We start from the raw sequence: 519,140 nt of genomic DNA on the forward strand, positions 1-519,140 counted from the left end.
GGGGCAGAGCCGGGACAGCCCCACCAACATCCCACATGTCCCCGACACCGAGTCCCCTCCGCAGGGAGAGGATTTCGCATCCCCTCTGCTCTCCTATCCCTTGGCTGGGCACCGCGTGCCCCGCTTCACCCCCAGCCCTGCCCGCTCTTGGTGGGCACCAGTCTCCCTGCCTAGGGTCTCCATGCTGTGTCACCTTGGGGATGCCGACACCGGCTGGCAGTGCTCGCAGGGCTGCCGATGCCCACCAAGCTCCCTGCGTGGGAGCCACCCCCCGGGGGCCAGCCCCCACCCCAGGGAGGGCCCAGGCGTTGGTTGCAGAGCCCCCATTGCCGAGCGGGATGCACAGACACCTCTGCCCAGCCTGTCCCTGGCACAGCAGCTCCCATCCAGCACACCCGCGGTGTTGCCGAGGGGCACACGGCGGGACCCCCTGTGCCAGCCCACAGGACCACCCCACGGAGCCCAGTGCCACCCACTTGCCTCTGCCCCACTCAGCGCCCAGCCCTGCACCCACTGCTGCCCGTGGGGCCCTGCCGGCAGCCAGGGGATGCCCATGCTCCCAGCCCGGCACCCCACACTGCCCAGCACGCTGCTCCCGCTCTGCTGCACGGGAGCACCCAGCCTCTGGCAGCCCTGGCCTACGGGAGCAGCACGAGGGTGCTGGGGGCTGGGAGTGACCCCGGGCTGCCGGAGGGGCCGGTGGGAGGCTGCCAGGAACTGGGTCGCTGCCCGCACGTAGCACGTGCAGTCTGTGCAGTGGGGCTGTGCAGTGCCCTGCGGCACCCTGCCTGTGTGCTGCCCACCCGCTGCCTGCCCCCTGCCCACGGCGAGGGTGCTGCCTGCCTGCTCTGCACTGAGTGCTCTGCCAGGACACTGCCTGCAGCCTGCCTGCACGCTGCCTGCACACACTGCACCAAGCACACTGCCAGGGCGCTGCCCACGCACTGCCCACACTGCACTGAGCAGCGCCAGGGCACTGGCACTGGCTGCCCGGAGCACACTGCCAGGGTGCTGCCCCATGCGCTGGCAGCCTGCTGTCCCCACGCTGCCTGTGCATTGCCCCAAGCTGCCTGCACAAACCGCCCTGCCAGTGCGCTGCCCCACAGCCTGCCCATGCTGCACTGAGCACTGCCCGGGCACCGCCGGCTTGCTGCCTGCCCCACGCACACAGCAAGGGTGCTGCCTGCACACACTGCGCTGAGCACGCTGCCAGCGCGCTGCCCCATGCATGCTGCCTGCACACTGCCTGGGCATTGCCGCACACCCTGCCCGCACGCTGCCCGCACACGTCCCACTGAGCAGACAGGCAGCGCACTGCCTGCCTGCACGCTGCCTGGGCGCACTGCAGCGGGTGTGCTGCCAGCGCACTGCCTACATATGCAGTGCAACGAGCACGCTGTCACTGCAGCACCCCGCAGGCAGCCCAAGTGCGCTGCCAGCACACACTGCGCTGCACTGAGCTCACTGCCTGCGCGCAGCCCCACGGGCACTGCCAGCGTGCCGGCAGCACCCGTGCTGCCCTGAGCACACCGGCGGTGCCCGCAACTGGAAACACGCCAGAGCAGCCTCTTGCGTGCACTGCGACCACTGCGCTCGTGCAGGCGACGCTGGAGGTACTGCCAGTGCGCTGCCGCGGGCGCGGTGCCTGCGCATGCTGCGCCGTGGGCACTGCCGGCCCACAGTCCCGCTGCGCACAGGCCTGTGCGCTCTGTGTGCGTGTTGGGAGGGTGCTGATGGCCGACGCTGCCTGTGCACAGTGCCCGGGCGCTGCCCGCACAGGGAGCTGGCACATGGCACTGCCCACAGTGAGGGAACCCCCCCCGGCCCCTGCAATATGTGGCAAATGGACTCTCCCCCCTCTGTGCCACCTCCAGGCGCCCCCCAACACACACAGTGCCCAGTGCCCCTACAGCATTGCCCCCCCATGCACATTGCACTGCCCCCCCCCACACCCCCTGTGCCCCCCCAGCCCTGACCCATGCAGCCCTGTGCCCCCGCCCATGCCTCCCAGCCTGTGTGCCCCTGGCACCCCCCACATCTCCCCCAGCCCCTGCCCTGAGCTCCCCAGGCTTCCTGCACACACGGCTGCACGGCTACAGCCCCCCTGGGTGCCCCAGCACCCCCTGCCCTCCCTGCACTCCTGGAGGGGCTCATCCTGCCGCGGGGAGCAGCATCCCCAGCCCCAGCCCAGGAGGGTACCCCTGGTGCTGGCATCCAGGTGAGGGGTGAGCAGCACCCCGGGGGCAGCAAGTGGTGCCCCGACCCCAGCCAACCCCCGGCACCCCCCGGCCCCCCTCTCTGCTGGCCAGGCCCCAGCCCCCCACCCTGGAGGGCACCCGCAAGCGGGCAAGGCCGGGGAGCAGGAGGGCTGGGGGCACCACAGGGCCGGGGGCACCACAGGGCCGGGGGACCCCAGGTGGATTTGCAGTGCCCAGGCCGGGTGGGGGGTGCGTGGGGCAGCCCCCGGGGAGGCGGCCGGGGGGGGAGCGGGGCTGCCCCGGGTGCTGTTGCCGCCTGCCCCGCAGACCCCAGGGCGGTGGCCCCGGGCACCCCCCACGCCGCGCACCGATACCGGGCGGCACCGGGCCCGCTGGGCCGCGTAGGGCGCTGAGCCCACCCCGGGGCCGGCATCGCCGAGAACCGGGGCGAGATGGCCCGGGCCGGGCACTGCGGCGGGATGGGATGGGGACGGGATGGGATAGGGAATGAGGATGAGGATGGGGGTGACGGGGGGATGGGTTGGGATGACTCGGCCTGGGGGCGCGGGATGGGGATGGCCCCGGGGGGCCTGGAGGCATGGGATGGGGAGGGCACAGGGGATGGGGACAGGGATATGGGGCATGGGGGGGATGGGATGGGGGGAACGGGGGGAGCATGGGGGGATGGGATGGGATGGGATGGGATGGGATGGGATGGGATGGGATGGCCCGGGAGCATCTCGGGGGGATGGGATGGGGATGGGGAACACGGGGGGATGAGGTGGGGGCGGGGGGGGCATGGGGGGATGGAATGTGTGAGATAGTTCGGGGGGGCCGCGGGGGGATGGCCCGGCCGGGGTCTCCCGGGAGTACGACAGGCCCCCGCCCCTGCCCGGGCCCCCCTTACCTGCTCCGCGCCCGCCGCCCCGGCGGCCCCCCCGCCGCATCCCCGCCGCCGCCGCGCTAGGCTCGGGCTGCCGCCGCCCCGGTGGCCATGGCCCGGCCCGGCTCCGCCCGATCCGGCACGGCACGGTCCGCTAGAGCACGGCACGGCACGGCTCGGCCCGGCCCGGCCCGACGCTCCGCCGCTGCCGCCCGGCTCCGCCGCCGCTTGTTTTCCCATAAATACGGCAGGCGGAGTTACCGGCCGGGGCCGGGACCGGGAGCCACCCACCGGCGCCGCCCCCGGCCCCGGTCCCCATCACCGGTCCCCGGTCCCCGGTCCCCGGTCGAGCTCCGCTCGGCCCCGGCCCCCATCCCCGCCCCACGGCAGCATCCCCCGCCCACTGCGGGACCCCCCGGGCGGGGTCTGAGGGACCCCCGGCGCTCCCGTGCCCCTCTCCCGGTGCCATCCCTCGGGGGGGTCCTCCCGCACCCCGGGTGTGGGCACCCGCGGGACCCCCGGTGCCCCTGCACGAGACACCGGCATCTCCTGGATGAGGTGCTGGGGGGTTCAGCTCCACATCATGCGCCATGAGCCCACCACCCCCGCGGGGAGTCGTGCCATCGCGGGCGCCTGCCCTCGTGCTGGCAGCCCCCCAGTGCCAGCAGCCCCCCGGGCCCGGCCCCGCCGGCACCACGTCCCACCTGACCTTGGCGCATCCATCACCAACGGCCCTGCCTGGCCGTGGCCAACTGGGCAGTGAAATCCCCCAGTAAGCTCCTCCATGGAGTGGCCTCATTTTCCCAGAGGCGTCGGGGCTGCCTCTGCCTGCGGTGACCGGAGCCCCGTGGGGGCATGCTCAGCGGTGCAACGGGCAACGTGCCGAGACGGGCAAAGGTGGCGTCCGACGGCTCCCAGCACACAACGGCCCCAACGCTGGAGCTCTGCCACAGTTTCCCCATCTCCCACCTCCTTGAGCCAGCCTCTGCTGCCCACAGCCCCAAAGGCACCACTGGTGCAGCAGAGGGTCCCAGCACCTGTGGGTGCCCAGCAAGGCCCCTTGGCACTGGGGACCTGTCGGGAGCTCACGTGGTTCCGAGCCCAGAACTGTCTGCTACCTGCTGCGTGTCTCTGCACGGTGGGTGCGTACTGGGATTTGCTTGATTTCAAAATCCTCCATAGCCAAGACCCTTCCCTCCCTCCTCTGTGGCACCAGGAGCATCCTTCCGCAGTCTCCCGTGTCTTCAGTGGGCAGAGGAACGCTGGCGTGAGCACGGGGGCTGCAGCACGCTGGTGTTGCCATGACTCCCGCAGGAATGCAGCCTGGGCTGATGCATTTTGCCCCCAAATGCCCCCTGTGCTCCCAGGGACACTGTGGGCAGAGCTGAGCCCACTGCGGCCAGCAGCACGCACCCTGCCTGGGGCTGGGCTGAGCCCCAGGAACTCGTTGCACAGATGAGCAGGGTGCAACAGCTGGACAGGGGGAGCTGGGGAGCAGGGTCAGCTCGTCCCTGCTGCACAGACGGGGCCAAGCGGCCCCCCAGGGCCCTGGGGCCACACTCAGCTGAGCTCCACCGTCCCCCCCAGCGCTTCCATTTTCCTCCCTGCAGGATGCAGTGCTCGGGCTGCCAGTTCAGCCGCTCCTGCTGCCCCCAGCTTCCTGCGCCCGCAGCCCCCGCGGCCCCCACCGTGCCGCTCCATCTGCTCCCCGCCTGCTGCCGGCCCCGCGCCAGCCAGCCCCGCGCCAGTGCTGAGCACCGGCGAGGCTCGTGACGTGGTCGCTGATGCAAGTGGGAGTGCGGGTCAGGCCAGCTCGCTGCCCAGGGGGGTGCAGTCACCCAAATGATGCAGGAGCCCAAATCCTATGGAATGCATCGAGTCCCAGCATGGAAGATGCTGCTGCCAGGTGGGCACAGAGATGCCTGCCTCCAGGGCTTCCCCCACGGTGCCACCCTCTGTCCGTGCAGCTGTGGCCCTGGGTGACACCTGCATAGATCGAGGTCACCCATCTAGAGCTCTGCACTTTGGGGCGGCCATGGGGCCTCGGCTGCCCGAGGGCAGGGGACGAGCAGGCTGGACCGTGTCCCCTGAGCTCCGTGGTGAGGGGCGGTGGGACCATCTGCTCCCCCCGTGTGGCTGCTATTTTAGGCTGTACAGTGCTGCGGCATCCAGCCGGACCATGGGCACGTCCCCATGCCACCGGAGATGGCAGCGCCATAGCGTGTGCTGTGCTGAGGTCACTGGGGCTGTGGACACCTCCTCCGCCTCCTCCTCCTCCTCCTCCTCCTTCTCCTCCTCCGGCCAGGGGCAGCCTGGGGGAGAGAAGGAGGAGGAGGGAGCCTTGGGCAGGAGTGGGCTGCTGCCCCCTGGCCTCATGCCTGCTGCCCGGAGGGGTGGCAGCCCCTCAGACAGAGGGGACCCCCTTGGCACAGCACCCCGGCAGCAGCCCCGTGTGAGCAGCAGGGCTCTGCGGGGAGGGATGGGACTGTCCCCTACCCCTGCGCAGGGGACGGTGGTGTTGGGTCCTCGCCATGGCTGTGCAGGTCCAGGCTTGTCCCTGGCTGAGCTGCCGGGGGCCCCTGTCCTGCCGGCGGGGGACACGCGAGTGGCCAGAGGGACGTCACAAGCCAGGGCTCGTTCCCACAGCCCTGCAAGGAAAACACCAGCCCGGCGCCTGTCCCCCGTGTCCGGGGTGCGTGGCCCAGCTCCCCTGCCGTGGCTCACTGGCAGGGCCAGGAGCAGCCAGGCTGGGCTGGTGCAGGGACAAACCCCCTCCTCTGCTGGAGTTTCTGCCTGCTCGGTGCTGGGTGCCCCCCCAAGCCCAACGGGGAGCGGAGCCAAATTATGCGCTGCATCGCTGTGACTCAGTTTCCCCACCAGCAGCACACTCCTACCCCAGTCCCTGCTGACGGCAGCTGGGGAGAGGCCCGCCTGTGCCGTGCAGGCAACGGTAGCCATAGCTGCTCACGCTGATCATTCACTGACTGCCGGCACGCGCGGTGCTGCTGCACGCCCTGGCTCTGCCGGGGAGGACGGGGGTGGGCAGCACAGGCTGGGGCTGAGGGCTTGCTTTGTGCATCTCCTTGTCACCATACGCAGCATGCCCCTGGTCACCATGTCAGCTCTGCCATGCCCCGGCCAAGGGGGAAACTGAGGCACGGAGGAACAACATGCCCACAGGTTGTACTGGGGGCATGTGGTGATGCTGGGCCCTCGGCCGGCCCCAAAGCAGGGCAGACCTTGGCTTGGGGGAGATGTGGGGGCTCCTATCTCTCATACACAGCCTGCGAGGCTGGGGGGGTGTCTCGCCAGGCCCCGCTGAGGACCAGTCTACTGGAGCCATGCAGGGAGCTGGGAACGCAGGGCCGGAGGATGATGCAGACAGGCTCTCTCCCTGCTCGCTCCCGAGATTCGATACCCACCTGGCCCAGGATATCGAATCTCCTGAGCACCAGCCCCCTGTGCTCCGTGGTGCAGCTCAGAGCAGGAAGGGGCCACCCAAAGCGGGGTCCTGCCACACGTGCCCTGGGGACGCTGACCCCGGTGGGGCCGAGCATGGCTGCAGAGGCCAGTCCCCAAACCTGCTGGGCTGAGAACTCTCCTGGCCCCAGCCATCCCGTCACGCTGGGCGCGGGGACTTGCAGAGCCAGAGCAACGTGGCAAGGGACAGGGGAGGCTGGTGGGGACCATGTGGACATGGGTGGAGGGGGACCACTCTGGCCATGCGAGTACAGGGCAGTTTCAAAGCTAGGAAGATCTTCCTGGGCATTTGCAAAATGCTGTATCACCCTGCCAGGAAGGCAGGCAGGGAAGGCCTCCAATAAAGGGGTTTTCCCCCCCCAGCCCCAGTCTGGCAGCGGGACAGGGGCACCGGTGTGGTGGTGTCAGGGAAACCCAGCACGGCCCACTCCGAGGGAGCAAAAGGAGGTGATAATTTGAAGGACGTTAAGCACAAAGCAACGATGTCCACCTCTGCCATGTGTGCTGGGCTAATTACTGGGAGATGGTGAGGTGGCGCATCCTCACCCAGCTGGACGCGCCTTGTGCTGAAGCTGCAAACCCGCTTGCTCATCCCGATGGATCGGGCAGCCAGGCCGATCACGCTCTGGGACCCGCTCAGCAAGACACAACAGACTGGCAGATGCCGAGCAGCCAGCAGGTCCCGAAAATGCCCAGCCTGGGGAGATGGGGGCCAAGGTGCCCTCCCCCAGGGTGCCCTTGCAAGCCCAGGGGGCAGGGCAGGCTAATCCTGCCCCGTGGGTGCTCGGGGCTGCCCGGGGCAGTGGGTGTGTGATGTGGCAGATCCCTGCCAGCAGCTCAGGACCTGCTGCCGCCCCGCACAGGGGTTCCCACAACAGTTCTGTTGGCGAAGGGCTGGGCAGCCCCGCTGGCATGGGAGGGGAGCAGCCCCTGCGCAGGCTGGGCAGCTCAGCACGGGGACCGCGATGGGAAGCGGCAGCACGGCGCAGGCGGCCGCCAGCCTGTCCTCGGGGCCACCCGCGAGACGGAGCCCAGTGTCAGGGTGATTGCACCCGTGGGGTGACGGCTCGGTGAGAAACAGGGCCGGGGCGCGACTGGAGCCGAGCATGAGCAGCTCCGGTGGGGCAGGTGAGGAGACGGCTTCTGCGTCTCGCTCGGCTTCCCAAATGCAGCAGAAACATCTGCGCGACCCCAATGTGCAGGCTCTAGGAGCGGGCCGGGTTTCCTTACCGATCGTTGAGAGGCGATGCAGGATCCGTGCCGTGCCGCCCGTGGCCTGCGATGCTGCGGGAAGGGGAGGCAGCAGTGCTGGCCAGGCCGGGCGGGCAGGGGGTGGCCGCCAGCCCCCCGGGCTCAGCACGTTGCTGGGTCACTCCCCATGGGTGCTGCAGCCACTGAAGCAATGTTTACCAGGGTGAGGGCTCCAGCACTGAGGGAATGGTGTGGGGCATCCGAAACAGGACAGGGGGGCATAGGTGGCACCCACCCTATGGGAAATGGGGGTGAAGGGCACCCAGCACCGTGCACCCCAGGGCCCTGGGGGGAGCCCATTTGGGGACCTACATGCAACATGGATGGCACCGGGAAGGTGTTGGGGATGCTGCGCAATGCCTCACTCCCTCCCACGCTGCTGAATTTACAGCAGGGATTAATATCCGATACCTTCCCTTCGCTCCGGGCGCGTTATTCCCCGGTTGCCATCCTCACCGCGTGGGCAGCCAAGGCGGGCGGTGCACTGCAGCCCACTGGGGAACAGAGCACCCACCGCAGGGCCAGCGGAGCGGCTTTGGGTGGCCAGAGCCAGGGGCTGGCAGCCTTCACACCCCCTCCCCTGCCCGTGGGAAAGGGATGAGGTGGGGAGCAGCACAGGCAGGCCTGGGGGAACGGGGCAGGACAGGGCAGGACAGTGTCTGGCGTGGGCAAGGGGAGGACCTCTCCCCCCACCACCCCACCGCAGGCAGCACCACTGCAAGCTGCTGCGAAATCCCGTTTCCAAGGCAACGTGGGGATCCCACAGCTGGGAGCGAGGCAGAGCTGGGATGGGGTGGGATGCTCCCTGCTGCCCTGCCTGCCTGCCCATTCACTTGCCCCTTGCTGCTGCCCGCTGGGCACCCCGCAGCTCCTGTCTGGGGGTGATGCTCTCATTTTGCCTGAGCAAGGAGCAGCCGAGCTGGCTTACGTCAGCGCGATGCCCGGGCTGGGTGCAGGGGGGCTCTCCCCTCCTTCCAGCTTCTCTCCTCCTCCTTCCCTCGCATCACCTCCCTTCCCCCAGCTCTCAAACAAGGGAGAAGCCAGGCCCTGCTGCCCACTTAAGGGGCTTGGGAGGCAGCTGGAGCCTGCCCCCCAGCCCCCAACGGCTTTGGTGGCAGAACAGGGTGAGTGTGAAGTTCGTAAAGCAGCTGCTGGCTTTAGGGTCCCTGCCCGTACAGAGGGTCGTAAACCCCATTCCTGTCTGCCTCCTTGGGAACGATGGGTTGGTCCCCAAAGGCTGGCAGGCAACGAGTCTTGAGCTTGAGCACAGGGCACCCATCTGCTGACCCACAGCAGTGCCAGAGGCAAGAAGACACCCACTGGGGTGCCCTCACCCCCCATGGTGCCCGCCAGGAGGGATCTCGGTGTTGCCCTGCCAGCGGGATGCAGCACCAGTGTGCAGCGGGAGCTGCGCCTCGGCAGCCCAAGCAGAGCGGGCAGCACCAGCGCTGGGCAGGGCTGCCAGGCGTCACTCCAGCCTGCCCAAGCAATGCCACATGCCAGCATCAGTCGCTCATGGTGCCCCGAAGCTCTCAGGCCCCGCAGTGACGCACGAACTGACCTCCTCGGTGCTGGGCTGATGACTCCAACATCGGGCAGTGCTTGAGGCAGTGAGGCCAGGGTGGGAGCCCCCACCTCGTACCCTTTCACGGAGCCCTTTCCTGCCAATGGCACAAGAAGGGGTGTTTCTCCTACCAGCTCCGGGGAAAAGCCTGCTCTTTTCCCAGCCTGCTGGCTCCTTCCCGCAGCCAGTCTGCAGACGCCAGCACGGTCTCCGTCTGTAGCTGCCACCCAGGCCAAGCCTCAGGCGCAGGCGGAGCTCTCCCGTGCGTCTCCCAACGCTATCCTGGAGCAGGGAGAGGCATGCAGAAGAGGGGAGACCGGCATCTCTCACATGTCCTCTGCCACCGGGAGACACAGCACCCCCCTCCTCCTCCTCCCCTCATCTCACCTCTGCGGTGACGGAAAGCCATGCCCCTCCTTGCTCCCGCCGTAAGGCAGAGCCTGCCAACAATTTGGAGACAACTAGGAGTTTTATGGGTTCACAGGCTGGCTTGCTGCCCCACGGCAGCATCCCGCATGCAGCTCCGAGCAGAGCACCCGTGCGTACAGATAAAACCTCCTGCTTTAACCTGTAACGGTGCTCTGGCTTCCCACAGGCTGCGCCACGCCTGGACCCGCAGCTTTGGCCAACTACACCACATCTCACCTGACCGAGGCCTGCTCAGCCTACGGGACCCACTGGGTGCAGCCACGACGGCTCTCTGACGGTGCCAGGGGATTATTTCCCTTTGCTCAGCCAGTTCCCTGCAAAGTGCTTGAAAGATGGAGACTGGATACTCACCGTGAGCTGCCCTGAGGCCAGAACACGTGTGACGTGCCTGAGAGGCTGAAGGCTTGTTTTGGAGGCAAACCCACAAGCTAAAAAGGCTCAACTACTTGCCCTGGTATCTTTAAGCAGCAGCCTGAGCCAACACTGGATTAATTATCTCATGCCATGATTGAGACTGTTGCTAGGTTACAGCAACCAGTCCCTAAGCCCATCCTACTGCGGGACTTCCCCAGAATCACACATCTGTGAGCTCGGGGGCATTCCGGAAGGACAGGCAAGCGCTACGGCCTCTCCGAGACGCAGGACCCTCGACTGCAGGGAAGCTGCAGGCAGCACGCCCATTAGACATCTCGCCCCAGCCCAGCCCGCTGCCCTCCCTTCAGCTCTGCCTGGCCCGCCCTGCGCCGGGGCCCGTCGCAGCCCGGGTGCCTGCCTGGCCCTGCAGCACCTCCAGGAGCCTGCGGCTGCTCGCAGGGCAGGCCTCCTCCAAGAGCACCTGCGAGTTCCCACATTTCATTTTGTGTCCTCCTAAAACCCACATTTCAATAACCTTTTCGTGTTTAATGCTGGAGGGAAGGAAGCAAATTCCCACCCTGGGCCTTGGCAAGCCAGGGAAAAACTTGTTATGACCTTGCGGGAGCAACAGAAATAGGGTGAAGCTGAATCCCTCAAAGGGCAGGGTCATGGGGAATGATGAAGATCTGGTGCACCGGTGAGCCAGCTGCTAGCTGCAAGTCCCCAGCAGGATAGAGCTGCGAAACAGGCCAGCCCCACCACAGGGTGCAGCAGGAGATGTCTTGCATGGGAATCATTAAGCACCAGCCCTGGCATGACCTCATCTGGACTGGCACGGCCACAGAAAGATGAACTCAAAGGAGAGATGGTGCCACGGACGGCTGCTAGCAGAGGCGGGGGACAGCCCGTCCAGCAGAACAAAAGCAGAGCAGGGATATGAGCCCTGTCCACACAGGGCTAGGAGAGAAGAGCAGTATTTAAACAACAATGCTAGCAAAGAAGCGAATAAGCATAAATTGGCCAGGAACAAATCTGCATGGCAATTATCAGACAGCTCCCAAGTTTCAAGGCGGAAGACTGATGGACAGCTTTCCGCAGGGATGCCGGAAACTGAGCTGGTTTGGGGGTGGTGGGAGCTGCAAGGACTGGTCAGTCTGTCCTTGTGCTATTTTTCTACCTGGTATTTTGACAAGGGGGTGGAGGAAGCCATAGGTCAGGTATCAAGAGACGTGGTTCTTTTGGCACAGGCTGTGCCATGCAGGGCCGGGGTACATGGCTCGGCAGCAGTGCTAAGCAGTTTGATTCTCTTGCAGGAATGAGTTTTGTGACAGCCACTAACACAGATTAACATGAGCAAGAGCTTTAGCAAGCAGGGACAGCCACCTGTGCTAAGGAGACTTGGGCCATCACGAGAAAGATGCTCTGAACATGCTGCCTTTGCCCAGGAGGAATCCTCGGGGAGAGGGTGTACAAGCAGAGGAGTCAGCAGCTCCAGGCCACTCGGGTGCAGGAGAGCTGGAAGGTCTCGCTAAAATCTGCTCCCGGCTGGGGAGCCAGAGGGATGCCAGCACAGACGGCTGTGAAGCCTGCAGAGATCAAAATGTCAGTCTGCTCTCGGAGTATGACTTCACCCACGTCTTGTCGCAGCAGCTACACCAAGTCACATGCCAGGAGCTGCCAAGAGTGGCAGGCGCTGTTAACCGTCACGCTGGATCGTCCCACTCCAGGGACGGATACAGCAAGGAACACTCCTCAAAATAAATGCTGGGCGCACAGCGCCCGTTCATGTCACGGGTTAGCAGCACAGCCCCAGCCGTCCCAGCCAGGATACTACACATACTGTCCACAAAGCACACACAGACTTCTGCAGATGAGGGATAAATCCCCTCTCCTCCTGGAGGACTGCCAGACCAGCCTGATGCTCGAGCAAACGGAGGCTGCTCATCAGGCAGCTCTTGTACCGCACCCCACAGAAGCTTGGTCAGCAGCCGAGCAATCCCGGCTGGGAAGACACAGTAGGTAGGAACAGGGGACCCCGGAGTTATTATCATGAATGCTCTGGCTTCAAGCTGGCACAGCGGAACCCAAGATGCAATCGTGAGGGCACTGCAGATCTCAACCAGCTATGGTGCGGAGGCAGGGGAGCGGGCAGGACGGCTTTCAGGCGTGTGCCTGCAGCAGTCCCCGAGCACAGGGCTCCCCTTGCTGCACCTGGGAACCGGGCCCAGCTGGCAGGCTACAAATGCAGATAAATTTGCACTTCTTCCTCCTACCACTCTAAACCAACTGAGAACTTGTACAGCATGCAGCTCTGGCCAGTGCTAACTGCAAGAAATTGCAGCTCCTCAGGCTCAAGCTTTTGATTTTTTTTGGATGACTGATAAACCCAAAAGCAAATACACTGGTACCTCTAGAGACGCTCATGGGAACTATTTATATCGATGTGATCCTGCAGAAGCTTCCCCATAATGACAGGCATGTACACATATTTTTTATATTTAGCTTATTCGAAAGACTGGGCATGGGAGAGCCCAGCTCAGACAAGGTCTGTTTCTTTCTCCCCTCACTCACACTTGCTGGCACTGGATTACACCTCATACTGTGGCCCTAACCAGTTCAGCATTCCCTGAAAAAGGGAGAAGTCTAAGTCTAAAAAGCGCCTTTTTGCTGCTATTCCATTCCATGCTCCTGCTTCACCCACAGGGTGGGATTTCTCTGGCCTTGCTGCCAAAGCCAAAAGATACCACACACCCTCCTGGGGCTCTAGTGTAAGTAAAGAGAGCTCCCGCATCTGCTTTTCTCTTTTAAAGGAGTATTTTGGAACACAATGACTCATCTTTGCTTGTTTTTGTCTCGGCTCCTTGTGCTGACAAGGAACACGAGCTGCAGGGAGTATAAAGGCTCCTACAGTGGTCAAATCTGGCCCAGGTGAAAGACAAACCAATGCCAACATCAACGTTTCCAGGGGACTCGGTGCCTGTACGGCCTTCTGCTAACGAAGAGCTGCGTTTGCAAGGAAGCTGAGCTGAACAAAGATGCCGTCTCCCTTACGCTGTGTTAAACAACAGCTCTCTCAGGGCAGACTTCAGTTTTGGGGAAAGAACTCATGGTTTTTATGTTCATGGTTTGTTCTTTTTTTTGAACGATTTTTAATGTAGCGCCCTGTTCCATGAAGTGTAAGAATGCAACAGCAGGAGGAAGGGGCAGCGGGATGCCCTTCTGTGAAACAGTCCCGGCGGGACACGCAGCTCCCGAGCCCAGGCAGACATGCTTGTGGTGGAGAAGAAGATGTGCAGAGGCAGTTGTACAACAGAGCTTTATAGTCAGAATGGATTGTACCAGTTTTTTTCGATGCAAAATGGAACATGACCCAAAATTGTCACAGAACAGAAGCGCTTTCAGGAACGCAGCCAGCTGAAGCTCGAACGCCTGCCCGCCTTTTTGCAAGAGAGGCTGCAAACTGGTCACGTCCCAATCCACTTTCTCCTCCCCAGACGTGCAAAGTTTGAACTGTCCCATGCAATTTCCCTACAGTGTCACGTGAAATGTAGTAATGCTCAGAGAAGTAGGCAAATGCTAATGGCAAACAGACCTGAACAATATACTGCTCATGCAGCAAAAAACCCAGTTTGTTTTATAGGGAAACAGTCAGAAGTGCATTTTGGGGGCTGGGGGAAAGAAAAAGAAAAATGGAGCAGGTAACTGCCTGCTGGTCAAGACAACTCTGCAGTGGATAACGGATCAAAAGGACACCTTGCTTTATAGGGATGTAGAAGGAAACCCCAGTTTGCATTTCATGGTTGACATTTTACAACAAAAAGGGGAGAGGGAAAACAAAACCAAACCTCAAATCAACCTGCAAGCAACAGGGTAATGTAATGCACAGAACCTGGAGGGAGCTTCATCGTCCGAGCTGTGAAAGGGACACGAGAACCAAAACAGAAGGGGATATGGAGAACTAACAAGCTCCATCAAACACAGGGGCTGCTCATTGAGACACAGGCAAGCGTGAAGGGCTGGCCTGTAGTGCCCATCCAACGGCAACCAATGCTGCTGAGCAGGTAGCAATCCACGGGTTTAAGTTCAAAGCAAAAATTAAAAGGCTTCCCAAACTCATGGGATAGGCGGAGGCTCTCCACTTGGGGCAGGGAAAGGCAGCACGGTGGCTGCTGGGAGGCTTGGCCCAGTAAACACGGCTGCAGAACTGACAGAAGCTGGACCAGGAAGGACACTGTCTGAGCTACAGTGGTTGTCCCTCTCAGCGTAGAGGGGCAGACGGTCTTTTACAGCACGACTGTAGAATGCCTGAGAAGCGAATGCCTTGCCATGCTAACACTTCCCTGTGGACAGTTCTGAAGCTCTGGATATCTTCATTTCCACATGAGAGTCATGTCCCTGAGAGGTACCGAAGGGAGGGGATTCTAGTATATGCAAATTCAAGGGTGGGAAATGCAGAAAAGCACTGATTTTCCTCTCTCTTTTTCAGGTTAGCTTTGCACTTTGCATTGTTTTCCCAAACTGCATAGCAGCTTACGTGTAGTGTCTGAGACACTGGGGCCACGGAAATCAATGGGGCTTCATGAATTCCAACAGCAGCACCAGTGAGTGCTAATTAAGCTGCTGTGCAGAAAGGTCCTGTTCAAAGGACTCCAAAATCACACGCACTCTCTCTCACTTGGCCCTGCAGCTGCTGTTTCAGAGAGCTGTACCATAGCATGATCTGCTCGATTTAAAGCTCATCAACTGCTGGGTGGAGAAACGGCCAATACCACTTTTCTCATTAAAAAAATAGGAAGGATAAAAAGTTAAAGACTTGAGACAGGCGAGCACGATGCGTTCATGCGGCATGTTTTGTTGCACTCCTCTTAACAAGACAGGAATTTCAGGTGTGCAGGAGTGGAATATAGCAGGGGCGGAGCAGGAGGCTGGTCCCCTTCACCTCCCACACCCTACCAGCTACCCAACGGGGCATCTCTGGAAGGAGGAAAAACGACAGCCTGGAAGTGGGCCTGGGAACCTTACTCAAGTACATCTCAGCTGGATTTTCGTTGTGTAACGAATGCACCAAAACAGCACACACAGATGCAAAGCTTTTGTTTTGCCAGCTCTGTTTTGAGAGAATATATGGCAAACGGCCAAAGCTTTACACATCTGCACCTGTCCTGGTGTGACTCGTAAGAAAAGATGGAGACAGCCACGATAGAAGAGTCCATGGCGCGTACATGTGGCCAGCTTACAGCTCCTCATAGTCCCCACCTCCTCGCGGCTTGCTCATGCTGGCTCCTCCTCCTCCAAGAAAAGCCTCAAGTTCATCTATTTCGTTGTTTTTCTCCTTGCTCCTCTTCTTCTTTTTCTTTTTCTCCTCTTTGCTCTCCTCCTTCTCTTTGCTCTTCTTGTGTTTGCTCTTCTTTTTCACAGACTTCTCCTCTTCCTGCGAAATGAGAAAATTTTTATTAGTAAATCCTCTGAGCATGCCAGTAACCCAGCATATATCGCCCTGAAACTTGGCTCTGACGGGAACCTTACTTAGGGTGAAGCATCTACTACAAAGGCTGGCTTGGAGTTAAGTCCAGAAGACCCTTCTGCGTGTTTGGACAGAAGAGAGGAAAGACCATCTGGTTTGTATGTAGCAGTGGTCTGTCAGGTAATTTGTGCCCGACAATACCACAGTATTGGACAGGCAGAAATGTCAAAGACAAAGTCTCCTGCAGACTTCCCTCGCTGCCTCTGAGATTGGGTCTGTTGGGGACACCCCTCTGCTTGGAAGAAGTCATGGAGCTATCAACAGACTCAGCCCAGCAGAGACACACTGCTCTATTTAGTCCTGTATTTTACAAACTCACACACTGCCTTTTCAAAATTCAACTGTTCTAAAAGCTTGCTTTTAAGCTGCAAAGTTATGGTCTGCAGAGCCTGGGAGGCACAGATCCGCTGTGGGATGGGAGAATGGAAGGAAGTCCACCAGGTACACAGAGTACACTGTAGAAGGCCACCCCTCTCCTTGGCTGGTAGGTAATATGGCAGAGCAGCTCTGAGGAATTAAATAGTACCTCTTTGCTTTTCTTCTTCTTCTTCTTCTTCTCCTTAGAAGGTTGTTTATCTGCTCAAACAAAAAAAACAACACTGTTTTTAATCAATTTAAACCATAAGAGATGCAATTCTGCCCTGCCCCGATTTCTGAGAACAAAATGCTCCATCCTGGAGCCAACATGCAAAGACAATCCTGACTCCTCAGGACAAACTGCGCCTCTTTAGAAACCAACATAGGCCCCAGCAGTCACACCCTAACTTAACCATATACATTTAGTTTAATTATGAGCATTATATTATCTATATTATTCTGTGTTATGAACACTGACCTGGGCATTCACTGTATCACAGCTACTAAGAAACAAATACAGAGACCAGCTCTACAAACTGGTCCAAAGGCCAAATTGGAGACCAGATTATTATTTCCAGAACTGAAGAAGAGCTCCTGGGAACAATTTCCCTCTGACCACTAAATATTTGAAGGCAGATAGAAATCCCACCAGGCACAGTTCGTGCTTCCGTGAGTCGAGCTAGTAATGGAAGGACCATTCAGGACACAGTGTCAGCAGATGGGAGCACCCTAGCAGGCTAGCAGTCACTGTTGTTCAAACTGTGGATGGAAATTGTATCACCACGAGGCCAAAGCGTCAGTGCTGCAGCCCTGCTCTACAGGGGTGGCACTTTCACGGTATGGAATGCGTCCCAGAGTCCATCACCGTCAAATCACTTGTTATTGTGGTTGATGACTTGGCTGCTGAACGTCCACTGCCTTTGCACAAAAACTCCTTGAACAGGAGAGTATCTACTTGGCTGTTTCACAGGAGGGTTTATAACTGCACCACGTTTCACGTGTGGTATTCGATTGCCAGTCTTACCTACACATTCTCCTTCGTTAATCTGTGAATACAAGTCAGCCATGGAGAAGTCTAATTACTGGTCAAGCTCCAACTGACTGACTACCAAGACATGTTTTTATATTTATCCCAGAACGAGGAGATAGGAGGAACCCACGTTGAATTATTAAAGATGTTAAACTGAAGTTAAATTATTGACCTGGGCCTCTGCAGATGCACTTCTAGCTATTTCAAGCTGTGCTGTTCAGCAATTCAAAGCGACAAGTCGATGAAGCCATCGCAGCCTGTGACACCTCGCTTACACTTTTGGAATAGCTATTCAAAGAGATCTCTCTCTGGTGCTGCTTACAGCTTTTTCTCCCCTTAAGTCTTTAACTTCTCATTTTTCGTGGTGACATCGGGGGCAGATCTATAGGAAATTGCTCTGCAGTAATGCCAAGACAGCAGAAATTATTTGTGCAGGTAAGATTTGTTCCCTCAGGGGACAGGGGGAAAAAAAAAGCTTGAGGAATGCTTAGGTTGTGATCAGAACCCCACCCCACCTTTCCCAAAAATAGAAGAGCAAATTGGCAGGGTATGTCAGAGCATTTTGCTCAAATTGATCCAAATTCTTGAGGGGGTGGACACTGCAATGCTGAGCACCACTTCCACTCTGCAAGGCTAAGCAGGAAGCCCTATACAGAAGCAGCTTGTGAAAGATGTGCTCCTGCTTCCAGCTGGGACAGAAATAATACACAGCTGATGCCACGATGAGTCCAGTTCCCCCCCTCCCCATGGGGAAAAACTTAAAGAAAGTTGTTTATGCTGTGTTAAACCACATTAAAGACTCATACAGGGCACTGCATGAAGTTACAGGGTATTTTATTTAGTGCAAATTGGTTTGCTTACACCCTGGAACCATTTTGGAAAAAACAGATGCCTGACAAACTAAATCATCAAGAGTGGAAATAAGGAGTAACCTTTACCTTCCTCACTGCTCTCCTTGGGACCAGTTTCTTCCAAACCCAAACCGAAGAGATCTGAGTCATTTTTCAGTTTAAAGGAGTGGACCGTTGATTTTACAGGCTGGGGTGGCTTTGCCAACGAGGTATCATCATCAGATATTTCAGAGAAATCTTCCCGGACCGGGAATTCATCCTAGAGACAAGAAAAGGCAGACAACACAGACAAATCTTTCAACCAAAATCTCTAAGCGTTTTGTACACAAAGACGTCAGATGTCAGCAGGAGGAGGGAAGGCAATGGTAGCTGAACTGAGCTGTTATTGCCTGGAAATCAACGCACTTGATCTTATAAGCTCTATCTATTTCTTGCCGTGGTAAAATGTCTCAGTAGCATTGGTACTGGAAAGTGTGCTCTAATAACTCAACGTTCGTGCTACCAAAATTAGATTTCTGATGTAAAGAGATTAAACAAGACCTTCAACTATGTTAGCTCAACAGCATCAGCCTCTAACTGCCCTGAAAGGCACCTCTGTTTTGGGGAAAATAAAATTTAATAGGCTGAAAACTCACCTCCAGACCTGACAGACAACACCTTTTTCCTCTGTAGCCCTGTGGGGTCTCCCGTACCAGAGGCAACACGCAGCAGGGCCAAGGAAGCGGTCTGTGTTTGCAGAATAACTCCCTTCATCGATTCAAAAGGGAATGTGCTACCAGGGCAAATTTGCCCCTTCAGTGTGGGCTAAAAACCAGGATGCTGCAGAGACTGGATATCACCCAAAAATCCTCTGTCTCTGCATGACGGGAATGGAAATGAAGTTTAATGATCTTCTGATACCTGCCAACTGATCCTCTTCAGAATTCGTTAACCGCCCTTTATTTATATCCTCCGCACTGACCAAACACGGCCTCGCTCTGCTGCTGACCTAGGCAATGTCCCCCTCCTCCTTCCTAATGGTGGTGTTTTTACTGCTTTGCCTGACTGGTAAACCTTGAACTTAAAAAGCATTCACAAGTTGCGGGGCATCTCTCTGACACTGTTGCAATGGCAAGCTCCCTCACAAATTCCGTTTCTCATCATCGCATGCCAAGAGAAGTAAACTTGCTGCAAATACTTTTGCTTTCACATTAAAGTGCCAGGAAAAGCAGGTACTGAAACAGCTAAATGAATGGAAAATTCCTTAATAAACAGCATGACACATAGGCAAGGTCAAAAAAACTGGGACAACTGTTCTTTCTGCAGGATTCTGGAATGATGCAAACACATAAACCACTCCTGAATACCAGCTAACCCAGACAGCAGGACTACCCCTGAAAAGCAATTGCCCATCCCAAATCATGGTTAGCAGTTTCCAGAGATTGTTCTGCTGGCTGCGAGTGCAGATCACTGAAATCAGGGATAGCTGGAGCCACAGCAGCAAGCTCCTAGGAGCCCAGAGAAGATGCTCGTGTTTTGTCCATCTTTAATACCTGACAGGCGCAGAGGGGACTCCTGCTGCACCGCGCGTTTGAGCAGACACCTGCAGGCACCACTGAGCAGCTGCCCAGGAGTTCAGCATCACAGAGACATTACAGCTAACCTGGCTATACTGGAAAGTCCTTCTCAGGCAGATTTTCCTACTTCAGTAAGGAGCTTTGCCAAGTAAATTTTGTTATGGCCTTTTGATTGCCGAATTGACTGTAGGGAGCTCACTTGTTCTCTCTCTCTGACATGCACACACTTCTATGTATTAAACTTTGGGTGAAAAACCATTAGATTTTTATATCATACCTTCCACACTGCTGGACTGACCATGCTCTGGACTTACTGAGAATAAACAGCACATTAAAAGCCGTAAGCACAAACCTTGTTGCCGTGTGGCTTCAACAATCAGAGCATTAGTGGGTTTGTGCTTCTATCAATCTCTTCAGGTAGCTTAGCACCTGATTTGCTGTGACTGGCACTGAGAGATGGGAGAGCAGATGAAAGCTCTGCTCAGTGAGATGCCTCAACACTTCAAGCTCAGCTTTGCAGCAGCGCACAGCAATTCATGCATGTTATTTACCATTTTCTTCTTCTGGCTGTCAGAATCCTCACTTTCGAAGTCTGGGTCATCCATAACAAATGAGAGCATCTGAGTAGCTATTGGTCCCTCTTGATCACTGTCAGACTCCTCAGGCTTTTCCTCTTTGACCACTTTCTGCTTGAGAGCATGTCCTTTGCTTTGGGAAGCGGCCTTTGGGGCCTGGGCTGCTGCTGGGGTGGCAGCAGCAGCAGCTGGCAGGCTAGCATTGAGCTTGCTGCTGCTGTTTCTTTCGGACCCAGAACATGGAGGTAAACTGTCAGGAGGCTTCGGGTCAGTTGCTTTGGTCAAAATTGCTTCACTCTGTGGTTTCAGAGAATTTCTGGAAGACCTGAGAAGAAAGAAACATTGTCAGAGCCTGTCTACACTCCCACTCTGTGAAGCAAAGCACAAACACCAATTAACAGCTAAGCCTGCCTCAAGGGCTGCAATGTGCATCTCAGCAGGAGAGGTAGTTCATCTAGGGGTGGGTGTGCGTTCAAACACATACCCCTCAGAGGCTGAAGATGGTCCTCTTCCCTGAGGATGCCCGTGCGCAGATGCCTGCGCCAGCAAGGCCACGCCTGACAATCACCCACAAGATGCGGCATGTGGAGAACATGGTCCAGCTCATTGTTCTCCAGCACAGGGTGTGGTGAATGACTTCCACTCCCCTCACCGCAAGACTCGACTCCTCTGTCCTCCTCACACCGCTACGAACAGACGTTCGGGCGCTGTTACAGTCTCTTGTTCAAACTTGAGAAAAAGGCTGGGCCATTCCCAAGCAGAAACCTATCAGTGACCACAGGAGCACAGTGCTCAAAGGCATGCAGTGCAGAAAACACTGTATAAAGCAGTCACACCTGAAGTAAATACAGCCCCAGCTTACAGCTGATGGAACAGGCTGATAGAGACACCAAGATCTCCCAGAGGCTGCAGAGAAGTCAGTGGCAGGACCGAGAAGAGGTCCAAGTTTGCCAGCACAACCCCACACTTCAGGCTGTGCTTCGTACCTTTTTTTTTCCTGCTCCGTGTCGATGTCTTCATCAGGTATGAGTATGACCTTAGAGTCCTTCACCTCTTCCTCCTCCTCCTCACTGGAGAGGGTGACGTTCTTGCTGGGCACCCGTTCTACTGCCAGCATGGGTCTGCTGGGAATTTTGTCATCCAGATCCAGGTCGTCTTGGAAACCTGCCACCATGGGGTTCCCCCCGGGCGCCTCTCCATCGCTGCAAAATAGACAACGATCAGACACAGCACCCCCAGGACGTGCTAGGACAGACATGGCTCCCCTTGAAAGCAGACTGCCGCTTGCCTGGCTCGTCCAGCCAACTTCAGGGTCAACGTCCTTCAGCCCGGGGCAGCTGCACTGCCAGCGTCCCCCCTGCACACTGCCCAGCCGCTGCCCCGTTCAGGCTGGACCTGCGCCCTGCGGGCTGCAGGGGTGGCACACGCCCTACACAAAACGGGCCACAGGATGTGTGGCTGCTACTGCTCAAGCCGAAAATAAATGGCTGGAAAAGGTGAGCCTCAGTGCTACGGAGCAGCCTGCTGCTTCAGTTCTATCAGAATATCTCTGGTCCAACATGCAAGGATCAGCCAATTAAACCGTGGGAACTGCCTGCCTTAATCCCCACATCCTGTAATTAAACCTGATCATAGACTGCCACTACTATGGGAATTCACTTGCAGCTATTAGCTTCCTGGAATTATTTCTATTTCTCTGGTGCGCCCTGAAGCAGGCAGCTACCCAGACACCATAACCATGCTTTAACATTCCCCAAATTAAATTAACCTAAGGACACACTTTTAGAGCTAGGATTCTGTCAGACTCCCTGGATGTAACACCGTTATGTGTTCAGAGGCATCTTGATAGAGAGCTTCGCAACTGAAATTACCAGCTGAGGATTCTTGTCTGAATGTCCCCAGGACTCAACAATTTTAATACTTTCTGAAGGATCTGCTCATGTCAGGAATACAGCTATTTTCCCCGGCCTCGGCTGATGAGCCTCCGCATCACCTTTCCTCATTCTATTCGTTTTATCCGCAAGATACCCAGTTCCTTCCTGATAACCTACCATACACAATAGTCACTGTCCTTTTAATGACTCAATACGGATTGTACAAACACAGCCTTCATTTTTACACAGAGACAAAAAAAAAACGATTATAGCTTGGAACAGATTAGATTTGAGAGGCACAAAAGAAATCACAAAAACCTAAAATCCTTAATCTGGAAGAAGGTGGTGTTCCCAGTCACTAGCACTCGGCCAGCACTGGAAGTCTCTTCCAGTGGAGGATGGTGCGCGGATGCGATGGGAAATGCCAAGGCCCTAACACAGTCCAGCTGATTGTACTACTCACTCTGGCTCTTCTTATGGCTAGTTACCGGTTTACAAGTTAGTTTTAAAGAATTAATACATCTGCCAACATATAATGGAGTTATTTGTGACATACGGGACACCACACTTAGGATAACCGGTGCAGCACATTGAGAGTGATTACAATCAATGCTTGTCTGGGTTAGAGTGCCAAGATCAGGGCTAACATCCACTCCACATCCCTCCTTCTGCTTTTGGTGTGGATCCTTCTGCTTTCGGGACTCACAGCGCAGCTCCCAGCTAAGCAGAAGCAGGCTGCTGAAGAGTCCCTTCATCATTAACACTGCTGCTCTCATACCGAGCCAGAAAGGAGGCATACAGCATACAGAACCACACAGGGTCCTCAGCCTTTGTCCCACACAAAGGAGAAGAAAATTGGTGCCCAAAACAGCCTCCAAGGCTGGAGGAATTACAAGTGAGCGATTTCTGAGGTCTGCGAAGCAGGGTTTCCTCTTGAAATGCACTGAAAAGAAAATGGAGTTGCATCCTAAAAATGGCAGGATTATTATTCTGAATTAGTGACACTGCATTTCTTTAACACATCACTGCTCTATTAAGCACAGGCACTCTTCAGATTGCTGCCACTGCCACTGTCCTTCTACTGCACACTATACAAGACTTGCAGCCTTTAAAGCATTCCCAGTCCGAACAGAACATCCACGTGTGTGCACACACCCACACAAAGTGGGTCATCTCCCTTTGCAGTGAATACACCGCCTCCATCTATAACTTCCACACAAATCGTTGAGCGACAGCTTAAGAGCAAAGCAATGAAGTGAATATATGTCAGGAAAATCACTGCTGCAGTGTAAACAAGGTCTGACAATGCAAAATTAGTATCAGCTTGTGGTCCTGAGGTTCCAGCTGTGAAGGAATTCAGAGCATGCAAAAACAAGCACATTGCACCACTCTCCCCAGCACTTGGCGTGCTGCCAAGCCTGCGTTAGTGTTGAGCCAACGCGTTTGCAGGTGCAGGTACCCACCAAAAATTACGATGCTTGCCGAGGTCTGCGTCTGAGCTACTGATCAAAGAGCACGTCGGGGTTTCCTCAGTGAGCCCTCTGTCGCGTACACAGAACGGCTGCTGGTGGTGAAACAAATCCTGCTGCAACCTGAGCACACGGTCTCAAACCCGGATCGACCGTGTCCCACCAGCCCTGCTGGGTGGCCAGCAGAGCCAGCCCTGTGGGCAGCCAGCAGAATCCTCTTGCCACATCAGTTTTTGGGGCTAGAGAAAGAGGAAACACCCAAACTCTAATAAAGCAGATGAGCTGAGGGAATCACATGCCCAGGATGAGCCTGCATGACTATATTCTAGGAGATGGGGGTCTTCTAGTGTGAACCGAACAGGGTCCTCAGCTTCCCTCACTTGGTCTAGTGCAGGTGGGTACTGCTATATAAGTAACAGATACCATAAAAGCAAAGAACCCGTTCAAAGCCCTTTAGATGTAAGGACAAAGAAATCTAATCAATGTTTAAGGTAAATGTCTAGTGATGCTGAGAAGACGAACAGGAATACTGTTAGGTACAGCATAAACTCGCTTTCAGACACCTACGGCCCACCCATGGACCTAGGCCAGCCTGACCCAGCAGGAGGGAAGAGGGGAGCCTATTTGGAGCCAGATTAGCTCCTCCGGTACAGTTGCATACACAGTGGCTCAGGGCATCAGGCTAAAGAGCAGCAAATTAAGTTCTGAAACAGCAAATTGGGAGATTGAACTGCCTTCCTAATTAACTGGTAAAGAAACTGATTTTGGGAGTTCTCTTTATTGCACGCTAGAGAACCATAACACGCCATTAAACAAAACCCAGGACTCCATTAATCTCCAAAGATCTGTGCTAGGATTTAGCTATAGCAACGCCAAGAGACGTCAGTAAGTGCTGGAAGTCTCGGCAGCTGTCTGATCTTTGGGCAAGAGCAGCCCTGTTCCACAGGCATGAGCTCATTCCTCACTGCTAGCACACTTCAGAAAAAAAAAAAGTGGTTTTTTCTGACATTATTGCTCCATATCAACTCTTGCTCCATTGTTTAGAGACATTACGGAGTAGGGAATGGGAGAAGTTCACGTGATATCATTGCAAAAAAATCAAGAATTCCCTATGTCACCAAAATGGACGAGAAACACCAGACTTTACAGCCTCTTTCTGAAGCTCAGAAAGGAAAAGCAAACAAGTTCTTACAAATGGAAGCAAACACACCCCTGTGTTCAGGAAGCAGTGCATCATAACGTACGTTGTAACATAGCGTAACGTCCTGCTTCCAACAACAAGCACAAGACCTTCCCCTCTTCCCCGAGGACTTGCCCTCTGTGTGAGAGAGCGGCTGGAGTGCAGGCAGCTCTGCCTGGGGATGGATGAGGAGCCAACTGAGAGCTTATGGGGGAGGATTCAACAGAGGAGAGGTAAAGGTGACACTATAGTGGGTGCCTGCAACAAGCTGCCCGACTAGGAAGGACAAGTGGATCAGGCCCTCTACAAAAAGACAGGAGCAGCCTCATGTTCACAGGCCCTGGTCCTCACAGACTGCAACCACCCCCGTATCTGCTGGAGGGACAAGACAGCAGGACGTAAGCAATGCAGGAGGTTCCTGGAGTGCACTGATGATAAACTCCTCCGGGTGACAGAGGAGCCAATGAGGAGAGGTGCTCTGCTGGATCTCATACCCACAAAAAACGAGGGGCTTGTTGGGAAGGTGATGGTCAAAGGCAGCCTTGGTGGAGTTCAGGATCCTGAGGGCAGGGAGGAGGGTAAAAAGCAAGCTGGACTTCAGGAGAGCAGACTTTGGCCTCCTCAAAGATTTGCCTGGAAGAGTCCCATGAGATAAGGCCCTGGAGGGAAGAAGGGCCCAAGAAAGTGGTTAATATTCAAGAATCACATCCTCCAAGCTACAGCGGTCCATCCCAACGTATAAGGAGTCAGGCAAAAATGCTATGAGGCCTGCGCATATGAACAAGGAGCTCCTGGACAAACTCAAACACAAAAAGGAAGCATACAGAGGGTGGAAGGAAGGATAGGCAGCCTGGAAGGAATACAGAGACATCGTCTGAGCATCCAGGGATGAAATCAGGAAAGCTAAAGCCCCAGATGAATTGAATCTGGCCAGGGATTTCAAAGACAGCAAGAAGGGCTTCTGTAAGTACATAGGTGACAAAAGGAAGACTATGGAAAATGTGGGCACGTTCCTCAATGAGGCAGGAGACCTGGTTACACAGGACATGAAAAAAGCTGAAGTACTGAATGCCTTCTTTGCCTCAGTCTTTACTAGCCTTCAGGAATCCCAGGTCCCAGAGATCCGGAGAATAATGTGGAGCAAGGAAGATGTACCCTTAGTGGAAGAGGATCAGGTCAGGGATCCTGGACAAAGCAGAACTGGACATACATAAGTCCATGGGCCCTGATGGGATGTAGCCACGAGTGCTGAGGGAGCTGGCAGATACCATTGCGAGGCCACTCTTGATAATCTTTGATCAATCATGGCAATTGGGAGAAGTGCTTGAAGACTTTCCTGAAGAGGAAAGCAAATATCACTCCAATCTTCAAGAAGGGCAAGAAGAAGGACCCAGAGAACTACAGCCCAGTCAGCCTCACCTCGACCTCTGGGAAGGTGATGGAGCAGCTATTCCTGCAAACTATTTCCAGGCACATGAATGACAAGAAAATCATCAGGAGTAGTCTGCGTGGATTTACCAAGGGTAAGTCATGCTCGACCAACTTGATAAAAGTCTATGATGCAATAACTGGCCTGGTAGATGAGGGGAGAGCAGTGGATACCTGGACATCAGTAAGGCCTTTGACGCTGTCTCCCATAAGATCCTCGTAGGGAAGCTGTTGACATACGGGCTGGATGAGCAGACAGTGAGGTGAACTGAAAACTGGCTGAATGGCTGGGCCCAAAGGGTGGTGATCAGTGGCATGAAGTCTAGTTGGAGGCCAGTAACTAGCGGTGTGCCCCAGGGATAAATACAGAAGTGCTGGCAAGCTGCATAAGCTTAACATTCAGATACCTGCTTAAAAATGTTCAGGAGACCTGAACGCATCTTTCTAGTATGTTCTCAGGCTTTGTTCCTCACTCAGATGCAAGGGGAAAGCAGCTTCCAGTATTTTGTTTTTTAAAACCAATAAAATCTCTATTAGGTTTGAGTGGTTTCAGAGAAGAACTTTTATGTTCTTTAAGTCAGAGATAAATTTCTGCAGCAGTAGATTTTGTTGCAACTACAATAGCCTACTCACTGCAGTAGAAGCTGATTGTTAGGGACGGTGCTTACAGAACTCCTATGTTGCTCCTGGGCATCATGGGGTTGTAACTGGCATCCTGAAGGGAATTAATTATTGCAGGTGATGGTCAGAACCACATCTACATCTCTGAATTTTGGCACATCTGGCTTACTGTGGTAGGCCCTTTTTGGCAAGAAACAGAAAGTAAAACTGCCAGACCACCGAGAAAACTGTGTGAACTACGGAAGAAACCAGAGCAAGACATGGATGCCAAGCTGCAGAGAAATAACGAGCATTTGAATTTGCAGGGATGCGCTGCAAGGTCTTCTCCTAGGGAACCAGAACTGTTACAACTGCAGATGGTTACCACTGTCATCAAAGGATGAAGCTGTGAACAAGTGCCCCCTCTGTGCTCTGAGAAAGCCCAACGGTGTCTCTCTTTCTGCCCCCACCAGCTCATATGCACTGGAAGGCTACCAAGACTGGGGACACAGTACAGAAGGGCATCGTAGCAGCCAAGAACATGACAACTCTACAACCACGGAGCAGGGCTCTTGCACCACTGTTTGAGATGTTTGGCTTTTTGTATAGTTTAACACCTATTTGCTTCCAACAACTGATGTTCTGGAAAACAGAAGACTTTGTTAAAGATCCAGCCTCCTACCCACAGCAAGAACTGCAGCTACAGAGCTTCTAAGGGCACTCCAGGATCCAGTCCTTCAGCAAACCCCAGGAAGGTCAGGCTTGGCTTTCCTGACATTTCCCTGTTAAACACAGAAAAATATCCCAGCTCAGCCACAGCCGCGAGCAAGACGCTTTGTAGGCCAGCATGCTTCTAGCAGCCACCACTTTTTTTCTTCTTTCCTTCTTCTTTTTTTTTTTTTTTTTTTTTAATAAAACATCCACGTGTTCTACCATCACAAGGGATGATGATTCAGGCTGACCTGCATTAGACAGGCATCGAGCCTCACACACAGCATTGATTTCAAGTTGTTGTGGTTGAACAAGAGAACACTGAATCACCACAAAGATGTCAAAAGATGCAGAATCCACCACATTCACAGATGAGCTGTATCAGCGTTTAATTACTCTCCTGGTTAATCCAGTTGATGATAAGAGGGATGCAGAGCCTGTGAGTATGCTTAGGTCACCTCTTAAGTGACAGTCTGCTTTCAGACAGCTTGCTGCATATCCTCTTGTCTGAGCAGCTCAGTATACACAATTTCTTTTCCCTTTTTTTGGTTAAAAAACATCAAAGCCAGGAAAAGAAAAAAAAGAAAAGGAAAAAAAAAAGAAAATCCAGCCTACAGCATAAGCACAGCTCTCTGCCATTTGGACAACAGAATTATAGAATAGTTTGGGTTGGAAGGGACCTTTAAAGGTCATCTAGTGCAACGCCCCTGCAATGAGCAGGGACACCTGCAGTTAGACCAGGTTGCTCAGCACCCTGTCCAACCTGACCTTGAATGTTTCCAGGGATGGGAAATCTACCACCTCTCTGGGCAACCTGTGCCAGTGTTTCACCACCCTCAGCGTAAACAATTTCCTCCTTCTGTCTAGTCTAAACCTACCCTCTTTAAAACCATTACCCCTTGTCCTATCACTACATGTCCTTGTAAAAAGTCCCTCTCCAGTTTCTTATAAGCCCCCTTTAAGCACTGAAAGGCTGCAACAAGGTCTCCTCGAACCCTTCTCTTCTCCAGGCTGAACAATCCCAACTGTCTCAGCCTTTCTCCATAGCAGAGGTGTTCCAGCCCTCTGATCATTTTCGTGGCGTCCTCTAGACCCGCTCCAACAGGTCCATGTCTGTCCTGTGCTGAGGACCCCAGAGCTGGACGCAGCACTGCAGGTGGGGTCTCACGAGAGCGGAGTAGAGGGGCAGAATCACCTCCCTCGACCTGCTGGCCACGCTTCTTTTGATGCGGCCCAGGATACGGTTGGCCTTCTGGGCTGCAAGCTCACATTGCCAGCTCATGTCCAGTTTTTCATCCACCAGTACCCCCAAGTCCTTCTCGGCAGGGCTGCCCTCAATCCCTTCATCCCCCAGCCTGTATTGATGCCAGGGGTTGCCCCGACCCAGGTGCAGGACCTTGCACTTGGCCTTGTTGAACCTCATGAGGTTCACAGAGGCCCACTTCTTGAGCTTGTCCAGGTCCCTCTGGATGGCATCCCGTCCCTCAGGCGTGTCGACCACACTGCTCAGCTTGGAGTCATCTGCAAATTTGCTGAGGGTGTACTCAATCCCACTGTCTATGTCATTGATGAAGATATTAAACAGTACTGGTCCCAATACGGATTCCTGTGGGACACCACTTGTCACTGATCTCCATCCGGACATTGAGCCGTTGACTACTACCCTCTGGATGTGACCATCCAGCCACTTCCACATCCACTGAACAGTCCGTCCATCAAATCCATACCTCTCCAATTTAGAGAGAAAATGCTGGAAAGGAACATTAGAAATGGACACAGAAAAAGAAAGGCACCCCCTAAGACTTTTCTGGAATCTGCAGGCAAGCACGCAGTGACACTCCCAAGGGAGCACAACCCTCTCCATTCTTACTTCCAGAATCCCACCGAGCCATGGAGTGCCCCCAGGTGTGCTCCAACAAACACAAACCCCTTTATAATGCCTCAGGAATGGCAGTACCAGGCCACGAAGGAGCCTGGCCATGCTTTGGGCCTCTGCAGCAGGAAAGTATTCCTCAGGCAAAACATAATATTCCTGCAAAGTGCACTGTGTTCCAGAAGGAAAATATCTCAAATGTTTCAGCACATTTGGCCAGAAGAGAAATCGCTTCCTGACCCAAAGCAACCCAGTGGTTTAACACTGAGCATGAAAGCAAGACAGCAAAACCAGAAGGTGATAACTAGCTTTTACTGCTGTTCCTCATTCCCAGGGAGCAGCATGTATCATTACATGGGAGACAATGAATGCTACGACTGACTGTACCACAGCCAGAAAGGCTTAGGGGCAGCTAATTGCTCTGCAATCACTTTCTGAAGAGTTGCAACAGGTTAGCCAGGCCTGAGCCATCATTCAGACTGCACATCCAGATATATCCCTGTCTCCCCCTCCCTCCATCCCCCTTTCCTTACCTTTCACTATCGACACGGTGCTTAGTCTGCAGTTTCCCTTTGTCCTTCTGTGGGGCTGGGTCTTCTAGAAAGCTGTGGTCCAGGCTGTCATCGGGAACAAAGTCCTCTACACTCTGTACTTTTGCAGGGGCTTCAGGGTGGGAAGGAGGAGTGGCAGCAGCAGGATCTGCATTAGCAACAGTAGTTGTAAAGCGCAGCGTTCACCATAAGCAGGACAGAAATTTGTTTTTTACAGATCTATCCTGCTCAGCACACAGGCAGCAGCCACGAAGTGGGACCTCAGCTACAGAGCAAGGGAGGAGGAAGGTTATGAACAGGATACTCAAACCAGTTCAGAATCTTGCATGAAGGCATTCACAGACCACACATGGCTGCCGCGGTTTAAGATGCACCAGGCCAACCCAGGCTCTTCAACAGTCTGAAAAACTCTCTAACATGGTAGCTGACTCTGCTCTACAGTGAACGCTACAGTGACTGACTATACCACAGCCAGATTTCATACCTATGCTGTACGCACCGCTCCTGCGTGATGCCCCTTCATTATTCTCTCACCTTTTCCAGGCTGTTCAGTTCACCCACTCACCTCCTCTTGTTTTTTCAACTGTAACTGTCAAAGGCAGGATTTTTCACATGGTGCTTTTAGAGGCCCTGTGTAACCAAAAGCTCAAGAGCTACTGCAAATAGACACTTGCTTTAATATAGCTTATTTGTAGAGACATCATTACTCATCTTCAAGATATCAGGATGAAATCTCATGAAATTAGCACAATCAAGAAGCCTAAAGTGATTAACCTTTTCAGAATTTGCAATATTCAACCTTTTTCTTTTGCCCGGACTGCACTTCACATCTAGGCTCTTTTCTTTTGGGTGAACAAGATTTATGTATTTTTTTCTAGATTTTGCTCTACTAGTATAGCTTTCAGATCACTTTTGCATACAAATAACACTATTACTAATGCCATAGAGTAGCGTTGGTGTAAGAAAAAACACAGCCAAAAGAATCACTATTGCAAGACTTCAAGGGAAAGTTTAAATAGCAGTTCCCATAAAAAACAAGTATTACTTTGTGACAGTGATTTTTCAACTGCTTTCCAATGAGCTAGTCCCTAGATATGTTCCAGTAGAGGTGCAGACCCTTGGCATGCTACATAAACCTAATAACACTGACAGATCAGCTTTTTCTAGCTGCCTTTTGCAACCCTCCTAAAAAGCACCCTTGAGATACCAGGACTGCAGGCCACAAGCCTAAAACAGTTCTCAAGCTAAGTAATAGATTTAAAAAAAAAAGAAGAAAAAACCCCAAATCCCAAAGATTGTAACACTGGTAGCAGACCACTTGTCTTTTTTCTACATATCAATATGACAAAGGCTTTTTTACTGACAAGGGATTTCTAACATTTGCTCCTCCTTGTTTATTTGTTTTTTTTCTGGGTAGGAAGAGTCATAAACAAACTGAAACGGGTGTACTGTGTCATACCTGGTAACAGATTCAGGATGCAGAACATTGTGTGCAGATCTAAAACTGAAAGATTTCAATGCCTGAAACTGCAAACCGTGTTCCCAGCACCTCCTCCTTTCTTTCTGTGGGTGTCTCAAGAGTACTGTGAGCTCTAGGGATTGACAGTTTGAGAGGGAGGGTATTTCCAAAGGGTGATTCAAACCATGTCATGCTAATGATTTTTAGGCAGTGCCAGCTCTGCAGCTCCAGTTAGCTTCGCAAACAAAGTGAATGTGACAGGCAAATTAAGGTCCAGATCAGTAGAAGTACATGCAACAAAACCCTCGACGCTTCTGCCCTGGAACTTCGTCCGGCAGGGGTTTGGACCGAACGCTGTGCTGCTCTGCTCCATTGTGTCCTAGCGCTAAGGAAGAAGTCAAGGCAGGCTGCCCTCCTCCTCAGACCATCTCTGAAGGAGTGTATTTCCCTGGAGGGGAATCTGCTGCAGAGCCTGAACTTACGTGATCATTTCTGGCTGACTAACCTTTAAAACCAGCACTCCGCTGTTCTCCGTTAACACACAGGAGCCCCTTCGAGCTGCCAGAGTTTTGTGAAGACAGAGCTTCAAATAGCTTCTTTAACAATTTTTCTTGCTATTCAAGAGGCATATGTGCTCTTGGTAAGAAGCTGACAGTTATTTTATTAGTGTCCCCTGTGTGTTCAGTACCTTCCTCCTGAAGCACGCTACAGCCACCACCCAGGTGGCTGGACACGGTCCCCATCCAAGCCCAGCACAGAGACAAACCAAAATGCCAATCGGGAGAAAAATAAGAGTGTGACAGCGCAGCTCTCCCTGGACACAGGCTGCACACACTCGGGGGGCCTGTGGTCTTCAGATGCCTGTCTGCTCAGCCTCTCGCAGGGAAAAAATGAAAGGAAAACTGAGAAACGCCCACGGGTGACACCCTGCCTAGACACTGCACTCCAGCACCTACCTGGCTGGGGAGGAGAGGGGTCTGACACAGGAGACGTCCCAAACAGACGTGAAATAATGCTGCGTTTCGGTGGCGGGACTGCAGCCGGAGGTGCTGGGGAGGCTGTAGCTGGCGGAGGCGCGTGCGGTTGCTGGGCCTCGGGTGCAGGCACTGGTGAAAAAGATGGGGGGGGGTCAGGAGAGATGGTGGAGCTTGTGGAAAGTGGCTGCGGCGGCTGCGGGGTGCCAGGGCTGGAGCTGCCTGTTGATGTGGAGCTCGGAGGTACTATGGGTGACTGGGAGCCAGAGGAAGGGCTTTGTCCGTTAGTTGTTAGTGGCGACGTGTGTCCTCGACTTCGGGCTTCCATCATTTCAAGGAAGCTGCAGGGAAGATAAATTGCAAATATAAGGAATGGAGAAAACATGCTCAACAGAGCACCGAGCACGATGCTGGGCTGCTTTGGCTATGTGCTGAGCTGGGAGGGCACAGGTCTGCTTTTGGTGATGCTGCGATTCCCTGGGCCACAATAAATCTGGTTCACCCACGGGAGCTAAACTCACCCGATCTGCATCGAGGTGTGGAGAATCCCAACCTGCTTTGCACTGCAGGATGAAACCTACATTTGCAATGCTGCTGGGAACTCCCTGGATAGACAGCCTATAACAGCATGCCAGGGCTTGAAACACAACCTTAAGTTAGTTCTTGGACATATGTCTCTAAGGGAGTAAGCATTACAGGAATGGTACATTTTTAGATTCAGCAGAAGAGATCAGAGCGTTCAAGAAAACTCACATGCTATAAAAACCTCTTCCTTCAGCCAAGAATGGAGAGGAGAATCCTTGAACATCAAAAGAAAAGAGCTATCCAGAGGGGTCACAGAGGACTGATTGCAATTATCCTTCTCACAATGTGCAGATATACAGGCAGTCTCTCCCCCTATACACACTCCCCCTCTGTGTGGGAGGCAGGGAAGCCAAGCAGCAGAAGCTCTGAAGCCAGTTGTGGTCCTGGCTGGATTCCTGACTAGAAGAGCAACAAAGCCTGTACCGCTAGAGAGGGTGAAATGCTCTATCCTTTTCAAAAAGAAAACCAAGCCCGACCCTGCTGCAGCCTCCTTCAGCAGCCCGTTTGGTTGGCAGTCTTTTCACAAGCTCTATACAAAGAAACACTAACAGAAAGCCAGGCTTTTACTATGAAATGGTCTCAAAATAAGATCTGCTACATACTGTACATCTGAGAGATATAAAGAGGACACCCAAAGCGAAGTATCATGTATAAAATCCAGCGCATGTCACAGTCTCGCCTCTTATTTCATTAAGCCTAATGAACTCGTCCACAGAGGCTCTGGGTTCAACTGCTTCCACAAGACAGACAGACTTGGTTGAGCATGTCAAAACAGATGACATGAGCATGTCAAAACAGACTCCTCTCCCATACAGAGCATGACCTTGTCCTTCAGGGACTTGAGCCAGACAGACACCTTCACTGGAATGACTGCTAAGCAGAAAGCAAACAGCAGGGCCTAAAAGACTCTAAACCCCCTTGAGTTATCATTTCCTATTTTAAGAAGCAACCTGATATACTTTTAAGGAATAAACTAATATACTTTGTGACCAGCAGTGTCTGGAGCCCTAGAGAACAACCACCCCAGGAAGCTGTTACTTGAATTGGAAAACCAGCATCCTTCCTAACTAACGAACTGGCTGAAGGGGAGATAAAGGGTAGCGCTAAAAAGCAGTATTAGTTAGGAGAGAAATCCTTGGTAGAGCTCCTCAGGGATTATCCTTGAGATATACTTCAGCATTTCAATGAAGCGGCACAGAGACCAGGGAAATGCTCATGAGGTTGCAAGTTGGGAGGCAGCATCAACAGAGAGGAGAACAGGGACAAGATACAGAAAGAACCAGATGATCCTGAAAAACAGAAATGGGAAGAAATACAACAGTACAAAGGAAATAGTAATCTGCTCAAGGGCTAGGAAAAAGCGTTCTTGCTCCAAGTTCACCAAATGGCTAGGAAAGACTCGCCTCAGTCATTCCAGAAGACCAGACTAAAGGCTGCAAACGCAATGCTGCCTGGGAGGAGCAGAAAAGGAGCCTGGCTGTCACACGGCTGTCTACTGCCTGTCCCCTGAGACCACTGTCAAGGCACCTAAATTAGTGCTACACTGTGGTAGCCTCACTGATGCTTCCACCAGGACGTGGGGCAAGGCTTTTATGCTTATTCCATCCAGCAGACTGGCTCCCAGCAGAGCTGAGATCAGAGCATGAGACAGAGCATCCATTCCAGCATCCTCCCTCCCAGGGGACTAGTAGCTGGGGTGAGCTGTGCGACAACACCTTCCACTGACAACGATGCATGGATTTGTCATGCATCAAAGAGAAAACATAAAGGGGTTCAACTCTTGCACTGAGCTCTGCAGAGACTGCGTCAGGTTTGTTTGGAAGGACCGCAAGAATCTAACAGTGTATTTTCAGGGCCCCTCTGCATTGCACTGCAGGGCCAAGCAATGGCGCATCACTCCTCTCTTGCGGAGCGGGTCACCATACATGCAATTCAGCATTCCTCAAGGTAGACTATGCAAGGCATCTGTGTGAGGGAAAGATAAACCAAGGGCACCTGCAATTCAGCCCTTGTCCAACAAAGCGAATGCTCTGAATCCACAATGCCACGTGGCCTGAAAAGCTATCCACGAGACTTGCCTGCACAGGACGTGCAGCTCCGCAGATCCACGCCAGAAGCACTGAGTGCTAAATTCTGTCATCCCTCCCCTCTGACCTTTGATTCAGGGCTCCCAGCGAGCCAAAGACAGGATGGCTGAATAGCTCTGCTTTGTGGTACTCATTCCTCCTCCTCCCAAGCCCTACTCAGGGTTAAAGACTCCTGCCTCCCAACTGTGAAGAGAGATTAATCTCAGCTGATCTACATGCACCCCTGTTCCTGTTTATAGCAACAGCGATCCTGGCTGGAAGGCCTGCAAGCTTGGTCACGGCTGCATCCAGCATCCAAGATACTGATGCCAGCACTGCTTGCTCTCCTGGCTGAGCTGAGCTCCCTGACTGCCTATGCGAGCACCTAAATCACCAACGCTACATGAAAACAGAACTGAACCTCTGAGTCTCTGATCAGGATGCTGGGTCCCACTATCGAGGCAAGGGGTGACTCAGGTGGGATAAGATGATTGCACACTGAAGACTAAGGCACAAGGATCCTGTATTAAGTATATACAAAGTACGTATATAGTCATTTTAGGATACAGAATATGAAGCTCAAAGAGTACTTAAAGCTGGACCCAACAAAGCGCAGGACACTCTTTACAATATCAGGATATTTGAAGATTTACTGTACTTTGTACTACCAAAGCTGCTCGTTTTGGAAACAACCTGCTTTGTTCTGGGCAAGCAGCCAGCTCCAGAGGGAAGGAGGGCTGCGACTACCACCTGTTTCTCCTGCAGAAACACATGAATTTTAAGAGCTGGAGGGAAAAAATGCGACATAACTGAAGTATAAAGAGTGTCATCCTTCCCTCCAGCTCAGCTAGTCTGGAGACTAACACACATGCAGGCTTCTTCTGCACCTGTGCTCCTATGCCTTGCTCACCTACATTATGTGAAGGGCACAGGAACAAGAGACAGCAAGTTATTTTTAGTAGAAAGATACAATGGTTATTTGGGGACCGCACGACACAGGCTCTTACCCCAGCACAGCACCAAGGAGAGTTGTGGCACGTGTGCTTCGTGTCACCTTCCTCATCTCCAACCAGACACGTGGGCCAAGCTCTGTGCTGTGTGCCATGACACCGGGGAAATAAGGATGGTTTGATACTGGTTTTATATGGGCTGCATAAACCAGCTCTGCTGAGCTTTCATATTCATATCTTCTTCCGTGAAAGAGGTGGGTGGAAAAACAGCATACACGAAAACGCTGCCAGCAAGCTCTCAGTAATTTCCAGGGTGGAGGTGTCTAAGCATCCTCCACACTTCGAAAATACTACATAATGCATGAATGCTTTCTCTGGCTTTATACACACTCTTCAGAGGCCCAAGCGTGGCTGTTTTGGGAACACACCGGCCAAACCTGCCACGTGTCTGTTTTTTCTCATATTCTATACAATCTGGCCACTGCGTTCCTTGTTCTATCCTTTTTGTCAGTCCTTTGCAAAAGGACTCACTCAAAGTCTCACTGTGAAACAAGCAGCTTCATGTCCACACCAGGTGTAGTGGACCAGGTCCTATTAAAGCACAAGATGAACTCATGCTGTGACCTGAGTACACTTGTTCAGTTGGGATACAGAGATAGCAAATGTGCCACGCAAGTCCAGATGGGTTATCTGTCCTCACCCATGCAGGCTCCTTGTTTGCCTTTCAATCCTTCCATTTCAGACCAAGTACCAAGTCCACATCCTCAAAACCCCCCTCAAAACCACTGTCAGTTGGACCTGCTCACAAGAGGAGAATTTGATGCAATTTTAAAGATGAACATGCTCTGTGGGAACAAAGATTCATCAGGGCCTGAGGTTACTGTTGCTCTGCTCCCAGAGCAAACAAAAAAAAGCACAAAAGGACTTGTTAGCCTCAGTGTTCCTGAAATTGTCAGCGCTCATGTTCATTTACTATTGAAGACGGGAGCAGCCTGAAGCTTTTTGGTTCCTGGTTCTAACATGCTGTGATCAATTCTTCAAATGCATTTCATGTAGCAAGAAATGTTTTGGGTTATTTTATTAATTGTGAAAATGAAGATTAAGAGGCCGTGTGACAGCAATTTAACTGGGGTTATCGAGGGTTAGATTTCCACGTTTGTTTTGGGCTCATTAAAGGTACTAAAACTGATTCCCCCCTAAGCCCAAGTCCCTGAATGTGAAATCAATTGCCAAGCAGGGTTGAACCCTGGCGCCCAGGCCTTGGAGCGTACAGCCCCTCCCCAAGATCTCCTCATGTTTTCCACTCAACACAAAATGGATGCAGCAGGATAACCCCCCCTCCACAACATACAGGACACGCTCTACGTTCTCCACTTCTCTAGCAAGATTGATGATGATAGGGTTAGTTGCGATTAATTCTTAATGCAGCCCCACACAAAAACATGACCTAAAGTCCCATCCAGTGCACACCGGCTCCTGATCTGCCTGATGGCAACAGTGACTCACAGCAAGCAGAAACGATAACGGTGGGGCAAGGGGAAGAGAAAGCAAAAGTGGTTTACTTTCCTAACTGGGAATTCAGCCTTTAGGCGGTGTGATTCCGGACCTGTACTTCAATATAGCTGAAGATATGGGAGAACAGCTCGAGCACCAGGTCCTCCTGCCAGACAGTACTGGTGTCACTCAGCACCACGGTCTTCACAAAATTACGAGCTGTGCTCAATGTGGAAAAAACAAACAAGCAAATAAAACCCAAAAACCCAATCAATGACTTTGTAGTGAATAACGCTGTCTAATGCAGGGACCGTGTCTCCCAAAAGAAGAGACCTCATCAGGAGAGCGCAAGCGCCTTTCTGCAGTCACTGGTCCATCATCTTCCATAGCTGGACAGTAGCACCTGGCTATCCAGGATCCCCTGACAATGCAGATGACAGCCGTACGGCGCTGCTGGGAAAGGACCCAGAAGGACTTCCGTCACATTACAAACCTGGGACAGGTCCTGTTGGTGCAGAAGTTGTAGCTTGGATCATACAGTATCTCAGATAATCTGAAGTTCAACTGCTTTGAAAATATTTTTACAAAGTTTGACTAACTGTTTGCATAAGAGCTCTTAAATGCAAGGAGTAAATAATCTGAAAATTCATTTCTTATGAACAATTCCTGTGAAGAAGTTGGACTTCGAGCGCTTACAGATCAAACAACCACACCGTGGTTTATAGATGACAATTTCCTGAAGCTTCTCAAAACTGACTGTGAAAGAAGATGGGATATCTCACAAAGAATAACTTAAGTATTCCTTTTGAATAACTTATATCAATCCCTAGGAAAAAAAAAAGTTAATTCAAAGAGAGTTGATTACTTAAACCTTGAAATTAATTTTGTCTTTTGATATTAAAAAAGCGTAATACTAGAAAAAATGCAGCCAAACATAAAAACTGATGAAAACCATACATTAAATCTGCTTCTTATTAACTTTTGCAAATGTTTCCACCAGCAATTTATTCCTGAAAAAAATGAATATGCAGGAAGAGCTTCCACAATTTCCCAAAAACTATTTCTCCATGTGCACCATTCAGTGAGGGATCAAGCACGCTGAACATAAAAAGTTTTCCTTGTGACAGAAGATAAGTTGGGTACAATTGAAGATGGAAAAATTGAGCAAATTAGGTAAAAATTCAGAACAGAGTAAAAAAAGTCATTCCTGTTTGTTTAATAAGAATTCAGGAACTCAAAAAGGGCTGAAATGTGTTTTTAGCAGCATTGAAAATGTAAAATCTGAGAAACCACAGGGAAAGTACCAGAGGAAGAGGTGTGGCAGGCAGAGAGGAGCCTAAGCACAGGGAAAGAGCTGGAAGCATCTAAATGTGTCTTCCACAGGCAAAGCCCAGCCAGCGGCTGCCAAGGGATGGCTTACGTAAGGTGGATGAGGCAGCGTTGTGTGCCACCTCGTGTTTTCTCTGGGATCCACATTTCGGAGCAATGACGTTTTGTCCTCGGGTACCCAGCCACAGCAGGAGGAAGAGTTCTTGTTCTCTTTCTGTTCTCTGATCCAAATTTAGCATCGGTCATTGTGACAGAGCAGCTACTAGACGTGCGTGAATGAAATAACTGAGATGTCCTAGCACTGTCACCCCGCCTTGCTCCATGGCCTGATTTTATGGCAGGAGAGCAGGAATCGCCTCGGAGGAGGTGCTGCAGCAGCCACACCATGGCCTGCAGCCCCAAGTGCCTGCGGACACCTCCCCTTGCTGCGCAATTCGTGCTGACCGACAGCAGAACTCCGAGTACTGCCTAAATCGAAGCAACCAACGCAAGGCCTTCACATTTGCCAAGAGTCAACAGGTCACACTGCACCAACGCACGTGCTGCATGTAACAAGGCAAGTGTCAGAGGACAATGCACCAGGTGCTCATTTTGACATCCACCGCATTAGCATGTTAAACATGATAATCCCAAAATTATGGGCATCTGACAAGTATGGGTGCAAGGACGTTCCCAAGCCCTACTAACGAGCACTGCAGACCTGCCTCACAATTGCAAGCTCTAATTCCCACCACTGTCGTCGTGTCCACAGATACTCTGTTCACCAGCCTAAGCTGAACTAAGAATCGGAACTTTATCTAAACCCGAGGTCCCTGCCAGATGAGTGTGGTTATTTATTTAAATCGGGACTTTGGCTAAAGGACTTGAGCCTGAAGAGCTCCTGCAGGGATGAAAAATGAACGTAGGACGAGTATAATTTTCAGCTCTGGGGTCGAAGTAACCCCTCAGCAGCTCATCTGTTTCAGAGAGGTGCCGCTGAAACAAACAGACTCTTCATTTCTACCTGGGGTGCAGAGAAAAACCTCAAAAATCCTAAAATAGCACTCTATTTTAGTCAGTGTGATCAAAGTACTCAGACATGACATGGTCCAGTGCTTTTATTTTGGGATCAGTGGCTCAAGGCAGGAAGCATCCAGCAATATTTTAAAGACCTTTCTATAAAGAAGTGTTAGTTTCTGAAAGCAAAGAACATTGATCTCAGTACACAGACATAAATGTGCAGTAGCTGAAGTGAAAGCAGAAGTTGGCCAGCTGCATAAAAATGTCAGTTTATTTGCTAAACCACAATCCTAGGAAAAAGTCTTGCTTTTAACATTTTAGCAACATCTCTTCTGTCAGGTACCATGGCTAAGATATTTCTTATGCCATGTTAAGCCAATTATGCAGCCTAATAGTGTAATTAGCCACCTGCAGTGCAAGCCCTCCCCAGCAGCTGAGCAGCAGTATTTTGCTACAGCACACTGCTCTGCAGCGCAGGAGAAGAGCAGCTACTCTGCCCAGCCAGGTGGTGGGCATCTATCTTCAGGTCCACACACCCCATCTCCTGTCCTTCCTGTGCTCACGAGCTGGTTTGGATAACGACAGGGCACTGACACGTGGGTCAAATGTTTATCTGGCTTTGGAGTTTCTGCAGATGATTCAGGGGCTTCTACTGAGGTGATGCTAGCCACCACCGACTGCACCACAAGTTCCTCTGAGCTTGCAAAAGGCAAGAACGTGCCTTTTGACTTGTTACTGCACAGTGCCTAGAGCAATGGGACCAGTCTGGCCCTAGGATTCTGGATGCTACCACATTACAAATGATACTCTTTAGTAACCACAGTATTTCGGCAGGAGCATGAACCAGAACTGGGTACTCTCTGGCAGTGGAAGCACACCAATATTATAAAATGGTGCACATTGGTGTGGTTACACTGGATGGGATGATCCAGTCTAATATCCATTGCTGGAACTAGGAGGTCTTGCCATTCCACCTCTGCCGACCCCATACTGCTGCTGCTTCCTTTATGTTCTGGTGTTAAGCAGACGCTTCTCAGAGCCAGCCCAACTCAGATTAACCCAGAAGTAGGTATGGCAGAAGATAGTTTTCTGCTGGATTTGTGAGCTGAATTGGCACATGTGAGGGTCCAGCAAATGCTAAAGCTGGTGTAAGAGTGAGAGGTGACTAAGTAGCAAGGTCTTCTGGTGTAAGTTTGGAACAGCTCTGCCAACTCTTGATTCTTTTAAGTATCCTCCCATTACTGATGCAGTACAAACGAAAGTACTGGAAAACAATCTGACAGCACAGCCCACACAGCCCGGTCCTTTGAGTAAGGACATCAAGAGAATTGCTGAAGGGACGAGGAGACTAACCAGTCCCTAAGGAAAGGAACGAGGTGAACAGTCTGGAAAGAGTACTGCTTTGTGTGTATATGGGGTATTTCAATGCTCTCACAAAGGAAAACACACTGACCAAGGTTAAAGAACTTGAAACTTGGCCTGAAAAACGCTTGTCAAAATGGCTGCGCATGAATATTTCATAATCATTGATTCCAACTTCCAAATAAGGCTGTCTGTAAAGAATCTTTTTCCAATTCATTCTGGGGTTGACTTTTCTGGCTTGCACATTACTGCAATAAAGACCTTGCAATGGGAATTCACGGAACACATTTGTCAACAACATACAAATCTGAAGAGATTCCTGTTCACTGCACTACAGATGTACTGGCTTTGCAGGGCTAAATCTGGCAAAAGCTCATTTCAAGCAGCAAGCAAACAGACAGGGCACTGAACAAACACAAGGCAGCAGGAACTAGCCACTATTTCAAACCAGAAATGCACTGAGGAGTCCAGAAGTATTCAAAGGGAACAAAAGACAACAACGTTGTTGCTATTACCTTCTGCCTATCATAAGACACACAATACATAGGAATGCAATAGCCAGAAGAAGAGGAATCAACTTGTGTTCTGAGCAGTAGAGAGATGGAAGATATCCCCTTTCAGCATTAGAGGCTGCAACATACTTATCGATCTTCAGCATGTGCTGCCTCCAGGTGTGCTGCCCAGCTCCACCTCCACTGCCCTCCCATAGATCACGTGCCTGTAGGAACCAGACCCTTTCATAGGGATCCCCACGCTTTACTTCAAGTGATGCCGCTTAAAAGTGACATTTTACAAGATCCAGAGAAACCCTAAATGTCACTCACTGGACCCTTCAGTCTGGCCACATGCCATAGCTGGGTCTGCCCAACATTCATGTGACACCTACGTTGCAAAAAACAGTTAGAAAAGATGGCTCAATGACATACAGTTCGTAGTTTTGATCTTCTGTCTCTTGCTGCACTGACAGCTCCTCCAAAGTTGCATCAATATCCAGCTGATTCGTCTCCAGCTGCCGCAGCAACGTCTCCCTCTGAAGAAAGGAAAACAAGCTGGGTCTGAGCAGGAAGGGTCATTGTAACAGATCTCTGTGTGCTCACAGAGTGCAGCAAGATCTTGTGTCATCACTGTACCCACAGCAATGAATTAAACAGGAGCTTTGGACCCTCTCAGTGTTCAGTTTAAATACAGAAGCACAAAGGGAAGCAGAAGCAGTAACAAAAGTATGTTAATCCAGAAAGTCTGTGTGTAAGAAAGTAATTTGTTCTGCGAGCTATACTCAACCATAAATCAATAATGTGTGATTTTCAGACACAGCATCGCCAGTTGCATTTGGAGAACAGTATCAGCTCCTGCGGAGAACAGTTGTGCAACCCATTCATTCTGATCTTTTATTTTTTCCCTTTTAAAGAAGTCTCCCTGTGAGTAGGACCCAGCTGATGCAAAACCTCACAATAATTTTCTTTTTACTGTCAGGGTAGATGAGTGAGCACAATCTGTCAACTCAGTGAAAATTTAGAAGTCACTGTCCCTCTGCCTTCAGCGGCTGCCCCACAGATGGGGGACAGACACTCCAGTCCATTTCAAGTGTGCACTAAAGTGAGTTGGCTTCACTAACGTAACACAGGGTAGCTTAATTCAGTCCTTCCCTTTCTACATTTCCAACGACGGCCTCGAGCCACAGAGCTAACACAGCATCCGTTTCTGCAGAAACATGATTCAGGATCCCCTGGCCAAGACCAGAGCTGTCTGTGGCCACCGCCTCGCTCCACGGTACAAATCCCTGCACCAGAGCCCCTTCCCCTCTGCTCAGACGCAGCCGGCTGTCACACAGCTGGGCACTGGCAATGGCCAGGCTCCCACCACTGGCACCCTGCTTGCCTCCCGGGAAGGCTCTCAGCAAGGGGCACGCGAGTCAGTTTAAGCACCGAATTCTGGAGTCAAAAGTCACGATCTTCAGTGCCTGAACGCATCAATCCTCCCTCTCCCACTGCCTACACACTGGATGGCACAGGAAGCAGGGACAGCTTGTGCTGAGACAGGTCCGATGACTCACGGCGCTGCACAGTGCCCGTTAAAGCGGGGTCCACCGGTGCCACGGGCTGCCAAGCTGCACCACCACCCAGACAGGAGGAGACAAAAGAGAAACCCCAGGTTTCCTCCAAACTGCAAAGGTGTTTGCTTTTATAACTGCCTTATTCTCAACATACATTTAAGCTTTCTACTATGACAAATATTTTTGAAGTTTAGCGTCAATAACCGTGGTGAATTGTTAACTCCATGTTTGACAACACATATGCTCACTGCAGAAAGATCCCATTAGAGTAAAAAGCACAAAAGGAAATCTACTGCATAATTTACAGAATAAAATCCCTACGGGAAGACAAACATTTGTATAAAGCAATGGCGTTCAGTCTCCACGTGCATATACTATTGACAATACAGTTTCATAGACATGACAGCTTTGGAGCTACCAAGAAAGTGTACAAATTTAAAGAGCAAGTAACCCATCTGCCTTCTATAAAACACACCACGCTACTCCGCCCAGGGGAGTAGTCAGGGCACAGCTTCAGCCCTCCATGGGGCAGGCTGATGTATACCAAATTCTACCATGACTTAAAGCAGCAAGCAAGGCTTAAGTAATTTTTATTTTGTATTATAAGACCAGGTGATTCATAGCAGTTGATAACATTTAAACATGCTAATTTATTGGAAGATACAGTCTTTCTTGAAATTTAAGAGCTTCTATGATCATTTAAGCTAATTTACTGCTTCCAAGGCATTTAGATTCTTCATTTTTACCCTTGTCATTGTGTTAAGAGTTTGGAGTGATCCATATTTCCTTTGCTAGGTAATTTTTATTCATCATATTCATAAGCTCTATGCAGATGAAAACTTAACTTCAATTAACATGTATACAAAGAATTATGAAGTCATTAGTTAACTCAAATTCTCTTTATTGTGGTATCAGATGAGAAAGTTTCAGCAAAACATGCTATACATATTTAAACTTGCTACACTAAACAGAAGAATACTAATCAAGATTTTGGAAGTAATTCTAGATTTTAGAATTCATAGAATCATAGAATCCTTAAGGTTGGAAAAGACCTCCAAGATCATTGAGTCCAACCATCAACCCAACACCATCAATCCAACCATCAATCCAACAACCATACCTACTACACCATGTCCCTAAGCACCTCATCTACACGTCTTTTAAACACTTCCAGGGATGGTGACTCCACCACTTCCCTGGGCAGCCTGTTCCAAGGCCTGACCACTCTTTCAGTAAAGAAATTTCTCCTAATGTCCAATCTAAACCTCCCTTGGCACAACTTGAGGCCATTTCCTCTCGTCCTATCGCTGTTACTTGGGAGAAGAGAGCGACCCCCACCTCGCTACAACCTCCCTTCAGGTAGTTGTAGAGCGATGAGGTCTCCCCTCAGCCTCCTCTTCTCCAGACTGAACACCCCAGTTCCCTCAGCCACTCCTCATCAGACTTGTGCTCCAGGCCCTTCACCAGCTTCATTGCCCTCCTCTGGACACGCTCCAGCACCTCCATGTCCTTCTTGTGGTGAGGGGCCCAAAACTGAACACAGGATTCGAGGTGCGGCCTCACCAGTGCCCAGTACAGGGGCATGATCACCTCCCTGCTCCTGCTGGCCACACTAGTTCTGATACAGGCCAGGATGCCGTTGGCCTTCTTGGCCACCTGGGCACACTGCTGGCTCATGTTCAGCCGGCTGTCAACCAGCACCCCCAGGTCCTTTTCCTCCAGGCAGCTTTCCAGCCACTCTTCCCCAAGCCTGTAGCGTTGCCTGGGGTTGTTGTGGCCCAAGTGCAGGACCCGGCACTTGGCCTTGTTGAACCTCATACAGTTGGCCTCAGCCCATCGATCCAGCCTGTCCAGGTCCCTCTGCAGAGCCTTCCCACCCTCCAGCAGATCAACAATCCCGCCCAGCTTGGTGTCATCTGCAAACTGACTGAGGGAGCACTCGATCCCCTCGTCCAGATCGTTGATAAAGATATTGAACAGGACCGGCCCCAGAACTGAGCCCTGGGGAACACCGCTCGTGACCGGCCGCCAACTGGATTTAACTCCGTTGACCACAACTCTCTGGGCTCGGCCGTCCAGCCAGTTTTTTACCCAGCGAAGAGTGGACCTGTCTGAGCTGTGAGCCGCCAGCTTCTCTAGGAGAACGCTGTGGGAGACAGTGTCAAAGGCCTTACTGAAGTCCAGGTAGACCACATCCACTGCCTTTCCCTCATGCACTAGCGGTTCACCTGGTCATAGAAGATCAGGTTGGTCAAGCAGGACCTGCCTTCCACGAACCCGTGCTGGCTGGGCCTGATCCCCTGATTGTCCCGCACACGGCTCGTGAGCGCCCTCAAAACCAACCGCTCCATGATCTTCCCCAGCACCGAGGTCAGGCTGACCGGCCTGTAGTTCCCCGGATCCTCCTTCCGGCCCTTCTTGTAGATGGGTGTCACATTGGCGAGCCTCCAGTCGTCCGGGACTTCCCCAGTTAACCAGGACTGCTGGTAAATGATGGAGAGCGGCTCGGCAAGCTTGCCAGCTCCCTCAGTAATTCAAGATTCAAGAAATTCAAGATTTTAGAAGTAATAGATATCATCCTTTTATGTTATTTATACAGTGTAAGCAAAAATGAGTTTTCTGCTTCTTTGTCCTCAGTTTCCTAAGATGAGTGAAATAAATGCTGAGCAAATTAGCTGAATAAACAGAGACAGAAGGGACACTGCTCTGCAATGCTTACCTTAGGCACTTAGATAATGGCTTTTATTAAACAAGTGGTTTGCCTTTCCTCATGCTTTGGCAGCAAGACATATACCAGAGTTGTATTTATTTCAATTTTCACAGATTACATTAAATTAAGAACTTAGATTTAATTGAGAGAGTGTTGCATTTAATTTTGTAAAAATTCATCACTAATAATGGACTGCCAAATACTTAAAAAATAAATTCTATTTTACCATGCTGGAATTAAAATATTAAAGAAACAGCTTATTTTTAGCAATGACCCAAAAGAAGGGAATAAATCAGGTGCTACAGACCAATGCTTTGGCTGAATGCCACTTTCAAGTGCTTCCTGGGAAAAGGCAATTTCAGCTACCTGCAGAATTTTGTCTCCTTCTAGCACAGCATCCGAAGGCCTGGTTGACCTGATCACATTTGCACATTATGTGGGCCACCAGCAATACCTACAGTTAAACTGCATTCTCAGGGTTGGCAATCCTTCCCCTGGAAAGGAACTGATAAATAATTGAAGAGCCCGGGCTGCTAGAGGGAACGTGCTCTATACCAAGGGTATGAATTTCAGCCACTGCTTTCTTCATGAAAGATGCATGAATGTAAGCTGAACGCAGAAATGTGCAACTTAAAACCAATGCACTGAACACCAACTCCACTAAAGGACAGCGTGGAATCTTGCGCACAGCTGAACAACTCCTCTTCCCCTTGAGAGCTGCGGGACGCTAGGCTGAGAAACACAGAGACACCTCCGAAGTCAACTGAGACTGATTAAATCATATGTGCATTTAATACCTGGTAGCATTCCTCGCCTTTAACCCTGCTTTGCACCGAAGTACCAGGGAAATGACTCCTTTCTGGAGCCTGTTACTGGTAAGTCTCTCTGAAGGTATAAACAGAACCTTTAGGAATTAAGTCTAGCTGTGATTTTCCTACAAATTTTAACATCATGCTGCACTGGTTGTTAATCAGGCCCAGTGGGGCCAGCCCTGGCTCCCCGTGCACTCAAAGGCAAGACTCCCAGCGGGTCTCCGGGAGCAGCAAAACGCCCAGAGCCACCCAGCAGCAGCTACTGTGGAGCAGCACCAAGCTCTCCTAATAAACCTGTGGCAGAAATGCAGGCGGCGCTGGAAAAACTAAGCGCAGCACATCTTGGCTGAAGTTTGACATCAAGTAAAGCCCCAAAACCTGGGGGAAGCAACCAAAAGCCTCCAGATTTGCAGTGTCACTTGCCTTGGCACAGAATGGCAAGGCCAGGGATCTCCTGAGCACCGGAGGGAAATGAAACAAGCCATCTCCACATTGGATCCTATGCTGTGATTTTTTTCAGAATGCACAGAGAAGCACCCATCTGCAATCCCTGTACGAGCAGAGAACTGCAGGAATTAGTTTTGGCATTGCTGTTTTAAAGGAAAAGCCAGGCAGCTATGGTCTGATCACTGTCTTTTTGAATGACAGGCATAGGACAACCTCCTCAACTGCCACCTTCTGTGTCGAGGTACAAAGAACAGAGCAAACATATTTACAAGCATGGTTTACACGTGCCCACCCAAATCTCCCCTTGCACATTTTGGGAACTAAACTGTAATGAGAAGTCTTTTCAGGTTTGTTTCTGCAGCGTTGAATTATTTAATTACATTCCATGAAAAACACAGGATTTGGGAGTCTAATTATGTGGCACCCGCACATTTTGGACTTCCCCCAGTGCTACCCCGAGCCCACTAAACAGGAGAGCAAATGTCGGCTGGTCACCCCATCTCCCTCACCTCTCCTAAGCAACCATCACTGGACTCTCCAAACAGATAAAGGTTATAACAGATTTATTTTTCCTATTTCCCTGAAGACCAAGATTTGGCCAAGAAGTTCTCTGGCTTTGGCACCAACTACCTCATTTAAGTGTCCTAATTGCCTTCAGTCTCGAATTAATAGATCATGCTTACTTATACACAGCACATTTAAATGAAAAGTCCCCTAAGACTTGCATCCTAAAGCTGCTTCCAAGCAAACCCGCTACTACAAATGCTTCGGTATTTCCTGCTCATAACTATGGCTAGGAAAATCATCGCATATACTGATTATTAATAGTATCATTATGAGCAGCTTTCAGAAACAAATCTGGCAGGAAGGCTGTGCTAATGTCTGTGTCTCTTATCAACATCTATTTGAGAAAAAAAGGAGAGGTCTGCAAAACCGACAAAAGTAACCTGGGAACTAATTATTCTGCGTGGTTTCCACAAGACATCACTTTACCACAGGAGCCAAGGTTATAAAATCAAACATTTAACCAACCATTTAACCATGCTGGTAGATTCCAGTCTTCTCCACTGAGCAGCAAGTTGGGTTTATATCTCAGATTTCTACAACTTCCTCCTCAAAAATTTATTCTTCGACTTTTTTCACTGTTTTTTTCACATTCAATTTTCTTATCCTTGTTCTTTCTGCTCTGCAGCCTGAGGACGTGGTAACATCCATTAACATATCCGAGCTTCTTCTGAACTAGCATTTCAGTGGGGATTATTTGTATAAAAATACACACAGACATTTCAATTCCTGGTGAAAGATATTCAAGATCAACTGCCTGTTTTTTTCCATCCAAAAGAGAACAATGATACAACATCATATGTACCCCCAGAAAGCGTATGATGTTGATCCCAAAGGACCACGCCACAAGGTCCTCTTCTAAAGGACCACAGCTGAGAATTCCACGCTTCTGTGCTTATTCAGCCTTTGCCTTCCCACTCAATCCACCCAAGAAGCCTCAAGTATGAAGGAAATAGGAGACTTGGATCTATGCGCATATGATCCAAGCAGATCAGTTACTGCTAGGGCAAAGATCTTCAGCAAACAGTTGTCCCTGAACTGTTCAGTTCACGACCAAATCCCTTCTTATCTGAGTTTTAATTGAACAGAATTTAAATACAAAGTTTAACAAATGTGCATATGTAGCAGTTTTTACATGGTAACTACACCACTGGATGCAATTTTCTTGCCAGTGTTATTCATCACCTTGGAGTCTTTCTCCAGAGGTAAGCATTTGCGAACATGGCAGAGAGGAGTCCTCTCGCAAGCAGAGACGTGTTTAAGTCACAGGCACCAACGTACTAACATAATTTTGTTAACAACTCTTATGAAAACAAAAATCTACTCAGGATCCCTTAACAACAAAAGAAACCCCAAATACCAAATTCCTGCCTTAGAGACAGAGAAAATGAAATCTGTCCCACCCGCCCCGCACATCAGGGAAATACCCTCTGTCTTACCTGCAGCTGCAAGAAAGGGATGTTGAAGAACTTGTGCAGGTACTTGAGGCCAAAGCTGTTCTTCATGGAAGACTCAGCATAGCGAAAATATGAGGAGCCAGGAGGCCTGTCTCAACCAGATAAAGAGAGAGAAGAAAACTGTACAAAGGACGAGGACCGCACACACACAGAAGAGGCACTTCCTGAACTACATAACATGAACAATCCTCATTTACAAGCCAGCTCCTCAACCCCCAATGTGGGCTAGCAGGTCATTCTGCTAGGGACTTGTTATTTTGTTTACAGACAAAATTCACACTTTGTTCCTCCTGAAGGGTGGCAGAACGCAGCTGCTGTTGTGTTGCAGTGTCATGGGGCTGCCAGACTAAGAAATACTATGCCAAGACACTGGGCCATTGGTTCACTACACTGGGGGTTTCACAGCTGTACAAGCTGTTCATTTCTCCGTGAAGGTTTTGTTTTAAAACCACAAACAGACCTACATTAAGTCACAAGCATCAACAGTGGGCATTAAACTCAGCTAAGTCACATATAGAGATGACCTTGTAAAGAAATGATTACATTACGGAATCAAGCCTTAAAACTGATACCATTTCTGTGTGCCTAACACAGGCACAACCAAATAAGAGACTAGGAAAATGAAAAAATGCCTTAAAAACATAAAACCACACAAAAAGGTACAATCTATCAAATCCTAAACAACAAATAATGCTTTATACTAAATAACAGAGAGCCTCATATCTCTGCGTAAGGGAAAATCTTGCCTGGCTGGCAAGGGAGTCGTAAGACTTGGCTTTGCCCAGTAAATGCTGTGCGGGGATGCTCTCAGAGGAAGAGCAAGGAAGACAGCTGCACTAGCTGGCTCCCTTGTAGCAGAACTATTTGCAGTAGAGAACAATTGTGCTGCAGGGAGAGGATTCTTTCACACGAGGACTATCCAGAAAGAAGATGACTTCTTGGGAAAAGTACTTCTGAAAGACACATGCTGGCAGGCACTCACTGTTTCCAGGAATATAGCTAACCATCTGCCCAGTACAGGCCCCTAGATTAAAGGAAAAAGAGCCCATCGTGTAAACTGAAGCTGCTGTGTGAGACACTCAGAGCTACAAAAGTCCAAAAGCTAGGCACAGGGTCCAAGAATGAACGTGATGTACATCTGAAACACGGCAGCAATACAGTTATCTACGGTTGATGACAGAGAGCAGCCGAGGTCTGCTCCCCTGCCTGGTGACCGCGGTGCCATCTTACCTGTTTAGATTGTCAATGAGGTCCCGCACATCGCCAGGCAGAATGACCCGGTGCTCCCCCATGTCTCGATAATTCCCAAGCACGCACACTGGAACATGAGTCGGCACTTTAGGAAGCTCCCTCAGAATATAGTTAAATGTCCTTCACCATAGGAGAGAGAGATACAGGCAGATGAGTGGGAAACGTCATTCTGTGATCAGTTTCATGCACAAATCTCAGAAAAAAAACCAAAGTAAGAAATTTTTTTCCAAAATCCTTACAGGACTGTGGCTTCTTTGCCCCTTTCAGAGAAATACATTAACTGTAAATATGTTTGTATCACTCTTTACTCAAAAACAATTTGACGAGTTCAATAATCCACTTCCACCAGCAACCTCGCATCTCCTACAGCAATATTTCCCTTAGTCCTACAAAACTGTATGGGGTCAGCAGAAAAAAAGGATTCCCTCCCTTCAGCTGTCAATGGGCTCACTGACCCATACGAAACCTGTAAACACAAGCTTAAACATAAGGCAGGAACTCACCCTCCTCAGTAGATGTGCAAAATGAACAGTTCATTATTCCTGTACATTAATGCAGCCTAGGGCCTCTAAATAATCCTTACTAAACCCAGTCTTCCTGGGAATTTCTCACTAGCATTCTGCTTTCCCTTGTGCTCTGTAGAGCACGGGTTTGTAACACGCCCAGCATGCTTTGCCCCTGTGATAGCACTAATTATCAAGCCTCAGACAGCAGTATATCAGAAACTGCAGTACACAAGCCCACAGGGAGACTGCTTGTTCGAAACAAGCCCAGGAGAGGAGTATATTAAAAGACATGTCAGAAGATAAAGCTATTATTTTAAGGGATACAAGCTTGCTTCAACTCATTAGGCTGGTTATCAGCTCCAGAGTCTGTCTGGGAATCAAGAGGTCTACAAGTCATTTGTTTTTACTAAAAAAATGAGAATCACGTGGTGCATGCCACTGAAGATGTCTTACCACTGTTTGGTGATGTCAAACATCATCACTACGCCATTGCAGTTTTTATAGACATCCAGGAACTCGGCATCCAGAGCCATTTCTGACTCTGCCTGAAGAAATAAAGGCAAAAGAAGCAGTAAATAACTTGACTCAACTTCAGGCTTCTACAGAACACAACTGATAAAGTGCTGAACAGGCAAATTTTCTGAAGTGACAGCCACTATAAGAAGTACCCCTGGATTTCACATCATCATTATTTAAGCAAGATACCTGTGGTTCACTGCTTCCATTGCCCACAGGAGGAGGATGTGAAGCACCTGACAGTCTCTGAAAAAAACATGTCTGACAGCAAATGCTAAACCCCACCCCCTCCTCTTTCCCCCCAAATCCTATGTTGACAGGATAACTCCATATAAGCTACAGGATGGAGGACAGAGGACACAGCTCCCATTCCACCTCTTTGCCGACCCAAATATTGACTGTACTTCTAACACTTCTGGTGCATAAAGCCAGGATGTAGTTTCTACAGAGTTTCTCCTGTGCAGGGCTGAAAGTATTTATTAGTACCTGATCTGTTTTTCATCATTTCGACTCTGCACACTGCAAAGTACAGTACTGGTCACAACTCAACCTCCAAGGCTCCTGTTGCAATTTGGTGCCTATGGAACAATTCTCACTCATTTCCCAGGAGTGGAAAATGCACCCACGTTTGCAAAGGAAAAAGCAGCTGTCATACCTGTTCTCATAGAGGCTTTTTCCCATAGGAGAATAGTTTTAAAGAAAATTCCCCTAATCTGACCGCACAGATTGAGCAGGACTGGCACCCTAGTGCAACAGGTAACTCTTCACTGCCCTGACCCATCCCCAGAACCGAGTGCTCAGCTCTCTGCATATCAGTGATGCTGCCTTTCCCATCAATTTCAACAAAGCGGTTATTGAGCGAGCACCAGAAGACCGTCCGGGCACTGAGCCCCGAAGGGCATTGACATGTGAACATGAGCAATAAAGCTCTTTAAGAGCTGCAGCAGAGATCATGGGATCAAGTGCCTTTAAACTGAATTTTTCCCGAGGATAAAATCACACATCTTTTGAAAGAAATGCCATGGAAGTTCACTGGCAGCCCAAATGTGGTCTGGGGAATGTGGTAGTATGGTCTCCCATACAGCACTTTGTTCTACAGCAGAAGATCCAAAGGAGACACATTCGTGCAAGAGCCTTGAGGAAGCCACTCTGTTTACTTTTACACGCTAGGTAGCACTTCTATTGCCCCTTCCTCCTCTATATTTCAAAGGGTGTTAAAAGGTAATTATTAGCCCAGTTTTAAGGAGTAGCCAGAGAGCATGGCACCAAGTGACTTCTTCAGGTCCCACAAGAAGTCCATTACAAAACGACTTCCTGCCACTGCCCATGTGCAGACAGGTACAAAGCTACCGAGTAAACATCTGGGGTGCAGTCATTCCCAAAAGACAGAATGGAGAACAACAGGAAAGTTGTAGTGAGGGCACGAACAAGGATAAAATGCACGGGCAAAAGAGTGAAGAGCATCAGGGATCACATTGCCCCTCATCCACCTGCCAGGCCAGCCTTAAAGCAGAAACAAATACAGAACTTACTCTCCATGGACCAAAGGTGGACTAGAGGCCTCCCGCTAAGAGGCAGACATCTGCATTCAAGGTGACTCACCTCCTGAGGGTCATTTTCCAGTTTCAAACCATCTCCTCGTTTTTTGCATTTTCCTTAAAAAGAATTGTAAAAAAAAAAAAAACAAAAAAACAAAAAAACACAAATGCATTACACTGGGCAGAGAACCCCAGGATGGGTCTGGGCACGACCCCAGCATTTGAACATGACTTTACAGCAGATCCAACTTCTACTATAAGCATGGGGAATGAGGAGGGGTGGGACAGGCATGCTTTGCTGAAGAACACCAGCTACACTGTTCAAGAATACCAGCTAATCTAATTCAAAGACAAAGAGGAAAAAAGTCTGGGGCAGCTTAAACCATGCTCTTCGCAGCATAAAGTCACAATGACTGAATGATACAGGGTTTGGTGCACTCCCTGACCACAAAGGGAAGCTGCTTTGTTGCACTTTTTGTTGCGCTAGTGTTGAAGAAGCAAAAGATCGTGGGGCTGCTACGACTGAACTGCACAACTACATCTGCAGCCTTCCTGAGAGATGGATGGTATGATGTTGCTGTGCTAAATCACTGACCCGAAGCAAGCAGTCTTGTAAATAAAGAGCCCATTGGGTGCTTTGGCCTGACTTGTGACCAAAAAAAAAGGGGTAGCAGGAGACTATGAGAATTTACCAGCCAAAAGACAGACAGGACTTATACAAGGGGAAATCCAAGCAAAATCAAATTAACTGTGGCAAGGGGGCTGTGGAGAAATAGAGGAGAGACAGCCTACACGTGCATGAAAGGCCAGAGCCAGAGGGTCAGGTCTGGTCATCACCAGCGAAGGCGCAGAAAGGAAATCCTCCAGAGGCATCATCCAAAGCCACACGCTCTAGAGACACGCACACAAAAATAAGCTAGAGGACAGGTAAAACTCTGATTAAGCTTACAGGAGAGTGCAAGAGGCAACAGGCTAAACACTTGGAAAAGACACTAGAAAATCACTACAGAGTCCTACCCTGCAGTGCCACAGCCACAATCCCATCTGGAGGCATCTACAGATTTCTCTCCAACTAATCTGCTTCCTCTAAGGCACGTGCTAAAATGCAGCCCTTGCTTAAAAGGCCAGACCCCCTGAGACTTCTCCCTTTTCTTACAGCTCAATAAGCACTGTATAAGTTCACAAACTGACATTTTAAAGTACCACTGGCATTTGACTCAGCATCCCCAGAAAAGGAGTCGGTGTTTTTAAACCTCAGGCTCCCTGAAAATTTTGCATTACATCAGTTACACTGTAATCATATTTCCAAATCTTAACGCCTGCAACCACAGCAGACAGAGGAGAAGACACCGTGTATCTGTACCTACGATTAGCAGAGCGGCAATCGGCTAACATGATTTTCTGGTGCAGACACTCAGCACTAAGGATTGCCAGGAGTCTCAACATGTAAGAGCGAGGACATCTTCTTTCACCTACTGCCAAAGAAGTTTAGTGTGGACATACCATGAAAAAATCTGTCCTCACCCCCCAGGTATTGTTTAAACTCTATGTACAGCAGTTTCCAGAGTTTTATCAAATGATAAGCACTGCACAATGAATAACCCTGCAAGATCTGGAGTTATGTTTTACAGATACCAAGTATCGTCCAGATGTTACTGACAGCAATTAAGAACTGTACTTCTGAATTAACTTTGTTCCGTATTTTCCTAGTCTAAATAATGATGAGTTAACTAAATTATAATGGCAGACACTTGGAATTCCTTCTCATAATTTCTAGAAATTCCCTGTGTAACTGACAACAGAACGTGTTGGCAGCTCGGAGGCACCCGCAAAAAAACCTCCCATTGACTCTGCAATACTGGGGACCAAAATAGCCTCCACCAACCATTCGACTCCGCTGATTAACACGGAGTGACTACTTCTAAAATTCATGGTTCTGCAGATGCTGCATGTGAAACAAAGTGTTTAATTCTTTGCTGCAGGAGACTCCAATCCCTACATCCTGACAGTGTGTCTGGTGGGTGCTTCTCTGCACCACTGCAAAATATTTGCCCCCCTCGTGTCATCTTACTTTTGACATCTGAAAGTAGCAGAAATATTAATCCTGATCCTTCCCCATTCATGCAATGTGTTTCCCTGGAGGATCCAAGTATGGGCTCTGATTTTTCCCAGCACAACTGAAGGTGTGGGATGTCTAGGACGTGCATGTCTTTTCCCACTTCAATTAAATTCATTTCAAGTCAGTGGCATTTGTGTGGCTTCTCTGAATGTCAAAACATCACTATTTCTGCAGTTACTGCTAAATTATGTTTGGCATGACCTGAATTTCTAGGTATTGAAACAGAAGCCCAAGCAACCACAAATACACTTCATAGGTCCTCTCGTCCTGAGCAATGCAGGTGTCTAACCCGGACACATTTACAACCAATGCTTTGAGGCTGAACATAAGACTCGCACGCCTTTCCCTGCTTATGGCTTTATGTGTGTATCAAAAGGAATGAGTAATATTCTTACATGATGCTCATCACTGCTGTAAAGGAGGTCATCTATAAAGGAGTGACAGAGCTGAAAAGCGCATGTGTGTACATATTCATACACAGTGTCTATTTTTGGAACCAAAACTGCAGGATGAGCCAGATAAAGACAAGATGTATGTAGTGAAAAGATGCAGTTCAGCCTGTAAAGGCAAGCGCACAATGAATACTGTGTTGTTATATGAACAAGGTCCTGCATTTAAGGTTACACTGACGTGTAATCTAGGAGCCTCAATTAGAAAGCAAGGGTCTTCATGCTGCAATTGCTCAGCTTCTGTATCTAGAACGATGCCTCCTCCTTATTTACACGTGTAATAGCAACACTGAAACTAAATAACTTGCAGCAGTGCCCCGAAGTCTACAGAACAGTTCTTACTGAACACCAGAAGACTGAGTTCGTGGCCAGCACCTGAGAGCCTCTGCACCTCTATGTACCATCAGTTTTGTGGCAGGATAACAAGGATTCAGTACAGCTGGCCAATAAATGCTGTCCACAGTGCGAGGGAGATGCTTCTGTTCAGCATTCAAAAAGACACGTCTAGAATATTTGCATCCCCAGTGTTATCTAACTTACGACATCTGAAAATAACAGAAATACTAATTCTGATCTTTCCTCCTTCTTGCAGCACACTTCTGGGAGGGAGAGGGGTGAAGGGACAGGGAGAGGAAAGGAATCTCCAATATGAGGGAAAGAGTTTATGCTATTTTGGGGGCAACAGAAAAAAATATTATTTGATCCCTTCAGTTAGTGTATGGGAAAAGATGCAGGAACCAAACTAGCAGAAGTTACAAGACAGATCAGAACTGTTCTTGAATCACCTGCATTCAAGCAGCTTCTTTGCATTCAGGATCTGTTACAGCTTTGTGACCTGCAGTAGTTACACAACGTGCTGCAAAGCCAGAAAGATGAGTCAGGACTGTGACTTTTGCTGAGAGATATCTTTCCTATGTTCTATTAGTTCCAAGGGCAGCAAAGGAGATGGTATTCACCACACACACCATACACAATTCAATACAATCCATAGCTGGGGGCAAGCTCTACTTGTTAAGATTTTAACAAATGGCATCATTACACAAATGAGCCCGCTCTCTGAGCAGGCCCAAGAAAAACACAGCAGGCTGCAGGGAAGTCCACACTCCAGTGAGTCTGCACATTAAAAAAAAAAGACATCCCAAAGAGCGAGGAAAAAGGTAAGAGGAGCAGCACAGTACAGCGGTTGCCATTTCCCTCTGCTTCAGCACACTAACCAACCTCACAGGTTTTAAGATTTCACAGCAAATTTCCCCACACTTCCAAATTAACATCTATATGCTAAACAAATGACACCAAGGCACGAGCCAGGCAGGGCCAACAGAGCTGCTTCCTGCATTCCTAAAACAGTCTGGAAGGAAAAATCAAAGCGCAGTGCCGAAGGACAGGGAGGCACGCTGCTGGTAAGTATGAGGAGAAACACCACTTAGTAAACCCACGTTTAACTTCAGTGCAAAAATGTACATGAAGTTTTTCAGGGTGCAATTTATTAAGTTTCCCCGAATTCTCCTGCGCACATTCACACCGAGGCATGAAGAATGGCAGCACTGCATAGCAGAGAAGAGGCCGAAGCTGCTTTACAAGACTAAAGTTGAAGAGTGCGGTTTATGGATACATCTTTTAGACAGTCTAGCTATATCCCCCATCAAGTTTTCAAAACATTTTCAAACATCTTAATTTAAATAGAGGTTTCTTAACTTTTTCTAACAAGGAACAATTCTTCCAAAATGGGGAAACACTGGCAAAAAAATTTAGCCTGGAAAACAATGTATGTTGAAATGCATGTTCAGAACGTGTATTTTTTGCCAGTTTCAAATCCAGCCTGATAAATGCAGCATTCTGCACAACTCTAAATATGCACATTAGCCAGGATCTGGTAGGCAAGGAAAAAAAGGAGGATCAGGTCTTGGCACCACTATGCTGCAGCAGCACTGGATACTTCACTACTAAAAGTCTACAGTCTAGATTAGTGTCGCTCTCACCAAAAGCATCACGGAAGAGGAATTTGTGTCCTAAGCATACAGAAGGAAGAACAATAATGTCATGAGGTAACATTAAGATGAAAGTTACATATGAGCAAGCTCTTAATGGTTAATTTGTACATTTTCCTAAAGTTGTACTGTACTGTCAAGAATCTGCAATGCTATGGCAATAGGAAAGGATTAGATTTTGTTACGTCATGATGATCTGAATTTTTACACTGCATTGATTAAGTCCATTTGATTACATAAAAATATGTATCTGTGGTCCACAAGTAGGGATCTTAACAGAATGAGTTTTATTTCAAAAGAATATAAAGTGGAGAGAAGAGATTTCTGACACACGCTCCACTGCCAGAAATGAAGGCAGTATCAGAAGAGCTGTTGTCAACATCTGCACATATCAAATCCGATCCATTTTGCCAAAAAAATGACAAGTCTCTAGTTGAGAAGATGATTCTGCTCAGAGAAGCTATTCACAGAAATAAATGCTGGAACCACATGATTCCCAAATTAACTGTCTATCTATTCATACCAAAGTTGCAAGGCGGCGAGAAAACAGATGTTTTGCTCAGATTCCAGCCCTGCACATGTCATCCCAGGATCTGAAAGCCAAACTGTAATCAGATTGACTTCAGCATTAACTCTGACCTAAGTAAGGTTTTGTCTACACTGTGAAAACTGGGTTTTAAAAGAATAAAAAGATAAAGCACCCAGGATTTTCATTTAAAGTTACTGGCTCAAGTTTAACCTAAAGGCTCCATTATGCATCTGAACTAGAGCTGCTATCTTTGATTACCTTTTCTTTTTTACTATTTTAAATACAATTTAGCTAACACGAAAAATTAAATTTCTCCCTTTCCCACTCCCTATTGTATTTATCTTCTTATTTTTCAGTGTTAACGCATGTGTAAGTTGCACAGGTGGTACAACAGAGGTAGTGCACCTTGGATACAGTTCTGCGAGGAATGCGTGCCAGCACAGATTCTAGCTAAGGCTGCAGGAAAGGTAGCAGCAGCCAAACCATAAAAGTTTAAGTTTCAATGACTGTGGTCAACAGATTTGACCGACAGAAACACACAAACAAGGAGCACAATCCACAGAGCAAGAGATGCTCACTTGTAGAGCTGCTTTCCTGACCACACTTGCACTTTAAACCAGGTGCCTGGCTGGTACAAAATGCCTCTTAAAAGCCAAACAATATCTGCATTTGGAGCTACAGAATGGGCTGTTAAGATTTACACCTGAACCCCAACCCCTTCTAGCAACAGATTCCACTGCATCCAGATTTGCACTGCATCCAGATTGCGTCTTCACATATGGTTTTGGGGGTTGTTTTTATTCTTTATAAAATAGAACTTTATACTCTGACAAAAATTGAAAACTAATGGAAATGTATTTATACATTATAATACTTTTCTTGGCTAAGCATTTAGAAAAGTTTTCGGATTAAATATATTGCATTTTCTGTCCTAAGTGAATTTAAGTAATTGGCTTCTCTTTTATCCTTCCCTCCTGCATACATTATTTACTGCAGATAACATTTTATCAATTTAACAATAGCATTCCTTTACAAAAAGAGCTCAGCAAGAACCTTTATAAACAGAACAAAGAACTCGGTAGCTGTCTAAACATATATAAAACTATAAAGGGGAAAAGATGAAGTTTATTATGAAGTTCAGAGAATCTGAACACACTAAGCAGCAGGCTACTTCATCTGTCACGGAGCACATGAAACAACTGCTTCTGAACATTGGGTTTGATCTGAAGTTCAGATTCTAAGTAATGGGCTCTAGCATAGGAGACTCCACCCCCCTTTCCATATTTTTTTCAGAAAGTAACATCCATGCACTTGAAAAAAATAAGTACAGATGTTTTTCTAAAGTAGAAGTAAGCATATATTCTGAATTCCATGTAAGTTTTTAATTAAAATTGAGAAAGAACAATGAAGAATCTCCATTAGAAAGGAAGTTATAAATCTTACCTTTGTCAACTACATCCCAGACTTCAACTTTAACAATATCGTCAGTGGCTAAAAGCACAATAAGAACACAAAGTGTTAGAAGAGAGTTTCAGTAAAATGACCAACACTCAGCGCTCACCACAGAGAGCCTAACCCAAAGCCAACATTGTCAAAATAGGAGATGAATGTCAAAAGAAAAGTAATTCTTGAGTGAGTTAAAAGAAAACCCAAACATAACAAGAAGGCGGCCTGCTGTTGAAGGTCCAAGTTGTACACCAAGACTGTGCTATCTAAAGAACTTCTTAAATACTCTTAGTCACATAACTGATAAGCTAGATTTCCTTGATGTTTTATGTCAGATTTGAAGCATGTTATAAATATTTGGTGTAGATTCTTTTCATATCACACAGAGGTTTCCATATTCTTTCAAAAAAGATATAAATTTAATTTGGAGAATAAAGTCTGGTCTATAAGCAAAGTGCACAACTGAAGAAAAGGAATATACACATTTAGGGAAGATCAACCTTACTAATAGCATCTTTATGTAAACATGACAAACAGTGCAGACAGCCCTGCTGCTACAGAAATCCATTCTCTCTGCAAATTTCAAGTCGCATTTTGTGAAAAATAAGATATTACTAGCAATTTTGCCTCTTAATGAGTTGCAGCATCAATAAATTATAAGCAGCAATATATATTTGAGTTGCTAAAATCTGAACAAGACAACCGGAATTCTAACTACAGAGATACTACTGCTGGTACTGACAGCTACCAGCTTAACTTTCAGATGGCACGAGGGATGGCAGCTTTGGTTAGATGTTTCTATGGAATCCAAATAAGCAGTCCGATCTTCATGAAGTTGTTCCATGAAACAGTTACTTTTTGGAAATGCTATAGGCTACAAAGCAAAAGCTTGTACTTGAAGCAGCTCTGAACATAAAGCAATGGAATAGAAGGATAATGTCTCAGAATAGAAAATAATCTCATAGGATGGCATGAGAATTTAGCTAAGCATCACTGTCAAGCCAGGAAACATTTCCTCTACAGAATTCACTGTTGTTAAGTTAGATGTTTCAAAATATTGTAAAGACAGATTATGAATAAAGGAAAACTTTGATTCTCTGCTTCTGGAGAAAGATCCTTTTTTACATTTTGCATGAAGCAAAATCAGCCTCTGTTTTTCCTCATAGCGACTCCCGCTTATCATCCACTTTGCCAGCAGGGCAGTGGGGCACAGGACAAACAGGAGACTTGCCCATGCTCCGCCCAGCTGCTGCATCACAGGCTCCAATGGGACTGAAAACACAACAGGCGTACAGCAGCCTGTAGCCCTAAAACCTCTGCTCGAACCACTACACTCCCCAAATTAATTCTGTCCCTGAATATTTCTACAGACCATCAAGCCAGGTACGGCTAAAGTCCAGCCACCCCCCATCACTCACTCGCCTGGCACCCAGCTGTACGGCCGGCTACTGGTACCCAGGCACTGGCACAGCAGGGTGCTCTCCCTGTGACATGGGCTGCTTGAGTCGGTGGCCTGTTCAGGGTGCGCCGTGACCCTGCAGGTACTGGGACACAGATCAGCTAGTGGAGGTCTGCCCCCAAATTCATACCTTGCAGCTGGCACTGGCAGTGCTGCGGCTGTCCCTGAAGGACAAGGGGACGGACAGACCAGCAAAGTCAATCCTGGCACCTTTCAACAGCCAAGACTTTCTGCAAAAGGACAGGAGATGTTTTCCCTTCTCAGATGGCAAACTTTGCAGGGACACAGGCAGAGCCCAGAAGGCTGCTCGTTCTTTCCAGCAGCGCCATGTGAAGCAGCATATACGCATAAACAAGAGGCTTCCACGGAGAAGCTGGAACCCCATTTCAGAAAAGCAAGCCCTTGGTGTGACGTGCCGTGCTCTCCTAGGAGGTGACCTGGTACCTAGCACTGGGACTTTGCTCCCGAGCTCCAGAGATCTCCTCCTCCTCACCCTAACACGAAATGCACCCTCAGTTAAGATTTGTTCTCCTGCTGAGTAATTTCTGCAGTACTGACATCCTGCTGAGCAGCAGCACTCCCAGATAGCTGAGGAGTTGAACAGTTTGACCCAGAAAGACCTGCTCTACACCCTTTTATCTGAGGGCAAACACAGAATTTTACAAAGAAGCTGACTGCACAAGATCCAAGAAAACCATTTTTCCACGTTTTTTTTTTCCTGTTAGCACCAGTGCTCCTGCTAGCTCATAGCCAGTAAGTTCTTCCTGTTCATCACCAGCTTCATTCCTGATTATCCTGAACACACAAGAGGATAACTACTTTAGTGCTGCTGCGTTGGCTTTGCTATGACTTATACACAGCAACATTCACCTTAACGACTTTGCAAGGTGTGTCACAGCAAAAAGAGTGCCAATTCATCCTTTTAACTCTAACTTGGATTAGCATAAACCATGGATCAAACCACTCCAAAGATCTGTACTCAGTGGCTATTTGGCTAAGTACTCGGTAGCCTGTGGCACACTACGACATTGCTTTCTCAGAAAACAGTGGAGAGGTGTGAGAAGACTCCAATTGCAAGAAAGCTCATTTAAAAATAAGAATCATTGCTTTATGGGTGGGTTCATCACCAGGAATTTACAGGCCCTCAGACATATTTACTCTCATGCAATTACATGATTCACTTCATATGCTTTGCATCACAAATCCTACAGAGCAAAGCAGCTCTGCCATTCCTCACACCCAGCTATAAACCATTCAGAGTATCTGAACAAAAGTATTTGCCAATTTTTATTTCAGACTTCCTTTCTGAGACTGCCAAACAGAGAATAAAATTAGTGACTAGTATAATCTAAAAAAGCGTACATTAGGGTCAGGAATGGTAACTCCTTACCTGGCCACAAAAATTACAATTATCCATTACAGAGACAATTGGCACAGAAAAGTAATTTTGTTCATTCTGAGTAGGAAGATATAACTCAAATTCCCCTCCTTTTATTAATTCCTCCAGTATAAAATTTCTGAAGATATGACAAGGTGGTATGTTCCACAACTAAAATGTAAATCTTCTAATACCAGGCAATGTAAGAATCCCTCAATATTTGACAGTGATTTAATTAACATCCATAAATATTTGCTGCCAGCTACCTCATAATGTTTATTCAAGGTAGCTTGAGAGCATGATCACAGGAAAAACAAAGTTTGTTTTTCCTCTACAGATTAACTCAGCCAACAGGGTGGTAATTAGATCTGGGCCAATTTTCTCAGAGTGCCCACATCACCCATCTTGGATGGAAAGTTTTCACAGCAGGAAACATACCTTATAGTGTTTTTAAAAAAGGGGGTTATTTTTTAAAACAAGTTTTAAGAGGGTCAACGGAGAATTGCCTATACTGCTGGAAATTATTACTAAGAAAATAGTACAGCGTTTTACAATGTAAAAGAAACACAAATCAAAGGCACAATTTCATGTATAGCCTTCCAGATATTTAGACTAGCTTGGCAACACTTCACCTTGAGAAAAGTCCATCCCCATGTGTACACATGGCTGTCAACTCTAACCAGCAAGCTCTACAGAAACGTATCTTACAAATGTTGGAACTAAGCACTAGAAATAACAAATACACCTGTGGTTACCAACATACAGCAAAAGCCAGCCTCACGTGTAGCTGTTTTCTACCCCAGGATTGCATCCATGTTGAAAAAGCCAGTACCTAAGCCTCAACTCAGTAAAAGAACATACAGTCCCTAAAATATGCAGAAACACGCAAGATGACTGGATTTTTCTATACGTGCAACAGTCTCCAAACACCTTTTTGCTTGTATACAAAAACCCGTATACATGCATTTTGTATACCTGTTCATGTATAGAAAAACAATTCGGTATGAAATCAAATGCCAGACTTCCAGGCTGTATTTACAAACAGCACTTGTACTACCTACTCTGATTGGAGAGGAAACTGAAGTTTTTACCTATGATACTGCAGAAAAGCACAATTAACATTGAGTGCACTCTTTAGACTTGGATATCTAAGAAAAAGGTATTTCATTTCTTACTCTGATCTAAGTCTGTTCATGCTGAAGCATTCAAGTTTGATTTTGGAGATAGTTTCCACCATCCAACAGCTTGTAAGCTCTATGTTCACACATCAATAACCGACGTGCTGATATTCTGAGAAGAGGAGTGTGGGAGAAGGATGCCACAGCTAAAATACAACATGCCAGAGGTTTTGCTGCAGATGGGGAACACCGCTGCATGAACACGGCAGATCTGTTGATGCCTTGGGCGGGTTGGTAGGCAGAACATCAGGAAGAGGGTACCCAAAAGAAAGATACTTCATGAAGAAATGTAGAAGCTAACAGGCACACCTTTGCATCACGGTCATATGGAGAGTCCCTGTGAAAGAACCTGAAAACCTGTGACATCAGGCTTAGCTCAACATCAGATCCTGAATGAGAGAAAACCGCTAGTTGCACTGAGCAAGGATGACCTGTTTCTCTCCCACATCCAAGGCAAATCACAACCATCCATCCTTATAAACCTTTTCAACCTTTGTCAAGAGAGGGGTGACTCAAGGAAGCCTGCTTGGGGACACGAGAGTCTCCAGAACTCTGGTTACCAGCTCCCTGTGAACCAACAACAGCAGTATCTGCTCGCTCTCCTTGGGCTGAAGCCTATAAAGACAACAGAGATTGAGACAGCACTGTGCCAGGGCTGACTGGCTCTGTGATCATTATCACGAGACTTGGGCATCATGATATCATCTAGCAATACAAATTTGACCGGTGAATTAGACAAAGTACCCAATTTGGTGTTTACCCAAACTGCACGGGGTTTTTTCCCAGCTGCGAGGAGACAGAGCGTACCTGATTCAACAAAAGGTCAGGGTGGTGCAGATGGACAATATCTGATAATGACAAACTAACTGCTGACCTTTTTTTTTTTTAAACCAAAATCAGTCTTACAGAGCAAGTTCATACTGAATCAGTAGGTCACCACACAAGGCTGTGGCATTTTTGACAAGGAACCTGAAAGCTGGACTTAATGCACTGTTGAATCACAGCTTAATGCAATTTCCATGCCTGCAGTGTCTTCTCCAGGTGAGATCCATGGCTTTCACAGCCACTTGATACTGTCAGAGCAGGTGGGGAAAATAAAAAAAAATTCACACCGCATCTCTCAGATTCAAACAAGCACTTAAAAAAAGCTACTGATAAGATACTTCTGTGCTTCAGTAAGTCAGCCTAGAGTTAATACTACAATCATTTTTAAAACATCACCTCCACCAGTTACAGGATGCTCTTTATATTTTAATCAGTAAAAAACTAGTTTGCACCATGCTATTCACTTCTGTACAACACAGTAACACCAAAAGCAGGGTTAGCCTCAGAAACAGATTTCCATAATAAACCTGTTTTCATTAATAAGTCAAGCATACCACAAATATTTCAAATCTTTTGGATCACCTATTAAACATTTCCCTTGAATTGCAGCTTCCAAAGACCAATCCTTTAGCACTTATATAGTTCCTGAGTAAAGTTATTAAAAACATGACTGAGAAACCGTGAATAATAAATTAAAATAACAAGAGTGATGAGAGACCACTTTATCTCCCAAGCAGACATAGAAGAAAGAAGCAAACGAGGCTGCAGTGGAATTTCTACCCCCAGGGCACTGTCCCATGACTGTCACTCCCTCCGCCCTCTTCCATCTTACTTTTATAATTCCAGTGGATGCTGGTGACTTGGATCTCCTGAGTTGGAATATATTCCTCAATAAATTTCTTTCCCTGCAGTCGGTGCCAGAGTGTGGTTTTCCCAGTGTTTCTGTCCCCTCGGATGACAATTTTCACTGGGGAAAAAGAGCAAGCAGACAAATAAAGTTGATTAAAAACAAATCGAAGAATGCTGTGAAAAGCATGTTAACTTTTTGCAAGCATTATTCAGATGTAATTAGTTGTCCCATATCACATAGGCATGATGGGGTTTGTTAAAAAACATGAGCCTCAGTCATTAAAATTAGTGTCTATTCAGCTATTCACACTAGCTCAGCAGAAAGAGCCAACATCAAGATTGAATCTTCAGAATCTGCACAACTTCAGCCGGCTAAGTCTCTGCTCCTTCCATCCTCCTGCCTTCTCTACCTCTACCCAGCCCTTACTCCCACTCTGCCATACCCTATTCCTCTGCTAGCCTTTTATGCCAGGCTTCTCCTTCAATTACCTCCTCTATCATTCCATTTCTCCCTAAACACTTCTCATTCCTTGAGAAAAGAATCACAGAATCATTTAGGTTGGAAAGGACTTTTAAGATCATCGAGTCCGACTGTTAACCTAACACTGCCAAGTCCACCACTAAACCATGTTCCTAAGCGCCTCATCTACACGTCTTTTAAGTACCTCCAGGGATGGTGACTCAACCACTTCCCTGGGCAGCCTGTTCCAGCTTGACAACCCTTTTAGTGAAGAAATTTTTCCTAATATCCAACCTAAACCTCCCCTGGCACAACTTGAGGCCGCTTCCTCTTCTCCTATCGCTAGTTACTTGGGAGAAGAGACCGACCCCCACCTCGCTACAACCTCCTTTCAGGTAGAGAGTGATAAGGTCTGCCCTCCTACTCGCTTCCTAGACCCGGTTGCTCACTGAAAGCTCAAGGACCAGTTCTCAGCTGACCCGATTTGGCAGGGTCCTGCGTTAGGAGGTGCTCCCCACATCCCACAGGGGTGTGACTCTGAACCCCGGCACTGGTGAAACCGTTCTTCTGGGGTGGTGTTGGGAGAGCCAAGAGGCAGCTTCTGGTGAACATCACCACAGCGTTAAGCTGTCATCGGTCTCAGCTATCCCCAACTTTCTTGCACTGGGGCAGCATCCCCTTTTCCAGGGGAAGCAGAACAAGACTCTGTATTGCTCTTCAGCGGCTCCAGCTCACAGCCCAGATGGTCTCAGGTGAGGACGCAATCTTTGGCAGGGACAAGGGGCAAGGTAGTTCACGTTCACAGGGGTCTATCTTAAACTGCCCCTGATAAATTCACCAAACTGCCTCTTTTGATGGCCACAGTTTGATTCAAATTAAATCAAAACCAGTCTATCTTACATGCATTAGAAACAAGCTAAACTGAACCAAAACAAGCATGCCCCTTTGGGGAAATAAACTCACTTAAATAACAGTGAAATAAAACCAAGAGAAACTGAATCTCTGTGGGTCCTCTGTGTGTCAGAGGGACGGTCTCTACCACAGGAGCCAGCCCTTAGCTGGTTTTAGGTGCGGGTGTACTGATGGCACTCGGCAACGGCATTCTCAGAAACTGCAGTCTTGGGTAAAGGCACAACAGCTCCACTTCCACCGACTGGCCTGACACCCAGCAGCTGAGGCAATCCACCACCACCTGCCTGTGCTTGTGCACATGTGCTTGTATCCGCGGCAAGGAAAGTCAGTCAATGGAGAAACTCGCTCAAACCCTCCCAAGGGAGTGTCCAAAATATCATAAACTGTACACAACCGGGCAAAGTCACTTCTGAAGCAATTAATACCACGAACTTTCCAGAGTCTACCCTAATGTTACCTTGTTCTTTCTGAAAACAGTACGCAGTGTTTTCTAAATTTTCTGTTACATTATAGGATTTTTTTTTTTTTTAATACCATCCTTGTTTTAAGTGGCAACCACAAGGCTATTGGGAAACATAAGCTGACTTCAACAGAATTTTTATGCTTGTGTTTTGAATAGGAGCTATCATCCCCTAGAAAATGGGCTACTTAGAGACATCTAATGGCAGATTCAGGTGATTAGCATTAGGTTATGCATCATCATTTGGGCAAGGAAATCTCAGACTGAAGGCTGCCTTCTGTTGTAAATCAGGAGTTATTGCAGGCATTTCAGAGAAAAGTTTAAGAGGTAAACTTTAAGGTAAAACAGACAACATATGCAAAGTCTGTGGAAGAGTTTTGTCTGGTGAAATTTTGTGCTGCAGTTCCACTGTGCTTTTGTTGTTGTACACTGAGAGGTACTGTTGTTTATTCTTTTACAAAGTTACTTATTAAAATAGCAAAAGGATAATAAAAACAAAAATGAGCATAGTATTTATAGGCTGACTTCACTTACAGGTCCCAGAGCATTTCTGCAGAGACAACAAACCGTTTTCTGCATTTCCTGTCACTCTGCGTGTGATTCTGTTTCCTACTTACAGATAGTGAAATAATCAATGGAGGATTCCTTTGATTTTTCTTAATTAATACAGCAAGTCCATGGCATAGGCAGAATGAGATTCCATTTGTCGCCTTTAAAACCCAAGCCTTTCTAAATGCTCTCACTGCCTACCTTAGAGAGCCATTTAAAAATTCATATTCCCCCACGAAGTGCAGCATGAGAGACCTTAACAGTGAGTGGGACAAATAGACCCTTCCTTAAATAGTTAGGCTGCTCTCAAGGAGCACGTTCAGGATCACTCCCAGGCGACTTGACAGTGAGCTCTTCCCAGAAGGGGCAATCTTACCTCCCCCAGGACTTTCCTAATGCCAACAGCATTATTTATGCAGCTACACATCGAGTTGGATCAAGGAGCTGAACTAGCTGAAAACTAACGCTGAAATTGTTCTTTTTCAGTTTTCTTCTCTAGCTCAAGTGCCCAGCTGCATGAGCAGCAGGACCAGCACAGGGGAGGCACAGCTGGAGTGGCAAGGAGATCACCCCCACCCCTGAGCAGCTCACATTTAGATCAACGTAGGGTGCTTGTGGCACCACATACTCAGTTTGAACAGGTCCAACGGCCCTTTCCAGCTTCAGCACTCTCCATGTTAGGATCTCTTTCCTCCTACATAGTGCATGAGTTTTCACTGACTTTTTTCCTGAAGAAAGAAAAAGTCTTTAAAAACAGAACAGGAAGAAGGCAGGTGATGTAAATAATTTTTAGCAAAACAAAATCTGTATTTGGGACTTTGGCTGCGGCAGGTGTACTCAATGACAGGCATCTGCAAGACAGAAGAGCTGAGCGAGCTGCAGGGCACAGCCAGACAGGTACATCACAGGCCTGGGCAGTGTCTGAATGTGGAAAGAGGACGAGCAATTATGGGTGAGGTTAGTACTGTGACCTACAGGACAGTAACAATTGCTGCCTTATTTTGATTGTAAGTTAAATCAGTACTTACTGCAAACAGCCATGGGTTTGTAGAAAAGACAGGAGAATTATCTGTGGGAAGAAGGGTAGGGATGGGGAATAGAGCAAACCAATCATTTTATTCATATTGTCACTGCATCAGGAAAAATAGAGGGATTTCCATTCTCCAGATGGGGAAATGGAAGCAGAGCGGTGAAGATACAGGCCCAGAGAGTAGATCTCAGACCAACTCAGAACTAGGAATCAGGAGCTCCCAGCTCTGCCCATATTCCTCCAGGACGCTGCAGCAACTAAGGATCTCAGACCCTGCAGCAAAGGTGCCCAAAGTTCTCTGCTAACAATCCCCATACGGAGGGTCATAACCTTGCCCTCATTAAGGTCTTTGGGACTGTGACTACGTGGCTGCAATTCAAATGCTTTAAGCTGGTTCTGCTGCCCAAAAGAAGCACACCTGATCTGCAGACTCCCCCAGGCACACTTCTCGGGGGGAACAGGCCAGGCAGCAGTCAAAGCAGGTTTGCCACAAGTTGCACAAACACCTGCATCAGCAGTAGCAGAACATGAGAAGGTGGGAAGCAGCAGAAAGAGGGGAAGCCTTTCTTTTGGGAGTAGTGCTGAATGAAAATACTTAAAACTACAACCAGAGTCTGGGAACTACTACTCTAAAACAACACAAAAGAAGTAAGGACTATAATGATTACCAAAAGGATACACGGTATTAAGTTTTGTCTTTTAAAGCACATTTTAGGCAGAAAAGTAATAAGGGGAGGGGCTGGGGGGAATTCTTAGAGCTACTGACTTTGGTATTTCAGCACTGGTGACCATCCAGGGCAGACCTGCAGCTCACCAGGAGGAGAGCAGCCCGGGCTCCAGGCATACACAGCGTTAGGGTTTGTCGGGTGGTGTGCACACTGGATGCAGCATTAAGAATAAAGCCCAGAGCAGAAGGTGTACCATGTTCTGGGCAACAGGACGGATGGATCTGAACCTTTAGCACTTCCATGTCTTTTGCTCCTGTCACTGATCATCAACGGATAACTCCCAGGGGATCCTCTTGTCAGTGTAACCCAGCCACAACTGTTCATTTCACCCTAGTTTGCCCATCATTGCCTTACATAAACTTCCACATTTGAGTAACCTGGTGCTGGTACTTCCTTCTGTAATTTGTCTGGTAATTTGTTTAAACAAGCCCTGCTGCCAAAGGAATGAGATTCACCTCACTCTTTCTCCACCGAGCCTACTTGCTCTGGCCTCCCTGGGCCAGCACAGCTATCCGAACGGTGATGCAGCAGAGCTGGTCCAAGTTCAGGCTATCCCAAGCAAAGACTGGTTCCCCATACTTGGAACTGTGGTCTCCCATAAACATCCGAGCCATAACATATATGGTACAGACCCACATCATTTTCATCTCTGTACCTTCCACAGTGCTCAGGGAACTCTGGTGTTATTTGGGCCACGGTATGTAAAACACAGGAGCTCCGTGCAGATGATAAAGAGAGCAAATAAGGAGTGTGTGTGCTGGGAATGCAGTATGAAAATGCTTTTGTTTTGAAATAGGATGTCCCATGCAGAGGAAATGACTGCTGCCGAGGGCTAATACTAGCCTTTGCTCTCATTAGAAATCTAAACGGATTCACCCTGCAACACTCCTCCTTTTGAAAACTTAACTGAGTGGGAGAGAGCATCAAAACAAATCATTTCGGTTCAACTTAGGGGTGCATGCTATCCAGTGCTTGTAATCCTCAGTGCCATTAAAACACCACACAATCTTCACTATCACCACCTCACTGTCTGGTTACAAAATGTACTTGACAGCCGTGAAGGCTGGCACAGCACGGCCTGTCTGAGCCCCGCAGAGGGGCACCAAGAGCCAGGTGATAAGGCCCATGTCCCAGCCATTTGCTGCCTGCCTTATCAGCAAGCAACTCAAGGCATTCTCAGCACACTGATTATATTTCTGGGAAGGAAACAGGCTTCAGTTCACAATCAGTAATGGTCTATGAAAGCAAGGAAACATTTCTGTAAAACCAGACACTGCAGCACTCTTTGGTTTAGCTCCAGGCAACTCCAGGGGAGCGGAGGAGTTTTAAAGATCCATGTGTGTTAACGGTGGCTACAAAACACATGTTGCACTCCTCTGCTGAATGTCATATATTTGCTAAGAAAGGGGCATTGGCAATGCATAGGATTTGCAGCTCTGCCCCTCCTGAGCAATGGCCCTTGTAATGACATTCCTTCACAGCCCACCTTCAGCTGAGACCACAACCTCACCGTGCTGGAACCTACCCCATCTACCCAGTGCCATGGCTATGTCGGGTACTTCGAGGCCCTTTCGTAAGCCTGCCTGTATCTCCTATAAATATTATATAATAGCGTTCCTGGGAAGAGTTACTATGGAGATTGGAAAGCTTCCCTTACGGCAGTGACAGAAAGCTGCAGTTTTATTCCAGATATGAAAGCAGTAACTAGAACACAAATCCTGATAAAACAGGGCACAAACCAAAAAGCTTTCCTGAGGCTTTCAGTAACGAGACAAAAAGCAGCAAAGCTACAGTGGGTAGCTCAGCTGTTGGCATTTTTGGCCTTGCTGTATTAATGGCAAGCAGGTACACATCCACGCAGGTTCGTCGACAATGCAGTTAGTCAACACGTACCAAAGAGTTGTGTTGCTGTGCCAGCAGGATGCAGCTCATCCATACTGTCCATAGCACAAATATTCACTTTCTGTAAAGTCAACTCCTTTCTCTTACATAATTCACAAGCTGGTATTAGCTACCTGATCTCAAACATGTACCAGTGAAGCACGTGGATGTGTTCTGGTCTGCGGGCTGCACGAAGCCTCTGCACAGATCAAGACTCTTTAACTAGCAGATGTCCAGGTACGTGCTTAACGATGCAGTATGTATTTCAAGACACAATGGTTTCATTCTCACCCCGTCTTTCACTGGAAATCAAGTGTCTTAACAACAACACTGTGCTTCTGTACACATTCATGACTGCTTGCTAAGACACTAATTCTCTAAATTAAGCACTACTGGCATATCTAACAGATGTGCTATGCATAAAGGCACCAAATGCTCTCCCTAGTAAAGCAGAGAGCTTCAAAATATATCAATTCAAAAGCACAGTCAATAGCGATAATACTAAACAAAGCAAGAAAAGCCTCAAACCCCAAAGTGCTAACCTCTCCCTTCACGTTCTTTTTCAGATTAAGATCCAAGATAAGCTTTATTCCTCCAACACGTGTGCCTTTACAGAAATTGTTCAGTGCCACGTTTACAAATCAGTCTCTCTCCCAACTGCCAATCTCCCGGCCTTCTGCAATCTGACTTCACTGCCTGCCTGGATCCACACAGACAAGCTGATACTCACAGTGCTCTCTGGTACCGTCTCTATTTTCAGCCAGGATGACATAACTACTGTCCCCATCTCACAACTGTTACTTTGGGATGTATTTCACATACTTGCAGTACCCTCCTGACACATTATATTAGAAATAACCTTTACTGAGCTTCAAGGGAAAAACACAACCCTAAGCCTTGACACTGAAAGGAAAAAAATTCTGAAAACGATCCCTGAGAAAAGAGTAAATGTATCAGTTGCAGAAAAGATAGTATGAAATTATGTACCAAGAGCACATAAAGGCATACATCACTCATCTTTTATTAAAGCCTCGCAGAGTAAAGCTTTTCAATAGACCCTTATCATATAACCACTAGAGCTTAATTATAAATAGCATTATCCTGGGCTGCAGGGAAGGTCACCCACACACTCAGGGGAGTTACCCTCTTGATGCTTTAACTGACTAAAATTGATTTACAAGGAACCTCTCTTGTGCCACAGTCAGCCGAACGCAGGCAGCCGTTCAGGCCATCTGCTGACTGGGGACACCGCTGCACTACAGGTTCCCAAGTCCCGCACAGAAAGATAAAAGTTTCCCATCCCTTACTCCTCCCACGCTTCCGCAAGCTCTAACATTTAATTGCAGACTTGGCTTTGGGCGAATACTGGCAAAAGCACCACCGTGCACAACGAAAGCATCTGCATTTCACAGTCCCACCGGGATCCCTGGGCACGCTATGGGGCATCAGATGGGACGGACCGATGCGGCTTGCCTCCCGCCCGGGGCTGGCTGTGCCCCCCGACAGACCCCCCCGAAGCCGGGCTCCGACTCACTGTTATACTGGACTCCCTTGGCAAACCTCCTCTGCAGAGCCTGGTTCATGGACTGCAGCCCCGCAGGGATATTCTTGTCTCTGACCGGAGTCTGGTCCGAGCCCACCAGCTTCTTCAGGGCTGAGAACATCTTTCTGGTCCCACACCTGCGCCACCACCTCCAGGAAAAGGGCGGCTGCTCCGGGGCTCAGGGGCAGGGCGGCCCCGGGGGGCGCATAGGGGGAGGTCACGGCTCGGGGGGGTGCGGGTGAATCAGGGCTGGGGCCGGGCTGGTCCGGCCATGAGGGGCCTCCCGGGCTCGGCAGGGCGAAGGTGTGCGGGCTCGGCCCGGCCCGGCCCGCCGCGGCGGGGAGGGGGCTCAGCCGGGGCCCCGCCGTGTGCCGGGGAGGGGGCCCTAACCGGGCATGGCCCGGGACTGGCGGCGCGGGGGTAAGGGGGCGGTGGGGCCGGTGCGGCGGCTCAGCCCCGCCGGGCGCCGCCGCTCGGGGCCGGGCGCGGGGAGCGGAGGCGGCACGGCGCTCCCGCCTCCGCCGCCATCTTGCCTCTTCCGCCTCGCCGCCGGGGGACGGGGCGCGCGCGGCGCCGGCTACGGCGGCTGGCAGGGGCCAGCAGGGCGCGGGGCGCGGAGCGCGGCCGGCGGCGGGGCCCGCGCGTGTCCTGGGCCCGCGCGGCCGGGGCACGCCGTGGGCACGAACCCCGGGACCCCCTGTGACCCCCCCCAAAGCCAACTGTGACCTAACCCTTCCAGGACCCCCGCAGTCTCCTCATGCGACCCCCATAACCCCTGTCATCCCCTCCTGGGACCCCCATAATCCCCCAAGACCCTCGCAATCCCCTCCTGTGAGCTTCATAGGCCCCCCACCCGTGACCCCCATAAACCCTGTAACCCCCTCCTGGAACCTCCATAGCTACCCTGTGACCACCATAACCCCTGTAATCCCCTCCTGGGACCCCTATAGCCCCCTGTGATCCCCATAACCCTTGTAATCCCCTCCTGTGACAACCCCATTTTCCCCCTGTGACCCTCATAACCCCATAATTCCCTCCTGTGACCCCTCAGGGTCCCCTCTGACACCCCGTAATCCTTTGCTGTAAACCCCCCGTAACCCCCCGTGATCGTCACCCCTCCTCATGATCCCTACCCCGGCCCATGACTGGGCCTCCCCAGTCCCCCCATGACCTTGATGCAGGAGCAATTATTCACCTTCAGGGAGGAGCAGGCACCCGTTCCCCCCCTTGCTGACCCCTTCCTGGCTGCCCATCACCATCCCCTGGGAAATGGAGGGCTGAACCCCAGCCAGCGGGACTTAGGGGTGGTGCCCCGGTTGGCCACCCCAGCACCGTATGGGCAGAGGGCAATGGGCTGAGGAAGGGGCAGAGACTCAGTGGGGAGCACCCAGCAGCCCCGCAAAGTGGGGGACACCCCACCAGGGAGGCCAGTGAGGACCCCACAGCATCCCCCGCCCCTCCTGGACTCCACACCCTGCTCCCCACCAGCTCGAGGATGGACACTGGGCTCGTTGGTCACGTTAGAGACATTTACTGTTGGAGACATCTCCTGTGCTGCTGGCAGCTGCCGGCACCCTCCTGCGGGGCCCCGGTGCTGGGCGCCGGCAGCTCGTCCTCCGCCCGCGTCAGTTTGACAGATGCAGGAACTCCTCGTCCTCTGCAAGCGGAGAGACGCACAGGGTGACGGACAAACCCACAGACCCTCCCTCGCCCCGCAGTCAGATGGCGATGGTTGCTCCTTCCCACTTTGTCCCTGCCGTCAGTGATGGGGGGAAGCAGTCTAGACCCTTCGTGCACCCCCGTGCTGTCCTGGGATGTCACTTTGTGTCCCACCACCTGCCATGGTGGCATTAATGCACTTTATATTGGTGACAGGGATAATAAAAGATGGGTTCTGCCCTAAGACATGTTACTCTGGCCCCACCTCCCATCCTTAGCCCCTAGCTAAGCCCCTAGCTCCTGCCCCGCTGGGAGCAGGCTGTGGTTGAACACCCCTGAATTCACCCCTCTCTACAGGAAGATTTCCCCTGACGCTCCTGAAAACCTGCTTGTCCATTCACCAGGGGTAAGTGGTGCCCATTGTGTCTCCCAAGGAGGTTCAATATGGAAACCCCTGTGCTGACTAGAGCTGGCGGGTCTGGCAGGCGTCGCACGGAGAGTAGACCTCTGGCAGGGACCCCGGTGTGGTCCTTATTTGGTGTCAGGGTTCCTACACCCTCCCCAAATCTTTCAGCCACTCTTCCCTCACTGGCATCCTCTGCCTGGGGGCTGGCATCTCCACTGCTCACCACTGCACCCCATCCTGCTCGGGCCTGTTTCCCCTTTTATCAAGACGGTTTTGAAGTTCAGTCATGGCCTCAGTACATCTGCAGCCTATACGTACCCCGCTGTGCGATACTGTCTGTAGATTAACGACCATATTCCTCAGTCCGTCAGAGTCCCCAGCCCAGGACAGACCCATCCCAGGCACAGCACAAAACCATCCCAGACTCATCCTGGACCCATGACAAACCCACCCCAGGCTTATCCCGGACCCAGGATAGATCCATTCTGGACCCATCCAGACCCAGGACAGATCCATCCCAGACTTATCCTGGACCCAGGATAAACCCATCCTGAACCCATGCAGATCCAGGACAGACCCATCCCAAGACCCATCCCAGATCCAGGACAGCCCTGTCCCAACCCCAGGCAGACCCAGCACATCCAGCCCAGAGCAGGACGGGAGATGGTGCAGGCTGCTGCCCCGGCTCCCCCGGCACAGCGCAGTGCGGTGCGGGCAGGGTGCAGGCAGGGTGGGGGTACCTGCCAGCGGAGGAGCCCCGCAGTACTCCTTGCACTCCTTCTCCGAGTAGAACTGGTTCCCGTTGCCCTTGCAGCCTCCGTAGCTGAACGTGATGCACTTGCCCTGAGCCGCGTCGAAGGCCCAGCGTGTCACCGGCTTCTGGCAGGGACCCTGGACGATGGGCAGCCTGCAGGCAGCTGCGGGGACAGGGGGCTGCTCTGAGCGCAGGGGGTTCAGGGCCCCCCACACCTCCCACATGGATGCCGGACACGTGGGGTTCGAGGCCACTCTCAGATTCCCTCTGATGCCTCAGCAAAGGCACCTCCCGTGCCCTCGCCCCGCTAGGATGTCTCCTGGTCGCCCCACTCACCCTCCGTCCGGCACGCCTGCAGGCACTCCTTCTCCGAGTAGAAGTTGTTGCCGTTGCCCAGACAGCCACCATAGAAGAAGGTTTCACAGGCCATGGAGGAGGAGTTGTAGAAGAAGCGGGAGAGCATCCCACTGCAGGGCCCGGGGTCCCGGCTCAGCCGGCACGAGTCTGCGGACGAGCGCGGCATGGGCTGTCACAGACAAGCGGGGATGCAGGGCAGGGGGACGCCTGATGCAGCCCCCCTCCCCTGGGACGTACCTTCCTTATTGCCGATGTAAGGGGGCAGGGGTCCCGTGGCTGAGCCCTCTTCGGGGGGCAGGACTGCTCTCCGCGCCCTCTGCGCAGGGAAGGAAGCACAGAGCTGCCGTCAGCCCCTGCCCATGGGACCTGCTGCCCACCCCATCGCCCCTGGACCCCCGTTGCCCCCGGGATGGGCTATGTCAGGGGCAGCTCTGCTGGGTGCTGCAGCCCGTGCAGGCTCCAATCCTCCTCGATGCTCCCAGCACGTCTCCAGTCATTGATCTTGGGTCAACAGGCTGTGATCCCTCTACAACTTACAGTCTTCCCAGCCCAGTGCTCGTCCTGGGTTGGCACCAGCATCGTGTATTTTGGATAAAGACACCCAAAGTGCCCCAGTCACGCCATGTGCTGGGCTGGGGATGTCTCTCTCCTCTCACTGACGCAGGGTGGTGTGTCCTCCAGATGCGTTACCTGCTCTCAAGTCAACTGGGCTGTTTCTCCTATGGAAGTCCCATTCCCTCTTGAAAATCCTTCTAAACTCAACCCTGCAAGATCGGGAGGTGCTAGGTGACTGTACCCAAAGGATCAGTGGGGCGCTGAGCTGCCTCCCCATCCCTGGAGGGGGAGTCCACAGCCTGGCTGGGGCACCCACAGCCAGGCAAGGAGCAAGGACACATCAGGCTCCACATGTGACAACTTTCACCCTGTGAAAAAATCAGAGTAGGAAAGGGCCATTGCCTTCCACTTGGAAACGAGCCCTGGTGCCCACTTGTCCCCTGGGGCCCTCAGCCTGCAGCCCTGTCTGTGCCCCTGTCCTCGCAGGCAAAGCCCATCAGTGGAGATGAAAGAGCCTCTCCCAGGGCAGTCAGTGGAGCCACTGCCCAAACGTGTCCTGCCCACGGAACCTGGTCCCCGGACACCAGGTCTCCAGTAGGTTTGGCTTGGAGGGGATGTCCCCAGCCTCGATCCATCCAGGGTGGGCCACTCACCTGGGGGGCAGTTGCAGTCTCCTGGGGGACACATTCACCTGGCCCAGATGACAGGAGAGAAGATCAGCAGCGTGAGAGGCGTGGTGTCCTGACAAACTCATCTCACCATGGTCCTGCACCATGCACACACGGGACCCCGGGGAAGGGGATGCCCTCCCAGTTTCACCCCAGCGTTCTTCCCCTCTTGCTGCTTTCCACCTCCCCCTCGCAGGAGCATCACCCTGCAATCCCCACACCCACCTGCATCATGCTAGCACTTTCTGGCTCCTGGGCTGACCAAGGCGCTCCTCAGGTCCTGGGAGCACCCAGCCATGGGGAGCAGTCGTGAGTGTCCCTGGGTGTCCTGCGCCCTCATCCCAGCACAGTGTTGTGGGGTGCATTGACCCAACAGCCCAGCAAGGACCCCACCAACTGGAAGCTGGTGGAAGCCTGACTGATACGTGGCCTTGTCTCCTTCCCATCCCATCCTACCAAAGCCTTTGCCTCTTCCCCCTCCATCCTGACCGCCCCCCTTCTCCCCACCCTCACACACCAAGAAGGAGCAGCCCCAGTGCACCGGCATGCCGGGGCGACAGGCAGTGGGAGAGGCGCGTGCCTCGTGGTAGGTTACCTCTGTTGGCCAGGATGAAGATGGAGTCCGCGGGGATGCCTATCTCCAAAGCCAGCTGCTGGAAAGCCTCAATGAGATCCTCCCGCAGCTCTGGGCTCCTCCCTGGGCAAGGGAACAGTCTGTGAGGGGATTGGCATAGGAGGGGGTCTGCATGCAGCCCCCCAACCACCCACTGACCCGCAGAGCTCAGGCAGCTGCAGGCAGGCCCAGTAACAGCCTCCCGGTCCTACCCAACCTTTCTCCATTATTCTTGGCCAGCCTTGACCAAGGCCTTGGACAAAGTGGTTTTAACATCTCTCAGTCACGAAAGCCAGCATCTCCTGCCACTTCAGGGCCTGGGTTTCTTCCAGGCAGATATTGCCACCTTCATCCCAAACAACAGGCTGGTTTGGATGTTGATGTGTGATGTGGCTCTAAGCTGAGCCATAAGACTCAACCTCTGCAGTGCCAAAGACGAGCTGGTCCACTTCCAAAGCCATGGTCAGGTCCCCCAAGGCCAAGGGAGCACCACCTTTGGTGGTATTTCTGAGCTGCATTGGCCCACCCCAGAGCCTGCTTGCCCACAAATGCCGTAGCCAGACGTACCGTACAGCTTCAGGGTGGTGCTTGGGCCAAAACTACTTTTCTTCTTCATCAGAATGACAGCGTATTCTTCATAGTTGGTGCGGAGCACATAGGACCGGATAGACACATCCCATTCTGGGTGAGACAGAGACACAGGGGACGTCATTCCTGCCCCGCAGGGAGCTACGGGGCAGTGTGAGACAGCCCCAGAGCTGGGGGCTGAACTCAGGCAGCTAATTCAAGAAAATAGCTGATTTTTGGGGAGCAGACTCTGACACAACCCTGACTCCCTTTAGGCTCACCAGCCTCTTCTTAGTCAAGGGGATTGGAAACCAAGGGTTGCGGACAACTGAGTTTTACCACCAATGCTCCTGAAACGTGGCTGGTAGGAGCCTGCCCCAGCTTGGGACCTTGGGGACAGGAGGGATCTGCTGGAATGTCTCATAGTCCCGTGCCTATGCAGGGACAGTGCTGAAACAGCCCCTTTCCCCCAGCTTCACTCCGTACTTTGGCTGGAAATGACCCAAACTGTGGAGTGCCTTCTGAGCCCTGCTCTCCTAAACCCCTTCCCCAGCTGCTGGCTGTGCCCGGCACTGGTTCCCATCACCCATGCCGCAGCTCTCCGGGCCGACCAGGTGGGCAGCGAGCCCAACTTACTGGGGTTATAGTAGGTGTATTTGCCGGGGATGCTGGTTTTCTGGTACTCTCCTGAGATGTGTGTGCAGTCACCTTGCCTGGAGGGAGGAGGAAAACAATCAGCTGCTCGGAGTGATAGTTCTTCCTGGTTATTGCACAAAAATCTTGTCTGGGGCACCAAGGCCATGGCACAGGACCCCTCAAATCCCCCTACCCAAGGCATTGGGTATCTGAGCCCGATCCAGCCCCTCCTCAGGGTTCTGATGCCAGCCAGAGCAAGCAACCCTCATGTCTTGTCCCAGCCCCTGCGAGATGCAGCGCCCCTGGGTGGGGTGGCTTTGGGGGGAGGCTCGAGCACCCACGTCAGTGCCCCATACCGCAGCCTGGTGCTGGCAGTGCTGATCTGGTCGGCACTGGGGCCGGGGCCCAGCACCAGTGTGCCCATGCTGAACTTCTCCTTGTAGTTCTTCATCCATTTGCAGGTCGTGCCGATGGCGATGTCGTACCACTTCCCGTACATCTGCGGGGAGAAGAAAGGGACGTCTCTGCCACGAGCCCTCTCCACCAAGGTGGGGCATCTCCTGGCTTTCTGCAGAGCTGAAATATTCATGGCCAAGAAAGCAACTGCGGGGCGATGGTGCAGGGTGCCGAGGCCAGAGCTGCTGGAGAATTTGGGAAGCGGATCAACATCATGCAGGATTTTCCTGACCACCAGGCAGGGCTGGAGGCATCAGACTGGCATCTCCCCGTGTGTGCTGGGGGGCCCAGACCCAGGCACACGTGCAGGGCCGTGCAGAGCCTGGCAGGGGACAGGGCTGGCTGCAGATCTCCCAGGCACTCTGCATCCCACACGAATCTTTCATGCTGGGGCTGCCTGCGGGCCCTGCCCACACCTCTTGGGCTGGGCAGATCAAGAGACGTCTCATGGGATTCATCTGCCCTGGCTGCTCGGGCTCCAGCCGCCCTGCCGAGGTGTTTGCTGGGGTAAGGCCATCCCGAAGGCTGGTGCCGGCGGGGTGGCACCCCCTGACCGGCACCCTGGGAGGGCCACGCTGCCAATACCTGTCCCGCACAGCCTGACATGGGCATGGGTAATATCTCCCTCCTTTCTGGAGGAAAATGAAATAAAGCTTTCCCCCATCCCTTCTGCCCCCAGAATTAAGGGACCGCAAGCCGCCGTTACCCGCTCAGCCTCAAAATTCTCCTGCACTTGGATATCCTCATCCTGGTCCCCGACAGGCGTCCCGCTGGCCACAGTGAAGAGGAGAAGGGAAAGGAGACCCCAAAACATCATGGCTGGTGGATTCAGAGTGCTGCTGAGCCCCAGCGCACCCACAGGATCCCGGACTCTGTGCTGTCCCCACTGCGCAGCGCTGTGACCTTCAGACCACAGCCAGCGGGGCTGGCCAGCCCGGCTGCGGGGGCTGCCGGGGAGGCGTGGGGCAGCTGGTGGCCCCGCATGGCCCTGGCCATGTGGCCCCGGGGCTCACTGCTGCCCTCGGTGGCGGCGGGGATTTGCAGAGAGCTGTTGTGGGGTGCAGGAGGGGAGACGAGCATCGTCCTGCCATGCCAGGCTGAGATCCTCACCCTCGCCTGTTCCTACACCTCTGCTTGGCCCAGACGTGGGGACAGGACCTGCCCATCAACTTTATTCCACCTTGGGATTCATATTCCTACCCTGGTGTCCTGCAAAGAGCCCTGATGGTGCCCCCAGCCCCGGCAGACCAGCCTGACCCTGCAGAGAGGAGAGGACTGAGGGGTCCCCACCCTGCGTAACTCTGACCAGTGTCTGTAGGGACCAGAGCCCGGGCTGCCTGCTCCCCTTCTGGATCCCCTTCCCCGGGGGTCCCAAACCGGTGGCCAATGCCCGGGGGCCAGCTGGGTGTCACCCACCCCACAGCTGAGGGTCCCCAGGCCTGGCAGATGTGGGAGGCGTGGGGGAATGCCGTCCCTCCCCACCACTGTTTGCCTTCGCAGGATGATTAACTGAAACCAAACAGCCCGAGGGAAACAGCAAACAGAGCAAAGGGCAGGAGCCCCTCTCCGGGTCGGTCCCCAGCCCAGTATTTACAGAGAAGGGCCGGAGCCGGAGGCACGCTTGCAGGAGCCCGCCGGACTTTCACCCCTCCTCTCCACTGCGGGCCACCAACGGGCCCTTTGCGTGGGACTGATGGATGCGCTGCCCAGCCACCACGGGCTGCCCGGGGAGGCAGGGACAGCCCGAGCAACTCGTCACACACATGTCCTTGTGTCACACCTGGGGTGACCTCGGGAGCGAGGGGGACCTTTGGCCGTGGGGCAGACCCCTCTAATGAGCCCACCTCATTAACCCGCCCGGTGCTTCTCTCTCTCTGGAGGAGCCCACCTCGGTCCAGAAGCAGCCCTGGGCTCCCGCCGCCCGAGCTGGGGCTGCGGGAAGCCGGCGCTGGCCTGGGGGACCCTCCCCGCGCAGGGGTCCCCGCTGCCCCCGGCCCCTCCGGCGCTAGGTGGCAGCCGGCGGCAAGGAATGACAGCCCGGTCCCGCTCCCCGGCCCCGCTCCCGCTCCCCGCCGCGCTGCAGCCCCCGGCGGGCGGGGGCAGCCGCTGTGCCCCCCGGGGCGGCCCTTCCTCCGGCGGCAGGGCCGGGGCAGGTCCCCGGGCAGCGACGGGCGGCGGCGGCTGGCGGCGACAGGCAGTGGGAACCGGCAGCAACGGGCAGCGGGGCCGGCCCCGGGAGCTCTGCACGGCAGGAACAGCGGTTGGCAGCTCGGAGCGGGGCCGGGGCAGCTGGCGGGCAGCAGGGAGCGGTCAGCGGGGCAGGGCCGGCCCCCCGCGCGGAAGAGGCCTTGCCTGGCACTCGGGCACAGAAACGCCCCGGGGGGCAAATGCGCCCAAACAGCGACGGACACAGGACACGCTCCTAAGTACCCTCTTCGGGGACCAGTCTGCTTTACTGGGAGCACACGTGCCCCATGCTGGGACTTGGCAAGGGAGGGAGGGGGATGCGTGACCCTGGCATCAGCCGTCGGTCCTGCTGCTGCTCGGCTCCTCTCCTCCTGCCGCTGGTGCTGGGGGGAGCGGAGGGAGCCGCTCCCTTCCAAAGGACAACATCTGGGGAAGCTGCAGGCCCGGGCCACATCCAGCCCGGTCCTCTCCTCTTCTGTGAACACAGCGCGTGGCTGTGACCGTGGGTCTGTGGGCACCAGTTGCGCTGGGAAAGCTGGGGAACAGCTGTACTGGCTGCAAAACTCAGCTCATGCACGTTGCCTGTGCTGAGAAAGGCCAGGGAAGTGGTGCAGCCCCTCATCCCCATGCTCACTTCCGAAAACATGCTTGCTGTCCCCATCCCCATTCCCAAGGCTGCGGCTGCGTTTGTGCCAGGATCACTTAACGGCTGTTTTGGCAGGGATGGGGATGGAGAAACTCGCCCCCGCTGCCAGAGCACAGGCTCTCCAGGGAGGGGGGCTGCTGGGGTCCCATGCCTGGCAGCCCCGGGGAGCAGCAGCCGGGACAGGCGGCTCTGGGTGCCTGGGGAGGGACGTTCCTGCGGATGGCTCTGGCAGGCGGACGGGGCAGCAGTGGTCCTGCGGGAGCTGCGGGGCGCTAGGAGCTGCCAATTTGCAGGAAGTTTAGAAAATGCTTTGGTTTCAGACCAGCTTGGACAGAAACCAAATGTAAGGAGAAACCACCAGAAAATTCCCGCAGACCAAATCTCCCCAGCCCCACCAGCACTGAGAGGCCCCCAGCCCCCAGCAGCCCCCACGGGGCCGGGCAGCGCTGCGGGGGCACGGTGGGGCTGGCACGGGGGCAGAACCTGGGGGAATGCCAGGCACTGCGAGCAGCACCCCAAGGCCCCATGCCCTGGCCTGGTGGCTGGTGGCACATCAGGCAGACCCCTGCAGAGGTGAGGGCCACCAGGACTCAGTGTCCAACAGTGGAAAAAGAAGATGCTATTTATTTACACGGGCCTGACTCCCCTCCTCTCCCGCTCCCCACCAGTATCACGGGTTAGAGGAGACAGACATTCTTGGCTAGTCCTTTCAGTGTCCCTTTATGAACCTGTTGTCCACGAGCTCATCCAGTCCCTTTCTGAACCTGCCAGTGGTATCTGGCTTCTTCCCCCCGTGCGGCAGCAAGCTCTAGAAGTTCAAACCCTGCTATGTAAAGAAGTTTTATCTTTGTTTTAAACCCATCTCCTGCTAGTGCTCCTTACTCCACGGACTGCTGCAATACTATAGTTTCATGCTCGGCTTGTCCACCACCTTCATGATTCTGCAAGCCTCAGTCATATCCGCCCTTGACCTTCCCCTTTCCAAACAGGGGAGTCTCAGCCTTGCCAGTCCCCTCTCATACAACAGGTCTAGAGAAAGTCAACTCCTCTACTTCCTTGAGCTGTGGAAACCAGACCTCAAGCACACAGCACCCAAGATGAGGGCTCACCAAGGTTTTGCACAGTGTCAAAACACTTTCCGTCTTGTTCTGAACAGCTTTCTTGATCATACAATATTTTGATGACTTTTTTGGTAGCTGCTGCCCATTAACAGTTCTCTGAAATGACCAGGTCAGTGATGGCTCCCAGCTCTCCTCCTGAGTTTAACCACCTGTCCCAAGCTCCGTGCCGATACCCCACTCTGATTGCTTCTCTCTTGAAGCATCACCTTCATTTCTCTGCACCAAAGCTCTCCTCCTACCTCTATGCCCCTCGGTTTTGTGAGGTCTTTCTGAAACTCCTTGCCATCAACACAGCCTTTGGCCATCCAGAAGAGCTGTGTCATCTGTGAACTTGAAGCATTCCCTGTTCACTCCCTTCTCCTGAGGATGGATGAAGATGTCAAATATGAAACTGCTCCCAGGGCTGGTCCCTGGGGGACTCCACTGCTGACTGTCTTCCATCCTGAGAGTGACCATTCAGCCCTATGTGTAGCTTCTGATCCTTCAATCACCTTTCAGTTCACGGGAGAGCCTTTCTTCTGCTCCCCCCAAGTTTGTTTCTTTAATAACCTTTGGCATGATGCCTCGACAATCCGGACAGCTGATGTCGTCTGGATCCTCTGTATTTGAGACAGGGTACCCCCTTGCAGGAGCCCTGCCAGCTTCTCCACAGCTCCGTGTTCAGCCACGTGCTCAGCAATCCTACCCTTCCATACAGGCTCTGCTGTCTCACCAGTGCTACAGCAATGAGAATCTCCATTTTTTAGCTCCCAGCACCCCAATTCCATAGCTGAAAGTTTCACCGTCCACCAGCCCGCTTCCCGGTCGTAAGGAGAGGTACGGTACCGCACTGCACCTCTGCGGTTTCACATGTAAGTTCCTCCCAGACACGAGCAAACACCATCTGTCCTGGGAACATGCTGATGGCCAGCGTGTCCCATCAGTCTGGGGCCTCCTCTAGATTTACCTCAAATTGGTCTGGCTCCTCTGAGCAACCTGATCCCCCCAGGCCTGGGGATGTCCCCACCACCGTTGGCTGATGGGGGAAAACACTGAGCTTCTTCATGGGCCTCATCATCCTGAAGGTCCCACTACACCCTGGACATCCTCTCAACCCTTAGTTGGCTTTCTACCTTTGACGGTTTAAGGGCATGTTCTTCAACCACTGTAGCATCTTTTCCAGAGTGCCCTGCATATCCATTTTTAGCTTTTTAGTCTCCTGTTTCCAGCGGACCTGCCACGTTTTGTGAGCTTTCCCATTCTCTCCTAGACAAGCTTTCTCTTTCTGAAACATCGGTGTTTTCCATGGTACCTCCGTCTAACTCTCGCGTCAAGCCAGGAAGGGGATTGTTGAACCACTTGATTTTATTTTTGAATTGTGGCAGACATTTTACCCAAGCTTCTCACACCCCATTTTACACCCTCCAGGCTACGTTCAGGATCTTGGCGTTTGGGGTATTTTTTTGGGATAGTGTGCCCCGTTTCTACATAGTTCCTTTCCTGACCTTGTTATGGGAGATACCTGGCCCTCTCTATTCCACTGCGCTTAAACTTAGTAGTGCTGTTACTTTTAGTATGGAACAGTTCAACGCGGTCCCAAGCACTCAAGATCCAGCCCAGAACAGGATTTCTCCAAGAAATTTACTTCATTTACTTCATTTACTGCACCCACAAATCGTATCTCTACATCTTGGCTGGACAAAGCCAGTCTGTATGGGTGGGAGGGCAGTGATCTCCCACCTCTACCGTCTGAGTTTGCACATTCTCTAGTCTCACGTAGCATTTCCAGGTGACTTACTGTTCTCATCATGTGCAATCTGAATGTTACATTTTTATTATTAGAGCCTGGGATTTTCACCTGCGAAGATTTCTTCACGCACTTTTTCCTACACTGTTTCATTCTATACAATCCCGCTCCTAAACACACCCCTCCTCTGTCACTCCTACGAAGCTGGAGCATCGCTGGACGTCGGTGGTTATCCTCCTTCCCCCACGTCTCTTTGTCCTGGCGCACGGTGCCATCGCGTGCTGCCAAGCTTTCCATTTCCCCTTGCGCTCCCAGCACCGGTGTGAAAGCATTTGCTGTTCTGCCCTGGCTCCCGGGCCAGCCGTCTGGCAGTGTCAGGGCTCAGCAGCCTTCGCCTCTCCTTCGTGTCCCTCTCCAAACGCTCTGAACATCCAGGGCCCGGTTTGTCCCCCAAAAGCCTTTTTGTCCCCCAGCTGTGGTTACGCTCCCGTCTGAGCCTGCCCAGGCTGTGGCCTGGGGAAGGTCTGTTTGCGTTTGATCAGGGCTGGTCAAGTTATGGTTTTGAAACAGCTGCAGTTATGGCTTTAAAATAACATCTGCCAGAAAGGGAGCTGCGGCTGCAGGCGCGTGGGCTGGGTGTCGGGGGGTGGTGTGTCCCACAGCCCCTCTGCCCGGGAACAGCATGGGATGCTCCTGCTCTGCAGAGCGTTTCCTTTCTGTGCTCCGCAAACCTGCCTCTCCTCTTCTTCTTCGTCTCCTCCTCCTCCTCCTCCCTGCCCGCTGAGTGCTCCTTGGCTTGGGGACTCCGCTCCTACCCTGAGGTCTCTCATCCCAGCCGTGGCAGAGGGGAGTCTCTGGGCCTCAAACTGGGGGTGAACACCCCACAGCACTTGTGGGGCTGGTCAGGAGACCTGCTGGAGACATGGGCCATGCTCAGCAGGCATCTCCCCTGCTTCGGAGGCTGGGGTGCTGCCTGCATCTCCTCATCTTGCCAGCCCCATGCCAGCCAAGAGGGTAGGCAGGGATGGTGGTACAGGTTGGGTGAGGTGAGGACTTGCAAGGGGGCACAGGCCATGGTATCACAGAAACCTCAAAGGCTGCTGCCTTTTGTCCCCTGGGTCACAGAGTGCTTGGGAGCACTCCTGGGTTGAGGACAAGCTGCAGGACGAGAGCAGGCAGGACCACCAGCATGGCCAGCACATCTCTGATGCACTTCAGGAGGAAAAGTTGAGCGTTCAGCAAAGGGCAGAGCAAAGAGGGGCGAAGGCTGGGCCGGGGAGGGAAGTGCAACCCAAATCTGGGGGCTGTGACAGGCATAAATTGCCCCAGGCTCACAGAAGGCCTGGGGGAGGATGGGCAGAGATTGCTCCTGATGGAGACAGGCTGGCACTGGCTCTGTCTGTGGCCCAGGCACTCATGTCCTGCTCCCCTGGCACCCACCACCCATCAGAGCTGGATGGCAGCCGTGGACCTGCTGGGCTGCTGATGGGTGGCACATGACCCATGGTGGCCTGTGTCGCAAGGCTGGTGCCCACTCACATCTGCGTACATGGGTCAGCAAGTGGGGTGGATGGTAGAGCTGGGATAGAGCCCCGAGGCTGCACAGGTGCCCTCCGGGACATCCCTGGGGCTGGCCGCATGGGTGCAGAGGAACGGGAGCTCCACCTCGGGTGGAACCGTCCACCTGACTGGGGTGGCACTTGGAGCAGGGTATCAGGGTGGATGTGGCATGGCCGTGTGTCCGTTTGGGAGGTGTGTCGGCATCTTGGGTCGGGGTGGCAACTTGCCGCTGGGTGCCCCTATGTGGGTGCATGCTCCGAGCTGCCCAGTCGCTGTGTCTCCAGCCAGAAGCATCAGCCCAGACATCTCCGTGCCCAGAGATGTGGGGACACCTGCCCATCCACCCACATGTGTCTCTGCACAGGTCCTTCCTCTGCCTGGCCGCTGGCCCTGGGGCTGCCCCCTTCACCCCAAAACCCCAGGGGACCCTTCCCATGCGTGCCCAGGGGACGAAGCCACCGCGTCCCCCATCCCGGCGCAGCTTCCCGTCCCTGAGCCGCCCACTGCTCCGGCTGCCCAGCCGTACAGATGGCTTCTCCGCCGCGCCGGGTCGCAGCCTCCACCCTCACGTGCGGCTGCTTTTTGTGTCTCTTCTTGCTGCGCGTCGGCCTCACCCCGTCCCTCCCACCCCTCTGCCGCCCGCGCCCCCCAGCGCAGCCCCCACCGGAGCCAGCCACACACACAAGTGAACTTTTCTGCGTTTTCCAGCAATTAAAAAGAATAAAGCAACAGTTGTCTCCAGGCAGGGCATGGATCCTGGTGACCCTGATTTTCTGTGTGGCTGGGCAGGGTGAATGGGGCTATTGAGACCCCGATGACTGGCATCTCCACTCCAGGATTGTCTCCCCTTCCAAGTCCCCCTCCCCGCGCTCTCCTCCTCCCTACTCTCCTCCCCGCTTTTAATTTCCTTCCTGGAGAGAGCTGCTCATCCCCTTCCCATTGGCCAAAGGCCTGAAAGGGAATGGAGGAGACAAGGGAAGGATTAAAGACGCTCTGCTTAGGAGCAGGCAGCCTGAATACAAGATGCACCGGCTGGGAAAGAATGGGGGCTTAGTGGGGCACCAGATCAGACCCGCCTCCGCCGCATTCAGCCCGACCTGCATTCCTGCATTGCTAAGCAGGGACCTTTCTCCCCGGCCAGCCCGTCAGAGCGACGCCCCAGATCCCTGTCCCACCTGCTGCTGCAGGTAGACCTTCCTGGGATGGTCCCACCACACTGCAGCCCCTTGGGGTGCAGCCACACTGGGGACAGCAGCACGAGGGTGCTTGCAGGTCCCTTGGGTCAGCCCCGTGAGGATGAGGAGGCAGCTGGGGCATCAATTGGACCAGCCTGCGAGCGATGTGGGGCAATTCGGGTCTCCGGGACGTTCACAGACCTCGGCCCCAGCAGAGCCATGGGCCTCATCCTGCAGGGTTGGAGTTTAAAACAGGCACTGGCTCTTCGGTGGTCGGAGGAAAGCTGGAGCCTGCAGCAGGGTTAGGCCTGTGCTTGCCCTCCTGGAGAAGGGCTGGGGCACTTCCAGCCACAGCCTTGGTGTCAAAGATGGTGGTGCCCCACTGCTTGTCAACCATGTCCTCTCAGCCACAGAAAACCCCTCAAAAAATCCGTGGGTGTTCATTGCCCTTCTCAGCACCTCCTGTTTGGGGTGCAGATGGGGCATGGTGGCTTGCATTCACCCCTCCCACTGATCCCATTTACCCCATACCACCAGCGTGTGCATGACGAAGGACGTGTCACGCTCTGGTCTTTGGGCTGCTCCGAGGGCAGGTCTGGGGCAGGGTGGATTTTGCTGCTGGAGCTCGTCATTGGAAGGGGCTGGAGCAGAGCGAGATGGTGGAGCATGGGCTCGGGGTCACACGGGGAATGAAGGGCCCCCAAGGGCAGTGGTGGGCAATGGCCACCTATCACTGACCAAACCCATGGGGGGACACAAGGGGAGTCACCTAGGAGTAGAACTGTGGTGTCGGCAGCATCTGGGTCTTTCCATGCCTCTTGCACCCTCCATGCCAGGTCGACCCTCCGGGTCTTATCTCGAGGTGAGGAGCAGGTAGAAGTGAGCCACCTGGTCAGGGTAGTGCAGGGTCGGTGCCTGCTGTCTCTGCCCAAGGACACCCCCCTTGCCAAGTCAAGGCCAGTCCACCAAAGCTGGAGCCGCCCAGCCCCCTCCCATGTTATTAGCGTGTTGGCTCAATCCTTAGGGTTTGCACACATGAGTTCCCCACGGTAGGGATGGAAACACACCCCTTCTCTGTGAACTGGGAATCTGAGGCTGAGACTCCTGGCTGGAGCTGGTTTCCTTCACAGGATGGGGGAGGTTGTTTTTGGAAACCTCTCTGCGTCCCTGCTGACATTGACCCCAGAGAACTCTGTTTTCTGGGGGAACACGTCCCTGGTGGAGTCCAGCAAGATGTTGCCAGGCTGAGAAGCTGGTGGTCTGCAGTGGGGAGCAAGAATGGGGTGGGTCAGCAAAGTCCTACAGCCCCAAAGCGTCAGCTGTGAAGGCACCCCAGGGATCCCACGCTGCTAGAAGCATCCTGGGGAGCCCAGGTCCCCATGCAGGGAACCTCAGGGCACTACACACACAGCTTTGGGGCCCTGCACTGCAGGGACAGGGGTCTGAGCTCCCGTGTCCCATGTCCCATGTAGTGGTTAATGTCATTTTAGGTTTCCTGAGGGTTGTCCCATCTCTCCCCATCTTCTGATCTATATCTCTTGCTGGCCTGGTCCCTCATGCACCCCAAAGCTGTGCAGCGCCTGCAATGGTCAGGATGGAGCCCTGGTGACCACGTGAACAAGACTGCAGGAGCCCAGGGTGGGATATGGCCGAGCACATGGAGGTGGCCTGTCAGGGCAGCCTCAATCACCTTCCAGACTCTTGACTGGATACAGAGCAGGATTCAGACACCAAAAGATAGCTACCTGTGCGAGCTGAGATGCCCCAGGGTGCCCAGGACATCTGTGCAAGTCTAGGAGATGGGATGGCCTCCAGACCCTGGGGCAGAGGCCAGGCAGGACATGCGAGGATACCTCAAGCAGCAGAAGGAGCTTAGGTGTAAGTGCTGTCATCCCTCCCCTGCTTCCACAGCCTGCAAAGGAGCCCAGGCACCACCTCGGATGGACACCAGCGTCAGAGCTGAATCCCACCCCACTGACCAAGCTGCACAGGCAGGGTCCCGGTTATTGTTGCCTCCTGAGCACAGCATTGTGGCCATCACAGTCTCCATGGTCCAGTTGGCATCACTCAGACAGCTTCAATCCTCACATGGTAAAATCCATGATTTTAAAACATTTTTCAATATTTGGTACTAAAAGCCCCATCTCTTGGAGTCCTGTGACTCCAGCAGAATCTTGGTACGAGAGGAGCATGAAATCCTTCCTGGAGGTGCGTCTCCATTTCCATCCTCCTCCAGAGCAGAGTCGCATCCCTTCAGGCGTCCCACCACCCGCCACCAGCCTCAACAGCTGACATGGAGCCCAGCTACACCTCCACCTCCATCACTGCATCCTCTCACTCAGGGAATGAGGTCTGAGGTCTTTGCACCAGAAAGCTGCTCTGACTAGGGCAAAATATGCAAAATGGGTAGGAAATCATCAATTTTGGCATAAGGGACCTCCATTATCAGCACAAGATGAGTAAACACCAGGCGTGGTGAAGCAGAGGTGGCTGGTCCTCACTCAGGGGCTTGTGGGCACGTCGCAGTGGCCCTCAACTGTGCCTGCCCCACAGGAGCCCTCTCCCTTCTCACCCTTCTCCAAGACCAGGAGCCCTGCCCTTGGGGTTGTCTGCAGGAGATCTTTGCCACCCTAAGATCTGTGTGTCCCCATTGCCCCGTCACTGCCGTAACACTCCCCAGCACCATCAACAGGCAGGAGACACGGGGGTCCCCACCTTGTTGCGCCCCCAGACTCTCCCATCCCGTGCGGCTCCCATCCAGCCCCCAGCAGCTGCCCACGCTGCCTGCAGAAACCAGGAGCTCCATCCCGATGGAGGAGCCCAAGGGTCCCAGGCAGGGAAGAAACCTGGAACAGAGGTGAAAGACAACTCATCTCCCTGTGCGGTGGCCAGGGGGCTTTTGTCCTTCTTCCGCCGTGCCGAGGGGCCGGAGCCTGGCGTTTCCCAGCCCGTGGCAGACGCAGCCCCCGGGCAGCCCGGCGGGGATGGAGAGCCCTTCCCTCCGCCTGGCCAGGATGGAGAGGGACCACGGGGCTTTCTCTTTAATGCAATGCTATGAATACTCGGGGTCTTTCTGCTCGCTGTTTAATGGATTTGAATGTGAAAAGGTGGTGGAATTGGGAAGAGGGGAAGAGAGGGGGGAGGCCAGGCCTCTTTGTTCGGGGATGCTGCTCCAGCCTTGGATTTATTTAGCATTTGGAGGGCTCTGGGGTCTTTCTCTCCTCCCCAGCCACTGCAAAGGCTCGCTCCCTTTTCTGCCTCATGCTTATTAGCATAGCAGCTGCTCCGGGAGAGGGGCTAGGCAAGAGAAAAGGGTAGAGGCGTCCGGGAAATGAATAGGAGGGGAAAAAAAATAGCTTAAAAGGACACAGGCTTTGAATAAGGGGGAGTCGTGAGTGGAAAAGGGGACGGGGGCGGCTCGGAGTTGTCACCGTGGCTGTGAATGTGAGCAGGGTGAAATGCGAGGACCTGCTGGGGACGGTTGCCCCGGCCGGGCGCTCTGCCGGGGGATGAAGGCCTGATCCTGGCCCTGCTCACGGGGACACGCGGGGCGGTGGGTGCTGAGCTGGCACCCTCCTGCACCCACAGCCCTGCTGCCTCGGGCCACGCTGCACCCCTCTTCCTGCAGGGATTCGGGGCACCCCAGCCTCCTGTGGCTGGGGCCGGGGGTCTCCCAGCTGTGACCTCCGAACTGAAGCAACCGGGGAGAGATCCCAGTAAGTGTCACAGCAACTGGCGGTTCCCAACGGTGTTGGGCTGCTGCAGGATCCAACTCTGCTCCATGGGGCAGGTTGGGCAAGGGATGGGGCAGCAGGGGAAGCTGCCATTGCAAGCATGCCACCAGTGCCTCCCATTCCTCCACCGCTCCCTGGCAGAGCCCTCCAGCCACTGGGTGATTGAGTGGGAAATATAATAATTAAAGGAAATCAGGTGTCCAGGGAGCTGCAACACTGCTCCTGCCCCTGCTCGCAGAGGGACGACCATGCTGAGCATCCCAGTGAGAGCTCCCCAAGCAAGCAGGGGTGCGCGGGCAAAGGTCTAGCGCTGGGCAGAAAACCTGGGAGAGGTCTGGGTACATTCAGAGTCCACCTGCGCAATTGCATCGTGTGTAATAACATTGCTGTTGACTGGGCAGAGGTGAAAAGTGTTTTTTCAGCTGGAGAAAACAAGAAATGAGGTTGCAATGCACTCCCAGGGGTGAGAGGAGGCTGCAGAGATGCCGGTTCCAGGCAGAGGCTCTCCTGCGCTGCAGGGGCAGGAGCAGTGTTGCAGCTCCCTGGACGCCTGATTTCCTTTAATTATTATATTTCCCACTCAATCACCCAGTGGCTGGAGGGCTCTGCCAGGGAGCGGGTGGAGGAATGGGAGGCACTGGTGGCATGCTTGCAATGGCAGCTTCCCCTGCTGCCCCATCCCTTGCCCAGCCTGCCCCATGGAGCAGAGTTGGATCCTTCCAATTCATTTGGAGACAGAAATCTGCCTGTTGTGCCCTTGTGTTTCAGGGCACAAACCACCAGTCCCAGGGTGCTGCTCAGGCCCCATGCGAAGGCTCAGCCTTGCATGGTCCCACCAACGCATGGCAGAGCCAGCAGCCGTTGCCCGGCCGATGTCCTCTCCAGCCATGTCCCCTCCGGCCAGGGGTGAGCGTGGCCGCGCTCGCTGGGTCAGCCCTGCCTCTGCTCTGTGCTGCGCGGGAGCACCTGGCTGCACCCCCCTGCACGCCCCCGGCAGGGCTGGCACCACGGTGGGGTCAGCAGAGCCAGCCACGCTGCTGGCACGGCCATCCTGCCCGGGATGAATATGAAGCTGGTTGGTGCTGGGCTGGATCAGAGACGAGGAGGATGGGTTTGCCAGTGAGGAAGCGCTGGCTGTGGCCGAGGACAGCTCGCCGTGCACTGCCCGCTGGAGGAGCGGAAGCCAACAGCCGATGCCCACGGCTGGGTTCCTGTGCCCCTCCACACTCCCCCGGGCTGCCAGGGCTGCTGCCCAGATCGCGAGGGGAGAAGAGAGGCGCCTGGGGGACCCTCGTCCTGAAAAGCAGCAGGAGGACGTCGCCAGCTCAGCCGGGCCCAGGTCCGCCACCCCGCGAGGGTGCTGCCGGAGGTGCTGCTTTCCTTGGCCTGCCCTCAGGGACCGCTCCCAGCCACAGGGCGGTCTTGGATTCAGGCTGGACGAGGAGTTTCCATTAAAACAGTTCTCCCAGCCACCCCCCAGCCTGTCACTCGTCCAGCTTTGCCTCTGTCCATTCTTTTACCCGTCCCTCTGTCCATCCCCAGCCATGCCTCTATCCCCCATCCCTCCCCAGCCACCCCCATCCCTCCATTCCAAGCAGTCCTCCACCCCTCCAGACCGAAGCCCCATCCCCTGTCCTCCTCCAAACAAGCCAAACCAGGGGATTGCCCTGCTTGGCCATTTCTTTAGGGTCAGGAAAAGAAACCTGCTAACATGAAGAAGCCAAAACCTGCATTGCACTCGCGGGTCTGCGTCCCAGCCTGCGGAGACCCAGAGGTCACCGCTCCCTGAGCACCCCCGGCTGGGCCCCAAGAGATGGGTGCCTGTGGTGGCACTGGGACACAGCAGCTGAAGAGTTTCTGGGAAGAGAAGATGTTTCTCCTGCCCACATGATGGAGCAGTTCATTCCCTGGGACGCTCGCTTCCACCAAGGAGAAGTGGGAGGCACCTGCGGTCCCTGTGCAGGCCTGGGAGCACCCCCGGGGCGACACAGCCCCCCAGGCGTGGAGGTCTGCAGGGTGGCAGCCATTTTAGGGCACGGGGGCTTGGCACTGAAAACCCCACACCCACCTTGCAGCAGGGCATGAGGGCCGTGCACGCTGCGGGAAGACCCCAAAATGGCTCCATGCCGCAGGAATGGGATGGCCAGCTCCAGCGCCAGCATGGGAAGGATCTTGGGGACCGGGATCTTTGCACTGAGTCCCAGCACCAAACACTGCAGCAGCTTTGGGTCAGCAGCAAAATGGGTTGAAACCATCAGCTGTCCCGTCCCGCATGACCTGCTGTGGACTTCTGGTGCCGCCAACTGCAGCCTGCCTGGCCACCCCCTGCAACCCACCCGCCCACCCACACCGCGGGGCTCACCCTGACGGCGGGATGGAGCCCAGAAAGCATCAAAAAGGGGCAAAATATGAAGGCTGGAAAACAGGCCAGCCTGGCTGGCCAGACCGAGCCGCCGGCTCCTCCCCGGCACCGCACAGTAGTCGATTGTCATTTTTTTTTAGAAAAAAGGTAACTCCTATTCGGATCTGCAGGCTGCGGCATTATCATAGTCATACAAATGCCCAACAAAGCGTCTATTTAAAATGTACTGAATTTTGATTACAGCCCGTCTCCTCTCACTTGCCCGCTCGCCGTCTTTCTTTCTCATTCATTACTTACTGTGTTAAGCTCCCTGAAATTCAAATAAAATCCCACCTCCTCCCCCCCATCCATATGCGTTGGTCGATTCAGCTCCGATGGCTGGGCTTGACGGATGAAGGGCAATAGAAGAGAAGACAAAGCTGTCAAACCTCGCTGGGCTGTGTTGACTTCCCATCGCCCCCGCGGCCGGAGGGGAGCCCGATCCATCTGGTTTGGAGTCAGTAGCGCAAACAAAAGCAAAAGACAATGGCAGGAAGCACTTGAAAGTTCAAATTTTTGCTTTGGTTTCTCTTGGAACAACAGCACCTACGTAATGTGGCTGGCGGATAATAATGTGCGGCCAGGGACACGCAAAAATGCCAGAAGAATGTGCTTACGCCACCAAACGATCCAATATTTTTGTTTTATTGGAACAAAAATAGAAAAGGGGGAAAAAAAAAAAAAAAAGAAAAAAAAGCAAGTCTTTGGAGTTCCTAGATTTCTTGGACAGGGTTGCTGTAGAGAGGAGAGCTCCAAAGCGGCGTGGCCACGGGCCGTGCAGGGAGCCTGGCACCAGGGCGGCTGCTCTGCGATGGGCTCAGCCCCGGGGGGTCGGGGTTCAGCTGCACCCTTGGCACGTCCCTGCTGCTGAGGCCATCGCGGGGGGGGGCCCGGGGACGCAGGGCAGCTTCGCGGGCGCTGGGCTCGGCGCCAGGGGGGTGCGATTTGTATTCACCGCCCAGCCCAAATCCCCTGCAAAGGGGCTGCTGGAGGTCCCTGCCCGCTCCATCCGTCGTGGGGAGAGAGGAGCTTTGTGCAGAAATGCTGCGTTTCCGCAGAAAAACCTGTCCTTGAGGTCGTGGCTGGCCCGGCCCAGGTGGCTGAAGCCCTGGGACAAGGTGAACGGAGAGAAGCCGCAGGGCTGAGCCCAGCTGGGCTGAGCCCAGCCCTGTGGCAACCCAAAGCAGGCACCTGGATGAGTTTTTTTGCAGCATCCCAAGCCCAGGAGAGAGGCAGGGGTGAGCTGCACCCGCAGGTGTGACCCCGCAGCGCCCCGGCCCTGGGGAGCACCGTGGTGTGGGAGTTTGGTGGCACTCGCCAGTGGGTCGGTGTCACGCAGTGCCCAACTAGGACAAAATTGTGCCGTGGCAGGAAAGGGGAGCGATGCCCTCCCCCCCCACACCTCCCACAGACTTGGCCACAGCCAGCGGCTGCTGCGAGACCCCAGGTGATAAACCCGCAGGACCACCAACTGTTGCGACTGATGGTTTTGGCATCGTCTTTTTTTTCCTGCTAAAAGCCCGCCAGGTCACTCAGTGCCCGTCTTTTCCCCGCTGGGCTGCAGCCTTGGCGGGCTGCGTGTCCCCAGGGCACCCCGGGGCAGCCGGCTGTGTCCGTCCCGGGCACCATCCCATGCTGGCGCTGGATGGCACGGGGCTTGGCACATCGGAGCGGAGGTTGGCCGCCGTGGAAAGGTCACACCGAGCCTTTTCTCCAGGTTTCCTCCCCACTGCCATTTGCAGGGCACCCCCCCGGGCATCCCTGGGAACCCACACCCTGGAGCCAGACTGGGCGTGGCACAAATCGCCCGGGGATTTGGGCATTTCCAGAGCTGGCAAAATTATTGTTCTAGAAAAAGCCTCATCCAAAAACCCACCCTGCTGCCAGCGAGGGAGGCTTGCCTGCAGGCATGGGGCTGCCCCTGCTCTGCCCACTTCCCCAGGTGGCCGGATCCTGCCTGGAAAGCCTCCAAAGGCGCAGGGCTCAGCCTGCTTTTGGGCACCGGCCTGCTCTGAGCCATGTGAGGAGATGGAGATGCCTTTGGGGATGGAGACCCCATGCCGACCCTCACCCCGTGCCCCTTCCAGGGGGTGGCTGAAGCCACCACCACCCTGACAGCAGCTTCGAGGTAGAGGTGATCCCAACCTCACAGCCCAAGGGCTTGGCGAGGACCAAACCACCTCAAACCCTTGCTGGGGCCCAGGTTGGAATAAAAAAGCCCGGGAGGGTTTGCAGGGAGCCAGCGAGGCGGGGGCTGCAGGCCCCAGCCACGCACCCCGCTGCCACGGCCCATGGGAGCGGTCCCAGGACCGGCTGCAGAGCTCCCACCTCGCTTCCTGCTGCTCCGGGAAGGCCTCGGACCCCACGTGCCCCGACCAGCACCAGGGTTTGGTCTGAGCCATCACCCCTCCACCAGCCTCCGAATGCTGGGAGGGGGCAAACCAGGACACCCCCAGCCCCGACCCTGCAAGCTGCCTGCAGCAAAAGGAAGGGGCTCCAGCAGCCCCCCCAGATCCACCCCAACCATCACCCGCTGGGAATGCGTTTAACCCCAGAAAAGCTGCGGATTCAGACACCGAAACAGGGGCCCGGCCAGCCACCCCCCACTGCAGCTTTGCCCATAACCACGTGGGAAAGAACAAACGAAAAAGCCTTTTTTTTTTTTTTTATAAAAAGATCAATGAAAAATTTATTTATAAATTTCGCACTCTGGGGCTACACGTCTATATCATACACTCAGGAATATGCTGTACTGTACAGACTTTATCCAGTTAGAAATGATCATATAGTGACCCACATACAGCTTCAATATAAGCCTAAAAATTCTTAACATTAATTAACATAATTAAAAAAGGTATTCGCATCTAAAGAAAAATCTACAGAAAAACTCCTTTCTGGAGCAATCTGTGCATCAGCTTCAATGTCTGCTTATTTCACTGACATTATCAATATATTCTTCTTACAAAAATAATAATAATAATTAAAAAGATGACTGCCAGAAGGCGACCAGTCATGCACGAAAGAGCCTCCCCCACCTGCCTCTTTTATTTTTCCTTGTACTCCCCGTTTTGGCGTGAAGGGTCAGCAGCACGATGAGCCAACAAGGGGGGTGGGGGGACCCTCATTTCAATTTGAATCAATCTGCATCCCTTTTACTTCTCAGGATCAAGAGAGACGGGGGGTGTGGGGGTTGCATAGAAAATTGAAACTCTAGGGACTAGGAAGGGCAGCAGCTTTTCAGTAAAATACAAAGGGATGTAAAAATACATCAACTCACAATTTCAGAGCAAACCCCCTTCCCCGACGTACAGTTTCCCAAAATCTCAGCGTGTCTAAAGCTCCAGGAGGCTGGAAAGGAACAATACTTTTCTTAAACAACTCACCCAGCAATTCACACAGGAGATTCACAGTCTTAATAGGTATTTTATAAAAATATAAATATGGGTTACATCATGTTGTCTTTACAACACTGGACAGAGCTCCCTTTAGACTGGGTTTATAACCAAGATTTCTTTTTAAAAATCCATCTAGAACTTGGCTTTACAATACACTTTTTAATACCATGTCATAAATGTTATGACATTTCATTGTGGCAAATCCATTTAGTCAAAAAAAAAAAATGTGCAACCATCTGGTAATGACGATAAAACCTCGCTAGAAAAGATCTTGTTCCCACCCCCTAACTATCGCACAGAAGCACCAGTGGAAGTGCTGGACACCCCCTTCCATGCTCACAGAAAGACTTCGGCCAAGCAGTTCCTTGCAAATTACAGCATTAACAGTAGATGCTTTCGACAGGGCTTTCTTTCTTTTTCTTCTTCAAATCTGGAGCTTTTTAAAATCATCTCAGATTGTTGAAGTGGAGAAAATCAAAAACAAACTGCAGGTGAAACCATCAGAGACAAAGCAGAATACTCAGTGCAATGGGAAATAATCATGGCAGACTCAAGTTTTTTTAGTTTTAAGACTAGGAAAACAACAAAAAAAAGCATATTTCCCAAACCATATTTTTGAAACATTCACCACCAGCTTCAAACAAAACCAGGCTCACAATCTTCACCCACAAATATATACATACATGATAAATAGTTAAGACACAACCCAAATAAACCAGCAGGTAACTATTTTCTTTTTTTTTTAATCATAATGGTTTGATGCAGGGAGCAAGAGAAGAAAGAGCGGGGAGACGGCAGTGATACGGATGGTTTTAGTGCAGACGAAGAGAAGAGGGCTGAAAGACCAGCGGGAGAAAGGAGACTTCTGAAATTTTCCACATTTTCCAAATGGATATTCTTGTGCCATAGCAATAAAAAGCAGCATTTGCGATTATACGTGCAGTCACTTCAAAATGCGACTTCGGGTGGCTTTCTCTTCTTCCTCCCTTTCTTTTATAAATATATATATTTAGGCATATATATATAATATAAAAGGCAGGTGAATCTACATACGTCAAATGAATCGTTCTGCATTGAGAAGTGTTATCCAAGTTTCACCAAAAGAAAAAAAGTTCCCAAACTATTTTCAGTAGTTTTCCGGCATCTCTCTAGGCAGCAGAGAGCGCTCGCGCCCCTTTTCTGTGCAAAAGCAAATCCTCTGCCTCTAGAGTTTATTTCACTTTTTTTTTTTAAAAGAAAAAAAAAGTCCAGGATTTGCTAATCCCCCTTTACACACAAAACCAGAAGGATTCAATGTCTTTTCCTGGGATCTCACGCGTGCTAAACGGATTCAAGGAGCGGGTGAGGACGCAGACTTTCTTCGGACACCCAAAAAAGAAAACCAAAGCAGAATAAAACCAACACAAAATAAAACAAAAAAGGAGCAATTGGGGTGAGAAAACCGTGTCTGTCATATTCCAATGGAGTCGCCTTGGGAAAAAAAAGAAAATCAGCGGTGGGAAAACACTGGCAGAAGCTTGCAAGAGGAGGAAGGCTTTCCCGCTCTTCCTCGCCGGGGAAGGGCCGCGGGCGGCCGGGAGCCCCCAGCCCGTCCCGGGACATCGCTCCGGGCCCAGGGCTCACGCGGGGGGACACCAGCACCGCTGGGTCACAGCGGGGGGAGGCGGGTGGGTTTTGGGGAGCGTTGAAATGAATTCGTTTCTGAGCCAGAATACTTTAGGTCGGAGGGACGGGAGCAAGGGGAACGGGGAGGGAGGATTAAATATTAGCGGGGAGGGGGCGGGGGAGCCTTTAAAGCATCTGACCAGATGTCAAACTGAAACCGTGAATACTGTGAGTGCAGCCGAGGTAGATGGAGGAAAAAAAAACCAAAACAAAAAAAACACATTACAGTAGGAAAACAACCCTTGGAAGGAAAAAAAAAAAAAAATTTAGAAGCAGGCGAACGGTGGCGTGTTTTGCGTGGGGCCCCAATCCTCGCCAAATAAACCCCACGCGCGGGTGGGAGCAGCTTTGGCGGCCGGGGGAGCGGGGGGCGGCGGCCCCGGCATCACCGGGCGCCGGCGGAGTATTTGGCCTTGGTGATCAGGTAGAGGACGATGTCCTGGTGGCCCCCGAAGGCGGCGATGTGCAGGGCGCTCCAGCCGTCCCGGTTGGCCAGGCGGATGTCGGCGCCGAACTTGACCAGGAGCTTGACCAGCTCCAGGTTGCCGTCGATGACGGACTGGTGCAGCGCCGTCTGCCCCTCGGGCCCGAAGGAGTTGACGTTGAACTCGCAGTTCGTCATGTTCTGCAGCAGGGACTGCAGCTCCTTGGTGTTGCCGCGCCGCACCGCCTCCTGGAAGACGCGCTGGCTGGGCGGCGGCGCCGCGCACGGCGACACCTCGCTCTGGCTCATGCCGCCGCCTCACGCCCCGCCGCCCCGCATGGACGGCGACGCCTCCGCCCGCCCGGGCATGCGGTGGCGGGCGGCTGCTGCCGGTGCGGCTGGTGGTGCCGGTGCTGCCGCCGCCGCCGACCGCCCCGCAGCGGCCCCGGGCCCCCGCCGCCTCCGCGCTGCCGCCGCTCCGCCGCTCCGCCGCCGCGCCCGGGCCTCTCTGGAGCGGAGCCGGCCCCGCGCCGCGCCTTTTACCCACCCTTTTATTTGCATAACAATGGCACGGCCGTGACGCGGCGCCGAGGGGCGGGGCGCCGCCACCGCGCGCCCATTGGAACGACCGGGCGGGGAGGGGGCGGGGACGCAGCGGGAAGCCACGCCCCCTGCGGAGCCGCGCCGGGGCGCCCCTCCCCCACCCCATGAGCTGCGCGGGGCGGGGGCCGAGGGGGGGCGGTGGGGGGCGCTCCCGGCTCGGCTCGGTATAGCCCGGCACGGCCCGCTTCGGCTCGGCCCGCCTCGGTCTATCCCGCCTCGGTCTATCCCGGCTCGGCGCGGTGGCCGCAGGCAGGGGGCACCACCGTCCAGGAGTGCGGGGCCGTGCCGAGCCGTGCCGGGCCGAGCCGTGCCGAGCCGTGCCGAGCCGTGCCGTGCGGGGCCGGGCCGGGCCGTGCTGTGCCAGGCGGCTGCAGCCGGCCCCGCTGCCCGCCTGGCCCCGCAGCGCTGTGCTGGAACCGGGCTGTGCCCGGCCCCAGCCACCCCCCGCGCCTCTGGGACCCCGCCTCACCCCCCCCTCACCCCGCAGGCCCCAAACCCTGCGGGATGGGGGTCACCAAGGTGCTGCGGGGGGTTTATTGCAAGCACCCTCAAATTTTGGGGTGACACCATTTCGCTGCGGGTTTATCCCCCCATGAGTAAACTGGGACAGGTCACAGGCAGGGATGGGGGTATCCAGCCCTTCAGGATCTGGCCCCTCTGGAGCCACGCAGCGGGGGTTGCACGGGGTTTCGGGGATCCACGGGTGGCATCAATTTTTGGGGGAAAGACGCTGCCCCCGCCAAGTCCTGGAGTGACTCAGTTTGGGGCTTTCTCCGGGGTTGGATCCGCTGCCCAGCCGATGACCAGATTCATGGTGTGGGAAGGCGTGGGACACCGCCGGTAGGCAGGAAAATAGGCAAAAAAGAACCGAAAATAGTGCATCAACCCAAAACCGCGCCGGAGGGGCCCTCCCTGCGCCCGTTTGGCCTGCGGGGAGCAAACGGCGGAGGCTGGGTGGGAAGCGGCGTCCCCGGGCCGGCTCTCGCTGCGTCTGCTGGGCATTTGGTCGGCTGGAGCAGAGCGGGAGGTGCAGGAAGAAAGGAAGGAGGGTGTCGTAAAACGAGGTGACAGCAGCCGCACCGAGGGCAGCTGGCCGGCAAGCTGCTGTCACCTGGCCGTGCCAGCGCGTCCATTTGAGGGTGGAAAGGGGAAAATCAGCCAACTGCTAGATTCTGCCCCGCTCGAGCGAGAGCCCTTGGGTGAAACAAGCCGTCTTGGAGCCGTCCGTCGCACGGCTGGAGGACAGTCGCCGTGAGCTCGGGGCACAACTTTCTCCGCAGCGTTTTCCCGTGGCTTTTCCCCGTAGCGCCGGGGTTGGGGGTTGGGTCCTGCTCCTTCGCTGGAGGAGGTTAAACCAGCCTGGTTTGGGCTGTAAGGAGTTGGCAAAGCAGCTCGTTTCTCCTCCCGTAAGGGTCCACTTTTCTAAGTCCATTTCTGCAGCTAGTTTTTCTCATCCCCATCCTCATCTCCATCTCCATTCCTATCCCATTCCCATCTCCACACCCATCCCCATGTCCATGCCCATCTCCCATCTCCACCCCCTCCCCATCTCCGCCCTCATCTCATGCCCATGCCCACCCTCATCTCTGTCCCCATCCAACCCCCATCCATCCTATCCCCATCCCCTTCTCCTCCCCCACGCCCATCGCATCCCAATCCCTATCTCATCCCAACCCGTATCCCATCCCCATCCATCCCTGTCTGGTTTCCATGTCTCACCCCGTTTGGCCAGAGCTCTCCCAGTTACGTCTTTCTAACGTGAGCATATGAAGCACATCGTTCTCGTGGAAAACGGAGGATTGGGACGTGGTCAGGGGCTTGTGGCTGGGACAGGGCCGTGGCTGCTGCTGCCGCTGGGCTGCAGGAACTCTCCTTCTGGCGTCCTGTGTCCGTGCGGCTTCTCCCAGGACATCCCCGTGCCACTGAGGCGTGGAGCCCCTGCAGCGCTGGCACAGGGCATGGAGGTGGGCTTGGGGCCTCAAGGTCTGTGCAGGAGCCAGGTTTGCCCGAGGGCAGCCAAGAGCAGCCACCCCTGCCTGTTCTGTCCCCGAGGGCCCCGTCCTGGGCAGGAGGTGGTGGCTCTGTACCCCTCACCACAGCCATGGTGGCAGTGGGGGACACCAGTGGCAATCCCTGCCCTCCTCTCCCCCACGTCGCCTCGCCGGGGTGAGCGGTGGGACGTGCCGTGACTCACGGTGACTCACGGGCAGTTACAGTTGAGCCCAGGGGCCCGGCACAGCCCGGCAGCGCAAACAGCCGCGCCACAGCGTTCGGGGAGTGCTGGAGCCATGGCAGCCCGTGACCGTTCCCCGGCACTAAACCCGGTGAACCCATCGCGGCGAAGCCAGGGGGAAAGCAGCGGGGTGTGCAGGGGTTCTGCCGGAGCCAGGCGGCACGGCGGTTGCGACGGCCTGGGCGTCAGGGCTCTGCTCCTGCCGGCTCGCCCCGTCCTTTCCACTCCTAAACGTCCCAGCGCAGCGGATTTTGTGCATTTACGGGCCGTATCCTGCGAGGTGTCGAGCCCTCTTAGCAAGCCGTGGGAGAGTGGGAATTGCTCACACCTCCCCGGTCTGGGGCTTGGCCGGAGTTACATCCTCGCAAGCAAATCTGCATTTGCCAGTGACACTGGTGAGAAAAATAAAGCGCCCGGGCAGGGACCCAGCCATGCAAATGTTCAGGGCTGGCAGGTGGGGGCAGGACTCGGCCTGGGAACGGCGCCAGAGAGGGAGGGAAAATAGAAAAAAAACAACAAAAAAAAGGAAAATAAAAAGGCAATTTTGAAACCCTGCATTTTGGCTCCAATTTGTGCCCCAGCTCTGTAACCAGAGAGGACCTGGGTGGGGTGGCACGGGCCAGCCTCCCCGCACAGCTCGGGCTGCCCGCTGGCCGGTAAGGGGCTGTGGAGGGGCCGGCGGCAGGCGCTGGAAGGCCCCTTTCCTCCCACCCGGCAGTCGCTCGGTGGGACCCTGCAAAACCAGTAGTCCCACCCAGTGATTGATCTGCTCTCTTCTGAGAAGAGGGGAAGCCGCGGCGAGCACCAGCGCTGCAGACGGCGGTGGGAGGCGGGGAGAGGGACCCGGCACTGCGCTGCCTTTAGCAAATGGTCACGCCGAGAGGCGCGGACCAAATTTCCCGTCCTCAAGAGACGTGACAACCAAATTTCCCCCCGCTCATGAGAGCCTCTGGGTGAGAGGAGAAGGGACGGCTGCCGCCGGCATTGCCAGAGAAGCTCAGAGCCGCCCCGGCGTGTTGGGCTGGGCACGTCACAGCCCTCTTCCAAAAAAGCCGAGCGGACAGTGCCCATCCCCTGGGCCAGGCGGACGAGCCAGCGAGAGTCCAGCCACCCCCGGAGGCCTCCTTGAAGGGAGCCGGAGAGCCAGGGGGACGGATCCGGGGCAGGCGGCGAGGGGGCGTGCCCCCACTTAATTCATTAAAATGTGTCGGAGAGCGTGGGAAAGACGAGAGCTTTTCTTCCCAGCGCAGAGACCCAGCAAAAGGCGCGCGAGGGAGAGCGACCCGCCTGCTCGGCTCCCTGCGAGCCGGGAGGAAGCGCAAAGGTTTCCTCTGCCGCTGGCCCCGCCGCTGCTTTGCCTCCTGGCTTCTTGGCAAAGCGGTTGCCGGAGCCCCGGTGGGGAAACGTGGGGCTCGGCCAACGCCGCCTGCCCGGCCGCGGGGCTGCGGGGCCGCGGGGATGCGGGAGGGGAGCCCACCCGGGGCCGGGGTGCTGGGGGGCTGTGGTTGCTGGGTGGGAAAGTTCTCCCTTGAGGACATCCACCTTCGGAGGGAGGAGAGGGGAGCCCTGCCCCAGGCGGCTGCTTTCGGCCAGGGAGCAGCGGGGAAGGGGCTATGGGGGGGGGTCTCGGGGGAAAACATCCCTCTGTGCTGCATGAGCGCTGCCCCGTTCGCAGCGGGGGGCAAGCAGGGGCACGGCCATGGGACCAGCCTCACACTCTGCCCATCCAGGTAACGTGGGGGCACATCACGCACCGCGAGCCGGCAGCAACACCCCAGCAGTGTCGCGGCTGGGGCTGCGCCCCTGGCAGCCCCGCAGGCACAAAGCTCCTGAGGCCAGGAGCTGGGCTTTGCAAGAGAAACCTCGTGCTTGTGCGGCGAGGACACGCGTGCGGGTGCCCCATGTCCTCTGCAGGGAGCAAGACACCATGAGTAGAGCTCTCGTGGGCGGTTCGGGCAAGACCTGGGGACAAGGGCATCCCAGGCATCCCCCGTCCTCCTGGGACACCCACACCACGGGGGCCACCACGGGAATGTGGGCTGGGGACTGCCACTTCCCGCAGATGCCACCGCGGATGCTGCTCTGCGTGTTCCCTCCCTCCCAGCCTGTGACAAACAGGATTTAAAACCCGAGTGAGATTCAAGCATGGTCATAACCCTACGTGTGGATGCGGGGGCATCCCTGCACGCCTGGCCCCGGGGCTGGAGGACCCCAACTCCCCGCAGGGGCTGTGGTGACGTGGCGCTGGGCTGTGCGGTTGGGTTGTCACACGGCAGCTTGGCCTTTAATCATTCCAGTGCCCTGTTTTATCAGGCCTTATCCTCCTGGAAATGCTGCAGCTCTTCTGATGTTCAAACCCTGCCCATAGCCCACAGCCTCCACATCTGACAGCGGGAAAACGCTGTTTGGGCAAAAGGCCACCAACTGGGACACCCTCGGAGGTGTGGAGCTGCTCCTGCTCCCGCCCTGCGCTGCTGGCAGGGCTCTCCAGCTGCGCCGGTGTCCTGGTGCTGCTGGGCCACCCCGCAGCATCACCTTGGCTGATGTCCCTGCCACAGCCGAGCACGCTTGTGCCAAACTACCTTGGCTCGGGCTGTGTCTCCCAAGACGCGGCCATAGCCCCCACGGGACACACGGCGAGGCAGGCCTGCGGAGCGCCGGGAAGCTCGTTTGCCTGAGAGTCATGCCCCCGTATTGGCAGGCTGATGGGAAGGGTCCGGTCCCAGGCTATTTCCCAGGGAGCAAATATTCTCCTGATGCAAACCTCCCTCCTCACGTGGCACCGACACCTCTCTGCTCTCCTACCCCCGGCGAGGGGCCAGCAGAAGTGACCCCCATCCCGTGGGAGCAGCATTTCCACGGTGTGGGGCAGCACAAGGGCCTGAGCTTGCAGCCAGCCTCAGGCTTGTCAGCCCTGGGCCCGTGCCCAGAAACACGCCGGTTTGTTTGAAGACGGCAGCCGAGCAACTGGGAGCTCGATCGGAGCATCCGGCTGGAAGAGCAGCTCCATGTCGAGGACGGGCAGCAGTACAGCCCTCGCCCTCCTCCTCCTCCCCTGCCTTGCCAGCTGCCTTAGGGAATGACCAGCCCTAGTTCAAGGCACAAAGTCACGCCAGGGAAAACCGAGCTGATTTCTCTGAGCCGGTCAAATATGCGGCGAGGTTTCCGCTCCAGATTACAGGAGGAAGGAAGTTTGCTCGGAAGGGGATGGGGATAGGGTGGGGGAGAAGGGAGGGAAGCGCATTCCTGCCTGATGAGGAACAATGTTGATATATTCATTTGTAAACTCAAGCTGGCCTGAGCGCCAAACACCTTGTCCCCATCAAACTCCGAAGGATATGCGAGGAGTACACAAGGCGAGGAGAGGAACCGGACTGATATCCCATGCAGCGTGTGATTTCTCAGGGCTGAGAGATGCTGCTCATTCAGGTCTCATCCAGCGTGTTAAAACAGAAATAAAACTCTTCCCAGTGCCATTTTATCACAGGGTCCCCAGACGCGTGATCGCATCTTGCAGTGCAGGGGCAGGAGCCGAGCGCAGGTGAAGTGACCTGGGGTCGAAGGGCTCTTGGCGTGGGCAGCCCAGAGCCTGCGTCCCTGCAAGAGCGCTGCAGGAGCTGCTCTTCCAACACACGGCTCCATAAAAACCACGAAGGGCTCATTACTGCCCTAATAAATGTTAAACATTAGTATGGCACAGACAATGGGATTTTAAAATTTTTTTTTTCAAGTAGCCGGATAGGGAAACAATATTGTAGGCTGATTAAAAAGCTGGTTTAATTCCCTTTGATCTGTATCCACCATTCAAAACTGGACAATTTATTGCTTCCTGGATGCTGCTCAAGGCCGGTCCGACGTGGAGTTTGATGTTGACTGTGTCTGTGACTGGAGATGACCTTGCCGCACAGATCCCACCTCGGCATCACCTCCTGCAGGCAGCAGAAAGGGAGAGGTGCTGTGCTGGGTCTCAGCCGCTGCCCCCATCCCCAAGAGCTGGATGAGACCCTTTGGGAGCTGTTTCGTGCCATGCCCACACGTACATGCGACCTGCCGGTGTCTGCCCTGGGTTGGTCTTCTCCTAAAACAAGTCCCACTGTGGTGAGCCTCCCCCAGCACAGCCGACTGCCAGCAGCCCAGGCTGTCAGCACAAGAGCTCGCCCCCAAATTGATGGAGATGGCAGGAAGATAAAGTCCTAGAGGTGGCCAGGAGGTGACCCTACTGTCGCCAGGGATCAGAGGGAAGGGCCCCTTCCAGGCAGCTGTGTGGCCAGGAGCCGTCCCCAGGGCGAGGGACAGGGTCAGCGTGCCCCACTGCCCCCCCACCAGCTCCCCTCCGCAGTGAAAGCAGCGGCCGATGTGAAAACACAGCTCCGAAAACCCAGTGAGCAAAGCCCAGAAATGCCCACGGGCTGGCTGGAGGTGTTGTTTGGGAGGCTCGGGGCTGCAGCTCTGACCCCTCCGCTGCCGGCTGGGGCTGGGATGACTCAGATGTTCGCGTGACTCAGAAGCTTCCCCCAAACGGGGTCTGGAGAGGTTCGCCTCATCGCGCGATGAAGCATCGCTCACCGCGGGGCTGGCAGTGGGAGGCTCTGCAGCATTCCTGCTTTGCTTCATCCCCAGTTTCTGCCCTCCCAGAGCAAAGCCCGAAGCGGCAGGATGCTGACACATGGATGAGTCCGCGTGGAGCCCGGGGGGCTGGGGCTGCTCAGCCTCCGGTGTCGGCAGTCCCATGCTCACCGGCTGGGGAGAGGTGGCCCCACCAGTACCCTCCACCAGTGGCTGGTGTAGAGGGGCTGCTGGCAAAGCCCGAGCCTCGTCCTCCCTCTGCTCGAAGGACAGTCTTTAGGGTCCCCACGTGCTGCTCCAGGTGGTCTGGTTGCCCACAGGACATGGCAAGGCACAAGCCAGGAGCGTCCACGGAGGAGGTGGCTCATGCGCCAGAGGAGCCAATGACTGTTTTGCAGAGCACCGAGGGTGCTGGCACCAGAGGTGGGTGAACGTAAGGAGATGCCGCTTCCAGGCATTGAACAGGTCACCAGGACACACAGGGACAACAGGAAAACCCCCAGAGCCAGAGCACCAGCCCAAGGCTGAGAGTGGCAGGACGTCCTCAAGGGGCCAGATACAGCACCCTGCAGCCATGGGGCAGCGGATGCCCCAGGTGGGTGCTGAGGGTCCCTCAGCAGGGACCCCATGTGCCCCTTTCTGCAGGTCTCCCTGCCACCCAGCCCAGACACTTGAGGGCTCTGGGAAGGGCTCAAGGGAGAAAACTGTCCCGGCAGCCTCAGGTGGCCTTCCTGCCCCTGAGCAGGGATGGGGAGGGATGGAGGGATGGAGAGCTCCAGAGCTGGTGGCACTGATGGATGAGAAGACATATGCTATGGTCCACACCGCTGAGATGGCAGCTGGCACACTGAAAGCATCTCCATCCAAGTGTGTCCGTGTCCAGGCAAGGCCACTGTCCTGTCACAGCACCAGGCCAGAGGGACCTCAGCTGCTCAGAAGGAAGGCACTTGCTTCTGACACTGCCATTGGGAATGGGGGACAATTTTTAAACATCTACCCATGACGTAGAGGCAGAAAACTTGTTATCATGGGTGCCATTTCCTAGCACCAAAGCCCTGCACCGACACGGGATTCAATACTGGAGCTCATCCTGATGGCCCAGGACAAGGTAATTATGGCCCAAAGACAGGGAGGTTGGTCCAGGGCACGTAAACCCAGGGTCTGTGTCTCCAACCGACTGTACCATCACCCACAAAGTGGATATTTGGTCCCTCCAGTGTTCCAGCACCAGAAGCCCTACAAGCAATTGCCAGTGCCCCAGACCAGGTACCGTTAAAGAGGCCAGCAGAACACAGCTCATCCTCCGCTGTCACCGCCTGGCCCCAAACCGCTGCACCAGAAACATGACAAAAATGACCTAGGGGTAAATGCGAAGAGGAAATTCCCATTTTAGATAAAGAGGGAATTAAGAAAAGTGCATTAACAGTTAGAGAGAGCGCAGGGCTAGAAAACCAGGACATGAAACACAATTCGTTCAGGTTATACGCAAAAAATGTACAACTGAGGAGGGAAACGGAAAGAATTGATAGAAAAATGATGGCCACCAAGGGCGAGATCAGCAGAAGGTGTTTTAATCCCATTAGGAGAAATAATCCCCATGGCTGGAGGTGTCCATGCGCGCGCAGGAAGGTGTGCCGGGCCCCGGGAGCCTCCAGCCACGTGCGAAAATCCCTCTTTTTCTTCTGTCCATCTCTGGAAGAAGCAGCCATCTCCAGGGCAAACCAAGGGAGATGGGGAAGGAGGTGATGAAGGTGATGGGGAGGGGAGAGCAGAGGAGAGGAGGGAAGAGGCAGCGAGGCAGCGATTCCCCAGGGAAACCCCCCAGACCCAGTGTCCCCATGTAGCCAAAGCCTTGGCAGCAGGAGACGTGGTCCCCGAGTCCTCCGTGCGTAGGGGCTGCACCGTGCCGGGCACGGACATCTCTGGCTGTGAGAGGTGAGGCTTCACTTTGTGACCCCCAAAACCAGACTGGGAGGAGAGAAAAAGTGGATTTAGGGCCAATCTGCAGCAGCCAGTGTGAAAACACTAACCACTGCACCGCAGCACGTCCTTTGCTCTGCAAGCAGAGCAGTGGCCGGGGCTGGGGGTCTCGCTGGTGCGTGAGCACGGTCCGGCAGACCCTGCTGGGATGATGGTGATGGTGCTCAGCCAGGGAGGAGGCTTTGCCTCCAAGCTCCGCCAAGTCAAGCACAAGGAAGGAGGGGAAAAAAGACCCCAAAACCCTCTGGGAAACAGAGAACCTCATAGCTGCTTCTGGCCAGAGCCAGACTCGCACCTCAGCGTGTCCTGATGGGAAGGGGCCAGGCATCCCCACCCTGCCAAAACGCGTCCTTACCTTTAAGCACACGCAGGTCCAGCGGCGCATGCTGCCGTGGTGACAGTCCCTGCGATCGCGGTGCTGCCGGCATCTGCCTGACTGTGTTCATCACCGGTGAAGGACGTGTGGTTATTTTATGCTTCCACTTGAAAGAAACAGGGCTCTGGGGCAGCAAACGAGGGGCGGTGGGTGGCCCCGGCAGGGCTGTGAGGTAGATGGGGATGGAGAGGTGGGCACAGGGTGGGCACAGGGGTCCTGTTCCCCTCTGCCATCTTCTGATGGACAAAATGGCACACCAGACCATGGAAAGTGTCACCAGGGATGCCGTGCTGTGGTGGCAGGGGGTCGTGCCCATGGCCAGGACTCGCCAGGGGCTGCTGGGGAGAGAAGATGGGTGTAGTGTGGGGACGGCCACCTTTCAGGGTCACTTGTACTAACGCCCAGGCAGGAGCTCGTGGAAAGAGGGATGTTTAGCGTGGAAAAAGGGTTTTTTTTTGCCAAAGGGCTGAGCCGGGGAGTGAGATGTCCCTGGGGGGCAAGGAGCCCCTGGCACCGCATAGCCAGGAGCGCTCGGAGAGCGAAAGCAAGTCTCGCATTGCAGCGTAAGCTGCCTGGGCAGGCATTTCACTGGCCCGTAAATGTCACACTTCAGCCAAGAGCCCCTCGGGCCCTCTTAGCAATAACGTCAGGGCCTGGCAGTTAACTGGGATTAGAGGAGGAATTCTGCAAATGTTCCTCAGTTGCAGGGTGGAGCAGTTTAAGCCTGTCCCTGGACCGGGAGGCATCGGATGGCAGTGCCCGGAGCGGCAGGACCAACGCAGCTGGGCTCCTCGCCTCGCCTGGCCCCCCCATCGGCCCGTGCAGCCTCCTCTGGGCGCCGGCTGCTCCCGCCGGTGGCCCTGGTTCCCGGCGATGGTGGGACCACACGCCTCGCTGCCACCCCTGTGCACGCCTCGCAGAGCCCCGGGCACGGGGGGTGGCTTGAGGGACCCCCTGGGGGGAGGCGGGCAGGCGGGTGCTGCTCACCCCCCAAGCTGGCAGGCAGCTTGGGCAACAATGGGACCACCCCCTGGACCAGTCCGGCTCTGCTGCGGCACCCCCCACTCCAGCGCGGGGTGATGCGGGTGCCAACGGGCATCGTGGCCCACTCAGAGGTTTTCCTGTGGCCGCCCAGCAGCGCTCAGCACCCCCCAGCCCCCAGGCCTGCGCCCACCCATCACCTCTGAGGAATGCCGGGAGAGCTGCCGGGAGAGCAGGACCAGGGTGGGAGGGGACGCTGGGGACGGGTCGTGGCGTGACCCGTGTCCCACGGGCTGGGGAGCGCTCTGGGCACCAGAGATGCTCTCTCTCCCCTGTGCTGCTGTTGAGGACGCAGCTCCTGGCCCCCCAACACGAGTGACCCGGCAGAGGGGCACCGGGGCAAGGGTGCTGGGGCCTGGTGGGTGCCGTGGGGTCAGCACTGCCTGGGTGGTGTTTTGGAGAGCTCTGCCACCCGCTTGCCATGCCCAGCCTGGAGGGAGGCAGAAATAAAGCAAAGGGTCCGTTCCCTGGCCACCTCTGATTTAATGATCTCATGGAGGCCACGTATTTTTGGGCTGTCGCAAACCATCAGTGCAAATGTGACAGTCCCCTCCATGGCGCACCCCGAAACAAGAGCCCCCTTCCAGCCTTGCACTGCAAACCCATGGCCCGAAACCTGCTGGGCTTCACTGGGGAGCACGTCCCCTGCAGTCCCGGTCCCGCTGCGGAGCCCCTGCATCCCCGCTCAGCTTAGCTTGTAGATGCTCTGCTCGTCCCCGGCGGCGACAAGAACATCCTGGAACTGGGAGACAACGCGTCCAAAATGGGACCCTTCCCAGAACACCTTCCCGCAGCGGGTGCAGCAGTAGAAGTCAGTGAGCTCAGCTTTGTCCAGCACCCCAGGGGGGATGGCGGCGACCTGCAGGACTGTGCCCCCCGCCAGCGCCGCGGACACCCCGCACTGCTCCAGCCCCTCCAGCCGCTCACCGTGTGGGGTGTAGCTGGGCTGAGCTGCGTCACGGGCTGGCACGGAGGCATCACAGCTCTGGCTGGGCTTCTCCTCGCTCCTCACCAGGCAGCCTGCGGGGAGAGGAGACAGCAGATAAACCATCAGTGCCCACTGGTGTGATGAGCAAGGTCTGTGCTCAGCCACGTGAACGACCCTTGCGAGGGGCCTGTGATCCCCGCAGGGAGTCCAGGCTCTGCCCTGCATCCCGGGGAGGAGCATCCCATGAATTTGGGAAAAGGTGGCCACCAGCATCCACCAACTGCCTGCTCTGAGCATGGCACCCATGCAGCCTCCTGCTCCCCAGCAGCTGCCCGGCACCTCCCGCAGATCCTCTGACGTGTCCTGCTGCTACCCAGGCAGCAGCAGAGTCTGCCATGGTCTTGGGAGCTATTCCAGTCTGGGTAACTGCACCAGTGCTGCTGCTGTACTGGTGCAATGGTTTTGCTTCCCTGACGCAGGTTGGGCAAGGCTGCTCTCTGACCTGGGCTGTGCCCCACCCTGGGCTGCGTTACCGGGCAAGCAAACAGCAAGGGAAGCCGTTACTGCTGCTTTAATTAAAAAAACACCATTAACAGCTGCCTGCACTGCTCATGACACCCCCAACTCTCCTGGCAAGCCCGAGGACGCTGGGTGTTGGGGTATGCATGACATCCACCTCCCATCACATAACCCGGGCAAGGGGCACAGCGGGGCGTGACCTGGGGCCGTGTCCCATGAGCCGTCCCCACACACCCCGCGGGGCTCACCTGGGCGACTGCCCCGCAGCCCCGCTCGTGGATGTGCCTTTCCTTCATCCTCTGCGTCTCCTTGGGATACCAACATCCATTCTTGGAGCAAAACCAGTGACCCCAATTTCCCATTTTTTCCAATTTTTGGCATGTGGTGCTGCTCTCAGGAGACCCCTGAGCCGGCCGGAGTGGGGACATGGAGGAAGAGCCCCGTTCCCGGGGGTTCCTCCGGGACAGAGCCTGTCGGCGAGTGGCAGATCCCCGTGGCAGGAGGCAGGGGCTCTGCCCTGGCCCCCTCCCTGCCTCCCTCCACCCTGTGCCACACGATGGCATGGGGTGGCCTCAGCCTGGGCATGCAGGGACCGGCTCGCTGAGGAGGCCAAGCTGCGGGCTGCACCTTCAAGCACATGAACCACAGACTCCCTGTAAAACCCAGGGCCATCACTTGTTTTTCTTCAGTTTATAACACACGGACAGAAATCTGCCTTTCTTCCCCTTTTCTATTCATTGTGCTTGCTCTCGAGCACCAGACCTCTGCAGCCGCCTCCAGGACCCCGACGGGAGGGACAACTACCTTGGTTGGGACTTTTAGATCCAGCCGTGATCGAAACAACACTGCCAGCAGCCAGCACCGATGGCCAACACCTTTCCCCACCGTGAAGCCTAAAAAATTCCCCGGCCCGACCTTGCAGCACCCCAGTCCCGCCAGCGCCAGGGCACAGACACTCGATGCCCCCGCAGCAATCCTGGGCAATGTGCTCTCCCTTCCAACACGCTCCATCAGCTGCCGTGCTGCTGGTGGGCAAAGCCAACGGCAGACCCCCTCCTTCTCTGCATGGGGGATGGTGAAACCTCCAGTTCCCCCAACCACCCCAATCCCACCCCCCTGGGGCTCATGAGAAAAAGGCAGGCAGGGAGGAAAAGTTCATTTCTTAAAAGCCCGGGGAGAGAAAGGCCGTGATGGTCACTCCGTAGTTTTGCCTTTCGCTTGCACCAGCCCCCTCCTAATTGTGGCTCTTCAAAGGGTTGAAAATGCTACATCACTTCAAAGTGACCATTTTTGAATGGGAGCTTGTAAAACCCCTTCTCCCCCTCCCACCAAATTCTTTCCAGGGCTTTTGAAGATGCCTGCGCTCCGCTCCCCGCTGCCGTGAAAGGGCCACCGGGCGCCAGGCGCAGGGTGCCAGCCGGGCACCCAGTGAAAACCACACCGGGAAAAGGTCAGATCCCCCAGAAAAAAAGGGGGAAAAGGGGGGATTTTTTTGAAGAAGGGATTTTTTTCTCCCCCTTGAGATGGGCAGAGCCCTCCCCGGCAGAGCCACTGCTCCCGCGGGGCTGCAGCCTGGCTTGCCCAGATGCGGAGTTATGCCGGAGACGGAGCAAAAGGCATGTGTGGGGTGCGTGGGGCCGAGGGGAGCCAAGCGTGTCCTTCCAACGTGCCGGGAGTTTTTCAGATCTACGGCTTCGAGAGCTCTGCAATGGTTCGCACCAAAGGCTGGGTTCCCACCGCATCTCTGCGGAGGAGAAATGAAAGCGATTCCTTACCAAATCAATTCGAAACACCTCTTGGGAACTAATAATCCCATTATAAAACATCTTGAAAATAAAAAGCCCTTTTGCCTCTCGCTCACCTCTCCCCCTCTTGCCCGGGTCACCCTGGGGATGACAGAGCCTACCGGGGGGCTGAGCCCTGCAGCCCAGCCCAGGGTTGAGCACCCACACGTGTTAGTGCCACAGAGCTCCACGGGCAGCAAGGATTGTCCCCGTCCCCTGACCCGGCAGCCCTGCTCAGCGCAGAGCAGTCTCCTCCTGCCCTCCCCACGAGCTGCGGCCGTACCCTGCCCTTGCACGTGCTGCCCACGTTTCCAGCTCCTGCCCACCCCTCCTTGCCCGTGGGAATTAATACCCCATGGGAACAGCACGAACCGCTGCTGTTCCCACCCATGGACACGTCTCACCTCCCAGCAAGTGCTGCCATGCCCAGGGGAACGGGGATGCTGCAGGACCCCAATTCTGCTTATTCCTGCATCAGGTTCCACCCTGGGCTTGAGCAAGGCCACCCTCAGTGGTGGGATCCCACCTCTGCAACCCAGGAGACGTCCTTGTCACCCCGGCAGCAGCCCCCCTTTGTGCCCAAGCCACTGCCACACACCTCAGAGCTTGGCTGGCCCCACGGTCTGTGAGATGGGGTGCAGCAGGAGCCCCGCCAGCCTGGGAGGGATCCTCTTCCTTCAGCCCCCAGCCACTGGCACCAAGACGGTGGGGAAGACCTTCGGCAAAGCTACATCTCACGGCCTGGGACACTGCGTGGTTCCTGGTGCTCAAAACCAACCGTACCTTCACCCCTGGGGACACAGAGCCAGTGGCGTGCGCCCCGAGGGCGCGACAGCACCTGGGGACCCCGCGGCCGCAGGTGATTGCTCGGTCCCACATGAGCCCTGGATGGGAACTATTGCAACAGGGGGCTGTGGTGGGCAAAGTGACTTGTCCCAAAGACCCCACGGAAGGCAGAGACACGCCAGGAGCTGCAGCTCTGCACGCCCCACTGCGAGGTCCTGCTTGAGGATGGGGGGGCTGAGCCCAGCAGGAGGGACGGGGGGCACAGCACGGGCTGCCTACAGTGGGCAGGGGGACGTGCACCCTCCTCTGCCCACAGAGAGGCCCTTAGCAGTGCGGGGTCATATTGAAAGGCCACCGTGTCGGTGACACTGGTGACCTGTAGTCTCTACAGCCTATTCTGTCGGCTGCAACAGGAGTCCTGGGTCAGCACTTACTGGGACCCCCCACTGCAGGATGGGGGGCACAGGAGGGCCTGGGAAGCTGGGACAGAGCAGGATCAGGGCAATCCTCATTTGAGCCCATGCCCGTTCCCCTTTCCCAGACCACACAGCCCTGATTTGGCTGGAAACAACCCATCCCCGCGCACGTGAGCCCCGGGCACCCTCAGGGTTTCGGTGTTGGGGCACTATCGCGTAACTCAAACTCCCCGGGGGAGCCGGGTACTTCTGCACAAAATCCTGCCCCCCAGGCCCCATTTCTAGCCCAGGTCCCTCTGTGTCACCCCAGCTAAGACCAGGGCCTTGGGGCGAGGAGCCGGGTGCTTGTCCCGGCTGGCTCAGGCGGGGATCTGGCGCTCGCCCCGCGGCTCCGCAGCGGGAACCGCAGCCTCCTGCCGCCTCCCGAGAGGCGCTCGGCTCCGGCAGCGCTTGTGCAAGCTGAGAGCCCTTCTCCCAGCCCGGCAGCCGCACCCAGCTGTCATCGCAACCGCACACACGGGAGACTCGTCCGTAATTAGGCAATTAAGGCTGAGGTGTTTTGGAGAAAGCGCACATCGTAAAGGCTTTGCACAAGGCTGAAAGCAGACCTGGGAGCATTCTTGGAGTACAAAGGTGCATGGGAAACCTTGCCGCGGTGAGAGATTGAACCCGATAAGAGGAGTTACGAGCCTGAGAAACACACTCGATTGCAGGGCACTGAAGATGCCTGGTTATCTTTTCCTCCTCGATAAGGCAGATAAGCAAAGGACAAAGGACCCGGGATTGTGCAACCTGGGCTGCAGCAGCCTGGCCACGATCTTAAGACGTTCCCAGGGTGAAGGAGGGAGGATGAGCTCAAGGCAAGAAGCACCTTCAGTTGCTATCATCTCCCCGTGCCGCTGTGGGAGAAAACCCTGCCGGCTCCCGCGCCCAGAGCCGGGCAGAAGCACCAAAGGGTCCCTAGCTCCTTCCCGGGGAGCGTTCGGCACAACACCGCTGTCAGCTCTGCAAACCCACAGCCGTGAAAACGTCACCAGCTTCCTAGTCCGGCAGTGGTTTTTCGCATGAGCAAACAAAATTCTTCTGAAAGGGGGGAGCTGGCAGAGCATAACCCAGCCGAGCCCGGGGGCTGTTTTTGGCCGGTCTCACCACCGCAGCCCCCGGTCCCAGCCCTGCGCTGCAGCTCCTTGGTCCCCATCCCTGCCCTGCTCGGGGACAGGCATGAGCATGCTCCTGCTGCCCCGCTACGCCCTGGAGGGAAGAGAGCCTAAATGCATGGGGCTGCCCGGTCTGCAGGTGAAGGGGGCTGGGGAGCCCCTGGGTCCATGGGTGCAGCCCCCTGGGGACCCATCCCCTTCCCTGCAGAAACATGCAGAGCAGCCTGAGACACCCGGGGTGCCTTGGCCTCTCCTGCACACACTTTGGGTCTGAAGCAGTGAGGGTGCACGGGCTGCTCCATGGGTGCGAGAGCCCTCCTGGGACAGCACGGGGCTGCCCTTCCCACCTGGCAGTCAGATGGGTGCGATGCTCACGGCAAAGCCAAAAGCTGTAGGTCAGGGAAGCATGGCAGGAAAAAACTGCATTCAGCCTCAAGGCTTTGGACGTGCAGTGGCCTCTTCCCGCTGTGCAAAGAAGCCCCTGGCTAAGGGAAGCGGGTCCCACCAGCCCATGCCCTCAGCAGTCCCGCTGCGGCGGCCATAGAGAAGGGACCCAGCACCGTACTGGTGTCACCCCGGCACGGAGCCACAGCACAGCCTTCCCCGCACTGCGGTCTTGCAGCTCTTCCTCCCGCCTGCCTGCGCGCTGCCTCGGCCGGCTTTCACCTGGGCTCCACCGAGGGCCAGGGAAGGAAAGAAACCCCGAGTCACCGCTCGGGCCGGTGGAGGCAAGGTGGGTGCCCCAGCCGGGCAACTCGGAGCCCCGCCAGCCCCACGCCACCCTGCCACCCATCGCAGGGACGTCCCAGCTGCTCGTCCAGCCGCCCGCGGGGCTGCCCGGGGCTTATCCTGCACCTGCAGGATGTGATGCTGGAGAAGATGGGTAGTGCAGATCTCGCTGGTCTCGAGTACCAGCTTTGGCTGGTCAGGGAGGATGCTCACCCAGCTTGGGGCTCCCCAGGGTGCTGCGTCGGGCTCCCTGAGCAGCCCCCGGCCGCTGCGCCTGCTCCTCCGCCTCTCTCCAGCACAGAGCGGAGGCTCCGGGGTGCGTGGTTAGCAAGACGGCCCCAAGGAAAGCAGGACCAGTTGTTTCCATGTTTTGCAAAATGTTTCAGACGGCAAAGGGCGATTTTCTGATTAAAGCAGCCTTTTCTGTTTGGTGAATCCTAACCAGATTGAATGTGCTCTGTCCTCGCCTTTCCCAGGGACCAGATTTCATCTGGCAGAGCATCCCCCGAGCACCGGGGCCCCGTGCCAGATGGTTTTACCACACTGAGTAAGCAAGAAGCTTCCCCCAGCCAGACGAGAGCCTGTGACACATCCCGTCCCCCTGGGTCATTTGGGAGCCCGCACGCTGCCAGCAGCCTCCAGCGAGACCATGTCTTGCCCGTGCCACGTGGTGACCGACGGCACTGCTGCCTCTCTCTGCCCCATCCCCTGCCAGCTCCAGGCACCCGAGCTGCTCCGTGTCCCACTGGGCATCATGGGGCAAAGCTGTCCAGGCTTGAAACTATTTCCAGCACTCCCATCAAAGCTCTCGTGCAGGGCAAATGTGGCTGTGTCAGGGAAAATGTTCCCTAAAACCTGGGAAAGTCCTAGGTCCAAGTTGGAGTGAGCTATTACAGGATGAATAATTTGCCTTTCATCACTTGGAAGCTCTGCCATAAAAATCTGGGAGCCAAACGGAGCAGCACTGGCCCAAGTTTTGCAGCTAAAACATGAGCAGCGCTGGGCTGTCTGCAGCCGGACCCCAGGACTCGGGAGCACCCGGCCAGCCGCGGGCTTCTGTCGAGGGTTGGTCCTGCAGGATCCATCCCCACCCACAGCTGATGGGTGCCCCAGCATCCGTGGCTCCCGCTGCACTGCCTGCTGCTCCCCGCAGAGGTGAAGCCCCCCTGGGAGGAGGCTCCCCCCTTGCCTGGGAAGCTGGAAGGGAAAGGGCATTTTCTTGCCAAGCAGCAGCATCCACACACGGTGGCATGAACGAGATGACATGGGCTGGAGTCACGGAGCAGGGGCCAGTCCTGGTGTGGGCGAGCAGCTGGGGGCTGTGGGTGCTGAGCTCCCCGCGCCCTGCGTTGGGCCACAGCCGAGGGCAGAGCAGGTCCCTGCCACCAGCCCCCTCCAGAAGGAAAATGTGAAGGAAATCAGGGAACGACTGAGATTTTCCTTATGAACCCACGTCTCTGGCGGCCCAGCCGTCCCACCGCCACCGCTGTCCTACCAAGTGATGGCAGGACGTCGTCATTACACCCTTCCCCTGTTTCTCTTCCACAAAACTTGACCCAAAGTGGGACATTTTGGGGACAACCTAGTTGAACTCACGCTGATGCTCGCAATGCCAGCAGCCCCCGGCAGAATCTGAATAGAAATGGAAACCCCAGGGTGGCCGGAGCCCCGGGGCACAGGGACCCCCCCCGGCAAGTCCCCAGGGGTCTTCACTTTGGGGTGGGTGCCATCTGCCCAGCTGTGCCCGCCTGCCCATGAATCACAGCTTCTATTTTATGTCTCCGTTGCAGCAAAACATCAACACCCCGAGGATGTTGTGGCATCTTCGGTCCCTGACCTCGCTGTGTCGGAGGATGCTCCCATTGGATGTTTCCCGACAAGGTCATGCCCGGCACGGCCAGCGCAGGGCTCCCGCCCGGCCCAGCGGATGGGGGTCCTTCCTGGTGAGACCCCGCCAGGGACACAGGGGACCCAGCGAGAGGCTGCATGGCACGATGGGGACATGGGGTGTTGCAGACATGGTGTAGAGGATAGAGCAAGGGGGTCCCCGAAGAGTCTGCGTGGAGGAGCAATGGTGCCATGTGAGATCCCCCCAGCTCGATCACCCCCATCCTGAAGGGGGAAGGGGAAACCGCTCACACGGTTGAACACAAACCGCAGCATTTCTATTTCCCATACTCTAAAACTGGCTGAACAGGCCTGGCTGGTCGCTGGGTACACACACAGCGAGTGTCCTCACCAGAGAAACTGCTGGGGAGGATGCCCCGGCCTTTCGGGAAGCGCAGCACTCCCAGGCTGCCAGCACCATGGGAAAAGCCACCCCACCATGTCCCTTGTACCCCGAGCCACACGTGCGGTTCCCAGAAAGCCGCAGCCAGCCGGGAGCGCCCGGCAGCCGCCGCTTCGCACCACTCTCCCCTATCAGGCAAATGGGCAAACTGAGGCACGGCAAGCGACGCACGGCGGCAGAGCCCGGGCTGGGTCGGAGCAGCGCGAGGGGCATGCTTCCACCCTGGTGTGCCTGCGGCCGGGACCACTCGCCACCAAAACGCGGCTCCCTGAGGGGAGGAGCGTGGGGGGTCAAGGCAGCTCGGGGCAGGGCATGGAGGAGCCTCTCGCCCCCCTCCCCGAGCCGGCAGGAGCCTCGCCGGGCGGGCGGCACTGACTCACCCCTCTTGCAGCCTGACCTAGTTCGGGAGCCACCGCAGGCGAGAAAGGCGCCATTAGCAGCGCCAGCCGGAGGCATTTCGCAGCCCAAGCTGAGTTTTCAAGTCAGACGGCGATGGCCTTAGGCCGTCACTTGAGCCACTGCTGGCATGTCCCCAAACCACCCCAGGCGGGGCAATCCCCTGCACGACCCAGCGCCCCGCGGGGCAGCACGGGGCAGCCTGGGGAGAGGGCTGGGAGCTGCGCTCGGCGTGCACAAGCTCAACCAGGCACGAAGCGGGTTTGGAAGAGCCCTGCGGGTCTGCACCCCGCAGCAGGTTGGTGGCAGGGGACCCCATTCCCCCGCTGAGAGACCCCCAGCCCGAGCAGGACTGTCCTGCTCTGTCCAGGGCAGCGAGTCCCAGGCGGGAGCGCAGAGAGGGGGCCAGGGTCGGAGCATCACTCCCAGCCTTCGGCACCCACCCGCTTACCTGCGCCACCGTCCCCCGGCGCCTGCCTGCTGCCCTCCACCAGCTGCCTCATCCTCTCCCTCGAGACCTTCAGGTACTTGTCGCAGTTGCACGCCTGGAAGTAGAGAGAGGGGGAGGTTGGTGAGAGGGCGGCCATGCTCCCCGGGCATCTCCTGCCTGCCTGGAGCACACAGCCCCGCACTGGGCACCCCCGGCAGAGGCTGGGCAGCCCCCAGTCGCATGCATCATGGCAGAGGGAAACTGAGGCAAGGCCTGTCGCACTGAGGGGTGGGTGGCAGAATGGCAGCAGATACAAATTTTGGGGTTCACAAGCCACAAGAACCTCCTCTCCAGAGGCACTCCATCTTCATGGTCCTTAGCCACATCTTAGCCACATGCCAGCCACATCTTCATGCCAGGCTGCCGGTACTACTGTCTGCCCCCAGCAGACCTCACCCCCCAGCCCTACACAACGCCAGAAAACACAAGAAACTGAGGTTGCCTTAAAACATCAAGCAGACACCCAAGGTTTGGGCTGTGGCTTCAAGATTTGTTCTCTCTTGTCTCATGGAAGCTATGGAGGACGGCCACGGACCCCGAGACGCGCTGGCGTCTCGGCCGGCTGTGCTTGGTCTGGCTCTGCTGCAGCACCGCGAGCGCCAAATCACATTTTCTAACCCCACCTTCGGTTTGCCAAAATGCACCCCGAGAGGTCTTTGAGCTTACACACAGTGGGTGCCCGCCCGTAGGGAGCCAACCCCCTCAAGGAGCTCCCCAAACGCCACAGCCGAGGAGCACCCACAGGCGGGTGCCTCGGGCTGAGCCCAGGGTGCAGTCGGCCGCTGAACGCACTCGCCCAGAAGCGATCAGCACTAAATCTCCCTGGAGCATCGCAGCCGGCTCCCTGACAGCTTCGCTCTCCTCTCCCCCTCCCTGCTTGGACGGGAGCTGGGTGCCGGGATGTGCCGCAACATCTTTCATCAGCTATTTGTTTTTAGGGGCTGTTTTCTGCTTGCGGAGCATTTCGAGCACGCTGCACCCAAGGCAAGCAGGGAGAGAGGTGCATAACTTCACCGACCAGAACAAGTTCCCTGCCTGGGGCTTTGCTCCAAAGCCTGTTGAAACCAGAAAGGTTTTTCCACCGCCTGACCGGGCACCGGCGCGGGCTCGCGGCGGCTCTGCTGGTTTGCGGCGTGCTAGCTGGAACAGCACTGGGGTCACGGCGAGGTGCAACGATGCCCCTTCTTCCCACACAGCTGCCTGAAGGAGGATGGGGGGAGGATGATTTGTTTGAAAACGAGCTCTCCACCATGTCCCGGCTCTGCCCTGCAGCAGGAGGAGGTTATTTCCACCGACAGCCTCCACAAAACCAGCACACGCTCCCCAGCCCAGGCTTGATTTGGCCATAAAAGGATGCCCGGGCTCAGGTCCCTGAAGCTGCGCTGCTCCAGCCCCACGGAGCAGCAGCACAGACAGACAGACAGAGGTGGACAAAGTGCGATCTTGAAAGCACTCAAGTGACATGGAAGCCGCTGCATCACTTTTAAAAGGGAATTTTGCAGCAATCTCCTGATTTGCAAGCATCAACCCTACTCGTGCAAACGTGGGTCAGACCCCTGCGCGCTGCTCCGGCTCACCAGCCCGTCTGCTTCTCGCTCGCGCTGGGGCCGAGCTGCAAGCACTGATGCTGCAGGGGGCTGAGCGAGCCCTCCCTGCCCTGAGCAGGGCAAAAAAGCACCCTCCTGGCTCTCACGTTCAAACCCAGGTACCCGGGAAAACGAAACTGGGTGAAACCCCAGGGAAGCGGAAAGATGATCTTATTTGAGTGAACCTGAATTTCTGCGGAGCCAGACCAGCCGTTGGAGTTACCCGGTCAGAGAGGAGATGCCGCTGTGGAGGTCGCTGCCAGCCTCACGCGAGGGAGGGTTACACTGCGGGGGCCAGCCGGCACCACCGGATCTGATCTCCTCAGGCTTCAGCTGTCTGGACTAACAAGGACTGGAGCTCACTGGCTCCTTTTCACACCTTTGCCTCCCCCTCCCTCAGCTTTGCACCGGCTCAGCTATGCCTGCGGCAGCCCATCATCAGCCGGGCCGCGTCCATCCTGAAAGATGGCTGAGAAAAAGGCAAGAGGAGCAGGGACGGATCTAGGGATGAGGCTCCTTCTTTTAGGGCGGATGTCACCCGCAGCCGTGGGACAGACCCCAGGGCTGCTGCCCAGCGGAGCCGTGCTCCGGCCCCTGCCAGCTCTGATGGTGGAGTCAGTGCTGATGCTGTGGGACGGGACGGTCCCTTTGAGGCTCCAGGACGTCCCAGCCTGCACAGGCTGGACCTGGAGCCACAGGTGTCACCGCCCCGGCAGCCACCCAAAGCCCTTGTGCAGCTCACAAGGTGCCTGCAGGGATTTGCAGGATTGCAACGGGCAGGCAGAGGCGACGGGCAGCTTCCAGGGACGCGTGCCAAGCTCTGCCCGGGCTGGCCCCACTCCCCCGTGACAGTGACAACAGGGGAGGGGGGTGCAGGCTGGAGAAGGGCGTTGAGCCTGGCAGTGGGAGAGACGCGGGACGGCATCTCCCGGGCACAGCGGCAGCACCAGCTGCACCGGGGTATCAGAAACTCCCAGAGAGGTCCCAAACCACCTGGCCATCGCGCCAGGATGGGTGCAGCGGGGGCCCAAGGGGCAAACTGCGTCCTCCTCCCCAGCCCTCCCTGCCAGGCACGGACATGCACCCCGTGTGGGCATGGGCTCCTGTCCGCTCTGTCACAAACACCAAATTCACCTTAACGCCCAGCCTTGGCAGTTTGGAGCACGCCACGGTGTTTGGGCAGCGGTGCCAGCGTGCCGGGCATGGGCTCCTGGCTCCCGCTCAGGTGCATGGAGCGACCTCAGGCAAATTTCTCTGCTTCTCTAAAATTCATGATTGTTGTAAACTAGGGGCAATCCGCCTCCCTGGGCCAGTTACGCCCTGGCAGCCCAGGGGTAGCCTGGCATTTCCCACTTGCCCCGGGCTGCCAGACGCTTGCCGCGAGGCACTGTGCCCCATGCCGTCTCCCCAGCCTCCGGGCCTTCACCACCCTCAGCTCCCCAAAAACACGGGGCGGGCTCAGGAGCCAGATAAGCCACTTAGCAGCAGCACCAATTAGCTGTAATAAGAAATTGCAATTAATTTTTTTTAATGCCTTGCCAAAATGAGCCAGAAGAGATGAAGTGAGCGGGGCAGCCTGCGGCCTCAGTCAGGCCGGGCTGAACGGCTGCTGTGCAGGGGTCGGCGGTGTCCTTGGGCTCGGTGCTCGGCTCCTGCCTGGGGACGCTGCTGCCCACAGCCTTCTGCGTCTCAGCGTCACTGCCTGGGGGTGTAGAGCAGTTTTTTGTGGGGATCTTGCTTCTGTTTGAAGGGTAGGGAAGTGGGGAGCTGGGGAAGGGATGGGTTTTTCCTCCTTGGGAAGGTTTGGTTTCCCCAGATCCATCACGGCAGGATTAGTCGTGGCCTCCATGAAGTGGGGGCAGACGCAAAGGCAAAAGTCTTTGCCGTGGTGAGACAGCAGGAGATGGCGGCACCCCGGGACACTGCCTGGGGGTGCAACCGCTGTAAGCAGGGGCCACAACCCGACAGCGAAGGGTTCGGCTTCTCCCTGGCAACATCTTGGGGTCCCCACCAGCCCCTGTGCCCGGCTGGGGACGGGCAGCAGCTTCTGCCCGACACTGCAGCCCTGCCCCGGGGACGCTGTGCTCAGTGGGCTGAGCGCGCAAGGTCTCTGCTCATGCCGTCCTGCCCCTCCACACGGCCAGTGCAACCAGGGGGTGACCAGGGAGCTGGGCCACGGGGGAGAAAAGGGGTGAGTTCAGCTTGGGAGGAGCGGGCCAGGCGGCTACAGCCCCCGCACACTCCATGGCACTGCCCGGCCTGCCGACACCCGTGCTCCTGTTGCACGGCGGGGTGCCCCGGTCCCCCCAAGGGCTGCGGGTCGCAGGGCGGCAGCGGGCACACCTCGGAGGAGGAGCAGCGCTGCCTTTCTCACGCTAGGGCAGCCCTTGCCAGCACATGCTTAGTCACTGGTAAATCCCAGCCTAGATCTGCTCTGCCCTCTGTGAAATGGATCTTGGCTGCACCCCCGCTGAAGCAATCCCAGCGCTCGGGAGCCATGGCGGGCGCGCTTTCCCACGGCAGCCCGGGTTCCAGCGCCCCGTGTGAATCAGCCCCTTCCCGGGCAGGCGCTGGGTGCCCCTGGACGGCACACGTGCAGCCGGCCGGGCAAAGCCAGGCGAGCACATCCCCGCTCCGATCCCCTCTTGTGCCGGCTGCTCGCTCAGCAGGAGGGCTGGCGAAGACGGTGCCGAATTCAGGCTCCCTGGGCAGGGGGGGACGGCCGTGACACCTCCCCCTGGCCTCCCCGGGCTCTGCTCGCCACGTCAAGGATGAGGAGCGGGTGCCACCCATCTCAGCTGAAGCTGTGGTCTCCACTGTGGTCCCTCACTGTTGTCCCCTCCCCCTGCACCCGTCTGGGTGTCCTGACTGAGGTGCTGCACCCCGGTGCTGGCACCGTCACCCCCGCAGCCATGTGCTCCTGCCCCGGGACCTCGTGCCAGCATCCACCGCAGCCGGAGGAACGCTCTGCGGCCCAGCCTGCTCTGTGATGTCACCACCGAGAGCTGTGACACGGGGATTAGAAGGAGTGATGTCATTGCACCGGGACCGTGATGTCACGCCTCGCTGTGATGTCGCAGCAGGAGAGCTGGTGTGGATCTCTGTGCTGCTGTGGTCCCCGAGCCCGGCGAGGCGCTTGTCCCCAGCCACCCCGGCCGAGGGGGCAGCTGCCACGGCTCTCCCTGCCTGCGCGGCTGAGGAGGACAAGGCAGGTGAAACCTCCTTTCGCAATACCGGCAGCCCGTCCGGCGGCTTGTTTTTGTTTGGGACGATCCCTGCCTCTCCCAGCCCTCCTGGGTGGGGATTTCACCAGCAGTGACGCACGAACCTCCCGGGATTCGAGGGACTGGATGCTTCAGCCTGGAGCTGCAGGGCCATCTCAGCATCCCATCCCCTTTCTGGGCCTCCACCCAGGAAGCCGAGAAGCTCGAAGAAAACTCGAGTCCACCAGACAACAGGAGCCAAACCTTCTGGGACTCAAAAAGGGCCCCGGGAGCCAGTGTGAGCTTGGCTGAAGACGGCAGCGTGAGCTCAGCCGGAGGTCCATAGGCTGGTGCCCAACTCACATGGAAGACGAGCAGTTTAGACAGCAGTGGAGTCAGTTTTGCTCCTTCCTTTGATACCCCTGAAAGCTGCATCTCCAAAGTGCTCCGAGTCACCTTGGTGACGCTGAGCTCTGCCCAGAGGAGCCGTCCCCAAAATGGTCCCTGGGCTCGCAGGGCTCCTTCCGTCTGCTCTGCTGACAAACGTCACGGGCCAACGTCACTGAGGGATCTCCTTGGCAGGGGTTTTACCGGTGAGACACAACCCTCTGCCTGGAGAGCTTCTGGCTTGGGAAATCCGCAGTGTATCAAAAGCAGCTGTAAAGGACAACAGTGCCCGGCGTGAACTCTTCGGGGCAATTCAGGGCAGCTCATGTCAGGACAATTCCTTGGGCGTCTTCTGCTCACCATATCACAGGACTATTCAACAGCCACCTGCAGTGATATCTCTTTTCCTACTCACCGCCTACCCTCTTCCCTTTCTTTCTTTCCCTCTCTCCAAGATGGATATCATCTGGTGAAAGGGCCACTCCTCCGGATGGAGGTTGCAACTCTCATTTTGGTTGTGAAACCACAGTCCTTGAGCATCCAAGAGTTTCTTTCAGGGACTTATCAAGACGAGACACCTCCCCAGAACGGGCATGCAGGGTGCTCAGGCTCAGCCAGCTATCTCCCCAGCACGGGTTGCGCACGTGCAACCTCCAAGCCCGGGAGTTACCGATAGACAGGGCCTCCAGCCCATCACTCCCAGCAGAGAGTGCCCAGAAAGGAGGGGGATGGTGGGAAGGACAGTGAAAGAAAACCAGGTAACAACCTGGCAAATTCCAAACACAAGTCAAGAGCTGATCATGCTCATCTGCCCATGTGTATATTTTCGCACGCTTTTCCCAGGTCTCCAGCTCCTCCTTGCTGCACTCACAGCTTTGACCTTCAGACGCTCTCCTCTTCCCCCAGCAATGCTGTGGGCTGGATGCCTCTCTGCCCTGCAGCGCTTTCAAGGTCCTTGCACAAAGAGCAGAAACCTCAGCAATTCGACCCGCCAGAGCTTCCCACACCCTGCGGGTGCAAAGGCCACCTCTAGATGCAGAGTGGCAGCGAGCCGGGCCCCTGGGATGGCTCCACCTCCAAGGGGATTTTCAGAAAGTAGCCGGCCAGGCTGTTTCTCTTCCCCTTTATGCTAAGAGCTTTTCTCATTGACCTTCTTATCACCAGTACCTGGGAATCGTAAAGGTGCTGCTCAAGCTCTGTTACTAATGGTCTAATGTCTGTCCTTGGGTACCAGAAAACCCACCCAAGCCGCAGATGAGATGCACGGGTGTGTTAGCCCAGTCCTTCCAGGGAGCAATGGCTCTTGATGCACACAACAGTCTTCAGCGGCCACCGAAACCCGGGCAGCCCTGTCTGCCAACCACACAGCGAGAGCTGCGCCGGGAGATGGACCGTGATGCTCCCTGCCTGCACAATGGGCACTGGTATTTTCATGGCCATCCCAGCTAACATGCTGCTGGTGGAAACACGGGACTGCCGGTGGGTTCCTGGCATTGTACAGGGGCATTTTGGTTCACAAAGAGGGAAGGGCTCTGTTTATTGAATCATTAACATCACTTCCCTCATTGCCAGCCAGGTACTCTGAGAGGTCTCTTAGGCAAGTGCTGACCTAGCCCAACCCTGCTAAGCTGGTAAGATGACATGGGATCCCATGCCAGCCTGGTACGGCGTTCCCACTGCTTTCTCTGCTCCCGCTTTGCTATTAGTCATCCATTTCTGGAAGGTTTCTCATGCATAATAAAGTGTTTCAACACTTGCATAAGCCAGCTCTTCTCATCAGGAGTGACCCGCTGCATTTCCCAACGCTTTCCCTAGGCAGTCCTTCCGACTGCCATGAAATACGGAGTTAAAACATGAAGTTTTCTATCCCCCTCGGAGGCAAAAGGTGTGGGAAATTGAACAGATAAGAATGCCTTTAATTAGTATCATTTGCATAAGCTCTGGGAAAGGCTCACCTGACAGCTAGAAGGGCCTCGCTTGTCTGGGAGCACGAACCATGGGTGCTGAAACGGGCAGATTAGCGGAGCTCCTCTGCCGACAAGATTGGGGAGATAACAAAAACGGAGGTCAGCCCCAGGGCAGAGAAGTGGTCAGAGGTGACGGAGCCCCAGAGGCTCCGCGGGCACCCCAGCTCCCACTGCCTCCTTTTTGGGGCACCCCAGCTCCCGCTGGCTCCCTCTCAGGGCATCCCCTCTCTCCATTTTCACCTGCCAGTTTGCAGCTGCTCCAAGTGAGAGAAAAGGATGCAATTTTGGGGTTGGAGGGGTCCATCATCTCCCCTGGAGAAGGGCAAGGATGGGAGGAGAGGAGAAGCACAAGCACATCCCCGGATAACACACGGAGGCTGCCGGAGCGGGCTCAGCATCCGGCAGGGACGGGACCAGGGTTTTGTGATCTCTGCTTCTTGCTCCTCTCGGCGCACACGCGCTCCCTTGAGTGCCGCGCAGACGGCTGCAGGTCCCTAACCACAAACCCCATCCCGCTGCCGCTTCGCCGTCACGCTGCCTTGGGTAGTCGGCACCTAATCGTCAGCGACACCGAAAGCGCTTTTTGGTACCTCAAGGCCTTTGCAGTGATGAGAATCTCACCCGACATTACACCTAAACCCACATGCAAAGCTGATTTTCCCAGGGGAAAAAAAAACGATGCTCAACCCCCCCTCCTGCCGCACACATGCCCCCCCTCAGGTCCCTCTGTCTCCTCCAGCTGCCTTTCAGCCGTCTCAAGTCTCACTTGCTCATTTTTCCTCCCAGCTGGGCTGTGAGCTGCCCAGATGGGCGCTGAGCACCTCCAAAAAGCTGGAGCTGCCACAGCACCCTTGACCCAACCTTCACCGTAGCCACAAGCCCTGTTTATACAGCACCCAGCACAGCAGGGTGCTGCTCCGGGACAGGCTCCCAGCGCTTACAACAAGTTTAATAACAAAGCCAAACCAGTAATAACTGCCTTATAATGAGGTTACGCAGCATCCCCGATGCCTTCGTTTTAGGGTGATCTCTGTGCCAGAAGCTGCCAGGGGCTGGTGGGCGAGCCAGCCCTTCCCACCCTCCTCCCTGCCCGACCGCCAGTGCCTCCGCTCCTCCAGCCCTATGCCAGCACGCTGCCTTCCTGCCTGCAGAAATGGGCTTTACATCCACTCTGGGGTGAGGGTTAACCCCTCCTGGGCTCACATTCGAAAGGGTCGCACCTGAAAACTAAAATGCAGGTGGAAATCTGCCTACCAAGCATCCTCCAGACCTCCAGGAGCATCACATTTTGGCACCAGAAACATAAAGGGTCGCAGAGATACATTTTCTGACCGTGAGAGTCAGAGCCCTGGAAACTGCAAAGGACTGAAGCTTTTCTTTCTATAGACGAGTCCAACACTCCGATCATTAACAGTCGGGCACGGTACTGCTCTTCGTTCCCAAATGCACGCTGGCCCTGCTCGAAGCTGAGTTTCCTGCCTGACCCAGGTCCCACGAAACCCCAGCAATGCATGTGAAGCCCCAGCTCCGTCGCTGCGCCCTCCTCCCAGTTGAACAGTGCCGTACCGGGGGCTCCATCCTCTCCTCCCGGTGCTAGACAAGCTTTAGGAAATGATCTTTATTATGTATTAAGCCAACAGCTACCCTTACTCCTGCTCCTTCTGGCCTCCCCTGGCAGCTGTCCCGCCTCTGGTTGATGTCCTGGGACCATCTGTATAACGTACAGCAGCATTTCTCCCCTTGCCCCACACTGAGCCCTCGAAGCCGTGTCTGGCTGGAAGCTGTGCCCCCAAAGATCTTCGCTTTTCCCCAGTTTTCAGCCCTGTACAAGTGGCTGAGGCTGCCCTGGGCCAGGTGGCTGCGTGGCTCTGCTCCTCCATGGCCATTTGGTCCATGAGCATCCTCACCTGCACCCCCGCTGCCTCCTCCTCCGCCCTCCCCAGGGACTCCTGGGGGTGGCACGGGCTGGTGCCCCCGGGACGGCGCAGCGGCTGAGAGGGGTGCGGGTGTGCGGGCAGAGGCAGAGCTGGGTGGTGACGGCAGCGGCTGGGGAAGTTGGGCTCATGTTTCAGCTTCTATTTTTATCTGGGAACCCAAGTCTGCCTGCGGTGCAATGCGGAGGCCCCTGGGGGATGTGCTGCCTTCCCCAGCTGGAGCCAGATACCATCTGAGCGCTACCTGCCTTCCCAGTCGGCATGCCAGACCTCCTGGTAGAGGGCAGCATCTTCTGAGGCACCGGGACATCCCGCCTGCACCTCCGCCCAGTCCATGGTGCGGAATGGCAGGAGGGAAGGAGCTGGGAAGCAGAGCCACATCCTCCGGGCACGGCTCTCTGCAGGCCAGGGTTCCCTCTCCTCCAGCCGTGCTGAGGCTGGGAACACTTCATCACAGCTAACCTCCGGAGACACAGAGCGGCCCTCTTGCCCGCTCACCATGCCACCACCCGGCCAGATGCAGGTGTCCCTTCTCAAGCCTAGCCTTAAATCCATGCCACAAGGGTAGGCCTGGCCCAGGAGGGCCAGGATTCACCCCCCCTGCCCAGAAGCAGCGGTTGGAGCTCAGCAGGATGAGCTCGGTCTCAGGCAGCAGCATCGCAGGAAGCTGGGCTGGGGGTGACGTGGTGCCACCCTGGCTCAGCGCCCCGGGTAACCCCTGCAATCCCACCTTGCACGGTGCTCCGCGGGGGCCATGCCTAAGACTGTAGGGCTGCACCAGACCCATCGCTTTTTATTTACTAAAGCAAAAAAAATTGTTTTAATGGACATAGTTGCAGAAAAATGGAAACTTGAGCAGCTCGAGCCTGAGAAGCTTGTGCAGCCTGTGGGCTGTCCAGGGCAGAGACTGCCTTTACTGACCCAAGAGCAGGCTCCCCAGCACAGGAACATGATTTTGGAGCCCGACCCCTCATCCAGCAAGGGGCAATCACAGCAAGCATCGGGGCAAAGCTGGGAGGAGGCAAGACCCCCCCCCATCCTGCTGGGCAGCGCCTGCTGCTTTAATTGGGGCGAGAATAGAAGCTGCAGCAGAAAACGGGAATATTAAAAAAAAAAAAAAAAAAAAAAAAAAAAAAAAAAGCGTGAGAAAGGAAATCTGAGCTAGGCCTGGAGCAATCTAACCAATCCAGCGGAAACAATAGCCCAGGAAGAAAAACCAGTTCCTACACATAAGGTAGAATAGGCTGGGAACGGGCTGGAGGAGGGGCAGGGAAGGCTCACCCCGTGCGCTCCCAGCCTGCAGAACAAGATGGGCATTATGAGGCCGCGGCTGCCCGGGGCACGGTGCCCCCTTTCCCAGGGGCTCTGGGCAGCCGGGGAGGATGCCTGCCCAGCCAGCTGCCCGCGCTGCTGCCTGCACTGCTGCCCGCGCTGCTGCCTGCACTGCTGCCTGCACTGCTGCCCGCACTGCGGCCGGGGCCCAGGCTGCCTCCCACATAGCGGGTTTGGGGGGAAACCCCCTAATCCTGGGCGTGCGTCCCGCAGCCGGGCTGGGCTGTCACCCACCACGCAGGGATGGACAGAGCAAGGCACAGCAGCTTTCCTCCACTCTGGGTCTGGCAGGGCTCAGCCCCAGACTGGGCTGGGCTGGGCTTAGCACTTGAACTGGGCTCAGCACCCTAGTTTAATTCAGCTGGGCTCAGCACCCAAGCTAGGCTCAGCATCCAGGCTGGGATCAGCAACTGGCCTGAGATTAGACCTGAGGCTGGGATTAGACCCCAGGCTGGGATTAGCCCCCATCCCGAGATTAGCCCCCAGGCTACACTCACCCCCAGGCAGAGCTCACTCCCATGCTGGGCTCACTGCCAGGCTGGGCTCACCCCCAGGTGGGGCTAATCCCCAGGTGGGGCTCACCCCCAGGCTGCGCTCACCCCCAAAGGGCAGCAGAGCTGGGCTGTGCCGCCGGCCGGGTGGGTTTAATTCAGTCTAATTAAAAGCACGGGTGGGACACGGGGAAGCGGTGCTGCTGCCAGCTTGGCCGTGGTGGGGTGAAAAAGGGAACGCGGTATTTGACAGAGGTAACAAACCATTCGTGGCACCCACCCGTGGGCCAGCAGGGGCCTGCCTGGCCACCCCACTGCAAATGTGGGCCCTTGGGGAAACGGCCACGGACGTACCTGCTCACCTCCCCAGATCCCACCCGCCAGATGTCTGTCCGTCCCTCCTGGGCAGGCAAACCCTCGGGCTGCAGGATGGATTGGTTGAAGGTGGGAAAGCCCGAGCAGACAAACCAGCTCCAGCATAGTCCAACGGCCAGTCCCCTGCCCTGGACACAGTCACGGGTGCTGGATCTGGCCCCTCGGCTGCGTGGTGGTGGTTGGGACGTGCCGGGAGGTTGTGGTCCCCACAGCCAGGAGGGCCAGATACTTTCATTCTGAAGCAGAAGCTTAAACTCTGCTAAAATGAAAACCACCATCACACTCCTCACCGTGAGCTGCAGGGACTTTCCTGCACCTGAGGATTTCAATTCCCTCCAGCCCCGGCTCTGCAGACGGGTCCGACTGCCCCCAGACCTGCTCCCCACGGTCCCCCCGCAGGGACAAGCCCCAGCCTTCCAGCAGGCTGAGCTGGATCTGTCCTTCCACCCCTCCGCCGTGGAGCACAGCTCGGGGGAGCTGGGCTCCCCGCCAGCCCGCGCTCTGCCTGCCACGAGCCGAACAGTTCTCAGCGCCCTCCAAATACCTCCCTGCCCACCCCGGCGGGGCCGGGGGCAGCAGCCTGGCAAGGAGGCAGCGCTCCCTGCCTGCACCGGGACTTGGCCCCACTCGGCGTGCGCAGGAGGAGCCAAAGAGAGGGAGGGCAAAGCTGTTTCCAGCACATTTTTCTGCTTTGACACACTTGCGAGCCCTCGGAGCGCTGCAGCTGGGTTCCCAGCACCCCGCGTCGGCTCCCCAGCCTGCGCCCCTCTGCCAGCGGCACACGGGGCCCCGGATTCCCCGAATACCTGGCAGGGAGCAGCACAGGACGACTGCGCAGGGCAGGCAGAGGTTTTTGGGCTCAAGTAACAGGCAGGGGTGTCTCGCCGGCCCCGACGCATGGAGCAGCAAAAGCTGCCCTGGGGTCCCTCGCATGCCGATCTCGGTGCTTAATGAGGTCTCGCAACTGGTTCAGGCTCTCGGCGCTGCCGGTCGGGAGCCTGTAACAACCAGCTGCGGTGCAACTGCCCTGGACTTGCGTCGAGACGAGCCCCAGACCCCCGACATCCAAAGCCAGCCTTTAGTTTAATAAAGAAAGAAAAGCTCCTAAGGCAGAGATACCACAACACCGCCGGGCCCCCCGGGCAGCTCGCCAGCAGCCTGACGGAGGGGTGCACTTTGCGTCTCGGTTTGCAAGTCCAGGAGAAACCCAACCAGGCACGGTGCTCGCACAGCCCATCGCCGTGCACGCTTGCACGACCCGCACGGCGGGGGAGCTGGGACTCGCTCCCCGAGATGGCCCCTTCCCCAGCAGGACAGGACTGCGGGTGGCAGGACCCCCGTGCCCGGCTGACCTGCCAGGATCAGCTCACTCTGAGATGAAGATGCTGAAAGGGCAGCGGCATCCTCGGCAGCGTGGGAAGGGAGCTCCCAGAGGACCTGGGAGGCTCCGGGCATTTGCTGGCTCAGCACCACTGTGCTTCGCTCCTGCCTGTGCTTCGGAGGGTTCCCTGCAGAGCGGCTGCTCCTCTCGTCTGGGCAGCACCAACCCCCTGATGGAGCCTTTGCTCTCCACTCCCACCACCTCCAACCTGGTCACGCCACTCCCACCACCTCCACACCAGTCACCTCCAGTGTGGGCACCCCACTCCCACCATGTCCAACCTGATCACCCCACTCCAAACAGCACCATGCCCATCAGCCACACTCCCATCACCTCCAGTATGGTCACCCCACTCCCATCACCTCCACACTGATCCCTCCCACTCCACAACACCAAGCTCCTCCCTGCCCTCTCATTTCCCTCGTGCTCTGCCTTTCCGCCTTGGGAGGCATTTCTAGATGCTCTCCAGTTCATTCACTGCTTGCTCACATGTTCGCTCCGGGCTCTCCTGCCCTGCCAATACCCACCCTGCATCCCAATGCCAAGACCATTTCCCTGTGTAACCCTTCTTAGAGCTCGTCACCAGCCACCCCACAGAGAAGTCACGTCTCCCCTCAGCCCCCTTCCGAGTCCCGCTGTCACTCCTAACAGCCTTCTCCTCTTGCATTTAACAAAACCCATCCAATCCTTTTGACTCATTCTCTTTTTTCCCCCAACCAAAGGGTTTGCAACATTTTTTTTTCACTTCTGGGGAGCAGCTGAGCAGACAGCAGCCTTCCAGCGAACCCATAAGAGCAAACCCAAAGCTGTGCCCTGTGCTTCCGCTCAACCCTACATCAAAAAGCCACCAGGCGAAGAGACAGCCCTTAAGCAAACCCACTCCTGTCACACCCAGTGGTGGTGATGAGAAAAGGAGCAAAGCTCTGGCAGCATCTTGGCAGAGACCCCCCAGCCCAGGGCTCCCCGATCCTGTGCACAAGACAGTCTGAAACTCCAACTCCAGCCCAGAGCTGCAGCCCCGAGAGGCTCGGGCAGCAGCAAACACCTGCACAGGGACGGAAAATGGTTGAAAGCGGATTTGACGTTTTGCAGAACAGAAGGGGAAGGAGCGATGCTGGGGACGGCGGGGAAATAACCTCCCGCAGGGCTCCCGCTGACGGCAGAGGTTTCCACCCTGCCTCTCAGCTCTGCGTGACGTTTGACAGGTCGTACCCTGGACGTGTTTGGCACAAGATTGTGCACGCAGGACCCCGAGCCCACCGTGACGGCGATGCTGTTCCCGCTAGGCTGCTCCTGCGGCAGCTCCCTGCGCCCACCAGCCTCCCCGGCCAGGCTGGCGGCACTGCTGGCGCTGGGGGAGGGCGTGTGGGTCCCCAGCTCAGCCTTCACCACTCAGGCTGTGGGATGAGGGACAGACGGTGTCCCCAGAACGTGGGCCACTGATTTATCCTGGCATCTTTGGGCAACCTATGGCAGCCGGTCAAGAGCCCGGCGAGAACCTCGCACAGAGCCTGGCACTGTTTCTCGCCTCAGGGTGGTCCCCGTGAGCGTGGGACTGCCCCAAAAACTGTCACCGCCCGGGCACGAAGCGGGTAGGGAGGAGCCGGGCGTGAAAGCCAGATCCTACCCTGACAGAGTACAAAAGGGCAGCAAAACCCTTGCTTGGCCAAGGAGGGCTCTGGGAACAAGCTGCGGCTCGGGAGGTGCCGCGGGGCTGGCAAGGAGCGTGCCACCCTCGCACCAGCCCTGCTGGGGACGACCCCGAGCTGAGGGCTCCCGCGGCGGCCCTGGGGCGGGGGGCGGTGGGCAGGGGCTTGGCCGCAGGCAGCCGGCGAGGAGGAGGAGCGCGCGGGGGGCGCGGGCAGCCCCTGCCTGCAGGCCCCTCGGCGCGGTGGGTTTGTTTGCACGGCGTCTTGCTGCAGGTGTGCCGGGAGCTGGCAGCCGCCCCGGCGTGCCGCGGCCCGGCCCGGCGGATGTGGCTTCTCACTCGCAGGCAGCCACCGCGCCAGCAGCAGCCAGGCCCCCCGGGGAGCTCCGCGGAGCCGGGGCTGCCACGGTGGCTCTGCCTTTGGGCTCTGGCCTCCGAGCTGGGATGCTTTTGGGCTGGATGCTGCCCCTTCCCTCGGGGCTGGGCACTCTGCATGTGCCGGGGGCTTACCCACGCATCTCGGCACCTGCCGGCAGCTGCCTCTCGCGGGCAGCCAGCAGGGCCCTGCCTGCACCCCCGCGGTGCCCAGCACCCCACGGAGGGTGGAGCTGCTCAGGGGCTCTGGACAATGAAACCGTGACCCCATCTCGGGCAGAGCCTCCCACAACCCAGGGCTGGGGCGCTGCTCCCAAGAGGGGGGTGTCCGGAGCAGAGCAGAGCGGGGCCCTGCTTCCCCTTTGTTTTGCTTGGTCACCATCCCCGGGCGGGACAGGAGGGACGCCGCGCGCTCCGCCCCGGTGGGACGCGGGGGGTGGCGGGGATGCCCCTCACGGGCTCTCCAGGGCCGGAGGTGGGAAGACGGAGCAAATATTTGCCTTTGCAAATGCAGTTGTTGCCATTACTGTTACGATGAAGTCGGAATATGCTCTCCATCGCACGTAGATCTCTGGGGGCCCAGGTGGATTCGCCTCTCCCGAGGTCACCTTATTTCCCCGGTGCCATTGTCACCATGCTGTCCCCTGGGTCCTTCCTGGAGACTTTCCTTTTCCACTCACTGGCAAGAAGAAACGCACAGCAGCTCTTTGCTCCTTCTTGGAGGAGCCACCTCCCGCGCTGAGCACCCTGACCCCATCCTGGCCAGCAGCCCCGTGGCTCCCAAAGCCCCTCCAAGAGAAGACACCAGCCTCTTCGAACCGATGTTCGACCTCCAGGATGCTTGGGGAGAAGATTGCGGGGAGCCCATCAGCAAACACTTGCCAGCATGAAGGGGCTGCAGCCCATGAGGACCAGATCCTTCCCTCATGCAAACGGTGCTGAAATGAACCCCGGGGTGGTGGGTGCTCTTGCACGTCTTGCTCCTCCCACGTCATGGGCACCTCCACCAGACGCAGGTCCCTAGCCCAGGGCTGGGCGCTGCCCCCTGCCATCAGCAGGGGGAAAAATGCAGAAGCTATGTCTCAGGCTCGGCTGTCCCTCACCAGGGCGTCAGGGCTGCTCTCTGGCAGCCCTGCAGACCCCTAGGCAGGGCTTCTTTCCTTGGTCCAGCCCAGACACAGCTCAGCAGTGCTCAGGTGCCCACCTCTCCGTGGAGGCAGCAGCCATCCAGATGTTCCAGATGCGGAGGGCCACCACGTCACCAGAGATCCCGGGTCAGGAGCAGACCTACCCGAGAGCCGTCCGTCGTTCCTCAGCCTCAGCTGATGGAGACGCCCAGCCTCCCCAGGCTTTGCTCTCCTCGCAGCTCAAGATCTGACTTGATTCTTCCCTGCTGTGAGTTGAGACTTGTCCTCGTCCTCACGGAGAGCATAAAAATTCCACACTCTCACCTGCATTAGCTTAAACACAGGCCAAGGCTGTTGGGGAGAAAGTCGTTCTCGGTGCAGACCCTGCTCATCTCACAGGGCCACCAGCGCCGGGGAAGCTTCCTGACAAATGGAGCAGCAATGAAGAGGACCATGGTGCTGCTGGTCATACAGCTCGGCCAGGATGTCACCATGGAAATGGCATGTCCTGCCAGCAAATGTGGTGACAGTTGGTCCCTCTGCAGTCTGGGATGGTCCCCGCTGCAGTTCATCCCCATCACCATGGCTGGAGAAGGAGCAGGAGGTCCCCGCAGCTCCTCCACGGTATCTGAGCAAAGGCGTCAGCCTCTGCCTGCAGTGCCTGCATGTCCGGAGCAGGGCGGAGGAAAATATGGCCAATAAGGAGCAATTTGAACGCCCAGAACCACGTTCCCAATCCATCCTGACAGCGTCCTTCTCTCTAGACAACCCTGGCAGGCTGGGACCAAGGCTGGTCACCTCTGGGACGGAAGGTGGACCGGTACGGCTGTAGGACACACTGTGGATGAAGGTGTATGGGCCGCGTGCTGCCACAGGGGCCCCACGCCTACCGAGAAACCTTTGGTAGAACAACGGTGGAAAAAGCAGGGATTTTGGTGAGGACCAGGCTGGTGCCAAGCACCTTTGGAAGGCTCTCACCATCCGATGCAATGGTTGGCCTCGGGACAGCTCATCCCACGGGGGAGCAGAGTGTGAAGCCGCACGGCTGGGCTCTGCCATCGTTTCCAGCACAGAGGAACTCACAGGGAGCACCATCTCCTTTGAGAACAACCACGTGCATCTCATCTCGAGGGAAAACACCAGCTTCTTCACCAGAAGTCTTGCAGGACTTCTCCAAAAGAATCCCCCAAAAAGAGTCTCAGAAAGAATCCATGCAAGCTGCTAACTGGGACCTACAAGAGGAAAGCCCCCGGGAGCAGTCTGGGGGATGAGCCGCTGCTGCTGGAGCGAGGAGAAACCCCAAGAGACCTCATGCACCCATCTCCCGCGTTCCCAGCCCAACACCTCCCAGACGTGCTAACATGACCCCAGCGTGTCGGCGACGTGTGAGGTCCCCGCGGTGAGACAGGCGTGTTCCTGGGGGCCCCAACACCTCCATGTCTTCTCACCGCAGCGGGAGGCCCAGGGAGCTACCTAGAGCATCGCATGCTTCTGTCACGCAAAAAAAAGGTAAAAGGAGGTAATAACAGACACATAAACATGTGGCATTTTCTTAGGCTTTTGCTGGACCCAAGGGATTTGCTCCCTACTGTTTCAGTGGCCAACTGGAGGAGAGAAAGCTGGGACAGACGGCAAGAGGAGAGGCACAACCTCACCACACCTGGTTTTGCTCTATCGCTGATGAACGGGACACCAGCAGGCAGAACTTTAATTTCACCCCACAGAAAAAAAATACCTGTGAGTGGAAAATGCTGACGGGCTCTTTGTAGAGGCGAAATTGGGGAAGGAAGGTGTGTGCTCCGTTCCTCACATTCCTCCCCAGCTCCCTCTGGACGGTGGCCGTGCTCCCCAAGGTCCACCCGCATGCCCAGGGGGTGATGGAAAGGGCTGAGGATCCTGTCTTGCAGCCTCGCTGGCTTCACCAGCCAGGTGGGGCTCAGCATCTTCCCTTCCCAGTGCTGGGGGAGAGGGATGGGACCAAGGTCTGAATCCCGCTGGGGTCCGAGAAATGAAACCTTTGATCTATGTGGGCAGCATCTTCAGAAACACTTGGGTGAAGGTCCCTCTCAGGTGAACGCTGTGTCTCCGGGTGCCATCCCGCTGCACCCCAGCGTCCTGCCACATGCACGGCTGTCACGTTGCATCCCTATGGCCACACACGAGCCTGCTTCAGAGCAGGGCACCTTGGCCTCACCTGAACACCCAAGTGCAGCCGGTAGGATGTCCTCTCCTCCAGACTGTGCCCTCTCTTGCAACACCAACCTGAAAACCAGAGGAAAACCCATTGCGTTGCTGTGTGCTCCCATCCCCGCGCCGTCCCGGCTCCCTCCCGGGCACATGCACGAGGGCACCGCGCCAACAGCTAATGGGAAAGTTCAGGGTCGGGGCGAGCCGCGGGGAGAGGCACATAAAGGGCTCATTGTGCGGCAGGTCTCCCTCGGCTGTGCTCATACGGGGCTAGCAGTTCAACAACAAAACGCAGCCCAGAAATATGACAAGACACCTTTTTCCCAGGCTGCTGTTAAACTCTAATTAAACATTTCAGCACACTCGAGCGAGGGAATGTCTGCTTCTCAGGCCCAGGCTATCTCAGCTGGAAAACATCTCCTCCGGTGCAAACAGGCTTGCGCAGGTTGACCCAGAAAGATGCCCCTTGGGCCCAGGGATGATGCGAACCCACATACCAGGGTGGGCAACTGCTCCCATCCGCCCGCCTTTGGGCCAGCAAGGGGACCGCTCTCCAGAGGACGGGTCCGGGCTGGAGCAGCTCGAGAAGGCCCATGCAGCTGGGCGCACCGCGGGCAATGCCACCCCTGCCCGCTCCCCACCGTGGGACCTGGGAGTCCCTGCGCCCGCCGGGGCAGCAGCCGAGGGAGCACGGCCTGGGGAAGCAAGAGGCAGCGTCTGCACCCACGTCAGCCTGGTGCAAAGGAGAGCCAAGCAATAGCTGCTCCGCGATAGCCCCAAATCCAGCCTTTACGACCCAGAAATTGCCCACTGATGAGGAGGGACCATGACTCTGCCTTGCCCGTATGTGTCTGTGCGGTGCCTTAGGAAAGGTCAGTGCCTCTCCAACCCACTGCCCTGCAAATATTTAACGTCATGCCTTACAGCAGCCGTACAGCACAGCCCACCAGCTCTGTCTTCAGACCTGGTAGGTATTTGGACCTCAGAGCTCCTATTTCAGTAAAGAGGTTCCTCCCAAATTCTTCCCAAACTTCATCACTCCCACGGCCAGCCCCAGGGGAGCAGGTTCCCCTCCCCAGGCCTGGACCACAGTTCAGTTCCCCCGCTCCAGACCCTGCCACCAGCCAGGTATGGACATTTAAAAATAATCCAATGAACAAGCAAAATGTTGGATTCTCATTCTTCGGGGGTATGCTGACCCACAGGCACTGCCCATCATCACACCTTGCTGTGACATTTCGGTTGGTCTTAAGTTACTGCTTTCCCAACCTCCCCCGTCCCACCCCCCACAGCCTTTTCCATGCCTGGGCAGGCAATATTGGGCTTGGACCCCTTTTCTGTGCCCCCCAGGGAAGCAGAGGTGCTCCCAAACTTTTGTTTCACCAAGAAATCTCCAAAGCTCAGCAGGCTGGGGGAGATGACCAGCCTCGGGACACAGGGGTCCCTGCAGAAAGATCCAGCCCACAGCCCATCTCCTTCCGAAATCCCACCCTTTGCCTTCCTCTGGGTTTTTCTGGGAAGCAGAGGACAGCCCGGCCCCGATCCCCCGAGCGGGGTTTGCCGCTCGCCCAGCGCGCCTGTGGGACCATGCACCACCGGGGAGGACAGGGAGGCATTGCCACCGGCTTCGCGTCACCACGAACCGAGATGCGAGAACCAGAGCATGCACCCTTCAAGCGGTGCTGTCAGAGAACCCGGTGAGGCTGGAGTTGGCATCCTGCTATTTTAAAGAATGAAGGAGAAAGAAAAGAGCACGAAAGAGCCGAGCAACGAAGCCAGGCGCTGCCGGGAGTGAGGGGGAGCACAGGGACTCACCCCCTTAAGCGAGCAGAGAGGGGCACAGCGGCTTGAAGATCCCCCTCGTGCATCACCTGGATGCCCAGGACGGGTACGGCGATGGCGAGCTGGCAAAGCCCGGCGAGTGCCACAGGAACCAGCCCTCCCCAGGTTATTAAACACAGACTTTGACCATTAGTTGCAGTAACTCCTCAGCACCTTGTTTCTAGCAGGCACAGACTGTACCCCAAAAAACCCCCACCTCTGATGTTCTGATGTCTGACTCAGCCACGCGGAGGGGACACGGCGGTGCGGAGCTGCTGGCACCGATACAGCTCAGCCGCTGCTTTGCAGCATCACCGGTCCCACCTGAGCACGACCCAGCAAACCAAGGACAGGCGGCTCCGGCTTGCTGGGCACTTGCAAGCTGGTGGTTTCCCACGTGCAACCTCAGTAAGAAACAGGTCACCCAGGAAAGGGTTACTACAAAACTCTGCCACTTCTAAGATTGCTAAGTAGTGGGAAGGTGTCTTGCCCCAAAAGGCTCGGAGTAGAGTGACAGCCCAGGCGATGACACTTGTGATTTGGCATCCTGTGGGGGTGGAATTTGGCAAAACTGGTCCCTCCTGCTCTGAGGACATTCCAGCTCCCTGCACGGGCAGTCTGAATTGAACTCTCTCAATAAATTCAGCAGCCAGGGGTTTAATCCAGCTCAAGCCACTGCAATCAGAAAAACAGCAGCAGCTGCTCCTCAGGGAGGCTCCCGTCCCGCCCCGGCGAGGCTCCGTGCCTCCAGCCACGGTTCCTGCCCCCGGGCAGGCGATCGCCTCTGCGAAACCTCACCCTGGTGTCTGGGCCGCCCTCGTGGACACTGTTACCCCCGAGAAAACGGCACCACCAACCTGTGACTGGTAGCCTCCCCAGGACAGCACGTGGCTGCGGATGGCTGACAGCCCTGGAGGGGGCCACGGCTGTCCCCCGGTGCCACACACTCGCAGGGCTCGTCCCCCTCCTAAGCCACTGCAGCAGGACGGGATGGGAGGCTGGATTTAGGAAGGAATCTTGATTTTTCTAGGAAAAGCAAGGCAGGGCAGCAGGGCCCTTAAATCCTCCCCGCACGGCACCTGGACGGTGCTGCGCTGCCCAGGCTTTGTGGGACATGTCTGCGCCCAAATCCTGTCCACCAAGGATGCCCCGGGTGGCACCGTGAGCCCCAGCCCTGGCACAGACACGGCTGCAAGGCAGCGAGGGAGGTGACAGCCACGGGGACGCAGACCGAGGGCACCCATCATCCGGGCAGTGCACACGCCAAGGGGGCTCACCCCCACCCCCCCGCACCGCCAGCCCCTGGGACCGCATCCCCACCAGGCGCCCTGACCCACCGCCTCCCCACGCTGCCCACGGCTGGGGACATTTTGACACCATGAGCTGGTGATGGGGGCCAGATCCTGACTTATCGGCTGACTGTTTCCCAGGCTCTTCCGCCTGCTGCCCCCACCACAAGGATGCGTGTGCCGATGGGATGGGATCGGGGCGTGAGAGGGAAGCGGGGACAACGGCAACTGCACCGTGGTCCTCCTCCTCCTCCCTGCTCTTGGCAAGGCTGGGGGACTCTGGCTGCGAAGGGAAAAGGTTCCCAGGGCGAAGGTGTTAAATACCCTTCTCCCGTGCTGCTGTCACCTCGCAGTCCCCGGGGTGTGAGAAGCAGGCTCTATTATCCCCTCATTAGGAACTAACATACTGTACTAACCTTTTCACATGAAAGCTACGGTCTGTTCGCCAACAAAAGCTGACGCTTGGTTCCCAGGAGTGGAAAAAAACCCAACGCCACAAGCACTTAGCGGGGGCTCTGGGGCCAGCCGTCCCTGTCGGCTCCGCGCAGACCCTGCCGAGCCCCGGCGGATGCTCCGGGGGGAAGAAGGGGCTCTGTGAGCGGGGGGCCAGCGGGGCACGCAGCCCCGGTGGGGTGGAGCAGGGGAAGCCCCTCCGGGGCGAGAGGTCCTTCTTCCAGACCCCGAGATGGCTGGGGTCCCCCTTGCCTGTCCGCCGTGGGGAGGGATGGATGGGGCTGTGGGTAGGGGTGCAAGGGGGACTCCCTCCCCTGGGGTTTACGCTGCAGGGAGCCCTTCCCCACCAGGCCACGCTGCCCCAGCTGTCCCCTAGACAGGGGTCCCCGGGCCGGCAGACCCCCTTCAGCCACTGGAGCCGCTGTAGCTCACCCCGGGCTTCCCCTGGGCAGTTTGCAGGGCTCGGGCTGGTTCTTCCCACACTGCTGACCAAAGCACATCGGGATTTGCAAGATCTGAAACTCCCACTCCTCTTCAGGCTGGGAAAGCATCACCAGGCCATGGAAAAACCCATCAGCCCAACACCTGGGGCCCCGGGTCAGCATCCAGAGCGGGCAGATTTTAAGAGCACTGGGCACGGCGGGTGATGGCCTCCCTGGGAAACACGGCAGCAGCAGGGACGGGATGTGCATCACCGTAGACTACATCTCCCTGCCCCAGATGTTGGCAGACATCACCCGAGAAGATGAACAGTTGGGGTAACATCCCCCTTGCTCAGGCTTTTAATTAAATGAGACCTGCCTGGGGCAACAATCTGAGCTTCTGCCCATCGCAGCTGCTTGATGCTGAGATAAAGAAGGGGCAAGAGGAGAGATCTTGAAATAAAAAGAGTTTTCCTGGTTTCTTCACTTTAAAAATATCTGCTCTGCCCCATTTTTGGCTGGAGACCTTTGACAGCTCAGGGAAGTGGGCTTGAGAGGTGCCCAGAGCCACAGTGGGTGCTGAATGCCTGAAGAGTCCCACGCCTGGGGACACATCCCTGCCTTCCCGCATGGCTGCGAGACCCCACAAATCCCAGATGCACTTGCCACCCTGCAGCCCCGATCAGCTCCACGCTTCTAACGAGGGAAGCAGGAGGAAGGAGGGATGCACGCCCATTTTTCTCCTTTCCCCCCCCGCTATTGCTTCCTTCGCTGCCTGCCTCCACCTGCAGTCGGCTGCGAAGGCAGCTCCCTCCCTGACCCCACAGCCTGCCTGTCCCTAAGGACTGGGGGACTTTTCCAGGTTCCCCAATTAGCCGCTGGCCCGTTCCCAGTGCCCTGACGTGGGGCAGGGATGGGGTGACCCTCTACTCCCCCAGCTCCATCGGCAGGTCCCGTTGCAAAGAGGCAGGTGGTTTTTGCATTGCACGCACATGTTTATTAGATCCTGGCCCAAGCCCACTAAGCTGTTTCGCACAGGCCGCCGGCGACAGCTTCCAGAGCTGTTTCGCTGCCACGGGATGCTGTGAAGGTGTCACGGTGCTACGCGCTGCTTTGCAAAGTAATTGAATTAAAACTGGTGAAATGTTTCGGTGCTGCCTGGCTGTTCCTCTCCGCGGCGTGGCCGGGTGCAGCGGCCCGGGGTGGCCCGAAGCACACGTGGCTGCTCTGTCGGGCTGGCTCAGCTGCTCTTTTCGGAAGGTCGCTTTTCTTCTCAGCGGCTGCAGTCAGATTTGGGTCATCAGGTTTGATCTAAAGATGTCAGAGGACTGGAATCCAGGGGGAAGCAGATGCACGGTAAATGCAAGCTATCTCCTGGTGCATTTCTGGGCTGGTTTCAAAAAACTCCTGGTTCACTCTTAGTGTCCGGCAGACGGGCTGGGAAACCCGGCAGCAGGTTTAGTTCATCGCCCGACACAGGTCCCTCGGCGCTTGCGGCAGCGAGGGTGAAGCCTGCCCACCGCGCCGGCACCGACCGCGGCAGCACCTCTGCACGCACGTGTCCGTGTGATGGAGGTGAGCACCCGGGCGAGCTACCACCGCCTGTCCGCAGTTCAGCAGAACCTTTGAGCCACGAATTGAACCAGGGCCACAGGCGTTAAGTTTTGCGCAAGGTGAGAAGCAATCCTTACCCAGCAGCCGGGGCGGGCGAGGCAGGAGGAGGGAGAGCTGGTGCAGAGGAGAGGCGCAAAGCTGAGTTGGGACCCTTGTCCCCCTGGCCATCGTCCCTGGGCTTCCCGGTGCCAAGCGAATCCCAGAGGTGCTGAAGAGGTCGGTGCTCTCCAGGGAGAGGCAGGCAGAGCACTGGCATTGCTGCAGCTGGGGGAGAGGAGCGGCCAGGAGGGTTTGTCAGGCGCCTTCAGCCCAGCCCGGCTCCCTGGAGCTCCTCCCCAGCTCCTCATGTCCCGCACACTCAGGTCCAGCGTGGGAGATGCACAGCCTCGTCCGAGCAAGCACGGCCGTCCCTGGGGCGGGCAGCAGCCCCAGACCTGCCGGGAGACCAGCCAGAAGACACAAACGGAGAGATGGTTTAGAGGATGGCTCCAGATTTTCCGCTTCCCCCGCCTGAGATGCACCTGAACCCAACCATTTCAAAGAGGTTCAGAACCAACCAAGCCACCCTGAAGCAATGAAAATTAACTTCAAATGCAACATTTTAAGCTGAAACAAGTGATTCCGCCCCACCATTTTTCAGTTCAGTCCATGCGGTGATGAGCGCGTTGCAACCCGGGTCATGCAGACGCCAAGCCAGAGACCTCTTTGGCTCCACCAGCATCCTCACCCCACACCCTCTGTGTGTCCCCGAAGCCTTGCTGGTGCCCACCTGCCATGTCAGGGGCCTCAGTGCCCTCTTCCTCACTGTCTTGCTTGTGGCCATAGCTGGTCGGGGCCTGTGGCCACTACCAGCCTGCCAGGAGGTCCTGCAGACTGGCAGAGCCCTGGGACGCACAGGGCCAGGGCTGGAGGATAAAACCCTCTGAGCTCTGCCTGAGCAGCCTGGGGCGAGCAGGCTCAGCATTCACCCTGGGAGGGAGAGCTGGAGGGAGCAGCTGGCTGGGAGCTTCTCCTGCTCAGCCCCATTTCATGGGTACCTGCAAGGTTGAGGCTCCTCAAAGCAACAGCCCAGGCCCTTGCACAAGCTCTTGCCTAGAAAAGTGAGACATAGAAATGAAAAATGGGCCTTCACCAGGTACCTGGGTAGAGTCTTTGCGGGGAAGCAGCTTGCCGTTTGGTCTTGGAGGCTCAACTTCAAAGTCCAAGGCAAGTCAAAGCCCAAACCTCCAAGACCCAGGCTTTCTGGGGAAGATGTGGGTGCCCATCTGCCAGAGCACCGGCCTCTGCTCTCACTGCTCTGCGTGAGCCATTGGGGACAAACCGCACCAACGCGGAAGGTTACAGGGACCTCTGAAGCAGAGCATCCTGGGCAGCCAGGAGACACCTGCTCGGCTCATGGTGACTCCAACTGCCCTCAAGATTCCTGCTCCTCCAGCTTCAGTCTCGGGCAAAGGAGAGGCTAAAGAGAGATTATTATCCCCCCATGATAAAAGGGGTACGGCAGAGGAGGCACTGAAAGACCAGCCTGACACACAGCCACCCCCTTGGAGAGCACCCAGGTGGTCCCGGCGTGGCCGAATCCACACCTGCACCCGAAACCCGGGGCTGAGCTAAAGGGAGCACGGTGTGCAACGGCAGCGCGGCACGGCACAGCGCAGGGCACTGGTCACGCTGGGCTCCCACTGCATACCGTGATGGTGTGACATGGGAACGCTCTTGCTTGGGGACAGGATTCCCAGGGACTGGGGACACCGAGGTTTGCCATTCCCCTGCCACTCTCAGACAAGCCACTGAGTCCTGTCCCCGGTCTCACCACGCACAAGCCAGAGATGGAGACTTCGCCCAAGGCTGTGTCACTGCAGTGTCACCACTGCGCGATGGCACCCGACGCTGGGTGACAGGGACGACCCCAAGCAGCTGGCACGGTCGTGGGCAGGGCCAGGAGCGGCACGGCTGCCTCCATGCAAGAACGCTCTCCCGCGCTCCTCCTTCGGCAAACACCCCCAGAGCCTCCCTTCCTCCATGCAACGTCCTGACGGATGCTCAGCAGGTCCCGCCGCCGCTTCAGCATCTCATCCGGGAGCTGGGAGGGGACCGCGGCGCTGCGGCGTGGGGCTCGGCGCGGGGCCCCGCTCTGCCCCGGCCCTGGGAAAGCCCGGCGCTGGCTGCCGCCGTCCCGCTGCGCGGCAGAGATGAGAAGAAAAACAACTCTCGGGGCTTCCCCTCACCTCCCGTCCTCGCCCCGCGCCGCGGCCCTGCCGGTTCTTTCATCTCCAAGCGCCAGCGGCTCTTTCATCTCCCGCCCGGAGGTGCGAATCGCTCCCCTCCAGCGGCAGCCGCCACCGGCCGCTCGCACCGGCATCGGCACTCGGCCCGACGCCGCCGGGACCAAATGGCCGGTAACCTGGCCCGCCCTGCAAGGCCCCGCTTGCCGGGAGGGGGGTGGCGGGTGAGGACTGGTCACCTCTGCCACCTCTGCGGTCACCGGCAAAGTGCTCAGGACCCCCAAAATCTGGCTGCTCCCAGATGCCTGCAGAGAAACCGAGGCACCAGGATTCTGGTTCTCCCTGCAAACAAGACGATGCCGGGCTTGCGCCTGCTCTCGTTCACATTTGCGCAAACTCAGCTCATCTTTGTTAACTTGTGCCGATGCAAAACCAGCCCGCCGGGATGGGGAGCCATCTAGGCCAGCGGGCAGACAGCCGTGCCGCCCTGGCGTTCCCGGTCATCAACGACGAGGTGGCTCCCCAGCCTTAAAGCCTGGAGGAACCGTCCCGGCCGCCCTGCCTGACCTCCAGCCCAGGTGGGAGGGAAGCTCACCACCCCCTGGCAAACAGCCTGGCAGGTTATGGTCCAGCTACGGCTTTAGTGGTGACAAGGCTTCGCTATCACAACGTAGGTCAGGGTGTCCGGGCCCGGGGCACGGCGATACCTCTGCCGATGGGCTGTGAATCCCTATGAGCAGCATTAAACCAGATGCCTGACGGGTGTGAACTGCAAAGCGAGCACAGCTGGGTAATGTGAAAAACTGGGAGAGAATGAGAACAAGAAAGAGAGAAAAATAGAAAAAAAATGAAGAAGAGAAAGAAAAAGAAAAAGGGAAAGGGAAAGGACACACACACACAAAAAGAATAAGAATGGGAAAGCAACAGCTCATGTGAAGCACCCCGACTCCAGGACTCCCGTGTGAGCCCGGGCCGAGAGCTGCCCCACGGCAGCCGTGCACGGCCGGCGTTAGCTGTGTGCGGCTCCCCGCTCTGCACCCCGGGGCACCTCTGACCCGAGACGTCGCTGGGAACCCCCACCCACGGTGCCATCCCAGCGAGGGAACTGGAAGGGACCATGGCGCGAGCTGGCCTCATGCCGAGCAGTGTCACTGCGTGCAACGGCTCTGACAGGGAGCAGTGACGGTGCCATCGGGGCCATCGAGCCTGGGGACAGCTGGGCGCCAGTGGCCCTCTGACCCACCCCAGGGAGCCAAGTGAGCCCCAGCCAAACCCTACAGAAGAGACAAAGAGCTTCCTGGCGCTTCAGCTGCCAGCGCTGGGGCCGGCCGTGCTGCGGCAGCAGGGGCGAGTGCCACGCCGGCACGGGCACCGCATGGGCGCATGACGTCGGGACACGTCAGCATCACCACATCATGTAACCGCACCCAAAAAGCCAGTAATTCACACCAAAGAGTTTCCACACCGCCACACGGCTCTTCTGCGAAGAGCCGAAGGGATGAGCCGTGGGAACGGTGATGCCTGTGGGCAAGGGAGGGCTCTGAACTGAGGGAGGGCTGCAGGCACCCTGCGCTGCGTGGCAGAGCTGCCGTGGCCCCCGGCACACGGGGCTGCTGCCATGAGTGTCTCGGTCCACGAGGAGCTGCAAACCTGCCCGCAGCGGGGTGGGGGACGACGGGGCGAGGGGAGCCCTGGCAGGATGGCGTCCAGGGAGCCATTCCCCAGTCTGACCCAACCCCTTCAGGAGGGGGGCATCTGTGCCCGAGCAGAACGCACCCATCTTGTCCGTCCTGGCTGACGTCTCCCACACAGGGACCTTCAGAACAGCCGGGGAGTTTGCCCCACGTGCCTTCACGAGTCCCAGCGAGGCATCTGGGAGAGACCCAGTTTTCAAGCCTGCTTTCTGGCTGGTCAGATGTTGAACATCAGTTAAAAGGAAGCGATTAGCACCTGTCCTTTAGGAACTGTTTTGCACGACTGCAGCAACCGGAAGGTAACATCCATCCACATTCAACCTCCCCTGCAAAACAGTCACAAAACGCAGCCCAGCAAAACCTGATAGTCCGTCCTAACACACTGACGCTCCCAGCCTGCCTTCCCCCGCCGAACCCAACCATCCCAACTACTCTCCTTTTTACACATTTACTATTTATCCTTCTAACTCATCGCAGATATCCTGACTTAGGGCATTTCTCCTCCCCTGGGACACACGGTGCCGGGGTTTGCGGAGCTGGGTGAGGGGCACGTGGGCTCAGCATCCCACTGATGGAAAGGAAAGCTCTGATCCTCAGGTGTCCTGGACAAATGTCTTAAAGACTCTAGCCAGAGAAATGTGGTCTTTTGGGATAAGGGGACAATTGCCCTTGGCCCTCTCCTGGAACCGGAATAAAAGAATAAAACTGGCCGCAATGGTTTTATGGCAGCACCTCCACAAGCACCTTCTCCCTGCCCTGTCATGGAGGCAGAGGGGACCCTGAAGGGGACCGAAGCTCAGAGAGGCGGCGGGGGCACTGCTGGGGCACAGAGGGTTCAGGGCTGGAGCGGTCCAGGCGTCCGGCGCTGTTTGTTTCGCTCCGGAAATCCGGATCTTACCTATTTAAATAAACTGGCCGGGAGGACGGCAGAGCGTCAGGCCTGTTGTTGAGCGCACAGGAAACAGCTGTATTCGGTTAGGCAGGGCTAAGTTGGTGACTCTGAGAGCCCGGGGATAATAATGATAATAATAATAATAATACTAATAATAATATCCCCTCCTGTTGCAGAACTGTTTATTTCCTATAGAAAAATCCACCAGCAGCCCATCACCAGCAGCCAGCGAGGGCTGGGTCCCTTCTGCGGGTCTGCAGGGAGGAGCCGTGGTGGGAGAGGCTGGAGACAACATTTGTCTGACGGCTCACCCGAGCACCCCAGGGGGGCTCAGCCTGGGCTGGGGGTGGGCGGTGCTGTGCCCCACGGGGTTTCGGAGGCAGGTGGGTGGGTGCTGAGCTGATGGAGGGTGCAGGAGATGCCTTTGCAGCAGGTCAGGCACCCAAAGGGCAGTGGCTGGAAGGACCATCCTCACCCAGAGCGCCATCCCCTTCCCAGTGCTGGGGAGTTGCCCCTCCGTGCCCAGGCAACACGGCTGGTTTTGTGCAAGGCCCTGACCAAGGGTGGCGAGTCTGAAAGCATCCCATCTGCTCCGAGCAGGAGCATCCCTGTCCCCATCCTCATCCCCATTCCCATCCCCATTCCCATTCCCATCCCCATCCTCACCCTCATCCCCATCCCCATCCTCATCCCCATCCCCACCCTTGCCCCACACCCCTGCACGCTCCCGGGCTCACCAGGAACACCCCAGGCTTGCCAAGTGCTGACTCAGCGCTTGGGCACAAGCAAGCTGGGGCAGTGGCATGCAGCACGGTGGGTCCTTGCCCTCAGGCACGCAAGGGCTAGGGAGGCATTTCGGGCAAGGCCACGAAAATGCGGCCAGGTGGCAACTCCCTCCTTCCACCCACCGGGAAGGACCCAGACCAGCGCGTGCTGAAAATCCTGCTTCTCGGAAGCCGTTCCCATTTTTTTCAGGGTTCTTTGAAAAAAACTTGGCTGTTGCCCAGCCCTAACAGAGCTACACTGCCCCTCCAGCTCCTAGACTCCCAAGTGATCTCCAGGAATATTTCTACAGCTGCCTACACAGATTTCCCAGGAAGGGCAGCATGCATCCTCGGCGGCAGAGCAGCCACGTTCCCGCTGTCCCGCTTGGGCTGCCTCGTTTCTCCAGGGTAATCCCAGCTCGTAGAGGAGGCTTTTGTTTTACCTTCCAACGTGGCAGGATGCAGCCAGAGGACCCGGCGGCAGCAACTATATTTGTCGCTCTCCCCTGTCTGCCTCGCTGCTGGACACAGAGCCTGTGGGTCCCCCTTGGATGTGGCTGTTCAGCCTGGTTGGCTTCAGCTCATTTGAGCTTTTGGGGGTGGCTCTGGAGTCACGCCCGCCCGGCGGTCCCCATGCAGACCCCGGAGGATGGGGTGCTGGAGCCTCAGCTCTTGGCGAGCCTTCGGCAGCAAAATCAGGCTTCGGAGGAGAAACGAGGGCTGGGAGCAAGGCCAGCCTTGGTGCTCGGTTCATCTTCTGAGATGGTGGAGCAAACGTGCAGAGCCCCGACCAGGACCAGGCAGCTTGCAGGGTTCAAGGTCACCTGCAGCTCCTCGCTGTCAGGTCACGGGGGAAAAGCCGGAGGAGGGATGGAGGGATTTTCCCAGCAGGCTCCCTCCCTGGCACGCCGCCTGTCCCCAGATGCTCCGTGATGCTGTGGCGAGCCTCGGTGCCAGATGCAAAGCAGCTGAACTTTAGCTACTCAGGGCAGCTTTACTGCACAGCCCACAGCGCTTCATCGGGGAAATTCCCTGCCTGTCCTCTTCCCGAAAAGAGGCCAGAGAAGGAGCCGGACCGAGGGGTGGGTCAGACCCAGCGCCGGGCCCTTCTCCCAGCTCTCCCAGGGTCTCCAGGTGGAGATTAAAACCGTGTAAGCAAATAAGAGCCTGAGGATGAGGGAAACGCTCAACACATCAGCAGGTGTCCAGGTGGGGCGAGAGCGGACACCGCGGACAGCCCTGGGATTCGCAGGGCCGGGCGGCTGTGGTCTCCAGCAGCCGTTTCCCGGCATGAATTTTTGGCACAATCCTGCCTCACCCCCTCCCTCTGGGAAATTTCACTGGTAATGCCGGAGCCGAGATAAAGAAAAACGTCCTCCACATTCCCACCCAGCTGCCTGCTGGAGCATCCGTCCTGCCCGGCCCTGGCTCTGCCGGCAGCGCTGGGACGGCTTGCAAGGGGGAAAGCACGGCTCCCGGCCCCGCAGGTGATGCTCAGCTGCCGGGGACCCCTCGAGCATCTCTCCTCGCCTTGCAAGTGGGCCGGCAGACGTGGAGGATCGCCGGGACCGCTCACCCTGCTCCGGGCTGGCCAGTCGGGTTCCCACGTACCGCCTTGACGTCACCCCGAGAGCGCAGGAGTGAAAGGGGGGCCCTCGGGCGCCTGACAATAGCGCTTTCCTTCCCCATCAATAGCAGCGAGAGACACGCTGGGCTGACACGGAACTGTGCACAACAAAAGCCAGTGTCCGAACAAATCTTCTCAGGCGCTGGGTCCCCCGGGTGACCCGGGGTTAGTCCGGACTTTTGCTCCCGCCCGGCCCTCCGGAGCAGGAATGTCCCTCCGCGCTGCGCCATGGCTGGTTCCCACGCTTCCAACCTGCTTTGCTATTTATCAGCAACCGGCCTCTAATCCCCTTTGTGAAGGTCTGATTCAAGCTCAGCACAATGTGGCGAAAAGGGAGGGGGCGGGCGGGAGATGAGGGAGGGGAAAACAGTCCCAAAGAATGAAAATCAAACCCTTTACCTTTTCCCCCCCACCCCGACGACGATTCCCTGGGGACTCTTTAGGCCGACACCTCCCTGGGCAGTGCCAGGCTGCAGCGGGGGGCCGGGCGGCTCAGCCCGCTGGAAGGGGCTCGTGGTGGGCTGTGGTGGTGTTTAAGGAACAAGCACGCACACACACAAAAAAAAGCACTTGTGTCCCCTCGCAGGTTAATTCGGCTTTGACGCTCGCTGCTCTTTCACGACCCTCCTCCTGCCGCAGCTTCACCCATCACTGCCGGGGATGAGCCCGTGCTTCCCACGTTTTCCCAACAGGGATGGAGGTGTGCGGTGAAACATCGCCGGATGGTGTCTACAGGGGAACAGGGAACGCGAATCCCAATTCCCTCCTCGTCCGGCCACTCCATCGCAGCCTCTCCCCGCTACCGCAACCCTTTCTCTTCAAAAACCTCCCTGGGGGGAACACCCCAAAGAAATTTCCCCAACCCCACAGCGGGCAGAGCCGGGCGCAGGTGCCCCGTGCTGGGCTCCATCCTCCCTGGGGATGAGCCCCTTGGCCGACTCTTGCTTGCTTTAGGGGAGGATTCGCAAGCCCTTTCCCCAGATAACTTTGGAACAAAACAGTTTCCAAAGGCTGCGCTACTTACAAATGAGGGGTTTCAAGCTTTTGTCCTAAATCCGATGCTGTTTTCTTTGCAAACGGCGGGGGAAAAAAGTAAAAGAAGAAGAGACGACCTCAAATGCTAATCTTGTTAGGTTAAACTGTTCGCTAAACAGATGGAGGTGCAAGGCAATGGGATTTTTGTCTTTTCGAGGAAGGGGTTAGGTTTGTAGGGCACAGGGGTCATTCCGGGCAAACTGGCAGCTTTGCTCTTTGTGTCGCAAGAGCAGGGAGAAAGTAAAGTGGCAAAAATGCTCCCGGCTGAGCTGGTATGGTGGGGTTTAACCCTCCGTTATTCTGGCGGTCTCACAGGATGAAGCCTCTGAGCCGAGCCTCAGGCACCGGGGTTACTCAGAGCCAGCGCAAGGCCAAGGCACCCCAAAAGGGACACGCTGAGAAAGACCCTGTTGCTCCCTGCTGCCACAGCACCTCAGCACTCCCCAAGGGAGACCCTCCCAAAAACCACCCTATGGCTCCTCCGGCTCTCGGCCCATCTGGGGAGGATGCCGGGGACGGCAGCCTCCGGCATGGCCACGGCATCCGCTGGGACCCGCTCCCAGGCTGACTTCACGCAAGGGCTGTCGGGCTGCCAGGAAGTTTTGGGCCCTCGGCTGTGAACGGGAGCAGTGCCCCTAAATCCCTTGGGATAACAGGAACTGTTTCAGCCGGAGGATCCGGACCCGCAGGGGACCGCAGCGGCAGCCACAGCACGGCCCCGCTCGCTGCTCCCACGGGCTTGGCCACGGCACCGGAGAGGCCGGCCGGGGTTAGCGCTGTCGCTTCTGGTTGGGGTCGGGGTCAGGAGCTGAGAAAGTGTCACCCGGGACAGGCGGTTCGGATTAACCCAAACCACTTCCCTGCTGACGTTGTCCCCCAAGGCCAGGCAGGGAGCTGGCAGAGCCCCGGGGAGCTGCGCTGCTGCAGAGGTCCCAAGGCGGCACGGCCACCGTCACCCCCCAGCCCTGCATCCCTTCCTAATGCTCAGCTTTTGCACCCCCCAGGCCGAAATACCCCGTGCCCTGGCTGGGCCTGGCAGGGCGCAGCACCCAGGCTGCAGCCATCCTGCGCCCTGTGGCACCCCACGGGTGCCAGCAGCGAGGGGGTTTGCCCAGGAGGAGGGCACTGCCGCCTAACTGGGGGACATTAGATACGGAGGGATTTGGCAAGGTGCTGTCAGATGCCTGGGATCCCACAGAGAGTGGTGAAGAGCTGCTGGCTTTACTCTGAATCCCTCCAGGTTTTCCTCAGCTCTACCAGGGTCGTTATTGTTTTCCTGCAAGCTCCACCAAATCCAACTGAAACCCTTTTCTAGCCTCACGCTTTGCTGCAGCCCGACCCCATCCTTCTCCCCCTGAATCCAGGGAGTCAAGAGATGCCGGCCTGGCTGCGTCTGCCAGCCTGGGTGCTGGTGCCTGCCTAGGTGTTTTACACCAGCCTGGGTGCTTAAGGCCAGCCCAGATGCTAACACCAGTCTGGGTGCTAAAGCCAGTCCAGCTACTTAACGCCAGTCTGGGTGCTAACGCCAGTCTGGGTGTTTAAGGCCAGTCCAGGTGCTTAACGTCAGCGTGGGTGCTAATCCCAGCCTGGGTGCTAACACCAGCATGGGTGGTAATGCCAGCCTGGGTGCTTAAGGACAGTGCAGGGTGGTCAGGCCACCCTTGGGTGCTCCCTTGCCCACATTGCTATGCACCACCCCGGCTCAGTTCCAGTACCCTGGGAAAGGCACAGCTGGGACACAGCCTGTGCCACCGTCATGGGCACAAGTGACCCCACTTCCCCGGGTACCTGCTGACATCTGCTTGGGGACAAATGCTGGGCAAGTGAACCCGGCTTGCTTGCTGCATCTCTGCAGACCCAAGCCTCACTTTCCTCGAGCTTTCCACGGGGAGGAGAGGAACCCCAGGGTCCCTGCGGGCAGCTCCGACCTGCTGGAGGCTCTGGCAGAGACGGACACTGGTGTGACCCCATCCTGCTGTCCCTGTGCCCCTCACCAGGCAGACCTGGCAGGGAGCGTGAGCCCGTCTCTGCCAGCCCAGGGCCAAAGGCTCCGGTTTGGGCAGCGTGCCGTGCTGCCAGGCCCTTCCTGCCCTTCCTGCACGTGTGTGCACGTCCTCAGCCTGCCTTTACCCCGGCGCATTGCTGGGCTGCTCCGGAGGGCACCTGGGGCGAAGCAGCAACAGAAATGAAAACACAAAAGTATGAAGAATCGGTCAAAAAAAAACAACCACCCCGACCGGATCTGACAAACCGGCAGCCAGAAACAAGGAACTGCCCAGTGGGCGAAACCCTCAGGGGTCCACCACAAACAGGATCCGCTCCCAAACGGCGGGAGAGGATGTGGGAAGGAAAGGGAGGAGGTCCTGAGCGTGGTCAAGGAGAGGCCAGCTGGGAGACTGGGACGGCCGCGACGGCTGAAGTCGGGAGGGAGGTGAGGAGATCCCCTCTGGGCAGCGCGCCCAGCCCCAGCCCAGTGACCTTGCAGGCAGAGGGCAAAGCCAGACAACCCTGAGCACCCAAAAGTGCTCTAATTTTTAGGCCTGGACCCCAGAGGACTCTCTGCAGCGGTGCCGAGACACAGGACAACCTTGTGCTCGAGCTGCTGAGGTTGGCAGGAAACTCCTTGTGTGTTGTTTTGAAGTAAAGGCTAAGGAGAGGGTGCTGGTGGGGTTCCTGGTGGGACGTGCTCTCCCTGAGTACTACCAGCCCGGCTGAGCGTCATCCAGAACTGGAGCCCAACAAAATCCCGTGGGAAGACTCAGGACAGCTGAATCCCTGCTCAAGCCGGCTGCTTCCAGCCAGCATCCGCAATGGCAAGGCCAGCAGCGCCCGCAGCCCATCCCTGCAGAGCTGCCTTCTCTGCCCAGCCCAGCCCAACACCCTCCCGTGAACCAGAGTTGGGGCTCGCTGAGGGGACAAGGGTCCCCTCCACGCTCGCCCAGCCATCGCCCAGCCCCAACCCCCACCCGGCCGGGTTTGCTGGCAACGAACCGCAGGAACTGAGCAGCCACGGAGCCACGGCGCGCTGGGAGGAAACTTCGCACCACCATAAAATCGTGCCAAGAGCAGGTTTACGCACCGTCCCGGCTGGGATGAGCTCTCCCGGCTGCTCCCACCTCCCTATTCCCCAACCCCCTGCAGATGAAGCACCCGATTCCTCCCTCCGGCTATAGCTGCGAGTCCTCCCCGAAACACTGCAGCTGGGTCCTGCTGGAGCGGAACGCGCCTGCCCTCGGAGACACTTTGCTTCGCGTTCCTCCCTGGGGGCCGCAGCCGCCGCGACCACATGAAGAGCAGGGAGGCTGCAGGCGTCTGGTTTCGCTGTTGCGACGTGAGCGTGTTCTCAGCAGGCGCTTTCACACCCCTGGCCCCGTGGCGTGCAGGCGGCGGACACAGCATGGTCCAGGCTGGGAATGCGCCGTTGTGTGTCCGTCCGCCCCCCGGCATTCAAAACAAACAAGAGATGTGAAAACCCAGCATCCAGAAAAATGTGTGAAGAAGGAAACAAAAAGATGAAGTGGCCGGAGTGCCCAGAGGCTCGGCCGGGGGCCTGTGGGGCTGTGACAGTCCTGGTGTCCGGGTATTTGTCACCTCGCTCAGCCACTGCCCAGGCTCGGGGCTGCGGGGCAGCGCCGCTGAGAGACGCGCGGGCGAGCAGGATCGCACCGAAGCCAGCAAAGGGACAAAAGGAAAGAGGGGAAGCGAGCCTGCTGCGTGGCAGGAGCTCAAATACCTTGTGGCACACAACTGGGTGGTTTTGCTCTATCAGACCAGGCTGTGCCAATCCCCACGCCGAGGGCTGGCACACAGCACCGGCATCCGGAGTGAGCCGCAGTGCCGTTCATCCCAGCGGGGATGAGCCCGTGGTCAGGAACACAAGTGAATTCACGGCTTGCGGCACTGAAACCCCCCCGCCAGCAAAAGCCAAATGGTAAAATGTGCCCTCGGCTCTGCAGCGAGGTTTGCTATGGGAGCCAGTGGGCACCGCTGCTCCTCCAGCGAGCGAGCTGCTGAGGTGGTCTGCATTTATGCCATGGGCAGAAATAACCAATTTCCCCCTTCTCTCCCCTTATTGCACCCATGGAAGCAGCCTGGCAGTGGGCGAGGGGAGCTCGGGGACGTGCTCTCGCCTGCCGGACACGGCAGCTCAGCTCTCTGCCCCGCTTCCGCCATTCCCCGCTGCACTGGGCACAGCAGGGGCCCCAGGGACAGGACCCAAACTGCCCCGAGTTCGGTGCATTCTGCGCTCGGGAGCCCTTCCCTGTCCGTGGGGAGAAAGAGACACCAGCTGAGGACAACTCTCCCATCAGCATTTAGGGACATCAGGGACCAACACCTATTCCTCTCCAAACGCCGGGTGAGTAGCCCAGACAGAAGCACCTGGACATTTCGAAGTGTCCAGGAAGGTGAGATGAACCTCCCCGAACCGCAGACCTGTCAAGGGGCTGGTTCCCCGAAAGAAGGGCCCATGGTGGGAGCATGGACATTTCGAAGTGTCCAGGAAGGTGAGATGAACCTCCCCGAAGGTCAAGGGGCTGGTTCCCCGAAAGCAGGGCCCGTGGTGGGAGCATGATGCCAAGCAGAGCTGACAAGGGTGCTGGCATCTGCCGGCCACTGCTGGGGGTCCCGGCGGGCAGCCGGACCCCTGGCGTACAGGGGCTCCTCTGGGGTGCCTGTAGCCCCTGGGCACGTAGCTCACCCCAAGGCACAAGCCCAGCCCATGCATTTCCTGCTCTCCAGCGTCTTCAGACCCTCTACACACATCAAATTAATTTGACGCGTGTTTTTCCAGCCACAGGCACTCTGCAACCACTTTGAAGCTGGAACACACGATCAGGCGGGAAAGGGGAAATTTCTGCTCCGGGAGAGGCAGAGGCAGCCTTCAGAGCTCCCTGCTGCCAAAAAACGTTGAGAAAATGGTCCGGGAGGGGTGCTTGAGGTGGGCCCACCATGGGGTGAGAGCCAGACCAGCGTTCAGAGGCACCACGGGCACAGGATTGGTGCTCAGCCCATTTCTGGGCCCTATTTCCAGATTCTCTTTCACTCCGTGCAAGCTGTCAGAGGCCTGGGAGATGATGGACTTGGGAGCAAACCAGGTGTGGTTTCTGCCACACAGTAAATGTCCATCCCTCCATTAGCTTTAACAAGCAGTGCCCTGAACTAGAAAAACAGAATACTGTGTCTTTTAAAATTTATTATTTTTTGTTCTCTGAACATTTTCCCAGAGGAGAAAGGAGAAGTGAGGAACCTCCCGTGCCAGACAGCACCATAAATGTCTCCTGCTACTCTGCAAAGCCAGAAAGGAAAATACCATCACCCGAGAGCCCCTGGGGGCATCACGTGTTCTGGGGCCAAAGTTGCTTTCCTGGGAAGCTGTGGTGCCCAGCTCTGAAAGCCAGGGCTGGGGTCTCCTGAGGACATGAGTCCAGGAAAGGCGTTGGGTGAGAATCCTCTGGCTTAGCGGTCTTAAATGTAATTCACGCCTGAGCACTGATGTGCTGTGCAAGTGGCACCCAGTGGCACCCGCCAAGCCTGGGCCAGTCCTGCTGACCTGCACCCCGCCACAGCACCTCTGATCCAGGGGAGCTGTGGCCACTGCAGGAGACCCAAAGCTCGCCAGGCTTCAGGTAGGTGTCCGGTGCCTCCGGGGCTGCCACGCCACGCTGGCGGTGCCCGGGCTCCCAGACCATCCTTTCTCACGAAGGGCCAGGGCTCAGCGAGGGCAGTGCTCCCCAAGGGACACAAGCTGGGGGGGGTCCCAGGGCTGGCCTCGCCACCAGGACCACCCCGCTGCCCCGCACAAGGCGAGTGGGCAGAGCCAAGGGTCTGCCAGGCTCCACCAAGTCCAGCTCATCAGTGCCTAATTATCAGGGCAGTGGAAACCTCTCTGTGACCATCCAACGCACGGCCACGGCCTCTTGCTCAGCCTGCACCTCCCCGCGGAGCCCGACTGCCTTGTAACCCCCTCGCAGGCATGGGCTGCGACCAGAGCCCCCGAAGCCTTTCCTTCCCAGGGTAATCTAGATGTGAGATGCCAAAAGACCTTGTGAAACATCAGGGGATCTTTAAAGAGGGATGGAACAGGTTTTCCGTGGATTAAGACAGGGAGACCATCTCATTGCAGACAGACTGAAGAAGAGAGGGACACCTGCCCAGTCCAAACCAGAGGAGACCATGTGTAAAATAAGGTGGTGAGAAGTTCTCACATGCTGTGAGCAACCGTCCTCATCTGTCATGTAAGAGGAAGCTGGTTGGGTGGGAAAAACGTCCAACTGTCAGAAGGGGAGAGAAATATTGGAAAGAACCTCCTGAAATTAGAAATCACGTTGGTGACAACTATAAACATTTCAGTAGGGTCAGCAAATAAAACACCCAAGCTGGCGGCTCGTTCTGCACGACCCAAATCCCAAACTGCAAAATCCTCAGGTTATCCTGAGCAGCAAGAAAATCTCTGCGTTGCTGTACTCCCCACAGCCCCAAGCTCAGTTTCCAGCTCTGGTGCTATTAACCTCCTCCACAGACACGCTAATGGAGATAAAATGGTCCTGGATGACAATCACAGCCCGGGGCATTCCCTGCCCGAATGAATCAACTTGAACAGCTACCGCTATTGCCAAAGAAAGGGCTTTGCTCCACGTTTTGTGACTTACAGCAGCCCAGTAACCTCCTAGATAAAATTTCTTTCAGCTCCATCAGTTCCTCATTGACTTTTCCACTTTATCTTCGTGAGGGTATCACAGGGATGTTCGTGCACCAGCGACTGCATGTGATGGTTTATATTGAGGAAGTCTGACAGAGACTGCCAGCACTCAGGCAAGACTGTAATTTTTCCATACAGGGCCTCATGGAAGCAAAAAGACCATTTTGATAAATTCATGCATCTCCCACAGCCCACCGCTGAGAAGCCTTTCCCCAGGGTGGAGAACCGCATCCTTCCCCACAAAGTCGACCGTACTTGGGGATCCTCGGATGAGGCATGTTGGGGACATTTTAAATAGCCATTTTTACTGACTGCCCCAGCCTGGCTCCCTCTGAAGATAATTTTAATCAGGCAGACAGAGCTTCCTCAGCCTCTGCAAAGCAGCCAAATGCACCAGCGCGCTGCAGAGGCGAGAGCTCACGGATGTGATGCAGAAGTGACTGAGGCAGCAACCTGCGTGGGAGTGGGGTGCTCTGATTTCACCCAGCCCACAAAATATTCCCTTCTCCTTCGTGACAGACCCAACTTCTTATTTCTGACCGTGGAACAGGGCATTTAAGGGACTTTCTGACCACAGTTGGAGTTTAACTACCCTGCAATACTCCCTGGTTTTTCCAGGTTACTCGTGCTCGTGAAGGCGGTGAGCCCCGCAGCCCTGTTGCATTTTGCGCCCTCCTAAAGGGACAGTGAGGTGCAGCAGTGTCCCCTCCCAGGGACACTGTCAGTGCATGCATGGGGTTTTGGCAGCACTCCCTGATGCCCGTATTCTGCCCTCACTACCCAAGACCCAAGAGCAACGCTGAGGACTTTGCAGGACCCCTCCCCAGCACGGCGGTCATGTGGGATGGACAGGAGAGCAGGACCAGCTGCAACCCACATGTGCTCCTAAGTGCAAACAAAACCTGCTAAATGAACACGATTGTCAAAGGCAGAAGAGAAAAAAAAAAGAAAGAACCATATCTTACGTCATATGAAACACGGAGCAAAAACGCATGGACTGAACTGAAAAGCCAGGGCAGAGAAAAGTCGAAGTTTAATGTCTTCTCCCGTGGGCAGAAGCAAGCATGACGCACCGGGCAGTGAGGACGGGGAAAGGGAAGGGCTGCAGCCCTCCACAGTCCTCCCCCTGCCCCCAAATCCATCCCTGTGGGGAGGGACACTGCCAAATCTTCCTACACGTTTGTGGGTACTGAAGGGCATGAGAAGGAAGAGCCGGCACGCGCAGAGCCCTGGCCGGCGGGACAGGGCAGGCGCGGGGGCTGCCGGGGGGGTGGGTGTGCTCAGCATCGCGGCAAGGAGCACCGGGGACGTCAGCGGGGACGGGCTCTGGACCGCCCGAGGTGAACCCAAATATTGCCACAGGCAACTATGGGAAAAGTGTTATTTTTTGCTTTCAAGCAGTTTATCTCCATCCAGGCATCTGGCGCATTTTTCAGGGCGACTTCTGATTTTGAAGTTTTTCACCTCGCTTTAGAGCTGCTTGAAACCCAAGATGGGTTTCTCAGGATTTTTGAGGCAGAGAGGGTAAAAACCCTCATTCTTAGCCCTGAGGCCTGGCTGAAAGACTAAGAATTGAAATTAGTGCCTATTTGGGGGTTTCCCTCCACAGCATATCTCAGGGAAAACCAAACAAAACCCGTCCCGCAGGCGGGGTTAGGGGGTGCCGGGAAGGGTCTGGGGGGCTCCCGGCTCCCCGGGAGCACTCGCTCCCACCCCAGCCCCAGCTTGGGCTGCCCAGCCCCACTTTGAGGCCCTGCTTAAGACCTCACCTAATACCTACAGGACCCCGTTCCCTGATGCCCGCAGCCGCAGGCAGCCACGAGTCTCTGATACGGCCCCACAACCCCCTCAGGTCCCCAAAAACCCGTGGAGGAAGCAGGTGAGCAGCCAGGGCTGGGGGACGTCTCGCTGCGACCCAGCTGCCCCGTCCCCGCGGGGGGCACCTCCAGGAGCACCCATTGCATACCATAAAGCAAAAACCCAACCAGCCCACAGACACGCTCCGGTCACTGCTGGTTTTTACCCAGTGCAAGAAAATCTTCCCGGAGCAGGGACCGAGGGGGCCTCGAAGCCCAAAGGTTTTCCCCAGCAAGTGTGGGTGTGGGGGGGGTGATAACCCCGCTCCCCCCCCAGCCCCCAGCGGGCAGGCTCCCCAGCAGGCAGGCTCCCTGCCTGCGATAAGGGCAGAAAACAGCCAAAAACAAACAAACAGTTCGAGTTAATGGGGCGGCAGTTATTTTTGGCCTAGAGGGAGTTCACACACTCTGTGTTGTTTTAGTAAATAACTGTAAATGGAGCTTGTGGTGCGGGGCGCGGGCTGGGAACCGGCTCACTCCGGGCGGCGGGGAAGAGCCGCGTCTTGTCGCACTGGTGCTAACAGGAAACCAACTGCCTCACCTACCTTAGCACCTCTCTGTACTCACACTTTTATTGTCGCCACATCCTTCAGCAGCCACATCAGAGAGAAGCCGAGGGGGCAGGGCAGGGACAGGCATCATCTTGCCGTGGGAAGGCAGCTTTGGGGCTCGTCGCCCCCAGCGAGGAGCGGCGACGGCGTGGGGAGAGCCCGCGCAGCCCCGCGTCCTTTCCAACGGGGAGGAGAAGCTGCAGCTTGAGTTGCCACCGTGACACGGAGAATGCAAAAGCCATGTTGTCATCGCTGGCTGCCACCCCAGGGCTGGGCAAGGGGATGCAGGATGGGCTGCAGACCCCGCTCTGGACCCAACCGCCCTTGCACCCGGCGTCGATCAGGGCTCGCTGCTCTCCTGCCTCCTCCATCACCTCAGCATCACGCCCGCACAGCCGTGCCCAGCGAGTCCCCGACGGCATCTGCATCACCCTGGGTCAACAGGTCTCAGAAAAAGGCAGTTTTCTACGGAGATGTCTCCTGCAGGAGAGCCAGGATTGCCTAACGTCCCGGCCCGGAGACTGGAGCCTCTGCATGTGCTGAGATGCAAAAATAAACATTTTCTTCACTTTTTTTTTTCGTAAAGAGTGATTACACTCTCGGGTGTCTGGGATAAGGATGCTGGGTGCCTGCGGAGGATTTTAGTGGCATTGGCTGAATTGACCTGACTCCATAAAACAGATGCAAGGCTTTTCGCAGGCAGAAAGCACAAGTCATCACGAAAACACACATAAAATCAAGCGACACATCATCTCAGTAAGAGAAGGATGGTTAGAAACACCCCCCCTCGCACGGCCCATCATCTCGGAGCAATAAAACTTGAAAATAAAAGACAGCCGGCGGCTGCCGCCTGAGCAGAACCAGGGGACGGGGACACAGGGCGAGGCTCGACCGGCAGTGTCAGGCTCACATCTGAATTTCTGCACCACTGTCAGTTTAAATCAGGCTGCTGGTGACATTGGCTTGGGGAACCGCTCCCCGACCCCGTGGTGGCAGGGCGAGAGGGTGTGGGGTAACTGGGGAGACGGCTCCAGCACAGCCGCATCGCCAGGAGCTGCGGCAACGGCCCCGTGCCCGGACCGCAGGAGCCAGGCTCCCAGCGCCCGAGACCATGCTGCTCCCACCGACCGACCACCGGCTCGCAAACTTCCAGCTAGAAAGGAATAAAACACCCTGAAGACTGCTGGGAAGCCACCAGGTTTAGACAAAAAAAATAACTAAAATCAGACAGTAAAATCACTGCCATTTCAGCAGGGTGAGGGGAAAAATAACCCAGCTTTCCCGTGCTCAGAACTCCAGGACCACTGGGAGTTAAAACTCTCCAGGACCATAGGGAGTTAAAACAGCATCCAGATGCCAAAGCTTGGGATCTTTTCACCCAATGTCTGCTGTGTTTTGGATCCAGCTCGGGAGGTGAAGGCAGATAACCAAACGGCAGCAACGCCGCTGAGCGGGGACACCGAAGGCCCTTGTGAAATCTGACTTCGAAAGCTGCCCGAGTGGCCGGCAGCCCCCGGGGCCGGCGGTGGGGTGCTGCGGGGTTCATGCACCGCAAGGGACCAGGTTCAGCCCAGAGGCTTTGCTCTGCATTTCTGCTGAGCAGGACCCTTTCCCGGGAGCGTGGCCTGGCCAGGCGGTGAGGTGGGGATGACAGTGTCCTGCCTCATGGGCTTGTGAAGGAGAGGAACAGGTTAGTGACAGCACAGGGATAGTGCTGGAGGGATGGAGAGGAGGAGACACCCTTTTTCTGCCCCTACTGCACCACCCCATCTCCTCTCTGTACCCCACGGCATGAGGACAAGCGGTGCAGGTCCATGGTGCGGTGCCGGAGAGGGAGGATGCTCGTCCCTCCTGCAGCACCCCGGGGTGAAGGACCCAGCCGAGGGCTCCCAGGGTCCTCGCCAAGCCCAGCCAGGCCCACGCGTGGTGCAGCCGCAGCCGCTCAGCTCCCAGCTAGCTGGGGACTGTGTCCATTCCTGCCCAGCAACCCCTGAGCCAAAGCAGCCATTAATTAGTCGCTTGGAGTAATAACCAAAGTGACTCCCCAGGAGCTGCTGTCGTGACCAGTGCTTGTCGGGCTCCCAGCCCAGGGTGGCTGCATGCTGGGACGTCGGGAGGCCACCCGGCCGCTTGCCCCATGCCCAGAAGCACAAGGGCGGTTTGGTTAAGGAGGAAAGATCTCCTGAGCTTGGGACCATCAGTTAGTCCCGGTCTCTGTGTCTGAGACCCCAGCAAGGTCTGCATCTGCTGCGATGGGCAAATTGAGATGAACTCAGTGCTGCAGGTAAAGCCACCGCAGAGAGGAGCACGGCGCTGCCGGGGAACGCAGGGTGCTGGTGCCGGCTTCCCCCACACCAGCTCCTGCCCAGGCTCCCCGGGATGGGAGCGAGCGGTGCTGGGGCCGAGGAGGGCTGGAGGCCGGGGGACACGGTCACAGGAAGGGAAGAAGGAAGCCGTGATGGTGGAAGCCTGCGGAAGAAGGCACCTGATACCATCTCAGGAAACAACCCTGCATTGGCAACTTGCAAGCTAAAAAGTCTCCTGCATCCATTTCAAGGTTGAAGGGTTTTTTTTCTAGTGGGGTAATGTCCGTGAAGGGTGGTGGGCATGCTTTTTCTGCAGGTTTTTAATACGCCCTGGAGAATTGGCCCTCAGCTGGGGGCCGGGCTGCTCCCCTGAAGCTGCAGCCGAATTGTGGGGAGGGGGTCAGCCACCTGCACGAGGCTCGCTTGCTTTTCGTTAACAGCTCAGCAAAGCAATCTGGGCTGCGCAGACAGCCCCTGAACACGCACATCCAGAACTGAAGCTCTAGATGGAAAGGCCCCTTCCCTCTGGGCTCCGTCCAGCGACCCCAAGCATGGCCAAGGCAGGTCCCACCCCCAGCCCTTTGGTGGGCAAATCCTTGCATGCACCCAGGTGCGGGAGCCCGATGGCTGCAAACAGGCTCGTCCTGCGCTCGAACGCTTGTGCAATGCCAGGAAAAGGCATTTGTAGCAGCTCGGGCCAAGCCTCAGTGTCTATACAGCCCTCCAGAAAGGCTGGCTTGGTGATACCACAGCGGTGGCTCCTTGAGACGTGGGATGAGAGCTGACGGTCTGCGAGCCAGTCCTAGGGGCTTCATCTGCCTCCCCGGGGAGGATCTGCTGCTCCCTGATTGCTGCCATGGGGAACAGAGGGTCACTTTTGTTGGATGATCTCGTCAAACTTTGGTTATATCTGCGATACAAATCCTAAAAACACTGTTTTTAGGCCCATAAAAGGCTTCTCTGTGGGGGAGATAAGAATTGAAGACAACTGGCCTTAATGATGTTGGAGAGATTTATGGGATCACCTTAAAAGGATTTATTGGACAGCTTTTTTAATGAGCAAATAATTAGTAGATTTATCTGCTTTTAGCTGCCTTGCTGTTTTATGGCCTTAGTGAAATTGCTTTCTAGGGTTTTTAATGAAGTACGATTCTGCCCTTCTGCCCGGGGTCCACCCCGGCGTCACCTGCCCTGGGCACCGCGAGCTGGGCAAAGCAGCTCTGTGGGAGCTGGAAGGCAGGGCTGGGAGGGCCACCCTTATTTTTAGGGACAAATCATACAGAAAAGGAGCAGAAAAGGAGGAACAAGCCAGGGAAAGCAGCTGGGCTCCCAGAAATCCATGTACAAGCACAGTGAAGCCCAAAACCCTGGAAGGGGCAACACGGGGCAGCAACTCCCCGAGCCCTGGCGAGGGAACGGGCTCCAGCACCCTCTCCGCAGTCGAGCTTGGTTTTAAAGATCCAGGGAAGCAAAGCAGCTAAAAACGAGGGTCTGTAGGTCAGGCAGGCTGCTGAGCAGGCAGCGCTTTTCCAGGGAGGGCAGCACATCCAGTTCCCCGAGTGCGTGGGTCTCTGCGTTAGCAATGCCAGCTCCCGCAGGGAAAATGTCCCTTCCAGCTGCCTTTCCCAAGAGATCCCCTTCCCGGGTCAGCTGCCCCGTGCCAGACCCAGGGGCTGCTCTGAGCTGGCATCCCCCTGCTGCCAGAACAACCCCTGCATCCCCTCCCAGGCCACGGCTCCCCACAGCAGTGGGGACTTCAGTGTGGCTGCGGCGCCTGGGCAGCCACCATGGGATGGACCCCACAAACCCCTCTGGCAGCCCCCTCCGCGGAGCACCCGGGTCCCCGCACCACATCCGAGCTGCACTGATCCAGGATTTTCGTTCCCAGGTGAGAAGCCTGCACACTCCTAACGTTATTTAACTTAAATGAGCCCCACCTGGGTCAGATATGAGCTGCACAGGGCTGGACTCTGCACCCACCTCCACGAGGAAGGTGGGCTCCAGGCGAGGGAAAGCCCATGGGGAATCGGGGTCCCACACTCCGGGGCTGGCGGGTCGTTAGCTCCTGGCTCATTATGTGGCGGTGGAGGGGAAGGAGCACGTATTGCCAAGCTCACAGCAACCGAGAAGAAGCTGTGTCGGAGCCACATCTGTCCCTCGCACGGGAAGTGCCACCTGGGAGCATCCCTGGGAAGGTCGGGGAGAGGGAGACGTTCCCGGATGCTCTGCACAGAGCAGCCCCTGGGAGAAGTGGTGGCATAAAGCTATTAGCGGGGAAGAAACTGGTAATTAATAACCCAAAAAGGGGGCTACAGGGGAATATAACTGCTCGTGGAAAAGCAAAATCCAGAGCAGTTTGTGTCAGAAGGAGCTGGCCCTGGCCGGGGTCACGCTGTGCTCCCCCCGCAAAGGGGACGGTCATTCATGGTCAGAGACCTTCCCGGGAGCCGACGGCATCAGCCCACGGTTCTGAACAGCCCCGCGGTGTGACTTGCGGGGGGAATTTTGGTATTTTCCTGAGGTTTAGGGTTCCCAGAGGAATCGCCACAGCAACAGCAATGGTGCCACGACCCCCGAAGCCGTGTGCGGGATGGTTCACGGAGGGGAGAAATGAGCAGCAGCCACGCGCTCTTCCAGCTCTGCTGCCGGAGGTGCTGCAAACTGTGCAGCCAGGCTCCTGATAAAAAACCCCCTCCATTTCTCATATCTTCAGTTGTACAGTGAAGGGAAATCTTATTTCCAGGGCTGGGCTGTGCTTTAATTTGTTTTACGTAAACATGAACAATACCAAAGTCTCCAGTAAAATCCACTACCTCCTTAGGTTACAGTGTATAATGTGAACTAATATATATATTAACATGAATAAACTTTCATACTATAAAGACTGATGGATATAATAGTGAGGGAAGGGGATTTTCTTAACGACCCCCGCCCATGGCACCCAGAAACTGCCACTTTCCCCCTGAAATGGTTCAGGCTCCAGCGGAGCCGATCTCTCCTGGGACGGATCATCCAGCCTGCGGATCTTGCCGGCAAAGGGTGGCTGAAAAGAAAATAGTCCCAGAGTTCACGAGGTCTGTGAGAAGAGTCGGAGGCCAGAGCTGCACATGCTGTGTCGTTAGTGGCTTTTGCTGCTAATTGGGTGCAGGCTGCCAATCTGGACTTATTCCAGCAGAAAAAGGAATCTCTTCCCTGCTTTTTTCCCTGACAAGTCAAAGGTTGGACACCTTTAAAGCCTGTACAACCACTTAAAGCTTTTGACATTGTTGCACTTAAAAGCTTTGCTGTGGTGCAATTCTGCAGTTCATTAAGAGGCAGAGGAAACCCTCCATCGTTAGGGCAGGCCCAGCCCAATGAGCCCCCGTTCCACCGCTTTGTTTTCTCCCGTTATGAAATTCCCTCTGGCTTAAAAATTCCCAGAGCAAAAGAGTTTGTGGGTCCTGATCCTGCTCCACCTCTGTGCTGCCAGACCCAGCCCAGGCCAAACCTCTGCTGAGATGCTTCATCTTTCTTAATGGTATATCGGGCAACCTTCAATTTTTTTATCAGTGTCCCTGACTTCTCCTGGAAAAGTGGGAGATGTGGCTTCAACAGCCAAGCTGTCCTAGGGTTTACTAAGCAAAACCCTTCTTGATAAAATTCTTCCAGACTAGCAGCACCTCCACTTTTCCCATTATTTTCCACAGAGAGCGGGTAGAATCGTAAAGCATATGGGTCTCTAGAAACAGATAACGCAAACAGGGCAATGGTGAGGAAAAGCACCCATCGTTTTGAAAAGGCTGGTGCAGAAATAACGGCACTATTCTTAGTGCAGGTGATCAATGAGAGATCCCAATTTCAAACCCTCGTCAAACTCCACAAAATAACAAGCAGCTGTTGCAACCTTCCAACATTTGCTCCAGAGACCTGTAAACGTTGCTCGTCTGAAGACAGGGCTCCTGAGTGCAAATGTTTGCAGAGACACAGCTCAACCCCCGGGGGGGGAGTCCTGCCGGTGGGTTTTGGCGTGTGGCTCCCACCCCCAGCACACGGCACGGCTACGGCAGCATCTCCCTCCCTGGCAGCAGCCTAGAAGCTTGCAGCAGGACTCTGCCATGTCAGGGTGCCTGCAGAGTTGGGGACTGTCCTCTGCAAGACGCTGCAAGGACCGACGGGCGCACGCCGCTGGCGGGAGCCATCCCGCGGGACGCGAAGGGGATGCTGCAGAGCCCTGCCTGGCAAGTGGGGAGAGCAAACCCCCACGGAGCTGATGGGGAAGCCCATCCTGGAGCCCGGGCATCCTCCTACGGACACGGGAGCTGCCGGGAAAACAGATGCTGATGAATCTTCGCTGTGGGAATCAGCCTCGCTGGCTCCGTGTTTTTTATTTGCAGTATTGCAGATAAGAAACCCAGGGTGTTGTGGGAAACAGGAAGACCTTATCTCCCATTCCAAGCTGCTTCTCCTGCCACAGCCTTGGTTTTTTTTTCCCTGGTCCCTGATGCTGCATGATATGAGTCAGCAGAGAGGGCTTCGTGCCGCTGCTCTGCGCCTGAGCCTACGCGCAGCCCTTCTGGAAGCACCACCGAGCCCCTGAGCGCCTGGATTGTGCCAAGAGATCTAGTTTATCGCCAGGACAAACCTACAGGCACGTCCCCAGGGTCCTCCAGAAGCACCACTGATGCCACAGTCTGCTGGCAGCAGCTCTCTGCCCAGGTCAGCCCCCAGCCTTGTGGGCACCAGACACAAGTTTAGGTAACAGCTGTCCTGAAACAAGAGATTTTGGAGCAGCCAACTCACTGGTACGTAAGGACCATACTATGTGCCAAAGTATTAGAACTAGAAATATTGAAATCCCAGACAAAAAGGACTAACGTCTCATGAGCTGCAGGTGCACTTCCAAAAACCAGCCACAAAAAGGGATGACTCCGAAATCCGCAGGCACCTCTGCAGATCTGCAGGGTACGAGGCGTCGCCCATCCTTCCAGCCCTCCAGCTCCCTACACAAGCCTGGAAATGTGGATGCTACTGTTGGATTTCCAATAAAAACACAACTATTGACTTCCTTCACTTTCGTGGCTGCCGAGCGCTTCATCTAATAGCTGCAGTATGGGCTGGAAATCGATTGCGTTAGACAGTTTAATAGAGAACATATTGGTGTTCTAGTGTTACAGCCAAGACTCTCACAAATCAGGATCAAAAGTCAGACCCTGAATCTCTGTTCAGACTAGTAAAAGCCCTTATTGCACCAGAACTGCAGCTCTAATTCTTGATGGTCCCCAAACTGCAATTAACCCAGTTCGCTATTATTCATCACGTTCATTATCTGCCTTGTGGAAGCGTCAGGAGCCCGGGCTGAGGCTGGGGACACTGCTGCACCAGGCTCTGTACCAACAACGGGTAGAAAGAAGAGTTCAGGCACAGGAGTACGTCTCACATGGATGCTTCCACGCTGGCTGCAGGCACCTGAGCTCAGGTGCAATGACCATGGAGCTCAGCCCCGGCTCAAACTCTGCCCAGGAAGCGGGATGAGCCGAGCCGGGGCATCAGTGCATCGTTTGCTCGGGGATATTTGTTGCTGACACCACAGCCAAGGGGCCGTGATGTTCCTGCCCAGCGATGAAAGCCATCCTCTTTGCTAAAGCCCCATGGGACCAAAAGTGCTTTAAAACTGCCAGTTTTGGGCCTCTCGTTTCGGATAGCCTCATGTGGAAGCACTGCCTGAATCCCCCCAAAGCCGGGTGCTGGATGTTACACCTCGGTGATGCTGGCGCTGAGCCCGGCAGTGGCGATGTCCGTGCCCGGGGCCCGGAGCCTGCCTCCAGCTCCCAGCGCCAAGGATGCTTCAGGGCAGAGCCCCGCGACAGCCAGGGGCAGGGGTGAGGGCTCAGCCAGGCCCCCAGCCCCAGGAGCGAGCCCAAGTATTGCCATGGGGCCCATGGGAACGCAGGATTTCAGCCCCACATCTCCCGCGGCTGCCCAGCAAAGGGGCCCTGCAGGTTTCGGCTCCCAACCGGGGATTCGGCAGGAGGCAGGACCTGGGCTTGGCCATGCCTTGACCCACCTCCGAGCGACTCCTCTCACCACTCATGTACAACCGAGCAGGAGCAGAGCCCAGCAGCACCTCCAGCCCCCCCGCAGTCCCTTTTTTGGGCCCTGTCCGTCAGCGAGATGCTGCGGCGTGCGGGTGATGGAGACATCTCGGCTTGGATCTGGCCTTCACTGACAGCGACCGGGATGGAGCCGCCGGGGAAGGGGAAACGACAAGAAAGTGCCCTGAGCGGGGTGAGGAGAGGAGAAGGGGATTAAAGGGAGGGATTAGCAGGGAGAAAACCCAAGGTCGTCCTCAGTGAGAAAGAAATGAGGCAGCGGCAGCGGAGCCGGTTCTGCCCAGCCACCCCTCCTGCCCCCGCCCCGGCTCCCAGCAGCGCGGCACCTCCTTTGTGCCTCCCGTGACCCAGGGATTATGAGTGTGGGAACGGGGCCCGCGCGGTCCCCTGCGCGCTACAAAGGCGAGGGCAGGTCTTGGGGGGGAGAAAGGCAGTGAGAAACGGCTCCCGCTGCGGCCCTCCGCCGGAGGCTGGCGGGGCCGGGGAGGCTGCTCTGCCCTCCCGCTCGCCCCCGCTTGCAGCTCCACTGGAAGCGCGCTGCGGCATTGCCAGGGCCAAAAGCAGAGCCGGCACAGGGGCTGTCCCCCAGGTGCACTGTGGTGACGCCGGTCGCCTCCCATCACCTCTCCCGGGGCGGCAAACGCCCCTTGCATGCGGCGTGGGGCTGTCCTGTGCTGGCTGGGGTGCGCTGCCTGCGCAAGCAGAGCGCAGCATTGGAGAAAACCTGGTAAATGAGCCAGCCCTGAGCCCAGCCCCAGCAGGGCCGCCGGTAACCACCGGACTGGTGCACCCAGTGAGGTGGCTGATGCCGCTCCTCGCTGTGGCGGTGATGCTCAGCCCGGGTGAGTGCTGACGTGGGTATTCCATCCTCACCCACTGGGCTCTTGAAATCTCAAAGACACAAAATGTCCTCCCAAGCCCTCCCTCTCCTTCTCCCGCTCTCTCCGGGCCAAGGAGCCGCGGCAGGAGCCAGGTTCCACAGCTGCACCTCCAGCTATTGCCCATGAGGATCTCCCCTGCCTGGCCCTGCCAAATGCCTCCCCTGGGGGGAGGAGAGCCCGTCTCTGCCCCTTGCATCCCCTCCCGGCACGCGTGCCCATGGGCACCTCTGCTCCCCCAGCGATCTCTGGTGCAGTGGCTCCCGCCGTGACCCCCCTCGAGCACCCGGACTGTCCCGGCGTCCCTCCGGGGACACAGCCTGGCCACGGGGACCGCAGCAGAGGGAGCGGAAAGGGTTTGGCAGGAGCATCAGCTCCCAGCAAGTGTCAGAAAAGCCAGCCCATGATTAATGACTAATTAGGAAATGTCTGTCGTGATTATTATCCTAACGATCCTGGTAAGGAAGGCTCCTTACCTTAGGAAAAAAATGGATGTTGGCTCCAACAGTCCCCATACGTAACAGCCCACTGTGGGAAACTCCAGACTTCTGTAAAAACAAATAGTCTCAGTTTTGTGCATGAGTTTTTATTTTTAAAGAAGCCAAAGCCAACCGAGTGATTTTTCATGGAGCTCTGTAACCCATGGGCTTGTTAAGGCCTGGAGGGGCCGGGAGGGAGGGGGCCAGGCACTTTGCTGCGCCGGGGGTGGCCGCTGCCTCTGCCCAGGAACGGACGCCCCGGGTCCCACCCAGCTGAACTCCCCATCGCCTCGGGCTCCTCCTTATAGCACGGCAACAGCCAAAACCCATCGCAAATGTTCCATTAAAACAATAAAACGAAGCATAAAGCCACTGAAGGGGACTAGTGCCATTTCATCAGGTGATCTTATTAATCCTTCTTGGACTTGATACCAATTTATGTCAAAACCGAAGGCACAGGCAATGCCAGCATTGGATTCAGTGCCCTAACTGGATAGTGAAGTGTTTTAGTATTGCAATTAAATGGGATCATTGTTTATAAGTTTCTAAGGTGTATTTGAAACAGATACAGTGGTTAAGAAGTAAAATTTTAAATATATTTTAATATTGGGAAAGACATTCCCAAGCAATACAATGCCACTCTCTAATGAACAGGTATTATTCAAGTCCAGCTCTAAGGCCATTAGCCTACGTACTCCTCCTTGGGCTTTCCGGCAACTCCCATTAACTTCAGGAGCTCAGCTCAAAGGATTAGGAAATAGATTAGCTAAAGTCTGCAAAATGGAAAGTGCTCCGTAACTGAGACGCGCAGTTACAGGGATAACCACAGGGATCCTCCTCTGGGGATCAATGAAAAAGGGACTTCTCCAGTTTGACAAGTATTTTCCAGCTACGACATCAACCAGATACCACTCTTTTTTTTTCAAGAAATCAATGAGCACAGACATAGCCATGCAACTAGAAATTCAAGAAATTGCCCTCAGTTAAGTACATTAAGAAACCAAATAGCCAGAAAGGAACCGTACCATGCAACCGTCGGTTCAAAGCACGCAGAGCAAATGGTGTTTTAGGACACCGTTGTGTCACCTGCAGTTGCGAGGTGCCTTTGCAGGTCATGGCCATGCTACGGCACCAGAGCCTTCTCCAGTCCCCCAGCAGGACAGCCCGCAAATTCGGGACCCGGTGCTCAGGGATGATCCAGTTTAGCACTTGCGGAGTGTGACCCGGCGCTCAGCTTTTCCTCCTCTCCGTGCCTGCCCCCCGGAGGGACGTCAAGCCCATGTGTGTGTCAGGCTCACAGCAAGGGCTTCCCAGCTCATTAATTGCATAGCTAAAAGTAATCAGAATAAAAGTATTGAGCAGTGAGGACGGAGCACAAGCCTGCTTTCCCCCTTTCTAAAAATCCCTGGATTTTCTTTTATGCTGGCGACTCCACAGAAAGCGCCTTCCCCAAAGAACGACGTAAAAGCGTGTTCGACACCTACACCATGAGTCCTCACAGCAGAGCTGCTGCACAGCTGGCATCCCAGCCCTCCCTTGGGTGTCACTGTCCCAAATACACCCAGCCGAGCCCATGGTCCTAGGTGCCACCAGGTCACCCATGGCTGGCGGCAAATCCACGGGCATTGGCGTGCCATGGCTCTCACGTCCCCTAGGAGAGTAAGGATGATGCTCACGTGGAAACCACGAGCCCTCTGTTTATTTCATCTCATATATGGTGACTAATTCCACCATTCAAAGAGCTGACGATGATGAAAACAAGTGGAACGATCAGGAAGGAAATTAAAAATAGCCCTCATGTGGCACTGTGTCAAGCGTTCATGTTTAGATTTTAATTTTATTTTTTTATTCCAAGCTTCTTTGATAAAATATTTTCCCATGCTGAATACACTTGGAACGTCCCCTCCATCACGGCATTCCTGACGGATGAGCCAGGCTGCCGCAGATCCTATGCCAGAGCTGTATTCCCTCCGCTCCGCAATTCTCACTCCCACATCCACACCTTTGGGACCTGGAAGTCATTAATCGTCGCGCACCAGCCAGGAAGGTACCTCTGAAGGCAGAAACACCGTCTTGGACACAGTACGGGAAGGAAACCGAGACTTTGACAGCCTGCACGAGACTGGGACCTCATCCCCGCTTGGCTCCTGCGTTGCGTAGCAGTAGGTAAGATTTTCAGCAGGGAGATTTTCCGGCCAGGAGACTCAATGATCTTGATAGAAAGCGGATGTTTTGCCGGTAGAAAGCGATGTTTCGCTGCTGGCTCTTCCGTGTGGATGCAAACTCAGCGGAGACCTGCGGGGTCCATCTCGCCCATCTCCACAGGCTGGAGATGCCTACAGCCGGGCTCGGCTCCGCTCACGCTCGGTGGAGGGGAATGGGGCAATTCGTCTCACCCAAAGCAGGCGGCTGCTCGAGGCTAGAGCAAATCTTGCCCCAGATGTCAGTGGTGTGAAAGGTGTTAGAGGACAGCCCCCACGCTGCGCCCAAGCCACTGAGAGCCCCCCGGCCTCCAAGCGTGAACGCTCACCATAAACCTCCCTACTATTTCCAAGTTCAGCGTTCCTTGGAAACATCTGAAATAAAACGATAGTCTGATTTCAAAGTCTTTGAACAAAAATCTTTTTTCTTTGTTTTAAAAAATTGCAAATCTAAATTACATTTTTAATTTGCCTTTCTCATCACTAGCCTTGGGGTTTTATTTCCATTTTTTTCTTTTTTCCCTTTCAGACACCTTACTGCAGGCGCAGGTTCCAAGAGTGAGCTGCCAAGGTCTCATCATGCAAAATTACCGAGTTGCAAACCTCCGTCCCGAGGCTCCCACCACTCATTTATCGCCTGTACAGGAAACACAAACATTCACAGTCTCTCTGTTTAGGGGGATGCATCAAAATCCCATTTCTTAAAAATTGTTAAAAGAAATCCCAGGGTGGAGGAAATCCTGAAAACAGCACCTACAAGGAAAAATGTACGTCAGGCTGTTTTGGTTCCTTCTGCGAAGGCCCAGGGATGCGACTGTGGTATCAGTGATAAACTGTAAACGGGCGCGATGCCAGCCTGCCTGCTGTGCGCCTGTGCACGGACACTGTCACTTTGCGGAGAGTGAAGATGCTCAGCTCCAAGCAGGACAGGAGGATGCAGCGGCCACGTGCACCAAAAGCAACTTAAATTTTCTCTGACGTAGTAGGCAGGGAAGTGGTGACCAGCGTTTTCTGGGAAGAAGGAGGTTTTACGGATCAATTACTGAAAAACTAAAAATCTGCCTTCCCAAAGTAGTGGGAAAAGCCCGTACTCATAAATATCTTTAAAACCTTCCAGCAGCAGGTACAGCCCGGCGTCCCCGCTGCCCGTGGGAGGGCAGGCAGCAGCAAGACAGCCTGCGGGTGCTCACCCAGAGGCCAGCAGCAGCCGCTTCTATTCAAGCATTTATAACTGAGCCACCTGCCCGATGCTTCTGCCGATGGAAACAGGCTGGCGGTTTGGATTGAGGTGGTCTTTTCCCACACATGAGCCCATCACATCTTGCTTTGCAGTGGGGAAGGATGAGTAACTCCTCACCCATCACTCCTACGGGCCGTGGAGAGAAATGTTTTGAGTTCCTGCTCTGCCTTAGGACATTTGCTTCAGGGTCCAAGGAGGACCTTCTCTCCCCGTGGGCTGCAGAGGGACCTGAACGACCCACTCTTATGGAGACATCTCCACCGGGGATGGCTGAAGCTCAGTCACAAGACCTCCAGCCTGGCTCTCTTGGGCACACCCTGCTCCATATTACCCAGCTATGTGACCTATTTCCACCCACCAACGTTGCCCCCCATGTCTGGGCATGGGCTGCTTTCACCACAGGCAAAAAGAGTCCAGCTTGGCCGTCCTTCCGTCTGAGAGGCACCTCGGCGTGATGGAGTGATGGCCCCTGGGGCCCTGCAGAAAGACTCTCCCTTTAAGGAGAAAGGCAAAGCACTTTGTGCAGGGATCTGTGCTTGTTTTGTCATGGGACACATTACCCTGAACCCAAAAGAGGAAGGAAAAAGGGGGGGGGAGCTTTTGCCTTTCTGGTGGGAACAGCATTTGAGTTAACTTTGTTTCCCTTGGGGAAAGGCACCAAAATAACAGAGGAAGGGGGGTGTAGTGGGGGGGATGAAACTAAAAAGGCTACGTAATCTGCCTGGGAAAAAACATGCTCCCAACAGCGTTCGTGAGCCCGTCCACCCGCCCGCGGCAGCGTGGCGTGCCACGCGGGAGGAGAGCGGAGCGCTGCCGGCACGCTGCCGGTGCCCAGGGGACGCGGATCCTGCGGGCCGAGCCCCGTGCCGACGGATGCGGAGGGACCCTGTTGAGGTTCTGCAGGGCTGCAGGCTCCATCTGCCCTGTTCGGGGCTCTCCGAAGGCACCACGCAGAGGAAGGAGCAGCCACTGGGGAAACTGGGGTCTGGAGATGTCACTTGCTCAGACTGCTCCGCATACCGGGCTGGGATGGCGGCCTGCGATCCGGCCTCCCACCTCCACCAGCCTGCCCCGTCTGCACTTAATGCTTTTTGCTGCAATGCCCGAGATCGGTGTTTGAAGACAAGGCAGGCAGGTCCCCCGCAGGGTCCCTTACGCGGGGAGGTGGATCCCTGCCACCGTCCTGACGGTCTTCACCTTCCACCACGGAGCCTCCCCCGGCGCAGCCGGCCCAGGCATGCCGCACAGGCACCAGCGGCGGGCTTTATTCCAAAGCGTAAAGCCACGCAGACCAGCAGGCTGTTAAAACCTCATGGTAATCATACTGGTAACATCATTTTTTCTCATCGTAGTGTTACCTTCCTTAAGCAACACGGGCTAGGAGCCTGCAGTGTGCCAAGCCTGACCGGTGCCCGGTATTCCCATATAAAATAGAGATTTCCAAACTCTACTTTTTTGTGTCAGATCTTGAACCCAGCAGCGAGTGGGTTAAATACCACATCAGCTCTCCCTGGCAAAACCTGCAGAGCCCCGCCTGGGTTAGCACAGCACCCCATTGCAGCTACACCTGCAGAGCAACATCCGACCCCGACACTGGGGCCTCGGAGGACGGCACCCTCAGAGGGTGACAAATGCAATCCCTTGCCCATAACATCATCGTAGTGAAGAAAAGCCGATGGTGCAACCTGCCAGGAGGCCGAGCCACCACGTCTCCACGCACAGGCGAGAGCGGAGCAGCCCCCTTATCTCAGGGCATGCAACCTCCTCTGCGCGCAAATGAAAAAGTCTCCAATCTGCTCCAAATTCACCCTGCTGCAAAAGCCACAATGACCAATTCTGTATCAGCAAAACCGTTCCCAGGCACTGACCATTTTCCTCCCAGCGCTGACGCAGCGCTGGGCACTGTTAGAGACCGGCTGGTCCCAGGGCAGGAGGGGCAGCCCCACGGGCACCCACCTGCCCACGCTGAGCACCGAGGACCAGAGGTCACCTCTGGTCCAGGAGCTTCCCTGCCTGCCACAGCCAGGCAGATTTACCGGCTGCAGCTGAAGCACGGACACGTGCCCTCTGCTCGTCCCCACGCTTCACCAATCTCCTGATGAAGCTGCTCCATGCTGGAGTCCAACTGCTGCACTCACACCATTGCTTTAGTGGGTAAAATGTATGAGCCCAGCCCAGACTGCTAAGCACTTCTTGTCTGAATGAACTGTATTTTTGCCACATTCTCCATGGGGTGGGAGGGTACAGAGAAACCATTTTGTTTTCTTGCAATGCTCTTCTCTTTCTATTCTTCCCAACACGCTGCAGGTTGGTTTTCGCAGGCTCTCTGCTCACGTGTCGGCAGCACCGGCCACCAGTCCTTCTTGTCTTCCAAAATCCCTCCCTACGTTTTGCTTGCCCAACTTGTATACATCTTCCCACTGGCTTTACCAAGGCTGCATCTCTATTTTCTAAAGATCCTTGCTTGACTGAAGATCACCCGTCCGAAACTTGCCCTATTACCCTCTGCATTTTATTGCCTTCAGAGGACTTTGCTGGAGAGAGGCTGTTAACGGCACTCGAACTGCCTCTGTGCTGAGTGTAAGCAGATCCATTTTCTTTTTTTTAACTTTAATATGAGCATTTCAGTAAATCAGTTTATTAAATGTCTTCCTAAGTACTCGGTGGAATGAGTAACAATGACAGCACAATGCAAACAAGCACAGAAACAAACAGCTTCAGGAGGTAAGGCGCTCTCTGCCTTCGCACTGTAGGAAGCCCGGGAAGTCCCTCTTCATGAATTTAGGCTGAAAGGCATTCCCAAACCCACAGACCAGCTCATGCCTGACATCTCTCCTCCTTTTCAGGACTGAAATAAGACATCATACACAAATAAACTAGTGATAGCCACACTCTGGAGCCCTCTTATTTTTTGTCTCATGAGAGAAATGAGAGACTGGAAGGGTCTTAGTGACTTCTGGCTGTTCCTCCAGTGGCTTCTCTTCCCCAAATTGGGAATGATTTGCACCCTTAATGGGTGCAAATGCAAAAAATGCATTTCTAAGTATGTCATCAGAGGGCACAGGAGAACTGGGACAGAAGACTACCTGCAGATCCCCAGAGCACAGGGCACACGTAAGATGCCACCTGATGAGGACAGGCTGAAGGGTCTTGTCCTCCAACGCCTCCGTGGGAGGTTTTGCTGTCAGCCCATCCAAAATCGTGGCACAGCACATTTCCACCACGTCTGCTGAAGTGCATTTGCCAACTCAGTCCCGTACCATGTGTCCCCTCCCCTCACCCAGCAGGCCACTTCGATACACAGGAAAATGGACGTGGGACTGGCTTGCGTGGCTTGCTCTCGACCAGTCTCTAGTGCCTGGTTTTTACCACAGTGTTATCTTCTGGGCACTTACAAATTGATTCTTAACGAACCAAGCCAGTTTCTTTCTAGGTGCTAAATTAGGATCCAGTATTTTGCCACAAGGCTTTGGACAAATGGCCCATTAGATTTTTACTTTCTGCCTTTGATGAAGTCTTTAGGTGGATGTTTCAAGAACGTTTCCTTAAAAAGAAAATAAAATATCTGCCCAGTTGCTCTATTTTGCATGCGTGTTTGCACAAGCTCGTTGACTTTTGTTCCACCTCCCTCACGTCCTGCAGCCTAGGCTGCAATTACAGGACTCTCCTGTGCAGGTGTTGCAGTTATGACCAGCAAACAACGCAGCTGTGTTTCAGTACCTAAATGGGGGAATATACCCTTCTGATTTTAGGAGGTGCTGGGAGGCAGCAGGAAAGAGCGAGTCTGCCCTTGCAGATGGGAAGGAAAGCAGAGCTGAGCGCCGTGAATCCCTTGGAGCAATTTGTTTCTGACCTGCACTTGGCTTGCAAAGCCCGTCTGCGGGAGAGCTGCCTCCAGGAGAGCTGTCAGGCCTTGCCGCGGGTGCAGCCCCGCTCTCCCATCTCCCTGCGCCCTTCTCCCCTTCCTCCATGGGCTTTCCTGCTCCCTGGCACTTCATTCTCTTGCCAAGCCTTGTCGCTAACAGATGGGGAGGTGACAGGGCTGGCAGTGACAAGTGACAAAGGAGAAGGCAAGGCCAGCGCCCGGGCACTGCCGTGTCACATTTGCATTGTTCCTTCCCCTGTGTGTTGTACCCCGTCCGATATCCACCGCTCACGCCGCACCTCCTCGCCCCACTGTCTCCAGCTGCCTGCACGCGGCCGCCTACGATCACCCCGGGAGAGGAGGACAAATACTTCGCTCTCATGTGCAGAGAGAAGCAAATGGACTGGTGTTGAACTGGGAACAGACGGGATGGCTGGCGCCCGTCCCTGGTTTGCGCGTTGCTGCGCGAGCCCAGCACCACGCTCCTAATTAAGATGATGTTAAAAATTCAGACTAATTTGGATGCAGACAGGGGATGTGGGGGTCGCACTCTGTGCACCAAGCTGTCCTTGCGCTGCTCCATGCAGCCCTGCTGAGATGGAGAAAGCCGGAGCCGCGTCCCGTTTCCTTCCTGGGGACGTGGATCTGGCCGGCTCACGGATGCAGATTCATCGTCGGCACGAAGGGAGAGGGAAGCAACAGGGAGCCCTCCTGCGCCATGCTTGGAAAGCAGCACAGACCGCTTGGCCGCCGCACTTGCTCCCGCGCTCTCGGCAGCAGCCGCGCTGGCACGTCCCTGGCTCTGGCACGCTGCGTTCACTGTCACCGCTGCCCCGAGGTCCCCCCCGCCGCAAAGCGCTGTGCTCCGATAAAGAGTTAAGGCGCTCTCAGAGGCGGTTCTGTGAGAACATTTCTCAGAGGGCAGTGCACTTTTATTCGAAATAATTTTCCATTCCATTTATATCTATATAATAGGAGGTGGCTCTGGGGTCCGAGTTTTCCATAGCCCCAGACCTCATTTCCCTGCCTGGGCTTGACCCCTGCTCAGCTTCCCCAAGAATAACAGAGGAAAGTTCAACGGGAGAGAAGGAGCCATGGGGCTGAGCTCCTGCCGCTGCCTCGCGATGCTGTGGGCACGCAGTTAGACTCATTTTGGTAATAGAAGATATTATATATACATATATGTATATATACCATATACATATTATATGTAACAGAATATATACTTCTATATGGATATGGGAAAAGCCCTGGAAAGAAATGTACCTGGAATGAGATTTCCACGCAAATCCGGCAACAGAGGAACTCAGGACGCTTGCCGCAGTCTTTTCTTGGTTCTAGAGCAATATATTGCTTGATAACGGAGATATTACGGTTTGGTACGTTGACAATGCAGAAATTATTCTTTCTGCTAAAAACATTTTGATTTTTAAAAGTCTTTCTCATTAAAGCAATTTTGATTAAAAACATTTGAAAGCATTCTATTGCTTGCTTGCTGCCTGGGAGCGGGGGGCATCCTTCTTGACCAAAAATACATTTTTACAGAACGAGGCTGTGAAGGCCTGTGCCCGGGCGAGAAGTCTGCTTCATGCGGAACACACGTTTGAGAGGAAGCGTTCTGGTGAGCCTCGTGGCCCCTCGCCCAGCAGCTGCCCTGCCTTTGACGCAGAGGATTCAGCCGCGCTCCTGCTGCCGGAGGGGCTGTCACCCCCCGAGCGCTGATGGGCACCGGCCCAGGACGGGGCTGCCCCGCCGCGCTGGACGGCCGCTTTTGGATGAGCCTCCGGACACCGGCGTGTGATCTCTCCTCTTAATCCAACCGCTGCCTTCCCTGGAGAGAGCATGCCATTTCCCTAACCTTAAGCCTGATAAATGCGCCGAGGCTCTTCGTCTGACAAACCCAGGGGGAAAGCAGTTCCCCATGCCGGGGTCCCCAGGGACGTGCTCTTGGAAGGTGTCCACGGGGGCCACGTTTCGGTGGATTTCCCCTCCAGGACAGCAGCGTCCAGCAGCACCGACTGCCTTAGCACAGGAGGAGGCAGAAAATGTTTGTGTTTACATGTCAGAAAAACGACCGGTGTATAAAATGCCTGCTTAGTCAGATGAGCTTCCATTAAAATCCAGTGAAAGGCAGCACCTAGTGAAAACCCTGGCTATTTTTTCCTGCAGTCTGGTGAATTCGTCACTCTCAGCTGACAGAGGTTTAATCATGAGTGGCTGTGTCTAGGGTGCACCTTTGAAAACACCGGAGGTGATTTCCAGTTCCCCCGCAGCCCACGCAGTTTTAGGAAGTCTCAGTTACCTGTTTCTCTCCTTTCCTTCCCACACAGCTGCCTCTTGCCTCCTCCCGAAAGGCTCCAGGCACTGGAAGTAGCCAAGCTCATGTGAAGGGCATCAGGTCCCAGGGACCGGCGCAGGACGGAAGGGTCCTTCCCTCGAAAACTACTCGGGCCCACACATGTCACGTGTGGGATATTTTTCAACTCAGCTTTCTCAGCAGGAGCTATAGGAGCAGTGCACACCGCTGGGCAATTCGGACCAGTCGCACTCGGCTCTTTGGTGCATACCCGATGAACAGCCATGCTCCCAGCTCCCCGGTCCATCAGGATCCTCTCCTCCCTTTGCTGTGGCAGGGAGGAGTCGCTCTGGTGCTGGGTCTTCATGAAACAGAGGCTCTTCATTTAATTAATGAATTATTTGATGTCATTTTTAGCTTCTGCACCTGCCTACTTCTCTGTTCCATACGCATCTAGTGCAACACCATGGCTGTTCATCTATTCAGATAGCAAACCTGCCAGTCAAATACAGAAACCCACAGTACGGATGATGCCCGAGTCTGTTTAGGAGGCGTCGAAACAAAGACTGAGAGAAAAAGAAACCGCAAGGAATGAGTATGAAAAACTAGTGGGCAGAAGCAGGGAAAGAGAAAAAGCTAACAGACGCCCGGATGCGATGCTTTACACCCCGCTGTGATGGGGAGGACTCGTCTCCATCGGCCCAGCAGCACCCAGCAGCCCAGCACGGGCCATTCTTCTGGTTAAAATAGAAATAAAATATTGAGAATCAAAATATACAGAATTGAGAGTTTAATAGAACTGCCAGCCCCACAAGAGTTTCTGTCATTAATACACTTGCTGGACTGTGCCTAAGGGACGGACCTGAAAGACACAGAGGACTTATCTACACCGTGGTTAGAAGTGTGACCGCAGGAAGGGAGATGCGCCTAAGCTGGCACTTAACGAGCTCCAAGCTCATTAAGCCTGAGCCGAGCCTGCTGCAGGTACCTCCAGCATCCCCGCCAGCCTTGCAGGGCAGAGCTGCTGAGAGCTGGGCAGCTTTGCTACAGAAACGGGAGCTAACGGTGAGCGGGGCTGTGTGTATCCAAGCCAGAGACAGAGCGATTCCCAAACGAGCTGAGAAGCAAGGCGAGTGATAACGGATGCTGACAACATTTCAGTACCAGGTCACATCCCGTTTTCCACTTACAGCCTCAAAGGGCCCCCAACACAGAATCACTCCATTTAAGCTGGACCAGAAACTGCTAAACGTGTAAATTCCTCACCAAGCTGATAACAGCATTTAAACCGACACTTGCAGAGCTGTCTCGACCTTCCCTCGGCTCCTCAGCAAGTTGGTTCCACGACGCTGGTCACCACGGCATACCAGCAGACAAATCCCTGCAACTCCTGCAGCTCCATTCCTCTTTCCTGCAAAGATGCCAACACGTGCTGCAGGGCAGAGTAACACGCTGGCTCCGCACAAATCATCCCGCACTTCCCAAACAAGACTTTCGGGATGGTTGCAGGAACATCTTTGCAGCTGGCCGCTTCTTGAACCACCTGACGCAGGCAGCTCTCCGCACCGACCCAGCTGCAGCTGCCTATGGACTGTACATCACGGGGTGCTGAAGTGATGGGAAGCCAGCAGTCACATTGCCGTGTCTGGAAGAGTTATATATGTCAGGGTTTTCAGTACCTCCACAAGATTCAAGAAGTGGAAGCAAAAACCAAGTGTGTTTCTGAGCGCAGAGGGATTCTTCTAAGACGCAGGGACTCAGGAGCTTGTGAAGCGCGTGGTGCCTGTAACTGGTAACACCCTTGGCTCAGCTTTGGGCTTTGACTCCATCCCCAGGCAGGATGTGGTTTTTCCACTCTTAGATGCCTGACTGGAGGTCAGCCCAGCCAGCCAGGTGTGCCCAAAAGTGTCCCCTGAGCCAAACTTGCTCCCCGGGGCAGGACGGCCACGCGTGCAGCTCCACAAGCAGCTCCGCAGCCACACGTTACAGGTAGCGTTATCTTCTCGCCCCAAACTGCAACAGCACAAGGCAGGGAGGAGCACCCTGACCCCACACCAGCTGTAGCTTCTTGCTTTCCTAAATCAAACCAGCTCAAAACCCTCCATGAACCCTACAGCGGAGCTTTGCTGTGCGGAACGGCCGGCAGTGCTGCCGGGGGTAGGGAAGGGAGCCACGCACATCGCCTCCCTTCTTCACGCTGGGGTTGTCAAGTTGGCAGGGAAATAATAAACACTTCTCTAAACTTCCTAAATGTCATGAAAATATTTACAGGGCCCACTTCTGCAAAGCATGCACACCAGCCCAAAGGGCACACACGCACACTTCGCCGGGCGCTGCCTGGCATGCTTTTTGCAATGATTTTTATTAAACATTTGCGGTTTTCCTGCTGAAAAACCCAGCAAAAGATTAATGCCAAAAAGTGACTCCTCTGGGGCTGAAACTGTCAGGGAGCCAGGACACAGGGAAGTACGGAGCCTGCGTGTCCATTCCTTCCCCAGCATATTTCACAGCCAGAGAAATAAGACCCAGCCTGGCCAGGACTACAGCACGTTTAGAGGGGAAATCTGTGCTAATGCTGACCGCGCTCCGGAGACACAGAGAAGACTTCAGGCCCACACTCCTGAACATTTCACCAGCAAATAAATTCATATAAAAACATATCCCCTGTATGTAATTTTTTTTTTTTTTTGCTTTAAAATGGGATTGCTATGGTCTCTAATTTTCTCTAGGCTGTAATCATAACTTTGCAATGCCTCCCAGCTGTTGAAATCCTGTGCTAGGCATGGAAATGGGCTGAGCGTGGAGCTCAGCTCCTGGTAGGCTTCCAGCACGGGCTGGAGCCACGCCGTGATGCAACCAGAACAGGCAGGTTGGCACCAGGACAAGTGACATACCCGGGTTTGGTGTGCGCCGTGCAGCGCCACGGTCCCGCTTCTCCGCCAGACGCTCCCGCCGGTGCGGCCGCGGGGGAGACGAGCGTGAGCTCCTCCTCCGACACCCCACGGGGCAGCGAGGGGTGCCCCAGCCTGCGCGTGGGAGGGCAGCGCTTTGCCGCAGCATCAGCCTTCATTTATTTCCAGCTTCAGCTATTACACTTCAATGAAGGTTTTCTAATGAGCTGTTTAAATAGTAATTAGAGGCCAGCACGGAAGAGGGAGATAAGTCTTGTGGGTATCTCGCCCTGCAAGAAGGGACCTGATAAGAAAGACCTGAATGATTTTCTTCTGGGATCAATTCCAACGAGCAATTATCCCCTTGATACCATGCTGCTTAATCAGGAGCAGATTGAAAAAACACTTGACAGTGGCTGGCGATGAATGGGCCACTTTCCCAGCATTTTACAAGGGAAGGCTGAAGGCTTTATGCCAGTACCTGAGATAGGAGATGATCCAAATAGTGCTGATAGCTCATTTGATTTACATAAAATAATTCTTTTTTTTAAAAGCCTCGCATAGACAGAAGAATCATCAGCTTCGTCTCATGATGAGTTCCCACCTCAGCTATTCAAAGGGCTTAGGTTTTATTTAATTTCAGGTGCTGGGCTTCAGTGACTTGCTAATGCTGACCCGGAACCCAACGGCGGGTCCTTCGCTGTTTTGAGCATGACCGCTCCTGTTTTGCTGGGAGCAGCTCTCCCCCGGCAATTACACCGAACAGATGAGCCGAGCTGTGACAATTGTGCAGGACAAGATGACTCACAGACTTGGCTAAAAACTTACTAGTTATCCTCTGATGTCGGAGAGTTAAGTAAGCTCGAACATTTTAATAGGCTTATTTTCTCACCATTCTACTGCCTCAGGTGATCTTTTGTGTTGCAACACAAAATACCGTATCATGGGATTATTAGAAAAAAGAAAGGGACGTGCTCAAATCGTCATTTTTTTCTGTCACACTCTGCCAGTGCCAATATCTGGTAGGGACTCTGGCAGACACTGCAAGCAGCAAACGGTGCAAATAGCAACGGTGCAAACAGATTTGGCAAATCGCAGAAATAACAGCCAGGAGATATTTTTTTAAGGCTGGAGTATTACCCCCTATCTGCAGTGCAGTGTAGCTAGGAGATACAATTGTATAGCAGGACACAGGGAACAAAACCCCGGTGCTCACATGCATGTAAGGAGCACAAGCAAGGACACGTCGAGGGGTGCAACCATGGGAGTAGAAGCACATGGCCCTCGCTAACTGGCAAAGGCAAAAGAAAACTTGCAAACCTGTCTTCTGCACAGTCAGACCGCGATTACGGGAGATCACACAAGGAGTCCCAAACGCGGGATGGGAAGGGACCTGCTGCGTTACCGAGGCTGGGCTTTGCTCCTGCAGTGCCGTGTCCTCTCGTCCCTGCAGGAACTGAGTTAGGGTTTTTTTACACTGGCACAAGGTCTGGAAACCTGCTTTTTAGGGAATTCGGAGCCTCCTTCTAATTTCCAGCCTGGCTTCATTCATGGCACCTTGCACCTTCGTTCCTGTGCACTCTTGTATTAGCTCCGTGTCTCTCCTCCCTCCTACGTGCATGTCACCCCTCGCAGCCAGCGAGAGCAGGGAGAGCCCCTCGCAGCCAGCCCCTCTCCTTAGCCCACCGCTCCAGGCTCTTTTAGGTCTCCTCTTGTATGACAGCATCTTCATTTCCCTGATCTGCCCACAGATTTCCCTGCAGCCCCCATCTGACTTCATCTGTTGGGGACCAGAACTGGATGCTATCATCACACAGGGTTATCCAAGCAGGGTAAAATCAACGCAAAGATCCTCCTAGCCCAGGAATCTGTCTTGGACACTCACCGGGTGCTGATGCTCAGGGTACGGTTTCATGGTACAGCAGAGCCAGCTTCAAAGCTCCCTACTGCCGAGAGGGGACATCTCAGGAGTCCCCCTTCCCTGAACCCCCCCTCAGTGCCTGCTCACACCCTTGGACTGGTCCTGGCACAATGTCAGATCACGCGGGAGCCATTCAACTTGCAAATACGGAAATATCCCCCTCCTTTTTTTGGACAGGTTTGTTTTCCGCCGTTGCAGCGCTCTGAACTGGCTTCCTGGCTGGTCAGAGGAGCCTGAGCGGCTGCTCGAGCTCAACAGAGTGCATCAAGGAGAGGTGGGTGGAGCAGGACCTTCTCCTTTTAGCAGCAGTGATGTTAAAGTTAGTCAGGTCATCCCCTGAAATCACATCCTGTGAGACGGAAAGGAGAGCAGGGCACGGAAGAGTGAATCCTCCCCAGGTTTCAAGAACAAACATGCTCAGGACATCGGGGGACGCAGACAGCACAAGTCACAACATCCTGCAACCAAAAGCAGGACCTCCGCACCACAGACGCGGTTTCTACCACATCGTACCCACATGGGCTCCAAATCCAACTGTGCATCACGCAGAAACAAGCAGCACTTCTTCCCCTCCTCTCTTTCCTCTGCCCTTTTCGAGTGACTCAAGGACCGACTCGTGCACTGGGGCCTTTCGCATTGGTGGAGTTTGTCGGGCTCCAGGTGAAGGTCTGCTCCGCACCGGAGTGGAAATCCAAGCTGCACATCCCACTGTGCGTGACTCCTTGACTGTCATTCCCTCTCATTCCTTGTTTTCCTATCCTGAAGGGCATTCAGTTCTTCCTGCGTAATTTCCCCCTTTGTTTTGATGATGATTCCCAATTATGGGTAATTAGCAAATTTCATTAGCAATTTCTATGTTTTGTGCCAAGGCCATTAAAAATATGAAACAACATCATCTCCAAGGCTGATTTTTGCGAAACCCATCTAGCACAGTCCTTGCAGCCCAGCACCTTCCTGTCCCAATTGATTTAATATTTCTCCTTTGCTGAAGACCAGACAACTTAGATATATCCTGTCTGCTTTGTCAAGAGGATCAGGTTTTTTATCTACTCTGGCATTATTTACTTCCAGAAAATCCGTATCTCATCCTATCCATTTTCTGTGTTCTTAATTATTCTCTATTTTAATGTTTATTCTAAAGCTTTGCATACTAATAGATTCAGACTAATAGACTCCTACGTGCCAAGAACACATTCTCCCTGCCCCAATAACTAGACCTCTATTTGCTGTTCTCCAGCCAAACCATCCAGCTCCTGTGGTTTGACAGATTTATTACAAACCCTTCTTCTGTGACTTCAGCTTTGTGCCAGCGCTTTCTCATTTCTGGAGGAGAAGCTAGCTGGTCCTACCTGTTTGCACGCTCAAAGATACTTGACTGCTGCCTCCGTTTTGGTCGTGGCATTTCCCATCCCCGTACACCTGCCCCTCTTCCCTTGGCCAGCATCCCCATCGCTACCGAAAACCCGGGCAAAGTTTTCATTTTGTTTCTTTCAGGACTGTACGTAGATTATCTTTCGTCTCTGTCCCATCCTCAGCGCATACCAGCCCCACTTCTTCTTTCCTGCTTCCCCTTTTATTTATGTGGCTGGACAGTTTCCAAGAGTTGTGCAACCCATCTTTTGCTATTTCCTTTAATAACCTTGACAAGGTTGGATTCTGCCTTACTTTCAGACCTGCTTGCTTGACAAAAACTGCAAAAATCGCTTTTTAGTACTGGTCTTTTCTCTGTTGCATGTGGACTCCCTGATCTCCCTCAGCAGCATCTCCTCCCACCCACCAGCCCCGCAGCCCGTTCCCTGTCCCCGCAGATCCCCAAGACCCTGCCTCACCGCCTCGGGAAATGGGAGGGCGTGCTGTGGGCAGGAGGGAGCTGCTGGCGACTCACAGCCTTCCCGGCTGCAAGGCCATGGGCCGTCCTGTTTGTCTTGGGCCAGGGGAGCGGGAGCCTTCGCAGGAGAGGCTAAGCCTACCTCAGACCCGGCGGGCGGGCAGAGGTGTCCTGCCAGAGGGAACGATGATGCTCAAACCGCGCTCATCAGCTAAAGCCCTCCGTCCCTCTTGCCGCTGCAGTGCAGAGCCCGTACCCGGCCGTCAGAGGAGCAACTCGGGCAGGTGCTTGTGTCGGCCCCAGCTGGCCCGGTGCAGCTCCAGAGGCTGGGGCAGATTCTTGGAATCAAACAGAACTCAATAATGATCATTATTATTTTTAGATCTTTCCTTTCGGCCACTCTCCAAATCAGGCTGAGGCTCTGCTGAGCCGTGCAGCAGAGCGCCTTTAGTGCAAACCCACAAATATCCACAAAATTGGAGGAAAGAGGTAGGCGGGAGGAGGGAAACCCTAGGAACTTGCCCTGGGAAATAGCTCTGCACTAGCACGCCTTGCTGGAGGAAGGGTGCCCCGGTCACCAACAAAGGCTTGCCGTGCAGCGGCAGCACTGCCAGAGGGTCCTACCCACACAGCCAGCTCGCGGATGCCCGCGGTTCCCCGAGCAGAGAGCAAACCCCCCAGGAGCAGGACTCCAAACCTGTAGTTCTGCATAAAGTCACTCCTCGGGAGCACCTTTCCTGGAAGAGCTCTCCCCTCCGGCGGGAAGAGAAATGGGAGCCTGTTAGTCAGCTGCGTGCTCCGGCCACAAGCTGTTCGTGCACCAGGGCTCGGGGCTTCGCTACCTGAGGAGGTTTTTATGGGAGAGGAGCAAAGGAAAATGCTTCAAAAGAGGACGAGAAACATTGCAGGTCTTGGAACGGCTCCAGCCTTGGCTGGGAAGTTGAGACATGCCTTGGAGGGGATGGGAGTCCCCTTGGAAGATAATCAGAGATTTCGAGTCTCTCCTACTTCCTTCTATTTACAAAGTCAGCGAAGCCAGAAAGCCGGTTCTCCACCCCCACCCCCCACACGACAGCCTCTCTGCTCACGGCAGGACTGGGGGACACCTCGACGGGAGGTGGCCCCTCAGGAACTACAGCCACTGGGGGAGGGGGGTGCTGGGCTGCAGGAGAGTTTCCAAACCCCACCGCGGCCAAGAGCAGGGCAGTGAGATGCGGTGCTGGAGGGATCTCGCTTCCTAAGGGCTTGCCCTCCTCAGAGGGCACACGTCCCATGGGTGCCCGAGATGCTGGGGCAACGCCAGCCCTTGTAGCATGAGGAAAGACCACTCTGACCATCTCCTTCTGTTCAACCAGGGGCACCCGTGGTGTGCCCAGCGCTGCTCTGGCTCCTGCCAGCCCTCGGGTGGACAACGGTCTTGTTCGCTCCCCTCTCGGCCTGCCAGCCTCACACTGGCCGCTTGCCGTGCTACAGAAACCTGCTCGTGTCTGCAGTTCCTCCGATCCATCGCAGTGCTTTAGGGGCACAGCGGCGCTGGCTGGACTAGCAGGAACCAGGCTGGAAGGGCTCATCCAGACCCACAAGCCCAGCGTACATTAATCACCGGCCGCTCACAGCGCGAGAGGCTCTGCAGCACATCTGTTCTGCACGTCTGCACTACAGCTGTGATCCTGCAACAGACAAACTGCACTGGAGGCCTATTCTCCAGCAAGAGCATTGAACAGCCATATTTAATAGCTGTCTGCCCTCCCCTCTGGGCGTGCTCGGGGGAGATCCCTTCCTCTCCATACGTTTCTCTTCACTACCTTAATGGAGGAAGAAACCCCAAACACTTCTCAGACAGACTCCAGCTCTTGCAATGCTGCACTTGGCAAATAGAGAAAGTTTAACGCAGAACTTCTCCGCACCCAGCAGCAGAAGAGCTAAACACCAGCAGGATATGGGGTGGACATGCACCCTCCATGCCAAGGAGGAGGAGCAACGTCCTCCTCCTCTGCAAGATGCTGAAGGATCCCAGGAAGGGCTCTTGGGTGGAGAAATCCAAGCAAAACCCCTAAAGCCGTGGAGGGACCTGGGGTGTTTGCATGGAGGCTGCTCCCTACTGACATTCCCTGCTGGTTCGACTTCACAGATTGACCTGGAACCTCACACTGCATCTTGTAGGCAGCGAAATCCCTCCATTCACAAAGTCCCAGGGCCTTTGGGCTATGTCCATGTTGGGTAGAAAAACAGAATCAGATTCCTCAGGAGAAGTCAGGCACAAGTTCAGGGAATAACCGGAGCCTGATGACATATTATAGTCACGGTGATGTTTATACAAAGCAGTAAAGGTCACACACTGACTAAACAGCTTGGGTCTAACAGCTAAGGGCAGCCAAGAGACACATACAGTACCCCTGGCACCTTACAGGGCATGGAGCCATCACCTTATCTCCATGTGCCTCAGTTTCCCTAGCTCTACCAGCAGCTATAGGAAACTGGTTGTCTTACAAGGGCATGGAGAGAGCTCATTAACCAGCGGCAAGAAAGTAGCTTGAGAGCCTCCGAGGGCTGGTGCTAGAGCCACACCAGAGGTTACTGCACCCCAGGCTGGTTCGTAGCACTCAGCCGAGAAGGAAAGGTCAACCCCTGTTGCAAACACTTGGCAGAAGAATTGACCGGGGCGCTTGCTACTGCTGCTCACTCACAGCTGTGTTGTCTTGGACCTTCCCCAGCCGCAGCTCCCATGAACGGGGGCACAGACTGTGAAAGGAGTGACAGAGGCTTTAAGTGCTGCAGATTCCCCTGGCACTGCCACAGGAGGCTTCCCGCTCTCTTCGCTGCTCCTGTCGAGAACTATTTTCCAGCCAAGAAGCTATTCCAGCACCGATGCACGGAGACAGGAATCCACAGCAAGGCAGGAACCTGAGCGCATGGGCTGAAAGAGGCTTTGATGCTCATTTTCCCATCAAAGGAAGCGCAACATCCTCCCCTCACCCCAAAACGCAGGTAGACACTCTCCCGTTGCTCCCCTAGAGTGTAGGCTCCGCCGTCCCCCGTCCAGTTCCCCGGCAGAGGCGCAGTGCTGTGCCTCGCCGAGGTGTGAGTAAGGATTCAGACATGCAAATCTGAAGGCAAGCGTCTGCGTGTTGCAACAAGGAGGAGGCTGTTCGGCGCAGGGACTTGGCTCCTCCTGAGAACAGATTCAGGGAACGTGCTCATGAAAAACCTAAGTCTCCAAATATTTTATTTTGATCCATGAGCCTGGCAAGATCTCCTGTGAACATCCACTCAGATGGGACTACGTGGGCCTCGGAGGAAGAAGGGGGAAGGGAAGGCTCGGGCTTAGGTCTGGGCGGACTGCTGGGAAACCAGAGGGTATGGCTGTAATCCCTGACATCCAAACTGGAGCAGAAACAAGGAAAGGCCTGAATTTTCCTCTGAAACACAAGGATGCTGAGCTTGCCCTTTCAGTCTGAAAGGGATGCTGCTCCCTCAGCCCCGGCATCCTGCAGCTGCCTCTCGCCTGGGAGACACATGGGCATGTCTGGGGTCAGACTGGTTCCTCCAAACGCTCCTGCCACGATGCTAAGCCGAAGGCAAACTCTCGGTAACATAACACTGCGGATCTGTTGGAGAAGCAGAGCCTTTCACTCTTTCCAAATAAACACAGAAGCCTTGATATATAAGGACAGAAAGCTTTTCTACTAGTGGCTCTTGGTTTGTGTGTTTGAGCAAAGGCTGCTTGGATGCCCCCCCGGGCTGACTGAAGAACTGGGGATCAATAACATAAGCTGAACAGGTCCTGCTTGGCACAGGTCAGAGCAGGGCGAGAGGTACCAGCACCCAGCCGGTAAGCTGTGACGGAGCAAGACGCATCCGATCTTAGCTCAAAAACTTCATGTGATGACGAATCCACCCCCTTCCTCGAGACGGTGCACACACCAACAGCAAAGCCCAAACCTCACATCCCATGAGGGTGAGCAAAGAAGCTCAGCTTGACATGGCCTTGCTGGATTTCTGCAGGACAGTAAAAATGAGCCCATCCCTTCTTTGTGTGATAACTGGAGAGAGGGCGCTCAGCTCAGCAGCCAGCACATCACCCGCATGGGGCATGGATTTTCAAATAGTCTTGATGGCTCAAGCGCCAGCGTCTCTGTGTGACACTGATGGCCGGTGTCAGTCTCCATTGGGATGGCCCTGCAATGGCTCAGGTGAGCACAGCACCTTCATCTCCAAGCTGCCAGCACGTTCACACAAAAATGTGAACTGGTTGTTCATGCATCTAGCGGTTGGCTGAAACAGAAATGGCACGTAAGAAAAGGGAAAGCAGGTCAGACTTTCCTTCCAGGGAAAATCCAGGAACGTCCATGGATATAAAGAGCTGAGAAGAGCTGAGACAGTGGGAACATGAAATCAGCCAACTGCCCTTCTGCACCGAGATGAAATTCAAATGAGGCCCCAGTGGGAATCTAAGGCCAGGACAAAATCTATCACCGCCAGGATAAAGGCTGCCGTTCGCATGGCCGGCCGCGACTACATTGCAAACCAGTGAAGTCATTATCGATTCCATTCACAGCTACAGAGAGGCTTCAGAACAAGCCCGTGACATGGAAAATGCTGCGATTGGGATCCCAGCACCCTCCAGCCTGGTGCATTTTGTGATTGTTGACCTTACAGTGGGAAGCTCAGGCTAAGGAAACAGGCTGCTTTTTATTCCACGCCTCCATGAAAAACTAAGGGTATTTCTGTTGAATTAGCCCAGGTGGCTGCTTTCCTCTCTGCACAGACTGGAGTGAAGTGCAGAGCAGTCTTCAGATCCCAGGCCTCAGCTACAGCTCTATGTGACGGATTATTTATTTCTGTAGCTGAACACTAGACACATCATCTAAAACAGAGATGTTAAGAAGAGCCTCAAACCTTCTATCTTTATTCTTCTCTTTCCCTCCTTTTTTTAAGTGTATGGGATAAAGAACATCAGAATGCTAATAGTTTAATTATTTGGGAAACCCTCCTGGCAGACATACGCAGCAGTGGACTCAAGCAACCTCCTGTTCCTTACTCTGCACTGGGCATTCCTGTAGCTGCCTCGTATCTGGAAGAAATCTTTGACCTCCTGTCAAAGAGTTTCTACATTTACATTCGCCCAAATCCAAGGAGAAGCCGTGAGAAGCACTGGTTTTCATTGGGAATTAGAAAAGAGGAAAAGCTTGAAGAGGTGAGGTGGCCGCAGGGAAGTCCACAGCAGCATGACTGCACCATCGTCTATCCAAACCAACCCCTGACATCTCCATTTGGGCAGCTCAGTTGCTGCTGTTCAAGACGAGCTCTAGGGATGGGGTCTTGCTCTCACTGCCTAGTTAGCTGTGGGAGAGGCAAGTCCTCTTTAGTGACTCAGCTCTGAGTTGCTCAAAACGATGATGTCTTCCTACCTGACCCCAGAGAGGCAGGGATCTAGAGACACATTTCTTTCATTTGTTCTAGGAAACCCCAAGATGTGCTCAAACCAGCATCTGGTTCAAAGGAGAAAGGTGAAAGCTTAGAAATTAGGACTTTAGCAGCCAAAATCCTCCAGTCATCCCCCCGCCGGCAGCGACTGTACACCCAAGGTGAAATAGCCTGAACGCTAAGAGAGGACTCGATGGCAGGCGTTCGACGTAGCAGGTCTCCCCGTCCCTGGCATGATGGACGCGGCTGTTGCAGCTCCAGTGCAGGTCAATACTCTTGATCCAAGACAGATCAATACTTTAAGTTAATACAGCCCGGGCTTTTCTACGAGCTCTGATGGAGTTGGGCACGCAAAGCTCACAAAGTCCAAAATTACTTCAAGTCCCCAATCCGAGTGGCTGGAAATCTCTGCGAGAGGCAGAGCGCTTGCTGCAGCCAGGGCCGGCAGCCGTGCTGTGCCGTGCTGTGCCGTGCTGTGCCGTGCTGTGCTGTGCTGTGCCAGGGGGGAGCGGGCTGGGACAGGGCTGCCGCGGGAGCCTCGCAGTGTGTGCTGTCCCTGGCAGGAAGCCGTTTGTCTGCGAGGCAAGGAAACAAGGAGGTTTTGGAGACGGCAATCCCATGCAGCTTCTTGCTGCTTTTCCCAGCTACCGATCCAAGAGCGCCTGTGTTTACTTCCAGCTTTCCTCTCTGCTCCGCTGCCAAGCAGCCTTAACGACCGGACGCAAACCACTCCACCAGGAAATGCACTGGATCGTATCAGATAAAACAGCCATTGCACCGGGACACTTCGCCGGCGTTAACCCTGCTCTACCTGGGTCCCAGCAAGGCGCCCGCGGGCCGGGGTTACTGGCAGGCAAGCCGACCCCATGCATCGCCAGGTTTCTGCTGCTGGAGCCCGAGTTGTCATACCTGGGGCTGCTCCACAACGCGACGGTGCCACAGCAGCTTGGATCGCATCCGCGTGGCACTGAGGACCTGGCAGGCAGGGAGGGCGGCCGTGCTGAGCGTGCGCGGCCGCAGCTCTGGGTTCAAACCCCACACACTGGAGCAGTTGGAGCGGCTCCTTCACAGCGGCGTGATGGTGGGAAATGCACGAGATGATGCTGTGCCCGTGGGAGCCATGGCTCGGGAGGGTTTGCCCCGTGGTGCAGCCAGACCGTCTTCACCAGGATCTTTGATTGACCCACTGGTCTGAAAATGCTTCCAAGGAGCAAATGAGATGGGACTGCCCTGCGGGCCGCAGTGGCTCACCAGATGGTGACTGTGGATTGATGGGCCCTGGCTCAGCCTCTCCTCTGCTTAAGCAAGGACATGAGCTGCCTCCTTGGGCTGCGCCGGTCATGGTGCCACCCTGGGCATGGCTGCAGACGCCCACTCAAGACCTGCCAGGACTTTCCCCCGAAGGCATAACCCTCAGCAGCACCGCAAGGCTCAGATACTAAAGCAGGGCTCAGAAGACCAGGCCTGGCTCTGGCACAGCTCCTGGATGTGTCACACAGCATCTCCGTCCCCCGTTTCCAGGCTGTGAAGCCAGCGCTCTCCCAGGCCCACGTGCTCTCTGTGGCACGGTGTGTCACTGCCACGTGCTGAGGGCACCACCACCGAAGGGCTCCCATCCTCCACTGAGCAGGGGAGGCGAGGCAGGAAAGCAAGCAGCAATTAAAGACAAAAATGCATTGAACTGTCAGAAAAGCAGGGGCGCTTCTCTGCAGATGTTTGTATTTTCCACACATTTGCAGTCTCCTGGCCCTGCCAGCCAGCTGACAGATGGGTACGGGACTGGGCTAGCCCAGTACCCACCCCCTTCTTCTCCCTCCACCTTTTTGCACATTTGCAAAAAGCGAAGCACAAAGCGTGCAACCGGCAAGTCGGGTCGGCAGGGCTCGCCGGGGGCTGCCGCGGGGCCAGTCCCACCACGCAGAGCCACTGCTGCCGCGTGTGGGTGCTGAGGCCACGGCCAACAGCCGACATTTCAACACTTCTCTCTAGCAAGAGGAGGACACTGCACAACGGCTGCTACCCTCCTGTGCCGGCGGAGGCAGGCGGCTGCTACAGGAGCCAGGTGAGAAATAACCCACAGCTCGAGTGAGGTCAACACCGACGTGACAGTCTAATAGAGCCTGGAAGGAAATCTCCGAGCAATCCCTTCTCACTGCCTAACCCACCACCTTTCCTTAATTATCCCAAATACTCCAGTTAGCAGCCTCCCTTAAACCACAACTGTCCCATCTCCTTTTCTTCTTCTTGGTGAGGGCCAGCGTGAGCCACCCAGGAACACGCTGGCTGGTCCCAACGCGGCGGTGATCAGAGGGCCGTGGGAGGGGAGAGGACCTCTGCTCTTCCTCAGCCCCATTCCCAAACCAAATTCCATCCGTATTGAGAAACTCTGATGTTTCCATTATGGGAGAAAGGAAAAGAAAATCTACAAATGCCTGAACCCCCAGCAAAGCCTTTCTCCCTGGCACAGTAGCAGCAGGCTGAGCGGTGAGTGACAAGCAGCCACCAATAAATCATTCTGGCCATGTCTGCAGATGTTAAGGTCCGCTCCATCTTCCCTGTGTTTTAAGTAAGATAAAGGCTATTTTAAACTGACCTTCAATAATACATGCCGCTGGTGCTATCCTGACTTGCTGGGGCAGCAGCTGACCTGATTTTGCTCTTACCTCTTGCCAAGGACCAACCACTGCATTAAACCAAGGCATCCAAAAGATAAATCCTGCCTGGGCTTGAGGTCGGAAGCAGAACGGGCCATCGCCAGCGTTTGGCTGAGCAGAAGCCCCTGCCACCCCTTTTGTTTCCTTGGCTTAAAGCAGGCTGCACCCAGGCTCTGCAAAATCACCCACATTCATCCCATCCCAGTGAGCAGCAGAATTACCGACAGGGCAGAACTTTTGCACCCCAAAACCCGGTTGTACAGAGGTAGGAGGCTCCCTTTTTTGGAAGAACACCTGGCAAAAAAATATCTATTTAATAGCTTTGACACACTTCAGCCCTACTGCTAGCCCTGTTCCGCTAATCCCTTCCCAGCGCTGCTTGCACACTCGCCTGGCTCTGCAGGGAAGTGATCCTGTGTTTGACATACTTGTTATTGTGTCTAGCTCGCTCTCACGCTTACTGGCCCGGGGCCAGGCAGCAGAAGGACGTAACCTTGAGCCGGGCCGAACCCTGCCTTTCCCAGCAATTGAAATGGGAGAGGGTCTGAAGCAGGAAAAACAAGGAGGCAGCTTTTCCCTTTCTTTCGGTGGCAATTCCCCCGCCCTGCCGGGCCTGCCCAGCACACACACATTCCTGACACGGTGCCAGGATGGACACTGGGCAGCCCGCGCCGAGCGAATGCCCCATCGTGGCGGCGGCAGAGTCCCGGAGGCTCCGCCGAGGCCAGAAGGAAACCTGCGGCTCCCTGCGAAGGTCGATACGAGGCTCCGACTCACCCAGCCAGCGCTGCACAAACAGGCCCGGCAAGTGAAACGTCCTCACAAAACCATCCCCTGAAGTCCATACGGAGACGCATCAGGAGCAGTTCAACACCAGGTCTGCTTTAGGTTGATGTTTTCCATTTCTCCCAGTCCTTAACCCGAGCTAAAACATGCTGTGCTATTGCTGTAGCTCCAACCGTAGTGATTAGAGCACCCAACCCACACCTCATGGACATACATTTCCTCTACAAACTCCCGGCAAAGCCTGCTTGCTGCTCCGCCATGCCCACGCATGACGGCTGTCCCTCCCCATCGTCCTCACAACTGGGTGACGGCAGGGGGCAATGGGGACATGCCAGGCTGCAACGCGCTCTGCACCACCAAACACGGGCACCTGCGCGTCCGGGCTCTCACATTTACCTTAAGCAAATCTAGAGGAGAAACCCTTTCAGCTCTCCTCCGGGCTTTGCAAGGGCCTTCCAAAACCCACCTTGACCAGATGGAACACAGACTGGGCAAGGTTTGTAGCCCCAGCCAGCACGAGTCGTGGGGGCTGCCCTTTGTCAGCTCATCTGCAAAGCAAGCAATGCTTCAAAACCACGTCCAGCAACCAGCACGCAGCTTGCAAAGGGCCTTCTGGAGCACATGTCTGAGCAGCAAAGATTTTTCTCATTACCTTCTTGAAATAAGCATGTTTAGTAAAGATGCCCGATCCTTAAGGGTATGTTTGAGCTTCAAAAAAGGTGTCTAAATGAGGATGTATTAAAAAGAGGCGTCTTTCAGGTTTCACAGCGATGTTTTCCCTGCAAAGTGGTCCAGCTGCTGGATCCTGAACTGAAAACTATGCTGTTACCATTTCCTATCACGATCACCTACCTGGAAATTAATGCAACTTCACAAATAATGGTCAGGGGATGCTCTGGGGCCAGGAGTTTTTTGAGAATTGAAAAAGCAATGCCAAGGCAATATATGATTTACAAAAACTGCCGCAAGGTCTGCTAGGGTTTAACGTCTGTCATTACTGACAGCTCCGCAGCAGCAAGGCCTTCTTCTGCCAGGTCAGCCCCTTGACCATGTTCTCAAGATAGGAGATACAACCTGCTCCTGAGCAGACACTGTGTCCCCCTACCATGCTCTGGAGACAGATCTGCAAGAAAATGCCAAAGATTTCACCCGTTTCTAACAGGAATGGTTTCACAGAGATATTCCTAACTGGCTTCAAGACAGCCGTGCCAGGCTCTGCCAGCCGAGGCCACGGCAGCAGCCGCCGCCGTTCATTGCTCACTCAGGACCGCAGAGCGGAGGCAAGGCAGGCAGGGCTCCGCGGGCGGGCAGGACCCCGCGGGCAGGCAGGGCCCCGCGGGCGGGCAGGACCCCGCGGGCAGGCAGGGCCCCGCGGACGGGCAGGACCCCGCGGGCAGGGCAGGACCCCGCGGGCGGGCAGGACCCCGCGGGCAGGGCAGGACCCCGCGGGCGGGCAGGGCTCCGCGGGCGGGCAGGACCCCGCGGGCGGGCAGGGCCCCGCGGGCGGGCAGGACCCCGCGGGCGGGCAGGGCCCCGCGGGCGGGCAGGGCTCCGCGGGCAGGGCAGGACCCCGCGGGCGGGCAGGGCCCCGCGGGCGGGCAGGGCCCCGCGGGCGGGCAGGACCCCGCGGGCGGGCAGGGCCCCGCGGGCGGGCAGGGCTCCGCGGGCGGGCAGGGCTCCGCGGGCAGGGCAGGGCCCCGCGGGCGGGCAGGGCCCCGCGGGCGGGCAGGGCCCCGCGGGCGGGGCAGGACCCCCGCGGGCGGGCAGGGCCCCCGCGGGCGGGCAAGGACCCCGCGGGCGGGCAGGGCCCCGCGGGCAGGGCAGGGCCCCGCGGGCGGGCAGGGCCCCGCGGGCAGGCTCTGTCTGCCGGCCAGGGGCTGTCCCCGGGGAACCCGGCGCTGCCCCGCGGGGCGGCCGCTCGGCTCCGCTCGCCCGCAGGCACAGAAGCGCTTGCGAATGGGGACCCGGGGTCCCAGGAGCAGCCATCAGGGAAGGAAGCACCAGGCCCGACGCTTGCAGATGAGACAGGAAGGGATTACACACGTCCCACCGGTCCGAAGGTGCGTCCCCCTCGAACAAAGCCGTTCCTGCCTCTCCGCGCAGCCGGGGCTGGGAACGGGCTCCCAGCTGCTCTGGGAACGCCGCTGATCACTTTCCTTTCCCACTGTCAGCACCTGCTCAGAGGTTACTTCCTACGACCTGTGGGGTAACCCCATATCACTGTTTTACTGCCCTGAGAAAGAGATGGGGATGATAAACCAGAACGAAGACGCGGAGCCCCTTCCCTCCCCCTTGTGATCCCTCCAGCCCCAGCGGATGCACGGCCTTTCCGAGCGCCTGGGGTCTGTGCTGCGGAGCCGAGTCCCCTGAGGGCAGCCTGCGTGCACTCTCTCCCATCAAGCTAGAGACCAAGGCAGGAATAATATGAACATATATTTTTAGCAGCAGCAAATTATTTCTCTTACAGAAGGAATATTTCCATGCTGGGCTTTTTCCCTTCCCTTATCACAGATTGTATATTTAGAGCGTGAGAACTCTACCTCGCACAAACGCTGCCAGGCCCCCGTGCTCAGCGAGGGATCCGCTTCTGGCCTCTCCGACGTGCCCCTTTTTCAGACAAAACCCCCCATCTTTGCTCCACAAATGGGAACTGTCAAAGGGAAAGCTGAGTTCGGGACATTATGTGGAAAGGAAGGGAAAATGCACTCCAGAGAGTTATCAATCAGCACGTTTGTTAAATCGTAGCTGCAAGCGGCCGAGCTGTAGGAAACCCGGGGCGGACCCCGAGCCCTGCCACAGCGACAAGCAGCTCCTCCGGCGCAGCAGCGCAAGCTTCACCGCTTCCCCTCTGGCTGCAGGTGCAAGCAGGGATCCCAAGGGATGGCTGGAATGGTCAGGGACATCCCCAGGGCGATCTGGCTGCTAAAACACATTGTACTTGCCAGCGGAGAGTCTCACCCAAAGAGCGGCTTTACAGCCCGCGCTGCACAAAGCTTGTGAATGAAAGGCCACGGTGCTTAAAGCCCCTTCCCACCATGTACGCAAGTGCCAGGTTAACGGAGTGGGGCGACAAACTACCACAGCCTCTTGTTTTCACTCTGCTTTCCCATCCCTCTTGCACGCTGGAGGCTGTGCAGCCCTGCCTGCCTCCCTGCCTGCCTCCCTGCCTGCCTCCCTGCCCGCCTGGCCACTGCTGGGAGCTGCTCTCCGGCAGGGAAGCCGCAGCCAGCAGAGCAGCCCTGGATCGCAGCTACGGAGGCTTCTCATTCCTAGAGAGGAGGCTGATTTCACAGGCTGACCGTGGCAAACATCTCTGCGATTTTTGCAGTTTGTCATGGATGAGCCGTTAGGAACTGCTGGATCTGCGCGCCCCGCTCCGTGAGGGAGCGAGACGGCACGATTCCTCCTGGCTGACGAGGCCCAAACACTCCCCGCAGCCCCTCTAACGCAGATTTAACGCATTTCAAACAAAAATGCATCAAATGCCATATTTCCACACCGAACATGGGGATTTCACGGTCTGGGTGACTTTCATGACATTGAGATTGATACGGACTCTTAATCATAGGTAACAGTTGCTGGATGAAGCCTTGGTGAGGGCTTGGTGTCTCAGATGCCCGCCTGCATTTGCTCCTCTCCGCTTTGCTCTGTTTATTTTCCCCACACCTCTGCATGGGGCACCCGCCCTCCCACCGAGAACGAAATGTCAAGTCATTGGGCTTTTTGCAAATCACGGCACCGTGCCTTTTGACCTGCACCAAGATAACTACAACAGCAGCATGGGAACGGAAACGAATTTGACTGGTTAAATACTCATAATCTGTGGTCAGAGGCAGTGTCGCGTAGGCAAAGCTTGCAGCGAGCAGCTTACACGTTCAGGAGCTCCCACAGTGGTACATGCACAGCTATTTCAGAGGAGAGGTGATGCACACCACGTAAAGTGGGTTTTACTTGCAGTCAGACATCCAGGCTTTTGTCGCCAGCCTGTGCATCTGCCGGTGCAATGTCCGGAGGCCCATCCTGCACGGCGCGGGCACACGGCAGGTACTGCCGGCCGGGAGCGCGGCGGTAGGCAAGAGAGGCAAGGCTCAGGCTGTCTGTGAATCCTGTCTCGCACGTGAAGTTTGGAAGATTTATGCATGCCCACCTGTAAACTGCTTTTCCTACTCCGTCCAGTGCATACTGGAAGGAAGAGTGGCTTATCTTGGCACGTTAGCATTCCCATTCTTAATCCACCTGATCTGAATTTCCACCAATTAACATGGCTTTTCCCACCCATGAGTTTTCCCATCGCAATCAGAAACAGCTGCAAATGTGTCACCTCCAGACTCAGATCCTGACCCCGCACGTCCTTGATGCCTGGTCTGTCTCCAGAGGACGTTCCCACATCTCAGACCTGATGTGGGACCTGCCTGCAGACCCAGTGGTGGCAGGACGGGCAGGGCTCTGGCCTGCCCCGTGCATCACCATAGTTCTCAAATCTGGGCTCCTACCAGCTCTTTTTTTTCAGTTAATGGTTTATGGGTGCAGCTGAGAGAGCATTAGAGGAATTTCCACACTTGGCAGATGGGCTGGGGCTATGGCAAGGCTCATAGTCTTTCCCACTAATGACCTGGAAGAGGGGAAGAGCAATGAGAAACAGCACAATCAGTCCATGACCTGCAGTACGGAGCCCCAAACTTCATTCAGTCACCTCTAAGGGTTAACATGGGCTCAGTCCTCAGGAGATCACACCGACCCCTCTCCATTTTCGTCTCAGTAATTTGATCGTTGCTCTCAGAGGCACTGGCCAGAGGAGGTGGGCTGGAGCCCTTCCCCCTGACCCAGCTCCATCGCATGTCCTGATTTCCACCACCCTGCTGGGTTAGGGCCAGCTCTAGACACACCGCAGAGCTCCCCTCGCCACGTACCGATGGCCTGAGGCCTCCGATCCCTTGGCCTGGGGAGGCTCCAGCGGAGAAAACCTCCTTGAAGAGCTGAGTCTCACCTTGACCATCCACACAGTGCCTCCCCAGAGCCAAAACACCGTGGGGTGGAGGAGATCAACAGCTCTTTCCCCAGACCTGCTCTAAACGCTAACAGTGCAAACCTCCCACCCCCGAAGAGAGGAAGAGGAAGGAGCTGGGACAAGCCTTCCTCCGTCATCTCCTCCACCCTCCCCTCCCGGCCGCAGGCAGAAAGGTTAGCACAGACCAGGCACAGGAGATGCTCTGCGTGAAGCTGGTCACGCATCGCGGGGCCAGAAAAGGCAGAGCAGGTGGCATCCTGCTGCATGCGCCTCCAGCCCCTTCCCCAACAAGAGCTCAAGCTGCTGCCCTGGCTCGTGCATAGTCTCGGGCATTTCTGGACAGAGGATGGATGGGTCTGGGGTTTGGGGGAGCCCTGCACATAGCAAACAGCCTTAGCGGTAGCCCGAGGGTTTGTCAGGAGGTCCAGGAGTCGTCTCATGGAGGGAGAGGTCTCCATCAGCCCCAGAAGCCACCCGGTACGGGGAGCCGGTCGCTGGCGCAGCCCTCTGGGAGAGAATCCGCAGGCGGGAGGAAACAGAAGAGCAACGGACAGTTCTCTGCCAAGACTCGTTTCTCCCATGCATGGGGCCAAGATCGGTTGCAATGATATCAGACCCACGTACTGTTCGGAGTTGGCTCGTCTCTGCAGGACACAAACTCTCTGGCACGGAGCTGCGCTGCGCGAGGCCGAGCCCAGAAGCTGAGCTCCACCATGTGAACCACTACGAGTGGAAACGAAATCCCATTGAAATCGGAGCACATTCGACACAGTGTGCAGAGCAGAGCCGTCCTAGAGCCAAGCTGGCAGCGGGGAGAACAAGCACTGGTGTCTCTCACCTGCTCACCAAATAGGCAGCAAACGCTGCTCCGTGGCTCCTCCCGCAAAGGAGAGGCCCCAGCTCTCGGGGGAGCCCACGGGCAGAGACGGGCACTGCCTGCTGCTGAAAGCCTGAGGTTAACCGGGGAAAGTAGGAGGCTGGAAAGCTGGAAAGCATTTGCACATGTTTTTCATGACCTGGATTTCCGAGAAAAGTGGTTTGGTGAGGACCAATAGGCTAAAACTCAAGCGCTGGGTTCATCCTGGCAGAGGGATCTACACCATTTGGGCTCCATACGTGCAGCGAGGGGCCCAGGTGGGCCAGCTGGCAGGACCAGGGGTGCAGTGGCTGGCAGAACAGCCTGGGGCCAGGCAAGTGTTTCAGGAACCAAGGAGCCCTGACTATTCCTGGCTGAATACCTTAGCCCAGAAAAATACTTCAAATGGGGGGGGTGGGAAGCAGGGGAGAGGCAAGAAGTAAAAGCCAAAAAATAGAAGGGAAAGCAGATGCATGTTTGGGGCAGTATATGAATTGAAAACCCAGACAGTGGGAGTGTGAAAATGAGATTTCCAGACAGACGCCTTCTCTTCTGTATGACCAGATGACTGGCTACAGGAACAAACCATCTGATACTGGGAGATGCACGTCCACGCACATCTCTCATCGGGAATTTCCAAAATTGCTTTCTGCCCAGTCCCTGCCTGGAGGGAGGGTCCTTTTCATAGGCACTGCTCTTCCCTTACTATCTTCTTATCATGGTGTTATCACACTTTAGGCCCTCGGGAAGGCAATTCCTGGGCATGTGCTCCAAGAACCAGCAGGAACCGACAGTTTTCCTACAGGGGCCATGCCCTCATGTCGCTGTGGTCACTGCTGAGAGGCACGAAAGCAAGAGACCTGAAACACCAAGCAGAATCACTCCAAGGTTAAACCTGAAGGTTGGGGTGAAGACTTTACCCACTGAGAAATAAAGGGAATGTTTTGCACCGTGCCTATTGCTCGAGCCACCCAACTCCCTTGTGCAGGCAGAGCTGGCATTAAAATTCCTGGTGTGAAGGAGAGAAGAGTCTGACCCATCCTGCCGCTGCTGGCGGTGAGCTCCGTCACCTGCGGAGCGGTCGTGCCGAGAAGGGGGCAGGAGCGGCTGGGCGCAGCGCTGAGGGAGCAGGATGCGGGGAGAGCTACTGTTCGGCCGTCCCGAGGCTCAGCGATGCAGCTGCAGTCCGACAGCTGCAACAGAAACCATCTGCCCGCGCGCTGGGCTGGACCAGCGGGAGGGGAGCAGGAAGGATTTCCAGGATGAGAGGGCCGAGAGGGAGGCAGGATCTCCCGTGAGACGGAGGGAGCTGCGTCAGGTGGAGGTCCTCCTGCAATAATACCGCTGCAGGGCTTGGGTTACCCTGTGGCAGAGAATGAGAAGGTAGGAAGGAGAGGTCAAGTCCTCTGTGAAGAGAGTTCAGAAAGGATCAAGACAGAGAAATGAGGGCGTTAAGAGAAAAGAAACAGTCCCTGCAAAAACAGTCTCCGGCAAATCTTTGGTGGTACCTTCGCCACCCAGCCCACAGGGAGCCTCCAGGCAGTCCGCTCGCACAGAGGGGAGGGAAAAGCTTAATTCAATGTAAAATAAACAGCTGTGTTCAGAAGCACCTCTGGGCTTGCATGGATCTGGGGATCGTTTATAGACTGCATGATTGCTCCGCATACAGATGACCTTTCCTTGCTCGGTATCTGTTGTTTCACCTGTCCGACCATGGCAGCAGTTTGATGGATGAATTTAAGGGTCATACCCGTAGTTTCACTCTGGGTTCTCCCCGCCGCACTGCTAGATCCTCACTGACATGCAAGTTAGGAAAATCCCATGCAGTCTTCAGCGCATGAGACTTCACGGGGAAGGCCACTGAGGGACTATTCCCTTTCTGAAAGGATGAGAAATTCATTACCACCACAGATGGCCCGGCTCTTCCAGGCCTCCTGCCTAAAACGCCAGTCCAGCAAAGGCCACAGGCTTTATAAGATTACAGCTACTCGAAGTTTATGAGGTTACATAAAACATTTACGGTGGGTGCATTAGTAACACAGTGGCCTATATTTACGGCTGGTGCATGCCCGCTGCAAAGCAGGGGTGACCCCAAGGCTTAGCTGGAGCCCATGTGCTGGTATTTGGATTGCTTCCATCGGCACTAACAGCTGGGCTCCGAGGAGCGGCCAAGGGCAGCTCAGATGTCGTTTCTCCGCTCCAGCACCCACCCACGGCTGCGGCGATGCCCCGAGGGCCCCAGGCAGCCCAGCACCGGGAAGCGCGAAGGGCTGGTCCCAACCAGGACGGCCGCCGAGGTGCTTTGTGGTAGCTCGTGGGAGGTGAGACCTCTGCGCCGGCACGTCTGGCTGTGGCTTTCTGAGCTCTCTCCTAACCGCTGCGTCCAGCACTGCGCTTTTGGCCTCCATCACCTTGCATTGCAAGGGGCCTCCTTTATGCAGAAGCAAAATTAAATGCTTGGACGGGTAAGGAGAGACATTTCAGAAGGCAAGGACCAGCCTGCACATCTGGGAGCGGGGAGGAGGCGGCAGCAGGAGCCTGCCCAGGCCAGCAAGTCTCCGAGCGCAGCGGGACAGGGTGTCTGCGCGGCCCCCCCTTCGCTCAGGAAGAAGGAACAACAACAGGAAGAGAAGAGAACTCGCTCAGACAAAAGATAAACAGACCAGCTAGATAGTGAAGCCAGAAGTTGCTAATTAACCTCAAATTGCTTCGGAAAGGACTCCAAGTGGAGCATTCCCTTCTGAAATGCGAGCAGGCAGAGCTGTCCCAAACATCTGCTGCCGCAGCCCTGCTCCGCCTGCCTGCGCCCTGGCACTGCAGCCGCGGCTCCTGCGGTAGTTTTTCTCTCGGCATGCCCTGAGCTGTCCTGGGCCTGAAAACAGGAGCAAGCAACCTGAAAAGGAGCTGCACCTTGCTCTTCGCTCAGCCTAAACCTTGTTTGGGTTCAACAACGATGGGCTGGAGCCCTTTATGCCTCCCACCAGCAGCAAAGACCCTCTCCTTGCGCTCCCACTGGCACCACGCCGAGTGCCTGCAGAAGACGCGTGCTCCTGGAAGGAGCCGCACGCATCTAACCCGAGCTTGGAGCAGCAACGCACCCTGAGCAAACCTCCCGCGCTGCAGCATCACTAAACCCAGCAGGAGTTCAGTTAATAAAAAAAGGCCTTGCCCCCGCTGAGCGTATTTCATACGCCGCGCGATAAGGAGATTTACAGAAGGGGGCTGAAGCACAGTTCCCTTAGGCAAAGGAAATAAATGAGAGAGGAAAATTAAAGCGATTGCTCAAACCCAAGGGCCAGTCAGGAACGATCTGGGCTCCTTAGAGCAGGAAATGACACTCAGCTGCGCATCTGTCTGCACGTCAGGACGGATTAGGAGCCTGTCAGGAGCTCGACATCAGCTTTACAAGACGATTATGTGTGAGAGGGCTGTGGCGGGGCTCTGGACACCAGAAGCACCATTACAAGCACTGCAGCCCCAGAGCATCTGCCGCTATCTTGCAATACAATATTTCTTCTCCTCTCTCCACCGAATGTCCTCGAAAAATGACACCAGGCTGAGACACCGAATTTAGCTGCAAACCGGGGCAGGTTTTCAAGCACAGCATCTGGTGAAGCACGGGGATGCGACACCCCTGCTCTGCCCACGAGGTGCCAGGCTGCGTCTGCTGCCGTCAGGTCCAGTTGTGTTTGAGGGGCGAGGGGTAATTCCCGTCCTGCGTTAGTCAAGGAGAGGTTTTGGCACCAGCTTTAATGGAAAAAGGCCTGGTGGTCTAGACGTGCAAACACATTAAGATTCTGTGTTGCCCAGTATTTTTGGATTACGAAGGGCTACAAATAAAGCCTTCACCCACAGATGGATGCTCCAGGCCTCACTTCTCACCGTGCAGAGATACTGGGCTGTAGGAAGATAACACTTCGGATCCAGCAATGGGGTACCCTGTGCTGCTATCGTAGCGGCTCCCGTATCTCCAGCTTTAACCAGGTAACTTGCAGGAGAGCAACACTGACACGGAGCTCGAGGTGCAGAGCAGCTCCTGGATCCAGAGCAAAGCCAATGCAGGCAGCCTCCGCTGCAGGCGAGATGCCGGCAACACCATCTTCCCAACGTACGTGCTGTGCCTGCTGCAGGGAGCTCAGCCAGCACGGCCGGAGCGGAGCCACCCCTTTACACCACACTTACTCTGCGTGCGAGCCATGAGGAGCCCACACCTCGGGATGGCCACGGGGACTCGTGCAGCTCGGCCAGCCATGTTTGCAGACTCTGTTTTGGAGCACCTGATGATGAGAAGCAGCACAGAAGGCGAAGGGCGATGAAGACCTGCCCCGGGGACATGGGCAGCAAACCGCAAAACACACAGAGAGAACGCTGATTAATCAAAAGGTTTTGCTTTTCATGCTTTTCATTTTTCAGACTTTAAACACAAATCTTGATTCCCCCCACCTTGAAAGCAAACACTTTTCCCTGCAAAAATGTTGGTCATAAAACCCTGCAGCACATCAGTACCATTCTGGATTTTCTTTTCAATTTCATAACATTTGTGGTGGGGGCTGATACTGCCTGCAAAAATAGTGCAGCTTTCTTAACCCCTGATTTTCTTTGCAGTAGAAAGGAGTCTTAGAAAGTCCAATCCAGCTGCTTTCCACTGCTGTGGTCTGACTTCACGGTGTGTCGCAGATGCTGCCCTTCCATTTTCTTTGTGGATTCCCTGGAAACTCCCAAATTCTTGTCTATAAACACATTTTGAGAGCAAGTAAGTCCACGTTACGTTAAGAGCCTAATGCTTTCAACTTCTGGGCTTAAATCCTGCTGGCTGAGCTTTTCTCTGCCCGCTGTCGAGCAATGCAGCAGAAGTCTAACAGCAGGAAAACCCTCCCTGTGAAATGACACTTGGGTGCTGAGCCTCGGCAAATCCTGAAGAGTTGTGGTGGACTCGCAAGTTGTTCGTTTTCTCGCAGACTAAAATCCCTCTTAACAAACACTTTTTCTGAAATAAGTAAGAGCATATGAACTGATTTCAGTGCAGAGTCAGGCACCTGGACCTTCTCACCAAGGTAAAGGTCCCTCTTACCCACCTCCCACCTGAACATCTCAAAGCATTGAGTGGGTCACAGAGGCTCTCCCAAAAGCTGGTGGAGAGAGACGGGGACCTGCAGTTGGTCACTCACATCCCCATCTGCCTCAGGATGGGTGGAAGCGGCCCTGGAGATACCTGTGTCTCTTCCAGGAGCTTACACCAGCTGCCTAATTGTTAGGAGTCCAAAGTTTGGGGACGTGAATGTCACCACAAGGATCCTAGAACTGCCACTCAACATCAAAGGGAGCCTCTGCGCTGACCTGAGAAGGACTTGAGATGGCCCCAAGAGAGAAACATTTCATGTAAGCACTCACAGCCCTTTTCTATGTTCAGAACAAATTAATATCAATCCTGTATCAACCCCAGGGACCCTCAGAAGTCCTTTCCAACCTCAGTTGTTGAAGAATTCCAGAAAATTTTCCCCTTTTTCTTGTTAAAGCCTTTTGAGGACAAATACACTGAGGTCATCATAATCAGTAAAACAGGCAAATGTTTTACACCTTTACGTGGGCTGAGATACGTTGCTGGGGTGGGATATCGTGCTGGGATGGCACCGAGCTGGAAGAGCTGTGCTTGGTCCTGGCTGGACCTTGCTATTGCACAGTCCCAAAATATCCAGAGTGACTTTGGGAGCATAAACCAAAACAAAAATCCAAAGTGGCAATTTAGGCAAGGCCAGTAAAGTGATAGATAATGGAAAAATTACCAAACTCTGGAGAAGTGATACATGCAGGAAACTGGATATCCCACCTGTGAAACAAGGCTTGGACACTTACGGTGACCACTGAGCTATTAGCACAATTTCCCTGTAAAGGGACCATGACTGAACACCCTAACTATTCTGATTTATATAATTAACACATAAGCTATCAAAAGCCCATCAGATTTTAAATACTCTAAAAATATTTTTAAAGCTTTCTGTGATAGTGCAAATACTCCCCATTGAATACTCATCTTCTATGCCAACCTGCTCTCTCCTCCCCCTGCAACCAAGCCCAGTACACACCTGTTATCTCCAGTTTGCCTCTCCCATCGAGGAGATTACCCTAAGAAACCCATTTTCAAGAACTGAGTTGCAGGCACATGAATTTAACGATGTTCTGAGGTAGGCTTCTAAAAGCCTCCCTGTCCCTTTCTCCTGGGCTATACCACAACACTGGTGAAACATTATCCAGCATTTGATAATCTTACAATTAAAAAAAAAACCACTAAGAAAATGAGAAAGCATCCCAATATCTGTCATAAAGCAATAATTGATTGTGCAATCTATGGATAAAGCTCGGGTAGACGATTTGGGTATTTGACAATAAAGGAAGAGAAAAGTTTGGATGTGAACAGTCCCACTGGCCGAGAACATTCTCACGCCTAAGCAGGGATGGGAATAAGACTCAGTTCGGCTCACAACTGCAATCACTGCTTTTCTTGCTAAACTTCACTTCACTTTCTTTTATTTAGAAAAATAACTGAGAAATTATAGCAAGCAAACAAAGCAAACAAACAGCCCTTGTCTTAGAAAAATCACAACGTCATGATAAAGTGAGATATGAAATGGTGGAAAAGTTATTGTATTAACGTTGATGAGAGCCCATATGTGTTACGCAGCAAGAAAAACAAATGACTCCCTCTCAGATGGAATAAAATGTTTCTTCTCAGCTGGAGAAAGAAAAACACAAAGCAGCTCAACTGCATCCCCGAAATTGTGCAATTTACTTTGCATATTTGGCAGCAAAAGTAGAAGAAGCAGTTTATAATCCAGGGTTTTCAGGCAAATGACAGGTTCTTGGTTCTCGAAGGAGTATTTCATTTTGGTATGCTTTTTTAATTAACATTCTAATAGTACGTTAGAATTAAAGGAATACCATCAACTTAAAACTCACATAGCTGTTTGAGCATTTTTAATGACTAGTGTCACAGCAATCCCTAGATTGGCTGTAATTGAAGCAGATCAGAGAACCAGCATTTCCCTGGTAGTTTGGGGTTTATATGTATAATTGAAGCATTTTCTGTCCAGCCAATTTCTCTGTCTACCTTTGTCGGGCAGCTCTCCCCTTCTCACAGCAACAGGGGAAAAGACTTGAAGAGGTAGCAATCCATCCAAAAGCTGTGGATGGTCAAGGGCTGCATGCAATAGCTGGAGTTTAGTTTTCTTTAACCATTTCATTATAAAGATGTGAATTGCTGTGTATTTTATTGTTTTGAAACATTGATCTTAATTGCATTAAGGTGGAAATCATGTCTAAAACAACCTGCAAAGCTCCTTTTTTGCCCCAAGAGTTGGTTCTGTGTTTCAAGATATGGAACAGCCGGTGTGAAACACATCTAGAGAGACTGAGAAGGGCACTACCTGCCTGCGGAAACAGTTCAAAATGGGTGAGAATCTCCCAAAGACAGTAATTTTTTGGAAAGGAGCTGTACCAGGCAGCTATCGGGGCAGCAAAGGGAAGGAACTCTGCTGCCTCTGGAAAGGAAGGAGAAAAAAACCACGAGGGAAGTGAAACTGTGACAGTTTTTAAGTCCTAGGGACAGAGTGCTATGACTGGGCACAGTCCTGTGTCACATGAAAGGTGTGGGAAAATGCTGAAGCGTTGGTTACACTCGCATTTCTAGCTTCAAAAATAGCCTGAGAACCAAACCATTACTTCATAGCTGTGGCAGCTCCCATGCGCAGCGCTGCCAGGAGGGTCTGCCGCATCCCAGCCCGACCGGCGCGGGCAGGATCCCTCCCGCACACCTGGCCAGGGCACCGAAACGTTAATTCTGCTCCTGCGCTAGAGAAACAGCCCTGATTACACGCAGACTTAAAACCCCGGCCTAAGCGCTTGGCTGGAATTGTAGGTGAATTTAAGCTTAGACTTAAACCTTGAAGACATCCCGGTGAGTAAGGCATTTTCCAATTATCTCATCCAGCGTATCCAATCGCTGCGCTGACTTTATAAATGAAATGAAACCGCACACAAATTACACTGACACCAAGAACAACATTTAACAGGGCTGCCTTTTGCAATGCTATCCAGGGTTATTCTGTTTACAATTCTGTTTACTGCCCTAATATCCCCAAATTACCCAGTCTCCAACATGAGACATAAACAGGCAGAAATTTGGCTACTGGTTCTGAGGACAAGATTTTTATTTTTATGAGTTCTGATGGGGATAATAAGAACAAAACTGACTTTTTTTCAGAATTGGCTGGGCTGTTGGTGCAGAATGTGCCCCTTCAGAAAACATCCAAAATGCCTCGAAAGGTGTTGCATGTCTCACTGTCACGGCTCAGCACGCTCTGCATCCGGCTGAGGCTCGCAGCTTCTCTGCCTTGGGAAGACACAGGTTTCTAGCTCATAAATCTTTTTCCTGCACGGGTGATGTTCCCTGATGTCCTACCTGGATGGAGCCCACCAGAGCATCATGCATAGCCCAGGGAGAAGCAGGACCCCGCGGTGCTCAGCAGCCGTGCCCCTTGCAGCCTCCTTGCACAGCTCTCGCTCCCGGCGGCACCCGGCTTCGTCTTCCCTCCGCATGGAGCCGACAGCTCTGCGACCAGCACGGGAGACACACCACCTTGTACCAAACAAGTGCTGCGCCGGTGTCAGGCCAGGCCCATGCTGCAACAAACGGTCAGTCACCTCCAAAGAAAAGATGGGAAACCTCCAGAAAATACAACAAGCATCACAACTACCTGCACAAACCAGCTGGGCTGCCCAGCCCCTGTGTTCATTGCCAAAACACCAAGGAGGTACAAGACACCCTCCTGAGAAAGCCCAGCTTCATGCTGTGTTGGAGTGGAAGGGAAGAGAGTCCTGTCCGCCCGTCAAGCGGTGACTGCCTGTTGCACTCTCGGTGTCCCGCTCACCCCGACAAGCCCCAGAGAGCTGTCACTTGCAGGTGGCCACAGCACACTTCTGGGCAACAGCAGCTCCTCTCTGCCGTGCTTCTGCTCACGGTGATTGGCCCTCAGCGTTGTTTTAATGCTATATAGGCTTGTCAGCCCTACGGAGATTTTACCCTGCCCTGCAGTTATGGTAGCGAGAGCTGTACGGCACTTCAGGAGCAAAAGGAGAAAGACAATCCCCAAAACACAATGTGCATACGGCCCTGCTCCCATCTGCCCAGGTGCCAGCCCGGCCCCAGGTGCAGGAGAGATGCTCTCCACACGCCAGTCAACGTGACAGGCTGCAAACTGGGCATCGCTGCAGCAAGCAGGGGGGACCACAGCACTTACACTTTGTCACAGTGCCACGGTTTGCACTGACACTGGAGCTCACAGTGGACTGAAAGTGGAGGGGGACTTAAAAGATAGCAAGAGCATCCATAAATCCATGCAAGAAATAACGAGAAAATAGAAAACCAGATGCATTCGTCGGTTCCAGATGCCTGCCAGGCAGTTTAGCTACTCAGTGTTACAGTAGGGTCACATCCAATGTCCCCAGGCTGTTTCTACATGAGCAAAGTGACGAGGAAAAAGGGAATAGTGAAGAAACTATTGGCTCTGCCCCGAGGGTACTCTGCTCTCTGAAGGCCCAAGCCCATGTCAGTCCTTGTCCCTTTTTATTGTCAGCTCAGGGGGTTCTTCCACCCAGCCCAGCACACACTGCTCCCACGTTTCTGCTGACGCAGCTGTTTGTTGACTGATGCGGTAAACCAATTCAGTGAACTCGTTTGTGTTGCATGTAACCCTGCAAAAAGACAAATTATTTGCGCTCCACGTGTTTTTTAGTTTGTTTTTTTTTTTTTTTTGCATGCTTTAAGTAGCTAAACGTAGTTTGCCTTTTTTCCATTGCTTCAGCTGCCTGGTGGCAGCGAGCACCTGCTAATTAAACACCATTTTCCAAGGTAGGTTTCTAAAAGTGATTTTGAAAAATAAGAGTCTTTAAAAGCTCCAAAAAAGGCAACAGCATTTCCTCTTCAGAAGAGCACAGTAATAATGGAAAAGGCGACTCCTGCTAGAGAAGAGGAGCGCAGACAACACTGATGCTAAATGCAACCACGCAGGAACTCAAACAACAGGGGAATGGGAAACGCACGGCAAGGACCGGGCTCTCAACGGCCTCAGATGTCCATCCTTGTGACTGGGGCCAGTGGGACTTCGCAGGTATTTTTAAGGTATATTTTAAAGCAGTAAGCGCCAATGCTTCCTGTGACTGATGAGTTTGTAGCCAGACAGCCCAAGGCTGGCCACCAGCACGCGCTCAGGTTCTGCTAGCCCACAGAGGTCAACGTCCTTTTGTTCCTCTGTCTATAAGCGGAGAGCGCGAGGAAAGATGCACGTACCCATATGGTCTGAGATGCAACGACCCAAAAAGAGGTCAGAGCCCCACGGGGACTGAACGGACGGGGGCTGGTGACCACAGACACTATTAAACAGCTCTCCACAGTGCTTTCATCATTTCATTATTTTAGGCTTTATCCTGCTGCTGCTGCTTGCAGTGGCAAGGAGTAAGTGTCCTTCCCAGACCGACCACCTCCATGCCATGAGCCTGGAGGCTCCTGGAGCTCAGGAGCTGGATTCTGTATTTTTCCCATCTCTTTGTGGTTGGCATAAGAGATGGCTCCAGAGGTTGTGAGTTCCCTTATTCTGTCATCTCCATCTCTGGATCTTGTTTTCCCTACATATCCGAGCTCTGAACCAAGCACTGCACGATGTTTAACGCATGGGCATTCAAAATGAGGAAGGGTGATGAACAGTGGGTAACTCTCTCCAGTGATCTCATCACTATGGTTAAAAAGGGGAACTCAGTTAAGCTCTGTGGTCTAATACATAGAAATACTTATATTCCTTAGAAACAGAGTTTTGAAATTCATGTGCAATGGCACACATAATTTACATGTACAGATGCCATGACTTGTTGCTCAAATCAGGTCTCTGCATTCAGAAATTCTTTGCTAATCTGGATGTCTGTTCATGCGTGTATTCAAATTCCTAGTGCGTGTTTGCACTTGTTACGGTAACTACATGCAGGAATCAGGCACACCTTGTTTGCACATCTTTACCCAGACAGTTGCATATTTGGCAAGACTGTGCAGTCCAGAGCGCATTCATGAATGAATTAAACCACTTGACAGAATCAAATGCCTGGGGAAAGGACAGGCAAGAAACAGCTCTGCTTTTTATCACTTAACATTAAAAATACGGAGGATTGACATCTTCCAGCCTTGCCTCAGCACACACTGTTTAGCCTTTTCCCCTAAGGATGCTGAACAGACTCCTGTCACTCCAGAACTGCCAGAGCATAGTACCTGCAGCGCAGGAGTTCACTGGGAAACCCTCTGCATGCATTGACCTAAACTGGCCTAATTTATTCTAGTATCATAATTCTTAAAGCTAACTATTGACATAATTACTTCCATGTATCTATCTCATTCCAACAGGCTGCTCCTCCTTCTTGGCCAGTAATCCTTCTCAGTCACTCACTGAAATTCCAAATCATTTAATTTCAAAACCAATTATACGTAATTAGAAGAATTTCTACAACCATTCCCTTTATTGGATGCACAGGTATGATCTGTAATTCATCTCCACTGATGGTGCCCCTGGAAAGGCTTTGAAGGACTTTCTAAGAGGGAAAAAAGTTCCATCAAGACAAATTTGCCTCCTTTTCCCCCCTCTTTTATCTAGGGAAAACACCTAACATGAATACAGGGTCTTCAGTTCTGAGTGCAGGCTAATTTAGAGTTTATTTCCAGCTTCACGTCAGACGCAAGGCTGGGGACGTTTCAGTCACTGCTATTGAAACTTTCCGTGGTGATGCAGCCAAGATGGTTTAAGAGCTGTCGGTGAAACAGGATGAACACAGTTTGTGTTTCAACTGGCAGCGGATTTGTTCCTTGCCCCACTATGGCCAGCGGCAAGACTGATGTGACCTCCGGCGGAAAGCAGGATTTTTCACAAAATACTTCTATCTTAAGAACCCAGCCCCACGTAGCTCATTTTCCTAAGCACCACGGCTCACGCTGAGCTCATCTGCATCCCCCAAACCTCGGTGCCTCTGGACTTTCCCCACAGCCCTGGTTCAGAGACCGAGTGGAATTCAAACCCGATGAATTCAGCCCAAATATTTTTGATTTTCAGAAGCAGCCAGGAAAGCTTTACAATCCAGTGAGAGCTGACTTACATCCACTGTCCTAAGGCTCGCTGCCTTGCAAAATCTTGCCCTTGTTTCAGAGGAAGGCGGCCTCTTTCCAAAAGAGAGGCTTGATCTGGGCCAGTGCCAAGGATGGAGATGGGATGCGTTGCTGCCGCGACGGTGGTTACCAGCTTCTCGCCTGCAGAAAGGTGGTTCGCGTTGGAAAGGGAGAGAGAAGCATCGCTGGCAAAGAGCGAGACCAGGGCCTTAGGCAGCGGGTTTCTGGGCAGCTATTCCTGCCGCAGCATCAGCATACCCTATCTGCGAGACCTCTGGGGAATTGTATACTGGCCTAGCGCGGGTATAGCAGCACTTGGAGCTCGCTCTGGGTGTGCAGGCACTTCTGTTACTTGGGGCAAATGTCTGCGGATTATTTAATTCAAATGATCAAATACACCTCACATAGTATTTTACATCATTCCCCATGTGAATCCTCTTGCTCTGCAATTTGGCAATTACTGGCAGACAACTTCTGGGAAACATTTTAAACTTTGAGGCTAAAACCAAGGTAATCTGTATTAGCTCTGAAAGTAGAGCTTTTCTGTCCAGCAGGCCAGATTTTTTTTTCACACTGGTTTTTCACTAGCACAGCAGCGACCTGTGCTATGGAGCCGTCCGTACCTTCAGCAAGAAGAGTGTAAGTCCAGTATTTGTATAAACAGGCAATTTGATTTTTCTGTGTAAAACAGAGTACTACTGTCACATGTCTTAGCTTTCATGCAGATTTTTTCTGAATGTTTTGCAGTCCTCTTTCCTATTTTGATAAAAGTTACTTTCAAAAGTGAAGGCTTATCATTTCTGGCGATCTAAACAGATGTGACTTGACAAAGGGGTCCATTGTAGGGCCATGTTAGTGCTTTATTTTTTAACGATGAAGGCTTTGGTTGTTTGTTATGGTGAGAAATAGTTTCCCCTCCAGATAGCCCCTTGAGAAATTCATGAGAGAAAATCCAGACTGTGAAAAGTATGGCTTGTGAGGAATTTGAAACAACATGACAGGGGAAGCAAATCATCGTGAAAATCCTATTACAGAAAGCCTGGGCTCACGACCACTTCCAGTCCCGAGTTCATCCTCCCCGACTCCAGGTGAGCTGTCTCGCTGTCGTCTGTGCGGTGACTGTCCGGAGGAATCAGAAACGTCATTCAGCCTTTCTATCGTTCTGCTGTCTGGAGACCTGCAAAGCGAGGCTCTTGCTGCGTCTGCTGCTGAACCCACACGGAGGACGATGGTCTCAAGCCAAAGACAAAACAACGCGCAAATGAGTGAAACCACGGGTCAAGGTAAGGAGGGAAGAACTGGCAACGCAACCGGCTGCCGTTGCGCAATTCCAGCTAATCAGACACAGATAACAGATGCAAGCCGCCCGCGAACGCTTAGGAGAAGTTTACATTTCAGCTGGGTTTCGCAGCTGGACGGTGATGACTTCACATGCAAAGTTGATTTCTCCGGGGTACGGCTCCAGAGAGGGGTAACCAGTGCAGTGCCTCTGAAAAGCTCCAGTTTCTGATCCATTTTCAAGTTTGTTCCCCTTCCTCCCAGGCGTCTCTCCATGCACATGTTAAAGTGCTCTGCTATATTGTAATTGAAGTATAGTTCAATAAGTTTCAGTTCTCATTTTAGACTTCATTTTTTAAGATAGCAGAATAGCTTGGGTTCATGTCAGAACAGTTTTAAGGCCTCCAGCATCAAAAATAATCTGTTGTAAATCTAAAAATACCAGCTTTTCAGAGAGAGATGTGAGATGCCAAGGGATTTCACACACACAAACAATTGGGAGATAGGGCTTCAAGTTCAATTTGCATTTTTTCCATGGTTACCTAATGCTGGACCCAGCAATCTGATCCAAATCACCTTGAGATTTTTTCCTAATCCTCCCCTTGAAGTACAGTCTCAGCATCCCTCAGCGGCGCACGCGTTTCCTTGTCTACTGCAGGAGGTTGTTACAACAGCAGGGTCTCCAGCACACTGCGTTGGAAGCTCTGGCTTTTGCACGGCACTTTTCAAGAGCTGACCTGCAGCCGCGGCTGGGTCTAGCTCCCACTCGGCACCAGTAGAGATGATCTCGACACACAGAGGGAGATGAGCACGAGCACAATGAATCCACAAAACTGCCAGAGTGCAGGAAATTGGCCAATTATCCATCAGTGACTTTTAGCAGAAACCGTACAAAGGGATCTTTATGGATGAGAAGATCGCAGGAAAAGAAGGAGAGAGGCGAAGATCAGGGGAAACGAATGGCGTGGTGAACTATGATCAAGTATTTATGACCATCCTCTGAAAGGCTGTTCTTAGTCCAGCTTGTAACTAGTGACCGAATGTCAGGATTATTTAGGAGAACTTGTTAAAATAAGCAAAAAAATGGTGGATAAAACCGACAATGCTTCTAAATCACAGCAAGAAACGCTGTCAGCAGCTTCGCTTAGTGCAAGGACTTGCCTCCTTCCCAGCCGTGTTTCTCTTGCACACCACGGCAGCCACGGGAGGGGACGAGGGCAGAAGCAGTGTGCTCACCTCCTGGCATAAGCTTGTCCGACGGTCCCGTAGGACCACTGGCAAACTCTTCACGGGTTGTTCAGGGTCCGTCAAACCTCAGCACACAGATTGAAACTGGAGCAAGATGTTCAAAATAGTAAGAAAGGGATGGAGAGAAGGAGGTCAAGTCTCCGCAGGTAGCAAAGATACCCCAGCCCTACGCAGACAGGCCCTAATTACCCTGCTGCTTGGCTAAAAAAAATTATCAGAAAGCATCCACTGAAAAATTCCTTTTTCTGTCCGATATTGTAAACACAAGTTCAGCACGGGAGACTCCATGGGATAAGATGGTTTTGATGACTTCCAGCCGCGTATACACTCTGCAGACTCGCTTTCCAAACAGCCTATTATCACTGTGCAGGCAGCTCATTTATTTGCTGAGAATTCTCATTTAAAAAAACTAATCAGTCAAGATTTATTTTCCTCTGATAAGGCACAGGAGGGCACTGCTAAGGTTCTGGCTTCTGCTGGTTGTCAAGCGTCTTGTCTAGCGGTTCATGTCAAGCTAACATCACGACAGGGCTCTAGCAGATCACTTCTTCAGCCGGTGTGTCCTGGAGGTCTATCTCTGGGAACCAGGGCTTTGCCACTGACGTTCCCACAGGCCACGAGACGGATCATTTCACTGCCTCAGTTTCTCCAGGAGTAAAAGTGGGGTCTTCCAGCCAAGTCAAAAGCATGCAAAGGTGGGTGTCCACAACTGTCAAGAATTGTCTTTAACCGAATGCAGCATCACATCTGCCCAGAGCATCTGGAGCTGCCACAGGAGACAGGATTTTGGGACAGCAGGTTAGGGTTTGTACATCCAGCCTACAGCCCTTTTTCCCTACGCTGGCCCAGATGACACTCTCATCCCGGGGGAAGTGGCACCAGCCCTCTCTTGGTTGGGAAGGAGCGGCAGCGAGGGGGACAGAGCTCCCCCGCACAGGGCCCGGGCTTCACGAAGAGCCGAGATCATCGTTGGCAGATATACCCTCCCCAGGGCTCCGAAACCCCTGTCAGCAAACAGAAAGCAACTGGAAGGAAAAAAAAGACTAAAAGAAAGCCTGTGTTTGAAATATGCTTTGTTTTCTTTTAAAAAATCCAGGATCCCATCCAGTTTGAAAGAGGAGGCGAGCACTGAAACAAGCCCTTTGTTTTTTGCATTAGTTCAAGAAGAAAACACTTTTTTTTATATATTCCTCCGAGGTTTAAATACTGCCTCTCCTCTAGCCCCCACTTACGGCACGCAGGGAGCAGGTCACAGGTACTGCTCACAGCAAACCAGCAAAATAACCCCTGGCCCAGCAGCCCCTCTCGTTAACCCCTCCCAGCCGGCACGGCGGGCGCCCCCCCACCCCGCCACCTCCTGTCCCCGCGTGTCCTGGCGTGGTGGCCGAAGGACCTCCACCCTCAGCTGGGTGGCACCTCCCTCTGCCTGGTGCAGGGCCAGGAGCCCCTCTGACCCCCCGGGGAGCTGTGGCCCTTGGAGCTCTGTGGGGAAACCCGCAGAAATAACGGCCTCACAGGGGGGTCAGGGCGAACTGGGGGCTTTGTGGGAAAATCCTACCAGGGCACCACCACCATCAGCGAGGACGTGCGAACGGAGTCCTGCGGCGGCTTTGAGACTGGGCGCCTTGTGGCATGGGGACAGGGTCCCGGTCTGCCCGCGCCCCTCGGGCAGAGAGGGGCAGCCCCAAGGGCCAGGGCAGCACGCAGCGATGGCTCGGCGGGACAACGGCTCGCGCTTTCATCTCCTCCCCCAAGGCAGACCCAGCTCCGACCCAGCCCGCGCTGGGGAGCCACCCCCGGGGCAGAGCCCAGGATGCTCCATGAACGGCGACGGCTCCGTCAGCACCCCCAGTGCCCCTGGCAGCTCTCCCCTCATATCTACAGCTATCTGGAAACAGGCAGGAGAACCCCAAAACTCAGAGAGCCACCAAAGAGCAGTGAGAGCTTTGCTTAGCCTGGCGGGGTCTGAAGCCCCTCAAGCCAAGTGCTGCCCTTCGCCAGCCTTGGCCTCCAACACTCTCCAAAAATGCCCAAGAGGTTAATTCCCGACGGCAGATCACCCAGGGCCGGGTGCCCTCTGCCCAGAGCAAAAAGATGCCGTTTTACAATGGTCTGCTCGCCGAATCTGCCGTCACGCAAACAGCACGGCAGGCTGCATCTGGCACCAGTGGAGGGGTAATTACTGTAATTGCCGAAGGCATCAACTCGCTCCCCATTTTCTCTTGGCTGCACCGACCACGCAGGTTGAAGCGTGGAAGGTTGAGTGCCAAGTGTGATGGTGTGAAGCCATTTTCCATTAAGAGCTCTTGTTTTTCATGGCTTGTAAGTTACCACTCCCCGCCTCCAGTCCTTTGGGATGAGATTTGTCATGCTTGTTCTTAACCCAGTGGAGAATTTCTTTAGGAAAGTTCAATAGTATAAGTAGCAGCAATTATTCATCTGGCTTTCGTCGTGGGAGATAACAGATACTCACAGAAAGTTGCCGTCTCTGCGAGGGAGGCGGCAGAAGAGAGGACTTCTGCTCCGCAGCCCGGCAGAAGCACAATCCAGCATGCCCCGAGGTTTTCCAGGAGTAAATTCAGCAGCAATTCCCGTACCCAGACACCGACAAACACCCACCAAAACACAAGCATTTCACGCAGTCCCATAGGCTGGTTTCCAGATAGCTGAGCATGAAAATGCGATGATCATCAGCTAATCAAGACATTTTCCAGATGTATCCTGGGTGCAAGTGTAAATTCTAAACCTGCTTATAAGACCAAGACAGCGACCCCCGTACTTGCACAAGGAAATGCCATTTACAAACGGTGACAGCTCTGCTCGCCACGTTGAGAACTGACTCCCCTGTGCTTACCGAGCCTGCACACAAGCTCCGATTCAGCAGAAGAAGAAATAAAAGAACTGGTTTTTTAATTAAAAAAAAAATGCAAGGAACTTAGACGCAAGCAACCAAGTTAGTGAGATGTTACGATTGAAATTTCAAATGAGCAAATGCCAAATGCGCCCAAGTGCAGAGTCCCACCCCGTCCCGTCCGCACCCCATGTGCGTAACGTGCCCCGCGTCCAGCCATAAAGTGAGGCAGAAAGGGGCTTCATTAACTTCTATGGAAAATAGAGCTTTGAACATCCTAATTTTGTTTAGTTTAAGTCTTAACCATAATATTTATATTAATCGTATTTATTATAATTTATTTTTATTTAAACACATACACAAAAGTAAAATAAAATAAAGTTGTGTTAGGCTGTTTTAAAAACAAAAACCACAGACCAGATAAGAAAGATAGAAAACATCTTTCATGTGGAGAGATGGCTGTGGGTCACTAGACACTAACACAAGAAACAGCAATTTGCTCCTACACCAAGGAACAATAAAAAGGCATTTAAACAGTTAGGCGAGGAGTTGTCAAGGCAGAGCAGGATTAATTCCATGGGAAGCAATGATTCCTCACTCTTCCACTTGAGCACAAAAAAGAAACATAAAAAACCACAACCCTGTCTTGTTTCTCTTGGAAAAAATGGTCTTTTTCGTGCTTTGAAACAGGATGTTGCTTTTTCACATCCATTAATTTATTTACCAAACACTGACTCTCCCCATAGATTTTAAGGTTAATAACATAATTTTGCTTGGAAAAGTCCTTGTTCTGCTATCACATACCGAAATGACATTCAATCCCGGGCTAACGACCCCAACGGTTGGAGGATACACCATGCTGGTACCTGAGTTGTTCCAGTGATTAAACACATTATTTCCCAGTGTGTCATTCCGCAGCAGCTGGTCAGTCCCAAACTCTTCCCACCTGAGATAAAATGGCTCTTCTCACAGGAAGCAGAAAAAAAGAAATGCCAATAGCTGCAAATAGCAACAGCTTAAACCTTGCAAGGACGGTGGCATCCCCACTGGTGACTAGAAGAGGAAACACAACCAGCGTTTCCAGCAGCAGGAGAACCATGCCACTATAAGGTCAGGTAAAACAAAGAATGGGAAATGAGCCAATCTGGGGTAAAATGGTGCTTTTTTAAGAAAATATAAATTCACCGTAAAAAGGCAAGTTCCACTTCATGTCCTCTTACGCAAACCTCCTCCTGCCTTGATGCTTCCAACTGCAGCCAGCAGCTGGCCTGCAGCAGCCAGCACGGCCACGCGCGGGGCGCCCCACAGCCTGCACCGCGCTTACCCAACAATGCCAGGATTGAAACAGTGGGGAGAACAAAGTGGGGCTGGGATGCAGCGGGCTGCTCCGATGGTGCTGAGCGTGCTCACGGCGCGTCACCCAGGGTGAGCGGGGAGCGCGGCTCAGCGTGCACCACCACAGCCAGGACGGCTTCATCGGGGGAAGCAGAGCCACGCTCATCCTCAGCTGCCGGGGATGAGCGAGAAGGCAAACCTGGGGGAGGTTTCTGTTCTGGAGGAAGTCTCCAGAATACCAACACTAATTGACAAATGCTTCTAAAACATTGTTATACTCCTATTATGACTATGGCACCCACACAGAAGCGACCTTCCTCCCGAGGATGAGGAATTACCCTGGCGATGGACACAAGTTCTCTCCTTTGAACACGCCGGCAAGCTGCAGTCCCCACGGACAGCAGTCTATCGTGTGTCGTGGTTGAATCACTACAAGCTGATGCTAGAACAAGCTTCATTCTCCTGGACCTGCACGTTTCACAGCAACATCCCGAGAAAAGAAAAATTGAGGAGTAAATGGAATTCGAAAATTGTGTTGGTAAATAAAGTTATTATTAAACAACTAAAAATACATGTCCACATGCTGCAAAGACAAAGGAGACACTCAGCCCGTGGTGTTCGACACAGAAACACAGTCATCTTCAGGTGCTCGGCTGAAGTGAGCACCACGCTCGCTCCGCGCACACGACGGTCCCTCAGACCCAGACCCAGCGTAAGAAGAGACTCCCGTGGTTTGGACCACGTTTCTATGTCCCAGCTCCCACCCGCTGCTCTCAGAGCGCACCGCTGCTTCAGCCAGGAGGATATCTGAAATCACAACTCAGAGAATAACACTCGGCAAAGCACGCGCTTTCCTCGAGAGGGCTCGTAGCTCCAGGTGAGGAGAGGCCGTGTTTCAGGCCATGACACAGACAGCCATGGGTGAGGGTGGAGCTTCATCATCTGCCTACGGAACAGGCCACCATGAGAGGCTGAAGGAGATCAGAACAAGCCCACGGAGCTGCCCCCATCCCCACCTGTCCCCCTTTCAGCCTCGCATCCCTGCCTCTCCCCCATCCTGCCCGTACCAGGCAGTGGCGATGCCATGGCACATCTTTCTGCTCCCCCACCCCAAATTCCCCAACCTCATTCCTGCCTAGGTCTCCCTCCCTGCTTGCCTCCCACCCCACGGGAGCAGGAGCCGCTCCACGCGCACGCTGGCCCACGGCAGAGGCTGGTGAATGGCATTCCCAAGCCGGCTGCAAGGAGACAGCTCCGGTCCCGTACAGTGCCAGTGAACTCCAACCCTGGTCCCAAGGGCAGGGGGGACCTGTGGCTCAGAAGAGGGATGGGATAAAAGCATTACTCAACCCTGACTGAGCTACAGCTGGTACTGATGACAGCGAGCATGGGAAAATCCTGTTCATTACCTCTCTCTGCAGAGCCGGTGCAGTCCCAGGTTAGCTGACGGTCCCCGCCACAGGGTACCCCAGCTCCTCCAGCAGCTTGGGGGTCTTTGCTGTAGGTCATTCTGAGACTACGTCTTCCCTTTCCAAACCTCCACCAAAATTTCCATTTTCTGGACAACAGCAAGCTGACTGTGTTGGCTGTGGCTTTTTGACCACGAGCTGGTGCAGGGTTGTGAGCTGCCCCTGCCTGCGGCACTTTGACCAGGAGGTCGTGCAAGGCTTTCACCATCTCCTCGCAACTCCTGCAGCAGCTTTTCCTCCAGTCTCGGCAAATGCCATTTTGTCCCACGCTCATTCACTGGAGCGTAAGTGCAACGACCATTTCCCGCCCACGCCATGGCCACTCGCCCCTCTGCGCCCTGTCCCTGCCTCTCCTCTCACTTTCAAACCCAACATCAGCTGCTTCTCTGGCGTCTCCCATTCACACCCATCACTTCTCGTTCAGTGTTGAGGGGCCAGTTTCACTGGTCCATTCATATCTTCTGTGACATTCAACTGCCTCTTACTGTCAGAGAAGTATTTTTATGTCCTCATCATCTCAGGAGGGTCAGAACTTCTGCAGCTTGCTGTCTCCTCACACTCTCCCTTCTGTCTCCATCCTTATACTTACAGAATAAATTCTGTGGGGTAAGCATCTGCCTTTTTGCCCTATGCTTTAATATCTTTACCAACGATCTGGACGAGGGGATCGAGTGCTCCCTCAGTCAGTTTGCAGATGACACCAAGCTGGGCGGGAGTGTTGATCTGCTGGAGGGTGGGAAGGCTCTGCAGAGGGACCTGGACAGGCTGGATCGATGGGCCGAGGCCAATGTATGAGGTTCAACAAGGCCAAGTGCCGGGTCCTGCACTTGGGCCACAACAACCCCAGGCAACGCTACAGGCTTGGGGAAGAGTGGCTGGAAAGTGCCCGGAGGAAAAGGACCTGGGGGTGCTGGTCGACAGCTGACCATGAGCCGGCAGTGTGCCCAGGTGGCCAAGAAGGCCAACGGCATCCTGGCCTGTATCAGAACTAGTGTGGCCAGCAGGAGCAGGGAGGTGATGGTGCCCCTGTACTGGGCACTGGTGAGGCCGCACCTCGAATCCTGTGTTCAGTTTTGGGCCCCTCACCACAAGAAGGACACGGAGGTGCTGGAGCGTGTCCAGAGGAGGGCAACGAAGCTGGTGAAGGGCCTGGAGCACAAGTCTGATGGGGAGCGGCTCAGGGAACTGGGGGTGTTTAGCCTGGAGAAGAGGAGGCTGAGGGGAGACCTCATCGCGCTCTACAACTACCTGAAAGGAGGTTGTAGCGAGGTGGGGGTTGGTCTCTTCTGCCAAGTAACAGCGATAGGACGAGAGGAAACGGCCTCAAGTTGCACCAAGGGAGGTTTAGATTGGATATTAGGAAATATTTCTTCACTGAAAGGGTTGTCAAGCATTGGAACAGGCTGCCCGGGAAAGTGGTTGAGTCACCATCCCTGAAGGTATTTAAAAGACGTGTAGACATGGCACTTAGGAATATGGTTTAGTGGTGGACTTGGCAGTGTTAGGTTAATGGTTGGACTCGATGATCTTAAAGGTCTTTTCCAACCTAAATAATCCTATGATTCTATGATATTACTATTACAATGCTACTAGCAGTGTTCCTCAAGAACACAGTATCGACCCCATTATGTTTCACGCTCAGAAGACACTGCAGGCTGGTGTAAGTCGCTGGTTTGGTGGCTGCTCACTGGCTTCCTAAGAACAATGTGGAAAGGAAGCAAAAGTGACTCAAAGATACGTCCAGCTAGCATCGTCTGGATAGATGGAGTCTATCCAGATAGATCCAGCATGTACTGAAGTCTCATGCTGAAGGCAGATCAGCAACAGTGATGGCCACATCGCTGAGCCAAATTTTCCAATATTAAACCAATTTCAGTTAGAGGTCACGAACAAGAAATACAGTCACACTCCTGTTTGAGACATACTGCTCACACAGTCTGAAGCTGCTCTTCCCTGAAGAACTTCTCCTGTGACCTTCATGCTACGGGTCCTCCCAAGGAGAGGTAAGGCAAGGGAGAGAAGAGCAGGATACGCTCAGGATATAACAGCCCAGCAGATATGGGGCCTCACCAGTCTTTGGAGAGTTGGTGCTCCGCTTCCAGTTTCAGCTGCTGGGCTGCTGCGACTCAGTGACAGTTTCAGCTTTTATTGGAAAAGGAAATATTTCTGACTTTCCTGGTTGCAGACAAACAAAAGATTCTTTAGTACTCAAAGAAAAAGAAAAAGCCAAAGTTGCTTTTCCACCTCAACTTGTTATTAGTTTTTGAATCACATCATTTTTTACCTCACCTCACTATTTTTCACTGTTTAGTGTCAACCACACTAAACCTTTCAGACATAATTCTCATGACCAGAGCAGAACTAAGTGCACTGTGTGTTAGAGGAAACAAAAAGGACCGGTTAAAGATTTGCAGCCACTCCAGATAAAAGAAGAGGGATATTTTAATTAGAGTGGCCTTTCTACAGATCATGTCCAAACCACATCAAATACATACAAATACTGACTGCAGGAAATTAAAGTTGGAGACTTAAAAATACGAATAAATCAAGGAATTCTCACGCTTAACTTTGTCCTCTGACCCTCAAGGTCTCCCTTCCTGATCCACTTTGCTGACACGAACAGAAAGTTCGTTGATCTGCCAAAACAGGCCCTGTTCTCACCTCCACGTGCCCACACGGCTCAAAAGCAATGAGTTCCTCTCCACATCACTGCCCATTTGGATGTGCATTACTGTAATTATTTCCCCATTCGCAACGGGACAAATCAGTGCTACTCAAAAGGGCTTGGCTCACAAGCAGGCTCGCCTCCTCTTCCTGGGGCTTTGGGTGAACGATGCCTCTCCCATCCCCGCGGGACATCCGAGGCTTCTCGCAGCCCCCTGCAAAGCAGCCGCAGGGCACTGCCCCTGGCATCCCCTGGAAGCGAACTGCTGAGCCACGCTGGAACAAGAGCAGTGCTTCCTCCTTGGGGGATCTGTGCAAAACATCCAGAGATAAAAACCAGTGCAGAATTAAGAGACCTCGGTAAACGAGAACAAACTAAATAGTTCTGGGTTGTGTTCACCTAATGCATTCATACCGGGAAAGCAGTACTTCAGTTGTACTGCAGTACTTCAGCAGTACTTCAGCGCGACAGTGGCGGGGGGAGGGATGTGGGATTTCCACACTGAAGAGGCGAAGGGTAAAGATGGGGAGGCTGGCAAGTGAAAGTACCGCAGAATCAAGCGGCTTGGGATAATAACTGCGAGTTTCGTAAGATATCAACACCCACCCTTCTTATCTTTGCTGCGCACAAAAAAGAGATGCTGGCCTAGCTGATGATCATAGACTGGCTTCAACACAATAGAGCAGGCACTGCTTGCTCTTCCAAGGGTGAGATAAACTGTCAAGTGAATTGGAGATTAACTATCCAGATGTAAATGAATTCATTGCTATGCAACTGATAGGGCTCAGGCCTGGTTTAGTGCAGGATGGAGTCAGGTTTGGAGAGCTCTCTCAATGGCCAAAGAATTTATAACCTGTATTCATGGCACTCTCTGTAAAGGGCCGCCTAACAATGCAGGAGCTTGCAAGCATTGTTCCTTTTGAAGGGCTTCGCCACTCCACCCCCACTCCTCTGCCCCCAATTTACTCCCCTCCTCCCTGGATCCCCCAACAGAGCCGCTCCGCACCCTTCCCTCCTCCTGATCACACAGGAAGAAAGCCGGGGGGGAGGTGACCTCCGCAGCAGAATTTGCTATTCATGTTCCGTTCCCCCTCACAAATCCTTAACTTCTTGTCTCTTTTTAATCTTTTTTCTCTTGAGAAAGAAAAGATCAAAGGGCTTGGGGCTGATGCTTTCTGAACTAGGCACTTCTTGCCATGGGAAAACAGCGACGGGGAAGGGCTACAGAAAGATGCTTGTGACTGGGGGTGGGGGGAGAGACGATGAGACAGGAGTTTCTTCCATGGAAATGCTTTCTGAAAGCCTTTACCACGCAGCCCTGCAAGTAAGATGCGGCCATCCCGCATCCATCGCAGCCCGCCAGGCCCGGCTGCGGCACCGCAGTGGCAGCAATGAGAGCACGTTTTGTTTCGGGGTCACACGTGTACAGCGTTAGTGTCTCCCAACGCTGAGGAGGGAAATCCAGAGTCCAGGCGTGCGCTGGACCGCACGGCCCACAGCCACCACCAGCAGGTCCCTCCCGTGGCGACTGGAGCATGGGAGCAGCGCAGACCTTGTCCGTACGCCACTCGTTTCTCCTGGGTTCCTTAGGAATGCCTTCTCAAGAGAAGAAGAAACAGATGCACTCACACGACTGCTCCAAGCACAGAGAAAAAAACCATCAAAGCGAGTGCGCGCAGAGCTGTCCCGCGTGCCTTGGCCTCGCCACGTGCACACAGCGGAGCTTCACCTTCACATCTGCATCTGCACCCTGACATCGAGCTGCCAAGCCTGTGCAGGGCTAAACGCCTCTCAAAGTTTTATTTCAAACATTTCCTAGTTCCAAAAAGACAAAGGATTATGCTCTGTATTTCCAAGCCATCCATCACTGGTATGGAGGAGAGTTAAAAGTTTCTATATTCAGAGAAGAAAGGGGAGGGATGCAAAATACTTCCACCTCCCAAACTGGCTGTCATGAGAGTTTATCTCAAAGCAGGACTGTGAGGTCCCCAGATACCTTTCCAGGGCAATTCAGTAATCCCAGTTTGTCACTGGCTGTCTGTCTTCCGCCAAGGTAGATGAGTCGCAAAGCAGAAGCTGCACACAAATTAGAGATTTGTACCAAAGCACCGATATCAAATATTTCAAGGAAAAAAGTGGTCTTGGCCCAAAGGTTTGTGTGAGTTTCCAGCTGGAGATGGAACTTCAAAGCAGAGGCTCAAATCTCTAACGAGGGAACAAGCCTGCTGAGAAACCTTTAATCATTGTCGCTTGGACAAGCAACACACAAATAATCTCCCTTTCAGAGTCTCCTGCTCCTGGGAAGTAGCTGTTTTGCACTTTTATGTTTTGGAAAGATGTTACCTAGGCTTGAAGGACTGATCCGAATTAAGGTTTTTACTTTAAACCTGAAATCAAAGCTTGCTGGCATGGAAGGGAGAATCTGCAAAGACTATTCAATTGTCCGGCTCAGCCCCACCATCTCCTTTTCTAATAGAAATCCCTCGTTTCTCTTCCTGTTCATCTACCCTGAGGGCCATGACCCCTCCGGGGCTCTTCAGAGGGAGGCTGGGTCACCAGTGCCTACTTCTTCTCTGATACTTCTGCTCTGGTCCCTGCTTTGCATTTTGCTTGTGCAAGAGCTCTCATGGGCTTTATGGTCTCTCTCATGCACCACCATCCTCCTCCAGAAAGTGTTGGCACCTTTGTATTCTGCAACAAATAAAACACCCTTCCGATCTCACCGGTAAACGACCACTCCAGAGCCTTCAAGCTCAACAGCATCGAGCAACTCGGGGACAACTGCCTCCCTGTTCTTCCAACAGGGGACATGCAGGACAGGGGAAGATCTGAGTCTTGCTTCACACATTTAATATTAAATTATTTTATGAACAGTCTTATTTGTATTGTATTCACAAAAGCTTGTTTCTCGGCCAGTTTACATTCAAACTCATGGGCCTGAACTCATGTCAGGAGTACGTCTCTAGGCACTAATGACCACATTTTCCAACCTTAACTTCTCAAGCAACTTCTGATTCAACTCAGTAATGTTAGATTAAAATCTGCTAAACGTGTTGCAGTGTAAATCCTGCGAGGGCTTCACTAACATACGCTACAAACAAACTGCAGCACCCACAGTGCTGTAACAAATTATAGGTCTTACAGGAACACTGAAAATTCACACGACTTTTCTGCCTTCGAAGCTGGTTTCCTGACACAGACTTTAAGAATGTGTTTCCTCTGTAGGCTCAACAAATGCCTGAAACACGCTGGTGAGCCAAGGAGAACAGCTGCCTCTCTTCAGATTTGAACTACTTTCACCACCACCCCCAAAACCAAGCACAGGAGCGTTCTCATTATTAGAGAGGATAAGTGTTTGTGCTGAAAGAAAAATGTAAATTGCTCTAAGAGAGATGCCAAATTAGCACAAGCGACCCACGACCAGAAATGCAAAAATTCTCTAGTGGAGATTTAAAGGCAGTTGAATGTCTCAGCAAATTAGCTCCGAGGCTGCCATGATGACAAGCCTCCTCTTGCACTCATGCTACGATTGCTGTAAAACAGTTGTTGTTCCAAAGCGTTTCTGATTAATTTTGCTCTACCGCTGGGGGAAAAAATGCAAAATGTCACCATCATAAAACTGCCAGTTGTGTGTGTGTGGTTAAATCATACAGAGCCTTCAGGTGACAAATGTCTCCCTCGTCCTCCCGGCTTTGCCAGCGCACTGCAACCCCGGTCCTTGGCACTTCTGTCGAGTCCTGAGTTTCTTTTGAGCCAGAATAAAATCCTGCTAAACTCCGATGAGGTTCTGTAAAATGGATTATTGTCCAAGAGAGGTAAGCGAGAGACACAGGCTGCAATACAGCAAATCCAGCAGCAAAGCTTCTGCTCTGGGATCAAAGGCAGCGCAGGCACATGACACGAAGCACTAACGCAATGCAAAATTCAGGAGCCAGTTCATATTCCTACCAAAAAAAAGAAGAAAAAATTCAAACTGCCTTGTCCTGGCTGGCTTTCGGCTGGAAGGGCACTGCCCGCCAGCGCTTCCTGACACATCAGCACCCTCTGTCCCCTTCCAGCTGGCACTGGGATGAGTGACCCTGCCCTATGCTCCAGTGGACAGCACGCAACCATACACCCAGCCCAGCCCTACAACCCGCCGGCCCGCAGCAGCAACGGTGGTAACGAATCGCTCCTCTTTAACCGTCACCCAAAGAAGATGTGCACTCAGGCTTTCTAGGAAGAAAATGTCATTTTTACACAGGTCTGTATGTCATCTTAAGGATCTATACAAGTGCCAAGCCCTGCTGTTTTTCCTTTCTCTGGTCAGTAAGGACTTGCTGTTTTTTCCCAGTACGTCCATGCATGCTCAGAAAGAAACCCAGCAGCTCAAAAGTACTTTTGATGGAATACTATCGACCTAAAGTATTTGATTAGCAGTTTGTCATGAGATAAGTACTAAAAGCACATTAACACCAGGTCTACAAGATACAGAAAGGCTGTAGTAACATGCACAACGTAGAAACAGGATGCACAGAGAGAAAACCCTTGGTGGCATTGACTGCAACTAAGTCTTTTTGGGAACATTGTTGTACGTCTCCATAAGCTGAAGAACGACAGTGTTACCATTATTAAAATACTCCCTATAAGGAGAAAAGCAGGGCCAATGCTCCAAGGAGACACGCATGCAGCCTTGTTCCCTTTCTAAAAATGAATCCTGATGAATATGTGACCTTTTTATGACTCCTTCCCTGCTAACAAACTGGCTTCACAGAAAGAATGTGAATGTATGTTTGAAGCATATACTAGCAGAAACTGAATCGTGAAGATGTAAACTTCAGAATCTGCGCCAGAAACCTACATTTATCAGTTGTTTCCATCCAACAGGGGACAGAAATAAATCGATCGATGAGTTCAACCTTTCAAACTCCCAAAGTCTCCAATGAGCACCTTGAGTGAACTCTAATGAAGACGTAGATAAAGATTTGTTGATTGAGGCTGAATTCTTCTCAGCAGCCCAGAGGAGAGGGATACACGAATCCCCCTAAACTTGGTGGGAGTTGGGTTCTTCATGTCCATAGCCACCAACAAAACATCCAAGTCTGGAGTTCCTCAGCAAGCAATCTTAAAACCAACACAATAAACAAGCATAACAAAGCGGCAAGCTGTCTTCAGATAATTTCTACACAGAAATGAAATTCATATTAGTAAGAGGTTTGTACCTTCCTCATTCTCGGGGGAAAGCCCTAAAAGACATGCAGCAGGTCCATGCAACGCCTCGGTGACCCTGCGTGGTGTGGGACATGCTCTCTTCTCAAACAGCAACCCCCCACTTGGGACCAGCCTGCTCCCACCGAGAGCCCGGAGGTGGCACTGCCTACGTGCCGCCCATCGCAATGTCACCTGAAATGCACGTCTGCAACGCGGCAGCTCGGCAGGACTTGCCCAACCGCACTCCATAGGGATTTCAAGTGCAGGCAGGGGGATTCCTTGTACTGCACCCCTCTGCGGGAGCTGAGAGCACGAGCAATGGGGACTGGGCAAGACATGGAGCTGCTCCCCGATGCACAGCAGCCCCGGCTCCTGACAGAGCGGGCACCTGCAGGCCAGCAAAGCTGATACCGGCCACCCCACCGCAGCCCACGTGTGCTTTCATCAGGCCCACGGGCAGGACGTCACAGCACCAAGAGGAAAATCCCGTTTCAGTTTCCCCAGTGCCCTGAGCCACAGCCCGCTGTGAACTGTGGTAAACACCTTTCCCTCTGGCTTTTCCTCCTCATTCCTGTCTCGTCTTTACTTTCTCACTACCTGTTGGGAGATGCTTTTATAGCAGCATCTATCACTACAGCATCCGGGTGCATCGCAGGAAGACAGAAAGCCCGCAAAGGCCTAATTTTCTTCTCAACTTCGTCATTTTGCTTTCGCATTTCAACTATTTTCATAACAACAGGCTGTCAAGCCATGAAGATCGTTGTAGCAGGCAGCGAGCAAGGAAGAGAGCCGTTGTTACAAGCATACGCTTTTCTCTAATGGCAGCTTGGAAAAGTACTGAATCACATTTCTTGTCCAAATGTGCTCTGCTCTGCAGTCTTCCATTAAGCGGTGAGTAAATAGTTTCCCATAAAAGCCCAAGGGCCTGTGAAAGAGCCCGACAGAATCTTATTCCCTCTTTAACTTCCAAAACCCATTAACTTCTCCCTCTTTATAACTGCCCCAACTGGTAGGGACTTTTGGAAACAAACCTCTTCAGCAGAGGAGCAGGAGCTACGAGGCTGGAGGCGGCCGGGGCTGCAGCCGGGGAAGCCACACGGCAGCGTCCCCTGCGCCCCGCCGCCGGCTCTGCGGCGCGGGGACCTGCACCGCAGTGGGTGCACCGGCGGAGCCCGCGGGCAGGTAAGCACGGCGGAGAAGTGGCGGCTTTCTGCAGCTACAGGGAGTTTCCTGGAAGAGCGGCGCGGCGAGCCCAGTCCTGGATGGCGCCTCGCTGCAGGACTCCCTCTCCTTGGCTGCAATTCCTCCATCTCAACAGCCAGTTCAGAAAATAACGTAATGAAAACAGTCCTTTTTTTTCTTCTTTTTTTTTCCATTGCTCATTTTATTTTACTGAGCTACTGCATACGGAGCCGAATCTTTATTTTGGCTCATGTCCTCTTGCAATATCATTACCCGCGCGCAAAGGAAAAGCCCTCTGGAGATTTCCAATCCAAACAGGCCCTTGTTTTATCTACAACTATTTGAGTACATGACCTCAGATAACCCGGTGGCCAACTGTGTGCCAAATTCAAACTGCAGCCATGGGAACTTTAAATACAGAGAAGATTTTCCAGCTTCCCTCCGAAGGGAAGACGTCGAGTTTCTGGCTCTCTTTGGGTCCGACGGAGCCGGGAAGCTGGGCTGTGCCCGCGGGAGCACGTCCCCGGAGCCGCGGTGGCACCACCGTGCCACCGAGTTCACCTCCGCCGCGGGAAGCTGGTCGGTTTAGGCAGCAGCACAACTGACCTCCGCTACGTACAAACAGTCACTGTCCCCTTTGCTTCTCAGGGTACTGCTCCGGCTTCAGATTACTGAAAAGACAAACAGCTGCACTTGGGCCAACAGACTCATATGTAAGACTGTGTTTGGATTACTCTGGACAGGGCAGGTTTTTCATCTTCATTAGCCTGCTGTTCACAGCCATATCCGCAGTTTCTCACTGGGTCAGAGCCTCCTGCTCTCTACTGCTGTTTATGAATCTAAATAAATCAATTAATCTGGTATTTTGAATGAAACTTGGGAGACTTTGGCAGCTGGTGTTTCACAGACATTCAGAGCATGCGGGTACCTAACTGCAAGTCCTTGGAAAACACCAGCCAGATAATTTAGGCACCAGAATCAATGATAAGTATTTTTCACAGCAGTGACCACTTGCTTCTTCTCCCCAGATCAATACTTCTTCATGTTGCCACATTAATACGAAAGAGGAGAATGAATCCTAGAGCCGAACGCAAGCACGGAGGAAAAAATCTCAAGCTCCAGGAACAGCACTGGAATTTGGTCTTGACAGTCTCCGTATCATTTTCCGACACTGTCACACTGAACACATGCCCACATTATTTCACGTCGGGAACCAGCCTTGGCGAGAAGGGCACAGCCCGGCGACCCCTCGAGAGCTGCTCTGTTTCTCCTCACTGGGATTTCCGTGTCTGTGCAATGGGGCACTCGGGCCGAGGACACGGGCTCGTTTCACAAGCGGCTCTCCCAGAGCCAGACGGGGTCCAGTGTCCAGCTGCTGGGCAAGCTGGTCACACAAACCTGAGGCAGTTTTCGGCTGTATGCTACCATACATTCATATGCGTTATCTAGAGACTTTTGCATTTCAAGGCTGTTGTTATTTTGATCTTTACAACCCCTGGAAAAAATGAGCTCAATTAAGTCTCATCATTAGGAATTTACATAAGGTCACTTCAAGGCTTCGTGCATTTCCTCTGGTTCAGATCTCAGTGCTCTTGGTGTTTCCCCTCTTCATTTATAACCTCGTTGCTGTAGGGCATTCCAAGTAAATCATCCACCACCCGTTTCCTCTCTTCAGCAACATGCATCAAGTTTTTCATTCAGGCTAAATGAAGCTTCAACTACTCAGTACAACAGTAGCCCAGTTAAAGGCACAGCATCACTTTGAGAGATGGCAGTTTTCCCCTCAATACAAAAAAAAGAAATTATTTTAATACAGAAGAGAATGTATTAATTTTGATTCCTTTAGCAGAAGGAAAGATTTAGTTGCATTCGGTAGCACAAGCGCAAGCAATGAACCAGTTCTTACATATTCTTTGGGAAATTCATTTGCTAATCACCGAGAAGAGCCCTTTTCACTATGAATAAATTGAGAAACGCGCTCAGAGGCTGTGAACTGTATTCAGCCACGATGCAAAACTGTGGCGAGGTGCACAGCAGCTACAAGCTGATCAAAATGGTAAGGTTTCTGTTTACACGGGAATAAGTGCCCACCTGACTCTGCACTTCACTTATAAAGCTGAATTCAAACCAAAACAGACTTTGAACTGCCAGGAGGGTCCAAAATTAATGGATATTAACAGGGTAGAGCTGAGACAGGCTGAGGCTTCATCTCCTGAGCCGAGACCGGGCAGCCACGGAGGAGAGGCCACCCTCCCCGTGAGCCCCTCCCTGGCACGCTGTGCGGCACCAGCCGAATTCTCTTAATTCGGCTAGGACTGAACAGACAAGGGCTGTCGAAGCACCGGCCTGAGCTCTTTCAGCTGTGGGCTTGCAAGAGCTTTGGCCAGCGTAAGCCCGTGCTGACACAGCGGAGGCAGAGTCCTCCCGCCCCCCTCCCGCACGGACACACATCTGGGCAGCTGCAGAGCAAACCAGACTGGGGAACTGAGCTGGGTTAAAATTAACCATCTGGTTTTGACAGGTCTGTTTCAACTGGGATCAGTTCCCTGATCCAGCGACCCTGCAGTTAAACAAGCACTTGTGTTGGGACAAGGGAGGCTTAGAGAGGCACTGGGGTAGGGGAGAGGTGAAAGGAGAGGCACGGCTTCATCTGGCAGCAGCATCCGCCTACACTGACTTAAAACTCTCACGAAATCATGGCATAAGCGTCGGTGTCCCATTTCCAACAGACCCTCAATGATCCTCAAGTGTTTTTCTGCCTCTCCTCTGAAAATGGCACGCAGGAGCCCAGTTCATTTAGACATCACTCACGTTCCTATTTGTATCCCAGAAATACCACTGTACCATCACTACACACTGGAGAAGAATGAATCTTGTTGTACCTCTGATACAGACCCTGCCTTAATTTTTCAAAGCCTTTCATATTTTTCTACAACTTTCAAAAAGGATATTTTCAATGTTAAAATGCAATAATACCTCAAACTAGTGGGGATACTTTCCACCTAACCTTTTTCCTCCATTTATTCCATGTCCTCTACTGACACAGCTATCTCTTTTCTGCTAAGCAACCGGCTATATACGCATGGATGAGTCTTTGCAACTGAAAAAATAACTAGGCTGATGCAGCTTAGGTAGGAGAATCTGACTGTGTGCATTCCTCCTGCGGCTGGCCCCAGGAAAAGGACACCCTGCCACTTTTAAACCTGGGAGGTCTTTGAGAGTTTGGCAGAAATCCCCTGGGAGGCCCGTCATTAGCCATTTAAAACTGTCTATAGTATAAGGCTGAATTGCAGCGTCAGACAAAGCCCCTGCAGAGCTATCTGTCAGGAAAGGCTCCCAGTACTGGCAGGGGCTGTTAACAGTAACAATGATGACAATATAGTGGGGATTTTCAGGGGTGGGGACTTCAAAGAAACCCTAAAGACGTATTTTTCATTAAGAAGTAAGAAAGCAGCTGAGTATTGTTTTTGGCATTAAAGCTGAATATGAATGATACTGCGGTAAGTCACAGAGCAGCGACAGCATAAATTGACGCTGATTTAAATATGCATGTGCTGCTTTTCAGTGCCGCTCCCATTATGTCCGTTTTGCATTACCTGGCCAAGACAGCAGCCCTTGGACCATCCCTCGTGCTGATCACCTTGGGAGCAATAAGCAGCCAGCAAGCCCCTTACGACGGCTACTACGTGCCATTCTCTGATCTCACAGCCAGCCGGTCTAGTGCCATGCTGGCAGTTAGTTCAGGGTTTCAGCCTGAACCCTTGGTCACCCGCAGCCTCCCCACTGGGTGACATGCCAGCTCAAACTGGGAGTGAGCCCCTGTGTCTCCGTGCGGGAATGACACGGAAACCACGGCCAGCAGGCAGGAAGAGTCGGGGACGGCTGGTCCACAGGGACTTTTCTGCATTGAAACTCCACATCTGTGGTTCTATCAGGGAGAAAAGGAAGACAACCATGAAAAAAGTATAAGATGGATACCATGAAACACTCCTGCTACAGCAAGTCCTTCTCCTAACCATGAGAATTTACTAATTACACTGTTGTTTACTGCATGGATTGAGCCACATTGATGATGAGCCTGAGAAGCGAAGTGCACCGATATAACTGTAAACAAGAATATTCAGCCGAAGCCATGGCCTGCCCTCACAGCATTCTCCTGGCTGAGACGACCGAAGGGCTCCGCAACCCCCGCAAGACCCAAACCTCGCACCCTCCTCTCGGGCGACCCGTTTGCTTTGCCAGGCCGGGCTCGCTCAGCCCCGGCCAGATTTAGGAGCGCTGTGATGCTCAGGAGCTCAGTTCCACCACAACCACCTGTGGTTTGTGTCCCTTTGAACTGAACCCAGGCCAGCTTTTCCCCCCAGGGCCAAACCCCACAGCTATCACACCGAGCCAGCACAGAGAAAGTGCCCTCAGGGTTTGCAGAGCAGATTGACTTTCACACCTCACCGGCCACACAGAAGAAACCCAATCTAAACAGCGTAACTTTGCATAACCGATTATTTTCACTGGGGTAATCTGAGCCCTCCAGTAAATGCCACTAATGCCGCTGATCCAGGGAAGGCCCCGCTCAGGGGAGGAACGGCCCGACGGCAGAAGGCAGCCAGAGCAAAGGCTCGTCAGGGCGAAGAAGGGCTGGTCCCCGCTGCGAGGTGGCTTTGCTCCTGGGAGCGAAGGCTCAACCCTTCGGCTCAGGCCAGTGTCTGCACACAAAGAAGCGCGAACAGCTTTTTAGTGCCCAACTCGTTTATGTGGCCAGAGGCTGGAGCGGGCAAAAACAGGCCAAGGGAAGCACGGCAGCCAGAGCTGTGGGGCAGGCTGCTGCGCAAGGAGCTGTCTGGCTTTACTTGATGTCTTTTTGACTTTCTTTTCCATAATGTCCCACACATTTTGAGAGGCTTCAGCTTTCAGGCTGACTCCCCAGTGACCTATATCCTCGCACGTCGATCACGCCATCCCGTCACCAAACAGCCATTCACATGACCTTGTCTGGATGGAACCCTGTTCCTCCTCTGACTCCTCCGTCTCCAACTCCTCCTCTCCAACCACCAGCTCGTTTCCTCCCGCAGGACCCAGCTCAGTGAGCTCCCCTTCTTTAGAGTCCATGAAATTAGACAGTCAAATTAAAACCCTAACAGCTGCAGAGATCAGTGCTCTGCCCACACCTCTGCAGGACACCCATACCCACTGCCATGCCCCAGGCTCCAGGCAGGGACACTGCCCCGGGATCGGGCTGCCAGAGGTGGAGCGGAGGGGTCCATGAGGCTGCCAGAGGTGGAGCGGAGGGGTCCATGAGGCTGCCAGAGGTGGAGCAGAGGGGTCCATGAGGCTGCCGGAGGTGGAGCGGAGGGGTCCATGAGGCTGCCAGAGGTGGAGCGGAGGGGTCCATGAGGCTGCCAGAGGTGGAGCAGAGGGGTCCATGAGGCTACCAGAGGTGGAGCGGTCCATGCCATCGGTACAGCCGAGACCCAACTGGCTCCTGCAGTCCCTTGTGCCACAAAGCACTGATGCAGCTGCAAATGGGAACTCCCATTTCAGCCGGCTCAGTCTCTACCTCTGGCTCCCCATGTGCCCCCTCCCCAAGCATGAGGGAGGGAGAAGTGTGCAGGGGACAAAGGGTGCTGGGCCACCCTCCTGGCTGCGAGACAGCCTTAGGCTGGAGTCCCTGATTGTAACCACAGCCATTAGAAGGGGCAGTTAGGAAAATAAGCCTGGTTGGGCTCACCTTAAACATATGATATCCTCCTGCTTCACTAAAATGCCTCAGTAGGGAGCAGCTCTGCCAGCCACCACCAAGAGAAAAGCCGAGGTGGGGGGTGGGAACAGAGAAGATACTGGGAATGAGAGAAAAACAGGCTTTCACCTGCACCTTCCCCCAGCACTTCCCTCAATAAAAGGATGATCAACTCAGACTGTGTATCTTGAATTAAGACAGGTAAATCACCTAAATCCACTTGTCCAGAGAAAACATAATGACTCACAAGAAGCATGCCCCGAATGTTACGTTTTCCACCGTTGCCAAAACTCCTACGCTGTCATTCTCCCTCTAAGCTATCACTCCTGGTGTCGGGAAACCGGAGGGTACTTGGCTGCCCTCTGGAAGAAAAAAGCTTGTGCTGTCGGAGACTTTGTTCCAGATTAGCACACTCTCAAATAAGCTCACTATAAAACCTTCCTGCTACCAAGGGATTTCTATTGCCTTCTTGGGGGATGGGAGAGAAAAATTTATCCTGAGCCTCTTATAAATGACTGATTCAATGACAGCATCCATGCCTAGCTCAGCAAAATCCTACCTTGGGCTTACAGCACACAAGATAGCTGTTCATCAAGATAACTGCAAAATATCATCTTCAAGACTGACACAACGTATGAATTGAGAAATTCATTTAAAAGCTTTCTGTTTCTCTTTTCAGGATACTACTTTACCTGTCTCTCTTTCTGAAACACTTCATCATCCTTGGATGAAGGGGTTTACACAAACACAAAATGGTTTCTTCTTACATCAAGTAAGTAGTTTAGACCACGTGCACCTTTTGGGGACAAGGTCTTCTTGAAAAGCCCAAACCCTACATATGTTGCTTACCATCTTCATCATTAGCTGCTTCTAGCTGAAAATGCCTTCGCAGGAGTAGATGAAGAAGGAAATCAAGTATCATATCCCACAGGGGTCCACAGACGTACAGTTTTGGTGTAGGGTGTCATCTCGTGCAATTAATACTATGAATAACAGATACCGTTCATTTTATGCCAATAGGAAGTTACACAGTTTAATGCCTAAAGGTCTTCAGATAAATGCTGTCGAGCAATTACATATCTGGCAAATTCTACAACGAAGCCAAGTATGTGTAGCTCAGTGTATAACGCTGACTCAAACGAAAGCTTTAAAAATGCCTAGAGATCAGACGTTCTTCTGAAGGAACAAAGGTCTGCTGCCGGTATTAACAGCTGCCCAGGCAAACACTGCAAATCTTGGATGACTGCAAAACTCTTCATTCCCCATGAAGCACGTAGCAGGATTTAACTGCATTTGCAACAACAGGACAAGGGTTTTGTGCAGGATTCTCCACAGGATTTGGGAAAACATTGCCGTGATACTACCTGTGCAACAAGACAGCCCACATCAAACTGTTCAGAAGAAAGGCTCCTTTCCGACACTATTCAATCACCTTGATCTATGAAGGGAAAATAAAGGCCTGGAGGCATTCTGGATGGGTGACACTAACTTCTGGACGGGTTAAAATCAATTCACTTCCGCTGATCTACTAATGAAGCTGGTCACTCCATTGTGAAAACAAGAACTTTGACATTATTTAACTTTTAATGTACAAGGTCTCTCAAATAACGAGACCCACTGATTGTATTGCTGGTTTATATGTAGGATTATCATCCTGAGAACCCACCAGTATAAATATACAGCCATTCAAACACCAGGAGTTGGACATCCCAACCTTACCATGACATACAAACAAAGAGCATTATAAGGGCACCGATGTCAAAAAGGAGGAGAAACTCCACAGTGTATAAAACATGGGAATTTTGACTTCTTGACACACTCAATACACTGAACTCTGACCTCAGGAGGCACAGGGGACTGGAAACCAACAGAACTTAAATTGGCTACAAATCTCTTGTTTTCTCATGACATTTGAGAGAAAACATGGGGACGGTTTCTTTGGGACACATGGGAGTTATAGCTGTGTCACTGCCTTCTCCAGAGAGTTCTTCGCTTTCCTTACAGTCACTCCATCACCGTCACCCACTGACCTTTCATTACTTTCTCCCAGTGCACCAGCATCACTGCTGACCAATGCACTTCACGATCTGTCCAAACCCACGAGAGGAAGAAAAAGCCTTGTACAGAACTGTATAAAAGGACATTTACTCTGCACTACATTGTGTCTTCTTTTCTATGCTAGTCTAAATACAAGCGCTGTTTTCACTGCCAATCGTTGTTTGCTTGTGCTGTTTCCACTGGCTAAAACCAGCATTTTTCCAGCTAGTGTTGCCCTCCAGGAAAAAACACACATTCATACCTTTCTTGCATTTAGCACAGGAGAACAAAACTGGTTCCCAGGAACAAGGATGACTTCCTCAAAAGAAAACATTTGCTGTCAGCTGAGGTTTGACCTCTAATGGCTCATTTGGCATCATCATTTTGAGCACTGTAATACATAACACCGTGAAAAATTAACAGCTTTTTCCCCTCCTGAAGTTTAATATTCGCCTGCAGCTTTGCAAGTGAAAATAAGAGAAAGGAAATAAATACACAAACCGAAACCTCGGGTAGTCTCTCACATACGTCCACAAAAAGAACCTAAAGACAAAGATCTGTAAAGGAAATTTCACTGGAAATCAAGCTTTTGCAGACACTGAGAAAGAAAGTCTGCAACTTGAGACCGTCTTCCTTGAAGAAACACAGCTGATCTGCTGCATTCCTGTATCTGACTTCCACGGGTCTGTGTAAAACATAAACTTCACGCTAACCCTATGAAAACAGTCAACATGCTAGAGAGACAACAGTCTGCTCCGAGCTGGTGAAAGGGGGAAAAAAAGTCTCAGGCTGTCATTCTTCCCTTGCTGTGACCTTCATGCTCCACTGAATTTCTGAAGATACTGAAATCTTGGCAGGGAAGTGTACAGTCTGTGGGAACCAGGCAGCACTGTCCGGGCTCGCTGGTGAGAATTAGGCCCGGTCTAGCCCTTTTTTTGGGGGGCTCTGGGCTTTACATGGACACAGTGCAGTGCTAAGCAAGTTACAAGCTGGGAATTTTACAGGATTGGTGCTGTACGCGCTCGCGTATCGCATGGTGGAGCCAGCACGGGCTGCATGCTGCCCACCCTGCTGCCCTGCACCTGCGGGTTGGGGCTCGCTCAGGTCCCGACGAGGCACGCTGCTTCCGTGTGCCCCATGTCCCTGCACGTAACGGTGACCACTCGCTATGAGCTCTCACTGCGGTTTATTAAGCCTTAGAGATCAGCAAATCAAAATCTCAACTGGAGACTCGAAGGGAGCACAATTTGCCACGACAAATTATCCCAAACCCTGAGCTATTTAACGACCGTCGTGTAGAGCCACTCCAAATGAAAAGAGCTACATCCCTCTGAATGAAACGCTGCTGCGCCAGGGCTAGGTGCATTCACGACTGAATGCTCACATTCAGACAGTCCTGGGACGAGTACCTTTGGAGGTCAATTCGCTCCCTCAACAATGTCTGCAGAGGCAGAATAATGCCAGCTGTGCTTCCTGGCCAGAGTCTCAGCAGCACAAGTTGCAGATTACATCTAAATTGCCAAGCCCAGGATAAACAAAAAGATTAAGAGGGCCTTACCCTTTGTGTTGAACAATCGCACTCTGAAGCAAGAAATCACAGCCTACGTAGTGGGTAGGCACAGGGCTGAGTTTTCGGTTTGGGTGAAGGGCTGGTGAGGAGTAAGCAGCTAACTCACACATCTGGGGAAACCACAGATGCTGTTAATCACAGGTTTTCCTGACCTGTAGGCGCTGACAAATTGCATCCTATGGATGAACCTTTTATTAAACCACAGAGGGTTTCAAAACGATATTCTCTTTCTCAGCATTCCCAAGCTGACAAAATCCAGCGCACATGACCCTTCTTAATTCTTCATTTAGACGGTGACACGGCCCTTTCCAAAGAGATTTCAGGGCTGAAAAGAAGTAAATAGGGACATGATGTTACGTCAGTGGAAGGCATCTCAAAAGCTGAAACGTGGGCTCCGAGAACTGACATTTTCGAAATTCTTTGATGATCGCCTCAGTCCCATTTCAGTTGCAGATGCTTTTTGTCCTAAGCAACTCCTGAGACAAATCCCTCACTGTCTGCTGGGGCAGAAACATTTGACGAAATACGCAGCCTTTAAATTCTACTGGTTTTTCGCTGCGCATGGGGAAGGACAACCGGTACATTTAAAAGAATAAAATGTCTGTTGCTCAGGCTAGGAAAGGTGACCACAAAACAAAATTGCCCTGGTCCCACTTCCATGACACGCTAGAGCAGGGAGATAGCTGCTCGGCTCACAAGTTAGTGAGAAAGATGATGTCTGGCAGTTCTCATCATCATCTGGACCGACAGAGCAACCCACATAAAAGGAACAAAAAAGCCTGCTGATCAGATTGGTGTGACAGAGGCTCATGAGAGACATGCACATTTTCAACCTAAACGACAGCTTGAGGGATCTATATTACTAATTATCGACTAATATTGCCAGAGTTCCCAGGCTGGCTTCAAAGGTTCTCGCAAAGTGCCCCAAGCACAGGGTTTTTCATCTAATCATAAGGCCTTTTTCTTTGTCCCTGCTAAATGGATTGCTCCATACTGGGCTCCCTCTGCGTAAATCAGCTTGCACATGATGAGCTTCGCAGCAACGAAATTCGTTACCTTAACCACAAAAAACCAGAAACATTTGCTGCAACTGTTAGAACACTTTTGCACCTAATTTCAAAAAAATGGTGGTTTCCTCTCTTCCTCCCCCCCTCCTCCCCGCCTACTCCTAATCCCATGCTAACACCTTTCTAAAAGGCTGGGGTGAGCAGCTTTGAAACTGAAAGAGCAGGGAAGGGGGGGGAAAAAAAAGATATCAGATCTCCAGACAATGAAATAAAGCAGCTATCTCTCACATCCTGCAGCGCTCAGGCTGAGGTCATAAGTTAAACAGGACACCAGAATAGGTGATGTAATTTGCTTATTTAGGATCAGAGCATTCAGTGAAGTGAAAGAGACAACGTATTTGAATTTGCAGATAATCCTATAATAAATGCAGGGCTGTTCAGTTGCAGAAACTGCAGCTGGAGCCTGAGATTTTTTTTTCCGTGCACATTTATTTTTGCAGGGGTTATAATTGCAATCATTTTTCCTTGCAGGAAAGCCTTGAAACCTCACCTGGGATCAGCCTCCCATTGCGTTAGGTATTGCTCAAACAAGGTTCCTGCTCCAGACAGCTTAAAGGCTAAAGGGTCAAGTCAAACAGAGGGTGGGAAAGGAAAGAGAGGCCCAAGGGAGGCAAGGAGGTGGCACAGCCACACCGCAGGACCCAGGTCCCCCAGCCCACTCCCTCCCTTGTACAAGAGCAAAGCTTCGGACTCAAAATTGAGCTGAGCAGCAGTTTCAAGTAAAGCACAACTCAGCTTTTCCGAAGACAGACAGGCCCTCCTGGCTCCAAATCTGTCTGCAGAGCCTCAAACCAGCAAGGATTTTACAGCAGAGTTATAAACCTTTAACGACAAGGGTCTTCTGTAACAGGAGTAATTTATCGGCGATCCCATACAACACTGAACATAGTTTTCCCTTCAAACCGTCGTGACAAACACTTGCGATATAAAGATTTAAAGCTAACAACTTGCACTGTTTATCTCCTCAGTTTATCACCATTCAAACCGTAATTTCACCCTGTCAGTGCTGCGCAGAGCGGCATTACTGACAAACAAAGGCTGCCAGCCCCTTCTCTGAATTTATCTTCTTCGACACAAGTGTTTTTTCACTGACAAGACGTCAGCTAGGCCAGACACCATACCTTAGCCAAAGGAAGCAAAATGTCCTGGCTACCTCGAACTCACCGAGAAAGAGAGCAGTAAATGAAGAGGCGTTGCGCACCCTGCCAGGTCAGTAGGTGCAGTCTACACCTGCTTCAATGGACCTTCAATGAGACGGCGCAGAAAAGCAAGATGGAAAAAGACAAAGTCAGCCATCCAGGTAATATCTGCCAAGTCATGTCCATTTTCAAGTGTTTCTTTACGAGACTGGAATGGAGTTCATGTCCCCCTGCTGTCCTACCAGGCCATAAGCGAGTGTCAAAGCAGGCAGGCATGCCCCATCCACGGACACCACGTCTGAGCGAGGGTGGCTGCGGCGCCAGGATGGGTCAGAGATAACCTCCTCCTTGAATGGACAGACCTGTGAGAGAAGCCAAACTTCAACCCCCCTATAAAACCACCTAGCTGTCAGATGTTCGTATCCGTAAATGTAGCCATCCATCAGGTCACCTTCTTTAGCAGGATTTGTTTTTTTCTTTCTTAAATGCAAGCTCTGTGTTCGATCCTCCAAGTTGTCAAGAGCAGAGGATCACTGATCTTCCACTCAAGCCAGTTTGGTAGCTGACCCTAAGGCTGCTCACAACAGCCCCTGACAACTCCACAAAGATCCTCCTGACTAGTGTAAGGGACCGATGTGCTGAATTTATCACGTAAGAACACCTTCCAGCATGCATTTCACATCTCCCCTTTCTGAAGGTGCTACTTTTGGATATCTGAAAAGAAGAAAAGCTGTATACAAGATACTCAAATGTGTGCAGAGGTGACAGACAAAAGACATTTGCATTTCAAACAGAGGGAAGGGGTTTATTTCAAAGATTTTAAGGCTAGGAAATGTATGGGGAGGGTTTACATGTCACCAGAAGACAGAATTCATCTTATTTTCACTCAGCCCCCCTAAAATGTTCCTCAGTGAAGGCAACACCACGCCTGGCGAAAGCTTCTCCATGACCATCACAGAGTCCTTAAGATGCAGCACTTGAGAGACACATGCAACAGGAAGATCATACTTGGAAGGCCATAACCGATGGAGCCAGCAGCAGCCTCCATTTCTGGAGCCTTTAACCAGAGCAACCAAGTCGAATCCCAGCACAACTGAAAGCAGAAATGCCGAGAAGCCCATGGGTGAAATTCTCTGTGCACTCGCTGCTCTAAGTCGGACAGAGGTAACCGGCATTTGCCATTGTTTTAACAGAAAAAGGCAGTATTTTGGCAGGGTTACAAAGCAAGCCCATTCTTTATATCTGCAAAAGAGAGACCGTCCATCCCTGCCGAGGGAGCTGACAGAGGAAACATATTTTACAGCAATCTGGGGTACAACATTGAATTGGTACCTATTTTTACCATGTGCTCTGCACTACACGCATTAATTGTTACAGCAACAATATTTGCTGACATATTGACTCAAATCATTTACAGAATACAAGCCCAAGAGACAAAACAAGCCCTTGCTCCACGAGACAGCGAGAGTCAGGCAGGATGCCACATTGCTTCCTGCGACACGCAGAAGATGCTTATCTGCAGGGGATGATCGCAGCCGATAACCCACCTCCAGCGCTCTGGCAAGCACAGCAGGGCTCTCCTCCGCTGCCGGTCCCGTTCAGACACCGTCCGGCTGCGCTCCACGAAGGCGAGGACGGAGAGTGGCCCGGGTTACGGATCAGTATTACCCGGCCGCCTCCTTCTGCTGAGCGCGTACGCAGCAGCACTTGGGTGTTTCGGGAGGCCCCAGCTTGCGTGCCATCAGCGCTCCCCTGCCACAGGGACAGCCGAAACCCTCGGCCACCCATTAGCAATGCACATTTCTGCAAGGAGGTGACAGACCTCAAAGCGGTTTGCAAGCCCTGAGGTCTGTAACCAGGTTAAAGACCGGGACAGGCAGTATGGAAGGCAGCGCTCAGCAGTTTAAGGATCTAGCTTCCATCCTAATTAAGCCCAATTAGGTTTGCAGAGAATCAGGACGTTTTAGAAAGAACTTACAAATGAAGTGCTGAGGTCTCTGCTGGCCACAGTGGCCCCAGAGCACCCTCTTAAAAGCAGAAATTTGCCATTTTTCACGCGGGCAGTCAATACTCTGCAGTCATGCAGCATGATCCTCCTCAACCTGCTGCCCACCGCCCGCCCCCTCGCACCCGGACCTGCGAGAGCTGCAGAGCCGAGCTCCCCTGCGTCTGCTGGACATGTGCAGCTAAAAGAGCTTGGATTCTCCTCGAGAGCCACAGCAACGTATTAGTGAAACTTGTACAGTCTGTAGAGCACAGCTGAACAAAATCAGCTGCAAAATGCCAAAGCCTTAAATGTAGGTAAATATATGATTCAGAACACAGAGCAGTTTGACAAATAATAGCATCTTCCCATGCCTAGCGGTATAAAACATGCAGCTGTTCCACCACCACAATTTACAGGGAAGGCATTTCTCCTGGAAGTAAGAGAACGCTTAGTATATATTCCTAGCCAGATTGATTACCCCTATTTATAGTGTAAACTAAGACAGCACGTACTAAAAAGCCATATAGTTAAACAGTTCCAGACTCCAGATCATGGGCAAGGGGTCAGTTTTATACCGTATGCTGCACAGTCTCCTGCATTTATTACAGATATCACAGAGTTTTCTGCAGCATGTTTTTTTGTGTGTGCTTATTCTTGGGGTATTTCAACAACCATCAGGAAGAACACTACTATTTTATGGGATCTCAGGGAATTGGAGAATCCACAAGGTTTTTTAAAGGTTTTTTTAAAATAGCAAAGAAGCCAGCGTGCCACTATATAACAACTGCAATCTGTTCTCGGAACAATAAAACCACAAGACTGAACGCACTATCTTAAATACATACATTTATCCTGAAGTAAGATCAACCCGTACCATGTCGATCCAATCTGCATGGTGCTATGTCATTCTCCTCTTACAGACAACCTGCACAGCTGGACAACTCTTATTTTCTCTGTAAACTACAGATACAGTTTCAACAACCGACATGAGATATAAGCAGAGGTCTAGAAAATGCTCTCCGGTGTGTTTGCCCAGAAGTCACCGCTATTCCTACAACACTTGTGCAGCCCCACCAGGCCAGGAGACCCCGCGAGCTCGACCACAAGGCACTGAGCCAGGCTTCACTGAAGTGTTCAGCTGGCTTGTTTATTCTGAAGAGAAAGCTCCTTTTCTAGCCAGATTTGCAGTTTCTTCTTTTTCTCTCTTTAAACACTGATAAGATGAGAGATGTTGAAGTTGCAAGTTGGTTTATATTACAGTTTTTGAAGGGATAGGTTTCAGCGTGTTACTGTAACAAATACAAGAGTGAAATTGGAAGAGATGGAGATTTGAGCTAACACAATTAAAATTTCTTCTTAACAACAATCCACAGATATCCAGTGCCAAACACAATCTGGAGTCATCAACTAGCATGGACATGAATTAACCTAATAACTTCTGAAAAAAAAAAACAGTCCTTAAAAAAATCCTCCTATTAAAGTAATTAAGTGTTATCAGAATCACAGAGCCATAATTAAACTCGGTTTATAATTAAAACAGCATGTGTCCTAGACGGAGAACACAGCAACAAAGAGACTATAACCGTGATAGTCAATGCCAAAACACATGCCAAGTACCAAAAATCAGAAAAACAGCAGAGTTTCTAGCAAAGCTGCAGATGCAGCGCCTCTGCTCTTCTGACTTATTCATCAACACTTCTGATGGCTGTTAGCACACTCAGAACTCCTCACAGCTTTGCAAGATGTTGCCAAAATTCAAGCAGAAATCTTGGGAACCAAGTAGAAGACACTGAGCGCAAGACCTGAAGCAGCGCCTGCTGTGCACGAAACGGCGAGCGAGCATGAACTTTAATTCAGACAAGCCTTGTCCTACCTGGCAGCGGCTGAAGATATCCGCCAGGGATACTTGAACGTTGAAGTGCTTCAGAACCTGCAGGGCCTGTTCTTTTGCCTTTTCTGAGCAGTTTACAGAGAAACACCTTCCTTCTGCTACCTGGGACTGCAGCTTCAAAAGACAAGTCGTAAACCAAAAAGACAATAAATGAGGCACTCCATGCATCGTGATCTGTGGGTTTTTTCCTAATACACTTGGTTTGGTTTTAATTACAAATAATATTTGGAGTTAGTATGTGTTTACAGTCTAAATCTTGATCTAACAAGCACAATTGGTAATTTAACACTTAGCCACTGCTGCAATAGCTCTGAGACTAGTGAAGCACTGAAGCACTGCAGCATGTTATATATATACGAAACATGATTGCCCAAGTCCCCTTCAAATTATAATTTGGTGGTGTGGTGCTGACAGGGGTAGCAAGAGGAAACTGAACTGAATTTAATCACAGCTTTCACGTGAAACCTGGCCAGATCACACACAGTATGCAAAAGCACAATGATGGAGATGACGTCCAATGACAGTTTTACCACTTCAACCCTTCTAGTTTAACACCATTTCACCTGGAGTTCACTGATGGCCAATGAATTTGAAGTGGTTGATGTGGACAGTCCCTCGATGTTTGTTCCACGTTTAGCAGAGAAGTTTGTATCTGGGAACAAGCACTGGGAAGTTCCAGACACATCTTTATGAACATGATGAGTACTCACAGCGAGGTGGGATCAGCTACATGCAAATACAGGAGCCTAGCAGAGCCATCCTGTCCTCGCGTAGGGCATACAAAGGCAAAGGAACAAAGGGAACCAGAGATTTCTCAGGACAGTATCGTACACTGGGAAGCAGTTATTTTCCTTTTGCAATTCCTACACAGTACTTTGAAGTTAAAGCTTTGCCAAATAAGATTATGCTGGATGCTGAATTACCTATTACATCAACTGTAGGCTCAAGGAACCACAGTCTGGATAAGGAACCTGTAGCATGGCACGGCTGCACTCGCCTCACAGGGTCTCATCATGGGGGGAGTTTTCTTCAATGCTCAGCTATTATGTAGGAAGTTAGCAATCTACATTCTGCAAATACTCCAACTAGAGACTTGAGTAGTTGGGAGCTTCTGTATTGATAGTTTGTGACCAAGAAGTCCTGCACTCTGGCTCATGTGTGTAATCCAGAATAGTTTCACTCTTCCAAATGAATTTTTGGGCAGTAACAAAGTGCAAAAGACCTGCAGCAGGCATCATAACATTGCAACCACTGACTTGACAGGTTCAGTATATTCCCACCAACACTCCGTTTTGAAGCGTGTCTCACAAAGGGCTCTGAACACCTGGTGCCGAGGGTAAGGTTGGGTTTTGCTTTGGTTTTTTTGTGTATCTATAGGAACGCAAAACCTCTACAGCTTCCACCGGGACCCATGCTTGGTGGCTTCCATTCTCTCCCTTCCAAGCCTGAAGAAATGTCTTTAAGTGTTGAAACTATGTCAGTGTGGAGCCAGTCAGTAAACAAGAATCTTTGTGATAAAAAGCACGGGAATTAAGCTGCCTTTCACCTGCCAGTGAGGCCAAACAGAAACACTTTGTTCTGGATTGCTTGGCTTGATTTCCACCCCCGCCCCCGATGGAGAGCAGTCGCTCTCCCTACTGATGCAGTACTGAGTATAAAAAAAAAGTCACCCTCAGCTTTGGTCATTAAGAACAGCAAATCTCTAAAGACCCTTAATGTAGTTTTTAGTGCAGAAAACATGAAAAAGCAAGCTGTTGCATTCACATCTGACTTTTCCTTTTCTCTACACTGCACATCCCAGACCATGCAACGATACAATGCCAAAAAAATGCCAGAAGCTCTGAACACTTACAGTCTGATATGGGAGTCCAGAGGTTAAAATGACTCTTCCTTCCTGTCGGGCAATCTGGAAAAAACAGTAAAAATCATAATGAACATGGGCTGAAGTTACACTGGATTCAAGCTTTCCTTTCAGTCAAAGCAGAGAGAACAGGAACTGGCGATATCGAGTCTTTCTCTCCAGTGTCGGCATACACGAGGCCAAGCGTATCTGGGTCTGGTTCAACAATAAGTTCTTGACAGCAAGAGCGGCTCAAGGTATCGCTCGCTCACTACATGTCCCCTCCCTGCCAATACCCGCCTTGCCTCACGTGTGCTGGAACAAGCTACTTGTGCATCTGCACTGCAGATGGCCCAGGGAACCGATCCACCTTGAAATAATCCTATCAGAAACCTTTCTGTCTTTTTTTTTTTTCCTTAACACAGACTATTTCTATTTCCCCAGTCTGGTTCACAAAGAAGCAAGCAGTTCTGCTCGCACAGCAATGCCCAGGGGAGAAAGGAAAAAATAACCTAAGCAGGTAATTCCAGCAAAAAAAGGTACCATTAAATGTGTCTGCAAACTTCATAGACATTAACAGAGCGATGCTCACTCCACTCCTTAAAGAGAAGACAGTGTTATTCTCCTAGCAGCCCAAGAGCAGACGTACGGAAATTGTGCACCCTTTCCAGGCTGCAAAGAACATCTCCATTAGAGTTTATCACCTCCTGACTTGCAATCCCGCGCTTTTATCAGAGGTCTTGTCCTTCAAGGGAAAGGTCTGCGCTGAATTATCAAGGGACTCATTACCCGCACTTCCGACCTTCGCAAGAGAGTAAGAGACACTTTCAAATGGTTTGGTGCTAAAAGGAGATACTAAATCTGGAACTGCAATTCTTCACAAGGATGAAAGTGTGACTGATCTTCGTACGATTAAATGACATCCCTCCCTCCCACCCCTTCACCCCCTCCTGTAGGAGGGAAATAGTTTCATGGCCGTAGCGATAGAAGGATTCCCATGTGAACCAGCACGTCAGCTCTGCTAGTGCTGACAAGAGATTGGCACTTCGAGGTAGGCACGAGGTTATTTCTCTTCTCTGGCTTGGATTCTCTTGGAAGCCCTCGTATTTTTCACTGTTTCCAGATGTGTGTCACGGAGGTCTCTCTTCTGGATCAGAGTTTCAGAAGCTCTCTCTGGATCACTCTTTAACCCTGGCAGGAGGACACATCTGGGATCAGAGTCCTCCTGCACTTCCCAGACAGTCTGACACCACCAAGCACTGCCAGGGAACACCGAAAAAAACAAACCAAGATTTTTCAACTCTGTCTTGGATAGCTATTCTCTTCAGACCCATTGGACCTATGGCAACACGAAACAAGGGGGAGAAGGTTCTGAAGGCACAAACTCCCCGTGCAGTCAACTAAGCAACCATTTTTTTCCTATCTTGACCTTTCAGGTAGCTGCTTTCCTCCCCTTTTTGTGAAGTCACTCTTTGGCTGCCAGTTCTGCACTGAGAAAGCGATTGGCAACAACTTCTAAAGCCTCTTCCCACAGGCAAAATTACCGGATTTCTATCAAAATCAATCCTCTCTCTGAATAAAGGAAAAAAATTCTCCAGGAACAGGAACCTTGAAGTGGCAGCAGAGACACCCTGTGCCGCGTGCAATCCCTCTACACGCAGTTTGGGTTACTGGCCAGCCCTGCCGACAAACCACATTAGTGAGAGAAGTCCAGTAAGGCAACAGCAAAAGTTCACCACAGTGATTTGCCGACAAGGGAAAAGAGATGTGAAATTCCTTCAGACCCATGTGTGCTTCAGGGTAAGTCTGAGGATTTCACAGCTGGAACACTCCATTCTGACTTCCTGCATCCAGGGTTAATTAGTTCAAGCTTGATAAATCCCCTTATCTAAATGGCTCTGCAGAGACAGGCAAAGAACATCAAATAAAAAGGAGAAAAGCAATAACTCTTCCAGCATGTTTTTCCGCCTCTGGAACAACGACTGGGAGAAGCACGCAGAGCCAGAAAAGCCATGTGATAGCACACATCTGACTGGAACCATGGAGGATATGTGCTGGAGAAAAGGGCACAATTCCTTCTTTTCCTCTGAAAGAAAAAACCAAAGGCAGCGCTGGGACCATCCGGGAGATGTATGCTCAGAGATGCAAGCAAAAGGAGAAGAACCGTCAGAGTAGTGCGTTGGGGTGGGTGTCAGGGCCTTGTGCTCCATCCCAAGTGCTGCAGAGAGGGCATCGGCCTCAGTTTCACAATCTATTAAAAAGATAATATCAACTTCCTCTGGAAAAGGCTTAGACCTTCTGGACAGAAAGCACTCCCTAATAACTTGGTATTCTTATTTAGCCCTTGACGTGCCTGTCTGTTCAGCCAAATTTCATCTCGAGGAGATGAATGAACTCAAATGAATTACTGCCGGAGAGACCTGGAAGGGCAACGACTGATGAGAGAGGGCAGAGAGAGCCCCTATGTTTCGAAGCCAGCACCAGCGGCAGAATCATTCGTGACAACCTAAAGGATCTTGAATGAAGGCCAAAGAAGGTTTCAAGAAACAGCACAAGGCTGTAGATTTGCAATTTAAAATTTAAAATTTGCCAAGCATGACTCATCTTGGGCAACGCTGCACGTCCTTGAAGAGGCAAACTGCAGTGCTCCTTTTGCAAGGCAGCCCTCCAGGAAAAGCTGTGACCCCCCCTGCAGCGGCAGAGGTGAAGCAGTGATCCTGAGCCGTGGCCAGCAAGGGCCCAGTTCAGACAAAAAGGGAGCGGACAGAAAGCGTCTGCTCCAGGATGTGTGCTGGACAAGTCCCCAGACAAGGATTTATTAGAGAAGTGGATGACAAACCTCCATCCAACCCTGAAGGCCCCTACCTCTTATCTCAGACTCTTTTAAAATAGACAGTAAACCAAGAACTTAATAGCTATGAATACACTTGCGGTACTGCTGGTATTTCAACCCTAGACTTCTCTTCAGCATTCCTGAAAACCATAAATTGTACAGCGTTATTGTGATGATTTCATAACGTGGCCTTAAGTACCAGACCAAAACCATCGACCCAATTCTGTTTCTTAACGTAGACCTATTTGTATCAAGGTCTCCAATGAAAGACACTCTCCTCCTGCTGACCAAACATCAAAAGCGAAGTCTTGATCTTAAAGGCAGAACAGTTCTTCATCTGTCCTCTGTGAATTTACTCCGCAGACTGGCGGGGAGGTAAAAAGACTAGCAAACCTGAAGAATGAGGTTTACATCAAAAATATGGAAAAAGACATTCAAAGCTGAGACGAGATCAGAGATTAGATTCCCCCGTTCCATGAAGCTCTGCTCACTGCAGTATTAGAAGTCCCCTTTGTGTTCCATGGCTCCAAAGCAGTCCAGGGCAATTTAGATCCAGGTTCACATTGCTCTAACTGGCTCCTGAGATCCATCCAAGCCTGGCCCTCCTCTCCGACTCACTGGTTCACCTGGAGTTTCGGGGGAGGAGGTGTAACCTTGCAAAGGAACCTTCTACACCACTGGAGCTGCAAGAAGGCAGTTCTACCAGCCTTCTGGATATTATCACACTTCAAAAAGATACCAGGTTTGCCTTAGCATGCAAATTATTCTTAGAGATGAGGATGATTTTGAAGACCAAGAGCACAGTCCATTAAAAAAATAAAACAAACCATCCCACAACTCAACTCAAAGGGCTTTGAGATTTCACCAAGTCTCTTCTTAGAAATTAGCAACCTAAGAGACTACTAAAATTTTCTTACAAGCTTCTGCTTCGCTCCTGAAGGACAACATTGCAAGATCTGCTGTAGTCACTTCAGACTGGTGGGTGATCCTTTAAGGTTAGTGTGAGAAGCATCCCGCTGCTCTACCTGAGTCTGCAAAATTGCAGAGAAAAGAGGAACATCCACTGAAACTTTCCCACCTCCTTCTAATTATCCCAAGGCCCAAAAGACAGGTTTAAGATTCTCTGCAGAGAGAAGTTTGCAGAAGACAAGCTGGAAGACGTGGCTAGAAACACAACAGGCATAGGACATGATTTAAGAAAAGAAAAATGTATTAATTGGAAAGAACCTTGGGATGGAGTCAGAAGCCGCTGGTGAGGAATGGCTGGATGCATACAGCCCTTCTCAAGAGCGGCCTCCCAATTTTGCCATACAGCAGGGAGCCAGGCTTGGGCCAGCCTGGACCACTACCCAAGGCCCTCCAGAAGGGCCTCCTGCCAAGGTGCAGGACCGGAGCAGCGCTGCCAGGCAAGGACATGTTTCAGGGAAAGCACATGGTGAATCCCCCCGGCTCTCAACTGTCCAGCACATCTGGTACGAATTTCATCCCCCAGCTGCATACCTGCTTTGCCAAACACTTGCGTGCATTGCGCTACAGCAGCTAGGATATGAACGGTAAAAATATCACATAACACGATAAAAATATTACTGCCACCCAACAGAATGAGAAGACGTGGAAAATGACACAGAACCCCTACTTGGACACAAAGCTGCTCTTCCCAGAGAGGCTGGCGCTCATGAACAGAGGCTAAAACGTTTTTGTAAGGATCGATTGTGAGCTCTTTGCCTTCAACATGAGGACAGATTTAACCAGAGAAATTTTCAGTATGAATTTCTATTATTTTTTCATTTTTAAAGTGTTTTCCGTTTTCCATTTTCTGTGTCTGTGCTTACGACAGATAACTTGTAATCAGTCACTTCTCCAATCAAGTCCTAATTAAATGGCACCATTAAATACACAGAATGCAAACCGGTGTCATCTCACAACAGCCAAATATGGGCAAACAGGGGAATGCACTGGCTCGTGGTATTGGAGGTCCTGCTCTCACGGGCTGGCAGATCTGAGATTGCAGATCTGGCGCGATAAACTTGCCATGACAACTGTTGTCCAAGATAAAACATTTAGCCAATAATAGCAGCACAACACGAAGCAGTACACAGGACACAGACTTCAAGTTTAGCCTGGGAATGGGGTTTCTCAAACCAATTACTGCCGCACGCATTAGTCTAAAAGAAAAAATAAAAAAAATCCATAGCTGCCCAAGCACAACCTACAAAGTTCTCAGGCTTGTAAGTTTAATCTCAAATAATAGAGGGTGAAAGACAAGATCCATCTGCCTACCAATACTTGAAGTCACTTTAACAAGCAATAGGAATGAGAACAATAAGAAGCAAATGCCAGGCAATTCAGGACTTCTTGGCACAAGGAGATGTGTAGTATGACTGATAAATCATTTTAGTGAAATGACTTTAATGAAGAACAAACACGAACTCTGTACACACTTATGTGTTCCCGGTGACACTAGTTTGAGACTCTGTTGGGACAACACGCAAACCGTCTATCTTGTATTCAGTGACCAGGATCCAAACCCTTCTCCTGGCCTTTACAATAACACAAGTTTTTGGGCGTAGGGGTGGTCAACATTCAACTTTTATTAAATCAGGACTAGCCAGATATAAAGTAGGGTGGGAGGAGTCTATTTTTATCTTTGATTATCCAAGCACAGATCAAAGGCTTTGCAATAGAGTAACACTCCAAGGGCTTTTGATAGCGAAAGGATGTTTGTCCGGTCACCATAGAGAAAGCAATGTAAAACATCCTGTCCATAGCACGATAAGGTATCAGGATGAGAAGCGGAGACGGGGCTCTGGGGGGAGGCAGTGAGAACTAGTTTGTTTAAATGACTTGTGCAAGTTTGGCAGAGATGAGATATTAATTATTTCTGCAGAAGTTAGAGCCTGCCCAGGATTCAGGCCAAGCAGACATCTGAAGAGGAAACATCCTGCGCACCAGGCCGGGTGATCAGTGCACATTTGATAGCAACACACTGTGTGGGCTGGATATCTCCATTTCTGGCGTAGTAGAAGTATGTCTGAAATGAAGAAGCATGTGTCTCTCCTCTGAGAGGCAGAGGGTCAAAATTGTTATGGGAGTCCAGACCAATGTTCATTGTCCCCATGTATGTTAGAGACTCTTCCTTTCCCAAACATTTCACTGCAAGTTGTGGCTGATCACCTTTGAGTCCTCTCACAAGGTGGTGGCCAGCTAGGACATTATATGGCAATTCATTATGGAAATTTTTCCTTTCATATTGAACAGCCATCTTTTGATTATGGTTCTGTTCAATTGACCCAGGCACAAGGCAGGCAAATACCTTCCCTGTAAGCCCAAACTGGAGTCCATTAGAAACCTAAGTGAATTCTGGGTTCCTTTCTCTGATTTTTGCCTTGTTGCAAATCTACCACGACCTCCCCATCAAAGACACTTGAGACTGCAGGTCATATCTTTATTTGTGTTCTTCTAATGACTTCCCAGCTGTCAATGACACAAACACACAGAGACAAATAAGGTGCGAGATCACAGCACTCTGCTCACCTCCCATCTCCTGCAAACAGAAAACCAAGCTCACGCACTACTGCAGGGACTTCTGATACCAGCTGCCATGTGACACAGCTTCTCGGACTGAAGCAGAGGGCTGGGTCTCAGCAGGGGCGCAGAGGACGCATGCGCTGGGCAGCTCCTGCCACGCGCTGCCTGTTCGGCGCGAGCGACTCACCAGCGCAGTTATTCCGTAAGCAGCAGGCGTTTCCCAAGGAGCGCAGATGGGAGCTATAAACGCACTCACATACACACCTGACTAACCTCAGCAGCCTTCCTGTGGTCATCCTCATTCTCCAGCATCCGGACATCTACACCAAGGCAGCGAAGATAGCGCCCGAGGCCTTGCAGCATGTTATCGCAGACCACGCTGAACTCCTTTGGGGAGATGGGAGCAGAGGGACATGAGGTCTCCTTTTTGGATCCCTTGCATTGCTACAGAAAGGCAAGAGATCCGTAAGCAGCGGAACAGAAAGCTGATTTCCAGCACATTTGTGTTTTGCCCCCCTGCGTTCACCCGCCATGGCAAATCCAACTGTCCCCTACCACTTGTATTACAATTTCCCCCATGCTCTGCAACACCTCCAGTTCCTCCTCCATGTCCTTTCTACATCGCCCACCTACCACTTGGGCAGGAGGCAGCACACGATGGGGCTAATTCTGAATTAGCCATTCACTCACTGGCCAGCTGGCCACCCAAACCGGGGATCTGCAGCCCTTCCCTGGAGAAATGCCAGCCTGGCCTTCTACGCTCTACACAGACATTCATTTTCATGAATTCACAGAAACACATCTGCTATTCCCCTATCGAATTAGACTGCAATTAATACACAGGTGCCAGAGTTATGATTTGGGAAGGGGATCTGACAGACAGAGGGAGAAACAGGTAGACAAAGCAACCACAACAGCTTTGTTATCTTCAGAAGTTTAAAAATAGGCAGTGCCTGAATTCTGTTTATTTTATTTCAAATGTCTGCTGCTGGGGGAGTTCCTGCAGTTGGGAGACTTTGTCGTTGGGAGGCTCCCAGAAGTACAATAGCTAAATTCATGGAGAAGGGAAGTTATTAAGGAACCTCCGATGTTCAGCTTTGCCTCCAGGAACTTGAATCAGCTGGGATGACTGAAGGACGCAGCCACCATTTATGCAGGCTACGCTGCCTTTGGAACCAGAGAGTTACTGCAGCGCTGCAGAGCAGCTCTGCAGGAGTTGACTCAGGCCTGGAAATGCAGATACACCTGGGCTGACCGTGTGAACCAGCTCAGATCTGAGAGCTCAGTCTCTGTGATGCTGCACCTCCCAGAAGCTGTGCATGCACGCAAAGCTCTGGAGCGCTGGGTAGACTGGGCTGTCACTGGCTCCTGCAAGGACCTTGGTGGATGCAGCTGTGCCCCGAGACATCAGAGTGCTGTGATAACGGATCAAGCTGAGCCTTCCACGCTGAGGTAGCTGGAGACACCAACCCTGTGCTGCTGCTTCTGTTCAAACAGATGTAAAGGAGCAGCAGCTGGCTCTTAGCTGGTGTTTACTCAATGGCCAGCAATGTCATATGTAGCCTTTTTCTCATGTTTCACGGCAGCAGAGAGCAAAAAGCTTGTAAAGGAGAATAGTGTCATTAGCCCCACTTCAGATAGCGGACCAGGAAACACTGGGAAAGAGAGCTTGGAGTCACGCAGGATGCAGAGTCAGGAGAAGTCTGCTTTTTTGAGTCCCAGTCCAGGTTTTACCAACTACCTCCCGGTTAATGAATCTGACTGTAGGAACACAAAGATGACCCATGAGTTCACAAGGTAATTCAAGCCTGAAGTACTTACTTTTCCCATTTCTGCAGCAGCCAGTCAAATCTGTTGTAACATACAACATTCCCATGAACACAGAGTGCTTAGGAAAGTACTGAACAGCTTTGTGTTTTACTGCCTGACTAAGACTAATAGGATACTGTACATTTACACTCACTTGATAAGGAGGATCCTGAAAAGGTGACTATAATGAATAGCATCTCAGTCCATCCATGGAAGGTAGTATTGACTTCAGGAGCTACATACACATTTGGGACTGCTCAGAAGGATACACAGCCATAGTGAGTCTTCTCAGCTAATAAACAAAACTGCTTTTCTGCTAATGTTTTCATAGGTGCATAAACAACCGGATGGTTGCATTTTAAAAGTAAAACTTTATGACTGAGAGAGAGGGACTAGTCACGTTCCAAGATATTTGAGCAGAGTGATGCAGCTCCAAGTTATGGCCAGTGGAGTTTTAAGGCTCTGTCACAACATACGTTGCAGGGGGAGGCCAGTCATGCAGCATGTATATGGCAGGAGTCAGAGACAAGCCATCAGCAGAAAGACTTTTTTGATCGATTGTTTTAACTTTGCAGACTTCAACTCCAGACACAATAAAGGAGGCATTCCCAATGTGAAATCAAAGTGTAGAAGCTCAGTTAAAAGCAAAAGTAAGGAAGTCAGTTTTGAAACCTCATTGATGCAACACCTAGGCCACAGAATTCAAACCCACACCACTGAGGAAATGTGGAAGAAACATTTCTACCAGCAAGGTTAGCTGGATTCTGCCACACAGATCTGCACCAACATTTTGCGAAGACAAATGAACCTAAAATTGCAGGGAAAGCTGAACCAAGGCACGCAAAGGAGAAAGCACATCTTACCAGTAAAGGGGAGGAGTGAAGAAGATGTTTGCTGCAATAGTCCTGAGAACAGACTACAAACAGGCATGCCATGCATAGCTAATAGTATGACTGAGAGACAAGGCAACATATGATTTGCAGGGGTCTTGAGCAACATTCAGCTCTTTGAAGATGTTTACAAACCTGTCCAGAAGGTGACGGTACTTCTTGTTTATTCAGCTGCTTCTTTGCCCTGGGTTTTATGCTTGGTTTTCCCACCAGACTCCCAGTCAGGTCTGAACTCAGACCAAAGCTTGCTGGATCCTTACAGAGTTTCTCATAGATCTCCAGCAAACAGTACGCATCTGAAGCTGGAAAAAATGGAATATGAGATGCAAAAGTAAAACAGAGGCTTTCCTGATGCAAGAAAGCCCTCACCTTTGTAAACGCCACTGAACGCAAACAACCTGTGAAGCTCCAGCTTACTAACATCGTACCCTGCACTCTTTTACTGATTCAGTGAGCATCATAACCTAACACACGATCACAAAGAGCCAAGGCAGAGGAGCTCAAAAAACGACAGGCCCTCTGCTGTCTCTGATTCTAACGTAATGCAAATTGTAGTGCGCCTGTTCAAACCACCACGTAAGATAGCTTCAGCCAACCCCTTTTACTCTCCATTGTTACTGAGCAGTGGCTTGCCCACGGTTTATTACCGCATCTCAGCTATGGGAAGGTAACTTCCCCATAAGATGTAATACCTTAAAAAGTAATAACCGAGTTGTTTGCGATCACCTGCCCACACGCACTGCCATGCAGCCTCTGTTCCTTGCAACGGGAACTGTCTAAGTCTCCGAGCCAGTTTTACAAGTCCTGGTGATTAACTTTTGTGGGAACTGTGTCAGCTTCAAGGATGGTTGAATTTTACAAAGGGCTAGTTCGCCTCAGTAGACTGTCCTTTGATGCCTCAGGAAAAGATTTAGTCCCAGACTTCTGACTCTGGGGTAATCAGCAATAAATTCCACTCGTCCCTCCACAGTACCGATTCTGTGCTGCAGTTTCTGACACCATGGCTACCCATTTTTAACCCTGCTCTAACAAGCACTTCACTATGACAAATGAACATAGCACTTGTTTCGCAGAAAGGCTGTGAAATGAGGCAGAAGGAAGTGGACTTTCTTCCTTTCTGTTACTGAGAGGAGTTTCCACTGAGGTGATGTTTCATCAGACAAAATCTGCAAAGCACAGGAATTCTTTCATAAGGGAAATAATGAATCACTGGACAGTTTAAACTTCAACCATTAAAGCCATGTCCGCAAAAGGACAAACATAGTATGTGCTGGCTTCTCTGAACAGGAACTAATCTGCAAAGCCATTTTCTTCATTTGCTACTTAACAATTTTCCTGGTGACACAGAACAGACAAACACAGCCGGTAATGGACAATCTGTAGCACCTTGCCACAGAGTCAGTGACCAGACCTGCATAGAGGATCTGTTCCTCCCGGAGAGGCCGTTTCTCCCAGTTAGACAGCTGCTCCGTTTTATCTAGAGGTTTCCCCAGCACATGTTGCACCAGGAGGCTGAGTCCTTTCTCCGGCTGCCTGAACCCTCTATCCTCGTAGCTCTGCTCTGGGGACAGCACATCGACCTTCCAGCCGCCCTTCTTCCAGTCCATGGAGCTCTTCTGCAGCTGGTGGAAAGAAGAAGATGTGAAACACGTGGTTATAAAACAACTTTTACAACACCTCCTGTTCCAGTGGGTGGGGCCATGTGGCAACCCTATCATTTTTATCTGGCATATTGAATCCCGTTGTCTCAGACAAGGGCTGGGATGGCATTAGATGTATACGGCGTCTGGTTATTTGTTTAACAAACACACTTGCTCAAAAGAAGTCTGTTTCATAGCCAGGGAAGGAAAAAAAGTGCATTGTCGTAGAGCATTGCATCAGAGCAGTGGGGCTGTGACTGTGACTTCTCAGAGGTTTGCAGGGTGCTCGGCCATGCTGGAGGCTGCTGGGTGCCAACTCAATAAAAGAATAGCAGCGGTAGTTCAGCACCTTTCTCCTCCTAGTTCCAGTGAGAAAAGGTATTCCTGTAACACAGTTGCCGTTTTCTCAGATTAAACCGAGGCAATAGCTGTTGGCAGGTACTTCAGACCCTGCAGCACTTCCCAGGTTAAGCTATCAGTCCCAAAGATCTGGGTTCACCCCAACCCACAGCCTTAAACACACTCTGTAAAATTTACCTTCTAAAATGGTTGTCCTTAACATTTCTGCAGACTGCTAAAAACTACTGTGTGCAAACCCAGAGACAGCTGTACTTCAGCTGAACAGAAATTCCTGTGCTGAATCCACCAGCAGCCCTTCTATGAATGAGTTCTCTACAAATTATTAACTCCGTAATATCTGCTTCAATACTGCATGATCTTGGAATATCAGAATTTCTACAAGAATTTACTCTTACCGAGTTCAAGTATGACTTGTGCTCAGAAGCTTTGTCCTAGCTGAACAGAGCTATGTCTCCATTTCAATTGCTTTTTCATAGCTTTTATAAAGGCTATGAAAGAAGTTATTAGTATATCAAGCTCTAACTTTTTAGTTGATGAAAACTAAATGCTTCTGTCTTTCTTTACAGAATCATATTATCCTCGAAACCACAAGGGAAAAGGCCTATTTACTCATGTAGCCATCTCCCTGCCAATACAGGATACAAAACCACAATGCTGTGAATTCACGACAGTTATCTACGAGCGCACGCAGGAGACACAGTTTTCCATATCTTCATGTGTTCATCCTTACTTGTTTGTCTACTGTGAGTAAGTCCACTACACCTTGCGCTTGCTTATCCGTGTCCTTCAAAGCAGACCATGTGGCTGCAAGGCTGCTCAGGTCTCCAGACATCCCATAACCTGAGGAAAAAAAAGCCCAAATCACACAGGTAGGAAAAACTCAGATCATGGCTAATGCACTGCAGCTTTTTCTAGTTCAGAGTCAAAATGCTGACAATATATGTTCAAACATATGGTGGAAGGACTGTTCAGATAGAGAACAAGGCAGACTCCCATCTCTCCCACACGCCTCATCCTTCAGAGCGATTTGAAGGAGGGAGACACGCGGCTTCCCGACCGTGCCAAACGAAGGCCTCCACTCCATGTCAATGCCAACAACCTGCCCAGGCTGCAACACGGACAAAAGCCTTCTTTACTTAGAGACTGTCTACGCTTGAAAGTAGCCTGGACAGTCCCTTGCAGATCAAGATTGGGAGAGAGAGGTGGCTGAAAAATGCTGAGTTTAAGATCAACTTCTTTAAAATCTGGTGGGTCAGTTATGAATTTGCCCTTGAACTCTGGGTTTAACAGCTCCTGCCAAAAGCCTCCAAGCAGAATCCAAAACCAGGTATGGTAAGTCCGAGAACGCAGCACAGAGGCTTTGGGACAGGGCCGGCAAATCCAGAAAGCTCTGGATGGCAGACTTCCCTAGACCACTGAAGGTTGGGTGCAAGTTGGGCTTTAGTATGGAACTAAGACAATCCCAAGACCAAGAGGGGAGGCTAAATCAGAAATCTTGGGTCTGACCTGAAATGAAGACATTTCTGTCATTCCCAGTCACACTGGTCACTCTGCTTCCTGGCATGGCAGTATTTGAATACCCAGGGCTACAAAAGCTGGTTCCGTGATAAGTGGATTTAAAGAATGACAACCCCGAGAGGATCTAAGAATTACACAAAATAAGCTGTGAAAAGACCCGAGGCAGGGAGAAGAGACACATGTTACCTAGTTTAGTGATGGCTGCATCTGAATAGAGCATCTGGATGAAATGGGGAAGCTTCTCCTTCTCACCCTCCGTCGCAGCTTGCTCGAGGAGCCGTGGCAAATCAAGCAGGAACACCTCATCCTTCAGAGCGATTTGAAGGAGGGAGACACGCGGCTTCCCGACCATGCCAAACGAAGGCCTCCACTCCATGTCAATGCCAACAACCTGCCCAGGCTGCAACACGGACAAAAGCCTTCTTTACTTAGAGACTGTCTACGCTTGAAAGTAGCCTGGACAGTCCCTGTCCAGAACACAAGCATTTCTTTTCCAACAACTGCATCTCTTTGCTAGCGTGCAAACTGCTACAGAGACAAGTGACTTCCACAGCACACCTCAGAGGGACCTCTCCTGGCACAGCAATTCCCAACGCGTTCCCCAAATCGGACAAGCAGCTGTTCTTGACTTGGGGAGGGAGACATTTGACGGCAGTGGCCCACACACAACCCTGCGTACCAGCCTGCTGGAGGTTCTGCTCCTTGACGCTGCAAAGAAAATCCCAGAGTGACACTCACCCGCAGCACCTTTTCCCAGCACTGCAGTGTCTCCTCCCACGTCTGCAGGAAGTGAATATTTGCCCGTGGAATAGGAAGCTGGTAACAGTCCTTCTTCTTACTCTCTTCATAATTATCTGCTTTTGCGGCCTCTTCTACCCTGCACAGAATCAGATGCAACAGCTTTAAGCCATGCAATGAGAGAAAATCCTGGACTGGAGGAACATCAGGAAGTCTTAAGCCCCTTATTTCTCCCTGGCCTTCTATTTCCCCACGCCACTCAACTCCTTCTCTTACCCTCACCCTCTCTTTCCTCACTCCCCCTGTAATCTCAGTCTCTTTCACCTTGAGTCATCCTCTCTTTTTATTCCTATCACAGAAATGGCACTGCACCCGAGACCCCACCACGCACATGCACTGCACCCGCTGCAGAGAACACCCACACCAAAACACTTGCTGGAGTCAGAGCCCCAAGCCCTGTCCTCAGTGCTCAGCTCTCTTTCCCAGAACTGATGCAACTTGGATGACAAAGTTGGGCAGCTGTTTCCACATTCAGAGACAACACATTTTAGATTTACTGCTTTTTGCCCTTGAGGTTAACATGGAAGTCTGCTAGCTCCCACGGTATAATACTTAACAGAGAGGTCAGCTCTGACCAGCGCTGTGTCCAAATAGGAGCTTCACACTTCTCCACAGCACAAACTGGCTCAGAAGGAGACTCTCAGACTGCTCCACACTAAGACCACTACCAGCTGGGAACGGGTGAACCTGCCTCATCCTTTTATACGCAATGGCTTGGGAAGGCTTCACGGACCTCCCTGATGCTATCCAGCTTCTTCTCCTCCATCCCATTCCCTGTAAAATGTCCACATAGGTTGCACAAGAACATTTGTCCTACATTGCACAGGGATGAAACGAGAGAAGTTCAGGAACAAAGTTTCAAACCCTTCTATATTTAGGGGAAGACAGCCAGCTGAACCCACAGACCCAGTGCCTTGCTTGTGCTACTCCCTCCATTTGGGTTTCAGATGGCACCACACAGAGAAATTCAGTATCTGTGTATTAATACCCTGGGAATGTTGGAAGATGCCTGCAGAAATGAGCTAACTGACTTCCTACAACAGGATCTTACACAGCACATTTCTTTTCAAAATGCAGCAGGCTCTTGAAATGGCCTTGTAACTGGAAGGTCAGCGTATTGCGGTGGTGTCTCAGCCAGATGATGCAATCAGAAGAAAGAAACTAATAAAAAATATCCAGCTATTTTGGACATATCACAAATTTCTGGATAGTCTCTTTCCCATAGAGACTTGAAATGGTTTATTTGAGAAACTATTTACTAACCTTATGTTTAGGGGACTGTGTGACTAATTTTGTAGCATAGCAGCTTTCACTGTACAAACACTCTTTTCCATGGGTTTGTGTGCATGGGGAAGTCAATATTTGTGTAAAATATTTAATGAAGGTGTGCAGTCTCAGGTCTCTAGGAATATTCTCACCTGCCGAGTTCAGGGGCCGCATGTGGTGTGACCAGTGGCAGAGATGATGTCATTTATATGCTGGTACCACCTTGCTCTCTAGTGTGAACACCCTCCCTGGGAACCTGCTGCTTTGTCAGCTCAATAAATAAGGCAGGCAGACTGTTTTATTAGGTTCCATGGCTCTGCTGATTTTATAGCAGCTACTGCAGCAGGTATCATGACTGGATGAGGGAACTGGGGCACGAAGGGTTTTACTCATCCGTCGCAACTCCTCGTGAACAGCAGAGCACATCCTAATCGGCATGCCTTCACTCCACCCCTACACGACACAGGATTCCCAGAGCAGAGAGCTGTTTTTTATCTTTCTAGATGCACCGAGTCTGTGGCTAAGTCACACTCCTGTTAACCACCCCTTTGTATTTTGAGGGATTACACCTCAAAAACCTTCTGGCTCCCAACCGGCAGCTGGTGCAGCTGCGGGAGGGAGGAGGAGGGCAGCTCCAGCAATGCCTCAGAGCTAAGCAGAAGCATGTCCTAGACAGACGAGAGTTTCCTGTGCTCCAAGAAAGCCATGTACCATATGGAGAAGTGGGCCTTTGCAGACAGTGTTTCGAGGGTGATTACATCTGTGTCTTATTTCCTGAGGTTACATGGGGCCCGAACATGAACCAGTGCAGATCTGCGCTAGGAGAAGGATCAGATCTTTGTCATGAAGCTCAGCACATGAACTGTTCGAGGCCATCTGTGAGACCCTCCCAAAATCATCGGCATTTAAAAAATAATAATACTCTGTGTTCTCATTCACCTTCTACGTAATTCAAGTTAGTCCAATCTATGCTCCAAAAATACGATTTTTAGTTACGAAAGCTGCAGTTTTTGCATAAACACCACTTCCAGGAGACGAAATTTGCTGTAATGTTGAAGACAACAAACCTGATGATAAACCTGTTGGAGCAGGTAACCTCGCTGAGTCTCAGGCTTGGTCTTCTTAAAATGGTGTCCTTACCCCCTAGTGAGGTGTCGGCATTAACCAGGCAGCCAGAGACAGATCCTAACTGTTAGCTGGAGGTCGTAATTCTGCCATATGACACCAGTAGGAAAGTCCTGCACTAAGAACATAAGGTAAGCACCCAGATCATCTGCACACAGCTGCACGTTCTGCAGTAACAGGAGAAAGCCCCGGACCACATGAGCAGATGAGCATGGGCTGCAGACTGGTGCAACAGCCATGCCAAGAGGGACCCTGCCTCTGCTTCTCACACCAAGAGCACGGCGCTGAAAGCGTCCAATTTGCTACCCAGGGAGCAGCGATCATCAACTTTCTGCTGGTTTTATCCCTCCCCAAACAGGCAATGTACGATGTCATCATCAACTCCTCCTGGACACACAGTCCGTTTCAAATCAGATTAATTTCAAATCATATTACAGGCTTCAAGGGCTATGTTTGCAGGATGCTAAAGATAGGGGCTATCAGCTTGCACAAAGTTGTAAATAGTTACCTTTTGGGAGTGGTCAAGATTTTCCCACAAACTTTCCTCTTATCTTAACTGGCTTCTGAACTAGAAACACCGATCTCCATGCTAAAAAAATCCCCAATGCATTTCACCAGTGAGGGTAAGAGAGCGACATCAGGCAAGTGGTGCCAAGTCCAGTCAAGCACAACACCCTGGAATAAGGTGACTGATGCGTACAACGATGGAAGCGTCCTAAGGAACCCAAGAATTATCACTGCTTCCTCTCCTCTGTTTTTGACAAAAGCCTTGAATCTACCTGGAAACACGTGATTGCTCCTCAAATGACAGCAAGGCTTTGAGCTAAGCTGACTCCAACCACACAGCCCAGAGCTCTCCTGCATTTGCATTGAGCATTTAGGGGTAAGTCCTCTTGTGTGCACGGAATCCAATTAGATGAATTCCTGCACATGAATGAGCGCAGAAAATGCTGCTTGATTGTAGCAGGCCAGCAAGGTGACTGCGTAATTGCTCTGAACCCAAGGACTGTGGTAGCCTGCAGCCTTGCAGGAGTTCGGCTCACGAACACGCGTGGGCACAGAGGCTACTGGGCTATGTGTTGATGGGCCTGCCAGCCAGACCTCATCCACCCTGAGGTTCCAGGTCTCCTGTGCAGTCCTGGGTGAGATCCTAACAGGACCCTCACGCAGTATCATCTGCAAGCTCTGCAGTTCCTCAAGACTTGCAGTAGCCTGCATATACGCAGGCCTTTCTGCAGGACAAAAATGGTTTAAAAAAAGGTGCCGAACACAGCTTTCTCTGAATAACCTGCTTAAACATCTCGTGGACAGTCACCGAAGCATGGCAGATACACCATCACTCATGTGAGTACACAAGTGAACTACTGGGGCTCAGCAAATCATTTGCATTGAGTCATTTTTTCAAATACAGCCTTGCTTCCTCCATGCAGCATAGCTAGGCAACTGCCTGGGATATTGTTGCATAAAGAGGATGATCTTGGGCCATTTTCTCAAAGAGACACAGCACAGAATACCCAGAACCAGAACTGCAAAGCCCTGGTATTCCTCCAGATCTAGCTTGCTGTGGGGGTCAGGCAGCTCCTAACAGTTTAGGTGGCTCTATGCGCCTTCCTAAATTTTGAGCCTCTTCTCAACTCAGCACAGCTTTGTCTACACACAGCATGGAACCTGGCCACCCTCTTCCCTCCGTCCTTCCCCTCTGCTCCTCCTACACCAGCAGGTTCACAGAGATCCTTGACCCGGGCTGTTTGCACAGTTCTGTGCACCTGAAATCAAGGAGTTGTAAGAACCCTTCTTAATATAAGGATTTTTCAATTCTTTTTTTGTACTTCTGCCTTTGTACTCTTGTTTCAGGTGATGCAACACGATGAAGCTCCCATCGCGGGAGGAACTGCAGCTACTGCAGGCTAATCTGCTGCATACAACATGGGGGTCCCAAAGCAGGAGAGGAACCACGGCACTGTGTTATTGGGATTGCATCAGAGGAAGAAAAGGGGACAGAAACTAATTAGAGGGCTAAAGGCTTCTTAAGCTCACTTCGTAAATTTGTGCTGGAGAGTCCGGTTTTATCCCAAATTCAATTAACGCGACTCTTCTGGGATCTGACCCCAAATGTCAAAAATTCCCATTACTTCTGAAAGCTTTGGGTGAGGCAAAAATTACAGACTGGGATGAAAAATGGCTTATGAACTGTCAAAGGAGGAAGAAAATAAATACAACTAGAGAAATTTAAGGAACTTCAAAATTATTTTCTTGGCCGTAAGTCTCCCAAAAGGCATTAAACCAGATTACAGTACAGTGGGGGATGCAGAGTATATAGAAAACTTTTGACAGACGTGTAATCAACTCAGTAAAATAGACACATATTCAGATCCTACCCACATCATTTCATTTGTGCTGTTGATCTGGCAAAGGAAGTCTGAGGACGCCTCTGCAGCATGAAGCAATCTCATACAGCTTCTAAGTACTCAGGAGTGAGTTTAAAATGTACCCTTCACAGACATTTCCAGGCTTATGAAAAGCAAATGCAGCATGTACATGGCCAAGATGTGATCTGAGTAAATGCAGGAAGTTTTTGCAAAATTATCTCCCCAAGGAAACATGGCAGATTATCTTAAGCAAATATGTAATCATTGAAACAGGCACGAAACAGTATTTACCTCTCTTGGATCTGAAGCTTTTGAAGCTCATCAGCCACTCCATAAGGTAGCATCTCCTTGGGCAAATTGCAGCGTTGCGCCCATCTTGCCGCTGTGTTCAAATCACAGTAACTGATTAGCAACTGTATCAGGTGCCCCTGAAGCCATCGATTCTCTCCAACTGTGCTCTGAAAGGGGAATCAAGGGTGAAGAAAGACCGTCAGTGCAATTCCCATCAGGGCGTTTCTACCCTCTCTCAGGAGACAGCATCCTCCAGGAGGTCCTGGACAAGTGCAGAGAGGAGCAAGAATCTCCCCACTGCAGGAGTGATTTTGTTCAAACCCAGGGAGTGCTGCACTTTTCTGCCAAGTACTTTACCTGAGAGCTCATCAGGGTACTTGTGTCCCCTTGACAGCATTTGTTCAGGAATACCACTTTGCAGGTGCAGCACAGAGAAACAAGGATAAAGCAATACCATTTAGCCTGACTGATGACTAGCATATTATTTGCTCAGATACCGATTATATTAAGCAAAATCAGAACTAGTGACTGACCAGACAGTAAAGGTCTTTGGGCTCATTAGGCAGGTAATTACAGAAGGGGCAAGAGTTTGGATTGTTGTAGTCACATTTTGCCCTGAAGTGATGCTGTGATTTGGTGTCCCGGGACAGGCAATAGGATGGCTTAGTCTCTCTCCAGGTAAGACAGTAGCATGGGGTCTCCTCTAGCCTTGGGAGCATTTGCACGGGTAATTAGGACACACGGGTTACAGGTAGGACACATCAGCAAAGCTTTCCTGAGCGACAGACTTTGGTGTTCAGCGAGGAAAAGACTTGCTCATCAGCCTACAGCCCATCTGCACACACCACTGTGAAAACAGGGGCACCTGGTCCCTCCTCCGGCTGTGAAGAACTAGGGTTGGGGGCAAGAATTCCTCCCATTGTATCTATTTAAGGCCTCTGTGGACATAACAACTGGATTATTGCTTCAGCCATACGGACAAACACAACGATCTCAAGTGTCGCTGTAGGAGCCTGCCCTACGTGCACCTGCAAACAGGGAGAGCAGTTTAGGACGTTCCCCGTTGCCAGCTGTTTTCTGGTGGAAGCGAACGCGCGCCCGTGCCTCGGCACGCTGCAGCGCCTGGGGGCACAAGCGCAAACTCCCGGCTGCCTGTGGTATAAGCCCAAATACCCAGCTGCGAGCCAGAGCGGCCGGAGCACGGCACGCTGCCCACCCTGGCATGAAGGAGCAGCTATTGCCAAGGGGCAGGGCAGGCAAAGAGGGCCCATAACAGTTTCCTCTGCAACAGCTGGATTCCCCAAAGCTCTTTTGTCTTGTTCACCCTGTTGGCGGATGCAGTTGTAAGAGGAAACACATACACAGTGACACTGACAGCCGTGACAGCTACATGGGGGTGGGAATAACCCTCTCCTCCTGCCCAGCCAACCCACCTGCACTTGCAAATATCCCAGAGCCACGGCAGCCAGATCAGCAACTCGCTCCTCTTGCCGTGATTTACCCATGGATCTGCCTTAGAAGTTAACACTATCAAGAAAACTTAATTGCTAAAACAAGCTGAAACTACCTGGTGGATTAGGATCTGTAGCTATATGGCTGTATTGCTGCTGGCACTACCAACCAGTATTTTTCAGTGTAGAGGAATGCTCAGATACGCACTTGAAGTCCATCCCCACCCTCTGCACATGCCACCGCCATCTCTCCTTCGCTGCCCACCAAGCAGCGCTTGCAGGGTCAGAGCCTGCTCCCAGGGACTTGCTCTTTCTCCACTGCATGTACAAACACAGCCGGCTGGGTGGTAGGCTGGGGCCATGGGGCCTCATTCCTCACATTCTTTCAGCAACTAAAAGGTAAGAAGTTGTCTTCAAAGCAGACACCCTGCACAGAGATCAGGAAACAAACCTGTTGATGGCCCCCAAGGTAAAAGGGAAGGAAAAAAGAAAGCGAAAAAGAAAAAAGAATGACCCACCCCATAGAGGTGCAGGAGGGGGCAGAGGCTTGGAAGAAAAGCCAGAGAAATTTGGCATCCCAGGTAGTGCACACGAGAAGCCCGCCTGCTTATAAAAACTGCTGCCTCAGCACTAAGTCTGCGCCCCTGTGACTTTGCCAAATGCCAAACCACATTTCTTCTCATGGATATGTGGAGGAATATTTTTACTGCTGCTCCTAAGAGGCTGGTGGCACAGCAAGGAGCCAGTGTCAGCGGGACGGGGGTCCAGCAGCTAACCAGGGGCTCAGCTACGGGAGAGAAGCAGGAGAGGGAACCAAGGGAAGGGGCAGAGTCGAAAAGGATAAGCTATCACGTTAACACTTCTTGCCCTCTGCGTTTCCTCCCGACCTTTCCGCCCGGCCATGCCAGTCCTGATACTTTGTGCATCTCTCGCATCTCTGCCTCACGCAACTGAGCTCAGCCAAGCACCTAACACGTGAAGAGGGTCTGAATAACTCCTCCTGCCGCATTTGCCAAGCCACTTCTCAGAGTCCTTCCCAAAAAGAACATATTTTCTTATTAACATCACAGACCAATTCTCTCTTCTAGCTTCCCCTGTGTCCATCCTATTGTCTTTCTGCTTTTTTCCTAGAACACAAAGTCTTTGGGGTTGGATCTCTCTTCAGTTCACCCAGAGTCAATTCTTAATAAATCTCATTATGTCAGCTTTATTTCTGGAAATAATGAGGTGCAGATTTTTTTTTTTTTAATTTTAATGATAACAGATTTATTCTTTCAACCACAAAAACAACTCTGGAAAGAAGGTTAATCTCTCCAGAGATATTACATCTTGCATTCTGAAACGGAAAATAGCTTTGTTTGTTTTTTACTGAAAAAACCCAACATTGCTATAAAGGGGAAAGGCTTCCACCGCAACAGCTTTGCAAGAAGCAAGAATGTGGAAACTTTGGCCCTAGAAGATGTGGGCACAGATGCAGAGACAAATGTTTCACTAGGGATGACATTTCATGTATTTTGTTTTCAGTAAATGAACACTTTTCAAGAGGAAACTGGCACAGTTGTTCTGATCAACATCAGCGACACCTCCGAGCAGGAAAAGATTATATATACCATGAGGCTTGTTTACATCCCTCTCTGAATTCTAGACATATCATACGTTCTTTAATCCATAGGTGCACACAAAAACTCCTGACACCAACAATAACCCATGATTAAAGCTTTCCAAAATGACTGCTGCAGATTACCTACCCGTAAATCCTGTTCTTACCCAGCCGAATGCTTTACAAAGCTCACAACAACCAGTGCAGAGCAAGATTAGGAATGTCCTCGTCTTAACCCATAGCATCAGCAATTCCTCCATTGTTATCAATAATTTTTGATCCAAATACCCAATATCTTCCTTGGAAGTCACCCTAGCCAACCCTAGATTACTTCCACCTGTGTGTGTTAAGTCGCATTTCTGTCCGATACGATTCTCTGCTTTCCCTCAGTATCTTTTACCAGAGAATGAAGTTATTCACACCAGTGACACTGGCTATTTGCAGAGTCAGATTTTAATTTAACTTTTGAATGTCTTGGCCAATTTCCCCTGTTCTCAAGTGCTTCCAGAATCAACAAAAAAAATCCTGTTAGTGTAGAGAAAATGTCAAGTAGAATATTTTAGAGCCAGCAACTTTAAAAGGGGAAAAAGAAACCTGGACTTTGAAAGGACAAAACCACTGTAAGCAGTGGAGGACACCAACAGCATTTCTAAATTCAGCGCAGTGCTGCAGGTACTGCGCAGACACCTTTGTTTAAAGATCCCCTGGAACATCCTACTGTCTTAGTTTCATTATTACTTTATTTTATTTGTGCTCGAGATTTCTGGTTCGAAGTTAGCATCATTTGTCCCACACGGAGAGATGCTGCAGTAGTGTCACCATCAGTGTGGCACTGGAGGGAAGTCCTTTACGCATGAGGCTGGAGCTGAGACCTCAGTGCCGGCTCAGACCAGGGTCACAGCCTGTTCCGTGAGAGAAGGGGGACCCTGACTTCTGGATATCCTACAGAGATGGCGCTTGGATAAAAGATGCCAACTTTACCCACACTCACTTCTGAACAGGGTTTCTTGTGAAAGCAGCAGGCCACTCACCCATGGCCAATGCACAAAGACAGAAGCATGAGAAAGCCGAGCTTTCTCACCACTTGAGCTGTTCTCTCGCTCACAGGCACTGGCTACTCAGATGCACTAATTTATGAACTGAAGAAGAACAAAATAGCCTCCATTCATATCCCAGAAGACTGACTTTCAGATAGCATCAGTGCGTCATTGACAGAGCCACACTTCAGTGTTCTGGAGGCCATTACCACATCAATGGCGGGGAAGTGGTCTTTCTTCTCTCTTTCAACAAAGCTTTGGCAATGTGGCTCCCTGGGGCATATTCACACTACCTAGCTTCAGCTTTGTGAATCAGGAGACTCAGCCTCCCAGTCTCCCCATGCAATCAGCTCTTCTGAAAGGCAGTTCAGAGGAGTCTAACTTACGATATTACTTGAACGGATCAAGGCAAAGGCAACTCTTAAAGCCAACTTGCCGCTGTATTGGGGCTCCTCGCAAGGAGCTTACTGTTCCTGGGCAACCTGAATGAAGCTGCTAGCTTGTGAGGAGTAGCTAGGACAAGATTGTGGGATGAGATGCACCTGGCTCCATTTTTCTCTCTGCAGCTTACACCATCTTGCCAATGCAATTTCTCGTTCAGAAGTCCAGACACCACTTCCAAATGGCAGCCAGAAGGGAAAAAAAAATGTATAGCTGTCTGTTAAAATTCACCCGGCTGACTGCACAGCCAGCTGCGTTTCAGGCAGCAGGTTGAGGGAAGTGATTACTCCCCTCTGTTCTGCACTTGTGAGACCATACCTGAACACGGCGCCTAGTTTTGGCACCCCAGTGTGAAAGAGATGCTGAAAAATAGGAGAGAGTTGAGTAAAGAGCCACTGAGACGGTTAGTGGGTTGGAGCACTTGATGTAGAAGGAGAGGCTGAGGGAGCAGCCCTTGTTCAGCCAAGGGAAGGCTAAGTTGGGAGATATGGGGGAATATAATTGCTCTCTTCAATTTTATCATGGGGGATCATAGAGAAGATGGAGTCAGATCCTTCCAGAAATTCCAGCCAAGCCTAAAGGAAAAAAAAAGGTGGCAGTGAGAGTAGCTAAACACTGCAACCGGTCCAGAGGGGCTGCGGAACCAGGCAGGGCCCTGCAACACCTTGTCTAACTAAGTTGGCCCTGCTTTGAGCAGGAGGGCAGACAAGAGACCTCCACAGCCTCCTTCAAACTGGAATTAGCCCCTGATTCTGTGATTAGCACTGCTGTGCATTCCCCAGCACTGAGACTCGTCTCCACACAGACAGGCGGCTTCTTGCAGCGACTGCTGCTTTCAAGTTCCAAGCACCTCCCGGGCGAAGAACACCCAAGATCTCATCTCCCCAGAATACAGGATGGTCCTGATCATGCTCAACAATACTACACAGAGATCCAAATACGTTTCCTGCATTGGGATTCCTTCCAAATTTCTGTCAGGCAGCCCCTGAGGGAAGTCATTCGTCTTCGCCAGATGAAGTCATCATGTCTCCAAAACCTGCTCACACTGCCACAGACGAGAGCAGGTATGTAGCTGAGGTAAAGAACAAATTCTGCTTTCAAATTCAGATCTGAAGAGAGAGTATTTAAAAATATATTAAGCAAGTGGTTGAGACATTTTTTTAAACACAGCGTTGGACATCCTTCATACAACCTTCACCCAACTCACAGAGCCACATCACAGATAAACTGTCTGCTGGCAACGGCTCCACTTCACAGGGCACGTGGCGCTTCAACATTTTACTTCAGTGAATCTGACACGATCATTACCAGATTTCACTTCAGTAGCTCACCAGAACATGGATATCAATGTTTCTTGGCTGGAGAAGGCCCAAGCCCAGACAGAAATTGAGCTTTAACAGAGAAGGTGTAATACTCTACACCACCATTGCTCCTGACTGCCCAAGTGAACCCTCAGGCACGCAGCCCCCCAGGTGCTTCTGGACACAGGGGGATCTTCTAAAGAGGGCACCACGATACGTCTGAAAGGTGGTGAAGCTCAGCACTGACTCTGGATCACATCACCCACCAGCATAGCAATGCAGCCACTTAAACGCTGTCCTGAAAAATCGGCTTTTACTGTCTGATTAGCCACCGCGGCTGCGCTTGCAGAACGGCATTAGCAAAGGGACCCCATCCCTCCGCCCCGTCACTGTGGATTTCAGAGAAATCTCCCCGGAGGGAAGGCAGCCTGAGGCCGTGTTGGTTCAGCCAGTGCCACTTGTCTTTGGGATCACAGAGCAGTTCATGGTCTTGTTTAGCAGAGTAGGTGTAGCCTGACACTTTGGGGACTTTCCCAGTGGGAAGACCAGAACTTTTCTTTCTATTTTAACCCACAATTAACTCATTTTCCTCAACTACATCCCACAACAACTCCAGGTACGCTGATACACAAAATCAGGGTGCATTCACCTGCAATACTTGTTCTCTCCTCCACTACATGTTCAGGGAATGTCATAGATGTACGTCTTAATGAGCTATAGAGACAGGCTAACCCTATTAAAATAACCTTTGTTTGGAGAGAGAAATAATTGCATGCCATCCATAAAAAAACAAAAATTCCTTAACAAATAGACTAAGGTAACTTCACCCTACTTGCTTTTTAAGATATAATTACTTTTTCCTTCACTTCAGTGTGAAGTCTGTCCTGAGGGTCTGTGCTTCTTCCTGCAATCCCTTTCTCACAATCACTGCAGAGGCGTCTTCTGAATTCTAACCTAACCCTGGCCCCAGAGTTGCTGAATATTATTCATCCCAGGGATCAGCGAAGGACCAAGGACTTGTTCTGAATACATAAGCTGCACAGTTTTGATATGCTTCCAGATTTCTCACACCTCTTGGTCTCACGATGGCAGGCTGGAGATATTTTCTGGGAGCATTCCAGCACTTGGCAAGACTGAAGATGAATGAGGATGGGGAAATTGGCCAAACTCTTTCAGAGCACAAAGTAGTATGTTACTTATCACAGTAGATGCTTTGTCTAAGTCCAATAACACAGTGCATTGAAGACAAACTGGCAACCCTTATCTTCCCAGTGTATTTTGAAGTAGCATTTATCTATCCGCCTTTTGTCATTATGTCACACACACACACGAACAAAGTGTCACTGTGGCAAATTGTGCTCTCCAGTTTAAGAAAGTGAGGGCTCCCACCATATACCGCACTTCAAGTGACCTGCACTGCTACTGAGGCTCACCGAGCCTGGTCCTCATATGACCCAACATAATTTCTCTGGTCTCTCAAGCCTAAGAAGGTTTATACAATTGCCAAGCGCTTTCATAAACTTTCTACAGAAGTCACCATTACATAACTCTATTTTAGTTCGTATCTTGAAGCATGGAAGCCCTCACGAGGAAAATACGACTTCCTGCTAAGCTATGAGGCTGCCTGAAGGATTACTATCAAACGTGATTATTTCAAAATCCGACTTAGCAGAAGTGTGCGACGTCCACTCGTACTACAAGATCTGTCTGCAGTAACTCCACTCCAGCTACAAAAGCACAGCAAGAAACTGCAGCGACAGCCGCACGCTGCCAGAACTCGACACCGTTGCAGGGACAGGAACAGAGAACTAAAGCACTACTTCACTGCAGGACTGCGAGAGCTGCAGATGTGGAAAGAGGAAGAGCCTGCAGGAATGAAACCACTGTCGCTGTGCCTCCACTGCTGCTGTTAAATGCACTCGCAGGATTACACTTCATCAGTTTGTCAGGATGTACATGAGCTGAAGCCACCGTGACGCCTTCCCATTTGTTTTGGATAGCCCTAATATTAACCCTAACGAGCTAAACCAGTATACCAATTAACCCAACCAATCACTCAATTAAATGTTCCCATACCTAGTCACATACATAATGAGAATTCATAAGCTCCATCTTCCTTTCCAGAAAGACGTGGAATTCCAGCACATTTACTCCCCAGCGGGGCAGGAGGATTTACTGCTCGGGTCCAGCCGATGCAGACTCTTCAGGAGGAAGGATCTGCAGATGGGGGAAGAGCCTCAGAAACCTCTTTCTCATTCTCTCCCTACTCCATTCTCCCTGGCTCAGGTCAGATTCCAAGTTATGAGGCTGAGCAACAAAGCAGGAATCTCCTGTTACTTGGTCCTGGCTCCAGATTACTTTAACAGCTTTCTAGAGGGGTCCTCCTATACCAGGATGCATCGTTACTCTGCCCGCACTTATTCCTGATGTACGGCAATTCCCCCCAGATCTGCACTTTTCTTGTGGAAATAGCTGCATGAAAGATTGGTCACCAAAGAGCTCCAGGTTTTCACCTGTATCACCACCTTAATTAAAAGGCCTGTAAGCTCTGAAGTGGAATTAACTTAAAATCTCCGGTGTTCACTGCCAAAGAACAGAAGCAGCAAGCTAATTTCTTTGCTTCCTTTTTAACCCAGCCCTGAGCTTCACTGACATCAGACTTCTTAGGTCTCTTCTCTGCTGCTGCTTCACTTCTAAGCAGGTTTCTGAGCGCTCATGACCTGCCTCTGAAAGCCCCCCCCCAGGCCACGCCGGAGCTCCTCAGCGATGCTCACCGTGGGCTATTTCGTTCACCCTCCTGAGCCTTGCTGTGCCTTGTATTCACACCTAGCGCTCTCCCCAGCTCCGCTCTGCTTATGGATCTGTTCCAGCCCAGGCTGCTTCAGAATAGTTAGGAACTTGGTTTTAGGTTCTTTTCTCTCTAAGAACATGCTAATGTGGCATTCACAGCAGGGGACATTTTTCTATTTACTAAAGTCTTCGAAGTGAATAAGCAAGTACTTGCTCAGGAGCACTAACTCTTCCCATCATTAGTCTATGAAAAATAGATGCCCACAGGAAAAACATGGGTTACCACTTATTTCTATTTTACCATGCACAAACCTCATCTGGCTCATAGCCAAAGCAATAATTTGCAGGATCTTTACCAAAAGCAAAGCTTGGCAGTAGATTTTTCTCTCCTTTAATCTCTTTCGGTACATTTAAACTCCTGGTGTTTTTTGTTCTGAAGGAGAAATGCTTGAGAGGGTTGACTGAATGAACTCTGAAATTCACACCCTGGCAAATTGGACTGATTTCCTAAATCCATAATTACAACATTCCTCAGAGATATGCATTCTTTCACAGCGAACAAGGGAAGATTAGTTTCCTGTTTCTTCCCATTTACATGACTTCTCCATCAAGAGGAACTTTTTTTGTTTCTAAACAATCCTCTGTTTATGTGGTTCTTTTCTTGGCAGGGAACTGGTGAACTAATCTCGCCTAAAAGTATAATACAGCCAAACTATCAATTGCAAATAGTCCGACCATCTTTGTGCAAGGCAGCTGATTTGCACAGGCCTTTAGAATCCAATATCTATCTGTGGAAGCACCCAGGTACCGATCGATTACAGGGTTTTGAAATAATCTGGGATGATTATTGAATGACCGGGTAGTTTTACTGCTGACTGGATATGAACATAAGAGCGGACCTGTGCACGTGTGTGAATATGGACAAGGCTTAAGACTTTAGAAAAACTGGGCAAATGTGGCCCCTACATCTGCACGTCCCCAAGCGCGCAGAAACTACCACAGGGCAAGAGTATCGCGTTGTCTCATGCCACAGACCTGCAAATAGTGGTCTCCCACTCGCAAACAGAATACGTGCAGAGCCCTGTTGACGACCTATTTGCTTCCCGCTTTTAAAAAAGCAGTGAACACATCCTTTCCTTCTGTGCCAGCAGGCAAGCTCATGTCCCATCCTCCTCTTTGCCTTTCCCTATTTCTGCTGGAGAGGCCAATGTCAATGCTCTTGATAGGGTTCCCTTTGTCTTAGAGCAAAAGGAACAGGAGGATTTGCTTGTTTTAAGTGAGGCTGTCCCCATTTTTACTTTGTGGTATACAATCCCATAGCTGATGCAGTTTGGAGTCAGCAACAGGTATCCTGGTACCATATTAGACTCCTGATGTAGCTTTTGAGGAGCTTGGATGTCCCACATGTTCCTACAAAGTTCTGGACGACAGTCCTTCCCGTACTGTTTCCTGCTCCTAAGATGCTTCTTCCATTCGGCTGAATTAAACATACCACCAGGGCACATCAGGCACAACCGCCTGCTGATGCTCTTAACTCTTTAATCTAATACTGACCTCTCAACCCACAGCCATAAGCCAATTAGCCTCTTTTTTATACCATACCAAATCTCTTTCTGATGAAGTTGTGCTTTCGAATGAATGCATGCTAGTGACAGAAATGTAATTACACTGCTTAGCAGCAAGCTAGGCCTGTCTGGTTGCAGGGGGTTTAAGGTCAGAAAGCATCTCTAACATACCAAAACAATTTAAAGGAGATGGTTTTTTCCCAGTGTGTTCTCTCCAGTTTCCTTTCTTCACTCTCTAGCATTTAATATGTCTGCACATAAAGGCTATTTGGCCACAACTTTTAAAACTGAGGTCCTGAGCTTTCAAAGGAATTACTTGCCAGTACCTCACTGAAGCAGAAGACAGACGCCCAGCTCCATAAGCTTCTGCTGAATCCCCAGAGCTTGGCCCTCTAGATCCACTTAAGTAAATGCGAGTTGATTTTCCAAAGTTATTGAGCAAACACATCTCCCATCACTCCAGAGAAATTTTTGACTGATTTTTTAAAACGTTTTTGACATTTTTGACAATTTGGTAGCTAGTTTGGAAAACAATGGCAGTTTTTCTTAGCTTCTTTGTAGCTACTGTAAAATTCCACGAGAATTCATTAGTAAGTTTGTGCTTAACCATGATTTATTTATCTAGAAGTGGCTAGATTTATCATAAATAAAATTACTATAATTATCATTAGGCACACCAGCTCTCCAGATCTTACAGAAAATAATCCTCTCTTAGCCATGCAGGAGGTACATGGAGGTATTAACTGTATATATCATCCTTTGATAGACTTTTCTTTAGATAGTAAGGCATGGAACACACTGCATGTTTGGCTTTTCCCATGTATTTCTCCCACAACAGCTGTGGGTTTGTTAAATGAGAAGTTCCCATTTCTTTTAGACCAACAGCGCTAACTTCATTAGTACAGACGCATATTTTACTGCTCTCTACCCAGAAAGCAGAACGTAACTGAAGAATTACGTTATGCTTTTCCTGAGACAGTCACAGATGTGCCTGTTTTCTGCATCAGCCATATCAGTAAGTCCTTTTGCTTTGCAACTCTGATGTTATTTCAGCTATCAATAAATATATGACACCGTTTGCAAACTGAACTGAAAAATAGAAGGAAATCTATACTTTGCCTGCTACTTTTATTGTCCAGTTTTTCCATGGTTTAATATTAGGTACAATATACTTTTACATCACATTGTGGCTCTATGTTCTCCCCAGAGACCTCCAACGAGAATAGTAAGTCTGAAGAAAAAGGCACGGGGCAAAAGCAGAAGGATTGCTAAAAGACTTCCACCACCACGGAGTTTCCGGTCAGTCCCTGAACAGGGGACAAAACGCAGGAAGAGGAATGAAAGGAGCAATGGGAGCAACAAGCCGACACTGGGGGAAGAAAGACTGCCAGTTCTCAACGGATATAAAGCAATTCCCTCAATCCTGGCTTCACAAGACAGATACCAGATCTTAAACCTGTCACTGGTCCAGGTCTAAAGACCATCTATTTTGCAAAAGGGAAATGGGAAAGAAAAGAAAAATCTTCTCTTTTTTAAACGGCAGCTGTTAGGAATCTGCTTAAAGTTGTGGAAAGATAAATGCAATCCTTTTGCAGATAGCTTAACAGGCAAACTGCAGGCAAAATAGAGGCAAGGAGTAGCTCTTGCATATTTATATACACACCCATACCCAGTGCTGCCTGGGCTCCAGTGGGACAGCTCCTCAGCTCAAGCACCCTGTTGCAGCAACACAAGCAGAACCATGAAAATTTATTTCAGCTGATGATTCCTCCCTGAGACTTTTAAGGCCAGAAGGAACAAAACCAATCACCCACTGGTTCTAATTTCCTGCTAAAAAAGAGGCCATAAATACTAGCAAGGGACTCCACACAACGGCTGGTTAAACTAATTTTGGTTTCTACCTTCCAGGAAAACAGCCAGTCTAGATTTGACGTCTGAGTGATGAAATCCATTAGATGCCTGAATATACAGTTCACTCAAACACAGAGCAAAAGATAATTTGACATGCAGACTTATACCGAAAGACATGTCATTTATGGATCACCTCCTGAATATCATTCCCATTTGCATTGCACAGATTGCTTAATTCCCTGCAGATATTAAGTTCCTTGCGCTACAGGGATGCTGCTGTACTCAAAACAATCTTGATTCAATTTAAATTTTGCCTAAACTCAGGAGTCCTACAGAAGGACACTAGACGTGGATATTTGCAAAGTGGCCTTTTTGACCTCTTGTCCTTTTTAAAGATTCCCCAGAGCAGGATTACTCGCCAGGTGTTCTGGCCACAAAAACTTTAAAAAAATAATTGCATTCTGCCCTTTAAATTCCCCTTAAAAATTACCTCCTTGAGCGCAACAGCTATTACATTTTATTCCAGAGGTAGTTACATTTTAATTGAGGTCAAAATGGTCCTGAACAGAAAGAGCGCATTAGGATCCTGGCATCAGTCATTGAGGATGTTTGCCATTTAGAAATAAATTGGTTAAATAAATACGATTACATCAACTCCTTGCTGTAGTGTAAGATTAAGGACCAGGAATTGTCAAAGTTTTTTCAAAAGTATTACACATTTACTTCTATGCCTTCTGTTTGGGCAGATTTCTGAATATTATCTGAATATTATCTGTGAAGTAGCATAACAACCCTAGAATTTTAGTGGAACTAGAGTTATACATTTGCTACAAATTACTAGCATCTCACCCCTGGTCACCCAGAGTACGAGCTGGCACAGTGTTTGATTCTCATGGTCAGAAATTTTAAAATAAGTAAGTTATCTCATTGTCACAGCTGGAGAAGGAGAGGAGATTAGCTGCAGCCTCTCCCAGCGCCGAACACGGTGAACAGCTGGCTCCAGGGTTCACCTACTTCATTCTCATGCAAGACCAGAGCAGACCAGAGAAAAACAGGGGCCTGAAAAGAACAAGGGCCACTTCTCTGGGTGTTGTATCCCCGTACCCTTCTCTCAAGTTGCACACGCCAAAATGAAGGAGAGCGCGGTTCCAACCATTAGCTGGCAAAAGGGCTGGCTGATGAGCCACAGCTCACCGTGAGTGCCCAAAGAACAAGTAACAGCTTTTCAAACACCAGCGCTTTTTCTGAGCATTAATTTTGGAAGGGTTTAAGATTCTACATTTGAGAAACTAAGGGACAGTTTCCCCCATGCAAACACTAGCAGAGAAAGTTTTTTGGTTTAGGAACACAAGGCCCTTTGGCTCAAGGGCAGTAAAAGTGGAAGCACCGTTTCTACCACTTCACTGTACCAGACGCCTTGCAAAACAGGTGATTGTAACACCGACAGTCCTAAATAAACTAATTGGTTTTAACCCTGCCCAACACTGATCTAGTTATTGCCCCAAATGAAAAGCCACGTTGCTGTGCACCGTCACCCTGTTCTGCTCCACGGGAGAAGGAATTTCATAGCAGGAAGTCCAAATGAACGCACGTATACTTCTTGGGCCAAAGTACCCTGAGATAACATTTTAAACTGTACCAAGTGGTTAGCTCTGCTGCAGTCAAACTATTCCCTGCAAAAATACTCTGGACGTTAGAATCATCGAGCAAGTGTGTGCCTTCTGGGCTCTAACTGTTCAGAAATACCCATAATATTCTGTCATTCCCCCTGCACAACTATCCCAGCCTTTCCTCATCAAGCTGAGACTGTCTCCTGTGGGTGGCATCAGGGCCTCAGAGCTTCCCGGGCAGCTCTTTCCTCACAGAGACGGGCACAGCTCCCATGTGGAACGGACCGGACCTGAAGGGGTGCGGGTGACTCCACACCAGATGGGTGCTTTGGCACTAATCAACCAAGCTGAGTCTAGAAGGGCACAACTGCAAGATGACCCCCAAAACAATCAGTGAGAACACCGCACACTAAAAGCGGTGCAGCAAAATACCAGACCCTCCTATTCCTAAGCCCTCTGTTAAACCAGGAGAATTTCAGGTCTCCAAAACACAGGTGTCTGGTGGTATTTGAGATGTCCTCGGGCTCCAGCTGCCACCTGAGAAGGGAGTGCTCCCCTGCAGGTCCCATGTCATATTGCCAACCTCATGCAAGTACCTCAGATACTATCTGACATCTAAAACACTGGTAGAGGTGACATTTGCAATCAGAGTTGCTTCCCTGCTATGCTCCTCATAGGTATTATTGCTCTATGTGTCTCCACTTTTTGAAAGCTAGGCAGATGATTGAAAAAAGCCTTCCATGCTTTTTAATCTCAAAGTGATTTTGTCCTGCAGAACTTCCAGGGAAACATCAGCATTCAATAAGCCCCTCTCGCTGCTGGCCAAGTGCCCTCTGCAGTTGCTGGCAGGATGACCCTTCCTGAACACCTCTGATCAGTGTCATTTATCGGCTGTTCTGTGGTTGCTCTACCCAATTCTACCATCTTTACGCTGCTGATTAAAGCTATGAAAAATATGAAGCACGCAAAAATGGAAGCAGAAGGGTACACAGCAAAGCAGACAATTGGCTCATGCCCTGCCTCTTTTTTTCCTGCCTATCTACCATCAATACCCTACACGCCTTCCCCTCTGCTTGTGAAGACAGGCACTCTCCCGTGTGTTTCCATGCAGCTCAGAATCAGTTAGGCAAGCATGAATAGCAATGCAGCTGGCACTGTGCAAGAAGAGTACTCTCCCCCTCCCTCTGCCCTCCAGGTATCTCTGCTTGGAGGAGGTGATACAAGCTGTAGCTCTCCTCCTGGGCTAACCAGGCTCGCCCACAGGCAGTTGTGATGAGGGCAGTTTCCCTAGGGTATGAAGACGTTTTGATCCCTTTGCTTTTCCGCCTGCCTCCTCTGCCTGCCTACGGCTGCCATCCCTGCCTGCGCAGCCACAGCCTGGACAGCAGATCAGCGGCGTGGGCGCTGGCAGGCGGAGGGGGCAAAACCAGTTTGCTACAGGGCTGGAAACAGGTTCTGTTGGCCCTACAATTAACTACTGAGTTTCTGCCTTTTGTAGGAGCAGTCAGGATCACACCTTTGATTCATCCCACAGGGCAGGAATGGGAAAATTCTGTACTTGTACTGCTCAGGGCAAACAAAACGAAATACCAGCCCAGAAATGTCTATCGCCCGCCATACCGAACATGACACGGCCAGCACCACTGAACAAGGAGAGACACCACTTTCACCAGGGCTCTCGATATCTATATAACTTAAGTCTTTTGTCACGGCTGGAGCACAGAATTAAACAAAAATGGGCTTTAAACCCATGAAGACTTTCAACCTCTTTGGACTTAAAATTGAAAAAACTATCCGAAAACTCTGACTGAGAGTTTGCCGTTGTGGAGCCTTTTGGGAGTTTTGGTTCCCATTCCCCCAGGGTGACCCAGAAGTCACACTGCATCCCATCCTCCACTTCCTACCCTGCGCAGCGTGTCTTTAATACTGCATCGCCAGGCAGAGCCTGGGAGATACAAATTGTCTGTGAGCCTGAACTAAACACACGAATGGGACAGACAACACCAACGACAACTCTCTCCAGCTCCACAAGGAGCCTAATGGATTTTTTTGGTCAAAACATGTCAGGTCATAGGTGAAGCTCTGAGTGGAAAGTTGAATCTTTCCCTCATGTAAAGCCCAGTCTTTCAAAGACAATAAAGTCCTGGACAACCTTAGTTTTTGCACTGAAAAACAAAACTTGTTCAGAGATTCCTCCTTTGTAACTTCCTTTGTTCGGTGCAGCCGCGCTGCCAGCAGCGTGAAACAGAAGCCTACCTGCACATGCGATTATTTTGGTTTCCTCCAGATGCATAGGTACAGATTCTGATCGCTTTAAAGTGATGCCAAAGACAGTAATCTCTGATAGCACTAAGAGTGCCTGATAACAGGCAGGTTTAAGCACTACTCGTGTGATAATTACATAGTTGTCCAAAATATATAAGTTGGCAGCACGCAGAAAATACAAAGTTTGGAATACTTTGGGAAAGCAAAGGCGACCTTCTGCCCATAGTCCATCATGCAGTTGAGCTCTGTGTAGGTTCTAGGGAGCTGTCTTACCAGGCCCCAAACAAGCGCTTTTCAGAGAGCATCTATTCCCAAGCCTCCTGTCTCCACAAGTGATTGACACCATCTGCAATCGGGTACGTTGGTTGGGAGGTTTTTCTGACCATCCGCCATAGCATCAACAGAAACCCCTTCACTGCATGCACCAAAATACCTCCAGAAGTTGTGACGAAGATGTCTGCTACAGTGTCATGGCTAATCCCATCTCAGGTCTTGATCCAGCAAGGCACCAGCACTTGTGCTGGCCTTTAAGCTTGTGAGAATCAAAAGCTGAAAAGCTCTTTCACTGGTTCAGATCACTGAGATCAAGAGGCAAGACCCCTTCCTTTCCTCACAGAGTCTGGCCTCTCGCACGGGTATGATAAACTACACACAGCAGTTGGATATTCACTACTGAAAACACTCAGTAGGTTTAACAGTTGCCATGAAGGGCTGCTGGGCATTTTATCAATGATCTTTGTCTTAAAAAACACATCCTCATGACCTTTTGAACTGTTCCTTTTCCCTTCTGACCCATGAAAGAGAGAAGAAACATGTCATGTTTAATATTCAGTCATTTTGCTGATGTGTACAGGCAGTGCCGAAGATCTCAAATGCATGAGATCATTAGTCGTCAGGCTGGCCTGTTACCACTCAGAGGCCCACACTGACCGTTCAAATGGATTTTCAAAGGAGTGCTCCAGCCGATGGTCAGAAATCCTTAATGGCTGCAGAATTCAAACTGAGAGGAGTTACAGAAAAGGAGCAAACAGTCACCATGAGGTTGCAATTCCATAGGGATATCATGGGCACATAAATAATCACTAATGGTTTGTCATCATGGAATTTCTTGACATTTCATTGTCACATATGTATTTATTGTAGTATCAGGCCAAAACATGTTTGCCTGAACTTTCCTGTTTATACACCAAGAAAAAAAAATACTGCTACCCTTTTTCCTGTGTTATTAAAATTACTTGTGTCCTACAGCACAAGACGTAGAAGTCACAATATCTAAGAGTCACCTAATAAACCTGTTGAAAATGATCAGTGGAGCATGCAGAGGGAATCTAACATTTGTCCCAATTTACTCACACACCTTGTTAGCTGCCTGAAGAGAACTCTCTTTTCCCCCCTCCTTGTAATTAATCAACGTAAATATTTGTAGTGTTCATTTACAAAGAAGTGCATGAAAGTAAAAGAATGTACTTGATAATCTTATCTAAATGTTCCAGCCAAATCAGAGCATTTTTAAAGACATAACAGGAATTAAAGTATAAATTTTCTTCCTTGCTCTTCCCTGCATGTACAATTTTGCTATATGCTTATGAAGTTATGAGAAAGTGCAAAATTGTAATGGTAGGACTACAATCTCCAGAGCTGGATATTCTGAACATCTTAAAATCTCCAAGCAAATAACCCTGAGAAAATGGGAGAGGGAAATCCATACTCACCTGAACGTGATCTGTCCAATTCTCCTGAGTCATGGTTTTCTGAAAAGACAAAATTACTTCTGAGCCGCCTTAGAAAAGGGAGAATGCTACATACAGCAAGCTGAAATTTAACACACCACCTTACAGACTGGCATCAACTGTGATTGAGGAACGCACTCTGGAGCACACGGGAAACCTCTGCTTCTCATATGTCACCAGCTGGGGCATGGCAGAAAAACACAGCTTAGATGAAGTAATTCAGGCAAGTGTTACACTACAGCACAGAAGACAAAAAAATTCATATGCAATCAAAGTACACAGGCAATGGCAGGCCCTTACCCAGCAGTAGCCCGAGCTCTCGTTATTACCCGGAGCTGGGTCCTGGGCTCATTTGCAGAAAACTGATCACCTTAAGAACACTCTGCAAAGGGCGGCAGCATTTCTGAATGCCTCAACGCTCACATGGTGCTCTTGCAATGACAGAGACATCGCTGAGCAAAGCTGAAACAAGCCATGATCTGGTGGAACACACGGATCATTGCTGTGGCCTTTACCTCAGATCTGCAATATGTCTATGGATGTTCACCTCAACAGCTGGCCCAGAGGAGAGCCATCCCCATACGCTCCAGGTAAAGGAAGTGATCTCAGGGATCATCTGCAAGGCTGAGCCTTCAGAATATAAAAATACAAACTTCTCTCAACAGCCAAGTCATGAAAAATCCTCTGGAATCATAAGGTCTAGGAAAGGAAACTGCTAAGTTAATATCCCCATTCCAACGTAGTCCAGAGCCAGCCTTGGGGAGAAACTTGGGATGGGACCTACTCTCCACTCTGCCAAGAACACAGGCTGCGCGAGACTGATCCGCCACCGAGGCCTGAGCCTCACCCCCACTTCTGGCAGAGGTAACAATGATTACTAGTGCCACTTTTATGGAAAGGTACAAGAGCAAACAGGGAGTAAGAGCCTCAAAGAAAACGTCTTTGAGATATACAAGCATGTAATTTAAATACTAGTGAGATAAAGGAGCCATTTAACCAGACCTCATACACAGCTGAGAATGGTAAACAGAGAACACCAAAGAGCTCTCAGAAGAAGGGACTGTGTCCAGAAACAGCTGCCAAATGTACCTTAATGGAAGTAACTGGCCAGCTTGGATACTTTAAATCAAGCAAATACTCCAAAACAAAGGAAATGGAAGGCCAGAGAGAGCAGAACACCAGATCAAGAATCCATTCCACTCTGCTAAATAAATACACCTGGATAAATGCTTTCTCCTTTCTCACTGCAGATGACCAAGCTGTCTAGAATGATGTCATCCAACATTAAAGCTTTGAAATGCAGGACGTTGAAATGCTCGATCCTCCCCAGGTCTTCTGTCAGTGGATCTGGCAGGCAGCAAAGACAGATCAGAGCCTTCCCTGATGGATCACGAGGTCTTGGGAGCAGAACTGGCTGTGCCAGAATGGGGTCATCAGATCACCACCACTCAACCCCATCTTCGCGTTCAAAATACTGGGGGATGGGGGATCAGAAAAAACGCATGCATCTGCCTTCTCCTGTCAGAACATCAAACGAATCCTCTTTTGAACAAAAGAACAGGCACTTCTGGAGGAGGTGTCTCATTTCCTGAAAACTGGCGCTCTGAAGACTGGATCAGTAGTACCATAGGAACATCTGAACAACCTGTTGGGCTCTGTTAAAACTCTGTTAAAAAAGCCTCTGTATCTACAAGGAGACAGCCTTCTATGAACTGCAGATGAAACACAATTCCATGGCAAATACAGCTTGATAATTCAAAATTCAAGAAATGGAAACATTTCACTATGATATTCAGTCTCTTGTGGTCCTTGTCCTTCACAGTCCAATTGATACACCTGGATACAACAAGTGCAAGCTGTTTTTTCCAGAAGAGGCAGAACAAAAACTTACTCTCAGCTGGTACAATCTCTCTCCAGGCACAGGATAATGATGAATGCCAGACCATCAAGAGAAGCACCAAAACTGCCCTGTTAACAAGAAGAGAAATCTGCTCCCCAGTGCAGTGAGCTCGAGAGCATCCGAAGGGCAGTGACTTGGCTCAGTACACTCAGGAGAGGGCAGGAGAAACCACAGTCAAGTAATTCTGCAGACAGTCACCCTCCAAGCTGCCTCCTAGAAACCTGCTCCTTAGAAAGAATTAATGGCATCTTCTTATTTCTACAAGCCCTCAGTGCCAGGACAAGTACCAGCGTATTTGGAAAGAGAATTTGGAGGCTGGACAAAAGTAAAGTTAGTTCAAAGAGTGGTTCAAGAGCTGAAAGTACTACTATTTTCCTCAGCAGTAACAAGGCTGTTAGCACAAAAAAGCTTCTGTGGCAGGTTTGGGCCATACCTATCACAGCCAGGCCACAAGTACCAAAGAAAAGTGCCTACAAAGAACCCAGCAATGTGGAATGCCTAAAACCTAGTGTTCTTAAAAAAAACCACAACACACAAACACCCAAAAACCGAACACCACCAAAAAACTCTCTAGCCAGTACGCTCCTTGTTATTTGAGATGGCTGAGAGAAACTGAACGCATGGAGAGCACGCCCTGACCTACCTTCACGTGCCTCAGAACACCGCTGAGGATGCTGAGGGGAACAAGCATCAAGCTCTGAGCAATCATGACAGCCAGTCATTAGAATATGAATGGACACCAACTATTCACTCACAGAAAAAACAGGTCCAGTGGCAGATCCAATGCATTTCTATACAATAATACTCACAACGAAAACTTGCTCATATACTATCAATACATTTCAATCATATCAATTATGTTATTCAAAATGCAAAATAAAAAACAAAAAGCCTCATCATTCACACCCATGCCACACAATACAGAAACGTACCTCAACAAATCTCTTGTAAAAGAGGTAATTCAGAGTTCTCAAGTGCCGCTGATTTATGACATTAGGGCAGAGAGCTAAAAGAAGGAAAAAGACATTTAAGTATACAACATAGCTGAACTTCCTTGAAGTTTTACTGTCTAGACATTACATTTTTCCTTCCCCAGTTTCAATGTGGAAGGCAGGATGCCATCACACTTGAAACAATGACGGACAGACACACACATTGTCAGCTTATCTAACCTATAAACTGTTATTTACACTTTCAACCATGATTAGCAATGCTAATTCTGGGTTCTGATATCTCTGGTTCTACCACCCCTGAATGATAAGATCCACTTGCTGGTTCAATATGTTCCACAGTCAATGACCTCACACCTTTAATTAGGTAGCATCCTCACACAGGCACCACCTCCAGTCTCTAGAGGCTGCATTCTTTTTGATTTAATTGGAACCTGTGCTGTTAATTGATTGAAGCAGTTTTGAACATGTTACTCGGGATGTAAACTTGTGGCTAAAGTTTATCCGATAAAATATATATCCATGAAAGAGACTCCACATCCATACAAAGAGGGAGGTGACTATTGTTTTGCTGAGCTAGCAAGCAACAGTTGTTATTATTTTTATTACTGTCATCTTCATTAGATATGCCTCATTACAACTGAAAAAAAACAAGATCTTCACATAGCACCTTGTTTTGAAATCCAGTGCAAAGAGAGATAAACGCAGAAGATAAAATACATTAACCAGGATTAGCATACGTATCTGTCAGTTCTTGCTAGATGCTGGTATGCATGTACAGGAAAAGATTTAACCAAAGCCTTCATTGGGGTTTCAGTGCCTAAACCATCTCGCTGGTAGCTGGAAGGAGCAGGACCAGCAATCAGAAATGGTAACAGAAAACAGTAAAGTGAAAATTCTCTGCAGCCTCCCTTCAATCAGACCGGGAGAAACTAGTGTTACCGACCCAAAGGGCCTCAGAGCTTAGCACTCTCCGTGCCCCCGCATGGCATGCCCGAGGATTAAAACCTGACAGAACGAAGAAAGATCTCTGAATACCAGACCCTGAAATCAGAGGGATATGAATCGATGTACCACGGGTTACTGCAGCTTCTCCGTGTCTCTTGAAGCATCACTTCATAACTTGAACATTTCCATCTCAAATAGAAATGTTCAAAGCTGTTATTTTTAAGTTAATCTTCCACAGTGTGACAACATATCCTTGCCCTCAAAGGATCTGAGGAAATTATTGCAATTATCCCGCAGGATATTATACCAATAAATACGGTGATCTCTCCTCCGGACGTTATCCCAGTATCTGGAGGAATATGGGAACTGGATCACACACATACAAAAGAACAGCACAAACACATAAAATCAGAAAGCTCAAAGTAAAACGTGAGATGCATCTAGCAAAAGCCATAAAGGCATGAGAAATTCCATATCGCCTTTTGGAGGAAAAAACCAACAAAAACCTAATGGCAAGGCTAGCGAAGAACTGGCATAGGTTGTATAGGAGATGGTACACTTTCCACCTTGGAGGTCTTTAAGAATAGGTTCACATTCCATGTATATCAGAAATAATAGAGGAGCCCCTTTGGCTTTGGGGTAGGAGGGTGACGCAGGTGGTACTGCAGAGTCTTTGCCAGACCTTTTCCCTGCAGTTTCATGACCATCTACACCTTATATTTGCAGAAATCAAAACCCTTCAGGGCAGAGCAACTTACTCAAGGTCAAACACATAGTTGAGTGAACCAAAACCAATGTTCTGTTGGTCGGAGCAAAAGGCAATGTCCTAAGCTTTTCAGAACAGGGACCATCCTTCTATTCAGTGTTTGTACAATGGGGTTTTGGGATCAATGGGGTTTTGGGATCATGACTGGGTTGTGGAGCACTAGTGGTACAAGCACCACTTTGGGCATGTGTTAACTCTTAACCTGGCAGTTGTACCACAATGTAGTTCATCTGAGTCCCACATCTGGGACTGACTCAGAAGCAAAAACTCCAGCCTGCTCTCAGCCGTTCGCAGAGAGTTAATGGCTATTAGCAACACAGAGGAAGTAAAAATGAAATCTATTTGTCACGCAGGGTATGAAACCCGCAATACTCACTTATTTCACTCGTGTAACATGGGTAAGATGTGTCTACTGGGGAGATGGTGCAATGTATTTTTAGGTGTGGTGTGTGGCTACCACTCCCAGGTGATATGTGATGCCTCCTGAGCTGGGATGTGGACCCAATCCTCTTTACACTGCCCTGAGAGCTTGACTTCCATTCACAATGAGACTCCTTCACCCTGTCCTGGCAAAACAGAAGGTCCCAGACAAAGCATACTTTGGGGACAAAATAAAGGAGCCTTTTTTTAATAAAATCAGGGTACCTGAAACGCTAGAGGCTTTTACCCTGGTATTGCTAAGGATTGCCAGGGAATCTGATGAGAAGCAAGCTGTGCATTAGTCTCTCAGTGTGTTATGAGATTAGTCCCGAAATGCGAATTGGTGGAGGGTATGGCCGGACTCAAAAAACCCTCTTTTTGTTGTAGCCTCAAAGATGCATTAGTGTCTCTCATAAAATGCTCTGTGCCACTACAGTTCAGGGACAGCGCTCTTCAGAAAGGAAGGTGAAACAGCAGAAGCCCCAGACTACCCCCAAACCCCTGAGCTACCTGCTGGCTTTTCTGCTTGGAGCACTAGCTGACTGGAGGAAGAACAGAGTGCATAGCACAAGGGTTTCAATCTATGCCTAAAGGAAAAAATGCTCTGCTGTGGTCTTTAGACATGTGTTGGATACGATGAATTCATGCTCAGAACTGCAAGGGTGGTGCCGACGAAAAGCTTGGAGCCGCTGGCCAGCTTGTCTTGGTCTAGAGCAGATCATATTCTACTGCCTGTACTTCAGTAGCCAAAAATGTAGCTGAAAGGTAAGGGCCCCAGAAAGGCCCCTGGCATGTCGAATCCCCTTCTCCTTCAGCACCTTGACTCTGCAGCCACTGCAACCTCAGGAATGGATGGCTCCTATCTTCTGACGTCTAAGCCTGGAGGTTCTTCTCAGTCACAGTGCTATGTAGAGACGTGCTGGTATTTAAGACAAGAGCTAAAAAACTCTGAAAGAAAATCACCATGGAACTAGGGGGAAACAACCCTTGTAAAGCAAACGTAAAGGAAAGGAATAACCTTCTGCTCTGTTCTAACAAGGAAAAGGTAAAAACATTTGAAATTTCCTCCTTCCACAGGCATTCCTGTAGAGTTGTAACAGTTATTCCTGCCTCCCTAACACAGCATCTTTTGAAAGTGCCTAGTGTAGAGTCCCACGAGTCCCTGCTGGAGCTCTCCCTGGTGACTGCCCTGCGATGTGCTGGCAGCTCTCGCAGACCTGATGAAGTTTGAGGACAGTTGTGACTTACCTGAGCAGACGCACGACTGCTGAGCAGCCCTCGTCTGCCCTCTACTGCCCCAACACTAACCGAGGGATGCGCTTTATCTCACAAATCAATTTTGGGGGTTAATAAGGAAGATTCACACCAAATTGAATTCAAAGGTTAAACCAAAAGGTTAACCTGGTGGTCAAATGAAGAGAAACATTTCTCTTAGTTTATGCTAAAAAAACTTTTTAAAGACTATGGTAAAAACATGTTCATAGCATTCAAAACTTAAGGTGCTCAGCTAATTTATTACACTGCTACAGGACAACAACTGTTAACTGTGCTTTCAATTACCATCTCTTCTCTATCAACACCACTATTATCTGCTTTATTGTCATACGGGCACTAAGGCCCAACAGATGAGGACAGTTATACTTTTCAGAATGGTATAATTTCTACCTCATACCCAATGGTATTTTCACTGAAAAACGCCACTGTGGTATACTGGCTGTGCAAAAACACAACAGAAAATAGACTCAACCATTTCAAACCTAGGTAGGGTCTGTTCCCTCATCTCTGAGAACTGTTTTGACTGAAACTTGCATTTGTAAATCTAAGTCAATCTCACAGGGCCTCCAAAGAGTATTAAGTAATTAGCCTGCAAAAGCTACAGGCTCGTTAAACCAGAGCATACTGATCCATGTGTGAGAAAAGACTCTATAAAACTTACTTTCCTCAATCACATGCCATTTCTGCCCAACTTCTGCCTTCCCCAATAAAGCTAATAAAATGGAATCCACACACAGTTTATTGGGACACTTTTGGGACTTGACAGAAAATCTTTCACTTACCATGCTCTGTTTTGTGTGTTAACAGGAATACTGGAATACAGTTCAGAAAAAGAAGAGGTGGACTAATGTAAGATGATGGTTTTTTTTTTTTTTCCCCTGAGGTTCCAGATCTTTTTTATATTGGGCCACCTCCTATCTGGCTCTGAAATTTAAGACTGGCAGTTCCAAGGAGTGTTTCAAATCTTAATGGCTGATCACCACCTAAGTTTTGCTTAGCAGTCAGTGAAATTTACTGTGAGCGGATAAGAGTGAGCTCGGGTAGTGAAATATGAAAGTAGATTTGGAACTGCAAGAACTGAGTCACACAGAAGTTTGCCTTCTCATACCAAGAAACCCTGTCCTCCTCCAGCCTTTCTCACCGAAAGCCACTTCCCTCTTCTGCTGCTGCTCTCAGCTTCTTTCAGCGAGTAGGAGTCACCAGTGAAGAGGAGACAGAAAGCAGCAGAAGACTGCAGCATCGAACAAGCCCACAATCAGTTGAGGTAACAAGAAGTGTGAGTTTTACCTCACTGCTAGCATTGCTGGAGCTGCTCAGAACAAGAGAAATGAGGGGAGTTTTTAATCTGTACATTCTACCTAGCCTGCTTCCTTTTTGTACGTTCTTTTGTCACAGTCAGATTTACTTCCACTAAAGAATGGAGAAAGAACTCCCAGAAATTCAGAGGAAGGGAGGGGAGAGAGGTGGGAAGAAAAGGAAAACCATGTTATTCCAGCTGCCACCATTTCCCAATTCAGTTCAAGCAGGACCAGCACTAAGGCAGAAGTTCCTCTGTAGGCATTCATCCCCTTCCAAAGCATTTCAAAGGAGACTAAGACAGCCACAGTTTAGCAAAGTGTGAAGTCCTGCTCTGAATTACATGTGATATTACCTAAAAAATAAACACCTAATTTCATATATGGGACTATGAGAGTCATCCAACACTGGTCTCAGCTGCCCCAAGTCTGGCATGTCTAAATCAGTAGCCCACATCCCCTCTCACATCAATAGAGGTGGACAGCCCTCTCTAGCAAGTGACTTATCCTGCACTGTAGACACTGCAGTTTGCACAGGATAAATCACTCTCTGGAAGCGTAGGCAGGAATGGGACCTGTATCTACTTCAAGGAACCTCCTCACCCGTGAATGTGTTGTGGAGGACCAGCAAGATTTGGCCATTGTTATCAGCAGCTACAACATCTGGGACACCATCACCAGGCTGAGGCACACTACCATCCCACAGAGAGCACCTGAGATCAACAGCTACATGCTCCTCTCCTAGATTTTTTTTTTTTTAATTTCTCAGGATGTTGCACGTGAACAGTCATATCATTTCACCTCTACGGTTAATACCACACTCTTGGTGGATCTTTCATAAGGAAAGGGGAACAACTCAATTCTCTTTACAGATGATAAAAGACAATACAGCCTACTGAATGACCAACCTTGTAAAGGAGGAAAAATTACTGAAGACTAGTGAACTCCTGGGAAGGTTTTAGATTTTAAATAAATCACCCCCCTATGTCTCAGCTTTCACAACGATGTGCTAAGTTTACTTATATTTACCTATCCTCCAATGAGGGTTTGTAAGGATTATCTTATTAACTTTTGAACACCAGTCTGAAGATGTGAAGATTAATATGCAATATAGTGTTGCTGCCAGGTGTAATAAGCCCACAATTTGTGGTTAGAAAACACTTTTCAGTCCAAGAAAAGAGAATTGCATATCTTGGGCTGATGATGGAAAGCTTTGCAGGATAAAACCTAAAGGTGCACCTAAAGGTGTCTGACACAAGGTCCGAAAGAGAAGAAAAAAAGATCAACAGTCCCTGCTAACAACCAAAGCAAAACAAAGTAGATTTTGTTAGATAACTGGTAGTGAAGCAGATCTATTCAGTGATGTAAAATGTGTTACTTCTCTCGAAAGGCTGCAAGAGCCTTAAAATTCCCTACCACCAACCCTAGTTTATGCAAAGAATACAAAGGGCTGTGAGGCTCCTGCTTCCCAAGGGTTATCTCTTCCCAGCTGACGGACCCATAACTCAAGAAAACAGATCCCCAGATGAATAATGACTTGCCTCTTATGTGAGTGGAATGGAGTCATAACTCAAAGCTGACCATCATGTGTTTACGTAGAGCCACTCTGAGGTCAAGATTTATTTCATATCATGAAAGAAGCAGTCTATTAGTCACGAGCACTTCATTCTTCGACAGCACAAAGTGATAATTCCCATAACTTACCAGCTTTGTTTTTCAATATCATTAATTAAACCCTGAAACTCCCCATGATAAATTACAGCAGAGATTCCTTGCTGAACATGGAAGAAGACAAATTGACTTCATCTGTTCTTTATTGGTGAGATAACTCCACAATATGTTGCAATATCACATACCTGGATCTACATTAAATCGGTCTAGGAGCCTGAAGACCAGCTTGCTTAGCATTTTACGGTTAAATTTATCTGGTTTGTACCTGGACAGGCCTTGATATTGTCTGTAAGCAAATAAACAAAATCAGAAAGAAACATCTGTGGAATCGCCTAAAGTATGTTTCCCAAGTAGTAGATATTTAACAGTAGAGGTATTGGGGTTTGCCAGGTGTTGGTAAGAACAGTCCCCTGCCTTTCCAGAGTTACAGCAAAAAGCCAACAATACAACCGCACAAATTTCCCAGCTAGTGACTGAAGCAAGTCCAGAGGCTTATTTTAAAGGAAGAGAAAGCGAGCAATTCCCTCTCGTCTTTTTTCAGAACTAAGTCTGCAACTATTGCATCTACACTGTGAGTTTGACTGTACTGTTGGCTTTGTGACTGACAGGAGCTATTCTAGCGAGAGGCAATTTATAAATTAAAACACACACGACTATTTCACGAGCACATGAAGGTTAACCACTTGCATCTCTTGTTTTTCTGCCACTTCATCACAGTAGTATCTTCCTGCAAAACCTGTACAACCGATACTGAAACTCACCCTTGTCTGCAGCAAAGCACGAGAGTCTGATTGCTACAGCCTCCTGGAGGAAGCTTTGATATTGTTATATTGCTAAGATCAACTGCACAGGTTTCATTTTGCACTCCTCTCTCCTGGCAGGAACTGAGCATCTGTCAATAGGAATGATATCTTTGTCTTACGGGCTGAGGCGTTTGAGAAGACTCTGGCGCAGACACCAGAATTTCCCCTTTCTCAGCTGAGAAGTAAATATATTGCGCTCCATTACGCTGAGAAATGATCTGAGATAGACAACCAGAGAACATACTGTCCTCTGACAGCAAGTTGGCCCCAGCTGTTTAGGAAGTCAATAAGCGTTTCTACCTTGTGATGTCTCTGATATTAAAACCAGGTTCACACCACGTGTCCAGGATCTGCAAGAGCTTGCTCTGGAGCTCAGGATATTCTCCCACATAATCTTCCACCAAGTTAGTTTTATCCTGGAGCAGTAGCGGCGTACACATCTAGGAGAAGAAATTACATTTAAAGCTCTGTGCCCTGCCTTTGATGACCATGCTCCACAGACTGAGCGCTGCAGCACAGAGAAGGAACGGAAGAGGTCCATGACATGGCAGACTGAAACCTGGCAGAGGGCTGCCCCATTCCCTGCTGCTCAGACATGGCCAGCGAGTCACAACCCTCCTGCTTAATCAACCAGCGCTGCCTAGAAGAGTGATGTGACATTTTCAACACAAATACCAGCCAACACAAATGATGTGACATTTTCAACACAAATATTAGCAAAGCTTCAAAATAGCAAAAGCACTGAACTCCATCATAGTGATAACCATTTGTCAAGAACACAGCTAGGATATTTTATAACAGTGGCTGCAGCTAGAAAAACAGTCCAGTAAGCTGTAATGGGATCTAACAAAATACACTCTGTCACTTCCCTAGATGTAAAAGTACATCAGCAATGCAGCAGTTACTTCTGGGGAACAAAGTGAAGCTTCAAGTGAAAGGCAGCACAACTTGGAGGGCCTTGATGGATCTCCTGCTTAACAAAAGGTGGATCTGATGACAGAGAAGCCTGCAGAGGAAATGACTCACCTTCTCCACATCTTGATCTGGCTGTAATTTTAGCTTAATACTCAGTATGGCTGCCTAGAAAATACAAAAAAAGTTGCGTATTTAGGAGAAGAACACCACAGTGGGTAAATGGGCATTATTCCAAAGCGAAGTATATATGCTATTATACAAATTTTTAATGTGTTAATTATTTCTGTTAGATTTTCAAGTACAAATCATATAAACATTTGGCCACATACATTCCACTTAGAAGTGTACAAGAGCACTCCTGGCAGAGTTGCATATTCCAAGTAGCAGCATACCCTGGAGCAAAAATTAAAGATCAAGTTGTCTGGCAGAAAGAGAGAGAGAGAAAGTAAAGCGCTTGAACAAAATCAGCTAAGATGGATATTTTCTATCAATATGATTGTAAAAAAGACCTGACCCACCACACCTTTCTGAATTACCTTTATCCACCTTGCTGTGCCTTTTAAATTTTGTAAAATGGTTGCATTTTGTGAAAGCAACTCAAGATTTAAAAGACCCTGAAATCAAGAGGTCTTAGTTTTTATAATTTCTGCGTAGCTCCACACCCCTGAAAGTGTTAAGGTTCACCACAATCAGAAAGACGGCAAGAACTATATTTTTCCCTTTTGTGGTATCTACAAATCTTTGATAAGCCAAGACCTGCCACGTTCACAAATTAACTCCAAATCAGTACCTTCTGCAGATGAGGAAACTCTGCGACGGTGAACTGCAGTAACTCAGACTGCGAGAAGAACTGGTTCAGCCACTGTCTATCCTGTCCCAGCTTGGTGATTACAGAAATGTATTAAGATCTAACTGTGCATTGCTTGGGAGGCACATAAACTAATTAGGATTTTAAGCAGTTAATAGTGTCTAATTTCTGTAATGTGTGAGAATACTTGGATCTCAAACACAGAATAAACATATAATGGCTTTCTTTAATATAGTGTATTGTTCCAGTAAATAGAGTAATAAGAGCAAGAGGCCTTCTAGCGCGTTTATGTGTTATACTGACGTAATTGTGAACTAGGTAACACGGACGTTTTACATGAAGTGTCCTTCTAATTACTTTGCAAAGTTAGGCTGTATTTGCCAAAACGGTTGTAAACAGTGTTTGAAAATAGGACATCTCTGACCCTACTGCAGCATGCGTGTAACGCTGAGCAACAGGACAGAGTACGTAATCAACTGAGTTCACAAATGCCTATCTATTCAGATAAGGATAAAAACAGTATGTTAGGGCTTAGAGGAAAAGCTCTTCTCTTCAACAGGTTTCTCTGCTATCTGTGATTGATCTTGCTTTGAGAGAAAGATTATGAAAGCGATGGATTTGTTTGTCAAAATAGCTGAATTTTAGAACTGTATTATTTGTTAGAATATATAAACAAACATAATACAATAATAAAAAATGTGAATTTCCCCCAAGCAAACCTCATCATTATACTTCACCTGCATGAAACCTTTATAGAGAAATTTAACCAGAAAAATAACCTAAGTGGAGGTAGGAGCACACCATGAAACACATTTTCTGTGATCTCTCCTAGCATTCAAATGACACCTCAACTTAACTCATCACTGGAAGCACATGTTCTGCAGACCCAGCCAAGCAACACAGACAAAACCTAACAGCTCACCCGAGCATTGCTCGGAGCAGAAGCCGTGGATTACATTACCTTCTGGGAAATTCATGCATGTATTTCATCCACTGCATCAAAGACGGAGTGTACAAAAGCAGACAATCAACACACACATGTAAGTTCAATCATTTGATCTTATTGTCCAGAAAGAACAGAGATACCCAGTTATCAATGGGAAAACATTTTTTTTTTCTGTTTGTTTTGTTTTGGGTTTGGTTTTGGGGGGTTTGGGGTTTTTTGGGGGTTTTTGTTTGTTTGTTTTTTTAACACAAAACGAACGCTGCATCACTGACAGTCTAGGCCTCATCCCCAAAAGAGGAATCAGCAGAAGAGCTTTAAGTGACAAAAGCAGGAACTATTAATGCAGTGACTGCATGCTACAAACTAAACACTGAATAGAAAGGCACATCATCATTTCTCAGCCCAGCTAACTCTTCAACCAAACCTCTTACTCCAGACTTTATAACTATTCCACCTGTTTAGAGGCTACTATGCTACTCTGCTCCACAAGCGCCAAGTACCTTTTCTCTCAAATTATCAGATTAACATCACAAAGTTCAAGCTGAGTAATTATTCTCAACTTGTATACAAGTTGAAGGTTGTTACTTCTGTTTTGGACCTGAAGAAGGGTTTTGGGTCTCCAAAGCTTTAGCAGCTGGTTTTATTTTCCTCCAGCTATCTCAGTTTGCTGAATTAAAAAAAACCCAAAACGACTTGCAACTCTTAAAATCTTGTTTCACTATTTGATCTCATTAGTACCTTTTATTAAACAAGTAATCCGTTAGTTTTAACATGCAAGCGTACAATGGTCTCCCTAATAGCTTTTTAACGTTCACATGCATGTTCAGATTAACCTAATTGCAGAACTGTTATCTAAATGGCATAGTTTTATCTCCATCTCTATTAACCGTACAGGTGACTTAATCAGATGAATATGCGCCATGTCAGGTTAGGTTTTCCTCTTTTACAGGATGTATATTCTACCCTGTACCACAGGGTGAAGAGCAACGAATATGCATTTAGCCAAAGCACGGAGAGACATCGCCTTCCAACCCCAGCTGCAGCAGACCCAGCTCACACCACCACCACCACCGCTGCAGGTCAGAGGAACTTCAAGCAAATCACAGCTGGTTTTTAACATCATTTTGACATCAGAGAAATTGTGCTGTTGCGGAAGCTTCCCGCAGGGGGAACGCCATCAGCAGCGGGGCAGCAGCCTCGTCCATGCACAAAGCTAAACGTGGAAGGAGACGCATGACCTGGGTCCTAGGAACACCCAACCAGGCTGGATTGCAGGGTGTAGTTACATGGGCTGGCTGGCTGAATAGTGAGGACAACTGAGATAAAATCAGCGTGTTTACAATAGGAATAATAAGAGAAGAGATATGAGTAACTGTAATAAAGATGAAAGTGTTTGGCAGCTGTGTCTGTGGTCTCAACTTAGAGCTATTTTAAGATTTTGTTTTGTTATTATCATGTTTTGAATTGTTTCACTCCACAAACAAGTTTTGTGTAAAACGACCCTATTTTTAACAGTCTGTTTATAGATGATAAGATCTCCAGAAAAGCAACACCTCATTCACAGACTCATTTTGTAGTTAGAAAACAAACACTTTAATTAGGCAGGCGGCATGCTGTAACTGAAATGGTGAGAATCCCCCTCCCCACCCAAGAAACAGGCACCTCTCCATATGCAGTGCTGCACTCTCCAACTGTGCTGGAAGACCAGCCAGGGTGGCTGGAAGCTAGCAACCATGTTAATCCAACTGCAGATCCTCAGACCCAGGTTGGATCAGCAGGGCAACAAAAATCCTAAGCAGCAGATACCTCCCCCACTTTTCCAGCTGATCAATAGCAGCAAAAAACCTAGCTAAGACGCAGGAAAAGCTCTGGTGAACACTAACATATAGTCAGCTTATCAGGGTCTACTCACGTTCCTCAAACTATAAAGAGAACATGTTTAGTCCTGACTGGTGGTACAAGGAGCTTCTTCACAAAAATACATTTCAGACATAAAGAGTTTCTAGCGTGTAATCTAATAACAGCAAAGAATTAGCGTTATTAGCATTATTGCTGCACATAAAAGTGTCTAACCTATACTAAAACCCTCCTGCCCCAGATCATAACAGAAATATGGGAAAGATTGGTCCCTGTCTTGCCTTGCATCCGCCAAGCGCATACGGGACAGGTACATGGTGAAGTCACTGCTTAGTACAGGAGAAAAGGTGATGACCCATTGCCTGATTCAAATCCCATCAAAGTTTGTGAGTCTTCTCATTGTCCTCAGGGAGCTTTGGGTCATTCTTTGATTTAATTATGGTGAAAGCAAAAATCGTATTTGGACATTTTGTAATAGTTTTGTTTCCCAAGGATAAACACCTAAAAATATAGAAAAGGAGGGTTGGATGAGGATGGGGAAGAATTCAAAGCTGGGCAATACTACATTAAATTCTATCTAAAATGTGTGTGGGTGCATTGACCATAGGATGGGGGAAGTTACCCAAACTTGACGCATTCAGGCCAAGCCACAAGCACCAGACCACTCTTCTAGTCATGCGATTGCAAAAACAAGAGTTTGTGAAAATGGGGAGTGTTTTGAAGTGAACACACAAGCCCAGAGCACCCTGCACCAATACCTGATCCTCTCTACTTGTTTTGAATGCAATTGGCTCTGTCTCATCTAAAAATGACTATTCTTTCCATATACAGTACGAAGTGCAGGAAGCCACACAAGATCTTATCTGCAAGGGCATGTGCACTTGGGTGGTGTCTACACTGACAATTTAGGCAATTTTCCCACGGTGGGGTTAGCATCAGAGGAATAACCTTTTGCTAGTAGCACTGCTTGCAGTGATGATGCAGGACAGACACAAATGGTTTCTGATGACTCCTGCATTACTTAGCTCTGCTGCAAGCAAGTTGGGACAACACAAAGGTAAATATGCCTGTGCTTGACTTAGTGTAGTATTTCTGAACCAATGGTGAAGGAATTTCTGAAAACCCATAGAATAGACCAAACAACAGAATGAGACTTTGCAGAGGAGGATGCAACGTCAACTCTAAGAAAATCACAGTGATCAAAGCCTGGATTCATAATAATGGTAGAAATAACTGAGTAAAAGGCACACCACGTATTAATCACTGGGAACATCTGTTTTGTGTTTTGGAATCACTCATTTCAAACTTGTGGCTAATCAGCTTTGCTCAAACTCTCAGAGTGCATCACTGCACAAGCGTATGACATCAGGTTAGATGTTTAATTACTTCCTGCTTAAAGAGCATACAATATACACAGCTGTCTTCAGGAAGATCTTCAGAAACGAGAAAAACATGAGATTTCCCAGGTCCACTTTCAAAAGAGCATGAACATATTTTATAAGGAGTGAGACTGTCAAACTAAAGTAGTAACAGGTTACTCATGTCTAAAGAATTTGAGGTAGAGGGAGAGAAGTAAAAGTCAAGGTTGGAATATGCGTGAGCATAGGTGAAGGGAAGAGGGAACTGAAACAAACACTTCTGTGATTTGACTTCCTCAAGTCACTCAAAGCAGTTTTAAACTTGGTTTAACTCGTCAGTGCATCCTCACAAATGAGTGATCCTCTAGAGCACTGCCCAAGTTTGCTGTGCACACAGGCCACCCACCTTCACTAGATCCTCCGGATCCAGACTCTCTGTATCGCTAGATCTGCTGCACATTCGCACCTCTTCTCCAAGAGTCTGCTTGCTTGCCGAGAGCCCAGAAATGCTGGCAGCAGGAGCAGAATACTACCATCTGAATTACTATTTCCCAGCAACACTCAAGCTCCTTCCCAACCACTTCACCAGACAGACGCCCGTAGCAGAGGCGGCTCCAGAAGACACGGTGTTTGGGAGCAGGCGGCAGAGTGGTCCATGGCCCACAGGTTGGCTACCTCTGCTCTGGACTGGCGTGAATCTAGCAGGCAACATGCCATTAAAGCTGTCCTTTAGTAGATTAAGCTAATAGGAGAAAAGGGTTGAGACTGACATCATCATCTTTACATGAGAAACATCCCCTGTAACATCTTCCTTGTTTTTCTTATCCATTATTATTTTTAATTTAAAAGAAACAAGGAAATTCAAATGCATACACTTCAAAATACAGTAAGAGTTGAACAAGCCTTTGTAATTAAGGTGGTGAATGGGGGAAAGAAGCAATATCAGAGACATTTTCACTGTCCTGGGAACAGCTCAAAAAAGTCAGAGTGAAGAAATCCAAAACCTGAATATCCATTAATGTGCTCAATCAATCTTAACACTGATCTGTATTGACAGTTTTGCAAAAATACACCATGAGTACTCAAGCGCCGTGTATGAAGTAGGACTACAAACAATAACACCCCTGAATCGGTGTTCAAAACATCACTACACTGAAAATTGAAGGTCATGTTGGTGACTGAACTATGAATTTCTACACCTTAACATATTTGTATTCCTTTAAGTTTAACTCTTTGGTCAACCATCCTTTCTACGGAATTAATAAATTACTTCTGTAGTAGTATGTATTGCTGACAAAAACTTTGAATTCTGTGTCTACAGAGCTTTTTCTCTGGGTACTCCAAGTTATTTTATGACAAATTTTAACAACTGAATTTTAATAGATAATCCACACTATCTTAATTGAAAGAGCAAACATTAACTGAATTTAACATAAAGAATCAACCTTCATTATTTGTAGAAATTAATGGATTAAACATTAGTAAAAAAATTATACTCTGCTTTTGAAAACAGAGAAATCTGGATGGACAACAAGCAAAAAAACCTACTAAAAATTAAATACTCCCTGCCCCACTAATAGCTTAGTCCAATATTCTTGTTTAAGAACCAAAGGGATGAAGGGGAGAAAAATGCTGCTAGTCACCGATGCAGGGAAGTCAGAGTGGGAGCTCTCTCAGGCCCAAGAATATTTCTGGTTGTCAGAGGCTAAAAAGATTATTTATTGTTTCCTTCCTAAACCCAGCTCCACTGCCACCTGTTCAGAATTTACTATAAAGCTGTTAAACAAGACGAGAACTTTGATGCTGACTGTGAAAACAAGTTTCACTGTATCTGACCCGAGCAGCACTCACTACTGATCCAGAAGCAAAGGAATTTGATTTTTTTCTTCAAGCGCAGCTATCTTTTTACCTTTATAAGCTGTTTAAAAAAATGTAAATAAAATAACTCAGTGGACAATAGAGGGCATTCATCCCACAGAAAGACAGCCGCCACCCTTAGACATGAAATATCGCAGCACATTAAGTCATGAGACCCCGCTAATCAAAGCTGACAGGGCCCTGAATGTGATTTCTGCTGAGACTTAGCGATATCATGGGGCACTGAAGCATGCACAGCCTGCCAGACTGCCCCTGTTCATGTGACAATGGCTTTTATTCCCGAAAGGGGCCTGCGAGTGACAAGAGTCCCCTTTGTCTCTGGGCTCCCGCATTCGCAGTGCAAGAGAGGTTCATTCAACCAGCCCCAGACACTCTTTGAAAGGCTGAAGTGTAACATAAGATGACCATGAAACACTAGCTTGCCTTCTGCCTACCCCTCATTCTTCTCGAGCACAGCCTGGCCTATTCAGGGCCCCTCACAGACTCGCTCGCGCTGCATTACCCCCGGTCTGCTGAATCCCCGCATTGTCCCGGCCCCACCGGCAGCCATCGCCCTTCCCACAAAGCCGTCCACCCGGCAGCCCGACCGGGCTCCGGCCCGGCCCGGGACAGCCGGGTCGAGGGCGGCGCGGAGCCACGGCCCGCGGCTTCGGAGAGCTTCTGAGAAGGGGCCGAAGCCGCCACATTCCACCTGAAACTACCTGAGCGGGAGCGTTAGACCCTCTGCCTCTTCACGCCATGCAGGCCATGCAGGGCAGAGCCGGGAGCCCCTTGCCCAGCTCCAGAGCGCCGCAAGGCCCCACGCTGCCATACTGCCCCAGCAGCTGCAAACTCCACTCACAAAAGAATGGACAAAAACCCCAAACAGGCCAGACGCCTCAAAAACCCACTTACATGTCCCTGCTTTTTCCTTTAACTCTCACTGTATCAGCGTGTTTTTCTGCATCATGGGAGCACTAGTGCCATCCGCTGGCCGGCGCTCCCCTTCAGGTGCCTCCCCACCACAGCTACTGTTTCACGCTGCTAAATCGGAATGTCTCCTCCACCTGCGCCATCTTCACCAACCCCCCAGCGCCCGTACACAGCTGAAGGTTCTCCTGCCGCCCCCAGCCTGCACCCGGCCCCGCCAGGCGGCCCTCCCAGCAGCTCGCTGCAGAACTCCCGCCCGCTGCGATCCGCAAACTGGTTCTGCTTTTGAGCAGCTCTACTAAAACAAGGCATACAGGGAGGACCAGATGCGCTTCGGAAACAAATAACCGCCATGGCTGTCCCCGGGGATCTCTGGGATCTTGTTTTCTGAAGAGATCTTTCTCCAAAACCTCTGTGAGGGAAAGGAGCCTTAACCCACGGGGCAGAGCGGGGACCTCCGTGGTTCGCACACCACAGTAGGCAATGAATCCAAACAGGCGAAGGGAAATGCATCCAAATAGCCTGGTGTCTTACTGTAAATACAGCAAGAAAATAAATAATGACAGCAAGGATTCATAAGGATTTCTGTCCTTTCAGGTGAGAGACAGAAGAGCCAAAAATCCTACACGTGAATCCGCTTTTACTGCCGCATCTGAAAGACGGGGAAGAGCAGGACAAACAGCCACGCCACAGCCCGCTGCAAGTGCTCAGAGCCCTAGTTCCAGGTTTTTTGGGGCTAGTTGCTGTGAACTTAGGTATGATCAGTCCCCAAGGGCAGTAAAAGATTTCCTGTTATTCTTGAAGATAATTCTATTCATCCTTCTGGCAACAAAACAAAACTAGAAGAAAGTTATGGCTGAGGGTAAGCAACAGTTGAGGTTTCCTGTTCTTCACACTGGGAATGACTAGTAAATGAGCCTTTCTGTGGAAGAAAGAACAGAAAAACAATTCCACCAAAAAAAAATTTAGAGCTTTCCAAAACCAGATCTAGAAAGAACTGCATTTCTAACGACAACAATAAATATCTTTGGAGCCATGAACTTAAAAATCACACTTGAATATAGTCAAATACTACATTTCTGTTAGGATTTTCAAACACTCACGTTCAAAAACTTATTGAGCAAAAGAGTAAGTTCCAAGCAGCTACCTGTGAACTTCTAATCAAATATGAAATATCCTTGTCTCAGTATTCAAAGAAATCAACAAGAATGGACTTCCACGATCTCACTTGGGAATTCGGCTTTACTGAAGAATAGGATTTTTAAAATGCTATTTGACTTTTTTCTTTTGCTAAACAAGATCAAGCTGTTCTACACCATCAAAGTGAACCAAACGGTTTCCTTTGAGAAAAACAAACCTTTTTTTTTTGCCTTTTTTTTAAAAAAAAAAAAGCATTAACAGTATTGTAGTTTGCTCATGAGAACACTCACAAGGCTACCAAGACATCACAGTGATGCCAGAGATGCTGCAAGTACTCTAAACCACAGGGTAAAACATATCAAATTCTGGGTTTGGTGAACTCCTGCCAGTGTCAGCCACTCAAATTCAAATACACGAATAGTAACACATTTTGAATATGAGCCTCAATGGTAAAGAGGCTTCAAAACTCCTTAAACTGAGAACGCTTTGGTTAGGGTAATCACGTGGGAACAGAGAGATTTTTCCAACCCCTCCTTGTTGCAGGCAGATTGAAGATAGCACAGCAGGTCTATGACCAACTACTAAAATCCCTTCTTTTCTTGCCAAGGACAAGGAAAACAAAAAAGAACACAACCATCCCCTTAAACTCTCCAAATTAAACCCTATTAACCTATTACTTTCAAAGATCAAAAAAGGGGTGGAGGAAGGATTCACTAGCATTCTGTACTCAGCCATTAGAAAAAATGAGGTTGAACACAGCCCACTCATGTACACGGGAAGACCATGCTAAGCTGCACCATTCACAGTGTGCAGCTGCTGTGATGAAACGGAATTCACATTGAAATGCATCCAAAAAAGGACACAGACATTAACAGAGAACTAGAGAGCTGGGTAGGTAAATTTATTTGAAAGACATGACCCACCTCTTTGTAGTCGCCCTTGTGATAAAGATGACTGACATGTCCAAGCAAATAGTTCCGGTCTGCTGTATGGAGCTGGTAAATGCTAATCAGAGGGTCAAGAAGATTAGCTGGGCACTGGGCTAGTATTCTGAGTACACGGGCCTGCAGCTTCTTCAGCTTGATGCCAGACTAGGGAAAAAAAAAAAATCAAACACAGATTTAGTAAAGATGGCTACAATTCAATGGCAGTTGAAAATGCAGCTTGTTTAAACAGTGGAATACGCCAATTCCTTGGGAAGGGATTCTCCAATTTCCCCACGGAGTCTGCAAGCAGAAATCAGAACAATATGATACACATTTTTTTCACAGCATCCAATTTAAAAACATTAAATGTTTGCGGGATAATTCTGGAAAAGGCATATGGCCTTGTGCAAAAGTAAAATACGAAACTGGAAAAATGCCCTCTTTTACTAACACAGCTATTTAGAAATTCTCCCCTCTAGTTCCCAGCAGAAAATCTTTGAATCCAGCAACTCCCCTCAAGGGAGATCTCACCTATCAGGCATAAGAATTCAATTTTCATTCCCAGGCTTGCTCCTGGGTGCAAGAAGGGCAGGAAAAGCAAAAGCATCGTCAAAAGATGCACAGATACAAGTATTAATCCTTGTGTTCCTACATGATCATTCTCTCATGACATAGGAATTTCGGTGCCAGTAGCACTTCACTGCACTTTGCAGATACTGTAATGGCAGAGCTCAACATCTAAAAAGAGCCATTTGGAAAAATGGGAAATGAAACAACACAAATATAGAAATATCTTGCAGTTCAGAGCGAAAAGCATACAAAAAAGAGAGAATCTCAGTAGGTCAGAATATATGAAGGCATAAGGAATGGTAAACATTAGGACGTATAATCTGATGACCCAACATTACAAAGCTAATCATTCAGCTGCTGAAAAGTCATACTGTTACCATTTTCTGCATTCCCGATGATAAAAGCTCCCCACCATATGGCAGGAGTTAAGCAATCGTACAGTAACTGGCTTCTATTTGCAGAACTGGAAGAATATGCAGAGTAGATTACTGCAATTGGTTTTATCCTGACAGCAGGGATGTGAGTTCCAGTGGGAAAGCCTCCAGCCCGGCAAAGGCTGCAAGATCAACGCTTGATCAAAGTGGTTTGATCTGGAAAGATGGAAATCCCAGCTTGGAAGGGGAAACAGAGCTCTCGCACCACAGCTTCTAATACTATTTCACTTTCAAGCCAGCATACAACAGATAACATCATCTCAGTACAAATTTCACACCTCGTCACACCGTGTTTGTATGCGACTACAGAGAAGACGCTGGACTATGAATAAAGTGAAACTGGGGACACTTGAGGGACATTAAAATCAATTGCCCTCTCCTTTCTCCCGGCTCTCTTGCTCTCTCTTTTCCTAACCTGTGGAACAGCAGGATGCTCTTTTATCCAAAGCTGCAGCTCAGTGGTGATGTAATACCCGAGGGAATGCCCCTTCCCCTTCCAATCGCTGCTGCTCTCCAGCATGTCCAGGAGTCCTGCCAATGGGTCCTCCAGTCCTGCAAAGCCCCGCCTGATTTCTTCCTTGAGCTGCTGAGATACAAAAACACATTGTCATGTACAAAAAGATTAGTGAATCCTCCCTTCCCCCGCTGAACACAAAGCTTTATTTTTTTTAATTTAATCTATTCAGAGAGGTAACTGTTGCTATTCAGCCACCATCCGTGCCTCCAGTGACTTTTCATGTCATTACAGATTCCTTCATGGCTCACTGCACCTCAAACCCAATGGGAAAAGCAGCAATTGTCCACACTAATTATCCCATAAAGACAGAGAAGTTGTTCTGTGGGGCAGACAAAGGGGCTTGGGATTTGGGGGAGGGGGAGAAAAGAAGTGAGCTCCAGAAAGGGGTGTTATTAGGAAAACGGCAATACTGAAGGTAGATAACCGGGCTCAAAAACCTACTCATCTTCTAACAGACCTAGAAGTAACAAAGCATATAAACTCCTCCTCATTCTTGTACCACAAATTTTCATATTTGACTTTATACCCACTTCAGCCACAATGGCATAATGCTCCTCACCGTTACAGGAATATTTGGGAGTATCACAATAGTTTGGATTTTACACACAAGATTAAAAAGAAAGAAATATCAGAGTTCAAACTCTGACAGACTGCCATCCTGCAAATCTACGCTCCTTTCCTGCAAACCTACCTGTATTTGCTGTCGACTACCTACTGCCACTGCACGTCAGGCACTGCACACCTCTGCAAGTCTAAAGGTCGTACGAAGGGGCTCGGAACATGGGAAAACTCCACGCCATAAATCTTAGGAATCCCAGGGTGATGTGTTTAGAAATGTGAAGGAATTGGACACTCACTTTGTGAATGTTAATAGGCTACTTACTACCCATCTGGTAGAAGTGATAAATTAGCAGTACTGAGCAATATCTTTATAATGTTTACATTAGAAGTAGTTTCCAAGGAGCTCGGAGGGTTGGCAGGGTGAAGAAGTGGCATCCTTCAGTACCCACACAGGACCTTTCACCGCATGGTACATGTACTGGCGTGGAGCAAGGCAGAAGCAGAGACAGAAAACAAGAAATCACTAAGAGCAGCTGCTCTCTTTCTTTTGTGGCTAAATAGCAAAATCCAAAAGATGCTCATTCCTGCCTGCAGCCAGCACTTGTAATTTACTGTATATGATGGCCCCAGTCGTAGCTTCCAATGGAAACAACATAAAGTTTGAAGAACGACATGGAAAACAAAAGAAAATCTACAGAAAATTTGCCAACGAATTTGTTCTTTTTTATTCATCGACAATATTTACTGGAAGACAGTTATTTTCCATAGTGTCTTTCATGTCTGGAAAAACCACAAAACCTATCGTTTACGACAGAAACTGTTTCTTTCTCACTAGATTATCAAATGCAGTATGAAAAAGCTGATGACTAACAAAGATGTGACTTTAGATAACGGATTTCTCCCTGTAAGTATTTTTCCCTGTGGCAAGAATTTGCGATGTTAAACACAGGGCTCCAACTTCACTGCGAGACTCAGCAGAAGGAAAAGGCAAGCTCTTATCCAACCACAAATATCCAACACAACAGCCAAAGGAAAACAAAGCAACTCGCCAACTAAATTGCACTGTTTATAAATGGCCTCTCTTCTTTTTTCTTTTTTTCCCCCCAAAGCCCCACTTCAGCACATTTAGACTGAACAAGAGCTTTCACCACACCGCTCAGCTCCTCCTTGGGCTGGAGTCAGAGCCCGGGCTTTGGCAGGATGGACTCCAGCAGACAGCAGGTCCTGCGAGAGCCCAAGCCTGCTTTCACACGCAGAGCATCTCCAAACACTGGCACAACTGCCAGGAGCACAACTGTTGTTATCTAGACGGAGTCTTGACTTCGTACCGGCTAGACTTTGACAAGCAGGGGAAAAGCCTTCTTCAAAACTTCCTAGCAATCGGCAGACTTCAACTATGGTATGTATAGTTTGAGGGGGAAAAAAAAAAAACAAAAAAAAAGGCATGAGACACCTAAATCAGAGAGGAAAGAGTGCTGTGCTGCCTGGCTCGTCTCTCTGCCAGAGAAGGATTCCTCTCAAACGTGTAATTGCCATTTCCATTTCAATTGATTCCCATGGCAGGGAATGCTCCTTGGGGGATTTCTACAGCCTGACAGATCATGGGAATAGGAAAATTTTGCTGATGCTCAAACTACATACTCCTTCATTCAGTTTTGGTCCCTTATTTCTAGTTACATAGCTCAGGGCAGTCTGTTGATGCTTCTTGGTTATTCCCAAACTGTCTTTCCTATGTAGGAAATGACCACTTCTTATAACCATGTTCCAGAACCGAGGTCATGCCATCTACAGATACCCTCCTTCTGCTCACGGTCACTGATTTGAGACCAAGGGGCTGATTCACACTAGTTAATAGACAGTATTGATTTACATTCACACACAGCGAAAGGCAAAGAAGCTCCCTGCCATTTAAATGTCAATGGAGCAGACGGAGTTGTATTTAAGTCAGCTCCCCTCATGTATTTGAACTGGACGGTTGGATGTAAGCAGCAGCACCACACACCTCGAGTTGCACACAGAGGGCAGGGCAGCAGCTGCCCCTGAAAAAAGTGTCTACGCTGGCTGTGGGTGCATGGCATGTCTGAAGGGTGGCGATGCCATCGCCCTGATGCCATAGCCCATCTCAGTGACAGCGTGACGAGCACACGTCAGAAACCATCAGGGACATTCATGCTGTGCTCCCCACCGTAGAGGCAGCTGCTGCTGTGCCACCGCCTGGTCCCACCACAGCCCTCCCCATCTCTTTAAAAAGGCTTTCCTCGTGGTTCGGAAACGCATCCTCCAGGTTCAGAAAGACGCTTCTGCCCGTGCCCGCAGCCACGTGGCCCTGCCTGAGGGGTGGGCCCGAGGGGGACAGACCTGCCCCAGGGGAGCTGCAGCCTGCACGCTCTGCAAAACCAGCGACTCGCTGGGATGACCGTCCCAGAAACAAACAAACTGAATAAGCGGAGCTGCAAGTGTGACTCACGGGGATCCTCAAGCTTTTCCACCCTCAGCAGGAAAGCTGCGGTGCTCTCTGCCCAAGGACACGTCGATGGGAGGCTCTGTCTTCTTCAGAGTATTTTAATTCACAATCCACACACATCTCAGGGTACACAGTACAGAGATTTTGATGATTACTCTTTCCTACTGTTGTTTTGTGGGATTAACTGACCTCAAGACCTAACAAATAATATTTTTTTTCCTCCAACTCTAACAAAACTTGATAGAAAGCTCAAGGCTTCAGAGTTGCTGAGCTCAAGTCTATGTCAGTGGCTGACCATTTGGAAAGGCACCTCTCACACTGTGTTTAATTATTCCGGCTGGGAACCACAGACTATCAGTAATGGAAAGTCTAAGCGCAGCAGACAAGTACAATGACTAAACACTCCAGACACCTCGGATGGAGCACGTACACCAAGGTACTCAGCCACGCCGGCCATTTCACACAGGACACATTCCACGTGGCTATGTGGTGAGCTACAGGTTTCTGGGTCTTTCAGAAAAAAACATCTCAGCTATGAATGAACCTGCCTGAACAACACAGGGGAAAACACGGTTAAGCATGGGAAACTCACCACTAAGCTGATGCATCTAGTGTTTTTGTTAGTTTTCCCAAATTTAGATGAAGTATATTTTACCCCCTATGAGAAATCTCGTAGAGCCCATAGAGTGCTGTATAAAAATATAGCACTAATTTTAGACAGGCAGTGTAAATTGCATTCACCACTCTAAAAGGCAAAACCAAACCAAATCAGAAAAAATAGTAAAAATACTTTGAATACGAAGGCTTTGATATCATTCCACTTGGCAAAGAGCACTTTTCTACTGAGTTAAACCCTCATTTTTTCAGCTACTAGAAATATTCTTTCCCCTCCCCCAAAGATCCTCCATTTAATGGACAAAAAAGGTGTTTAAAAGAAAACAAAAGCAACTTTGATTTTTTTCTCTCTGTAACTCAGCCCTGTAAACTTCAGCTCTTTTATATGAGCCCCTGAGCTGCTTCACATCACACAGAGCTACCTTTTCTTTTCACTTCTTGCTGCAAATGCATAGGCTCTTCCCCTGTGTGCTGGAACTGAAAGCAATCATGAAGAATTGCAGGTCTGACCTAAGCGTTCTGCGTCTGGACATGCTCTGCATGCAGTTATTAACTGCAGCGTGGAGGGGAAGCTCGGCCTTACCTTCATCTCTTTCTTTGTCCAGAGAAGCTGAAGGGTTTTCAGCAATACGAGTGGGTCTTGGCCTGGAGGAGGGGGAACAGAGAGAGAGGGAGAGAGAGAAAAGGGGGGAGAAAAACAAAACAAAACAGATTTATTGGCTCTGTACAGGCAGCCTAGACACACTGGTGCATTGTTTCAGCGAAGAGAAATCAGCTACTCCGTGCCACTGTGTTTGAAACCACCAACCTTCCAACTGTCAGTCAGGATTAAAGTGCTAAAATCCCCCACTCTGAAATCCTAACAAAATAACAGACATCATCCATGCATGGCTTTAACTAAACACCCACATGGGCTCAAATACTGAAAAGCTGTATTGGTGCATTTACAACTAAATCATGCTGCTGCTGTGCATCCAACACATCCCCACCGGTCCCCCCACTACTCCCCCTTTTTAATACTAAAATAAAATGGTCCTAGAAGAGTAAGCATCTTGCACAGGTTGGAAAGGATTATCAACACAGTAATTTTTAATGCAATGGCTCTAAAGTGTTAACCTCATCGCAACCTGTGGATGGAAGACGCGAGTGGGTAAATTCAAGGGAAGATCAGCCTCTCGTTGCCTGGCGAGCGCAGGGCAGCCTTTGTGTGCCGGAGAGCCGAGCAGAGCCGAGCCGGGGGCTGGAAGCAGGCTGGGCTCTGACGTGATTCGGGCAAGATGGTGCTTGAGGAAGAGGAAGATGAAATGCTGCTGTGATTAGTGGCAAAGCTAAAAAAAGGAGTGATCAATTATTTCAAAAGAAGGTTATTTGGAATTTTTCTCTTTCACTTTTCACCTAGTTATTGGAGAACTTGCATTCAGTTGTTATTTTGTATCTATTATCACTCATCATACCAGTATTATTCATCATACCAGTATTTCTGAACCACATGTTTAGGAATATTTCATTTTAAAAGCAGTAACATTTCTGATATCTGGGTCTACTTAATTCGCAATCATTTACTTACGAAACCATGACTCAGAATATTCTGAATGAAAATAATCTACTGCATCAACAGTTTAAATGTGAAGAATGAATTTAAAAATCTGAATGAGTTCTCCAAAAACGCTCATATATTTAGTGCACCTCCCTTTATGTTTTCATAAAGCCAAAAGAAAAATGTTAAACTGAAAAGGAAACATCCTTTCAATCACCTTCTGCGTTCTACAGTTCCTAAATAGCCCATTTCCAAATGCTAGATTCCTTGCTTAGTATCCCATCTCACTTCATATTTCAGGTCACAAAAAGCTACTTCAACTGTGAAAAGCTCTACCTCATCCAACAAACCCTGAAGCACTAAATTTATAAAATATTTTAAGTAGCAAGCTGATTACTGGTCGAGCCAAGAGAATGATAGTATTCCCATTATCCCCTAACCTCTGGGAAACACCAGCCAACTTAAAAATGCCACATTTACAATTCATAAGATAATATTTTCTCTCATCTCTGGTTGTTCTGAAATCTTGAACTCTCCAAACACTGGCTGTTCTCAGCTACTGCTTCTCCTTTGGAAAAAGAAAAGTCTCTTTTTACAACAAAAAGAAGAAAATCCAGATCCCTACTCCCCACAAAATTAGCAACTAACAGTCAAATTCAGCCCATGTGTGTGTGCATGCATACATACACACTCTCCTCTTGGCCTGACTCCCAAAGAAATTTATACACACACAGGAAAAAAAAATTAGAATGCAATCCAGTGTGTAACCGAATACACTGTAAATCTGAACTGTAATTAATGCAGTGAACAAGCCGGAATGATACAGGAAATGAGAGCAGTTAGGAAAGCAGTGTTTCACTTCAGATACAGCCAATAATTCAACTTGTTAAAAAGCTTTCTAAACCTCAATCAACAAAACAAACCCTTTTCTTACGTGACTTTTTCCTACCTTACCTCCCTGTAACTGAAATCTGATCTCACCGTTTTTTCAATATATGGATGCATGAAAACCGTCTCTCCAGTGAATTTTAACCGACTCAGCATGTTGCCAGCATGCCACTGTGCAAGCACGGTAAGTAGGAAACGACCTTCCCGCTCCCAAGCCCTGGCAGTGAACGCACCCATAAGGTGGTTGTTTCTGTGAAATGTCTCGGGACGCTGCCGAGCCCCGGCGCCGGGCAGCCAGGCCAGCCCGGCTGGCAGTGGAGGCCAGTGCCGAACCGCTGGGGCAGGAGAAGGTCAACCACAGGGAGGGCAACCACCCATCTTCTGGCATGACCTGACCAAAAGGTTTTGCTCTCCATTCAGTCTGTGCATAAGAAAGAGGCAAATCCCACGCAATTCTCCAGAACAGGGATTGAACAAGGAGAGAAAACACTGAAATATTAACCACGGTACGCTGGTGTCAGAACAGTGCTGTCTCCTTCCCTACCTCGTAAAGCCTTGGAGGTACCTAAGGGTGAGATGTAGTCAGAGGCTAAACCTAACAAAATAACTGACGCATGCAGATACTTCTAGAACAAACATAAACAAGAGCGCAAAGCAACATTACGCGTTTGCCTAGTTCCACCAGAGGGGAAAGCCACTGCGGTTCATGCTGGACTGTTGCAGCCAGGACAGAAGATGTAGATGTGAAGGTCCACATCATTTTGGCTACTGAAAGAAATAAAGAACTCCTCTATTCTTCCTCCTGCAGGACCTCCTTGGGGGACTGGCCTCTTCTTGGTTCTCCTGGCACCCCTAAAGAGTGAAAATTACTGTCTTTGGCACGGATAATGAAGCAATAACGGTACTGTTATGTTCCCATTGGAATACCAGATAGGATCCTGCTCATCCATATCTGAGAAGGAACCAGAGAAGCAGCAAGAAACTAATGCCAGGATATCCGAGGAAAAAGGACAGGACCTTACAAGGAGTTTCATAAACCTTCCAGAACAAATCTGGAGAGCAGATGATTGCTCAACACAAAAGGGAGAGAGGAAGAAATACAAGGGAAGGAAGAACAAAGCAAAGCAACTGAAAACCAAATGGTCATAACTGAACCACAAATGCATCTGGGCTCAACTCAGAGGACAAGAACAGGAAAATTCTGGAGCGACCTTCAGCCACAGTAGTAAGAGCAAGAAGCAGCAATTACTGAGATACACACATTAAAACAGTGACAGAACAGTGCCTGCAAAAGCAAGGATAGGTCACAGAGGCCAGAAAAACGCCTTCATACGTCACACCAAGAACACCCAGAATCTCCACTTCTAAAGAAAAGTTAAATTCTGCAGAGACTCTTACATACTGAAGAGATATCCAGCTATTAGCAAGGGTCATTCAATGAGCAAACCGAACAGAACAAGGATGAGGCCATGTAAAACCGTGTAAAAAACCAGTGTGGCAAGTAGGAGAGCATCAGCACGCTCTGCTTCCAGCTGTGAGCAGCCAAGGATGGCCAGGTCTACCGTGCTCCCAAGCTGGAGAGGCTGTGTGGCACCCTCACCCGCCCCCGCTCCTGGGCCCCTTGCTGATCTCGGACATTCCCGTGAAACCTCGGCCGTGGTGCACTGGGTCTGGCGGCTGCGCGCTCCTTGACCGTATCAGAACCCCTGCACAGCTGAGGCCAGGCACGGCCTCTGCCCGGCCCAGGCGCCCTCCCGATACCCTTACCTGGGGCGCAGCTCGAGTGAACAACGCTGAAACCTTGAGAAGTTTTAGTAACTACACCTGGGAGCGTGGCCAGGATGCAAATTTGCGGATGACTAAAGCCTACAAACGGTGGTCCTGAGCGAGACCCTCTGAGCTCTCCTGGAGCGCAGGAGAGCTGCGCCCAGCACCTCCCTCTGAGGGGGGGACGCCTCTCAGAGCTCTCAAATCCGCGATATTCGGAGGACTGTCGCCAAAAACTGACAACAGGACCTGGGCTGAAACCCTCGCTCCTCGAGGCTCAATCCTCACCCGTTGAGAGAAACGCTGAGACACTTCACATGGATATTTCTTCACTGAACTCGAGGGGAATTTTTAACAGGTACCTTTTGTACATTTATATATGTATTTCTGTTTGTACATTTATATATATATATTTCTGTCTGTGTTTATGTGTGTGAACTAACAGTAAGCATAATTTGTAATTAAGCCATGCTTGTAGTAGACTCTACTAACATTCATAAATGCTAAATTAGTTAATGATTAAGTGCTGCTAAAATTTGTTCATGATTAGTTAATGATCAAGTGCTCTTAAATTTTATGATCTACCTTAAAACTGTGAATAAACCTTGCACTGCTGCAAAACACAAGACAATCCCTTAGACATAAACCATTGACCAGGTCTGAGACTAGGGGTAGATCCAGCCGGGTCTTCTCTGAACCTCATGACTCAACGGGAGGGTCTCCCTTACCCTTTTTGCATTAGACATAAACCGTTGTCCAAGTCTGAGACTAAGATTGGATCCAGCCGGGTCTTCTCTGAACCTCATGACTCAATGGGAGGGTCTCCCTTACCCTTTTTGCATTAGACATAAACCGTTGTCCAAGTCTGAGACTAAGATTGGATCCAGCCGGGTCTTCTCTGAACCTCGTGACTCAACGGGAGGGTCTCCCTTACCCTTTTCGTCCTTGGTCTCTGTACAAATCATTCTAGCTCAATTATAACGTGATTTGACTTTGTATACTTCATCCCTCTAGTAAGTGATAGAGTGAACCTTGCCATCTGTTAAGTTGCACTTTTATCAATCTCTATTAAAATCACTTTCTGCTAATACCTTTGACGGTGATTCTTTAAGCGGCCTCTAAACCGCTCATTCGCGACAGGCTGAGTCGTGCCCCAGGCAGCTGATCCCATTCAGTTCCTAGACCAAGCTCGAAGAGAAAGTGCTCAGTCTGACACTGATCCTTCACAGCTCCAAAAAAGGGGGTTGCAGACCATAAAATATCTGGCAAAGCTTCACCAAAGCAAGGTTATAGATAGCACTTCGGTGGAGATCTCAGAAAGACACATCTGCACCCACTCCATCAAGACACAAAACCTCGATTTCTTCATCTGACAGTTTCTCCAAATAGTATGTTCCTGTTTTAAGAATTTTGACATTAAGATATTTCCTTTCAACTTTTTTCATTCTGAAAATAAATTTCCTCCGCCCTGAATCTGGTACGAAAATTGGAGGAGATGGTAAATGAAATCTTTTCCAGTTCTCAATATCTGTGGTTACATTTCAAAACCATATAAACCACAAGGCTTATATTTTTGAGTTAGAAAAGTGCCTTTGAGGAAAGCCATAAACTACTTTCTGTTCATTCTCTCTTTTTCCTTTGTGCATACATCACTCAAAACCTGCTGTGATCACAACAAAAGCGGTGCCCGCGGGCTGGTGAGGTAAAGCAGTGGTTTTGCTATAGCGTCCTTGCAAAATTCTGCTGCATTATTCACTGGTTCTGCTAAAACACTCTGGCAAGAGAAACCCACTTTCTGACTGAGGTTCCTTGTGTGTCTTGCATGGGGAAAGTGAGCCATCCAACCCCAGAGGAGGGAGTTACCAATGAAAAAATCTCTCAACGCTTTTTCTTTGTGTCAAAAGCCATTAAATGCCCCATGGCCCGAGACCTGGAAGAATTACAGTCAACTAATTAAAAGATAGAGAATGCAAAAAAAAAAAAAATCCCAAACCCAAAGGAGGCTAATGTGACTGAAATGTAGGATCACATCCTCCAAGCAGTCAATTACAGCTGAAATTCATGGACAGAAAAGGTCAAGAACGTAATGCTAATGGTTAAGTCCTCTTTAGGCAGACAGCTTATACTTCTGCCTTGCAAAGTAACAGGATTTTAATAAATGTTTAACGGAATATATAACAAATCCAACCCACCCAGTAAACAATCAATGAATGTTTACTATTACCTGTTGTTTTGTGTGCCTTCTGCCCCAATAAATCCCTGAAATCTGTCCGCTGTGAAAACCCCTGTTAATCCCAACAAGCCTGAGATATTTTTCTGAAAGGAAAATAAAGGTTCTAGATATTTCTATGTCACCATAAGCACAGCTAGCCCATTTGCACTTAAAATCAAAAATATGTAAATGTATAGGCAATGCATAAACTGGGGGCGGGTGGGAGCAGAGTTATTTAAGCCAACTCCTGTTTCAGCAGCGTGATGGGTACACCCAACACTCTGTAATTTAAGTTACATCTGAAAACCAACAAATAGTATGCTATGTGGATTAAGAATTAATCAAAGTCTCTTATCAAAACATACTTTGTCTCAATTTTTTTCAGAAAAGTGTCTGTAGTTAACACCAAGTGTGTGCTAATTTTGTAGAAGAGAAGGCCAATAGGGAACAGAAAAATGATGCAAAAAATGAAAGGTACATTTTCTAGTGACAAACTTTGAATCTCTAAGAACAAGCTGATTTAATTAAAAAGATACAAAATTCCTCCATAGAAACTCACAGATTTTTACACCTTCTGGGTTTTCTTGCTGTGCCTATTTTTAATGAGCACACGTAACATAAATAAACCTTCCAGTCTTGTTTAAGTATTTTTGAGCTTGAGAAAATGATTCCCTATGGAATTTCTCCTAACAATGTGAAATTACATTTAAAAGACACAAAAACAATTTTAGAACATACAGGTATTATGCAATACACATTGTAAAATTCTGCGTTGTAATTAAAAAAAAAAGAGGAAGTAGATACAATAAAGAAACAAAAGGTAAAATGCTATATTATTTTAAAAGAAGTAGAAAGACTTCCAAAAAAGCATGTATAGGTGAATATGTGGGTATTAGCCAGCAGGGCATGGCAGTGCCATTCTCCTTTTGCTTTGTAGAGGCTTTTTCAGTAATTTCTTCTTGCCTGGATTTATCCCAGGGTCTGGGGAGAGATACCTGACATGCTACATAACCACGGAGTGGGTAAAGGTGTCATACATACTAGACTTAACGGTCAACAATCAAAACAGATATGATACAGGTTAATCACGTTTTTAAAAAACAGTCAGGATTATGCTATTGCAAGTGTTTGGTCCTGCCTCAACATCCCTCGTGCTGAAGACTCCCCTTCACGCTGACAGCAACGCGCGCCGGAGATGAGGCCTCTGACAAACCTAGGAATGAAACGGGGAAATCTCTTTGAAAACTATTAGAAATTCAGAGGGTGAGAGACCACCCAGAGCATCCCTGCGAAGCACGTTCCCCAGAGCTGGGAACTTTGGGCAACTTCGGGCAACTTCTTGCTTATTACTATTTCTTTTGGAGTAACTGTCACGTTTCCATCGTAGGTGTATCAGTTAAAATACAATCTTGCAGCAAGGCTAGTGTAGCTTTCTTCTGTGGTTTCAGAGGGAGGGAAGAGCGAAGGGTAATTAGTGCATCAGAAGCTGCAAAAGACAGAGGCGGGACGCATTTTTTTTAGCCAGTCAGAACTTGATAGATGCAATATCCTGAGGAGTGGGTCTGATGGTATTGCTGCTCCATCCCCCTTGCACCAATCCATTCGCCATTTCTTATTGAGAACACGTGTTCTAAATGACGTTTAGTGGCATTGCTGTAATTTGTCTGTATTTTTCCAAACAGTGCCAAGGATCATATTTCCTACTTCACCCACAATGAAATGCAACCTCTGCTTGCTTTGCATCCACGCTGATACAGGAGTACGGCTGAGACAGCCACCGTTTTCTGCAAATCCAAGGTCAGTTCTCCCCTGTTCTCATTCAATTCACTTTCCGAATATAAAAGTCACAAAGGGTTTTGCTTAATAGACACGGCACTGTACCAAATAAGTTATAACTGGGAGTGCAGAGGTAAATGAAAATGTAGTTTTCCCCATAAAGAATCAAAAAACCAACTTAGCAAGCAGCCAGGAAGGCAGAGCTCCAAACTACTGAGAAACCATGGTAAGAAAACCAGTACCAACGCAAGGGCTTTAGCAACCCTTTGGCAACCACCGTGTTTGCCCTGTATTCTCCCCACACCTCCGTGCCCCAAAACACACGTTGCTTCAGTGAGGTCTGGGTCCACCCCTAAGCCGTGGCTGCGGGGCCAGCTCAGCCTTGTCACACGTGAGTGAGTGTCTGTGGATGCTCCTGGAGCACCCAGGGCCCGATGCCCACAGCACTTCTCCCCAAATTAGCGCTCAACAAATGTACTCAGGGATGGGGAAGCGAACGTGGACCTGTGCAGGCATTGCACCCTGCGCATCAATTATCCGAGTGTCCACATCACCTTCTGATCAGATCTGCAAGTTCACCTGAACCGAGGGGGTCTACCGCTCTTAGATACCTTGTTATTACCAGTTAAATTGTCTACAGTTGTCTTAAGGGAGATTGATTTTTTCAGGAATATCACTCCCCTTCCAATAACACCATGACCAGGATGAACTTCCAATGCATCCTTCTCCACCCCTGCACGTTACTTTTAAATGTAAAGGAGCACCATCTTGGGGATGGGGAGGATTTTGAGTGCCCACTTCTATTTCAGATGCACCTGCACCAAGAAGGTCAAAGGCTCTTTAATACTTTCTCATGGCAGAGCGTGTGTCTTAGGAAAAACAGATATGGGAACAATTCACTTCCAAGAACACTGTGACTAAGGAGTAACCACTCGGTGATTCATCCCAGTCTCCGCCGACTGCCGTGATGAGACTCCCACTAAGAATAAAGCGCCCCAGAGCTATTAGCTCGCAGGGAAATGTCTCCTGTACCAGTGTCTGCAGACAGGCAGAGGAATGCTGCCGTAAGAGCCTGATCAATTTAAATGTTAATTACATCCCACCACTGAATCCTCCAGTGCAAAATTTACAAGAGGATCAGATGTCACAAAACTATTTCATTTCAGAAGCAATAAATTGCTCTGCTTTAGCACCATTTCTAGTGCTCCAAAATTCACTCACCATGCCCAGCTACGATTCCTCAACTGCGTCTCCCGCCAAAGACAAATATGCTTTTTAAACCTATAACTATGTGGGTTTAGCTGAATTCAAACAACGAGGAAATGAAGCAACAAGACGGAGAGGGTCCTTCTTTATAAGGTATGTCTGGCTCACTCCAGCCTTTGGCTCGGTTTCCAACTTTAGCTACAGCTTTCTAATCGACAGAGCTTTGAACTCCACCGCACAGAACGCTTCAGATCTCAGAAAGGAAGTAACCACATGCAGCTACCACAGTCTTAAAAACTCCATACACCACACACCTCCCCTATAATTTTAACATTAAAGATTTAGCCTTTTGGGAGGTCTGTGAGTCTAGGTTCACCAAAGGAAAAGCGTTCATTACTTGTTCCTCCAGTTCTTCATCGATACATTCAGATTTACCTTCTGCGCTAACACAGTCAGTGGAACATCTGCATCAGACAGGAGGAAAAAAAAAGGGAGGAAAAGACCCCAAAACTCAGTAAGTTCCTGACTTGTAATCACCTGATTATGAACATCAGCTCATTTTCAGTAGCCAGAATCCTCATTTAATGAATGGTTCCTTATTTCTCCATTCGTCGACCAGCTGTGGCTGTTCTGACACGTTTCTTCCAGCCCTTGATGCCCTGACGTGACAGCCACCTACTCCCGCTTGCCAGAGGAGAGGAGATCTGCAGGCCATGGCCGGGTTTCCCCTGCAGTCTCTCTACAGCAGATGAAGTACCCCACGACTGGAATCGTTACTGGAATAGAGGTGTTCACATCACCTAATCCACTGCCACGATGTGGTCCAGACAATGATTCGAACTGTAGAACCAGTTTATGTTTTGGTTCATAGACCAGACAAAAAAGTCAGGTCAACCCAAAACAATTCCCCGTTCTCTCCCTGCATCAAAAGCAGGGGGGGAAGCTTCATTTCAATCCAAATGAGACAGCTGCTTCACTCAGCAGGGAAGATTTTGCTTCACTTCAGGGGGGTGGTCAGCATCTAGCAGCTTATCTTCCGGTGGTTCTTTGCCATCTTTCAGACTGACCTGATTTAAGAGAAACACCTAATTCCATGATGTACCTTGCATGTAGGATAGCAAGGAACAGGCCAGCAATTCCTGAATGGTAGTCTCTGGTTTTGACCTACCGTATTAATGTGACAGAATGCAATACCGTATCACAGGGTTAGCTCTACTAATTGTATTTTCTCCAACATCCTTTCAAAAGCTTATCACAAAGCATCCAGCTATGCATTCAATGCTGATTTCAAGTTTCTCATTTGATTCTTCCAGAGAAAAGCTGGAATTCCTCAGATGGCACTAGCTGAGCCCAGCCCCTCCTGGGATCACTATGTTAAGCCATACCTTGGTCTATACTGCCGACTACATCATTACTGAAATGTCAGAATTTAGAAATCAAACAGAAATATGGCTGGGGAATGAGTTGCACAGGCGGAACACTGAGAAAGAGAAACTGCCATGCTGGAGAGGAGAAAGGGAAGTGAAGAATAGTGGGTAGAGTAAAAGTGTATTGAAAGCAATACAAGTTTTTCTAGAAAAAGAATCCATTCTTTCTCAATGGCAGTAAAAGTCATTCTTTAATAACTAAGGGCAAAAGAGATCCCTTCCATTCTGAGAAATTCGAGTTATGAAAACATAATAGGAAACCTCACAATTTTGCTAATACATGCTCTATTTCTCAGTGAGTCAGAAGTTCACATTCTTCTAATACAACCTCCCCACTGAAAACAATCCCCACACTTCAAGCAAAAGAATAATAAAGCACACATATGCTTCTTATAAAACAATCCTTACAAATAACCATGGGTTTTGTTTTCATAATGGCTAAAATTCATCATTTCCCCCCCAAAAAAACACAGATCAAACAAAATGCACTCTCATTAAAAGAAAAGACTTGCTTGTCTGAGCAGAACAGCCAATAACATTTTCTTCTGATTTTCTTGGTGCTTTTTGTCAATGAAGAGGAAGGAGAGCTGCTTACCAGACACCACCGTGTAAGGCAGGCAAGGCTCAGCGCTCCTCCACCCCTGGTGCTCCAAACAAGGACCCTCCCCTCCCGCACCCCACATCAGCCCCAAGGGGCACTCACATTCCTCTCCCACTTGGTGCATACAGACACCCGAACAGCAACACCCAGGCACTGCACGCGGCACGGGAGCAGGAGATGCCCTTCAGATCTGGTGCCAACTAAAGAAATAAAAATGAAACCTAACCAAGAAGTTGCCCAGCTTCGGGAACATCCTCACGCAGTGCCCGAGGTGACCCACTCTCAGGGGGCAGAAACGTCCCTTCCCCTTGCGCAGTGGCAAGGAGAGCATCTCACACCGTCCATTTGAACACGCACGTGGGTCACCACCTCAAACAAACAGAAGTCATTTTTGGATACTTTCAATCCACCGCTTGACAAGGAGAAGTGCACCTATTTTTACATAAGTGGCAATTCTAAAAATACTACTAAGAAGTTGCTTTCTAGGCAGGTAATGAAATAAAACTTAATAAAAGCCTAAAAATATAACAATTGTTAGCCTTTTGCAAGTAATTGGCAACACTTTTAATGGTTTCCTCATCTGTTAGATGGGCTATAACCTCAATATCAAGGGTTGTTAAGCACCAAGACGACAATACAATCCCTGGCACGGGGGGACTCGGAGTTGCGGACTGATGGGAGTTGGGGCACACACTGGAGGGGAGGACAGCAGTGCACTCCCTCACTCCCTTCTGATTTTTTACACCCTCTCCCTACATTTTCACTTCCAGGCACAGCCAGAGAGGTGACTGAAGACACCGAGCTCGGTGGATCCCTGTCCTGCCAAAACCACGGCTTATGTTCTTGTGTTCAAACCTATTTAAGCAAGAAACAGTTTCATCATAAAATATTTCTTTTCCTCCAAAAATTCAACCAAGTTACTTTTACTTTCTGTAGCCAACAGCTCCATGCATTTTTTCAGTGATAAAGAGAAATGGTTTTTGTTCCCATAAAACATCTCGGTGTTGAGGAGGGAAGGGTAAGGAGCTCCCAGAAGCCCTGACAACACTCACTGCCCCGGACGGAGCCATTTCTCACACCCCGCTGCTGAGCGGCGGGGGCTGTCCTACCACACCTCCGCAAGCCCAGGAACAGAGGGGATCTCTCACAGCCAGGGTACAAGCCCATGTCCCTACACCAAGTTAATGGCACTTTCAAGGAACTGGAAATTCAGGAGTTTAAAAACAACGTTCAAAACAGCACTCCAGAAAACTAACAATTTCTTCTTTCAAGCTTATCAATCCTGCAAAGTTGAAAACTAATACTGTCCAGGATAACAGGGGGAACTTCTGACACATGTCCTTATTTTCTGGCTAGTTAGTACTGAGCCTGTCAGGAACAGCAGCAGCAGCAGGTCTAGTGGACTGAACTGCAGTTTGGGAAAGAAGCATCAGATGCAGAGTACTATCATAAAGCAAAAAAGATAAATACTTTTTTCCCGTCCAGACATCTCTGGAAATCCCCAAGTTCTAAACCTAAGAATCTTTAACTGTCTCTCCTAAGTAGTTTTCCATGAAAAAAAACCCAACTGTTAATACTAAAAAGCCATAGTACATGTTGTGAAGCCATCCAACTTTCTTTTTAGAACAGTAATAATAGTTTGATTCTTGTTTAAACGCCATTCTCACATTTTCTTCCGCCAGTTCCTCACTTCTGCGTACTTAAGAAGTATCAGCAGACGCTGAGTGGGGGCCAGAACCTCTCCCTGTCTGAGGCCGATGTGTACGGTCACGTTGCTGAACTCCACCGGTACGGACCAGGCAACCAGGCCCTTTACAGAATCAAAAGCGCCGCAGCTTCACCCCTATCACCAAGGTGAAAGGCACCAAGGGCATCCTGCTTCTCCTAGCTCTTAAGGATTTCTGCTTCTGTCATCTGCACAGTTCCATAACTGGTACTGCTGATTCAGGTATTTAATATCAGACACAGAATTTGTTTTCTTCTGTGGCTGGATGACCCAATCGCCCAAAGAAATCTGTAGGTCACACCTGACAAAGACAACTTGAGCCTGAAGAATGCTTCAGCTTTTCTGCCAGCATTTCAGGAGCGTATTAAAATAACCCTTTCAGTAAAGTCGAAATTCACTTTGTTGTTGTTTTTCTACTAGCTGAGACCGTTCTGATCACTGAAGATAGGTAATCAGGTTCAAGGAAACTTTGTTCTGTAAGTATCCAAATGAGAATTAAATTGTTTTTAAAAATAGAAGTTGAAATAGAAACTTTTACATGATGAGACCCGATGTCAACAAAATAGACTCTGTTTAAGCACGTTAAAATGCACAGCTAAAAACATTTGGTCCACTTTCAGTACCCCAACACAAAGGCTCAGACCTTCAGCTGAAGAAGCCCATGTACTTTACCCTATCCCAAGTGACACCAACTTATTTCAGCCAAAACTTTAAGCCCAGTATCTCCTTGAAGGAACAGCTCCGTGGATGAAATTCTCACCCAACGAAGATGACACAGAAATTTCCACACATCAACTACGGAAGCATTTCACTGGGCTTGGGTCCACGTCCTAACTTTTTAATCCAGTTTTCAATTAATGCTTAATTTCTGCTTATATTAAGGAGAGTTTCAGCTAAGTTAGGGTTCACATGAGTTTTCTATCAAGTTGTACCACGAAACGCTTTAACAAAACATTCAAAAGACGCTCCAAACCTTGTGTCACATGGAAGTGCGGACGGAAACATTTTTCTCTCATGTGTTGTGAGGAGTCCGGCTTATTTAGCGAAGCAAATAAAGGTGCAACTGAGCTTTCTCATGGGAGCATAGGGCTGCAGCTCACCTGGGGTGGGGAAACTGCTGGAAACCCTTGTACGCCACTGCTGGAAAAAACAGATCTCCTTCTGATTTCTTCCCCTGTAGTCTGGGACATTGCTCTTTACAAAAACTGCTTTTGTAGATCTTAATACACTGTTTTCTACCAGTAGAAAATGAGGGGGGAAAAAACCCAGCACCTCCAAGTTTTCTGGCACCTTCTCTTTCTGGAGTCGGGTTATCGTAACAGCTCTCATTCTTTTCTTAGCACACAGATTGACCGGCAAAAGCTAGAGCTGTCAGCTGAGTAAAAACTCCAATTAGAGGGGTTTTTTTAGAGGGTATTAGAGACAAGATCAGCGTCTTGCAATTAGAACTGAAACTAACTTTTCCAGCAAGGAAAAAGCCCACAGCTTTTATTGCCCAATACTTGACAAAGGCGGAATTGAAGGAGGGAGGCACAACTATTGGAACAAGGCTAAGAAATTTAAGAACACATTACATTTTGCCATTTACTGCTTTTATTAAGTATTTACTTCGAAATTCACAGCTTTCCAGTATCTGTGTGAGAGTTCCTCTTCATATGCTCTACCCAACACATGTTAAAACTTGTACGAATCTTTCCCATTAGTTAAAAAACAAAACCAAAAAAAAGCTTAAGTCTGCAGCAGATCTTAGTGTCACCTCCCCCAGTGCATGGGTATTTTTAGCCTTAACAGATCTGCTGAGAGGAAAGATACAGAAAACTGAAACGAATGCCTCTTCAGATTTTATCTATGTCAATTTTTTGTAAATGTAGGTATGTAGGAATTACGTACAAATGCCTCTTTTTTCTGTTTACGTCCACATCTTCAGTCTGAGCACCAGGGAGGGTAAAAGGAAGACAGGCCAACGGACGCACCGGCAGCACGTCACCTCTCGCTCTCCGATGCTGAATGACGGTGCCCTGCATCACGCAGCACCGCGTCCTGGAAGTCACCACCTGCCCTCCCCAAGTCTGTTGCTGGGAAATTCACTTTTCCCTCTGCTGCTCTTTCCTTGGCCATTCCTCCGAGGCACAGGCAGCAGTGGTAACCAACGATCACCCCCTCCAGGCCAGCAGTTCCCGGTCACAGCTGGCTTATTTTCTGCCCCTCAGGCTATGTTTTCAAGAGATGATGTCTCCAACACTATTACCAGCTCTGTGCGTTCCCCCTTTTCTCCTTCCTCCTCCTCCTCTGCCTGCACAGGGAGACAGGCTACGAGTAACAGCCGCAGAAAGGGCAGATGTGGGCATCCGTGATCCATGCTCTTGTCAGGCAGTATATTGAACCAAGCCGATTTGCTTTAAATGCTAATTTGAGAAAATATCATAGCTTTCTTCTAATCAAAAATATGGCTTGTAAAGTATCTTTTCAGCTTCTCTTCAGCTTACATATAACGTAATTAAAAGACTCAAGTAAGCAAAGTGGGGAAGACCCATTTGTCCAGGCTAAATCAAGCTCTCCACAGGCAGAGTGCAATTGCTACTTTGCTTATGTTGAAGAAAATAATGGTAAAATTCCTATACTGAAAAATTCCTTCCTCTTTCTATAGCTAATTGCATCTCAGAGTGTTACATTAAAGCTCTGTCTCCAGTACTGATACTCAATATTGCCAGAGAAAGCAAGAATCTTCAAATGACCTGTTCTTCATGCATATCTCTGCTCCTGTTGCTGCTTTTGAAAATCTCATCCTGAGGTGCCAGGAACAGTTCCAGTTACTCCGAAGCGTGCCCCAAATGATGCATCTGCTCCCTCCATGCACAAAGCTCTCTAAGTCACCTCTAAGTGATTGCAAAATAGCCAAATGCTTTTCCATAAGCCAGCTGGCTCAAACCGTTCTTCTTTAGGACACGTTACAGTCATTACACGCAGGCTCAGGCAGAAACTTGCCCAGTGCTTCACACTGCGCTACCATTGACTAAACAGCTTGCCTTGGATTTTTTCAGTGTTTCTAGTTATAGATACAAGGCCGAATAAAAGATATCACTGCTACTTAAGACAAAAGTAGCGATGGCTATTCACTTGCAAAATTTATAGGTGCACCCTCTTAGATAAAATAAAAAAAAAAATCTTTGAAAGGTCCTACACATGACTTGCAAAGTTATAGCTCTTGGGCAGTTAAGTGGAAAAGAAAGGATACCTGTCAGCTCACCACCACCGTGTTTGAAGAGATTTGTTGGTTTCTATGGCAATGGGGAGGGTAACGTGGCTGCCTGGTTACAATTATGACTGACGCACATCTCAAACAATCGTTCTCTTCCTGTTCGTATGACATAAGAAAAACAGGATGTTGAGAGGTGTTTATCTGAATGAACAAGATAAGCAAGCTCACTGACATTTATAAAAGTTTAAGATTTAACTAACAAGATGTTACAGATTTTTTGTGGAAAAAAAAAATCCAACTGCTGCACTGCTGAATGTGATTAAATTATGCATGGAAAGATCCTTTCCCTCTGAACCCGCAGGAAACAGTTGAGGAGCTGTTATATGAGCCATGAATACCAATGGAAAGTCTTTTTAGTGTGAGATACTGAGTTACACTGCTGAATCAAAATTGAGAAAAAGAGCTTAGTGTGCAATATCCTGCCGCCTCCCAAAACCGTATTCAGTTCAGGGACCACTGATGGGGTGGGCTACAGAGAATCAGGGTGCTGCGATGGTCTTACTGCTAGACGGGGAGCCAGGCTGGATTATAAAGCAGTTTGTGGCAATGAGCACCATTTCACAGGCGTCTCTCAGGACATTCACTCAACCTGAGTAATGATCACAGGTACTTTGGGGTGTTTTAAATGATCATCAGTCGCTGAGAGGGAACCTTGTCACTCCTCATGGCAATCTCATCAATGAGGGAACTTGCAACATGCCCAAATCATACAGCAGAGTATGGTGCTGCAATCACTGCTGTCCACTAATTAACATGAGCTGGTACAGCCCAGCAGCAGTTTAAAGCAGAAAACCAGCTCATGTCCAAAAAGCACACCACTGCAGCAGGGGAAAGGTAGTGGTCTTCACACCCGTGCTCTTGTCACCCGTATGCCTGGGCAATACACCCCGCTAGAAACATCCAGCCACAGGGCACGATAACGATAATGTAACCAGTGTGACCCAGCGTCAACTCGCATTTGCTTTAATACATCACTCCTCTTCATTTGCGAAAACAGAACTCCCCACAAGCAGGGAGAAAGGATAAGGTATACTTAGAGACAGGTATATTAAAAAAACCTAAAAGAAGTACAGCTTGGAAAGTTAACTGCCAGCGGCTGCCTTGCTGTGGTAGCAAGAAGAATGGGGCGTTCAACACGGAAGCTGGAAGGGACAGGTGGGAGGCTGGAAGTGGGACATCCCTCTGTGGTTTGGGAGACATTTGGAGTACATAAGCCAGGCAGAGCAGAATGGTTTACATGGAATCAAAGAAAAATAATGAAGTAGAAGGATAGCATGTTTCAGCCTGACTTTCCTGAGGGGTCATTCCTGTTCAGGAGCTACTGAGGACTGGAGTTAAAGTCTCCTCAGTCTTCAGCCTCACAGGAAAACTAATACTGCGAAATATTTTGGCTTGGGATGTCCAAGAATTAGGTGATAACTGTCAAACAGGGAAGTTCAACAATCTTCCGCGTACTTATTTGTTCATAGCTTCACCTATTTAAAATGCACATATAATTTAAAATATAATACTCGTCACAGTCTTTTGCATGTCATCATATCCCATGGATGAACCAGACCAAAGACCACAGTGCTCCGATCACTCAAAAGTACAATCGTGTCATTGTACACTGCTGGACACAGAGCCTGACACTGAAGACTTTGTTTTATAGTACGTCAGCCACCACAGACCTATTTGAGCACGTAGTTAGAATAATAATGATGTAATAGAGAATGTAAAACTCTTAAAACACAAAATGAGTACAATATTGAAGTGAAGGATAATAAATACGTGGACTCAGTAATAGTTTAAACAAGCGAGCCGCGGGGAGCAGAAGGAGGTAGACTGAGACAGCTCTCCAAGGAGAGCACTGTGCAGTTGCTAGGGATTAAAAGATCAAAGTGCCTGGGCACTGTCACAACAGCTCCATCCCGAAAAGGGATCACGCAGTGTGAGAGATGTGACTGACTGTAATACTTACCTTCAACATTCTTTGTGCTATCTAGAGCATCGCCCATCCAGGAGTTGCAACCGACTTTACGAGCCATAATAGCTTGCAGCTGGTTCAGAAGCAGCTGGCTTTGGACCTCTGGGAGCACCAAAGCAAGCACGTTAGGAAGTCTGTACTGGCTTCCCTGGCATTGCAGAAACATCACCAAGTTTGACACAAAGCTACCTGAACAACCTAACACACTCTCCCTGTGGTTGTGAGCTGCAGTTACCTAAAATCCTTTCCGTGTGGTTGCCCTCCTCCACCACCACTTTCTTTATTTCAAAGACATTTGAAATAAAGATCTCTGAAATCTCCCTGTCAGACTTGCACGCACCAAGAACGCGTTGATCTCCCAAGCGCAAACCTTTTACAGTCCTTACGGTGACCACTTCGACACTTTTTTGCAAGTCAATGATGCTACCAAGACACACCCCAAAGCAGCAGCGCTGAATGAAGCACTATCAGAAAGAGCCGCCAACAGCGTGTACTACTTCGAAGACAACAGCCCTCCGTGTTTGTACTTTTCCTTTTCTACATTGAGCAGGTGTTGCTCTCCTTAAAAAGCTGCACCTCAGGCTATACATTACAGTTTATAAGGCACAAAGATGCTGCACTTCTTCCACACAGGGGCACTGGGAAGTGAAGTGGTTTACCCAAAGTCTCCCAGCAGAACCCCCAAAGGAAACGAGGACAGGTGCCCGATTCTGACCTCCCTCATTTTCGCATCAGTATGGATCCATCTGTTTTAACAATTACTTCTAACGTATTCTAGCCTGGTATCAGCAGCTCTGGAAACCCAGTGCGCAGCCCCAATGAAGGCACAGACCCTCCTGGCTGGCAGGGACCAGGGGAAGTCCCAGCGTCTGGAGCCGCTACACGTCTGCGCAGTCCCCCCCGGCCCACCAGGATTCCAGCTGCACCAGTCCCATCTTCTCAGGGCTGCCGAAGAACCCACACCACAGTCAGGATTTAATTTACAAATCAGTTCTCTAAGAGCAGGCCTGATTTCCAAAGTCCTTTAGGAAGCAACGGATGACTTTTGCTACCTGTGTTATCCATATCAGAAGACACAGGGTAGAACAGGTCTGCACGAGAAAGTGGATTTCTACTTACTTTTATGTAAATTTTGTTTCCCCATTTGGTGCACATATTTAAGTTAGTATCAAAGGAACAAAATGGAAACCCAATCATTGTCTCCGGCTTGGCTGGCTTACAGATCAACTCCCAGCCTTTAATTCTAGGAAGTGAGTGACTGTGAAGTCTCATGACAGCCAAAGGCCCCCCTCTTTCAATCTGACTCGCTGTTTGTCTTGGAAGTAGCCAGGTTAACGCTGTCCCATTCAGCCTGCAAGGGAACGCGGGGCAGATTGAAAGAGGGAAAGACAGACAGAGACAAAGACGGACAGAGAGACACTGCAAAAGACTGAGAGACAAAGACCGGCGGCGGGATGAAAGAGCATGGGACGAAGGCAGGACCCAGCCAAGCCAAACAAAGTTTTCCTTGAGTGATTACATCTGCTGGAGAGTCCCCAGCTTGCACTCTCCTTGCTGAGAAATTCTTTTAATTGTGTCTAGGACATTTTAAAAATCTCAAGAAAAGCTCCTCTGTAATCATGAAAGCTCTGAACTGCATGAACTTTTGTTATGCTGAATTACGGGTAGCTAGCTACATACTTCTTGAAGTAAAAGCTGAAAATTGCATTACGGAAGATTTTTCTGAGGTAGAGCCCTGGGGAGGGAAAACCGATAATAAATCTTAATTACTTTTTCCCCAAGAAAAAATAAACAATTTAGAAAAATTCTTCTCCCTCCCAATGTCTGTGTAGCTAAGCACAAAGAGCATCCAGAAGAAAATGAAGAGAGAGACCTTCTCAAATTAGGCAAAATTAAAAAGGCTAAATGAATGATTTGTAGAGCCAAAGCCTACAATTCTGCAAAATGGCTTCCCTTGCTGGAAGTCAACAGGGACGGTGGCTCTTTCACAGCCGCAAAGCCGCTCACTACTTAGCTGATGGTGGAGAGCGGGCAGTTGGGCAAGAGCGTACATCCAGCACCTATGCCAAGACAGTACTGTACGTCAGGCTGCCACAGGCATTTTCTTGTATATATGAAAATCAATACTTGTAAGCCAGAAAGGCAGATTAATATTAAGCAATTTTCAAGTTGGCTAAAAGAACCATGATTCTGCCTTGATCAGACACACTCCTGGGGTTATCTGAATGCCACTGGCCACTGGTTTCACATCATGGGTCCAACTCTCTCATCTGCGGCAAACCTCCTGGCAAACCTCCCTCATCTTCCAGCCTGTTTTCCCAGCATTAATTTGTACTCTACCACTCACTACGATAACCAGAAATGCCAGAGAGCTGACAGACTCCAAATACCTCATTTCCCCCCTCCACAACCCAAACATCTGCCTGCACATATCAGGTAACTGATACGTGTATTTACCAAATTTGAGGGTCAGTCATTGGAAGACGCTGCAAAGGCAAGGCTCAATGTTAAAAGACAAAAAAAAAAAATCACAAGGTGTGTCGAGCTGGCCCTCACCTCGCCACAACGGCTCGCTCCACCGTGTCACAGGTGCGTGGTACCCGGGAAGGTGAAAGCGTGACTAAGTGGGGGGACACATAACACATCTGCACCCATAAAACAGCCACCCAAAGGTGTGCTTTGGCATATGCGCGTCTTTCAAGTGCTCTGAATTAATATCTGGCTGTATTTCACCACTTTGCTGGTGCAAAAGCAAAGCGATTCATCCTCGTTACATCTCTATTGCGTATCGCATGCAAGTGCAGTTACACCACCCAGCCTGAGCCCTCCCCACGCAGCAGCTCGCCCCGCTGAAATGCGGAGAGCCCCTTCCCCGCCCCAGCCCGCGCAGGCTCTGGTCCTCAGCAGCCCGTTCACAGGCCAGTCCCACCCAAGCTGCTGGCAATAAATTAACTCAGCCAAAATACAGATCAGTCCTTGCTGGGCCAGTGAATCGAACCAACTCAGTGAAGGGTCCAAGGTAGCAGCACTGGAGCAGAGAGGATGACTCATGTACCCAGGACTGGGTACGAGGGCGTGAGGGAGAAGGGCAGGGAGCAAGACCTTTCCCTTGCAGCTGCAATGAAGCCGCCAGATCAGTCAGCACTTCCATTTGCTCCGTTCTGCCAAAACACACATCTTTCCTTACAAAGTATAGAGATACACATTATTAATTATGTAATAGGTAGCGATGCATATTCTTCAATGAACTGCTAGGTACAACGTTGAGCTTTGTGTGCTCCACGATGCAAAAGAGAAGGCTCCAAGTTAAGGTAAAACTCATACCTCAGCCACAAGACAGGATCTCTCACTCTGCTGCAGCACAATATGGCCAGGCTAAGATGCTGCAGCACCGGGAGCAGGGGTTGCAAGCACTGCTGAAAGGATGCAAATGTACAGATGGACGTCAGCATCATCCAGATTTCTTTTTTAAACAGTATGTCTTATGGTAACTTTAAAACAGTATCTGTCCTTAAGACAGGCAGCCTTTCCAGGAAGAATCTCCTCCTCTGCTCAACTCTTCAGGAAGCACAACCATCTCTCCACAGCCAGGATCGTGCCATTTAAAAACACCAGCTCAGTATCTACTGAACGACACTTCAACAATGAGGCTGAAGGAAACCTCAATGGATAGAAACACTAGAAGCTGCTAAGGGAACCGGCGACAGTCAGCGTACCACGGTGCTGAGCGAAAGTCTGGGTGGCACCTATGAGACGGGGAGCCTGATCTGAACCATGAGCAAAGGGACCGATGGCTCTCTAGCCCCTACCACGTGGTACGGGGAATAAACAGTCTGATGGACAAGGAGCACAATTTGAGAAGAGCTACTGCAATAATCTCAATCTTCAAAACCGTGGAGGGTTCCCTAAAAACCTGTGGTTTGTTGGGGAGGAGGTTGGGGTTTTGTTTTATGCTTATTTGCCTCTTGTTTTTGTCTTAGTGGATAACATTCATTTCCAGTAACTGTCGACCAAAGTGGAAAAGGAGTATTTAACAATAAAGTGCAAGAATCCATTATGAGTAATGGCAACCCATGTGCTTTTATGAAACAATAACACACCAACATAAAATAAATCAGTGCCTTTTAATTTAACAATGTAAATTACCCTCCCACCTGCTGTGAATCTCTGTAAGGAGAACAAGCTGGCTGCATATTTACCAAGCTGTCTATCCCAGTCTCATTCTGAACTGGCCTAATGCCCTGGGGTTAGACTGTAGGACTCTGTCATCTCTTGCACTCGTATGACCTAAGAAAGGGAATGTGGCCTTTTTCCCACAAGCCCAGAGTGAGAACATCATAAAAGCTGAACTTTAGCCCCCTTTTTGGGCAGGCAGCACAATAGCAAGGAGGATGCTGTTACTCCCTGGAGGCTCTGCTGCTGAAAAACATCACCAAGCTCAAGTAAAAGGTCAGTAGTTAGGATTGCATCTCCTGTTTTCTTCAGTTTTCCTCCTCCGTCAAAGGCAGTTAAACATTCTTTGCACACCCCCCCTCCCTCCTTCTGAGAAATGCAGGAAGGAAGTGCTTGCAAAATAGTTTAATTTAAAAGAACGCACAATCACACACACAGCAAACACTGCTTTAGCCTCAGAGCAGGACATTTCTATTGCTTCACAGTTCCCACTAAAACACAAATGAATTCCTGCAGTGGCAGAGTCGTTCCTCCCTCCCGCACACAAACGGAGGCTGCATTTTACTCCCAAACCCTTTTGTTGAAGGGCAAACACCTTGGGTGAGAAGATCTGCAGCTACGTGCTGCAGGCAACCCCCCCTGCTCCTACAGAGCGCACACCACCCTGCAGGTTCTTGTCAAGCTGGAGGAGAGGACATCTGCCTAGTGAAGAAGGGCTGTGGAGCCAGGGAAAGGAGGATGCAGAAGAGCCTGTCATCTCTCAAGGCGCTGCATGGTAACAGGCACCAAGAGGCGATAACGCGGTCCTGGGTTGTAGGACACAGTTTGGCCTCCAGTCTTTCTCAGAACTAGTGCTTGTTTGATTTCACGGTATGTTTTTTCTCCAATGTTTGTTACCTGGACCTTGCTAGAGTTTGTGAAGGTTGTTTGGGACTGTTGGATTTAACTTGACCCTTGTCTTCACCAGAGTGGGAAGAAACAGCTCTTATGCTCCATCCCTTTTTGCAAAGAGGAACGTAGAGACCAGCAGGCAATTTGTGGAAAACTTCTTTGTTATCAATCAATTTATGTCGTATGACCACATGTCCAATCTAAACATAATTCTTCTCAGTCACATGGTGTTTTCGTATCCCTGGGCAAACAGCATTTACTATCACAAGCCTATTTCTTCGACTTTTCAGAGACTTTGGCAGTCCTGAGGACTTGTCTTCCCTCGAGCCATGAACCATGACAGCCACTAGCACATGTCAGAAGGGGCTCGCAAGTCCCTGCCTGCTTTCACTTCTTTGAGAATTACCAGTCCTCCTAGCCACAGTCTCTTGAAATAAACACCTCCGCCGCTCACAGCTTTTCCCAGCACAGCAGCACTTTTGCTCGGTGGTTTCAGCAAATCTGATCATGTTACTGCCGTCCCGCGTTCCTCACATTGCTCGGCTAGCATGCGGTGGATTGATTTCAAGTTGGCACTCTTGTACTTAAAAGGGACACTGTCAACAAATCACAGTCCTGTCTCTTTTTTTTAACCCATTGCTGTCACAGCGCATAATTAGATTAATGAAATAAGTAAGAGATCAGCGCACATATGAACTGAGCAGAATTGCACCCGCTGCCCGTTAGAGTGATGTCTTCTTCCTCCAAACAGGATGGCCAGGACAAGCAAAGACACAATAAATTATTTTCTAGAAGGAAATTAAGAAATTTTGCATGCTGTTAATGTGAGCACTTTCCCATGTACAGTCAAGCAGCTTCACAAAGGGGAAGATTAATACTTTCACAAAACAGGGAAATGAGACTGCCAAATGCTACAAACTGTCTGGGGACTTCGGGTCTATGGCAGGACCTGAAACTAGGTTGCTGAGTTTTGCTTTTTTTCTTTTAAAGCTGACAACTTCAATTGACAGCATCTACTTTCAGCCCTGACCAGTGGGGAAACCTGACTTTTCCTAGTTCTAGGCCGTTGCCCTGAAGGCTAAGTTTTTTGGTTTTGTTATTGTTTTCATAAACATACAGCTATTACTGCTGTTTATTATCCTTCCCAGCCCCTGAAACTTTTACCTTCTTTTCTTTTTCAGTTGGTGTTATTCACTGGTGCGTTTCTGGTAGATTTAAAAATAATTGTTAGCATTTCAGGAATGCCTTCAGATTTTAAATGAGGACTCCATACTACTGCATTCTGTAAAGACCTTAAATAAGAAATAATTTCTGTCCACAGAGTATTGTAAAGGCATTTAAGGAGCTCACTCCCCACCCCATGCCTGTTGCAAGCCCAGACAAAGGACAATAAAAATGTGAAACAGAGGGAGAAGGAATGAAATAACCACAGAAGGGCACATCTGGCTGGGCAGATGAGGTGCTTGTGCAGGTAGCCAGCATGGAGCTGGGGATTTTTTTGCTTATCAAGACTGTTAAGAGTTACACACTGGTTTTTACATGATAAAAAAGTATAAAAAGCATAAACTGCACTGAAAGATTTGTTACAAATCAAGCCACCACATTGGCCAGGACGCATATGGGGTCAGAGTGGCCAGATTTCGGTATTACGGAATTTGCTTCCGGAAAGTCTTCACCAATTACTTCCACAACTCTAGCCTAAAAACCTTATCATTAAAACAACATACTCTTTCTTTAATTCTAGAGCTTACACTCATATTCAAGTTTCATCCCAACTTTGCCAAAACGTAGCCTTAAGTAAACACTACTTTGACTCTGAGTACACTGGGCACACTGCAAGATAGTCACGCTGCAGGAATTACTGACAGCAGCATTTTTCAGAGAGAAAAGTCAGAGGAAAGGTTGAAGGAATCCTGTAGTGTCAGTTAATTCAGGAAAAACGCAATCCCACAAAACATTATTTTCTTACACTACAAGGAACTGCTGAAATTTCAGGGTAAGTTTTAAATTTACCATTAAGCTGGACTCGGACTTGAATTTTACCCCACGCCCTCCAATGACCCAAACAGAGAAGTCTTGGAGGTGTTTTAATTCCTCACTAACTTACAAGCTGATGTGCTTAGCTGACTTGGAGGTGTGGGCTCAAAGGCAGAGTACAATTCAACATGGGCGGCATCAATTTGAAACAAGGAGGGCAGGTGCAATTGCTGTGGTGGTTGATGGCCTTTCCATCCCCCTCCTTCCATTCCCAAGTACAAACCAGTCCTCTTGCTGTTGGACACAACCCACCAGGAGGTTGCTTTGGAGTATCTCAGGCCAAGGAACAATAGGATGGCTTCCAGCATACTACTGGAAAATGCAGAGTGAGAACATGGTAACGCAGAGAGGGCTCTATCCGTGTGGATGCTCACACCAGAAAGACTAACCTAGGTGCTCAGCCTTACACATAAAGCATTCAGGCTAGATGTATAATGAAAATTAAGCCTCAAATCTCAAAAAGTTGTTTCTCTGTCAGGTTAGACTCTTGATATTCTGTCATATCCAGTTGTACAATAGGATTATACAGTGATCTTCAGAGGTGTTTCAGTGATTGCTCACCATCTCTTAACAGCCGATCTTTGCAGGCTTTTGCTATCAAAACCAAAATGAAATTCCCAGCTCAAAGTTGGCAAGAATACTAAAGCCATACTGAAACAAATAAAACCAAATAGTTGTTTTAAGGAATGGTTAAAAAAGGTTACAGAGCAGACAGGTCTGAAAATATTATCTAAATATGGTAATGCAGCTTTTAAACAAAACCATTAATACAAGAAAAAGAGTACAGTTCAGTTCTGAGCCTTTTCTCGGAGAGAGGGACGGAATCATATTCAGCAAATGCGATTCATTTAAGGCCTCCACCTTATTTATTTCCTCCTTCTTTAAGGCATCACAGATAGCATTTGCCTCATCGCTGCCCTACCCTGAAGACCTGACAGAAACCTCTGCCTCCGTCGTGCCCAACAACAGTCGCTTCCTTCCCCGGAGGCCAGGCACCGGGCCACCAGCACTGGGGTGCTCTGGACCAGAGAGCATCGCCGCTCGTTTCCGTGGCTTGAGGCTCCACAACCTGTCAGTGCAGTAGCTCCAAACATCAGCCCTTTCCTTCTTTTTCCCCTTTTTTTCTTTGTTAAGCTGCTTCTTCTAAAGGGGAATTTTGATTATTGAAGTCCTTGATTATAAAGGGAAGGGAAGAAAATCCTCAGTAACCTGCTGTCAGACGCAGCCTACGGATCAAACTGCCTTGTGCACGAATCCCAGCGGTTTGCACCCACGCTGCCTCCAAAGCGTTTATGCGAGACGTGTGTTTTTCCCGTTGTGCTGCCGTGATTGTTTGGCTGGGCTGGGTGATGGATGGTGGAGCAGGTTGTGTCTGGAAACGTGCTCCGAAGCCGACAGGAAGCTGAGGGGGCCTTTGCCAGCACTTCCTTCCTGCGTACAAGGGAGGACAGAATGGGAAAAACCTTGGCTGTCTCTTACCCTGAGAAAAGTGCTACCCTTCCAGCTGGATTACAGTAAAAATATTTTAATCTTTCACAAGATTACAATATCCTTCCCCTCTAAGTATAGCTACAGTGGTAGCAAGGCTTAGAGAATGAAATGAACCGACAATGTAAAACTTAGGAGGTGGCTACAGAGGGCTGGTGCTGGAAGCTGAACAAACGGAGGTCCAAATGTGAAGGTCCCTATCTTCAGTCAAGATACAAACCATCCGTGGATCAGACCTGTTTAACCCAGCATCTTGACTCCAAAAGTAACCAGTACTAAGTGCTTCAACAGAAGGTGTAAAATCCACACAAGCAGTACATTGGAAATGTGTCCTTCTTGACAGCTTCATTCCTGTGCCTGTTTTCAAGAGTGGATCTAAACTCAAAGCATAACATTTATTACCCTACAAAAAATAACGCTGCAATGAGCAATCTGTGAATATTCTGACCATGCGATCCACACATTTCTCAAGAGCATCCAGGACGGTTTGTGTTATGGAGACTTTTCTTGAATGCCTTTTTCCAAAGACCCAACCTCTAGGTCCTTTTGTGGATGATTCATGAATCTGCATGACATCCTGACGTGTAATCATCATCTGTTCACAGTAATAAAAACACATGCAGAGTATTAAAGAATAGATATTCCATGCTACCACAGGAATTTTCCAAAAATTTTCCATTCTTGAACTCCCAGATTCAAAGCCATAGACAACAGCAAGATCTTTACCGTAGGCAGGTGTTCAGAACCCTGCTCTGCCTACAGCCATGTGGACTGTGACAGCAAGAGCATGGCACAAGGGCGGTGGCTATGAGGACCACTTTCCTGGCTATCCCAGCAAGGGGATATCCTAGCAATCCCTTCAGGCGGACAGTATCTGGACAAGTTTGCCCGAGTGAGACTGAAAAAGGAAGGAAGAAACTCTCAGGACTCTTGACAACAAAAGAAAAATCCCCAAACCTGTGAGCAGACAGCTCTCATAACAGCCTCTATTTCTGAAAAAGGAATCAGACCAAAAGACCTCACCCATTAACAAAGAGTAGGGAACAATGGAAACTGTCAAAAAATAGCCCTCACGTCAGAACTAAGAATGCCCCTTTACACATCCAAAAAAGCACACAGCTGAGCAAGAGCCTGGGAGGCTGTCAGGCGCTGCTTCTGGCTTACGCACCTCCCGGGCCCCTCTCCTTTGCAGAAGCTGCCAGAAGCACGAGATGATACTGAATTCCAATAACCAAAGATGGGGATGGAAGAGGAGAGGAAATTTATGGCAGGACTGAGCCAGAAAAAGTAACAAATTCCTGTCCATTCAATCTCTCGGGCAAGGACCCGAACATTGAAACTTCGTGGGACATACATGAAAATGGTGTATGCATCTTCCCTGGGCCTTACTTTATAGGGTAAAGGAATTACAAAAGCAATTAATGAGAAAACTAAACTATGGATAAAATCTGAATGAGTTGTGTAACACACGGTAATAAAAATCATGTATTCTTCTGAATTGGTGAGAAGTTATAAAAACAGTTGTTATAAAAAGTTTCAACCCGGAATACAGTTCTAAGAACGCTGACATCTAGATGTGGACCAGGAAACCTCAAAGAGCCAGTAACCTCCATGGCATGCAATTTAGCATTGAATTCACAGGTTTTGCTCTATTTGGGACTCCACGTTCTCCTCCCATAGCACTAAGGAAAATAAATGGAAAGCAAATCAGGCTGAACGAACAGGAGAAGATAGGCAAACACTTGGACAAGCAGAAAACTCACCAGTGGGCTGATCCCTTGAGTCACTGTCCTGATTCATCCTCCCAAAGGTGGCACCAAATCAGGATGCTGAGCTTAGTGGTCCACAGCTCAGAGTTGGTAGCCCAAGCTCTTGCTTCTGAAAAGAAAAAAATGTAGTTATCTACATTCCTATCAAACTGTAGGAACTTCACCCTGTGTGACAAAGGAAATACCTTGTGTGTGGTCTGTTGCCTTTGTATCTAAGCGAGATAGTGGAGAAACTGTGTGCATATACAACTTAGCGTAGAAGTCATAGTACATTGCCTGAAGATCAGAGAACTAAATGGTGAATCGGTGAACTAAGTCAACCAAGAAACACTGAAAAGTGGCATCTGAAATCTCACGCAAGTTAAAACAATGTGTAGTTAAAATAACATCTGGATCCCTGGAACAGGTCAAGATTAGCTTTCAGATTGCAATTTCACAAACAGGAGTCTCTAATACTGTTTACTTGATTAACCAAACAAGAAAGCAGACCTATCTAACTTCCAAACTGGACAAACAGTCCACATGAAAATGTGTTTTTGCCGTAGCTAAACAGCTCCTCCTCTTTGCTTGCTTGCCCTTCCACTCATCACATCTCGACTGTGGTAGAGTTGGGAACAGAACCCATGTCTCCCAAATCCCAGTCCAGTGCCTTAACCACCACATCCTTCCTGCTGAATCACATTGCAGAATTGTTTATCAGGAAGGAAATTCCCCCTTGAGAGTACTCACTCTGAGTGTGCTGGTGGAACACAAATGCTTAGAAAAATACAAATGGACTACAATAACAACAAGTGATTTAAGTCAGTGTACAACAGGCTAAAGGTATACATCAGTATATTGCTTTTTGTTGTTAGCAGCAGTATAAGTAAGGCACCATCGAGCAGGACATTACACAGAACAAGCAGTGCATCCGGATGTCCTCAGAGTAATAGCCTCCTGCTCTTCTAAAGATGACACGTAACTTTGAAAACATCTATCCCACGCTTAGCATTAGGTGTATGTCACTCAAAGGGGGATTCAAGAGGTTTACATCCTTACCAGGCACCGTGAAGGTCACCTTTGGTAGCATCTCACACCAAGCTGCTAAGTGCAAGCAGCTGTAGTATGTGATCTCGTGAGTCAGAATTAACCTCAACATGTTGTACTAGCAAAGGACCTTCGCTTTCTTTAAGGTCTTTAGCAAAAAAAAAAAAAAAAAAAAGCGGGGCAGGGGGAAGATACCAAAAGTGGAACAAAGGAACAAATATGTTTTAGCCTAAACGCAGTTTACCCCATTAGTCGCCTAGAAAACAAAAAGGGTTGTAATTCATCCATGATCTGCCAGAGGACACAAACCCACTGAAATGGCAAGTTCATGGTCCACGGCTCTGAAGAATTTGGCTCTGCTCAGCAGTTGGGCAAAGGAGAAGAATTTCCCCACTTGCAAGCAATGGCTTTACAGGTTGTGTCCCACGAGACGCCACCACAGTAACCGACACAAACATGCGCTTGGGCAGATTCCCAGAACTCTGACAAGATTTCTTTTACACTCCCTTTCAAATGTCATTGTGTAGAAATTCCAGCAGGACTGACTCTTGAGGGGCAGGGAACCAAAACCTCATTCACCACGTCCTGGGGTCATGTTCATAGATCTAGAACAGCTCACCAGATAGGGCTAGCTGCCTCCAGCGAGCCGCCTCGAGAGCAGACCCAAGGGAGACGTGCTCAGCCTCTGGTGCACGGGGCTGCCATGGGGCCACGGGACAGCTAAGGGTCAGGTCCATCCCACAGACACAGGCAGGGCCCCATGGGCTCTGCTGGACACACTAGCCCCACGGGAAGGCAGTCTTCTGCCCAGAGGAGCCTGTCTGAGGGCAGCCATCCCACCACGCACCCACGTGAAGAGCTGTAAGCTTCTGTTCCCTACGACTCTCTCCTTAATGTTTGCTCATTAAGCTTCAAGACCGATCCCCACTGATCCCCAGTCGTGCCGGAAGCATCTCTCAGAGCAAACACAGGGAGTATCGGTGCTGCTCTGGAGACACAAAGCCCCTCCAAGGGCACTTTGTGTGGGATCCATCTATCACATGTGTACACCTGCATCTCACCTGAGCATCTGGGCTCCCCGTCTGACCAGCGGAGATACAGAGGCATCTCTAGGGAGCTCATCCGAACAGGGATTACTTGAAGAAGACATCTATGGAGTAACCCGTTTCTCTCTGGTGGCCGTCTAGAGAGTCTCGGGAGCAACCTCAGATCAAGGCATCTCTGTCCAACCAGCTGAATCCCAGCCTCTATCATTACTTTACCCCAGAGCTGAACACACTGGCTTTGCTGTCCCACAGCACATCGAGAAACACATCAGACAGTGTCAGGCAAAGCACCGGTATCAAATGAAATCAAATGCCACTGTTTTATTTTGAATCTATCATCTACTTATTCCTTCTGCGTTACTTTAGTTGCCTACAGCTTTTTTATTTATCTTAATATATATACACAGATACAAGAGTCGGAGCCAGACTCTTCTCAGTGGTGCCCAGTGACAGGACAAGAGGCAATGGGCATGAACTGAAATAAAGGAAATAATGCTTAAACATTAGGAATAAAAACACTTTTTTTTTTTTTTTACTGTACGTCTGATCAAACACTGGAACAGGCTGTCCAGAGAGGTTGTACAGTCTCCATCCTGACTGGACACAGTCCTAAGCAACCAGCAAACTGACCCTGCTCTGAGCATGGGGTGGGACTGGGCGATCTCCAGAGGTCCCCTCCAACCTCAACTATTCTGCGATTCTGTAGTATGCTTGAAGACTGTGTATTAAAAGACTCCTTACATTTGGGATGTACACAGTTGGGATGTACACAGCCAAACCTTATTACCCAGGGGTAATGCCTGAGATTTCCAGAGAAACTGCCATGCTATCCCCAGTCTGTTCCCTGTTCTTCACCCCACCAGGAATCACCGCTTGCTGTAAAATTCCTGCCTCAGTTTTGTTCTGCACTGCTTTGTAGTTTTTCACATCACTGGCATCAGACACATCCCATAATTACTAAAGTGAAAGCTTCATGCTAGAAGACACTTTAAGGCACTACTTCCATTCTTTTGAACAGTAGAAAAGTCACAATTTCTCCTCAAGGCTTCTTTCAATCTTGATATTGTCTAAAAACCCTCAAGCCTTGCTTTTTTACATCATACTGGAGTAATTTAGGAATTATTCAACAAGGCCAAGTGCCGGGTCCTGCACTTCGGCCACAACAACCCCATGCAATGCTAGATTCTATCAGGCTTGGGGAAGAGGGGCTGGAAAGCTGCCCGGAGGAAAAGGACCTGGGGGTGCTGGTCGACAGCCGGCTGAACATGAGCCGGCAGTGTGCCCAGGTGGCCAAGAAGGCCAACGGCATCCTGGCCTGTATCAGAACTACTGTGGCCAGCAGGAGCAGGGGGGTGATCGTGCCCCTGTACTCGGCACTGGTGAGGCCGCACCTCGAATCCTGTGTTCAGTTTTGGGCCCCTCACCACAAGAAGGACATGGAGGTGCTGGAGCGTGTCCAGAGAAGGGCAACGGAGCTGGTGAAGGGCCTGGAGCACAAGTCTGATGGGGAGCGGCTGAGGGAACTGGGGGTGTTCAGCCTGGAGAAGAGGAGGCTGAGGGGAGACCTCATCGCTCTACAACTACCTGAAAGGAGGTTGTAGCGAGGTGGGGGTCGCTCTCTTCTCCCAAGTAACAGCGATAGGACGAGAGGAAATGGCCTCGAGTTGCGCCAGGGGAGGTTTAGATTGGACATTAGGAGAAATTTCTTTACTGAAAGAGTGGTCAGGCCTTGGAACAGGCTGTCCAGGGAAGTGGTGGAGTCACCATCCCTGGAAGTATTTAAAAGACGTGTAGATGAGGTGCTTAAGGACATGGTGTAGTGGGCGTGGTGGTGTTGGGTTGATGGTTGGACTGGATGATCTTAGAGGTCTTTTCCAGCCTTAATGATTCTATGATTCTATGTAATTAAATTGTTCTTCACTAAAAAGGCTATTCTCTCCTTCCTTCCCTGCAATTTTTGTAGTCAGGATCAAGCTTGTGTTTTTTTCCTACTAGGTCAGCCCCACTTAGGTCTAAATCAAGTGTGTCCAGAGGGAGAATGTAACTCCACATCTTCAGTCCTGCAGGATGTTGTGATCAGTTTACAGTGGTGAATAATGGCACATTAGAAGGTAATTGCTGTTACGGATGTCTTCTGCTTTGTTCAAAGCATTCCCCATACAGCAACCCAGCACAGAACAGCTAAAGAAAAAGGCTTCTGCAAAGAGCTGCCAAACTGCTTCTCCAAGGAACTTCTGATTCTTCTCCAGAGCAGGTGTGGGCACTGTTGAGCTCTTGATTTGGGGACTAGTGCCATACAGGAGTGTTTTGCTTCATATTTAAGCAAAATGAGCTAATGATTGCACCCAGTCACTCTGAATAACGCCCATGGTCTGAAGCAAAAAGGATGAATGTCTAGTAAAGGTCTGACACCTCTCCTGCCTGCAATTCGTAACTGCCCCAAAGGTGAAGTGACATTCAGGTGGATGGGGAGGCTTTTTCACCTGACTCTGTAAACAGAGTTCATGGTCCTGCTTCCTCAGTAACAGCTGAGGCCACAGCCACCACCAGACAGGGAACTGGAGGCCACCAGTTTCCTTTTGAGTGATTTCAGTTCAAGCAGGGCCATCATGGGGCTGGAGCGCACAAGAGACCCCTGAACCCTCAGCTTCGGAGCCACGCCGAGAAAAGCAGTAAATCTCTCTCCTAATAGTTTGTTAACCCTCTGCGGGGTCAACAAAGCCCTGCTGTGGCTGGTGCTTTCCTTAAAGCGCAGCAGCTGGGTGAAGAGACTGCGTAAAAAAATCTTATCTCTCCTCAGAAAATGTCACCAAAACAAAAAAAAAAGGTTTCTATTCCGCTTGGTTATGGAAAAAGATTTGAAAATGCGAAGTGAGAGTAACTTAAAGCTTTAGAAACAAGAAGACAAATACTAGGAAGCAATGTTTATTTGTAGTGTTCTCCATACTGTGATTTTTAAGCCTATCTCACATTTTTGCAACCTTCTGTTTATTGCTTTATTGTTACAGAACATACAGGCACACGCAGCAAAAGATATCCAGCAGTATGGATCCCTCAGCAGAAAAAAAAAGAGTTAGGAGTATGGGTGAAGGAGCTGTAGCCCTAGAAATCCTAACAAAAGCCTTATCTGAAGACCATGGCTGTCTTTTCACTGACTTTTACAGACTTTGGATCCTGTACTTAAACCCAGTTCAGCAGCCCTGGGGTCAGATTTGGCTTTTAGGCTCCCATCAGCCACAAACCCAACACTTCATTCTTCGTAACGCACCAGCTAAGCAACAGCACCCAAAATCTCTGCTCCACTCTTGAATTACGGCATCTCAGACTTCAGTATGTCACACATCACTACATACCGAGCCTATTTACAAGCAATCGCAATAGCCTATGTTACTTCAAAGTGGGAAAAAGTGACGAAGAGGCCTCTTCATACCACAGGCTGAAATGCAAATAGCAGTTCCACCTATTTTTACAGTCTTTCCTTTATCACATAAATCTTTAACTACCCAGAAATAGAAACTTCACTCCTCTGTGATAAGGATATAGAAAAACAGCACTGGCACCAGCAAAAAAAGAAAGAAAATTAAAAAAAAGGCAGCAGAAGCTGTCAGCCAGTGCCCGCCAGCAGCACTGCGTCTGTGCAAAGAGCCAGAGGCAACCTCAGCTCCTCACCGCCCTCCTGAAGCAGGCAGGGCTCCACCGGGCTCCTGGGCCGGCTGACGAGCTCCCGTCCGGACAGGGCTGCACAGCACCGGCAGGAACATGGCACAGCAGACGCCAACGCTCGAGTGTGTTACTGGGACAGGCCAGGACAAGACCCTGCAGCCAAAAGCCACCTTCTGTATCGATTAATTTTACTTGGGTTCATTCTAAGAAGGAGGTCCCTCTTTCTCTGCTTCAGTTTAATGGAATTTTTAATAAATGATTATTGATTTTTGATCATTTATGGGAGTCATTTAATAATTTCATACCATTATTATCATAATAATAACTGCTGAAGGCTCAAAACAGAACAAATACAGCAGAAACCAGTAAAGCTACGCAGTTCTGGCGTACACCCTCCGCCTCATTAGTTCTGACATTAAAACTAGCAAGCAGCTGACAAAATATCAACAAATGTCTATCAAAGTCTGTTGGATTATCAAGGCTATAGCCCTCAGCATGGTGAAACCTGCCAGCTTGACAAGAATGTATTTTTAATGGAAGTTCCTGTCCAAGTTTCTAACATCAATAAGCAAATTGTTGTGACACCAATGGCATAAATAAAACCTTAAACCGTGGAGATAGCCCTGAACACCAGAGAACGTGTCTTCCTGCATGCATGCTGAGTGTCCAGCACATCATCGGCACCAACAGGATACCAAGAATAAAACAATCGTCGTATGCAGGTACCAACCATGCGGAGCGATATTTGAAACCAAGCAGTTCACACCCGGCCTTTCATAACCTATAGCTGACTGTGCAAATCACAGACCAGCAGCTAATTTCTGTATGTTTTACTCCTGACAGTAGAGTTGACCCTACCATCATAAAAGCAGCAACTTCAAACAGCTGGGTCACCGCTTCCCTTCCAGCCAGGATAAACATTTTACCAGCAGCATCCGACTGAGGTTAATGCAGCGACACACTACTTCATTCAGTTTGCAGCGGTACAACGAGGAGGGTTATTCCAGAGGGTGGGCAGGGACAACCTAACAGAACTTCTTGCAGTGAGATGAGTCCTTCTTTCCAAAGCAGGGAAAAAAGAAGAAAAAAAAAATTCACAACTTGGACTTCAGTTTCTGAAAGCCCAGGAAGACCTTTAAATGTGATGTTTCAGTGATTTCTGCCCTGAAGCTCTCCTGTTGGAGGGACACCGTGACTCCCAAGGCACGTGCGAGTCAGAGGAAAGCAGCCCAGGCACAGGCACAGGGTATTTGCCTCTTAGGGCATTTGGTAAGAATAATGTTTGCCTTTTCTTCTTGTAGATCTGAAGAGTCACAGATAGGTAGGACAAAATAAATACTTTACACGATTCCTAAGTATCCCTGCAACCTCCAGAGTTACTTGGGAGACAGTTTGCTGTCTGCTTTCCTGGAAGCTTATTGCAACAGAGCATCTAAGAAAAGGCTCCTTGCACCAAGAGAAAAAAAAGCCTGGCAGTGGCCTCCTCTGTCACCACACTGCTGGCCCTGAGCATCTTCTAAAAGGCTCCCAGAAAGACATCCCTCATCACCTGCAAATCTCCACTCCCACCAAGAGGCTCCTGCAGGCCGATGGTACGCTCAGATACAAACTTGCCTACACATCCAAGCGTGGGACTACAGCTGCTGATCGCTGCCTTTTCTTATCTTCCCCCACCTTCTTGAAGTATGCGTGAAGTCCTCCTATTCTGCCAGCATCATGAATGGGTACCACTCCACAGACCAAGCTCTCCCTGCTCATCTCACACATTTTACGCCTCAATCACATTCAGTCTCTTGGAAAACTCATCCTGGAAATAACCAGCACAACTAAAGTCACTGCTGAAACTCAGGGCAAGGCTTCGAGGGTGCTTATTGGTGTCCGAGGTGGTTCTCTCACCGTGTTCCAGCCCCAGGAAAGGACGTTGGCTCCAGAACACAAGATGCTGCGGTTCACACCGGCTTTTCACCTTGGAGGCTGAAAGAGAGAGAGTTTGTTTGTAGGTCTCTGGCACCCTCTGCTGACAAACCACCACCGACCTGTCCCATCCCTGCAAGCCCATCCAGTGCCCAGGGCATGCAGGGAAGTTTCAGGCTGGAAGGGCCATACCCTGCTAATGTAATCCACATCTCCTTTTCTAGGTGAACATTTCATAACTTGAAATTTCTTTTCTCTTATTTGTTCGGCCAGGTATTTCCGTAAAATTATACTAATCACAGATGCCCCTTCTTCCCCTTGGTTTGCTCCAGTAACTGAGCACTCCGCATAAAGGAAGGCACCCTACACTCCTATCTCTGGCGTTCCCTAAAACCCCTTGTATTTCTCATCCTTTCCACCTACCAACGACACCCAGCACCTTGCATGCAGCATCTATCCTCTCCCTTCTTTCTGAAAAGGTATGTACCAGGGAGGTGACCTAAACTCCAACAGTAATTTGGAGAATGAAAAAGGCAATAAACCAAGGCACAATGTTCCTGCTCAGGTACCAGCCAGGGAAAACTGAGTCTATCATCCCTGGAAGGGAACCGTCCGAAGCCTTCCAGTCCCACGCGTTTGATGCACAATTCCCTCAGCAGTCCCCACCCCACACTTGCCACCGCGACCCCTCCATGTCCCTGAACTGGGCAGGAGGACCAGGGAGCGGAGGAGGAGCAGCAGCAGCAGCGCATGGAAGCCAGAGCTGTGCCTGGCAGAGGGGCTCTGTGCCACCCCCCTCCACCAGTGCAACCTGGCACCAGTGCAGGAAGGGGAAGACACCACCTCACACACCTTTGTCACGTACCCCAGCACCAATCCCGCAATGTGTCCGACGCACGTCGTCTCACACAAAGGCACGCGGATGCACTGAGATGTCTGAACGTGATCAGTGACACCCAAACTCTGTACGCAGCAGACACCAGAAGCGAAGGGGTTTGCCTAACTGAATCACTAACGCGACACATCCTGACCCTGCTGTGTTGCGCTTGGAGATTCCTGTGGAACAATGAACACCAAGAACAGAGAATATTCTGTGTAAAGGCAACAGCGAAATAGAAACCTAATCTGAGATGTGTTAACTTTAGAGATTGATTTTCAGCCTTGTTATTGTCTGCATTTTTCTGCTTCTTGTTTTTCTTTATTCGTGTGAAGGAAAGGCCAGAAGAACAAGCCCTGCCTGACAGTCAGCATACGCTGGGTAAACTGAAAGACAGCTTGCAGGCTGAATAGACACTTACACCGGTACTTTCTAAATGCTATTTCAAACACATGCAGGTTGTACTTAACCTACAAAAGGATCTCCACTTCAGCAGAAGGAATCCTAAAGGATCATTCCGCCTCCAAACCAGCACCTTAAAAAAAACTAAGGAAGCTTTGGAAATATGCAATGCAGAATTTCAACCAGAATCAAAGCGTAAAAAAAAGTTCTCAGTAAATAGAACAACAGGTCAGGGTGAACACACTTTACAAATTTAATTCCAATTTGTTGGCCACTACTGAAAACCACTATAATATAAAAAAATTTGAAAACCTTTAAAAAGCCAGGGACTAAATAATCAAGGCAATTGTAATAGTAACTTGTAAATCCTTCTTATCGGGAGATACAGCGTAGTTACTTTAAATGCTGACAATTCAGTATCTCCTGAGCTCTCTCTCAAATTAGAGAAAGGCTTACTTCGCTTTCTTTTTTCCCATCCTAGAATAGCCTTGTGTTAACACTGTAAGCACAACACCGCTGGGGACTCAATATGTGACTTCACTGCTTCCCAAAACAGAGCCAACTGTTTCATTTTGGCTTCTTCAGGCACTTTGTCTGCTTCCCAGCATTTTGATTTCAAGTGTAGGCTCCACTGTTAAGCAATGAACCCAGCATTATTAACATCTGTTCAGTGCTCTGTGACAGAGAGCGTTTGAACGTTTGCTCCTGGATTGCTGAGGAAGCTTTATCATCTTGCATAAACTTACTCATTTTCTTTTTTTAAAATGCATTAAGCATCCTCCAGAGCCTGACACTTCTGAAAGGCTTTGACGGGCAGGCTCTGGCAGACATAGCTGTGGCAGCTGAAGACACTGCTCTCGCCAGCTGTTCGTCCCACCTTGCCCTGCCAGGAGAAAGCACAGCTGGCTGGAAGTCTGCACGCCCGGTGCCTCGCTCTCCATTTTGGCATGTTAATGTGAACAGCGGGTGAAAGTATTTGTGCAAAACTGCTGGGCTCTGGGCTAGGGAAACTGAGATACAAGGACACATTCCTTCTGCAGCACTAATAAACAGTGGGGGACAGTCATCTCCTAAATTATTGCAGCTGTTTGGCCAGCAGACATGAGTCAGAGCACTAACACACACAGATCATCGGTGCATGTAGCAACAGGATCTGAACTCTTGCCTCCTGCCGAACACTTCACTTTGGGGGTTGCTCCTAAGGGATCACTAAGAGAGACTCTTCAGCCACATCTACACTACAAAGTTTTGGAAGTGCAATTACATTGGTAAACCTGCAGTAAAAACGATCACTTCCTGACTGACAGATACTCAAGCAAGCTCCCAGACAAAACAGATACAATTCTAAGAATCATGGCGTTTACAGGAGGAGAGAGGGAGGGGGGAAAGTTTGTCTTTGACAAAACCACTTTTTTTTAAACAGAGCTGAAGCTTTCCTTCTCCTAAGGGCTTTGCTTGAATAGCTCTAGCTATAGACACAACATTAAACACATAAGCCTTTACAGGAGGGCTGAGTAATTTCAGCAATCCAGTAAATTTTCTCCACCTTGATCTGCTTCCCTTGCTAATCTCCCTTTCTGTTCACTCAAAGGAGCTTAAACTCTGCCGTGTTGATTTCTCCTTGATTACTTTCACTCCAGACCACATCTAAATGCTAGAATCAAAGCAGAATAATCCAAGGATTTCCTCTCAAATCAACATTTCCTCTGTTATCCCTGTTGTTAGCAAATCCCTCAGATCCCAACTGTCTGCAGCTCCTCATCTTCCGTCCTCGACCGGAGTTGCTAACAGGCTGCCCACACCCGGAGCGGAGCCAGCAGCTCTGCAGCTTGCACAGGTTTCAGGCAACACTCAAGTTTATGAGCAAGCTCCTTTTCTGTCTCCCAAAGGCACTGCTATTACGCCTTGACAACATTTGCAGAATTCAGGAGTCCCACAAGCTATTGGCGTTTTAATTTCCAGCTTATCTCATCAGGCTTGACCTAGATTTTCTTCACAGTTTTCTTCTCACCCGAGATCTGATACACCTTGTCAACAACAAGAAGCTACCTGTTTTAGTAAGTTTTGCCTCTTCTTTCTGTTTGTCTTTTACCACATCATTACCTACGGATCCTCCCATCTCCTTCAGGAATACCCTCTTTGTTAAATGCTGCGACAGAAGGCAGCAAGGAGGGAGAAATGCTGGATGACATGGAGGATGAAGAGGCAGGAGCTGCAGCAACCAGAGATCAACTGCCAACACCTGGTAGCAACTGAAAAGCTGGAGGAGACACTGGCTTTGCTGTGGCTGAAGATCCTGACTACTACTTGAAATATAAATTAATGGATGACCAATTACTGGCTTGAGACTTTGACCAGTAGATCTCTTTATAACACAAGATCAAATCTTACAATACACTGGTGGCCTTGTTTGCCCACTCTCTGTCCTGAACAATTTCACCTGTTGGCACCTAAGGGACTGACACCCCCATATCAGTCCTTCAGGGTAAGGGTTCTCACTGTTCCTTTCTGAAGAAGTTTCATTTTCACTGTCATCACCAGATGACATCAAGGTCAATTAAGGCTGCTCATCAAAGTCAATTAAGTCTTTGTGAAGCTTTTAGAGCATGAAGCCAATAACTCCACCACATTCTCCTTGTAGGGTTCCTCATGCTTGTACCCACAGCACGAGAAACAACATCCTCCTGGAGTGCAGGGATAACGTCAAATCCCACAAAGTCAGAACAAAATTGGGTCACATTATATGCACCACACACTGTGCACTGAATTTTGATCTCTTCCCAAGCCGTATCAGTGTTATCTACAATAGGCCTGATAATAAATTGTTTTCAAAACTCCTTCGGGGAGAGCTCTTCCTCACCCTTTATCTCCTGAACAAGCTTGGAGAAGGTCTTCCTCAGAAAGCAGGCTTTGAATGCAGTGATTAAGTCCTCAGTGGGATTAACAAGGTCATCTTTGGTGGCACGCATGGCTTTCACATGGAAGTTTGTGGGAGATGATATTGTCCAAAACAAGGAGAGCTTTGAAGTCAGTGTTATGTTCTCCTTGCAGCACTCCTGGAAGGCCGGCACCAAGAAACCACTCCTGAAACTCCTGGGTAGTGAGCCAGGTTTTTCCATATGACTGGAAGATGGGTCTTCAATAGCCTTCTCATTGCCCTTTGATTCTTATTATGATGAACAAGCAAGGGCTTTACCTTCCAGCCTCCTCCTGCATCACCACCCAACAACTGGGTCAGACCGTCTCAGGGGAACAGAGTACCCAAGTTCAAAGGCTCAGATTAATTTTCAGAAGCGTCTTGAGCAGTGCCATGCACAGTCACCGTGAAACTGTCTGCTTGGATCAGAAGATCTCAATAGTTACAGAAGTCTCTACCATTATCTTCAGAAGTTGTTCAGAAAAATGCTGTATTAGCCAGCTTTTGGACTGTTACGCATCCATAAACAGTATTATTAACCTGAAAGGCATGTGTTTTTCTCAGTATGATTTATTAGTTGCAGTTATAGTTGCAATAATCATGGTCTAATTTTTCAGAAAGTACTACAGTTTATGCATAGCTTTAACCACCTTTTGAAAGACCTTTAAGTAATGATGAATCGACCCATAAAATAACACAAAAGTTAGAACCAACTTATCATTCTCCTTTAGGCATGGGCAGGAATATCTGATTTATGTCTGCCAAACGATTTGGCATTGAACAACTGGCAACAAATTCAAAGTGAAACAGCAAAGCTGTGGGCAACCGCTGGAAAGATTGGGATTCTTTCCCTTTTCATTTCAACATGAAATGCCATGTCTGTTCTGGGATGTTATAATCTAATTCACTTGTTCACAGGGCTACATCAAGATAGTGTGCATCTGCATTGCTTTGCCACAATGCCATAAAGTACCTCTCTTATTAAGCATTATGTATGCACAAGTCCACACTTGATCAAAGCAACCACTGGAGAGAGATCTCACTCTGTAGTGCTCTCCTGCAAAGCTCCTCTCTGTGAGTTTGCAGATGCCTACCAGAAATTGCAGGGTCTGAAAAGCAAACTAAAAGGGAACCATGACTTCTCCTTTGGTATCACTAATTCAGCCAGCACCACTGCCATACTGCTGGCAGGCATCGCGGAGGCGATGCTGTGGGACAGCTGCTTACGGTGGTCAGTAAAAAGCGGAGGATGCTGCATGCTTTTATCAAAATCAGCAGAACTGATGTATGTCTCAGTTGCAGAGAGATCAGCTCTTCAAGTTCCTTCTTAAACCCCAAAGACGTTGCATGCTGTACGGGACCAGCATTCTGCATCGTCCAAAGGATGCATGACAAGAGAAGTGTTGGGTGCGTTGGCTGAGAGTCACAGCAGAAGGGTGCTCTGCTGCATCTGCTTCCCTCTCCATTGTTTGCGTTGCATCTCTTGCCATGGCCACACACTTTCTTGGAAGTTTTTAAAACTGTCTTAAAAGTTGGTAAGAATGGTCCTAAGTATCATCCCTTCCTCCACTTCTGTGCTTTAATGGCCCTCCACACTGGGAAGCTAGGCAGTGATATTATTTAACTATTTATCCTGGTTTTATTTTCCCCACATACTGTCTTAAGAAAAGTGCTCAGCAGTCAACATGCATTAGCTCAGAGAAAAAGACCCCTCACTCCTTTTGTCAGTGGAAGACATCTCATCTTCCCTGCAGATACTAACTTCTGGACTTTGACTGGTCAGGTTTTACAGAAAATAAATGCGGGCAGATATACATAACCCTGCTGGTGCCACCATCGCAGCCACAGGTCTGCAGCAGCAATACTTGAATCCAAAATGAAACAACCCAGGCACCGAAATGGCTCACGCCAGCTTTGAGTGCTGCTGCTACAGTGCCACGGGAAGCTAGAATGCACACGAGTATTTACTGCTCACGTTTGTTACCTGAGCAGCAGAGCAATGTCTCTTTTATCTAGTTTCCAAGCAATAGGTGCAGCGCAGAACAAGGTAGAAAGCCATAAGCACAGCTCTCCCTGCAGGGTGTTTCAGTGAGGCGAGACCACAGAAAATAGGCAAGGGTCTCGCTAAACAAGAAAGGCGCTAGCTGGAAAGACACGCAACGCTGCTGCTGGTAGCTGTCCCACGTATTCCTCGCCTTGTTTGAGGTACTTTTGGATTCAGTGATGAACTGACTGCATCCCTTGCAGAAATGCAGTCCAGTTTCTTCAGGCTGTGTCTAACTGTGGGCTGCTGCAGTCCCTCTTCAACGGACTTCTATCAGGCTAACGATGGAAACAAGGTGCAGGGAAGTTGTTAGTTAAACTCATTATCGGAGAGGAAATTTCTCACAGCCTGATGGCGGTTAAGGAAAACATTATTTGGTTAAAAAACAAGAAACTCTACAATAGAATAGGGCACTGCTGCAACGGGCAGAAGCAGAGGGACTGCCCAAGGTGTAGCACTTCAAAACACATCCCTGTGAATCTTAAAGAAAAAAAGACCTCCTGAGAAGTGGGATTTTCCAACCCCAATGAGGATGACATGCTTCAAACTGAGGAAACCACTAACTCTATTCACATATAGGGCTGGATGAACACAACGCACTTTAGGATGAACTGCAGCGTTCCCCCCTCCATGCAGGTAAGCCTGATCGTGCAAATGCTCCTCACCGTGCCCCTCAGCTTTTCCAAATCACCGTGCCCCTCAGCTTCCCCAAAGCCTTCTGGGACACAAAAAGGAAATCTGAGGCGACATGCTGAAAATGGAAAATTGCAACCTCCTAAAAATTGCTAATCACTTCAAATGCTGAAACAATACCCTTTGTCAAAGCTGTGGGTGGTGAAGTTGGCACAGCTCCTACTGAAGAGAAACTCGATCTTCACTAGTATGAAAGCATGAAGCGGCGTCCTGTGCTGATGAGATACTCGACCTGAATTTCTTTCAAGGTACTTTCGCCACCTCCCTTAGCCTAAGAGTTTGTGGAAAACAGGAAGACAGAAACAGCCTGGGCCAACAGCGTCCTGAACCAGAGACACCATGCGGGTGTAGCAGGAGGAGGAAAGCCGTTCATTGATGATAACTGAAGGTTTCTTGCTATTTATTGGGAGGAAAAACGTCTTTTAGAACACTGGGCATCCCTTTAGAAAGCTATAACAGAAATTTAGAAGTGAGGCACTAGCACGGGACTCCACAAACTTCTGTGAGACCTGCAAGCAGCAGGCGTCCGTTGTAAACGCTTCCCCGTCCTGCCTCAACTCCCCTGCGTCACACAGCACCAAGCCCCGCGCTGGTGCATAAAGCAGAATGAGCAGAAAGGGGCCCCAAGAGGCACGGTGTCTGTGTCCAGATAAGATCTTTGAAGCACTGGGCTGCAGCTATGTTTGTACATTTTAATTAATCTTAAGAAAGGCAGTTACAGCTTATTTTCTTGAGCGTTGGGGCAAATTCGCAGCCCAGCCATTTTAAGAAAGGAACACTGAGAAAATAAACACCGGTATCTGAGACCAAGGCATTTCTGACCTATGCTTAAATCAGCGTTCGCAGCTTTATCACCATTTCCCCCACCGCCTGGGATGCCGAAGGCATTGTCTTCCCCTGCCCAGATGAGGAAGGACGCTGACGCATGGCACAGCCTACCCACTTTGTCACACTCAGCAAACAAAGAGGAAGCTTGCAAAGGCGAGATCAATAACTGGAAGACACAGAGGCAGTTTGTCCCCAACGCTGGACAGTTAATCCGGATGCATGATCCCCCTGTGAATTTAAAATGCTTGATACATACCGTCTCTGGCCGTGATTAAAGATCTAATGACACACACTCTCTGATAGATTGGAAGTATTTGTTCTGTGGTCACAAAACACTACAAAGAGTGAAAAGCTTCCAAGAAAAAAACCCAGGAGGCTCGAAACTTAAAAACAACACTAGACACTAAAAAATAAGTGGCTTCTAAGTGTTGGCTTAAGAGTGCGATACAGCAACAGAACAATTTTAGGTAGCTTGCATAAAAAAAATTGTATTTGCTACAACATTATTTCTTATTACACAGAATGTGTTGTGTGTAATTATTTGTCAGTATTAGTTTACAAAGGTAGATGCCAATTCAAAAACAAGCAAACCATTGCAAGTGCAGCAGGATGTTAAATGTGTATTATTTCATGGCTAAGATGGAACACTTTACAAAGTACTGAATATTGATTTTATTTCTGTATACTCCTTGGTTTGGAGAAGACATACAGACTAGAATCGATACCGACACCAGCATTTCAATATACTACTTTAATTCACACTCTATTCATTATTTCTGTATTTCAAATTGGATTTTATGGTCTCAAATTCAGAAGCAAGGCGAAGCCAGTGTAATACTGTACTTACGGCCACTGCAACATGCATTTTGAATTCCACTGTTTCACACCCACTTACCTATGCATAATTAATAATCTCTTTACACAGATTCTCATTCTGGTCCAGTTCAGAGTCTGCGGGAGGGAATTTAACCTGGCAATGCTTGTCACCAATTAACAAAAAGAAAAAAGGAGCAAGGAAAAAGCTATAAAGATAAGAGGACTGAGGATATCAGAATACATACATAAAAAAAATGCCTTTCCAAGTATAACTTATGTTGCTTCACTCTTTCTGAATGCTCAGAACTCATTATAGGCAGCTAAATTCTAATTTTGTTTCTCAGATAACAGAAACCCAATTTAATATGTTCAAAGTAACCAGCTCTGAGACTTGGAACAGAGCTCTGGAAACCTCCGGCGCTCCTCAGAAAAAGGAAAAGCACAGTACTAGCACAGAGGACGTGCCTGCTGTACTAAAATGCAGATGCCTTCAGAGCACTGTATGTTTAGTCATCTCTTTATCAAATCCTTAACTAATTAAATAATCCTCTTGTCAAAGAGGACAGTCATTGTTTGTGTGACCGATGCCCTGTAAACATAACGGGATAATCTGCCTTTCTCCTTTTTTTCTCACTCAATTCTTCTAAACAGCTGGGGGATGCGCTGCCTGCTCTCCAGGAAGCCTCCGCTCATCTGTCATTCTTCGTTGCTCGCAGCGCTCCGCTGCTGCACGCAGCATCAGAAGCCAAGCCTAAGACAATAACGCCTCAGATACACCAACAATCAATCTGATACCATGCCATTAAAGAGTCCCCAGGCCTCTGCAAGGCTGGGCGAACAATTAGGAGGGAAAAAGAAGCAATTCCTGGAAAGAATTGACAATTCAAACTATATTGATCTACAAACGGCAAAAGATGCTAAAACAAAAGCATTTCCAGTACCCTCTTTTGACTTCAGTACCAGGGAAGAAAGAGCTTGCAAATGATAAAGCTTTGATCAGATGGCATCAGGCTTGCTATTACAACTGCACAGTTACAGCAGCAAAAGCTGTTAATCAACCGTTAAAGACTCAAAAGTCACACTTTCAAAGATGATCTCCAGCCCCAGGTACCCAAGGGAACAGCTCATCTCAGAGTAACGCAGCGTGGGGACATGCCACGATTAAGACAAATTAGAGAGGACAGCTATTTTCTCATGTGAAACGAGGACAGTGTTTATGTAGGTTCCAAAATCCGAAGGTTTGCCGGCACGTCCCCTCGCTGTGTTCCTGACACAGGGAGTATCTCCCCCTCAGCAGACTTCGGCGAAAGCACTCCGGTCACCCCTGTCAAGCAGAGCTGCGCAGGTTTGTTACCCCATAGACATAATCATGACAAAAGCCATTACCTGTCACAGCTCTCCTTCATGAAAGTTTCTGTTTTCCTACTTATACCACCAGCAGTTTTCCTACTTATAGCAGCAAGGTAGACTTGTTTTCTATAGGAAATTCAGAGTACCCAATATTTGAAATTTTGAATTCAAATGCAGTAGCCTGAAACAAAAACGAATCACTTTTAAAACACGCAGATTTTGCAGAACTGTCGTTCCCAGGAGAGAAGCAGAGAGCAGGCTGGGCGGGCAGCCCTTGCTCCCATCCCAGGTGTCGCTCCCCGAGCCCTGGGGACGCAGGCTCGGACAGGCTGCTGCTCTTCTCCAGGGTGCCCCGGTGGCAATGGCCACACATGGCTGCACTGACCGTAACTGGTGATAACCACGGTTTCATTTGGCATCAGGAGATTCATACATACCTGCTGGTTTGATTAAGGAGGAAACGCGGTATTTCTGTATGAAAGGTGGGGAGGAGGAGGAGGAAGGGGGCAGTGGGAAGGGAGGGCTGAATAATACCCAAATGTGAATACCCTTCAGTGCCCATCAAAAGAAAGCTCAAGGCCCTCTGCAGACTAATCCATCATCAGTTGTATCGTCAGAAATACCAGATTACCAAAATCTTCGCTAACCACCCAGGCAGTACCTGACAGCACCATTTCACGCAGAGAAGGGCAGGACAACTCTTTTTACTCTTAGCACAAGCAGGACAACTCTTTTTTTCTCCTGAGCAACTCCACTCCATCACAGCCCAACTTTGAGGAGAAACCCCCTCCCCTGCTCCTCCACAAAAATACTCTAATGCCCACTTCAGGCAGTGATTCAATGACTACCTAGAGCCCTACTCCTGGCTAAGACAGAGAGTGAAACAGCCTCGCTCCGTCACAGATCCACGGAGGCTAATAAAGCAGGAGTGCGAGATACTGAAGCGGTGCACACACCCTACCGAGGAACTCATGGAGGTATTCAGGTGTCCACCTGCCCGAATTCACCCAGCCCGACCTTGAACCAGTTGTCAGCTGGCTTAAAGCTCCTCCAAAGGAGACACACCAGCGGTGTGTCCCGTGTTCGGGACAGAACGAAACCCAGGAGACAGCATATACAATACAAGGTCTGTTTCTTTTTGCACCTCATCTAGACCACAGCAGGGAAAAAAAATGCAAGACTGCTCTATTTTTAGCCTACCACCAAGAGAAACTTTACAGAGCCATGCTCAAATCTGAACAAGTTCCTCATCTCAATCCAAGTTAAACTCAGCAAGTGTAAAGAAGACATCTCAAGTGGAATATATCAAAGCCAAAATGATGTTATCCTAGCAAAACTGCAAAAATTTCCGTATCTGTAACAAAACAACTAACAATATCGGCCTTAAGGCTCTTTTTCCTGCTCTCTCCCTTTTTTGTTTTTTCCTTCCCTGGTGTTCCCTCCCCACCTCATCACCGCAGCCAAGTTTTAAACAATATACATGAAAATAGCAGCTTTCAATCTGTTCCTGGAGTAGCCAAGTTAATGAGGCCACATGGCATCCCAGGGCACTCCGGAGGGAAGGGTTCAAAATGCTTGTTAGCGCAGCCTGCACTGCTCTAAAAAATGTAAAACATTTCAAACTGGTGAGCATTTCACTTTCTTTCTCCCCTGCTCTCCAAGTAAAAGAGCATTCAGATTTCCAAACACATACTATGGAAAGAATGAAGCACTTCTGGAAAAAGTGAAAGATCCGTTTGCCTTTCTAAATTCAAAGATTTATAAATCAATGCAAATCTTTTTCAAAAAAAGCAGAACACTTCTGCAAGTTATGCCACAGCAATCAAACAGTTGTTGTAGAAACAAGTACCTGTTTTTCCTGACCTACATTTTGAGGTTGGCAGGAAATCAAAGTTCATGTCAAATTACAGCAGATTTTGAACAGACTTGCATGCGCCCTCCAATCTCAGCTATTAAATCTGTTTGGACCCAGCAAGTTCATTTTTTGTATGAAAGAAGGTACCACTTTTTAAAATTACACATGCTCAGTATTACATAAATGCAAGCAAGTAGTCTTCTTGTTGTAATACTAAACGGGGAATTGATTTTTCATAGAATTTGGTTCAACTAGAGACATTTTTCCTCTCCTTGAACTGCTATATACATTATCTACTATATTTATAATAAAAGCCATGTGGTTCAGCAGACACAACCACAAAAAGCAAACAAGTCTAGCTTTGTCCTAAAGGTCTTAATATGAAAAGGCTCCCCAGGTAACAGCAGCCTGCGTGGGTCTTATGTTTATATAAACAAACAGCAACCAACAAACAGGCATTTTCTCAGCTAAGTACAAGACAAGTACTTGCAGACAAGACCTACAGACAAGTAGGCCATAGTTACAGCACCAGCCAAAGGAGAACGCTTTCATCTCCTTCACTCCTTACCCCATCACAAGGCCATCAGCTTCCTCCTCGACTTGTTTTTTTTCGGTGTGGGGTTGTGTTTTACCTGTGTGAGAGTGCAGCCCATTCCTGGGTTCGGAATTTCGGAAGGGGTCTTGCCCATGCCAGGGGATGGAAAAGGCTGACGTGGGCTGCAGAGACAGGAGGGCGGCTCTGCAGAGCAGCTGGCCAGCACAGCCCTGCCAGACCCGCGCTGGACCTCGGAGCCGTGCCCACCCGCAGAAGGGCTTCTCGGGCCCCGAGCTGGTTTGTGGGCGCAAGCAGTGCTGCAGCCAGCCCCTGAGCCCCCCGAACCCAGAGCACGAGGAGCAGAGCAGGGGCAGGGGTCTGGCAGGGGGTCACCTCACATCTGGCACAGCAACGCCTGGCCAGGCTCTTCTTGTGCCCTAAGCCACCCTTCCCCGCTCCCGGGAAGGCAGCGCAGGGACACTCAGACTCGAAATGGAAGCAGTGTAAGATCGACCAGGGTTGTGACCTGGCTCCCCATGCTGTGATGATGGCTGTCCTGCTTCCAGACCTCAGCCAGCTTGGCACTCTGCACAGGTTAATAATGACATCAAAGCAAGGCGCTCTCTGAATCTGTGACAATAATAATAGCGATTTGACTGTATCACCTAACTTTCTCCCTGTTATTTGCTCCCTACGCTGCCTCACTCTCCTTACAGTACTCACAGTAAATGAGATTGTGCTGAGAGAACCCAGAGTGCACCCCGCTCCTCTCCTTTGGGATTTGCACCTCTGCCACAGGAAAGTCCATTGATCCGAGAAGAAACGGACACTGAGAGCTGCAATGGTGGGACAGGACGAAGAAGAGCTTATGTTCATGAGGACTCAACTAGAGATCACAGCACCAGCTTCGGAAATAAAACCAATCTTCCTATTACAGTGGGAGTTTTCTTCCCCCAAGCCCACTAAGCTACTATGCGGAAAGAAGTGCATCTCCCCATCTTGACCTCTGCAAGTTTCATTAGCTGCTTAAGTCATGAACGATCACACTCTGCTTTTGCAACTATCTGGTTTAACATAAGCTTGCAAAAACTGCGTGTGAAGGAAACACATTTTAAGTTTCCTTTATTTTCGTGCCCACTTTCAGATCTCTGTAGTTTCACAATGTCCATATTTCACTAAAATTAAAATCACTGCATTGCAAAACACATCCAAGACAAAAAGTTTCAATTAAGCCTTTTTTTTTTAAAACATGTTTTTCACAATCATAGCAGAAATTCTTTAAAAATGCATCTCCTTCAGGCCAAGTTAAACGTGTTCAAATACGCTGTGGATGCAACCCCCCGAGAATACATCGGTGAGTAGACTGCCCACCTATTCACATCCATGTGAGTCAGAAATTGTTTTCAAACGCGTACGTTAACAGATGTATTTTTCTCATGCTATCTATACTAACCAGACCAAGCCTAAAAACCTTACGGTACCCTGCTGAATTCCAATCACAGACTGACATAAAGTATAAGGAGCCAGACATCCATTAGCGGGAATCTAAACAGCGCTGTGTTTGGGAACTGCTGTTTTCGCTTATGTTTTTTGATTTATACCTCATAACTGCAAAACTAATGAGATTCTAATGAAAAGTGGGACATTATTCATTTGTTTTCCCCCCAGGAGGTTCGGTTTATTTTCAACAAGCATGCTACTGATTAAAACAAGAGGTGATGGTTTTAAGAAGCTGGAACATAAACCTGTTCCCAAATGTGCCTGGTCTAAAACGATACACTGGTTTCTGTAGTTTACAGTCTCGCTGTCTTTATCTAAGTTGTTTTGTTCAAATATATAATTTTTTTTTTTTACAGGTCACCACTACATAAACAATAAACACCTAATCTGTATACCAAGTAATTGCACTAAAATCTTTATTAAAAAAAAAAGTCAACCCTCTGGTTATTTTGCTTCTTCCCTGCCCCAAACAAATCACTCAAAAACCCTGCATGGATGTGAAATGTAAAAACTGTTTGCAACTCATTTTTAAAGACTGAATGGCACTACAATTGAGAAACTAAATATAAAGGTGCATAGATCATTAAAACAATGTATCTATATAGTTCACCGTACTGAAAAAGCTGGAAGTCCAACCTCATATATTAGACACTTTTAAAAGTGTACCCACTAAATATCACCATTAGACTAAATGACTACTTTGAAAATAATTTTATTAATAATACACAGGTTTGTAGCAGAGTTAAGCTTCACATCTCTAAACCTTTCCAGAATAATTGTTACTCAGCCATATACTTAATATTTTCTAATCTCCAGTGTACCTCACATAGTTTGTATGCAACCAAGAGTGTTTTTCATTGCTGCCTTTCATATTCAGTATGGTTCAGAGTGCAGTGCTCCTAAAATGTACTGTGTTACATCTAGAAAGACTCTGATGTGAAACTCAATTCCTCAATACAATGGGGTCACTGAGAAATGAAACACTAAACCAGAGCTTTTAAATAGACATTTAAATTAGGAAATTAGTTCTATAAACATAAAGCATTTGAACTGTCCATTTGTTATGGATAACGCAGTAGGACCGCCAATTACTAAAGTCATGGACTCCAAATTGGCAGCGTTTGCTTTCCAACATTACATCAAAACCCTGACTCCACCACGCAGGAATTTAACTCCTCGAGATACAAAACAGAAACGCATCAAGTACAAATTACAGAGTGACAATTTTAATACTTTATTCATTAAAGCACATTCGGTTACTGCCTCATGGCTACGTTGCACAATCCATATGTAAAAGATTTTGATTGCAGAGTGCAGTTTCTCCGAAGTTTAGGTTTGCCCAGTCCCTTCCCTCCCAACTTCTTCCTTCTTTTCCTATATGCTAAAAGTTGGGTACTAACAGCATCTCTGCTTCCTTCAAACATTTTACCCCAGCAAACAGGATCACCTGGAGGTTTTAGGGGAACAGACAATTCAATCCGCTAAATCTAAAATACCGTTTTCTTTTTGGAGGCAACAAACAATTCAATAAGTGATTGCAGCATTCAGCTGAAGACGAATGTCCCACAAAGAAAGCACAAGAAAGATAAGTTGTTCCACCCAACTGAAAAAACATTTCCTCACAGTCACACCCTCTTCACATAAAAGCAGGAATCTTTCTAAACGCATACTGAACAATTCTAGTGGAAGGTCACAAACAATAACAATGGATAATTAAAACAATAATCAGGCTTAGTAAGACAAAAATTAAGAGTAAATTGCTCATCAGTTTTTTCAAACTGCCCAAGCCTCAGTAAGAACATGTTTCGGACAGAAGAGAATTTGAACTTAAAAGATTACAACAAGCTGCTATTCATCAAAAAAAAGAGTCTCCCCCCTTTTGATACTGTGGGATTCACTATAGAGCAAAGGGATTTTGTGGGACAAAGGAAGATGGAGTATAACAGACTTGCTGAAGAGGTAATATGCTAAAGTATTTGGGAATTATACATATTCTTATGCTGCTAAGCAATTATCCATCCCCAAATCCAAAAAATTTAAAAAATGAATACAAATGAGGAAATCAGTTTTTGCAACAGCTAACACAGTTTTTGCAACAGTTTTAAGAGGCTTAAATGAACCACCCTATTGGATTTTCTTTTTTAAAAGTATATTATCCCTGAAAAAATACTTTGCATTCTTAGCTGTTGCATTTACAAAGTTTTTTACATCATGTAAAGCAGCGACAGCATGACGTGAATCCAGCACACCTGCAGTAAGCTGGCACAAGGAGATGACGGAAATTTAGAACCAACCAAACTAAACGCATTGCCAAAGATTCTGAAAACATGCAATTCTCTTCAAGGCTTACATCTGTGGGGTTTGGGTTTTTTTGGTCTTATAAAAATATTTAATTTAAAACAATGGAGGAACATGACATAAAATACAGTGTAATAAATACCAACTTTATCCGTGGCATGGTAATTACAGGGCTATGCTAACTGTAATTCTAGAGGCAATATCCGAAGTGAGACAGAAGCATTCAAAACAACTTTCAGCCCACGAGTGAGACAACCAGCACTGACGCTCAGCATCTTCCTATCTCAGAAACCAGTACTGGATTCTCCTGGGACAGCTCAGCTCTCACAGGAACTCGGGACTAAAACATCCTGATTTAAAGCCTCCCTTTTGGTTAAACGGATCTTTAGACAGAGAGAGTTGCTGCAGACCTCGTCCACTTCCCAGCCTATGCAGAGGAGGGACCTCCAGGCTGAACACATCTACAGCTCAGCTAACCCGGGCTTAGGCTCGTCCCGCCGGCAGCGCACCACCAGCACTGCCCTGCTCAGCAGGCTGAGCTTTTCAGCTGAGCTTTCAGCGCTCCTACCTTGAAGATACAGGAATGGAAGTGGTGTTGGGACCACATTAGGATTAAAAAAAAAAAAAAAGTAGGATAATGTACTTGAAAATGCAGCCAATAAGTTCATTTGGAATTTTCTGTGAGGAACAAAATCAGATGAAGAACAACTACAATTCTGCAAAACACCTCCCTTCCCCAGCATCACCACCTTCAAGATAGAGGGTGATGCACCAAAACACACAACAGTACTAAGACTAGAAGCCATGAAATGAGAAAGCCAGTGTACCAGGTAGTGTTATCTCTATTTTTCCAACAGTAAACTGAAACACAGAGAGAGACAAGACATTTCCACTACTATGAGGCACACACCTTGAGATCTCGGGAACTCGGGGCTTATTTTTTATTTTTTTAAAGCATTCAGCTTGACCACACAAGTAGTACTGTTACAGCTATGTTGCTCTAGCTTTGTCATCAAGTATCTTTTATTAAACTATCACAACCAGGATGGTGGGAAAAATTATGAAAGATTTTAGGCAGAGAAGCACATCCCAGGTAATACAGCAGAAGGAGGGATTTTGTGCCATTTAAACCTCCTCCTCTACCCACTGATCATGTTCCACAGGTTATAAACTACTTACCTGGCTCTTTCCTCCCAAAAGAGGATTCCCTCATCACGGCTCTCCTTCACCAATCCCGCTCCCCCAACTCAACCCTTACTCTTCTCTATTCCACAAGTCCTATCACCTCTTCCTTCCAGAGGTAATTTAACTGAAACTCTGAAAAATTGCTCTGAGTGTGCTTAGCTTTAAGACAGCTGCCTTTGTATGAGACCTCTATGGAGGAAATAAGAACAGAAGTCAGGTTTTTGTAGGAATGCAATATTTCCTTTTCTCCTGCAATACACTGCTCGGTTCCCTCTACACCCTCTGGTCACGGTAACAAGTGAGGCAGAGCTTTGACAGACAAGAGCTTTCTTAACTACACACTCCAGAGCACATCTATCTTCAACACTGTGAAAAGCAACAGTTCTTTGGAAAAAAAATTGGTATGTGGTCATGTAATTAAAGACTGTCATAATTCACACCCACATTGTGGTAGGTTGGTGTTGTGCAGGCATCCTTAACTCTGGCATTTCCTCATTTTAGGCTACTTGCATTTGAAATCTAAATAATGTTTTTATCTTACCGCACCATAAATTAATTGTGCAGAAAAAGTAATGTCTTTAAAAAATAATTCTTCAGAATGAAAACCCAGCTAGATCCCTTGCTAGAATTAAGCCACAATCCCTGGCTCCTCATTCACACACCAGTCCTGAGACAGAAACACATCTGTGAACAAGCTTGAGCACATAAGCACTCTCACTGTGCTTAAAATTAAGCACATGATAAAGCACTACACGGTTTAACAAATCAAAGCTACAGAGAAAAAGCACGGGGCTGAGATCAAAGAGAAGAAACTGTAAAGTAAATGGATTCAGAAAGGATTTAGGCTGACAAGCCAGGCATTTACACCATTAGAGGTCCGAACACAGTCTTTTTCTTTCTCATTCTTACACCAGGCAAATGAAGAATAATATTGACGCCATTAGCAATAACTGGGAGATAACAGCATTGTTTTCCCTGCCGATGATGCATGCCCCCGTGCGTGGGTGTGTGATGGGTTAGTCGCTATGGAGCTGGATCAAAAGCGGTTGTGAAAGGAACAAGCAGGAAAGGTAAAACAATGGCTGAGATAAGAAGCATCCCAACAAATATGCAAGCAGCCTTCTGGGTTTATAGCTGTGCGGAGGCAAGCGTTTGGCCCCCACCCTAATGAGGCGGTCACTCTGCCAAGGCTGAGCAGCAGGAGATCAAAGGAAATGCTGGAACCCCGGGAGACCCCGGCCCGGAGGAGGGGGAGGAGGGCTGTCGGGGCGGCCGGAGACCGCCCAGGGTGCGAGCGCCAGCAGGCCAGGACGGGGCCGCACGCCGAGGGGCCGGGCTGCGAGCAAGGACAGCAGCTCTCCAGCCAGAACCCGGGGCTGGCGGAGCCGAGCAGCTTTCCCAAGCCAGAAAGGGAAGAAGGTGTGAAGAGGAGCTCCGTGTACAGACCCTTCACAGCCTTTGCTCTGTGCGCTTTGCGGCAATCGGCTCCAAGAGCAGCAGGCGCTGCCCACCGCCCCATGGAAGGCAGCATTTCAAGATATGGAAGGAGCTCGTTAAAGCCTTCTTACAAAGCAAGATTTCTTGAAAGCAGCCAACTTCTCCGTCACAAGATCCTGTCTAGCGACCTTCACCCAAAAGCTCCTTCTTTCTAGGAATTAATGACAAATTGTTCGCCTGCCCTCGCTAGCGCACAACTGCTCGGTTCTCACACGGCTCCGTACAGAGGGTGCACTCAGCAGCGTATCATCTGCTCCTGCAATTCATAAGCTACAAATTGAAGAAACACACCAGGAGCTAAAATGAGTTTCCGAGAACAAAAACAGCTGGTAAAGAAACAAAAGCCAAATATTCTCCTGGCTGCTGGCTGCATTTTTTTTAATTTAGCTTAAAACAAAATGAAAAAAATCTGCTTGGAACCCAAACAGTCTCTAGCTGAAAATGTGGTGTCTAGCCTGAAAAACAGAGGCTTCTGGACACAATGCCAAGCAGCACAGGATTCCCATGGACCTGGTGTTTCTCAAGCCCTTAATGTGGTTCAACTTAGGCAAGTGGTTTTAGGATTCCCATTTTAAAATCTACAACTCACATCTGCAATTCATTCTAGTTTCTTATTTTATTTCTTACTTCTCCAACCAACTCCAAATCATTTTACGAGTTCTTGCAATCCGGTCCTAATCAGTTACTCATGCTGCAGGAGTCCCCGCTTCCTAAGAAGGGCTCCCTTTGCACAAGGAGCCAAGCTGTGCATTTCGTCAGCCATATTTCGCCAGAAACAACAGTAACTACCTGATAAAATAAGAATGCTTGGCAGTGTTCAACACATGATTACAAGACACAGAAAACTTCTATCCTAACATACAGCACTAACCATTTTTAGACCTCTCCTCTTCTATCAGACTCACCACATTAAATCAAAGGTGACTGCTCTGCTAACAGGACTCATGCAATTTCCCACTTCTGAGAAGGGGACTTGACCAAGTGGCTTCAGGGAAAACTTAGGAGAAATTTTCATCCAGCTGTAAGGAAGGAATTCCCATACGAGAAACACCACTGGGTTAAAATCTTTACTGGAAGTGTGCCAAAAATCAGACTGTCAGTATTTGCCCTCTGCACATCAGATCTGTTAGATGAAATGCTGAGGAGACATGGCAGGCAAGGGCAGTTATTCTCGGAAGCGATTTTGACTCGGTAAGAAGCGCTAATGCACAATACAGATCATCTCTTTACTTCATTGCTGCTCGTTTAAAATACAGGTTGTTGGAAGATGAGACCCCATCTGCCCTTGCGCTGTGCACGGCACCAACACTGAGACACTCTGTAAGAAGCAGCATAACCACGTAATGTCTTGCAATGGGGAAACCCCACTTGAAAGGAAGCTAATCAGAAATGGGAGGCCGAAGCAGACACATCCTCTTCCTCACTCCAACGTAGGTCAAAACCACAGGTGTAGGGTAATTCCTGCTCTTGGCTTCCACAACAAGGTTCACTGCATGTAATACAGAAATCCAGTCCGCGGAGAACAATAAAGTTTTCAGGGGTGCAGTTAGCCTGTCATCACTCGCCCTGTAACAAGCCTCTAGCTCCCTGCCATTTCCTTAAACTTTGTTGGTGAGCTACAGACCTGAACAGAATAAGGAAATTAGAATGGTTTTGCTCATAAATGTTCTCCTGCTGCTGGTGGATGCAAACGAAACTTTGCTGGCATCACTACATACCCTGGCACCATCAGTTAGAGGATCCAAGGGTGAACAGGGAATGGACAGGGCTGCTTTTTTGCAGTTTTTCTCTTTCTGCTTGAAAATCTCAATTGCTTGTCTTCCCAGAGTGCACTCAAGGTGAAGCTTGTACAAAGACGAAGAGCAACAGACTCAAGTCTCAACAAGGCAAATTCTGTATTAGGGGAAATAAAATTCACAGGAGTAGCCAAATATTGGAACAGGTGCCTGGAGAGATTGTGGTATCTCCATCCTTACAGATCCAAGGGGGAACAAGGCCCTGAGGAACCTGGTGTAACTGAAGTTGGTCCAGCCTTGAGAAGACAAGGCAAGGGTAATCTCCAGACGTCCCTTCCTGCCTAAATCACGTTATTATTTTACGATCTTAATTTATGACTCCCCATATTTACCACAGGGTTACTGGATGGGCAGGATGCAGTAATTATCAACAGACATAATCAGCTCATCTCCATTTTGTCCAACCCCAATAACGGAATGGCCAACAGACTTGCAGGCATGTTAGCTGAGCCACAGTTAAGGGAAGGTGGCGAAACTCAAGCCAGGCAAGACAAAGAGGAAAATTGCAGGTTTAAAGATAGAGAGGAGATCTTAGTGAAGGTTGCACTGACATCCCTCGTGGCAGACTGAATCTCCACTGGTCAACTCAAAAGTAATTATAAACCTCCCAACAGTAAGTTACTCACTCACCCTGGCTCTGTGATTCTCTACTAACCAGTCTGTTACAAGTGGACTCAGAGAAACCTCTCTTTTCATAGCAATAGGCAATGTTATCAGACCACATCTCTTTGTGTGGCCTCTTCTCAGTTGTGATTGTTCGGTTAGGTGTTAAAGCCATTCTGCGCACACTGGCTACCTGTGCAAGTCAATCTTTTTTTTTGACAGGCAGAAAATAAACATTCAGCACATTACAAAAATACACCTCTCACTGGGATACCAGCATGCAGCTATCTGTACCTGGGTTCAAAGCATGCGATTTCTTCTTTTACAGAAGTCCCCTGCTTATCATAAAATACAGATTATAGATAGAGGATGTCCAAAGATAACTCAGACTGCACCATCTCATGTATTCAGCGGGACACGCCACTGCAACACATTAGCACAAGCGCTTGGAGACTTACAGTGGCAGCAGACTGAACTCCAGAAGTGAAGTTCAGCTTACCCTTAGAGTTGCAGTCCTGATGGACTGCCTGCCCCTCTCCCGCTCAGCACACTGCTACTGCTAACGCAACTGGACTCTCATTATAAAGCATCCTGGCAGGACATTCGCAAAGGCCATTAATATTGTGCACGCCCACCCACGCACACAGACACAGTCTTTGCCTGAAGTAACCGCAAAGCCTCTGACTTCTCTGGCGTGCAACAGATACACTTGACAGGACTGGAGAGTGGGCAAAGAAAATTAATTTTGGTAAGAGGGGGGCTATAAAGATCATTTTCAGCTTTGATTTATTTGCTTGCTGAGCCTCAGGAACTACACATTATTATTATTTAGCATTATAAGCTTGTTTTGCAATTATGACTTTAGTTACCCATTAAGCACTCCTGTTTGTAAGCCCTGTACGTTTTAGGCTTACCCTGGGTGTTTTAAGTGTTCATCAAAGGTGAAGCATCGGGAGCTGTATTCTTCACCAGGAAGTCTCCTCCAGGAGTCCTCTTCTAGGAAATCATCTCTCTGTGTCTCCAGATGCTCATTCCTGCGTCCAAGTCAAATGGTTAACCTTGAGATCTCTACTAAGGAGTTTTGCCCCAATTATCCAAATGTCAGGTCCCACTGAGACCTGAAGGCACTGAGGGTACATTGTCGTCATTCCAAAGGCTCAGACAAAAGGATAAACAAAGCCATCACCAGCGTGGCATTAAAGGACTCTGTAAAAACCCCAGGGTATAAAATAATGACAAGAGCAATCACTGCAGCATTGAATTTAAATACTTCAGTGATAGAATTTTTCCCAAGAAGAAGAAAGGAGAAACCACTTCTAAGACAGGATGTATGTTAGTAAAACAAGTAAGTGTAAGTCATCAGGAAGAAAGAACATTATTCTTTTATATTCACATCATCTTCAAAAGCAAAGTGGGTTACAACTAATTCAGCGTTTTTGCAAATAGACATTTCCCAGTGTCAAATAATAAGTGAACAGACAGAAAAAGAGACAGTGTTTGCCATCTAATGCACTGGATTTTTTATCATGTCTTTAAAGTTATTAATAGATTGTAATTTGCTGTAATTGGGTTTGAAACAAATTTTTCTGACTCTTCTAAATTGATTTTGATTTTTAAAAAATATTTATAATGACTTTTTAATGTCTTTTCGTATAGATACTCTAAAGTCTGCATACAAGAACATCCCCCTTGCCAAATGCATAAATAATGGTTAAACGACCCACTGCCCGCTATAAAGAAAAGTATGAGTAAGAAGTGGGGAGATCCACAGCTGCGTGGTCCTGTCACATGAGTGGGAGTACACGTGCTGCATTGCTCTGATAGACAAAAGGGTTACAGCCCCCTTGAAGAGCCAGTGAGATCATATCCGAGATCATGAGAAAGATGCAACTACTGCTAGGAATTATCATTGACTTTACTGTCTTCAAAAGCAAGCAGTCTCCTTCAAAGATTTCCATATAAACGGCTCAAATTTTCAAGCCAGAAGCAGTTTTAATCAGAGTAAAATAATCACACTTTCCACCACACTCTCATCACCACATCAGAAACTTTAGATATTCAAATTAGCCACAATTCTGTACATTTTTCAATAGAGAAAGCACAACAGCTGAACCGGATCCAGTCTGATGGGAGGCAGCCAGAGCACTGGCTACAGAACACCCTTTCAAGAGGGGGAGTCCCCAGCCTCGAACCCGGAAAGGATCAGTACGATCACAGCTTGAGGGCTGGCTCTGTGGGTGAAGAGGTGTTCACTCACCGACGGACCCTGGACCATCGCTCGCTAGTCCAGGAGGAGGAATGCCCAGAGCACTCAGCTCCCCACCAGGAACACAGCAGTTACGGGCAAGTCCATTTAAAACACCACGTCCTGTTACGATACCACAAAATCCTGCTGGGCAAGGCACTAAGTTTTAGAAGATGGAAACGAGCATTAGCCATTAACACGTCATTCCACAGCAAATCTCACTGGGTAGAAGGAGGTCCCTCTCCGAGGACTCTATGCCACAGCAGAGGGTACACTAGTGCTACAACCTCGCTGCTCCTCCCCACTCCTCCTGGGTCAGAAGATCCTCAGTGCAGACCCCTCTTTCACCCACTGTCTTCAGCAAGGATAGCGGATACCAGGTATCTCCCGCACACCAGCTCTCATCCAACTCTGGCTGCGAGAGGAAGCAAAGGGCCTTCAGCCCTCTCTGTGAGCACTCCTACTGCAGCATCACCCCGAATTCAAGAAAGGGGGCAGAGGAGGGGAAAGGCTGACAGTGGGAGTAGGAACACAAAGTTCATGCTGAATACACCACAAAGGCATCAACGTGTAGCAGTGCTGATAACAACACGTATTTTAGAATGACTGCGCTACTGAGCTGATGGTGCATCCCTCATCACCATTGCACAAAACTTGGACAGAGCAACAATGAACAGGCTTTTTACCTGATGAAGAATGCCGCTGTCAAAAGCTGCTTTGGGGGCAAAACAGTCAAAGACTAACAATTCTATTTTCACCCTTCTGAGTTTCTATTCAACAGAAAGCTATTATAATTAAGAGACCTTTGAAAAAAATCACTCAGAAGCTCCTATTTCTCTGCATAGCTCACATGACAGGTACAAGTTCATCATTTGGGCATCTACTACTGCTGTCTTTGTTGACTTCCTAACAACACATCTGGCTTTGATGAGGAGATCCATCAGCCCAAATGCTGGATAAAGAATTCCTGTCTTGGGGCTGAAGTACTGGTTGCCTCTTTCAGGCTTCAAGAGAGGCCAAATCAAAGATTCAGATGCGGTCCTATCGGACAGGAGAGCGGGCAGGAGCTCGAACTGGTTGCTCATGAAGTAGGACTGTTAAGGGAACACAAACTGCACATCATTTGTGGTTCTTACTGACTGCCCTAGGAATGGCAACACTGCAGCTAGAGGACAAATGTCTCCTCGTTAACAGCCCAGCCTAACAATTAGCTGATTATGCTCAGCTTCCAGGATTTGGAAAGATAGGCACTGGAGAAACATTCCTCCAGTTTCCTGTTTGAATAATGCAATCCTCACTGTCTGGATCTCACAGTCAGAACATGATGCTGCACCCAGGCCAGCATTATTTCTTTCATGCTTACTGTTTACATTTTGCCTTTCCCCCTCCACATGTTTTCTGTCTAGAGCACTTGAAGGTAAGTCAAGAGCTTTAGCTATTGCACAATGCAACATCTCCAGGGACTTTTTATATTCTTCTCCAGATGGTTGGGTGGACAATACCCTTCTTTCCACATCCTTTACACTCTTTCAAATTCTGATGAATCCAAAATGTTTGACCAAATTTAAAATGGAATACAGATATAATTGCTTGCTCTAGCTGCTTCTTTATTTTTTTCATGCTGGAAAAGGTTGGAAAATTCTTGGCAATAAGCTTGCACTGAGTATACAAAATGTCACTTAATTTGCCTGGCAACACTGCTATGGTGGTACGTTCTCTGTCGGTTGCACTTGTGATGACAGTAACACAGATGAAAAGATTTAGCTATATTAGGGAATCAGGGAAGAGCAGAGATGTAAGGGCCCTTAAGAGCTCGTCTAGTCTTTCTCTTATGCCTAAGGCAGTATCAACTGTAGCTCCTCCGTTTTCAACAGATACTTATCTAAATCCAGTCTTAAAACCTTTCCAACACTGATACTCGACAACTCACTATGGGACTCAATTCCAGTCTTTCATTATACCTGTTCAAAGTGTACAGGAACAACAGCTTACTTTTCTTTTAGCTTTTGAGTAGCTAACAAGTGTTATTACACCCTCCCTTGTACAGACTGAATCATTCCTCTTCCTCCTCTTGTCTCAAATCTCATCTTCTGGACCTCCAAATTTTTCAGCTCTTGCTCTCTAATTAGCAGCCCACAGTTTTCCTGAAACGCAACATCCCCATCTGGGCACAGTACTCCACACAGAGGTATCACCATGACTCATTGGCATAGCAGGCTTATTTCGTGGGTTTTAAAGACATCTGCATGCAGTTGCCCCCTGCAGCAGTAAGACACCGAGGGCTATAGTAGATCACCAAGTAGATGAAAGTCAATGAAGTCTATACAACTGCTGGCTTGTCATTCGTCTCCCGGCCTGAAAACATGGTAGTTCTTGCTTAAACGCAGAGCTTTGTTCTTACCATAACTGAACTACTCCTCTTTTTTAGGCCATTTCTCCAATCTCTTAAAAGATTATTTGAATTCTATACTTAGCATACTGGCACACTCATAATAATTCCTCCCAAACTTAGTTTATCACCTTCCTCCCTACAGCTGATTTCTAGTTCTAGCATACTTGTACATCACTGAAATTTCACATGACCACTTTTTTTTTCTAACCCAGAAACAATTCCGTCTGCATTTAATAAATGATGTGACACGCAAAGTATAGTAATTCTATGTACTGTAATAACAATGAAGTACATGGTCAATTATTATGTACTACATGAAGAGACATACACTTTCTAGCAGTTTATCTTAATTTTTTTTATCTGTGGCATTAGATAATCTTTTTTAGCACAGTGCTAGGGAAGAAAGTACAAGAGTTAAGACAGTTTTCAAAAGCAATTCAGAAGACTTAGTTGGCAGTTTGGAGTATTTTTATCATGCTATGTGCTTCACTAGCAATGGTGTGTTAAATTCATTTCTAGTGTACTTCAGAGCAAATGTTAGTGCAATTATCCTGCCTGCTAAAAGCTTCTCATGGTTCATGACAAATTTTACCATGGTATTTTATCATATGATAGCATTTAGCAAGCTGCACATGATTAAATTCAGTTATACCAGTGAAGGTGCAAAACAGCTCCACACAGCTGGGATCAGAGAGGTATCTGGGCAAAATTCATCAAAAAAAGTCAGTATGTAAAGTAATTACAAGATTTTTCAGGATCCAGTTTGCACTGAAGAGCCATTCTGTGTAATTCTTGTGTAATTTCTCCAACAACATAGAGGCAGAGTACTTCAATAAATAAAGCATGACTATGAACCTACTCAAGGTCATGTTAATAAATGGCTAGGAATGGAAAGAAAGTAATTAGAAATAAAACTAAAGAAAAAAAAAAATCAGGAAAAACAGAAACTGCAAGCCAGCAGCAAACATGCTTCCAAGAGATCACCATAAGTAAACAATCGCTGTTATATTCGTTCTCCGTCCTTTTTGCCAGCTGGAATTAACAATTCAAATAATCATTAATGAAGGTAAAAATGCATCTGCCCTGTAAGGATGGATGGTGTATCAGCAATCTCCAGAACAAAAGAAAAAGCTTAGCCAGCGGGAACATTTTAAAGAAGCACAAAGCATCCAACCAGCCTGGATTCCACTTAACGCAATGAGGTTCTAAGCAAAGTTTTGGGAAGCTGTGCCCTGTACAAGCGCAGGTCCCAATAAACCATGAGATCACGCTTCAAGAAGCCCGGCTGTGGATGAGCAGGCACAGAGCTACTCTGCTTCCATATTGATAATGGTGTCAGAGGAAGAGGCTTCTACTGGTGTCTATCCCTGCGATAATGACAGGGAAATAAAACCAGCCAGGTTACTGAAAAACAAGGATAAAAGCTTGAGCAACAGGCAAAGAAAGGAATTATGTGGTGACTGATCCTTTTATTAATCCTTTGGTAAGAAGGACCACATACAACAAATGTAAAACATGAAATTTATCTGCTTTGTTAACAATTAAGTACTATGCGTTTGTTCACTTCTTCTTGCATATAACAAAATCGGTGGTTCTCTGACAAAGTGTTTGAACAGTCTTAGGAGGCTGCCTTTGACAACTGCCTAGAAGACGGAATGAATTGTCACAGTTCCCTATTGCACCAGGCCAGCATTATACCTACTCCTACGTAATTTCAAATTTAAAAAATCCTAAAAACTTAAACATTTAGTAGATATCTTTCCAGTTCCAAATTCAAATGTTTCTGCAGCAACAAGATGGTGTTATTTTATTGCCTTCATCAGTCTGGAAACCAGCACAGTATCAGCTATCATTTTTCATCTTTATAAATGAATAGAAAAGTCACAGTAATACAACAGTTGTTCTTTTGGCCAAGAATAACAGATTACTAGTGCGTTTGTAACAATAATTGGGGTGGGGGGGAAACAACCCCTGGAAAATAGGCATGTCATATCAACAATATGTTCATGCATCTTTCATTCCCTTGGGTTGTTACAGACCTGTTTATTTATAAATGATAATCCAGTCCCACTCATGCTTATATGAACACCTAAAGGTAAATAAATGCATCACTGTACAGCATTTGATCTCCATTTCAAGAAAAAGGAAGGTTACCAAACCATTGGTCAATAGGATGTTGTCTTGCACTCTTCCTCCTCAGCAAATCACACAGGGTCCTTAGCGTTAGAGATGCACAAACTAAGTGAAGAAATTAAAGCATTAAATGAAAGTGTTAAGGTAATCTGAATATAGAAAGGATTGTTACAGTAATTAAGAAGAGGAAATAGTCAATTATCAACTGAAAAGTTAGAGTGCCAACCTAAAAAAAACTCCTGAATTAAACTAAACGGCCAGCCTTGTTTTCATAAATTAAAGACAGATTCTGTATTTGAAAACTTAAAAGATTTTTTTTAAAGTATATTACAGAAGAATTTCCAAGGAATCATCCTGATGCAGTTTGACCTTCCAGATTGCCTCCCTCCTCCCCAAGCACATAACGTGGGCGTGCACATGCTCACACATTTTCTTCCCAAGTTTACATTCAACTTGAGCTGAATGGAGGAGAAAAACTTCAAGGGAGCAGAATGCTTGTTAGTAACAGCAGCTACTGACACAGGCTTGGAAGAGGGTAGAGGAAGGAGTTTGTCACCCGCCTTCTGCCAGGACAAGATCTCACCCCTGGCACGTTTCTCATACCAGGGCTGACAAGTGACGGTGCCCGCTCATCAACAATCCATACCCTGGTTTGAGAGAAGGAGGAGGTTTTGGGCAAAACACATTTATTCCAAAGAAAAGGAGGTTGCAAAAAGAAAATGTGTTAAGCTGGTCTTTAGGTACAGTGGAGTTTTTGTGCTGCCTATGTATACTGACTGTAACTACAAGACTGTACAAACACTGATGTGAATAAGTTTAGACCACAGCTTAATTTCAAGGAAGGGGGGGGCGGGAAAAAAAAAATATCTATTTCCAGATGCACAGCATGCTCACCAAACATTGCAGTGCTGTGGAGCAGCTGTTCTTTAAGTGGCCTTCTTCTAAAGAGAACATTATGTTCTCTTCCGCATGAGCTCAGAGAAACCAGGATTTTTGCCCCTGCTAAAACCACATGCATGTAGACCCCTTCCAGGCTACAACTTTTATGTATCCTGAAATGACTTCCCAGAGCATTCTTTGAAAGCCCTTTTGGTAACATGAATGTCTCAGCCAAGAATGGACTTTTCTGGATCTCGCTCATAGACTGTTACTAAAAACTGTACCAACTCATTTTTCCAGCCTCTAGGAATACTGCATGCGACTGACTTTTTTTTTTTCTTTAAGAACTTTGCCCCAGTATCGTTATCAAAAACTACTTCCAGAATTGGGAAGAATCTTGCATATAATGCCTTTCCAAAAAAAAAACAGTATTAGATTATCACTGTGCCCAGTGAGTAAAAACTGATACCCCTAGAAAAATATTTACAAAACCATGCTTAGGAGCATAACAGATGTTATTTACAATGTTATTGAAATCTGATCAACACAACGTCATCTGAAGTTAACTCTAAATCATACTGTTCATTCTTACCAACTCTCACAATTTTCATGTGAATCTGGAAATATTTACTCAAGCTCCAGCTCAGAATCATACTGCTGTACACATCTCAACTTTCACTTGTTTGACAGAACAAGTATATAATAAGTGAAATGTGTCCTACATGTGTAGGACTGGAAATTGTCCTGGTTATGCAGTAAATAGCATTATCTTGCATCAAGTAAAGGGTTTTAAAAATTTATTGATGGTATTTACCAGGTTCCAACACAACTTCTTCCAGTAGGAATTAACAGTAGCTGGTGTGACTGTTTTAAGAAAGAGAGGGTATGTGAAAGGTAAAAAAACTTTTTCTGTTTTGCATGTCATCCGTAGTGATGGTGATGCGACAGCTACTTGAGCCAAATCACAGTCAGAAAAGAACCCTCATTTTCAGGAGCGCCTTAACTGGAGAGCCTCCATCCTCTTAATTCCCGCCCTGCACTTACGGCCAAGCAGCAGCAAAGTTAGGAACCCTCCTGACTTGCCCTTCACAAAATTTAATTCCTACCACGTGTAGACTAGTGGGAGTCTCACGTGGCCTCGAACGAGAGAAAAGTTCCCTCTTCCTGAAGGTTGCATGCTATCAGTATTTGAGACTCCCACAGACGATACCAGTGCTTGCGAGCAAGGGACAGGTAATGTTGTCCTTGTGCAGCTACACCTCCTGCAAACAAGGTATCACTTGAGAACAGTAATAGTTTAGTTTACTTAAAACTGCTGTATTTACAGACTCGGCTGCCACTCAAAGCAAACGACACAAGTTATGTTCTCATGGTAATCAGCAGTATGGTTAAGCTGACTGTAATCAGAATCACAGTCATCATGGTTCATTAGTGCATTGTTTTTAAGTAATATTTTAATGATTGTGCCATTGAAACCTGTAGTTGGCTCAGTTCGTTAACTTGAGGAAAGAACCTCAAGTCCCATTTCCCACCTGCAGAAAGGGAACAGTGTTATTCACCTTCCCGCGCCTGGTGTGTCGAGGGTGCGGGGTACCGAGGAGCACTGCTAGAGCCAGATCTTCCAAAGCATTCGGTGCCAGCACCTCCCGTTGAGAACAATGGTACTTGCTGGCTGCTGGGAGCTTTTGAAAGTCTGGCACAGACATATGAAGGATTGTTGCATCACTCTTTTCAAATTGGGAACTTCAAAGTCCCTTACATGACACAGGCTTTGTATTCCTTTCCAAAAAATACGTATTTTCACTGAGCAAACACACATTAGCTCTCATACGAGTACAAATGCAGCGAGAACAAGCTGTAGGCATCTTTCCTCCATACCAACCCAGGCAAGGTGATTCCCAGAGAAGGGGGTTAACCTTTCTCACTCGCAATCATATGGAGGAAGGCATATCACCTGTGCCTTCCCTCCCTTGCAGAGGACAACTGCGGAACAAGAGTTCTCAGGCGATGAGCATCCCCCATCACACACTCTTTTCCAGTGAAGGCATGGCCTGAATCGTCTTGCTTCCTTATGGTTCTTTCAAGATCTTTTACAGGAGCAAAATTTTAGCTTCCTAGAGTAGCAAATTTATTTTCAATTCATATCTGTCACACAGCTTATGCAGATAATCTCAGCCAACCATTATCACTTCTTAAGAAATAAAGAAATTAAGAAAAATTAAGAAATAAAATATACAGTAAAAATAAAATAAACTGAAAAGGAAAAATTATTTCACTATTTAACCTTGTCAGCAAAGGGAAGAAATATTGTATAGGCAGCTAAATATGGACCATGTCTCAAGGCTCAGACAATACCATTCCTCTTGCTGAAAGCAGTATTATTTTAACCCATATGCTAAAAACAAAAGTGGGATATTTTGTCATAGTAAACATTTGCTAGTTGTTTCTGTCCACACCTGTGGACAGCAAACACTCTAATGAAGACCTACAAATAAATGAGTTACACATTCACCTCCTCCATTTCTTCCCAGTAATCTACTTTTAGATGACAGTGCAACACAGAGATGAGTTTCAAAAGTAATACTTTTTTTAAATCCTGAAACACTTTAATACTGAGTTTGTGACATGACACTTATTTTCATAAAGGAAAATATTCCTGGTATTAACAAGAGATTTACATTAGAAATTGGATGTTGAGAAAAACAGAAATAGTATCAGCAGCTTAATTCTTTATGGTTTATGATTGGCTTCAATAAATTTAGGATTTCTTTTTTTAAAGTGATAAGTGAACCACAGACAGGTTCATGAAAAATAAACCTTACCGGACTAACTGAAAGGACTAACACTTATTTTTAATAAAACTGCAAAATTCAGGTAAAATGCACAACATCATCATACAAAATCTTGCAGTTAATATTTATTTAGATTCCTTTGGAAAGATGCTGTTGTTTGGCTCCACCTTTCTTACACAACTCTGAACAACTGGTAAATATGTTAAAAAATTGTGCAGATCATCCTTATTCAAATGTTTTGGCAGAAGTCCACAGAAACCCTGCATAACCTCAAGCTTATGAATGAAAAATAAAGGAAGTCTGAGAAAAAAGTAAACTAAATGTACTGCAGAAAAATACTCTTAAATAAATGGATAAGCAAGAACACCCCGGTGTGTAAAGGCATCCAGGGGTTTTCACAGAACACAGGACGACAATGCCGACACAGGCTTCTGGGCAATGTGTGCTCTGGTCCGCACATACACAAGTGTTCAAGAAGCAGATCTCTACTGTCTGTTGGCGTTAACTGTCCTACGTGATAATGCATCTTCTGAAATCTTGGCATCTTACCAGGAAAATACTGGTTGCTGCACAGCGTAGTTGAACCAACGCTATCGGGAAACCCTTGAACACAGGATTAGGAGACAAGGTGGAGGGAGTCTTCGAGCACCGTCAAGGCAGTGGGAGACCCGATCTGAAAGGTGCAAGCCTCGGGAGTAAAAGAATCTACACACAATACCAAGGACTACACCAACAGGCAGGCATGGCAGCAATGAAATTAAGCAAGAGCAAAAGGTAGGCTGAGTATCGGGGGGGGGGAAATCTTGAAGAGTGAGAATCAACGTAAGGAATTATTCCTCAGGGAAACGTGGAAGCGCTTTCGCGTGGGTATTTTATGAGAGACTGGGCATACCACCAACAAATGTACTGCAGGAAAGAATCAGACAATGGCAAGGAAATGGATTAAACGTGTTAGCGAGACAATTTCCAGATCCGATTTCTGTGAAGAGAAGACCATGACCTCACCACTGGATCTGTAGTGTTACCATTAAGTACTGCCCCATACAAGCCCCAAGTCCCTCACTAGCATGGGTATGGTCTTAAGACAGACCACACCAAAGACTGAAAGGGATCTGGGAGTGTCTCTTCATTGTTACTTTATTTTTGTATTAACGATGGGTCAATTTATGTCCACAGATTTTGTAAGGCAGAATTCACCAGGGATACTGAGGAGCAGAAAACTGAGACACAGAATAAAGCTTTTGGGGAAAACAAGAGGTCTGAACTTGATTAAAAGAAAAAAAGCCAGAGGAACAGAACATTTGAAGACGCACATGGGGGAGAAGTGACTCTTTTCCAAGGACAGATGGCAGCAATGGAAACACTGAAAATGGCTGGTTGGCCAAACTGCTTTTCTGTATTTGCCTCGTCCTTTCCAGTTCACTGAAGCGCAGCAGAAGTGCCAGCAGCTTTTCCGTGTGGAGGGTTCCCACGACTGTAAGAAGCACAGAAACGATTTCGGCACCTATCAGCATCCAGTCAGGTCTCTGTGTACCTACCATTTGCACTTCCAAATCAGGACAGCTGTTTCAGATGCAGCTGTGGGAAAAACCAAAAGCCAGAGCTTCCCTTTCACTGGTTGACCTAGAGGGGTTGGCCACAACATCCAAATAAACAGGAGCTTAGCAAACCGATAAACTGCTTAATCAAGGGACTAGCCTGCTGTAAAACACACACTATCCCATTAAACTATCCTTCCCCTCTTGTAAGAATGAATTGCCCCCTCATGGAGCACCTTTAGATGTTGAATTTATTGGCACCTCAGTGAAGCACCACATAAAATTATAAGAGCTGATTAAGATGGCCATCAGGCCGGAGGACTGATGCATAGCTATCATGTCAAAACAGGACTCAAAGACAAAAAGCTCATCTCTTTACTCAAGTTGCTGTAAGCATTCTAGGATAGCTTTACATTGGTACTGTATATAATGAGGCCCTCTTCTTTAGATCAATGGTTCACATAAGCCTGCAACAATATTTTACTGAATATTTAACACTTTGGTTAGTAGGACCATCTTCTTGCCTAGACATAATGCTTAAGGCTCTCTTTGAGCTGTTTTGTCATGTCTTTATTTTTTTGTCATCTCATTATTTTTTTTAATGCTCCCAAAAGTTACCTATCCTTTCTGCTAGCTCCCGGCTGGGTTACTGCACAGACAGACCTTGAAGACAATTCATGGGACAGAAGTGCATTTGCTGCCTTCCAAACACTGGGGCACAATCAGACCGAAGGATCATCCAGCCAATGTCCTGTCTCCAAAGGTGAACAACAGCAGATGCCGAGGGATTATTATTAAAATGGAGCAGGTGTGAAGCGATACTTGCCTGACACTCTTCCAGCTTCTAGAAATCTGCTGCACAGGGGATCCGAGGCAGAGATGGAGGCTGTGCTTGTAAAAGTCTCTGATGGAATTTTTTCCCACTAATTTGTTCAGTTGCTTCTTGAATTCACAAGAGCTTTAGCACTCGTACCACCCTGCATCAAAGCTTTCCGTAACTCATTTATGTTGCATGAAAAAGTATCTCCTTATGTTTGATCTAAATCTTTCTACTTGTTATTTTGAAGCTCCACAACTCTGATATTAGAAGAGATTGTTCACAGTCTCTCCCTACTCCTGTTCTTTATTTCACTAATAATCAACTATATAAAGCATGCAGCAGATGGATGCTCAGTATCAAAACCCAACACCATCCCACTGGTTTGCTGAAATAGCTGAAAAGCAGTTGAGAGTAAAGAAAAAAAACCCACAAAGTTAAATGTTGAGAACCGACAGGCTTCTATATTTGATCCATTTTTCAGAGGAACAAAGTTTTGATCAATAGATCTTTCAGGAATGCTGAAAGATTAGATTTTATGAATATAAGACTTTGGGGAAGTTTCCTTTATTTTCTTTTGGCCATTACATCAGCTGAAAAACTATAGCAATTTGTTTTGTTCTTATGCTTCCGGAAATATAACTGGACACAAACATACCAAATTAATCCACTTCTGTGGTTAAGCAGAATTTGAACATGTATCATTCTCAAAAGCACTGGTAAGCACATGCATTTCCAGTATCCCGGGCACGTGGCTCACTATGTTTATCGGTACCTCCAAAGAACTCAGAGAGATGAATGCTCAGTTCTGGTGGAGGCTGTAAGAGATTTCAGATCTCGCTCTCCTTTAGATTAATTTCAGCAGTAGTTAGTGAGACAATGGGATAAATTCTGTTATCAATTAAGGTAGTAGAGTCATCAGGCATTTATTGTAATATCTACCAACAAACTTCCCTAGGTCATCTGCTCAAAGGCAGATAAGAGAAGGCTTCAGTTAAATAAATCTACTGAGCCCCTGTATAGCTTTTTATCATCATTTTTAACCTATTGCCCAAAACGATGGGAAAGGAGTCCTCAGCCTCAAGTACGGAGAAACATCATGGTGTACATTCCTCTAAATTTAATGCTGCTCCTTCTAAAGGAGGTAATAAATATCAAACGAATAGGAGAGCTGTGAGTATGCCACCAGCATGGATTGTCATTTAAATCCTCTCCAATTATAAGAACAATGAGAGCATGTGCCTGGAAAGGCCTTCGGGGAACGATATCCTTTTAACCTCCCACAGCTACTGGGTCAAGGGCTCTCCAGGGAATTCGGCAGTGGGGTGGACCATGCGATAAGCAGGTGAGCTTCCGATGCACCCTGCAGTTAACAGCGGCAAAGCTGCGTTAACATCCGCGTGCTGCACCCAGCAATACTCAGTAGCAAGGCATAAACATTTCCAAGCCTGTGTGAATAAGAAACTACAGACAGCCCTTATTCCAAGAATGTACTTAATCTTCAGCAACATGGAGTTAAGAAAGGAGGATTCTGGTCTCCATTTTAGCAGACTGGGAAAACTGGACTGTATTAAACAAACGCAGTAGCTTTCAAGTATTGCCTGTGCAACTGTCACTGAGCAAACAAGGAAAGTCAAACAAACACTTTAAACAATTTCCATGCCCCATTGTACCTAATATCCTCCTTAAACTCCCAGCAAAGCACATCATATCTATCTGTAAAATTTACTTTTAAAGTTTGAAGTTAAGAAATACTTGAAACTAAGCACAAGCTCAAGGGCACTATTAGGTCAGGCTCCAATCTGGATTGTATTTTGCATTAAAAAGTAAAAGTTCACTAAAGCATCATGTTTTCCTTTCTCTCTGTTCAACAAAAGTGGATATTTGAAAAAGGCACCTTATTTCTATCCTACATTTACTCCATATCATAATCATTAAATTAAGTAATGGAATGATTTAGGAGATTTAGTGTTGCTGCACTGGTATAGCTGGATGCATCTCCAGAAGGCAGAATGGAGTGGGAAAGACTTAGGAAAACATGCAACAATTTTCTTATTTAGAGACCAAGGAAAGAGGAACTCTATACTACTCCCATTTTTTTATTATTGAAATTCCTTTACATTTTTAAATATTTATGAATTCTCCATAATCTAGGACTGCATTTTATGAATGCTTATGAATGACACAAACATTTCCTGGTAACATGAAGAATCAGGATAGGCTAATAGAAAATAGAAGATATCCATCTTCCACAAGAATGAAATGTATTTTCCTTCTACAAATGGTTCAATGGCACTTGCATACCTGTCAATAAGAGGATCAGTAATTATAAATTAAGCTTTATGAGCACCAGTGTACACCTCCTTATTCTGTTACCTTTGGCAAGGATGGGTCCACAACCCTCAAGAAAACACTTTTCAGATCTCAGCTTCACTAACACAGAGAACTTGAGCCATCATTTTCACAAGACAGGTATGTTCAGTTCTTGAAAGTCACACTGACACATTCAGTAGTGACCAGGGAAGGATGTCTCCTTCATCTCAAAAAACACATTGGGCTCATTTAAACAGATCCAGTAAATATATTTACTGTGCAGCTTCAGCAGAATTTTGGCTAAAAGATAATGCATGCTTAGTCAGCTGAAACAGATTGTAATCGCCGCATTTTCAGCCTCCTGTTGTACTCCACAGTCTTCCACCTCTTCCTCCGGGCAGCAAAGTCACCAGGGACCCTGTCTAGCTCTTGCTCTACAGGATTATACAACAGTATCCCTATGGGTTTTGGTGTAAGCACAGATGGGAGACGGCAGAAGAAAAATGAGCATATTTTGCTTTGCACACCATTCTGCCTGGGCAGTTTCTGGCAAATATCTTTATACACACGGCAGACAGAGTTTGGCTTGTCCACAGTTAAACCTCAACAGCTTATTGACAAGTGCTGTAACGACGACATAGGAAATGGAAACCAATACAAAAGCAAACAAGAATAAGGTAAAGTGCTCTCAAGAATTTTGCTCCTGAAAGCAATTTCACATTGATTACTCAATAGCAACATTTGAATAGATCTATTTGGTTTTAGCCAGGCTCCTATTTTGGCAGGGTATGTTACCCTGTTTTCTCCTCTAATTCTCTCACATTTCTATGAGATACTGGTTGCAAGTTCTGCCTCACCACTCTTAAGACATCTATGTCTCCCATGTCTCCTACAGCTAGTCCTGTTGTCAAAAGAAAGAGGTACTTCTAGGAGATCATTCATTTTAGGATATTCTGACTTATGCCCTGGAAACTTCTCTCCACTGACTATACAAATCCTGGGGTTACTAGCTCTGCAGGGTACAGAGCTACAGCAGATGTCTACATTCAGTCCCTCTCAGAGATGCAGAGGTTGGGAGCCTTCTCACCTCACTTCAGCCAAAAATACAGTGTCTGGTCTCACTCTGGACAACGGAAAGAGAAGCAGGTTCCAGAGCACCACTGAACTCACTGAGTAGGCTGTAAGCACTGCGGTTCTCCTGGACTGGAACACCCAGCAGAGGGGTGTCATTTAAAGTAGGACCCAAAAGAGACTTCCAAAAAAACAAAACCCAAAACAACCACAAAAAAAACAGAAGGCGGCTAATAATGAAAAATGTGAATGTAGTCTCTGCACACAACTGGTTGATTTCAAGGTATTTTCAATTCTAGAAAAGTCATAAATCATTATAAACCAGACTTACAGAACCCCAACAATAGGACTGTAACATACTTCTGATTTGAAATTGCTTGTAATTTTACAAAACTTTATCTAGGCGGATATTTCCTTGATGGAAATTGCAGACTGAATAACTTGAGAAAATTCCTTCATAAGCATTTCCTCCACTTCTGAAACACGTATGTTTTCCATACCCGGATGTGTTTTTGCCATTCTCATTAAGATCTCCCCAAATCAGGCCAAGTTGAGAGCCACAGAAAAACCCTCATTTGCAAATGCTCAGTAAAGAATGGCTAGAAGGTCAAACTTAAATTTCTTTAAGAGTCCTAAATGTAACATGCTCCAAGCCTAAGGAGCTTGCCTTCCAATTACAATTCTGGAAAACTGCAAATAAGGCTATGAACAAGCACTGGAACGGGGGAAGAAAAAGAAGCAGGCAGTAACAATGCCACAAGCTGGCAATGAAACTGAGTGGGAATTGCTGAAATTGCTTATCACTCACAGCTACTACTTGAGCCAAAAAAACCTGATTTGAAAACCAAGAGATTATTATTAAATTTGCAAAATACACCAAACTAGGACTGACTGTCAGCACACAGGAAGACAGGAATAAAAAGCAAACTGCTCTTGACAAATCGAAGAAGTCTGAAGGAAAACAAAAAAGAAAGTAGTTTAATAAATATTCTAAATTAGTATCAGAAATTCCTATTAGACACACCAATGGAAAAAGAGGTCATGGAAGACACTTTCAAAGGGATACTGTGATTCTGCAAGAATTCTGCCTTTCAAAAATAATCCTGAAACAGTAAAGGAAGTCTTTTAAAAGAAGTTAAAATGCAAACAGCAGTAGATCATGTTATACAAGAGAGGAAACTATTGCTCTAATCATCATTTCCAGTCTTAAAATCCCTATATTTGGTAAAGGTCAAAACTTTCTAAGCTCATCAGAAGCAATAATTTCTTCCATGGTGCTTTCCAAGAGTAGTTTTCAATTTCTGCTATTTTGTTGGAGGTGTATCTAAGAGATGTAGGTACCTACTTGTATGTTAAACACTGTAGACAAGATAGAAGGATTTCTGTGATAGTATTTCTAAAGAAGATTTATACCTTTGAGCAAAGAGAAGTCTAAGAAATTACAGGGGGAAAAAAACCCAAAACATTCAATTGGTAAACAGAAGAAAAACCACGGAATCTCTTAGCTATTGCTGTCACAAGACACTAACTACTGCAAAGGAGATTTCCTTCATCCAAGTTCTACAGCATATGCCAAAACGCCTAGATGCATGATTAGATACTGACCATGGAACGGTGTCTGGAAGGTAACTCAGCAATTATCACAGAACATAGAATCATAGAATCATTAAGGTCGGAAAAGACCTCTAAGATCATCGTGTCCAACCGTCAACCCAACACACCATGCCCACTACACCATGTCCCTAAGGGCCTCGTCTACACGTCTTTTAAATACTTCCAGGGATGGTGACTCCACCACTTCCCTGGGCAGCCTGTTCTAAGGCCTGACCACTCCTTCAGTAAAGAAATTTCTCCTAATGTCCAATCTAAACCTCCCTTGGCGCAACTTGAGGCCATTCCCTCTCGTCCTATCGCTGTTACTTGGCAGAAGAGACCAACACCCACCTCGCTACAACCTCCTTTCAGGTAGTTGTAGAGTGTAGCTACACTCTTACCATTTTCATAAAGACTGAACACAGGCCAGGGCAATGAACCTAAATCCTTGCTCCTTCTGCCACCCTGCTCTTGTTGGTCACTGACTGTAAGTCAGCCTCAGCCAGGGGATGGCAAATCACACGTTATCAACTCCCTCCCAAAGCAGCATCTGTACCAGCAACTCTTTTGCAGAACCTGAGCTTACCTCCTGCAGCCCTGGCACAACAGCATTGCCTCTTCAGCCAATGTTCTCATCCCATTACCAATAAACTGTGCTTTTAATAATATTTCCTCTGAGGATACTCTTCAAAGCCACCCAGATTCCCTTACTCCTAAGCATATCTGATTCTATCAAGCATTCTGTGCAACTTCCCTCAAAAATAATAAGCTCCACACCAGACCTGAATTCTCATCCGAGTTCTCATTTTGATGATTGTCTTCTGGTTTCACCTCTTTGAATTCAACTTAGACAAAGTCACATGTGATCTTGACACACTACCAAAGGGTGACCATGCATCATCACAGACATGATGTACTTCTAGGGCATCCCTATACCTCAACATTAGAAAGCCTTGCCTCCATTCTGCTTTCTGTACTTCTCACAGGAGAAGTTGGCCAATTTTAGCCAGGAACGATCAACAGGCTCGTAGAGCATCACAAGTTTCCTCCCACACGCTGCAGGAGTCTAGAACTATTTTCTTCTTGTATATAAAGGCTACAGACTTTGCTTCAATACTGGGCTCTTCAAACCTCACCCCACTGTTCCTATTTCATTCGTTTCTACTGGTGATGGAGAAGCTGGGAACTAGAAAGCAGACAACATTAGAGCAATTGCCACAATTTTCATTCCCGTGTAAGCATCTTTTCACGCAGAAGGCAAGAAGATAACATTCTCCACACCAGGACTCCTATTAACTTCTTCCTACAGTGATAAATGGTTCAACTCCACAGATGGAATCAAAAGTGGAGACAGTTTTATCTGCTGAATGGGAAAAGGCAGGGAGACATGGGCTGATTCAGAATACAGAGGTGACCACTCTTTCCTGCCACCTACACCTTCACCAACAAGCTGTCTCGAGTTTACAAGTGACTAAATTAATACAGCACATCTCCCCAAACCTGGCTTTTTCAGCTTGAAGTGGGAAACAAAAAACCATACAAAAGCATACCATCTGTGCAAGACAGCATATAGAAAATTGAGTTTACACAGATGGGACATATCACACACTCCCTCATGTCTCTATCAACACACCAGCTTTGCAAATCTGCCCTAAATAAAAACAAAATTGACAACACGTTATGTCTGAGGCCAGCAGGGCTGCGTACGCCTAGCATGTACTTGGCAGAGTTTGGATTGTTCTCCACTTTTAACAAACAACTCACTTATAAATGGAAAACTTGCTAACGTTCAAGTATTCTGCTGTGTTTAAATGTCAGGAGGATTGTATTCAGCTAAGTCTCCTGGAGGGATCAACTAATTGGCCATCAAATTCATAGAGATGAAGCTGTAGGTTGCTTAAAAACTAGCAGGACATGACACAGCCTTCTTACGATCCACAGTAGGGACAAACACTGGTCTGGAACATTTTCTAGTTCCATTAACTCTTTACCAACACATAAAAATAATGCTTTAAAGATGTTTATTTTTACAAGTTACACTAGGTGAAGAATATAGCTGAACAATATGGCTGAACACATATGGAAATGCTTAAGCAGCAGCTCCATTTTCTGTCCAAGAAGTCTGCAAACACAATAAACTTAAGTTACACACATGGCAACTCAATGTATTACACACAAAAAAAAAACAACCCCACACAACAAAAAGAAAGACAAAAAAGTGTGTTTTCATAAAAAACAAACTTCATTTATTTTGTAGGATGAGCATCTGAGAGAGGAGTGAGTAGCTGGAACAGACAAGTACAGAAATAGCAAAGTATAATGAAAGAGAATAAGGCACCAAAGACGAGCCTTACCAAGTAAGATCGCATCTTCATCTAGCCAGTATCGTGTCTTGGACAGTGGTCAGTGGCTGATGCCTAAGGAAGAGAACTGGGCAGCTATATTCCCCAACGCATTCCCCGAGCCTGTAGCTTAAGATTTCCACATGCCAGGTCTTCGTATTGGTATGAAATAGACTTTATAGACCTTTCTTCCAAGAATATATCCAACTGCTTTCATGCAAACGCTCAGCACCAGCATCTTGTTCCAACAGCTGCCATGTTGTATCCATCATGCAAAGAAGTATTTCTTTTTGTTTATTTTGAACTTCCTCCTTCCGTTTGATGTACCTACTTTTTGTTAGGGAATGAAAGAGAAATGGGGAGTGATTGCTTATCTTCTGTCCCACTCAGGCATCTTTTCTTCAGGCCCAGACATTCTTCATTTGCAAGCTGTTCCATAATCTGTTATTGGGGGAGGCAGTACCTCATTTAGCTATAGCTGTAAACAGAGATAATTCCATTTTCTCACGTTACTCTGCATTTACTGACACTGAGTTTAACCTGCTAGTTTATTTTCCAATCACACTGTACCATAAGGTAGGTACTTTTGCAGCTTTAGAGTTGACTATGCCAAAGTATTTCTAGATCACTCAGACTTTGTTATTTCTCTATCTATTGCCTTCCTCAGATCATCTGTGAGAGTGTTAAACAGCAGCACAGGTCTCATAGAATCATAGAATCATTAAGGTTGGAAAAGACCTCTAAGATCATCATGTCCAACCGTCAACCCAACATACCATGCCCACTACACCATGTCCCTAAACTACACCATGTCTCCTAAGACTCCTGTGTCACTCTAATGGTAACCACCCTCCATTATAACGACGATTACTGCTACACATTTTCTCACCTTTTAACCAGTCACTGGTTTACTAAAGACCATTCCCTGTTATCCCCAGAAAGATCAGTTGCTTTAAGAAGCTGCAGCAAAGGACCATGTCAGAAGCTGTTTGAAAATCTGAGGGTACCATACACACTGGAACACCCTAATCCAGATGTCTGCTGAGCCTTTCAAGTCCTTGAAGATTTGTCAAGTGCAACTTCCTTTTACAAAAGACATGTTGAATCCTCCATAGTCGTATAAAATCATGTGCCAAATAATTCTAATCTATATTATTCTTTTGATGCTGCTGCACAAGACGAAGCCAGATTTGTCTGCTGTTCCCCAAGCTCCCTGGAACTCTTTTGGAAGTTAGCATCGTATCAGCGCTATCTATTCTCTAATAGGGCTGAGGAGGTTTTAATTGAAAGGTTACACACAAGTGTTAGTAATTCAACAGTTTCTCCCTTGAATCCCTCCTGGGCTCTAACATCCTGGTCCCTGCAGCCAGTTATTGCTCATTGTGTTCTTAAATTCTTCCATTAATAGTTGGGTTTGAGATGGGTTCTGGTAAAGAAACCATGAAGAGCGTAGATGCCTCAGAAACTCATTTGTTTCCTTCTGCTCCACCTTCTGCAAGTGATTCTTTCGCACCCTAGTCTTCAAGGGTTTTTGCAAACTTTTAGACAAGCTTCTTATTCCCAACATATTTGGAAAAGAACTGTTACTTTTTATACTTTCTGAAAGCTGTTCCTCTAAGTTTTTGGCATTTCAAAGTGTTTGTTCTTTTCTGTCTTCCTCACTTGGTCATGACTTCAGCTTTTGGAAGGATGCCTCTGACTCTACAGCCTTTCTTCCCGGCTGTTTCACATCATAACTTTTCTTTCTCTCAACTGGCTTTTGATAGGGCCGAGGCATTTGCTCTGCAGTATAGTGCCTTTAAATAATCTTCACACTACCTACAAACATTTCACTCTTTTCACTTCTCCTTTCAGTTTCTTTTTAACATGCTTCCTCATTCTGATGTACTTTCCCTTTTGAAATCAAGTATCACTTCACTGAAGCTTTTGGCGTGGATTACTTCTGCAAGGATCTATAAGCACACTTGTGTTCACACTTACGAGGGCCATTGGCAGTAAAATTTTGTACCAAGTTCTGCACAATTCCCAGGAGAAAGTCAAAAGTATCTTCCTCTCTCTGCATTCCCTGACCAGATGTTTCCCAAAGGTGTCATTCTTGATGCCTAAAAGGACTGGGGTGCCAGTTTTCTCCCATTGTGTTTCCTACTTTAAAGCTACATACTAATATCTACAAGTTCCAAGAATTTCTAATCTTAAGGATTCTGTTATTAATACAGTTATTTTCCTGATTTGACATTTAGTTTTAAGACACCGCACTATTCCCCCATGGGTTTGAACCACTCTGTCATTTTTATGTAACCTATAACTTGGTACTAGGGTGTCCCAACTGATGTTTTCCTTCCGTCGACTTTCTTACAGCCCTATTCAACAGTCTCACATAAAAATCAAACTCTGTAGGTCATCCACCTCATTTCTTAAGATTTCAGAGTCTGTCTAGGAATACATAAACATTTGTCCAATTTTCTTCTTTTTTCATGTTATGTCACTGCTAATCTAAGGGGAAAAACTGCCTGTCATATGATGAAAATCTTCAAGGACAAAGTGAACATGGTGGGTATAAGTTTCAGCAATAAAACAAAACAGCTATGTTCAAGAAGAGCTGGGAAGTGTTGCTTGAACAATTATCTAATAAATTCTTGCATCAAGCATTTTAGTTTCTTCTGGACTTCTAAAATTTTTCTGCTATTATTTGCCAACAAAAAAAAGATACAGATATGCATGATAGGAAAAAAGAACTAGCAAGTGTATTTTCTACTAGTCACTACAGACAAGAGACAAAACCTATACTAATTAAGCCAGCAACCCCACGGGAAGGAGGAAAATCTGGTGCCTTGATTTTGGAGTTAACTTGTATATATTTGAGAAACTTATATGAACATGAAAATGTACTTTAAAATTTTTCCATATTTATTATAATTTCAATGTGTCCCTGAACCTATACACTAAAATACATATGAGAACGGACCTGATGATCAGCGCTTCTTAAGTCTCTTAAAAGAAAAAAGCCAAAGAAGAGTAATTCATCATACAAAGCTACATGGAAGTCTAGAGGAGAAGAAGCCAGTGAAATTACTAGAGAAAGGCTGCATCTACTGGTCTGAATAACTTAGATACTGAGAAAACGAAGAGCAAATGTAGTTACGAACTGGTGTTGGATTTTGTTTCCTATCACCCAAAACCTGACACTTGATAACCTGCCACTCTTAAAAAGCGGATAGTTCAGCTTATTTCTCAGTTTATCATGTTGAGTTTTCCCTGTTCATTCTACAGAAAATGTGAAAGTTATTGATTACTCTTCAAGAAAGGTAATTAGTATTTAGCTATTATTCATCATCTAAGTACAGAATAACTGTTTGCATTACTTCTGTTATGTTGTCCTTAGTAAATACATAAACATCACGACAGATGAATCCACAGGACAGAAACAGTTCTGCTCATCTCAAGAAATTAAAAATAATTGCTCTCTTTGGAAGTTCAGGATCAAATGCATCACTGAATGAAACATTTGCTTTACAACCGCAAAGAAAAGCAACAAATGACAGGACCTTGCAAGCGGTTTATTTTCATTACTTACTGAAAAATAACTATGACAGTTATTTAACTCTCACCCAACTCTTCCTGTTGGTGTTCATGTTGATGCTGATCAAGTTTGACACCCCAAAATAGCACGTCAGTAAGAAAATAAACTATGACTGAAAACTTCTCATTAAGTATGATTTTTGTTTTTCAAACATCTGTTATGCCAATACTACTGCCTTTTATCAAAGTATTAAATGAGCAAGGTAAGGAAATGGCTGAAAAACTGAATGCTGGACATAATGTTCCAGACAACATTTTTAGGTCAAAGGCTAAATCCTCAACGAAGGCAAGACAAAGTTACCAGAGAGAGAACAAAAAGCATCAGCCCTAATATTACACACACTGGTTAAACACGTCAGATGACTATACAGCGAGTTATAAGACAGGATTTAGGCATCAGTAAGTATTTAAGTGTTATGTTCATTCAGCTGAGCCCTTCATTACCCTACCTCTGTTCCTGAAGATGCTAAGGTTATGTAGACAAAGACCTTCTTATCATACCTATCGCTTGAAAGAGCACAGAAAATAAAGTGTGATGAATGCTTTCCAGTTATTACACTGTGTTTCATACCATATTTTAAATCATCTTGAGTAACAACTACTACCTACTGCTCTCAATCACACCAAAGAAGCCGCAGAATCTGCCAGTTAGTTATTCAGCATTGACTCATCCCTAGAAGAAAAACTATGGGCCTTGCAGTTATACTTTTTACAGGGTTTGAGAGTACGATATCCAGCAATGAGACCAAAGAAAGGCAGGATCCCAGGCAAGCCAGACCCACCGCCTTCTGTGGCCTTTGTTACTATCCTGGGATAGACTTTCGTCCCATCTCTGAGATGTAGCTGCAGGTACAGTACGTACCTGGTTTGTACCTACAAGTACAGTACCACACACTCAGCACAGACTTCTCCTGTGAAGAATTTCAGTTGTATGTTTAAGGTGTTTACGTTTTCATTTACCATTTATCATAAATGTAGAATAACAAATACCAGGAGAATAACAAATACCAAATAACAAATACCAAAGAAGGCAAATTAACATAAAAATAAAGGAACATACAAGACACCCTGAGAACAGGTTTAAGGGGGAGGGGAACTGTTTACATCATCTTCCAGAGTAAGTTGAAGGAATTCTTGATGCTCGGGACAATATGGCCCAAGGGAAATGGTAATGGGAGAGAAATAAATTCTTTCACCTCTGGTTTGAAATCCAAGTCAGGCTGGTAGTAGCCAAGAACCATTAGCTTAACATCTGCTAGCTGTTTGGTAACCCATGTGAAGTGAGTTATATTCCTTAGTGTCCACATCACAGTCCCACTAATTGGCACCACGTTGGCAATCTAAACAGAGAGGTTAAAGTCTGAACATACAGCAAGCATGAACTACAAGATTAGTCAACTTCAGTTTTGAGTACATATGTGATAAATTATACATTTGGTATATGTAACTCCATCTAATTGCCCCACCATCCTGTTCTGCCCTCAGAATAAAATCGTAAATTCAAGCAAGCCAACAAACTGTCAGCATTCCCTTGTCAAGCATACGGTTTCTGAATTACTAAGACACATTATTGTTCATTACTATTCAAAGTGCTTAAGCAACTGCTTAAATTTTAAGCAAAATACTGTACAGCATAAAGTTAAATTTGAGCTAAAGTGTTTGAATAATAGGTACCAATATCCATAAAATAGTATCTTTTTTCTTAACTTCAGTTTTTAACTCAAAAATGCAACACACACTCAACGCAGCAACGATATAGTCTTATAAATCCCAAATAACAACAAGGCTCTTTTCTCTTTGTCTTTCCTTCTTCTGCAGCTTCCCAACAAAGAAAGAGTGCAAAGGAACAAAGCTGACCTAAGAACAAGACCCATTAGCTTTTAGAAAATTATCCTTTGTAATGCCCCATGGTAAAACATGTGTGTCTGAGGACAAAAAAAAAAAAAGGTTATCTCTTAATAAATAGCAATAAAAGAAAATTGATTTTTCATATAATCTGAATATGGCAGCATAAAAAACTAAACTATGAAGGACGGAAACTCATGTTACAGTTTAGAAACTGTTCCTAATGTTTACACATCACTTCAGTTTAAAGAACTGCTTATGATGGGAATATGATGAAAGCTGTTGAGCGTGAAGGCAGATATAAATGAAGCCAAAAGAAGCATCTTTGCCAGAACTCCACCAGAAAACAGAATCACAAAGTAAGTTAGTTTGGGAGGGACGTCTGGAAGTTTCAAATCCAATCGGCTCCTCAAAGGATGGCCAACTTCAAAGTTGGATGAGGTTGCCCAAGGATATTTTAGATGAAAGCACAACATAGTACAATGCCCTGCAAAATCCACGTATAAAGAAATTGTTCTTGCTAGCCAAATACCCCTTTCATTTACCACTGCTCTGGAAAGATTCAAGTTCTAAGCTGTCTTGAGAAGTAATAATGGCTAGCTGCCATTAAGAACAGTGATAAACTGAAAAAAAACCAAACCTGATCTAAATATCCATTAGTACCAAGGTTTGGAGAACTTAACGTGGTAGAATGCAGACTTGAGGACAGGAGACTGTCTGAGAGAACCTGGAAAGTATAATCCTCCCAAGATCCATGTTTTATCTTATGTTGGAAAGGTATGCTCAGCCCTCATAAGAAAAACGCAGGCAGTGACAAAAGGCCAGTCTGCAGGAAAACAAACAACCCCCTCGCCCCGGTAAGTCTGCATTCCACAGCCACGTTCAAAGGGATGGATTTTTTTCTTCCTGTGCAAGAAACACTTGCAGAGTTAACATACAGAGAATTTGATAGTATCTAAGCTGCCTTAAACATGACCAGTCTGCTTCTTTTAGCACAGGCTGCTAACCATTGCCTGGCTTACCTGTCCTCTGACAAAGCGAGACCAGTTTAACTTTACAAAAAGATGCTGCCAGTTCCTAGCATCTGCACACATGCTGCCAAGATTTTGTGTTCTTTTTTCAAGAGCTTGGTGGGCCAAGGGATCTGCCTGATATAGCAAGACCACTCCTTCCTCAGAGCTACAATATCACTGCCAGGCCTGCTATCTCCTTCAGGCAGCAAGGATACCACCTTCTTCTTTCCATCACTGACTACTAAAGCCTCTAAGGTGGATCTTTTCTTACTCTCTTTTATAACGTTGAGAAGTAGAATAGGATCATGCCAAATCTTTTAAATGTCAGACAAATTCCTTCTGGTTGAAGACACGTTACTACTAGCTTCTTTTAAAATCACACCACTGCAAGTAATTATAATGACACTTGAGGTGGGATCTGCTGTGCTGACATCTGAAAGAGAAGAGAGACCGTGACGACCGTCTGGAGTCTAACACAAGCTGGAAGAAACCAGGCTAGCACCAAAGGCATAGATATTGCAACTGTTCTGCCTTTGGCTGCATTCAGCCCACCAAGCTGCTAGTTCAGGATGTATTGAAGTAAATCTTCAGAACTAATTCATGATGCTACAGGAGTTAGTTGTGTGATAAGGTCCAAATAGAGGTTATAATCAAACGATGTAGTGAACTGCTTCACTGAGCAGCTCTAACATGCACTTCTGAACCTTCATGTAAGGTAAGCACTATCAAGTAAGCATTGATTCTCAAATAAATGTTTTCTCACAAAACCAAGTATAGAAATAATACCAAATTCATGAGTTTCCTGAGAGCAATTCCTCTCCATTTGGAAAACAGGAGGGGTCCAAGAAAGAAATCCTTCTCTGCAGGGGAGGGAGGCAGGAAGGAAGGAAATGTGAATTACATACACCTCTGGATAAGTCCCCCTTTAAAAAAAGGAAGGAAATTAGAGTTAACTAAAAAGAGCATGTTTAGCATCACTGCACAAGCTGGGGGAAAAAAAACTAGGAAATCCTGGCTAAAGATAATGCTGCCTCCTCCTGTCACTGTTGGGCTTTCCACAGTCATTGCGACAGGGAGAGGTGAAAGGTCCATTTTTCACTCTTTCATTTGCAGCACCACTTTGAAGTTACCTACAAATCAAAGTCACTATTTGATGGTCACCTCTCCCCTTGTCATCCTACGCTTTTTTGTAATGGGGCTGTTAAAAAACATGTGTTTTCACTTTTTTTTTTTATTAAAAAAGGATAACTCATAACTGAGCAGAGACAAAGGCTCTGTTGATACAACAACATGTGGATTAAATCTGAAAGGAGAAAGAAAGCTGTTCTATTAAACTGACAATCCTGCTCAGAGGGCTTATATCTAAATTGGTGTAATAAATCAATAGGAAAGATTTCTCGTTGGCTGAAACAACCATTTATTTAGTCATGGAACAAGAGCATTTTAAAATTGCTTTGGACACTGTACACAAAAGGGTTTCTTCAGTTTTGTTCTTTTTTGCTTTCTTTTGTGTTTTAAGTATATCCCCAAAGTTTTGCATTTGCTTTACTTAAAAATACTTACTTTTTGGCACATAAACCTATGACAAGTCAGCCAGCCAACACCACTGGGCTCTTAGCTAAACTGCTCCTACTGAAAAAAAAAAGAGGGGGGGGGGGGAAGAAGAGTTGCTTGCTCCATTTACATTATTACATTAGGCAGAAGACTGGCCTAAATTTATGCTTTCACCCCATTATGCTCCTCTCCTGTGTTTTTATAAACACATATTCTACTTCTTCCCTTAAATCCTATTAGTAGTGGCTTTTTCACTCTTATTTAAGCAGGAAACACTCTCCAGTTGTTGCTACCAACCCATATCAGAGAGCAGTTTGTCCCACGATGTCTTCTGAGACCAACACAATAACCTGCCATATCCGAATGTCAATCTGGAGGTAGGCTAAGAGCAGGGTGGTGCTCAAGAAACTACAGTCACAATGCCATCCTCAAAATACTGCCCAGAAACACGCATTTGGTCTCCAGATCCCAAAAACACAAGCTGCTGCTGATGCACAGTGAAAAATAAGGAGGACTTGGCAGAACATTTTAAGTACGACACTGATTGTAACTATAGATGGGACCAAGAACTGCAACCGTCTTTTTAATAAAAATCAGATGGTACCTGGAGCTGATTTCAGAGCTAATGCAAAGATGACACTAGCATCTACTAATTACATTTAATACATCATGCCATGAAGGTGGCATTGGCTAACCCATGCAAATATTTCACCACACAACTCCAGCTAGTCTTCAAAGAATGACAAAGACCAAAACATAAATCATCATAAAAATAAACTTTCAGTTCCACAGAAATGTTCTGTGAGAAAATATTTGTAGGAGATGCTACTCAACACCGGCAGAAAGTATTTCATACAAACACGCTGGAGCTGCTCTTCAGCACGTTCTGTAGATATCGCTGGCTGCTAGATTAGTATTATTTTTTAGAACACTCAAACTGTATTTGTGGTAAAACACATGAGAGGGCATCTACATATGGGACAGAGTATAACACTGAGGGGGCGAAGATTTTGGCTAAAGCCTCTGTCATTCAAAATGTCATTCCTAATATCATTTACAGAAATCACAAAAGCTGAGCTCTTCAAAGCCATTAAAAATACAGTCCCCAACACCGCAGATAAAAATGCTTTAGGCTCGGTAACTGTTTTTTTTCTACCAGGGAAGTCCTTTTTTATTCCATTTCACTTTAAATTCCATTTGCCAGTCAGGCAAATAAAAGTTTCCTCAGAAACTACAGCTGATGCAGTCACTCGGACGCCATCTCTCATAGTCTGACCGTCCAGCCTGCCTTGCCTGCTGCCCTATTCCCAACTCACCGAAACAATCCAGGGGGCCGCACAGCAGCCCCTGGGTCAGGTCTGGGCTGCTCACCCTCCCTGACCCACTGCCTTTGCCCCAGAGAAGCTGCTATTGCCACCTTCCCATGAGAGGTGGTGGGAGATGGGAAGTACAGAAGTCACGGTGCCTGCATTTAGCCCAACAGCTGTTTTGCAAGGCTACCCAGCCAAGACCTTACTGTAAGAGCTGCTCACCTTGTTCCAATCAACTGCCTCACAGCCTGCAGGAGTCTCTCCACAGAGCTTCTTTCCATACATATGCAGCCACCTACACGGTACCATATCTCAGCTCAGCTTCTGCTGCCTCCTCCCGCACTCTCTAGTTGGGACAGACATGAAGGAACACCTCAGCTTTCCTTCCTTACTCCAACCACTCTTTGCCAAAAAGCTAACAAGGAGCCATACTAGTGGGAAAGAAGGGGAAGGTGCGAGAGGAGATTAAAAACTAGGAGAGGGAAAGATGGCCTGACAAGTACTTTTTCTTATTAATCTGCTTTAATTTTGGAGAAGCAGAGTCTTGTGGCCGTTAGAGTTCATGGAAGCACTACATAGTTCTTTAGGATACCAAGCAAAGTACTATCTTTTGGCTATAGCACAGAATCTGCTTTGATAAACTCTCAAGTTGTCAATGTCTACCATCTTTAACCCACAGACGATAAAGCTGCCACCTCTGCGTAAAGCGAAACCCCTGGTAAAAAGACGTGCCAGTCCCAGCTGGAAGGAATACTTCCCAGTAAGAAGATGGTCAGTCAGCCAGACAACTGGTTTCTGGTCATAGCTGTTACTGCCCTATTCTGTGACCTTATTCAAATCACACCCCCACGCAACGCCTCTCCTCTCATCTTTGAGAGAGGCACAGGAGCACCAGCGATGAGTGGCTACGTAGAACCCAGCTACTAGCAGTAATGCTAACACAGAAGTGGGAATTTAGAGGCTAAGTAGAGCAATATAGTAAAGCTGAGGTTTATGCTATGTAGGCATGGTTCCAGCATAGGAATCGTGCACTTGAGTTTTGCCAAGCCTATCCAGTGTGGGTATGATTCAGTGCTAATTGCCCAGAAAAACGTTTCAAGTTACACCGGTTTGGTATGCTTTTTTAAAAGCAAAACAAGGTATGTTTTGGACAAAGTTAAGATTATGTTTATGTTTACAGACAATCTGACTCCTGCATATAAAGAATGCTTCTCCTCGGACAAAAAAATAAAAACATCAAGAAAAGTCAAAAGTAATGCAAATGATCTGGCTCTATAATCTTGCCAGAACAGAAGAAGTACCAAAGCAGTTGAGCAATAATCGTGGTCTTAAATTTGACTTTCCTGACTCCTGCTTTGTTCAATATTTTAATTACTTTTTTAAAAAATTCTGAAACACTTCAGATTTCAAAGCACATTTATAGACATTGATTAATTCTCCCAAGGTAAAAATCATTATCCTCTTTATTACAGAAGGAAAGTAAAAGAAGAGATGATAAGCTATTCAAAGGAACTGATGTAAGGACTGGAATTAAAACCCAAGTGTTTCTGAAGCAACTTATTGTTCTAAAGGATTTTTTTTTTTCAATGATAGCAACAATTAAAAAAAAAAGTTCTAAAATGGACATATGTTTAGGATCAAGACAGCTTATGGTGTAAAGGCCATGAGAAAAGTAAGTCATTTAAATTAATTAATCCATAGTTGAAAAACTATAGTGAATTACCGAATAGATTGTTGCTATGTTCCATATACAGCACAAGTATTAAATCAGCCCGGAACGTGGTCAATCTTGCCTGGAATCATAAGATAGCGAAGTATATAGGGTAATCCATCTCGAGCTTCATACTTTCTACTTTGGGGTGGCAAATTGCATTTGCATCAGGACTTTCCTCTGAAGAGTATGTGGTGAGCGGTCTGACGTGTTATTCAAGAGTGCCCTCTAACGAGGCTGCAGCTACATTTCAGAACATATATAAGGGAGACTAGAAAAACGCAAAATGAGACTTTCCAGAAATTTCTCATTAAACACCAAGCTTTGTTTCCATTTGAACAAAAGGGGAAAACAGATGATATACGCTAACTGGTGACTGCTCCTGCACAGACATTTTATATTTCCTTGTATTATGCAAGCCCCCATTGGTAAATATCTCAGTAGGCAGCTGTACTACAGAGAAAGATCACAGTTCACCCATTCTGAGAGAAGAAAGGATACTGAATCAGATGAGGTCCCAGGGCACTTGACCCAGTATAACTTTTGAAGATAAACTGAGTTCTACACAATCTACTTTATCTGTAAGGAACTGCTGGGTAACTTTTCAACATAGCATGTAGTTAAATCAATCTTTACAAAAATAAAGTAATATAATGAATGAAGTTCACAAATCAAAATGGAACCCTCATAAATCTATTCCCTAATACACTGCTGTACCATAAAATATTGCTTATTTGAAAGGATGTCTTAATCTAAGAGTGGTCACACAAACAACAGTTATGAAACAGTATTTGCTACAAGTTTGTACAACTGGTACTTGGTTTATTGTCAAGTTCCCTTTCACCTACCTACATAAACTAATAAAACATCCTGAAACAAAAGATGTTTGTATTGCTTCCAGAAACAAACTCCACACAGAAAAGCTGATACTGATCCTCAGAACAGAAATTAATTTTAATAATCTCGATGTCAAATTGTCAGAATAGGACTGTTCCACTTAAAGATCTACCTATAAATACGCAAGGAGGGCACAGCTTCTCAGCGTGGGATCAGAACAGTCGTAGCAGCCTATGCAACTGGTGCGCTCTCCCTCCCACCCCGCCCTGCACCAAGGCACCCCACTCAGTCGTCCTGCGAACACCCAAGCTACAAGCATAAGGTGAAAGAGAGGGACAAAGTCATCAAAGTCGAAAATGATCCTTTTCTAAGCTCAGACAAGGGCAGGAACTCCTTAAGCTGTGCTGCCCCCATCCTGCCAAACGTGGAGTTTGTCCCCGTGCTGTCAAATGCCTTTGAACAGACTCGGGTCCAGAGACGCAGCAAACTCACCCCGCAAGGAGGACGGCCAAGGCGTGATCTGCTGAGTGATGTCGGGGGATTCCGCTGCCGCCACAGAGCTGCAAGGAAGCAAACAGGCCTGTTAACATGCCGAGCTTTCTGTACACTTACCAACACAACACATAAGCTCCACTGAAGCAATCCTAACTTGGGCACCTCATTAAGTGCTATCTTGGAAGGACAGAGATCAGCAGGCGTCAAATGTTTTCCTGAACCGCAGCCTTACATACACGCCAACATTTTTACTTCTTGCTAAACATCTTTACTGTAATGTTAAGATCATGTGGCTAAGAGTCACAAAAGGCTAACAAGAACACCATACCGATGTTATAACACATTCAGAGAACCATCCTCCTCATCCACGCAGGTTATCCACTTTAACAAAGAGAACATCATCAGGAAACCTCCACTCCCATCCATCCGAATGACCCAGTGGCAACCACTACTTACAAAACAAAAAACAAACAATAACGCTTTCGACTACATGGCTACTAAAAACCCACTTTGCACAGTCTGAAACAGCAGCTATTTATCCTGTAAAGCAAAATTGCACTCCCCTCCTCAAAAACCCAAACCCATTTCCCTTTAGTTTGTAACAGTGGGAGATTTTTAGTCCCCAAGGAGTATTTTCCAAAAATTTACAGGCAATTGTATAATCTAAGAAAACCCACATGGAGCAGTTTTATACAGCAAGCATTTCCCAAGCAGTGCAAAGTTCCTCCTGTACTCTCTCTCAAATTTTCAAACATTCCTCACAGCACTGCTGTGATCCAGGCAACTTTTTTCCTGATGTAACAGCTTATTCCTTGAGGAAGTTCAGGCAGAGTTTGATATTAAAAAGATCAGCAGTGGATAGACAGACAGTGTCCTGGATGTTTTGAAAAAGAGAATTCTTTCATGAACACGTAACCCAAACAAGGCTCAATGAAATTGCGTGAAAATCAAAAATTATCATAAAGTGCCTTTTGAAAACATAGCAGAAAGTTTCAGCACAGAACGAAAAATGCGGAAAAATGTAATAGCAAAAAAACCCTCTGAAATTAGTAACTGAACCATGCAGTTACGTGCATTGCTAGGAGGGTAACCCCTTGTATTGTAAAGTATTCTGCTTTTTGAAGGCAAGATGAGCAACAGCCAAGAATAGATCACATTGGAGGGTATAGCTAGCCATAAAATAGAACAGCATTATTTTAATCAGAAAAGAACAGTCTAAAATGACAGTAGCCAAACATTTAAACTTAACGTAAAGCGTGACCATGTTCTTGGCAGAGCTGGAGATGTAATAAAGAGGAATTTATTTAAATGCATGAAATACATTTAGAGCTAGAGGCTCTTCTGCTCTATCTTGGTAACATATAACAAAAACCACTGTAATGCTAAGCTTAGCAACATGCACTTAGTAAAATGCACAGGAGTCAGATCTCTCCTACACTGATATAAATCTGCAGCTTACGCTTTCACGAACAGACTCAGTTATGGTTAATACTGAAGCACTGAGCAGAGAATCTGGCTTCTGTACTACGACGAAAAGAGAGACTTTGACACTATTTTTTATTTTGCTAGCTACCATCAGGTAAGGCCTGTAGGAACAGCAGCTCCCAGCTCTGTATCAGGACGCCAACGTTAACCACGCCTTATATATTAGTTTCCAAATTGGTTCTAGCGCTGTTGCTGTTTAAATGCTTAGACAACATAAATTAAAACTATTTCCTTTGCTTAATTCTTCCATTATTTATATCTATTTTTTCTTCATTAGCAATTTCCTTCTCCTTCCAGATTCACAGTGTTGCAACTTTAAGTGCAGGTAACACACAACTCTCTGCCACTGGAATACATCAGTCAGAGAAGGAACAGGACTCTCATGTTTTATAGGTGAAGGTGAAGGATTTTTAGCTGCTTGCGGTCTGATCAGATTCCAAAACACTTAACCTTTCTTTAGCTTCATCGGCCCACCTATTTCTTGCAAAGACACTGCAAAGAGGATTATTCTAGAAGAATCAGTAACACGTGAATTTTTTTTCTTATATAAGAAATTTCTTTAACAATAGCAATTGCCTCAACTCTCAAACAGATCTGTTTCTATTTAGAGCCAACACAAAGGACTACTCCCAGAGCATCATCCCAAGCAAGTGGCAAAGTTGAGACAAAAGAAGTTATTAATTATGTAAGCAGGGTTTTCTTGCTTGATTTTTATCTGTAGACCATAAAACATTATCTGCCTCAAATCATCCAGCAGGGAGGTAACACAGCTGGGAAAGGACATCCTACTCCCGATCTCAAACAGCTGGAGAAGACTCTCACCTTCCAGGCCCCATGTTGCAACACCAAAGCTTCACGTGGATTCACGAAAGAAATAAGAGCTTTATCCTCCAGCTTTCCACACTTCTCTTCTGAATGCATCCACCTCTGCATTAAGATCCAAGCTATAACATAACAGAGCTTCCTTGCAGAGTTGAACAGAGACCACCCACTTCTGCCTCCCACCTCTCTCCAGGCTGCCTTTGGAGAAGAACAGAAATTACATTTGTTTCAGTTTTGCCAATTCCTATTTGCCATGGCCATTACATTAAGGATCACTTAATCATACACTACTTTGTGTGACTGGAAAAGGAACAATTTGAAATGTTGCAGTGTAGTCCTTCTGAACTTGTGTGCATGCTCTGTGCACCGCACATTTCTCTGGTGCAGTTTCATACGAGCAGCATGTTCAACTCCCCCAACAAAGAGAGCTGAGAAAAGTTTGCTGCAAGTGCTAAACTGTAAGCACCAACAAACTTTGTGCAGGTGAGCATTATGATTTCTAATAGACAGCATTATTGCCTTAAAAACTCCAAACAAAGGTTTTTTGATGGATCATTTACATTCCAGAATATGCATTTTGCTGGTTCTACTCCACATGCTAAAATTTGATTATTCCTGCTCTATTGCTTGTGTATACAGTGAGAAAAAACATGGAACCAGAAGTCATGGCTATTAGTGACACTTGTGCCGAAAAGCTGACACACAGCCACGGGTAGGTGCCTGTTTCCGTAGAAAACCAGGGAGGTAGCAAGCCCTCAGAGCACACGTAAGAGGCAGAGTTTCACTATTCACGGAAGCACAGGGAGATTTATTATTTATTTTAATTAAAAAGTCATAATTTCAGAGTGAGTCGACAGATCCTCTAGTTGACCCTATCATCCAATACCCCTTTATAAAACCTACTACCTTGAAAGCACTCTCATCCTATTGAAACAATACATTGAGACAAATAGATCCCAAAATCCCTTTACAAGAACCTGATGAGATAAAAACAGTGCCAGCAGAAAGTCCCAGCCTGAAAACTATGCTCTGGCTGAGGGTGAGAAACTCGTATGATGCCTTAACAAATCAGACTTTGCTGGAAATCCTTTCCTGATCTCAAATCCAGATCAGACTGCAAACGTATGGGGAAGACATAGTAGGTGAGGGAGGGGATTCTCTGAAATAATATAGCACACCCGTTTGCCCACTCACTGAGTGGCCAAATTCTGACAATTTAAAGAACAGTGGAGGAAGAACACACTACTTTAACCTAACTTTCCTCTGTAAGAACAGCATGCGGAATTCCCCCTTGAATCAGAGGTTCATCCAAAAGCATAAGATTGCTTAAACCTATCTTAATTTAGAACTACAGCCCTTTAAGCAACATTAAAAAAAAAAAAATCCTGCTATTTCTGCAGCAGACTAAGAAGTACAGAGTCCCAGAAAGTGACTCACTGACAATCACACCGATTTCCCCCAAACCACATGGGCATCCTTGCACCAGCAAGTTGCCCAAGATTTCAAGTTTAAGCCCATCTTCAAAATTGTTATCGTTTCAGCTTAAGACCTCCAAATAATGGCAAGCCTTTAACCTCTCCTGTAAACTATTCCTATAATTAACCTCCATCACTGCTAGGAAATTGTGTCATATTTAAAAGAATTTGTGTAGCTTTGACTTTCAGTTACCGGACCTCATTATGTCTTTGTTGGAAAGACTGAAAATATTCAGCTATCAGATAACTTTCCCATAGGCACGGATTTCCACAGAGTGGCTGAGTCACTTAACCCTATTCTCTTGGATGTGCCTGAATAAACTGAGTTCATTAAGTCCATTACATGGCTTTTTTTCCAGAACCAGAGCATTTTTGTGGCCTCCTCTGAACTCTCCAGTATTTTCATATCTTACTTGAGAGCTACTGTAACTGGAGATTATGTTCTCGTAGCCCATTCTAACAACACCATGTGCACACACATGACCATTCCAATGTGATTCTCTTTAAAAAAAGAAAAAAAAAAACCCAACAATCAAGTCAACTCTTCCCACAACAGTGAAGTCTAAATTGTGTCACTGATGCAACTAAATCCTGTAAGTCACTCTCTGCCACCTCTGTGTTTGTGGTAGGAAGCTATCATGGTTTCTAGACTTTACACAGTCTTTTTTATTACATTGCGATCCTTCTCCCACATGGAACCATCTAACCAGGAAGGTCAGACCAGGCTACAGCAGTAATGTCTTGTCACTGACCATCTTGCCTCTCTGTCATCAGTAAACTTTAACAGCAAAGGTTATAAACCTTCTTTTGGATAATTTAAGTCAGTATTAGTATTTGAACAAAGAATTGGTAAGTGGAGGAGCTGACTGTAAATAGCCCACTCATTTATGTCTTCCAATTAATGATCAAGATGCATGATTTGTTCGTAAGCTCATTATTAAATTTTGCCTTGCTGCCATACAACACTACCTTTGTTTAATTAAATTGTCAGGCCACACTATGGTCAAATTCCTCAGAGAAATTCAAGTATGTGATACTAACTACATCAACAGTTGACTTAACCAGATCTTGAAGCCCTCTCTCAAGAGGGAACACCAGCTTGTTGGGGGAGGGGGTCTCTTTTTCAAGCATATGTTGTTCAGGCTTTAATCTCTACATTCATTGTATTTGTAGTATCTAATTATTTACAATGTTTTAGCCACTCATTTTATTTTATTCCTGCTACTGATATCAGGTTAACAAACTTGCTTTTTTTGTTTTCCTAAAACACATTTAATCTTTCCACACACGTGGACAATATTCGTGGTACTTCCAATCCCACTGAATCTTTTTCCCCATTTTCCAGAACATTTAAAATCGGGGACAGGGAGCTCAACCAACTTGTTTAACACTAAGCTGTTTGAAAACACAACACTTCCGCTGTTGCCTATAACAGGACCGCCATAGATTCCTTTGGCTTCCATTGATAACTTGTAATTAATTCACTCCAATTACCTGTAAGCCACGTAATTATGTATGGTAACCAAGCAAAGACTGTAGAGCATGTAATTATCCGTAATTACGAACTTGCAGTTTGCACTAACTGTCCTTCCCTTCCCTCCACACGCGCGTTTTTCACCCCGCGGCCCGGGCTGCCTGCGTGCCCCCTCAGCGCTTCCCCCGCAGGAGAGAAGCCCGCCGTGCCGCTCCGCCGCGCCGCCCCCAGCGCCAGGCGACCGGCTCCGGGCCAGCCGCCGCACACCCCGGCCGGTGCCGCGGGCGGCCCCTCAGGAGCGGCCCCGCGGCGGGGGGCGGGAAGCGGGGCGGGAAGCAGCCCGGCGCCGGCCGGCTGCCGCCTTACCTCAGGCGGGGCCCCCTCGGCAGGAAGGGGGGCGGCAGCACCGCCGGCCGAAGCCCAAGGCCGAGGCCCGTTCCAAACACCGGCCGTGAGGGGCCGGCCCGGAGCCTCCCGGCCACCGTAGCGCGGGGGGCTACCGTAAATACCGGCAGGTGCGCGACCCCCGCTACCGTATTGCCGCCCCGCGCGCAGCTCCGCCGGGAGGCGCCACCCAGGGAGGCCGAGAGACGCTTCATGGCTTTATTTCGGTGCGAAGTGCGTACACCCGGAGCGGCCTCGCCGCCGCCCGCCCGCCCGCCCCGCTCGCCGCTCCTCTCGGGCTTCCGATGCTCAAAGTCCGCTGCGCCGCGCCGGGCTCCTCCGCACAGGGCCGGGCCGCGCTTCCTCCCACCCTGGGGCTGCGCGGGGAACCGCGCCCAGCGGCGGCGCGGCCCCGCCGTGACTGTGGGCCTCCGCGGAGCCGGAGCTGCCCCGGTGCGGCCGCCGGCTCCTGCCACTCACCTGGCACCAACCCGGAAGCGGCGGCGGGAACTCCGGCGTCCGTTGCTCAAAGTCTTCCGCGTCGCGCCCGCTTCTCCGCTCCCGAGGCAAACACGACCGGCCCCGGAACCTCCCGTGCCCAGCCCCGCGTCCCCATCGGGCCTCTTTTCCGGGGACACCGATGCACAGCGCCTGCAGAGGGCGGTGTCGCCCGCAGGAACGCGGCGGGCCCCGAGGGGCGGGGTCGGCCCGGCCGCGCCTCGGCCAGCGCGGGCAGCCGGAGGGGGTTACCGTATTTACCAGAGCGCGGCGGCGCCCTACGCCTACCGTCCTTACTGTAGTTGACGCGCACACTATATGTCCGGGAGCATAACCGCTTAAGTAAAAAACCCCAAACCAGCATCACGGGCAGTGCCGGCCCTGGCCGCTCTCTGCGCTGCCGGGGGCTCTCCTCCGGCGGCTTTTCAGTTGCCCTTCGCTGCCAGAGGCTAACCGAGCCCCCATCCCCTCAGTCCCCGGCCTCTGGCCTCGCCTCTCTCCCCCGGGCGCCCCGCCCGCCTTCCACTGAGGCCGGTACCCCGGGGGCCCTGCCACGGGGGGCCGTGGGCGGCTTCCCCGCCTGGCAGACCCGAGGCCGGCCGAGGCAGCGGGGGAGCGAGCCGCCAGACTTCCCCGTCCGCCCGCTCCCCGCCCAGGGGCCGCGCCCGCCCGCCCGCCCGCAGGTGAGGCCCGGCCGGAGCCGGGCACAGCCCGGGAGCCGCGGGCCATGGCGTACCGGGAGCTGGTGAGGCGCTGGCACCAGGGCGTGCTGGCGGCCGACGGCGGGGACTGGGAGGCCGCCCTGGACATCTTCGCCGGCATCCCGGAGCCGCCGTCCAGGATCTGCTTCAACGTGGGCTGCGTGCAGCTGCTGGCGGGCCGGCCCGAGGAGGCCCTGCGGGTGAGCGGGCTGCGCGGGGCCGGGAGACCACCGAGGGGGACGGGGGGTGCTGGACCGGGCGGCACGGCTTTCCATTTCGGTTTTTGAGGGAATAATGCTGAAACTCAAGCGTTTCTTATGGCGCACGTCCCGCACGAATGCGAGTGGAGGTGGGCACAGAACAGGGAGCCCTGCGGCCGCCTGTGTCCCCCGACGGTCCTGCACGGGCGGTCGAGGCTGCCAAAGGAAACCGCTGTGCTGGGAAAGCCCGGCCCTGTGGAAGGGGAGAGCACCCGCCCGCGCTGGTGCAGGCAGGCAAGCGCCCTGAGGAAAAGCCACTTTATTACAGCACCTAGCACGTCTGCACGGCTGGCTGGCTGGCTGTCAGCTGCCCAGTGGGGAGATGCATTTAAGCTGTTTATTAATCAGCAGTAAGAAGAGCTCCGGCTGCGGTGGAAGGGCCAGGGCAGAGCCACGGAGCCCCGGGCAGGGCGATTGCTATAAGGGACAACAGTGAGCACAGCACAACGGTGCCCGAGAGTCTCTTTTTAGCCCTGATGAATGGGCATCGACTGGGAAAAAGCTCAGCTAAGCTTCCGCATAGGTCATCGGTTGGTTGTTTATTTTTTTCTCTTTTATAGCACAGTAAAGTGGACCGTTAAAGCAAGGTGTGCTGTCAGAGCCACGGGAGAAGCCAGCCACCGCCTTGCCAAGAGGCGCAGTCACTCCCTGACCTCCTGCAACATATTTTCACCCCTGCAATGCTATCCTTGTACAGGCAGTACCAGGAAAGTCCAGGGTTTCAGGCTTGATTCGTTATCTACCTGCCATCTCTTTGCAATGATAAGTGAAGGAGCACACCTCCTAGCTTCCTCAGAAAAACATTAAGACAGTTTTCCCAGCACGGTGTTGCTTTGAACCATCAGCCATGAGCTGCTACCAGCTTTTCTAATATTTGCCTGTATTTAGCTGGGAAACTGGACCAGAAATATTGACTTGTAGGTGCAGTGTGAGGCCCTTCAGCTTTCTCCCTTGCACCCCTTCACATACTCATCACCGTAGGCTGCTTCAGACAGCCTTCCCTGTTTGGTCTGGTCCCGCTGTTCCCACTGTCAGGGCAAACTTTGCTCCAGGCAACGTGGTTTTCTCATTACAAGATGCTGGACAGCAAATGTATCTCATTTGTTATGTCCACTCCGTTTTCCCAAGGAAGGATAAAAACCTGAAGCTCAGGTCATACAGAACCGAGACCTGAAAGATGACTTGGAGCAGTCTCCTGCCCCTCAGCCCAGATCGCAGCCCTGCGCTTGTCAGTCCAGAGGAGCTGGTCACGAGCCCAGAGACGGCTTCTGCGCCCAGTGCAAGTGCAGCCTGCGTGTGGCTGGCTGGGTGCATGCACCCAGGCATCGACAGGAGAGATCCTAACTGATCCTTGGGATGTGGTTTTCTCCTTAGGCATTTGATAAAACCGTTGCGAAGGACAACTCCCTAGCCGTTGGCTTCTTTCAGAGAGGGTTTGTCCATCTGCAGCTGGAAATGTAAGTGAGGCGCACATCCAATTCAGTCTTCGGTTTTCTCCTTTTAGTCATACTTTATTCCTAAACCTAAAAGATTCTATGATTCTAAAATTCACTTCTTCTAGCAATCTTAAACAGTTCGTAAGGCCCAGTTTGGCCTTGTAAACTGTGTCACAGGTCAATAAGTCTTATCTCTGATAAGACTGAGAAGATACGAGCTGCACAACTCCACGGCCCCAAGGGTGGCTAATATATGACATTACTGACCTGTACACACACAGAAAGAAGCTGCTCCAGTATGCGGGGCTGCCAGGAGGTTATGTTGCCATTCAGATTTTCTTTGGGAATGGAAAAAATACAATTGCGCTGCTTGGTGTATCTTCACATAGCTCACGTGAGTCTGCCCACAGTGTCTGACTCTCACTCTCTGCTGACAGCAGATTTTGTGGGCCTGATCTCAATCTCACTGATTTAATGTTGGGATTGCTCCACTAGTGTCATGGGATTGATTACTCATTGTTTCCAGGTTTAAATCGCAGTGACATCCTGCTCACAGAGGTGGGTGGAAGATTTTACAGGTCCTTTCTTACCTCCAAAGTTCAGTTATTCTCTTTACTGTTATTTTCCCCATATTTTCCAGACCTTAATTTCCATAAAATTACTATCTTTATTTCTGGGAGGGAGTTAAAACGAGCAGTTCTGCACTCACGGATGGCCCATCAAGCAGCTAGATGCTCTGTGCCTCTGCCGGCAGAGCTGCAGTGAGGGATGGCGGAGCCCTGGCTGGTATGCTGGAGCTGCTCCGCGCTGCTCCCAGCGCTGTGCCACAGCCGGCAGAAGCGGAGCAAGCCTGCCCCGAGCACACACGCTGTGTGCAGCAGGTCGGGGCAGCACAGCTGGCAGACCTGCCCCCGGCCCAAGGAGGTGATGGCCACCAGCACCCCATGGCTCCTTCCCTCATCAGACGCTGCTCCCACCCACCCACATCCACCTGGGCACCTTCTCTTGGCTGTGCTCACTGGCTCTTGGTCGGGTGAACACTGCACAGCCCTTCCTGGACCCGCCACTTCACACCTGCAGCCTCAGTGGGAACCTGTTTTGATTTCAGTTGCATAACTCGTGTAAATTCAGACTAATTCCCTTAACCTCAGAGTTTCTCTATATTTCCGCTCACATTGCTCTGACCATGCATGTGTACTCATCATCAGCAGGGGTTTCCCAGCCCTCGCTTCTCCCCCGAGACATCTGCTGGGACAAAACTGCCAGCAGCAAGCTGGGCAAGGAGCTCACAGCATTTGCTAATCTCTGTTCTTTACGTTTTCTCCTCCTTGGAACTGCGACTCTATTTCAGATATCAAAACCTACGGTTCATCCCAATCAGTAAAACTGTGCAGACAGTCCCAGACACACCGTGTTCACTTTGTTCTAACTACCAACAAGGGGAGGACAGGGAATTTTCTGTGGTCACAAGACAACACACGTCTCTGGTGCAGCTCTCCTCATCCAGGCTACAGAGAAGAATACTCTTTTTTTTGCTAGCTTGATGTTTGAACTTAGAGATTTCAGCTTTTTTAGTCTCAATCTAGCCTGTCATCTCTGCATTGCAGGTACGAAGAAGCTCTCTCTGACTATCATATGGCCTTCAGTCATCTAAGAAAAAATCCCTTCATCGATTACAAGCAGCTGGGGCTGAGGCACATACTCTACGCATGGGAGGTAAGAGTCACCTGTCTCAGCAGTCCTTCCCTTCTGTTGGGGGTGTTCATCAGGTGTTCAGCAGTAAGCTGAAGTAACCCAAGAGCTTTTCAAGACAGTACATTAGAACAGTAAAAGCTTTCTGCTTGCACTTTTTTTTTTTAAAGGAACTTCATCGTGAAAGTCATAAAACAATGTCATCTCTGAAGAGTTTAGCAAATTACGCAGTTTGAAAAGTAAATCTGTTCAGAGCAGATGCACAGGAATTTGTATAGTGGGGTTTTTTAGCTTATTTATGCATGTAATATTTATGCTTACATGCATGTAAATATAGATGTAAGTTTTGTGAACTCCTCAGCTCTAAAAGCTGAAATAGGTTGAAGTATAGACAGATGGGAATAAAATTGGTCCATAATGAAGGCTCTAAGAAACTTATGTGCATGAAAGCCTGTCTTTCCAACTGTAGCAACTGGTCTTAACATTACCTCTGTGTTTTACCTTACACACTGGGCTGCAAGCTGTGTTTTGCTTCTGTAACACTTCACTCTGCAGCTCTTACACTGTTACATGGAGTCAACTTGCCACATCCTGTTCAAAAAAGATCTAAGTCTGAATTGATTGTAAATATTTGTAATATTTGGAATGTAAAAGACTCCTAGAAACCATACTTTACTGCAAGGGTTCATTTTGTCTTCTGTCCTGAGTCCACACCCTCAGACTGAAAAGCAGATACAGCAAAGAGTATTTAATTTTTTGCTTCCGCAACAGTGAGGACTCATTGTGTAACTCAAGTCAAGCATGCCCAGAAACCCGTCCTTCAGTCTCGGTCAATTTTCATGCACCTTATACCTGGCAGGAAGAAACTATCCTTGGCATCTGTGGTATTACCCAAACCTCATTGTTTTTAACAGTTTCAGTGCCACAGCACTGCCTTCTCTGAGCTCACACACACTTAGAAACAATATGTTCCCTTTGAAAGGTGCCGGGCTGCAGGAGCGCCCCGAGGCCATCGGGAGGAGGTTGGTACTCTTTCTGGTGTGAACACACAGGCCCTTGTTCCACATGCTCTAGGCATTGCCAGGACACGTGCGCTCACTGTCCTGGCACTCCGGACTCAGGATCTGCATCCTGATTTGACTGTACCTCACTCTTACATCTACCTGCAGGTCATTTTTCAAAATACACAACCATAATCCTCCTGCAGAGCTGTGCCATCAGCTTTCCCCATGCATGGCCTCTCACATGCTGCATCTGATCTTCTCAAGGGGAGGAGATGTGCTGTATGGTTTGAAAATCCAGAAATACTTGCCTCTTGCAAGGCTATAGCACTGCTGAGCTGAGTGAGAACTGCTGCCTTGCCTCTCCAAGAGGGAGCATTTCTGCAGTTCCTGTAGATGTTCAGGATGGCTGTTCCCTGCCACCCCCCAAACAGCAGTCTGCTACTGTCATGATTGAGGAGTGAAGGAAAAGCACCCTATTAGCTGCACCTCTGTCCCAAGCACTGCTTGCATCCAGATACCACAAAGCAATTTACAGGCCGATAACCCTATCATATAAGACAGCAACACATCTGACAATGAGTCTGTTAGGCCACGCTTCTGCCTTGTAGGCCAGCAGCTGTTCCATACGCTGACTGTTGGCCAGTGACAAGAAGAGATCTCCCACTCTTGATTCAGCATATAGATCAAGGCTTCCCAACACCCAGTCTGTAATACTCCCACGCTTTGCCACTTCACCACTGAACATACTTACATGCTGCTGAAGAGTAACGAGCTACAGCTGACAATTTGCACATTCACAGCCCACTACAATGTGAAATAGTTTCAGTTAAGTTATTTTGCAGTGAAAGTGAGTCAGAATTACTCTGTACAGCAAAAAATATTAGCTAGTTGCGTACAGAAAGAAACACACGCAACTTGCCAAGAAAATCCTTACTGGCCTTTCAGGTACAGGAAGGATAAGATTAAAACTTGTGTGGTACTAGAGTCTTCATCTGGTGTTCCCCATGCCTCTCCTTGCCTTGAGCAGAGCTAGCAGTTCTAGCACACCCAGGAACTAGCCTGGAGGTACAGCTTTTATCTCTTTCCACTCTGATTATGAAGTTTTTTCAGCTGTGCAGCTCAGAGTGCCTTCCCTGTGGCCAGTGGGAAATAGATCGGTGCTGCTGCTCTATCTGTGGTGTTTCAGTGCCTGGTCCCTGTTTCTTGGCTGAGTGCAGTAAGTCACGTTGGGTGTCTGCTCAGTCTCAGCCCTCTGAGTTCTGCTCCCTCCTTGCCCGCTCCAGGTGCTGTACAGCACTGCAGCAGCACAGTGTCGGCTGCAGCGGTGGCAGGAGGCCAGAGTCACCCTAGATAAGGCCGTTGTATGGAGACCTGAAGGAAGAACAGCAATCCTGGACCTAGCCCTTCAGCGGGTACAGGTAAGACCACCTCTATAAGTTCCTGGGTATGTGCATTGGGCTTAAGTTAAGAAACATGAGATAAGAATGTGCTAATTGTTGTATGTTTGGGTTTTCCTGTCTACCCACCTGCTTGGTGACCTGGTAGCAGAGCCTAAGCCATATGCATGCAATGCTCTACCAAACTAGTGCTTCAGCTGATCAAGTAACTCCATCACCCCCAGGTGCTTCATAGCACAGAAACATCATAGTGGAGAATTATGGGATAACCTCTCAGGTTGGGGAGTTTACTTTCTAGTCCCTGCTGTTCAGGAGCTTAGTTCTATTTGTACTTGTACTGTAAAACAAGTTACCTTATGCAGTGTTTAAGTGCAGAACCCCTATAAGTGCAGATTTGGAGGGTCTCCCTTTTCATGACACCGGCTGACTTTTTTGAGTTCCTTTGGCCTCAGTGACAATTGGTGGCAGCTCAGATATCAATGACAATCACATTTAGCGCTTAAGTAGAGCGTAAAAGTGTTTCCAGGGTTGGTTCTAAATAATAGTTTCTTGTTAGACTCTTTTATGACCAGGAACAACTTGCAGATCTCTGATTTACTCTTCCTGGAGAGTTGATTATTTTGCTACCTCTGTGTTTCCTTATCTCATTTGTATCCTTTCTAAGGGATGATCACTTTTTTTTAATCTGATCATCTCTTCTAGCATCATGTTTGTGCTTTACATTAGTGTATTATTTATATTTGCTATTAGTGTGCTACTCAGTGGTTGAACAGAGGAGAAAAAAAACAACATTTGAAGTCAAATAGAAAAACTGCTTAAAGATTTGTTTAATAAACCTTATTCCTCTGCCCTCCATTCCCATGCCAACAGAGTTAGTCTTTGACTCAACACGGGGTAGTGGCTGCTGAGCTCTTAGTTTGCATGTGCTTGTTAAACTTGAGTGACCTTTTTCAAGTTCACAGACATAATTTTTGCCCCAGTGTCTTCCTGGAGACACCGCTTTTCACTGCTGTTATATTTAATTTAATATTAATTGATGACTTTTCCCTTATCTGCTTTCGCTGCCCTAGGACCGTCTGTTTTTAGAGCCCATGCAGGTTCCTCTCGGGGAATTTTTCAGACCACGAAAGAAGGAAGTTGAACAGCTGGATTCAAAAGATTTCCTGGGTAAACCCAAGGTAACAGGCATGTGATCGTTAAGATTAACAGCAAGCTGATTAAAATCCCACCTTCTGACATCTCCAGAGAGCATTACTGTGGGCCACTCCACTGGTGGAGACCCAAGAGCAGGATTGTCAGGGCTTGCAGCCAGTCAAAGCATCTGGGACACAGATGCCGAAATTTGTAAGAATTGCCACCTCTTCTATCAAAACTGCACTTTGGTGCTAAAAAAACCTTCCCAATCTTGGTCACTTTAAACTCTGAAAAAGCTGAGCCGGTACTTAGGGTAACCCGTGGTTGTCCTTTTGCTGACAACGACATTTTCAAGAGGAGCACATTCCTCCAGCGCACTCCTACTCACTGCTGCATTCCCAGTGGGACAGGCAGGCACTTGGGAGACAAATGCTTTGTCACGTCCTTTAACGCAAGTCAGCAGAGAATTTCTCTGATCCCTTCTGTGACCAGTGCAGTCAGCAGAAGTGCCACAGGCCAGAGAGCTCTGACGTGAATAAAGGGAAAGGAAAGTAATTCATTCACGTACTTTTAAAGAAACATTGGGAAGACTAAAAACACAGGGACAACAGTTGAAGCTGTTTTTGGGAATTCAGCTCTGCTTTTTCTGCTATGTGCATGGCTCTACTTCATGTCTGACTTCAGGATGTCAGAAGGAAACGGGTCTGAGTAGATAACCTCGCATGAAGTTTGAGAGTCTCTTCATCCAGCCTGGATTCAGTCATTACTTTGTCCTCCGACAGGTGATCTCCTCCATCATTCCCAATGATGAGTACATTGGCTTCGAGCCTCTCAGGCCTCAGGTGAGCAGGACATACCTGTGAAAGGAGGAATGGAGCTGTCATGGAGCTCCAGGTAGGGCCTCAGATCCTAGCACTATCAGGGTAAGAACATATTATTGAAAAAAACAGTGCAATATCAGACTAGATCCACAGGGCCTTTCAAAGCCAGGTGGTGGGCTCCAGCATTGGCTGGAAGGGACTCAGTGATGTGAGTCTCCAGCCCTTTGAAGATGCATTTTTGTCTCTTTGCCGTGTCAAAACAGCAGTGGAGACTTTGCTATGCTCAACATGCATTTTCCCAGCACTTTAGTAAATTTGTCAGCATAAGCATGGCTGACTTGCACTGTAGTATGAGTTTCTTAGAAACAAAGGTAGGGGAAAAGTTTTTGTTACTTGCCTCCTGATGGATGAAGAGGAAGGGGGAGAAATAGAAGGTACATCCTGGTAAGGTGTGGAGCAGCAGACTTCTATCTGGGTGCTGGGGTGTGACAAATGTGGTCAAAACTAAAGACAAAATACCACAGTATGGTATTCAGAGGGACAGTAAATAAGGTGGCACTGTTGCTATATAAGGTACTGTTATAAATAGATGCTGTTGTTCCCCCCACAGAAACAGGGCTTTTATGAACCCAGTGTTGACGCCCTGCGGTAAGTTCTACCCTTGTCTAACTCTTCTCTCACTACCTCCACGCAGAAAGTCATGTTTTGTTCTCTGATGTCTTTGTCTGAAGACTCTGTGGGATCCACACCCACTTCTCACCAAGGGTGGAGAGAATGACAAATGTACAGCCTTATGTGGCTGCAAAAGACACCGCAGTTCAGTAGCACCTCTCATGCAAGAATCTCAGGGCAGTTCGCAGGAGCTGATTCAATAATCTTGGGAGGTAGACATGGATCATGCCGTGGCTGGGGAATGGAAGCAGAGAGAGGTTGTGGGACCTGCCCAGGTCCGTGACAGAGGATCTTCAGCTGTCCCATCCTAGTTCCCAGGACAAGGCCTCCAAATACTCACTCCCAGCCATGCTGTGTTGAGCCAAAATCAGCCCTGGTTCAAAAAACATGAAAGTCATTTGTTTTGGTGATATTGTACTAACAGTACTTCAGGGCTGAGTTTAATAATTGTTTTGATATGGAGGTTGTTTATTAATATAATGAAAATGGGGCAGTTGCATTTCGGAAATCAGTGTTTTCCCAGGTCCTTTTGTTCCCAGTTGTACCGAAGAGTAGCAATGGAAATCCTAATTTCCCAACACCTGAAACTTTTGGCACATGCTGGTTTGGATTGGTGCGGTGTTCTGGATCAAAGCTATCCAGCACCAGAACTCCAGGGTGAGTAAAGGTGCTCTCATTCTTTCTTTCCAGAGACAGTGAGTCAGGCTACTATCGAGTTTTGTCCCATTATTACCCTGAGGACTCAGAGAAGTTGGCAGTGAAAGCCAGCAGTTTGGTCTTTGTGCTGACGAGAGGGGCGGATGGCTGGGCTACAGCCATACATGATGGACAGGTAAGGAAACTGGGTGGGCTTTCCAGCCCATCCCCACCAGCAGACACCACAGTCCTGCCTGTGAACAGGAGCTTGCTGCAACCCTCTGAGCACATTCCTTGGGGATCCACCTTTAGCACTGCAGAGCAGAGGATGAGTTCAGGAGCTCATTTCCACAGACCAGTTGCTATCCATAGATTTCTCTGACACTTGGCTCCCAGGAGCTTCTGCCATTCACCTCTGTAGCTCCACAAGGGCATCTTTTTGGGCACTTGTGCTTTGCGCCATATAGGATCCTATTGTGGAATCGTGTAGGATAACAGACCTCACCGAGGACTACTATTTGTCACCTGAGAGCTCTAATAGAGCCGAGGAGACAGGCCAGTCCTTACTTGGTGTGTAGTGCCTCTGCTAAATTAACTTCAGGAAGCTTTAGGGAGAATTTCAGCTGTGCAGACAGGTTTTATAAAGGGCTCTAGAGAAGACCTAAGGAATTAAAACCCAGCAAATCTGACATCTTTCTGCAGACTAGGGAACTATAGTGTAAACAGAATGAATAGAAACAGGTAAATATGACAACATGGAAAATCTTTTGTTGACAGAAGCCATTTCTCACATGTCTGCTTAAGTTCTTTGAAAAAGCCAGTGCATACCTGGATTAGGTTGAGCCAGTGAATGTATTATCTGCCTATATTTCCAAAAAAAGTCAAAAGATTCTTCACAAGACCACTAAAAAACAGTGAGCTGTTTGAGCAAGAGAGGCAGTGCTCTGAGGGCTGCTAACAGCTTAAAATAAAGATATAAAGGGTGGGCATAAATGAACAGGTTTTTCTTTCCTTCTTTTTTTTAAAGAAAGGATGTCTCCACAGAGAAACTGCTGTGACCTAAGCATTTAGCATATTCCTAAGTGATATAGTAATAGGGATAGTGATATGATGCTTCTTAAGGTGACCACGTTCCATTACAGACAATCAAACCATTCAGCATAGCCTGAAGCATCTGGAGATAACAGTGAACAATTACAGAAGCATTTGAATGTGCTGGTTGACTGCTCAGTGAAGTGTCAGATGAAATTCAAAGTCAAAAAAAGTAAAATAATAGACACTGGGGGAAAAAAAAAGCATAATTACTCACAATGATCAGTTGAAATTAATAGCTCTGTAGCAGTGATTGTCAGAAGACACAGAAATGCTGCTGGACTGGTATCCCTCAACATCCTTGCTGCTCTCTTCCTAGGCATCCTAGGGTGTTGGGCTTCGTCGGTGTTTGGTCTGTTACATCGCAGCCACTCAATTAGCACCACTTTCAGCAAAAAAAGATGCAAAAGGGCCCTTGGATTTTGTTCAGCGATTTCTGAGCACAAACCACGTGGGCTACGGTACCCGACCTTGGGCCCTCCGTGGGCACATTTGTGTTGCAGGAGGGTGGGGAGGCAGTGGTGTTTTGCAAGGGCAGAAGCAGTGCAGAGTGGGGCTAACAGAAGGTGGGGCTGGGTGGGCTGGGGCTGCATCTGCCGCAGCAGCAGCTCGTGTCTCACCCTGCTCTGCTTTGTGTCCCGCAGAAGCTGCGCATACCGAGCTCTCTCCTGGAGCCTGCCTCAAAGATGGATAAATGGGTGAGCTGACAACCTTGCAACCAGGGGTGAGGGAGGAACCAAGAAATACATTTGGGACATTTGTTTGTAAGATTATCACAGGATAGAACAACTGTGTAAGAGAAACAGAGTGTTTCAGCTCAGACACCTTGAGTGAAGACCAAGTGTTCTTGAACTGGAACAACAGAAGAGAGCAGGAAAAATGCTTTTTTTTTTTCTGTACATTGGATCTTTTTACAGCAAAATCTGGGGGCTTGGACACATATCCAAGCCACAGTGGCTTGCATCACAGGCTGATCTAGGTGGTGTTGTCTCTTATTTGCTGTGGGCTGATGGAGCACACAAAGATGAGCAGCTGCCACAGCTCTCCTGACCCACTGTAACTTGTTGAGCCACTGGAACACAATAATGAGTTTGAGGGCTTAGGGGTGTGTTTGTCCAGCCTGCTCCTTTGATGTCTGCAGCCACTAGATGTAGCACAGAAGCGGGTGAGGAGTGCTCGCACGTTCTGGTTCACCAGCAGAGTGAGAGCAGGTTAATCTCCTGCAGTGGGATAGTAATATCTTAAACAGGCACTGCTTTTTGCCTTGAGGCCATGCGCCTAAGCCCTCAGCCCTCACCTTTGACTTAGGAAAACTTCCTTCATCTCCCATCTCCACCACAGGCATATCCACACATGATCCAAATCATTTTCCATCTGAACCATGTGCGGAAAGGTGCAACTCAGACCCCTATTTCCTGTGAGAGATTTTTGAAGCACATGGTTGTTCTGATGTTGCTATGAATTTATTTTTTTTTCCCCTTTGAATGAATCCCTGACCATAGCACACACTTGGGCATTTGCTCCATGGATGTCTCACTGTGAACCAGCCCAAGTTCCCAGGTGAGGTAGCAGATGGTGGGGAGAGCCCTCAGCACAGTGTGAGCAGCCTCCCTCTGCTCCAGCACCAACCCAGCACGGGGCAGGAGGCCAAGGAAGTGTCCCACCAAACCTCTCATCAGCCCTGCTATCCACGAGAGCTGCAGAGGCCACTGAGAGCCTGAGTGCTCCGCCTCACCCGGCCAGTTAATGAACTGGTCTCCCTGGGGCTCCCTCTGGGCTTACACCCCAAAATTTATAACTGGCTGCAGCCTTTGTCATACACACCAGCCTTGTCCAGTCTCCGGTGTCTTCTGCTCACTCCTTTCTGATGTTGTTCTGTTGCAGAAGATCAGCAATGGGATTCCTCTCCCTCCTGCCCAGGTGCCTCCCAGCCGACTCCACGTGAAGCAGAAGCCAGGTAGTCCCCCGGGCCAGGGACCTCAGTGGGTGTTATGTGAAGCTGTGCCCAACCCCCCCTGCTTTAGCGGGGCACGGGGAGGCTGGTTGCCCCCTGCAGCCGTGGCTGCTTGTGTGCTAGCGGGTTGCGGAAGAGCTGCCGGCGGCCTCTGCTGACTGCAGGCACTGTTCCCGTGCTCTTGTTTTGTTCTGCAGAATCTCCTGGGAGAGAAAATGCCTCTGCAAATGATGCTGGTACCCAAATGGACTTCAAGGTAAGGTGTTTCACAAGCCGAAGCTGGTACAGCCTCAAGAGATCAAGGCTGTGAAAAGTGCAAGATTCCTGGCCAGATCTTCCAAAATTCCTGAACTGCCCCAAAATGACTGGAAAAAACTCTTCCTCTGCCCATTTTCCCATTCCAAAAAGAGGCTCCCATGTGGTCTTTCCTCCACCACTCCCAAGTTTGTGACCATACAATTTTGTGAGGCAGCCCAAGGTTGAGGCTTACCAGGGCAGTGCCCTTTTGCACCCTCCAAGGAGCCAAGAGCCCCAGACACAGCAATGTTCTCAGGCACGCACTTTAGAGCGCATTTTGCAAGAGAGCTGCCTTTGAACTACCCGCTGTCCCTTTCCCCCTCCTCCTGTGGGGCATTTTCTGTCCCTGTCAGTCTGGGTGCCACAATTCATTCATATTTGCATTCTTCTGAGATGATGTTCTCTGAGGCACCTCCATGTCATCACCAACCACTGTGTGTGACGGAGCTGGAATCGTGTCCACTTGGGGACAGCACCTCTCTGGCAGTGCCAGCTGCAGATCTTTGCTCCCTTTGTCTTTGCCACCCCTCTTTGTAGGGTTTTCGGAGTAATTTTTTGTCAGCTGTACTTCAGACAGAAGGCAGCAGAGCATGGGGACTTGGCTGCACCTCTCCAGCTGGCTGGAGGAATTGGGGCCCTGCTCATATATGTTTGGGTTTGGGAGGTACTTGTGCGATTGGACCCAGAAACAGGTTTCCTGGGTCATGGGAGGAACATTTGATCCCAGGCTTTGAATTTGTAGTTCCCCCTCTGAAATTCAGATCTGCATTTTGATGCTGCACTACCGCTGAGACGGTAGGGGTTGTGTCTGTGTCGCCTCTCTTGATACGAGAGTCCCGAATAACCAGACTGTCCATGGTGCCACATCTCAGCAGATCCCACTGACCTGCGGAGAAGCTTCATCCAGCACGGACAGACCCGTTGTGCTGAGAGCGTGCTGTGAGTGCACCGTGGTGCTGAGGGCAGGCGAGGTGCCGTCTCTGCTGGACCTGCGGGCTCTGCTGAGGGAGCGGTTCGGCCAGCAGGCAGAGCGAGGGAAGCTGAGGTACGCTGCGGCACAGCCGGGCCCCCCAGCACTCTCGGTGCGTGAGTGTGTGTGACAGGGCAGCAGCAACCATTCCCCTGAGGGTACAGATCTGCATCTGGTTTCCTGGGAATAGTTAATTAGGGTCAAAGCACTCTAGCAGAGATTCAGCAAAGATGTGAGCACACAGCCTTCCTTGCAGGGCTAACCTTACCACGGCTTTTGGTTTTGAGAACAATGTGTGCTCCGTGGGCTTTGGAGGCCCAAAGGGTCTTTCCCAGGAAACTGTACCATAGTCAAGAAATGGGGGAACAGAAGGAAAAAATCTGTGCAGCTGCAGCTGCTGTATATTGGATTTTCTCCTGCTCAGCTCAGCCTTTGAGATACACTAGGATCAATGCAGAGCAATTTGGATGAGGTCTCCCTGATTACAGTCAGCGTAGTCAGGAGAGTTTAGGATCTTCCCCTTAAGTAAGTGTGTGAGGAGGTGACAGTGTCACTCCCTGACAGTGCCATTTCTGCCCACTGAGCCTGCAGGGTGGCCCCATGTCGTTGTGCAAGGTGACAAGCTCAGAGCTGGCTTACAAAGGGGACGTTGGAGACTGAAGATGTTAGAGGGCTAGGCTTGCCTCAAAGTTTGGCTTCAAGTGAGGTGATTTGAGCTGTGTTAATGAACCCTTGCAGCTACAGGCATTCGGATGGCAAAGAACTGGGTGCAGTTTTGGGAGAGGAGGATCTAGGGAAGATGTGGCAGCAGCTGACAGATGGCAGGCTGACGCTCTGCTGCCAGGTACGTGGGCTGTGACAAGCTTCCCTGCTGCGCCGGACTCAAATCTCTGCTTTGCCTTGCAACCTCCATGCTGACTTTCTCCTGTAGGACTCGGACTCCCACTCGGGCAGACCTGTCCTCTACCGGATGCTGGCTCAGCACTCTTACGTTGCGCAGGGACCGGGGGACCTGGAGTTCAGCAAGGGAGACGTGCTGGATATTCTCTCTGAAGGTAGCTCCCCAGTCCTGTCTGCAGGCGGTACTGGGGCAGGCTTTTGGAGTCTGCTGCAGGGAGGGACTGGGGAATAGATGGCTTCTCCAGTGCTGTCTCAGGAGGTACAGGCTTGCACTGGGTTTTGCCCAGAGTTAAATTCCAGCCATGAAAACTCTCGCTAACCCCACTCATACGGGCCAGGGCTCATCCTGCTCCTTTATGTTTTCCCAGTGAATGAGGACTGGCTTGAAGGACGCTGCAATGGCAAGACTGGCATCTTCCCCAAATGCTTTGCAACCCAGACCAGTTGTGGTGCTGCCTTCCTATAGCGAACAGGACCCTTTTCCTGCCCGACTGCACTGTCTCCCAGGGGTGGGAGACACAAGTCCCAGCTCATTCGGGCCACAGCCAGCACAGCCAGGAGCTCTGCTGAACCTGGACAGGAGAGGTCCCCCACCCACAGATCCCATGGGGTCGGTTCCAGCAGTCCGACAGCATTTTCTACAGCCTGTTCCCAGACATGGCATTTTTACCTCTGTGCTTACGCTGCCAAAGATGTACCTGAGCAGGGCAGAGAGGCGGGGGAGGGATCTGGTATTTGGCTATGGGAAATGTCCATGTGGCAACTCAGACCTCAGGGGCTCAGACTGCTGGGTGGGAAGAGGTTCCTCCGGATGGAGGTCTTCACTCCCTCTCCCTTGTTGCTCAAGTTCAGGCTGGGAAGGCTGAGCCTCACTCTAATGAAGCCAAGGATAGCCGTCTGTGAGCAGGAGGCAGAGCCCAGTTCCCCAGGCCCTTGGGCCACATATCCTTATCTCCGCCAGGCAGAGAGATGCTGCTCTTTCAGAAGGCTTTTGTAACCGGCCTGGAGTGGGGTATATGGGATAACGGCTTGGGTTAGGACCACCATGTGTCATCCTCCACAGCAAATACCCCATGGATCTGCCAGAGCCAAAGGACTCTGAGCATTTCTCAGCCCGGATGCCTTTGGTTCTTTTGTTAAGCTCTTAAGTCCTGCCTGGATGTTACTGCTTCATGCTGTGTGGGCAGGGGTCTTGCAGCACAGAGGAGAGGTAGTTGTGGAAACACCCCTGCTGAGATCAGCCCTGGGCTTTGTGGAGGGGCTGGGGAGAGGGCTGGCAGGGCAGTGCGGCACTGGGCTGGTGGCTGGAGCTGGAAGGACTGAAGTGACTGTCCGGTTCCTGCAGCTGAGCTGTGCTGGGCTCTGCTGATCTAAATAAAACACTCAAGTGCCTGGAGCTGGAACCTGCTATGGATTTGGTGTCTGACAAAGCTGGGCTATGTAACTTGAATATAAAATAAACCCTGAGCCAGAGTTGGCAGCTCGTAAATCAACTTTCACTTATATTTTTCTGCTGAGATATGCCAGTAAATGTTTTTAAAGACAGCTGACAGTGTCTTTGGGAAGATATTCTGTCACATACTACAGAAATCTTGCATATCTTGCACAGGGCAAGATACAGATAAGGTCACCCCTCTCCTCAGAGTTTAGGTGGCCACCACTGCTCGCCGTCACTGATTGCCTCCCACGGCTGTCGGGAGAGCAGCCCAGCAGGACTGGAAGTGCGAAGGAAACTGTGCTAGGCTGGTTAGTGACTCATATTTGAAAACCAAAAAGGATTTTATTTCTAGTTTGAATTTATCTGGTTTCATCTAGCCGCCAAGTCTCAGTCAGCTTTTGTCAGCCAGATTAAAGGAGTCTTTTCCTCTTGGAGGCACTCAGGGAGCTCAAGACACCTTTGTCAACTTTGACATCTTTACAGAGATGACCCAATTACACCTCCTGAGAAATGGAGATGGGTCTAATGCCCTCATTCTTCTCCCCCTTCCACCTTCTTTTGCACCACTTCCCTGCCTGGTTTAGTGGGCAGGATGCCTCTAGTCAGGAGGCTGGGAGCTACTTGGTTTTCCAGAAACACTGGAGGAAAACGGCCACCAGGCCTGCCACTATGGCCAGCACAATGAAGGAGACGGCACCTGCCCACAGACTGGGCTGGTGCCCCTTGACGTGTTCCAGAGCCTCCGTGGGGATCATGTTGGTGAAGTTCAGCATGAAGCCCAGTGTCCAGCCGATGTCCGTGTTTGCTGCCTGAGGTGAGAGAGTAGAGGTCATCCAAAAGTGCCTCTCCCAGGCACTGGTAGCTTCAGTGCAAGGGACCAACGGGCACCTCTCCCGTGAGCTGCCCCAGCTGTGATTTCACACGTGGACCTGGCTGTGGTGAACCTCATCTTACCAGCCCGTTACACAGCTTTCCTCTGCCCCCTTCCCAAGGGCCAAAGGGCAGCTGAACGTGGATGACTGCTCTGGTCCAGATGTGCCTCTGTGAGCTGCACATGATTTTGGATCTGAGCTTTCCCCTCCCCCATGATCCTTTAAATTTGGTCATATTCTGGTTCAAATGGCTCATGGGGCCACCATCACCTCTCTGATGCTCAAGTCAATTCTGCCCAACATCAGAGACCAAATCCTGCTCTGCACTTCTCTGACCCCCTTAAAATTAGCTTAAGTTCACATCAGAGTAAGCGAGAAACAAGCTGGCTTCAGAGGTTTGGGGGCAGGTAAGGGCGAAGCTGTGCTGGGGTCACTGGGTAGCAGCCATGAGATGGGGACACATTGCTGGCACAGGGGATTCCAGGGATGCTGCTCCCGAGCGTGTCTTCAGGCCAGGGCAAGGATGCGGCTGCAGCTGCCTGCCCGCTCCCACTGCCCCGCAGGGTGTTTACCTGCCGGCTGAAGTGGATGCTGCTCCATGTGTGCTCATTGAACTTGTAGCCGTCGAGCAGCAGCGTCAAGATGTAGATTGCCTTGGAGCAGTATGTGTGTAGGTACCCCTTCTGCTGCGGGAAGGTCTTCACCAGCTGTGGGGCCATCGGGGGACACGGTGCAACAGGGAATGAAAGAGGTGCTCACAAACCCTCCCTGGCCCAGGGACCAGCAGGGCCTGTGCTTCCTGGGCAGAGATTTGGAATGGGACAAGCACAGGGCTCCTTGCTGCCCTTCACAGGGCTCTCACCTCTGTCCAGTTCTTCTTGCAGAAGGTCTGGATCGTGGAGTTGACGTCGCTTAGAGACTGCTGGCTAGTCAGGTTCAGGAAGTGGAAGGTGTAGTAGAACCCAGCGAAGGCCTGGGAGATAAGGGGAGATGGTAAAAAATACATCTCCTTCCTCACCCAAAAAAAAGACCCAGGGGCCCCTCTTGCCTGGGGATGAGTCCCATGTAATTCCCAGGGTTCTGCAGCCAGCACCCACTTGATGGTCCACCAGAAAGTCTTGGAGCTGGTGGACAGGCCCTGGGGCTGCTGCTTGCACTCTGAGCTAGCTCAGACTTGCTCCTTGGGACAGGATCTTCCCGTTTCCCTCAGGGAGGACTGGGATATCGCAGGAGGGAGAAGCCACCTCCCAGCATAGAAGAGGTCTGCAGACCAGCTCCCCACCCCTTCCCACAACCAGTGGCAGAGGACACTCCCACCCTCTGTCCTCCCCCACCGCAGCCGCGGGGACGGAGGCTCCTTACGAAGAACTGTCCCCGCACGGGCGGCTGATAAACCCCGTTGAACCCGCACGTCCTGTTGGCCCCACAGGTGAAGTTGAAGAGTTTCTGGATGGCGGTGCGGCACGCCGTCGGATCCCCCGTCCCCGTCACCGTGAAGACCTGTGCAGGGCTGGGTGTGCTCGGCGCAGGGACACAGGGGCTGTTGTAGAGGTCTGCCGCGGTGACGTTCTCCCGGTATCCCGTGGGGTAGCAGGGGTGCGATATCTGCTGGGGAGATGAGCTGCCCTGGAGACAGCGGGAGCCCTCAGCAGGGCGTGGCCTGGGACGCCGCTGAGACCCTGCCCCACAGCCCGTCCCGTGCTTAGACATTCCCAGAAAGCAGGATCTAGAGCCTAGGGGGGTCTGAGGAGGAGCAGGATCCACCCCCTGCACGACTACCTGCCCACGGCTGCTGCCAGCCCTGCTGTCGGCCCCACCACCGAGCCGTGCCGGGCTGGCGATGCCAGCGCCAGGCTCTGCCTCCCCGCGGGGACGGCAACCTGCTCCCGCGGGCAGCGCGTGCTCTCTGCCTGCACCCAGAGCTTGCTGCTCTCGGCACGGCCCCGCGGCATCTTGCCGGCCCTGGCCAGGAGGGGCCCAAGGTGCGTCCTGCGGGCACGCTCCCCGGGCGTCTCCGTCTGCCCCGCGCGGGGCTCTGTGCTCTGCCCGGGGCGAGACCGGAGGACGCGGGTCAGGGGTGCAGCGGTGTGCAGGAGCGGTGCGGGGGATCCTCTCCTGGGCCGGAGCTGAGGCAGGGCCAGTGAATGGGGACAGGGAAGAGCCGAAGGATGCAGTGGGCTTGGGCAATGGTGAAAAATGCCGTTCCGGGTCAACACGTGGGGAGAAGGGAGCCCTGGCAGGGAACCGCCACCGCCTTCCACCCAGAGGAGAGGATCTTCTGTTCAGTGCATAAAATCTAAGCCTCTCCCAGGTTTTTGGACTTGTGAAAATTCCCAATTCCCTAGCGCTTTTTCCACAGGCATGCCCAAAATTTCTGGAAGACGTGTTTCATGGCAAGGGGAAGGGGTTGAGCAGATCCTGGTGACCAGTGGCTGCGGTACCTGGTGGAGAGCTGCCAGCAGCATCTTCAAGGCCTGCGTCTGCCCATAGCAGAGGTAGCTGTGGGTGTAGAGCGAGTAGTTGGTGCCGTACAGCCTGAAGAAGGCGGAGGTGTTCTGGTCCTCAATGCGGACTCCAGGCTGGAAGGTTATTTGTGTCGAGGCGCCTCCAAGGTCCAGAGCTCCCAGAACCTCGGTGTCCTGTGGATGTTCCCATTTCTCTGCAAAGGAGAACTGGCCCCGTAAGGTGGCAAGTGTTAGTCTGAACTGGAGGGAGTCACGGTCCCTGTCCCTTCCCTCCAGGTTTAGTGGGCTCAGAAGCCCCTGAGGGACCTTCCACGTCCTGTCTCCCTCTTTAGCCCCTTCCTGCCTACGTCCTCCTTGACCCACGCAGACCTCCATGCACTGAGGTCTGGCTCCTCGGCTGCTGCACACCAGCTGGGATCCAGAGACTCTGAGGAGGGGGAGAGTAACACGTTCATCTGGGGTCTGATACTGCTGCATCCCTGCGATACCAAAATCCACCCATAGGCAAGCGGAGAGCACAGGGCCAGGCTGAGCTGGACACAAAGACCCGTGATTCTGTTAATCCCATCCGTGGAGTTGAATCTGCAGCTCACAGCCACAGGCCACATTTATCTGGGTGACTAGTGCCCTAAAACTACGTTCTCCTCCCCTCTGGGAATGAAGAAACCTGGGTGTAGCTCGGACAGGGATACATACGCTGCTCAGCCCGCCTCTGCCCACTCCCCCAGCCCACACCTTGACGAGGGTCTCCAGCAGGTAGTTGATGGTGATCCAGCCAAAGGAGCCCTCCTCCTTCCCCGTGAGGATCTGAGCTCCGCGGAAGTCCACAGGGTACTCGCCAATGGCCTTGGCAACCTCGGCGAAGACCTGCTCAGCCTTGGTGCTGTTCTGTTCCCTGCGCGGGGAAGGAGACAAACACCGTGCGGTGGAGGGGGCAATGGCCGGGGAGCTTTTGGAGCAGGGCTAACAGCAAGAGGCTGCTGTCTCCTGCAAAGGAGCGGGGCTGCTCAGAGACAGGGCAAGCCGCCAAATCCCTCAGCTGGTGCGTTGGGAGCCACCCTAAAAATGCTGCCTGCGGGCTCTGCCTGAGCACGCGGGAAGGTTGATGCAAGTCCGGCAAAGGAGGTTCATCCACTCCTGGAGCGGGTGCTGGAGTGGGCACGGTGAGCGGCTCTCTTGGACACCCCGGCAGAATGCAGACGTGGATGCTCTGCTCATCACCATGGCCTGCCCAGGCAGCAGCCCCCCATGCCCCCAGCCCCCCATACCCCCAGCCCCCCATGCCCCCAGCCCCCCGTACCCCCAGCCCCCTATGCCCCCAGCCCCCCGTACCCCCAGCCCCCTGTACCCCCAGCCCCCCGTACCCCCAGCCCCCCGTCCCACCCCCCTGCACCGGCTACGATGCAGAAACGCGTGGTGGGGAAGGGGTCGGAGGTGCGCGGCTCTGCGCCGTGCCGGTACCTCAGCAGCCGCATGCCCGCTGTGGCCCCCAGGTAGGTGGGGGTCTCCCGCTGCTGCTCTGCCGGGACGATCTCCATGGCCTTGTCCAGGCAGGGCTTCAGGCTGGTTCCAGCCCCCGCGGGGTCATTTGCGTAGCTGGAGATGCCTGGTCCTGCAAGAGGGGACCCCGTGACGGAGCGAGCTCAGTGCCACCCAGGAGGGACAGGGCAGTGGGGCACATGTCCACCCAGAAAGCCCCCAGGGGATTTCCCCCATGTACCCAGGCTGGTTGTGCCCTTGCCAGGGGTGTCCCTGGAAGGGCAGTGCCCTGGAGGCAGCACGCACGCCACGGGCACGGCACGCTGCGGCAGCCGGCAGCGAGCTCCTGCTCTGGGTGGAGGGGAAGGGCTGCGGTGTGCGTCTTGTGATGCTGAGCACATGCCTAATCCCGGGGAGGCTGAACTGCCCGAACGTGGCCAGCCAGTCCGGCAGGACTCGGTCGACAAACAGAGCAGTTCCTTATTCCCTGGGGAAGGGGCAGGCTCTCCTTTGTCCTGCTGGGAGGGCGTGTGGAGCCGATACACCCACGCAGAGGTGCCCTCTGTACAGCTTGTTTGAGTTCCTATTTTTAGAGGCTGGCACCAGATCTGAGCACCCAGCATGGTCCTGCAGTGGGTAGGGTCAGGCTCTGGGGTGGAAATATCACTATTTACCTTCCCCCAAGCTTTGCACACCATTATTGCCATTAGCCCACGCACCCTCTCCGTTACACTTTGCCCTCTGCCAGACCTTTGCAGTTAACCAGTAACTGCCATGCCAACACCGCAGAGCCTGGATTTGAGGTCGAGGAGAGCTCTGAGCCCTCTCACCCCTGCCCAGGCACCTCTGCCCTGGCCTGGTGGCCTTTGCCAGTCCCAGCCCAGCTCCATGTACCATTTAGCTGACCCTACCTCCCCCTGCCAGCCCGGTCCTTTCCTCCTTCCTTGTGCCAAAGCCCGACAGCACTTTTGCAATAGGAATAAATTCCCCTTTGTGCATTTATAAATGCCCAATAAATAAATGCCCTTTGGGGCAGTTACCGTTTACCACGCCTGGTACAAACCAGCCAAGTCGCCTTGGTGCCGCGGGACAGCCACCCTGGCAAGCACTGGGGCCGGCCAGCCCCAGCGTTCCCCGGCTGAGCAGGGGCAGTGGGGAGGGATGGACACGTCCCGGCACACTCACCGGACACGGTGCAGGCCTCCACCTGGGAAACGATGCCGGTGCCGTTCTCTTTGTCCGCGGGCCACTGGTAGATGTAGAGAGCCGTGTGCGTGGAGCCGGCGTCGAACACCAGACCGTACTGGGGGAGGCAGAGGGGACACGGGGTGTCAGGGGGTGCAGACCAGATTCACCCACCGTAGAGCAAGCGGAGCTCCAGGAGAGCCAGCAAAGCTCCTGTGGGCAAGGAAACCTCGAGTGGCCAAATGAGGAGTGTCACCAGAGCAGGGAAAGCCCTGTGGCATTGCGGTCACCAGCTGTGTCGGGGACAAGGCTCCATCACAAGCCCTTTGAGCTGGCAATGCTCTGCGATGAAAAGGCTATACGTGCTGTGGGGCCAGTCACAGTGACCAAACTCTGCCAGACCCGCTGGCACGCCAGCCTGCGCGGGAGTTTGCCCCCATCTCGGTGACAAACGGCACAGACTGCCTGAAACCTGGGGTAAATCCTATACCAAGGGGCAGCCAGCACCCCAGCGAGAGCGGGCGGCTGCGCTCCTCCCCAGGACCCTACCTTGGTGCTGGGAGGCAGAAACACATCCTTCACGTTCACGACGCTCAGAATGAGGGCGATGATGCTGAAGACACAGGTGGCTGCCAGGAGGCCTGCAACGGCCTTGGCTTTGTAGCCCATTCCTCCTCCAACCTGCAAGAACAGCCCCAACCCCCAGCTCACACCTCTGCATTTGCAAGGCCGGTTTTGAAATACAAATCTCATGCATGGATATGGGACCTGTCAAGATGGGACTTTCCCCTTCCTTAACAAGGGCTTGAAGACGTTCTCCAGTGCATGGCTGCTCTTATGGGAGGCTCTTGGCAGTCTTGGGGCTGGGACACCCTCTCCTTCTGAGCACTCCCTCCCTGGGGGATTTTCAGATTGGCTTTTTCAGCCCTGCCTTCTCAACCGCAGCCCTTCAGGCCCCTCTCTGCACACAGCCTGGACCCCATCCCTCTGCCTTGCTCAAGCTACTGGTTGGGTGGCAGGTCAGCATCTCCCTTCCCAGCAGCATCACTGGGGCAAGCACGGCAGTGGCTAACAGCAGTCCCAGACGGGGAGCAGGACCATGCCCTGGCAGGTTCCCAGTGTGGCCATCCCCTCCAGGGATGGATGCAGAGCTGCATCCCCCTGGCACCCACATGCTGCCAGGGGGTACCCTGCACCCTCGCAAAACCCGACCCAGGAGACTTGGAACCATCAGGTCACATCTGTTGCCCAAGTCACAGATGGCCCTTGAGAGGGTCCTCTCTGCTCCAGGCAAGGGAACAGCGTCTCCAGCCACGTCTCCTGCCTGGCCCAGCTCTCCTCGGCTCTTGGTGATGCCACAGCAGGTAAGCAGACAGGCAGGGATGGTGTCCTTGCCTGCAGGCGCTCTCCAAGCCTCTCCTCAGTCCCAAGGACAGGCAGAAGGGCAGAGGCAGAAAGCTCCCCCTGCTCTGGGTACACACAGCCCCGTAGCCAAGCTGGCATGCCAACAGCGATAGCATTGCATGGGCAGGCAAGGCCAGTGGGGAACGGAGGAGGTCCTGCACCTCCCACTTGTCCGGCCGGAGCTCAGCTCCTGGCAGAATCAGCCCTGAGGCATCAGTAAGAAATTGCAGCGGAGAAGCAAAGCCAAAGGATCTGTCCCTGCAACAGCCTCAGCACGCAGCAGCTGACACATCCACGTGCTCAACCCCCAGCTGGTCCAGATGTGGTTTTCTGCGTGCACAGCTCTCCCTCCTCCCCCTGCACCGCCCTGCTCCGTGCCTCCGTGCCACAGGCAACGTGCCGGCGGGGAGCCAGGCTGACCTCCGTCCACCGCGTTAGGCTGCAAGCCAGACTCCAGCTGAGCGGTGGATGCCCCGAGAGCCCTGGACACAGCCTAGAGAAGGGTTTAACCCAACCAGCGCTTTGGGGTGGCACCTGGGGGCTGTCACTTGGCTACGCAATTCTCCTGGGAGTGCATAAAAACACAGAGAAATTCCCTTTCACCAGGCCAGGTCAGTGGCTTGAATAGGAGAGGAAAGACCTCTGGCAGGGTCAAAGGAGATGCTGATTCCTGTTTTGTAGGCAGCACCTCTGGTGATCGATCTCCTGCGTGACATGAGATGTATAATGGCACAGCTGTTCTCTCCTGGCCCACGCCATGGGACATGGGACTACAGGAAACCCTTATCAGACCTTATCCTACAGCCAGGAGCCCTCCCCTGGCCATAACCAGAGGAGATCATGTCAAGCAGTCAATGAATTCCTGTATCGTCACATCTCCAGTCCTATCAGCCCTGCTAGAGTTTTCCCAGATATAACTGTCGTTGGGATGTGATTCCCCTGCTCCAGGTAACGCAGCAGTGGCAAAGGTCCCCAGCCCACATCCTGGAAAATTCTGTCCCGTGCGATGGAAAGATACGAAATGGTGATGAATTGCACTGTCCTGCATGCGGCAGCGTGTGGGAAACGAACTCCACCTACTCTGATCGGGACTAATTTCCATTTTGACTGGGCAGGAGGCAACATCCGAAGGCAGCACAGAGCCAGCGAGGCCTGGGGAGGAGAGCAGGGCATGGGGAGGGAGCCCAGCGGGTGGAAAACAAGGGGAGAGGCGTGCAAGAAGCTGATCGATCTGCCCAGCCTTTCAGTGGCACCTCGGGGCTGGCTGGCACTGGCACCCGCGACCATACGTGGCAGGTTCGGTTGAGCAGCACGGACGGGAAGGTGGTGGTGATGCCTCCAGAGCTAAAGAAGAGGCACGTTGCTGCGCAGGGCAATGCCCCTCTGGCCATTTCACTGTGTGGAAAGTTCACAGCTGTGCACAGCGCTTGGGCCGTTGCTGCACTTGTTTGTGTACAACTGGGCACACCGAAGTGCTCTACAAACACCCACGGGACGTCCCTCACCATGCAGCGTCCCTCATGCGGGGGGAGCAGGACCTCAACATTCAGGAGGAAAGGCTCAGAGGCAGTGCTGGATCTACACTGGCTGTTTCTCAGGAAAATGGGAAGCTGACTTCCCCACCATGCACATTTGGGATTTGAAAGTCAGAAGGGCTCTTAAGATTATAAGAGGGTGAACATGCGTGCCAGGAGCATCTTTGCCAGGCAGACCGGTCCCCTGCCTCCCACCTCTCCCACCAGCGCTGGGGCTCAGCCATGCCCTCCATGCCCCGTCCGTGTCCCCTCCGTGCCCCTCTGCCCCCCATGGGTACCTCGTGCAGCGAGCGGCCGCCCCAGCCCTCTCCCTCCCGCCCCTCCAGCCCGTGGAGTGCGTTTATCCCCAGCACCGGGGTCAGAACCCACCCGCCGCCCCGCCGAGCACAGCTCCGTCGAGGGGCACCCCGGCCCCCTCCCCTGCCCGCGGCTCACCCGGGCTGCTCCCGCCTGCTGCTCCCGGCACCGGTGTCAGCGCGTACCTGGAGCGCAGCGCCCCGCTCCTGGGACAAAGGCTGCCCCGAGTCCCCGGTATGGCCCTCCCCTTGGCCCCGGACCAGCAACCTGCCCAGGAGAGCACTTGTCCAGGAGGCAGCGGGGCTGAGGCTGGAGAGCTGGGGTGGAAATAGCGGCCGGTGTTAACCGCTTCGCTGCTGGAGGAGCAGGTCTGCCTGGGAGACCTCCACCCACGGGGCGGTGTGGGTGCCTGCACTGCCCGGCGGGGGCTCAGCAGGGGGGCAGCTCCCCAGGAAGCTCACGACAAGCCCAGCCTGCCCCTCTGCCCCTCGGGGAGCCTGCGAGCGGGCTGGCCCCGGGACAGAGGCAGCAGCTGAGATCTGGGAGCCCCACAGACATCCCTGCCCCAGACCTGCTGCATAAACACACTGCAAGGTAAAGCATGGGCCAAGCCTGCCACCCCGCACCCCTGCTGCCACCTGGCTCTGCCGTACCCCACGCTGCCCCGCTGCAGGCAGAGGCAGGCTGGCAGAGGGGCCCGGGACGGAAACAGGAGGGACCTGGCAGGTGGAGACCGGTCCCCTTGGCCAGGAACCTGTCCCCACAGCCATCCATGTGGGACCCATCCCCGTGGCCAGAGACCCACCAGACCCACAGCCAGGGACCCATCCCCACGGCCATGGACACATCTGTCCCTGTGGCCAGGGTCCCATCGCCCCGGGGTGGTGCAGGCAGAGGTGCAGGCAGGCCGGGGTGCTGCCCCGATGCAGTGGCTGCTGCTGAGCGTCCCCGCTCCCCGCGCTGCGCCGCAGGCAGCACCAAGCTCCCGCCCCGGGCTGGCCGGGGAAGCAACCCGGACATCCGAGGCCAGCGCAGGCCTCACTTTCGCTTTGCATTGCTCCGCTGGGCTGGGTGCAAGCAGAGCTGCACAGGCAGGGCAGGCAGGGCTGCCCCGAGACCGTGCCCGGGGGGAGAGGCAGAGGGAGCCACGGGCTCTGCCCAGCTCGGTGCACCTACGCCAGAGGAAGGAGCACTGCTCCCGGCACAGGTACGGCAGGGCTGGGACCGTGGCCACCCCCTCCCCGAGGGCCGGGCAGGAGGGAGCCTTCGCCCCCGCCCTCTCCCGGGATGGGAGCTGCCGGCGGGCGAGCGCCCAGGTTCAGCCCCGCTTGTCCCAGGGCATTGCTCTCCAGCCAAGGGACAGGTTCGTGGTCTCCACACCGGACTGCTCCATGTCCCAAGGGGTCCTTTAGGGGATGTGCGGTTCCCAAGCTCCTGGGAGAAGGGGACAGGGGCAGGCGGGTTGGGGCTGCCCTTGCAAAGACCATTCCTCCCCGCAGCCTGCCACGGGGATGCAGATGCGCCTGCTCAGGGCAGTGGGCTGGAGCTCGGCGGCCGTGCTGGGAGTGCTGGGGGTGGCCGTCTTCCTCCTCGTCCTGACCCCAGTGAAGGATGCTGCCCTTCCTACGAGGAACAAAGTAGGTGCCCGGTGGGACCTGGGGGAATCTGGGAATGACCACCAGCCCCTTTCCACCTCTCATCCTTCCATCAGCCCTGCCTTCCTCTCCACTTGCAAGTCTTCCCATAACCAGCCAGCTTTTCAGGGCTGAACCTAACCGAGGTAGCACTGGACAGATCAACCACCCCCCTAAACCACGGTCCTGGCTCCCTGCTAAGGATGGGAGAGAGAAGAGCAGCCACCCTCCTGGGACTGCTCCGTCTGCCACCCCAGACACTTTCATTTGTCTGTTTTCAGACACCCAGGTCACCTGGTGGGTTTACATCTCTCTCTCCTGTTGCTTTCTGCTGGCTGACTGTTAAAAAAAAGTCAGGGTTTGTGAGATTTGCCACTCCCAAAGGTTGGGAGCAGCTTTGGCAGCCTGAGCCCTTTGGGATATGCCTGGATGCCTCCCTGCTCTGCAAATCACCCTGCTGACCTGCACGTCTTCCCTTCCCGAGCTCTAACAACTCCCTCGAATGGCTAAATCAGGGGGCTTACAGGTGGACCAGGGCTGCTAAAGGCAGGTTGGATCTGCAAACCTGTGCTGCTCGCGTCCACGCACGGGAGCAGAAGCTCTCAGAAACCCCCGTGGCACTTGGTGCAGCCCCGAGCGTGCTGTGACCCCGTGTCCCCTCTGCCTCCCCCAGTACGGTCTGGTGTTCGACGCCGGCTCCACGCACACGGCTCTCTACATCTACTGGTGGCCAGCAGACAAGGAGAACGGCACCGGCATCGTTTCCCAGGTGGAGGCCTGCACCGTGTCCGGTGAGTGTGCCGGGACGTCTCTGTCCCTCTCTCCCAGCCTCCTGGATCGCTGTCCCAGACTCTCACAGCATCGTCGGTGATCTGAGGCTTTCAGCCTGCGCTGGGCCAAAGGTGGAAGAACCGAAGTAAAATGTTAGGGGGGATAGTTTGCACCTTAGGGAGCCCTACAGTAATTGGGGGATCCAGAGGTGGGTAAGGAATTTGGCCCCCCGTTAACACGGTTCCTGGGGCCAGCCCAGTCTTGCAGCCAGTGGTTGTGCATCAACTCGCAGCTTGGGGTGCTGGATGGGCAGAGGTTGCTCCTTCTCCCGTGCAACTGCTTCCTTGGCTCTTCTCCCCACAACATCTCTTCACGGCTTCTTTCATAACGTGCAGCTTCGTGTTCCACGGGGCCTCCTAAAATCTTTGCAGAAGCCCCTAAACATTACTGCGTTTCTGCTGGTTTTGTATGCGGTTCTAACTGCTCTTTGGGTCAGTGGTTTTCATTTTGATATCTGTATGGCACCAAACACAGCAGAGTTTTGGACTGTTTCTGGGACATCTGGGTATTGCCAAGGAGATCCAGAGAGCTCCCTGGGCCTGGGGACGGGTGGACATGTGCCCCACTGCCCTGTCCCTCCTGGGTGGCACTGAGCTCGCTCCGTCACGGGGTCCCCTCTTGCAGGACCCGGCATCTCCAGCTACGCAAATGACCCCGCGGGGGCTGGAGCCAGCCTGAAGCCCTGCCTGGACAAGGCCATGGAGATCGTCCCAGCAGAGCAGCAGCGGGAGACCCCCACCTACCTGGGGGCCACAGCGGGCATGCGGCTGCTGAGGTACCGGCACGGCGCAGAGCCGCGCACCTCCGACCCCTTCCCCACCGCGCGTTTCTGCATCGTAGCCGGTGCAGGGGGGTGGGACGGGGGGCTGGGGGTACGGGGGGCTGGGGGTACAGGGGGCTGGGGGTATGGGGGGCTGGGGGCATGGGGGGCTGGGGGTACGGGGGGCTGGGGGCATGGGGGGCTGCTGCCTGGGCAGGCCATGGTGATGAGCAGAGCATCCACGTCTGCATTCTGCCGGGGTGTCCAAGAGAGCCGCTCACCGTGCCCACTCCAGCACCCGCTCCAGAAGTGGATGAACCTCCTTTGCCGGACTTGCATCAACCTTCCCGCGTGCTCAGGCAGAGCCCGCAGGCAGCATTTTTAGGGTGGCTCCCAACGCACCAGCTGAGGGATTTGGCGGCTTGCCCTGTCTCTGAGCAGCCCCGCTCCTTTGCAGGAGACAGCAGCCTCTTGCTGTTAGCCCTGCTCCAAAAGCTCCCCGGCCATTGCCCCCTCCACCGCACGGTGTTTGTCTCCTTCCCCGGGCAGGGAGCAGAATAGCACCAAGGCTGAGCAGGTCTTCACCGAGGTTGCCAAGGCCATTGGCGAGTACCCTGTGGACTTCCGCGGAGCTCAGATCCTCACGGGGAAGGAGGAGGGCTCCTTTGGCTGGATCACCATCAACTACCTGCTGGAGACCCTCGTCAAGGTGTGGGCTGGGGGAGTGGGCAGAGGCGGGCTGAGCAGCGTATATATCCCTGTCCGAGCTACACCCAGGTTTCTTCATTCCCAGAGGGGAGGAGAACGTAGTTTTAGGGCACTAGTCACCCAGATAAATGTGACCTGTGGCTGTGAGCTGCAGATTCAACTCCACGGATGGGATTAACAGAATCACGGGTCTTTGTGTCCAGCTCAGCCTGGCCCTGTGCTCTCCGCTTGCCTATGGGTGGATTTTGGTATCGCAGGGATGCAGCAGTATCAGACCCCAGATGAACGTGTTACTCTCCCCCTCCTCAGAGTCTCTGGATCCCAGCTGGTGTGCAGCAGCCGAGGAGCCAGACCTCAGTGCATGGAGGTCTGCGTGGGTCAAGGAGGACGTAGGCAGGAAGGGGCTAAAGAGGGAGACAGGACGTGGAAGGTCCCTCAGGGGCTTCTGAGCCCACTAAACCTGGAGGGAAGGGCCAGGGACTGTGACTCCCTCCAGTTCAGACTAACACTTGCCACCTTACGGGGCCAGTTCTCCTTTGCAGAGAAATGGGAACATCCACAGGACACCGAGGTTCTGGGAGCTCTGGACCTTGGAGGCGCCTCGACACAAATAACCTTCCAGCCTGGAGTCCGCATTGAGGACCAGAACACCTCCGCCTTCTTCAGGCTGTACGGCACCAACTACTCGCTCTACACCCACAGCTACCTCTGCTATGGGCAGACGCAGGCCTTGAAGATGCTGCTGGCAGCTCTCCGCCAGGTACCGCAGCCACTGGTCACCAGGATCTGCTCAACCCCTTCCCCTTGCCATGAAACACGTCTTCCAGAAATTTTGGGCATGCCTGTGGAAAAAGCGCTAGGGAATTGGGAATTTTCACAAATCCAAAAACCTGGGAGAGGCTTAGATTTTATGCACTGAACAGAAGATCCTCTCCTCTGGGTGGAAGGCGGTGGCGGTTCCCTGCCAGGGCTCCCTTCTCCCCACGTGTTGACGCGGAACGGCATTTTTCACCATTGCCCAAGCCCACTGCATCCTTCGGCTCTTCCCTGTCCCCATTCACTGGCCCTGCCTCAGCTCCGGCCCAGGAGAGGATCCCCCGCACCGCTCCTGCACACCGCTGCACCCCTGACCCGCGTCCTCCGGTCTCGCCCCGGGCAGAGCACAGAGCCCCGCGCGGGGCAGACGGAGACGCCCGGGGAGCGTGCCCGCAGGACGCACCTTGGGCCCCTCCTGGCCAGGGCCGGCAAGATGCCGCGGGGCCGTGCCGAGAGCAGCAAGCTCTGGGTGCAGGCAGAGAGCACGCGCTGCCCGCGGGAGCAGGTTGCCGTCCCCGCGGGGAGGCAGAGCCTGGCGCTGGCATCGCCAGCCCGGCACGGCTCGGTGGTGGGGCCGACAGCAGGGCCGGCAGCAGCCGTGGGCAGGTAGTCGTGCAGGGGGTGGATCCTGCTCCTCCTCAGACCCCCCTAGGCTCTAGATCCTGCTTTCTGGGAATGTCTAAGCACGGGACGGGCTGTGGGGCAGGGTCTCAGCGGCGTCCCAGGCCACGCCCTGCTGAGGGCTCCCGCTGTCTCCAGGGCAGCTCATCTCCCCAGCAGATATCGCACCCCTGCTACCCCACGGGATACCGGGAGAACGTCACCGCGGCAGACCTCTACAACAGCCCCTGTGTCCCTGCGCCGAGCACACCCAGCCCTGCACAGGTCTTCACGGTGACGGGGACGGGGGATCCGACGGCGTGCCGCACCGCCATCCAGAAACTCTTCAACTTCACCTGTGGGGCCAACAGGACGTGCGGGTTCAACGGGGTTTATCAGCCGCCCGTGCGGGGACAGTTCTTCGTAAGGAGCCTCCGTCCCCGCGGCTGCGGTGGGGGTGAGGGGTTTGGGGGCACCAGAGGCTGGCCACGACCCCAGGAAAACTGCTGTAGTAGAAAAGCCTGAATAGTGCCAGCCCTGAAAGCTGGGGTGTGCCCGATGCATGGAGACACGCAGGGTGCTCACCACCGTGCCAGGCAGACCCAGTCCTCTTTTGTCACAGCACCCATCTCTTTCGGCGTGGGGAGCAGTCCCGGGGCTCCCTCCCAGCGGGTCAGCAGGCATCACCCTGCGGTGCGGAGAGGTGGCCTCAGGGACCCCTGCAGAGCACCCGGAGGGAGGGGCGGGGGGTGGCAATGGCCTGGGTGCTTCACTAACCTGCTGCCTTTGGTCTTAAACACCCACAGGCCTTTTCGGGGCTTTATCACAACCTTCACTTTCTGAACCTGACTGGAGGGCAGTCCCTGAGCTCAGTCAATGCCACCATCAGGCAATTCTGCACCCGCAGCTGGGAGAAGGTGAGATCCTGGCTAGGAGACGCCAGCCCCTTCCACGTCTCGCCTGGGCGCGGGGCAGCCTGCGGGCTCAGCTGCAGCCCATCCTCTGCTGCGCAGACGGCAGCTGGAGGGAGCCGGGAGGAGCACAAAGATCTCTGGACAGGGAAGGAGATGGAGGAGCAGCCTGCAGTCCTCCTTGCTCCCCAAGCCCAGGCACTCCCAGGCCTTTGCTCCCAGCTGCAGTGTGGCTGCACCGAGCACTGCTCCGTGCTGGCAGCCTCCCCCCAGCTCTTCCATCTCTGCAGGTGCAGAAGGAGTTCCCCACCACGAACAGGACCCACCTCCGTGACACCTGCGCAGCCAGCTCCTATGCCCTCACCCTTCTCCTGCAAGGCTACAAATTCAACCACACAACGTGGCTTAACATCCACTTCATCCGGCAGGTAGCAAAGTGCCCGGCAGCCCCCAGCTTCCACGCTTTGTGCTGGGAAATGGCTTGCACCCACCCTGCCGCTGCCCCTGCCCTGCCTGGATGGGGGAGCAGGGGATAACGGGGCAGCACGGTCCACTGCCCGTGCCCAGGGCAGCTCTTGAGTTACAGCCACAGGCACCTGCTGGGGCATCTGGCCTGGGCCATTTGGGCTCTCCCCCAGTTTGTCTCACTAACAGGGTATCTGCAGCCCAAGGTGTGCACAGATACAGCGGCTGTGGAGCAGGACCTGGGGGTGCAACAGCAAATGTCTTCTCTAGCTCTCCAGCTTGCATGGTACTTTGCAGCCTTCCACATCCCTCTTCCTCCTCTGCACAGGTCGCTAATGTAGACGTGGGCTGGACTCTGGGCTACATGCTCCATCTCACCAACACGATTCCCGCGGAGACTCCCCAGAGAGTCATAGGGCTCCAGAGGAGCAACTGGGTAGCAGCCACGGTTTTACTGGCCATCATGCTCATCCTCATCTTCTGCCTGCTCACAGTCATATGCTGCCAGAAAAACTCCGGTTATGAGCGTCTCTAGCAGCGCTGGCTCCAGAGGCTGCCGAAGCCACGTAGTCCTTCTGCCACGCGTGTGCGAGGAGCTGCAGACTGGGGAATCGCCCCCACATGTCCAGGAGCTGTGAACGTGTAATGTGGGGCACCTGTGTCCTGGCCTGGTGAGCTGGAACTGGCACAGGCTTTAAAAAGCCCTCCCTGTAGATGTGTGCTGCCTGGTTTTCCTTGCCCCTCGCTGCTGGTTGGAGATGCTCTAGAAGGGAGGGGATGGCCATGTGGGGCAGGGGCTCAGCACTGAGAGCGTGGGGACTACAGTGATGTGGGGTGGCTGGAGATGGTGGGAACCGTGGGTCAGGGAAGAGAAAAGGGGTGTCTGGCAGCAATGGGATCATCACGAGGCTGGTTACAGCCTGCAGCAGATACCCGATGTGGGGTGGATGTGTCCTGCCCCATCCTGGGACAAGAGCCTGCATCGCCCATGGCCACCGAGAGGGTGGTCAAACACTGGAACTGGCTTCCTAGAGAGGTGGTTGATGCCCCAAGCCTGTGAGGGTTTAAGAGGCATTTGGACAATGCCTTTAATAACATGCTTTGACTTTTGGTCAGTGCTGAAGTGGTCAGGCAGTTGGACTAGATAATCGTTGTAGGTCCCTTCCAACAGAAAATATTCTATTCTGTTCTGTTCTGTTCTATTCTGCGCCAGCCAGGGGGGCAGCGGCAATGGGGCTATGGGGGGAAGCTGCCCAGTAGATGGGACTCGGGCTCTGCCCAGGACTGGGAAGCCCTGTGAGGTGGGGGATGGCAGCAGCCCCCTGCTCTCCTGCACGAGGTTCCTCTCCGGTCTGGCTGCACCCCGAGTCTCTGCCAGGCAGACATCCCACCCTCCCCTTCCAGCACACAGGGCCATTTGGGAATGCTGTTGGGACATGTCAGGGGCAGCCTCTGGGGCCACCCTTAAATTTTTGGGGAGTCCCACTGGCAGCCAGTGGAGTGAGGTGAGACACCCTGGCTCTCAGAAGGAAAAGGCCTGTCCTCGTGCCCTGCTGGCTCCTCTCTAAGGTCTGGCAGATGCTGCGAGATCTCCAGGGGCATCTCCTGTGGCACTGAGCGATGTTGACTCTCCCCTGAGTCCCCGTTGTCATCACCAGCCCTTGCGTGGGAGACGGAAACAATAAAACCATAACAGTTCAGGAGCAAAGTAACAGGCATTTCCCCACTCGCTGACTTTTACAATGTTTATTTGGATGACGAGAGCTGTGAGACACCTGCCTGTCTGCAGAAACACCAAAGGTCAGCTCCTTGCTGCCGGGAGGCAAATAACAAAATGAATCATCCACAGGGCAGATAACAAACAAAAGAGCAGAACCAAAGGCAAAGGCAAGGGCGCAGTTGTGGGCAGGACCCAGCTCATCCACATCTGCAGGGTCAGGGCAGACTCGCAGCCTGCTGGAATCTCAACCTGACACCCACGGTGTCCAGGCTTCTGCTGGTGGGACAGTCTGGTCTCCAGGAAGACACTTAGGAACATCAATGCCTTCATCCCAGAGGAAAAGGAAGATGAGATGAGATGGACCTGCTGGGGAGGCATGGACCACACTTCTGACTTTGGGTGCTCAATCTGCCTTCTGTCTCCAAGACCATCAGATAAGCCCAAACGATACACCCTCAGGAGAGCCAGCTGGGGTGCCACAGAGCCTTGCGTGCCCTCACGCTGGCAGACCTGGCAGGGACCTGCCTGGCTGTTGGCAACCGTGGTCAGACCCAGCATCGCACGAAGCACCCTACCACCAAGTGCCTGCAGCCATGCACTAATGGTCTGGTATTCGGGGAGCTCTTCCACAGCCAGGCTGGCTCTCCACGGCCCCACGTGCCAGCCAGTGCGATGGAGGCCAGATCTGTAACAGGCATAGAGGTGTAAGGAGACAGAGAGGCATGGCCGGGGTTCCTGTGGCGCGTAGGCTGATCCCAGCAGTTCTCCACAGGAGCTCCTCTGGAAACCTCACGTGGTGCCTATCTGCATGTTGGGGGCAGTCCCGTGGGAGGCCAGACCTTGGTTCTTCAGTGCTGTAGAGGTTAACGTGCTCAGCATCGTTGAACGAGCCTCAGGCTGCCAGTCCTGCTGGCAAAGCGCAGGGCACCGCAGTGCAGACAGCCCTCCAGACCCACCGTGCTCCTGCTGCGCTCTGAAATGCACCCGGGCTCCTACACCCACAAGAGCAGGAGCAGGGCAGCAAGCCCCAAGGCAAGGGTGAGGATGATGAAGGCGACGGCCGCAGCCCACAGGGAAGGAATGTGCCCCTTCACCCGCGCCGGAGCCTCCGCCGGGATCATGTTGGTGAGGTTCAGCATGTACCCCAGCATCCAGCCGACGTCGGCGCTCCCCGCCTGCCCGAGGCGAGAGGGGACAATGAGTTAGCCCTGCAGGAAAGGCACACCGACGACGCAGGGCCACCTACTCCTGCACGGCCCAAACGGGGTGCAGCAGCTGGCCCCACAGCAGCGCCAGGCTGGGATGGGGGGCAGGCAGGGCTGCTGGACCGTGGCTCTCATGGCACCCCACGACTCTTTTCCCCGGCGCTGCCTCTACTGCTGCCCGCAGGCTGGGTTTCTGCCTACCTTCATCTGGAAGAAGATGTTGTTCCAGCTGGTCTCGTTGAACTTGTAGGCATCGAGGAGGAGTGTGAGGATGTAGTTGGCGTTGGCACAGTATTTAGGCAGTCGCTCAGGATTCTCTCTGGGGTAGCTAGAAGACAGCTGGGGTGGGGACATGTTTGGAGAGGACAGGGAGTTATTTGCAGGCAATTTCCATGCAGGGACAGTGCCCTGACAACTGCTGCACGAGGGGCAATGGCTCCGCAGCCACCAGCATCCAGAAAAAAAGTCCTGTCTTTTCTGGTATTTTGGCAGATATTTTGGACCTGTCCACACAGGGCAACTCCTTTGAGGAGGATTCACTCTCCACATGGAAACAGAGACATGTTGGAGCTCCTCCTGCCCCAGATTCTCCCATCTCATCCTCCTCGTGCAAGGGGCCCCTGCTCTCTGCCCCATGGTGGTCCTACCACATCTCTTGGCCTTATCCATCCCCATTTGACTCGTCTCCAGAGTGGTGCCAGCAGCTGGCTCCCCCCTCACCACCCTCCAGGGCTCCAGCCCCACCTCCATCCCCAGCTCCCGTGCTGGTGGGGAGATTTTGCTGCCTTCACCTGCCCTGGGTGCCCCTTTCCCAATGTTGTGTGAGTAAGGAGGGTCCCCAAGGGTGGGTGCAGGACGGTCCTGGCTCCCTTGGAGAGCTCAGGGATGGCTCTGCTGTGCAGGGCACAGCTCAGCAACCAGGGAGCCTTGCCCTGGAGGAGTCCCCGCTCCTCTTCCCCGACCCCAGGATTCCTTTGCTTGTGAAACTTCCCCATAGCCTCCCATCGTGGGGAACGTACGTCTTCCCAGCTTCTTGTGCAGAAATGCTCGATGGTCTCCCTGACAGCAGCCAGCGACTGCCCCTCGGTCAGGTTGAGAAACTTGAAGTTATAGTAAAAGGCAGAGAAGGCCTGAAAGGCAAGAGGCAGAAACACCGTTGAGTTACAGTGGGGAAACCCCCCCAGGCAGCTGCCCCCATCTCCCTCGAAGCAGGAGGTGGGCTTTGTCCTTCACCGGGTTTGTCCCACCGCTGCATAGTCCCAGGGCATCGCTGTCCATGTCCCAGCAGAGATTCTATTCTGTTCTGTTCTATTCTGCGCCAGCCAGAGGGGCAGCGGCAATGGGGCTATGGGGGGAAGCTGCCCAGTAGATGGGACTCGGGCTCTACTCAGGACTGGGAAGTCCTGTGAGGTGGGGGATGGCAGCAGCCCCCTGCTCTCCTGCACGAGGTTCCTCTCCGGTCTGGCTGCACCCCGTGTCTCTGCCAGGCAGACATCCCACCCTCCCCTTCCAGCACACAGGGCCATTTGGGAATGCTGTTGGGACATGTCAGGGGGAAGCAGGAGCTGGGCTTTGTCCTTCACCGGGTTTGTCCCACCGTTGCATAGTCCCAGGGCATCGCTGCCCATGTCCCAGCAGAGATGATGGGCTGGGGGTGTAGGTGCTTGCTGGCTGCAGCAGCACATGGAGCACAGGCAGAACCTTGCCTGGCTAAGCTGGCTAAGCTCTTTTTTTTTTTTTTAACTGAAAACTTGGTTTTCAACTAAGCACCTGTTTTATGAACACGGTCCCATTTGGAGAGCTGGCTGAAAAAACAGATGGCAGCAATCCCTGTTGTGCCCTGGGGCAGTGGTAATTTGGTGCTTCTTGCCCCCATTCTGCTGCGGGGAGGTGACAGTGCCACGGGGCACGCAGGGACACCACAGCACCCGGGGACATGCTCTGTCCGGGAGGCGGGAGGATGAGATTTGCCTTACAATGAACTGCCCGCTGACCCGGGGCTGGTAGACGCCATCGAAGGTGCAGTCCTGGCTCTGGCCGCACGCCGAGAAGTTGAACAGCTTCTTGACGGCTGCCAGGCACCCGCTGGCATTGCCCCTGCCCTCCAGGGTCACGTTCCTGTCACCGAGGGTCAGGCGTGGGTCGCTGCGGTTGGTGCAGGGACTGGTACGGAAGGAAGACAGCGAGATGGTTTCATTGTAGTCTTTTGGGTAGCAAGGGTGATCGACTCGTGTGCTGGAGGACGACTCCTGGGAATAGCAAAATCACAGGCTGCAGCCTCCTCCAAACCCTCTTGGCGGGTTTGCCCATGCTGGGCAGCAAGGTTCACCCAGCGCTCCCCCCAAAGCCACGGGTGCAGGCATCTCCCACCTCCTCAGCAGGGAAAGACCCTCCTGCTGTTTAATCCTGGTCTTGTTGGCCGTCTGCAGTCCCAGTCTGAGCTCAACGCTAATTCTCGCTCTGCTTTGTCTCGTTCCCTCTCCCACGGAGGCAGACCAATTTCAGGGACTCAGCACCTCTCTCCCCTGGCCAGCAGGATCATGGTTTGGGGCACTCAAAGCCCTCTCCACCCCAGCTCTAGCTCTGTCTCTAGCTCCTGCCCCAGCCAGGGACACCACCTGGGACCTTCCTGGCTGTGCGGCATGAGCAAACCCTTCTGGCTCGCCAAGGCTGCTCCTCCTGGTAAGATGCAGCTCCGTGAAGGCCCTTTTCCCCTCTGACCTTCCAAAAAATGGCCTGAGAAAGATCTCTGGTTCACTTTTCTCAGGTCCATGCAGCCACAGAGTAGTTGAGGGGAGCTATAGGGGTACCTGTGCCAACCCCCTCCTTAAAGTGTGACCAACTAGATCAGGTTGCTCAGAGCCTTGTCCCGTCAAATTCTGAATTGCTCCAAGGATGGCGACTCCACAGCATTTCTGGGCCCTATTCTGATACTTGACCATTCTTACTGGGAAATACTTTTCCCCTGCACCTGGTTGGAAACTCGCATGTTCCAGCTTGTGCCTGTTGCCTCTTGTCCTGTCACTTTGCACCTCTGAGAAGAGCCTGGTCCTGCCTTTTCTACACCCTGTGCGATGCAGCTGTGTACAGCCAGAAGACCTCTCCTGAGCCCCCTCTTCTGACGCTTCCCATGCTCCTCTCCACATCTGCCTGCCCGTGCTCCAGGGAGGCTGTACCTGCTCTCAGTTCCTGCTGATGCCTCCCTGGAAGAGCATTGCCTGTTCTTATTTTATGCATTAACAAGTCTGTGGTTGGTATCATGACACCAGAGTCCAATTACCCCCCAGTTCCCCCCTCACCGCAATTAATTCCTTTGCCAGTCGCTTCAGCATCTCGTTCTGCCCGTAACAGAGGTAGCTGTGTGCGTAGATGTTGTAGTTATACCCGTACAGTGTGAACTTGGAGGCTTCATTCCAGTTTATCACTGAACCTTCGGGCATAAAGCTGATTTGAGTGGATGCTCCTCCAAGATCCAGTGCCCCCAAAAAGTTGGCCGCCTCTGGACGAACCCACGTGTGTGCTTTGGGGGAGTACTGCCAAGGCGAGACAGGGGAGGAAGAGGAGTAGTACACGGCTGGGCTTGAGCAAAAGTCTCATCCCATTGAAGTCAATAGGGTTTTGTTACTAAATTCAAGGGTATTCAATTCAATTATTTCCGTACCTGAGGCCCCACTGCCTTCCCTGCCCAACCAGCCTGGCCATTTAATCAGAGCCAGAAAAAACAGAGATTGAACTGTCTGATGGTCACAATGTGCCAACCTGCTGTGGGCTCACATGGCTCTGAGCCACTGGTTCCCAGACCAAAGTGCTGGTGGGGACCTGGCTTGGATGGGCTGCCCTTCCTGAAGAGCAGGCTGCAGAGGTGCCGCTGCAAGGGGAAGGACAGAAATCCTCCAACAGCCTGCACAGGAGCCCGACGGTGCTGGCACCTCTGTGAGCTGTGGCAGTGCTGGATAGAGGGTGGCAGGAAAGAGGTTTGGGTCAAGCTTCCTTAAGACTGGCACATTGAACCAAACCTGGGGCCTCGCAGGGCCACACGGAGATGGACCTTCCCAGGGCAGCAAGGCAAAGCCTAGCAGGAGCAAACTGTCCCCGCTGGGCTGCACGGCCGACCTCGCTGTCCCCAAGGGACCCGCTGTCCACATGGTGTGGAGATGTGCTCTGAGCTCTTAACAGGGACACCCCCATTCCTGATTTCTCCCTCCTCTTTCACTGTAGGCAAGCCAGAGGATAACTGGCTCCTTCCCCAAAAGCCGTTAACCGAGACTTTCCTCCTGTGCTAAGCAAGCTTAAGAAAAATCAGAAAAACTGTATTAGCAAAGGAGGGTGTGTTTCACCCTTCTCCCACCTTAGTGAAGGACTCCAGCAGGTAGTTGATGGTGATCCAGCCATAAGCCCCCTCCTCCTCTCCTGTAAGGATTCGAGCTCCTTTGAAAGCCACGGGGTACTCTCGCATGGTTTTAGCAACTTCGGCCAGGACTCGGTCTGCGGCAGAGCTGTTCTGTTCTCTAAGAAGGACTCAAAGGTCAGGACCCATACCCAGCTACATCAATACTACAGACGAACCACAAGGAAACAGTCTGGTTTTTTCCCAGTTCCACATGCTCCAGTTTTTTGCAACAAGCAGTTTGTGTGAAATGATGTTTCCTGCTACAGAACTTGTCAAAGCTGCTCGTACAGCATAAATCCCAGCTGTCTAGACTTGGCATCATCAAATCTAGGAGCAATAGCAATCTCTTCCCTCCAGTGCAGCTTGATCCTGGTCACACAGAAGTTTGCCAGGCCACCCTTCCCTGTCTAAGTACCTTGATAGTGCTGGAGGCCAGAGGGGATTGTGCTGCAAAACCCAGGTTTGAACATCACCCACCGACTGCACCAAAGCCAGGGCTGGCTGCTGAGCTCGGGTGGGTCTTTTGGGAAGGCGCCAGCCTGGTTTCAGACCTCTGAGTGGGGGAAGATGTCTCGGGGCTGCTGGCATGTGCTCACCCTCTGAAGCGAGTAACCTTCAGGCTATGACCCGGCTCCTTCCCAGGGAAAGGGTCAGGTTGCCAGGGCACAGAAATAACGTTAGATATCTGCAACCATAAAACCAAGAACCATGAAATGAAGGTTGACATTTTAAGAGAGCTAATATGGGCTGGAGAAAGGTAAGGGCAGGTCCTGCAGCACTCCGTTGCCTCCTACCTCTGCCCCGCTCCCCCACTAGCACCCATCCGTCTGGGCAGATGGCACATCCCTTGGTGGCATCTCAACTCCCTTGTGTTTAAGGAATAATGAAGAGCAAACAAAGAGCTCTGAGAAGCATTTCTTGCTTGGAACTGGGCATGCAGCACCATCCGGGGTCCCAGGATGCCAACAGACACCTCTGAGTAGCCTCTCTGCCCCAGGGCCAATCACTCAGGACAGCTCAGCCACCCCTGTGTCCCCACCGGGCTGCCTTCTCCCCACTCCCCGGTCACTTGCTCACGGCAGCGTGTGAGCTGGGAGCTCCTGGCAGCTGGCCCCATGCAGGACACTGTGTCCTGGCAGTGGCTGCTTGCAGCTTGGCTGCTGCTCCGCCACCCCCGCGCCCCGCAGCGGTACCTCAGTAGCCTCATGCCTGCCGTTGCTCCGAGATAAGCTGGGGCATCTCTCTGTTTTGCAGCAGGAATGACCTTCAGGGCTTTATCCAGGCACTCCCTTAGGGAATCACCGGCTTTTGGGGGATCGTTGGCATAGCTCGATATGCCTTGCCCTGGAAGAGAGTCAGGCTGGGACAGGCTGAGGGGAACGGCTAGGGACAGAGATGTGGGAGCAAGAGGACATGGGGCAGCGAGGTCTGTCACCCCTTAGCAACAAAGGGTGCTTTGCCTGGGTCCCCTGGTCCCCTGAGACCTGACTGAGGCACGCTTACGTTCATCTCCTATGGCTTCCCCACATCTCCCATGCTTTCAGCAGTGTCCCCAGCTCTATGGATGAGACCTTCCCCAGGCAGGACAGCAGCTTGGGCAGCTGGGGGCAGTCCAAGGTGGAAGAATGAAAATCCAGAGCAACACCAAGGTGCTTCAGTCCCACCAAGCACGTGGGCACTACATGGTGCTGAGGGCCCACCAACCATGAGCGAAGCCAGCGGGGCCAGGGACCACCCTGCCTCAGCCAGGGCTCCCCATGGTGCCAGCAGTGACAGCCCGATGGACAGAGCTGCCCAGCGTGGGCAGGCCAACAAGAGGAAGGGCCAGGTCGTCCCACCCACCACACGACCGTGCAGGGCAGCACCGAGCCCATGGCAGGGAGATACTGACCCTGGACATCACAGGACAAGGTCTGGCTGACCACACCGGTGTCGTTCTCCTTGTCTGAATCCCACTCGTAGACAAACAGCGAGGTGTGGGATGAGCCTGCATCAAACACCATCCCATACTGGAAGGAAAAACCAAGACATCACGTTGGCGGGAGGAGCAGCAGCCTGCCCCTCGCCCCACCATGGCCCTGCCAGGGTCGTGGGGCCAGGGGATGCCCCAAACCCCATCTCTCTAAGGCACAGCTATCTGAGCGTGGCAGAGCAGAGCGGTGACAGTGCGTGGCCTCCGCACGGGCATTTCCCACAGCAACTGAGGGACTTTTTCATTCCTTTCCACCCGAGGTCTGTGCAGCAATGCCAGCTCACACAAACATTTTTTTGGTTGTTTCTGCATGTTTCTTTATTTTCTCTCTTGGTTACATACCTTTTGTGTCTACACTGGCCTCACCTTGGGGCCAGCAACTCCGCCACCTCCAGTGCTCTCTGCTACCCCCATGGCTGCACCCAGCCTGGGCAGAGACTGGCAGGGCCACACCAGCCCCGCTCCAGGAGCACCCAGCTGTGAGCCTCTCCCCAGGAAAGCCCCGAAACCAGGCCAGCCCTCTTCCAGCAGCCAGGGTGGGATGCCAAGCTGCAGGGGAGGGACGGGGAGGAGCCATGATGCTCGTGCTGTCCCGTGAGCGGGTTAGGACAAGGCCGGTGGGAGCTGGCAGGAAGGAAGGCCACGTGGAGGTATATCGCCCTGCGGTGCGGTGCCCTGGGAGGCCAGAGGGAGCGGGGCAGGGCTTTGCCCTACCCATCTGCCCCAAGGTAATCTCCTCGAAACACGTCAAGCGCGTAGCGTGGTGGCTAATTTCAGAGGAGGCTTCCCTCCCTGACTTCGAAGTGGCCAGGCTGTATTTCTTCTGCCTGCATCCTGAGGTGGGAAGAAAACACCCACCCAACTACTACCAGGCAGGTCCTACTGACCACCCTTCACCTCCTAACCCTAACTAAGCGTTGTCTCTGAGCACCTGCCCAAGGTGATTGGTCTCTGCAGTGGTGCTCAGGGACCCTTTTTTGGGCTCACCTTGACCGTGGGTGGGAGGGTGACATCTTCAATCTTCACCAGGCTGAGAACAAGGGCAATGATGGAGAGTGCGATCAGCACCCCGACGATGGCAGTGGTGAAGTGCTTCTTGTTAGCGAACATCATGGTGAAGGCTCCTGCAAACCCAAACACAGGAGAAAGGTGGTTGGTCACAGCCAGCTGGGAACAACGCTAGTCAGTGAGAGCTGCAAGGAGATCAGCGCTGAAAGCTGTCCCTTGGGTAGGGCTGACACCATCTCAAGCTGTGTAAGTTGGAAATCCTGGTGGATAATCAGATCTTTCCCTGGGAAAAGCAATATTAGGATAAAATCGGGCGGGGCTGGAGGAAAGAGGGGTTGGTTGCCCAGCAGCCTGGCACAGCCGTGGTGGGATCACAACAGTCCTCCAGGTCTCACGCCCACTCCTGCTTGGCTCACCATTACCGAGAAGGTTCAGGTCCACGAGGAGCAAAAGAAACACGGCACCAAACAGAGCAGAGCATGGGAAACTGCAAAAAAACTCAACCTGAGATATTGTAGAAGGGGAAGGTGATTTTATTTTACAAGATATAAGCAAGGTCAGCTCACCTGCTGGCACTCCCAGACCCGTGCACCCAGCAGCACCCAGATGTGTGTGCCCAGGTGGGATTGCTCCGAGCTGGCTTGCGAGTCCTTGCTGTGGGTCAGGGCTCCTCCACTGCTGGCAGCAAACCCAGCTTGGACTTGCCTTTTATATCCTTTGGAAGTGGATACTGCTTGAAAATCTTTTCCCCATTATTTTACCTCAGACTTCATCAGCCTTAGGCAAAACTCTTGAATATCTGTTCCCTTCTTTGTCCTACAGGTGTATTTATGGCTCAGTTTGGCATCTTCCCTATAGCTTACCTTCGGCCAATTAGTTCCTCCTCCTCCTTTGAATGAAATCACACATAGGAGCCCTGCAGCAATTAGCGCACACCTCTCCTTTTAACCCTTGTCCCCCTGCTGCTTTGTGCTTTTACACACGATCACACATTTCTGTTCTCTCTTTGCTCTCACCAGTCTTAATATTTCCATTACGAGTCTCTACAAGGTCTGTAAGAGGTGAGAGTGATATTTCCAGTATCCAATGCCTTGAAATCTCACACGGAGTGGTAGGTGCCTTGATATTAAGTTTATTACAATGAGAAGGAAAATCACATCAGAGGAGGAGGATGGCCCTGCCAGGGGGGTCTCAGCAACACTTGCTGAGCTTTGCCAGGCAAGACAGGAGAGGCCAAGAGGGCCAAGACATCGTCAGGGTCCAGCTGGGACTGCGGTCACCCCTTCCCCTGTATGACCCAGCTTTGAGATGCTCCTGGGCTGGGGGTCCCTGCAGACACGAGGACCCCAAGGAGAGCCGGGGGAATGGGGAGGGCTCAGGTCCTCGCAGCCCCCAGCTCCGCCAGCAGCCTCCCATCGCTCCGGGCACGCGTTCGGGGCTCGGCAGCAGGGTATCACACCCAGCCGCGGAGCCCCGGCACCCCTGTCCTGGGACGGGAGGGCTGGTGGACGCGGGGACCTGCTCTCTCTGGGTGATACAGTGAAGCTGCTTCCTGCTGATTCAGCTCCCTGATAAGAGGCTGCCAGGGCTATCACAAGGGCCATCTCCATGGAATGATTCAGTTCCCAGCTGCCTTACCCCAGCGGAGTCAAACACCGCGATGCCACAAGGGAAATGCTGGGGGAGCCCTCATTGCATGCGACCTTCCCAGAGCACCTTTCCCTGCCGCCGGAGGGACGGTGGTTTCAGAGGTCCCGCGCTGTGCACTGAAAGTACCACCCCGTGAAACTGGGGGTGCAGCCGTCCCCAGGTGCTCTCTGCCTCAGGTCACATCTATCTGCCGCTTGCACCGAGCTGGGTGCCTGTGCCGTACCCTGCTGCCGGCCGGCCGGGGCTCAGACCTCCTGGCCAGTCCCTCTTCCCACGGCAATCTCCTCTGCAGTGGCTCGTGTGCTGGTGGGTGGATGCCTGGCGCCCAGAGGGTGCCACCACTCCGGCATTCCCACCTCCACACAACACATAACCTTTGGACTCGCATGGCTTCACTGAAAGGGAGAAGTGTCTGCTACCTTCCCAGGCCTGGAAATCCCCCGCTGACCGCAGAGCGGCTGGGCCAGGGCTCTCCTGAGCAAGGAGAACTTGTCCCCACGCAGGACAGAGAGGCACTGACCGGCCCCGGTCCCTCCTGGACGTGCGGCACTGCGCGGTGGCTGTGTGCACCCAGAGCCAACCAAACCCTCCGGCTCCTGCCTCCAAACCCAGGCTGAGCAGCTCTTCAGTTTACTTTTCCTGATCCTTCTGTAGTAAAGAAATAGCTCCAGGAGTTATGTGATAATATCTGAATACCTCTCATGCCAGAAGGACAGGTAATGATTTCCCAGCTGGGAGGGAGCTGTGATTTCCCTCGGCTTGTGGTGACTCCATCAGCTCATCCCAGGCGGCGGGACTGTCGGAGGTGCTGTTTCTGTCTCCGTTCCGAGGAATTTGGGTCTCTTTGCCAGTCTCAGCCCTTTGGCAAACCTGCTGCCACCAGCCTGGCAGCCCTGGTCCACGTGAGCACAAGGGCAGTGAAGGACAGACCTTGCTGGGACTAAGCTGACCCAGCAGCAGTCGCCATGGTGCATGGCAGGGTCTCCTGGGCTGCCGAAAGAAAGGATGGATGGGAGTGCCCCAGGTCTGCATCCAGCCTGGAGCTTGTCCCAGTAGGGAACTGGGGTGCATCTGGGGCCACATGCCAAATGCAAGCTTTGCAATGCTTCCAAGTCCACCACCGCAGCTTCTGAGAGCAATGGACCCCTCATGAACGTGGTGAGTGGGACCACGCGCTCAGGCAGGTGGGGACGTGTGCCATCACAGGGACACATGGCCCCATGGTCCCACCCATGGTCTGTGGCCCCACCTCAGGGATCCGGTCCCTCGAGGAGCCCTCAAGGAGGGGGCCTTGGAGCAGCCCTGGTGCTCTCGAGCTCTCAGCCACCCATGTCCCATGGACCTTGTCCTAGAAAGAATGGCAGGACCAGACTCGGCCCTGCTCCTGAGATGGGCACAGCCCCAGAGGGTTGGAGATTGGGGCCAAGCTGGTGAGAGCGCCCTGTGGACACCACTGAGCAGAGCACAGGCAACCGCACCCGGCGGTGCTTTGCTCGCCGTGAAAGCAGTGCTTGTGGTGCACCGGTTCCTTTTAACGTGGGCAGATGTGTCCGGTCCCTGCACAGCAGCCATACACCTCGCAGCCACGAGTGGGGCCAGGAGACATCCCCCATCTGCCGGAGCCCTTCATCCACCTCCTGGGGTCCTGAGCGCCCACCTCCCTCTTGGGAGGAAACGTAGATGTGCAAAAGCAGGAGAACCAGTTTCACCAGCACTTTCGTTGAGCAAACAGCCTGTCTGGGTGCCGAAGGCCTGGCAGGGCTCGGGGCAGAGCTGCGGGATGGGGCTGTGCCCAGGCAGAGGGTACGTGGCATCGCTGGGTCTGGGCGGATGGCTCGAGGAAACTCTAGTTTCAAGGGAGCTCCTCCATCTGCTGCAGCTCTTCCCCTCCCTGAAACCCAGCGGGAGCTGCAGGGCTCTGAGCGGCCCTGGTCGAAGGGGACCAGGAATCCCCATTCTCCCAGCACCTTCTTTCCTGGGGCCTGTCTGCCATCCTACAGACCCCCATGGGCTTGGCTGGTAGATGAAGGTGGATACAGGGGTGGAAGCCATGACAGAGGCTTTGCTGGGAGAGGTAATATTATTTAGAAATAGTTCAGTTAAAAATTCTGATAAAAGGTAATACTTCTTCAATTTACGCTAGGTATTCCTGAGCGAAGTCATGTAGTAATGCCGTAAGTAACGGCTTCATAATTTTGTTGACAAAATCCTCCCTGCAAAAACTTTAGGGCAACAGAAAGCTAGGGCTGGGAGGAGGCACGGCAAGCTGGGGGGGAGGCAGAGTCCCCACGGGACCAGGCAAAAGGCTCGCTGGAGACATCTTCCCAAACCTGCATCATGTCCCCAGCACCCAGCATCACACACAGCCCCTATTGCACCCGCGCCTGCTCCCTCTGTGGGCTCCCACAGAGGCCCCTTGATCAGCTAATTAGACAATTACCTTAGCTTTTACCTCCTCCTGCTGAACGGGCTGAGCACTGGCCCCTTCTCCTTCCACCTTGGCACTCCAGGAGGGAGAAGGCTGTTTCCCCTCGTGCCCGCGCCTGCCGCATGTGCAGCGCCCTGCACCCTCTCCCAGGCGGTGCTGCCCCGGCTGGGCTCCGGCAAGGTGACAACACCCCGGCTCCGTGCCACATACAGTCCGGCCCTCAATTTTCTCCGGGTAATCCCACCCAAAGGGGTGTCTGTCTGCTACAACGTGGGCCGGGTCTCCGGGCGATGTGGTGCCCGAGTGTGGAGGATCGCAGGACCTGGAAGGGCCGTGGGGTGCCTGGCCCACAGGAGCACCCGCTCTCACGTGGCTCCCCTCGGGTCCTCGGTGCTGATGAGCCCCAGCCCTGTTTGCCTTCGGGGATGTGCTCTGGTGAGAGCTAAATGTGCTATTTGCTCATAACTGAGAAAGTGACCTAAATGTCTCATTCTTCTGACTGCAGGTGGACAAATCTGCTACGGAGAAGTATGGCTAGAGTACACACACACCCCTATTTGATCTGCTTTTGACATATATTTCTTTGTCTGTGGCCCTTGAAATGACTCTTTGAGACCCAGAAGGAAGTTGCCAGGCTGGTGTGGAGACTCTGCGGGGTTCAAGTCCAGCCTTTACTGCCAGTCGCTGAGATGACTGGTGTTTGTGAAATGAGATCACCTCCATTGCTAACGTCTTCCCTGTGCCTTCTGAAAGGAAAACACCTTGACTCAGGGTCAAAAGAGAGTCTCTCATTTCCCCACCATTTAATATCTGCACCATGAGGTCACCCCAGCTCTGGCCGTGGGAGGTGCAGGCGGTGGCTCTGTGCAGGTCCCATGTCTCTGGGTGAGCTGCACTTGCACGCTCCTGCCTCTTGTTCCCCTTCCAGATGCACCCCGGGTCTTGCTGCAGCTTGTCACAGCCGGGACCAGCTCCAGCCCTCCCTTCCAGTCCTATTCCAGCAAGACTGGTGGAATTGCGGCCATTTAAAGCTGCCTTTGGGATGTCCACGCCTGCTGTCCCCGGCTGGCAAGTAGCACACCAGACCGTTCCTCCTCCCTACTGTTTTTCCCAATGTGTATCATTATTAAACACGCCCCAGTTGCCCTGACTGTGACTGTCTTGGTGCCGCCTCTCAGCTGTGGGTGCTCCGAGTCAGGGACATGTGCCTGGAGCTAGCCCCTGTGCCAGCCACGGACACCCCGGTCCGTTCCCCTTCCCTGTGCGCAACTACAACATAGCGGGAGTTGGCCCTGGGGCAGCTCCATCTCCCACGGCGCTCGGATGGGGCTTAGCACCACACCTGCATCCTCGTGAGATCCACGAGATTAATTACATTGATTAAAATATCAGTATTTTGATATTGACAGCGGAGTCGGCTGAGCCCCGCAGGGCAGGCTGCCTGGGGAACGGGCACCAGCTCCCTGCTGGGAGAGGGATGTGCTGCCCAGCGCTGTGGTGGTGGGCTCCGTGTCTGCTGGGGTGGAGGGATGTGGCGGAGGGATGTTCCAGGAGGTTGAGGCTGTTAGTTGCTCTCTCACCAGCTGTGTTACCTGGGGATGAGAGCACCAAGCTGGAAGGTGAAGTTGGGGTGTCTGGGATCTGGCTCACAAGAGCCTCGGGCGTGGGCTCTCCTCTGGCCCTGGGCATCCTGAAGGTTTTTTCTTCCTGAGATCAGGGAGCACAGGGAAAGGAGGATGAAGCACCCTTAGGGCAGGATTTTCCCTTTCACTAGTGCCACAGTGAGCATTTGGGGACAGCACGGGAGGGAGACTGAGGCAAGCAGCTCTGGGGATGCTTGATTGCCTCCAGTGCAATCAACAGGGCCATAAGGAAACAAGGCAGAAGGTGAAAGGGTGACGTGATGGAGGTGTCCCTCAGCAAATGCTGGAGGATATTTGCAGGAGACCAGGAAACCCTTTGGCTATGGGAGGTCTCCCTTGAGCTGCCAAACTGGTTTGGCAACACCATGATGGAGCCAGCTACCCCCGCCGCGGTGGTGGGTGAGCTGTGGACAGCTAGACACTCCGTATCCCCTCACTCCCTGCTAGGCCACCTCATGTCACTGAGCTGTGGTATTCTGGACGTCTCTCTCCTCAAAGTCTCAGCAAAGCTTCTGAGAAGCTGCTCCAGGGAGGTCATTGTTGCTGCAGCCTCCCTTCCTTCAGCCTTTCCTCCTCCTTGTGCCCCTGCCATCCTGGCTGCTCCCCTCTGGGCTTTCAGCACTTGCTCCACACTTCTCATCACATCTTTCCGAGAGCAGTGACTCAAAATGGACCTGTGCTTTCAATCGCAGCCTTGCCAACTCTCTAAATTATTCTCTAAAAGTTATAGATGAAGTCCTGGAAACACCAACCCTGAAAGTGGGGGCTGCAGCAGCTCAGGGCACCCACGTCAGGGCAGAGACTTGTGTGCTTCTAAGGTCACATTTGCTTTTGCACACATTGGCCGTTAGCCAGGGACACCCCAAAGCCACCTCTGTATCCCACCTACCCAGCAGCTGGCCAGGCTGCTCTGTGGCCCTTCCTAAGCGTGATACCTTGTGCTCGCCCTCTCTCGTCTCCAGAGTGGCTGTCACCCGTAAGAGAAGGGTGTCAGGTTGGGGTAGCATAGTTTCTTGACAAATCTAGATGAAACACTACTTATCTCTTCATTTTCTAGGCGCTCTCCAATAACTTTTTGACTGCTTGTCCCAATGTTCCCAGCAGTTAGAAGCTGAGCTGAGGGCTGCAGTTTGCCATTGCCTACACACAAGTAGGACATGTCTCTGACACGGGAGCTTATTGGAAAAAAAACCAAACCCAAAGCTAAATGATGAGGCTTCAGGAAGAGCTGGGAATCTGGACTGCAGGCAGGTCCACAGCTCCGAGGGGAGCACATGCGGAGGCAGCCCCAGGCAGGGGTGACCCACAGCTCCTCTCCCCACAGGCAGGGCTAAGCGGCTGCTCTTGGCAGGGCTGCCAGGCTGCTTTCGTTTTCCCAACCTCTTATCTTGGTGCAGGGAATTAGTTTGCGTGTGAGATAACCAGACCGCACTGCTACCACATCCCAGACCATGATCTGGTGTCGGTACTCACCACGTGAAGCCAGTGTACTGCTGGTGGAGGAGGACCTGCTCTGCTTTTGCCACCCCAAACCACCAGCCTGGCTCTCCCTGGACACTGGGACGCACTGGCCTTGGCAAGCCAAATGGGGTTAGAGTTCCCATTGCTGTTTGGGAGTGCTAAATAAAAAAGCAAGAAAAGCAGCAAGGGACTGAGAGCACCGGGTGGCACGAGGACCAGCAATGGACGGGGCCGAGGCGGTTAGGGTGGTGGTCTGGATGGCTCTGGGGGCAGAGGTGGAACTATGGAGCCTATATGCTGCATGTAAAACCCCGTTCAGGGGTGCTGGGATGCTGCTAAGCCACCCTAGAGCAGCCTGCAACCGCCGGCTTCCAGCTCAGCCCTGCGTTGGGTCTCACCCACCGCCCAGGCTGAAGCCAGCTCTGCCCCCAGCAGCCCCCAGCATGGCCGACGCACCGGGGGGGCAGCTGCAAGGAGCAGGGACTCTGGCTGCAGAGGGGTTTAGGGGTCTTGCACCACAAAGCACTTTGTAAGTCTTTGGAGTGATCCAAGTGTTAGAGCCAGCACAGAGGAGGCTCTCGGGTGATTTGAAACGTGTTTCAGCCAATTTAGTGATAAAAATCTAACTTTCACTTGCATGAATCAGGCCATTTCCTAAAGGACATGCCTGGGTGAGAGCTGGCTGTGGAATTAGTGTTTCGGCTGTGAATGCTTTCAGCGTGCGAAAGTTATCAAAGACACAAGAAACAAGAAACACGGAGGCGTGGGCAGCCTTGGCCTCTGGCGTGGCTGGAGACCTGCCTGCAGCCAGCAGCGTCCTGATGGTCACTGCATCTCAGCTCCACCCCAAGTAAGGCTGTAAAAGCCAATACAGCTAATGCAAGACAAATTCTGGGGTCACTAAAGTCAGCCGCTATCCAGGATGTCATGTAATTCCCAATCCTGTCACCTATGTGTTGTTTCTACGTCTTCCACAAATGATAAACCAAAATGATCCTTCCTGATCTTGGTGCCTTGCCCAAGGCACTCTACAGCCCTCTGAAAGACGCTCCACCACCCCTGCTTTCCTTCCATGCACGTCTTGGCCACGGTCCCTGTGTCCTGGAGCAGCAAAGATGCAGCTGAAGGCACAGGCTGGTGAAGGGGAGGTAGGTGTCTTGGAGATGGAGAGGGAGGTGTCTAACCAACGCCTGAGCACCAAGGGGTGAAGCTACCTTCTGCTCTGTTTGGTGGTAGGACTGGATGTGTCTGATCTACAGACAACATCTGGGATGGGTAGTGTGGGAGAAGGGACGGTGAGAGTGGCCAGAGGCGGCTGCAAGAGGGGAGCTTTCCAGTTAAGAGCTGCTTTTTGAGTAACAGTTACTTTTGCTTAAGCTGTCTTTTGTTGGTGTATATGAAAATAGAAGGTTAAAAAATAAATCAGCCAGGCTTGCTGCCAGGATTACAAATCCTCTGCAAAGAGCATCGCAAAAGGCTGAAGAGTTTCAACCATAGAGAGCAGGTGATGGAGATGCCTTAGTAAAGGCTTTGTCCCACCCACAAACCTGAACCTTTGGGGGTCAATGAGCTGAGAAAGCCCCAGGCAGGAGCTGCCAGGAGTCCCAGGGACCCAGCACACACCACAGACCTGCTGTATGGGCTTGGCACCATCGCTGGAGCCTGGCTGGGAGAAATACCCAGTGTTTTCCGTCCCCGCTCAGCGCTAGCATCTTCTTCTCTCAAGCTGGGAGTCCTGGGAGATGGCAGCGTGTCATGCCCTATGTCCCCAGCACCGCTGGGTGGGTACCAAGGGTGACCACTTTTGTGAGACTGAGGGTTCCCAAAGTACAAACCCAGGCTCTGCACAGAGTTTTGGGGCAACCGAGGACAAACCTGCCTTTCTCCGCATCCAGCCCCCTCACAGGGACAGGTTTATAGAAGCTGATGTGCAGATATTTAAGATGGTTGTGCTCAGCCTTAAAGCCCACGTAAAATTAGGCCATTTCTCCCCAGGGGCTCAAGTCCCTGGCACACAACCTGAGCATACGGCAAGAAGGGACCCGGACTTCGACCCACACCTCGCAAAGCCTCATCTGAAATGAGTGACAGCTGCCAATCATGATAATAGCGAAAGCCAGCCTCCACAGCTGAAACGGGACGGTGGCTGGCATCTCAAGAGGTATTTGGAGTCATCTTACCCAGTTTAGCAGGTTTTTAGTCCCAGTATGAGAATTTGAGGCAGAAACAGGCTGCCAGCTGCCTGTCTTCATTCCCTGCTCCCCCTGGCCCTTCCACGCGGACTTGTGGGTGGTCAGCAGCTGCTCACAGGTAGGGCTTGCAAGACTTGTCTTTACTTTTGGGGCAGTTCCAGCTATCTCCACGTGACAGGACCACTCCAGAGACACAGCACACCTCCAGGTCCCAGGGCTCAGCTGCCAAGCCATGGCACCGACTGTGCCACCCAGTCCAGTAGCTCCACATCTCTCAGCACCCGCTTGTCCGTGTTGGACAAACAGCACCCCGCAGCCACGTCCTTTTCTTGTTCTCCCACACCATCCTCCTCTCAGCCACCCCCACGGATGGGTGGCTGCTCTCCTCACAGCCTTGCCCTCATATGGTGGCTTCTGTTCCCACAAGCCCCGGGCAAGGCAGGACACTGCTCGAACCATGACCCCAGTGTCCTTCCAGTGAAGCAGCTCCCAGTTCCTAACTGGGAGCCATCCACCGCATCGGGATGCTAAAGCCACCACTGAGCTGAGCAGGTCACCAGGTGCTGCCCGTGTTAAGATGCAGGTGGAGATGGAGGTCCCTAGGACCATCCATTCCCAGCTGTCTCCTTTAGGAGTCCTCATGCCCCTGTGGTACCTCAGCTCATGCCGGACCCTTGTCCTCCTCACGCATGAAGCCCAGCCAAGGGGCTGGGCTCTGCTCTGGAGATGCCATATGGACATGATGGCACCAGCTTCATCTCCCTCCAGCGTAGCCATCTCCCATTTCAGATACCTCTCCAAGAGCTGCTCCTGTTCCAGCAGGAGCTGGGACACATGGAGCAGGGTGACAGCCGGGGCCAGTACTGTCCCTCTGTCAGGGTGATGCTGGTTTGGCACCCAGGCAGGGCTGTGCGAAGGCTCCCTCCCCACTGGCCCCGGCAGTTTGGAGCGGCACGGGGCTGGGGCACCCATGGGGTCCACGGCACCGGCATAGGGAAGCCGCGCCACTCCCGCAGCGTGTCCGCAAGGCCAAACCTCCAGGCTGGGAGGGAGCTGGGGTTTTAGCCGAGGAGCTGCACTTGGATTTGGGAAAGGCCCAGCTGGCAGTGGTACCCAACTCACCCGCTGCAGCAACAAAAATAACCCGAGGTGAGATTTTTATCTTTGCCAGAGCATATTCCATCATGCAAAAGAGCCTGTTGGTCCAAGACTTGAGGAGCTCCCTCCCCATGCCAGGGAGTGCCAGGGACCCCGTGGCTCGCACCAGGCAGCGGATGGGTGTCAGGGACTGTCCCCTCAAGCCGTCTCAGCTGGCGGAGGGTCCAGCAGGATTTCACAGAGGGGGATGCTCCCAGGAGTTTTGCGTGGCCACATCGCCCCAGCCACAGGCTGGTGTGCCCGAACTGCCCACTGCTGGGGTGCGAGGGCAAATGCCCCAGGAAGTTTTGTTGCAGGACTTGGTGGCCCTGGGCACAGCAGGTGACTCCTTCGCACGAGGAGGGAGTCCCAGGAAGGGATACGGCTGGTCCTGGCTGCCAGACAATCCCAGCCACCCCCGGCCATGCAGGCAGCCCCGCACCCTCATCAGGGCAGCACCCCAAGTGCCACAGTTCGGCAACGGGCCGCCCCTGCGTCCCCAAACGCACCTGGGAGCTTGCCTTACCTTGGAGGAGCAGAGCCAGGAAACGCTGATTGCTGGGGCTCTTCCCCGAGGCAGCTGCAAAATGCTGGAAAAGCCGCTTGCAGGCGAGCTCGGCGGCAGGCGGGTGGATATGGCATCGTCCCCCTGTGCCGAGCACCACGCCCTGGTGACACGGCTGTTTGCTAGGTTGGGGCTGACGGTCCCGGGCAAGCCCCGCCGGGGCTCAGCAGCAGGAAACGGCCCCATTCCTCTGCAAAGCGTGGCAGCGAGGCTGAAGGATGCGTTCATTTGTTTGATTTTTTTTTTTTTTTTTTTTTTCCGCCCCTTCTTTGGTTCAATTAGCCATATGGTTGGGGAGCTGCGGGAGAGTCCAAAGGCACCGATCGGTCCCCAGGGCAACTCAGTGAGTGTCCCCTCCTGACTCAGAGGCTTTGCTGCTCTTCCTGCTCCTCTCCGCCTTCACCAACCGCGTCCCCCACCCTCTGCGGCTCCGGTTCTTCATGCCTGTCAGCAGACACTGGCTGTCCCCCCAACACCGCCCCAGCCTTGCTCCCCTGCTCTCACCCCCATCGCCCCTTACCCCAGCCCTCACCCTCCCCAGACCCACACCGGTGACTCTGTGGCTGCTGGTGACGCAGTATCTGCTGCTGCAGGTGATGCAACATCTGTGGCACGGGCACTCAGAGTGACCGGGCGCGTTGTGGGCACAACCGTGGCACAGGGACACCGAGAGCGGGTATGAACTCACACTGGTGTGGGGTGGAAGTGGACAAGGAGCAGCCGGCCGCCTTCCTCCCAGATGATGTGTCCTTGGTTTGCCGTAGCTTGGCCCGTGTGAGCAAGCGGCTGCTGCAAGCGGACAGACCAGAGGAGCATCTGGGGACATTACAGCTGCACCTTGGTGACACCGAGCCCTGGAAAACCACATCACAAGGTGAAGCAGGAGCGGAGGAGCTCCTGTAAGGCAGGTCCCACTGCTCGGGGCTCAGCAGCACCTAAGGGTGCGCAAGGACCGAGCAAAATGGGTGCTCCCGTCCTGTACTTCCAGCACCAGATCCTGGCGCCAGGCCATCTAGAGTCACTGGGGACATCGAGCCAAGGCCGGAGCCACCGGAACAGAGGTCGGTGGAGAGCAGGTCACACCGCGCATCAGGGGCTAAGCCCCAGTATGGCCCAGTCTGGGCTAAGTCTGGGTCAGCTTATAGATCCTGCCAGCCCAGGCCACTGGTTCTCCCACTGCCGTTCCGAGCTGGCAGCAGCGCAAAGGGACAACCATCGTCACCTACGGGCAACTTCCTCGCAGTTCCCATCCGCTTTCTAGAGAGAAAAGGAACAGCCGCTTGTTTCATTGTCATCAGAGCATCTCACAGGGGAGATCAGACCCACGGACACGTTCCTGGTGCTCCTCAGGCCTCCACTAAGCGACTCTGAACTGGAGGGCCAGTTATACAGCATCTCCATCTCAAGATCCTATCTGCACGAAACCGATCCTGAGAGCAGCAGAGGAGAGAGTGGTACCAGGAGAAGCTGGGTAGATGGGGCAAAGATGGGATGGGCCAGGGAGCAGCTGACGTTGGAGAGAAAACCCCCAGGAGATGTTTTGTCAGAGTCAACATCATCAAAAGAGTGAAAAGATCCGTAAAACTCGGTGTCAGGAGACCAGTCCTCTGGGCCTGGGCTCCAAAGCAACGCTCAACGTCTCGCAGAAAGGTGAGGAGCAGATCCACCATTCGCAAGACCCTCGTGGTGGGAGCCGAACACAAGTGACGCCGAGGTGTCTTTGGCACTGGGAGTTTCCCGTGACATTGGCATTTAACCTCCTGATCCGCACTTCCCCAGGGAATACTGAACTCCTGACGCTTTCTGGGGGTCTGAGGACAGTGCTTCACACCAAAGCTGGGGTTCAGCGAGATCCCTCCCCATTCACAACCAGCATCAGCCATGCATACTCCTGTCCCCGTGCCTCGCTCTCACAACACTCCTATCTCGATATTTAGGGAATGGAACTGAAATAGAAAGAAAAAAAACACATTTCTGTTAAAAAATACACACATCAGTTCTCTCTGGCTCAGAGCATGGCCCCATAAAACCCTGCCAGCGCAGTGAAGGCCTGAAGTGCTCAGGGAAGTGAGAGGACCGATGGAAATGAATTAGCTTTGCTGGTGAAGCCAGCGCGTCGTTACAAGCGTGGCCTCAGACAGCGCAGGGCAGGCGAGGCAGCAGCTGCGGCGCTTCTGGCTGGCAGCGGTCTGGATGTACAAGGATATCTACAGCAACCAACCAACCTCCAGGTAATTCCCGTTCTCCAGGCAGCAGTTTTAAGTACAAATGCTTTCTAGGAAAAAAGAATTTATAAATAAAACTAATCCCTCCGTGCATTTTTTATTTTAAAATAAAACAACTGGCATATCAAACAGTGCTTGCATGGCAGGATACTTTAAGAATAACACCAAGAGCTGAACTGAAATAAGGATGCGGCACGAAAGGATCTTTCGAAGAAACATAATGCTACACAACAGAGCAGCGTGCTTAATTACAGGCCCTCGCTCACATAGCGCCAAGCCCGGGTAACCTGCCACCTACCCTCTGCACAGAAATAAAGAAGGGGGAAAGCCCGATGACCGTCGCTACGAGTCCAGGGCTCCCCGGTGAGCCAGGCACGTCCCCGGCCGGGGCGAGGGCAGCCATCCGGAGCCCGCTCCCTCACCGTCAGTTCACCCGGCAGGCGCGGATCATGAGCAGCTGGAGGAGGATGAAGACGGGCGACATGATGAGCCCGTACCAGAGCTCCCGGGTGTGCTCCACCAGCTTCTGGCACAGCAGCATCTCGAAGACGAACTTGAGGCTGAGGATGGTGAGGATCCAGAAGAGCCGCAGCACGGCCAGGCGCTTCTCACCGTCCTGGAAGAGCCGCACCGAGACGATGGTGGTGAAGTAGGTGCTGAGGCCGTCGGCGGCGAAGAAGGGGACGAAGACGACCCACCAGGAGAGCGCGGCGGCCTGGCCGTCCACCTTCAGGACGAGGAGCACCGTGAAGGCCAGCAGGGCCAGGCCGTGCAGGAAGATCTCGAAGGTGGCGAAGCCCAACCACTGCACCAGCTCCCGCAGGGAGAACAGCATCGTCCCGACCGCCGCGGGGACATGGGCGCTGCCCGGGCGCGGGGGAGGGGGGGACGCGGTTCCCCCGGCCCCGCCGCCTCAGGCCCCGCCGCCTCAGGCCCCGGCAGGCCCCCTCGGCGGCGCAGGCTGATGACGTCCGAAGGGAGGCGTCGCCAGCTGGTGACGGACGCGGAAGCGGCGGGGAGCGCACGGTGGGTGCTGCGGCAGGGCCGGGGCCGGGGGCCGGGGCTCGGGGCCGGGGCTTTGCCCCGGCCCCGAGCCCCCGGCCCCCGGCTCCGGCCCCCGGCCCCCGCTTGCAAAGGGGGTCCTGCCTCTCCGGATGTTCCCTCCTTAGGATTTTTTTTTCGTTATTCTGGGGTTTTTTTAGTTATTCGGGAAGCGGCGCACGCTGCGCACGGGGACACCGGCGGTTCGCAGCTCGGGCATCCGTCTGGGTTGGATTCCCTGCGGGCTGCGATTGCTGGTAATACGCGGGGCCCTTGTCGCCTGAGAGAGCGCAGTTGAGGACAGCGTGGGTCCGGTCACGCTTTTCTCTGTCACCGAGCTCCCAGGCTTCCCCCCCCCCCCCCGGGCCCCGGGGGTGGGCATTGGCAGGGCAGACAGCAATGTTAAAACTAGAAATGGGGAACAGCCGATCCCAGGGGTGCGCTGAGCCTGCGGTGAGGAGGACAGTTCAAGTGACCCCACAGGCGGATCGCTGTCCCTGGATTTAGGCTCCCAAGCCAGCCCCCTCCCTTCGTCCTGGCAGCGGGGACAAGGAGCGCGGTAGAGTCGCTGCTGCTGCTGTGGACGGGGACGCTGCAGCGAAGGGGGTGTCACTCCCTCAGCACTGCCCAAGAGTGGAAAGAGAGCCCGGGAGCCTTGGATCCCGCTGCTGTCTGCAAACTATTTGACCATCCCTGTGCCTGCTGTTTGCAGTGTCAATCCCACGAGTGTCACCTGAACCTACAGCCACCGGCACTCCTTTGAAGCCTGGGTGGGTGTCGGTGTGACGCCCAGCCCAGAGCAGGTCTGGCTCTGCCTCCCCTCATCTCCCCTCACCTCCTGGTGGTTTCTGTGGTTTTGTCTCTTGCAGATGGTGGAACGGAAACTCCTTGTTCTTTTTGGCAGCCAAACTGGGACGGCTCAAGACACAGCCGAGAGAATTGGCAGAGAAGCCAAGCGACGGCACTTCCAGTGCAGAGTGGAGGCGCTGGACAGCTATGACGTGGTGAGTGGTGACGCAGAGGGGTGCTCCAGGCACTTCTGGTCTTGCTCCATCTCCGCCAACCCCATTTCTGGCACTTGGGCATCCTCCACCCTTGCTGTGACCTGCTGTATTTCACCAGACCTTGGCTCTGTGCCCATCCTGAGGGCAGCTTCTGCTTAAGTCAGCTGAAAACATGTGAAAACTGAGCACTGACTCTTGGGATAGAGTTTGTGTGGGATGACAGATGCTCAGCCGTACCCTGCAAGGCGAGGAGCACGAAGGAACCGATGCTGCAGGCAATGTGTGGGCAGCAGATGCTGCTGCAGTGCCTGTAGAGGATGTCGTGCCACGCGGGACTGTGCGTTTTGTTCCGAGTGTGGTCTGTCTGCGACTCGATGTGATGTTAGCAGCCGTGTCAGGACAGCCAGGACACGTGTTTGTAGGCTGCTGACCTGAATGTGCCTTTCCATGTTTGTGCCCACAGGCCAACCTCATCAATGAGCTGTTGGTGGTATTTGTGTGTTCAACCACTGGCCAGGGTGACCCACCAGACAACATGAAGGTAGGACGTGCTCCTGTCCATGTTGCTTTTATGTTCCTGGTCCAGTGACTGGATTTTTCTCTTGAAACAGCATCAGTGATGGTTGGTTTTGGAGTGGGGAGCTTTGGAGCAGCACCAGTCACATCTCGTGTTACTGATGGGCAGGGAGCTGGTGAGGTTTCAGCAGCTTAATAGCTGAGAGGGGCCCCACCGTCGCAAGGGCCATGGGTTTGTGGGGGGCTCCTAGAGCGTCGTCTTCCTGGCAGGCAGCAGTGGCAGCTATTTTCAGGGGTCATCTCTGCAGAAGGCCATGCTCCCCACTCTGTTGGGACTCAGCGGAGGGCAGGAGGGATCCGGTGGATGGGTGAGTGGGGAGCTAGGGACAGGCAGGCAGGGAAGGCTTCCTTGGCAGCAGCGTGAATCCTTGACTGTGTCCTTTGTAGATGTTCTGGCGGTTTCTGTTCCGGAAGAACCTGCCGCCCGGTTCCCTCTGCCAGCTGGACTACGCCGTGCTGGGCCTTGGCGACTCCTCCTATCCCAAGTAAGCAGCTCTGCAGCTCCTTGCCTGCCTGTGACAGCCGCTCCTGACAGCTCTGGCTGCAGGCGAGACCAGAGTGGCTGGAGAACGAAGGGGGTAAGGGGACGCAGAGCCTGACTCTAGAGCAGCAGCTCAGACAAAACATAATTCTCACCAGCCTTAAAAATCCTTGCCCTACCAGCCCATGTCGCTCCTAACCCCCAGGAACTGGGCTTCTGCCCGTTTCTTTCCTCCCAGCCTCCTCAAGCAGATGCTTTGCTGCAGTGTGTCAGACATCGTTTTTCAGTCAGTTATTACAGCCATGCAGCTCTCTGTCTGAATTGCGGGAAAGCCTGTGCCACCACAATTTCAGTGGACCAAGCCAACAGGAGACGTGAAACATAGAGTTTTAGGTGGCAGCCAGCCCTGTTGGTCCCAGTTCTTTCCCAAAAGATTGTTCCCATGTGTCCGGAAGAGCTGTCCTGGGAGGGATGGGAGTGTGCCCGAGCTCCGTGGGGCAGTGAGGGGCTAGAGGGAAGGAAGCGTTTCTCTGCCTGGGGCACCAGGTGCCCTGAAGGGAAGCTTGACCTCCCTGAGTCCCTTCTGGGAAGCTGGGCACAGCCTGCGTGGCCCAGCAAGTGGCAGCCAGCTGCTTCTCCGAGCTGCCCCCAGGATGGAGGCGTGGGCTGGATAGGGCGCTGGGCCACATCGTGTGTGCTGGCTCTGGCCGGACCTGCGTCTGTGCTGCTCCGGCGTAGCCCTGGCAGCATGTGCTGGCTCATGTAGCCAGCACCTACTGTCCTGCTGGAGAAGCCCTGCCCTCTGCAGCTGCGGTTCTTCTCTGCTCAGGTTTAATTTTGTTGCGAAGAAGCTGCACAAACGGGTGCTACAGCTTGGGGGCAACCCTCTGCTGCCGGTGGCGTTGGGAGATGACCAGCATGACTTGGGGTAAGAGCCCAGTGGCGGGGTGGCAGGAGGGGGAGCCCTAGGTGCACTACAATTTTGTCGTTGGGCTGACGGCAGGGCTGCGTATGCTTTACCCCAGCCTTGGGGACAGCAGCGTGCTGCTCCCACTCTGGGTCTGCTCCTGCGCCCCAGACGTGGCCAGCAGCCTCCTGCTGCTCTCTGTGAACGTGCTGGTCTCTGCTCGGAACAATCCTGTGCCAGGACCTGGGTCACTTGCTTCTCCAGGGTGTCCCACATCCCCCAGCATGTGCCAAGGTCTCCTGGCTCTGCCCCAGTCCTGTTCAGATCAGGGGACGGCTGTGTCACACAGCCGCATACCTGCAGGCATTACAGCAGCCTGAGCTGTGCTGCTGTTCTCCTCGCAGGGGGCAGAGGCTGTGTGCGGCTCAGGGAGTCGGTGACTGCCACCGGTTGTGCTCGGGGGGTTGGTGGTTCTATTCAGACGTCAGTGGGCCCCAGAGAGTGAGTGAGTGCTTCTTGTGGCTGAGACATGCTTCCAGACCTGAAGCTGGAAGGGAATGGCATGGAGCGACTGTGCAGTGAAAGGGGAGCAGAGGTGGTTGCCCAGGGGTGGCTCAGCGTTGTCCAGGTGCAGGGGTAGCGGCGTTTGAGCCTGGAGGGATGATGCTGCGCTGCTGCAGCCTGAATTTCCCACTTGCAGGCCAGATGCAGTGGTTGATCCATGGCTCCTGGCCTTATGGGACAAGATCCTCGCCTTGTATCCTCTCCCTCCTGGCCTTGACATCATCAGTCCAGATGTACGGTGAGTGCAGAGGGTAAGCAGGGACTGCTGGAGCTGGCTGGTGTGAAATGCCATGCTTCCTTGGCTGTTCTGCAGGGTGGAGATAGCCCTGCTTTGACCAGGAAGCCTCCCCACACAGCTTCTGATGTCCCAAGTATCCCTTGGACTTTGGCCATGGGTGGCCCATCTCTCTCTGGATGGGGTGTCCCCTTGTCCCCTGGGTGCGTGTGTCAGGTGCCCCGGCAGGGTTCTGCCCATCTTGCTGTCCTGATGTGCCTCTGCCCTTGGCAGACCAGCCGAGCGTGTGTGCCTAGCCAGCCTCCCTCTGCCTGCTCTGGAGCCGTTGGGATCTCCTTCTCCTGGCAGTCTGCATTGCGTTCCCTTACCGCAGGCCAGCTCCAGGGGACAGGGACGATGGGTGGTGGATACAGTGGGAGACTTCATGCCTCCCCCTGCCTCCAGCCTCTAGCACTACAGCAGCAGAGGACCTGTGGCATGGAGGTAACCACACTGCGTTGCTCTCCTCCCCACAGCCTGCCCCCAAAATACACCCTACACTACCTGGCTGAGGACTCCCCGCACCCCGATGGTGGCCTGCTCCAGCCGACAGCACCCAGGGCTGTTCCCTCCGAGCTGCATCCCTTTGCTGCCCGCGTGGTGTCCAATCAGCGAGTCACGGCAGAATCCCATTTCCAGGATGTCCGGCTCATCGAGTTCGATGTCACAGGCTCAGGGATCACGTGAGCATTTTCCTGACTCCCCCAAGCTTTGCTGTGCAGGATCGGGTGTCCTGTAGCCTGCCTTCCTCTTCCACTCCCCTTCTTCAGTAATATCTGAGGCTGCAGCCTCATGGACACGGTTCCTGCTGCGCTGTCCCCCTCCATGACAATGTCAGGGGTGTATGGCAGTGTGGGTCCTGCCCGTGGACCAGCTCTCTTGACCATGTCAGGTTAGGGCACATAACATTAGTGACACTGGAAATTTGGCTGAGTTTGGCCTCTCCCCTGGTGCGGGTGCTGGTCGGGCTGGCCGTGCTGTGCCCACGGGCCTGCCTCCCCCTGGACCCGTGGCTGCCCTCGGCAGATGCCACTGCATCCGCAGGTTCAGCGCCGGAGACGTAGTGATGATCCAGCCCCAGAACTGCCCCGAAGACGTGCAGCAGTTCTGCCAGCTCCTGCGCCTGGATCCAGACAGACGCTTTGTGCTGAAGCCCGCAGAGCCCGGTAGGTCCTGCCCGCTGGTCCTTTCCCTCCCTGCTGGGACAGGGGAACCTCCTGAGCTCTGGCCCAGCCTGGAGCCCTGCTTTTCCTTTGCTTTAGACCCGATTGATAGGGAGTTGGGAGTGGCTGATGGATACAGGACCTCTGCCTGTCTCGCAGCGTGGGGGCTCTCCTTCCCTCCCAGCGCTCTGTGCGTGCACATCCCACGTTAGGGCCACTGTGACTCGTGGGAGGGACCCAGCAGTGTCCAGGCTGCGCCCATGCCTTCTGTCTTTGCAGCCCCCAGCCCAGAGCGTGGAGGATCCTGCAGCCTCCCCAGCCCAAGGCCCCAGTCGGGTTGCTCACACTGCTGCCCCATCCTGGGGAGCGCCAGAGCTGTGGGGCAGCAGGCAGGCGGTGCTGGGGTGTCCTGCCCCGGTGATGGCACTGAGCTCTCCCCGCTGCCTTGCCTTGCAGGCACGTCCCTCCCTGCCCTCTTGCCGCAGCCCTGCACCATCCGGCACCTGGTCACCCACTACCTGGACATCTCCTGCGTGCCACGGCGCTCATTCTTTGAGCTCTTGTCCTACTTCTCTACAAACGAGCTGGAGCGGGAGAAGTTGCAGGAGTTCAGCTCTGCACAGGGTCAGGAAGAGCTGTACAGCTACTGCAACCGGCCCCGCAGGACCACTCTTGAGGTAGGGCTGGGGGAGCATGGCAAACCCCCTCCGTGAGGGCTGTGCCATGGCATAAAGCACCCAGGCAGATGATCAGCCATAATTTCTTGGCTGGGGAATTTAATCTACCTCACCCACTTTCTGAAGTGTCCTTGGATTTCCACTGGTGGTCAAGACCTGCTCCAAATCCTTGTGGGCTCTGTGGTGGGCCCTGTGCTGCAACCTGGGGGTGAGGAGAGGGCAGTGGGACAGGGCGGTTGGTGCTCAGAGGTACCCAGCCTTCAGTCGAGGGCAGCGTGGCACAGCAGTGTGGGACAGCTTCTGGCACCCTGGCAAGCAGGCAGGCTGCCTTCTGGGGTGTACCAGGTCTCACCCCGCCTTGGCATTGCAGGCCCTCTGGGATTTCCCTCACACCACCTGTGCCATTCCACCCGAATACCTGCTGGACCTCATCCCTCGCATCAGACCCCGTGCCTTCTCCATCGCCTCCTCTATGCTGGTAAGAGCTCAGCCCTTTTTTGCCTCGTGCCAGGCTCTGAGCTGAGGGTCTGGCAGGGCCAGGGCTGACCGTTGGTGCCATGCACGCTGCGGACATTCAGGCTGTATTCCCGGACCCTCTGAGCACCCACATCCCACCCAAACCCCTGCTCCGCTCTAAGCCTGTGTCAGCCTGACATACTGGATGTAAACCCAGGGCTGTGCCAGCCTCCGAATTAGGGTGCTTGCCCTCCTGCAGCCCTGCAAGTGCCGGGGCTGGCCCAGAGCACTGCGGAGGTCTGGTGTCCTTGTCACGGGGAGCAGTGGGAGGTGGTGCCAGCGAGGCTGGGAGCGTCCCTGGGTGGTGTGGCCATGGGAAGGGGGAGTGCTGCTTCCTGCTGCTGCCGGGAGGTGGCAGTGGGACCTGGCCCGGGTGGCTTGGCAGATGTCAGCCCAAGCACGGTGGCATTTGCCCTCTGTGTGGGCCTCTTGGGTTGGACAGTCTCTGTCGCCATTGCCAGCTGTGCAGAATGTTCCTGCAGCAGTGCTTCTCTGGGAAAACCCCCTTCCCAGTGGAAAGGTTTTGGGCAAGGGTGTGCTCCATTCTGTCTCTGAGCGGCCGTTTCAGGCTAGGACGAGTGTTGCAGATGCCCTGGCAGGAGCTGGGCACAGGCTCTGTCGCTAGAGGAGGCAGTGGGCTCTTCCTGCAGAGCCGTGCTGGGGGTCTTCTCGTTTCTCATGGCTCCTGTCTGGACACAGGCTCATCCTGACCGGATCCAGATCCTCGTGGCAGTGGTGCGGTACAAGACACGGCTCAGCAAACCCCGCCGTGGTCTCTGCTCTACCTGGTTGGCTTCTCTCAACCCAGAGCAAGGTAACAACTGTGAGGACCCTGTGTGCTTGCCACAGCACACAGTGCTGATCCCACAGGACTCTGGTGGAGCTGTGTGTGTGCTGGCCTGGACTGTGGAGGTGCTGGAAGTACCTGGACCCTTGGTGGAGAACCACCACCACGGGGAGCTGGAGCACACTGGCTTGGCTGGACGGGCTGAAGTCACAGTAGCCATCCTTCCTCACTGCTCCCATCCTCTTCAGAGCATGGCATGCTCCTCCAGCTTGCCCTGAGCACCCTGAGCTCCTGGTTTTCTCCCAGCTGCTCGACCCTCTGCTCCCAGCGCCAGTGTGCCCTGCTGTCCACAGAAGGCTGCTCCTGGCATCCTGGAGCTGGTAGTGCTGGACACCTCGAGCCCCATAGCACCAGCTCTGGGAATAATGGTCCTTCCTTTGAGCACATCCATCCTGTCCTGTGAAGCCTGTGTGTGCTGCTCATCTGCTCTAATCACCAAACCACTCCAGCTGGGTCCCCAAGCAAATGTGGCAAGCTCAGGGGGTGTCCCTGCTGCAGGGTGGTAGAGCATTGCTCTGTATGAGGGCAAGATTGGGTCTTCTCTGAGAACCCGGATGAGGGTCTTCACCCCTCCTCTGGCTCCCAGAGGAGGCAAGTTTGGCCCTCCCTTACTCAACAGCCAGGTTGAGATCTCTGCTCGCCTCCACCGCTGTCTTCCATGGCCCCAGCTGTGTGAGGAGAAGGCTGTCCCACAGCCCGTGTGCTGTGGGGCTCTTGCCTTGCTCCGGGGTTCACTCAGGTGCTTGCAGAGAGAGTGCTGAGACAGCTGAAGCGCTTTTCATGCCCACATAGTGTGCCCGTGGCACCAGGGGTGCCGTGGTGCTGGGGTGGTGGTAAGCCAGGTTGTAAGGTAAGCCGTCCGTATCTTCAGAGCATCCTGGAAGAGCTGGATGCCCGGCTCACCCTCCGCAGGGTGTCACAGGTGCAGTGGTGGTGGGGTGGTGCTAGTCGGTCTGTTTGTTTTGCAGGTGATGTCCGGGTGCCTCTTTGGGTGAAGAAAGGAGGAATGAAGTTCCCAGCTGACCCTGACACTCCCGTGATCATGATTGGCCCTGGCACAGGGGTGGCACCTTTCCGAGCAGCGATACAGGAGCGGGTGGCACAAGGACGTAGAGGTGAGGGATGGTCCTGGGAGGGACTTGGGATGCCCCTTGCCACAGGGAGGTCTGTGTTCAGCATGTGGGAAGGAGGGACTGGGGGCTCCTGAGGATTTGGACAGGCCCAGGCTTTGCTGTGTTTGAGTGGGAGCAAGCTGGGCTCTGGGGCAGGTGAGGACCAGAGCCTGGTGCGTGCAACCTGTGTGGTTACTCACAGGCTGTGCTGCAAGGCTGCTCCTTGGGTCAGAGCGGGGCTCTGCAGAGGCTCTTTCTTGCCTCTCTGTGAGTGGAGATGAGTTGTTGAACTTTGTCTTCAGCTGCACAAGGAGTCGTGCCTCTGCCCATGTCCCATCCTCATTCCCCTGGCTGAGCTGTGGGTCTCAGCAGGAAGCTGAGGCTGGTGGAGGGGAACAGGCAGCTCTGGAGGACTCTTCTTGCCCTACCTGCCCCCCGGCTCCTGCTTTCCCAGCACACGGGCCTCTGGTTGCCACAAACCACTTGGCTTAATGGTCACACGGTTCCTGAGTCCTCCTGGCTCTTCCAGGCCAGGGCTGTCAGCCAGGCCTGGGAAAGAGGTGAGAGCCTTGGGGGTCTGCTGCAAAGTCCCATGGGCACCAATGGTCCCCAGCATTCCCAGGGCATTTGGTCCACCCAGCATGGCCCTTCGGGTCTGCTCTCTGCAGGGAACTGCTTGTTCTTCGGCTGCCGCCAGAAATCCAAGGACTTCTACTGTCAGGCGGAATGGGAAGAACTGGTGACGAAGGGCTTCCTGATGCTCTTCACTGCCTTCTCCAGGGACCAGGTTAGTTCCCAGAGGAGGGAATTACAGAAGCATCTCAGGCAGCACTGGTGGGAGTCTGCCAGTGTTTCTGGCCCCTGTACCTGTTGTCATGGCCTGTGAAGGGCCTGGTGGGGTGGCACAGTGGTCACCTCGCTCCCCTGCACCACCTGGGTGCTGGCCGGGATCCCCACCAGCAGCACAGTGCTGCTGCCCAGCTGAGACACGTCTGGCTGAGTTGAGCTAGAAAGGTTGCTGGGACGGGGCCAGCGAGTGCCGGAGCAGATAAGGCGTTAGCCAGCTCTGTTTGACTGGACCACATGAGTGATAAAAGGCTCCCAAGCCTCTCAGGGGGATCACCAGGCAATAACTTCTCTTGGTTGAGTGCCACCCTCCCCACTGTGTCCCTCTGGCTGAAGCTGAGGAGCTTGGCCTCCTGCCCCAGCTCATGGTGCCTCTCTGCCAGCTCTCCCCGAGCCTCAGCCGTGCAGGAAGAAGCTCCCCGGAGGTATGAGCACCCCCACAACTCAGCCCCTCACTTTGCTCCCTTATTTCCCAGGCAGCATCTTTGGCGGGCAATTTTCAGCCCCTCTCTGGGCTGCAGGGCTTTTTATGTTGCCGGAGAGGCTCCGTGAGACGGGACTCTGTTTCACTGCCTTGCCCTGTCCCTTGATGGCACTGAAAGCTCAGCCTGCCTTTGAAATGAGAGATATGATAAAAAGGGTCAGTGAGAATGGGTATTTCTAGGTAGCTCAGCTGCACCGGTCCTTTTCTCCTGGCTGTGTGCATGCATTGACGTGAAGCCAGCATCTTTTATCCAGTCACTTGTAAGGCACGAGTTGAATGCCTCTGTGAAGGCTTTCCAGGTCTTTGATGAACAGAAGCAGCACTACAGAGGTTTATCGGATGACCAGTCTGCCTTTTTTCTGATGGCTCACACAGTGAAGGGGGGACCTGCTGCTCCCCAAATCCAGAGAGCGGCCCCAGAGCCTCCTCTTGCCCTCGCAGACTCTGGAGGGATGGGACTCGCATTGGAGCATGCCTCCCGCCCTCCCTTCTCTGCCTGCTCCGTGGGGCGAAGCAGTTTGTCATGAGGGTCTTCTGCCACCGAATCCTTGCAGTGCCGCACCGGGAGGCGAGTGGGAGCGCAGCCAGGTGGGATGTGCCGCATTGGCTCTAGGAGATACCATAGCCGTTAACTCGTCAAAAAGTTTGTTTCCAAAGAGTTGGCAGGCGCTGGGATGCTCCGTAGCTGAGCAGGATTTCCCTTTTCTCTCTGTAAGGTCCCCTTTGCAGTGACCTTCTGCCACGTCACGTCTGCCCCGCGGTGCAGACTGATCCCAGCCTAATGCGGCTGTCGCTAATTCTCAGCAGGATGTCCTGGGGTTTAGCTGAGACGTCGTGACCCGAGTTTGTCACTGGGATGCTCTGGTTTCTAGGTAGCTACAGGTCCTTAAATGACCCGCTCGGAGCCCCAGCCTCGTCGGCAGAGCCTCTGTCAGCACTTAGCTGATTAATGTTAATGATGCTGAAGCTGAGCTACCAGCTGGCTGTGTTGGTGCTTGCGATGGGCTTGCTTACCTCCTGCATCGCCGGCGGCCGAGTTGGAGCAGTGGGGCCATGCCCGGGGGTGACCTGACTCTCCAGTGCAATGCAGCCAGTGGAGCCGCATGGGACCTGCTGACCGTGCTGTGACCAGCCCTTGTGACAGCCGGGGCTGGTTGCTACTTGGGGTTGTTCCCCCGCACGCCTCCAGACTGCAGCGCGCAGGGAGCCTGAAATGCAGCAAGAGCCTTGTTGCCTTTGGGGCTGGACGGGAGGGAGGAGGGCGTGGGGAGGAGGCCGTGCCCGCGGCTCAGCTCACCGCTGTGCAGAGCCTGGCGTGGTGGGACGCGCAGCAGAGGGCCTGGCCTCCATCACAGTGTCACCTTTGTCACGGAGGAGCCGTCTGGGCCGGCAGTGAATTCAGGCACGTTGGCAATGGTGTTCCTCTTGGGCAGAAGCCAGGGCCGTAGGCAGTCGCTTGGATGTGTGAAGTCTTGTGGATTAACCCTTTGGGAACTCTCCTCGGTTGGGCTGTACTGTGCCGAAAGCCAGTCGTGTCCAGTCTCTAAGCACAGTGGAGGGGCAGGGAGTGGGACCGAGGCTACCTCTCCAAGCTTCCTGCCCTTCCGAGCTGTTTCAGCCCTCCAGCAGGTGACAGGGCTGGACCAGCAACCAGGGGTGCGGGGAAGGGTCTCTGCCCTGCAGCAGCCCTGGGACAGGGGGGCCACCGAGCCTCCTCTGCCCATGCTGGGAGAGGAGAGGGCAGGAGGGGAGCCCTCGCGAGGACTCCCCAGCTCATGGCCCTGGCTGTTCACCAGAGCTGGAGCAGGCAGGGGGCAGCCAGAGGATTTGGGGGGGCTACTTGGCGCGTGTTCCCCACAGAAACTCCTGCTGCACCCATCTCCCACCAACCCATCCCAGTGCACTGACATGAGGTGTGGGGATTCCCTTCCCTGTGTGAGAGTTGATCTAACTGCTTCTCCCAGTGCCCCCTGCGCTGGGGGGCTGCGCTGCCCCGAGCTCTTGCAAACAGCCCCTGAGAACAGTCCCCAGGGGCCAGGCAGACGTGCTGGAGCTGAGGCCGGGGCTGCTGCCAGGGCTGGCAGGCTCAGCACCGTGTTTCCCTGCAGGAGGAGAAGGTTTATGTTCAGCACCGCATCCAGGAGAACCGAAGGCTGGTGTGGGAGCTGCTGAGCAGCAGGAGCGCTCATGTCTACCTGGCTGGGTGAGTGAGAAGTCTCCGCACAGGGACTGGGGGAGCGGAATTGCACGTCGCTGCTTCTCCGCCTCCCGGGAGGCCTTCCCTCGGCTCAGCCTTCAGAGTGAGCACACCCTGCACGCCGGCAGGTCTCTGGGGGCTGCAGTGACCGCTGCAGAGGAACCAGCTTGTTCCTCCTCTCTGTATGTCCTGCTCTGCAAGCCGTGGGCTGAGGGGGCATTTCTCACCTACTCTGTGCTCTGGTTAGGAGGGGCAGGGCTGGCACCATGGTAAAGCTGCTCCGCTGACCCCGTGTGCCTGTTCCTCCAACTGCCAGTGCCCATGACCGGTGTCACCTGCCAGCGGGCTGCCTGTCCTCTGACCCACGGCAAATCCATACACAGGAGAGCCCCGGCCTCTCTTCCCACCTCTCTCCTCCAGCGGGGCTCAGTGAGGCTGCAGAAGGCGGCTTGTGCGGTTCCTGTGGCCGCTCGGGTGGGCAGGAGGCTTTTAAAGCACAATATACCAGAGCTCCACCGGTGCTGGGCCTCTTGAACAACAGCTTTTGGGACCCTCGGCATATCCTGGCTGGCTCTTTGCACCTGAAACTGCCTTCCCGGGGCAGGGACGAGCTGCGTTGCACTGCAGCCTGCCTCCTTTGACAGCGCAGTAGTTCCCCAGGTGGTTACCTTGGGCTGACTAGAAATCTCAAAACAGTTGGCCAGAAAGTGGGGTCTGGCCGTTGGAGGCAGAGCATTTGCAGCTCCGTTCCTGGCTCTGTGGCTGTTTTCCTGGGCAAAGCCCCTTAACATGTCTGCCCTTGTCGCTGCCTCTATGGCAGGGAGGAGGCCGCTCACCCGCTGCCCGGGGCGAGGGTTGTGAAATGCTTTGGGCTCCTTGAGCTGGCGAGAGGCTGGCCGTGGTGTTTGTCATGCACCCCGTGACCTGGAAAGCACTGTGCAAACCTGTGCCTTGCTGTCGACACGAGCAGCAATTGCAGAAGGATCTTTCCTGCCTGTCCTGCACGAAAGCAGGAACTTCCCCGGTGCCTCGCAGGGCGAGACTGGCCTCGCTGCATTCCTGGGAGAAGGAGATTTTTGTTTACTGCCCAGGAAGTGGAGGCCAGGCCGCCCACCACCCTGTCGTTCCCTGCTCACCAGCGCTGCCGCCTGGTCTGGCGTGCCTTGCCACATCGTGGGGCTTCCTGGGGCCCTTACCCCAAACTGGTGATTCCTACCCACACATCTGGGGTTCGGGTTTGTTTTCCTCCATTAAGTTGCTCTTAGGACTTGGGGTTGTGCCTCCATCTGCAGCCCAAATGCCAAGACGGGTGGGTGCCCATCTGCAGTGTCCCAATGGCTCTGTCCCCTTCCTCTTCCATCCTCTTTGGTACTTTCTGGTGCTGATGGGAGACACCCTGGGGGCTGCCAAAAAAGATTCCTTTTCCTCAGTGTCTTGGAAAGAGCAATGCTTGCATGGCTTCCCCCATTGCAGGATTTTGGAGTGGCCATGAGGATGCTGTTTTGGACGTTGGGGTTGCTGTGAGACCCATCTCGCTGGAGTCTTTGTCCCTGCCGTGGGGTGGCCCTCAGCCCCGATCAGGCAGGTGGGATCTGAGAGCCTCATCCTCGTGGCACGAGTGGTGACTGTCCTCTGCAGTGGGCACTTTCCCACTCATCCTGAACAGCCCACACCAAGTGTAAAGACTCCCAGGACCACGGCGCTCCTCCTTGGCCTCCAGACATCTGCTGTGAACTGCCAGTGGGGTGCCAAACAGGAAGGTGCAGGTGGGCTAGCCTGAAAATGGCCTTTTTTTCCCTTAAAAATAGTATTTCAGGGGAACCTGGATACTTCAGCCACACTAGGAGAAAGATGGGGAAAGTGAATCCTGGGCTGTGTGTCCCTGAGCAGCGGCCCTGGGCCATGTAGCACGGTGTGTTTGCCTTCCCGGGTCCTTGCCGGCTGCGTCTGGGGAGTCAGGGCTGTGTCTTCTCTCTGATTGCTCCTGGCTTATCTCACCCAAGGGCAAAAAGGTTGAAAATGTCTCTCTTTTTCTGCAAAAAATAGATATTTGACATGTTCTCCATCACAAGCCCAGCTACATTATCTTGCACTTGCATATCAGTGCCTGACTCAGAAACAATACGACTCTTCCAAAAAAAGAAGACCTCCTTTCTGTGTATTTTGGGAAGTTAATCAGCTTCAAACACAAGTCAGAATTCTGCCTTGTTCTTGGGAAACAGCAAGGACATTGCCAGATGCTCATGCCAATTGGAGCAGCCTGGGAAATTTTTTATTAGATGTTTTTTTGTTGCAGTCAGTTCATCAAATGAAACTCTCTCCAGGAAAAAGTCTGAATTTCTTATTTCCCATAAGAAATAATTGCGCTTGCGAGTGTTGAATCCTATTCGGATATTTTCTACACAGGAACTCATGTTTTCTTCTCTTATTTTGAGGTTTGAACTGGCTTTGGTTACAAATGTCGCCATCAAAACAATCATTCCACATTTCTTGAAAGGAGGCAGCGGATGGACTGAAGCGCTGCTCCCTCGCAGCAGTCATCTTACCCAGCTCAGGATCAGACATGTTTTCCATCGAATGTTTCCCCTGAGATGAAAGGACAGTTTCCTGCCCTCCTGCCGATAAATTACGACTCGTGCATATTCCCCGTGTCCCTCTAGCGAGGGTGATGGGAAATGGAGCAATATGGAGGCCAGAGTTAAGGCTTCCGAGCTGTGATGCTCCTTTTCTGGGGACTGGGTACCGAGGCCTTGTCTTTGCCGGCAAATGCCGGCGCTGAAAAGCCTCGTGTGGATAACGGCGCTGCGCTCCAGGGAGTGGTACGACCTGCCTCTCGAAGCCTGTCATTTATTCAGTGCCAGGCACCCAGGTTGCAGGGTGAGGCAGGTTCCCACCGCCCTGGTGCAGCGGCAGCCCGTGCTGTGTGCCGGGGGCGGTGGGTTCGGCCGCAGGTCGCTGCCCTGCTGATGGGCTGCCTTGCTGGAGCGCTGGGGATGCAGGTATGCCCCCGGTGTTCCTGCTCGCCCTTCATCGCGCCGCCTACTCTCTTCCAGGAACGCCAAGCAGATGCCGGCGGCGGTGGCCGAAGCCCTGCAGTCGGTGTTGCAGCTGGAAGGTGGTCTGTCGCCCTCCGAAGCAGAGGAGCATTTAACAGCCCTGGAACGGTCCCAGCGCTTCCAGTCTGAAACCTGGTCGTAAGCCTGGCTCCCTGCCTCCCCCTTCCTTGCAAACTCTGCCTGAATAAAGGAGCCAGCAAAATGATCTGCCTCTGGCATCATCCTTGGGCTGAGATTATCCCAGCCAGGGCAGGGGCCTGCCAGAGGGGGTGGATTTATCCAACCAGCCCTTCCCTGATGGCAGCAGGGCCATGGTGGACAGGGGGAACCCGTCTCCTGGGGGTGTGGGTTTGGCGTGGGCAAAGCCTGCCTCCCTGTGCCCACACCCCGCCGGAGCAGAGGTGAGAAGTCTCTGGTGGGATGCTGCTGGCTGCCTCCTGCGTGGACAGAGCTGCCGTCCTGCGTGCTCCAGCTCGTGGGGTTCCCATGCTGGGCGAGCAGCACCTGCGGGCATTGCTAGAGCTACGGCTTTGGCAGCGGCTGTTGTTTGTGGTAGGACCTAGAGGAAGTGATCTGTTGCATGGGAGTCTCTCCGCCCTGGCGTTAGTCAGCGGCAGCAGCGCTTGCTGCAGGAGGCTGCCTTGACAGACCTGTTCCCCCTGTCTCCAGTGGCTGAGGCCACAGGGATGGGCGCAGGAGGAAGCTTCGATCCCTCTGTCTCTGCTGCTGGTTCGTCTTCCTGAGCCTGCTCAGTGCCGAGGTCCGAGCTCCCCGCGTGCAGTTCCCATTGAGTTATCCCATTCCCTGAGCACCCGCTCTGCTGGACCCGTCCTTCACCACGTCCTGGGAGCCGCTTCCAGCCGGGGCTGGGCAAGCCGGCAGCCTCCAGCCCTTTCCCTGGCAGCCGCGGGGCCTGCGCCCTCCTGGCCCTGCCGGTGCCCCAGTGGGGCCGGTGCCACCACCTTCTTCGCCCAGTTCAGTGAACTCGGTGCCACTCTGTAAATAGCAATTAGAGTCCAGGGCATGAATCAGCCAGGAACAGTCCCTGGGAGCAGGCTGGGACAGGAAGGGACAGGGGTGCCACACCACGCCTGTGACCCAGCCACCCTCCCACGTGGATCGTGGGGTCCTGCACGGGCGAGTGGCGCCGCGGGCCATTGCTCGAGTTACGGCACCGCAGTGAGTGGAAACAGGGAGTTTTTAGGGTCTCTCCACTCTGCTGCTTTGCCAGTGCTGCCTTGCTGCCAGGAGCTGTTGCAGTTGCAGACCCAGGCCGGGCTGGGTGTCCCCACGCCCCAGGGACAGCCGGGGGGGCGGCAGGGAGCTGCTGCATGGCGGTCATCCCGCTGGTGACACTCTCCCCGCGCATGGGGACCTATCCGGGCTGCGCTCCTCCTCCCAGGCCCTGCAAGCTGCTTGTGGGGCGCGGCAAGGCGAGGTGACCCAGCGCAGGGACTGCCCCAGGGGACAGGGGGATGAGCTGGGGGCTGTACTGGGGCAGCGCAGGGCCCGTGCTGGTGTGCTGTACTGGGACAGCACAGGGCCCATGCTGGTGTGCTGTACTGGGGGCTGTACTGGGAATGCACAGGGCCCATGCTGGTGTGCTGTACTGGGGGCTGTACTGGGGCAGCGCAGGGCCCGTGCTGGTGTGCTGTACTGGGGGCTGTACTGGGACAGCACGGGGCCCGTGCTGGTGTGCTGTACTGGGGGCTGTACTGGGACAGCACAGGGCCCGTGCTGGTGTGCTGTACTGGGGGCTGTACTGGGACAGCGCAGGGCCCATGCTGGTGTGCTGTACTGGGGGCTGTACTGGGACAGCACGGGGCCCGTGCTGGTGTGCTGTACTGGGGGCTGTACTGGGACAGCGCAGGGCCCATGCTGGTGTGCTGTACTGGGGGCTGTACTGGGACAGCACGGGGCCCGTGCTGGTGTGCTGTACTGGGGGCTGTACTGGGACAGCGCAGGGCCCGTGCTGGTGTGCTGTACTGGGGGCTGTACTGGGACAGCACGGGGCCCATGCTGGTGTGCTGTACTGGGGGGCTGTACTGGGACAGCACGGGGCCCATGCTGGTGTGCTGTACTGGGGGCTGTACTGGGACAGCACGGGGCCCATGCTGGTGTGCTGTACTGGGGGGCTGTACTGGGACAGGACAGGGCCCGTGCTGGTGTGCTGTACTGGGGGCTGTACTGGGACAGCGCAGGGCCCGTGCTGGTGTGCTGTACTGGGGGCTGTACTGGGACAGCACGGGGCCCATGCTGGTGTGCTGTACTGGGGGGCTGTACTGGGACAACACAGGGCCCGTGCTGGTGTGCTGTACTGGGGGCTGTACTGGGAATGCACAGGGCCCATGCTGGTGTGCTGTACTGGGGGGCTGTACTGGGACAGCACAGGGCCCGTGCTGGTGTGCTGTACTGGGGGGCTGTACTGGGACAGGACAGGGCCCGTGCTGGTGTGCTGTACTGGGGGCTGTACTGGGACTGCACAGGGCCCGTGCTGGTGTGCTGTACTGGGGGCTGTACTGGGACAGCACAGGGCCCATGCTGGTGTGCTGTACTGGGGGGCTGTACTGGGACAGCACGGGGCCCATGCTGGTGTGCTGTACTGGGGGCTGTACTGGGACAGCATGGGGCCCATGCTGGTGTGCTGTACTGGGGAGCTGTACTGGGACAGCGCAGGGCCCATGCTGGTGTGCTGTACTGGGGGCTGTACTGGGACAGCACGGGGCCCATGCTGGTGTGCTGTACTGGGGGCTGTACTGGGACAGCGCAGGGCCCATGCTGGTGTGCTCTATGGGGTCTGAGCTGGGGGGGCTGCGCTGGAGCGGAGCAGGGCCCCCGCTGCCATGCCCTCCGCTGCCATGCCCCGTGCTGCCATGCCCCGTGCTGCCATGCCCCCCGCTGCCATGCCCCGTGCTGCCATGCCCCGTGCTGCCATGCCCCACGGGCAGCGGTGTGGGCAGCGCTGGCCGCAGAGGTGGCTCCATTTTTGCCGGGCGAGGGGAGAGGCGGCCGTGGGCCCAGCTCCTCCCCGGCTCCCGCGGGAGCTGATTGGCGCGGGCATGGCTGCCTGCCCCGGGCTGCCTGCATTTGAGCCGCTTCCAGAAGCTGACAAACCAGACTGGTTAGAGCCAGGCTCGGCCCCAGCCCTGCCTGCCCCACAGCAGGCAGCAGCTGCCTGCACGGGTGCCTGCCACGCCTGCACCCCTTGCTGGCGCAGCGGGCAGCGCCTGGCAGCGCCCAGCTCGTTGCCCTCTCCTCCGGACCGTGGCGGGTCAGTACTGCGTCGGCGCTGGGGAGGAGGAAGAGGAGGAGGAGGAAGAGGCTGCCGGATGCTCACAGCGATGCCCCTCTTGGGGTGGCCTATCGGTGAGGGTGATGGGGATGCACCTCGCTTTGGGGGCTCCTGACCTGTTGGCCTGGGAGGGGGCCCCAAACCGTGCCGGAGGGATGATGGGACTCTGTGCGGACGCCGCTGCCTTTAAACCTTTCCAGCAGCCGTGCTGAAGGCCACCTCCTGCCCTGGAGCAGCACCCACGTCCCGCACCCAGCCCCGAGGGGACTCAGGGGGTGGTGGGTGAGGGGGGCGGCTGTGGAGCAGCTGCCCCCATGCAGCCGGCAGCAGGCGAAGAGGCAGAGCCTGGCCCCCAGCCGGTGCAGGCAGCCGGCGGGGAGGGCTGTGCCGGGCAGCAGGGTGAGAGCGAGACTGCAGGGTCGGGGGGCCCCAGGGAGCCGCCCCGGCTCTGTGGAGAGGCACCCGCCGCTGCCTGGGGACGCTGGAACCCGCCGCCGGCGGAGGACGCAACCGAACCACTCCTGCCCGGGCATGACGAGCCGCCTGCCCACGGTGCCTCCCTGCCTGCGGGGCAGGACCCTCCCGCTGCCGCTGCCACCAGCCTCATCCTGCCCCACGGGGAGAGCCCAGCACTGCGGCGGGGGTCACCCAGCCTGGAAAGCGCCTCCAGCTCCATCCTGAGCCTCTTCGGCGAGGAAGAGGAGACGTCGAGCAGCGAGGCGGCGGCAGAGCCGTGCCACGTGCCGGCGGGCAGTGAGGATGAGTGCCCCATCTGCACAGAGCCCTATGACGACCAGCGGCACAAACCGGCCCTGCTCAACTGCAACCACGGGCTGTGCCGCGCCTGCCTGCGCGCCATCATGGACACAGCCGCCGGCGCCGAGTTCGGCCGCGTGCGCTGCCCTATCTGCCGCCAGAAGACGCCCATGCTGGAGTGGGAGATCTGCAAACTGCAAGAGGAGCTGCTCCTGCTGCATGCCCAGCCCAGCTCCCCCGGTGCCCTGGCCACCCCCCGGCCCCCCGCCCTGCCGCCCCGGCGCCCAGGCCTTGCCGGCGCCCTCGAGCATCGCTTCCAGGTGCGCTTCCACACCAGCCGCATGTTCGGGTGCCTGCCCTGCGTCCGCTACCCGCCCTGCCTCATCCGCGGGCTGGGGCGGCTGGAGCGCCGCTGCCGCTGCTGCTACCTCCTGGTGCTGGCGCTGCTGCTGGCGGCCGAGATGCTCAGCCTGCTCCTCATCTTCCTCCCCATCGTCCTGATGGTGCTGCTCTTCCTCATCCTCGATAAATAGCACTGGGTTTGTGCCTCCAGGCTGGGCCGTGCATGGGGAGAGGAGCCCTGCTCCCGCTTTGCCCCTGGGGCTGCTGCTGGGTGGTGATGCCAGCCTGGGAGCAAGCCTGTGAACCCAGGTGCCAGGCATGCCCCAGCGCTGCCGGTGAGCCAGGAGTGGGTGAGGCAGCGGAGGAGCTGCAGTGGGAAGCCGAGAGAGGCGACCCCAGAGCTGGGCATCACCTGCATCCCACCGGGCACCGGGTGACACATCACTGCAGCAGTGAAGGGGCGGATGGAGCAGGAGCCCGTCCTGCAGTGGGGGTACGTCCCTGGCACGGGGCTGGGAACCTGAGGGGCTCTGCGGGCAGAACAGGGCTGTGCCATGGGCTGCGTTGCCTGCACCTGCGACAGACGGACTGGGGTTCCCCAGCATGGACTGGAAATACAACTTGCATTTGTACCACGGCTGTCTCCAGCTGAGTTCAGTGCTTGGTCCAGGCTGAGCATGTCCTCGGGGTCCAGCAGTGACACGAGGAGGGGATGGGGACAGCCAATGGTCCCCAGCCACCCTGGGAGAGCGTGCCTGCCCCCACCATGGCACCTCCCAGCCCCGGCCGAGCGGTGCCAGCCTGTGCTCGTGCCTTGCCCTGCGTGGAGATAAGAGAGCAAACACAGCTCCTGCTGGCAGCACCGAGCAGGACTGGCTGGCAGAGCCCCCAGTGCCCGAGGACAGGCAGGTTTGGCCCCAGCCAGGCATCGCAGGCAGAGGAGCCCACGGCGAGCATGGCACTGGGGCTCTGCCCACGTGGGACCTGCCCAGGCTGCAGCGGGCAGGAATATCTCAGCGCTGAGCAGGATGTGGGCTCTGCTTCTTACTTGGCAGCCAGCCCCGTGCTAGGGCTGCATCCCAGCCAGGCGTGATGCCCCGCTCCCCGGGACCCCCCCAGGGTGATGCCTGGGCCATGGCACAGCTCCTCTGCACCCTTGCTCCCCAGCACGCCGCAGGGCACAGGGCTGGCAGCCGCTTACTGGGGACACCCGTACCCTGAGGGGATGGGGACAGCTCCAGGCTTTCAGCCACCTTTGAGCTGGTGGTGAGTGGCAGGGAGGTGTCAGACCCCCATGACCCCCCCCGGATCCCCTTAGGGGGGGTCAGTCTCCTGCGGTGTTGGCACCCATCTTAGCAGCCTGGAATGTGCTGCTCCTTATGTATCCCCGCCAGCCTCCTCCCGGCGCCCTGCCAAAGCTCTACGCAGGCCCCGTGCCAAATCACCCCCTGTGCTGTCCCCACTCTGCCCATCCCTGCCGAGGGGCTGGCTGACACCGCCGTGCCCGGTCCTCCTGCCCGGGGTTGTGCAACCCGCTGGGTGTCCCGGCTTTGCCCTTCTCCCCCGGAAACGCGCCGTGGGCACCTCCCCAGGGCTGTGCCTGCGGGGGACCGCGGGGTACCACCCCCCACCCCCCCCCTTCCTCCTCCAAAGGGAGCCAGGTCGGGGGGAGTGAGTGAATGCTCCCCTGCCCGCACAGCCCTGCGGGAAACCCGTGTGCCCACGGGGGCAGAGGTTTGGGCCACGGGCTTTGCCGGGGCACTCGGGCTACTCTTGGCATCGGCGCTGCCGTGCTTTTCTCCGGCAAAGCACCAAGGCACGGGAGGCAGTGGCAAGAGCGGGGCACCCCGAAACGGGTCAGGCCGGGAGGCAGAGACGGGTCCCCCCTGGCCCCCCTTGCTCCGAGGAATATTTATTTATACCAAGTGGAGCAGCTCCACCAGGAGAAGCGCCAGCCTGGCCCTGGGCGGGGGCATTTTCAGCTAGATTGGGCCTGCGGGGAGGGGGGGCTCAGACAGCCGGGGGGCCCTGCCACCACATGGGACGCCTGGCACGTGTCCCTGCTCTACATTACATGGGGGGGACAACTGTCTTTTGGGCAAACCAGGCCAGAGCTGTCCCCACGGGGACAGGACGGAGCACGATGCACCCTCTAGCACGTCCGTGCTCCCCTCTCCTGCTGCCAGCACCTCTGGGTGCTAAAAGCCGTAGAAGGGCACCTAAATCCCCCCAGCGATGGGGTCCGTGGGGGGGGGCTGCAGTGCAGGACCGGCCCTGTGGGCAATGCAGAGCCCGGCGGTGCCGCCCGCGGTGCCCTGGCACACGGGCAGGGCTGGCCTGCGGGAGCCTGGCTGCAATGTCCGCTCGCAAGGACTCGGTTATATTTAGCGCGCCGAGGTAGCAGCGAGCGGCACGGTGGGTGCGCTGCAGCGCGGTGAGCCGGGGCCGGGGGTGGCATGCCGAGAGCCGCGGGAGGCTGCAGCAGGGCTCCGGCTGCGGGGCACCATCCCGCAGCACAGCCCCCCAAAGCCGCGCGCACAGCCCCACACATGCACCCTCCGATCCCTTTGCACCGCCGGTACACACCATAGCCCCCCCCCAGCACCCATATGCACCCTGTCTCCCCATGCACACCCCATTGCAGCCCCCCAGCACCCTCCTACAGCCCCTGCAACCCCTCCGTGCACCCTGGTCTCACCATGCACACCCCCATACAGCCCTCCCCCACTTCTCACCTGCCCCCATCTCTCCTTTGCTGCCCCCCATTGCCCCATTGTGGGCCCCCAATGTCTCTTCCTCCCCACCCTAGACTCCAGCACAGCCCCCCAAATCCACCCCATCTCCCCCCACCCTGTCCTCCTCGCAGCCCTCCTTGTCCCCTCCCACAAGCCCCTGACACCCCATTGCACCCCAAATGCTTCATCGCATCTCCCAGCTGGTGGCACCAGGAGAGTGATGTGGCGTGGCTGTCCCCATCCGTGTGGGGACCTGCCCACTCGGGGCTCTGTGGGGCCATGTATCTCTCCTGGAATCTCCTGCGTGTCCCCCCTCCCAGGTCCCCAGCCATGCCCAGGTGGCAGCGAGGACATCGGCAGCACAGCCAGCCTCAGGCATGCACCGAGCGCGCCCGGTCTCACCCGCCCGGGCAGGCAGGGGTTGGGGTGTCAAGGGGTCAGGGTGTCGGGGGCCCCATCAAGCTCGGGTCAGAGGCCCCTGCCTTTTGCACCACAACCAGCAGCAGCCTCTCCCCTTCCCCGCTCAGCCCCCACGCTGGGGACACACCAGCGCTGTCCCCGTCCTGCACCTGTGAGAGCGAGGCCAGAGGGACAGCGGCAGGGGGACGGCACGAAAGTGGTGAGGCACCGGGAGCAACTCCCGCGCCAGAATCCAGCCTTCAGCATGGAGCCAGGGAGCGAGCAGGAGCTGGTGCCCATGCCCGCGGGCAGCCCTCGTCTGGATTTAACCCCGAGAAAGCTCCCGAGCACCGCAGTCCCTCCCCGTCCGTGGGGCCAGCGCTGCGCTGGGGACCTGTCACAGCCTCTTGGGCTCCGTGCCACAACCCGTTATCTTCTCATTGCGGGGTTGCACCTCGTTGTGAAAGCTGGGCGCTGGCAGAAGTCGTTGCAAGCAGCTTCCTCTCTGCTGAAACGGCCGTTTCGGGTGCGTGACCGCCTCGGGTCGAGGTTTCGAGGCTGTGTGTCCCCAAGGAGGGCACAACCCTGATGCTCGGCCACCTCCTTCCCAGCCTGGCGTGGTGCTACCACATAGCCCAGCACAGCCTTCGGCCCCTGCACTGGGGCTGGATCCTCCCCGCTCTCCGTGCCGACGGGGAACTGGTCCTGTTGTGCAACCTCCCAGCAGGGTGGTGGGGCAGGATGGGGACCCGTGGGGCCACACGCATGGGCACCGGCCTCGGCGCTGCTCAGGGCTGCCCACCCACCACCAGCAGGAGCGCAGAGCTGCCCCCAGCCTGGCGTGAGCCTCGGCACCGACCGGCTGGGCTGCAGGAGCCGGTTTTGGGGAGAACGGCTGGGAAACGTCCCCTGAACCCGTGCCAAAGGCTGACCCCAAACCAGCAGAGAGCTGCCCGTTCCTGGCCCTTCCCACATCGGAAACAAGGGCCTTTGGGGAAGCGTCATCCCCAGGAGCCATTTAACCCCCCAAGTCTCCCTCTCCCATCACGAGCTGACCTGGACACTGGGAGAGCCCAGAGCTTCATCCCAGCCTGGGACAGACATTTCATCAACTCGGAGATTTTACAACCAGCTCCTCTGGGAACATCTGTGAGCATCTTTGCTCACACGTGGCCAAACCTGCTGCCACAGCAACGTCCTGGCCAGGTTTAGGGAGCCAGTGGGACTTGGAGTGCTTTGAAAACCCAGCTTGGAGGCACAAAGTTCGGCATGGCCACAGCGGCCATGGGAGCGTTTCAGGGCTTGGGATGCCGGAGTGCCTTTGAAAGACTTTTAATTCACCTGCAGCCGTGACGCGAGGGCTGGCACCGCCCCGCCGTCCCTGTCCCCCCGCAGCACACCCGGGCCCCTCTTCCAGTGAGCGCTCGTTCAAGGTTAATAGGGCTGGAGAAATGGGCTGTCGCCCAACGCTTACTCCTGAAAAGCCCCATTTCTTCCTTAATTGCAACTCAAAATCAAATTAGCAGTTTTAAATTTCCTCTGTGCCCAAGAGGTACCAGGAGGGAGGGGAGGACACGCTGTACCCTTCATCCTTATGTAATAAAAAGGGCAAATCCCTGCTCTGAGGGTGGAACTGCTGCCACCTCTGCCCTGGCTGGCCCTTTGCTTCGGTGTCTTTGGGGCCCCGTGGATGGAGACGCTCATCTTGGATTCAGGATGAGCTTTTGGGGTGATGGAGGTGCTCATCCTGGATTTGGGGCTGCCCCAGCTTCCCCGAGCAGCCACATCATCGGGCTCACTGGGGGGATGCTGTGACCACTGGGAGCCCCCGGCACTGCTGCTACGGCTGCATGTGCCCCCCCCACCCACAAAGGATGGCAGGGATGCGGGTGCAGCGCCAGGGGGGTCATGGCCGCGGCGCGCTTGGGGCCAGGGATGGCACCGGCTGCATTATTGATGCTGTAATTCAGCACCCATGGACTGGGATGTGGTTTCATTTTCTGGGCATAGAAACCCCTCCGGGGGGGGAGAACCGGCAGCCAAGCACAAGGGGTCCGCAGCCACCCTGCACACCCTGCACCCCCCCGGGGGTGGGAGCTGCCCCTGGGGCTCGGCCGTGAGCCAGGGACGTGCTGGTGCTTTGGAAGCAGCCAGCCCATAGCAGAGGGCAGAGGCAGCCGCTGCTCCCAGAGAAAGGAAATTCGGGGGCCAGCACTGGGGCAGTGGGGCTGCGCGTGCACAGAAAGGCTCCGTGTGTGCCCACACACGCACCCTCCACTGTGCACATGCGTGCACACACGTGTGCACCCGCCTGCCTGCAGGCACAGCTCACGGCCCGGGAACTGTGCTGCCCCGGGAGCGTCCTCCCGGCTGCTTCTGCTACAAATTTCTGCTTCTCCCAGCTGGAGAGTTGCCATCGCGGTGACCCTGGGGTCCATTCGGTGAGGGCAGTGGGTGCTCCCCACCGGTGCCATTTGCCGGCGCTGCCGGGTGCATGCTGGGCCCCAGGGCAGTCCCTGCGTGCGGCTGGGGATGGTGCAGAGAGGCCGTGAGCGTGGCAGGGCCGTGGGTGCGTCTGCCTCACCAGGGAGGGGTGGGGGGAGCCCAGCGCTGCCCGTGTCCCTGCCCAGCTCCCTTCACCAGCGGGTGCCACCTGGGCCAGGCTGGCAAATCCTCCCCCCAGTACACCATGTCACTTGGGGAGGAACGGGACATCCAAGGGGTATTTAAGAGCCCTTGGTGTGGCTGGGGACTGCTTGCCAAGGTGGGCAGAGTCGCCCACAGTGCCCAGCCATGTGCGGTGGGACCAGGGACGGGGCAGGGAGGGGACACAACAGCATCAGAGCAGAGAGCCAGGTCGGGGGAGGAGGTGTCAGTCCAGAGGAAAGCCCTTCCTCTGGGTATCTCCCCCCAGCTTGCCCCACGGACCGCGCCGGGCCAGGGCGCAGCATCCCGGCTGCATGCAGCCCCACTCCTGCCCGCAGCGACGCACCCCCCCGAGACTCCGGCTTGCCGTTCGTTCCAATATAATCTTTATTGGGGAGACCGATGGGGGTTAGAACAAGGCCGGGTATAAAACATGATCATGGTCACAACCAGCAGCGGGAGGCATTGGCAGAGCAACACAGAAACAGTATTGGCCCCCGTGCTCCGCTGGCAGCGGGGTGGTACCCGGGGCTGCGCCAGCAGCATCGCCTGCTCCCTCGGGGCTGGTGGGGGGGACGGTTCGGCCCCTCTCCCTGGATGGATGCTGGGCTTTGGCCAGCACCAGGGGCTGCTCTGTCCTCCAGGGTGCGGGGCTCTGCGGGGCCCCTCTGGCTCGCCCAGCGCCGGAGCCCTGGGACCGGGCGGAGTGTGCCCGTGGTGCCGCGGCCATGCCTGGTTGTGGTGCTCAGCCCCATGGGAGCACCCGCAAATTATGGCTTTTTCTTTATTTTTTTAGGTTTTTTTTTTGCTTTTTTGGCAGCAAACTTACCCCTCCAGGTGCCCTGGAGAAAGCAAGACTGTGCACAGGGGGCTGCTGCCCTGCCAGCCCCTCCGCACAGGGGTCAGAGCAGAGGTGCTGCGCCGGGGAAGGGACTGTGGGCAGGAGCCAGATCTCTGCCCCCCTGCCCAGCCAAATCCCCTTGCTGGAGCCGGGAATTTGGGGTACCGGACCCTGCGCCGTCCCCCCGAGCCATCCCACGGGGCATCGGTGCGGGGCCCCAGGCAGAGCGGCAGAGAACGGGCACAGCTCAATGCCTTTGTGAACACGTAGCGGCCTGGGACGGGGCGGCTGGGGATGGACGGGGGAAAAACAAGAATCCTCCAAAACGAGGACAAAGTGGAGCTTTCCTCAAGGGCCTGCGGAGGAAACGGGCCGCATGTCTGCTCGCAATCGAGGGGCCAGTGCGGCAGCTTGGCTTGGCTACAACGACTCGGGCGCATGGCGGCTTGGCCGCTGAGATGAAAGCTTTGGCAAATAACTTACAGAGAAGGAGGGGGGGCAGCCGGGGACCTGTCCTCACCTCCCGTGCCGGGCGGGTGACCCAGCATGGCACCGCGCACCTCCAGGGCTCCTTGTGCCGCCGGCGGCGGCTGCGGGGCGATGGGGAGGGTGTCGCTCTGGTTGGGACCCAGCGTCCACTCTTGGGAGCCGCAGGGAGAGAGGAGGGAGAAGGCGCCCGGGGAAGGAGCACGGCGAGATGCTCGATGCACAGCGGGGGCACCCGCCGCAGGACCGGGGGGAGCCGGAGCCCCTGGATGCGCTGGTGGGCATGCTCCCCATCCCAGCATCCCTCTCCCCTGGCACCAGCGGGGTGTAGGGGGCTGCCACCAGGTCCCAGCATCCCCAGTGCCGGCGAGGACGCCAGTCCCACGTCCTTGGCCACGGTGAGCATCGGAGCATCCCCGGGCTGGGCCACCGGCGAAGAAGGGACTGGGGACCGGCCGCGGCGCTGCGCCGTCCTCTCCCACCCGCCGGCCGCCCCGCTGCCGGGAGGTGCGGGCAGGGGCGCGGGGCTCACATGATGGTGCAGGAAGACAGCGGGTTTCGGATGTGGCAGGTGCAGGCAGCCCCGCAGTACTGGCGGAAGGTCTGGTAGCAGCTGCGGTCGGTGTCGCTGCTCCACTGGACGGGGTTGGCGGCCAGGGCCTCGGCCGGCAGTCTGTTGAGGATACTGGTGTTGACGGCCAGCGCCGCCAGCCCGTAGTCGGTGAAGAGGACGGTCTCCCGCTTGCAGGTGGGGCAGGAGATGAACTTGTACTTGGGGCAGGACTCGTAGAGGATCTGCAGGCACTCCTCGCACACCGAGTGCAGGCAGGAGAGGATGCGGGGCCGCTTGTTGGTGAAGTTGTACATGTGGCCGCAGGTGGGGCACTCGAGGGGCTCGCAGGGCGTCGAGGGGTGCAGCACGTACTGGTTGACGATCACCTCGTCCGACGGCGGCTGTCGGTGGTAGCAGACCTCCGAGCTGCCCTTCCGCTGGCTCTGGTACCCGCGCTCTCGCCGCGGCAGGGGGGGAGTCCGGGGCAGCGGCAGGGGGCCAGGGGTGGCATCCAAGGCGGGGATGTCCCCGCACGCCTGGTTGACGATGATCTCGGACTCGGAGGGCCACGCGCGCTTGGCCACGAGGGGCGGCTCGCGGCGCGGGGCTGGCGCGTAGCGCGGCTGCGAGGCCTGCAGCTCCGAAAACTTCTCCGGGTGGATGATTTTCATCGCCTCCATTTTAATGATGACCTGTTGCCCTTTCAGACACGACATGAGTATCGTTTTCACATTACTGTCCACTGCTCTGGGGTCTCCGAGGGACGCCTGCATGAGGCTAAAACATGCCGGCAGCCTGCTGAGCTTTCAATCTCGGTCTGGCCGCGGAGCAGGAGCACGGGGAGCAGCTGCTGGCGCGGGAGAGCATCCTGGGGAGACGGGGCAGCGCCAGTGAGCCCCGTGCCCCTCTTCTCTGGTCAGCCCCGAGGGCGCTGGGCGCGAGGCCGGGGTGGGCAGGGGAAGGCAGGGCTCACAGCGGCATCCTGCCTGCCTTGGAGGATGCTCTTGGGTGGGCGATCAAAGCGTCGGCTCCCCACAGCGCCTCGCCAGGAAGTTAATGTGACATTGGCCGTCACTCGGCAGCCCCCCCCTTCGCCTTCGCTGGCACTTCCCGCGCTGGATCAGCTGCAGTAGGGAACGGTAAATTGGAGACCGTGGCGCCGGGTGCTGCCTGGGGCAGGTGAGTCCGGGGGGGTCTCGCAGGAACCAGGGGCAGCCCCCTGCTTGCCCCGGCCCCCGCCTCCGCCTGGCCTTTATTCCTGTTTACACGCCGTGGGATCCTCGTGGCGCTGAAGAATGTGTTTGCAAATTCCTTTGCTCTGACTTCCCGGCTCTCCCACTTGCCGTCACCGGCAGCTCCCGCGGGGCAGGGGCTCAGGGAGCATCCCGCGCCGGAGGGCAGCTCACCTTGGCTGGTGCCAGGGCTGCCACGCGCCTTGTCCCCTCCGTCCCTGGCACCTCTGTCCCCAGCTCAGCTTCGTGCTCGCTGGAAATGAAAAGCGAGAGGGGGTTGGATCCGAGGCTCTTCAGGGATCTACCGGCTGCCAGTGCTCCCTCGGGATGCGTGCCTGCCTGCATCCCGGCAATTTGGCAATTGAGCCCTGCAGCTCCTGTCCATCCGCCCGCGTGTTTGGGCCGGCGGAAGTGGGAGCAGGCAGGTATTTCCCCCCAGGCATCTCCTTGGCGGCCCCGAGCGGGGGTCCTGGGTCCCCCCTCTGCCCTGGGGGCCAGGAGGGCAGGTCCCCCTGCGCCCAGCTGGGATGCAGGGCCCCTCCTGGGGGGGTTCCCCCCCGACCTGCCTCTGCTCACGGTTTTCTCTCACGTTTAGCCCCTCCTCTGCTCGGTGGATCTATTTTTACCTCCATCGCTTGCTCCTGATCTGTCCCTGCTATTATCCCTCCCTCCAGCTTCCTCTCCCCCTTCCCAGCTCCGTGCCCTTGTCCCGGGGCTGCTGGAGAGGACAGGCCACGTTTGGGGGCAGGAGATGGGGGGCAGGCAGCCAGCTCGTGGCCATTTTCTCCCTCAGCAGCCCCGGCGACAGCCTGTCTCTCCTCCGAGAAGGGCGAAGGCGCTCTCCTCCATCATGCTGCAAATCCTGTTAGAGGGATGCCTGCTCCCGCTGAGCCCTGCCAGGCCTGACGGAGGGGGCCCGAGGGGGCCATCTGGTTGCAGCAGCAGCCCTTGGGGATGGCTAGAGGCCATGGAGGGGTTCAGTCCTGGATGCCCGAGAGCCGTGGGGGGCTGGATCCCTGCCCGACCTCAGTGGAGGTGTCCCCAGGGGCCATGCCCTGGTAGCACCGGGGTCCTGCAAGCATCCTGTGACGCCTGCCCCGGGGAGTGAGGCCTCGCGTCCCGCATCCCCCATCACGGGCTCACATCCTGCACCCCACATCCTGCACCCCGCACCCCACAAGCAGCGTATATCCCCCCCCCGCGCACAGCAGCAGCCCCGAGGGCTCTCTGCCCACAGGTCTCGCGCAGACACTCACCCGCAGCACGCCAACGGGCACGGCGATCCGTGTGGCCAGGCAGCTGCCGCGCACAGCCACCGCGTTTCCACGCTCACGCCGTCACACCCCTTCATGCACCGCCCTGGCGCAGCACCCCGCCGTACCCCGCATCCCCATCACCCCTGGGGCGAGACAGCCCTCCCCAGCATCCCCCCACGACACACAGCATCCACCCCCCAATGACCTCCCACCGCAATCCCCAGCCCCACGCACCCCTGCCCCACGTCGCGCTGGCACGCTCGCAGCCCAGCGGTGCACACACATGTGCACACCCGCGCACACACACGTCCTCACGCCCGCGCCTGCGCGCCCGCAGGGTGATGCCCCCCGGGCAGCCCGGCCAAAAGGACGGTCGCTGCCAGTCGTTACCTGCATTGGCCCGCCGTGCCTCGGCCGGGGGATCCCGGTGCGGCCGCGTCCCCGGTTTAGCCTCCAGACCCCCGCTCCGTCCCCGGTAAAGGTCTGGAGGCCCAAGCGGCTAGAGGTTATCTGAAAGGCAGAGGGATGCAGGCGCTGCCCGTGCGAAGTGCCGGCTCCCCGAGGATGCTGCGGGTCTCCACCGCCGCTCCCGGCCGGGCCGTGGCTCCCGGCCCCGCTTCCCACGGCCCCGCCGCCTCCTCCAGCAGCTTCCCCGGCGGCGCGGGGAGGGTACCGGGCACAAAGGCAGGGCTGGCGGCGCCGGGCTCCCGCCGGCTGCCCCGGCTCCGGATGCTCGGCGGGGACCAGCTGCCGGGGGGAGGCGGCAGGTAGCGCCGCTGCCGCCGCCGGGGAGGCACCTTCCGCCCGCCCCGCGGCTCCGCGCTCCCTCCCCCGGCTCCTCCGCCGCCTCCTCCGGCCGCGGAGCCCCCGCTCCGCGCGGGGCTGATGCAACACTCCCCGGCCGACAGCGCAGGCAGGCTGGCTGGGGGGGCTGCCGCCCGGGCGCCCCGCTTTCCCCCTCCGGCAGGTGCGGGCGGGCGGGCTCCGTCCCCGCTGTCCCGCGGGGCTCGGCGGGCGCGGGCGCTGCCTGCGCGCTCCCGCCCCGCTGCCGCCCGGCGCCCGCAGTGCCGCCGCAGTGGTGCAGCCGGCTCACATTTCTCTCGCTCAGCAGCGCCGGGGCCCGCCGGCCGCAGCGCCCGACGCCCCGCACCCCCCCCCCGCCCCGCACACCCCCCGGGCCCTGCCCCGCCGCCGCCGCCCCGCTGCGGCTCCGCTCCCTTCCCGCCCCGGCCCGCCGCGGCCCCGCTCCTTCTCCACCCCCCCAGCCGCGGCCGGGTCCCCGGGAGGTGTTTCGGAGGGGCCTGCAGTGACTCAGCATCCGTCGCTGGAAATGGCTCCGCGGTGCGGGCTGGGGAGCGGGCGATGCTGCTCCGGGGGCAGTGATTTAGGGGCCAGCATCAGGGAGCGTGTGGCAGCGGGGAGAGGGGCCCCTGCCAGCAGCCCCCACAGCTTTCGGGGCTGGGGAAAGGCCATAACACCAGTATTGCCCCCCCCAACTTTTTCCCGCTGCCGAATCAGAGCCATGCACCTCACCGTGTCCCAGGGGACCCCTGCCCCACCGCTAGGCCTGACCCCGACCCACAGCCACCCCTGCGGGAGCAGAGCAGAGGGGCTCCCCCCACCCTGAGGTCAAAACCCGACTGAGCATCCCAATCCCTGCTGAGCTCTAGAGAGGGGGGAGCAGGGCACAGGGTCTCGCTGGTCCCTGTGGGATGTGGTGGGCTCAGCACGGTGTGCAGGGGGTCACACCGCCGCTGGGTACCAGCAATGCTGTCAGGTCCCCGGGGAGCATCGTGCATTGCTGGGGTCTTGCTGTTTTGACCCCCGTCACTGGCACAGGCAGACACGAGCCCATGAGCTGGGGACGCCCCGCATTGTGCCCTGGGAGGACGACTCCTGGTCTGTACTTCCCAGCTCCTGCCATACCCTGGCAGATGTCAGAGGCCGGGCTGCCCTTTTGCCCCGCCATGGGTGCCTCCAGCCTGGGGAGTCCGCAGGCAGGCAGCCAAAATGGGCAGCCAGCCCCACGTGGAGCCCCGCAACTCCCCAGCCACGCACCAACCCAGAGCTCACAGCCAACCCCCGCCAGCAACAGTGACCCAGGCACGTGCACACCCGAACCCAAAAATGCTCCATCCCTCCATCCCACCCTGTCTGGGGCAGGGTGCCGGTGGGAGCTCACGAGGCTCCTTTGGGTGCTGCTGGGGTTTCCCTGCTCATGTCACCCACTGCCACCTTCGAGCTCTTTATACTCCCCAGTTGGCCCCAGGATTTTGCCTGGATTTTGATGCTCTCCCCCTGAAGGTCACCCTGCCCAGACCCTCTTCTGGTCCTCCAGCCTTGCTGCAGCAAAGACCCGGCTGCTGTTCGCCCCCTATAATGAGAGGTCTGTGGGGCCCTGCCTGTGACCACGCAGCCACATCGTGCTCACGCCATCGCTGTCCCCTGGCCCCTCCATCAGTGGGATGGACACAGAAGCTGGAGCTCACATATTTCACTAAACAGCTCTGCATTCCCGCTGTCAGCCCAGAGGAAAGCTCAGCTCCATCAGGCCTTATGCATCCCATAGATGATCCGACCATCCAAGCTCCAGGCAATGATGCCAAAAATCTCACCCAGATGCCTGGCCCAGTCCAGAGGGATCCCCCGGCACCCCGGGGGCTCAGCCATGCTCCATCCTCTGGACTAACCCTAGAGTGTGGCTTCCCCCGGGGGACCGTGCAGCTTCACCCACCAGCTGCCTCCGCCTGGAAATCCACGCTCCCTTGCTGACAATGTTAGCGGTTGTATTTTTAATCGTCTAGTTTCTCGTCGGATAAGGGATTTTGTAACGACTTTGCCTCTAGTCCCTGTAAGTGTAATTCTTTGATCTGCTCACCTGCCGAAATCAGTGTGAGGCTGCTGCTGCCTGGCACCCTAACAGTGCTAAACAGGGATTCCCTTCATCTTCCCCATCCTCTCTGTGTCAGTTTTTGCTTACTTTCCTGCTAACGCTTCTGGATGCAGATAGCAAGAACTGATATATTATGCTTGAACTCACAGAGCAAAGGAAATTGCAGGAAGTGAGTGAGCACGAGCCATTTTCTGTTATTAATTCCTATGGCATCCCCGTGCTGACCCAGCTACACAGTGTTATTATGCTGCTATTCCCTGAGTTAAGCAACAGCTCTATTTAAAAATAATCATAAATGACATCAGGCATCTTTTCTGCTGAACAAGAGGGTGTTTGTGCCAAGATGCTGGGGATCCTCGTGTTGCCCTAATGGCGCTGCTAGTCTCCGCTTCGTGTGCTCAATGGACGTGGCACTGGGTCCTCCCCACCCTGGCACAGCAGTAATTCTCAGCCTTTCCTCCACCTATTCAGGTACTTGTGAAGCAGTTTGCAGCACGAGCCAAACCCTGGCACTTCTTTTTCTCCTAGAGCTTGCGTTAGGCTTGATGGGGTCCTTGGTGGCAAGTGCCACTGGTTAAGTCTTGTACAAGAGAGGCTTTGGCCCCCAGTTTTCATCCCAATGTATGAGTGCTCAATGAGACTTGCAGAGCTCTCCCAGGCTTGCTTCTGGAGGTGCAGAGTTTCCCTTTTCTCTGCTGAGTTGGTTCACCAAGATCTCTGCTTTTCACCCCAAACCCCAAATAATCTCATCCTTCAAAGCCCAGACCCTTCATCTTTGACCGGGTCTGGGTGGCTGCACTCCCAAGTGATGTCCCTACCAAATCCCAGCCCCTGTGGCCAACGCTAGCATTTGCCTTTGGGCAATGGGTCTGGCCATACTCTTATACTGGGTTTAACACCTAACTTTGTCATATATATGTACATGCTGCATGATCTTTCATAAAAGTTTATCGTATTGTGTGTTATCATAAATGTACATCTTTATGCTGCGTGTGGATATTCTCAGCATGTCTTCTGAGCTGTGGTGATGCGATATGGCATGCTTTTCAGGGTCTTACAAACAGCACTGATCTATTTTACCATTTTGGGAGACCTTTCCAGCAGGCCAAGCATACCCTGGGTTCGGAGAGAGCTCCTTAGCTCAAGTGTACCCGCCGTTCCCTACGTCCCGCTTCGAGCTCTACTGGGACAGACATGCAGGAGCAGCTTTGCCAGTGGGTTTGCTTCATGCCACCCAGATGAACAAAGTTTTGCTTTCTGCAATCAGGTGGTTACTCGTAATCAAGTTGGTGTTGGTCCTGCTGGGTCCGCCCTGTGTGCAACCACAGCTTCTTTCTGCAAAACTCATTACTTTCCAGTGTCACAAATAGATTATTTCTAAACCTTCACTTTACAGATGCATTGAGAGACGTAACACCTTGGCCAGTATCTGCTGCAACTCTGCTGAGATGAATGGTGATGCCAGAAGATAATTTGACCCTAAATTTCTTCCTCATCATCTGCATCAGCCATCATCGGCTCGGTCATCCAGCTGCACGCTCAGGATTTTATGGCCCTTCTGGATTTATAACGCCTGCAGAGAAGGACCCGTTTTAACAGGATGGCTCCTTCCTCGCTTGGGGCTGACCCTGCGCTGTGATGACACACGTGTCCTTGCTTTCCACTCAACCCGAGTGAGCCAGCAGCTCCGCGTGTGCCAAACCTTCCTGCCCCACGTCCCAGCTCCCATCTACAGTGTGCACACCTAAGGTTGCAGTTTGCTGTCCCTGCTTCTGGCGGCAACACCTGGGGTGCTTTTGCAATGTCTCACACCACTTTTATTTACTGCTTGTTGCTCTCATTACAGAGTTTGTTTGACCGGGCCCTGCACACATCAACAGCTCTTTCCAAAATCCGGCTTGTTTCTTGCAATGATCTTGTTTTGCGCTGGTGAATCACTCATCACACAGAGAATTCATCCACAAAAAATGAGCTCATCTTCAGCTTTCCAGAGAGCAGGTCTGTAGCAGGCCAGCCACGGGCGCCAGCGCCTGCCCGGCTGCTCTGCGGCACTGGAGGGTCAACCCAGCCTGGCATGGCTGGGAAAGATGCGGTTACGGTACCTGTGCTCCACATTAAGTCTTTTCATCCTCCATGTTCCATTGTGCCATGCTGCATCCCCCCGGGATTGTCTCTCCTTGCCGGGGTAGAGCATCAGGAGAAGGGACCCCAAGTGCCACGATCACCACTCTCCCAGGCTGAGACCCTCCAGGCCTGGCTGAGGTGGCATCAGCCCACACAACAGCCCAGCGCAAACACCAACAGAAGAGGAAAGCAGGGCAGCTTTCACAGTGTGCATCTGCCATGCAGCTCCACCAAAACCATTGCAGGAGCTGTCTGCAGCTCCTGAGATGTGCAGCTTGCCCAGGCAGAGCAAACACCATTTTGAAGGAAGGATGCTATTAAAAAATCTGCCAAGAAACCAGCAGAATTGCTTGTTGCCAGCTGGTTGCTTAACGGTGCAACCAGCTGCTGCAGAGCTGGTTGCTCTGGTTGCTGTTTGAAGCAGAAGTGTGTGGGTTGGTGGTGGTCAGGACCTACCATTGATGCTCTTGCAGTACAGTCCTAACGCATTGATGGGGTTTGGATGTGGTTGTTTCTAGGCTTGCAGCCCTCTACAGAGACTCCATCATGAGAAAAATGGTGCTCAGAAGACCTGCAAAGTGGTCTAAAGCCTGTGGCTCTTCCACGTGCTACCACACACAAACCTTGAGATTAAGCTCCACAGCACGACAGACCTACACGCATGGTGGTCTGGCCAGCTTGAAGGTTATGGATGTTCCTAAAGCCCCAACGGATCCCAAGGGGTATAATCATTATTTTTACTATTCATTTGGTTTAGTGATTAATACCATGGCCACTTCTGGGAGCCCTTGGTGTGACATGGGTGCCCACCTTGCTGGTGCCGCACCGATGACAGGAGGGCAGGGAGGAGGAGGAGGGATGCACGTGGGCTGGGGGGACGTCAAGGCAGCAGAGTCAGAGAAACCATCTCCTCTGTCCTCAGATGCGGTGACCTTCATTCCCCTCCCCACCAGCTCCCTGCTGCAGGCCTGGGGTTGCTCAGATGCCAGAAAGGCAGAGAAGACTCATGGAAAATTTATTGCTCTCCACAGTTATCTCATGGGAGGAGGGAGAGAGGATGAGGATCAATAGCCACAAGCCAGGACGTGGGAAATTCGAGCTGTATTTCCCTATAGCTGCGTAGGGAAAAGCTTTTTCACTTTGAGGGTCAAACACCAGACCAGGGTGCAGAGAGGTGGTGGGATCTCCAGCCTTGGAGATGTTCAAAGCTGCCCTGCACGAGATCCAGAGCAACACGCTGGCCATGCTTTGAGCAGGGGGTTGGACTCTGCTATGGGAGTGGGACCAGCCGCAGGCCTCGTGGGGCCGGTGGGGGTCCTCCGCTCCCATCAGAACCCCCTTCTTCATCTGGGGGCTGCATCTCCCCCAGCTCCGTGTATGCACAGTCCCACGGACTCCGAAGGCAAGGAGGATTTTGTGTCTTGCTGGTGACCCCACAGCACCGCAGTCACATCAGAAACTCCCTCCTGGTCCTGCAGTGCTACCAGGGGCTGATGGGGAGATCTGGAGCTCCCTGGGGGCTGCTGGCCCGGGCAGGGGGTGACCACAAAGACCCAGAGCTGCATTTCAGGGGCGGGAGGGTGCAAGGAAGACCCATGACCTTTAGAAAACACCTTGTGCCCAAGCAAAACGGGACAAGGATGGCCCAGAAATAGAAATGGCAGCTCTGCAGAAACCTTCCCCCTTCCCAGCCAGCCCAGCTGATGCTGGGTTTAACAGAGCCCAAGGGATGTGAGGCTCGGTAGAAACCAGAGCATGTACCAGAGCTGGGATACGGCCGCTCTTCCCAGACCTCCTTCGCCGGCCTGGGCGGGTACAGGGCTGGTGGAGCAGCTCTGGTGCCAGCGATGCTGCGGCTGAGGCAGACGCCTTGTAATTGTGGTGACATTTAGCATTTGCTTTGTTGGCTCCCTGGGAGAGCCCGGCGCTGCCTGCGTTTGTAACCTGACAGCGCTGCTCGCCTGGATGCAGCGGCGAGACACAAAGTGGGTCAGGGAGAAGGAGGCGGCGCGGTGGCTTCCAGATGCCCGTCAGCAGCGTGGTGGGGCAAGGTGGTCCTGGCATGGGTGAAGAGGTGCCCAAGCTCCTGCTCGTCCCTGCCGGGTGCTGCCTCGGCTGGGGCACTGAAGCAGCAATTTCTTTTTGTAGCAGAATTTCAACTTTTTCAGGAAAACTTCCCTGAACGCAGTGGATGGGACCTGCCGAGCCCTGCCCGGCTCCTGGCCACTGCCACCCCTTGCTCTGAGCGCAGCCCCACACACGAGGTCATGGCTGTGCTTGAGGGTGGTGGGATCCTGCTGGCCCAACGTGGCTGTCCCGGGGTTCCCGGCAGGACCTGGGGGCACAATGTGCTCCCCCATCCCTGCTCCCAGCAGCTGGCAACAACCCCCAGGTCTCCTGCCATCCCTTCTGCTCAGCTTGGGCAACTGATGCTTTTATGTGGAGCACCAGGGTTGCATTTCTAGGTCAGTTGGGTGAATTTGAGTGTCGACCCGAGGATTTTATTTTCCCTGTGTGCCTGTAACCCTCCCAGGGAGCTGTGTGGGTGCACGGCCAAGAGCTGCCCCCGGCACGGCTCCTTCTCCGGCACAGCGGCAGCTTCCTGCGGCGCAGTGGCTGCCGGGCGCGCGGGGGCTGCTGGAGCAGGCGCTCCTTCGCTGCGGTTTGAGCACGGGGAGCTGAGCTGCCGCTTGCTCTGAGCGTGCGGCGGGGAGAGCTTCAGCTGGGGAAAGAGCGGCAGCTTGCAGCCCTGGGGACGGGCGGTTGCAGAGGGGAGGTGGGGGGGAGGTACAAGGAAACGCAGGAGCTGGTGAACTCCCCGGCATCGCCTTGGGTGGAAGCTGGGAGCCACGTAGAGCCCTTGGCAGAGGGTCCGTAGGAGGGGGCTGCACCCCGCGGGGCAGGGATGGTGTGTTCTACTGGCTGTTGGGGAGGTTTCCCGGGGCTGACAGCATCATCTGGCCTTGGGGTTTCCATCACATCTTTCCTCTCCCTAATTACTTCGGTCCTCCAAGGGCCTGATATATTCGGTGCATCCTGGGATGCTGCAGGAGGACCCCGTGGCCCACCTCTCTCCTGCTGCAGAGGACCCCCTGCCTGGTGCCTTGGCTGGAGGGGACCCCTGGGAACAAGGGGGTTGCCAGAGCCCGGTGCAGGCTGCAGGGAAGGGAGCGGTCACACCGGAGCCAGCTCCATCCCTGGTGTGACATGGGGACGTGAGGTCTTTCCACGTAATGGAAATCAGTGCTCCAGCCTGGAAGGGGCCCCAGCATGGCCAGACTGCTGGGGGAGCCTTTGGGGCCCCATTGGGGCAGTGTGGTGTCCCCGGGGAAGACGGGGGTAACCACAGAGGCCATGTCCCTGTCTGCCAAGGGACATGCATAGGTTTGGGGGGATGGGAAGCTGTGCAGGGCACCGGGCACCCACACAGCCCCCAGGATGCTCCAGAGCAGTCGTGGTCCTATAGATGGGGAAGAAGGTGTAGTTTTGGGTGCAGGCTTGAGGATGAGGGCCGTCCCCCAGCACGGCGGAAGGGGTCTCTGGGGAGCCCCCACCTGCCAGGGCTCACCCAGGCCCTGGCTTTCTGCAGGACCCTGATTTACGCACGAGGGTTTGGGGCCAGCAGAACTGCGGAGGTGGCTCTGCACCAGCACAGGGGTTGCCTGCCCGACGGTTGCCTGCGTGCCAGCGCAGATCTGCCAGGCTACACGAGCCCAGCGCTCGCATCCTCGGCAGCACGATAGACACAAATGGGAGCAGACAGCCCGGCTCGAGCGGTAAAGATCAAACCCTGGGAGCCCGGGGCTGCTGTCATTGCGAGATGGGGCGCTCAGAGCCATCCCGGGAGAGGCAGCTGGAGATGCCCGCAGCAAAAAGCTGTGTCCCCGCATGGCTGCAGCGCGGTGCTGCTGGCAGAGTGCGGGCAGGAGCTGCCTCTGTGCTGCAGCCACCACAGCAGGGGCTGGCCATGGCTCAGGGCCATGCCATGGGGAGGGGATATGGGGGTTTGCCTGCCCTGGATCTCAGATCCGGGGGGGATGTACAAGCCATTGCCAGGGTGCAGGAATAAATGGCCCCGCTCCTCCTGCAGGGCTCTGCTGGCAGGGATGCTCCTGCACCCAGCACCTCCCCAGGGGCTGCGCCCTGGCTTCTCAGGCTCCTCAGGCTCAGGAGGGCAGGGGGGAAGGCGGCCCCAAAACATGGCCCTGCCGGGAACCGCTGCGGAAAGCCCCCCTCTGCGGGGCCACACGGCTGCCCCAGCCTGCGTCGGCGGGTGGAAAATTCAACCGCCTGCCCCAGGCCCTTGCCGAGCCGGCGGCCGTGGGAGGACGGTGCTGCTGTGGTGCACGTGGGTCGCGGCTTGCAGGAAGCCGGCTGGCTGCACCCACGCTCCTGGGGAGCGAGGAAGGGGGAGCACCCTGCGCTGTTAGGGCAGGACGGGCAGCACCCACCAAGGCGATTTGAAGGAGCGGAGGCAGATGCCAGTGGCACAGGGCTGGCACCCCAGGAGCTGCAGGTCCAGGCACAGCTTCCTCATCCTCCTCCAGCCCCAAAGAGGTTTGAAGAGAGCCCTGGGATCCAGCACAGGCCCCAAACACCTGGATTTTGGACAACCCGCCTGTTTCCCACCCGGGAAGCCGGCAGCCATCGTCCTGGTGCCCATGTGCCACTGGTCCGGAGGTGGCCCCTTGCGGGCAGCAGCGCTGCTGCCACCGGCGCAGAGCAGGAGGGATGAGGGTCCATGGTGCAGCTGGGGAGCAAGGAGAGGGCATGGCTAATTGGGATAATCGCTAAAGCAGGCGAGGGGCGAGTGGGGAGGGAGGCGGCGAACAAGGAGCCGTTGTGCACAGGCGGCCCAGGCACGCGGCCCCGGCTCCAGCCGGCAGCGAGAGCCAAACAAACGGGGACTGTTTGAAGCGAGGGAGGACAAGCAGACGGCAGGACAGAAACCAGACCTCCGCTGGGAGAGAGCCGGAGCCAAGGGCTTAGCCGGGAGCTGGGTGCTGCGCGGGGTCTGCCTGCTCCCCGCAGGGAGAGCATCCCCGGGCTGCCATGGCAAAGCCTTCACCAGGGGCAGGATGGTGCCATCCCGATCCTTCCCTGGGGCAGGGGCCAAAGGGGGAGGGTGGCAAAGTGCTGGGGATGCTCCGGGCCAGGAGGTGGGTGACAGCCCTCCTGCCGCAGCCATCCCCAGGACTGGAAACTTTGAATCATGGAAAAATAGCAGGAAATCAGCCCCTTGTCCTAAAAAAAAACATCGGCAGGTGTAGTCACCGCGCAAGATCTCCACGTGGTTGCGGCACCGCGGAAGCTGCGGCATCGCCCAGCGAAAGCAAAAGCAGTGCCTGCAGGGAGCCCGCCGAGAGGTGGGTGCCAGCAGCTGCCCCTGCCTCAGCTCGGCTTCTTCCTTCGCAGGAAGGAGAAGTGACATTTGAGAAGGGAAAACCGTGGCCATGCACGTGAGCTGCCCGACCAAGTGTCCCCAGCTGGGGCTCTTTTTTTAGCCCATTTTCCAGGTATCTGCGTGCGAGCTAGCGTTTAGCCTTGGAAGACATCCTGGGCTGTTTGCTGCTGCCTGGCTCTGAGCAGGGAGCTGCATGTTGGACACAAATCCCGCAGCATCGACCTGCCGTGGGTGCTGGGCTGAGGCTGGCAAGGGGTGAATTACCCTTCCTAAAGTCCCCGTGCAATGGCACGAGGCCACCCCGCACGGCGCCCGTCCCCATGGCACATCGCAGGTGAGGATGCACGAGCAGCAGGGGTGCAGAGGGGGAAATCTCCTCCGTCCTGGCCGGAGGTTCTGCCCGAGCAGGGATTCTGCATGTGGGTAGGACAGAGCTGGGGGGGAGATTTTGGCACTGGAGGATGGTGTCAATCGAAGTGCTCCAGCTCCGTGCTTGCCTCCTGCTTGCTTGTACATTTGGCGGCAGGTCCGTGCAGGGGCAGCCACTGGCTCCCAGTCCAAAGCCAGTCAGGAACAGCCCACCCTCAGCCCCAAAGCGCTCGGCTGCTGGGAGGAGACGGGAAGGACTTGCTCCGGGCCAGGAAATCCTTGCTTTCTCCTCCAGCCGGGCCGCAGTGGGCAGCCACAATGCACGCTTCCCCCGCGCCGCTGCCAAGCCCCGGCGTGACCTGGGGGCCGGCCGGGCCGGGGAGCCGCAGGGGAGAGGGACGGAGGGCGAGTGCGGGAGGGCGATAAGGAAACCGGCTCCTCTCCCGGTTCCTGCAGCCGGCGCGAGCCCGGGGAGAGACAGGCAGCAGGCCAGGCGCCGGCCGACTCGTACGATGCCGGTTCAGGCCGTGCCAGCCAGGGCACCAGATTATTTATCTGATTTATTATCCCCGAGGAATGCAGCATCCCCCTGCCAGGGCAGAGTGGGGCTTAAACTAGGAAGGCTTTGGGCTCTGCAGCCGCAGCCTGAGCACCCCCTGTGTACATGCAGTGTAGGTGTGGAGGAGCCCAAAGGCACCAGGTGTTGCAAATGCACCTCTGCAGCGTCCTCATCCCTCCCGCAGGCACACGGGTGAACCATGCAGGCATGTGCACGTGTGCCCCAGCTGTGCACAGCACCCGCCGCGTTTTGCACATCCCTGTGGTGCTCCCGGCGTCCCTGTGCCCCACCGGCCTGCAGGGTGGCTGAGATGTCACATCGGGAGAGTGCAACATGTGCAGGATGGAGCTAGTGACGGATCCTGTCGGATCTGGGGAGCTGCCAACCCTTTCCGGGGATGTGCTCTTGCTGCAGGCGAGCACCGGTGCCATGCAAAAGCCTCAGGGAGTTTTGCAGAGAAGCCTGCGCTGCCCCTCGCTACGGAGCTGAACCCCAGGAGCAGGTGTCGAGGGCAGCATTAGGCCTGCTGCAGGACGGGTGCATGGCCCAGGGCCCCCCGGTGCTGCATGCAGGTCGTGTGCTGACCCACCTGACAGGACACATCCTGGCACCGCAGGCAATCTCCCCCTTCGAGCAGCTTTTGCAGGTCATTTCCAGGCTCCATTTTGGCTGTAGAAGCTGCTGCTGCTGTCCTTTGGGACACATCGCTTTCCCTAAGAGGCCACTGAGAACTGAGAAAACTCATCACATGCCATAGGTAGCCTACCTGCAGACAGGCAGTGCAGGGCTGTGACTCTGCACACGGATGTGTGGGTGCCAGGGCCCCATGCTATGGGGCACGGCCATGGGGCTGCCAGGTCGCATGCCCACACCGGGCTGTGCCCACGTGCTGCATCGAAAGGTGGGTTCAGCGCCAGGACCCGCGGGATGGGATGCTGAGCACGGGCTGCCAGCCTGGCCTGGGGGGACGAGCTGAATTTTGCACCGTACTGGGGTTTCCCACCTAGGGTGCTGGAAATAGGTCTGTGCTGCCCCACACCCCCCGCCCCGGCAGCTTTGTCCCCGTGCGCTGGTCTGGGCTCCCTAGGGCACTCCTCAGCGACGCACCACTGGTCCCCTCCATAGTATCCTCGTGCCAGCAGCCCCCAGCGCCTCCTCCCCACTCGCCAGCTCCCAGCTGAGCCCCTTTGCCCGGCAGCACCGACCCCTTGGGGGTCCCCTTACAGATGCTCACCCCACTAATGCCTCCTGCTCCCTGGGCCACCCTGTGGTTCTTCCTTCCACACACCCCCAGCCTTGCTCTGCTTTTTAGTGAGGAGGCAGCTGAGAATTAAGGCAAATGCCTTGGAGAAGACCTCGCACAGCAGAGGGGCCCATGGAGGGAGCCTTGTGATGTCCTGAAAGAAATCATCCCACCCATCTGACTTTGTTTCGCACAGCCTGAATTTGGGGTTTGGCTTCCCATTACTGCACTGGCCCAACCCATCCCCATGCCCTTTTCACACACTGACCACCTACGAGCTCTCCTTAGCTTCAAAAAAGTCTTCAGTCCCACCAAGGTTTGGTGAGAAGCCACCATCTGCGTTGGGGGCTCTCACCGAGCTGCTCCCCCAGCTGATTGCAAAACATTTCCCTCTAGGAAACGCCGCTCCGCATCGTCCTCCGTTACTGATGGGCTGGAAAGAGCATCATCACCCTCATGTGCCTGCGCCACGGCACTGCGTCTCCCCAGGAGCCGAAGAGAAATATTCAGCAAACATGACCTCTCCATGAGTTTTTATGTCCTGGTGACTGGGAGAGCCCCTGGGAGGAGCTGGGGCTGGGGCAGCTCCACCGACCTGGTGTGCCTGTTCCCAGGGGAAGGATGCCCAGGAGCAGGATGTGCCTGTGGCTTTCTGGTTTGGTTTTTTTTAACAAAATAAATGCCCCTTTTGCTGTGTGTGAAGCACCAGCGAGTTGGGGCATCCCATGAGATCGCTGTAGTTACTGGTATCCTGCAAAAAATCCTAAAAGCTTGTGTTCGGTCACGCAGGATCGGGGCTGTGGGTACCCTGCCGTGGTACCACTGCCAAGACTCAAGATATTTTATGGATGGCTATTGCAGGAATTGCTGAGCCCAGCACTTTCCTCCTGGCTGCATGTCCCACGGCTGGGGATGCTCCTACCCCTGCTGCACCCGCTGGGCTCCAGCCCTGCCATCAGCTGCCCATGCTGGGAACCCAGGCCCTGGCCCCCTCTGTGGGTCTGCCCCCTCAGTTTTGGGCTGCTGGGAGGCGGTACGGGCTGCAAGAGAGCTCATGGGTCGGTTAGGAAAAAAAAAGGAAAGCAAAGGTTGGCTTTTTCTCCTGTTTCTCCTGGTTTTCTCAGGCTCCTCCTCAAATCACAGAGGTTGTCTCCTGGGCTGCACGGAGCCAGAGCACCTTTCTCTGGAAGCACCATGGCACCTCGTGAGGACCTCCCTCTCCATCACCTCTTCTAGCACAGGACATCGCCTGGGTGGGCACTGAGATTTCGGTTGGTTTTTTTCTGTTGAATTTTTTTCCCTGCAAACAATTGCAGGAAATTAGGCTGGTTTTAAGCAGCAAATAGCTACGCATTACTTCGGCTCCTCCATTTACTCAAGGGATGCACAGCTCCGAAGCGCTCAGCAGCTCCCAGCTCAGCGAGTCCCACACGGGACAACTCCAAACCAGCAGCTTGGGCTCCGGTGCAGCAGCTTTTCCATCTGAGGATTCTCCATCATCTACAAACCCTCTGCGAGACTGGTGGACGTGGCTCTCAGAGCTCAATTCGGAGTCGTATCTTGCCAAGAAATTAAATGTTTGAACTTCAGGCTCCAGATTAGGGGTTGCTGCTCCTGGATTGGCGGTAACTCTCCTCGGCTGGGGCTGCGCTGCCGCAGATCTGCCCCATCGCCTGCACCAGACGGACAAATGCCGAACGACTCTGCCGTGCCCAAACTTCCCTGAGTGGCTCCAGCAGGATGGGGGGACAAGGAGCAGGGAATGATGCTTTTCAATGCTGACAAGGGCAGATTTAGGCTTTCATGCCCTGAATCTCCCTCTTGGGGAATAACGCTGAATTTGACGGACTCATTTACCTCCATCTGCAGGGACTGCAGGACCCCCGGGGGGGGGACTGGTGCCCATCGTGCCCTGCCAGCGGGGTGAGGCGAGCCCTGAGCCACCTCCTGCCCACGGGGTGCAGCCTGGCGCTGGGACTGTCCGTCCTGTCTGTCCGGGGGGACAGCAGGAGGATCCTCAGTGCCCGGGGGCCCAGAGCTGCGCGCACGCAGGTCTGCCCGATGCTGCAGTGCTCTGCAGCCAGCAGGGGACGGTGACGGGCTCAGCTCCTGTGGCATTGCCAAAGCAGCCAGGGCAAGTGGTCCCAGCTTCTTAGCCTCCCCGAGTGCACTGGCTGGCTGCGTGTGATGACAACCTCCCTCTCTCATGCTCCTGTTACAGACAAAACCACATTTCCAAGGTGCCCCATTTCTGGAGGACGGACCCCAGTGATGCCAGCCGCCCCACGCATTGCAGAAGCTGGGGCTGGATGCGTCCCATGTCCAACAGCAGCACCCACGTGTGCCCACTGGTGCCGCAGCAGGTCAGCGCTGAGGCTGAAGGGAGCACTGGGAGCACTGGTATGGGCACAAGAGTGCGCTGCTGCTTGATGAGGATGGAGGTGTCACCCAAGCCATCCTCATGGGTGGGACACTTGTAGGGGCACTGTCCCATGTGGGTTCAGGTGGGAGCATTTATAGGGTCTCTGCAGCAGGGGCCTTTTGGAACCAAGGGCTCTGCCTCGTCCCTGAGGTCCCCAGTAGCCTGGGAGGGGGTGTCCCCATGGTCCCCTGATGTGCCAGAGCCTCCACCTCCTCCTCCTCCATGTTCTCAGCATCTGTCAGAAGAAAGAAAACTCAGCTGTAACTTCTTCCTTGGACGACCCGCGCCTGCTGGAGACCCTGCTCCCATGGAAGTCACCCACAGCTGGGTCAAAATACCCCTGAGGAGATGAACAAGCCCCAGGAGGGCCCAGGACCTGAGCCCTGGTGGCTTTGCCCCCCACAGTCTTGGTGCTCAGGACTTTATCCGTGATGTGGGAGAAGAGGGTCGAAGCTCCCTGAGGCTCAGACGGGGCTGGTGAGCTTTGAGGAGGAAGGTGACCCTGAAGGAGGAGGCTCTGGCACACCTGGAGGAAGGTGCTGCTGTGACCCTGAATTCATCAGCCTTTGGGGACACCTTGCCTTTAGGCAGCCGCCCATATGACAGATGCCATGGTGGCCTCCTTGGCCCAGTAGGGACCTTGTAGTGTCCACAGAGGATGCAGTTGCTCCTGTTCCTTTTCCTTGCCAGAGGACCTGGGTTAACCCAGCGGTGCTGGAAGTGTGCTGCTGTGGCCCTCACTGCGGGACTGGTTCCAGGTACGTCACCGCTGCGCCCCCAGACAGGAGGAACGAAGCTATTAAAGACACTGTTGGCCCAAGAACAAATTGGCCATCAGGAAATTGAGGCTGGAAAGGAGAAGGCGGCCAGATCCGGACCAGGAGAGCAGCAGCGGAGGCTGGAAGGGCTTTCCCGAGATGAGAGGGCAACCAGCCCAGCCGCTGCAGAGCCGGCACTGGAGCCTGCGAGGAATGAGATTATCCAGAAGGTGCCTGCGAGATGGGAGCTGCTGCGGCGAGATGCCAGGGAGGGACATCAGCCGGGACGGAGGCACTTCAGATTAAATCTAACACCCTGCTCGGAGAGGTTGTGCGGGGTCCGCAGCCCCGGGCAGCGGCGTGTGGGATGTCCCCACCCCAAAAAGCTCAGAGGTGCTAATGAGGTGAGCTTCACTTCGGAGCCCCTTTAGGAGAGGGAAAGCACTGAGGACACAGGGTGCCATTGCAGGGTCTCGGGGTCCCCCAGACCTGAGCTGTGCCTGGCGTGCAGCCTCGCAGCTCCCTGCGAGCAGAGCCGCTTATGAACAGGGCTGCGCATGGAAATCTGGGGCAAAAAGCCAGAACGAGCAAGTCCTGAGGCGCTGGGAGGAAGAGAAACTCCGCTGCTGGAGAGTGCCACAGCGACATCCCCCGCGCGAGCAGGGACACGCCGCGCAGGGCAGGCAGGGCTGGGGTTGTGGCAGGACACCTGGGAGGATGCTGCCTCTTTTTTTATGCCTGTTTAGCAAAATATATGAGTTTTTCTCTGGGGAGACAGCTCAAGATGGGAAAATCTGGCAGCAGTGAGGTCCAGTAAAGGGACAGGGGCTGCCGGTGGCTCTCCTCTGGGCGACCCTGCGGGAGCAGAGAGGCCCCGGGGGTGTCCGTGCAGGTGTTTTGCAGCTTTCAAAACCCAAGAGCTGGGTGCTGTGGTGCTGGTTATGCACTGCACATGCTCTGCTGCACCCCTACTCTCAGTCCTCAGTGGGGAAACTGAGGCACAGAACTGCATGGGGTCCCTCTCCCGATGCTAGAGCTGGTCCTCCCAGCTTCTCCCAAAAAAATCCCAGGCCTCCCTCTTCCCTTCCCTCCACCCCCTGGGAGGTCACTGACTCTCTTTACAGAGCAAACCACACTTTGGGAGCTGCAAGCCCAGCAGGCTCCAGGACGGAGGGACCAGCCACAGAGGGCAGGCAGGGGAGACTGGGGCTTGCAGGCAGGGTGCTGGCAGCAGGGCGCTCTGACCACTGGCCAGCTCAGCACCCACCAGCACCAATCCCCCATCACAGGGAGAGCACTGCCAGGGCCAGGCAGGGTCCCGTCACCCACTGGAGCTCTCCTGCCTGCTCCCTGGGTGCCAGGGGTGCAGCCCCCAGCCCAGTGTCCCCACTCACCTGGCACCAGGCTGGGCTGGCAGGGCAGTGGTGGGCAACGCTGCGAGCAGGATCTGGCCAACCTGTGCAGCCCCAGCTCCTCAGGGCGGGTGAGAAATGTAGTTTTCGTTGCAATGGCCAGAAGGAAGCGGCTTTTCCCTTTGCAAAGTGCTGCGGGAAACGTAATTCAATCCCAGGAGGATTCAGCTGCAATTTGGGGCACCCTCTGCCCTGCGCCCTGCCCCAGGCTGCCCCGGCCCCATGTGCACGGCCCTGTCCCCAGCAACCCCGGGGCTCCCAGGAGGGACGGGTTTCTGCATGGAACTGCTTGTGGGAAGATGTTGGGGCTCTGCACAAGCCAGTTTTGGTGGCTTGGTGATGGGAAGGGTGACACTGGCTGAGGGCATCACAGCAGTGTCACACAGCAGGGACACAGCTGGAGTAGGGGATCCGTGATGGCCTTGTCCCACTTCATGGCATGCTCAGCCACCAGCACAGGAGAGACCGTCCAGCTGCAGGACAGGAGCCGTGTCCCACAACCTGGGGACAGGACACCTGGCTGGGCACAGGCTCCCAGCAAAACCCACCCTGTCCCCAAGCACCCAAAAGCAGGGACATCGTGCACTGGAGCCCCTGTCAGGGCTGGCTGTGGCCACCCAGCTGTAAGGACTCTCCGGAGAAGCCTAAACTCCTGCAGCCTTCAGCAAAATGCCCATTCAGGACCCACAGGGGACACACAGGGGACACACAGGGGACACATGGGTGTCCTGCCCAGGGCAGGGCAGAGCAATGAAGCTGTGGCGGTGCCATGTCCCCACCAAGCCTTGTTTCCCCAGGCCAGGCTGGCAGCATCTCCCGTTGCCACTGCCCCTTCCAGCTTTCCCTGCATCTTCCCCGGGGACGCGGCAGCACCGAGGAGACCCGGGCTGGTACCTCCCACTGCCCCGCAGGAGGATGCCAGGCTGGGATGTGGGGCTGGGGTGTCCTGTGCTGCTTTCCACCCAGCCGCCCTGGCTGGCAGGTGGGTCCCCACGGTCCCCCTGTCCCCCCAAAGCTCAGCTCTTGCTCTGAGCTGCATCCGATGGGGGATGGCCATCTCCTGCCAGCCACAACCAGAGCCCTGGGGCAGGCGTGCTGGGGCCGCGTCCGAGCTGAAAGCCCCGACCCTGTGGGGGGTGGCAGGAGGGGATGCCAGAGGAAGAGCCACTGGCAGAGGAGCGGGGGGTGGCCGTGGCCCACGGGGCTGCAGGCAAGGCTGGGAACAGCCGTGGCTTCTGGTGGTTGGGGACATTGTGTCCTCATGCTGGTGCCTCCATCAGTGCCGGTGTTTTCCTTGCTGGTGGGAAGCCACAAGCCTGGGGAGCTTGCGGGCAGCACTGCCCTGCCTGCAGCCCTTCCTGCTGTCCTGGCAGGGCTGACGCTGCCCCAGAGCCCCGTCATGGGCCCAGTAGGTACCGGTGAGTGGGACAAGGCCACACCAGGGAACCAAAGGAGCCCTGGCAGCTGGTGATGGTGGGGGCAGGGACACTGGCTTTGTGATGGTGGGAGTGTGGCAGGATCAGGGCCCCAAGGCAATGGGGCCTGGCCTCTGGGATGGGTTTTCAGTTGGGATATTCCGAAAAGCCTCGCACGAGAGCAGGACTGAGGGCTGGGGCTCGCAGAGGGGCTCTCCTGCCTGGTCGCAGGTGGAGGGTGCTGAAAATTTGCATCTTTTCTCTTGCAGCACTTCTGGTCCCGGGGACGGGCACATGTGCCAGCATCCCTCTCCTCGCCCTTGCGCCAGCCCCGCGTCTCTCACTCCATCCAGCCTCCTGTGTTTCACCCTCCAACGATGCCCTGGGGGCAGGCACAGGGTAACCCCCCCAGCCTATCCTCGAAAAGGCTCTGTCGGTGGGCACAGGTTCACACCACAGCCAACATCCCACCACAGATCCTCCTGATGCCCAGGCACACACCAGGTCGCTTGGGTCAGCACGCTTCGTTCATGCCCCTCTGGCTGCCTGGGAGCCCAAGGATCAGCTGGAGGGACGAGGACCCCAGCAGAGGCCTGGCATTGGGGTGTCAGGGCTGGAGAGGTGGGGCACAGCCCGGCAGGGTGCACGGGACCCCTGGGCTGCAGGGACCTGGGTGTCCATGGGGGCAAGCAGAGCCTGGCAGGTGGGTCTGGGGGCTGCCAGGGAGTGCAGTGCCAGTGCACGGTGCTGGAGCATGGCATGCAGTGCTGGTGCTGTGCCAGTGGATGGTACTGGTGCCTGTACTGGTGTCAGTGCCCTGTCCTGGCGGTGGTGACAGTGCATGGTACTGCTGCCTGCTGTGTGGTGTCCGGTGTGCACTGTGTGGTGCTGGTGCCAGTGCACGATACCAATGCCCATGCTGGTGCTCGTATCCACTGCCTGGTGCCAGAGTCAGTGCCTGGTACCAGCGGCTAGTGCTGGTGCCTGGCGCACGATGCTTGGTACTGGTGGTCTTGCCCGGTGCCCAGTGCCCAGTTCCCATTGCCCAGTGCCCCCTGCCCCTGTCCAGTGCCCAGTGCCCCTGTCCAGTACTGGTGCCAGTGACCAGTGCCCCCTGCCCAGTGCCCGGTGCCTGGTACTGGTGCCCAGTTCCTTGTGCCTCCTGCCTGGTGCCAGTGTCCAGTGCAGGCGCAGGCCGGGCCGGTCAGGCGGTCGGGGTCGGGCGGTGGGTGCCGGGGCGGTGGGGGCCGGGCCGGGCCGGGCGGTGGGGGCCGGGCGGCGGGTGCCGGGCCGGGCCGGGCGGTCGGGGCCGGGGCGGCGCCGGGCGGGGCGGGCCGTGCAGGAGGAAGCGCAGCCGGCGCAGAGCGGCCCCGCAGCCGGCCGGAGCCGCGCGGTCGGTGAGTGCCGGGGGCGACCCGCTGCCCGCGCCCTGCCTGCTCCCGCTGCCCGCGCCCTGCCTGCTCCCTCTGCCCCTTCCCTTGCCACCCTCTGCCTGCCCGGCCCGCCCCGCGCCCTGCCTGCCCCCCGTCCCCTGCCCCCTTCCCCTGCCCGTCCCCTTCCCCTGCCCCCCCGCCCCGGTTCCCCTTCCCCTGCCTGCCCCGTCCCCTGCCCCTCTCCCTACGGCCCCTGTCCTGTCCCCTCCTTCCCCCGCCTCTGCCTCTCCTTCCCCCCGCACCCCCTTTCTCCCCCCTCCTCTCCCCAGTGCCTGCCCCCCACCTCTGAGACCTGTCTCCCCCCAGAAGCTCCTACCCCACCCCACTGCCCTACCTGCACCCTGCCTCCTGCCCAGCACCCTCTGCCGGCCCCCAGCACCCTGCCCACCCCCATGTCTCCCTGCCCAGGTGCCACCCTCTCCTGCCTGCCCTCCCGGCGCTGCCATCAGGGCCACACGGCCAAAGTGTACGGGTTGCACGTCAGGGTCCCCTGGGGCTGGCAGGGCGGGGGGAGCACAGCTCTGCACCCTGCTCCCAAACCAGGGGGGTCTGCTGGGGGTCCCGTGCCATGAGAACAACCCCAGCACTGAAACCCCCCACACCTCGGGTTAACGGGGTCTCTGTCTCGCAGGAGGTGGGCAATGCCCGCCAGGCCACGCATGCTGACGGGGAGCAGGGAGATGGATCGTGGCATCAGCCTGGAGAACCCCTACGCCAGCGTCAACATCCCACGGGACCAGTTCCAGCAAAGCTTCATCACTCGCTACCTGAAGGACGAGCCCACCGTCATTGCCAACCCTGCAGCCGTGCCCACCTACAGCGTGGAGGAGCAGGTGGACCCCACTGGCAGCTGGAACAACCCAGCCATTTCCACGGAGAAGTCCTGGTCCCGTCCCTACAACCCCTATGCCAGCCTGAGGATGCCCAACGGGGAATCGCCTGACTCCTTCTACACTGTCACCCTGGACAAGCCACCCAAGGGCCAGGAGCAGGAGGCTGGTGGGGGATGCGGCTGCTGCAAGTGCTGCCCCCGCTGCAGAAAGTTCTGCTGTGTCGTCTCCTAAGGGCCCGCGCTGCACCAACAGGACGTGCTGACCATGGGACAGGGCCAGGTGGCCCCGCGGGGATGTGGCTGCCCAGCCTGGGCACCCCTGGCGCCGGCAGAGCTGGCAGCTGGGAGGTGGCACTGGCTGGACTCTGCCGTTGCTTTTCACCCCTGAGCTCTGCAGCCAGATACACCAGTGATGGGCACTTGCCAGGTCCTGAGACCCAGTGTGGGGTTTTGGGGAGAAGGACAGGTCCCCCCTGCCCGCTGAGGCCTGGGAGCCTTGAGGATGATGTGTGCCAATGCAGATACCACCGAGAAGTGCCTACGTTGGGGATGGGGCAGCACTTTGAGCCTGTGATCCTGTACACTGACCCTGCCAGTCTGCCCTTGCTGGGAAACCTCCAGCTCTGGGGAAGGTGCAGGCATTGCCCGCCTGCCGGAGGGTAGGTTTGGGTGATGGCAGGAGGGCATCGTCGTCACTGTCTTGGAGCAGTGGAGGGCAGCCAGGGACATGCCCCCAGCTGGGATGGGGACCCACCTCCCCAGAACTGGGCGGTCCCCCCACCTACAGCGTCATGGGGATGCTGCAGTGCCCTGCGCCAAGCTCCGGCTGGGTACCGCTCCTCCTCACCACGCTGCCCATGGGACAGAGGGAAGGAGACAGAAAGGACAGACAGACAAAGCGTGGCAGAGTGCCGGGCAGCGCTCCAGGGCAGCAGCTGACGGCACAGCGTGGGTGCAGGTGTTAACGTCCCAGTGCCAGGAAACCCCTGGCCCCATTCGGTTCCTCCTGCCAGGCTTGCAGGGTGCTGGGCACAACCCCTCACCCCATCTGCATCCCGGCTCGGGGCTCCACACCACGTTGGGGCCGAGTCCAGTGTGGAGGGCTGGCCCAGCTCCAGCAGCGGGGTAGCACTGGGACACCCCGTTTGGGGTGCAAATCCCCGTCGTTCGCCTTCTGCGACACCCTGGGCATCGAGAAAGGCGAGCGAGGAGCCTGCTGGCCTCTGCGCAGCGTGCTGGGGCGGCTCCAGGCTGGGTTTTCGGCTGGGGCTGGCGCCGCCGACCTGGAACAAGCCCGCCGTTGTGTTGGCGTCCCACGGGCGGTCGTGCTGCCAGGCGGCGGCTGCGTAAGCACCGCGACTGCTGCAGGAACTGCCTGGTCTGCAGGGGCAGGGGCTTGGAAAGAGCGCGTGTGTTAGCAGATGACTTCAGGGTGCTGCAAATAAAATAACAGCCATCTCCTCTCCTGCCAAGATACGCCTCTTCCCTCCACCCTGGGTTTTCTGGGATTCCCGTGTTACTTCTTGCTTATCCTGCGGGTTGTGTAAGGGCAGTGCGGGGGGCACACAGCCCTCTCCTCTCCCTTCAAAACCAGGCTTAACTGTTGCACTGCTGACTTGCGGCAGCAGCAGTGGCACACTGAGCTCTTCAGCTCGCTGCTGCTTGCCACCCTGCTGCCAGCCTGGGCCCAACGCTCCCCTTGCCCAGGCATTTCCAGTACAGCCGGACCTGCCTGCCTGGGGACGCTGGCTGGTGCTCAGCCGACCCTGCCAAGCTGGATGGCTGTCCTGTTTTTTGGAAAGAGAGAGCCTGGGCTTTAGGGGAAAGGGGTAGGTTCCTGGCTGGGCCAGCTGGGTGGGCTTTGTGGCACTGTCCCAGCTGGCTGCGACCCCCTGGGAGCCCACCAGCACTGGGAGCCCACCACTGCTTGGAGCTCACCACCACTGGGATCCCACCAGCACTGGGAGCCCACCACCACCAGGATCCCACCACCACTGAGATCCCACCAGAACTGGGAGCCCACCATTGCTGGGAGCCCACCACTGCCTGAAGCCCACCACCCTTGATATCCCACCACCCCTGAAATCCCACCACCCCTGGGAGCTTCTGGGCTGGGCTGGCAGTGGCTTGGCAGAGGTGCAGGGCAGAGCCCTGCCAGTTTGCCCGCCCCCACCCTGACCCCTCTGCCTGCCCTGGTCCCATGCCGGTGGGTGGCCGGGGGGTGTGCAGCTTGCAGGAGGGGGTTGGCAGGGACACAGCCCCATGCCGCCCGCCCTGCACAAGGAGTGCTCTTGTTCGCCCTGCCTGGACCGTGGGCAGTGCTGGCATGGGGACGGGCAGATCCACCCCTTGTTTGCTTTCGTGGCCCGGACGCCAGCCCTGCCCTGCCACAGGGCCCACCTGCCGCGCGGCTGGGCAGGGACGTGGCGTCACCACGTTGGCTTGGCTGAAACCCGCATCCCGCAGAGGCTGCTCGGTGCCCTGGGGGTCTGACGTGCTCTGCGGGGACAAACACAGTCTGGGGAGAGAAGACTGTCCCCAAGGGGTGTGTGGCGCCTTCGGCAGAGCCCCAGGGCTAGCGGGGCTGGCATCAGCAGGGGGGCCGAGAGGCGAGGGATGGGCTGGCCTGGCCCGGGCAGGGCACTGGCGGGGTGCAGCATCTGCCAGCAGTGCTGTGTCACTGCTGCCCTTCGCTCTGCCTAACCTTGGGGCGACGGCAAACAAGCCGGGGGAGGCCGGGCAGAGCGCTGCCTGCCAGACACCCGGGCAATGATTAAGCTGGAGGCAGCAGGAAAGCCGGGGGTGTGAGCAGGGGAGGGCACCCCAGGTGCCGCCGCGGACCTCGACAGGGCTCTGGGTGACACGGGCAGCTGCGTGCAGGGTCCCGCGGGTGCTCCCTGGTGCGTTTCATCTTCGAAGGGTGCGAGGGTTGGGCTGGGTGACTGCCACCTCCTGCATCTGGAGTGTGGGTGGTGCACGGCTCTGGCTCATCTGGATCAGACCTTTGCACTCCTCTGAGGGTGCCGCTCCCTGCCCCGCTGTGCCAAAGGTCCCTGCAGCTCTCGGGGATGAGTCCCGGCAACAGGAAAAGACATTTCCCACCCATGCGTGTCGCTGCTGATTGCAGATGCACCTTCCCTGTGCCCGGATTTGGGTGTTTCGGCAGGGCCCACGGAGCCCAGCCGGGGCTGAAGGCTGGTTTCAGGCAGCGCGCCCCTCGGTGTCACCCTGCGCGGCTTCGCAGATGCACAGCCCATGTCACCAAGGGCTCCCCCCACCCCAAGCCCTGCCTGTGGGTTGCAGGGCGGGTGACCCGGGGTGCACAGCCCTGCACCAGGGGCTTGCATGCAATGGGCAGAAGTGGCCGAGGGCAACTGGGCACAACCCCTTGACGGGACGCAGCTCTGCTGGCATCTGGGAGGGGGGCACGAGGGCTGATGGGCAGGGGATGGGCAGGGGCTGGAGTGGGGTGGGTGGGCAGGCAGGGGGTGTGTGTGTGCACATTTCTGCAAGGACAGGCAACCAAGGGGGGGTCACTGCCCCTGGGCAGTGCCAGGGGTACCCCCAGCTGTGCATGGAACCAAGCCCATCCCTCTCACCCATATAGTCTTTTGGGGGGGGGCTTCCTATGGCCAAAGGGACTGACGCCTGCCTGCTCTGTACCTCGCCCCGCGGCAGGTGAGCCAGGCCGCCACCGTGCTTTGGGTGGGAGAGTGACCTCTTGCCAGCTTTGGGATATCCCCAAGCATCCAGCTGCCTGCACATCCCCGGGCCCACGGCCTTGGAGGGAGCGTGCTGTGCCCACCCGGGTGTCAGCTCTGCCCTGGCTGCTGGCATCCACCCCGCAGGCACGCAGGCTGGTACCCTGAGATGCCAGGGCAGAGCTGGAATCCCACACAGCTGGTTCCTGATCCGCCCAGGGCACGCAGCCCTCGCCTCCATCTCGGCCAGTGGATTTGGTCAAAACCAAGGCCCCTGGCACAGCCCCGTCGTGAGCTGGCCACCCTGCCATCCCTTGCCTGCCGCCAGCCCGGCAAGGGGAGGGCAAAGCCTTGCCATGGGGTGCCATCCCCGCGCCTGGGGACCCATGGGCACGCACACCCCATGTGTGCTGCCTGGGGAAACCTGTGACAGAGGATGTATTAGGATCCTGTGTCAGGATTTGGCCACTGCGTCCCCGAAGGTGCTGTGCTGCTGGCTCTGCTGCCTTGCTCCTGAGCACCAAGGGATCGAGTTTTTCTGCAGAGCCCCATGGCCCTGTGAGGCTCTCGGTCTCTAAACCCCCCAGTTCTTGCTGCCGAGGAGGGCTGGAAACATGTCCCGAGGGCTGCTGAAATGTTTGGTAAGCAGGCAGCACAGGAGAGCCCTGCCTGACTCCCTGCCTGCATTGCTGCCTGCTCCTGCCTGGAGCAGGAGCTGCTGCCCCCTCCTGCTCCCAAGCAGAAATGCTGCTGGGTGTCCTGGCAGCCCCGCCCTGGCTCCAGGATGTGCTTTTCTCCTCCAGGATCCTGGGTCCAGAATCTGTCCCCCTACCGCACTCTCCGTTTTAAATCGTCCGTGCAGAGGCTGCAGCATTGCTGCGGGACCAAGGGCCGTGCAGGGGGCTGGCGGCTGCAGGGACTGAGCCTGCCACCACGCCGGTGCTGTCACATCCCCTGGGTCCTGCATTGGCATGAACCTTGCAAGTGTCACCGAGGGGTGCTGGGCTCTCCCCAGCCTGGTGATGAGCACCAGCCCTGGCAGAGCCCAGGGTAACTCAGCCCCCAGCGCGAGAGCCTGGTCACGGATGTGTCAGCGGCAGCAGTCACCCCCAGGCACCAGACGAGGAGCACTGCCCCACGTGTGGGCACTGCCAGCTCGGACCAGGCTGGAGCCTCGGTGTCCCCTGCCAGCCCCAGCCCCTCCACCCCCACGAGCCTGGAGCCTCACTGCGCCCTCCCGCTCCGGTCACGGCCATCCCCACAGCCCAGACCACCTGGGGATGTGTGGGCTGGAGTGCGATGGGGTGTCTCCACTGGCCAACATCTGCCCAGATGTGCCCAGCCACCGGAGGGTGGCCGAGGACGTGGAGGACTCTGCTGCAGCTGCCCAGGAACAGCCAATTTCCAAGCCCTCTCTGCCCACAGTGAAGCCCAGAGCTCCTTGGCCTCACAGGGACGTTTTTTTTCTTCTAATGAAGCAGAGACGGATGGTTAATGACCACTCCTGGGGCTTAGATTTCGGAGATCTTTGTTATCCGGGTGCTTGTAACCCAATCTCCCAGGCTTGGCTTCCTGGCAGCAGATCCGATAGCGTGCCTGTCCCTGAAAGGTGAGCCCCTTCCCACTGCCACAGCCACCAGCAGCTGCCGGGACCTGGCTGGGGACCTGCTGGTGGCTCGGGCCCCCGATGCTCCCCACGGGCCTGCCGCAGACCCCCAGGATGGCACAGCCCCTCTGCCACCTCCCCTGAGGTCCTGGGGGAGAATCTCAGGACAGGTAGGGATGGGGGACAGGGGAGGAGGGGAGGAGAGGGGTGCCCACCTATATCAAAATGCTTGAGGTCACCCGTAGAGCGGGAGCGGGGACTTGGTGGCCTCCAGGAGAGGTTTGTAAATATGCTGGTGGGTACTAGACCTGCCCTGAGATGAGGCTGGACCCCTCAACTCCTCCCCAGTGGCCTGCATGCCCATCCTCTGCTGCTGACAGCCGTGCCACGGCAGCTTGGCACAGCGCGGGGCTGGCGAGGAGCAGGGCTGTGGCACTGCCTGGTCCCCTGGGCACTGCTCCCCTGCCCACCCAGCCAACCCACTGCTGCCCACACTGTGTTCCCCACCGACCCAGAGTCCGGGCAGGCTGCTGAGGTCCAACCGGCCCCGTTCCCCCACGGGACATTTGGCAAAGCTCCTGGCAGAGATGCAGGGGTGGCACCAGGGAAAACGCATCCCCCTTGGATGCAGGCAGA

At 52.1% G+C, this 519,140-nt stretch overlaps 12 protein-coding genes across 34 annotated transcripts; 4 read left to right on the forward strand and 8 right to left on the reverse strand.

The window, feature by feature from the left end:
• Window positions 1-14,991: 14,991 nt before the first annotated feature.
• Window positions 14,992-73,121, reverse strand: RABL6 (RAB, member RAS oncogene family like 6). Of its 6 annotated transcripts, none has more exons than XM_075170186.1 (16): window positions 72,585-73,120; window positions 68,040-68,139; window positions 65,014-65,148; window positions 59,339-59,386; window positions 52,875-52,927; window positions 51,210-51,301; window positions 50,230-50,370; window positions 48,982-49,087; window positions 41,883-41,986; window positions 32,154-32,512; window positions 29,721-29,886; window positions 21,039-21,254; window positions 20,029-20,377; window positions 18,009-18,180; window positions 16,210-16,259; window positions 14,992-15,590 (listed from the first exon to the last, which is right to left on the reverse strand). In XM_075170186.1, coding segments are annotated over exons 2-16 (2,190 nt in total). In that variant the 5' UTR covers window positions 68,041-68,139; window positions 72,585-73,120; the 3' UTR covers window positions 14,992-15,392. The 6 variants fall into 6 exon arrangements, with proteins under 6 accessions (XP_075026287.1, XP_075026288.1, XP_075026285.1 ...); XM_075170187.1 differs by having other exon boundaries at window positions 68,003-68,139; window positions 72,585-73,119; XM_075170184.1 differs by lacking the exon at window positions 68,040-68,139 and having other exon boundaries at window positions 72,585-73,121.
• A 987-nt stretch (window positions 73,122-74,108) lies between these two features.
• Window positions 74,109-80,137, reverse strand: AMBP (alpha-1-microglobulin/bikunin precursor). Its single transcript, XM_075170964.1, has 10 exons — window positions 79,971-80,137; window positions 79,165-79,307; window positions 78,809-78,885; window positions 78,173-78,286; window positions 77,588-77,689; window positions 76,978-77,015; window positions 76,007-76,085; window positions 75,749-75,916; window positions 75,399-75,575; window positions 74,109-74,250 (listed from the first exon to the last, which is right to left on the reverse strand). The coding sequence occupies exons 1-10, from the start codon at window positions 80,079-80,081 to the stop codon at window positions 74,219-74,221; spliced, it is 1,041 nt and encodes a 346-aa protein (XP_075027065.1). The 5' UTR covers window positions 80,082-80,137; the 3' UTR covers window positions 74,109-74,218.
• A 16,222-nt stretch (window positions 80,138-96,359) lies between these two features.
• Window positions 96,360-99,695, reverse strand: NRARP (NOTCH regulated ankyrin repeat protein). The gene has a single exon (XM_075170190.1). It carries the CDS (start codon window positions 99,605-99,607, stop codon window positions 99,260-99,262), a length of 348 nt encoding a protein of 115 aa, XP_075026291.1. The 5' UTR covers window positions 99,608-99,695; the 3' UTR covers window positions 96,360-99,259.
• A 10,865-nt stretch (window positions 99,696-110,560) lies between these two features.
• Window positions 110,561-406,225, reverse strand: EXD3 (exonuclease 3'-5' domain containing 3). Of its 6 annotated transcripts, XM_075170194.1 has the most exons (29): window positions 406,071-406,225; window positions 399,948-400,015; window positions 395,607-395,675; window positions 394,830-394,966; window positions 392,382-392,525; window positions 387,619-388,084; window positions 368,406-368,525; window positions 347,161-347,351; window positions 346,056-346,355; window positions 338,641-338,755; window positions 310,507-310,568; window positions 306,182-306,352; window positions 304,760-304,927; window positions 295,052-295,105; window positions 294,326-294,465; window positions 293,408-293,508; window positions 286,830-286,903; window positions 283,980-284,018; window positions 266,357-266,523; window positions 261,246-261,384; window positions 260,694-260,907; window positions 259,720-259,829; window positions 258,401-258,611; window positions 257,125-257,291; window positions 254,555-254,734; window positions 247,942-247,995; window positions 246,072-246,203; window positions 119,554-119,647; window positions 110,561-111,117 (listed from the first exon to the last, which is right to left on the reverse strand). In XM_075170194.1, exons 10-29 carry the CDS (start codon window positions 338,675-338,677, stop codon window positions 110,783-110,785), a joined length of 2,649 nt encoding a protein of 882 aa, XP_075026295.1. In that variant the 5' UTR covers window positions 338,678-338,755; window positions 346,056-346,355; window positions 347,161-347,351; window positions 368,406-368,525; window positions 387,619-388,084; window positions 392,382-392,525; window positions 394,830-394,966; window positions 395,607-395,675; window positions 399,948-400,015; window positions 406,071-406,225; the 3' UTR covers window positions 110,561-110,782. The 6 variants fall into 6 exon arrangements, with proteins under 6 accessions (XP_075026295.1, XP_075026297.1, XP_075026296.1 ...); XM_075170196.1 differs by lacking the exons at window positions 346,056-346,355; window positions 347,161-347,351; window positions 368,406-368,525; ... (2 more) ...; window positions 394,830-394,966; window positions 395,607-395,675 and having other exon boundaries at window positions 254,564-254,734; XM_075170195.1 differs by lacking the exons at window positions 346,056-346,355; window positions 347,161-347,351; window positions 368,406-368,525; ... (2 more) ...; window positions 394,830-394,966; window positions 395,607-395,675 and having other exon boundaries at window positions 405,573-406,225.
• Window positions 406,226-406,815: 590 nt separating this feature from the next.
• NOXA1 (NADPH oxidase activator 1) lies at window positions 406,816-422,771 on the forward strand. Of its 2 annotated transcripts, none has more exons than XM_075170198.1 (15): window positions 406,816-406,989; window positions 408,424-408,506; window positions 410,093-410,201; window positions 412,465-412,599; window positions 413,649-413,756; window positions 414,495-414,554; window positions 415,144-415,181; window positions 415,896-416,037; window positions 417,578-417,631; window positions 418,818-418,890; window positions 419,085-419,143; window positions 420,057-420,229; window positions 420,893-420,998; window positions 421,086-421,209; window positions 421,423-422,771. In XM_075170198.1, the coding sequence occupies exons 1-15, from the start codon at window positions 406,816-406,818 to the stop codon at window positions 421,518-421,520; spliced, it is 1,536 nt and encodes a 511-aa protein (XP_075026299.1). In that variant the 3' UTR covers window positions 421,521-422,771. The 2 variants fall into 2 exon arrangements, with proteins under 2 accessions (XP_075026299.1, XP_075026300.1); XM_075170199.1 differs by having other exon boundaries at window positions 420,060-420,229.
• A 43-nt stretch (window positions 422,772-422,814) lies between these two features.
• On the reverse strand, window positions 422,815-429,172 carry ENTPD8 (ectonucleoside triphosphate diphosphohydrolase 8). Its single transcript, XM_075170200.1, has 9 exons — window positions 429,043-429,172; window positions 428,494-428,611; window positions 427,291-427,441; window positions 426,565-426,724; window positions 425,806-426,036; window positions 424,727-424,990; window positions 424,227-424,337; window positions 423,937-424,071; window positions 422,815-423,301 (listed from the first exon to the last, which is right to left on the reverse strand). The coding sequence occupies exons 1-9, from the start codon at window positions 429,160-429,162 to the stop codon at window positions 423,110-423,112; spliced, it is 1,482 nt and encodes a 493-aa protein (XP_075026301.1). The 5' UTR covers window positions 429,163-429,172; the 3' UTR covers window positions 422,815-423,109.
• A 4,062-nt stretch (window positions 429,173-433,234) lies between these two features.
• LOC142091534 (ectonucleoside triphosphate diphosphohydrolase 8-like) lies at window positions 433,235-439,165 on the forward strand. Its single transcript, XM_075170965.1, has 9 exons — window positions 433,235-433,366; window positions 434,037-434,154; window positions 434,819-434,969; window positions 435,504-435,663; window positions 436,192-436,422; window positions 437,238-437,501; window positions 437,885-437,995; window positions 438,280-438,417; window positions 438,783-439,165. The coding sequence occupies exons 1-9, from the start codon at window positions 433,241-433,243 to the stop codon at window positions 438,987-438,989; spliced, it is 1,506 nt and encodes a 501-aa protein (XP_075027066.1). The 5' UTR covers window positions 433,235-433,240; the 3' UTR covers window positions 438,990-439,165.
• An 823-nt stretch (window positions 439,166-439,988) lies between these two features.
• LOC142091256 (ectonucleoside triphosphate diphosphohydrolase 8-like) lies at window positions 439,989-462,039 on the reverse strand. Its single transcript, XM_075170214.1, has 10 exons — window positions 459,787-462,039; window positions 448,729-448,865; window positions 447,661-447,778; window positions 446,963-447,113; window positions 445,728-445,887; window positions 444,679-444,912; window positions 443,356-443,628; window positions 442,399-442,509; window positions 441,581-441,718; window positions 439,989-441,349 (listed from the first exon to the last, which is right to left on the reverse strand). Exons 2-10 carry the CDS (start codon window positions 448,852-448,854, stop codon window positions 441,167-441,169), a joined length of 1,494 nt encoding a protein of 497 aa, XP_075026315.1. The 5' UTR covers window positions 448,855-448,865; window positions 459,787-462,039; the 3' UTR covers window positions 439,989-441,166.
• Window positions 462,040-462,131: 92 nt separating this feature from the next.
• On the reverse strand, window positions 462,132-462,993 carry TMEM203 (transmembrane protein 203). Its single transcript, XM_075170215.1, has one exon. It carries the CDS (start codon window positions 462,883-462,885, stop codon window positions 462,475-462,477), a length of 411 nt encoding a protein of 136 aa, XP_075026316.1. The 5' UTR covers window positions 462,886-462,993; the 3' UTR covers window positions 462,132-462,474.
• NDOR1 (NADPH dependent diflavin oxidoreductase 1) lies at window positions 462,993-478,000 on the forward strand. 12 transcript variants are annotated; one of them, XM_075170201.1, is made up of 16 exons: window positions 462,993-463,076; window positions 463,253-463,348; window positions 463,996-464,095; window positions 464,559-464,636; window positions 465,059-465,156; window positions 465,982-466,080; window positions 466,760-466,861; window positions 467,374-467,580; window positions 467,942-468,063; window positions 468,517-468,737; window positions 469,108-469,215; window positions 469,953-470,067; window positions 471,069-471,215; window positions 471,881-471,999; window positions 474,651-474,745; window positions 477,793-478,000. In XM_075170201.1, exons 1-16 carry the CDS (start codon window positions 463,015-463,017, stop codon window positions 477,935-477,937), a joined length of 1,914 nt encoding a protein of 637 aa, XP_075026302.1. In that variant the 5' UTR covers window positions 462,993-463,014; the 3' UTR covers window positions 477,938-478,000. The 12 variants fall into 12 exon arrangements, with proteins under 12 accessions (XP_075026302.1, XP_075026303.1, XP_075026305.1 ...); XM_075170202.1 differs by having other exon boundaries at window positions 467,948-468,063; XM_075170205.1 differs by having other exon boundaries at window positions 463,060-463,076; window positions 463,961-464,095.
• Window positions 478,001-481,401: 3,401 nt separating this feature from the next.
• LOC142091562 (ring finger protein-like) lies at window positions 481,402-482,791 on the forward strand. Its single transcript, XM_075170997.1, has one exon. It carries the CDS (start codon window positions 481,402-481,404, stop codon window positions 482,374-482,376), a length of 975 nt encoding a protein of 324 aa, XP_075027098.1. The 3' UTR covers window positions 482,377-482,791.
• Window positions 482,792-488,346: 5,555 nt separating this feature from the next.
• RNF208 (ring finger protein 208) lies at window positions 488,347-492,944 on the reverse strand. The gene is made up of 2 exons (XM_075170966.1): window positions 492,724-492,944; window positions 488,347-491,330 (listed from the first exon to the last, which is right to left on the reverse strand). Exon 2 carries the CDS (start codon window positions 490,616-490,618, stop codon window positions 489,821-489,823), a length of 798 nt encoding a protein of 265 aa, XP_075027067.1. The 5' UTR covers window positions 490,619-491,330; window positions 492,724-492,944; the 3' UTR covers window positions 488,347-489,820.
• Window positions 492,945-519,140: the final 26,196 nt, after the last annotated feature.

Source organism: Calonectris borealis, chromosome 21 (genome assembly GCF_964195595.1).
Source record: "Calonectris borealis chromosome 21, bCalBor7.hap1.2, whole genome shotgun sequence".
Lineage (NCBI taxonomy): Eukaryota > Metazoa > Chordata > Aves > Procellariiformes > Procellariidae > Calonectris > Calonectris borealis.

Excerpts from the sequence above, each read along its gene's own strand:
- RABL6 (XM_075170184.1), bottom strand. The coding sequence starts at position 72,714 with ATGTTCTCAGCCCTGAAGAAGCTGGTGGGCTCGGACCAGACTCCGGTC. Across the intron at positions 20,378-21,038 it reads ACGGAGCAGGAAAAAAAAAG|GTCTTCCAGAAATTCTCTGA; the intron begins GTACGAAGCACA and ends CTTTCTTCTCAG. Across the intron at positions 16,260-18,008 it reads CAAGGAGAGCAGTGAGGAAG|ATAAACAACCTTCTAAGGAG; the intron begins GTAAAGGTTACT and ends TTGTTTGAGCAG.
- AMBP (XM_075170964.1), bottom strand. The coding sequence starts at position 80,081 with ATGATGTTTTGGGGTCTCCTTTCCCTTCTCCTCTTCACTGTGGCCAGC. Across the intron at positions 78,287-78,808 it reads ATACACCTACTATAACCCCA|AATGGGATGTGTCTATCCGG; the intron begins GTAAGTTGGGCT and ends TGTCTCACCCAG. Across the intron at positions 74,251-75,398 it reads CGGGGCTCCTCCGCTGGCAG|AGGACGAGGAGTTCCTGCAT; the intron begins GTACCCCCACCC and ends CTCCGCTTGCAG.
- NRARP (XM_075170190.1), bottom strand. The coding sequence starts at position 99,607 with ATGAGCCAGAGCGAGGTGTCGCCGTGCGCGGCGCCGCCGCCCAGCCAG.
- EXD3 (XM_075170191.1), bottom strand. The coding sequence starts at position 338,677 with ATGAATCAGGACAGTGACTCAAGGGATCAGCCCACTG. Across the intron at positions 295,106-304,759 it reads ACAAGGGCGACTACAAAGAG|GCAGCCATACTGAGTATTAA; the intron begins GTGGGTCATGTC and ends TGTATTTTCTAG. Across the intron at positions 246,204-247,941 it reads CTGGACTCCCATATCAGACT|CTGCAGTCCCAGGTAGCAGA; the intron begins GTAAGTGTTCAG and ends TGTCTTTTGAAG.
- NOXA1 (XM_075170198.1), top strand. The coding sequence starts at position 406,816 with ATGGCGTACCGGGAGCTGGTGAGGCGCTGGCACCAGGGCGTGCTGGCG. Across the intron at positions 413,757-414,494 it reads ATTTCCTGGGTAAACCCAAG|GTGATCTCCTCCATCATTCC; the intron begins GTAACAGGCATG and ends GTCCTCCGACAG. Across the intron at positions 415,182-415,895 it reads CCCAGTGTTGACGCCCTGCG|AGACAGTGAGTCAGGCTACT; the intron begins GTAAGTTCTACC and ends CTTTCTTTCCAG.
- ENTPD8 (XM_075170200.1), bottom strand. The coding sequence starts at position 429,162 with ATGGGCTACAAAGCCAAGGCCGTTGCAGGCCTCCTGGCAGCCACCTGT. Across the intron at positions 426,037-426,564 it reads TGCTGGAGACCCTCGTCAAG|TTCTCCTTTGCAGAGAAATG; the intron begins GTGTGGGCTGGG and ends TTACGGGGCCAG. Across the intron at positions 424,338-424,726 it reads CCGTGCGGGGACAGTTCTTC|GCCTTCGCTGGGTTCTACTA; the intron begins GTAAGGAGCCTC and ends CTTATCTCCCAG.
- LOC142091534 (XM_075170965.1), top strand. The coding sequence starts at position 433,241 with ATGCAGATGCGCCTGCTCAGGGCAGTGGGCTGGAGCTCGGCGGCCGTG. Across the intron at positions 434,970-435,503 it reads GCGGGCATGCGGCTGCTGAG|GGAGCAGAATAGCACCAAGG; the intron begins GTACCGGCACGG and ends TTCCCCGGGCAG. Across the intron at positions 438,418-438,782 it reads ACATCCACTTCATCCGGCAG|GTCGCTAATGTAGACGTGGG; the intron begins GTAGCAAAGTGC and ends TCCTCTGCACAG.
- LOC142091256 (XM_075170214.1), bottom strand. The coding sequence starts at position 448,854 with ATGATGTTCGCTAACAAGAAGCACTTCACCACTGCCATCGTCGGGGTG. Across the intron at positions 443,629-444,678 it reads TGGCAAAGGAATTAATTGCG|GAGTCGTCCTCCAGCACACG; the intron begins GTGAGGGGGGAA and ends TGCTATTCCCAG. Across the intron at positions 442,510-443,355 it reads GGGTCAGCGGGCAGTTCATT|GCCTTCTCTGCCTTTTACTA; the intron begins GTAAGGCAAATC and ends CTTGCCTTTCAG.
- TMEM203 (XM_075170215.1), bottom strand. The coding sequence starts at position 462,885 with ATGCTGTTCTCCCTGCGGGAGCTGGTGCAGTGGTTGGGCTTCGCCACC.
- NDOR1 (XM_075170201.1), top strand. The coding sequence starts at position 463,015 with ATGACGTCCGAAGGGAGGCGTCGCCAGCTGGTGACGGACGCGGAAGCG. Across the intron at positions 463,349-463,995 it reads CCTGCGGGCTGCGATTGCTG|CCAAACTGGGACGGCTCAAG; the intron begins GTAATACGCGGG and ends TCTTTTTGGCAG. Across the intron at positions 474,746-477,792 it reads GCTCATGTCTACCTGGCTGG|GAACGCCAAGCAGATGCCGG; the intron begins GTGAGTGAGAAG and ends ACTCTCTTCCAG.
- LOC142091562 (XM_075170997.1), top strand. The coding sequence starts at position 481,402 with ATGCAGCCGGCAGCAGGCGAAGAGGCAGAGCCTGGCCCCCAGCCGGTG.
- RNF208 (XM_075170966.1), bottom strand. The coding sequence starts at position 490,618 with ATGCAGGCGTCCCTCGGAGACCCCAGAGCAGTGGACAGTAATGTGAAA.